Source organism: Equus asinus, chromosome 18 (genome assembly GCF_041296235.1).
Source record: "Equus asinus isolate D_3611 breed Donkey chromosome 18, EquAss-T2T_v2, whole genome shotgun sequence".
Classification (NCBI taxonomy): Eukaryota; Metazoa; Chordata; class Mammalia; order Perissodactyla; family Equidae; genus Equus; species Equus asinus.
The window spans coordinates 24,235,708-24,812,423 of NC_091807.1; the positions used below are offsets into that span (position 1 = coordinate 24,235,708).

General features: G+C 38.2%; 2 protein-coding genes and 2 long non-coding RNA genes across 5 annotated transcripts; 2 read left to right on the plus strand and 2 right to left on the minus strand.

Annotated features, from left to right (window-relative positions):
• The first annotated feature begins 21,460 nt into the window (after positions 1 to 21,460).
• On the plus strand, positions 21,461 to 221,068 carry LOC106842473 (uncharacterized). Its single transcript, XR_011495365.1, has 5 exons — positions 21,461 to 21,584; positions 58,844 to 58,950; positions 186,721 to 186,885; positions 219,056 to 219,120; positions 220,019 to 221,068. It is a non-coding gene; the product is annotated as an uncharacterized lncRNA (long non-coding RNA).
• Positions 221,069 to 224,421: 3,353 nt separating this feature from the next.
• On the minus strand, positions 224,422 to 328,169 carry CYYR1 (cysteine and tyrosine rich 1). 2 transcript variants are annotated; one of them, XM_070488734.1, is made up of 4 exons: positions 327,890 to 328,169; positions 322,274 to 322,376; positions 239,080 to 239,237; positions 224,422 to 227,109 (listed from the first exon to the last, which is right to left on the minus strand). In XM_070488734.1, exons 1-4 carry the CDS (start codon positions 328,056 to 328,058, stop codon positions 226,976 to 226,978), a joined length of 564 nt encoding a protein of 187 aa, XP_070344835.1. In that variant the 5' UTR covers positions 328,059 to 328,169; the 3' UTR covers positions 224,422 to 226,975. The 2 variants fall into 2 exon arrangements, with proteins under 2 accessions (XP_070344835.1, XP_044606827.1); XM_044750892.2 differs by having other exon boundaries at positions 327,637 to 328,020.
• On the plus strand, positions 265,745 to 292,751 carry LOC139040975 (uncharacterized). The gene is made up of 3 exons (XR_011495366.1): positions 265,745 to 265,868; positions 273,444 to 273,550; positions 292,636 to 292,751. It is a non-coding gene; the product is annotated as an uncharacterized lncRNA (long non-coding RNA).
• A 211,196-nt stretch (positions 328,170 to 539,365) lies between the features above and the next one.
• ADAMTS1 (ADAM metallopeptidase with thrombospondin type 1 motif 1) lies at positions 539,366 to 548,185 on the minus strand. The gene is made up of 9 exons (XM_014866261.3): positions 547,010 to 548,185; positions 545,071 to 545,417; positions 544,568 to 544,700; positions 544,017 to 544,184; positions 543,299 to 543,585; positions 542,882 to 543,068; positions 542,616 to 542,791; positions 541,515 to 541,690; positions 539,366 to 541,354 (listed from the first exon to the last, which is right to left on the minus strand). Exons 1-9 carry the CDS (start codon positions 547,683 to 547,685, stop codon positions 540,655 to 540,657), a joined length of 2,850 nt encoding a protein of 949 aa, XP_014721747.1. The 5' UTR covers positions 547,686 to 548,185; the 3' UTR covers positions 539,366 to 540,654.
• Between the last annotated feature and the right edge of the window lie 28,531 nt (positions 548,186 to 576,716).

Consider the following 576,716-nt stretch of genomic DNA (forward strand, 5'->3'; position numbering starts at 1 on the left):
GAAATACAGTTACATCCCTTGTTAGAATCCTGCAACGCTGGGGAACGGACCAACCACCCACCGGCTGGAATTTCCGGGCATTCCCAGCCTTGGCTTAAATACCTCAGCTTGTGAGATGTTCACTAGACCTTAAACCGTGCATTCCGTCTTTGAGCTGTTCTGGTTACCAGAAAGTTCCTAGCCCATTTAAACCCACATCACTTTCCTTTAACCTCCTACTCATGTGTCCTTGTTGTACCCCTATGACCACGCAGATCAGGTCTTTTCCACACCACACATCTTCATGTATTTGTCAGCACTTTTCATGCTGCTTTTCTGCCTCCAGCCCTTGCTTCTCAAGGAAACAGCACTTCCTTCAACAGTTGTGCAAATGGCACGGTTTCTGGTTCCTTCCACACCCTGGCCATTCTCCTCCAAACGTGTTCTAGTTTGTCTGTATCTGTTTACAGTATCCTAAGAGTGCTCTGACCACTGCAGTGTGGAGTAATCTATTGCCCACCTCAAATGCCTAACGTTGCATTTGACCTTGTGGACTCAGATTGGTGACACTCGCTACCAGTTCTCCCAAATCTATTTTATGCCTAGCGCTGTGAGCCACATCTCTGTTATCTTGGGTTTAGGTGTTATCGGTGCCTGGCAAATGTCACCAAAAGTAGTGTTAATCTCAGCCACGAGCTGGGCCCTGTATGAGTCTGCTAGGGCTGCCATGACAAAGTATCACAGACTGAGTGGCTTAAATGACAGAAATTTATTTTCTCCCAATTCTAGAAGCTAGACATCCAAGATCAAGGCATCAGCAGGGTTGATTTCTTCTGAGGCTTCTCCCCTTTCCTTGCAGATGGCTGTCTTCTCCTTGTGTCTTCACATGGTCATTGTCCTTCAGTGTGTGTCTGTGTCCTAACCTCCTTTTATAAGGACACCAGTCATATTGGATTAGGGTCCACCCTAATGACTTCATTTTAACTTACTACCTCTTTAGAGACCCTGTCTCCAAATATAGTTATAGTCTGAGGTCTCAAACATTAGGATTTCACTGTGAATTTCAACATATGGATCTGGGAGAGGAACCCAGTTCAGCCCATAACAGGGCCTCATTTGGAGCAGCTCGGACTTATTCTCTGCTAATCTCTGACCTTTATGACCAATGGACCAATGGTTCTTCTGCCCTTCTCAGTCTGACGATCATTCAGCTCAACAGAAAAAAATAGAAATGGAAGAGTTCTTTCTCTCTGTCATGCATCACCACTGCATGACACTCCCCAACAGCTAGCTTATCCCTCTCAAGATCATCCAGCACTGAAAATAAATAACATGGCCCGTTACATTTTTCCTTAGAAAATTTTATCAAAACTTGAACTTGTGTTGACATTTAAAATCTGAGTTAGTTTGCTAGAGCTGCCATAAGAAAATATCACAGACTGGGTGGCTTCAACAACACAAATTTATTTTCTCACAGTTCCAGAAAGTAGAAGTCTAAGATCAAGGTGCTGGCAAGGTTGGTTCCTCTGAGGCCTCTCTCCTTGGCTTGCAGATGGCAGCCCTCCTACTGTGTCCTCACTTGGTCTTTCCTTGCGAGCCTGCAGCCTTGGCGTCTCTTTCTTTATCCTAATCTCCTGTTCTTATAAGGACACTGGTGAGATTGGATTAGGGTCCACCCTGGTGACTTCATTTTAACTTAATTGCCTCTGTGAAAGTCCTATCCCCAAATACAGCCACGTTCTGAGGTACTGGGAGTGAGGCTTCAACAGAAGAATTTTGGAGGAACACTGTTCAGTCCGATACAGAACCCCTAAAATTATTTTTACATTTTAAGCTTCCCTCATATCCATCCTTCAGAGTGGATTCTCTCCACCTTTTATTCATATCCTTTTGAAACCAGAATACCTCTAGGTACCCAGAGTGGTTTCTTTAGCTGCCTCCTGGTTGGATATTTGCATTACTTGGTGACTCCACACTTCCAATAGTGTTGAGAATTATGGTACCTTCTATAGAGGTGCTACCTTGCTGAGTATTAGCTGTAATGGCAGACACAGCACCATATTGGAGAGTTTCACCTGTTTCTTAACTTGTCCTTCCTTCGAGAACATCATGCCGATTCCTCGTTTTAGACCAGAAGTAGATCCTGAGTTGCATTCTCTTTCTTCTCATTCTACCTTCTCTAAGACAGAAGGGAATTATTATTTTCTTTATCTCATCTGCAGCTTTCAATAGATATAAAAGTCTAAACTGTAAATAGCATTCAGGCTTTTTATAATAAAATCCTTTCTCCAATGACGGGCACAGTTTTTCACATAAGACTTTTGTTCTTTCTTTGTAATGAATAGACACAAAGAAACATTGAAATTAATAATTAGCACTTAACATACCTACATTTAACCACACGTATCTAATAGACCTGCATGTAGACAGAAGACGTGACATTTTACTTGTCTGTTTTCTTAAGTTACTGCTTCATGCATGGGTCTTTATTCCAGTAGTGCATCTACGAAGTGTTAATTTATTTTCAAACAATACATACTTTAAAAATTAGTCCTTCTCTGCAGTCATTACACATAACTACTTCAAAGACAGCCTTCAGATTCAAGTAAATAATAGTTTTACAAATGGGCTAAATGTATTTCAGTAGCAACTTTATGGGACAGCAAAATTAAATGTTTAACCAGGGAGCACTGTTGGCAGCTGGCTTACATAACTTGTTTGAAGAATGATGGCAATTCCAAGGTTGCCGCAAGGACTAATTTAAAAGAATATTTCTACATTTTATGGGATAAAAAGGAAGAACAAGAAAGGAGAAAGAAATAGGCCATACATGCCAACCTCAGAGTTAGGAAGTGTGAAAATCAATCCAGCAGCAGGAAGATTTAATGGAGGCATATGGGCATTTTACAGGTTTGCTTCTTTAGAAAAGTTTAGTAATAAGGCAGCAGTATGCAATGGTAGAAAAGAACTCAGGCTTTGAGAAAGCTTCACTACTACGTATCAGTGTGGAAATAGTTATGGAACCTACCAGAGCCTTGATACCAAACCTCTTAATATCAAATTTGTGTGCCCATGCACAATAAACTCAATAAGCCAATCACTGAGACATTGGTGCTTGGAGATGGAGAAAGATTTATTCAAATTGGCCAAAACAAGAAGGGGGAGGATAGGTTCTCTCAAATCTGCCTTAACAAAAGAAGAAAGCAAGGGGTTTCATAGAGCTAAGGGTCTTGGCAGGGGGAGTTTTGGAGAAACAGAGGGGAAATCTGTGTTTCTTTCCCTCCACATAAGCCCTTCGGCAATCAGAGTTGTGGACATCAAGAACAGCGGGTGGCTGGTTATCTGGGGATGGTATCTTCCTTAAAGGCATTCTTTTTCTTCTGCAAAGCAAGCTCATAAATCCTTGAGTCACCTCTCAGGTTAAACAAGGAAAGAGTAAATTAACAAGATTAACTTCTTTTCTTCTGTGACTGTGTTGGGAACAAGGTCAAAGGGTAATCATGTTCTCACTGAATATTTATAGTAGTCCTCAGATACCCAGCTTCAGCCTCCATTTCTGAAAATGCTCCCGTCATCAGATCGTTTGGTGACAAACTGAGAAGGTACCTAGCACAGTGCCTAATTTACAGTAGAAGTCAATTCTCTTTTCTTGAGAGAACAGGAACCCACAATAGCTGTCACTCAAGTGAGCAGTAGAGTCCTGACTTTGACCTTGCCAGGGACTGCCACTTAGCATGTTGGCTGTCAAACCAGTGTTACTTAGGTGGATCCTTAAGTAATATGCTTCCAATAAAAGTTCCAAATTTGTGAATGATTTACTTTTTTTTAAACATAAATGAGAGCAAACTGAAGATTATCCTTATATCAGACTATTCATTTGTATGGCAATATGCTGTCTTGAGTGAGAGAGAAAGGGATGGAGCTGTAGAATTAGGCAAAATCCTGACCACTCCTGGGGGTGTGTGCCAGGTATATGAAAGATATGCTTCCTGTTTGCAGGTAGCACAGTCCTTGGAAAGGCTGCTTGCCAGAGATGCTTAGAAGATTACATGGGGCTGGCCACTTCCTGCAGAATGGAGGACCACATCACGTGGTCAAGAAGAGTCACTCCCTAGAACAGCTGCAGGAAGCCACGGCTCTCACCAGGAGATGCTGTGCCCTGGGGCCACTGCCAGCACTCAACACTGTTGACAAATATTGAGGCTGAAGGATGTCATGCTCCAAGGTAACTAGACCTCTTTGTCTCCACACATCCCATACTTAGGGATTGTCCTTTACATTCTCTTTAAGAAGAGAGAAATTCTAGAGTGTTTGATGAGTAACTCAACCTTCAAAATCCGAGTGAAGGCTATAGGCAGAGAAGTGTCACCTAAAACCTAAAATTAATGCGAAGATTCCAAGCGGATAAGCCTTGAGCATTCATAAACATATTTTACAAATAAATATCCTAAATGACACAACAAACACACAAACCAACGAACAAATAAATAAAAGCTTCATAGTCATTCAGTATACAACTTTTGTCCCTAAGCAAACACCCAACTTTGCCATGTCCCTCAATTAACATTTTTTGTCCTATGTGTAATTTATTGCAGTTAAAGTATGAATTTTAGGAATGGAAGTGTTTAGTATTGATGGATCAATCAAAATTTTTACACTTCACTGCCGGCAGGGTAAAAAACTAATACATTCACTCCTGTTAAAAAAGCTTATGTTTATGTGAGAAAAAATATCTGGGAAAAAAAGACAGTGAAAAAGCATCTATCAGTGAGTACAATTTGGTCTAAAGTATTGTGTGTTTATTTGTAAATTCATCAGAAGAAAATTAGAGTTACACCTGTAGCACTGGGATGAATAAATTAGGGATGTCAGGAAGAGGGTTTTTGCAGGGGATTTTTTAGCAACCTTAAAGAGAAAAGAAAAGAGGGTGAGAAGGAGGATGTTCTAGGGAAGGACCAGGTAAATACATCAAGAATGTTCGTGGTGGTGCTGGTATATGGGAGTTAGCTGTGGGGGACGTGTTAATGTTTAAGAAGCTGAGGAATTCAGGTCAGATGGAATGGGCAGCAGTGGGCTACCACTCACTGCAGGTTTCCTAATCACACTGACATGGTCTAACTTTCCTAGAGAAAGGTCTCACCGTGGGGAAGGTGTAGGGAAACTTGGAGGATGAAAAAGTTGGGATCAGGAAGAAGCGGGAGAAGGGTATGCCAGAGGCTCCAGGGATGACCATAGATGGGATGAGTAAAAAGTTTGTGACAAAATCATGGTAGGACACTTTCTTACTAATAAGACCCAAGGATTGCTGTGTGCCAAGCTAAGGACTTTTACACAGGATCTCACTGAATATTTGTGAGTCATGTTAGGTTAACCCTCCATGTCACAAATGAGATGAGAGACAGTAACTCAGCCAGGAAAGGGTGGAGCAGGGAGCACTTGTGCCCGGTTCTGTCTCCACTGGGCACCATTAATTGTGATTTTTTAAATGAGAGAAATAATAAGCTTGACTTTTAGTTTGTATTTAGGGATGAGAAGTACATACAATAGGAAGCAACTTGATTATGGTGAGTGAAGACTGAATGGAAGGCGAATGAGGGATGAATGTTAGAGATGTGGCTGCAGTGGTTTTCTGTGATAATCGATGATGTATCCCCAACAGATGAGCAGAAAACTATTCAAAGGAAGTTAACATGATGTTACGAAAAGGCAGATATGTTTTGTGTTTACTTATAAGAACCAAATAGTCACTTGGAGATTTAGTATTTGTGAGATGAACTCTAAACACCCCTGTAAATACAATGAGTAAGAAGTGAGTTATATTTATATTTCAAGGTTATTTTACAGTACTTGTGTGCATGAGAATGATAATTTTTGAAAAATGAAGAATAACGTCTTCTAGTACAATTTCCAAACTGCCTACTGTGGAACCCTAATTCAACAGTATGTTATTAAGTATTACATAGTTACGTGAAAAGAGTTGTGTAATCAAATAAGTTTGAGAAGTAAACAGTTAAAATGCCTACAACCCTTTAAAATACTGACATGCATTTTGAATTTTAAAGATGGTGGCTCTTTATGTAGCATCCCTCTCTCTCTCCTGTTATTGTTTTTGTTTTTGTTTACTGCATCAAATCCTGGGACCGGCGTTTCACAAAGCAAGGTTTAGGGAACTCTGTTTTGAAGGTATCCATTCCAATGGACTCTTGGATTTCTTTTTTCAAACCCTGGTAGAAATGAAGGTTTATAGTGTATATTTTTGTCAAAGCAGATGGGTTCTTTCCACTGAAAGGTGTTTCCATGCATGACCTTGAAGACAAATTAGTAAAAGAAGAAAGTAGAAATATTAGGCTGACAGACATTTTAAAGTAGGGCATAACAGATGCCATAAAAAGCATTCTGAAAGTTTAAAATAGGAGTTAAAATGTGTGTTATATGGAAGATACTGGATTAGAGTCTTTGAATATTTATCATACAAATGTGCAAGTATATGACCAGCTTCTTCCCAGTTTGGGGGAGAAATGGGACAGATTCTAACTCACATTTGAGACTGCTTCTCTTTAAATTTTCCTGTGTAAAAACGAAGAAGTGTTGCTAAGTTTACAAAGATAAACCTCCGCATAAGACTTGAGTTCACTGCACTGCCTTTAATCTTCCGGGACACGGGCCCTCAAGAAGTAGCCTGGACCTCCACTGAGATGAGGGAGGAGTTCCGGGAAGGAGAATTGAAGGAGACAGTTATTGGATTCGTTTGAAGAAGCCTTTGCTGAAATTTCTCATAAAGTGTGCGTGGAAGGCAGGGGTGAGGGATATAGAACTGTCTGTGTCAAAAAAATAAATCTGTATTTCCATAGTTTTTCTCTGTTAGTCTTCATTGAAAAATTCATTTACTGCTAATGGCATCAAGCTGCCCTGTCAGCCCCCATTATTGTACCACAAAGAAAACTAAGGCAAACGTTTAGGGAGCCTAGTCTGGAAAGGAATGTTGTCGTTTCTGTGTTCCAACTATCAGTGAAACAGATTCTGTTATCCAAACTCACAGGGCCAAGGGTCCAAATAACCACCTTGTTCTGGTGAGTTTGTGAGGCCTGATAAGAGAAACTGACTAAATAAAAATAGGAACCAGGCAGGTCCATTTCCTTTTGCAGAGGAAGGGTAAAATGAGATGGAAATAAACTGGAAAAATGGTGAACACACAAGTCTTGGTTTTCAGATAATTCTAGAGCTCTAGCGTCAACGTTGGCTTAAATCTTGGAAAATATCAAATTCAGTACTAATTTTTGGCCTATGTAAGAAAACAGGTCATAGATTTGGTTAAACTCAGTTGTACCATTTCAGCCTCCACTACTTGGGAGCTACTGGGAAATTTTTTTTGATCAGGCTCTATCAACATTGTTTGGCGTTTTTCCACCAAAATCTCTAAACAACGCCAAAGGCCATGTGTAGATTGTGTCTAGAAGAAGGTAGACCAAGAGATTAGAAATAGCTAGAATAACTCAAGTCTTTAATGCTATCTGATTTGTCTCTATAATTGAATGCCTAGATAACATCCACAAGAGACATTTTTCAACCAAGATGAAGAAGTTTAGGCAAGCACAGTGATGTGCATCCATGCACAGGCTTACTGCTTTTTGGAATTAGTCTTCAGTGGTAATCATTCAGTATAACATTTAGTCTCCATGAACCAAACACAACCTAGAGCTTTATTAGTCCCTTGGTAGTAAGAAGCAGCTCTCTGTATAAGTAGCAGTTTCATCCTGATTTTTCAAGCTTAGAGTTCTCTCACCTTTCACACACTTGAAGAGAAGATGTTGGATGGCTGGCCCAGAGGAACTTCTTTCATTTCTGAACTCCTCTGGTAAGGAAGAATTCGATTTAACATGGTTTCCTTTGCTCTAAACATGCCAGGTGCCTCCTCCTCCACCCCACAATACCCTGTGATTGCCTGAACTCTTTCATCTCCAGCTCTCTCCCAGTTCCTGTCAATTGAAAAAGAACCTAGAATTACAATGTTTAGAACTGAAGTGGATGTAGAGCTCATTGAGACCAAGCCTTTCATTGAAGAAGGACTCATTGGTGACCCAGAGAATTAGTGTTACTTGCACATGGTCATATGACTATTTGATTAGCAAAGCTTGGTGCTGACTCCCCGTTCTCATTTCATCTTCTGATACTTCCCAGATCTGGCAATCTCAGCAGACCTGACTCATGAAAACAGTGGGCATGGAGATCAGCCATTCTTTATGAAGTGGTGTTATTTTTCGTCATCTAAAGTTGGTTTATCTTTCTAGAAAGTTGGACTTGGAACCCAACTTGGAAATCACCTGCTTGATCTCCCATGAATGTGAGTGTCTTACCTGCAATATTCTCAAGACAATAATGTGGCTTCTGTTTCCTTATTTTCTATTATTGGGAGCCATCTTTAGGAAACATAAACATTTCACTTGAATGTTTTTGTTGTTATAGTGAGCTAAAATTTACCTTCTCTTCACTTCTATCCTTTAGTCCCAATTCTGCCATGTGGCGTAAGGTTAAATGCAAAGAGTGACTTTGTTTTCATCCACAGGACACTCCTTCAGAAGTTTTAAAACATTTATCCAGTGTTCCCTTAGGCCTCTCTTCCCTTCTCAAAGCTAAACATCTTGTTATCTAAACTGTGGCTTATAGGATATAGTTGCCAGATCCCTCATGATGTAGAACTTTGGGTGTGTTCCTTTCTTCAAATGAATATATTCTATTTGTCCACTCATTCAACAAATATTCAATGAGCATCTACTACGTTGAGGGACATTTAAAAAAAACAGAAAAGCAAGTAAATGAGAAAAAATATAGTGTGGTACATAATGATATAGGCTATGGAGCAAAATTAAGCAGGATAAGGAGAGATGAGATTATGTGTATGGTCAGGGGGTCTGAGGCTTGCTATTATACTTAGAATGATCAGAAATAGACTCACTGATAAGGCGACATTCGAGTAAATATATAAAGGAAACGAGGGGAGGGTTGCAACTGTTTGGGGTAAGCAGATGCAGACATAGAGGCCAGAATAAGCCTGATGTTTGAAGAAGAGCCACATGGCCCTAGAGGCTCCAGTGGAAGGAATGAGGTGAATAGTGAGGTCAGGGATGTTGTTATGGGCTGAATTGTGTCTCCACTCCCCAAAAATTAATATGTTGAACTACTAACCTTCAGTACCTCAGAATGTGAATATGTTTGGAGACAGAGTCTTTAAAGAGGTAATTAAGTTAAGATGAGGTCTTTAGGGTGGGCCCTAATCCAATATGACCAGTATCCTTATAAGAAGAGGAGATTAGGACACAGACACTCACAGAGGGAAGACCATATGCGGACACAATAAGGCAGCCATTACAGGCCGAGGAGAGAGGCCTCAGAAGAAACCAACCCTGCTGACACTTTGATCTTGGACTTCTAGCCTCCAGAGTTGTGAGGAAATAAATATCCATTGTTTAAGCCACCCAATCTGGAGTACTTTGTTATGACAGCCCTAGCAAACTAATACAGAGGTGAAAAAAGCCACATAATGTAGGACCTTGAAAATCATTTTAAGTACTTTTAGTGCAATAGGAACCAATGTGGGGTTTGAGCAGAGTAAGAGCATGATTTGGCTTATGTTTCAAAAGAGTCACTCTAGCTTCTGTATTGAAAGTAGTCCATAAGGAGGCAATCCCAGAAGGAAAGCCAGTTAGGAGGCTATTGCAGAAATTTATATGAGAATGGAGGTGGTGAGAAGAGAGAAGTTTTGGAATATATTTTGAAGTTCAAGCCAAAAGATTTTCTGATGAATTGGATTTGGGATGGGAGAGAGAAAGGAGTCTAAGGTGAATGACCCAAGGCTATTGGCCATAGCAACTGGAAGAATGGAGTTAATATGCACGGAGATGGGAAAGACTGTAGGAGTAGCAAGTTTCAGTGGGGAGGCCAGGTTTTAATGGGGAGGACCAGAAGTTCAATTTTGGACACATTAATTTTAAGATGCCTACTCATCTTGGAGTTTGAAATACTGACTAGGCTGTTGGATATATGAATTGAGAATTCAGAGGAATGGTTATGGTAAAGATATAGATGGTACTAATGAGATCAGTTAGGGTGTAATGAGGGCAAAAAGAGAGCATTTGGTATTAAGCCCTAGTGTACTCGGAAATTCCAAGGTTGGTAAGATGAGCAGGAACCAGGAAAGTAAGCAAAGAAAAAAGAGCAAGTGAAGTAGGGGGAGAATGGGAGAGTGCTTTTCAAGAACCCAAGTCAAGAAAGTGTTTCATGAGGAGACAATGATTACTGGGATAAATGCTGCAGATACATCAAGTAAGACAAGGACCCTATTGGATTTAGTGATTGTTGGAGGAGGTCATCAAGAGGACATGACTACCAGTTGACCTGCGAGCTGGTCTTGGGTAATCAGAGTCTCTTCACCCCCTCCCTTGTCCTCGGAATGTACTTTCTGCCCACCGTTCCCATAGCTGGAGCTGCTTAAAGGATGTAGCCTAGAGAGAGTAAGGTACTATTGAGACCATCTCAACTGAATACGTGACTGAACCCTGTTAAGCTCTCGCTATAAACTTTTGAGATTGTGGTGAGCGGGTGCAGAGATCTACTCATCTCGCAACTACCCAAGACAGGCCTTGTATGTAAGTTCCCTTGCTTATCAAACCTTCCGCCTACCAATCTAGAGTGAGCTGCCTCTTTCTTCAGCCTCTCCTTGCTCTTCGTGTATGGGGGCCAGTTTCAGATTTAAGCCGGGGAGCTCCTGAGGTTAGGAACCAACGGTGATGGAGAGGTCACTGGTGACATTGCCAAGAACTGATTTAGGAAGTGATGGAGACAGAAGTATGGTTGGCGTGGGCTCAAGAGAGAGTCAGGAAGAGGACTTTGAGTCAGCAATTACACAAATATTTTTTTGAGAACTTTTGCCGTAAGAGGGACAAAGAAATTGTGTGGTAGTAAAGGGGAATACCAAAAGAGGGATTTTTTTTTTAGTAGAAGATATTACAATATATTATACTGAGGGGAATGATCCAGGAACAAGGGAAAATTGATGATGCAGCAGAAAAGGGGTAATTGCTGAAACAATGTCCTAGAGTAAATAAGAGGGACCAGCATACAGAATACAAGTGACAGAGTTACTATATAGCTACTCGCTCTACAGTAGCCACTAGCTACATGTGGCTATACATTTAAATTCAAAATTAAATAAAATTTAAAATTGACTTCCTTAGTTTGTGCTAGGCTTATAGCCACGTGTGACTAGTGACTACAGTACTGGACAGCACCAACATAGAACATTTCAATCATCACAGAAAGTTCTATTGGACAAGCTGAGCTATCATACAGTCATGTGTCACTTAATGACGGAGATACAGTCTGAGAAAGGCATGGTTAGGTGATTTTGTCATTGTGTGAACATCATAGAGTGTACTTACACAAACCTAGATAGTATAGCTTACCACACACCTAGCTGTGTGGTGCTAATCTTGTGGGACCACCGTCATGTAGGCAGTCCATCAGTGGTGGAAATGTAGTTACGCGGCACGTGACTGTGATGGGGGAAGGCAGATATATGCATGGACACATCATCAGACAGGTGGGTGGATATGGTGAAGGGAGCTTGTGGAAGATCTTTACTAATTTATTCTATTTTCTCACTTAAATAGGAAGCAAGGTCATTGGCTGAGAGTAAGGATGGAGGAGAACGATGTTTCTCTAGGAGATAAAGATAGTGAATGGACAAGGAAAAGATGGACAGCTTTAAAGATCCACTTTAGATTAGTGGTCTTTAATTTAAGGAGACTGTGTATTGTTCTCCAGCCGTGTTCACTAGCACAGATGCAGCGTTGGAGGAGGTAGAAAGTGGAAGCTGGTTTAATGAGTGGTTCTCAGTCCCAGCGGCACATTATAGTCATCCAGGTGAGCTGTTAAAAAATTCAGGAGCCTTATCTCCATAGCAGAGGCTCTGATTAAACATTTTGAAAATGGGACTTGGGCATTGATCTATTTAAGGCTCCCAAAATGATTCTAATGCCTAGATGTGTTTGGGAACCACTGAGTTAGAACATGAAGATAAAGGAAATGTGCAGAGAAGACATGGGGAATAGGGGAAATTGGCTAATGGTGGACCATGGCTTCCACAAGGTGCAATGAAAGGGATTCAGGATTCGTGGAGGATGGGAGATGGGATCAGATTTGTGGGTGTTCAAGGGTGTTGGATGACGAGGGATGAGCTGGGAATCCAGGATTTATTGGGTGACTAATACAAACAAGGTCAAGAGCACAGTGAGATTTGCCAGTGCTGGTGTAAATCAGGGCAGTCAACAGGAATATAACGTAAACCACACAGGCAATTTTAAGTTTTTTTGTAGCCATGTTAAAAAAAAGGAAAAAGAAACAAGTGAATTTAATTTTAATAATATATTTTCTGTTACTTAATATATATAAAATATTATTTCAGCATATAATCAGTATAAAAGTTATTAATGAGATATTTGACATCCTTTTTTTTTATACTTTGTCTTCAAAGTTTGGTTTATATTTTACTCTTAAAGTGCATGTCAATTCAGAGTGGACACATTTCAAGTGCTCAATAGCCACATGTAGCTGGTGGCTACCATAGTGGACAGTGTGGGTCTGGATGGTAATGATGAGGATGTAAATGTTGCGTGATTTCTATGGGACATTCTTTTCAGAACACAGACATACCGTAATCTATTCGATCTTAAATATATATATTTATAACCCTTCGTTCACTTGACATATAAAATATAACCAATTTTAAAATTATTTTGCTAATAACATTGTTATTATCCATTCTACTAAGATGCTTTGAAAATCTTACTTCATGTACAGTATTCTTTGCAGTCGTCCCCAAATTTGATATGCTTACCTTGGACATCTTTTTGTAAGTTTGTGAAGGCAGGACTAATGAGTATCCATCCAATTATAATGTTTTTAAGATGATTGTCCAGCCAGGTATGATTGTATCTATGTTCTTATCTAACCCAACATAGCCTATCCATAAAAGGATCATGAGACTCTTAGTCATATGCTCTGTTAAAGTCCAAAAATTCATTGCCAGCCACACTTATCTAATAGCTGTTGGTCTGGCATGCATTTCCTGGTGAATCAGTGCCAGCTTCAGCTTCCAGAGATCCCTGCTTCTTTTTCCGTGTGTCCTTATGCCAATCTTTTAGTACCCTAGTCTACATGCTTACCCTCATTTGTGTGGAGGTAGTCTTTTCTTATTCTCTGAGAGTTGAAGTTACTGATTTTGGAGGAGAAAGGAAGATGAGAAGGTGAGCAACCACTTGCCATATAGGTGGTAGCAAAGCTGGATTTGATTTATTGGGCCCGAACTTAGTATTCTAGAATACTACAATCAAGAAGGAGTTTGCATTTCATGGAGGATCAAATGACAAGAAAATTGGCCAGTCTACTTTCAAAATTGCCAACAGGGAGTGGGTGGAAGATAACATTTAGATAATAGTGCACCAAGGAGGATGACAAAGGGGTGTGACAGAGAGAGAGAAGCAGCAGGAAAAAGGTGTCCTCAGACATCCTCACATAAAAATCACAGGATGTAGATTCAGGAATAAAACTGGAGCGATGTCTCTGATGTCTGTGTACCAACGCTCATGGTGTATGACATATGCAATCTGATATTTGAACAGAGGGAAGTAAATATGGCTTTAGGGATGGCACCAAGTGTTGGGAGAATAGGACTGCCAACTAGAATTAGGAACAAAATCATGGGTCTTTTTCAAAAGAAACTGACCTGGGAGTCTGCTATTGCTTACTCAGCTAGAACACGATTTAAAAGCTCCCTCTTCATGCAGACAGCTCAAGAAGTCCTGGACCCAGGAGAACTCTTTGTCACTGCCCCCAGGCCATTAGGGCAGGATTTTAAAACAGGATTCTCACATCACTGTTCCACACTGGAACGCCGAATCGGGTTATTTATTTTTATCAGACATTCCATACTTTCCTTCTCCCTGTTTTGTACTGCTTTTATGCATTCCTGTCCACCATGCTAGACTTTGAGGGCACAAGTGAATACAGCACAGATATTGTGAATCACACACATACCTGGGTTTTTTTTTTTTTCTTTTTTTCAGGAAGATTAGCCCTGAGCTAACTACTGCCAGTCCTCCTCTTTTTTGCTGAGGAAGCCTGGCCCTGAGCTAACATCCATGCCCATCTTCCTCTACTTTATAAGTGGGATGCCTACCACAGCATGGCGTGCCAAGCGGTGCCATGTCCGCACCCGGGATCCGAACGACGAACCCCAGGTCGCCGAGATGCGGAATGTGCGAACTTAACCGCTGTGCCACCGGGCCTGCTGCCTAACCTGGGTTTATCAGTTCCCACTGACATCATGGCAATTAACTAAGCTCGGCTCATCATATCTTTCTTTATAAAATGAAATAAAACAGCCTACTCCCTGAGATGATTACGTGGCTTAGAGATGATATATGCTAAGTGCTTGGCACATAATGGGCATTCAGTAAATGTCAGTTTGGTATTGAAACTATGGATGTGGCTTGGAGAAGGACTTTTTATTTGGTTCAGCTGGTTGTTATACACAACAACAAAAAAGGAGAGTTCGCAATGCGATAGTCAGCTAAAACAGGCTAAGTATTAGTGAGCTCTGGTCGGGGCCTCAGAAATCCACAGGGCAGGAATGAGGGCCCATCCTGGGACATCTTCAGCAAAAGCCGGAAACGAAGCTTGTTAACATACTGAGGATTCTGATGGACAGCTTTTAGTCTGAGATGTTTTCAACCTTCTCTCTCTCTCTCTCTCTCTCACTTTTAAACAACTTTATTGAGGTATAACTCACATACTATATAATTTACCCATTTAAAACCTACAATCAGCGGTTATTAGTATATTCACAGATATGTGCAACCATCACCATTGTCAATTTTAGAACATTTTCATCACCTCTAAAAGAAATGCCGTATCCTTTAGCTATCACTCCTGTCTCTCCCTCCCTCCAGCCCTAAGCAGCTGCTAATCTACTTTCTATCTTTATGGATTTGCCTGTTCTGGACAGTTCATACGAATGGAATTATACAATATGTGGTCTTCTGTAATAGGCTTCTTTCACTTAGCATCATATTTTCAAGATTCGTTCATGTGGTAGCATGTGTCAGTACTCCATTCCTTTTTATGGCCAAATATTCCATTATGTAGATATACTGCACTTTGTTTATCCGTGTGTCAGTGGTGGACATTTGAGTTGTCTCTTCCCTCTTGTCCATTATGAGTAATGCTGCTATGAACATTAGTGTCCAGTTTTTTGTGTGGACATCGGTTTTTATTTCTCTTGGGTATATACTTAGGAGTGGAATTTCTGGATGCCTGCCTCTCTAGATGCTCTTATCATGGTAAAGATCAAGAGTTACTGATTTTCCCCTCACCTCTCTAAAACACTTTCCTGGGATAATCCTGCATTTTCTGGATTTTATTCACTTAGTAAATAATCACTGAGCAATTACTGCAAATTGGGTAATGTTCTAAGCCCTGGGCAACTTCGGTGGGCATTTTGGGTTCTAGTCTCTTCACGATCTAGATGGAACCTGACAGTAGCGTAACTGCTTTTATCTGCAGCAGACATAATTATAGTCTACCTTTTGCAGGAAAACAAAAATAGCACTTAACCTGCATCTTTCTTGGTTATCTAAATAAACTATCATCATTTATTAGCTTCTCTTATAAACACTGTCCATAATCTCTCATAGAAGCTTCTTGTTCACACTGCTTATTTATGCATTTGTATTTATATTCATTAATCTGCTCATCCATTCATTCTATACAAATTTATTAAGCACCTACACTCTGTCTATCACTGTACTAGACTTGGTGGATATAAAGATATATAGGACATGCACTTCTTGTTGGAGAGAAATATACATAAATAGGTTGTTATAATACGATATGGTATTGATGAGATGTTCCTAACCCATCTTAGGGTCACTGGAGAAGGCTTCCTGAAAGGTAGAAACGTAGAGTGTGAGTATAGAGACAGACTGGTGTGGGGGTGGAGAACTTTCCAGAAAGAGGGAACAGTGTAAACAGACATAAAAGAAGGCAATATCATAGTACAAGCAGTTTAGTATTTCTGTGTCATAAAGTGCTTCTGGGATAAAGAATCTTCAAAGGGGAAATATAATTGCTTAATATGTAGCCTGCCTGTGGGGATTAATGATTAAGAGAAGAAAGATTATGCAATGCAATGATTTACAACTGCCTACTAAATAGTTTTGTGACATCAGATAAGCCATTAACCTCTCTGTGCCTCATTTGTCATCAAATGTTGAGTGGGAAATAGACTTCATGAGTATCTGCTTTCTAAAGTAACACACAAATTGCTAAAAAATAAAATTAAATTAAAGCCATAAAAAACTTTCTAATGTTGTCTCAAATATAGCCAAGGCTTGGACAGATAAAACTATATAAGATGAAGGAGACATGTCATAGATTAAATTCCAGATTAAACAGATTGAAGTGAAGAACTCTGAAAAAAAAAGAAGCAGATGAATTTCGAACCTGGTTTGGTGGCCCAGTGATGCTGATTGCATAGAATAGAAAATTCCCAAACCCCAAGTTCAAGTCTGCACTCATCCTTCCCCAACTCCACCTTCCGTGATTCATGAAAAGAACACACCTTGGATCTGACTTCAAATCCTCTCCTAATAGTTGTTTTGGAACATTGAATGTGTCTCTACAGATTCTGGGTTGTTTATAATGTTCTAAGCCTATGTAGATATCCCATTGTACTCATTTCTTCATAGAGAAAGTGTTTGCTATGTTCTCCTGTCAAACGTGGATATTTCCTAGTCTTTCATGTCATACAGGAGGCTCTGCAGGAACTGCATCACATTTTATTCTTAGATGTTTACTAGCAGTGGTCACTGGTTTCCCTCTTCCTTTTTGGAAGCTGTACATCTCATCCTTGATCTTCATTTACTGCCTCTAGCTCAAGGCAGCCATACACAAGCAAATAGAATGGAAAGAGCCTGTTAGTTCTAGCACCACAGCAACCTTTGAGGTTGGGCATGTGCCAGCCTCCAGAGCCTTTGCTTTCCTTCATTACTTCATATGGATAAATCAACAAGGAAGACCAGGGAGTAGCCTTGAGGCCCACCCATTACCATCCCCAAGTGATGGGCTCAGTCATCCATAGAGCCAAGCACAAGAGGGAAAGAGGCAGGGCTGTTTCTGATTCTTCTTCCCACTTGATCCACCTGGGAGGTTGTCTTGCTTCTTTTGTAGTCATCCTTGTGAAACAATAACAAGCCATCGATAGCATGGGAAATGAAGAGAGAAGGAGGCATGATGGAACCTGCAAGATGCTAAATGTAAGGGGCTGGGAAAGAAAAAAATGGAGGCACGCTACGATATCAGAGAACAGGATTAAATTAAGTAACTAAAGCCTATATTCTCAAGTTGCTCTAGGACCATATAGAAATGCATTCTCCATTATGGTGCTCCTTCAGAAGGGCCATTGCTCAAGTGGGCCACTGTCGTTAATGAAGGGAGACCTTACCCTTGTGAAAGTAAAACTTCCACCAATACTGGTAAAGCTGCTGCTGACTTATTTGGTACAGAAATTTCCTAACTTAACACCAAGTGTGACATCACAATTTGAAAGTTTCATAATGTACTGGAATTGGCACCATGACTATTGTTCATGGACTGCAATTTCCAAAAATCAATTCCTAGGATAAGGCCATGGTTGAAATTTAAGATGTTACTATTACAAGCACCACTGAAGCATTCTGTTTTCATCTGCTTCCTAATTCTTTAGTTGTTCAGTGATGGGTTACCAAATCACTGCAGTTTTATTGTCTTAAGTAAAATGTTTACCTGTTGAATACATGATTCATGCATCTATTACTAAGACAATAAAGCTAAACCATCAATCCATAGAAAGTTCTATTTTTCTATTGTAAAATTATATATCAGTAAAGAAACCCTCTGGAAGGCCTGTGTGCCCGCCCCGGAGACACTGTGAGTGTTAGCTGCTAAAGGCCATGGCTGCCCCATTTGCTGGAGAACTGACCTCAACAGATGGGGAAACCCCTCCGGAAGTTGCTTGGCAGATATACCCCACCCCCAACAAGGGGCAGCACACCCGCAATTGATTCCTTTACCTCAAGGTAGGACCATTTTTGTGGTGTCAGTCTTGTTCCCACACTTCCCATGGGACCTGGTTGAGATTAGACTTCAGCCGAAAGCACATCTTTGCTTCGCTTCGTCCCTGCCCTATCCTGCTTCCTTCAAGTCCTTGCAAGTTTCTTCTGAAACACTCCCTTAATAAATCACTTGCGAAAGAATACCTATCTTGGGCTCAGCTTCTAGGAAACCCCAACTAAGCCTGTGTGAAAATGCTTGTTAGTCCCAAACGAGGATAAATATTGAAAAATGTTAAAGTGATGTAAACCATTTTCAGAAAACGGACATTGACAAAGTAATAAAGGATATTCATTTAAATATATAAAAATATGCATAGATGTTTGGAAATTTTGACATATGATGACAGAGTAATGTGCAAATTGTATATAATTATTGACATTCAAGTAATAGAGGCATTGAAAGTCAAAGGTCAGCCATAGATGACTCCTGACAAAAACAAATGTGTACGTCCATGAACTTATATTTAATGGTCATGACCTTGTCAGCTACGTCCTGTTTGACATTTTCAGAAAGATGTGTGATAATGGGATTGATGAATTCATTAGCATTATGAATCATGTAAAAACAATCTTTAACACATTTTATTAAGTGTTGACTAAAAACTGTTGGTTTGGAGAGGACAAAGATTACAAATGTTTTAAATAGGGTTCCCAAAGGGCAACAAAATCAGAACAATCATATTTTACCATAAATGATCAGGGGATAGAATGTACATCTCTCCGTCATATTCTACTTACGTGACTGGTATGGCCAGGGGAATTTATGTAAGTCTAGAAAAACACAAAACTCAGAAATGAGCAGAAACAGAAATGCCAAATGCTGAGTCAGACACTGGACAAGAAGTTCTGTTCTGATTTTTCAAAAGAAAAAGACTACAGATTTGAGATCAGATTTGAGATTGAGGCTCATTCGTTTATTGATTCAGCCAATATTTAGAGAGCACCGCTTCTGCGCTGAGTTCCTGTGCTCGTTGCTGTGGTTACAGACATGAAAAGGCAGAAATGACCTCCTAAGCCAAGTCTGCTGTGTTGGAATCATTCCTGGTCTGACTATACTTTTGCAAATGACTTCTGGAGTTTATAGGCTCTGTCTACATTTGTGTGGTTTCCTAGGGATTTCAGATATTTAACAATGTCTAAGCTTTGCCCAATTGCCTTAAACTCTTCAATTAATTACTATTCCAGAATTGTCACAGAGAAAAATGGAGCTCCTCCCGTCCACCCCCAACAATCCTAGAGTGATAATTTTATCAGTAAATATTCTTCATTAAACATTCTATATCTTAATTATTTTTCCCTGAAAAAATGAAAATGCTACTTATATCTCTGGGAACCTTATGCTGAGTGTTAGCATCCAAGTTGTAAAATTTTTTAAGACTTTTGGACCCAGGAAGTGCCACATCTGAGAGATGAGTACATCTTGCATCATGCGTTAGAGTTTAGTGTCTTGACTTATTTATTCTGTTCAGTCCCCAACCCGTGTGTATTTCGGTCATCCTAGAGACTAGTTTTTGTGAATATCTTTTCTTTTCTTTTTTTTCTTTTTGAGGAAGATTAGCCCTGAGCTAACTACTGCCAGTCCTCCACTTTTTTGCTGAGGAAGACTGGCCCTGAGCTAAGATCGTGCCCATCGTCCTCTGTTTTATACGTGGGATGCCTACCACAGCACGGCGTGCCAAGTGGTTCCATGTCCACACCCGGGATCCGAACCAGCGAACCCCAAGCCGCTGAGAAGCGGAACGTATGAATTTAACCGCTGCGCCACTGGGCCAGCCCCCAATGAATATCTTTTCATTACATCTGATTTGTCACAACTTTGAAGATTTTATTTTAGTAAATGAAATATATTAACTGTGTGTAGTTTTGCTGAGTACAGCAGTTAGGATTCTGACTAAGTAGCTGGAATGTAACCTCCTAGAGAACAGGAGTTTATTTATTGTGCTAATGTAGACTTGTTACATTTTTTGATGAGTGTTTTTACTAAATTCTGAGATCAATTGATAGGAATAAATTTCCCAGGTACTTTAAAGAAAATTATTTATGATGGTTCTTTCATCTGTTAATGGAAGAGTGTTATTTTTCTCTTAATGATTGTAAGGATTTTGTATCTTAATTTTTAAGTAGAAATATGTAAATGAAATTTGGACTTTGAAAACCAAGTACTTTGAATTTCCACAAGTGTCTTCCTTTTTGTCAAACCACACTGAGAAGAACTTCTGCACTATTGTGCCTTAATTTAGTGTATAAACAAATTCTTTATACTAATTATCTTCATCACTGGAATCTTACCAGTGCATTTGTGCCTTGTTAACTTAATGCTCATAGAGCCTCTTGGACTTTATGTGTTGTTGAATTTTAAAAAATCCATTTGGATCAAGTAGATTCTCTATAGAAGAGTAGATACGTAATTAAAAAGAAAAGCAGTATTTTCTCTGATGTTACAAAGAGTTCTTCATTTCAACATTCAATCTCTGAGAAAGTTAATTTATGAGGAGGAATAAATTATATTACTTAGCAATCCTCTATTCATTTCACCACATTGTTAAAAGCTTATATTCTGCAAACACTTCACATAATGAAACAATGGGTGTAAATTATATACGTTAAGAAACATTAAGGCCGGCCCGGTGGCGCAGTGGTTGAATGTGCGTGTTCTGTTTCCGCAGCCCAGGCTTCGCTGGGTCAGATCCCGGGTGCGGACATGGCACTGCTTGGCAAGCCATGCTGTGGCAGGCATCCCACATACAAAGTAGAGGAAGATGGGCATGGATGTTAGCTCAGGGCCAGTCTTCCTCAGCAAAAAGAGGAGGATTGGCAGCAGTTAGCTCAGGGCTAAACTTCCTCAAAAAAAAAAAGAAAGAAACATTAAAAATTCAAAGTTAAAGCCCAGTTCATAGCTCATTTGTTCTAAATCAATACTTAAGTTGTTAATTTCTAAGAGAAGTGTTTTTTTTCTGAGAAAAGCCTTAATAAGCAAAGTAATTTAGGAGTATATTGAAGTAGTAAAGGTATGTTTTATAGAAACTCTCCATTTTATAGATTCCATTCATGACTTCTACACTACATCCATTTCTACTGTGTTTACTGATTCATTGGTATCCTATAAATAGCTTGGATTTTTTTTTTTTTTTGAGGAAGATTAACCCTGAGCTAACATCTGCTGCCAATCCTCCTCTTTTTGCTGAGGAAGACTGGCCCTGAGCTAAGATCCGTGCCCATCTTCCACTACTTTATACGTGGGACGCCTACCACACCATGGCTTGCCAAGCAGTGCATATGTCTGCACCCAGGATCTGAACCAGTGAACCCCGGGCCACGGAAGTGGAACATTCGAACTTAACTGCTCCGCCACCAGGCTTGAATTTTTAACAGGATTCATATTATTGCGCTGGTCCTCAGGTATGCATATCAGAAGACAAACACAGAGATGGTTGAAATTTAGCAGGCTTTTCTCACTCCCAATAAAAGATACATTTTCTTAGCAGGTGCAAAATTGGAGCCGTTAAATTGAAACAACACTGAAATCACATGTTTGCTGACAGTGGATAATTGCTCCACTTTTCTGTAAAAAGTTTCTACAAATTTAAGACAAGATACTGAAAGTTTGTTGACACGTATGCGGCCCTGTGATAAGCAAAAAACAAAACAAAAATCAAAAACCAAGCAAAAAACTACACTAAGCATGGTGAAAAAATGAAAAAGAAATTAGAGTTGGTCATTTGCAATTTAATTAAGATAATATCTTGAATGCAAATGAAGAAAACATAAGACAAGTCCAAATTGTCTTATTTGGTACTCTAATTTTGTGGGAATGGAAACAGACATATTGAGGTTAAGTGATTTATCTAAAGTCCTGGTTAGACTCTGCAGAGCTGACTCCTGACGGTTGTACAGTCTTCTTTTCATTGCACGACACTGCCTTCTATGACAGATGGACCTATGCCACTTAATTATATGGATTAAGAAAAAACAATTGAAAAAATCGTGAACCGTAATCACATACGGGCTGAAATAACATTAGTATATTCAAGACTCTTTGGGAGAGGAAACACCATTCTGGAACATCCATCTCAGACTTGGCAAGCTGGAATGACAATCTGCAACTTTATTTTTACTGGTTATCAGTCACTGGTATAATGAGGCAAATGCTACCAGTGAAATTTAATTATTGAATCAAATTTTTGAAAATTATACACGTTTAAATCTTATACAAGGGAAAGGGGTTGTATTTTCTTCAGCCATAAAATTCTCTCCTTCATCCTTTTGATATGATGTGAGACTAGCTTGTTTCATTCTCAAATTTGTGTATAAGTAACCCAGAGAGGTCAAAACAAGGAATTTAATGGATCTTACTTTGCAAAGCTTTGAAGCTACATAGAACTGTATTTATTTGATTGAATGATATCCTCAACTTCTTCGGTGAGTGTGGGTTGAAGGATAGATAATAGCTGAGTCAAATTTAATTTGTTTAATTCCTCCCCATTCTCTTTATTATTTATATTTATAATAAATTAATCCATTTTCTATTTGTTTTAATCTAAACTCAGGATAGGGTTTAGAATGAGAACATTGTTTAAGGTGTGGGGTCTCTTGCAGGTATTACATATTTATTTTATGAAAATTAAAGTTCATGTATTTTGTATTCTCATTAATATATATCAAATATTTACAACAACTCCTTAGGCTTAAAAATTTTTTTGAAATTACAGGAAGATGGAAGAATAGTATGAAGCAGTTTTGACCACCCAAATCCATTTGCAAGCAAGTTGCTGACATGATGTGCTGTGATCCCAGAATAATTCAATAGACTACAAACCAAGACACTCTACCACAGAGCCGTAATATAGCCATCAAAATCAGGAAATCAGCATGAATATAGTACTATCATCTAATCCTCAATCCCATTCAAGTTTCGCCAGTTGTCCCAATTAAGTCCTTTAGAACAGAAAGATCCAGTTGAGAATAATGACTGCATTTAGTTGCCATATCTCTTTCACTTCTGTAGGTTTAGGAAAGTCCTCAGTCTTTCCTTGAATTTCATAAATTTGCCTTTCGAAGCTTATGGGCCAGTTATTTTATGGAATGTCTTTCGATTTGGATTTTTCAGATTTTACCTCATGATTAAATTCATGCATCTTTGGCAGGAATATTGCAAAAGTGATCCTGCTTTCTTCTTCTGAATCCTGTCTGTGGCACAGTATTGCGACTTGTCCAGTTATTGATGATGTTCATTTTGATACATAGGTTAAGGTATCTAAATAACCTAGACGTCTGCCAGGTTTCTTCACAGTAAAGTTACTTTTTCTTCCTTTGTAAATAATAAGTATTTCATAATGAGGTACTTTAAAAAAAACAAACATCTCATTCTTCTTCAAAGTTTCAAATTATTCATTTATTTGTTAATGTCTTTATAGACTTTAGTCTACTATTTTATTTAATGGACTAAAATCCACTGCTATCATTATTTATTCTCATGCTAAAATTATTGTAGGTGGCACTTTGATTGTTTCTATGTTCTTTTTTTTTTCTATGTTTCTTTGTTCTATTATTCTTTGAGCATTGCTTTACTTTCTGGCACAACAAAACACTGTAGGCTCATCTTATACTTTTCCTGTCATCCTAGAGTTGGTGATTTTTCTAAGGAGTCCTGTTTCCTTTTAGTGAGAATAGTATTTAGAAGCCAAGATTTGGGTGCTTGACGTGCTCATTGCTATTTGAGGATGACTGCTCCCAGATTGTCTTAGAGGGAAAAACTAAGGAATATCTGATAATATGTACACATACACACATTATGTACATGTACATACATGTATTTATTTATTACTTTATGTATCTATCTATTTAGATATATTTCTATATCTAGATAGAATATATATTGAAATCCCTGAGTTCATACCAATATGTTCAATTTCAATCCAATACCATTGAATTCTTTCCATTTTTTTTCCATTTCAATATTTGTATCTTCCTTCTCTGACAGTGTTGGCTCCAATTGTACTGATCGTATGTACTTATTTGATACCCCCTGTATGTAGCCAGGCTTCCATTGCCCCTCCTACTCCCTGCTCTACATGGATGCTCTCCTCACTCTGCCGGTGCAGACCACTCTCCCATGAGGATGACTTCTCACTCTTCTAGGCTTTGACACCCAACTCTGGGTGGCCTTCCTACACAGATGTCCTTCTCACTCCCCTCAGTTTCTGGTATCCTGAGCTGGGCCATACAGCTCCCCATACCCCAAGCCCTGCTGGTCTCTTTGCCTACTTTATTGGATTTATGATTAAATTGTTCAGGAAGAAAAGGAAGGGAAAGGGGACAACAGCTCATTAGGCTTTAAAATTAAATTCCAAACTTCTAAAATATTTAAGCAACTCAGTATATTATTAAAGGAGAAGGGGGCCAGCCTGATGGCATAGTGGTTAAGTTCACATGCTCTGCTTTGGCAGACCGGGGTTTGCAGGTTTGGATCCTGGCTGCAGACCTATACACCTATACACCGCTCATGAAACCATGCTGTGGCAGAGTCCCACATACAAAATAGAGGAAGACTGGCACAGATGTTGGCTCAGGGACAATCTTTCTCAAGCAAAAAAGGAAGATTGGCAACAGGTGTTAGCTCAGGGTCAATCTTCCTCACCAAGAAAAAAAAAGGAGAAGGGTAGAGTGGATTTCTGGAATTTTTTTTTTTTTCCTTTCAGTTTATAAAAAAAGGGCTGGATGAAGAATAAGCTTTGCTCACAAAGTTAATTGCAGCACTGTGGAAGAGAAAGCCTTGATTAGTGGCTTAAAGGTAGTGGAGATGAGTGACCAAATATAATTTCTACCAAAGACGAAGCTTTAGGACCCATTTCCCTTCCTTCAGTCAAGATTCATTTAATCACACTTTTTCGTATTTCTTTGCTACTGAGAAATGGTCCTGGGTTTTGTAATTGCGAGGGATTTATCTTTCTATACCATCAACGTTAGCACTCTTAAATAATATTTTCTTGGAGGTGTTAAGTCATTTGTTACTTTACGAGGTCACAGAGTACCTAACGCATTTTATATGAGGGATGGGAATCCACTTCCTCAAAATATAACCGCTAGAGAGTAAGACAGGAGCATAGCAAAGTTGACATCATCACACAGAAGCAGGTCATGGGGTATCCAGCTAAAACCACAGGGGGCTTTTGTCTAGGGCTCCAGCATTAACAGCCTACCACATCATGTCATTCATCAGCGGCTGCATCTTTCCTGAGCATCAACATGTCTCTAAGATTTGCTCTAGTCTATCAGGCAAATGCAGAATGCCAGTAATGTGATCAACCCTAACAGTTCCCACAGGGATGTTACAGTGTATTATGTCGAGTTTGACTTCAGAGAGACTTTTGAATTTGTGGATCATTGATTTGATAAATCAAAATGGATCCTTTAAAGTTCTCATGTTTTATTAGGCTGCTGGTTTTATCAGGGTTGCACGCTCGGTGAAACTGTCTTTCCTAGAATCCAGATAGCTCGGAAGTGACCAGTGTGTCTTATTGATGAACTGGTGTAGCTACTTGTTTCTGTTGTTCATTCTATTCCCTTCTGTTGTTCATTTCCATTCTTCCAATGGAAAGACCTCACTTTTTGACTTTTTTTCAAATACCATGCAGGGAAGTGTGCTTCTATTTCACACTAAGAAATGCTTGAAGTGATTTTTAAGTCATTCTTCATGGAAATGTTAATACTCATGAGACAAATAGCTAGTTATTGAACTTGGAGTCCTAGATGTGAATGCTGACACTGCTACTTTTCAGCAACATGGCCTCAGTTTCCTTATTTGTAAAACTGGGTGTTAACATTATCTCACAGAGTTTTTTCTGAGCCTTAGTTAAAAAAAATTCAAGTTAAAGTCATTCCAATGCTTGAAAGCACCATGCATATATAGGGCACTATTAGTGTTTTGTAAAAAGCCACTTCTTTAAAGGTAAAGCAATTCATCAAGAAAAAATCCAAATGAAAGCAAAGTAATAAATAAAATTATCTTAAGAACTGTTGAGAGGATTTTGGTTTTGCAAGTGTAAATTTGTTTTTGAATTTAATAAATGCGAATAGATTTACTCTTTTAATGTTTAAGTAGTTATCATATGTTCCAGAAAGTTTTTAAAATGTTAATTCCAAAAAGTCTTTGTCTTGTTTTCAAAGTAAGTTTAATTTCAAGGACAATATAGCTATTCATTCCCCAAACCATTTCTAAGCAATAAATCTTAAGAGTCTATTAATATAAGGGGAGGTGTTAAGTCTTATTCAAAATGAATTGAACAGCTGATTCCAAGTCAGCCAGCATCTATTCTTAGACAATGAAAATAAGGAACAGTGATTTAGAGACCCCAGAAGACACAATCAGATATTACCATAAAAAGGGCCAAATTGCAACTCTTTCAGTCAGTGCTAACTTAAGAATGTGTTAAAATTCTCCATCTTAGGAAAACAGTGCTGGCCCCAGCAGACTGGAAGACATTTATCTCCCACAAACAAACATGGTATTTAAGACAAAGGGAAAAAGTATTTTGATTGCCATCATGCTAAATAATCAAAACAATTAAAAAAATTAAATATTTTTTAAATGATGATTTTTTAAATTAAAATAGAACCATTTTTTATTAATTGGTTGCAATTTAAAGTTCAAGATTAAAAATATATATATTTGTTGTGTGGGGGATAAGAATTTGCCACTACAAAATGTGTCTCTCTGGCTTGAATATTTTTAAGAACAAAAGATCCAGAAAGAAACTTTGACTTCTCCCCTAACTGCCTAAAAGAATTTAAGATAGAAGGCCTGTCCCAAGAAGGATCTATCACCATAGATAACTCTAGGTGTAATAGACTGGGAGGATCTTTGGTAGGTCCATTTTATCAAAGTTCTCTCTGAGGTCACGTTGCCTATAGATGGTCCAGCAAACATTTGTTTATGAAACACTTGCTTTTCCATCTCCATGTAAATTGTCTTCCTCCCCTTTGACATCCCATACCACCACCCCCAACATCCTCCTTTGTCTTTAGCTGAAGATGGTATTTAAGGTAGTGGCTTTGACCATTTTGGTGAGTTACTTGGTTCTCTTGGGTTTCTCCCATGTATACATGTTATTAAAGTTTGTTTGGGGGCCAGCTCTGTGGCAGGTGGTTAAGTTTGCGTGCTCCACTTTGGCAGTCTGGGGTTTGCCAGCTGGGATCCTGGACGCAGACCTAGTACTGCTCATCAAGCCATGCTGTGGCAGCATCTCACATAGACGACCTATAATGACTTACAACTAGAATATACAACTATGTACTGGAGCTTTGGGGAGGAAAAAAAAAAAAGAGAAATATTGGCAACAGACATTAGCTCAGGGCCAATCTTCCTCACCAAACAAACAAATAAACAAAACGTTGTTTGATTTCCTCCTATTGTTCTGTGTCATGTCAATTTAATTCTTAGACTAGCCAGAAGGACCTGGAGGGTAGAATAGTTCTTCCTCCCCTACAGTTGTAAAAATTTCACTATCTTCTATATTATCTCTTTTTAATTTTCCTTGAAACAATTGCCCATTATATTTAAATGCTTATGTCTTACAATTGGAAATTAATACTGATTTTTCTATTTAAAAAAATCCTGTTGAAACAGTTCGAAGTCCTAGCAAAGTCTTTTTAATTCCCCTGTTAAATATCATTATAGTCTCTATGAAAAAAAGTTGTATTGAATCTTGGCATTCACTTTGAAAATCTAGCAGCAGACCTCTCCTTAGGTACATGGGAATATAGCCCTATATTCTAGTTTTGGCTTTTAGCAATTTAACAACTGACCATTTTGTTGAAATCATACAGTCATATTAGGTAGTCAGATAATGAGATGCTGTTGAAAAGGTCATGAAATACTTGGAATTGCATAGGGGGTATAGGAGAGGAAAAATAATTTTTCCTCTTACCCTTCTAAATTCTTAGCTGACTCCCATAATAAGAGACATAAGAGAAAAATAGAAGTTAATATTAACATGTATACCTTATGTATGCATGGGAGATATCCAGGGAAAATGAGTAACTTTCTAAAACCCAAGCCACCACCTTAAATACCATCTTCAGCTAAGGGCAAAAGCAAGATGTTGAGGGAGTAGGCCAGTTATGGGAGGGTACCAGGAAAAGCATGGTAACTAAGAGTAAGGTTTGTTATACAGAGTTAAATCGTTGCCTTCTCCATTGATGAGAGTTTCTGGAGATTTATAGCCATTCTTCTCTTCCTGTTACAGAGAGGAAGACATCTTTACGAATGGACATTTCCTTTATAAATGTAAATGTCTCTTACAAAAGGGTAACTTCTCTGTTTTCAGAGCTTCTCCTATGTCTGCTGTTCCTCAAATTACCAGCTCAAAGTAACCCTTATGCCAAAGAGGCATATTTTGGCATACCTTTCAGGGGGATGCATGTACCACACAGGAGGCAATTCCAAAGTTGGGGGAAAGGTTCATAAAATGTTTCCCTTAAGGCTCCATGCCCTTGGGGTCTTGCTCTTGAGAGGCAAGTGTCTTCCAGTTGTCATCAAGATTAACTTAGCTTGATTCTCCCTGGAAGCAGGCCTGAGACAAAGATGTGGGCTCACGTAGTTTACTTGAGAGTTAATCCCAGGGAACAGAAGTAAGCTAGACAGGAAGTGAGACATGAAGTGGGGGAAATGGCATGTGGTTGAGCTGGGTACCTCTTTGGATAATTGGTGATCAGTTCTGTTGGAGCCCTTTTAAGGAACTTTGTAGAATTCACCTCAGAGATGTTCCAGTAAAGGAGAGGGAGGCTGGTACACCCATCCACTGATTCCTGTCTCCTCTTGGTTGACGGTTGCCCTTAGAGGCACTTTTCTACCATGCACCTCCAAGCTGTGTCTGTGTGAGAGTGTTGTGGGCTGAGCTGCCTTCAGTGACTTCAAAGAAAGTCCTAAATCTGAGGGGCCCTACAGCATGGCTTGAGGTGGAATGCTGGTCACTTGCACAGAATTGTCCTTCACAGCTGTAATGAAATCCGTAGGGTCAAGGGATGTGGCCGAGGCACTACAAGTTTCTTCTACAAAGAAGAAAAAGAAAATAGTATAGAGAAGCCATTATCTAATTATTTATAATAGAAGTGAGGTAATGTCGTAGTTGCACGGTCACAGGCTATATGGAGTGGAAAATGAGTGTTAAAGGCATTTCTCTAGTATTCATCGGAAGAGAGAATTCTGTGATTCTCATGATTAATGCAGAGTATCTAAACTGATATATTTCTATAATGCCTAAAGTCTAACAAACTATTTTCGTTTGAAGGAAGCAGGTTTTCAGAAACACAATGTCGTATGTTCTCCTCCTAAATTCATTAAGCCACATCTGATCTGTAATTTGGTGTTCCAGATGGACCTACCCTCAGGAAGGGAGTGTCCTGTGCAAATGGCCATTTTTCAGATAAAGCTCCCAATGCGTAGAACAGCATATTGGAGTTCTGGTTTGAGGCAGTCTCCCGGGGGCTGATTAGCATGTTTCAAATTCTTATCATCTCTGAGAAAAACCACATAGTTGTAAATTGTAGGGTTATTAGGGAAATAAGCATTTCATTGAATTGGAGATTTTTGAATGACCATCAACCCCCATCTAATCTGCGTTGCTTACTTTCCAGAGGCTCATAGGAATTTAATAATTTACCTGACATCAAATTGTTTTTGAGTGCACAGGCTGGGACTAGAACCTACCCCTCCTAGAATTCAGTTCAATATTCTACAATGGCACCATGGATAATATCCACTTGTCAATTTGCATAATCAATATTTCACTTTTGTACCTCGCGGGGTCATTGTTTCAGTGCGAGTGATATACTTCCTGACCTTTAGAATTTTAAATCACTGGGCTTAGTGGTATTCCCCAGACACCTTTAAAAACTTGTGGGAAGGCATATGAATGCAGGCATTTGGAATGTTTTGAATACCAAAAGCCAAAACTGCAAAAGTAAATGACAAGAGTTTAAAAAGAATACTTTAACAGCTGGCTGAATAAATCAACCAAAGTTGAAAGGTTCACTTGATTTGTCTGTGGAATTTTTCTTCTTCAAAGTGAGGGAGAACTTGGAAAAGAGAGGGTAACAGGAAAGCACAGTCATCTCTTGTCACCGCTGGAAACAGAATGTGGTGCATATTTATTCATACATGACACAAAACTCAACTTTATCATCCAAAGTGGTCCAGGGTGTGGGGTCTAGACTACTGTGGTCATCCCATGTCCGTGAAGGCCTAGAGCATGACTTTCAAAGACATTTCTGCAACAAAATAATTTCAACCTTTGTAACTGGATTTCACAAAGATGCTTCATGACTTTGGCTTTTCCTTCTGTTGATGGGGAAATGGAATTTCCACTGTTTCCTCCTGTTTGGCACCAGCCCCAGGCTAATGTCTCCCTGTGGCTAGCCAAGGGCTTTTCCTGCACTGTTTGGGAAGGAGATAGAACCTCATTTTCCTTTATTCATCTCGTATGAATCACTCAGAGTCCTTGGAATCATCCTTCCTGGGTACTGCAAGAGAAAAACCAATCCAAAGTCGGGGGGGGGGGTGGGGGGGATGATACAGACTCCCTTTAGATGCTCTGGATCACCTAGGTCCGTTGATGGGTGTCTGTGGCAGTAGGTGATGCCCAGGCATGAAGGAGACCTGCGACTGAATTCAGAGGAGCAGTAAGCAGCCCTGAGAGTTCATTCTGGCCTCCTCTTGAGGGGAAAATATCAGGTAACATCACCCCTTGGACTCATTCCTTTTGCCAGGAGTGCCCTTTTCTGGTCACAGGCACTTATGGGAAATGGATCATGGGAGGCCCAGGACAGAGGGACCACGAAAACAATGAAACTGATGTGGACTGTTTCCTGGAAAGATTAACAGAAACTGTAGGGCATGATTTATTAAAACAATCTGAATGAAAATGCTTGTACATGGTACTCTCTGTTTTAATTTCAATTATTATTTTTATAATTAATGTTCCTATCTATTTTTATTGAGTGAAACAATGCACAAAGTTGATAAGTGCCAGAACTAATGCTTGATGATAAACTTAAAAGAAAAAAAAATTTTTGCATTACCTCAATAAAAAAGAAAAAAACCCTTTCATAATGGAAAATTTCAAATGTATTCAAAGAGAGAGACCAGTGTAATGAACCCCATGTACCCATCACTGCTCCAGCAATTATACAATTATCAGTTCACAGCCAATTTTGTTTGACCTGTACCCACTCTTCATCCATCCTCAAATTATTTTGAAGCAAATCCCAGACATAATACTTTATCTCTATTAGATTTATCTTTAATGGTTTAAATAGCTTTTTAAAGAAAATCTAATTTAATACAATTATTGCACCTAAAACTTCACAATTCCTTAGCATCAGCTAATGTCTAATCTGTTTTCGGATTTTACTAATTTCTCCATAGTCGGTTTGTTTGAATAAAGATCCATATGAGACTTACACATTGTATCAGGCTGATGTGGCCCTTAAGTCTTTTTTAATCCGTGATGGTTCCCAGTCTTTCTTTTTCTTTTTTTCCTGGCCTTTTTGTTATTGTTCTTATTAAACAATAGGTTTTAAGCAAAACACTGTCATTTAAGTTTATACATCATTGTTATCGTGATTGGTGAAGACAATTTAGATGCTATACACAAACTTTACTTAACACTTCCTGAAGCGGACAGTCTCCTTTTGGAGAACTGCAAAATGGGGTAGAAGGCAGGAAGCTTCTACAGGATAAAGAATAAAGAACAAGGAAGAGACAAATAGAAAATACCTGATTGGCTGTGGTCACAAGGTCAACCTTGTTTGTGAGAAGGAACAAGAAAATAAGTATGGAGCCCAGAGTTGGCTTGGCGTTTGGGGATTGGTGGACAAGAGATACTTTGTTTCTGGTCAAGTGGAACATTTACGAGGACACAAACGTTTTCTAAGTTTCCATTTGCCTATGTGCAGGCTGAGCAAGAGTGGCTCCACCGTGGGCCTAGGAAGTTATCTCAACATTTGAAATGTGATTTTGTGCTGATGCCATTATGCTATTGCTCACCACACCTGCTTTTCCACCATCCCATGCTCCTGGAGGGCCGTGTGTGTTTTTCTGTGTGTGTGTCCCTGGCTTATCAGTGGGCATTGCTTGATTGTTGAGAATCTTTTCATCTGACTCTGTGTTATAATATTCCAAGTAGCCATTTTGGCTTAGAGTTATTGATTCAGCTTCATAGTAACCCACTTGTTTTCTGCATGGGCAAAAGCAAGGACAAGTCAGTAAATTGAAGAAGGTTCCCACAGTGGGTTAAAGTGTGGGCTTTGGGGCAGCCTGGACCTGAGTTTGAAAGCTGGTGACATTCACTGGCTGTGTCCCCTTGGGCAAGGACTTAACTGACTTCCTCTCAGTTCCCTCAACCCTCAAGTGCATGTGATGATATTGATATTAGCTACCTTAGAGCAGTGGTGTTGTGGTTAAATGAGGCCATTTTCAGAAAATTTTTAGCTTGGTGCTCCTCACACAATGATCACCCAGTAAATATGAATTCAATGATTCCTATTGTGATCCGTTCCCACAATCATTTTTTGTATGTTTTGATTTTTTATGCTAAAAAAATATAGTTTTAGATTTACGGAGTAATCGAACAGATAGTACTTAGCACTCCACAGACCCACCCACTCCCACCCTCCCATTTCCCCCATTATTTCCCCTATTCTTAATATCTTGCATTAGTGTGGTTCCTTTATTACAATTAATGAGCCAGTATTTATACGTTATTATTAATTGTAGCCCATAGTTTACATTAGGGTTCACTCTTTGTGTTGTATAGTTTCATGGGTTTTGGCAAATGCACGATGTCATGTATCCATCATTACAGTTTCAAACAGAACAATTTCACCCTCCTAAAAATCCCCTTTGCTCCTCCTATTCATCACTCTGTCCCTCCCCGAAAGGCCCTGGCAGCCACAGGTCATTTCATTGTCTCTATAGTTTTGCCTTTTCCAAAATGTCATATAGTTGGAATTATATAATATGTAGCTTTTCAGACTGGTTTCTTTCCCTTAGCAATATACTTTGAAGTTGCACTTTTTAAAATGCATGTGACTTATAGTTAATGGAAAGGGTTACACAGTGCATGTTCCATGTGAGAACATGCTGCTTTTGATATTTCTTGGCTTCCTTGACACAACATGGGGCAGATTGGAGGGCTTTCCCTTCCAGCACTGAGCAGAAGGTAGGAAATGAAAATACCAGGATTCTGAATCCTCCATTTGTGAGCACACTGTTTGGGGTTATAGCTGATGCGTGTGTGGGTGTAGTGCAGTAGTTCCTACAGCTGGTCCATGAACTGGCTGCATCCACAGAAAACACAGATTCTTTTGACCCAGGGAGTTTCTGATTCTACAGGGTTGGAGCGAGGCCTGGGAATCTGTGTTTTACTGGACTCCCCAGGTAATACTTAGATAGAGCCATTTCTTTGGTAGTAAATGAACCCTGGCTTTGGTGTCACAGGATCTGGCTTCAAGTCTTCACTCTCCATTAAAGCACCAAATATTTCTGTAACTCCTGCCATGTCCCGGACCCTGCACAAGGCTCTGGGCTGATAGAATAGTGAGTTCAACAGTCATACTTTCTACCCTAATGAGCTTATACTTGCAAAGAGGCAGACATTAATCAAAGAATCACATAAATCAGCGTTATTCACGAACCATGCCAAGTGCTAAGAAGGAAAACACTGAATGTGGGAGGGTGTAACAGAAGGGTCTGACTTAGATTGGAATAGAGTCAATGGTTCACTTTTCCCTGAGAAAATGACCTTGAACTGAGATATTACCTAAGTGACGTGAGGGCATATTTGCCACCAGGGCACACAGGGTCAATATGGCTGGGAACACCAGGAGACAGGGACGACACTGCGGAATTAACCACTTCATATCAGTTCTTCAGCAGAGGAAGAGCCAGGGATGTTGGCTCTTCAGCCATTCTCCAACTCGATTGCACCAAAATTTCTCACAAGTCTCTAAAACACATTTGATAATTCTGCCAATTGTATTTGCCAGAAGCTCTTCTAAAGAGTGTTAGACAAAGCGATCTTTTGTATATGATCCTTATTACTGATTTTGATTCTATTTTGTTTTATAAATTATTCTGAATTTCCCTGTATAAAAAATTAAAACATATTTAGAGTCCAGGTTTTGTCATGCTGAATTCCAAACCCTAGAGCCAGTGTTAGAATTCTAGTTGTTTGTTCCTCTTAAGGCTTCTCTGTATTTGGGTAGGGTCATTACTCACTTATGGAAAGATATGCATAGAAGAGGGAAGCTGCTGAATTTGTATCACAATTGTTTATGAATTGCACAGTGCTTGAGTGTTTGTCAAGCGGTTTTACTTGCAGTCTCATTTCATCTCACTGTATCTTTGTAGATCTGTATGATTTTCATATCCATTGTCTGGAGGTGGAAGCAAAGGCTGAGAGAAACACAGAGTTACACTGCATTGACGCAGTGACGAATTGAGTGCAGAGCTTGGCTGTAAGTCAAGGGCAGCAAGGACCATTTATTACTATCATTGTGTCAGTTTTGAGCCCCAGATATGTGCTCATGTATAGAAGATATACAATCCAGACATACCAACTTCCCAGGACCTCACTTAATCCAGGAAGTGAGGTTATGTGGAGGGCTCTCTGTGTTTCTTCTGCTCTCCAAAGCCAACCAAGATCTCATCAGAGATCTGCAGCTCAGTCCAAAGGAGAGATTTCCAAGGCAAAGCAAAATGAATTGCCCTAAAGGTATTGATGATGTTAAGAATTCTGCTCATTTGAGGTAGATTTACGCTTTATCTCCTGATGGATCTCTTTTTCAATATGAATCATATTTCTACTCTCCACCATAGAGATTGGTGCTGAAATTGGACGATGTAGTAAGCCCTGTAATAAAGCAAGAGTTTTCTTGTATACATTGGGGATAATAGGTAACAATGTGGAATTATTTATTTTAGAGGTTACATGACCACTTACTTCCCTCCCTGATATCTTTCCTCCTATATTATTACAGTGCCTGCAGTTTCTCCTCGTGGAGTCATTCCTTGGAATTGTAAGGACTTGTGTGTAAAAAGCCCATATTAAAATAACATGCTACCTAAAAAAGTAACCTATTAGCATCCATTAAGGCTTAGTGTTAATTATAATCTTGAAGTTTAAAAGTTATGGCTAACTGACTTATTACTAAGAAGCCAAAGGCTTCTAGGTATGTCTGAATCTGAGGACAGAGCCAAAGTTCAAATGATTCTAGTGATGCAAAAATATCAATAAATTATGGGATCTTCCCTTCTTCTCCTTTATCTTATCCTAGACGGCTACCATTTCATGATATATTTAAGTGTGAATCATGCCAGATACTCTGAGGTCATCAAAGATGGTTTAAAATAGAGTAAGACTTTGATTCTTTTCAGAGCTTTATAGGAGAATTGATCTTCGTCTCTGCTTTCCCCTGAGACTTTTGCTCAGCTGTTGTGTCTGTCCTAATGCTACAGTAGTCGGTGTCAGGTTGGAACTGTGATTTTGCACACTGCCATGGAAACTGATGTGTAACTAAGTGATTTTTGGTATATGATCCTTATCATTGATTTTGATTATATTTTGTATTCTAATAAATTATATTGAATTTCCCTGTGTGAAAAATTAAAACTTATTTAGAGTTCAGGTTTTGTCATGTTGAATTTCAAGTCCTATTAATTGGCTAAGTCTTTCTGTGATCTTGTTGAATTGTCAAAAGGAGTAGCAGATTACTGATAAGTTAAGTATGTTTTTATTCTAACAGAAAAGTGGACGAAGGAATGTCTTTGCATTTCCATATCACCTGACACCACCCTTCTGACTTTATTCATTAACTATATTTTGCAATGTGTGAGACCCAAGATAAAATTTGCCTCTCTTAGTTCTAGTTGGCTCTCAAATAAAGAATTAATCCGTTAGATGATTTTAGTGTTTCGTGTTAAAGACTTGTCACTGTGCTGATGCTAGAATCCTGGCCCGATAGGAAATGGATGGAGTATATTTTGATGGAGGAAATAGAAATCCAGAGCATGGGAAGGAGGGCCAGGCTGCTTTGGTTAGATGCCCCAGTTGATGACCTTGAGTAGCAAGAAGCTGTACTTTCCTACATCTGGTTTGGATATTGAAGCTAGAAGTGACAAAGGCACAGGAAGTAGGATACAAAGGCCAAATTCTTCTTGTTCATAGCTTTGTTTTGCGAACAGCCCAGAGCAGATAAAAGGAAGTAAATTCTTATCTGAACAGAACTTAAACAATCTTGCTTGTAAAGGCCAGTCTCATGCAGGTATGTCCTTGAGATTTGTCATACGTAGACTCCATTTAGTTGAGGGGTACTGTAGGAGTTTGGGAATCTGAGAAAACCTCGAACACCTTGGATATAGCTGGAAAAACCTTATGACAGCCTTACTGTGAGTACAAACATGAACCTGAGGGACTCATTCCAGACTGGCGTGAAGGATCCTCATGTCCAGTGATTCTCAATCAATAGGCATTAGATCATCTGTGTCAGAAATTGACGTATGTTAAAATGCACATTCCTGGGCCCGATGTCAGGCTGACAGGAGCAAAAGTTTTATGAGGTGAGATCTAAGAATCTACATGTTCACAAACATACTAGAAAGTTCTTATTCACACTGAGGGCAGACACTTATCCCTGGGGGTATATGAAACCCGCCACTTGGGAATGAAGGTAGAACTTTGAGCCCACAGCTCAAATGGGATGGGGTATTTTTTGTAGAGCTTCCTATTATAAATAAAACAATAGTCACATCAGTAGCAAAGGGCTTCCTAAAATATTCCAGCCTCCATGAGTGGCATAATTTCCTGTTGTTCTCAAATTCTGACACATTCTAGAAAAATTTCACTTTTTCTTCAAGTTCTCTCAGATAAATAAATGTGCTGAGGCGCTTGTGTACTTGTAGTTCTTGCATTGAAATGTAATCTAATACAATAAAACTTCATTGAGCTGTTTGGATAACATAGTAGGACAAGTGGATTTCTGTCCATGTACTTATATACTAAGTTTTCCAGGTTCAAGTTTTGCATATTATTTCGATGTCATATTATTTAACAAACATGGGCTAGACACTGTCTTAGTGCTTTAAATATAATGTAATGTAACATTAATTCACACTATTGTTGTTATTATTATTTTGTTTTTGTGAGGAAGATTGGCCCTGAGCTAACATCTGTGCCAGTCTTCCTCTATTTTGTATGTGGGATGCTGCCGCAGCATGGCTTGATGAGCAGTGTGCAAGTCTGCGCACGGAATCCAAACCCACAAACCCCAGGCCACCAAAGCAGAGCGTACAAACTTAACCACTATGCCACCAGGCCAGCCCCATGCTATTATTGAATTTTGACAGAAGAGTAGAATTGAAGTAGCAATGGTGTTTCTAGTGGTCTGATATCAAAGACGTTTTACCCATCTGCTTTCGGGTGGCAACTGGTACATAGAGGAGGTGCTTTGGATTCAGACAGAAATTGGTCCCCGCTTTTCCACTTGCAGGTCATTTGACCTTGGACATATTATTTAACTTCTCTGAGTCTCTGCTTTCTCAACTGTAAGAAGAGTACAATAGTATATTACTTCTATAATAAAGAAAATGACCTTACTACAGTGTCTGGAACATACCAGATGCTTAAGAAATACAGTGCCCTTCATTGCACTCTGGGAAGGAGTTAGGTGACATTTTGTAGCTTCTTTATGCTCAGCTATGCTCTGTTATTGAGCTGGGAATATTTCCTATTTCGTCTTTTCTTTCTTATCCTTATAATTTTTCTTTATTCATAATGCAGCCACTCCCTTCGACGGGAACAAAGAAACACAGTACCAATGATGCTATGTTATCAATTTTTGCACAGAGCCTGCTGATAGTGACCTCTCCAGCAGTAACAATCACTCCTTTGCCTTAAAAAATTTCCCACAAAGGTTCTCCACTAGGCATGAGCATTATTCTTAGTCCTCCCACTGTGGCACAGTCATCAGTAATATGTACATTTGCAGTTTGGCTCAGGTCTATTTCTCTGCTTTGCTCAAAAGGTACCACTGACCTTTTTAATTAGCTGGGTTGCAGATGACTGAGCTTGCATATATGAGGGCCAGTCAGAAAATAAATCTTCCCTGTTTCTGTCTAGCCAATCACTAAGACTCAGGAAAAATTCCACTGAAGGTCCATAAATCTTCCATTTTCCTTCCTAAACAGATGTAAGAGAATAGCTCTCCTGTTTTGACAAGTGCCAGCATTCCTGAATGCGTGGCGAGGGCTTTTGATGTCAAATTTGTGTGCCAAGATCATGGGTGGCAAGAGTTAGCAGTTAGGAGTGAAATTAGAGATTGGGAGTGGTAAAGGCCAGCAGTGATCTGTCTGGTGTATGTAAATAACCTAAACGCTGCAAATAAGCTGTGGATAGCTTGGATTTCTCAGACTGAAAACTCACAACGAGCAGTAGGATCAAAGTGGGCCCTGGAGAAGGCTCTAGAATGTGTCTAAGGCATAAAGGGAGAGGAAGGAATTAATATCATGGAGTCTTATTCCACATAAAATGGGCATTTCAGTGTGTCCAAAAGCATAGGGAAGAAGTTGAGCTTCTCCAAGCAGTGAAAGCAACCGTTAACAGAGAAAGCGCATATTTTAGGAAGCTGCACTAGCCAGGAGGAGAGGACACAGCTGAGGGCCCCAGGACCACAGAGATCTCTAAATGAGTGAAAGAGAGGTAGACAAAGATTGGGAAAGGCTTTCTCATCGGAAGTTCAGTGGTTCAGGACTCCTCAGAGGGCTAGAGCAGCTGCGCAGCTGAAATGCGGCAACCAAGAGCAAAGGAGTGGCTCTCTCAGGGCCACGGCGGGTGAGAAGACTGAAAACTCAGATCCTAAAATTCTGCCAGACCTTTCAAACCAGCAGGCCAAAGGGAATTGGCTGCCGATTTCACTGGCAAGCTGAGGACTTTGGCCTGTGAATTGCTTCTTAGGTCCTAGGCAAGTAATTGAGAGTAAACATTGCGAAAACATGATAGTAATTTAGCATTGCTATGACATCTATGTGTGGAATCAGTGGGCTTATATTGTATATGTCTTGGAGTTTTTAGATTTTATTTTTATTTTATTTTATTTTTAAATACAAATCGGAGGAAAGCTTGGCCCTTCATCACAGATTGTTTTCACTCATGTTTTCTTTTCCCCATGCCCTCCCACCACGCTTATGTTCATCCTCCACTGCCCACATTCCCATACAGAAAAGCTCACAACTTTTAGGTCTCAGATTCTTCTTCCCTTGGGGCACATCTCTGATTCCGCATCTGATTTCAAGGTGTATGTGTGTGCAAGTCTCTGAAACCAGCTGAGTATCGTACAATTCAACTCAATCCTCACGCTATCTACCCAGAGGGAGTGAAGATTCCACAGGTTAAGGGCTCAGTCCTACAAGACTGACCCCCCACCCCCCCCCCCACTTCAGATGCCAATTGCAAGTCCAGTTTATGACTTGTGCTTCTGACTGATCAGCTATAGATAGGAGGTTCTAATGATCCCCTCCTTGGGTTCACTTAATTTGCTAGGGCAGCTCACAGAACGCAGAGAAACATTTTACTTACTGAATTACTGATTTCCAGCCAGATGGAAGAGAATAAGGCAAGGCATGGGGAAGGAGCAAGAAGCTTCCATGCTCTCTACCAGTGTGATACCCTCCCCAAATCTCCACATGTTCACCAACCTGGAAGCTCTCCGAACCCTGTTCTTTTGTGTTTTTATGGAGGCTTCCTTACGTAGGCATGATTGATTAAATCACTGATTGGCCATTGGCGACTGAACTCAATCTCTTGCCCTTCTTCCCTCCCTGGACATGGGGGAGATGAGACTGGGAATTCCAGCCCTCTGTCACCTGGTTGGTTCCCCTGGCAACCACCCCCCATCCTCAAGTGCTTTTGGAAAGTCACCTCATTGACATAACAAAAGATACCTTTAGAAAATTCCCAGAGTTTTAGCAGCTGTGTACCAGAAATGGGGAGGAAAACCAAATATGTATTTCTTATTATAAATCAGGATATCACAACATCACTTACACGAATGCTGAGTGCTGGCTTGACAGCAATAATGTTTCTTTTGGAATTTTCAAGAATATGACCCTTAATGAAGCAACAACTAGAAAAATAAAAAAAAATTCACTCAACTGTCAGAGAAAATGTGGCAGAAGTAGTAGCAGTCCTGGCTGAAAAATCCAGGGAGGAACTGGGTTGAGGAGATGACTTTTGATGGTAAAAATGATTTTCAAACTGTTCTTTGATTACTATTTAGTAGTTCAAGTGGCTCTATTGAGTTACTTTAACATCTGTGAGGTAGATGTAGGCAATAAATTCAATAGCTTATCGTTGTAACCTGTACAGTTTAAAAAATATTGGACTAATTTTTTTCAAAGGGAAGTGCAATTGATGTGTAATGTCTTAGACACTTTCTGGAAAATGATCCAAATGTACATTTTTCAATCGGAATTGTAAGCTGTGGTTGATGTGGCAGCCCAATGGCTGAAGTGGACTGTTTTCTGTACAATTTTCTAATTTTCTTGTGTCATTTCACCCGGCCAGCCTTGGGTTAGACAGCCCTCATGGACCAAATTTCCACCCTTAGCTTGGGTCATTTAATGACCCAGGAAGTGGTGTTGAGAGGAATGAGGAGTTTGACTCACCTGGAGCTGAGTTGCCATGTTTACTAAGCTAACAGTGAATTGACACATCAAAGGAAACTTTCCTCCCTACAGAAACGATTTCCCATCGCATCTTAAACTTTTCACCATTCTACAAGTGAAGATGAACGCTACCCTCCTAGGAGGTTGTGGAGGACAGTCATGTCGTTGCCATAGACAGCTTTTCTCACTCTTGCCATCCCCGAGAGAATATAAAACTAATTGGTGTGTGACACGAGAGGATGAAATTTGGCAGAATTGGCAGGTGTGAGCATTCTTTCTTCACGTCGGGCAGAGTCATGTAGGGGAAAATGACGGAGATGTCCTGATATGAGCTGTTTCCCCTCGCTCTGTGCTGGGCACTGCGTGACACTAGACCAACAGAGAAGATGTGCACTACTGTGAAAAGGACTGACAGATATGATTGGTTCTGGGAACTGAGCCTCATGATACCGTGCTGGAAATGAACTCATTAGCTGTGATCTTGTAAAAATTCTGGCATCCTGAGATAAAGTGTTTTGATCACCAGTATTTCACATAAGGAGGCTTTGGAGTAGCTTTAAAAGGCACTGTAGACCCATATGAAAATGAAATGTTTCAGTCTAATGAAAAAATTCCACTTGAAGGAGAATATATTCAAGCATTTAAAGTATGTGTGTGTGCATGCATGGGGTATAGAGAAAGAGAAAATCCACTTAGGAGAACTTGTATAGAACCTACTAAAAATTGTTTAGCCAAGGCATTTTCCTTAATTTTGTAACTACTGGACATAAAAAAATCAAAGGAGGTGAGCATCAGTGTGAGTGAAAAATGAGAGCCAGAAAATATCAATATGAGTTATGACATCAATAGACCAAATATTGCCAATGACTCAGAGGCACTTTACGAGCCTTGGCAGGCAATTAGGTAAGAGTAGTTTCTCCTGGCATAGCAATTTGAAGTGGTTATTAACCACGTATACTGAAATTTGATGGGCTAAAAACACAGTTTCTGAAAAATAACTTTCACATTGAATTGTTCCCTCTACTATGCTTTTAAAAAAAACCCCAAAACTCACGATGAGGTTAAGTAAGAGATTTTTATATCAAACAAAGATGACTAAACTGGAAGCATGAAATTTTCTATTTTTAGTAGATCCTGACATTCTTTACTGCTTGCATTCCCAGTTTCCAGATTATATGTTCTCCAGTGGACTGGTTTTTGTGCTGTAAATCGTATTTCACTATGTCAGCAAACAAGAGCATGAACTTAAAGAGTAAAGCAAAATCAACTTGGTAAAAACTACCATAAAAACACTGAAGTCTGGAAGTAGTCAAATCCCTTAGGAAATGAGGGACAATAAAAGAAGAGTTAAAATAACAAGACACTAGTACAGGTTGTTTCTTGGCTCTATAAGTACCTATCCTTGTTTGTACGGATATATACATGCTATGAAAATAAGTGACCAATTGGTTAATTGGATGGAAAAAAGGAAGGTGTCAGCTTTTTGTTTGATGTATATATACATTTTCTATTGATATGTATTTGTATATATAATATATATTTAATTCACTATATATATACACAGAATTATATTTTGAACTTTCCAATTGATTCCAATTGCATTGCATTCTCAAATATTTATTTAATATATTAAATATATATATTATTTAATATTATATAAATGTTAGAGATTCATATATATTAAATATTTGTACTTAAGTCTGACCATTACGTCCATTAACTATTTAATATATTAAATATATATATTATTTAATATTATATAAATGTTAGAGATTCATATATATTAAATATTTGTACTTAAGTCTGACCATTACGTCCATTAACTAAAGAGTGAAGCAGAATTCTATATTGCTGTGTAAGTGTGCCACAGACATCGACATCTTAAGTACTTTCCTTATATTTTAAGTGTGCTTATCTTGAATTGCCTTCTACTGTGGCACAGGGTTGGCTGATACCAAAATATATGGGAAATATTGTTTAAAAAGTTAAATGAACACTTTCTGTCTTTTAGAGCAACCCATTCTACTGTCCTAGATTATATAAAGAGGTTAAAAAGCAGATTTAGTTATTGAATTAGGCTTTGTAACGTCTACTTGAAAAACTAATTCACATAAATTTTCTGAGCATACCCATTTATAGAAGTATTTTTAAAAATTAACTTATACTAAAACAATTACTTTCCAAGTGAAGGAAAACATAGGTAAAATGGAAGATGACAAAAAACAAGTGTTTCCTGAGTTCCATTTGTGGTTCTTTTTACTCTTCCTTGCTGAATGACACTTATGATACAATTACATTTACAATAAATTTAAAAATGAAATTCAATGTCTAATTTTGGAATATTAGTAAGCGAAGGCCAAAGGGCAGCACTCTTATCTCAATCAATAGGAAAATAGAATCTTCATCAATGCACTGTGGAAATATATCTCATCATCAGTGATTTCTCCCTATCAGCATAAGATTTTGCCAGTGGATAGAAGTCTGCTTCCTTGAGTTTGGTGTCAATCAAAAATAGCATCCTGGCATTTTATTTCATGTTTCACGGACTAGAAATTTTTAGCAACCTGAGGACACATGACTTGAAAACATGAGCAGTGTTGAGAATTATATTTTCTTCCAGTCTTCGTAGCTAGGGGAGTTTGAGTTGAACAATTCCCAGTGCAGCACAGAGAGCTAGAAAATATTAAATTCACAGGCTAAGGTTTTGTCACTGAAAACTGACTTTGGAGGTTTTTCAGAGCGAGGAGGAAGAGCAAGAAATCTAGAGTTTAGAGTCAGCAGAAATCATGCTGTTTTCCCCTACTGACATTTTTCTAAGTAAAATAGTTAATTAAAATCTCAGAATCTCAGTTTCTGTATCAGTAAAGTAACAGGTTTGAATAGATAAAATCTAAGATCTCATTCAAATAAAAAATATATAATCCTCGTTTGACACTATCCAAAATTACGCAGATGTGTAATCTAATTCTATGGAATCTACAAATTAATTTCCCAAGTATGATGTTCATTAACTATTTTGATGGCTGTTTGTTTGTTGTGTGCCTTTGACATTTCCTGGTCTGTGTGACATGTGACATGTGACCTATTACTACTGCATCCTGAGTCAGGGCTTTGGCTGAGCAGAGATGTCCAAGTGCAATCCTTATGACCCAGGGAGGCTCATAATTTCTCCCAGGGACATTCAAGGGATCTCAAAGAATTTATATTTGTGTTGGTAAATTTCTCTGCATGGCCTCCTGGGGAGCAATGAAGGAAATGTATATTCTGACAGCTCCAACTTCATAATGCCAGTGGCTGCTCAGCATTATCCTAGTCATAGGGGTCTGGAACTCATACAGGAACAAGGGCATCATCATAGCTCCTCCTGGTCATGCATATGTGATCAATACTCTTCAGAGGGCACTTAAGATGGACTAGCACTTTAGAGGTGGAGAGAACTAGGGTCAAATTCCAGTTGCAACAGCTGCCTGTGTAACTGTGAGGAACTTGACCTCTCTCCTTTACAAATGGGTGTGATGGATTACAGGAGATCGTATTTGTAAAGCGCCTAGTATGGTGCTGAAAACTCAAGGAGTATTCTCTTTGCACTGCCTTACTATGCTGTGTTTACTCTGTGACAAATAAAATTAATTCAACCTGTTAGAGTGTCAGCATCTTCAGAACTGACCTTCTCTTTTGGCTCGAGTCATGCCACCTGCAGTATTTGCATCAACTTCAAGAACATAATGTACTTATAAAATACTTGTCAATGTAGACTCTGAATGGATCTTTGCATTATTAAAAACAAAACCAGCAAGACAACCAGAGCAAAGAACATGAACAAACCATTTATAACACAATAAACACAAATGGTCAATAAATATGGAAAAATGGTCCAACTCGTCCATCAGAAAAATATACAATTAAAAAATCCCAGCTTTCTTGAGATTTAATTCACATAACAGGTAATTCACCCATGTAAAGTGTATGTTTCAACGGTTTTTAGTATATTCACAAAGTTGTACAACCATCGCCACAATTAATTTTAGAACATATTAATCCACACCATAAAAACCCCACACCCTTTAGTAGCCACTCGTCTTTTCAGCCCACCTTACCCCTGGCCTCCTGCCCTAGGCAACCACTAATTTACTTCCTGTCTCTATAGATTTGTCAGTTCTGGACCTTTCATATAGATTGGAATCATACAATGTGTTGTCTTTTGTGACTGGCTTATTTCACTTAGCAAAATATTTTCGAGGTTTATCCATATTGCAGCCCGTGTCAGTACTGCATTCCTTTATTTTTTTTTAACTTTAGAACTTATTATGTTTTCTTGTGATAAAATACATATAACATGAAATTTGCCATTTTAACCATTTTTAAACGTACAATTTAGTGGCACCAATTACACCCACAATGTCCTGCAGTAATCACCATTAACTATTTCCAAAACTTTTCATCACCTCAAACAGAAACTGTGACCATTATGAAATAACTCTCTATCCCCCCTCTGGGATAACCTCTAATCTCCTTTCTGTCTCTGTGAATTTGCCTATTCTAGATATTTAAAATGAGTGGACTCATACAATATTTGTCTGTCTGTGTCTGATTCATTGTGCCCAGCATAATGTTTTCAAGGTTCATGTTGCAGCATGCATCAGAACTTCATTCTTTTTTATGGATGAGTAATATTCCATTGTATGAATATACCACATTTTGTTTATCCATTTATCTGTTGATGGACAGTTGGGTTGTTTCTACTTTTTAGCTATTGTGAATAATGCTGCAGTGAACATTGACATACAAGTATCTGTGTGAGTCCCTGATTTCGGTTCTTTTGGGTGTATACCTAGGAGTGGAATTTTGGGGTCATATGATAACTCTGAAGAACTGCCAGACTGTTTTCCAAAGTGGCTGCACCAGTTTGCCTTCCCACTCATACTGGAAGAGGGTTCCAATTTCTTCATAGCCTCAGCAATACTTGCTACTGTCTATCCTTTTGACTATAGTCGTGCTAGTGAGTGGGAAGTGATATCACATTGTGGTTTTGATTTGCTTTTCCCTGATGGCTAATGATGCCTAAAACATTTTCATGTGCTTCTTGGTCATTTGAATATTCTTAAACTGTTAGTGGAAGTGTAAGTGGATTAAAAATAACCAACTCTGGAGGACAGCTTGGCAATTTGTTGTTTTTGAGCCAAGAAACCCACTTATAGGAATTTCCCTTAGGAGATAATTACAGAAGTATGAAATAATGTGTGCTCAAGTTATTGCAGATTTTTTTTACAATAAAGAAAAATTGGAAATACAATTAGCATAGAAGTTTTTAAAAGAAGTATTAGTATACCAAACATGGTCTAATATGTCGCTATTAAAAATGATGATGTAGAAATAAATATTTTGACATACAAAGTACTCATGATATATAGTTGAATGAACAAAGTGGATCTCAGAGTAACGTGCCATTTTACCATTTGTGTGAAAATGTTTACCTTCTTCTCTGTGTATTTATGTACATAGGGAGATATCCAGCAGGATGATGTAAAAGTGAACAGTGCTTACTTCTAAGTCGTGGGATTTGAGATTACTTTTTTGTTTCTCCTTTGAGATTGTCTTTACTATTAAAACTTCCAAAAAAATCAGCATGTATCACAAGAACAGCAATAAAGCTGCTTTCAAAGGAGAATTAATTCTTCTCTGACCTGTGCCAGTTTCTCTCTCCCCTTAATATTGAAGAGCATACCACTTTGACCCTGAATTCCTGCCTTCACGGCGTAAGAGAATCCCATTAAACTCTAGCAATACAGAGAGTTGGTGTACCAGAAATGCCTGAGCCTGTTTTCATTGAATTTCCTTGCAATAATTACACAAGTTTAATTACAGCAAATAAATTAAAATCAATGCGCTGGAATCAATATGCACAAAACAAAATGTGCTTGTTTTACAGGTCGTAAAAGGATCTCAAATAGAAACCATTTACTAGCATATGTTTCTAGCACATCGGTCTTTGAATGGAAATTTGTGGGGAATGATGAGAGAGGAATCTAGAACATTTTCCCATTCTGACAGTGATCATCAGCTAAGAGGGTTCAGTTCCTCCAGGCTTGTTCAGAATTGTTTGTGTTCTGTCATGCCTTTGTGCATGTTGCTCTGTAATTGGCCAGAAGGCCTCTCTCTACCTGGAATTCCTAGAAAAGTCCCACTGTTCTGTCAAGACTGGCTTTCATTCACATCTATGTCTCCCAAGACTGTGTGGCTGCCTGGAGGTCAGTTTCTTGCTTCTACGTCTTCGTAGTTCCAGAGCACTGTGCTTTTGTTTTTGCAGCAAGATTGTCATAAATGATTAACACTTGCCAGTAATTGCTTTGTCTGGAAAGTTGCTTTAACTGTACCCATCACTAATTCTTTCATGTGCTTTTCCCAAGAAGTAGAAATGTCGTCTCAATCCATTAAAACACATCAGGTAATCTCTGTATTCCATTCTTTTCCTTGAAGATATCCTCGGATCACTCTGTTTTTTAGCTCCCGTGTGGACTGGTGATTGTCTCGACTTGCTGCACAGCTGTTGTCCTGCAGTCTCCCTTCACCATAATCCCAGGAATTCCCTCTTTCCTCTCTTGGATTGGACCCAGGGCTGTTTTCATGGAGTCTGTGTCCTGTGCAGTTCTACTTAGCAGGGCTCTGAATTTGGTTTATTGCTCTACTGTCACCATCTTGAAATTCTTGATAGATTTTGAACAAGGGGCCTTGAGTTCTCATTTTGTACTGGGCCCCACAAATTATGTGCCTGGTCCTGAATGAACCCCTTGGTTTCCATTTTTTGCTTTCTTGGTAAGCCCTCACATTTCATGGGAGGGAGAATAAGCTACCTTATTCTTCTGGTAGCTTCCTGAGTAACGCTGTGAAGGAGGTAAAATATTTTGAAATTTCGAATGTCTGGAAAAATCTTTATCCTACCCTCATATTCTAATGAGAGTGTGACAGCTCAATATAGAATTCCCAGCTGGAAGTCACTTTCCCTCAGGAATTTGAAGACGTTGCCTTATTGTCTTCTGGCATCCAGGGCTTCTGCTAAGAAGGCAGATGCCCCTCCGATTCCTGACCTGTGGATATGACCTATTTTTTCTCTTTAAGTTACAGCTTTGCCATCTACCTTCTGGCATCCAGGCTTAATTACTATTTTCTCCTCTCCTCATCTCCTTGTTTTCGCAGGTGAATTTTTTTTTTTTAAATCATCATTTTAGCAGTGTTTTAAGAGAGAACAGAGACATAAACACATGTTTTCCTTCTGAACCACTTTTAAAGGACAGTGTCACTTTTCAAGTCTGCCCTTTCTCTTAGTATGCAGATTTAGGTGGTAGTGGTGGGGGATAATTTGCATAAGAAGCGCCAGTGCCTTCTGGAAGAGACACTAATCTTTTATTTCAAAATTCAGTGTTAAGGAAACTTTGCAATGATCAAGGGCTGCAAATGAGAAAGAACATCAAGAACTCCAGAGAGTTCACCTTGAGAAGATACTGTACCAGTGACCCAGTGTTGTACCTGTGCTGCTGGATTAAGGGTTGGCTACATGAGGTTGAAGAAAAGAACTATGTCCTTGGAGATGTCCAAGGAGATGTACAAAACCAATTCTGTATTGTTGAACATTAATGCGTGTGGTTTTAGCCATTATGAATGATGCCATTAATATCCTTGTACATGCATTTTTGCACATTAGTCATCTTTTTTTCCATGCACATTTTAAATGTTGCGTTGTGCCAGAGTATCTCCAGAAAAGTTGTTGCTTCCTTGGACTTAGCATGATCTTGTTTGAAGAAAAGGATTTCCCTATAAAGACTTAACAAATTCTTTCTTGCTGATTTCATAAATGGATGGAATATTAAGATCACTTGAACCTGTTTTTATTTGAGTATGAATATTATTAAGGTTCAGTTTCCATCTTTGATAGAATTGGAGGGTGTTTACAATATGGTTGTAATATCTAATTATTAATATCCCAGAAAGAAGGATGTATTTTTGATGACCTGGGATTTCACCTTACCCAGGTCTATACCCATTTATAAGTATATATTTTACAAGTATTTCTGTAGGAATTTCGACCATGTGGAAGTAGTCTGCCGACAAAATTAAAGAAGGCTTCATTTGCACTTTGTGCTTTTAAAGTTAATGGAAATTTGAAGTACAAATGGGCAGCTTTTGCTTCGAGCCCTCGGGAGCTTCCTGGCTGAAACTGGTTCCCATACACAAGGTGCAAGGAGAGACTGAAGAGAGAGGCAGACCACTCCAGATTGGCAGGTGGCAGTTTTAATAAGCAAGGGAGTCTACATAGGAGGCTGGTCTTGGGCGGCTGCAAGACGAGTAGATCTCCACACCCACCTGCCAGAATCTTAAAAGTTTATATAGAGACCTGAACAGGGCTTAGTCATGTATTCAGTCCAGATGGTCTCAACAGCACAGTGCTTTCTCAAGGCTATGTCCTTGAAATGGTTCCAGCTATGGGAATGGTCGGCAGAATGTACATTCTAAGGATGGGGGAGGGATAAGGAGACTCCTATTGCTCAGGGCCAGCTCTTGGGTCACATGTCCTCTTAATGACCTCCTCCAATAGCAGCAGAGCCCTGGAGAGAAAGTAACAATAAAACCAGGTGGAGTTTTTTTCCAATTTTAGTGACATATAACATTGTATAAGTTTAAGGTATATGACATAATGATTTGATATATGTATATTGTGAAATGAATACCATAATAAGTTTAGTTAACATTCATCAAATCACGTAGTTACTATTTTTTCCCTTGTGATAAGAACTTTCACGACCTACTCTCTTAGCAACCTTCAAATATACAATATAGTGTTAACGATAGTCATCATATGGTACAATTCATCCCCAGACCTTGCTTATCTCATAAGTGGAAATTTGTACCTTTTGACCACTTTTACCCAGTTCCTCCAGCCCCCTGCCCCCTCTGTTACCCACAAATCTGGTCTCTGTCTCTATGAGTTTGGTTATTTTAGATTCCACTTATAAGTGAGATCATATGGTATTTGTCTTTCTCTGTCTGGCTTATTTCAATTAGCATAATAACACCAGGCTTACTGCCATTCAGAGGAATGTTAGAATGTGGCATGCTCTCATCCACATTCCAGTGTAGTTAGACTGAGGGATAATTTCAGTGTCCACATTGTCAAAAGATATTGACTTCAATGTTCGTGTAAAGATTGGCCTCCAAAGGCGAGTGATCTTCTGTGCTCTCCTACATGGCTTTGCGTGGCTATCAGTCCTCCGCAAGAGGCCCTGGAACTTGCATCCATACGCAATAGCGGGAGGAAGCACCTGAGAAGGATCCATGTGATCAGGTTGCACAGTGTGCTGCGCAAGCCCTCTTGAAGGTGACTACTGATTGCACGCCAAGTGCAAGGGCAGGACGCTTAATAAATAGCAGTGTTTTTGCCAAATGATCTTTAATTAAAAATATATCACAAGTAGCACCACATAGTTTACAAATTTTTTTTAAGGAACTTATTGTTTTTTAATAGCCTGGATGCTGTCTTCAGCTTCACTCATTCCCTTCCTCTCCTCAGTGTCCACTTGGTCACCTCACTTAGCAATTCAACTTCCAAAAATATCTTGCAAGTCATTTATCTCCTTTCCACCTTGAGCGACCATTGCCTTGCCTTAATTCACGTTCTAGCATGAATTCAAGATCCCAGCAGCTTTCGAATCACTACCCCTGCTTCCAGGGTCTTTCTTACTTAATAACTCCCTACTCTAAACTCATTCTCCTGCTTAAAAATGTTAACGTAGAAATTATTTACCAAGGGTTAAGATAATACAAAGATGGTGAAGCTTCCTGGGGCTGAAGAAGGATGGCAGCCTACCACCCCAGGCCTGAGGAAGCAAGTAAGGGAACAGTGACCCAGAGTGACTTGTGACTTTAGGACAAGAGTACTGGCCTTTGATAGAGGAATACAGCCACTGCCAGACTGTAACTAGGCAGGGAGAGATCTGGGAAAATGGACACCCAACCTGTCTGTGCATGTCCTCTGATCTCTTGCTAGAATCGTCCATTGACAAAGTGCACCAAAAGCTAGAGGGCAAGCAAGGGAGCATGGCGATGCTGTTCACAATGGTTAGCTTCCTGGAGTACAGAGCAGGTGGAGAGAAGATATGGGGAGGAGGTGGGACAAATGAAGACAATCCAGCACAGCAGCCTTTTCTGATTCTCCCAAGCAGAACTCATTTCTCCCGCATTGATATTCCAAGAACATTTTATTCATGCTCCACTAAGGCACCTGTGATATTATATTTATAAATTACTGCCATGTTTAGACCATAAACTCCTTCATTTAAGGACTATCTTAATTATCTTCAGATCCTTAGTACTTAGCATTGTCTCACATACAGTGATGCCCAATGAATGTTTGCTCCCTACTGAGTTCCATATATGGTGTCTTTTGGCGATTTCAAGTCTGCTTGCATCCGGGATTGGAGAAATGCCGAATGTAGAGATGTTGTTTGCTTGGTTAGAGGGGATGATGAATGTAAAATCATTTTGTGAGATATGATGTTTTTCAAATATTACTAGTATCATTTCCATTGCTATGGAGTAAAAATAAAGAGGAACAAAAGAGGACCAACAAATAGCAGTCAATAGGGAGAAGATTAAATCCTTTGCGAGTCACTATCACATGGAGAAAGTTAAAACAGACAAACAAAGGTGCTTCTTCAGCTAGGACCGATGACCAGATTGGGGCCATTGAGGACTGTTTTCTGTTCTAATCGTGACACATTTTGTAATATTTGGTAAATCACTTAACCTTTCTGCCGTGCAATTTTTCCAATCCATTAAGTGACTGTTACAGTACATTCTCCCTGCTGATGTGCAAGGATGTTTGGGTGATTCATTTGATAATTGCTATAAAGCACTTGGGGTTCCTTAGAGAAAGCCAGGAACAAAAGATTTAACTGGGATTATTAGAAAGCCTTTTTTTCATTGGTTGAGTCTCCAGTTCCTATTTGTAATTCATCTGCTTTCCTGCGGCTTTTGCAATTTCAGCCTAGTTCTCTTTACACAATTGCAAGGGTGCAATGATATTCTATCATGTATCCCAAAAGATGGTGCGTTGATCAAATTAACCTGTTGGGTAGATGTAAACAGTTAGAAGAGTTAGAGGATTGTGAGTCTGTTTTAGGTGACTAAGGAAAACAGGTGGTTTGAGTGGAGAAAGATTATTAGTGAATGACCGAAACAATCAGTTACATACCCAAAATGTTGTGTCCATTGGCACGTGGCATATGACGTATAGCACATGATGTTTTTGTCATGCCAAAGAAAAAGGACAGCTGGTTCCAGCATGTAAAGAAATTTCTGCAGGACCGGCCTCATGGCCAAGTGGTTAATTTCGCGCGCACCACTTAAGCTGCCCAGGGTTTTGGCCAGTTCAGATCCTGGGCGCAGACATGGCACCACTCATCAAGCCATGCTGAGGCAGTGTCCCACATAGCACAACCAGAGGCACTCACAACTAGAATACACGACTATGTACTGGGGCTGCTTTGGGGAGAAGAAGAAGGGAAGGAAAAGAAAAAGAAAAAGAAATTTCTTAGCTCATATTGTTTGTTACATACAATTTAGGGTGTCTTTTGATGTCAGTGATCCATTTTTACAGAATTTTCCACCAAAAGATACAACCTTTACAGACAATATCAGCGCTTCTTTATGACAGAGTGCATCTGGGCCTCCTCCATATGCTTTTGGGAGAATCAGAAAATGCGTGAGTCTTTGGAATTCCAAGTCTTATTTTATTCTTTCAGGTTGAGGAATAATGTGAGATACTGCTCCATTATGGCTTTTTGAATTTTTTTATTTTACAAATCCAGAGCATATAAATATTTATCTCAAGGCTTAAGCTTTCATGACTCTAAAGAGAAGTTTAAGATTGGATTGTACCTCTCGCCCTGCTCTCTCTCCCCTGAGAGCTGGCCTTATGCCTTAGAGCAGTAGGTTTGCATATTGAAATGCCAGCTTGACCTAGCTGCCTCAAAGGCCTGAATGTCAGGCCCACAACAGAATTCGTTAATTTCTCTTTAGAAGTTGCTGATTTCCTGTTCTTCTCCTAAGGAACAGTAATTTCAGGTACTCTTTTGCCAGGAGGATACTCCAGGTCCCCAGTATTTTTAGCATATCCTAGTGTATATATTGTCATCATATACTGGCGTCATATGCTGTCACTACTGTTGCTTTTCCAGAACTCATGGAAATGGCAACCACATAAAGTAGGCAGGAGTCATACCAACTCAATTCATGGTTATTGAAGCAACTATTGAGTCAACAGAGAAATTGCAGATGCTTAAGATAAACATTTACATTTTCAATTATGTAATGATGCTAAATTTTCTTCAAGACTTTGGAGAGAGAGAATTAAAACGGGAACAAAGGACAGGGCATGGCAGAAGTGTAGCCCTGCTGGGTCCCTCTCTGTTTGTAGTGTGTCTTATTTATTTCCTATCTTATTTTTATCTTCTTCATGTGGCTTTGTTTTATTAATTTCAGTTCTACACAGTGATTAAAAATGAGGCAAAAAAAAAAGTTTCCCAATTAGAGGCCCTGGCAAATCATCTATAATCAATAGATAAACATTGTTTAACACTGAGGCATCAGAGGTGTAAAGTTATTGCTCTTGCTTTGACTTTTATTTGTTTGTTTTTTTGGTGAGGAAGATTGACCCTGAGTCAATATCTGTTGCCAAACTTCTTCCTTATTTTTTTGTATGTGGGACACCACCACAGCATGGCTTGATGAGTAGTGTTTAGGTCTGTGCTCAGGATCCAAACCCGTGAACCCTGGGCTGCTGAAACAGAGCATGTAGAGTTAACCACTACGCCACCAGGCCGGCCCCTCTTGCTTTGACTTTTAAAAAATAGTTTTAAAAATAAATTAAACAAGGTGTATGTGCTTGTTGTAAAATAATTGAAACAGGAAAATTTTAAATTAAATGTCTTTCAGTGTTATCCCTGCTCTCCCCCTAGCTATGCAGTGTCACTTCCTTTGAGGGTCCAGCTCACTGTCCCTAGGCTAGGTCTGTAAGGAGCTTTTCAGAAACCTTTGCATGTTCACACGTGTGCATATGCTCACATGTATACATACACTGTGCATAGGTACCAATCATATCTTCATATATATCACATTATACATATATATGTCATATCATATATAAGATGTATCTTTTAAATTTTGACAAAAATGGATCACATTCTATGTACTATTCTGCAACTTATCTTTTGCACTTAATTATACATTGTGGGCACATTTCCATTTCACTATGATAAATCTACCACATTCATCCTGATGGCTGCAAAGGATTCCCTTGAGATGTACCCTAATTGATTTAAACAATTCCTGATTGACTGACATTTAAGTTGTTTCCAATTTTAAGCTATTATCAATATTCTACAATAAACATCTTTGTACATATAATCTTTTTGCATTTTGGGTGGAGCATACATACGGGATAAATACCTAGAAGTGAAATTTCTGGGCCAAGGATATATGCATATGAATTTTCAATAACATTGCCAAATTGAAAAGGGCTGCATATGTTTATTCTCTCACTAGCGCTGTGGGAAAGTATTTTATTATTCATGTCTTTACCCATTGGTAAGCTAAGCCAAGCCACAGAGGGCAGGTCTGGCTTTGAAGATCGCATGGAAGAATGGGATTCTGATCAATGTTGCTTTTACTTCAGTTTACCACTGAAACAGCAAGCAGGGCAATGGGTATTCACTAGAGCAGACATTCTCAAGTGTGGTCCGTGGTTCAGGAGCATCAGCGCCACCTAGGAGCTTGTTACAAATGCAAGTTCTCAGGTTCCACCCTAGACCTCTGAATCATAAATTCTCATGGTAGGGCCCAGCAATCTGTGTTTTAACAAGCCTTCCAGGTGATTCTGATGCTCACCAAAGTTTGAGAGCCATGCAATAAGCCTTGATACAAGTGAAAACTCAGGGCTGGCCCAGTGGCGCAGTGGTTAAATGTACACCTTCCACTCTGGTGGCCCGGGGTTGGTGGGTTTGGATCCCGGGTGTGGACATGGCGCCTCTTGGCAAGCCATGCTGTGGTAGGTGTCCCATATATAAAGTAGAGGAAGATGGACGTGGATGTGAGCTCAGGGCCAGTCTTCCTCAGCAAAAAGAGGGGGATTGGCAGCAGATGTTAGCTCAGGGCTAATCTTCCTCAAAAAAAAAAAAAAAAGTGGGAATGCAGTTTCCCAATGCCTTCTTTATGCCTCTTGGAGGTGAACCTGGAATTCTCTGGTTCAGGCTGAAGGTGCCCAGGGCTGCAACTCTCTGCATCTCATACCATTTGGATGGGGCAGGGGCCACACTGGCACTCAGTGGAGTAATTACTCCCATAAAAGGTGACTCCTGTTGCCCCATAGTTATTAAGCTCTGTGTCCTATTTGCTATTGCATAAAGAGGCATACAGTGGACATTGCCAAATAGTAACAAAATTTTGGCTTCCTGTCTATCTGAAAAATGGCACCTCATTACTATTTAATATTCATTTTTCAATTTTAAGTGAAGTTGAGCATGTTTTTCATTTTGTAGACCATTTGCACTTTTTCTCCTTTACTTACTACTTCTTTATGATCTTTGCCATATTTTGTATTGGTTGGTTGTCTCCTTTATTAACTTGTAAGAGCAATTTTAATTTTAAAGAAATTAGCCCTTTGTCATTTGGTTGCCAATTTGTTTTTACCCAGTTTGTCATTGATCATCTGAATTTAGTTACAGTAAATTTTGGCATCACAGTTAAAATTTTTATGCAGTTAAATTTATTAGTTTTTATCTTTCTGAATTTTGTATTTTATGTAAGCTTAGATAGACCTTCTCAACCCTAGGGTAATAAAAAAAATACTCATATTTCCTCCTGAACTTTATAGTTTTATTCTTAGCATATAAATATCTGATGTAAACAGAATTTATTGTTCCTTAAGGAGTGAAGTATGCATGTAAATGTATATTTTCCAAAAGCTTAAAATTATCCCAATTTCATTTATTAAATAATCTGTCTTTTCTCTAATCATTTTAAGTAACTCATTAATCCTATTCAAAATTAGAATGTATATTTGGGATTATTTCTAGACTCTATTCCATTGATTAAGATTGAAATTAATTTATAGCTTAACTGGGGAGAAAAAGACTTTCAATATAAAGTTTTTCTAACCAAGAACAGAGAACATCTTTATGATTAGTCAGTTTTTCTTTCTCCCTCAGGAGTTATTTAAAACTTTCTTCAGATGGGTGTTGCATATGTGTTTTATATATTTATGAACTTTTAAATGGGACGTTTCTCCCGTTACAGCTTTTTACTGCCAATTATTTGCTTATAGGAAAGTTCAAAATCTCTGTGTATTAATTTCATAGCTAATCATCTTCCTGAATCTCATATTATTTCTGTTAATTTTTGGAGGATTCTTCTGGGTTTTTCAAGTTTATGATAATTATTACCAATGATATAAAGCATCCTATGAAATTAGACTTTAATTATGGAATATATTTTATTGCAGAATATCACTTTCTTTCTAATTTCCTGCTTTTAAAAATAGCACCTTTAATGAAGTAAATACACATACATCAAAATTTACTAATTTTAAGTTTGCAATTCTGAGTTTTGACAATTTATACAGTTGTATTTTGTGCTACAAACTGTATTTGTAATTACAGAAAAATACGGTTTATATTACAGTTGTGTAATTACCACCACAATGATAATATAGAACATGTCCCTCATTCCAGAAAGTTCCCTCCTGCTCCTTTCCGGTCAATTGCTCTCCCTATGCCTGGCCCCTGGCAACCACGAAATGGCTTTTTGTCATCGTAATTTTGCCCTTTCTAGAATTTTGTGTAAATGGAGTCATATAATATGCAGTTTTTTGTGTCTGGATTTTTTCACTTAGTATTTCATTATATGGATATACAACAATTTGTTTATATTCATTAGTTGATGGACATTTGGGCTGTTTGCAAATGTTCAGTTATTAACGAAAAAAGTTAACATTCAAATACATGCCTTATTTTGGCATATGCTATCATTTCTCTGGGGTAAATATTTGGAGTGAGATGAGTTGTATGGTAAGAGTATAAGAAACTGAGAAACTTTTTTGCGTGTGGCTATACTATTTTGCATTTCCACCAGCAACATATGAATGATCCGGTTGCTCCACGTTCTCACCCACGTTTGGTATTGTAAGTTAGTTTCTTTTTTTTTTTAAATTCTAGCAAGTGTTTTGTGGTGTGTCAGTGTGATTTTAATTTGCATTTCCCTGATGAGTAATAATGTTGAGCATCTTTGTATATGCTCACTTACCATTTATCGTTCTTACTTGTTGAAGTGTCTTTTCAAAATTTTTTCCCAATTTTTTTATTGGATTGTTCGTCTTATCGAGTTGTAAGATTTCTTTATACATTCTTGAAGCAAATCCTTTACTAGCTGTTTTGCAAATGTTTTATCCCAGTCTATGACTTGCCTTTTCTTTTCTTAACAGTAGCTTTTGAAGAGCAAACTTTTTAATTTTTGAAGTCCAATTTGCTCATTTTTTCTCTTGTGGTTTATGCTTTTAGAGAGATCTAGTGTACCTAAAGGTAACAAAATATTTCTTCTATATTTTTCTCTGGGTGTTTTCAAGTTTTCCATTTAGGTCTATGATCCCTTTTGAGTTAAATTGTGGATATGATGTGAAGATGAGAGTTGAGGTTCCCTGTATTGCTGTTTGCATGTTAATGTCTAGTTTTCTAGCACCATTTCTTGGAAAGAATATCCTTTCCACACTGAAATACATTGACACCTTTGTTGGTAATTAATGAACTACGTATGTGTGTAGGTCACTATTCTGTTCCATTGATTGATATGTCAATACCAGACTAACTTGATTACTGTAGCTTTATTCCAAGTCTAAGCTTTATACTAAGCAAGAGTTTAAGACTTCCAACTTTGTTTTTCTTCTTCAAAAGTCTGCCAACTTTTCCTTTTCTTTCATTTTGGCTATTTTAGATGTTTTGCATTTCCATATGCATTTTAGAATCTACCTGTAATTTCCACAAAAAAAAACACTGTTGGAATTGTGTCAACTCTGCAGATCAATTTGAGGAGACCTGATATCTTATTTTAACAATTTTACAGTTTTTGATTCATGAACACAGTCTATCTCTCCAGTTACCTAGTCTTCTTTAATTCCTCTCAGTAATATTCAGTAGTTCTCTTTACTGGATGGAAGAGGTTCTGTTTTATTCCTAGCTTGCTGCAAGTGTTTCTATCACAAACGGGTGGTGAAGTTTGTAAAATACTCTTTCCTGCATCTATTGAGAGGATCATATGGTTGTTCATTTTTGGTCTATGAATATGTGATGACTCATTTTTTTCCTAATATTAAGCCAACTTTACATTACTGCTGAAGAATTGCTTAAGGAACTTTTTCAGACAGAAGGGAAATATCAGAAGGAAATTTGGAACATCAGGAATAAATAATATCTTTTAACTCCTGACATGAAAGATTTGGAAATTAGCATATTTCTACTTTTTCTCTGATCCTCTTTTTCTGCCATTGCCCACTTTTTCTTAGCTATACTCTTACATATACATTTCTATGTTTATAAATTTGCATAATTTTTCAGCCTTACTTCTTTGTTCTAATCAATTCAGTGCAAATCACAATACTTTTATGTCATTCATTCTTCCTTTCTCAGCGCTTTTCACCACAGCACTTGTTTGCTGAGGATTTATCAAGTAGTTTTTTATTCCCCAAGAACGGCTGTCTATAAACTTCTTGCTCACAATTTTTTTTGGTACTAACTGTTGCTGTGAAGAAATCTGATTTTCCTCCTTGGTAGGTAAATTGTTTTTTCTCACTGAATGCTCATGTAATTCTGTTTTTTATTCTTTTTTTTTTTTTTTGAGGAAGACTGGCCCTGAGCTAACATCTACTTCATACGTGGGACGCCTACCACAGCAGAATGTGCACACTTAACCGCAGCGCCACCGGCCGGCCCCTGTTTTTTGTTCTTAAAGGTAAGCAGTCTCACCAGAATATATCATTGATTACTGGAACGAATCACTTTTCCCCAGAACGTGGTATGGAACCCAATATCCTAAGATTCAGGTCTCCCTTTATTTCAGAAATGTGTTCTATTTAACATTTGAGTATTACTTTTGGATCCATTTGTTTGACTTTCATCATTGGTCAAGCTTATATTGGCCCTGTTTGGTCTCTCTTTCATATCTATCTTCCTACTTATCTTTGTTTTTTTTGTCCTTTCCTATTTATGTTTTTTGACTTTTATAATCCATTTTTCTATGTTTCCCTTTCTTTTCAAACATAGTATTTATCATGTTGTTTTTATGTTTCTGTATCATTTTTATCTCTATGGTGTTTGCGTTGTTAATTTTGGTATCTTTCCTGAGCTCACAGTGGCTCCTGTTCACCACTTTTATTATTTCCTCTTGAATTTCATATCCCTCCTCACAAAGCTCTCCTTTTCAAAGAGTTCTTTTCCTTGTTTATTTTCTTTGAAAATACAGAGAATTATTTGTCTAAGTTTTTTTTTTTCCTGTTTCCTGTGGTGATTCTTCTGATGTATATTCTATTGAAGCATTTTTCCCTTTTGTTCAAGAGTTATACAAGTGGTAAATTATATATGCTTTGGTATACCATGACCAGGTCTGCTGCTTGGAAAGTCTTTGTGCAACCTTGACAGCAATCCCTAGATGGGAGAGCTAGCAATCTGCCATCAATAATAGGAAGAATGGATCTAGATGGCGGGAGAGACAAGGGCATGCCCCATTGTGTAAGGCAGGGATTGGTGCTAGGATGTGACTTCCTGGACTGGTAGGAAAAAGACTGAGTGTGAAAAAAGCTAACAGGGCTGGTCTAAGTGGTAAGATCCCTCCCCACCTGCCTGAATAAGCTCAGCCACACAAAGAATGCTCACTCTACCATCAAGTGTACATTTACTTTCAACGACCAATTTATTTATTTACTTTGGTTAGTACTTACAGCTTTTCTGAGTGTAAAAGCTCTAAAAAGTCTGTTCCAGTTTACTGTTTCACTAATGAGGGTCTGTTTCCTTACACACACCCTTGTCAAAATAGAATATTATTCTGCTTTTTTGTTTTTGCCCATTAAATAAGTTAAAGATTTTAACTTATTTTAAAAATTTGCATATTCCAAATGACGGTGAAATTTCAGCATATTTTAAAAATATTCATAAGACACATTTCTTCTGTGAATTTCTTTGCTTTTAGTAGGTTTTTTTCAGTTTTTATTTACTTCTAGGGGTTCTTTATGTTAGTTATTAATACTTATTTAAGATGTTTGAAATATTTTCTCCCAGTCAGTATATTATCTTTGAATTTTATTTATAATCTTTACATTATTTAAAATATTTGAATTTTTATATAACGAAATCTTCTAATTTTATGACTTTTGTGTCTTTGCTTGTGAGATTATTCTCCACTTTAAAATTAAGACATGAAGTTCTTCTATATTTTTACTAATACTTACATCATTTTTAACACTTTTAATGCTTTTTTTGAGCTTAGTTTTTAATCTGTCTGTAAATAGGTAGCCTGTTATTCCGATATCATTTTTTGGATTGTTAGTCTTTTCTCTCCTGATTTGAAATATCACATGCTTTATCTTTTCATATTGATCTATTTGTGTGTTCTTGGAACAATGCCACACTGTTCTTCAGATTCAGAATGGCCCTCCATATTATTCTTTTGAGAATTGCACTGGCTATTTCATTTCATAAGACATCCTTTGAGAATTTTGATTGGGAATTTATTCACATCTATATATAAATTTGGAGAGATTTGGTATGTTTTAATGTTGAGTCTTCCCATCCAGAAACAGTTTGTCCTTCTATCAATTTAGAGCTTCTTTTACTTTCTTCAGTAAAATTTTACAGCATTCTTCATAAATGTACATCTCATTGGATTTAATTATGAATATGTTGTCATCTTTGATGCTATGACGGGATCGTTAAACACATTCTAATTGGTTATTTCAGCATAAAAAAGCTACTATTAATTCTTATATGTTGATCTTGTATCCACCTAACAAAATCCTCAATTCTAAAATTTTATTAGTTGAATCTCTTGGGTGCTCTGGATGGACACTCACATTGTTTGATTATAGTAATAGTTTTGTCTTTTCCTTCCCAATGTTTATGCCTATTTTTTCTCCTAATATTTTAACTTTTTTTCAATAAAATACGTTTTTCCTGTAATAAGTATTTATTGAGTTTAGATGTCTCTTTTGTGGTGTTAAATTCCTTAAACACTTAGTGTTTCTTGTTTGCTCTTATTTGTGGTTGAGGTTCTAGACTGGGCAGTTCATTGTTTTTCGAACGTATTTTCTCAGCCTAAGGAGGATCCCTGTTTGTCTGGCAGTTGATGAAACTCTAGTCACCTCTGTGAGTCTGTGGGAGAAGAGGACCAAGCGCATCTAGGAAGGTGTCAAGGAGGCTTGACTTCCAGGAACGAGTCGCCTGGTATCTCCTGGCAGACGGCAACTCTCCCTTTCTTTTGCTCAACAGCCACCCTAGTAGTCCCACATGTCAGAGTTCTCAGGAGAGGGGACTCATAACTCTGACCTGGGGACAAATACACTAGGTGAGGGAATGGGGGGCTGCTGTCTTATCTGTGCCACTCTTCAGTTATTTACCTAAAACTTCTCTTTCCTGCCTCAACTGCCTCTGACTGTGGCGTCATTCTGGAGTTCTGCTGGGAAAGAGCATTGTTTGGGGGTGTTTCAATTATCCACTGAGAGGGTTTCCTCAGTTCTTTTGGGATATATTGCTAGTCTATTCGTGATTGCTCTATCACTTCGAGAAACCCCTCATTGTTCTGGCCTGCTGGTACCTTGTTCCCAATGTTGTTATAAATTTGCTAACTTCTTTCCTTTTTGGAGGGGTGTTGGATTGTATTTATGTACAGACTTCTTATGAGATTTTTTTGTGTGTGGGAGGGGGGAAGATTGGCCCTGAGCTGCTAACATCTGTTGCCAATCTTCCTCTTTCTGCTTGAGGAAGATTGTGGCTGAGCTGACATCTGTGCCAGTCTTCCTCTATTTTATGTGGGGTGCCGCCACAGTGTGGTTTGATGAGTGGTGCTAGGTCTGCACCCCGAATCTGAACCTGTGAACCCCAGGCTGCCTATTGGAGCACACGAACTTAACCACCAAGCTGCCACTGGGCCCGCCTGTGTGAGATCCTTTTTGATTAATTCTTATCCTTCTTTAGGGATGGTGCCATCCAAGTCTGCTGATTTGCTCAAGAATTGAGTGGAGAGGGGACAGGGAGTGATCGGGAGCAGCACCTTATTCACTATTTAAAATGATGTTTTTTCTTATTATAAGTTTCTTTACATAACATGCAGAAAATACAGAAAAATAAAAAGAAGAAAGGAATCATTCATAATCCTATTATGATGATTACCATTAGTATTTAGATGTATTTTCTTTCAGCCTTCTCCTTATGCATATTTTAACATTCTTGTGATTGTGTTCTTTATAGCATTTTGTATTTATTTTTCAATTTACATCTTAACACATTTCCTATGTTGTTAGAAACACTCATGATTAAATCCTTACCTTAATAATATCATAAGATATAATCCAATAGATTGTCCATGGGTAATATTTCCCTGTGATGGGTCATTTGGGTTAATTTGGTATTTGGCTCTTTTATTTTTAAGAAGGAAATTTTATTTATATGTATTTACTATTTAATTTTTTGAGGTAAAATTTATAGTGAAATCTACAGATCGTAGATAATTTTATGAGTTTTGATAAATGTTTACATTCAAGTAACCACGGCCCCGACCAGATATAGAATATTTACTTGACTATTTTTAATAATGTGGTGATGAATATCTATAAGAAGCTCTCCTGTATTTGGATTATTGGCTTAGGTGATGCTCCTGGAAGTGAAAAATTGTGGCCTCATTTTATGAAATTTTTAACGGATATTGTACCAAAATGCTTTCCAAAGGTGGATCAATATGCATTCCCACCAGGTAGTAGAGCGTGTTAACGTTGTTCAGTCCGTTCTCTGTGATCCCCTTGACACATTTTGACTGGTCCCCAGCAGGAAAGCTCCACCGTTTCTTCTTGAAAGCAAACTGTGACCGTCATGTGAATACCTACCTCCACCTGACCATGGCTCCTTGTGTATACGTGTACATATTTATGTGTAAAGAATTGCTATTTCTGCTTTCAGTGGCCTTATAACACTCTCCCCACAGGCAGCCATCAGTGAAGCCTGGCAGTGGTTATCACTGACGTCACTTATTCGTGCCAGTGTCTTCCAGATGGAATCATGTCTCAGTATCTCTTCTCTGTCTTCTTTCAAAGATGCTGTGGTGTTTCTAATCACATGGGCTCTAAAACTCATGAGCCTTGTTAATTTCTCTCTCCCTCCAGTTGATGCCAACTCCTGTCCATTCTGCTTTCTTAGATCGCACTTCTCTTCCCCTCTGTCCATTCCCATTCTCGTTGCCTTACTTTGGCTCTTTATGACTGCTTACTTAAACAATTTCAATTGGTTCCTTTCTCCCTACACCAATCTGTCTGACTCATGGCTGCCGCATCAATCATTCCAGAGCATTTGATGACGCCACACTGTTGCTCAAAGTACCTTACAGAGTCTTCACTCAAAATCCTTATCCTGGCATTTAGGGCCTTCCGCAGTCTTCCAACTTTACTTCTCTCTGTCTCTTCCTGAAATCTATATTCCAGCCAGACTGAACTACTTGTTATCCTCATATTTAACACAGTTCTCTACTGTTCTCTACCTTACGCAAGCTTTTGCCTTTCTTCAATTGCTTTTCCAGATTTAAATGTCCAACTTTTATCTTTCTTCAAAATCCAGTTTAAATGTCATTTCTTTCACAAAATTCTTCCTGTTAACTCCAGCAAAATAGTCTTTCTTCTCTCTGATGATTATAGTACTTTATTATTACATTTTTGCTTTGTGTATTATTTTCAATCTGGAATTATAACAATTCATTGACTGTCTTAACTTTTTTAATAAATAGAAATTTCCTTAAGGACAAGTTCTGGGTTTTTAAATTTTCACGTAGCTTTTCAATGTCTTGCACATAGCAGAAGCTCAGTAAATAAGTGGGGTTTTTTTCAGCTTTATTGAGGTATAATAGACAAATAAAATTGCAATATACTTAAAGTGTACAACGTGATGATTTGATATACATATATATTGTGAAAAGATTCCCACTATTGAGTTAATTAACACATCCATCACCTCACATTTTTACCTTTCTTTTTTTTTTTTGGCGAGAATACTTGTGATCTACTCTCTTAACAAATTTCAATGATACCATACAGTATTATCAACTATAGTCACCATGTTATATATTAGATACTCAGATTTTATCATATAAGTGAATGTTTGCACCCTGTTACCATCCTCTCCCTATTTCCCCCACCCCCCAGCAACCACCATTCTACTCTCTGTTTCTATGAGTCTGATTTTGATTTTTAGAATGCAAATGTATGTGATACCATGTAGTATTTGTCTTTCTCTGTCTGGATTATTTCATTTAGCATAATGCCCTCCAGTTTCATCCATGTTGTCACAAACATCAGGATTTCCTTCTTTTTAAAGGCTGAATAATATTCCACTATATATGTGTATATCTATCTATCTATCTATGTTTCACACTTTCTTTATCCATTCATCCATCAAGGACATTTACGTTGTTGCCATACCTTGGCTATTGTGAATAATGCTGCAGTGAATATGGGAATGCAGATATCTCTGAGATGGTGATTTTGTTTCCTTTGGATATAGCCCCAGGAGTGGGATAGCTGGATCACAAGGTAGTTCTATTTTTAATTTCTTGAGGAACTTCCATGCCATTTTCCATGGTGCTGTATCTATTTACATTCCCACCAACAGTGTAAAAGCATTCCTTTTTCTCCATATCCTCCCCAACCCTTATTAGCCCTTGTCTTTTTGATAATAGAAATCCCAACAGGTGCGAGGTGATATCTTATGGTGGTTTTGATTTGCATTTCCTTGATGATGCAGGCTGAGTAGAAGCTGGACCCTTGGGCAGTAGCCAGGAAAGGATGTAGTCTGTCTCTTTCCAGGGAGAAACTGAGAGGTGGGCACTTTTGCTTGCTCTCTCTGTGCCGAGCCAGGGGTATAGCCACTGGGGTATGTGTGTGCTCCTGCACCTGTTTAAAAGCTGCTTCTTTGCTATAGTCCTGTGGGACTTGTGAATGCATGCCCTGTTGGCTATCAGAGCTGGGTCATTTTGAGACCAGTCCCTCAGGGGGCTTCTGTACAAGTTGGAGCACTGGATATATGGACAAGCTCCTTCCAGGGAGATACTGGGGACTTAGTTTTATTGTTGGAGTGAGCCAGAGGGAGAAGGATGGGGAAGCGCTCACCAGCTCGTTCCGGCTCTGGGGAGGATTGTGGTCATCACCTAGGTGCGTGCTAATTAGCAGGCAGACTCTCAGGCAGCAGCTTGTAAAGTATGCCGTCAAACCGATTTCGGGGAAGGACTGGGAGATGGACGTTTTTGCCTGCTTCCTCTGCACTGGGCCCTGAGGCTGTGAGAGCTGCCGTGAGTTCCCACTCCCTTCTGCCAATAGCCGCTTCTTGGTTTGCTATAGTCCTGTGGGACTGATGAATGAAAGCCGCACTGGCTGTGAGAGCTTGGTGACTTGGAGACTCGTCCATCTAGTGAGAATCTTAAAAGTTGGGGAGGTAGATGTGGGGTCCAAACCCCTTTCTCCGCGAGGAGAAGTTGGGAGTTTGGAGACCCTGCCTGACTGTTTGTTGCTGTGCTGGGCTGGGGTTTATGGAGAGGAGGGATCCCAGCCCATCCTACCTGTTTCCCTGTGGGTATTTTCTCAGTCACCCCAAGTGTAAGAGTCACTCAGCTAGTTTCAGAATTTCTCTCAGGGTGAATTGCTCTGTGAGGAGCTGTACCTTTGGTGCATCCGAGGGAGGAGGGAAATTCAGGAGCCTCCTATGTCACCATCTTGGTCTGGAATAGTAAATAAATGTTTCTGGACTAAGTGAGCCATCCTGGGGAGAGGAATTGGGATTTGGAGCAAAAGATGTAACTTACTTGAATTTATCGGGTAAACACATCAATCTAGCATTTGTCCTTTTAAGAAAAGAGTTATCGTTTGAGACAGATAGCAAGCTAGTTTAAGAGGTTCAAGGCCTGATACAGTTCTGTGGAATATTCTGGTTCAACTTCCCAAATCACCTCTGGGTCAAGACAATGGAGATAGTTTAGAGCTGAAAATAGAAACACATAGGTCAGTGGAGAGGTATATCTTCTATTATTGGGGCAAATGTCCAGGAAAATGGAATTCGCACCTGCCTGTAGTATTTCAGCCATGCCCAAAGGCAAACTTCCTGTTGCTTTCACTCTTTTGACCTCAGATAGCCACATTAAGTCAACATCTCTTTTCTGCTAAAATACTAGGTTTTAAGGATAGAGTCCCTTCTCTGTGGTGTTCTACTATTTGCTAAACTTAGTTGTATGTGCGCGCGTGTGTGTGCGCGTGCACTTCACATCTTGTACAGTCATCTCGGCCACGCTTGTAATATAGTTTCTGTTTACTTATTTTGAACCTTCCTCTTTATTCCCTCCCACTAGCACAATTTGAGTATACAAAACCCTCACTGTGCGAGACACTGCCATTGTGTCGCTAGCTGTTCTGTGATGTTTATAAAATATGTCCACACCCTATGGTGACTTGGCATTGTTTTGCTCTCATACGTACTATCAAAGAAATAAAACAAATGCCCCCAAACAAATAATCTAACTTGTTACCCCTCAATCGCATTTCAGAGATGGAAAATTGATAAATTATGAGAGCCGAGCAAGGGGAAGATGTGCTGTCTTACCCCAAAGCCTAGGACTCATCCTGGGGGACAGTAGAGTCGTGCAGTGGCTCCCGTCTTCTGCCCACCCCCTCACCCTCCACCTGCGCCATTCATCTGAATAAATTAGCCTCACGGAGAGGGAGATGACAGCAAAGTGTGCACCTGCAGTGTAGCGTGACTGCCACAGCTTAGTAAGGGGTTGCCAGGGAAGCAGTTTTTAAAAAACAGGGGTGGGGAATTGTCAAGTTTTGGCTCCTTGTGAAATTCGCCTGTCAGAACAGATGATGCATTTGGGTATAACATGCTCCTAGTTTCTTCTTATGGCAGTTTTCTCCCTCATTTTCAAGGCTTTTAGAATTTTGCTGCGACTTATCCTTTTAAGGGGCTTTTCCTCTCACATATTTCTCCATTGAACATTAGTCGTGAGAGGGGAGAGATTATGTTTAAAATGTCCTCTCAGGACTGACTTTCTTGGAATCAGGACAGTCAAGACGGCAAAGGCCTCTAGCATCTTCCTTCACTCCTCTGTCTCCTTTTGAGGGCAACAGCCCACCTGTCCTTCAGTTTGTCTGAAATTGGCAGACGATTTGACATTAGTCAACAAGCTTAGGTCAGACCAGCTCAGAAGCCTGTTGTTTTTTTCTGGGAATGGCCCGTGGAATGATGTGAATTTTGAAGGTGCAGAGAAGGCAGGAAAATATGATATGTAAGTGATCGTGCTGCACTGTCCGTGGAAACACCTGGTCTCCTAGAATCTTGGGCACTTTTCTGTTTTGAATAGCGGGTGACCATTTAACCTCGCAAATGGAATACTCATCCAGAGACGTTCGTTTGCAGATGCCATCACACCGACTGACATAGTATAGTGCTTCTGCCCTTTAATCCTTAACTTTTTCTTGAGGAAGTAAATATTATTATCCTTATTTTATAGATGATGCAACTAAACCTCAGAGAAGTTGCACATGTGATAAGTGATGGCATCTGAATGAAATCTGGAGCTCTCAGTCTGGTCTATAGATTTTTCTAGTATCTAATTTCCCTAGCAGAAAAAACCCCATCTCTAAAGTACATGGCCTTGCTTTCTCTGAAATAGTGGATAGTAAGGAGGCAGGGTGGGGACTGAGCAGCCATCTTTATATATACAGACGAAGAGAACGCCTCTTTAGATTTGAAGTCTCTGGTATAAATAGAGCTGCTTCTTTGATTTTATTTCATAGCTAAATGATACTAGCAAGTGGAATAAGGCTCTATCCAAGATCTCATCTGCAATTCCCTGCTGTAAGTTCTGAAACAAAGAGAACTTATCATTTGCTTTAATAGACTGTACTGTGTATGTACCCAGAGACGGCAAAATTCCAATTAAAAGAGTATTGATTGCTCATATATTAATGCCGTCCCTTCAAAATCAATGGTCACTGAACTTCTTGCAATGATTTTTATTGTGAACGCTCTTGGCTCTTGAACTTTGCTTATTAAATGTTCTACTGTAATTGTATGCCCAGTTAACATGGACGATTCTTTTGCTATTAATATACAGTTTTCGATTTTAGTCTAGTTAGCACTAATAGTCATGGCAAAAATTCAGTAGAATCTTACAAACTTGAATGCCTTCCCTTACTTGCTCCCAGAGATAATTTATATGCCCTCATTCCTCTGAGCCCAAAGCAGGTAAACACCTTCAGTTAAGCTGAACAGAAAAATAGAAATTCTCTGAAATAGCACACACATACACATGCACAAAAATCAAAATCAGGAAAGTAAAGCAGAGAACATGAAGTATGTCATGGAGAAGTTATGATTGGATCAACGGGGGATATAATTTCACTCCCTGTGAGGCAAAATCGTGATCAAATGTGCTCAGGGACATGGTCTACTGAACCTCTGTGACGGGCTCCCCTAGAGCATCGTGCTAATTAAATCTGAAAGGGAGACATGTTGGGAAGCTACCAGACGTCAGGCTGGGGTCTGGCAGTAGAGGAAGAGGAGTTGGGTAAGCTCAAGGAACACACATTTCAGAAGACAGATGTGATCACTGTGTGAGGCTCGGATGAAATTGATCTTCCAGTTCAATGGCTGGCCCGGGACTGTCAAATAACCTGTGGCCAATCAAGATGTTTTTGTGACTCATGCTAATCCTTCAGACTCCAGGGATTTCATCCCACTTCTTCCCATTGGTGTCACAGCTAAAGTCCATTAAGGGTAAGCAATCGAGCAGATTCTGCCTACTTTGGCACTTCTATTCTGAAGGGAATTGTTCATTTATTTAACTAATGTCTGCTTTCTGCATTAGGGGCTCCTTGATGGCCCGGTGGGGGTGGGGTAGAGGGCAGACTTCTAGGAGAGAAGTGTGTCAAGTGGAAACACTCCTTAGGGACCAGGAAACGGGTTCTAATCCCAGCTGTGTCACAGGTTGTTTAATTTCTCTCTTTTGTTTGCTTCTCTATAAAGAAAGTTGTACCAAATAACCAGATCCCTTCCAGATCTAAAATTTGTTCTACTACAGGATCGAGAATAGTATCCTCCAACTGTTTTGCTCATGTACTCCCTAAAAGAATTTTAAACAAGCACATACCCCACCTTTTTAAAGTCCATATGTCATAAGTTTAGTTTCAAAGGGTGTAGTTTCAAAGGGTGTAGTTTCCAGCATATTGTCTATCAGATGAGGGATTTTAATACATTTTTATCAAAACTGTGGAGCTGTGGATTTCAGTTTATTCAGTTTATGGTACATGTCACCGCATCATTTGATTAACAAAGCCAGTTCTCATTGTTAAGTCAGTCAGTCAAATCAGACATTTTTCAGCAGAAAAGTTTGACTTTATTTTTTTATTTAAATAAATTTGTTAACATGAAACCTGTTGACAACTATTTCATTTTGGAGTACTAATGCTAAGGTGATTAGTTAATCACCCTACTGATTAGTTAGCTAACGGTGATTGGCTAACAGAAAACTATTTAGCTAGCTAACTAAAGCAGGGAGCTTGCCTGTACTTATTAATTTGTTCTTAAAAGATTGGCCCTCAAGAGCGATGTGTTCTCCAATTGTTCTTTGGTTTGGTGCCAGGGAGGCTAGTAGACTATTGGGCAAGGGACCATGGTGGGTCTCAGGCTGAGTGAGAGGGATGCCTTTCTTTTATAAAGTGGAAGAACAATGATTATGAGATGAGAAGTGGTAGAGGAGAACTAGCAGCCTGCAGGCACGTTATTGGGCAAACTTATTGCAGAAAGCGTGCATGTGGAAGTGGAGGATCTGGAAATGGATTCACTTAAAACCACCATGATGCGTATTTGTTGGGAAGTCTTCACGTGTCTGCCAAGGAGTATACAATCCAGATGCAGAGGACAGGCAGGAAGTATGATACACTCCATTGCCATTTCATGCCAAGCTTATCAAGAAGGCCAGTACGGCAAGGACTGTCCTTTGTAAGGGTCAGCAACCCCAGACATAGTGCATACTCTCCTTTGAAATGAGTTGGCCATTACCTGACTTTCTATGATCAAATTCCCAGGTATGTCATTAGGATGTTGTCATCTTATCAGTTAACATTTACTGAGACTCTAATTTGTAGATGCTTGTGGGAATATAAAATGTAATTTATGCAAACTATGCAGATTCAAGTTTTCCAGAAATCCATGACTTTGGAATCATTTGCCCTTGGTTTGAATACTGTCTCTGCAATTTTATTTGTGTGATCAGAGGTAGCCTCAGTTTTCTCATCTGTTAAAATGGGGAAAAGGATACCTCTCTCCAAGTGTTTATTCTGTTTTCTCCATTTGCCCTCTTTCCCCCAATCCCATATCCATTGCTTCATCTGCTCTCCTCTGATCAATTCTCTGGGAGGCAGATTCCTGCAGGCCACATCACCAGGGTTTCTTTACCAGTTAGTTGGCTTCTGGTTGTTGCCAAAGCGAGACACCACTGGAGATCAGAGGGTAAAGGAAGAGAGAGGTGGGGTGTCTCTTCCAGGCCCTCTTCCTGCTGTGGGCCATATTTTATGCAATGTCTGGGTCCCTCAACTCCAGCTTCTGTTCATGGTCCTGGCTTCATATTTCTTTTTTTTTAAGATTGGCACCTGGGCTAACAACTGTTGCCAATCTTTTTTTTTTTTTTTGCTTTATCTCCCCAAACCCCCCTGTACACAGTTGTATATCTTAGTTGCACGCCCCTCTAGTTGTGCGATGTGGGACACTGCCTCAACGTGGCCTGACAAGCGGTGCCATGTCTGCCCCCAGGATCCGAACCCTGGGCTGCCGCAGTGGAGCACGCAAACTTAACCACTCAGCCACTGAGCCGGCCCCTGTATTTCTAAATCTAACTCTTAATGCCATCCCCACCTCTCATGCTTTTAGGCCTAGGGGTGATAAAGGCTTCTCACTATTTCTGGTCTCTGACAAATTTTTAGCCATTTGAATTGGATTCTGATTCCTGGCAGGACCCTGGATGATAAAAGGTGGTTGTTCTTTTATTCTTCAATAAATATTTGTTGAATCTACTATAACTTAATAAATTCTGTTGTGTTTACTGGTGTATCCCTAGTACACAGCACAGGACCTGGCATATATGTATTTTGAGATTAATAAATATTTGTTGAAAGAATATCTACCATATTGACACTGTACTGGGCCCTGATAATTAAATGGTGAACAAGACAAACAAATTTTCTGACCTCATGAAGCTTTCAATCAATCTAGCCATGAGGATTGAGTGAGATCATATGGAACAACATAGAGCCAACATAAAAGTCAACCTACTGAGTTGGTTTGTCCAAGAAACAGGCTTGGCCATTTTCCTCCCTTATCATCTGGTCATAATGGACCTCTCCATGTGGCTAAAGGTGTTAGCTGAAGGAGAGGTGATGGAGTAGTAATTGTGGATTATGTAGGAGTCTAGGTCACCTGATTCGGCAGCTTACTTGTGTTTGCTGCCCTAGCTTGCGTCCAATCCAGGATTTACCATTTCCGTTTTACAATGGACTCCTGCTGGACCTGCCTAACCTTTTAAATTAGTGGATGTGATAGAACTCGGTTTTTGATGGTCCAGCTACACAATCACTTGAGGTCCCATGGTCGACAGTACGAGGGCCCAATAGCATGCTAGAAGCTGCTTTTTGAATAGTGTATAGTTCTTTACCTCAGACTGCATGGCCTTGCTTTAGAACTCCATGGGCTGACACTGTGATTCTCCTATTCAGAACTGCCATAAACTCTACATGTTTTCTTTTCCCACCAGACATACCTCTAGGACCATAGGGTCTGCCAAGTTGTGTGACCTAAGAGACAGGACTATATGAACCACAGACTGGACTTGCTCTTGGCTTCTCTAAAAAATACCAGCCTTCCATGTCATCTGCCAAATAGGTCAAAATAGTATTCCCAAATAGGGAAATGTTCTGCCTCTAGAACCTGAAAAGGCTTATAAGGCAACATGCTTCTGTCTTAGGAGATTCAACAATTGTAATAATTTGCTCTTAACTTCAGAGAAGATGTCCTGGCAAACCCTAGACTCCTGGACTCCTGGAAACATCACTGATATGGTGGCCTCATGAGACTTCATAGTATTTATGTCCCATTTTTTGGTACACACATGCCTTACCAAGGCCTCTAAAGTATGTGCCATTTCTTGTTCATCTGGTTTGATAATATAAAGCCATTAATATAGTGGACCAATGTGATGTTCTGCAAAAAGACAGTCCAGGTCCCTTCAGACCATATTATGACAAGAGTGAGAGAGTTAATATAGCTCTGGGGCAAATCATAGACGTACATTCATGTACCACGTACATGACGGTGGTCCCACGAGGTTAGTACCATATAGCCTAGGTGTGTAGTAGGCTATAGCATCTAGGTTTGTGTAAGTACTATGGGAGAGAAGACATTTTCCTCTACCCTTCTAGGTTCTTCTGGCTAGTCTAAGAATTAAATTGACACAAGACAGATTAACAGGAGAAAAACAATCAAAAGTTTAACAACATATATACATGGGAGAAACCTGGGGAAACTGTGTAACTCACCAAAATGGCAGGAGGCTTCACCTTAAATACCATCCTAAGCTAAAGACAAAAGGAGGTGTTGTGTGTAGGGAGTGTCAGAGACTTCAAAGGGAAGAGAGGCAATTCACAGGTAGGTGAAAAGGAGCAAATGTTTGGAGAACAAGTGTTTGCTTGGCCACATAGAAACAGAAGAACACAGAGGGGAGCCCAACAAACAGGCTTTTCTAGGTTCCTCCCTGTCTATCATGTGGTTCTATGCTAATGTAATAGCTTGCTTCCTGAGACAAGTTTTTAAATCCGAATTCTTTTAGACAGTTAAGGAGGAAGTAACAAGATAAACCTTCTGAATCTTTTGTTTCTTAAAAACATCAGCCGAAAATAATCCTCATGTTAAAGAGACATGTTTGAGGGTGACAAACTTTGTTCCCCTTCAGTATACTCTATGATGTTTTCAGAACGATGAAATCACCTAACGATGCATTTCTTAGAACACATCCATTCCAGAGCAATGCATTTCTCAGAACTGAGATTAAAAACGCTTAATCTCAGAACGTTAAGTGACACATGACTGTATACTGTTTTCTGTTCTATGTGAATGCAAAATACTTCTGATCCTCTTTATGATAGGGAGAGAAAAGAATGCAAAATTGCCAGAGTAATGGTAGACTGCCCTGTGCTGGAAGCTGTGTTAACTTGTTATAGCAAAGTCACCCTATCTAGCACAGCAGCTGCAGTTGGGCTAATACTTGGTTAATTTGGAGGCAGTTCCATATCCTCTACCACAGTCCATTTGGTGTTGGAGGAAACTGACTGGTAATTAAGTTGGGAAATCAGAGAGACCACCATCCCTGCTTTTTTTAAGTTTGTGAAGGTGGCACTGCCACCCCACCCCTGTGTGCTTTTGGTTTGTTTTACTATCTTGGTCAAGGTTGAGCCGTTTCAGAGCTTTCACTTGTCTGACTTTACTATGACAACTCTTACACCACGTATTAAGGAAGCAGTGTGAGGATTTTGTCCGCTAGCAAGTATCATCTTATTTCCAATGATGTATTTGGAGTCTGATAGAAATGACCACTGGGTGGGTTCATGGACCTAGTGAATGAACTGTGAGACAAAGCTAGGCTAGGACTCGATTTGTTACTGGTCTTTATGTGCCCCAACATAGGCGACCATGGTGATGCTTTGAGTTCCTGGGTATTAGGGCCAATTTAGATTCTTTCAGTTCTTGAAAGGTCTGAGCATTCCCTTGTCCTCAACAGATGGTTACTTAAGTTACTTCAGGGCATTAGGCCCCTTTGAAGAAGGACTCGGGAACTAACTACTGACTATATTAACTTTGGTGTTTCAGAATCTTTCTTCAAAGGAAACTGGTCTCTCCTTTAATCAATGGGTTTGGACCTGAGAACAGGGTCATGTCTTGAAATTGGGCAAGGGATACCCTGTTTTTATTGAGGTGGCTGCTCTCAGCTTCCTGATCATCTTGTTATTTAAGTCAAGAACTACTCTCGTTTGCTGCCTGTCTATCCTGCCTCTAGGAACACTGTCTTCCGTTGACCATCTTCATCGTTCTGTGAGAGTCAGGCTTCCTGGCTGCTATTCCAGCCTTGCTTCTTATGGTGATAATTGTGCTCACTTGCTTCTGAGGGTTAAGTGCTGCCATGTAGTCTCATTATTTCAGGATTCTGTCATCCCCATTGTCATGAGGGAGCCCAGTTCTGCAACAACAAGTTTTACCGTTAACCCTACTCATGACTGGCTTCAGGGACATGTGTCCTGTGCTGTCACACAGAGCTGTACACTTGGAAGGGCCCTGAACTTTGTTTAATGCTCTGCTGTTGCAGTTTTGAAATTCTTTTTTAAGTAAGGAACTCCACATTTTCATTTTGCACTGCCCCTGCAAATTATGTTGCTGATCCTGGCCCTGCTCTTCAGAGGACGGCCACTACCGAGCTTCTCTGTGGTGCTGGTGTCCTTCTCACCTGTGCATTCTTATTGCATCAGCAAAGGGAGTGTTGTGTGTGCCTCCTTGGAGAAAATAGTAGGCTTTACATGGTAGTCTATCCACTTTACCATGCCTACCTTTCTGAGTCTTTTGTTTCCTTATCCTACCCACTATTATATTGGTTCTGGCATTTATACTTTACTTGGTGTGGCCTATTGGTCTGTCTAAGCTTCCAAGAGCCATCCTAACAGTGTATAGGCATCATTTCCCAGGGTCCTTGCCAGAGTGTTAAATTTGCATTCTGAGACAATGTTCCCATATTAGTAAACTGTCCCTAATCCAACTTCAAATCCAGGCTTGGTAGTCCAGTGGTTAAGATTTGGTGCTTTCACGGACACTGCCTAGTTTTGTTCCCTCTCAGGGAACCATACCACCTATCTGTTGGTTGTCTTATTGTGGTGACTGTGTGTTGCTGTGATGCTGAAAGCTATGCCACCAAGATTTCCAATACCAGCAGGGTCATCCATGGTGGACAAGCTTCAGCAGAGCTTCTAAACTAAGACAGACTAAGACAGACTAGGAAGAAGGACCTGACCACCCACTTCCAAAAAAATTGGCCGTGAAAACCCTATGAATGGCAGCAGAGCATTGTCTGATACAGCACTGGAAGGTGAGAGGATGGCACAAAAAGACCCAGCAGGGTTCCACTAGGAGTCAGAATCCACTCCATGGCACTAACAACAACCAATCCAACTTCACATTCCTCTGCTTTCCCCCTTGATCCAAGATTCTCTTAGAATCCATATTCACAGGCATACTTTCCAAGTTCCTGGTAGTATATGTTAGCCAGATTCTGCACACTGTACGTGCTTTTACTATTGCCTTGAATTGGTGCTTAGTCACCCTTAGTCAGTCAATACTTCTTTTTATGAATCATTGGCACTCAACAGCCTCCCAACTCCACCCTTATAATTTCCTTTTCCCTCGTATCTCTCAAACATCAGATACATTGCATTAGCTAGTGCTTCCCCTTCCACCGGTCTCACATCCATTGCAAAGTTTTAACAATTGCACTGCTATAGCATGCCAGATACTATTTATAATCCACCTTCCCCTAGTGGTGGGATCCTCATTGCCAGCCAGCTGGCAAGTGGTTCAATTCCAAAATCCTAATTTAAGGTCTTCTTCCTGGAACAATTCCTGGCATCAATTCACTTAGATTAGGTTCCTTGGAAAGAGATTCTGAGATAAGGAGTTTCAGGCAGAAGTAGAGGGTTTGTTGGGGAGCATTCTTGGGAAATCCACTGGTAAGGAAGTCAGAGGGGTAGAATTGAGAAGACCAAGAAGCCGCCCTCCAATACAGTTGCAAATGAGACTTCAGCTGATCCCAAGGGGAGTTCTAGATCTGGGATGGTCCTTTAAGTTCTCCCAAATTAAGACAAGGGGGCTTGGCCTTTATATCTCCAAGGCAGCGAGTCATTAGCTGTGGGACCACCCTTCCCAGGTGGTGTGACCTTGGGCAAGGCAGTTCTCAGTGGCAGGGGCAATTCCCAGTGTGGGGTACAGCTGTGAGCCCTCAGCAACTGGGAGTTGCGTTCACCACCTTCAAAAGAGGCTCTGGACAGAGCACCACAGCACTATAGCCAAAATGCTGTCTTGAGATTAATGTCCTACTGAGAATGCATAAGATGAGCTAGAAGGGACACATCTGAACAATAGAATTTGAACATTTTCTTCTCTTGCATGTCAATTTTCACTTCACAGACTAGATATTTCCAAGTAGCAACAGAGATATCCCAACACTGGTCACAGCAATGGTAAAATGGGACCTTAAAATAAATATTGAAAGTTCTAACAGTTTTAACCACATTTAGTTTAACCTTTTGTTTATGCTTATTATTTGGCATGGCTCCTGTTGTCCTGAGAGTATTTCGGAATATGCTTATTTAATTTCCTTTCTCTGCCATTTTTACTTCATTTGTTCCACCACATTTACCTTTTCTGCAGTTAGCTGACAATATAAATAGAAGCAGAAGAGCTCCAAAATCTACCCCAAATGCTTCCCCAAGCATGGGTTAGTGATTTCAAATACCATGACTTCTGCATTGCATTTTCTCTCCCTTATCTTCCTAATGAGGCTTACCTGCTTTGGTTCTCAGGACAGAGTCTAGGTGAAAAATGTCAGCAATTCTTGCCCTAGAGAGTCTTGAAACAAAAACTAACATCCGCTGTCAAGTACACAGAAAGTCTAATGGATAAGACAGAGAAGCTGTTAAGTTTCACCCCAAATGAAAGCTCTAGCTGAGCTGGCTTAGAATCTGCTCTGCCGATTGATTATGCAGTTTTGATGATATTTTATTATATCATATACAATACATATGCTTTATAAAAAATACTTATATAAAATATAAAATATATTATATATTTTATTATATTTGATGATATTTTCTTCCGTTCAAAATTATGCTAAGGTCATGGTCTGTCATGATCTTTTATTTTTAATGTGCCATTTCTTTTCTTTTGATAAATCAAAGAACACTATTGACTGAAATAGTTTTCCCATTGGATTGGGATTTTAATTGGTTGACAGAAATAATTGCTTAAAATGAAAGCTGATGAGCCTGACGCTGTTTATGATACAGGCACTTCTTAAAGACTGTTGGCCAGTGACCTGTGACTCCCCATTCAGTTGTCCCCTTTGGGAAGGCACAGAGTGCTCTTCCTGCTTGGGGCTTTGCTCTGCTCAGCTGCATCACCCTCTGTAGCACGTGCTCTGCATCCCAAATGCTTCACTGACAGGTTCCCTCTTATGCAGTCCAGGTAGGTCAGAGTCATTGGCATCTTTGTGAATGATGAGTTCTGTTTCACCGTAAAAAACCTGAATATTCATGTCCTAGACTACTTGAGATTCTAGAACCTTCCTATTCACGGATTCAATAAGAACAACACATACACCTATTTTCTGTAGTGGAAAATAGCCTCAAATTTCACTTTCAATTTCTAGCTGCCAAAAAAATGATTTCCAACGTTGTGTTACTCCATTGAAGGTAAAGAGTTTTCTGAACTTCTAAACCACGTTAAATAATTTTCAAACATTCCACATAGAAACTGAAGCAAGAGGTAGTGATCCAATCAGTCTTGAAAGCCATCTTTAAATTCATCTTCAGGGCACTGGGCGATATTGAGAAGGAAGATGAATTCTCCTCATTCTAACTTTTCAATCTTAGGTGAGAATATTTGTAGTCATAAGCTTTAAAGTCATAAATGGTGGCCTCCACATGTTTCCTGGGAGTGTCCATATTCTGCAGAGGGATCCCTGTTTTTTGTTTATTTTTATTGTGTTGAGGTCATAACAGTTTATAACATTGTCAAATTTCAACTGTACATTATTATTTGTCAGTCACCATATAAATGTGCTGTTTTACCCTTTGTGCCCACCCCCCTCTGGTAACCACTAATCTATTCTCTTTGTCCATGTGTTTATTTATCTTTCACATATGAATGACATCATATGGTGTCTGTCTTTCTCTGTCTGGCTTATTTCACTTAACATAATACCCTCAAGGTCCACCCATGTTGTTGTGAATGGGACGATTTTGTCTTTTTTACGGCTGAGTAGTATTCCCTTGTGTGTATATATATATATATATATATATATACCTCATCTTCTTTATTCAATCACCAGTCCATAGGCACTTGGGTTGCTTCCACATCTTGGTTATTGTGAATAATGCTGCAGTGAACATAGGGGTGCATAAGTCTCTTTGAATTGTTGATTTCAAGTTCTTTGGATAAATACCCAGTAGTGGGATAGCTGGGTCATCTGGTAGTTCTATTTTTAATACTTTGACAAATCTCCATACTGTTTTCCATAGTGGCTGCACCAGTTTGCATTTCTACCAGCAGTGTATGAAGGTAGGGCCCTCTCTGCTTTTTAAAAAGAGCTATGTGGGGCTGGGCCACAGTTGCATCACACCCATTAAACTAGAACTCTCAGCCAGAGAATATAGACAGCCCTGAAACACAAGAGGGAGTGAGCACAAGCAATATTTCTGTGGCTGTTCTCAAAACATGTCATTATCTGATTTTCTGTTTCCACCATTTGTAAGAAGGCTGTCTCCTCTATAAAGAGACCAGTAGGAAAGCAGAAAGCCATATGAGTTATTGCATCTCCATTGCCTGGGACTTGGGAAACAATGTCAATTTTAATGCATTGAAATGTGGAACTGTCTTTGAGAGAATCTCATTTGGCATAAGACCTTTGGAAAAGCTTGGGCTACTTTGAGGAATGTGGAGGGATACTCATTTCATGACACTCACCTGCCTGGTATCCCCATGAGTGAACATCATTTTTATAAAGCAAATGTTAGTGAATGGTTTTTAGCTATTTTTTTCCAACAAGATTTGGGATTAGAAATGTGAACAGAAACTCAGCATATTTATTTATTCCTCCATCCTGTATGAGCATTACTTATTTCATACATGATTATGGTAAAGGCACCAGGCTGAGTCTAAGCCATGCTCATCTTTAGATTTTTATATGTTAGGGTGTGAACAGAGTCCTGAAGGAGCCCTTTGAGAAGGTAAGGTGATCCTGGGTATAGCCTGTGTCTATCACTTGTAGTCTGGATGGGCCATTTAGCTTTATCTCAGACCCTGTGAAGAGGGATTATGATAGAAGATAGAATACATATATGGGAGTTGTTTGTCTAAAACCTCTGGAAGGTATTTAATGCACAATAGCGTTCCTCTGAGGCTTATGTTGCAGAGTATAGCCTTAGAGGATGGTGAAGAATACTTGCCTATTGAGGATCAGTAGGCACACGAGCCCTATATAGTACAAAATGAGACGAGATAGCATTAGGCTATGATGGGAAGCTGGAAAGGCCATCAGCCACACTGTGTGGGCACTGACACCCTTGATGTCAACACGAATGGCACTGTTCTTAGTCAGAGCCTTGATGGCTGCCTGGCAGCTTTTCTGTGTTTTCTCTGTGACTCGTGATTCTCAACTAGAGGTATTTTTTCCTGCCAGGGGACATCTGGCAATGTCCAGAGATATTTTTAGTTATTACAACTCGGGGGGGTGAGGTGGAGGGTGTGGAGGTGTTGCTACTGCCGTCTGGTGGGTGGAGCCAGGGATGTTACTATGTATCCCACAATACTCAGGACAGTCCCCTCCTCCCCCACAAAACAAAGAATTATCTGGTCCAAAATGTCAATAGTGCCAAGATCTATGACTAACTCGCATCTATGACTATATCATTACAGTGGTTTCCGACAAGATGTGAGAAAAATGGAGATAATCTGTTCCACAGGCACATGTGCAACATCCTGATGGGGACTCCAGAGTTTTGAGAGAAAGCTTCAGAGGGAAGGTATTCCCACCAAGAAAGAGAGGTGTGGAGCCAGATAATTGTGGTCTGGGAAAACATGGGGTAGCATGTAAGCGTCTCCTGAATATCCAGCTTTGTTCAGATTTAAGCTTTATCAGCATGTAACTTTTAGTTAATAGTCATGGTCCCTTTGTAGGCTTTCAAATCCTCTGTAAGAGTTGTACCTCATCCTTAAGGTCAAATACCTGATGTAAGGTATTGCCAATTGCGTGACAGTTTTATTCCTTCTTTATTTCAGTTGGCATTTTTGACTGTCCATTATATGGCAGGCATTCTAGACATAAGGGAGACAAGAATAAGATACAGTTGATGTCCTCCTGGAATTAAATTCTAGTGGGAGAAGATGTCTGTAAATGAATGAATATTCAAGTAATTAATTAATTACTATTGTTTTAATGAATTTGTAAGAAAAATACACAGTATTATGAAAGTGTATAAGGGAGAGCCTAACCCAATTTTGGCCTTCAAAGAGAGTTTTTCCTATCAAGGGATGCCTTTGCTCAGGTTGCTTGGGCTTCCTTACAGCATGGCAATTGGGTTTCAAGAGCCAAATCCCAAGAGACTAAGGCCAAAGTGCATGACATTTTATGATCCAGCCTTGAAAATCACATTGCCTCACTTCTGCCATACTTTTAAATAAGGCAGTCACAAGTCACAAGTAATAAGTTTCAAAGAAAGGATGACATAGGCACTACAACTTCAGGGAAGGGTGTCAAGATCACAATGAACAAAAAATAAGTAGGATGGGAGCTATTGTTGCAGGCATATTTGGAAAACATGGTCGGCTATAAGTAAAACAAGAGTAAATCAATACAAATTTGGGGTTAAATCATTTCTCTCTTTTGGACCAGAGACAAAACTCTAAATAAATATAGCATTCATGTAAAAAATCTCTAAATATAGAGATAATGTTAAGTTAATAAAAAATAATCAGTGGGTGAAAAGTTACAGAGTCTGGGAAACTTGGCCGGTAAATACAATAATAATATATTAATCTTAGTCTTAGATTCAGATTTTAGATTCTTTGGAAAATTGTTTCACGGAGGTCCCAAATGTATAGGTTGATTTAAGATTTTATAGTTGCCAGTAGGGTGCCCTAAACCCAGAGTAGTTTTGTAAAAACAAAAGGCTTTGTTGTTAGTGAGGTGCTAATTCCTTTTTTCCTGTTTTTAAGCTGTAGTCCAACAGAAAGGTTTTTCTCCCTCTGTTTATGAAATCTATCTGATGAGAAAAAAACTAGACAAGATCATAGTATGTAAAGAAGACACTTTGGTATTTGTTGGTAATTGGAAAAAGCTCCCTGCTTTGGAGCACACCTTGCTTTGATATGATCTCTCTCCATTTGTTACAGTGAAAACTTCTCAATCTTGAGCAAACAACATGGGGAACTCTGAAGAGATGCATGTATACTCCTAAAAAATTGGGGGAAAGTAGCATTTTCCAAAAGAATATTCTCTCTTTCTTTTTTAAGATTGGCGCTTGAGCTAACATCTGCTGCCAATCTTCCGTTTTTCTTCTTCTTCTTCTCCCCAAAGTCCCCCAGTACATAGTTGTATATTCTATCTGTAGGTCCTTCTAGTTGTGCTGTGTAAGACACCACCTCAGCATGGCTTGATAAGCGGTGCCATGTCTGCGCCCAGGCTCTGAACCAGGGAAACCCTGGGCCACTGAAGTGGAGTGTGCAAACTTAACCCCTCAGCCACGGGCCCAACCCTGAATATTCTCCCTATTTATTCTAATATTCTCCTGCGGTGAGTGGTTTATGAAATTTTATGATCATTGAAATCATAATTTTCACCTGGACTGTTGGCCATTGTTAAGAGATTTGAATTTCACAGTTTGAGTCAGCGGTCCAGTAAAGTTATTACTGCCAATTTTGCAAACTGTGCTGTTTCAACATTAAATTTTAAGGAATTCTCAGATGGTGCTATGGGATTAACTTGTGCGTTGAATTTACAATAAAGTCCTTCCATGAAAGCCCTTGACTGAAGTAAGTTTCATAATTATATTGACCTGAGAAAATGTCCTTGCTGGAAACACTGTGCCGGTATATCACAGAATACAAATATTATTCATCATATGAAGGCAGAGAAGGAGGCCAGTGTGGTCTGCAGAAGGCAGGAAATATTTGCCCCAGAAAATATATAGACTTCTTTTGTTGAACAATTCTTGCAGGACAGCTTCCTAAGAAAGAGACTCTGAAACAGGTTTGTGGCAGGAGCTTTAAGTGGGGAGTGTTCTTGGGGTCAATAGCTTTGGGAGAATGAAGGAAGTAGGATTGGGCAGAGTGAAGTTGGACTTTGATGCAGTTCCAACAAAAGCCTCAGCCGACCCATGCGGTGTGGTGGAGCTGGGATGCCCTAGAGTATATCAAACAGATGCAAAGGGGCAAGGGCCTTATATCCCAATGTTAGCCATCAGTGGATATGGGCTGACCCAGAGGAGGGGGCAGAACTTTGGGTGAAGTGACTCTCCTTAGACACAAACAGTTCCTGGAGAGAGTCTCGGCAATTGATGTTTGCAGCAGCTAGGGGAATAAGTGTCTCAGTTCTGAAGGTGGTGCACCACGGCATCCACAACAAAAAAGTTTTTGAGTTGCTGAGGGACACACCATGATCACCACAGAACCTAGGTTATCAAATATAGATGATGAAGGAAGCTTTATTTTGAGGGAATAAATTGCCATTCAAAACCCATCATAATTAAGCCCAAGATCCATCAGACTAGTTTTCATCACCAGGTGATATTAATTAGTTACTTGGCAGTAACATGTTAGATTTGTAGTGTTTCCAGAAGTTTCTGTGAAAAATGCTTCAAGTTTCTGCAGATTTGCAACAGTTCTCATGCTAAATGGTGAGTGCAAGAGGAAAATGAAGGCATTCTGGATGATTTTGTTAATAACCATAAAGATAGTTTAAATCATCAAAGATGTTTATTTTCAAGGCCCTTTGTCCTGTGGCTCAAGGCCCAATTGTGAGGGCCTAGAGCTAAACAGCTGTGTTGTAAATGTACTGTTTTATGTACTTTGAATAGAAAATTTGCAGCTTGCCATCTCAAGAAGGGCATCACAGATGTCTCCTAGGAAAGAGCTGGTTTACATCCTGTAGGAAACAAGTGCTAGGCATTAATGACATCAGAATGGCCCAATCACAGAATCTCATCCATGGGGAGGCAGTAGGTAGTAGGTAAAAGCTTAGATGCTGCTTGGTTCAGAGCACAGCTCTACCATTCTTTTGCTTGGTGCCCCTGGTACAATTAAGTTCTCTATTACTCAATTTTCTCATCTCTAAAATAAGTATAATGATAATAATTGTGTGAGGGTTTTAAAGATTAAATGACTAATATGTGAACATGGCAGAGAGGAAGTGCCTTATAGATGATAGCTATTACAATGTTCAGTTGTGTGTTTTTGAAGAAAAATATAAGTAGGAACTAGCTTTCTCTGTATTGAACTATTATTAAATTATTGCATGTCACTGCAGTGCTGGGTCAGAGGTGGCGTGGATTGGTGGCGCCCTGCAGTGCAATTGAAGTTGGACGAGGTGTGGGCAGAATACTGATAGCCGGAGTCTTTTCCTCACTGTGACCAGCTGCAAAGATGTTTCTCCTGGGGTCAGTTCACGACAGCAGAACCATTCGCTTTGCCTTCTCTGGGACCATTTATCTTTGGGTTAGTTAGTTAGTTATTTCAGTAGAACAAAAAGTATGAAAATTTCTCAGGTCACTAATTACTAAATTGTTGGTGTATGTCTCCCCAAGAATATAAGGCAAAGCTATCCTTGTATCCTTGCAAAACAGCATTTTTCTCTTCTTTTTTGCTGGTTAAGATTAAGTTATATAAGTAAGAAAAGGTGTTCATGTTTGCCAGAGGCCACAGGGAATCAATATATTTTTGTTTCAAGACATCTTGTTTTGTAGTTCTCTCATGGATATTTGGAGAAAGAAGAAGAAATAGCCAAAGGAAATAGCTTTGGTGGTGAAAATCGTCTTCTTGAAGACCTGCTTCTAATCTTTTCTGCTGCAGAATGTTATGTTGATTTAGGAAATTAGCTTGCATTTTTTAAAACTATAATATGGAATAAAACTACATTCAGATCAGAGTGAAAAAGATAAATATGGGTTTTGAAATTTCTAAAATCTTACATTTGGTCAGTTCTTCTTACAGTTCCTCAGTTAACAGACTTTTTTCTTCTATAAAGTGGCTTTGGATCTTTTTTCTCTTCCAGGAAGTCTCAAAGTTATCCCTGAGGACTAAATCTTGAGAGAAACAGAAGAGCAAAATTTCTTTTTGGGAATTTATGAAGAAGAGCATTCGAGTATTTAAAAATGCATTGATCTAGAAATCATGGAAGAAATAATGTTTATATTGTGTTTTAAAAATAAAAGGGGGGCCGGCTCTGTGGCCGAGTGGTTAAGTTCACGCGCTCCGCTGTGGCGGCCTAGGGTTCGGATCCTGGGTGCAGACATGGCACCGCTCGTGAGGCCACGTTGAGGCAGCGTCCCACATCCCACAACTAGAAGGACCTGCAACTAAGATATACAACTGTATACAGGGGGGCTTTGAGGAGATAAAGCAGAAAAAAAAAAAAAGATTGGCAACAGTTGTTAGCCTAGGTGCCAATCTTAAAAAATAAATAAATAAAAATAAATAAGTAAATAAAAGAGACTCAGTGGATATGCCTGGTCCTTTGTACTTAGTAGGATAAAGAGAATCAGTAGAGGATGACACAGTATAATTAAAATAAAAGAGAGGGATGACCATGGATCAGTCACGATAAGAAGATCAAACAAAAGAATGGAAATATATTTTTTTAGGTATAAAACCATTTTTTTTAAAAAAAGGACTATGTGGTTAGACAAGAATAAGAGTGAAATATTGAGTGAGAATATGAGAAAAAGAACAATTCCAGAAGATCAAAAATAGTATATATACGCAATAGTTGTCAGAGCTTTACCTAGTAGATATGCTAATATTAGTCCTCTCTACCTGTTCCTTTGAATACAAGATTAATGAAAAATACTAAAAATAGAAATTTAAACTCTTACAAGCCAGGAAAAATGTGAAACAATTTTTCCTCTAAGTTATGTAGTACTATGACCAGATAATTAAAGAAAACCAATTTTAAGAGTTAATTTTCAAATTTTAGAGCAAACTGCTGTTGGTTTTCGATTTGGGGATCTCATAGTGCCCATTTCCATTTGAAAAATGCTTCCATAATATTGTAGTAAATTTACTGGGCAAACAACTTGGATATATATTGTGGCTTTGTGGTGCCAAAACAACTAGTTGATCTGATAAAATTACAAGTATATTTGGGTGTGGAGGAGAAAGGAGTAATAAGTTATATGTCAACTTGCAGAGGAAAGAAAATACTTACTTACTCCCCAGATCTCCTCAACTTTTCAACTGGTTGAATTTATATTGTGCAGAAAAAATGTGATTGTGTTAGTACTTGGTTATTGATTAATCCTCTTAAAAAGAGTAAGTTACTTGGTTGCTTTAATTAATCGATTTTTTAAATTGGCAGTAAAATCCTTGAAAGCACTAGACCTATGTAAACACAGTCTGAATACACACTCATATAAGTTTAACCAATACTTGGATACCCACTCTATCAAGGCATCATCTTAAAGTAGTGAAATAATGATCCAATTCTCTAATAATTTTTTTAAAAAGACTGACTGACCAATTAAGCAAAAAATATCTTTCACCCTGCATCCGGGATTAAATGAATCTGTTATTTGAAAGAAGGAACAGAGCTTTCTTATTGATACTGTTCAAATGGTTGTTAGTCAGGCACTGTTATTTAAGTGTGAGTTTGTCTGCAGTGGACATTATTGTTGCTTCTCCAGCATCAATTCCATCCCTCCCTTATTAAAGAGTAGCCACTGATCTGGATAACCGACATGGGCTCCAGCTTCAGAAGTAGACTCTGCTTGGCTTGGCCCATAGTACAATCCCATCTCCCTGGTCACAGTGATTGGTTCAGCAGTGTCACATGATGTGGGTTGTTCCAATCAGAGTGAAGCCCATGGCATTTATTCAAAGCTTGGGAGAAAAGAAGTTCTCTCTCCCTCTGGATGATGTGGCATGTTAATGTGAGGCCTGGAACTACTACAGATACTTTGTTACCATGAGGCAGACCAATCTCAGGATAAAGCTGAAGTACCAGGGTGGACAGAGTTCAGTGAATTACAGAGAAACGGACTGGAGTCCTTATCCAACCATCCCAGAAGCCTGAATGTCCTCTGGACTGCATGTGCCAGCGCATTCTAGTTAAAGCCAGTTTGTATTGAGTCCTCTATTGCTTGCAAATAGAATCATCCTAAGAGCTCCAACAACTCAACAGCACCAAGGCCAAGGACTCTTACTGGTCTTTGGTCTACTCTTTCTCACACACAAACACCCATATGAGACTTCTTTTCTTTTCCAAAGCTGTTTCTAAGTTGTGATTTGGGATATAGGGAAGATTAAGGGTGAAGGAAATTCTCCCTACTTCATATCTTAGCTTTGTAAAACGTTCAATATTTGGATGCAGCAAAGTTTATTTATTTTAACTTCTTATTTTGAAATGATTATAGACTTATAAGAAATTATAAAAGTAGTACAGAATCCTTAGAGCCCTTCCCCCAGCTTCCCATGGTGAGTGATATCTTATATAACTGTAGTATAATATCAAAACAAAAAATTGACATAATTTAATATGATACTGAGCTGTGTTTATTTATTTATTTTTACCTTGAGAGAGGCTTTGAAGTAAACGTTTTGCTTTGCCTCAGAGAATTTTACTGGAAAACTCAATAAAATAAGTTGTGGCTTGAAATTTTATTGTATAATTTTGTTGAAATGATCCATCCAAATCATCATAAAAAAGTTCCTACAAGTTTAAAGGAGAGCTAAATTATTGGTAATTAAATGGCTTGTTAATTGCTATTATAGCTGGCATATTCATTTTAATAGGTTAAATGCATGATGCAATATGGTTATGTTTTTTTTTTTTTTTTTGGTGAGGAAGATTCACTTTGAGCTAACATCTGTTGCCAATTTTCCTCTTGTCTTTTTTTTGGCCTCAAGGAAGATTAGCTATGAACTAACGTCTGTGCCAATCTTCCTCTATTTTGTATGTGGGTCACCACAACAGCATGGCTGATGAATGGTGTAGGTCTGTGCCTGGGATCCAAACCTGTGAATCCAGGCTGCCAAAACGAAGTGCACTGGACTTAACCACTACACCACAGGGCTGGCCCCCACAATATAATTGTGTTTTATTTGGGTTCTACATGCTTATCATAGAACTTTCTAGCTGTGTGGGACCTTGGCCAAGACAATTAGCTTCTCTTGGCCCTTGGATTTTATCATCTGTAAGGTGGTAACATAGTAATATGTTCCTTTCAAGATGAAACAGGAAAATGATTATGAAGCAATTAGCTCAATGCATAGTACATAGCATGTACTTAATACCTGGAATCTATTGTTCTTGTCAACAACAGAACCAGCTCTTAGTTTTGTTGATCTTGTCTATTATTTTTCTGGTCTTTATTTGATGTATTTCTGCTCTGGTCTTTATCATCTCCTTCCTTCTGCTAACTTTGGGCTCAGTTTGCTCTTCTTCTTCTAGTTACTTGTGGTATAAAGTTAGGCTGTTTATTTGAGATCTTTCTATTTTCTTAATGTATACATTTATTTCTATAAACTCTCTCAGAACTGCTTTTTGCAGCATCCCATAGGTTTTGGTGTGTTGTGTTTCTGTTTTCGTTTGTTTTGAGATATTTTTTGATTTCCTTTTTGATTTCTTCCTTGACCGATTTTCTGTTCAGAAGTGTGTTGTTTGGTTTCCACGTGCTTGTAAATTTTCCAGCTTTCCTCCTATTGTTGATTTATAGTGTCAATCATACTTCTTTATATAGTTTATTTAGTGGACGCTCTAAGGATTACAATATACATATTTAACTTTTCACAGTCTACTTAGAACCAATATTTTCTACTTCAAGTGGAATTTAGACAACTTATTACTATATAGATCCTAAAATGATTGATTAAAGAAAACCTGAATTGTTGACTAACAATGTAATGCAGACATCCTTAAAATTTTTTTATGTTTTAGAAAGATATTACTCAACATATGAATAACTGGTAAGTTATGAAGGAAAGATAGCATATTTTATTCTAAAGTTTAATTACAATGTAGCTATTTTAGAAATGATGTTATGTTTTAAAATTGATGTGTATGGAGTTGAGATTTATTAATATTGAGCATATTTGTGAAGATAAAATTAAATTAAAATTTTATTTGTAGAGATTTTTTCCTCTCCAAATAAGTTAATAAATGAATAAATTAGCAAGCATTGAACATATAAAATAAGTGACAGACCAAACTTGTTTACAGAAAACATCACTTCTAATACAACTTATCAACTTAGTTTCTGGAAAAAGAAAATAACCCAGCTGTGCTTTTTTACATAATTAATGAAAATTTTTTCTACCATTTAATTTCTAACAACATTTTAGAATTAAAGGGGAAAAGAAAAATTATCTTGAGACAAATAAAAAAGAAAATACAACATACCAAAACTTTTGGGATATAGCAAAAGCAATTCCAAGAGGAAAGTTCATGGCAATAAATGCCTACATTAAGATACAAGAAAGATCTCAATAAATAACCCAACTCCATGCCTCAAGGAATAAGAAAAATAAGATCAAACTAAGCCCAAAGTTAGCAGAAGGAAGGAAATCATAAAAATTAAAGCAGAAATAAATGAAATGGAGAATGGGAAAACAACAGAAAAGATTAACAAAACTAAGAATTGTTTCTTGGAAAAGATAAACTTGACAAATCTGTAGCTAGACTAACCAAGGAAAAAAGAGAGGACACAAATCAACAAAATTATAAATTAAAAAGGAGACATTACAACTGATACCCCAGAAATACAATAGATCATAAGAGGCTACTATGATAGCTATACACCAACAAACTGGACAACCTGGAAGAAATGGAATATTTCTTAGGAATATACAACCTACTACAACTGAATCAGGAAGAAATAGAAAATCTGAACAGACCACTTATGAGTAAGGAGATTACAGTAATCAAAAATCTCCCAGCAAGGAAAATCTCAGGACCAGGTGGCTTCACTAGTTTTACCAAATACTTAAAGAAATAATGCCAATCCTTTTCAAACTCTCCCAAAAAACTGAAGAAGAGGAAGCACTCTCAAACTTTTTATGAGGCCAATATTACCCTGATCTCAAAGCCAGAAAAGGACACTATGAGAAAAGAAAACACAAACCAATATCCCTGATGAATATAGATGCAAAAGTTTCAATAAAATACTAGCAAACTGATTCCAGCAGCACATGAAAAGCATCATTCACCATGATCAAGTGGGATTTATCCCTAGGATGCTAGGATGGATTAACATATTCAAATAAATAAATGTGATATATCACATTAACAGAATGAAAGAAAAAAATCATTTGATCATCTCAATAGATGCAGATAAAGCATTTGACAAAATTCAACATCTGTTCATGATAAAAGCTCTTAAAAAATTAGGTATAAAAAGGAAGTACCTCAACATAATAAAGACCATATATAACAAGCCCACAGCTAACTTCATAGTCAATGGTGAAAGGCTGAAAATGTTTCCTCTGAGATCAGGAACAAGACAAAAGTGTCCACTCTCATTACTCCTGTTCAACATAGTACTGGAAGTACTAGCCAGAGCAATCAGACAAGAAAAAAAAATAAAAGGCATTGAAATTGGAAAAGAAGAAGTAAAATTGTCTGTATTTGCAGATGACATTATTTTATATACAGAAATCCTAAAGACTCCACCAAAAAATTGTTAGATCTAATCGACAATTCAGTAAAGTTGCAGGATACAAAATAAACATACAAAAAGCAGTAATGTTTCTATACACTAGCAATGAATTGTCTGAAAATATAAAGAAAATTATCCCATTTGTAATGGCATTAAAAACAATAAAATACTTAGGAATAAATTAAACCAAGGAGGTGAAAGGTATCTAGACTGAAAATTACAAGCAATTGGTGAACGAAATTGAAGATACAAATAAATGGAAAGGTATCCCATGTTCATGCATTAGAAGAACTAATATTGTTAAAATGTCCATACTACACAAAGCCATCTATATATTTAATGTAATCCCTATAGAGATTTCAATGGCGTTTTTCACAGAAATAGAACAAATAATCCTAGAATTTATATAGAACAATAAAAGACCACAAATAGCCAAAGCAATCTTGAGAAAGAAAAGCAAAGAAGGAGGCATCAAACTTTCTGATTTCAAGCTATATTATAAAGCTATTAGACATCAAAACAGTATTGTACTGGCATAAAAACAGACACATAAACCAATGGACCAGAAACGAGAGCCCAGAAATAAGCTTGTACCTATATGATCAATTAATATTTGACAAGGGAGCCAAGATACTCAATGGAGAAAAGACAGTCTTTTCAATAAATGGTGCTGGGAAAATTGGATATTCACATGCAAAAGAATGAAACTAGACCCCTATTTTTTACCATTCACAAAAATTAACTTGAAATTGATTAAAAAATTAAAAATAGAACTATCATTTGATCCAGCAATCCCACTTCTGGGAATATCTGAAGGAAATGAAAATACTATGTTGAAGAGATATATCTGTACCCCTATGTTCATAGCAGCATTATTTACAATAACCTAGACATGGAAGCAACCTAAAATTAAAGGACACAGAATTTGTGGTATATATGTACAACAGAATATTATTCAGCCATTAAAAAGAAGGAAATTCTGCCACTTACAACAACATAGATGGACCTTGAGGGCATTACGCTAAGTGAAATAAGGTAGAAAGAGAAAGACAAATACTGTACGTTCTCATTTATATGTGGAATCTAAAAAAAAAACCAAACCAACCAAACAGAAAAAGAGATAAGATTTGTGGTTATCAGAGGCTGGGGTTGGAGGAAGCGGGATTGGATGAAAGTGGTCAAAAGGTTCAAACTTCCACTTATGAGATAAATAAGTACTAGAGATATAATGTACAGCATGATGACTCTCGTTAGCACTGCTGTATGGTATGCTTGAAAGTTAAGAGAGTAAATCCTGAGTTCTCATCACAAGGGAAAAAATATTGTTTTTCTTTTTCTTTTTGTATTTGTATGAGATGTTGGATGGTAACTAAACTTATTGTGGTGATCATTTCACAATATTTGTAAGTCAAGTCATTTTTTTAAATCTTAGACTTACGTAATACTATATGAAAATTGTATCTCAAGAAAACTGGAAGAACAATATTTTAGAGCAGAACTAAAGGTGTTACTTTAATTAAAATACTAATATTTGTGTGCTGAGTTTTTCATATTTCATGTGCTACTTCTCAACAGTTATATGAAGTAGATGTTATCCTCATTTTACATGTGAGAAAACTGAGAAATTGAGAAGTTAGATGTTTCCCAAGTTCATACACCTTTAATGGAAGAGGCAGGATCTAAACCTGAGTTGGCACCTGAGTTAACACCTGTTGCCAATCTTCCTTTTTTTCCTCGTCTTCTTTTTCTTCTTCTCCTTCTTCTCCCCAAAGCCCCACAATACATAGTCGTATATTCTAGTTGTAGGTCCTTCTGGCTGTGCTATGTGGGATGCAGCCTCAGCATGGCCTGATGAGTAGTGCTACGTCCGTGTCCAGGATCTGAACCAGCAAAAGCCTGGGCTGCCAAAGTGAAATGCGTGAACTTAACCACTTGGCCATGGGGCCTGCCCCTATAATTTTAAACTATTTTTTAAAAGAAGGGCATTATGTTATACGTGTATGTGTGTGTGTGTGCACACATACGTGTCAGTGTATTTGTATGCACATATCTGTATAATTTTTGCTGAAAGGAACTCCCTAATTTGTTGGTTCCATAATGGGAAAAAGATCCTGTCAGGCATTAGTGTGATCTAACTCTTCACTGTTTTCTTTAAGACTTCTCTTTGATTAAAGCCAAGTTTTAAAGATTGGGTTTAATTTAAGGATGCACACATAGTAGGAGAGTTTTCAGAGTTTGGTGGAGTCATGCAACTTATTCTTTCAACAGACGTTTAGCAAAAGGAATCTTGGTACACATTCACATGTGTAGAGAATAAGAGTTCTAATATTTTGTGTGTTCAGTAAATATGACAATGCTGGAAAACACATAGTAATGGTAGTCTCAGAGTGACCTTCCGTTATAATTACACTGGCTGTAAAGACAATCTCTTCACATGGCCTCAAAGAACCTCACTTTCCACACCACTGCCAAACCCTCAGCCTTAGTGTTTTCACCAGTGTCACTATAATCCAATGAAGTCAAAGATGAAGGTATGGTCATAAAAAACAATCACTTCTATATATATTAATATATCTGACTACAGCAAAAAGAGCTGGATTGTATGCAATTCTCCATTTGCATCAGAAAAGCAAAAATTTTATTTTCAACAAAGATGGAAAGGTAATTTATGTTGGGAGATTGGCAGAGACAGCTAATATGATTGGTGATTTTGTTTTGATATAAAATAGATTGCTAATAATAGGCACATCATTTCTTGGTGTAGATTTATCCTTTTTCTAACGTTTTCATCAGGGCTTTCAGCAAATATGCTCTTCTTCATTTGCTATCCCAGTATACTTGTGGTTCTGTGACTTAATCACATAATGTGAATTATTTAAATTAGTAAGAATTATTAAAGAGTAAGTAATCTTGACATTTCCCCCTAGTTCTCAGAATAATGCACACAATTTCCCCTCTGTTTTAAAGAGAAGATGGAAGATGTGGATATTCAATGGAACAGCTCACTCAGATAATATTATATAAGAGTCTGCCAATAGGATTTTATTTTAAATATGTAGCACTATAAATTCTACCATTTTCTTTGACCATTATTTAAATCACCAAAAATTAACTCACAATATTTTTATTAACTGTAACTTTTTTTGGTAATAGTTGGAAAAATCAGACTTAAGCAGAAATATATACACACAGATTTAAATAATTAACAAAGTTGAGACAATCTTTGAGTGTTTATATAGGCCAGAGTATGCTAGCATGATGCTCTGTACTAGGAATACAAAAATGAATAAGAAATTATTTCTGTTTTGAAGGAGTTGGGGAGGTGGGAAGATGGGGAGACAGATGTCTGAACAATTAACTTAATAACTATAGATATATCAAGTTGTATGGGAACACAGAGGAATTAACTATTTCTCCAGCCTGGATGGTTGGGAAGGATAAAGAGGAAACATCGTGTAGAAAAGCACAGAAGTCTGAATGTTCATGCCAATGGTCTGAGGATAGGGAATAACCTAGTATGCCGGGAAATTAAGGTGTGGGAAAGAGGTGTGAGAGGACCCAGGCACTGGAGTGTAAAGACGTTGGATGCCAGGCTGAGGGGTCCTTACTTTATGGGAAAGGATGAGAATGAGATGTAGAAAGGAGAGTGGTTGAGAGACTTTATCATGAATGGTTTCTCTCTCATTGGTGAGTAGAATTGTGAATTGGTTTTGATACAAGTACTGAACTTGATTAACAAAAATATATCAGTCAAAAATATCTACTTGATGTGGAATGTTTACTGACAGAAGGTTATGTAGTGGTTACATTCGTGAGCTCCACTTCAGCAGCCCAGGGGTCATGGGTTTGGATCCTGGGAGTGGACCTACACATTGCTCATCAAACCGTGTTGTGGTGGTGTCCCATATACAAAATAGAGGAAGATTGGTACAGACGTTAGCTCAGCCACACTCTTCCTCAAGAAAAAAGAGGGGGATTGGCAACAGATGTTAGCTCAGGGCCGATCCTCACCAAAAAAAATGTTTACTTTAAATTTTATTTTATATTAGATGACATAGCTTTTCATCTCCCCCCAGCCCTGTAATTTGCTTTTTACTTCCAAGAAGATAATGGTTTATTTTAAAAATACTCACAAATTTACTTCTCCTGACTGGCCAATTTCGTGACATTTGCACACAATGAGTAAAATAAAATGAAATAAAATAAAATTTTATTTTTATTTTTTATTAAATGTTTTTATTAAATAAAAATAATTAAAACAAAATATTTTTCCCACATTAGCTTTTTTTTTTTTTTAAAGATTTTATTTTTTCCTGTTTCTCCCCAAAGCCCCCCGGTACATAGTTTTGTATTCTCCGTTGTGGGTTCTTCTAGTTGTGGCATGTGGGACGCTGCCTCAGCGTGGTCTGATGAGCAGTGCCATGTCTGCGCCCAGGATTCGAACCAACGAAACACTGGGCCGCCTGCAGCGGAGCGCACGAACTTAACCTCTTGGCCACGGGGCCAGCCCCCCACATTAGCTTTTGACAGAAAATTGTCACGGATTATTCAAATACTTTATACATAGTTGAAGCAGCAGGATATTTTCATGGAAAAAAAATAAGGGAAATGAACATATATTTCAAAACCATAATTCTGTCCTAAAGAGAATTTGAAGCATGCCAGTTTTTCCATGATCACATTATCTGGAATTTTAATTACATCATAAAAGATTTGCCATGTTTAGGAAAAATCAAAGCATGTAGAATGAGATAAATTGAATTTTCTAAAAAGGAAAAAGGAATGTGCTTCTCTAGCTATTCGAAGGCTCTTATGTGTACATGAAGAGCTTTAGAGGCAAATTTATTCAAATATGTACAGTGGGAAGTAATTGTCACATGTGAATATAAGTTTCATTCCCAAGAAATCACTGTTTTTGTGAAAGTATGGAACAAGATTAAATTAATTTTAATTTAAGACTTAGAAATATTTTTGATTGAATAACCAAATCCTCCTGCCCCCCTAGAAAAAATGGGTAAAAGCTTGGATATGTCAGAACAAAGGAAAGCCAAAGACCACAAAAGATTTATATGTGTGTAAGAGAAAAATCTTCTGCATTCTTTTGCAGCGTTGTAGCACTTGGCTGGTAAAGAGCTCTAACATGAATTTGGACTTCTGCCAATGGCTTGCCATTGGCAACGGTGCTCTGTGTATAGACATCTGCATGAATAAGCGGGTAAGATTCATACTGTTGTATCCAGTGTCACACCTCACAGGCCTCACAAGTAAGTGCAAATCTAGCACATAAGTGAAAACATTCACACTCAGAAACTACTGCCAGGGTATCTGGTATTTCTTAGTTTGTGTCCTGGGCCGAAAGCTCCAATACAAAACTCTGTTGTCAACCCAAACCTCATAATCATCCTTCAACAGCAATTTGATGCCTTCTATGTTCTAGGTGTTAAGGAGAAAGCTGTAAATAGCACACACAAACCTCCTTCTCTCAGATAACTTATAAGACAGATATTAATGAAAAAGCACAGACAGAAATAAGAATTACAAACTGTGACCGTTGCTATGAAGGAAATCAGCAAGGTGATGCCTAAGAGAGTAACCAGGACAGAAGCCTGATTTACAGAAAGTAATGAGTCAATAAGAAGTTATAGTTGAGTCAAAGAACTAAGCCTAAGACTGTGCTAGATATCCAAAAAGCCATGAGAGATGAATTCCTGGGGAAGAGCAAAACCCCTGAAGGGGGAAGGAACCTTTCATTTATTTGCCAGGTATTACTGGGCATTTCCTACACGCCAAGCTTAGTGTCAAATGTACAAGTCATGTCCTTGATCTAACAAGGCATTTTGGAGAAGTAGGAGAGACGCATATATAAACTCTATTACTTATGTTGCAAGTGAATCATTCGTGAGTTGAGGGGGTGACATTTGGATTGAGAGATTCAGGAAAATGATAACTTTTATTTGGATTGAGGGGAGAGGGAAGAGAGAGGAAAGGCAGCTGACTGGGGAAGAGTTAAAGAAATTAGTGTGCTACCAGCTGATGCTGTCTGTTTGAACCAACCAACAAGTGGCAAGTTGAGTGATTGTTTTCTCTAGCTTCATTATGAACATGAAGCAGCAGCATAATGATCAGTTGCACAAATTATCTCAAGTAATTAGGCAACAGGTACTAACGAGCTTGCCCTGGGTTCACCATTTCTAGGAGACTTTTGCTCAGACACATCTTGGTAGAACTTCTAGTCCAGGAAAACCTAAGTGAAATTACAGAGAACAAAGAAACTCAGGACTTCTTAGCTTTCGTTCAGTAACTTTCATAGGCAATACATGGTCCAGTATCTTGGCCATGTTCTTAGACTATGCGGTGACACTGGTGTCACATGTTTCAACTTAGCTTCTGTAACTCAGATGTCATTTGAGACTTTTGAGAATCAGATGAAATTGGCTAGAGCCCCTTGCAATGGTGGTGGAAGACCGGGAGACTGAGCAGCATACAGGAATCCCAGGGAGAAGCTGGCTCATGTTTTTCTTAATCTTTTTTGTCTCAGAGACTCTGAATTTGCTGAAGAAATTCAGGAAACGGCTCATCTAGTCCTTTTGAGAATTGTGATCCCTTTCCTCATCTAGTTGCCTCCACTGAGGACCAGTCAGCACACAGGCATTTGTGTGAGTTGCTGACTTTACTGAAGACATGGGTAATAGAAAGGGAGGTTACATCTCAGCTTTACAGCAGATGACCTATGCGTTGAATATTCATCTTTCTGTTTCCACGGAGCCCCTTGGGCACTTCCGTCAGCTCTTATTTTAGACTTCTGCCCCATTTCTCCTCTTTCTTTTTTCTTCCCTTTTTACTGCTCCCACTCACTCCAAAAAAATGCTGCTTAACTAATTTTGTAGTTGTCAGCATTTACTCCACTGATCAGGGCTTGGCACTACCAGTCAGAATGGGTGGCTGTTGGTATGGTGTGACTCAGAAGGCTAGTCTGTCCCAGACTATTTCTACCCCTGGTCAGACAGCAGTGTCTGCAGTCCTCACTATTGCAGCCATTCTTCTGTCTTATTCATGACCTCTGTATGGGTCTTGTTCATCTGAGTCTGCTGCCCAAAAGAAGGAAAGCCCATAACTAATTTTCGTGTCCCATCAGCTATTAAAATTTTTTTAAAGGGCAAGGTAGTTCTCCAGATGGATTGGAGATTGGGAACAGACAAAGGAAGGAGTGGGAAAAGTCACGTAGCTTGAACTACTACTAGGAAGTCAATTGTGATGGATCAACTCTGATAGCTGGGGAGAGAGTGAGCGTGTGTTCAGATACAGGACAGGGGGACTTTGCAGGCATAGAGTGGAAGGAGGAACTCCAAAGAAGGATAGGTTTGCCCACATGTGTGTGACACACAGTACAGAAGACAAAATTTGTTGGTTTCCTAATTTTGCTTAAGGCTAACTCTTATTCTATAACCCAGATAGATTAAATGACTGCTCCCGACCTTAGAGGAATTCTGCAGACAGACTCCCCCGTGATCTTGCTGAAGTGAAGTAGCTTGGATAACTCTATATTAGAGCTAGATGCAAGAATCTGTACTAATATAAAGTTGGCTGCCTTGCCTTTCATTTGCCCTTAAGAATTTTCACAATCAATATAACCTATAGTTCTTTTCCCCAAAAGGACTCAGTAGAACACTTGGCCTCCTTAACATTTATTTATTTAAAATTCTAGTTTTAGCAGAGAGAAGTTAGTCCTTAGTCTTTTCAAATACAGCAAGAACAGTCAATTAAAAATGCAAGGGGTCCAAATTAAAGGAATACAGATTATTTGGTATCTTATTTATCTACAGAAACTTAGCATCCTCTTTCTTTAAACAAAGAACCCATGAATCGTTTACATTAAGGTGTAATAATTTATGTATAAATTTCTGACAGCACTTTTAGGATTTTTAAAGATATGGTAATTCTATCTTGATTTTTCCCTTAGGTTATACATTTTGGGAAAGCTGGTACCGATTCTCTTATATATTTAAGGAAAAACAACCATTTCTGAATTTTATGCCTAAAAATTTAGAACACATTGAACAGTATAAAAACAAAATAAAAAGTGCCTTGATGTATCTACTACTACTCATATAACTGCTCTGATAACTATTCAAATTATCCACTATTAGTATATTGCTCTCCTTCCTTCTAGTGTTTTTTCTATTCAGATAAATTAGTGCATATATGAATATAAATATGCGCTAATATATGTATATATAAGTATACATGCATATGTTTATATCTAAACCAAATTTGTAGTATGCTGGATAAGTAGTTTTAAGTGATGTTTTGTCACCTAAAAATTTGTCATTGAGCGTTCCTCAAAAACATGAATTTTCAAGCATCTGGAGTATCAGAGCATGTGGATGCGCCATATTTTATTTTACCATCCAATGATGTTGGGCATTTCAGATATTTCCAATTGTTTGTTATTAAATAATAAGATTAGAAACAATATTTTTGTGTATAAGTTTTCTACTCACCTTTGAGGGAATTACTGGGCCAAAGGTCATGAATGACTACTTTTAAATGATGTTTGGTGCATACTTTCAAATTTTCCTCTGAAGAGATGTATCAGTTTCTCCCTTCATCATGTACAAGCGTGCTATTTCATTGTATTCTCATTGATGCTTGGGAATATAATGCCAAAAACAACTTTGCCAAGTTGCTGAGCAAGATTGTCTCTGATTGTTTTAATCATTTTTATCTCTAATTGCCATATTGGTAGCTCCATAAGAAATATTCTTTTTCTTTTCCCTCTTTTAGCCTTGAAAAATAATGATAATACGTGCCCCATGGGGAAATTGAGAAACACAAATATATATGAAAGAGCTATGTAAATATTAGGAATTATTGTTTTTAAGCCATTAAGGCAAGAATGAAAAATCTTCATTAAGTGATAATCAATTGCAAATAATGTGCCCCATGCTTTGTTGTCCTCATCTGAAACAGAGGCCCTTAGTGCCCACATTGCAGTTGTTTAGCTCTCTTCTGATTTCAGCTACAGCTGTGGTGGACAGACCATGAGAGCTCAGACTCTTCTCCCCCTGCCAGGATCTTGCTGCAAGCACTTGCATCTGTCTCTGCAGTTTTCCTCAGAGCCTTCTCCAACGTATCAGTCTCCCAGCAGGCGCACATTGGACAGCCCAACGGTGCAGGGATGGAGGAGGGATTCATGTCCAGGGGGAGCCCTCAACCAAAGGGAGATGGGAGTCAGTGGAAAAATGTTCCAGTCTCTCATCTTTCAGGTGATCAATATGGGAAGCATACTATGTATGCTTCTCAGGTTCTGGCAGAATCCCGCTCCTGATGACTATAGCAGAGACCTCAGTACAGCACCATACAATGGCTTTCCTCCTTCTTTGGCTCTCTTTCCTCCCTCACTCCTGCTTCCTAGGATCAGCTTCCAAATAAACTAACTGTAACAATGTCCTTATTCTTGGCCTTCCTCTTAAAGGAACCATAGCTGAGACATCACCCTTCTTCCTTCTTCCCCAGTAATGCTGAGCTCTTCCCCTTCCCCTGTAGAACACTCAGTTAACTAACTCAGCCATCATGTATTGAGTGCTGACATGTACCAGGCAGTACTGTTGCAAGGGATGGGGATACAGACTCAGATTCTGGCCATGAGGGAACTACATTCTAGTGAGGCAGGCAGAAAATGAACACAATAAATGAGATAATAGACTTCATAAGTACCAAGGAGAAAAAAAATAAAGGAGATAGGAAATGTCTGGGGGAAGGGGTAGGTTGTAATTTGAGATAGTATGGCCTTATTGAGAAGGTCTTATCTGAATAAAAATCTGAAAAAGGTGAGGGAGTGAGTCATGCCAATATCTGTAGGAAAAATTACTCCATCTGAAGAAATAGCAAGTACATGGGTCCTAAGGTGGTAGCATGCCTGGAACATGTAGGAGTATTGGGGAGGGCAGAGTGGCTAAAGCAGGGTGATGGAGGAGAGGTGGTGGACCATTGTCAGAGAGGCAACAGGATGCTAGATAACATAGGAACTTGAAGGTCTTTGGTGTTTGTCTTGAGTTTGATGGGAAATTACTGGAGAGTTTTGAGCATAAAAATCTCATGGTCTAACGAATTGTTCTGGCTGCTGTACTGAGAATAATCTTTAGGAGGACAAGGGTGGAAAGAGAGACCAAACAGGAGATTATTGAGATAATCTAGAAGAAAGATGATTGTGGCTTGGAGCTGAGTCTTAGCGGTGGAGGTGGTGAGAAATGTTTAATTCTGGGTATATTCTGAAGCTGGACTTGACAGAATTTGCTGCTTGATGGTTGGGATGTGAGGTGTGAGAGAGATGAAGAGTCATGGATAGTCACAATATGTTTGAGCTGAAAAACTTTAAGAATTGAGTTTGCCATTTACTGAGTTGGAGAAGTGAATGAGAAGGGAAGGTTTGAAGGGCTCTATTAGGAGCTCAATTTTTCACATATTAAGTATGAGATGCCCCCATGGGGAATGTCAAGGAAAATAGGTGGCTGCATATATGAGTCTGGATTTAAGAAACAAGGTCAGAATTGCAGATATAAATTAGGGAATCACTGGTACATATATGATCACTTGAACCCTTTTGAATGAGATTTCCAAGGGAGTATGTATAGATAGAAAAGAGATCCAAGGATGGTATGTTAGTCTGCTAGGGCTGCCAAAAGAAAATACAACAGTCTGGCTGGCTTTAACAACAAAAATTTATTTTCTCACAGTTTTGGAGTCTGGAAGTGCAAGGTCAAAATGTTCACAGAGTTGGTTTCTCCTGAGGCCTCTTTCTTTGACTTGCAGATGGCCGCCTTCTCTCTGTGTCCTCACATGGCCTCTTCTCTGTGTGTGTGCATCCCTGGCGTCTCTTCCTCTTCTTATAAGGACATCACTCATATTGGATTATGGCTCCACACTTACAACCTCTTTTAACCTTAATTACCTCTTTAAAGGCCCTATGTCCAAATACAGTCACATTCTAAGACACTAGGAGGTAGGCCTTCAACATACAAATTTTGGGGGGGATACAATTCAGCCCATAACAGGTGGGTATCTGGGACATTCTGAAGTTAGGATGGTGGGGAGATGAGAACCAATGGGTAAACAAGACTAGATGGAAAGGATAGAGAAAAAATAGAAGATATCATATGAAGTAAAGAAAGTTGGAGGACATAGAAAGAGGAGAAAGTGATCAATTATGGCAAAGACTGTTGATAGGTTAAGTAAGATGAAGACTGAGGATGAATATAGAATATAGAAATGTGGAGATCATTGGTTGGTTACTTTAAGAGATGAGGATGAGAACTTGATGGGAGTGGGTTCAAGATTAAATAAAGGAAGGAAAGAGAAATCAGAGGGAGGAAATAAAGGCAACTTACAAAGATTTTTTTAAAAAGTTGTTTAGGGACATCATGCTGTAGCTTTGACCTCAAGCCTTATGAATGGAGATGGGCATGTTGGTGAATTCACTGAAGTGTTGGAACATGGAGCAAAACTCACAAAATTAATTAAAATTTACACTTCCCACTCTAAGATGGTGTGGTAGGCAGAGTAATGTCCTCCCCCAATGTCTGTGTCCTAATACCCCAAAACTGTGACTATGTCACGTTACATGACAAAAGGGACTTCGCAGATGTGATTAAATTAAGGGTCTTGAAATGGGGAGATTATCCTGGATTGTTTGGGTGGCCCTAATCACAAATCTCTTTATAAGAGAGAGGCAGGAATGTCAAAGTCAAAGAGAGATTTGAAGATCCTGCACTGCTGGTTTTGAAGTTGGAGGAAAGGACCATGAATCAAGGAAGGTGACATCTCTAGAAGTTGGAATATGCAAGGAAATGATTCTCTTCTAGAGCTTCCAGAAGGATTGCAGCCATGCTGATACCTTGATTTTAGTTCTATAAAACCCAATTTTGGGCTTCTGACCTCCAGAACTATGTTCTTTTGAACCATTAGATTTGTGACCATTTGATACAGCTAATATGATGACATAAGGGGAAAACCATAGAGGACGTTAAAAAGCAGTAGAGCTGGGAGCTGGCCTCATGGTGTAGTAGTTGGGTTCATGCAGCCTGCTTCAGTGGCCCAGGGTTTGCAGGTTTGGATCCCAAGTATGGACCTAGCACCACTCATCAAGCCAAGCTGCAGTGTCATCTCACATAAAATAGGGGAAGATTGGCACAGATGTTAGCTCAGGGCTAGTCTTCCTCATCAAAAAAAAAAAAAAAATAGAGCTGATTAGTGTGCACTTGGATCCAATCAAGAGGACCCCTAATCTAGACCCCACTCTTTAGAGGGCCCTACCCTGGAGGACCTCTCACCATAGGATGAAGGTCTTTGGGTGGAAGGGATATGCCCATCTGAGCCTATTCCATGACTTTTTGGATCACAGCATCCTGAAATTCCTGCTCATATAGCACTGACCCTGCTTCCAATATTTCTGTGGATGCTCAGGTTGGATTCCCCGGGAAGCAGACTCTGAGAAGTTTAGCATGTAGCATCTTTAGAAAGGAATGACCTTGAGATGGACACCTGGGAAGCTCAGGGAAGGAAGCAGGATTGAGCAGAGGTGAAGTTGAGCTATGATGCAGGTCCAGCGAATGTCTTGCTGACTGAAAGTCTTGCTCACTGCCTGGGAGCTCTGGAACTAGAATGACATTTTTGAGTTGTCCCAGATTGGGCCAAGGTGGGCAGGGCTTTACAGTCTCACATCAATTGGTCACTGAATGTGTTTTGCCCCTGGAATGAGCCTGACCTTGGGTGAGGCAGCTTTCTGCAGCTGAAGCCGTCTTAAAGGGGCTAATGACTAAAAACTATCTATCAGCAAACAGTGCTCCCATAAGATAGGCAAGAAGCCTTTCGTTGAGGGGGATCTTGGTGTCACATCACAGGGCTCACTTCAACAGATGCCTTCCTGGGGTCTGTCATCATAAAAGGAGACAACTTCTCTGGTACACGTACCCTTGCTCACAAGTGTGGCTAAGGGGAGGCTGATTGTGGGATGTGGGACATTGAGGATGAGCTTCAATTCATGAGCTGGAATTTCCATATATGTGTTCATGTTGGCCTTTGAGGTGCAGGCTGGAGCTGGGGTAGGAAGAAAAGTGGAGCAGGCCTCAGGCCAGAGGCTGCAGGTGGGCTCTCCCTGCATTCTGTGTTCTGGCACGGAACCCCAAAGGTCCAGAGAATGCTAAATTTGAACCTGGCCTCCCAGGTTGTTATGTACGGATATTTCCCAGGGCAGAAGAGCAGAATCTATTTCATTTAACAGTTTATGAGCTTGCTTTTAATCTTTTTAACTCTTCAGACAGGTGGAATATGGGCCTCTGTTTGTACTCTTGCCCTGAGCCCCGCAAATGTGGCAGGCGGCTGGGGCTGGTCACCTATCCCTGTTGGATCATTTCTAGATAAATTCTGCAGTAAATTTTGCACTGCACAAGGGTCACTTTGGCACACCTTGTAAAGTAAAATTTTTCCCAACTGAAGTTTTGAAATTCAATTTTTTTCATGTTATACTTAAGTTTACTTAGTCTAGAGAAAAATAATGGGGCGTACAGAATTTCTTCTTAAGAATTATGGTCATATTCATTTCTACCCACTCGAGTCAGTTGAAGCAGCCCTTCTTTGGATGGAGAGACCTTCCTGGAGAGATCTGTCTTTTAATGCAAATGGACCATTTCCCTTCCCGGCTGGAGGCCAATCTAAAGTAGGTAGATGATTCCCTTTTATTGTCTCACATAAACTGGAACATTTGTTCACTTGCTCTTCTTGTTTCTAGTAGAAGTTTATTGGTTTTGCCTGTCTTGAAACACTTCCTCCTGCTTTATGGATATTTCTCCTACTCACTCCACGGATCTGGGGTAGCTGTCAATCACAGAGCCCCGCCCTCCTCCCTCAGCTCACTAAGCCGGGGAGAGGGCGTGTGTGACCCTCGCCCATTTGGATAATCTTTGCTAGGTCTTTGACTCTGAGCAGAGTAACAATTTAGGCTAAAGGTGATTAAAACTGACTTGTTCTAGAGGAAGCATCCAAAACAGACACGCCACTGCTACTGAGTTCTCTAGAGGTACACTTTTCCCATCCTTACTTAAGCTTGCTAGGTTGGCTTTCTTTTTGATTCTGTGAGCTACCCAGAATCTTTCTGATAAGTAATTTGTTTACCTAAATGGGCCAGAGTTGCCTGCAAGGAAAGAGCCCTAAGTGTCACACTGTTCTTTCCGTTTGGAATGCCTCCCTCCAACCCAACCCTACTTCTAGCTTTATTTCCCTCACGTACTCTATTTTACTTTCCTGAGTTGGGTGGGATAGTGTCCTTTTCTCCCCCCTATAATTTTTTCTTGCTGGTAGCCTGGTTGGCAAATCAGAAATTGCTCTGATTACTACAGTGAACTTTCACTATCAGAACTTCAGCTGGATTTTTTTTCTCCTAGTCTCTCTTCTAGCTCCACGTGATGATTAAATCCAGGAAACTAGAACCCAAACATCCTGCTCTATGTTGATGTAGAGAGCTATCTTTAACCTTTAAAAAGTCCATAAATTAGACAAAATGTGAAAGTAAAATTAGAGCAACATCTAATTTCAAGGTTGTGTGTGTATCAGAAATTGATTGTCACAATAATTCTCCCTAATAAACAATCACAATCTCAACAGGATACAACAATAGTGTTTATTTAACTTCCAAGTCCGCAGGGTTCAGCCAGTTGGGGCTGGATTTGGCTCATCCCACGTCTTTGTTGTCAGCTGCAGGTTGGTAGGTGGCTCTGCTGATTTGGGCTAGGCTCTCTTACGAGTCTGGGTGGCTTCTAGATGACCTTGGCTGGGATGACTGGGACAAGTCAGCTCTGGTCCTTGTGTCTCTCATTCTCCTCCTGGCACAGGAGGACCAGCCTGGGTATGCCCTTTTCATGGCAGTGGCAGAGAGTAGGAGCAAGTAAGCTCAATCTTGCCCATGCCTTTTGTGCCTCTGCTTGTGTCACACCGCTCAGAATCTCAATGGCCTACAGCAAGTCAAATAGCTGAGCACAGGGTGGGAGAGCACTGTAGAGTTACAGACAAAGGTTATAGAGATAAGGAGGAGTGACAGACTGGGGCCATTATTACTTCTGATCTACCACAGGGGTAATTTTTCTTATTTCTTCATTTTCTACCATTCTGCATTTTAAGATCTTTCTACAATAAACATTTACAGCTTGTTTAATAAGAACATTTCAAAATTAGAGCAGATTGAAATCATTGAAAACTTGGCTATCCCATTGGCTAACATACTTAGTAATTTATTAAAACTTACTAAAGCAGCTAACATGCTTGAGTATGCAAGTTACTCTTACATTGGGTAAATACATCTTTCTCTTTTTCTATTTACTGTGACTAAGCTGATAATTGAATGCTGAGATATATTTCTCTTGTAGACTTGAATGTACAAGAGTGCTCTGGTTGGGATTAAGTGCTGTGTGCTAAATCTTGTCAGGGACTGAACTCAATGAACTTCCTATTTCTGTAAGCTGTTTACAGTGAGTTTGGAATCCCATAAAACTAGAAGACAATGCACCAGAGTCTGCTCAAGTATCTTTTTCTTTTTGGCATGACATTTTTAGTGTCCAAGGGATCTTAATGCTTTTAAAGGGACAGGAGACATGTAACTTTGGTTTGGTCGAAGAGGTTTGTGATTTTTGCACTGTCCTTAAGGCTAAAGTGTTCAGATTCTGATCACGGAACAGAATTTACCATGGTTATGGCCCAAGTGTCAAGAGTGAAAGAAATGCCACGTCAGCAGAGAGGTCTGCCCAGACCATCCTTTAATATAGCTACTCTCCCCTATCATTCTCCAGCTCAGTCTCTTGTTAGTTTCTTTCACGCAGCTACCACTATTCATAGTTATTTAATTATTTGACACTTTGCTTGTTTATTTGTTTATTTTCCTGTCTACTTTACCTGAATGTAAACTCCTTAACAGCAAGGACCACATCAGTCCTGTTCATAGTGGTACTCATGATGCCCAGCACAGTTCCTATAATGGCATGTGTGTTGTATGAAGGAAGAACCACCATAATTTAAACACTTTCATTTAAGAATCATGTGTCTTAATTACCCAACTCATCTTTTTTTAATCTTATGGTTGTAAAAGAAAAGAAATAAGCAATATTGTTTTTTCATTCTGGCTAAAAATAGACAGTTGCATGTCTGCTTGAGGCCCCACCCAAAAGTACCTTGAAAACACACCTAGTTAATTAGAAGTAACATTAACTTTTTGGTAGTGATGGGGGTTAGAGGATCAGAATCAGAAGTTCAGATGGCTCTAAAACATTCATGCCTGGGAAACAAATGCCTGGGACTCATGGTCATTGATGTATGGTCACAGCAAACTTTCCTGATTCTGAGGAAACTCTGTAACTCAGAATCTACTCAATAAAATACTGCTCCATCATATGGGCTAACTCGTGAGGATGTGTTTGTGTGGTTGTGTTTGCATCATCAAGATTGTGTGAAGACAGGTGAAAAGGCTGCAATAAGAAAACATTAGGGAGCCAGCTCTGATGGCCTAGTGGTTACGGTTCAGTGCTCTCACTGTTTTGGCGGCCCGGGTTTGTTTCCTTGTCATGGAAGCACACCACCCATCTATCAGTTGCCATGCTCTGGCAGCAGTTCATGTAAAAGAGCTAGAATGACCTAAAACTATGATATACAACCATGCATTGGGGCTTTGGGGAGAAAAAAAAAAAAAGAGGAAGATTGGCATCCGATGTTAGCTCCCCAGTAAAAAAAAAAAAAAAAAGAAAACATTAGAAAAACCCAGTCATCCTTTTTTCTCAAGAAAAAAGAAAATCACATCAAAAATACCTCGCAATTTTTTAAAGCCAATCATTTTAGGTCCAGTGTCCTCTTTATGAATGCAGATAAGTGTCAAGAAGCAACTTAGGTGATATTTTTTCTTAGTCTTAATTTTGTCTTAACTTTGATCTGAGATTGCTGACATTATCTGGTCAATAGTGCCCAAATAATACCAGATGCTGGGTGGTGGCTCAAGGACGCCTCACAGGAGGGCTGGGAACAAACGTCCCCAGCAGCCTTGGCAACCTGAGACCATAGTTTCGCTTTACATTTCTTCCTGGAATTTCCCCTTTTAAGAGGTCATTTGTTTCTTTTGATCCCTAAGTTTTATTTCTGTCAAGAACTCATGACCAGAAGTCACTGTCTTCCAACTAGAAACACTTCCATTTTCCCTGCCTGTCAGTACCTCTTGAGCCCATGACAGCCTGTGTATTTGTTTGTGAGGGCTGCCAAGACAAAGTACCACAAGCTGAGTAACTTAAACATAGAAACTATTTTTTCACAGTTCTGGAGGCTAGAAGTTTGATAAGTGGTCTGCAGGTTTGGTTTCTTCTTATGGGCCATGAAGGAAGAATCTGCTCCAGGCCTCTCTCCTTTGACTTGTTGATGGCTGTCTTTTCTCTGTGTCTTCACACCATCTTCCCTCTGTATGTGACTGTGGTCACATACTTATAAGGCTGTACTTAGAGGATTGTTTCCTTTTTTCATAAGGACACCAGTCATATTGGATTAGAGTCTTCCCAAATGGCCCCATTTTGATTTTATTACCTCTTTAAAGACCCTATCTCCAAATATGGTCACATTCTGAGGTACTAGAGGTTAAGACTTCAACATATGAATTTGGTAGGGGACACAATTTGGCCTATACCAACCAGTCTCCAGCAAAGTCTGTCCCCTTGATTTCGTGGAACCAATTCTAAACAAGCCTTGAGATAGAATAAGGGCCATAGCCCCATCAGCATGAGAGGTTTACCTAAGCAAGTGTATCTGGGCTGAGACTCTAAGACTCACATGTGTAGCTGCCCCTGACACAGGAAGGGTTAGTAATCACTGGAAAAGGCTTGCCAACAAACTGTGACCCAGAGGTGAGAAGGCCAGTTAGCCAATGATGGGTAAGATCTCCAGGGGGAGGCAACCTAAGCCTGGCACGGTCACCTGGGGGCACAGATAGAGACACGATATCAGGAGCAGGAGCGTCCGTTGCCTAGGAGGCCTTGCATGCTCCGAGATAAAAATATATGAGCATAGCAATAACATGATAATATCAAAACAGAGGCCAAGGGAGGGTTCCTCAAGAAATCACTAAGAATTCTTGGCATTCGCTAATTACATTGTCCAGAACACCTGTGTATGTTTAACAGATGTAAGCTATGTATATATTGAAATGCTGGTTATAATAAACTCAGAGTGGCCATCAGCCCTCTCCGCATCTATCCTGATGTGTGCATTAGATTGCAACACCGACAACATGTCCACAGAGGCGGGATCTTCTCAAATTTACACTGAATTCCCCAAATCTGCATGTCTAGTTCTTTCCATTGGTTTCTCAGTGAGTATTCTAATTGCCCTGTACCTTAATCTGCATGGGTGGTGACTGGATATTCTGCTTAGCTCTTGATAGTCTTCTTTCCTTTGGGTGGAGGCTCTTCTGGGATTGAGCATCAGAATCCCTATTGATTGGGCTGGTCCGGTGGCACAGCAGTTAAGTTCACACATTCTGCTTCTCGGCGGTCTGGGGTTCTCCGGTTTGGATCCTGGGTGCAGACCTGGCACCGCTTGGCAAGCCATGCTGTGGTAGGCGTCCCACATATAAAGTAGAGGAAGATGGGCACGGATGTTAGCTCAGGGCCAGGCTTCCTCAGCAAAAAGAGGAGGACTGGCAGTAGTTAGCTCAGGGCTAATCTTCCTCAAAAAAAAAAAAAATCCCTATTGAGCTGCTTCAGAAAAGAAGGAATAGAAAAGATGTACTTTTATTGAAACAGACAAACGAAAAACACTACAGATGAGATTCTGATACATATCTTTCATGAAATACCAATATTTCCCCTACTGCTAAGTGTTATCTGAGGTCTCATACCAAAAAGGGTGACCAGCTTTACCACTGATGTGGTAACAAGCAACACCATCTTCCCGAAACTGCTGTTTGTGCAACAAAATCACTGCTCAGATGCTAATCAAATTCTAACAACTAAAATTGAGTCTTACTTCAGTGGGGTCATGACGTCAACATATGAATTTTTGGAGTGACATAATTTAGTTCATAACAACCTGTCTGCAGCAGAGTCTGTCCCTCTTGATATTGTGGGACAAATTCTATGCAGCCCTCCCTATGCAATAAAAAATAATAGTGATAATGGTAAGAAAGATAATACCATTTATTGACTATTCACTAAGTGCCAATCATAACTCTCCAAGGTAGATACTACTTCTATCCCTATTTTTTCAGATAAGAAAACTGAGTCTTAGGATGTTAGAGTAGATTAGGGACTAGTCACACAACTATTAAATGGCTGACATAGAACTTGAATTTGGGTATGCCTGAAACTTAAGCACACCTTAGCCATTAGGCTATACTGTTAGCTCTTCTCCCCTAGCTTGTATCTGTAACCAAGTCGTCCTTCATAACCCAGGTAGGAGTTTCCGGCATCCTTCCAGATCTTGCCAGACCATTTGGAATCCCAGCATTTCTCGTGGAAAATGCCTCCATGATAGGACACAACCACTGGCTCCTGTAAAAGGTCTATACCTCAGCTTCTGCTCTTCTCCTTTATTCTTGTATCTGGCTTGCTACGTTTTGTCCTGCTGCCTATTTTTCTATTTTAAAGGCTATCTTCTAAAATACCTGAAAAATTGTCAGAGGGACTAAAATTTTCATTTGCAAAATAATCAACAAGCATTTTCTGCTATAATCTAAAATGCTTCCAATAATCAACTCTTAGGAAAATCTGGCTCTTAATGCAGACATGGTATATGCAGCAGACATCTGCCCAATTGCAATATTGGTAATAGGAAAATGCTTTTAAGTCCACACCTCATAATATGCTATTGCAGAGAAATGCTTCTTAGCAGTTTTCATAGAATCTTGTTTTTTGTACAATAATAAAAGGCAATTCTCCATTTCCTCGGAGCTATTTAGCAAATTGAAATTCCCTTTTTAAGTTTCAGAGAACAAAAGAGTAGTTAAGGATATTTGATTTGAGATAATCATTTACACTGTTGGTGAAAGCGAAGGTTGTCTTTTATTATGCAATAACCACTGCATTTTAAATAAGTAACACAGATGAGTCTCATTCTATGCATAGATAAATAGTTGTATGAAAGTCAGATTTTTGTAAGTAGAATTACATTTTAAATATACAATACCCGTACATTACTTATAGGACAATTTTCTGTTAGTAAAACGTTTGTTTTAGATAAATAATTGCTCAATATTCACTGATATGAATCCAGTGACTTAATTACAGTAGCGAATTTGTTTAAAAAAGGAACATACATAGTACATATGTAAGTATACATAGTTATAACAATTTTGAGAAGAAAAGAAATCTTGCATGTTTGTAAAAGACAGTGATGTGTCTAGAATTGTAAATATAATGTTTTGTATTTAAAAAATAAATGTATTGAATTACAGGAAATAATGTGTCATTATGACTTAAGGTGGCAAAAGGTAGTAAACATAGAAGAAGAAAACAGAGCTTCTTAGCTTTAGTTAAAGATCCGCTTTATATTTTTAGTAAAACATTTCTATGTAGTGTTCAACTTGTGTCTTAGGAAGTTGTACATGAAGAATTTTGTCATCTATGACACGCCGTCACATTCCATAAGGTGTTATTGTTGAAGTAATTTTGAACCCTTTCCTTAGTTGGTGAGTTAGAACTTAAATGTCATACTCCCCTTCTTTAAAATTAACTCAAACCAATTCTTTCCTATAAATTAAAGCTAAAACTTTCAACACCATACCCCTCTAGTAGGGTTCCCATTGGTTAAATAAATGACGAGATGATGAGTGAATATATCCTGGTTACCACAGCAAATCTTTTTTTTATTATATGGAGTCTGATTATGAAAGTCACCAGGAATGTTCATCTCTTGTGCACTCCACTGAAAGGAGAACTCTAAGACCTATACCTACCTCTGCTACCAAGATGTAAAATCTTTAGTTAATAGTTTTTTATTGAGGTATAGCACACACCCTGTAAAGTACACAAATCTCAAGTGATGATTTTTGCATGTATGTTTATGTATGAATGTGTTTTGAATTTCTACACACACTCACACACACACACACTCGTGCGCATGCACACTATCAAAACCAATCTATCCACAATCGCCTCCCTTTTGGGAGGGAATACAGGTTGTACTCCTTTCTGTTGTTTTGCTCAGGATTATGTTTATAAAAATCATTTATGTTAATTGAGTTAAGCAATAGTTCTTTTTATTTTTAACTGCTAGGTAGGTGAATATTACATAGAATATTTATTTATTCATTCTACTGTTAATAGACATTTGGGTTGTTAGTTTTTGGTGTTATGAAGAAAGTTTTTAAGTATTCTTGTCTTGTTTTTTAGTGGACATATGCATTCACATCTCTTGGGTTAGTGCAATTATTTGGTCACAGTAGGCACATATTTAGTTTTAATGGGTACTATCAAATAGTATTCCAAAGTTATTTTATCAATTCACACTCTCACCAACAATGTATGAGAGTCCCACTTGATCCATGTCCTTGTCAACACTTGGAATTGTTAGCATTTTTAGTTTTAGCCATTCAAGCAGATGTTTAGTGCTGTTTTATTATGGGTTTTAATTTTTACTTCCCTATTGAGTAATGGTGTTGAGCATCTTTTCATATGCTTATTGGCTATTTGGATAGTCTCTTCCATAAAATGCCCGTTCAAGTCTTTTGCCCTTTAAAATTTTTTTTTCCTTTTTTCATCAAAAATTCCCTTCTATTTTTACTTAGGTAAATGAGGGCAGAAATAGTCAGTCACTCCTTCATAGGCAAAATTTAATTTTTCTGTGCATTGATATATTTCCAAAGAGCTTTCAACTTTGCTGCATTTTGTGTTCACCTTTGTATCCACTGTGGATTTTTATTCTGCTTCTTCAGTTTTCCTATCTAAATTTTAGCCCCCAAAATGCTTTTTGAATGCAAAGCTATTGATATTGTCTGCTATGAAAAGGCACAATCTTCTGGATGGGTATACAAATTACATATTCCTACAGATTTATTATTAATTAAATATTAGTTTATGCTAATGTAATTACTATATTGTTCTATTAAGAATATTATCTATCAAGAATATTAATAATAATATGAATTAATGAGAGAATAATTGATTTATATCAAGTTGGACACCCAAAATTGGTAAAAGAGCCCCCAACTACTCAGATTTCCATTTTTTATTCAGCTATATTTTGTGACATCTATAGAGACTGTACCATATTTTTCTACTTTTAAATTGTTCTTGATTTATTTTCTTAACACATCATAAATGTTACTAGATAATAAAACCGTTGTAAGCATAAACTGTTTCTTGTTGTTAGAACATCATGGGGTACATTTATGCCCCAGAGTCAAGAGACTCATCCACTATTTAAAATAATGTTTTTAGAACATTTAGTATTACACATTATAGAAAAATAAATCCCTGAAGAATAAATAATTTGCTTTTAATATTAAAATGCTTTATCTTCCTAATTAAAAAAAGTCGATACTAAAAAGTTAAAGCTAAGATTTGCTTAGCTTCTGGAATTTTTTGTGTTGTTTTCTTATTTTAATGGGGAGAAAAAGAAAAATTACCTAATGTTGTTTTAAGCACATGGCCTTACCTTGGGAGCCGTCACTACAGAACATTAAAAACAGGATTTTAGGTGCTACTTTCTTGGGCTTGGTTAGAGGACAGAACAATTACACAGTGGTTTTATGGGCACTCCTGATGCGTAATATTTATTTTTATTTGCTCTTCATTTATATTTAGTGCATGTTGTAAAACTGCATAAGGCTATCAGGTAACTTTAGAAGTTAAAATGGGAAACAGCTCTTAATGAAGATTTTTTTTAAAAGATTCACTTTAAATTGTATTAAAGACGTAGTCAGCTGAGTAAGGCAGCCTCTATGCATCAAAAATTTAATTCATACATGTAATAAAACCTTTCTACATATATGCTTGCCAAAATAAAACAAAGATCAATAATCCTGAAGGAGCTAGAGGAATGAAAATATATGATAGATGAGGCTTGTTTTGGACAAGACAAGAGAAGGAATATTTAAAGCTTAGTGACAAATTAACATGGTCTGCTTTACATTGTGCCTGCTATGTTGCCAGAGAGTTGCATCTATTTCCAGAATTTTAATCAAAGCCACTGAAGTAGAAAAGTAGGCATTCAGAAAAATGAACCTAGTGGATGACTAAGGACCTTCAGCAAAATAATATATCCTCAATGGCCCGTTATCTTTCTTTATTTTATGAGGACCTCATCTTTTGAGTTTTATTGGGCAATTACATACCTATCCTGTGAAGTTGTGATAAATAATGATAACATCATGATACCAAGAAAACTTCTTTAAGTTTTGCCTTTAAAAAAGGTTGGAATACAAAACAATAGAATAACTGGTTCTTGATACATTTGACATTTTATAAATACATAGCTGGTGGAAATCACTCTTGCTAGGCATTTAAAAGTAGGATATTGACTTCGTGTATATTTGCACATGGAGCATGATCTTAAGTGTAATAGTTGTTCCCATTGATAGTGTGGGTTGAGACAGTTGGTCTGGCTGCTATGTGAGTGTTCTCTGCCTTCATCATAGCTCCAAGTGTCCTTTCCAAAGCTTTGCAAGAGATAAGAGAGATATCAGGAGCTATGAGAGGACACTTGCAAGATAAAGCAGGATCTTTCTTTGGTCAAGGCTGAACAACAGGGGCAAACTCAAATGCCCAAGGAACTGGACAGGCTGAATTTAAAAACTCAAATTGAGTGACAAGTAGCAAATAACACAGATCTTAGAGTCAAAAATAGCTGTGACTATGAGAAACCAGAGAGCTCATGCTTGGTTAAAGGGGGAGCTATTACCCAACTCCAATCAATTGCATGGAGGTCTGTTGCTGCAATTTGTTAATTGTACTTTAGAGCTATAATCACCATGACTTTTCCTACTGACAAAATTAGAACTGAATGCATGAAACCTCAAGGGGTTTTGTACTTGTTTAAAATGTTATTGCTTTATTGATCAACAATGTGGGTAGAATAGCCATAGTTTCAGTGCAGTAAACCTATGGTCAAAATCGACATCATAAAACTCACGTCTTTCATCAGTGTCACAGCCTTGCTTTGAACCTATTCCTTTGGAGAATATTAATCAAAGGGGTACCTACTATGAGTCACGTAACTGGAAGAGTTATAAAGATGAACAATATGCATTATCCATCTTCACAGTCTAGTGAAGGCCCTGGTGGATGCAATTTAAATACAGGCAGAAAATAAAGGTCATGTAATATAACATGTTTCATACAAAGATAAATTATTCTATACTTTGAACAAACTGATTTCAGTATTTATTTTGATTTCTAATTACGTAACAATTCTAAACAACTGAGTGTTTTCTTTTAATATTAATCCTTGAGTTTCTAATTTCTTATGTACTGTCAATGAGAAATTATAACACTGGCTCCATTTATGCCCGGTTTGAGTGTTTATATATTGAATAGCATTTGAATCAAAAGGAGATTACCTTAGTACTTCCAAGGAAAGTGCAGAAGCATTTTTTAAATGTAAGATAAACAAAAACATTTCAGGAGCTAAATTTAGTCATTCTTTATGTTTTTTTTCAGTCATTGCCTTTCCCTGACTCTGAAGTGAGCAGCAATAAACAACCTTTACTTCTGGTATTGACACTAGTTCTGACTAAGGTGAGGAATAAATTGAGAGTTTTAGTTCCACCAGGAGAAAGAATGTGATATAATTATTATAGACATTGTCCTGGTAAGCTTTGTGCTTGGGCAACTTGTGCATCCCACAGTTGAGGTAGCCCTGGTTGTGGGTTTGGGTTTGCGTATGTGTCTTTAGCACTCCAGTTTCCAGTAGCACTTGGAACCCAGCCCTGAATTCCAGTCTATGAGGCCAAGGACCTTATGTTTCCCCTGTGATTCTATGTCATTCTTCCTGTACTACCAGCTACTTGATTGTCATGCCTCTCTGAGTATCATTGGGAGCCAGTCTTGTCACATGCGCTCCTATTGGTCCATCCTATCCTTTGAATTGGACCTTCTTGAGTAGTCATACCTGTGTGAACCAGGCTGACTTCCCTACATGACACTGAGCAAAATATATTAATTTCCTGGCTACTCCTACAACAGAGTTGAGTATCCAGTGATCTCAAATGTGGACTTTTCGTCTTACCCTCTCTAGGTGATAGTGAGGTCCTTGTGTTTTGTGGTGGAGCTTGTCTGAGATTCAGCAATATTTGCATGATAGTCTGAAGTTTTAAAAGTTCTTTACTATCAGAATTTGAATCCCAGAACTACCAGTCAAGTGCACCTCCCCAAATATACAACGTTACTTCCACAGGACTGTATTAAAGAAGTGAGCAATGTCACAAGGTCAAAATTATTGGACAAGGAATTTTTTTCCTTTGCTTATTGGTTAACCAAAAGGTCTCAAGCCATGAGACATGCTCATATAGAATTAATTTCAGATTTAAAAAATAGTATAGATAAGTTCTAGTTTTAGTTGCCTCCTTGTCAATAAAATGCTCCCACTGGGAAAATCTGAAGTTAAATACACAGTTGCTGCAGGTAGTGCCATTTTGGACCTCGTCAATATTTTGCACACTGAGTCCTTACAGTAGAACTCACATTTCTTATTTCCTTTCTGTTTCTTTTCAAATAACTTTACATCTCATAATAAGATGGTCATTAAAGATTGAGGCATGAATTGAAGGCTTTACAAATTATTATTATGCTCTTAACTGAGAAGGGAAAAAGGGAAAGCATAAAAAAAAATAGATAACTCTTGCCTTTAACTTAAAATTTGGGGGCACCTTAGCCTTATAGTGCTGCTTATAGCTAATTTAAACAATCTATAGTAAGACTGAGTTCAAAGTGAGCCCTTCTCTGGCACACAGGAGGAGTGATTAGGTTGATTAACTAAAGGCATTTTCCTCAGATTTTATTGTTGGCTCCAGCATAGATTTTTGCCACCATCCACTGTGTTATGAACATACATCACTCACTGCAGCTAGGCAGCTGTGAAATGCAGCATCATATCTACTCTGCTGAAGAAAAAAATAGTTTTCAAACTTCTTACTTTATATTCTTATGACTTTTGGACAAAAACATTCTACACTGCCTGGAAGTTATAGTTTCTTAGTTTCATTTTCAGACCTGGGTGATCTCATCTTCTCATGCAAATACAATTATGTTCTACATTCTGAAGATTATTGAGTGTATTGCCAACTGCTCTTTAAAATACATTCTTAAATCCTGTTCTTGCTTGAATAATGTCATCCCTATCTTCAGCATATATTAATGACTGGAATAATAAAAGATAGTTGTCTGAAAAATAAGTTATATTTCAAAGCTACTTAATGCTGCATTTGATATGAGCTGGCATTGTAAAAATGTAGTATATTTACATGACAAAAATGAAAATTTGTAAAACTAGCTGTATTAGTAAGGATAGGATGGATTATGCTGCAGTAACACATTAGCCTTGAAATCTGGTTTAAGACATACAACAAAGGTTAAAGATAAAAAGAGATTTATGTAATGATTATGTAAAGACTGTTAAGGCTCAGGCAAGTCTCCAGGGTAGCTCCTTTCTATGTGATGACTCAGGAACCCAGGCCATTCGCTTCTTGTGGTTACCTCCATTTCAACACACGGCTTCCACAGTTGCTTCCTAAAGAGAACATAGGCTCTTGAAGGCCACAGTTTGGAAGTGACCTGCATTACTTCCACTTAAATCTTATTGCTTAGAACAGGGTTTCTCAATGTTTGCACTATTGGCATTTTGGGCTGAATAATCCTTTGTTGTTGGCAGGCTGTCCTGTGCTTGGTAGGATGTGTAGCAGCATCCCTGGCCTCTTCACACCAGATGCCAGAAGCACCGCCTACAGCTGTGATAACCAAAAATGTCTCCAGACACTAATAAACGTCCCTTGGTGGTGGGGGAGAGGAGAAATTTCTCTTGGTTGAAAATCACTAAACTAGAACTAGTCATTTAGCTCTAACTGCAAGACTGTTGGGGAAAAATGGTCTTCTTGTGTTTATACGAAGGAGAGGAGAACCAGCTATAGATATGCACTAGTAGTCTGTAATGTGTTAGAAATTTCATCATTTTACTGCTTGTATATCAAAACATATATGAAAATGTTAATATTCTTCAACTTTAACATAAAACAAATAATATTGCATGTTCAAAGTAAATTTAACAATTCTTAAGAGCTAATTAAATTTTATCAAGTTATAAAAAGAAACATATATAGTAAAATACATTGAAAATTATTAAAGGAAGTTGAAATTATAATTATTGCATTTGATAATAAGAGGCTTAAAACAAACATTAGCTTTAATGTAATATGAATGTTAGAACAAATTAGGGTTAGTGTGAAACCTTGTTTAGCATCTCTGAGCATATGTTTAATGCTGAAGATAATTTCTTATTAGACATTAAAATAACCATTTCTGGGATACGCTAGTTCAATGTATTCTTGTTCATACGTGTTGACCTTGGTAATTTACTTTGTAAATGTGTTACTGAATTGTATGTATTAGTAATGGAATAAAGAATATATTAATCATAAGATAATTAGTCAGAGTGCTTCCAGTTACAGGGATAGAAACCTATGTGAAACCATCTTCTGGGAGAGATTGAGAGAGAGAGAGAGAGAGAGAGAGAGAAATTGGTTTATTAGAAGGAGATTTTGTTGTACAATAACAAAATAACAAAAGCTTTGTTCTTGTTCATGTTACATTCTGGTTGTGGCTCTGCACCACATACTTCCTCATCCTGCGACCTGGGCTGAAGGAGCAGCCCCTATCTCAGTCTTTAGGAAGAAGAAGAAAAAAAATAATCATATAGCCAGGAGGTGACTTTTAAAGTTTCTGCTCGGGTGTATGAAAAATTACTTCTGCTCATGTTATATCAGTTAAAGCAAGCCATATGGCCAAGCCTGATGTCAATGGGTGAGGAAACTATCACCTCCCACAGGGAGGTACTGCAAGTGACAAGACCATAGGAGGGACGTAGAGTCCTCTTACAGAGAGGACAACAGATCAGTGTGAATAATAATAGAATCTACCACGGATGTTAAGAAAGATCAATGAAGATGGGGAGATGCCTAGAAATGGGGGCACAATTGTAACCATCTCTGCTTCTCTCTGTTTTAGCTGTATTCTTTCCAAATGTGGAACGTAGGAGGAAGTCAACAGCAATCTTAGGTTTACACTCCCCTAATTAGCAACAAAAAGCAGGAGGACTTCTCTCCAGGGATTAGTTTTGAACATCCCTGACAGACTGATTTGTTAGAAGGAGTTTTTGCTTTACAGTAATGTGGCTGACTGGTCATACCCATATGTCCGTTTTACATGGTTAAAAGAAGAACACTGAGATTTCAGCTCATCCATAATCATGTCTTCAGTAGGGGAGGAGTATTTCCCTAAAGGAGGGCAGAGGATGCTGTTGCTAGAATTTTGTACAGGTCCTGGGAAGACCAGAAAAGATGCCCACTGTGTATAGAGATGTTGTCACTGAAATGTCATAGCCAAGAGTATAAAGAGACAATATAAAAAGTTGAATTTTTGGGGCCAGCCCTGTGGCTAAGTGGTTAAGTTCACATGCTCCACTTCAGCGGCCCAGGGTTTCACTGGTTTGGATCCTCAGCGCGGATATGGCACCACTTGTCAGGCCATGCTGAGGTGGCATCCTGCATGCCACAATGGAAGGACCCACAACTAAAATACCCAACTATGTACTGGGGGGATTTTGGGAGAAAAAGCAGAAAAAAAAGAGAAGATTGGCAACAGTTGTGGGCTCAGGTGCCAATCTTTAAAAAAAAAAAGGATGAATTTTTCTCTCTTTATTTAAGATTTTGCTCCTCTAGTCCCACAGTTACACAAAAAATCTTTGTCACAATCAAGGAACAAAGGTTTCAGAGGAGTTCAAAAATCAATTTAGGGGAAAAGCAATTCCCCAAATGCCCAATATAAACCTTTGCATAAGGATCTAGAACAATAAAAGCTTATTACTCCATTAAAGTAATATTGTTAACTTGGCAAAGAAGATAACTTAAACTTGCTTTACTCTTGTTCCCAATTATTATTGATTTTTTTCAAAAACACTTTTGATGTACTGAGCTTTCTTAGTGTAGAGAGTTGAAAAAGGATCAGTGGAGAAGATGGTGTCAAGATGGTGGTGTAGGTGGACTCTGAACTCACCTCCTCCCACAGACTCAACAAAATTACAACTACTCTACAATTACCCCTGAGAGAGAACTGAAAACTGCATAAAAAGTACTTCCGTAACAAGGGACAGTGCTGACTGAGGTGGAAGAGGCAGAAATTACTTTCTGGAGAGGAAAAAGCCATCTTCTAGCACAGCGCTTCATGGCCAGCTGGGAGCAATCTCAAGATAGGAAGACTTCTCTGGAGGTGTGGGGATCTGAGCAGGGGAGCATTACTACAATAAGCAGCTTTTGGACTCAGCACAACTGAGACAAGTGTCTTAATATCTGACTTTCCTGGATATTAACTACAGTGAGGAACACCCACAGAAAAGCTGTCAGACATAAGGGGAAAAAACCCCTGCTCATAAAAGGCCCATGCACAAATTCACCCACTTCAGAAAGCAACCTAAAATCACCAGAAAGAGAGGTGCACAGTCGTTTGGTGAAAAGAGACTTATTTGATAGGCTGTGGACACATCTCGGTGAAAAGTGAGACCTCCCCAGGCCAGGACCACCTACCCAGGGACGGAGACATTGGCAGCAGCCATTATTGTGACCTAGTATAGAGTTGCTGACCAGATGCTGGAAGATGCCAGTGGAGTTCTTCCCCTGCCCTGTTAGCACAGGGATCTGCCCCACCAACTACAGCAGTGATGTAATCCATCTCAGCCAGGGCAGGCAGCCCACCTTATGGACTGGCCCAACCCAGCAGCAAACCCGCAGGCAACTTGTGGGCCCACATAAATGGGATGCCTGGAACCTCTGAAGCCAGGCAATGAGCTTGCCTCTGTGGGGCAGGGCCTGTGCAGGGGTAAGTCTTTATTGGTGGAGTATCTGGGGCTTCTGCAGCAGGGCAGCCGGGTCAGCTTAAAAGTGTAAGAGTGTGTGCATGGGGCAGGACTGTATTGACAGGGTATGTGGCCCTGTGGGCTATGGGGCTTGTCAACTGCAGAAGACTTGTACTTCTCAAACAGCCACATAGGGGATCAGAACCACCTTCCAAAGCCTGAAACAACTGGGTGCTCCCATACTTGGGTCCAGTCCCTCTCAGCTGCAATCCTGAGAGAGCTGACAACTGCCTTGCAGGCTAGAGGCCTACAGCACTTGTAAGCCCCTGAGCCTAGCAACTAGACATTCTGGGGGCCTACTCACTTAACAGAAAAACTGTAACAGTTATGTGCTATTAGACCTTGCAGCCAACTGTGCTGAGGGTCCCCATGCCCAATAAAGTGACTAAAGAGACCAAAGCAGTCACACCCAGGTGAACATTACAACCAGCCATCCAAGGGGACAGCCTAGCCTCTCCAGGCACCTACAGCAACAGCAACCCTGCCATAATAGAAGGACAGATGTAGCCCACCCAGAAAACACTCCTGGAACATTTGGAACTGGTGGCGAGAAGGAAGCACACTGCTGGGCCTTATAAGGCATCTCTTACATAAGGCCACCTCTCCAAGATTGGAAGACATACCTGACCTACCTAATACATATATATATATAAGCACAGAGAAAGAGGCAAAATGAGGAGACAAAGGAATACATTCTCAATAAGAGAACATGACAGAATCCCATAAAAAGACCTAAATGAAACATAGGTAAAGAATTTACCTGACAAAGTGTACAAATTAATAGTCACAAGGATGCTCACTGAACTTGAGAGAAGAATGGATGAACTCAGTGAGAACTTTAACAAAAAACTGGAAAATATAATGAAGGACCAATCAGAAATGAGAATACAATACTGGAAATGAAAAATTCACTAGATGGACTCAACAGCAGAGTAGATGATATAGAAGAACAGATCAGTGAGGTGGATGAAAGACTAGAGGAAATCACCCAAGCTGAACAGATAAAAGAAAAAAGAATAACAAAGAATGAGGACAGTCTAAGGAAACTCTGGGACAACATAAAGTGCACTAACATCCATATTATAGATATCTCAGTGAGAAGAGAGAGACAAAGTGGCAGAGAATCTATTGAAAGAACTAATAGCTGAAAACTTCCCTAACCTAAGGGAGGAAACAGACATCTGGGTACAGGAAGCACAGAGAGCAGCAAACAAGATAAACACAAAGAGGCCCACACCAAGCCTTATTATAATTAAAATGTCAAGAAGTAAAGATAAAGAGAGAATCCTAAAAGCTCCAAGAGAAAGGCAACAAGTTACATACAAAGGAAACCCCATAAAGCTATCAGGTGACTTCTTAGCAGAAACCTTACAGGCTAGATGGGTGTGGCATGATATATTTAAAGTGAAAGGAAAAAACCTAAAGCCAGGAATACTCGACCTGGCAAGGTTATTATCAGAATGGAAGGAAAGATAAAGAGTTTCCCAGACAAGCAAAAAGTAAAGGAGTTTATCACCAAGAAACCAGCCTTACAAGGAATGTTAAAGAAACTTAAGTGGAAAAGAGAAGATCACAAATAGGAATAAGAAAATTATCAAAAAAAAAAAAAAACACCCAAACAAACAATAAAATCACTGGTAAAGGCAAGAATACAGTAAAAGTACCAGATTAACTACCTATGAAGATAATATGAAGGACAAAAGACAAAAATACTAAAATTACCTATTTCTATGATAAGTGGGTAATGGATACACATACACAAAAAGAGGTTAGATAAGGTATAAAAAACATAAAATATGGGAGGAGCAGAGTAAAAGAGTAGAGTTTTTAGCAAGAGGTCAAAATAAAGAGACCATCAGCTTAATATAGATTGCTATATATGTAGGTTATTATATATGAACCTCACGGCGATCACAAACCAGAAACCTATGGTAAATATACAAAAAATTAAGAGACAGGAACCCAGGCATAATACTATAGAAAGCCATCAAATCACAGGGGAAGACATCAAGAGAAGAACTACTAAAACACCCAGAATAAAGCAACAAAATGGCAATAAGTGCATATTTATCAATGGCTACTTTAAGTGTCAATGTACTAAATGCTCCAATCAAAAGGCATAGGGTGGCCGATTGGATAAAAAAACAAGACCCATGTATATGCTGCATACAAGAGACACCCTTCAAACCTAAAGACACTCACAACTTAAAGTGAAGGGATGGAGAAAGATACTCCATGCAAATAGCAATGAAAAGAAAGCTGGGGTAGCAATACTTTTATCAGGCAAAATAGACTTTCAAAGAAAAACTGGAACAAGAGACAAAGAAAGACACTACATAATAATAAAGGGAGCAATCCAACAAGAGGATATAATACTTGTAAACATCTATGTACCCAACATAGCAGCATCTAAATACGTGAAGCAATTATTAACAGACATAAGAGGGGAAACAGACAGCAACACAACAATAGTAGGGGACTTTAACACTCCACTTACACCAGTGGATAGATCATCCAAACAGAAGTTAGATAAGAAACATTGGCCTTAAATTACACATGAGAGTAGATGGATTTAGTAGATATACACAGAACATTCCATCCCCAAACCACAGAATACACATTCTTTTCAAATGCACGTGGAACATTCTCCAGGATAGATCACATATTAGGACACAAAACAAGTTTCAATAAATTTAAGAAAACTGAAATAATACCAAGCATCTTTTCTGACCACAATGGTATGAAACTAACAATCAACTATAGGAAGAAAATCAGAAAAGCCATAAATATATGGAGATTAGTCAAAATGCTACTGAGCAATGATTAGGGCAAAAGAGAAATCAAAGGAGACATCAAAGAATACCTGGAGACAAATGAAAATGAAAATGCGACATGCCAAAATTTGTGGGATACAGCAAAAGTGATTCTAAGAGGGAAATTTATAGCAATACAGGCCTACCGCAACAAAGAAGAAAAATCCCAAATAAACAATCTAACAGTGCATCTAAAGGAACTTCAAGAAGAAGAACAAAGAAAGCCCCAAATCAGGAGAAGGCAGGAAATAATAAAAATCAAAGCAGAAATAAATGAAATACACTGAAAAACAATAGGAAAAATCAAGGAAACTAAGAGCTAGTTCTTTGAAAGGATAAACCAAACTGACAAACCTTTAGCTAGACTCATCGAGAAAAAAAGAGAGGAGCCTCAAATAAATAAGATCTGAAATGAAGGAGGAGAAATTACAGTGGACACCTCAGAAATACAGAATATTATACGATAATACTACAAAAAACTATATGCCAACACAGTGGAGAATCAGGAAGAAATGGATAAGTTTTTAGCATCATGCAACCTTCCAACACTGAATCAAGATGAAGTAGAGAATTTGAATAGGCCAGTCACCAGTAAGGAGATTGAAACAGTAATAAAAAACCTCTTAAAAAATAAAAGTTCAGGACCAGATGGCTTTCCTGATGAATTCTACCAAATATTCAAAGAAGACTTAATACCTATCTTTCTCAAACTCTTCCAAAAAATTGAAGAGGAGGGGAAGCTTCTTAACTCATTCTACAAAGCCAACATTACCCTGATACCAAAACAAGACAAGGACAGCATGCTCACAGAAATTTATAGGCCAATATCACTGATGAACATCGATGCAAAAATGCTCAAGAAAATACTAGCAAATAGAATACAAGTATATGTTAAAAAGATCATACACCATGATCAAGTGGGATTTATCCTAGTGATGCAGAGATGGTTCAACATCCACAAATCAATAAACATGATACACCATGTTAACAAAATGGAGAATAAAAATCACATGATCATCTCAATAGATGCAGAGACAAGCTACAGCATCCATTTCCGATAAAAACTCTGCATAAAATGTATATAGAAGGAAAGTACCTCAACATAATAAAGGCCATGTATGACAGACAAACCCACAGCTAATATCATTCTCAATGGAGAAAAACTGAAAGCTATCCCTCTAAGAACAGGAACCAGACAAGGATGCCCACTTTCACTACTCTTACTTAACATAGCATTGGAAGTCCTAGCCAGAGCAATTGGTCATGAAAAAGAAGTAAAACGCATCCAAATTGGAAAGGAAGAAGTGAAACTGTCAGTATTTGTAGATGACATGATTTTATATATAGAAAACCCTAAATAATCCACCCACCCAAAAACTTTTAGAAATAATAAATGAATACGGTATAGTTGCAGGATACAAAATCAGCATACAAAAATCAGTTGCGTTTCTATACACCAATAAGAAAACAGCGAAAAGAGAAATTAAGAATACAATCCCGTTTGCAACTGCAAGAAAAGGAATAAAATACATAGGAATAAACTTAAACAAAGTGGTGAAAGACCTGTACAATGAAAACTATAAAACATTGTTCATTGAAATTGAAGGAGACACAAAGAAATGGAAAGATATTCTGTGCTCTTGGATTGGAAGAATTAACACAGTTAAAATGTCCATACTTCCTAAAGCAATCTACAGATTCAATGCAATCCCTATTAAAGTTCCAACAACATTTTTCACAGAAATAGAACAAAGAATCCTGAAATTTATATGGAACAATAAAAGACCCCAAATAGCCGAAGGATCCCTGAGAAAAAAGAACAAAGGTGGAGGTATCACACTCCCTGATTTCAAAATATACCACAAAGATATAGTAACCAAAATAGCATGGTACTGGCACAAAAACAGACACACAGATCAATGCAACAGAATGGAGAGCCCAAAAATAAACCCACACATGTATGGGCAGCTGATTTTTGACAAGAGAGCCAAGAATATACAATGGAGAAAGGAAAGTCTCTTCAATAAATGACATTGGGAAAGCTGGAAAGCCACATGCAAAAGAATGAAAGTAGATCATTATCTTATACCATAGGCAAAAATTAACTCCAAATGGATTAAAGACTTGAATGTAAGACCTCAACCTGTGAAACTTCTAGAAGAAAACAGGCAGTACCCTCTTCGACATCGGTCTTAGCAGTATATTTTCAAGTACCATGTCTGAATGGGCAAGGGAAACAATAGAAAAAATAAGCAAATGTCACCACATCAAACTAAAAAGCTTCTACACAGCAAAGGAAACCATCTACAAATCGAAAAGACAACCTAGCAACTAGGAGAAGATATTTGGAAACCATATATCAGAGAAGGGGTTAATATCCAAAATATATAAAAAACACATACATCTCAACAACAAAAAAACTAACAATCCAATTAAAAAATGGGCAAAAGATCTAAACAGACATTTCTCTAAAGAAGATATACAGATGGCCAACAGATTCATGAAAAGGTGTTCAACATCATTAACTATCAGGGAAATGCAAATCAAAACTACAATGAGATATCACCTTCTATTAGAATGACTATAATTAACAAAGAGGAAACAATGCGTGTTGGAGAGGATGTGGAGAGAAGGGAACTCTCATACACTGATGGTGGGAGTGCAAACTGGTGCAGCCACTATGGAAAGCAGTATGGAGATTCCTCAAAAAATTAAGAATAGAACTACCATACAATCCAGCTATTCCATTGCTGGTATTCATCCAAAGAACATGAAAATATGAATGTGTAAAGATACATGCACCACTATGTTCATTGCATCTTTATTCACAATAGTAAAGACTTGGAGGCAACCTAGGTGCCCATCAAGGTACAAATGGATAAAGAAGATATGGCATATATACACAATGGAATATTACTCACCCATAAAAATAATGAAATCTGGCCATTTGTGACAACATGGATGGACTTTGTGGCATTATGCTAAGTGAAGTAAGTCAGAGGGACAAAGTAAAATACTGTATGATCTCACTCATAAGTAGAAGATACAAACAAACACATAGAGACAGAGATTGGATTGGTGGTGCTAGAGGGGGAGTAGGGAGGGAGGAGGGCAAAATGGGTGCTCTGGCACATGTGTGTGGTGATGGATTATTAGTCCTTGGGTGGTGAACATGATGTAATCTATACAGAAATTAAAATATAATGATGTACACATGAAATTTATATAATCTTATAAACCAATGTTACCAGGCTAAAATAATAATAATAAAGAGAAAGTTTCAGTAGACCAATAATTATATATTGTAGCCATTTCTAGACATGTAGGAGATAAAGAGAAGCTCAAATTACAGTCATTGACTTTGAAGTGTTTACTGTTTAGATGTAGAGATAGAAGCATTCATGTCCAGACATAATAGAATAAGGTTCTATGGTTACAAACACTAAGAGGATAAAGGCAATGAGCTGTTCACAGCCAGAGCTCCTTCAGTCATTGGCCAACATAGCATATGAAAACCAGAACCCTGTGATCACAGGACAAGGCAGGCGGTTGGAGCTAGTTTAGTATAGTACTGATTGTGGTACTATCTCCAGTCTCAGGGAACATGTCTGTCCAGGTAGGCAGGTGGACTGTGGTGTCAGAAGGTTTTGGCAGCAGGTGTTGAAAATTTAACTTTCAACATTATGGCAGTGGTTCTCAACCTAGGCTGATTTGGCCCTGTAGAGAACATTTGACAATGTTGAGATTGTCAGTGGAGATAATTTTGGTTGTCACACCAAAATGGATGGTGTTTCTACTGGTATCTAGTGGGTAGACCCTGTGAATGCACATCGTACATTGCACAGGACAGCCCCTCACAACAAAGAACGATCCAGCCCCAAATGTCAATAGTGCTCACATTAAGAAATCCTCCATTAGGAAGTTGTGTGGAGAGGAGGTAGACCTGGACTAGGGTGAAATGTAAATAAAAGAAGGAACACATATCAGAGTCACTGAAAAGAATGAGCCCTTGGGATTATGTGCCTGATTGGGTAGAGCCCATAAAAAGCTTGTCCTGAAATTTCCCCATCTTCATTTCTTGCATTTCAATTTGGGCTCATAATTGGCCATCCTTTCTTTGCATGATCACATCCTAATAAGGATATCAGAGTTGGAAGGAACCTTAAAGGTAAACTAGATCCTGGGTCAGGAAAACTCAAATATCTTTGATGGTCAGACTAGTAACTAAATATGTGACTTTGATCAGGTGTAAAATTAAAGGGAGGACATCTGAGTCGACCTAAAAGAAACAACACACCCGTAGCAATGAGCATGCCTACCACCTATATCTTGGTTTCTAATACCATTATCCAGTAAAAGGAATAAGGGCTCTTGGAGAAACGGATGATTATAGGACTGGGGCAGGAAATATAAAATATGAATCCAGAGCATCATATAGTGCCAGAAAGTATAAAGGAGCTAACTGCCCCTCCCCCAAACTCCACATCGAAGGGAGTACGTCAAAGGAGAATAGGAGCCAACTGCAAAAGCTTCAAATAGCAAACACTAGAACAATTGAGCAATAAAATAGTGTTGGATTAGCACCCAAAGTATAAAATAACCATGAGTCCATACTGGTACAATTGATGGAATAGCTAAATAAAGGGGGAGAAGAGACAAATCTCCCACAGAGAAGAATTCCAAATAATTTATATAGATACTCTGCCTTGAGGAACAGGAGCATGATGACCCACTCCTTTAGTGTGGGCTGCACATACTTGCTTCCTTCTAAAGTATACAGTGTGAAGAGGGGAAAAAGAGTAACTTTACAGTGAAAAAGCCTGACAAACGCTACTTCAGCCAGGTGATCGGGTCAACATCAATAGTCATAAATGATGTTGATAGTGTGTACCCTTGATGAGATGTGATGAGAAGGCAATTTACGCCTGTGGTCTTCCTCCCTCAAACCCACAACCCCAGTCTACTTATGACAAAAATATCATACAGATTCCAGCAGATGAGCAGCCTACAAAATACCTGACCAGTACTCCTCAAAACTGTCAAGGTCATCAAAAACAAAGAAAATATGAGAAACTGTCACAGCCCAAAGGAGCCTAAGGTGACTTGATGACTAAATGTGATGTGGTATCAAGGTTGGGGACCTGGAGCAGAAAAAGGACATTAGGCAACAAGTAAGGAAATTCGAGTAAACTATGGACTTCAGTTAGTAATCATGTATCAATACTGGTTCATTACTTGTAACAAATGTATCCCACTAATATAAGAGGATAATAACAGGGAAAACTATGTGCAGGGGATATATGAGAACTCTGTACTGTCTGGTCCATTTCTCTGTAAACTGAAATAGCTCAAAAAATGAAGTCTCTTAATTTAAAAAAGATTAAAGGAAAGGAGTAGGCTATGGTGTACTAGAAAGTAAATATCCCGCCTGTATAGCATTCTACAGGCTGAAAAAAAAAACAGATTTGGCTTCAGTGAAATCTGGTCTGTAGACACCCAATTTGTAATCACCAATGTAGTCAATTGCCTTTATTTTCCGGATAGGACCAGAGTCCCATCATCAGTGAAAAGTTTGCCAAAACTGCACAGCTAACAATTTCAAAGTCAGGCCCCTGGAAGCCATCTGCCTTCACTTTCTGCACAGTTCTCTTTTCGAAGTAGCCTCTGCTATGGGAATGATCCTGATGTGTAGTGTAGTGAAAGTGGCAGACAGTAGGGACTGGAATGGTTCCTCTTTCCCTTCATATTTAGATACATATGTGACTAGACAAGCACTGAAACTTATTACACAAGAAAAACAAAAATAGAGAAACAGAATTCTAAACATAGCTGTTATTAGAAGAGCAATTTTAACTTTTGTCTTTTTTTTTTTGGTAAGGAATATTGGTCCTGAGCTAATGTCTGTTGCCAACTTCCTTTTTGCCTGAAGAAGGTTGTCGTTGAACAAAGAACAGTAGGCGCGCGCGCGCGTGTGTGTGTGTGTGTTTACAGTGGTAGTGATGATAGAATATGTGAAAAATCTGGGGATTTATAACAATATGAAATTGTTTGAATGATTTAAGATGAGATATTTAAGTAGGAGTTATAAAATGCAAGCTAATTCCTAGCTTAGCCAAGCAGTAATTTTCATGGCTGTGGACATGACACAGCCTGATGATGAAGTTAGGAAAATGTTGCTGTGGTTGAATACTTTGGTGTTATTAACGCACTTTAGAAGAATTGATTTTCTTGTAAATGAGCAATGAGCATAGGATATGAACATAACATAGATTCTTTAGAAGTGTTATTAATCTTTTAACATGGGAATATTCTCCATTAATCGCCAGTTTGAAAATTGACTATTTTTATTTTGAAAAATTGGTTACAATTTTACAGACTTTCAAAAGGCAATTATTGATTTTAAAAAAGGCATACTTAATGGCAAGGAAATGTGGTTTTTCTTTCATCATCAAATCCAACCCTTGGAATTTCCCAGACTGATCCAAGTTCCTTCTTCTTTCTCTTCTGTTAAAAATTGGTAATACTTTTGAGTGCTTGCTATGGATTGTCTCTTTTAATCCTTGACACAATCCTCAGAGGAGGGATGATTCTTTTACTCTTTAAAGATTTGGACACTGAAGGTGACATAGCTAGTAAGTGCAAAACCGGGGCTTGTCATGTACTTACTGTCTATCCTCTACTGGCATACTGTAGTTGTTTATAAACTTGAAAAACCAGTCATGTCGTATTGGCTTAAAACCTTGCAATTGCTTCCTATTCCTGTTAGGAGCAAGACTCAAGGAATTTTCCTCTATGAACCCCTTGCCACTCATCACCACCCCCTAAGGGCTCCTAAAGGCCTTGTTATATGTTCCTATTTTACCCTGTGATTACTACTTTATAGCACTTATCACAAATCCAATGATATATATTTGTTTGATTATCTGTTCAATAGATTTTATACAATAGTCTGTAAGCTCCCACAGGACAGAGACCATATAATTCATTGTTGCCTCCTTGGCGCCTAGAACAATCTCTGGGACATAGCAGACCATGAAGACATTCACTGAAGGGATGAATGATAAAGGGAAATTTATTTAAATAGGACAGCATAACATTTAAACAAAGTACCTTAGAGCCTCACTCTCTAGTCTATGTGAGGGGCTAGCTTACATAAGAAGACTCCGTTACTTTCAGAATTAAATGTCCTTGGATAGAGTTCTAGATAGAATTGTTCTGGACTGATGTCTAGTCTTCATTCAATGATAGGAAAGTGGGGTGTAAGTATATAAAAGTTTATTATATACATTTCTGTATTTACTATTTTCTTTTGGCATTGTCAGACCAAGAAGTATCTAATTGTTGTAATCATTGGCCTTACTATTATCTGGAGTTTTTGTTGTTGTTATTTACACTTTTATTATGGGAATTTTCAAATATATATATCCAGTACATAAATTTTCAAATATGTGTATACTCAATTCCAATAATAAAAAAGTATAGATACATATATATATCTACATATATATATATACACATATATACATATAAATATACAGAGAGAGAGGAGTAAAATAAACCCTACATACTAATTATCTAGCTTCAGCACTTATTAATAGATGGCCATTTTTGTTTCATCAATACTCCCACCTATTCCTACTTTTAGATTATTTAGAAGCAACTCCCAGACATATCATCTCATTGTTAATATTTCAGTATGTATATCTAAAACAAAAGAACTCTTAAAATGTGCCACACCATAATACCATTATCGCAAAAGTTGTTGATATTTGCTTAGTATCATCAAATATATTGTCAGTGTTCACATTTCCCCAATTGTCCTTTAGAACTTTATAATTATTTTTTAGTTAATTTGGATTGGGTTCTAACTAAGATCCATATGTTGCAATTTGTTGGTATCTCTTTTAAACTATAGGATTCCTTTCTATCTCTTTTATTTTCTTGAGTGTTACCTAGAGTCAGGTAAATCATTCTCACTTTAGAAAGAAATAGTTTAGTCAATAATATTTAACCCAAAGTTAATTCCATGTTTGTATCCACCCTGATGAATTATTGGTTCTATTAAATAACTACCATTCCTAGTGGTTACTTGTAGAACCTTAACAATTTGGAAATCAGATAAAATGATCCTTGCCAAAATCCATATGGCTTGGCACCACGTCCTTGAAGAATAGAGTTTTGTAAAGAAAAGAAAAGGTTCCCCTCCAGTAAGTTGGTTAAATCTTTTCAAACAGCTTATTGCTTGGCTATTCCATGGCTGATGGGAAGGACTAAGGAAAAAGGTGGATTGCCCAAAGAGAGAATCATGACTGTCTTTTAGGGGTCAGGAGTGATAGGATTTATAATGTTTTCTTTTCTACTGGCTGAGGCGAGTGTTACTGGTGATTGAATAACTTACACGATGCAGGAATAAACCCACATAGTCCAAGAAGCTCACCGAAGGCCAAGATATAATTGTGAATATCTCCTCCTCTGAGAACTGCATGAGGAGTTTATTGATTGAGAGAAGGCAGAGTAAAATAAATATTTTCCAAGAATATTTTCAAAAGATTTCACAGTATAGTACTTTTGTATATTGTATATATATTTTGTCTGGAAAGCTGACATCTCCCAGTTTTCAAAATCTGTGTATGGCTTGGTTTGTGCTAATCAATTCCCTTATCACATCTATCCATTTGTCATGTACAGGATTGCTTATCTTCAGATTTTTCCAGGAGTCCCTTTACTCGTTCTGGTTCCATAATGCATTGCCCTCAATAAACAGAGAATTTGCTACTGACCCACTACTAATAGCGTTTCCAGTAGCAGTAAAAGGAAGATGCTCAAGTCAAAAGCCATCATTTCCAAGCCAGCTATTTAGGTTTACAGCTGTGACTTTGAAACAAAGCAAAGGGACATTTCCTATATAAAAATCAGATACCAAGTGGGGCTGGCCTGGTGGCACAGCAGTTAAGCTTGCTTGTTCTGCTTCTTGGTGGCTGGGGTTCACAGGTTTGGATCCCGGGTGGGGACATGGCACAACTTGGCAAAAAGCCATGCTGTGGTAGGCATCCCATGTATAAAATAGAGGAAGATGGGCATGGATGTTAGCTCAGGGCCAGTCTTCCTCAGCAAGAAGTGGAAGATTGGCAGTAGTTAGCTCAGGGCTAATCTTCCTCAAAAAGAAAAAAAAAGAAAAAATCAGATACCAAGCAATGAGCACTGAGTGGTAGTCAATTGTTCTTTCATTTATTCACTCACTCATTTAACTTATTAATCATCTAATATGTTCTAGGTCTCAAACTTGGCTGTAAATTACAATTACTCGCTAGTCTTAAAACAAGATGAAACAGTGATGCTTGAGTCTCTTGCCTCAGAGAGTCTAATTGTTCTGGATTGGGCCTGGGCGTGTATGTTTAAAAGCTCCTCTGTGTTTCCAGTATAGAGCAGATTTGAGCATAGTTGTTCTAGATGCTGGATACAGTGGCAAACTATACTGATGATGGCCTTGCTCTCAGGAAACTTACCTTTTGGGGTGAAAAAGGAGGACCATAAACAGCTGGATAGGATGAAGTCACATAGCGCTAAGTTCACCAGAAAGGACAGAAATTGTGGGAAAAGATAGGGAGGTACCAAGGGGAACTACTTTAGAAAAAGTAGTCAGGGATGCCCTCTTGGAGCAGGTGAGAATTCAACAGAAACTTGAATGAGTTTATTAAACTCAAGAGGAGAGAGTCAGAGAAGGAAAGTTATTTCTTTAAAGATGGATCAAAATATGTAAATCTCATCTATTTTAGTGTTCAGAGCTTTATTTTTCTCAGACAGTTAAGTCTCAGGGCTTGAAATTTTAATAGTTTAATTTTATTGGACACATTTCGAGCACTCTGCTAGGCACTTGGGGTACAAAGATGAATAAGGCACAGGAAACATTTTTTTTTTTTTGATGAGGAAGATTGGTCTTGAGCTAACATCTGTGCCAATCTTCCTCTATTTTGTATGTGGGATGCCCTTGCAGCATGGCTTGATGAGCAGTAGGTCCACACTTGGAATCAGAACCTGTGAACCCTGGCCACTGAAATGGAGTGCACAAACTCAACCACTACGCCACCGGGCTGGCCTCAAGAAACTTTTAATCTAGTGCAGCACAAATTAGCATATCCAATATAATATGGAACATGCTAACATAGAGGAAATGAGGCGAAGGAGTCTTGACCCATCAGTGGGTTTCAGGCTCCCGTTAGCATATTCCAGGCTCTGCTCGCTCAGACTCTTTTCTATTTAACACTTCTTTTCACCTTAATTTTGACTTTGGCCTTTCATGTTTTAGAAAGACAGTTTTCAATAAAAGATAGAGCTGACATATGGTAGGCAATCATACTGATCTTTGAGTAGAATTGATCAATTGAGTAATTTAGTTTAACAATTACTTCTCTTTTATTGTAAACTCTGCTATGTACTTTAGTGATTCAAAATGAATCAGAGTTAGTTAGATTCTTATGAATTTAAGGAGAAGTATGTAGAACAGACAAAAACAGAATCAATCACAATGCAAAATTATAAGTGCTGTAATAAGGTATGTAAACAGTGTGTGGGCAAGTGGAGGAGGGAGTGAAGAACTTAAACTGATAATAAACCTCGTTGTTGAGACCCGAGCTACCTCAGACGGCTAGTGCTGGCTCTATTCATATTCTTTTCTATAAGATGGTGCAACTAAGATGGAGTGGTTTTTGATGGAACCTCACTGTCAATATGATAAAGTAAGTCTTTAGTTGATTATTTAAAAACATCTTGGGAGAAAGTTAAAAGGATGCTTATCTTTAAATGATGAGTGTATTCAATCTGATTTTCTTTCTAGGTGGTCTTTTTGCTGTGCTTGACTTTCACTTCAGAAGCAATTCTGGCTGATTTTTAATGGTTCGTTAACACCCCAAAGTAACATTCTGTGTTTGGCTCTTACAGAAAGCACGAATAGGACTTAGCAGAGAAGTAAGTACAGAGGGAAACAGGAGTTGGCTAATAATAGTAACATCACAACACCTTTTCCCCCTGGGAGTTTAAAGCATCTTGTGAAATAAAAACAAAGATACTGAGAATTCCCAGTGGGAAGGTGACAAAAATCACAGCCTCCATTTAGAGAGGGAGTTTTCCCTGAGAATCTCTGCAGAAAAGAAAAGTGAGGTCATGTGATCATTTTATAGCCACCCTAAAAATATCATTGAGAGAAGTCTTCTTGTGATAAACCAGATTTTCTCTATGTGACTGTTGGTTATGGTTACATCCATTAATCATTATAACAATAGCAAACGTTCAATAAATATTTGCCATTATCAGTATGATTCAGTGTTTGGTTAAGTGATAAACCTCCAGATTGGCTGTTAACTGTACATACCAAAATGGTTACCCATCTTATATAGAGTTATTCTGTATGCAATATTTGATTCTACTCTTCTATCAGTTCATTTTACCCTACCAAACTGACTAAGATTGATATGGGCAGGGACTTCTAGGCTCATACACGGCATGGTCTTTTTTTCACCTTTATTGGAGTATAATTAACACACAGGAATTCTAGATGTACAACTACATATTTCGATATATGTACACACTGTGAAATGATGACCACGATCAAGCTAATTAACATATCCATCACCTCACACAGTTACCATTTTCTTTCCTCTTTTTTTTTTTTGTGCTGAGAACAATCAAGATTTACCCACTTAGCAAATTTCAAGTGTACAATAGTATTGTTAACTGTAGGCACCATGCTGTAGGATAGACCTCCGGAACTCACTCATCTTGTGTAACTGAAATTTTGTACCCTTTGATCAACATCTCTTCATTTCCCCCTCCACGCCCTGCCCCTGGCAACCACGGTTCTACTCTCTGCTTTTAAGAGTATGACTATTTTAGATTCCACACATAAAAGAGATTGTGGAGTTTTGGTCTTTCTGTATCTAGCTTATTTCAGTTGACATAATGTTCTTCAGGTTCATCCTTGTTGTCACAAATGGCAGGATTTCCTTCTTTTTTCATGGCTGAATAATATTGATATATATACATATATATACACTTATACCACATTTTCTTTATCCCTATATCTGTCCACAGATGTTTAAGTTGTTTCCATATCTTGGCTATGGTGAATAATGCCACAATAAACATGGGAGTGAAGATATCTCTTCAAGATTCTGCAAGATTCTCTTCCAGGTATATATTCCCTTAGATATATACCCAGAAGTGAAATTTCTGGATCATATAGTAGTTCTGTTTTCCATAATGGCTGTACCAATTTACATTCCCACCAACAGTGCACAAGGGTTCTCTTTTCTCTACATCCTCACCAACACTTATAGTTTGTCTTTTTGACAATAGCCATTCTAAGAGGAGTGAGGTGATATCTCCTTGTGGTTTTGATTTGCTTTTTCCTGGTGATTAGTGTGGTGTTGAGCACCTTTTCATGTACTTTTGGCCATTTGTGTGTCTTCTTTTGAGAAATGTCCATTCAGGTTATTTGCCCATTTTTAAATTGGTTTATTTGTGTGTTTTTTGGTGTTGAGTTCTATAAATTACATATTTTTTGTATTAACCCTTTTTCAGATATATAGTTGCAAATATTTTCTCTAATTCTGTAGCTTGCCTTTTCATTTTGTTGATTGTTTCCTTTGCCATGCAGAAGCTTTTTAGTTTAATGTAATCCCCTTGTCTATTTTTGCTTTTGTTGCCTGTGCATTTGGTTTCATAACTAGAAAATCATTGCCAAGACCACTGTCAAGAAGATTTTCCCCTATGTTTTCTTCTAGCAGTTTTACAGTTTCAGGTTCTACCTTTAAGTGTTTAATCAATTTTGAGTTAATTTTTGCATAGGATATGCAGTAAAACTCTATTTACTCTATTTGCATTCTTCTGCATGTGGATATCCAGTTTTCCAAACACCGTTTATTAAAGAGACTATCCTTTCCCCATTGTGCGTTCTTAACTCCATTGTTGAAGATCAGTTGATCATAAACATGTAGATTTATTTCTGGGCTCTCTGTTATGTTCCCATTATTCTATATATTTGTTTTCATGCCAGTACTATACTGTTTTGATTCCTGTAGTTTATAATATATTTTGACATCAGGGATTGTGGTCCTTCCAGTTTCGTTCTTCTTGCTTACATCGCTTTGGCTATTTGTCCTGCAAAGAGTGCCTTTGGGATTTTGATAGAGATTGCATTGAATCTGTAGATCACTTTGTGTAGAATAGACCTTCTAACAATATTAATTCTTCCAATCCATGAGCACAGGATGTCTTTCCGTGTATTCATGTCTTCTTTAATTTCCTTCATCATTATTTTATAGTTTTAAGCATACAAGTCTTTCACCTCTTTGGTTAAGTTTATTCCTAAATATTTTATTGTTTTTGTTGCTATCATAAATGAAATTGTTTTCTTAATTTCCTTTTAGGATAGTTTGCTGTTAGTGTATAGAAATGTCACTGATATTTGTAAGTTGATTTTGTATTCTCCAAGTTTGCTGAATTCGTTTATTAGTTCTAACATTTTGTTGTTTTTGTTGAATCTTTAGGATTTTCTATATATAAGATTATGTCATCTTCAAACAGAGATAATTTTACTTCTTTCTTCCTGATTTGGGTGCCTTTTATTCCTCTTTCTTGTCTAATTTCTCTGGTTAGGACTTCCAGAACTACATTAAATAGAAGTGATGAGAATGGGCATCCTTGTCTTGTACAGATGTTAGAGAAAAAGCTTTCAGTTTTTCCCCATTGACTATATTAGCTGAGGGCTTTTCATACATGGCTTTTATTGTGTCAAGTAAAGTTCTAGCTATACCTATTTTGTTGAGAGATTTTATCATGAATGGGTGTTAAATTTTTTCCAATGATTTTTCTGCATCTATTGAGATATCATACAGTTTTATCTTTGTGCCTTTGCATATTCTGTTTCTTATTCTTAGAATGAATTTTACCACTCCTCTATCTAGCTCATTCCAGGTGATTCGCTAAGACCTGTATTAGTTATCTATTGTTGCACAGCAAATTAACCCCCAAATTAGTGACATAAAACAATAATAAACATTTATCTCACAGACAGTTCAGGAATTTGGGATTGGCTTAGCTGGGTGGTTCTGGTTGGGGGTCTCTGACGCAACTGTTTCAAGATGTAGTCAATTTGAAGGCTTAGAGCTGGCGGTTCTGCTTCCAGGATTGCTCACTCACATGACTAGCAAGTTGGTGTTGATTGTTGACAGGAGGTCAGTTCCTTGGCTTGTAGACTACTTCTTAGGGTTGTTTGAGTATTCTTACAACACAGAGGTTGGCTTCCTCCAGAGTAGGTGATTCAAGAGAGAGAAAGGCAGAAGTGGAAATACCTTTTATGACCTAATATTGGACCCTACACATCGTCACTTCCTCAGTAGTCTATTGGTCACCAAGTTCAGCCATGAATCAGTGTGGAAGGAAACTATACAAAAACTTGAATGCCAGGAGTCCAGATTGTGCCAAGGGCCATTGACTTTTCTGTGATCTTCTCCTGTCTCCCCAGGCAGATTTGTTTATATTTATCTTTCTGATGCCTCCGTGAAAGCCCTTATAACATTCTGCATTTTGTTTGTGTGTTTGTTGTATATATCTGACTTCTTCACAAGATTATATATAAGGTAGAGGCAGAGGTCAAACAATTTCATGTCTGCTCCCCTGGGCCTATGAAAATTTGTAGCCACAAAGTGGGGACCCAATAGATGCAGATTACATGGCATTACATCATTGCATATTCCTGGTCAGCACTCAGAATCCATCTTCTAGGACGATAGTTTCCTGAAATGAAGAATGTTATGTAGTTGGTGCTGTTTTCTTCATCTTGAGAAATAAATAGTATTGTGTACTCACAACTTCTCTTTCTTATTTTATTTTATTTTATTTTTCTTCCCCCAAACCCTAGTACATAGTTGTATATTCTAGTTGTAAGTCCTTCTAGTTCTTCTAGGTGAGCTGTCACCCACAGCATGGCTACTGACAGACAAGTGGTGTGGTTCCACACCTGGGAAACTAACCTGGGCCGTTGAAGTGGAGTGTGCTGAACTTTAACCACTAGGCCATAAGGGCTGGCCCTCTTTCATATTTTTTAGCAAGAAAATTTTCCATCTTGTTCAGATTGTTGCTTGAACCCAAACCTATGATTTTTTTCCTGTGAAAAAGTGTGAGTCTCTGTCTTGTGCTTTATATTGTCTATCTTTATTTTCTACAGCTCAAGTGAGATCGTTTGGATGAAGTCCCTCCCCAAAAACCACTGGTTTGTCCAGTTCATTGCAAAAGCTCAAGTTTACTTTTTTACTTGATATATTATGAAGTTACTTTAAAGAAGATTAAAAAATAAAGCGAAGATTGATGCAAGTAATGATGATTTTGTGACCAAGTATTTTCTACAAATGTTTCATCAAGGAGTAAAACAAGCAAACAATATATTTCTCTCTAGACTTCAAATGCTAAAACTAATGGCTTTTGTAAGAATATATTTCAGATTTAATTCTAGTGATCATATCAAAAGCATGCTATCAAGCTTTTACCTTTACCAGAGAGGGCTGAACTCAAAGGATTCACTTCCAAACGTGAACAAAATAACAAAAGCCTTAAACAAGCATTTGACATTTGTAAAAGAAGAAGCAAGACTACAATTCATCTATTCAATTGCTCAATAAGCATTTATCAAGGACGTAATATGCACTTGGATGGGTTTGTTAGAGAGTTCCTGACTTTGAATGTTACCTGGGTCCGTTTTAACTTGTAACATTTTACAATGGCAAAGAGAAAAACAACTCTCACCCTGTAGAATTTTCATTGTGTGCTTCTTTCTTTCTTGATTTCCCTGCTTTCACTAAATTCTAGACATTTTTCAGGATGCGTTTCTGAGTGCTCCTCTTCTGGAAGGACTATGTAGTCTAACATTCTGTGGCAGATGCTGTGGGTTGACTCATCCAACAGCACCCTCCTCATTGCCTTTCTATTCTATAGAGGCCTCAAAGAGGAATACTGGAATAGTCAGTTTCCCTTACAGCTAGAAGTGGTGATGTGGCAAAGTGAGGACTAATGAGATATAGAGGAAAGTCACTCTAAGAGAAGCTGTTTGCCTTCTTTTCCCACTCCTTCTTTCTCCTTGGAATGTACAAATGATACTAGTAGGTTGAGAAGCCACTTTGTGACCCTGAAGATAACAGTCACACACTAAAGATGGCAGAGCTGGCATTTAGGAGGAGTCTAGTTCCTTGATGACATTATTGAACAAATACACTAGCTCTGGAGCATCCTCTTCTGTGGGATAAAAGTAAATTATTTAAACAACCACATATTGGGTTTTCTGCTATTCACAGTCTAATATATTTCACTGATATATTCTTCACTCCATCTATTCCAGACTGAGTTCAATTCAGAGTTCCACTTTCTCTAACTCTAGGATGTTGGAAAAAGTCCAATGGATTAGATATCCTCCCTCCCTCCTCTTCCTTACTTCCTTCCAGGTCAAATTCTACTATTAGTACTACCATTAGAACTTAACACATTTCTCTGAATTTCTTCTCTTGAATATGTGTTTTGTATTTTTAAAGATGTCTATAATTACGATAATATTTTCATAAAGCCTTATGCAATGCTCAAAAAAGTATGCTTGCCATCTGTATGGCTTGATGGTTGATTTTATGTCATATGGAAAAGATGAATCTCTTAGACTTTAAAGGTCTCAGAAGAAATATGAATAAATATATGAACATGTATATTTTCAAAATACTGTGTGTTTGCACTTACTGCATTGCCTATTGTTTTCTCTGGAGATGATAAGTTAATATTAGTTAAATATTTGTCCCAATAACAATGAACCTTGGTGGTGTAGAATAAATATTTTAAGGACCATGGCTCCGGGTTCTGGTTTTACTCTAGTAAGAACTGTGAACTTGAGAGATTGTTTAAACTTCTAATTTATGAATATAAATAGAAATATTTGACTTAGTCTTTTCAGTAGTTTGTTGTGAGAATCAATCGAGATAATAGATTGGAATAATACAGTGTACTACAAAAATGCAAAATATAATACTTTTAATTATTAATGAAAATTCCGGAGTATAAGTGGCAGCATTTTTTTAAAAATTAGGGGTATTTGCTAAGTATAAAGATGGAATTTAATGTTTCTCCTACACCTTCCTTTTGGAATGTGGGGGGATCATATCAATGAAGACATTAAAGAGTGAAGAAAAAACCCACTTGTTTTCCTAACTCCATTTCCAACTCCATTTTTGGGGTGATTTTCCTACTAAAATCAATCTGTGTAATGTTGTGTGAGGTAGATAAAGCATGTGAAAACATTAGCATATTTCTTTCCAGGCTGTGATTAGGCTACTGAGAAAACCTACTTCTTGTGAATTCTCCAGCTTCCAGGAAAGTTGCCAGAACTGAAAAATGTTCTGGGGGAGGGAAAGTCTCTCACAAAATGAATGCATTGAACATAGCCACCTCTTAGGAAACAGAGACGCAAGACTATCAGTTCAAAAGCAGTGGAATCAGTCATAATCATTTGAAGGAGCCAAAACACCAAAAGAAAAACTTTCTTGCTAACATTCTACTGCCTCAATGATTCATTCTAGCAAGAAATGTCGGGGAGAAAAACAAGTCTTGAGGTGGCACTTCCCCCAACTCAGGTTTCACTAGGCAGACTATAAAAGAGAAGTATATTCAAGATGGAAGTCTTACAGGTTGACCCAAATTGCACATAGATACCAGTGCTTCTTTGGGCATAGGGAAAGCCAGTGTGTGACTTGACTCACAACCCACTTAAGTCTGGAGAAAAATATTATTTTTCTCTTTAGAATGTGTGTTCCAAAGTCTCAAGTTTTGTGCCCGAAAAATCTGCTTTTGTTTAATGTCTGTCTGGCCTGAAGTAACCCTTTCCTAAGATATGAATAGTTTTTACTGGGTTACTTCTGGATAAAGTAAATTTTTTTTGGCACTGGTCATGCTTATTTTTGTGTTAAATATGTATGGACTTCTTAGACTATGTCATACTAGTATATCTAGCTGGTCTTTACAGGAGAATATATTTAACTGGGTCATCTCCACAGATATCTCCCATAAACTGTCTGTCCCATTTAATAATAAAATGTCCAATTATATCTTATTCTTAGGTTATACTTTTAAAACATATCTTGTCTCTTAAAGCAGTAATATTTGTAAATATTTCTGTACTCTAAATCGCTATATGTAAATTGAATAAGTTATGTCATTTTTAACTAAATTAAGCTCCATCTATTTCAAACTCTAATATGTTTAAATTTAAATCGCATTTTGGAAACAATGAAAAGGACTATCTGAACAATGCATTATAAAAAAGATTATTTTAAAATATCAAAATGTTTTACTTAATTTCTTCTCCAAAATTCCATTCATTACAGCTGATCTCTTCACTGGTTTTGGACACTTTATATATTTGCGTTTCCATGTAGACCTCATGTGCGTGTTCTTGCTCAAAACAAGCAATCTAAATATTCTTTACCCTAAGATGACATGTGGGGCAGCTTCATAGTAGACTTTTGGATTTCTCATCAAGATGTCTTAGTATCTGACAATTGCTAATAAATGCTCCATGTGGGTTTATGTGCATGCCTTCACCATCAAAATTGAAGAGAACCAATCTCATTTTATTAATGTTTTTTTCCTGTAGGAGACTGTGTTTTTGTTTAGCAAATCTCTTTTCTGTATAGTCACTGTAAGGGTTGAATTTGTTGTCAGTCCTCAATTCTCTCAGATGGTGGCTGGCAAATGACAAATAATCCATAAGACAGGATCACTTATGATTGGGGGGAGAAGCAATAAAACTCTTCCCAGATAAACTCCATAAAAATAAAATCAAAATTGCTGAATTTGTCTAAACAGTTCATTACAATAGATAAGTGGTTATTCATAAATTGATTAGAATCAGTTGGCTATTAAAATAGTCAGTTGTTTGACTAATGTAACCAATTATTTTTCTTCCCAAAGGGACTTGGGATAGTTGGGCATAATTTTTGTGACTGACATGAAGGCTGGACTTGGAATTAGGAGAGCATATGTGTGTGTGTGTGTGTGAAGCATGTATATAGCACACAAACACATATATATGTATAGTAAACTAGAAAAGAAATGTTTTGACTTCAAGAATAGTGATTCAAACATAAATTGGACATTATGCTCTTCTGGCAACTTCAGATCTCTTGTTCTATTCTTGGTGGTAATGCAGTTTTGTCAATGATATCAAAGCTCAGGATCCAAAGCAGCTTTAAGAATGACTGATAGGGCCAGCCCCAGTGATTAGTTTCAGTGTGTTCCACTTTGGCGGCCTGGATTTGGTTCCTGGGTGCAGACTTACACCACTCATCTATCAGTGGCCGTGCTGTGGCAGTGGCTCACCTGCAAAAAGAGGAAGATTGGCAACACATGTTAGCTCAGGGCAAATTTTCCTTAGCAAAAAGCAAAGAAAAAAAAAGAGTGACTGATACATACATACATGATAGCTTCTCTGTTTTTCAATGAAATATGTTTAGTTGTAGGTCTCTTTCAAAAATTCCTAAAAGAAAATTTTATCCTATTTATTTATTTGTGTTCTTGTAGGTAGAACTCAACAGCCAGCTTTTTGTTTTCCCCATAAACATGCACACAAAATTAAATAAATTCATTTCATCTTTTTCCACTTGAAAGTTATTCAACTTATTTTAAGTGGCTGATCCTTGGCAAGATTCTGGGGATATAAATATAAATGAGATCTGCTACTTGCTCTTGAAGAACTAATTGTTTAGTTGGGGAAACATACCTAAATGGTTACCCATAATATACAATAATAAGTGTTGTAAAGTAAGAACAAAGTGCTAGTAACAGCCGTAAAACCATATGTAGTTTTAGCTATATATAGACATAGCTCTGAGACATGACTACACATTAAATTTCTTTTTTAAAAAACCCCAGTAGGTTAAAAAATAATATACAATAAAGCTTTTTAGTATTTTTGGAACATATCCTCTCTACAAGGCATATATTGTCTAGACTCGAGAATTAAAAGTAAAATAGTTATGAGAATAGAGCAATGAGAAAAAGAAGAATAGAGACGTCTCTGTAACCTGGAAGAGGTGGAGATAAGATGAAGGTAATTAAAGATAAAATTTTATGTGGCCATGTGGGTGAAAAGCTTCTAGTCAATGGCAACCGGAAGACAGAGAGCATTGATCTTGGAAGGGAAGCTGCAGGCATTGTGAAGTCTCATGGTCTTTCCGACAGTTATAATTTCATGGCTCAGTGGAATCAGTTGAGCAGGAGAGTGTGAAGATACAAATAGAAACCTTTACAAGAGAGAAGTTATACATTTTTGAGGATAATAGATAAGTAATAATAGGACTTCTGAGCAGATTGTGACATTTTCTGTAGACTATTGAATGTTTCCCTATCCACATTGAGTGGATTTTTTTTCAAAATAGACTGTCACATCTAATCCTTAAATAAAACATAGACAACCCTCTGCAGAATATCAGCAGTTGCTTCACACTGTCCTTGAAGACAAGTGCATAAATACTTGCTTTGGTTGACAGCTGTGATGAACAACATCTAAAAAAAATTCAGAACCTTAAAAACAAACTCCCATGCCTTCTTGATGAGGAGTGTGATATGAGGTGGTGTGGGGGCTACTAGCTCTCAGACTGGGTCAGACTGTGATTTTAATTGGAAAATAATTTCTTTGTCCTTTGTATATCAGGAAAGTCACATTTTCCTCAGTGAAATACGAATAGCCCTGCCCTAATCTTGTGAATTTTTGGGAAAAGAAAGGTTAAAGGGGGGGGTGGCAAGGTGCTAAAGAAAATTCATGTATTGATTCATTTAGTCAACAAATACTTACTTTGGAAGGCTCAATGGTGTGTAGGTCTTAATGGGGTCAAAAATCTCTGGATTCAGACAACTAGAGAAGGGAGGCTGGAATAATGGGAGACAGTGATTGGGAAAAGTGTCATTGTTGAAGTGAAGTTGTAAATGGGGTGCTGTTGTTGGAAATTATAATATCTAGGGCAGTGCCTTCAATGTTTTTTCTGCTGTGGTACACATAGAAAATGATAACAGTTTAGAGCATATGTGTATAGTAATTGTAGGAGAGTGCCAGAGGCCAGTAGTGATTGGCTGGGAGCTTTGAAAGCTTGCACCCTTCTCAACCTCTGTGACAGCTGAGTAGCTCACTACTTGGGAGTTTTGATCTATGATATGACCGTCGGAATGAGTGGCTGGGGGGCAGAGTGAGGAACAAGGACCTGAGAGGCCAAGGTGTTGGAAGGATTGTGTACATAGTCACAGAAATCATCAAGGATTATGACAGAGGTTATATAGGAGAGAGGAACAAGACTAAACCCAGAGTGAAAATCTTCAAAGAGGGCTGCAGATAATAGCAGCAAGAAAGATGGGTATCTGATTGTATTCGTTGGCTGGGGTTGCCATAGCAAATACCACAGGCTGGCTGGCTTAAACAACAGACATTTATTGTCTCACGGTTCTGGAGGCTAGATGTCTGAGATCAAGGTGTTGTGATAGTTGGTTTCTTCTGAAGCCTCTCTCCTCGACTTGTAGTTGCCTGTCTTTTCCCTTTTGTCTTTGCATGGTCTTACTCTGTGTGTGTGTGTGTCCAAATTTCCCCTTCTTATAATGACACCAGTCATGCTGAATTAGGACTCATCCCAAAGACATCATTTAACCTTAATTACCTCCTTAAAGAGGCTGTCTCCAAATACAGTCACAATCTGAGGTACTGGGGGTATGGATTTCAACATATGAATTTAGGGGACAGAATTCAGCACATAGCACTGACAAAGTGAGCTTTGAAGCTAGAGAGGGAGTTTAAGGAAAATGATGTGAAAATTGCCTGAAAGGGGCATCAAAAAACAATGAGAACACCTACCCTACCTCTAGACCCAATATTATCAAGGCCACCCCTAGAGAGGGCAGCAGGGAAAACTGTATCCTCAGGGGTACAAAAAGAAGTGAAAGGAGATTCGGAGAAGAGGGTGAAGTTCTAGGGGATATGGTAACATACCTCATGCTTTACTAACTTAGAGCCCTGCTTCTCTTCTAGACCCTGCATACTTCTAGGAATCAGGATATCATATATGTGTTTGTGAGCAGTCCTTTCATGCTCTTCTACCCTAGCTCATTCTAGGAGTCTCCTCTTTCCCAGGGTTCCTTGAATGTTGCACTTGCCACCATCTCAATGGTGGTACCCTCTATGAGTATGCTGATATCTGCACTTTCTGCAACCCTCAAGGTATCAACATGATGTTGTTCTTCCATTTGTCCACCACGAGCCTGAATCATACTAAGCTTCCCAAAGAAATGCCCCTCCTCTACTCTGGACCCTTGTACCTTTGTCCCCTGGACCCTTGTACCTTTGTGTCTCATGAGCCTTTTAGGAAACAACACCTTCTTCCATCTTTTGCCTGGAACAGCTCTTTTCATTCATCTCAGGTGTGGTCTTTGGATCCAGCCTGGATAACAACACTGTTTTGTCTCTTTTAGACAAACAGAAAGGCCCGTGGGCAAATTAAATCATAGAAACTTAGATCTCTTGGTCCTGGAAACCAGTTCATCTCACATGCCCAGACGTGCTTGATCCCTAGCAGCAGATGCCACTTAACTCTCTGCTTGAAACTCTGTTCCTCTGCTAGTCTCTTTCCACCATCAGGTCTCTGTTAAAAACTGCCCCTTATAGGAAAGGCCTTCTCTGACCACTCTGTTTAAAGAAGTCCCCTCATTCCCCCTCCAGAGGCAATCTCTATCTTATGGACCTGCTTTATTCCCATCCTGTGACAATCAGTATCTGGGATTATTTTGTATTTTCCTTGTTAATGTTCTATGGCCCCCATCCAATTAGAACAGCTCTGTGTGTCTTATCCACCAGTGCTTAGAACAATGCTAGTCACATGTTATTTGCTCACAAATGTTTGCTCAATGAATAAATTAATGAGTTAATGCATCTGAGAGCAGTGAGCTGGAATGGCATTGCATCTAGTTGTATCATTCAATTTTTTTAATTAAAAAATTTTGTCATCTTAAGTCTGATTTATTTTGAGTATGGCTTAATTTTATTGAAAGCTAATTTCTACTTGAAAACTTGGCCTTGATGGAGTGCAAATATGCTCTAGAACTGATCTGACTTACTAATAGTAGACAAAAAACAGTAAGTCCTGGGACCTTGCATTATTCCTGTTGCCACCCTTTCCATTCCCCTTTCATAACTTATTTCTTATACGTATCTTTTGGCTTTTCCCTCAATCATTAGCCAAAGGAGTCTGGAAATATTCATTGTGCTGCCATTCCTGATGTTTCAGTGTTCTGGAGGTAAATGGAACCTTATAGGCTAGACAAGAGCATCTCGTTCCAACTCCATCAGTGACTGCCCTTTCTGTGTGACCCATCTGGGGTTTGGGTGGGATGTGGGCTGCAGTGCTAACTCTGATGTCTCAGCTGGTGGGCTGGGGAGACTACTATTGTTGTTTCATCCTAATCCATACCTCAGGTTTCTGGGTATTTGCTTTTGGCCTGCTGTGCCTTGCCTCCAATTGCAAATCCCCTGGTCTCACTTGACTGGTTGACAGCTAGCATTGCAGACAACTCTCAGTGCCTCATTCCATCTTGATTCCTCTATTCAGACCCCTTCAATAATGGGGTTGGCTGGGCCTGTGCTTGAATTTACTCCCTGTCCTTTTTACTTAAATGTTGTTTTCCTTCTGCATGGAGCCAGTTCTCCTTCTGTGAGTTAGCATTTCTCAAATTCACCTACTTCAGTACTAGCTAGGGCTTTCATTCAAAGCTTCACCTCTTCATCTCTTTATCTTCATCTCTTCCAAGTATAGTTTCCTGCTTGTGCATTATTCCAACTGCAAATTCATCCAACCATCTCCTATGGAAACAGGTGTTCGTAAAAATCAAATGCAGAGAGATACCAAAGATAGAATACATTAAAAGAATTTAAAACACAGCTTATTTTGAGAAGGTTGACTCTATTGGGTATTCAAATAACTGAAGTAAAAACCTAATATTATGCAGACATTTATCATAAAGAATACTAACTGTCAAATTAAGTCCCTGAATGATAAGAGCTGCCTACTATAATACTCTGTAGGGACATGATTAAATTATGGTCCTTCATTCTGTACCCGAGATGAAATGGGCTTTTCCTGTGGAGTTGAAAACTGAATAATTTATTTTGGTCACTGATAGGATAGGCCAGTATTTATCTTCATAGATCTATATTAATTATTAACTAATTGTGAAAATTATTAATGGCATTGTAGCAACAAAGCACCCTAAGATAAAGAGAGGAGAAAACCCATAGCCAGATTGGAGTTAAAGTAGCAGGACACAGATGGTGCATTGTACCAAAAGTCAAGATAGTCATTCTATCTATAGAAGCACCATTTGGAGAAAGACCAGGAAAGTAGTTTTTAAAGTTACAGTCCTAGCCAAGAGGCACACTTGTTTCTGACACTGTATGCCCACAAGAGCACCTTTGGGTGGATATTTTATGATAACGAGTATAATCATTATTAATTCTCAAGACTGATGAAAATGCATGCATCCTGTTGAATCATTGTGAGGATATCAAATATTTAAACCAAGTGAAATATTAAGCTATAGACTTAAAAATATAAAGAAAGTTTATATGCCTAGATTCTTTTAAATTAGGACATTTTTGGAATCAATAAACCACATTAAGACTTCTAAAATGCTAAAATGTGTGCTCATTGTCCACTATGGGCTCTGTCTATGGCATAAAATTCACTTCTTTCTGCTCCATTACCTGCTGGTGGTTAGTGGTTTAATTTTCTTCAAGAGGGAGACATGAGAAAGAATGTGAAGCAGTGATATACTAGAGTTAGGAGAATTGAATATTTTAACTTTGGCTCCCACTGTAGTTTTAAGTATTTAGACCAAGAGGTATCTCTTACAATAATATACATCAAGCAACATATAGCTTGATATGGATCAGAAAATTTGATCTCTTATGCCTATGAGTAGGAAGCTATTTGTAAGGAATAGGGTAAAACCCTTCATGCCCTCAAATGTCCTTCTCCAGTAACCAGACTTGTACCTGAGATGCTGTCATTGTAGATACTTCCTCTGGGTGCTGATTCCATAGGGCCTGGTAGGACCATGAGATGAAATGGCACCAGGGTCTAACCTGGAGGCACAGGTGTCCATAAGCACCTGGAACTCATAAATCTCATCTCATACTTTCTGCTATTCCTTATAATACCTAACATTATGGTAAGTGCACAGTATGCTCAATACTGGAAAAAATGCAGTTATGAAACTCTTCACAGTCTTTGCAATTATAAAGACACTAAGATGGTGGCTATGGTCTGGAAGAGAAGATATTTTTACAGGTTGTGAGAAAGACTAAATGGGTTCTCTGCATTAGACATAATTCATCCATTCATATATCAGGCATTTCTTGAGCACATGATATGTGTTCTCGAATAGCGAATATGCAAATATATAGTCTCAATACAAGATGATAGGTGCTACCCTAGCTGCAGGCTCATGGAGAGCTGATATTCTGGTGGGCCTCTCAGGAAAGCCTGCACCAGATGTTAAAACATTAAAACACTTCTTTACTGGTCGACGGTCATTGTTGCAGCTCCCTTGAATGACTCTTCACTGCCCTGGCTTCCCAGATCCCTTCTTAGGATCCCCTGTGTCTCACCTTCATTCAGCAATTAAGATTTGACATTTGGCGCAGTTGGAGGTCTCTCTGACCCTCCACCCCCTAACTCGGCACAACTACCATCACCATCGCCCATTCTGATTGGTTCGTGCCAACCTCTTCTTATTTTAAATATTATTCCTGTGCACCTGCTGGAAGAGCAGTGGTTCTCAAACTTCTGTTATTCTTTAGAATCATTACAGGTGACTGAGCCTACCCCAGAACTCTCAAATTAAGACCCCTCCAGTGGGATCTGTAGGCAGGTTAAGAACTATTGTGCTAGAGGGACATAGCAGAAGGGTATGGCCTGTTCTTTGGAAAGAAATTCACCAGTTAAATAACAAGACTCTTGTCAAAGCTAAGGAAGAAACCCTAAGCCAGTGGATTTCAGTCTTGGCTGCGCATTGGAGTCATCTGAACATAAGGAAAAAGACAAAAAATGAGCCAACCAACCAAACAAACAAAAATGATATCAGAGTCTTACTCCAGAGATTCTAATTGAATTGGTCTGGGGTATATCCTGGACACTGAATTTTTCTTTGTTTAGTGCTCCCCAGGAGATTTTAATGTGCAGCCAAAGTTGAGAACCACTGCTTTAAGCAGAGAATAAAACAAGTTAGAACATCTAGCCTTGGGAATAAGTATAAAAGGCTTGGAAATAGAAAAAAATAAAGATATATTGATAACAAGATGTGTGCATGTGTGTGTATGTGAGAGAGAGAGGCAGCATGAACTAAATAAAAAGGAGATGGTATAAACGGCCTCATAGCTAGACTTCTTTAAGGTTTTCCTGGATTCTAGTAACTTCGGTTTTCTTTACTGTGTCTCTGGATGATTGACAGATTTGACAGTTCCGATCACAAAGGTCTTGGTGTATAATGTTGCAGAGCTTTTAGAGCTTTATAAAAATGGCTCAGCTCCCTAATTGCTGCTGCCTTCCCTCTTTGCTTCTTTCCCTACCTCCCTACTGTAGGCCCAAGTGTTTCCTATTGCCCTAAAGATCCCACTTTCAGCCAGAACTGTGACATCAGCTCTACTTTATGGAGTGGTTTGGAATTACCTTGTGGTGAGAACTGGTTGCAAGATCCAGGGCCCTGAGACAAGTCTCAGCTGCCTGTGTAACTCCTAACTTGTTGCAGCTTTAATAAGTGCTCATCCCCTAAATGCTGGCCCATTCCTTAGAACTGGGCTTCTTTCTTGAATCCAACTTTGCAGTGGCAATACCCTCCAGCCAAGGATCACCAGGAACACATGAATAATTGAACATGCTGGGTTTATTACTTGTTCCAGCAAGGGGGAACACACAGCATAGGAGACCATGAGGTGTTTCAGAAAGAGGGTATCAGAAAGACCTTCTTATGATATTTGGGGTTTAGTTGAATGACATGGGGGAGGATCTAAGAAAGCAGGAGTTTACTCTAGATTGGATGCTGTTAGAAAGCAGAGGCAATTCTGTGATTGGGTGTCAATAAATCGTATCTATAGAGAGGGCACCCTAGTAAAGAAGTAGTACTCACTCATTTTGGCTAAGAGAGGGGGTTTTGGATATTTTATGGTGGCACAGTGACCTTGGTTTTATCTGTGCTTAGAGAAAATGATGAAGTAGACTTGTTTTGTCTCACTTTATCCTAGTCACACAATAACCTTGTTTTCTGTGAGATGGTTTATGTCCAACAGGAGAGTAACATGGCCTTGCTGTGCATGTGAGGTCAGCTTCTGGATGTCAGGGGCTATTTTTTTCTCTTTCCTTTCATGGTAGTCTGCATGGTTATACTGCCTAGAATCTCAGTTTCCTTCTAAAACTAGGGCACTGTCAGACCCAGGTATGTAGGGGTGAATACTATGTCTATTTCTAGGCAGTTCCTTTTACTGAGAGTGAGCGTGGTAGTGGTGGTGGTGGTGGTGGTTCTCTACCACTGGTTGTGGTGCTGCTGAGGATGGGGTAATGTTCTGAAATCTTGAAATCTTTCACAGCATAGCCTGACACCTTGGCTCCTCCTTGTCAAGCTTCCATCCTAATAACTGAACTGGGTCCACTGGTATTACCTCTTGCTTCTGTAGGGGAGGAAGACAAATCGTCTACCCACTCTGGGTCCTTCTGGCTGGGCTATGAATTAAATTGACATGAGACAGAATAACAGGAGAAAATCAAACAAAGCTTTATAATGTGTATACATGGGAGACACTCAGGAAAAACTAGCAACTTTCCAAAAAGGCGGAGGCTGTTCCCTTAAATACTATCTTCAGCTAAAGACAGAGGAGGGTGTTGGGTATAGTGGGTTGGGGCTTCAAAGGGGAGGAAGGCAATTCACATGGAGATGGAAAAGCAAATGTTTGGTAGACAGAACTTTGATAAGGATGGGGTTAGCAAGGACCCTCACAGGCTACTGATACCCGGAGTTAGCCTGTCCTGGGGACTTTTATCTAAGTACTTTTAGGCATTTAGAGGGAAGGTCAAATTTTCTTTCAGAGTCTTTTGTTCTTAAAAATATTCAAGCCAAAGAGACACATTTTGAGATGGCCAGTTCTGATCCCCCACACTTCCATCAAGCCTGTTCCAACAATCCCATTGGATAAGCCAGTGATTCTGCTGGCCCAGCCGTGCAACTGGGGTAGTTGAAAGCAGCTCGTTGTGGTGACCAGAATTCCTTTCCTTTTCAGCACATGTCATTCTTCTAGTAATGCAATTCTCTACATCCTACGTGTCTCACATTTAAGAAAGTCTACATGGGAAGAAAAACATTTATGTTGAGTCAAAATTTATTTCTTTGAAACTCTCCTAAGTTTGTTCTGTTTTTGTCTGGCAGTCCTTCAACTTTATTATTGATGATGTGCTTGCAGAATGAATAAATCATCTCCCATACACTAGAACTCGGTAATATATAGCCCTTTCCTTTGTTTAGGAAATTTTGAATGTTAAAAACAAATGTGGAATATATAAAAGAGGATTGAGGAAGGGGCATGAAGCAGATATTAAAAAAAAAGACAATGAAGAAAATATAGCTCATAGTACATAAGATTTCAGTAAAGAATGAGAAATGAAGGAAAATCATAAGCCTTAACAGTTACCTAATCATTCTAACTCAACTTTCTGCCCAAAGCAAAAATTTCCTCTGACTCTGGCATAGTCACATAGCTACCCACAAATGTCAGATGGTCATACCATAAGAGATATTAAATAGAAAAACAATGTTAAAAAGCATGTATAAAGTAGGAAGAAATTAAGAGAGATATTACAATGATCCCTGAAAAGAGAAATGACACAAGGATTTTTCCATTGTTGTAGAAAGAAAGTCTGAAGTGCAAAGAAAAGGCCAAATGACTTGCTCAAGGTCACCTGGGACCTCAGGGCCAAATGGAGGAGTGGATTATTTTCACACTTCATCTAGCAGACCATGATGTCTCAGTAGCAATCTGCCTGCAAGCTAAACATCATCCTATTGTAGAGTTAGCACCATACTTACCTCAGAGACCTGGAGAGAGCAGAATCACCATTTTAGGAGAGAGATTTCTAGCTGTCTTAATGAACCTGAGTAGTTGTTTTTGTAAGTACATAAATATTTTTGGTATGGAGAAACAGAACGAAGTCTTGATAGCCACCTTGCAAATGCTGACTGTAAATGCTTTGTTAGTGACAAGTTTAGCTTAAAAGGAAATAGAATATTTATGAACTGCCATGAAAAAAGTCTCAGCAAGATTCACATTTGGACTACAGTGCAATCAAGGTGGTTTATGGATTATTCAAAGGAACTGTCTTGGGAACTGGCTACTGTGGTGACTCTGAGAATTACCTATGTAAATAATGTCAGATGGGGAGGGGAGACCATTCTCTTTTTACATAGGAAAAGTCAATTTAGTTTTTAGGAGGTTATTCAAGATATACTAAAATGGAGATTATTGCTTATTTTCTTTTTCATTTATTTTTTTTATTGAAGTAACATTGGTTTATAAAGTTATATAAATTTCAGGTGTACATCATTATATTTCGATTCGTGTAAATTATGTCATGTTTACCATCCAAAGACTACAATCCATCACCACGTATGTGCCTGATCACCCCCTTCATCCTCCTCCCTGCTCCCTTCCCCTCTGGTAACCAACAATCTAATCTCTGTCTCTATGTGATTGTTTATTGTTGTTTTTATCTTCTTCTTATGAGCGAGATCATACAGTATTTTACTTTCTTCCTCTGATTTGTTTCACTTAGTGTAATGCCTCAAGGTCTGTTCATGTTGTCACAAATGGCTGGATTTCATTGTATTTTTATGGCTGAGTAGTATTCCATTGTGTATATATACCACATCTTCTTTATCCATTTGTCCCTTGATGGGCACCTAGGTTGCTTCCAAGCTATTGTGAATAAGGCTGCAATGAACATAGCGGTGCATATATCTTTACACATTCATTTTTATTTTATTTTATTTTTTCATGTTGTTTGGATGAATACTCAGCAGTAAAATAGCTGGATCATATGGTAGTTCTAGTCTTAATTTTTTGAGGAATCTCCATACTGCTTTCCATAGTGGCTGCACCAGTTTGCACTCCTACCAGCAGTTTATGAGAATTCCCTTCTCTCCACATCCTCTCCAACATTTGTGTTTCCTGTCTTCTTAACTATAGCCATTCTGACAGGAGAAGTTGATATCTTATCATAGTTTTGATTTGCATTTCCCTGATAGTTAATGATGTTGAACATCTTTTTATGAGTCTGTTAGCCATCTGTATATCTTCTCTGGAGAAACGTCTGCTCAGATCTTTCACCCATTTTTTAACTGTTAGCTTTTTTGTTGTTCTTTATATATTTTGGATATTAACTCCTTATCCAATATATGGTTTCCAAAGAACTTCTCCCAATCGTTGGATTGTCTTTTCTATTTGTGGATGGTTTTCTTTGCTGTGAAGAAGCTTTTTAGTTTGATGTGGTCCCATTTTTAAATTTTTTCTATAGTTTCTCTTGTCTGGTCAGACATGGTACTTGAAAATATGCTACCAAGGCCAATGTTGAAGATCAAGCCTATGTTTCCTTCTAGAACTTTCATGGTTTCAGGTCTTACATTCAAGCCTTTAATCCATTTTGAGTTATGAGATAATGGTCTACTTTCTTTCTTTTGCATGTGGCTGTCCAGCTTTCCCAACACTATTTATTGAAGAGACATTCCTTTTCCCATTATATGTTCTTGGCTCTCTCGTTGAACATTAGCTGTCCATAGATGTCTGGGTTTATTTCTGGGCTCTTGATTCTGTTCTGTTGATCTGTGTGTCTGTTTTTGTGTCAGTACCATGCTATTTTTGTTACTATACCTTTGTAGTATATTCTGAAATCAGGGAGTGTGATACCTGCAGCTTTGTTCTTTTTTCTCAGGATTCCTTTGGCTATTTGGGGTCTTTTGTTGTATTTCTATGAAAAATGTTGTGGAACTTTGATGGGGATTGTGTTGAATCTATAGATTGCTTTAGGAAGTATGGACGTTTTAACTATGTTAATTCTATCAATCCAAGATCATGGAATATCTTTCCATTTCTTTGTGTCTTCTTCTATTTCTTTCAACAATGATTTATAGTTTTCAGTGCACAGATCTTTCACCTCTTTGGGTAAGTTTCCTCATAGGAATTTTATTCTTTTTTTTGTCTGTGTATGAGGAAGCTTCGCCCTGAGCTCACATCTGTTGCCAATCTTCCTCATTTTGCTTGATCATGGTGTATGATCTTTTTAATGTATTGTTGTATTTGATTTGCTAGTATTTTGTTGAAGATTTTTGCATCAGTGTTCATCAGTGATATTGGCCTGTAATTTCCTTTTTTGTGTGTTATCCTTCTCTGGTTTTGGTACCAAGGTAATGTTGGCTTCATAGCATGAGGAAGCTTCCTTTCCTCTTCAATTTTTTGGAAGAGTTTGAGAAGGATAGGTATTAAGTCTTCTTTGAATGTTTGGTAGAATTCACCAGGGAAGCTGTCCAGTCCTGGACTTTTATTTTATGGGAGATTTTTGATTACTGTTTTGATTTCCTTACTGGTGATTGGTCAATTCAAATTGTCTATTTCTTTTTGATTCAGTTTTGGAAGGTTGTCTGCTTCTATGAATTTTATCCATTTCCTCTAGATTTTCCAGTTTGTTGGTATATGGCTTTTCATAGTAATCTCTTATAATCTTTTGTATTTCTGAGGTGTCCATTGTAATTTCTCCTCTTTCATTTCTGATTTTATTTATTTGAGTTTTCTCTCTTTTCTTTAATGAGTCTAGCTAAGGTTTTATCAATTTTTTTTATCTTTTCAAAGAACCAGGTCTTAATTTCATTGACTTTTTCTGTTGTTTTTTAGTCTCTATTTGATTTCTTCTGCTGTGATTTTTATTATTTCTTTCCTTCTACTGGTTTTGGGCTTTGTTCTTCTTTTTCTAGTTCCTTTACATGCACTGTTAGATTGTTTATTTGAGATTTTTCTTGTTAGTTGAGGTAGGCCTGTATTGCTGTAAACTTCCATCTTAGAATTGCTTTTGCTGTATCCCATAGATTTTGGCATGTTGTATTTTCGTTTTCATTTGTCTCCAGGAATTTTTTGATTTCTCCTTTGATTTCTTCATTGACCTAGTCATTGTTCAGTAGCATTTTGTTTAATCTCCACATATTTATGGCTTTTCTGATTTTCTTTGTGTAGTTGATTTCTAGTTTTATACTTTTGTGTTCAGAAAAGATGCTTGGCATTATTTCAATCTTCTTGAATTTATTGAGATTTGTTTTGTGGCCTAATATGTGCTCTATCTTGGGGACTGTTCCACGTGCATTTGAAAAGAATGTGTATTCTGTGGTTTTTGGTTGGAATATTCTGCATGTATCTACTAGGTCCATCTGGTCTAATGTGTCATTTAAGGCCAGTGTTCCCTTAGCCATCTTCTGTTCGGATGATCTATCCATTGGTGTAAGTGGAATGTTAAGGTCCCCTACTAGTATTGTGTTGCTGTCTGTTTCTCCTTTTATGTTTGTGAATAATTGTTTTATATATTTAAGTGCTCCTATGTTAGGCGTATAGATATTTACAAGTGTTATATCCTCTTGTTGGATTGTTCCCTTTGTCATTATGTAGTGCCCTTCTTTGTCTCTTGCTACAGTTTTTGTTGGAAAGTCTGTTTTGTCTGATATAAGCATTGCTACCCCAGCTTTCTTTTCATTGCCACTTGCATGGAATATCTTTTTCCATCCCTTCACTTTCAGTTTGTGAGTGTCTTTAGGTCTGAAGGGTGTCTCTTGTATGCAGCATATATATAGGTCTTGTTTTTTTATCCAATTGGCCACCCTGTGCCTTTTGATTGGAGCATTTAGTCCATTGACATTTAAAGTAGCTATTGATAAGTAAGTACTTATTGCCATTTTGTTACTTTTTTTCTGGGTTTTTTAGTAGTTCTTCTCCATTCCTTTCTTCTCCCCTTACTCTCTTCCCTTGTGGTTTGATGACTTTCTTTGATATTATGTTTGGGTTCCTTTCTCTTAATTTTTTGTGCATTTATTGTTAGGTTTCTGGTTTGTGATTACCATGAGGTTCATATATAATAACCATGTATATAGCAATCTATATTAAGTTGATGGTCTCTTTAGTTAGACTTCTTGCTAAAAGCTCTACTCTTTTACTCCTCTCGTCCCACATTGTATGTTGTTGATATCACATCTACCCTCTTTTTTGTGTGTTTGTGTATCTGTTTCCCCCTTATCATGGAAGTAGGTAATTTTAGTACTTTTGTCTTTTGACCTTCGTAGGTAGTTGATCTGATACCTTTACTGTATTTTTGTGTTCACCAATAATTTTATTGCTTTTTTTTAAATAATTTTCTTATTCCTATTTGTGGTCTTCTCTTTCCCACTTAAATAAGTCCCTTGAGCATTTCTTGTAAGGCTGGTTTCTTGGTGATAAACTCCTTTAGTTTTTATTCTGGGAGACTCTTTATCTCTCCTTCCATTCTGAATGATATCCTTGCTGGGTAGAGTATTCTTGGCTGTAGGTTTATCCTTTCACTTGAAGTATATCATGCCACTCCCTTCTAGCCCATAAGGTTTCTGCTGAGAAGTCACCTGATAGCTTTATGGGGTTTCCTTTGCATGTAACTTGTTGCCTTTCTCTTGGAGCTTTTAGGATTCTCTCTTTATCTTTACTTCTTGACATTTTAATTATAATAAGGCTTGGTGTGGGCCTCTTTGTGTTTATCTTTTTTGGTGCTCTCTTTGCTTCCTGTATCCAGATGTCTGTTTCCTTCCTTAGGTTAGGAAAGTTTTCAGCTATTATTTCTTCAAATAGATTCTCTGCCCCTTTGTCTCTGTCTTCTTCCTGAGACACCTATAATATGAATGTTAGTGTGCTTGATATTGTCCCAGAGGTCACTTAGACTGTTCTTCTTCTTTTTAAACCTTTTTTCTTTTATCTGTTCAGCTTGGGTGATTTCCTCTAGTTTTTGTCCAGATGGCTGATCCATTCTTCTCTATCATCTACTCTGCTATTGACTCCCTTGAGTGAATTTTCCATTTCTGGTATTGTATTCTCATGTCTGATTGTTTTTTTTTTATGTATATTTTCTTTTGTTTGAACTCTCTGTCAGGTAGATTGTTTATTTTTGTTTCATTTAGTTCTTTTTCAGGGGTTTTGTTCTCTTCCCTTACTTGAAACTTATTCCTTTCCCTCCTCATTTTGCCTCTTTCTCTGAGCTTATAAATATGTATTAGGTAGTTCAGCTATGTCTTCTGATCTTGGAGAGGTGGCCTTATGTAAGAGATACCTTATAAGGCCCAGCAGTGTGTTTCCGTCTTGCCACCAGTTCCAAATGTTCCAGGAGTGTTTTCTGGGTGGGCTACATGTGTCCTTCTGTTGTGACAATGTTTCTCTTGCTGCAGGTGCCTGTGGAGGCTAGACGACCCCCCTGGCAGGCTGGTTGTAATGAACAGCTGTGTGTGGCTGCTAAGGACACTTCTGTCACGTTTTTTGGGTGTGGGGAGCCCCAGCCAGTTGGATGAAAGGTCTAATAGCACATTCCTATTGCATTTTTTTTGTTAAGTGAGTAGGTCTCTAGTGTGGCTGGTTTCTAGGCTCAGGGCCTTACAATTGCTGTTGGCCTCTAGCCTGCAAGGCAGTTGTCAGCTCTCTCAGGATTGCAGCTGAGTGGGGCTGGCCCATGCACAGGAGTACCCAATTGTTTCAGGCTTTGGAAGGTGGGGCTGATCCCTTCTCTGGCTGTTTGAGAAGCAGAAGTCTGCTGCACTTGACAAGCCCCACTGCTCACAAGTCCACACCCACTGTCAACACACTCCTGCCCCATGTGCATGCCCTGACCCCTTGAAATGGGCCCCACAGCCTCCACCAATGCCCCACACACTCCACCTGCTCCTTGTGCACAGCCTGTCCTGCAGATGTGGACCCACTAGCCAAGCTGCAGAGGATCCAGGCACCTTACCTATGTAGGCCCATAAGTTCCCTCAGGGCTTGCTCTTGGGTGGGGCCCATCCCTAGGGCAGGCTGCCTGCCCTGGGGTGAGCTGGATTAAATCAATGGTCTGGTAGGTGGGGCAGACCCTGGGCTAACAGATCAGCAGAAGAACTCCAATGGCTTCCACCAGTGTCTGTGTCAGCACACTGATAGTGGTCACAATAATGGCTGCTGCCAATGTCTCAGTACCTGGAGAGGTCTCACCTCTCACTGAGATGCACCCAGAGCCTATTAGGTGAGTCTCTTCACCAAAGGACTGTGCATCTTTCTTTCTGGTGATTTTAGGTTGCTTTCTGAAATGAGTGATTTTGTGCATGGGCCTTTAAGAGCAGGCCTCTTTTTTCTTATGTCCAATAGCTTTTCTGGAGTTATTCCCTGTTGTTGTTAGTAACTGGGAAAGCCAGATATTCTGACATTCGCCTTGGTTGTTCTGAGTCCAACAGCTGCTTATTGTGGTAATGCTGTTCCACTCAGATCCCCCACTCCTCCAGGGAAGGCCGCATACCTTAGGATTACTCCCCACCAACCATGAAGTGCCATGGCTTGGGAAGGTGGCATTGTTTTCTCTCCAGAAAGGAATTTCTGCCTCTTCCACCTCAGTCAGGACGGTCCCTTGTTGCAGGGGTTGTTTTTATTCAGTTATCAGTTCTCTCTCAGGGGTGATTGTTCCAAAAGTAGTTGCAAATTTGTTGAGTCCATGGGAGGAAGTGAGTTCAGAGTCTGCCTACACTGACGTCTTGACACCAACCACTTATTTTCTTGAAAAATCATTGCCATAGTACAGTACAACAAAACAGTACCAGGCAATAGTTGGATTCAAAACCTGAGGAACATTTACACACACACACACACACACAAACTCACACATACACACACACACGTAAAGCCTCCACAACATATTCCTAATTATTATATTTATAGATGTTTGAAAGAGGCTACAGGTAACTACTATTATGATGTAAAAGATTAGACCTATAAATGATGAGATCACACCAACACCAGCTTTCTACGCTATTTCACATCTTTTCCATTTTATTTATCAGACGTTAATGATACACCTACCTGATCTAATGCAGGTCTTTATTATACTTTTTATCAAATTACATTGAGTGTGTCTGAAATGATGGTGGTATTCTTTATTAAGCCATTAGATTAACCCAAATCATGACCTTTGGTGATAAGTAGATGGATATTTGGGGCCAGAAGGGAATAACAGGTGGCAAGAATGACTTGTTTTCTGCATAAACATAGCTTAGAGGAGTGTTCTCTTGGGAAAGTGCTCTTCCTTTCTCCTAGTCAGTCATCTGACCCACTACTTCTTTATGTATGCTAATGCACCACTGCTTGGAATATTCTTAAGACAGTCTCCTACTCTATCGTGCCTGGCCTCCTTTTGCTCCTTTCTCATGCTCTCTTAGGACAACTACAAGAAGAGTAGAGAATCAAATTTATTGATGCCCCATAAGGTCTCCAGTCAAGGTGTGGACATGGAGTTCCAGTGAGTAATTTAGTGCCTCACTTCTATAAATGCCAAATGGGTAACTAATGTGTTCTTGAGATGCGCCCAGGACAAAGTAGCCCTCATCAGTAGTGTGATCTAGGCTTTGTTTGCAAACACAGACCTTGTTGTGGCCTGCAGCTCCCCACTGACTGTCTCCCTTAACTAACTGTCAAACTCCTTCCAAAGCAAGCTCTCCTCTGTCAGGAGGGCCATCCTCTCTCATCTCAGGGGCTGCCATCCTGCTGAGACTGTATTCTTACCAGCTGGTTTTGACTGTGGCATAAATGTTGTTGACATAGCAGATGGTCTTGATATTTCTGAAAACTAGCAACATCTTTGCCATTTCCACCCCCACGCTCTTGGCTACTGTTTCTCCTTCAAGTGGTTTGGGTCATTTTTAGCAAACCTGTATATTCTGATGATTTTTCTTAAATATCAGAACAGGAGCAGTGTACTTCATGAATACCCTTGTAGAATATAGACAGAGGCAGAATATTAGGACTCTAGCACAGAAAACCCATAAGATGAGCTAAATTTTGTTTGGCATGATGGATTCTTAGATGAATTAGAATGAGCAAATAGAGAATAGATTTTAAACATTTGAGATATGAAGTATCAAGCAGTGAGAGATGGCTAATGGATTTTGCTAGAGGAAATAGTTTCATATTCATGGTGTTTGAAACATTTTTTTAAAGTAATATACCATTGAGTAATGTTTATCCTTAGTGAACTCAAGAGGACTTGACAGAAGAATGAGTGAAACTGGGATAGAGAGTATTCCCCAGCAGTGACTCCAGAGCTGAAACAAGACGAAGGTGCCATAACAACTTGATTATCTGGGATCCAATCCAGCCATTCTGAAAAATTAAAGCAGACAGATTTATTCTTCCTTGTTTGACCCAAGCAGGCAGGCAGTGTGAACAGTCTCTTAAACTCACTAAATAATGGTGTAAAAAACTCTGCTTCATTTTGGCTGTATAAGTACAATTTTGGAAAACACTCATTCTCCTAGAAAGGTTTGCACAGATGGGAAGGAGACATGAGTAATGGTGACCCCACACGGTTCAGCTAGCTTCTTATGAGTCAGCATCCCTCTCCAGGGGTAGGACTCACTGATTGAGAGTGTCCTTTGGGTTAGCTAACAAAGGACAAATGAGGACCCTGCCTTCAGAATGTCACAATTAGAACACAGTTTATTAGGTACAAGTCCTTCCTTCTCATGGTAATAGTAATGATCACAACGGCAGTGAAGTATTTAGCTAACTGACTGCTTTGAATGCCAAAAGCAGAGTCCTAAGGATGAGAACATAGAGCCATATGGATGGAGGGAGTATGTAAGAAAGATGGGAGGAATTTGTGAAGGTGAACATGGGATGTCCCGGGTAGGGCAAGTTAAACAAGGAAAACTAATTTGAGTATGAGGCATATGGGGGGTGGAATGGGCAGAAGACACACACACTGAACAAGAGAGGTGAGAGTGCCAGCTCCACGGGTCATCATGAGAACCTAGAGGTGGAGGAGCACTGGGTAAATGATCTAATTTCCAACTCTTGCCTGCTCTACTGATAATGCTAGTAGGGTTTCCAAAGTAACACACTGCTTGAATTAAAAGGGTCACTTCACAATGGAAAATGGCTCACTCAACAAAGAATATTCTGGTAACCTTACCATCAATCTGACTTACTATCTCCAAGCACAGAAGAGCAAGTATAATGAAGAGAAACTAGATAATGTGAAAAATATTTAACAGCTAGATGGAATGGCCACCAAGCAATCAGAACAGACAGTCATAGAGCTAGAGTATTTGCCAGATTATGGGGAGGTCAGAAGGACCTACTGGTGATGGAAGGAGTGATGGGCAAGTGAGTTTTGGATTAATTCTAAGTATACACAAGGACTTCAGTATTTTAATAACCAGCGATACCAGCCAAATAAAAGCCCTGAAGACAACCAACACTCCTCATTATGTCATGTAGTAACATATATTTGCCTATAACAGGTTGAGAGTCCATTTTAGAAGCAGTGATAAAGTTTGTAGAGCCAAGGAAAGAGCCCACATCTGAGACTGTTTTCACCTATGAAGTTTCCTTACTCTTTGTGAAACTAGATCTGTTAAGCAAATAAAACAAATAATAAAAAAAAGGATCCTCCCATACCTTTTCTCTTCAATAGCAGACAGAAACTTCAAGGAAAAAGTGTCAAGATACAACAAAAAGAGTTTAAACACATTTCACATTAAACATAGGAATGTTAAAACACAGGTCAAGTTGATCTGGTCCTTCCAGATTAGTCTCTCTATTCTTAACGTGTTCACCAGTAAATACATACTCAGAACAGATGTTGAGCCAAGCTGGGGATGCAGGAATGGCCTGTGATTCAGATTATTACTGGGAACTGTAGAGCCCTTGACATTTTTGAGAGTCATACTCTGGTATTCCTAGAGTGTGTTTGGTTCCAAAGCATTTTGGAAAAATTTGACAAACATGTGCAACATACCATATGTGTAATTATCCATGAAAACAGATATCTAATTGTCTGTTTAGTGACCTCATTACCTGGACCTTTTTCTCAAAAAATGGTGGGTGATGAAAATTTTAGGAAAATACTCCACACAAACTCACGTAGCATAGCTTAGTGATATGCCTGTGGGTCTTGAATATTTATTACTCTTTCCTAATGCAAAATGCATCTATCCATCCACTTTCTTACTACCTCCTACAAACATTCCTTTTTTCTTTCTTAAGAAAAGATTAATCTTAGTGATTTTGTAAAAAGAATAAGGAATTCTATATTCGTTTTAAAAATTGCTTTAAAGCAAAATCTCAGCTAGAAAAAAGATTTCATATATTTTTTCACAAAGAAATTTTCTTTTTATTTAGAATAAAATGTCTGACAAAATATGCCACATATGCAAAATATGTATGGAGAGGTTGAGTCAAAGTCAAAATAACGTTCTGGTTAATCGTGCCAATTGGCGATCGATTCCAATATTAGAAAAAAATATTTCCCAGGCCTTCTGTACTTTTATTTAAAAGACATCCCACCTGAGTTCTAAATTTATTTCTCAAAGCAGCTAAGCTCCTGGGAGAGAAATTATACTACAAGGTAAGTGTTTATAAGGAAACACACAGATTCTCCCTCACAGATCACACTGAGGGTAATCCCACAACTCGATAGTCTACTAGAATTTCAAGTGAAATGAGTAAAAATGTAGCATGAAAGTGATTCTTTCAAAATCATAATGATTAATTAATAAACAATTCCTAAAATAGGGTTTTTAAATTCATCTTTCATGAGCCTGTATTTTCAGCCAACTTTGGTATGACAGATATCCGTTTACTCCCCCCTGAAATTTCACCCAAACACTGATTTGTGTTGCAGCAGACAGTTTAAGGCATTAAGTTGTATTTGTTCTACCTCTGCTTTTTCCTTGCTCTATTTCAAGGCAGAATCCAGGCTTTGAAATTCCTTGCTGCATGGATGATATTAGCCAGGCAGAAAACATAAGCAATCCCAAATCCAAAGCTTCTTTTTTGTTTTATTTGAAAATCTCAGCTATGTAGAAGAGATGGAGTCTCACAGTTGGCAAGGAAGCGGGAAGAGGATTTGAAAGCAACGAAAGAACTAAGTCAGAATGGGAAGAGGAGAAAGGACTCGAGCTGCTTATTGTGTTGTGGACTCAAGCCCTGTAGTCTGGCAGCACCAGAGAGAATGAGGAATCTTCAAAAGGAGTGGTTCTGTTTTGCAAGACTCACACAAACCCCTATGCCCTAAGTGTGACCAGGGGCTGGGTTACAAGACAAAAAGATCCCATGATACGCATACTTAGAAGTAGAGTGAGAATCACAGGATCTTAGAAGGACCTTTCTAAAGACTAGAACTTCATTTTATTCCTATCTTTGCTCATCAAACACTTGTCCATGATTCTGTGTGTGTGTGTGTGGGTGGGTGTGAGTGTGTGTGTGCGTGTGGGTGTGGGTTGGAGGATGTGGCCAAGCATGAGTGGGAATTCCAATGGGGTGGGTCACAGTTGAATTAAGTTGATTTAAGGAAATAAAGATGTAGTATTTCTTCCAGTTAGTGTAGATTAAATTCATCTCTACCACAGAGGACCATTGAGGATTATACATAAAGAACCAAACCATTCTGTTTGAATCTGAATGGAAGCCATTGGTTTCCCAGGAAGATAAATACATCACACTTATTGTGTTTATCTCCTACAAAGTTACTTTATGTCAAATTGTCCACATAATCTATCTGTTTCCTACCCTGCTAAATGAGGTCATTCATTATCTTGACACCTTCATCCCTTAGAGAGCTGCAGTGAACATTACCCTTTGCTAAAACTCAAAATGCACTGATTCACTCCACAAATGTTTACAACCAATGTTTAAATACACATGTCTAGTATACACCAAGCACTGACCTAGGTTTTGGGATATCAAGATAAATGGCTTATTGTCTGGCTCCCAAGGTACTCATAAGCCCTGTGCTGACAATCTACTTCATTCCCAAACTTCTTACCCTTTGAGGGAACCCTTGAATTTAACAGCGATTGGCTAACCAACAGTGTTCTATGTTTGAATATTTAGCCAAGGCCATGTTCATCAGTCTCGTTTCTCTTGAAGATAAATTTGCACCTGGAACAGTAAATACTTTCAATTTCCCATCAATGTCTTCAGAATGCATATAGCAGGTGTGATGAGTATCAGCATATGCTACAAATAAGACTGTATTTCACAAAAATATCAGCAAATCTTTGTATTTCAATACGGGCTTACAGACGTCCACATAATATGATTTCAAGCAAATTTATAGAAGGTGGATCCTAAATATTTGTTATACTGGTCAATATCTTTGTCAAAGTTCTCTTCATCTTCTAAGACAGATGGGAGTACTCCCATCTACAAGTAACTTTTGCTCTTGTTTAGTCATCCAACAGTCTGCATAGCACAATCCGAACTGCCAGGAACTGGACCAGGTGATGGGGGTTAAGGATGAAGGCCAATCTTCATTGTTTTGTTAAGCTCAATACTTTTTCATGATTATATCAGCATTTTCTCAGCTCCTTTCACTTAAAGAAAAACATTTAGAATAAATATTTAGTTATGATTCAGTAATATAGCAACATGAGCTAAAGTTTAGAGATATTTTGTAAGTGGTGCCTTAAACTGGGTTTTTGCCCTGAGGACCTTTTTTTATTCTGCAGCATTTATTTCCTCTGTTTCAAGATGTCTGTAGCAGAAAGAATGACTCGGAGATTAAACATCAGTGTTGTTCCAAAAGCAATCATCTGCAAAATTTAGATTCTCTCTACAATGACTGCCTTGAAAAATGAAAAATTCAGTCACACAATTGGTTTTGTAGTCTTGGGAATATCAAGCAGTTTATTTGACTGCTTTTCACTAAATTGACTGTTTAGTCACCGTTGAATGATGTACCCCTTAGGTAGGACAGTCTGGGAAATTGTTTCTGAAGCATTTGGGACTCATGGCTTTTTTCACCCCAGTTTTCAGCACAGCTTCAAGACCCATCCACTAAGCTCCCAGGCATCTTTTAGGGCACAGACTTTTCCAAAGAGCTGGTCACCTTCTTTATCCATTGAGTCCTCTTCAGAGTGGTACTTCAGTTGGTTATTGTAAGAGAAATGGTCTTACAAGTCACTTTTATTCCTTTAATCCATGGGTTTTCTCATTTCCATCCCAATCAGAGGTCAGAAAGTTTTCCTTCCATTCTTTAGCATTTTTATTTGCCTACAGTCACTGTTCAAAGGTAACCTGGAAATTGTTCACAGGAAGAAACTTACAATGTAGTGCACAACACTCTAATCCTGTGCCCTGCATGGTTACCAGAGCTCACAGAGCATCAGTCCTAGTTGGTGATCAAAAACTGGCTGGGTAATAATTGAATGGAGGGATGAGTGAATGACTATAACTCAAAAATCAATGGGCAATAATGAGTATAGAAATTGCAGATAATCAGATACCGTAGGAATAACTTAAATATTCTTTACCAGATTGCATATGTTTTCCAAGTAAGAAATATTTTCAGTTCCAGTATTAGCCAGTTTAGGATATCCTATTGTTTGGCCCAGTGTCCAGGCAGGAAACAACATACTCAAAGAGGACATTGAAGAGAGTTTAATGAAAGGTGTGCTTACAATGATGGGGCATGAGTAAGTGTATTGTCACAACAAAGGATAGTGCAGTACCCTAGAGCCAGCAAAAGCTGGCATTCTGAGGGGGCTGCTGTGGAAAGCCCAGAGAAGTTAGTTACTGGAATATAGAGAGAGTAGCTGTTTGGAGAGGGCTGCCCAAATAGGAATTGTGGCTTTGGGCAGAGAGTCAAAACTGACTTGTGATGATCTGGCAGACAGGTTGCTGTTGGAATAAAAATGCTTGTCTCATTCTCCACTAATCTTTCAATTTCTTGGCAAATGTCTTCCACTGGCTCAAGTGGAAGGTAGAGGGCAAGGAAGCCTGTTGGTACAGTCCCTAGAGGTTAAAGTCTCGGGGCTCAGAGCAGGGTGGAGAAGGATGGAGGGTGGGTTGGGAGGGGCAAACCAAAAATACCCAGATGCCTTCTCTATTAGCTTAGGTGGCTAATTGTGGTCTACAAAGTGTCGACACTTTCCTTCATATCTCTATATATACAGAATAATCAGAAATATAATCAGAAGTCCAACAGAAAGAAAAAAAGTATTGCAACAGAAAAGAAAAACAGTACAATCTATTTTAGATTCCTAATGGTATAATTTGTAGAAAATCAAAGTTAAACAGTATTAATGGCCCTCAAATTCATTTGATAAAAGGTCTAAAAATTGTTCATGTGATTTTTTGCCATTTATATTTAGAGAGAGAAAGTCTTCAAAAAAATGCATCGGATTCTCTAAAACTGGAATCTGATCCAGGGATTCTTTTAGGAAGTGCTTTCAGGACAAATCTTCAAGGACATGAATAAAGCAGGATAGTGCAGGGGAAGAAGCTAAACAAAGATATGGTTAAAGCTACGAGGCCTCAGTATGATTCCATGGGAGCCAAAGAGTATGAGGGATCACAAAACTCTCCTACAAGGCTAGGCATAGATTTAGTCTTTAGGAGCAGCTTATTCTGGTGATGGCGGAAGCTTTTTTTTAGTCATTCAACAATATGCATAGCACAGTCAGAACTGCCGGGAACTGGATCAGGTGGTGGGGGTTAAGGATGAAGGCCATCCTTCGTCTCCCAGGTATCCCCAGGCAAGGGGGCTCTTCTTGGCTAATGGAAGTTATTCAGAAGAGGGTGCATCTGTGATCCACTAGAAACCAACACCAGCAGCTGGGGGATGGGTGCACTGGCCCAGTAATGGAGATCTGGGTGGAGCACAACATCTACTAGGTAGATGTGAGCTTGTAGCGGAATCCTTCCCACCTATGAATATTCCCAAGTTCTAACTTCAGGGGTTGAATATGTGTCTTATCACATTGCACGACACAGTAAATCATCTTGTTGCTGAGAAAATCCTATAGAGCAATTAAATAAATAGCATAGATAAAGTTGACTTGAAAGAAAATTGTGAACTAGAGGTTTGCCTGCAAGGAGAACAGACTTTGGAAGCTTCCCGTCAGAAGTCCTCTACCTATCTATCCTCTCTTTTGCCGCTTCAGGACTTCCTCTACCTCCTTCTTTTTCACTCCACACATCCAGGAGTTGTTCTAAGACCCATTCCTATCTGGCTTTACTGGATGCTGAGATAGCTAAAATGGTAATGGAAAAGATTTAATCAAGAATGACATCAAAAATATTTGTGGCATATATGCTTATCAATCAATAGTAGCCAATTGGCACATACCATGGATGGAGCTTCTGTACTGGGCCAGGTGTTAACTTTTAGTTGTTGAGTCATTAAGAGATGGAGTTGCTGGAGGAGGGGCTGAGGCAGCAGAGGTGGAGTGGTGGGACACTGGGTTGAGGGATGCTCAGGGCATAAGCTGATTTTCAACCTGCTGGGAAGTATTTCATATGGCTATACTACTTCCTGCTGACCATATTTCAGCTGAGGAGAGTTGTTTCTGATATTATTTGTTGTTGTTGTAATTGTTGTGTTGCTTTAAGGAAAACCTTCATTACTGTGGCTTTGAACCTTATGGTAGACCCTCAAATCCCAGAAACTCCTAAGACCAGTCTCCAATACAATTATAATGATAGCTGTAACTTAGCCCCAAATCAAGATTCCCATGAAACTTTTGCATCTAGTATAAAACAAAATATTAAATAGGAACATGGAAACCTACCTTTTGCTGTAGATCATTATTTATTATACATTTTGACAGCACGGTGGATAAGAACTTTCTAATCGCAAGCTATAACCTTGAGGAAAATGAATAGATAACATGCAAGTAGTCAATGATTTTTCTATTCAGAACTTTTTAAGCCATGGCACTTTAATGCACAGCACTGCTAGTTTATTATTTTTTTTGGCATCATTTGTATGAAGTCTCCTAAAATCCATCACAGTTGAGAACAGAGTCTAGACAGTTATTATGATACAATCAAAAGGAAAGCTGGTAAGTAAAAAAAAGGAAAATGAATAGAAGTGTTGATTAAAATAACAGTACATCTTATATGAGACTTCTTTTAAGTTTGTATTTTCCAAATTTCATCTTTTGGAAGACTGCAATCACACTAAAATATTATAGTACTGGAAGTCAGCTTTATTTTATAGGTCTAAAGAGAAAAGAGTAAAGAATTGCATTTATTTCTCCACTGGAAGATTTCAGCAGCCTAACTAAATAAATGTTATGACAGTTCATTTGAATACTTTTCTTATCAGTGAGGAAGGAAAATGCTGTATTTCTCTGAAGCCAGCCATTTTATGTCACTGTTGAAGAAGGGCGAGTCAACCATTGCTGAAGAAATGGTTTTGTCAAATCTATATCTGATTTGAGGAAGTCAGTTTTTTATGGAAACATGAAATGCACATAATTCAGTCTCTGAACACAGTCTTTCCCTTTAAGTTTCCAGAAGAACTCCTATTTCAGTTCTAGAGCCATCTGCTATTGTCTTTTGCCACTGAGTATGTAGATAGATAATTTCTCAGGGTGCAGTTAAATGCACATGAAGAAACTGGTTCATGCTATAAAGGGATATGAAAAAGCTAAAGCATAAATGATAACATCTGTGTGAGGTATGGAGAAAGGGAGGAGATAGAAGCATGCAAATTAGTCACACACTGTCAATGCAGAAGTCTAAGTTCCAAGCAAATAAGCTGACGAAGGTGGTAATTTACAGAACACAAACTTATCCCTGTCAAAGGGGTAGAAAGGCTAAATAATCGGTCAGGTGCATTCATGTGGTGTAGAAAGGCAAAAGCAACTTGAGCAATTCTGTAAAAATGGAAAATGAAACCAACCCAGCATGAATGAAAGACTAGTTAAACCTTTCCAGTCTTAGATTTGAATGACTCAATTTGCTAACAGAATTTCATTCAGTAGAAAGTATCATGATGGAGATTGTCTTTTCTTCTCAGGGATCATGGTCTTTGGTCTTTTTCAGCTTCTGCATCACATCCCCCTCTGGTTAGGCGTTGGCAGGTGAGCGTTCTGGCGATCCTTTTCCGGGAGGTGGGCTCCAGTCCCTCATCCGGGAAAGTCACAAGTTGGGCGAGGTGTGAAGAGATTTAATTTCACTAAAAGCCTATGGCTGAGATTGCGCTCTCATATTCAACACAGAGGATGTCTTCTGGACGATTAATGTAACTTTTATATCCTCTTCAATTTGGCTCTAAAATATCTCTTTCAATGACCATAATTCTCTGATAACTTTTAACTTTTCCGGATGAGCTATTTTAAGTGTTTTTCAATGCTTCAGATTAATGTTGAGAAAGCACTTCATCAAGACTTTCTTCTGGTAGAAAATCCAGAATAATGTGCCATTAGTCTTAAGCATTTTATTTTTTAGGTTGTTTTGACCTTAGTGCACTGCGATGTTTGGACCTCAAGTCCCAAGCTAAGGATTAGGCCAGGGACGGGAGCCTCCACTCTTGTTTCCCTATCTCCAACTGCCTCTCTTCCTCACACCCATTCACTTTTCCACCTCTTTCAAGGCCCAACTCAACTCCCACTTCCCCCTGTAAACCTTCCCTTGTTCGTATTTATTAGCCACACTGAGCTACTCATGAGGACACTTGTATGCCTTCTTGTCTATTGTAGGGCTGTGCTTCTCACACTCTAGTTGCATCAGCATCCCCTGGAGGAGGGCTTGTTAAACACAGATGTCTGGGCCCTACTCCAGAGTTTTCTCATTCAGTAGATGTGAGAAGGGGCCCGAGAATTTGCATTTCTAATAAGTTCCCATGTGAGGCTGATGCTACTGGTCCAGAGACCACACTTCCAGAATCTCTACTGTAGAGAATGCCCTTTCCTCCTTTTCTACTTTGCCACATTCTAACACATCCTTCAAGACTCCTCTCCATGTCACCTTTTCCATGGAAGCTTCCCTCTGCCAGAGTTAGGCTTCTCTCAGCCTGTACTCTCACTCACGAGATGCCCTACCTCAGATAAGGCAGGGGAGCTGTATTAGTTTTCTTGGGCTGCCATAACAAAGTACCACAGACAGGGAGGCTTAAACACCAGATGTTTATTTTCTCCCAGTTCTGGAGGCTGGAAGCCCACCATCAAAGTTCAGCAGGTTTGGTTTCTCCTGAGGCCCCCCTGCTTGGCTTGCTGATGGCCGCCTTCTTGCTGCGTCCTCACACGGTCTTCACTCTGTGCACATGCATCTGTGATGTCTGTCTGTATGTCTTCATCTTCTCTTCTTATAAGGACACAGTCAGATTGGATTAGGGCCCACCCTAATGGCCTCATTTTAACTCAATCACCTCTCTAAAGGCCCTATCTCCAAATAGTCACATCCTGAGGTACTAGGTTAGGGTTTCAACATATGAATTTTAGGGGGGCACAGTTCAGCCCATAAGAGCAGCAAACTCAGATATCTAAAGGGGCCTGGAGAGTTATACAAATGTATGCATTTGGTAACGTGTACGGCATGAAAAATCAAAAATGTCCATGCTGGCAGCTAGGTCACGACCTTCCCAATGGGTCACAATCATGTTCACAGAATATGCACATTGTTCAGACAGGGCTACACCACGACTGTGTTTGGGACAAGACAGAGACAAGGCCATGCTGCAAACAGAATAATGACTAAAGATCCCCCCTCTTCTGTCTGCTACTCTACACATAACTCCAAACCTTGATTTATCCCTCCTGCCTCCCAGATAAAAATTAACAAGCTCACCAGTCATGAAAAGCCCCACTTCCTGACAGTCTCCAATCCACATCTGGTCTGGCTTCCTTAAATCCTCTTTGGAATTCTCCACACAGCTCCACATCCTGTAAGAAGCTCCTCCTAACTCCTCTGACTGCCCTGAGATGCCGAGGTTTCTCGGGCATGTGGTCTCCTGTGATGCAGCAGCAGGTTCAATAAGGGGGACTCTTTGACCCAGCTCTGTACCCAACGCTCTTTCATCAGTGGGCTCTACAGACAGTAGGAATGGCGTGCCTGGTTCTAACACTAGAATATGTTCAAAAAGATGCCCTCCTTCGAAAGGTATTCAAAATAACACAAATATTATTCAAATAATGCAATAATATTCCATATACAATAATAATACAAGAAATCTTCAAAGTGTAACATTGTGCAGGACACTTCGCAGAGGCTAAGAGCATGCTGGGCCAGTAGAGCATCGCCAGCTCGCAGCCCTTGCGCAAAACTTCAAGACCCCTCCCCTGAAATCTCTGACTTCTCCAACTCTCATCAGTTTGTCTCTGCCTTCTCTGACACACTAAGAGTCAGGTACAAAAACAGCAGCAAACATTTGCATTGTTCCTTGTAATTTACTAAGCGTGTTTACAACACTTGCCTTGTTTAATTTTCACAACACACCTGTAAGTTAGGTATGGCAGATCCACTTTAAAAAGGAGAAAATGAATCCTCAGAGATATAGGTATCTTGACCAGCCTCATGTCGATAAGGTGACCAACCGTGTCCAGTAAATAAGTAAAAATTTGCTATACTATGCTACCTTGACCGCCCAGGAGCATGCAGTTAAGCAAAAATATTCTTTCCTTTGCTCTTGTGTGTTTATTTTCCTTCCCATCTAGACCATAACGTCCTCAAAGTTAGAGACCATATTATGTATTTCTCTGGCATCTCCCTCAGCTAGAGCTAGTGTAATGCTGAGCACATAGCAGACCCTCAGTAAGAAGTCACCGAGTGAATGAAACTCATAAACATTTCTTAGAAAGAGACAAAGAGAGGGCATTGTTTTAAAGCAGAGCAACTTTTCTATCTTTGTCTCACAATTGCAATACCGGAGGCTGTTGTTCCTTTAATTCTTCAGGGTGCTTGGCATCAAAGCATTTTTCACGCTTAGCAATTTTTCTTTCCCTTCTACAGTTTCTGTGTTGAAAAAGGTTAGGAGGTTCAAATCTCAATTTCATGTTCACTTCCTGGAGTTTTGTGCATATTTAGAAAATACGTGGAGAGCATGTGGTAGACACTGTGATGTGCAGTCCAGATCCTCTTTTAAGGAAGGATTTGTTGCTCCAGCTGTTGGGATGCTGTTGGGATGCCCTCAGCTCTCAGCGCTTCCAGGGACTGCCTGAGCTACAGTGAGCTGCCTTGTTCAAGGGTTACACCCTTTCCCGCAGTGGCCCACATCCAGTGACTGATCAGCGAGTGTTGAAAGTCCCAGCCATCATGGCTCAATTCAGGACAACTTTGAAGAGGTGTCTTCCATCAGAGCTGCCCATGAAGATGATTGAGGCTGTCATGAGACTGCCTCATGAATCGACTTCTGCTTTATTTTCCTTCCTTAGGTGTTGGGGGACGCAGGGCTCTCCTATGTAAACATCTTGTACATTACACTCTGTTTAATGAATCTGCTTCCTGCAGTACCCAACCTGAGACAGAGGAGGTTGGTGGGGGGTGGCAGGGAGGGAGGGCTTATTCGTCTTTGCAAAGAAGACAAACGCTCTATGAACCCTCAAGAACAGAAATAAGTAGAATGTGTTTGGCTGTGACCTGTTCAAGGTGACTGCACTACACAGAGAATGTTTGGATGTGTCTTGTGGCTTTGCTGAGCACCATTTATGGCTCCTATGCCCTTCGGATGATAAAAGGGAAGCTGCACAGGCTGGAGGGGGCTGCTCAGGACCTCTTGGGGCCTCTTAGGGTTCACTCACCTGCTGAATATCTTTCCACATCCTCTTCCTCTAAAGCTAAGTAGACACTTTGCTGGCTTTTGTAATATTTGTGTGATCTTGATCATTCTTAATCCAACAAATGGAACAGGTGTGCATCATCATAGCTTTCATGTATTCTCCTAACATGGCTGGAAATCTCTGAACTTCTGATTATGCTCATGACATTTTCTTTCATTTTTTCCCAAGTTCAAGCCTGGTAATAAAGACTTTAGGTGGTCATTAGTTTACTCTTCAAATCTTCCTTTCTTCCCTGGAACTGAAGGCGAAGGCCTTCCTCTAATTAGCATCATTTTGGCTGTGGTGTCCACAGTGGCAAGCTGGGGGCTCCCTTTGCTCCTGCAAGTGTCCTGTCACTTAGATACATTTTAGGGCACTCCTTGGTTCCAGGCCTCCCTCTGGAGTTTCCTTAGCAGGACTAATTTGATATATTGCCTCAAAAAATCCCATTAGCCCTGCCCGATTTAGAACTGAGGGTGAAGATAGTTTATAGGGGCAATAACAACAGAAACGTCCTCTCTGAGACAGGCAAATAATTTCCTCTCTGCTCCAGTCCAATACTGTTTCCCTTAATCTTCTTAATGCCGGAGAAGAGGCTGCTTCCTCTGTCCTGAAAGCTGTTTTCTTCCCTGAAGGTTAATACACCAAAGGGAAAGCAGGTCCATCATTTCTGCTTCTTTGGGCAGGCATCCTGTTTTCTTTAGTTTCATTTAGCATTATATTAAAATGGCCTAATGTTAGAACACATGATTCATAGTCTCTGGTGGTCTGGGTTAAGTTAAGGCCCCAGGTTGCCTCATCAAAGGGTCCTTTAAGACAACCCAGATGGCTGCCTGAACCTCGCTGGGTCTCTTGCCCACTGGGAAGAGCTGTTGATGACCCATTAGCCCACTCATCCAACTGTGTCCTTGATCAGCTTCTAGACACCAGTCCCTGTTGGTGCCTGATTCAACTTTATTCCCATTTCCCCCGTATTCCCACAGGGTTCATCTTATACCTTTTTTCCTACACTGAGCTTCCTATCTCTCCACCCCTCCTTAACTGCCCTGGAAAAGACCTCCCCTAAGTTTCTGGACCTCACTCCAGTCAAGTGACATCTTCCATCTCTGACTGTCTCGGGAGAGGAGGGGCTGGAGCTGGACTGGACTGACTGCCACCCCTGAATCTTTAGTAGCTTCAGTGAAACCTCCTTCACTTGTCTGTTTAGTCAATGCCTCCATTCTCATGTTTAACAAACCTTCTTTTCTCTTTAGAATAGTTTCTGAATTTAATAGAGCAAGTTCACAGTTCTGCCATACCTGTCCCGCTAGCCTAGTATTTTCTCAGCTCTCTTCTTGGATGAAGACATGTTGTGCTCCGCTGCCAACACTTTTGATGGAAAAGGACCAGGACGCCCTCAGTTGGATACCCTCTGCCTGTAACCACTCCTTCCAGGAGTATAGCGTCTTTTTTTCCAGAGTTATTTTTGGTGAACTTATAGTGAATATGATTTGGGGTAACTTTATGGTAATCATCTATATGGTACATGGGTAACTTTCTAGAGCATTATTTTTACTATTTGCAATTTTCCCTCCCCTTCCAATTTTTGCTGAATTGCTTAGTTTCATTCACAAACAGGGTATGTGCTGTTGAGATTCTAGAAGTAGTTAATTGTCTTTTTAGTGATCTCCTTTATATTAGCTATTAATGTCTGGATTCAGATGCTGTCAGGAATTTACGCAAGTTCTTAAAAAGCCCCAGAAGGTATATTTCAAAAGAAGCTAGGGCTGGGAGTGGAACGCCTCTGATCTCCTTCCAGCTGTGTGATCTGATCAGTGTGGCCTTGATCCCATCTCTTTAGCTATCTGGGCCTTGGCTTATTTATGAACAAAATGAGCATTTTATACCAAATGACCTCTAAATTCCTTTCCAGATCTAGCATTCTATGTGTCTGTGATGATGGTCAACATTTTGAAGTTTTGTGTTATTCATTTCAAATCACGTGTGAATATGCTATTTTGAAAAGAATTACAATTTTTGTAATAGATTTTCTATTTTTTTAAAGTATCCGTTCTTTTTCTTTTGGTGAGAAAGATTGGCCTTGGGCTAACATCTGTTGCCAATCTCCCTCTTTTTTCCCCAAAGCTGCAGTATGTAGTTGTATATCCTAGTTATATGTCCTTCTGGCTCTGCTACATGGGATGCTGCCACAGCATGGCTTGGTGAGTGTCGTATATGTCCACACCCAGGATTTGAACCGGTGAACCCCAGGCCACTGAAGCAAAGTGCATGAACTTAACCACTCAGCCACAGGGGCTGGCCCCAGTGTTACAATTCTTTTTGCTCAGAAATGTTTTTTACCCCAATTCCCTGATTAGAGAATTGCTCAAGGGAAGATCTCTCAAATAAGACTCAGATAGGGAAAGAAAAGGGGGAAGGGAGAGTTGGATTTCAGATAATTGGATGAACGCTTCACAGATTGTAAGCAGCTATCCTGCAGCAGGCCCTGAATGCTGGAAAAGAAAAATTGTAGAGCAGAGAATTTAGCTAAGTGTTGGGTAGAGTTCTTGGTTCCAAAAGTAGAGTGAGTGTGAGTCAGGAGTCTATGATTGACCCTTACAACTGCACTGAAGTCACGGCTAAGGATTTCTCCACCCCAAAGGACAACCTTGTCACCCTGACCTTGAACCCTCCCCATAATCTTTCCTTAATAATATGTTTGGTAGAACATTTTATGTATATATTTGTATTTGTATTTATATTTATATATTTGTAACTTAGCTTCCAAATCAGAAAGCTATCCAATATATATTATATATATTATATAAACATATATGTGTTAGAGATCTCTCTGTTTTGGTAGCTAAATTACAGTAAGTACAACATCCTTTTATTTATTCTAACTGGAAATAAAAAGCTTTCCAAAGAATAGAGAGATGGCTTTTATAGACATTTAGTATTTTCTGGATCACATTCTTCTTCTCCACTGACTTCTGGTCTGAATCTCTGCAGATCTTTCTTTTTTGAACTTCTGATAACTAAGGATGTTTTTTCCTTTCTGTGTAATCTCTTCAAACCTTATAATCCAGTTGAGAATGCCCATATGACAGATTGAGCAATAACTGATTCCCTTAATAGGTATTTTCATGAACCCATCTCTCTTTCCCAGACATTTTTTATCTGTCTGGACATGTTTCTTTCAACAGCTGCCTACAGCTTTTCTTTTTATCCTGATTTACTCCTGTCTGCTATTGTACTGTTTGTGACTTCCACTTCACTCCCTGCCCTCTGTCCTCTGTCCCCAGTCTTATTTCCTGTATCTTGGTCCCGAATTCAAGTATTCACATTTTCTTGCAGCATTTATTTCTTATTCAATCATGATTTTAATATTTCTAAATATCATATTTATAATTAATGTTACTTCCACCTAACACTGGAGCAAAGGTATATACAATAATATTTTGGACATATATGTATGTATTTTGGGGAAGAGACACTTCTTCCATGGGTTCTGGAAGAATAAGCTTCTCTCCAGTGTCAAAGTTCTGACTATCTAATTGAGATAATATTTTTACATACTATAGACACCTAGGAGTGACTTTGTAAATGGTGATTCCCTTCCACCCTCATTGTGGAATTTTATAAACCACAGCTGGTGAATCAAGGAAGATGCATTGCTCAAGAAGGTTCGCTTTCCTGAATCCCTCACTTCATATTTGTTGGTGTCTGTTCACAAAGCCAGCCATGGTGGGGGGTGGATTATTTTGGAATCTTACAGCTGCATGTGATAGAAAATGAAGGAATGCTTTGTTGAACAAAAAGGGGCACAGGAATAGTATTAAGGATACATGGAAGGAATCAGTATTCACCCATCTTGTGTGAGGTCCTTTCTCCTAGACTTATCCAGAAGGTTGAGGTTTTAGAGAAGACAGGATTAACCAAATTTATAACAAGATCTCACTGTTCCCATCATGACCTGTAGCCATAACAAAGGGTCATATGGTTTTGATAGGCGGTTTCTGCAGTAAACCTTCCACAGAGGGCATAGATAATTAAAAACTTTCCCAGGCAACTCGTTCACACTTCTGCTCTCTTCTAAAGCCTCCAACATAACCTCTCCATGTCTCAGTCTCAACTTTGCTTTTTATTTCACTGAAAAGTAAAAGCAATCAAAAGAGAACTTGACGTGTTCCATTAGTAAATCCAATACTTACACCTTTTCTTTGCCTTAAGCTCCATTAACCACGGTTGATCTGCCCTCCATCATTCTCTCCAAAGCCACTTCCTCTACTTCATCATCAGTTCCCATTTTTCTCTCTACTACTCCAGGACTTCTCTTCTCCTGCATCATCAGTTTGCCCTCTAACTGTGTCATTTCCGTCAGCATACAAGTGAACCATAAAATCTTCCATTTTAAAAATCCTCCTTTGACTCACATGTTCCTCCAGCTATGACTCCGTCTCTCTGCCCTTCTTGGAAAAACCCCTTAGAAGAGTTACCTATATTCAATGTTTCTGGTTACTCTCCTTTCATTCTTCTTACACGTCCTCCTGTCAGGCTTTCTTCCTCACTATTTCTCAAAAACTACTCTCATCATGGTCACCAGTGACTTAAAGTTGTCAAATTCAAAGGTAAATTTTAGTCTTTATTTTACTTTAACCTTCAGCAGCATTTGTCACAATTGATCATTTTTTCCTCCTTAAGATGCTTTTTTTTAAACTGTCTAAACAGGGAATATATTTTGTCAGTTAAAATGTAAGAACTAGGGCTGGCCTGGTGGTGTAGTGGTTAAGTTTTTGTGCTCCCAGAACTTTGGCAGCCCAGGGTTCACGGGTTTGGATCCCAGCATCAAGCCATGCTGTGGTGGCATCCCACAAACAAAAAATAGAGGAAGATTGGCACAGATGTTACCTCAGGGCCAATCTTCCTCACCAAAAAAAAAAAAAAGAAAGAAAAGAAAAGAAAAAAGAACTCAACACATATTCTACATAAAGCACTACTAAAATCCACTAAATGCTCCTTGGTCAAAATACAGATGATAAACATTTGAGATGTATTCTGTTTCTTCTGATATATGAACTGAGAGTTGTACTTTCCACAGTTTTTATAACTGAGGCTAAATACTTCCTGAAGCTGGATGTACAAGAGGCCAATGTCCCTTCAGAGAGGAGTTAACTTTTCTTTGTCATCTGTGAATATTCATTTATTTCTACCACATAAACCATTACTCATGATCGGTAACTCCTGTTGCCATGAAGAAGCATCATACTCGTAAAGGATTGGTGGTCCTTTATCCTAGTCCACAAAGAATAAAGCAATTATTTTCTAAAATACAGAATGTTCCCCTGTCTTAACTCTAATGAAGGAGAATGATGTCCTGAACATCTACTTTATGATGTTATATTGCTGTTACTGGTCCACCAACACAACACATCCTAATTTAAGTTCACACCAGAGGTCAGCCCTGTGGCAGAGCGGTTAAGTTCGCACATTCTGCTTCCAGTCTGGGGTTCATGGGTTGGGATCCCAGGTGTGGACATGGCACCACTTGTCAAGCCATGCTGTGGCAGGCTCCCATATATAAAGTAGAGGAAGATGGGCATGGATGTTAGCTCAGGGCTAATCTTCCTCAAAAAACAAAAAATTCACACCATACAGTTTTTAGTGATTACATCTTATAGTGATTACAATATAAATGTTTGCTGTCATTATTTCTAGGCATCTCAGACATACCACATCTAAAATTAAACATTTTATCTTTCATCTTCCTCTCACCTTCAAACCACAGAGTATAGACAATTAAATACTTTCTTAGGCATTTAATTCTCCTCTCTTCTCAACCTCCAACATCTCCTCTCCATTCTTTACTCTCAGATCTTGATCTTGCTTCTTATTTCACTGAGAAAAACCTACTCTTCTTGTTGACTTTTCCAACTCATGCAAAGGCAACTCTTTCCTCCCAGGTATATAGACCAAAATACTTGTCATCAGGATTGACTCATTCTTCTTTTTATTTATTTATTTATTTTTTTTCCTTTTTCTCCCCAAAGCCCCCCAGTACGTAGTTGTACGTTCTTCGTTGTGGGTCCGTCCAGTTGTGGCATGTAGGACGCTGCCTCAGCATGGTTTGATGAGCAGTGCCATGTCTGCGCCCAGGATTCGAACTAACGAAACACTGGGCCGCCTGCAGCAGAGCGCACGAACTTAACCACTCAGCCACGGGGCCAGCCCCTCATTCTTCTTTTTAATAGCTCACATCATATGTCAGCAGATCCAATTGGCTCTACAGAATTCAATAATTTTTACCACTCTTACCACCCTATTCCAGGAAATGTCCAGTCACCTCTTGACTGGACAACTTCAAGTGGATAACTGATCTCCCAGTGTTCACCTTTGCTCCTCTTCATTCTTTTATCCTTAAAGCAGCCCAAGTGTTTATGGTCTGCTTTCCTTACTGGAGTATCACCGCCATGAAAGCAGGAACTTTTTCTGTTTTGTTTACTGTTATTTTCCCAGCACCTAGTGTAGTGCCTGGCACACAGGACACAGGCAAAACAATTTAGTTGAAAGAGTTTACTAATCTATGAGCTCATTGCCAATCCAGGACCTTGGGTTATCAACTTTTATATTTCCTGTGCATAATGCACTGTCAGGCAAAGAGTGGGTGCTCAATATATATTTGTTCAATGAATCCCTGAGTTACCAGGGAGTAATACAAGGAAAGCACAAATTCCTCTCGCTAGCTTCTTTCACAGGTTGTCTTTTTATTTGCTTTCATTGTAAGGAAGCTATAAAAAGTCAAAGGGATAAATCTCTCCAGAATTAATAAAGGATCATTTGTTAGGATGAGGATCTGCAGATCACAGTGGATAAAAAGGGGCTGGAGGCGGGGATTCAGCTGAATAGAAAGCACAGAAGCAGAGCTGCCTGGGAGATGGTTTGCAGGGAGAGGAAGGCCAGACTCTCTACATGGGAGATTATAACGCCTCTTGCTGCATTTCTGGGCATTTCTGAGCTTTCAGAAGCTGAAGAAATAATACCCCAGGACTTCAGCATAGTAAGAAGTAGCTTTGTTTTTCCTTCTTTCATCTATTCATTCTTACCTTCCTGTTTGCTCCATTCTTTCATTCATCTACTTGTGTTGAACACTCACTATGTACCAGGCAAATGAGGAGGTGAAGATGCAGACAAGATCCTTGTACCTGTGGAGTTCATGGTACTGGATAGGGGGGTTGGAGAGGACAGTCGAGTTAGGAAGCACGAACAGAACAAGGTGATACAAGCTTTGATGTAGTTACATCAAGATGTAGGTACCCAAGTTGTTATTCCTGTTTACATGGAAGAGCCTCTAAATGAAACTGTGGAGAAAGAGGACATTTCCCAGGAGATTTTGAGATTTGCTCTGAGTTTTAAAGAATGAATAGGAATCTTCTAGCTGATAAAAAGGAGAAAGACATTTTACATAGAAGTGATAGCAATGTGGATCTGCTGAGGGTACAACAGGGTATGTTTTGGAAACTACGATTGTCCCATGTGTCTAGGGAAGAGATGGCATATGAGGGTGATTGAGGAGGTGGAGCTAAAGATAGGCAGAAGCCAAATGATGAGGTTCATAGAGACTAAAATGAGGGGTCTGAACTTATTCTCGATGCTCTGGAAAGTAATTTTAGGATTATAAACAGGAAAGTAAAATAACTAATCAGATTTTTGTTGTGGTAAGGTAACATTAAAAGGTAAACCTTTGTAGGTTTTCTTTATTGACTGAGGATTTTTTTATGTGCCAGGCAATGCTTAAGAGCTACTTATATAGTATCTCATTAATTCTTCTAACAAATCTCTGAAAAAAGTATTTTTAGACTTCTAGAGTGAAGAAAATAGAAGTTTAGAGAACTTTGCCCTAGGGTTATGGCTAGTATGTGATCAGAAGTCTCAGCTCTCTAACTCGAAATCCTGAAATTCTTTTTTTGTTTTTAAATTGAGGTAACATTGGTTTATAACATTATATAAATTTCAGGTGTACATCATTATATTTCGATTTCTGTGTAGACTACATCATGTTCACACCCAAAGACTGATTACCATCCATCACCATACACTTGTGCCCTATTACCCCTTTTGCGATCCTTCCTCTCTGTTTTCCCTCTGGTAACCATCAATCTAATCTCTATACCTATGTATTTGTTTGTTGTTGTTGTTGTTTTTATCTTCTACTTATGAGTGAAATCATACAGTATTTGACTTTGTCTGATTTATTTCTCTTGGCATAATACCCTCAAGGTCCATCCATGTTGTCACAAATGGCAAGATTTCATCTTTTTTATGGCCGAATAGTATTCCATTGTGTATATATACCACATCTTCTTTATCCATTCATCCATCAAGGGCACTTAAGCTGTTTTCAAGCTTTGGCTATTGTGAATAATGCTGCAATGAACAATGGGGGTGTGAATATCTTTTTGACTTAGTGTTTTCATGTTCTTTGGATAAATACCCAGAAGTGGAATAGCTGGATCATATGGTATTTCTATTCTTAATTTTTTGAGGAATCTCCAAACTGTTATTCACAGTGGCTGCACCAGTTTACGTTACCACCAGCAGTGTATAAGAGTTCCCTATTCTCCACATCCTCTCCAAAATCTTGAAATTCTTAATCACTATTATAATAGATGTTGGCTAGAATAGAGGTTGAAGGTGGAGAGTGGCATTGCTGACACAGGAAGACATCATTATTTATCTCTTTCTATTAGTTAGTTTGCTATTTCATTAAACCTGGAGTGAAGTGAGAGTGTGAACTAAAACAATGGCAGTGGAGATCCAGGGAAAAGATGATTTTGAGACAACTGAAGCAGATAGAATTTGTAGGATGGTGACTAACTGGACACGGAATAGCAAGTAAAAAAAAAAAGAGTGTTTGGAATGTCTGGGAGGTTTATGGCCATGGTAACTGAGGGGAAAGGGGAGCCATTCACAGAAATATAGGAAGATGAGGCTTGGAAGGGTTCAGATGTGTTGACTTTGAGGGCACTGTGGGACATGGGCAGTTGGATACACAGGATTGAAGCCCAGTAGAGGACAACCATGAGCACATAAACATGGATTAGCTGGCCAAGGGATGGTTGGTAGACTGATTAGAGCAGAGGGCTTAGGATAGAGCTGTGGAAACCTAAACATTTAGTAGATTACCAAGGGAAGGAAATCTGCAAAAGGAGTGTGAAAGGGAACAGAAGGAGAAATAGGAGTAAAGCCAGGAGAGAGATATCTCAGACGCTGAGGGGAGGGCACTCCAGAGCGAGGTGATGGTCAAATGAAAAATATCACAATATTGACAAGTAAGGTAGGAACAGAACTATGTCTATTTTATTTGACAATATCAGGGTCATTGTTCAACCTATGAAAAGAAATCTACTCAGTGTTAAGGAAGGTGGACCCACGTGGTGGATGGAGGATTAGATGGAAAGCAAGGGATTGGAGCAGCCAAAGTGAAGCCTAAGGGAGGTGTGGGACGGTGGCTGGAACAGCATGGGAGTCTGGGAAAGGATTTTGTGGAGGGGCTGCATAAGTGATCTGGGAGGGGATAGAATCCAAGGAAATGTTGGAAAGAGTTTTTTTAATAACAATTATGTTGAGAGACCTCAGAAATAGATTTTTGACTTGTTTCAAATGTGCGTGTGAGGTAGAGGAGGAGAGATACTATTTTTACATGTCCTTTTAGCTTTATCCAGGCTTGCAACCTGCATAAATACTGTTGCCTCTTTATGTATAAACTAGTTTCTTTCCTTTCTTTCCTCCATCTTTACCTCTCTTTCTACCTATTGAAGCGCAGGTGCTTGGAGAAGAGAAGTTCTGATTTTAATTCACCGCCAGTAGTTTTTTTCTTTCGGTAAGTTAATATAAACAGTCCCTACTATACTGCTGCCAGGGGAAGATTTTGAGCTGGGTTAGGCTGCCTGTTGGACACAGTGCTGTATCCAGAGTTATCAACAATGTCAAACCGACTTTCTATTTCCTTACGTCTTGATCTTTCGCTTAGAAGCAGGCTGGATCCCCCATTTCAGCTTTAGATTCCTTTGACTGAAAGACTAAACAGTGTAATGTTTCAGGTGTTTTGATAAAAGAATCAGAAAACAACGTCTCAGTTTCTTAACTAGAGCAGAGGCACAGGTGTTTATAATCATATAGAGGGACCATGATGAACATTCTCTTCATATTTATGTTCCAAAGTAAAGACTTTAAATAAAGTTCAGTTCATTGATTTCAGAAGGATTTGACAGCGGTGGGGGTGGATGGAGGAGGGCGCGGATATAGTGGGGGTAAGACGGGTGGGGAAACTTCCTCAGATGGAGTTGTTTTTTATACCTCAGAGACTGAGGATGCTGGAGGATGGAATTCCCGGTTGGCTCTGCTCTTTGGTACTTGTACGTAGACTTTAAATTTTCCCAGGGATAGGTGAGGCAATCTGTACTTTCTTCACATCCAAGTGCCAGTGACTTCACTCTTGGGCAATATCAAATGGCCCGGAACCAAAAGCATTTGCTTATTCTGCCAGCGGATCATGCCAACTCTACCTGGAATCTATGGTTGTTCTGATAAAGAGGACTTAGACCAGCTGGGCACCATTGAATGTCTAAGGACTCAACAAAATCTCCAACACTGGCTGCTGTGGCTACTCAGCAGAAGTTGAAAAGCTGCTGCTGACTAGGCTGAAAGCTTCAGGTCAGTCAATGAGCAGTGTTTGGGAGCCTTAGCACAACTTGGCAAAAGTGTGACCAGCTGCGGTGAGTTAAATTGTTACATGTGAGAATTGATGTTTGACTACCCTCCTGCTTTCCCAAGAAGCCTAGGGCACTGAAGTCACTGGTTACTTGCATACTTGCAGCACACTCACTAATTATTAAGAATAACAACTGAAATGTTTATTATGCCTTCTATTTATAAATTGCTTTCCCACATGTTACCTGATTTGAAGTTCATAACAACGTTGAGCAGAAGGCAATTACTATTGCTAATTTAGAGATGAGGAAAGCAAGGCTCTGAATTCATAAGTGCTGTAACTAAAGTCACAGAGGCAGTAGGAGGCCAGGGGGTACTTGATGTCCTGTCTTCCATGGCTTTGCTCTGCCTGTAGTTGCTTCTGCCCTGGTGTCAGGAATCTTTTAGAGTCTTAGCAGTCTTTGAAGTCAGTAGGTTTCCAGGGTTAGAAGTTCTAGGGCCAAAAGAGCTTGGAGGCTGCTGGAGAATGGGTTTCTGGGCATTGGTCAGCCTTGAGGTCAAATGCAATAAGAGTAACATTAAGTATCTTTGCCATCCCAGGGCATCTTGTGCCTGTAGGAATTAAAACCCCATCAGCTCCAGCTAGACTTGGATAAAGTGCATTTTTAGGTCTCATGGAGCATCATATGAAGGTCTGGAAAATTGTATTTTTATATAAGGCATAGAAGCCTAAATATTTCTTTTTGCATATTTTATACAAAAGCGTGTAAAGGAAGAATAAAAATAACAATAATTGGAACAATAACCAATATGTTACCAATAAAGCTTTTTCTATAATTCAAGCATAGAATTTTTTGTAGGTCAATCTTCTAAAGGAAACAGGATTTTTCAAAAATGAAGTAATATTTTAATATATGGTCATTAAAAATAATGTATTTGTTAAGTAAATAATGGTATTTACACACAATGGGTTACCACAGAGATAGCCCATTTTTAAACTTGATGGTGCTGAAAATATCTAATGAAAAAAAACACATACACAATATATTGTTATGTTAAAAAAGCAATAGATACAGCAGTGTGCGTGTGTGTGTGTGTTTACGAAAGGAGAGAGGGAGAGAGATAGGCACAGTACTGGGACGATAGATACAGAATCTTAGCGGTTGCCACCTCTGGTTCAGGGATGTGCTGGGAAGCAGACACTGTGACAGAGTTGTGTAAAAGGATTATTGGAGATTCAACAAATGGTGTTGGGAAAACTGGATATTCACATGCAAAAGAATGAAGTTGGACTCTTACTTAATACCATATACAAAAATTAACTCAAAATGATCAAAAACTTAAGTATAAGACTTAAAACCCTAAAACTCTTAGAAGAAAACAGGAGAAAAGTGTGTGGTAACATTGGATTTGACAATGATTTCTTGGATGTGACACCAAAAGCACAGGCAACAAAAGTAAAAATAGGTAAATTGAACTATATCAAAATTAAAAACTTCTGTGCATCAAAAGACACAGTCAACAGAGCAAAAAGGCAATCTATAGAATGGGAGAAAGTATTTGCAAATAATATATTTGATGAGGTTAATATCTAAAATATATAAACAATTCAACTACAATAGAAAAAAAATAATCTAATTAAAAAATGGGCAAACGGGGCCGGCCCAGTTTCATAGTGCTTAAGTTCGTGCATTCTGCCTGGGATTCGCAGGTTCAGATCTTGGGCGCAGACCTACACCACTCATCAAGCCATGCTGTGGAGGCGACCCATGTACAAAATAGAGGAAGTTAGTTTAGGGACAATCTTCCTCACCAAAAATAAATAAATAAATAATAAAAAATGGGCAAAGGACTTGAATAGACGTTTCTGGAAGAAGATATACAAATGGCCAAGAAGCATATGAAAAGATGCTCAGCATCACTAATCACTAGGAAATGCAAATCAAGACCACAATGAGATACTACCTCACACCCATTAGGATGGCTGCTATGGAAAAAAACAAAAAATAAGTATTGCTGAGGATGTGGAGAAAATAAAATACTTGCACACCATCGGTTGGAATGCAAAATGGTGCAGTCATTATGGAAAACAATATGGCTGTTCTTCAAAAATTAAAAATATTTTTGCCATATGATGTAGGAATTCCATTTCTGAATATATATCCCAAAGTATTGAAAGCAGCATTTCAAAGAGTTATTTGCATTTATGTTCAGAGCAGCATTATTCACGATAGCCATAAAGTAGAAGTAACCCAGGTGTCTATGGACAGATGAATGTATAATCAAAATGTGGTGTATACATACAATGGAAAATTATTCAGCCTTAAAAAGAAAAACTTCTGACACATACTACAACATGCATGAACCTTGAGGACATTATACTAAGTGAAATAAGCTAGTCACAAAAAGATAAATACTGTATGATTCCACTTACATGAGCTATCTAGATAGTCAAATTCTTAGGCACAGAAAGTAGAATGGATGTGGCCAGGGGCTGGGGAAGAGGAGGATGGGGAATTGTTGTTTAATGGGTACAGAGTTTCAATTTTGCAAAATGAAAAAGTTCTGGAGATTGGTTGCTCAACAATGTGAATGTACTTAACACTACTGAATTATGTACTTAAACATGATTAATAAGGTAAATTTTATGTTATATTTATTTTACCACAATAAAACACAAAAGGAGGGGCCAGCCTGGTGACATAGTGGTTAAGTTCATAGGCTCTGCTTTGGCAGCCTGGGGTTGTGGATTTGGATCCCAGGTGTAGATTTAGACGCTGCTCATCAAGCCATGCTGTGGCGGCATCCCACATACAAAATAGAAGAAGACTGGCACAGATGTTAGCTCAGGGACAATCTTCCTCAAGCAAAAAGAGGAAGACTGGTAACAGATGTTAGCTCAGGGCAAATCTTCCTCACCAAAACCCCCCAAAAAAACTAAGAAAACCAAAAAGGATTACTGGAGAGTAACACCCATGAAAGAAAAGGGGAGGAAGGAGGATTAGGCAGGGCAACTATCAGATTTCGATGTAGACCTGACAGTCTCAACTAGGCCCATAGGCGCTCAGGAGCAAAGGTTGCCCATTAAAAGGGGCCACAGTGTGTGGAGATAGCTAGGTCTTCGCATCACTTTCTTGATTTTGGTTACCATGACTTTGACGAACATGGCCTCACTGTCATTGTTTGCAGGCTGCCCTGAGATGAGCCGGACCTCAGCTTGAGAGCTGAAGCAGTTGCTGAAGGAGTTAACAGTTGGAGGCTGTCAGCCAGGCACACTCCTCGAAGCTGGCCAGTGATTCCTTCTTTGAACAAGAATGAGTGATGCATCTCCATTTCTGCCTCACGGGAATAAGGGTAAGTTTTATTTTCCTTTAGTTTGCATTTCTGTGTATTCCACATTTCTAACAATGAATAAAAGTGAGTTTCTAATAGAAAAGAATGTTATTATAATACATGGAAACCAATAATCATAACTGTTGAGCAATTACTTACTTATGAAATATCCATTGCAGATTATTACATGCAGAATCCTACCAAGTAAACACATTTCATCATCATAAATCAAGGGGTTACGAATCCTCCTGTGAAGCTGAAAGAAAATGATTGTTCTGCCTTATTAGTTGATGTTTGTCGCTTTGATATTGGCATATGAAAGGGCCATCACCTTTAGATATTGCCTACTTTAGTTTTGTCCTATGTCTCTAACAGAGTGTAAAAGGCAGTCGGATGGATCATTGCAAAGATGTTTTAACCACAATACACAAACCTTGGAAAGCATCATCTTAATTCGGTTGAAACAATAGAGTTCTTATAGCAGGCTTAAGGCAGTGGTGGAGACTTCCAGAGCAGGCAAAGATGGAAGCAGGAAGACAGCTATCATTATCCAATAATGCTGTTAAAAGTTGTCAGATCCTCACATGAAAGGAAGCTTCTAAGAACAAGATGCAAGTGAAATCATCAGAGTGACGGCTCTTTTAACTTTAAATTATTTATGGATTACGCACCCGCATCCCGGGTAGGTTGGTGTCAAGAGGGCTTCATTCACAAAAGAACAAAAATTTCCTAATTTCAATGAGTGGAAGATGAACTGAGGGAGCAAGAGAATTAGAGACCCAAAGGCTGAGAGAAATGCGGGGCTGTTGGCTTTTGTACATCTCTCAGGAACAAGTACGTTGGGTGTTGGGAATTCATCCATAGAAAATTATTTGAGTAAAAAGTTACTTTCTCCTGTGAACTCACAAAATAGGGATCAATAAACTGCCAGGAGATAGATAACACTGAATAATAACACACATCAAAATAAAGCTGTTCCTGTAGTACACTTATGAGACCCAGCTTTATGTTTAATTAAGCAACTGAAATGATTTATGGACTTTAACATTTACTTTAAAAGTGGAATTTTGAAGGGCAAATCTGTCTTCCTAGACTTTACCTGTTCAAATAGGAATCTTCAGTCACCAGTGGTGAGACTCAATAAAATCTCTAGTTAACAATTTGCCTGGGTTTGGATAAGGCTAAACTGATCACAGAGTAATTCACTAAAACTTGGCAAGATTGTCAAGCTCTCTTAACCTTCGAGGGGTTTAGGAGGGCTTTAAAACAAATTATTTATTTAAAAAATTATTTTATTGAGGTCACATTGGTTTATAACATTGTGTAAATTTCAGGTGTACATTGTTACCTTTCAGCTTTGGTATAGACTGCATTGTGCTCACCAATGATGAACAATATCTAGTTTGTCACCATACATATGTGCCCCTTTACCCCATTTGCCACCCCTTCTCCCTCTGGTAACTACCAATCTGTTCTCCTTACCTATGTGTTTGTTTGTTTCTTTATCTTCCACATATGAGTGAAATCATAAGGTATTTGTCTTTCTCTCTCTGGCTTATTTTGCTTAGCATAATACCCTCAAGGTCCATCCATACTGTGGCAAATGGCATGATTTTGTCTTTTTTTGTGCCTGAGTAGTACTCCATTGTATATATATATCCCTTAATCCCTTGATGGACACTTGGGTTGCTTCCAAGTCTTGGCTATTGTGAATAATGCTGCATAGAACATAGGGGTGCATTCATCTCTTTGTATTTTTTATTTCATGTTCTTTGGATAAATACCCAGAAATAGAATCGCTGGATTATATGATATTTGTGTTTTTAATTTTTTGAGAAAGTCTAGGAGGGTTTTTTCATTTGTTCTATTTTTGTTTTTGTTTTGCGTGCATTCCAGAAACATTTATTACATGCTGGCCACATGCAGCTAAGCACTGTTCTAAGTACTCATGATATGGCAGTGAATAAAACCAAATAAAAATTCCTGTCCTCCAGGCATTTAGCTTCTAGTTGGGGGAGGGGGAGATAAGCAATAAACAAAACAAGTAAGTGAATAAGTTGTATATTAAAGGATGAGAAATGCCATGGAAAATAAAGAAGTAGGAAAGATGTACAGGAAAAGAGAACAAGGAGAAGTGCAATTTTATTTTTCATTTTTTTTATTGAGACATCATTGAGGTGCAATTTTGAATGTGTAGAACAGGGAAGGCCTTGCTGAGAAGGTGACATTTGAGCAGAGACTTGAAAGAAGCTTGGGAGTGAGTGATGGGCATCACATCCTGGGAAAGGGTGCTACAGGTAGAGGCAAGAACAAGTGCAAAGGACCTGCATCAGTCAGAGCAGAAGACCGATGACACCATCAGACTGGATATTCTGAGGAGAGTTGAAAAAAGTGATCATTTACAAAGATGCTGGCAGGTGGTGGGGAAATGACAAGGGACAGTATAGTGTTCCAAAGCTAGAGACAGTGGGGCACTATAATCATCACTAGGCTTGAGTGGGTGACTGGTAAGTGGTTAATGGGACTTGGAGTCAGAGACAGCTGTGTTGAGAGTCTGCCTGACAGGGGCTGTGACCTTAGGTTGAGAGATGCAGCACCTGCACCAACACTACAGGAAGGAAGCACTGGAAAGAAGAGGAAAGGAAAGACTCTAACCTCACTCCCATCCTTCCTTCAGTTCTTCTGCTGGGCTCTCCATTGGCCAAATCCACCTGGAAGCAGGGAGACCATTGTGGTCCATCATAGAGTTCATCCTTCCAGGGAACATAGCAGGATTGAGAAGAGTGGAGAGTAGGTCTGGAGGGGCAGACTGAAGACATGGCACAAGCTCTGAAGTGAAATCATGGCTGCCATGAAGAGAAATAGCAAGGATATCGCTGTGATTGTAGAGGAGCTATTGAGTGGAAGAGAACTAGGAAATGTGATCAGAGAAATGGCTAACTAGAATTTGCTGGGCATTGTCAGGGACTGTGAAGTCTTTAGCTCTTACTATGAGTGAAACAGTGAGCTACTGGAGAGTTCTGTGTGAAAAGATGACATTAGCTGACATATCTGGCTGCTGAGTTAAAAATCTGTCTGCTGTGGTAAGACAAGGGTGGAATTGCGAGATCAGTGAGGATGCTGTTTGCCTATTTCAGGCAATAGAGGTGGTTGTTTAAAGATAGATGCAGAGGAGGCTGTTAGAAATGGTGGGTTTCTGAATAAATTTTAAATGTAGAGCCAACAGGATTTGCTGGCAGACTGATTGGAGTGTGTGTTTGAGAGAGAAAGAGAAGAGTCAAGGAATCGAGGATGACTGCAGGTTGGAAGGATAGATTGCCATTGATTGATTTTGGGAAGACTGGAAGGAGCACTGCTTTTGAGGAAAGCTCAGCAATTAGTTTTGGACACGTTGAGTTTGAGTGTCTGTTGGGACATGGTGAATACGCAGTTGGCTTTATGAGTCTTGAGTTTAAGAGGAAAGTCTTACTGAGAGATAGAAATTTTGCAGATGTTCATGTCATATGGTATTTAAAGTCATCAAATGTGATAAAATCACCAAGGGACCTAGTGTGGAGAGAAATGAGAGGGGGACCAAGGACTGGGGCATGGAGCATTCCAATACGAAGGAGAAATTAACAAAGGAGTCAGAGATGTTGCTGCCAGTGGGAGAAAGAATTAAAAAGAAGACAAGGTGGTTTCCTGAAAACAAAGTGAAGAAAGTGTTTCCAGGAGAAGTGAGTGATCAACAGTGTCAACTATTGCTGATAAATCAAGTATAATGAGGACTGAGACTTAACCATTGGATTTAGTAGCATGGAGTCATTAGTGTCCTTGACAAGTCCAGATTTCATAGACTAGTTGGGGGAAAGTTGATTACAGTGGGTTTAATGAGAATGGGGATGGAAAGATATGCATTGGAAATGAGCAATAGAGATTTCTCTTAAGTGTTTTGTATCAAAAAAGATAATACTCAAAAAAAGAGAGTGTTTTTGCTGGAAAGGTGAGTAGAAAAATAGGGCTGTAACTGGAGAGAGGTGCAGTCAAGAGGGATTTTTTTTAACAAGAACTAGAGCAGTGGGTTTTAAAAAATGGGAATGATGTAGTGAAGAAGAAAAATTGAAGATGCAAGAGAGAGAGACAGAGGAGAGAAGAGAATTGCGGGAGCAATCGCTTTGAGTTAGCAAGAGGGGATGAAAGTTAATAATCAGATTGAGAAGTTGTCCTTAGATATGAACATGGACAGTTCACTCATAGCAGTGGATTTCAAACTTGCCTATTAGAATCACCTGGGGAGCTCTTAAAACTCTTGATATCCCCTAAAAATTAAGACACTGTGTCTGGGAGAGGACCCAACACAGTTTTGAAAAATGTTTCCCTGATGGCTTTCAAGTTTTGGCATGTACCAAAATCACTTAGAGCACTTGGTAAAATGCAGATTGCTGGACCTCACCCCAGAGTTTCTGATTCAGTAGGTCTGAGTCTATCTGAGAATTTGCATTTCTAATATCCCAAGTGATACTGATACTGCTGGGCTAGGGACAACTCATTAAGGATCACTGATGTTTAGTAATAGGAGCAAAGTTATAGTGTATGGGGGCCAATGCTTGTACATAGGTCAATGTAGTGGTGGCCAGAACTTGAGGAAGTTCTCTTCTGATTATTTAATTATTCTCAGTGAAGTGGAAAGCAAGATCATAATTTGAGAGTATGAAAGAGAGGGAAGGTGTTGGGGGTTAAAGGAGAGAAGAGAAGTATCTTATAATCATTTAATAAATGGGAGTGTGAGTGGTCTAAGGAAATGTAGCACAATTTCCAGGCAGCAATAGAGTCCACTTGAAGTTGGAAGTCAGTAATTTAAAATAAGACCAACCAGCATGTCTATTCATTTGATTCTAGCCACTCTTAGTTGCATAGATGAAGGGTAGAGAAAGTAGGGAGATGAATTTGACCAGTGTTCAAGTTTTGCTAAAAGTATATTACAAAGTGAGAGAGGACCAAGGGGTTGAGTGTGCTCACATGGGAGGATTTATAATGATTGAAATGGAATTTAAGTTTGGGTAAGGAAGAAAAGAAAGACATTAGGAGAATGAATGGAAAGGGTGGAAGATCACAGGAATGAAGATTTTATTGGACCAGGATTGTTGTATGTTAGAGAATAGAATTTTTGAATTTGAGGTTAAGGAGGAGTTGAATTTATTTACTATGACAAGGCCTGGGTTAAGACCATGGGAGTTTGTGGTTGAGGAATTGTTCAGATCAAGATTATGGAGGAGAGGTGTTTAATGATCCAAGAGTCTGGGATGTTGGGAAAATCATTTATAGGAATATTGAAATCACTAGGATTGAAGACAGAAGTAGTTTTGGAAACAGAGTAACACTAAACTGGATGCTAAGGTTTTTGAGAAACAAGAGGGATTCAAAGTTGTTTTTTTAAGAAGGATAGAATGATGTGGAAGTGGCAATGAGAGGCAAGGAGGACATTTCCCAAGCTCCCCGTTCAGGATATGGGGTTGTGGGAGCAAACAACAACCTCTTGAGAGGGTTTGAGGTGCAGCATACCCTCAGGGAGATCCAGATATCTGTTAGATTAAGAACAGTAAAGCCCAAGAGGAGAGGTTGAGGTAGTTGGATGTTTTGGGGATGTCTAACCTGAGGTCCAGAGGGCACAGTGGAAGAGTTTCAGTGGGGCGATATCAGGGATTGAGACAGACTCAGGGATGCGGGGAGAGGTGGGAGATTAGAGAAGATGAAGTGTCACCTGAGAGTTGGAGTTTCTTGGGATGACTCATATAAATAGTGGAAAGGGCCATAATTTGGTGAATCCTGGTGGCCTCAAAGCAGAGAGTGTTGTTGAGTCTTTGACTATTGAGAGGTAGTGAGGACACCCCCTTCACGGCTTCTGAGTGATGTGTGGAGGCCAGGGAGGGGTGGTCTTTCTCTGAGGACATGAGGCTCTCTCCTGTCTCCTGGAAATGGAGTCTTGAGTGTATGGAGAGAGGATGTTTAACTCAGAGTGCACAGCCAAAATTGTTTTCATTAAAGGAAAAGATCTTGTAAATGTTGCAGGCTCAGAGGAAAAGAAACTCAAATGATTAAATGGAGAATTGATGGAACATTTTGGAGAAGACTCACTTCTTATTTCTGGTATATAAAACATAAACAATGAAATAAAGTTGTAGCAGAATTCCCACTATCTATCTCTTAGTTGGTTAATTTGGTTTCATTTTTCTAGCTTTTCCAAAATTAAAAAAAAATATTTCTCATCTAAATTGCCCATGTAGTTGCTTTGTACTACACTTTGTGAACACGGCCATTAAGATTTCTTGGCAGAACCCTGATCTGTAGGCAACCTCAAATATTTTGTTTTGATATTTCTTTAAACTATAATTTCTCTGGATTTGGGGGCATAAAACTCAATCCAACTTGTATTTATCAAATGTTTTTGTGTGCACAGTAGTTTTTGTCCTCTGGGAGAGGTGGAAGAGCTCTAAGATGCTTGCTAGCTTAAATGAAACTATCACTTTGCATTTCTCAGCATTTTTTTCTGCTGAATATTTCCAGATAATATCAAAAGTGCATCCTGAGCTTAAATTTGTTTTATTATGGCTATTATTGACATTAAAATTTACAATTTAAGAAAGGGCTTGTGCATTTAGAAACCCCCACCTATGAATATTCAATTGATTATAGGGCAGAAACTAATCTATAGTTGCAACCAGAAAATCTAGGATATATAACCAGGCTTCTTCCCCAGCTACTGCCAATATCTCTGTTCTTTATAGCCAAATTCCTGGAAAATGTTTTTATACCTGTTAGCTGCATTACCGTTACCTTCTATGCTCTCTCACACCCACTCTGTTAAGATGTTCTCCTTATGCTGTTCATGGAGATCACTAACAGTCTCTGGGTTGTCAATTTTAAGCCTCCATCTTGATCTCCATGTGGTCAATGGTTAGCCCTCATCTCCTTCTCTAGCCACATTTGACTCGGTTGATAACTTTTTCCATCTTGAAATATTTTCTTCTACTGCCTTCCTGGATCCCACATTCTCTAGGATTTTCTGCTTTTCACCTGGCCATTCCTCATCAGACTCCTTTGCTGGCTCCTTCTTCTCTTTCAGATCCGTAAGATGTCGAGGATTCAGTCTTTGACCCTCCTCTTTCTTAATTGACACTCATTTCTCAGGTGCTCTCATCCAGTCCTCTGGTTTTAAAAATTATCAATAGGATGGTGTTTTCTGAATCTTTCTTTCTAGCCATGAGCTCTTGCTGAACTCCAGACTCAAGTATTCAATTATTTGACATCTCTGTAGATGACTAGTGGGCATCTCAAACTTCCCAGGCCACCAAAATGAACACTGATATCTTCCTCTCTCCAGCCTTCCCCATTTCAGTGAAAGGTACTGCCACTTACCTGGTCGGTCAGGCCCAACCACTGTGGTTCTATTCCTTGTAGCCAAAATACATTTATAAGTCCTTTGGCTGCATCTCTGAAATATGTCTAAAATCCAACTACTTCTAAGCTCTTCATCATTATTGCCCTTGACAAAACCTTTACCTGGACTGCCACCCAAAGCCTTATAACTTGCCTTCTACTCTTGTTCTCCTAGAGTCTAATTTGCATACAGAAAACAAAGTGACCTTTTCAGAAATGCCAATCAGATTACATCCTTTCCTATCTCAGAACCCTCCAAAGGACTTTGCATCACATTGACTATAAAAGATGAGGACAAGGTTCTACATTTCTATCATGCTCCGCCTTTCCCATGTACCCTCCCACACTGGTCTCCTTGCTGTTCCTTGAACGTGCTAAATATTTCCACCTAAATATTTTCTATTTCCTTTGGCTACAATGCTTTCCCCCAATATATACACAGGCTTGCTTTATTATTTTTTTCCTGTCTCTGTGCATGTGTCATCCTCTCAGAGACGACTTTCTGGACCATCTTATTTGAATAGTTAACTCCTCACTCATATTACTTGCTATCTTTATCATTCTTCTTTGAATTCTGTACTGCCTGATATTATATTATCCATTATATTATATGTTTATTTTTGTTTCTTCCAATGGAATATAAGCTTCCTGGGTTCAAGGACTTTATTTTATTCCTCTGTTGTGTCTGGGGCAACTAGAACCCTTAGAACCCAGGAAAAATTAAATTGCTGCTGGTGAGGTGAGCCACAGTTACAGCTTCCTCCAGGGAGAGTTTTGATAATAAACATTTGACCAATGGTCTGGAGTTATCTTGTTCTAACAGGTATTATGGTCTAAGTGGATATTTCTGATAAGGAAACAGAAAGAACATTTTAAATAATTTATATTTTTATGTTGTAAACCTTATGGTGGTGAGCCAGGCCTGTAATAAGTGCTCAACAAATTTTTGCTTGCTAAATGAATTAAAGGAGGGGATGAATATAAGTATATGTATGTGAGATACACAGAGATCATGTTACAAATTACTAGATCTTCAGATAATTTCTTATTTTGCAACAACTGTGCCTCTATTGTTAAGAATATAACTTAATGAGGTAAATAAAATACATTTCACTTTGCTTTATGTGAGTATTAGAATAATTGTGACATTCTCTATGGTTTAGCTGGGTTTAAAGGCAAAGAACTTTCTATAATTGAAAGAAAAATATGAGTGTATTTTAATTAACCAAAGATATGAACTTTTAAAAGTATACTTAAATTGTAGTCTGAGAACCATTCAAGACAAAAATTATCTGTGTTTTTCAAGCTTTCACACATCAATTCAACACGACAGAAATTTCTTGAAAAACCACATATCCACAATAAAGATGTATCGAAATATAAGTAATACAATTCATTCAATTTTGGATGGGTGTAGTCTTCCATTCTTACATTTTTGTCATACAAAGACATTAAAGTTTGACATTCTTGGACATGAACTTCTGTCCTTCCCTTTCTGTGGTGATTGTGTTCATCTCTTCTTTCTCTCCTTCGCATTTTATGCAGAGTGTAGCAACAACTGAGTGTGGATTTTGAAAGAGTATGGGTTAAGTTGTCAGGAAACATGATTTTCAGTCCCTGTTTTACCTTCTCCTTAGCCACGTGACCTTGGGCAAAGCGCTTAACCTCTCTATGTCTCTAAAAAGAGGGTATTCTTGGCCTCTAAAATGGGTTTTTGCTCTAAAAGTCTCTGGATTTATGGTGTTCCCAACAATTCATTCCAGGGTGAGATTTTTTTTCCCACTGAAAGTCACTCCTCTTCAACGTTGGCACTCCACTGATGAGACTAAAGTAAAGAGGTTTAAAATCATTTGGAATCCTAAATTTTAACTATTTTTTTCATTACCTTCACATTAACTGTATTCATATCCTTGTATTACAAAAAAAAAGTCAGTTCTTATCAGGAAATCACTTGGCTTATATAAGATATAAGCAACATTCGACAAGAGTTAGTTAATTTTATGCATGAGGATGAATTGGACAAGTGGTGTCTTTTTGCTGAATTTAATATGCTGGATTTAATATAGTTGGGAAGAATATAGGACAAAATCAGGGTTTCTCCTTATAGCACAGTCTTGTACCCAGAGAAGGGCATGAGTTTTATTTTATAATATGTTTTATGTGTCAAAATTTCCATAGATGTCCAACTTTTCTAAAATCGTCTTTATTGAAGTACAATGATATATAATATAATGCACATACTTTAAGTGTACAATTCTATGAGTTGTGATAAATGTATGAGCCATGTGTCGTGAGTTGAATTGTGTCCCCTCCGAAAAAAGATACGTTGGAGTCCTAACCCCTAGAATCTCAGAAGGTGACCTTATTTGGAGAAAAGCTCTTTACAGAGGTAACCAAATTAAATTGAGGTCACTAGGGCAGGCTCTAATCCAGTATGATTGGCTTCCTTCTAAAAAGAGGAAATTTGGACACAGAGACATGCACACAGGGAGATTGCCATATGAACACTGGAGTTATGCTTCCACAAGCCAAGCAACTATCAGAAGCTGGGAGATAGGCCTGATCAGATTCTTCTCTAGTGTCTTCAGTGGCAGCAAAGCCCTGCTGACACCTTGATCCCATATTATGGCCTCCAGAATTGTGAGACAATAAATTTCTATTGTTTAAGCCACTTGGTTTGTGATACTTTGTTATGGCGGCCCTAGGAAACTAATATCTCATGTAACCATCACTCCAAATAAGATGGAGAATTTCCCATCACTCCAGAAGGTTCTCTGGTGTCTCTTGTAGTCAGTCTCCACCCCCTACTCCAGGCAAAACACTGAACTGACTTCTATCACTATAGGTTAATTTGACTGTTCTCAAACTTCATATAAATGGGATTATATAGTATGTTCTCTTTTGTGTCTGGTTTCTTTTACTCATCATACTATTTTTCAGATTTATTCATGTTTTTGAGTGTGTCAGTAGTTCATTCCTTTTTATTAAGTAGTATTCTACTCTTCTTTCCCCAAGTGGCTGCAACTCAACTGATTATAGATGTATGAGTCTATTTCTGGACTCTCTATTCTGTTTCTCAACTATTTGAGACACTATATGTTCTGCTTCTGAAAGAGTAACGTGAGAATAAATAATTAGGATGTTATCCAAATAAATTATTATTGAGACTGAACTCCAATCCTAAAAGAAGTGATATGGTTTGACCCAGTAAGTCAGCCAATCACAAAAAATTCATATTATAAACACACCTCATTGCAGAGATAACAAATGATCCCATCAAAGGGGCCATTCAATGGAGCCATTTTGCCTACTGTAAGAGATCCAAATACTTGAAAATATTGACATATACCCCATTTCTGGGAAACTCCTTCCTTTTGCTTCATCTTTCTCCATTCTTGTGCTTTACCAAAAATCCTCTGTACAACACCTGTCATGTCTAGGTGCTGAAAGTGATCCATTAAATATTTATGATATACCATGAAACTTATCCTTAACTTTGGTCAACTTCCATTTAGGTAATAATGACTCTTATCTCCAGAAGTTTCTATAACAATTCCTAAACATTGAGGTGCCACAAGATCTTAGCGTTGTATATTGATTTTATGTTCTCCAATACACTATGCTCATTAAAATCATGTCATTTTTCAACCCATCCACTATACTGGTATGCACTTGGGACTTTTTCATTTGGAATGTCCTTGTCCCTGATATCTACAGGGCCTTAAATGGTTTTCTATTTCTCCTACAAAACATTCCTTAATAATCCCAGATGACAGTGATCATTCACTTGGTCTACTGCACCAAGCAATACGGAGAACACATGATGGATACTCTATAAACATTTGTTGAAAGAATAAAAGAAAACAGCAACCACATCAGTACATTAGAACTTAGATTTGGTAAAGTTTTTCTCTCCAACTCTAAGTGTTATGAGGGCAATGGTAATTTCCTGAGCAGAAGGATCTTTTAAAGGAAAGGCTTATCCTCGGAGCTCAAACTATATAATCATTCAAAAATGATTTTTTATGAGCTCTCATTTAAAAAAAACCCCACATCCTGCTGATAATTTACAAATAGTTCACTCTGATTGAAGAGAAGGATGCATGGTGAAAACAGGTTAAGATGTGGTCTACTGGATGTGTGATCTGGGATGGGGCTCTGGAGATTTGATGTCCATGTATCGGGGAACCATCAGAGGCTTTTAAAGAGAGAAGCCTGAGGACAGATGGAAGCTGGACTGGAGGAGTGAAGGACTGAAAGAAGGAATCAGTTAAAGAGGTATTGTAAGATTTCAAATTATGAGGATTTGGAATAGGGATATGACAGTGACAGAGGGAGGAGCCAGAATGGAAATATATTTAAAAGATAGGCTTACTGATCAATTGGATATAGGGGCTGGAGAGGAGGAGGGATTCCAGAATGTTTGTTTGGGCTGAAACAACAAAATATCACAGACTGGGTGGCTTATAAACAGCAGGAATTTATTATTCACAGCTCTGGAGGCTGACAAGTCCAAGATGAAAGTGCTAGCATATTCAGTGACTGGTGAGTGCCTGGTTCCCAGGTCATGGACAGCACTTTCTTGCTGTGTCCCCACATGGTGAAAAGGCAAGAGCTCTCTCTGTGGCCTCTTTTATAAGGGCACTAATCCTATTCATGAGGGCTCCACCCTCATGACCTAATCACCTCCTAAGGGCCCCACCTCCAAATACCATCATATTTGGAATTAGATTTGAACATAAGAATTTTGGGGGTAAACAAATATTTGATGCATAGCACAGGACAACTTAGAATTTTAAATTAAAATATTGCCAATATTCCCAACCTTGCAATTTCTCTCGAATTCCCTTTCCGCATTCCCTTTCCTTTTCTTATAATGTAAAGAAAGCCATAAGGCCAGAACAGTGGCTTCAGAATTTGTCTCCATTAGCTAGAGACTTTGACAAATAATAGATATTGTCACTGTATTATGTAGATATTTTAAAATAAGGTTTATTTTAATAGTGTTTCAATGTATAATCAAGTGCCTTTAAATTCTGTACACAAGGACAAGAAGACTTACTTGGCTGAAAATCAGGAAAATGACACCAATTTGGAGGGAGAACAAAGTAAAAGGTACAATGTGAGAAGGAAAATAGAGAGGAAGGGCTGTTGGTAACGTCTTAGTGCTATTGAGTGGATGCTAATCTCCTGTGAATGATCAGTATGCAGACATTATCTAACAACTGCTCTTAATAAATAACATTTCTGATGAGCCTGATGTTCCAAATCCCTTTGGCTTCTCTGTACTTCACCATATTTTACCATGATTGGAAAGCTGTTCAATCTGAAAGTAGCATATTCCCTGGATGTTTAGATAGACAAATTAAAAGAGAAACGAAGAAATGAAATTAAATGGAAATAAAATAGAAATGAAAAGTGTCTCATCTTATCCTTATATAGTAATAATTGTAATGTACATTTGTAACACCTTACCATCTTCACTTTCTTAATATATATTTATGATACGACTGAGAAGGCAAGGTCATCCTCCTTACTTTACAGATAAAGGAAGTGAGTCCCTGAACATCTAGGTAACGTCTAAGATTTTACAATTTATGAGTGGCGTGTCCTTATCTTGACCTTTGGTTTCTTAACTCTTATTCAGGGTTTCTTATTTCAGTGTGGTTTTTTTATTGGGGGGGGGGTGCGTGGCAAAAAGAAGGATTAGTAGAGAAAGACGCTGTCCTTTTCTAAGCTGGTTGCTTCTCCTATACTCCATCTCACACACCTGAAACTCAATGGCAGCGGTGAGAACTATGGTACATAGTGAGTTTGACCAAATTCCAACACCATCAGACTCTGCATACATTTTCAGCAGGTGCAGGTTGCTGTCACCACTTCTCTCCTCCATTGTCCCTGACTGTCCAAGTCTTGGATATACATTAGTTTACTATTTAAATATTTAGTTGGTCACTGGGGTGGTTTCACATACCTGATTCTTCTGGCACTTGGAAAGTGATGATGACAGTGAAGAAAAGCTGGAACAAGAACTTAACAATGTGTGCCTTTTGTCAAGAGTTGTAAGCATGAAGTCATAACGGAAAAGCAGACCCACTCATTCCCCATCTCCATCATTTCTCACCTGTCGCATTAGTGAGTCACCTCTATGGCACTTCTTTGAGTCCCAGTCTGGCTTTGGCTTGTCCAGACGGAGCTCAGCTTCTCCCTGACTCAGCTGGCTGCTGCTCTGGCTTGATTGGTTCTCTTTGTCTCTCGCTTCTGCTCTGCTGCCCTTTTCCAGAGCTGCTGCCAACCCTGCCTCTTCAGCAGTTTCTAGCTCCAGCAGCTCTTGGCTTCTTGCCCCATGACCACTCATCTCTCTTCTGCTACTTAATTTGCCTCTGTTTCTGTCTCTGTTCCACCCCAGATTTCCCAGTCCATATGGCATTTCCTATCTAGCAAGTAACAAGTACAGGTATTTTTGCTCTATTTAACTCAGATTTGCCCCTTTTTTGAGGCAGTTGAATCCTATTGTCTGAAACTGCTCATGATGAAAGGGCCAGTGGACAGTACTTAATTATTGTGCTTTTCCTCTCCTCCCCACATATAACTGTGCCTTTTGTGAGGTCCATGTCTTAGTTTAGAGTGAGGATCTTAACTTTTCTCAAGGTTGCAGCATGGCCACCATCTTAACCTTCTGAATGGGGAAGGTCTTAGCTCTTCACAGGGCTTCTGCTGATTATTTCTGGGGCTTGCTATTAAGGATCCAAGAGCTCCACCAGGAAGCGTGCATTAGATTCACAGAAAACTGGTTGGACTGTTGACTGACAACTGACAGCAGATCTGATTCCTAACCAATATGCTCTGAAGACATCATTTGAAGGTGAGGATCCTGACTCCTCACCAGAACACTTTTTCCATGTTAAAATAATATAATCCAGGGACATTAAAAAAATTGCATGAAATTCTGGTTCCCCCTCAAGTATTTGAAGAGAATTAGATGGGTTAGCAATCCTTTCTGTAGCCGTGCTCCAGCAATGTTGAGACAGCTGGTACCAGTGTGGGAGAGAAGCAGAGCCTCAAGCATTAGCACCACCTGTTCCACAACAGGTTTCAGCAGTAAATTAAAGCTGAAGGAGTTGAATATGAGAAATGCCATGTTTAGGAAGATGGGGCCATACCCCAATGTGAGTGAGCTTGACCATAAGTTGTGCTGGAACCCCGTACCTCATACTAGAATCTCCAACAACGTAAGCTAGTGGGAGAATGGGGAAGCCAGGATTAAAAGGAACCAGGGATGGTTGCCAAGGCAGATGTTGGCACAAATTATGGTGCTCAAAGGGATATGGCCATCTCAGAGTGATCTGGGCTGGCCTAGATTCTCTTTCAGGAGTGGACGGGGGTTGGAACAAGGGGAGGACAGTCCAGTCTGGGAGTTTTTGCACAGAAATGAAAGGAGTAGTGGCACTCACTATCAGGTGGAGAGCTGAGTTGGTTCAAAAGAGGACTCTGGCCTTCATCAAAGAATACGAATGGCAGGCACAGCTCCAGCTCCCACGCGAGAATAGGGGAAGGGCATGGCAAGGTGTCAAGGCCATAGACAAGAGATAAGGGTGTTATAGCAAGATTTCAGAAGAGTACAGAAATAAATTCTCAGTGGGCAAACAGCTGGTCCATGAGATAGCAGCTGAGAAGTGGAATCAAGACAATTCTCGATTATAGTTCCTTATATAAGGTCTTTCTTGATTGAGATTGAATCAGTAAGTGGGTGGAACTGAATCTTCTGGTTGAAGGAACTAATTCCTGCAGGAGAAGGGAGCTGTGGGAGCTGTGGAAGCGGGGACTGGTGTAGTGCTGTGGTGAGACAGGGTGACCAGCCTCCCTGGTTCACCTGGGACTAAGGGGATTCCCGGGACACAGGCCTCTGAGTTGTAAGACTGAGACAGTCCTGTTTTAACTGCTGGTCACTCCATGATGAAATGTATTTGACAGTCTTGGTCAAATGCTTCCTCAAGTGTTGCTCAGGGCTAAATATGAAAAAACCCACCTCTTTATGTTTATACAAAATGTGGGTTTGGTAGTGATTTTGGTGAGAAACTAATAGTCCCTTACTTTTTACTGACATATTTCATCATAGACTCTTAGAACTTCAGAATTGAGATGGAAATTAGATATCATTTCATCTTTCACTGTATGAATGATATAACTGAGAGCCAGGGAGATTAGACAAACAATTCAAGTTTGGGTAGCTACTTAAGGGCATAATTTCTTGAGTCCAAATTCTTTGCTTGGCCACATCAATTTTTTCTGCATCACCTAAAGTTTCTTCTTTTTCCTTCTTGGTGAGAGCTTTTAAGAGAGTAGATCCTAATAGTTCTCATTACAAGGAAAAACCCATTATTTTCTTTTTTGTATCTGTATGAGATGATGGATGTTAACTAAACTTATTGTGGTAATTATTTCACAATATATGAAAGTTAAGCCACTATGCTGTACACCTTAAAATTACACAGTGCTGTGTGTCAATCATATCTCAATAATTGGATTGGTGGCGACCACAGGGGAAGGGGAGAGGGCTGAGAGTGTAAGCGGTAATTAGGCACATTGTGTGGTGATGGATGGTAATTAGTCTTTGGGTGGTGAAGATGATGTAACCCACACAGGAATCAAAATATAATGATGTATACCTGAAATTTATATAATGTTATAAACCAATGTTACCGCAATAAAAAAAATTCTGAAAAAAATTATATCTCAATAAAACTTGAGAAAAGAAAGAAAAGAGCCTTTGCCACATAAAGGCTCGTTGTTCTTTTTTTCAGTTAGATTCAGTCAGCCTCCTTCAGAATGTTATACTAAAATCTACCATAGAACTCTACAGATATCAGTTTGTAATGTTTCTCTGACAATCATTACTGTTACTACTAATAGCATGCCTTCCGTTGCCACCATTACTGTAGTATGAAGGGAACAGGAGACAATGTTTGTTTCAACCCCAATTTCTTAGGTGGGTTGAAATGAAGAACACTGTGAATTCAAGGAGCCTAACAATAGTTTTTAGCTGCTAGATATCTCTTCATGGGCTCTACTGTAAATCTCTGAGATGGATACTTAGCTCTGGGGTCAGTCAATTTACTCTTTCCTACATGTTGTCGTTTTGGTTACTGCCTGAGCTGTAAGTCATATTCAGGCCTTGCATCCCTGCAGTAGGAAAAGAAATAGAGTACTGCCCAGTGACCATAGATTTGACCCTGTAAACTGTTACAAGAGAATTCCATACCTGCAGACTGAGTGAAAATGACAAATAACTCTTTAAGCCTCAAAGTTTAAAGGAAAAGATCGATTTCAACTGGAGGGTCAGCCTGTCATTTTTCATTCCGTATATTGTCAGATCCATCATGTCTAACATACCCAGAGAAGCTCCTAGGGGGATGGTCTGCTACTGAGAGTCACAAATAGAAGAACGTTTTGAAGAGGTCCAGGGATAAGATACATTCATGCTTTAAACGTGCTTCAGGTGAGTTCTGGAGAAAAAAACAGTCCAGATTCTTCACTCCTTGAAATTTACTCTAGAAGACTATCTTTGAAATAGTTTCTTGGTATTTCATCTGGCCCTCATCAAGGCTGGATTAAGAATAAATTTGATCTGAGTTAAAATTTGAAAATATAAATTCATATTTTGACCTATAACATTACCAAATGACAGCTTAAATAATTAAATATCAGGGGGCCCCTGTAGCATAGTCATTAAGTTTGCCATGTTCTGCTTTGGTGGCCTGGGTTTGCAGGTTCAGATCCTGGACATGGACCTACATCACTCATGAGCCATACTGTGGCAACAACTCACATATAAAATGGAGGAAGTTGACACAGATGTTAGCTCAGGGCTAACCTTCTCAGAAAAAGAAAAAAAAATTAAATATCAGGTTAAATAATTACATATCATCATCAATGATTTTGTTTTTGTTTATACGACATCACAGATTTAATTTGGTTGAACTGGCTGACTTATTTGCTTAAACAATGCCCTGACTATTTTGGAATTGAGTAGATACTATTTTTGTGAAAAAAACTTCTCATTGGTCTCAGGAAAAATATGCATTTTTGGAATATTGAAGGAAGAAAATGGTTGTTGCCAGAGGTCCAGAAACAACATATCTGGGACTAAAAATGTATTCCTCCATCATAGCATTGAGTCATAGAAAGGGAAATTGATGTTTCAAAATTGAATGGTTCATTCCTAGAATTCTGGGGGATATTTTTCTAAACCAACCTGGAAGTTTACCTTAGTATTGTAAATCTCCAGGTAGTTCTAAAATGTCCCATGAGGACCAGTAGATAATCTCTCATAGGAGTTTTCTTCCTTTTAATTTGGTTGGTGTCACCACTGTCATGCTTTTACATAAGCACCAAGTTCAATGTTATATAATTGGTAATTGCCAAGATCTTCAGGCTTCAGTAAATATAAAGCCTATTAAATACAAATGAAGTGAGGTTTGTTGCATTTGCTACTTAATAAGTGTTTAGCTTAAAATAGTCACCTTTGTTTTCTGGTGTAAAAGATTTTGCACGTACTCGTCGAAGACAGTTAAAAATTAGCTTCACGAGAAGATCAAATTTAGATGGTAAATAAACCCACGTTGGAACTAGGAGATTGCTTACTCAGAGTAAGAGTTTTTCTCTATAATATATTGTTTTCAATAAATAATCAGTCCCTACATTAACTATTCCAATATTCATTCTGGAAGAAAACATAATAAAACATATCTTGTCAGGTTAAGAAGCTCCTGAATCAACCTTTGGAAGACGAAGTGGAGCTTCTGAACAAACAGGTTATATTATGTAGGGCAATGCCAGCAGGGAATCCTAATTATGCTTTCTTCCAGCATGTGATAATATTTGCCATGAATTATTGTGGGCAAATACTTGGGACATCAATCAATAGTGTAATTTTTAGTATAGTCTCATTGTGTGATGGTTCTTTTGCTTTTCTTTTGTGCTCAAGAATGCCTACTGTTGGGGCCAGCCTGGTGACAGGGTGGTTAAGTTCACACGTTCTGCTTTGGAGGCTTGGGGTTTGCTGGATCCCGGGTGCGGACCTACACACCACTTATCAAGCCATGCTGTGGCAGGCGTCTCACATATAAAGATAGAGGAAGATGGGCATGAATGTCAGCTCAGGGGCAATCTTCCTCAGCAAAAAGAGGAGGATTGGTGGCAAATGTTAGCTTACGGCTAATCTTCCTCAAAAAAAAAAAAAAAAGAATGCCTATTGTTATCATTTTCCTTAATTTGATTCAACTCAAATTTGATTCTGTAATTTTATCAAGAATAAATTCCTATCTAATCAGTAAAACACAGAAAGTAGGGAGAACACATCCCATGGTTTGGCCATGTGCAAATGGGCAGCACCTTCTTTTGTGGACACAATGAAGCTTGGAAACCTTTACATATGTTCTTGTACTGTCACACTGTGTGGGACAGGTAAGCCACACCCATCCTTTAGCCTCAGTTTTCCCATGTATAATAGTGGAAAAACTGTAGTTAATGCTACTTTTAGAAGAATGCTCAAAAAAAAAAACAAGAAAATTGCCTAAAGTAATGTAAAATATTATGGCCAGGTTTTATGCACAAAAAGATTCCCAAAAGTTTTCATTTAAATCTACATTATGCGAATAGAAAATTTAATTCACTAGGTGAACTGATTATTTGAAACTTCATTGATTAATCTTCCTATAGAACAGATTTTCATATCTCATGCTTGCTTCGGGCATAGCAGAGACCATCAATAAAGCAGTAGACTTAATGAGGGTATATAGAGTCTCTATATTTTGTGATATGAAAATCTGTTTTATAGCCAAAGTTTAGCCATAATTACTTGGGGCCATTTTGAGAAGAAGTTGACCAAAATAAAGGAATTCTTCCTCTGAAATGATTTCACAAAATTTGTCAGATTCACTTGAATGTGCTTCTAGACCAAGGCTTCTGCATAAAATTTAACAGAGAAGTAAAATGCCTTTGTCAGTTAGTTTAGTAGTCTGATATACGGTGCACACCTTTCCACTACTTTTGATATATAATCAATTTAAGGTCACCAGAAATAGCTTCTAACCAACAGTTTCATTCCAACATTTCTGACATGTACAGTCTAAAATGAGACTGAGATAGTATGATGATCACTTTCTGATCTACTGATGCTATTTCCTCTATAAAAAGCATCCTTTATGGGCAGATAATCTGTGACAAGCTTGACTTTTTAAGGTAATTTCTCAAAGCGACAACTCTGTCATACCTAATTTATTATTTTTTCTCCCCAATTTGTATGACTGGAATCAGCTTGAATATTTAGGTCTTCTTGCATCAAACAAGATGTTCTAACATTAATGAAGGATAATTTTATTTATTTCAATTTTAATTTTATTTAATTTTTAAATAGGCAATATATTCACAAGGTTCAAAATTCAAAAGGCATAAAAGAACATTCACTGAAAATCCTTGCTTCATCCATGCCTTTCAGCCACCCAGTTTCACTTCCTGGAGACAACAACGTCACTAATTCCCTGGGGATCCTTCCAGAGATTCTACGCTGCATATACAAAACTACACATCTATAGATATAGACATACTGTATGCTGGGGATCCTCTAATGAGCCATGTAGAATGTGCCTGACAGTTGCCTGGTTTCCCATAGGGTGCTAACTCCCTTGTACTTCCAGACTGTGCATACATCAGAATGGCTCCGTGGTCCACAGGTGTCCCAGGCAGTAGCAACAGGGAAGCCCTGGGGCAGAAAGTGGTAGGTGGGTGGTACAGCCGAGGAGAGGGGCCACAAAGCTACACTTGTGCTGATGTGGCTCTTGAGTGACAGCTTAGTAAACAAGTTGAGCCTAGAGGACGTGAGAAAATGTACAAGAGATGTCCAACACATAGACCTTTTGGTATGAGTATGCCCAGACCATAGAAATTAAAGAGAGGGCAGAAACAATGGTTGGTACTCAGATTCTAGCACGAACTCAGATTTTAATAAATTCCTATAATTCTAGAAAGAGACTCATCTTGAGAATTTTCACTCCATGGATTGGATTTTCATGCTAGGCTTTCCTAGTAGGCTTTTCTTTTGGTAAAATATACGTAATATAAAATTTATCATTTTAGAGGCTGGCCCCATGGCAGAGTGGTTAAGTTCGCATGCCCCGCTGCAGGTGGCCCAGTGTTTCATTGGTTCGAATCCTGGGCGCAGACATGGCACTGCTCATCAAACCACGCTGAGGCAGCCTCCCACATGCCACAACTAGAAGGACCCACAACGAAGAATATACAACTATGTACTGGGGGGCTTTGGGGAGAAAAAGGAAAAAAATAAAATCTTTAAAAAAAATTTATCTTTTTAGCTATTTTTAAGTGTACAGTTCAGCAGCATTAAGTATATTCACAGTGTTGTGCAACCTGCTAGGCTTTTGTAGAAGAAGTGCATGGTAGAAATTTTCAAATTTTTACTCATATTGAAAGTTGCTGTTTTATGCCTTATTTTTTTACTTAGAGCCCCAATATAAGAGAAAAACATATGACTTTGAAGCCTTTCTGTGAATTTGCCTTCTGCAGATCCAATGCCATGAAAAATCACTGTGTTGTGTCTGGAATTCTGAAACTCCAGAAGTGGCTGAAAAATTCCAGGAGCAAAAATGGCTTAAAATGACCATTATTTTACTCATTGTTTTGAGAAGACCAGTTTTTGAAGTGTCTGGACACTCATTATTGGTAGTTGGTAGGCCTTGGCAACACCAGACTGTGCGAAGATCTTTCTCTTAAGCAAAAAGAGTGGTTGGTTGATTCATGACAGGAGTTGGCCTTGGATAAACTCTTTATGAACTACTACACCAACTTTGGATTGTGTTGATGACAACTGGTAGAGATAAGGTGTGTCTTTTGATTATATAAATCTTAGAAAAGATGTATCTTTCTACCTTTGAGTTTGGGCACTGTTTTTCTCCTTTAAAGTTACAACATGCCTTGGGAAAATATCTAGATGGTTTCCAATAATCGGCTATGTCGAGTGCCGTGAATACTTTCTCGAATAAATTCCAAGAATGTGAAGCATTTTCCTTTCAAGACGCATCTGAGCCTTCCTTGCACCAGGATAGATGAAGCTTGTTTCTAATGGTGACACACTACACATTTGTAAACTCTTATTTCAGTAGTCGAGTCTGTGATTGTTGGTAGACGTACGCACACAAGCGTGCGTACAAGCACACATTCACACATACAAACCACTGGTCAAGGGTCTTGACAGAAAATATTTGTCAAATATCTTTTCTCATTATAAATAAGACATTTATCCATTTTGCATGCACAATTTATGAGAATTGGGGTAAAATTGAAGGTTCCTATCTTAGTTCGTTTAGGCTGCTATAGCAGAATACCATAGACTGAGTGGCTTACAAACAATAGAAACTTATTTCTCACAGTCCTGGAGGCTGGGAAGTCCAAGATCAAGGCACCAACAGATTCGATGTCTGGTGAGAGCTTGCTTCCTGGTTCATAGACGGCTGCCTTTTCACTGTGTCCTCACACAGTGGAAGAGGCGAGGTTGCTCTCTGGCATCCCTTTTATAAGGGCATTAATCTTTTTTATGAGAGCTCCATGCTCATGACTTAATCACCTCCCAAAGACCCCACAGCTAGATACCGTCACACTGGGATTTACATTTCAACATCTGAATTTTGGGGGAACACAAACATTCAGTCTATAGCAGTTCTTAAAGCATTTTGTCTTGGGAATTTTGCTTATGACAAAATTTTACTCGTCTCACGTGCTTATGTTAATAGTCGAATCTTCTGAGTTCTTTGGGGAAATAACTTGCTACCATGTTTTCTGAACATGTGGCCTTTCTTGAAGAACCTGTGCTTGGTAGTTTTGACTATGCAAATAGAACATAAATATAATTATTCAGTGCCTTTGTCATGTCTGAACTAATCTGAGGACGTTACTGTGTCTGAGATTTGCTATGTTTTTACAAAAGAGCTAGGGAAATAATAGGCTTCATGTTACGAGGAGCACAGACATTAGCAGCTCCCAAGTTATTTCGGTATTATGTCTTGTTGGATTAGAGTCTTTATTTTGGCCGTTGAAGTATCAATGAATTCTGTCAAGGCATATTATTAGAAGACCTTAATATAACTTTTATAAACAGTGCTTAAGGCAGTGTTTCTCAACTTTGGCACTATCGACATTTTATGCCAGATAATTCTTTATTGTGGGAGCTGTAGGATGTTTAGCATCCTGGCCTCTACCCTCTGGATGCCAGTAGCTCCTCCCCAAGTTGTCACAACCAAAAATGTCTCCAGATCTTGCCAAATGTCCTTTGGGAGGCAAAAATGCCCACATTTTTTAGAAGCGCAGGCTTAAGGGAAACCCTATTTAGGGCATGGTTTCTGGAGCTGGTCTCGATGCCAGTTGCGTAAATCAGAGAAACTTACGGCTGTAGCATTGTTAAAATATGGACATAATTTATACCAGTTGCTACATAGATGCTGTTCTGAGTCCTCCGAATTCTTTTCCCACTCTCTGTCTCCTCTGCATGACCCATTTCCCACTTCTCCATTATGTAGAAGCTCAAGGATTAAAACTCGTGTAGCGAGGGGACTCCATGATCTGCCTTATCTATTGTTAAATTTTATGATCTATTATTATTTATATTTCTTTTGTTGTCACCCCTTCATACAACTTAGAAGCAACTAGGCCCATCACACCTCGCAATTCACCGTTGAGTCCTAGACTAGAAAGTTGGGTTACTTTCTTTAGTTTGTTGTCTTGATAGACAAACACAATATATTTCTCTGTTCTACACATCATCCCTCTTCAAAAATGGCTGAGCTCTTCTTACCACCAATCACATGTTAAACCATATTTTGGCTGGAGTTTAGTTTTAAGATGGGCTTGTTTTGAGTATCAATGGAAAAATACTCAGGAATTGCTATGCAAACTTACAATGTAAAAATAACTCCAGCTGAGACAACAACTTGCACATAATAGAGTCAATGATAGATGGTCCTTGGAATCCATTCGCAGGATACTTGTCATTCATTGACAAACTGCGCGTGCTTCTCCACAGATTTACAGACACTGACAAACGTATTTATTCAGTAGTTACCACAGATCTCAGCCTACATTCTTATTTGCAGGATTATTGAGCATTATTTAATATTTTCTTGTGGGTTCCATGAATTTCAGAGAATTCTGTTTTGTTTGAATCTGAAAAACAACCCCTTCTGCTTATGCCTTACATTAAGAATTATTGAGCAATTTTCTGAAGCTCTGAACATCAAAAAATTTCCTTAAAATGTGTGAAAACAAATATTTTATTAATTTAACAAATTTATTTATTAAATTGTTATTTAATAAACAAGTGAATTAGTTAACAAATTCTTATTTAATTTATTAAAGTATTTATTAGTTTACAAGTGAATTAGTTAACAAATTCTTATTTAATTTATTAATTAAAGTATTTATTAGTTTATCTATAGCTAAAAATTTAAATTGCCAGTTTCCTGATTATAAAAATCAATGGACTATTTATCCTGAAAGTAATAAAAGAAAAAGAAATAATAATACTCTTTCATCTAACAACTCAGAGATAACAATTTTTAATCTTTTGTATATATTCTTCTGGATTTTATATATAGGTAATATTTTTGTTAAAAGCAAAATGGAAACACACTCTAAATCTTCCTTTTTCTGCTTAACATACCATGAATGTGAAATAGTTTTGCGTGATTCACTTGTGGCTGCAGAGTATTTCATTGTGTGGATGATCCTTATGCATTTAGCTTTATTGATGTATAATTATAGTCATGTTATTATATGTTATATTCATCGCTGCAGTTATGATTCTCATGCATGCATCTTTGTACATTTGTCCTATTATATCTTTTAGATCATTTCCTCAGAGTGAAAACATGGAGTCAAAAGACATACATATTTTGCATTTTGGCATATGTTGCCAAACTGCTCTCTAGGAAGATCTGCCCAATTTACATCCTAATAAGGCACGAATGCAAATATACCCTACATCTTTACTACAATCATATCTTTGGAAATAGATTTGCAACACATTAAGAAAGCCACCACAATTCTGAAATCTTGAATTGGTTTAATTTGACTGTAGAAGTTTGTGATTGTGTTTTATTAAGCAGTGATCATAAAATTCAGCATCTTCCCAGGTGAAATCAGTTTAGCCCATAATAGAAGGTTGTCGGGGGTTCCAGAGAGAGATGAGAGAGTGAAATGTGTGTTGGTCATTGAGAAATAAGACTCTATCAATTTACCTTATGAGAATAGGTCAACTCTGTCACTGACTGATTTTGGTTTAAGCTTCTCCCTTAGAAATTCTGATAAAAAGCGGTGATGGTATTAAGGTATTGCATTATTTTTATCACATTCAGTGACAAAGAAAAACCTTAGCCTCACTTTATAGTGCTTCTTCTGATGGAGTTATTTTTGAATCCTTTTTCTCCACTTGCTTTTTAGAGGCCAGAGCCCAAGCGAAACACAGTTTGATTCCGGGTTTGATGTGAGATGGTTTCTAGAAACCAGGCCCACAGCTCTCATTTAAAAGATAATGACTTTAGCTGGGCATAGGGCCCTCTCCTCTGGTGGAGTGAGACCCAGACTTGGATTGGATCCGGGCCGAATGACAGCTAATGATACACCAGACTTTAATTTTTTTGTCCCAGGCAGCTCCTGTAGGAATGTCCATCCCTTGTGACTTTCTCTCCTTCTACCCACTTCCCTGATTCACCTACAAAGCCCAAGGGACAAAGCCAATTTGCTTTTAGAACTGCCCCTATGAGTGGACTCCCTGTAACTTTTTTGAGGTAGAGGTAATGGAGTAAGAACCCAAAATTTGTTGAACACTTACAATATTCTAGCAGTGTATGGAACTTCTCCTTTCATCCTCTTAACAACAACATGAAATAATATATTGGTGAGGGTTTTCCAGAAAACAGAACCATAGGATGTGTGTGTGTATATAAATATACATATCTATATAGAGAGAGATGTGTGTGTAATTTGTTATAGACGTTAGAGCTTTATATATATATATATATATATGGCATTTCAGAGCTTTTCAGACGCCTTTCTTACCCTCTTCCCTCTTTTCAGGAAAATTACAATATTCTATTTTTCATCAGCTACATCTTAGGAAATTGGGTGATTTGGTAATTTCAATATTGAGTTCAACTAATTTTCATTCTCTATATATTGAAGAGCTTGTGTATTCCATCATGCCACTCAGAAATATAAAATGGGAAATTTAAAAAGTCAGAAATCAAATGGCATTACTTCATTAGAATATAATCATTCAACCCCTAAATTATCATGTTTTGGCTCTGAGTTACGAGACCGCATTGTTATTTCAGAAAAAGAGGTTTGATTACACAGATAGCAGTTTTCTTTAAAATGTCCACATTTATCTCCTTTCCTTTGACTCATCTTATACGGATAGCTTTGAGAGAAAGCTGGAAAATGCCATGAATTATTCAGTCAGGGAAAATGCTAATCTTATAACGAGAAACACTGTGTCTATTTTCAAATTTGAGGTCTTCCTTTGAATGTTTTATGTAGATATGGTATTCAAATCTGGTAATTGACATGAGACATTTGATTGGTTTGTAAATTTTATTTTGTAATTGACTAATTTGGGGATGAACAATGATTTATATTCATAAATATATGATGGGTTCTCTAGATTTTGACAGCACCTCCACATCCATCTGCTATTGTGAATGCTTAAATGAACATCAGACACACACACCAAGCTGCTCATCATTGGAAATGTAGAGACTATTGGAAATTCATAGCAAGACACTAAAAATTTCTACTTTTGGAAGTGTACACCCTCCTTAAATTCATTTTAAAGGGAAAGAATAGTAAAATAATATTTCCCATTTTTACTTTATATCTGCCCAAAGGCAGGCACAAAGGATATTAAATATACCCCACAAATTGCATTACCTTTAGGAAGCAAAAGGCCCCATGTTACATGTCAGTTCTGGCAGAAAAGTGGTAAAACATTCCATAAGAACATTCCTAAGAACCAAGGACTTAGCAGTCCTCATACACTTTTAGTTATCTGACACAACCATTCTTGTCTCTATCCACTGGCCATAAAATGAATAAAATTGACTGTGTATTTTTGTGTAGTATTATAGGCATAAACATTCAGAAGCACAGACAGAACCACACAAAGAACCTAATTCTCCAGTCCAGGAAACAACAAATAGGGTAGCAGAATATTTCAGAGGGAAGACTGAAGGGCTTTTTAAAATGAGAGTGAGTTTTTGAGACCCAATCTTGAGATGGGAAGTTTTATTTCTGAGTGTGCCTCTGCTGGGCAGGCTAGAAGAGCTGGATAGGTCTTGACCAGTGTTCTCCAGGCATTAGGGGACATTTTGAAGTACAAAAAAGCTTCAGGGAACCATAACTCCCCACTTTGAAGTACTCCTAATTTTATTCCAGTACCACCTCTCTACAAGCCACTCACAATTGCTACCCAACAACCCAACTTTGCTCCAGCTTCCTCGAGATCCATGGCAGTGACCCAATTTCCAAAATTTTCCATTTCTTCTACAGGCTTTGAATATTCATTAGAGATGTGCTAGATGAAGCCCTGTGCTGATAAACTAATGCTTCTATGAAGGGTCAGATAACTGTGGCTTAATCTGAAATGGTCTCAGGCTGTATATTTGCATGTTTGCCTTAACCCATATGTCTCTGTTTCACAGCTCTCCGTCACACTGCACCACTAAGTAACCCTGTGAGGATAAAAATGCCATTATATGGATGAAAGCACTTTGAAATCCAAAGAGTAATATGCAAGTGTTAAATACTACAGTGAACGGATATGTATTACACAATTTTGCCATTTGAGTTAAACGTTTACATTATAGTGCCACTACATATATGTCTGCCTCACAGTCTTCCAGTGACTCCCCATTTCTCTCAGAATGAGACCCAAAATCCTTACCATGGCTTACAAGACTTTACCCTATCTATTCTGATACTCACGTGACCTAATCTTCCGTTCGCTCCCTCTGCTTCAGCTACAATAGCCTCCTAGCTCTTCCTCAAATAGATTGAGTGTTCTCCCATCTCATGCTTTTAACTTTCTCTGTTCCCTCTTCCTGGTACACTCTTGCCCTAGATATTTGCAAGCCTCACCCCTCTATGCTTTAAGTTTTCTTCCCAAATGGCACTGAATCAAGATACCCCTCATCTTCCTATCAAACACAAAGCCCTTCATTCTCCAAATCTGTCATCCTCTCTCTTTTTACCTTCCTTATTTTTTTCAGAGCTTTCCTACAGTTGATACACTATGGATTTGTTTTTATTTTCTGTCTTTCTCCCACATTAGAATGAAGCTCCAGGGAGTTTTTGTCCCTGGTAAATTCTAACACCTAGAATCATGACTGACGCGTAGTGGCTACACAGTCAATATCTATTGGACGAATGAAGGAATATTAGCAGAGGCAGGATGAGGGGGCACTACTCGTCTCCTGCTTGTTTACTAAACTGATGTTTATGTCTTTACAAAGGCTTTTTAAAAAACAGACTTTATTTTTCAGAGCAGTTTTAGGTTCACAGAAAAATTGAGCTGAAGGTACAGAGATTTCCCATTTGCCGCCTACCCCCACACATGCATAACCTCTCCCGCTGTCAAAATCCTGCACCAGAGTGGTACATCTGTTGCAATTGATGAACCTACATTGACACATCATTATCACCCAGTTCATTATCACCCATAGTTCACATTAGGGTTCACTTTTCGTGCTGTACATTCTGTGGGTTTGGACAGATGTATAATGCCTTCAATCCACCATTATACTGCCATACAGGGTAGTCTCACTGCCCTAAAAATCCTGGGCTCAGCCTATTCATCTCTCCCTCCCTCCTGACCTCTGGCAACCACTGATTCTTTCAGTATCTCCATAGTTTTGCCGTTTCCATAATGTCATATAGTTGGATACATAGAGAGTGCAGCCTTTTCAGATTGGCTTCTCTAAAGGGCTTTTTACAACTGTAAAGTAGTTGAGCCTTGCTGAAACCAACCACCCAAACAAACCATAGATACATGAGCAATAAGCTTAATAAATAAAACCGAATGAAAACAGTCAATGTTGGTCACATTAAAACAACGAAAAAGGAGAACTCTCAGGTTTAGAAGACAATTGTTCTTAAGGAAGAATCTTTAGATGACATGAGCTATGAGTCTGATTTTCGCTAAAGCACATACACAGCTGTATTTTGCCTTTTTGTAGTCCTGTCAACCTTATGTGTGTAGATGAAGATCCCATTTATTTCATCTATGTTAACTGGTCTGAGTCCCAGGCCTGCTGCTTCCTCTGTCTATGTTCTGCTCAGTCCCTTCACTTCTCACCATTCAGCATTCCCACTGTTGAGGTAAGAAAATCAAGCTTAATGACCTCTAAGGTTGCATTTTGAAGTGACATGTCTTTGTAGCTCTTCCTACAACTGAATTCTATCAATTAATTTTGTAGTGAGTTTTTTTTTTCATGTATCCTATATAGAGATTACTGTAGTCTCTGAGTCAAGGGAGCATGTCCATTTTGTTCATTGCTATCAAACCAGCATTTAGTGCCTGACTACAAAATAGGTCCTCAATAAAAATCTGTTTATTGAATAAAAGCCATAATGCACAAATGAATAAGTGAATGAAAATGATTCTAAAGACTGTGTCTCCAAATGTATCAGGCCTAATTTCTGGTAACTTCCAGGAAGAGGTTATCATCTCCTTTCTACCAAACTTATTTTATTTTTTAAACTTAAGCCCGGAGATGTCATTATATCAATTGACCCATTTTAGTAATTTTCTGTTTTATTTTCCTTAATATAAGTAGAAATGTTGCCTCTAATATTTTAATTTTAGTGTTATCTCCCAGTTACAGGGCCTGACTTACTTAAATCCATGCTCAGGACATGTAAAAAGCCAATGTTTTTATTTCCAAAGACATACTTCAAGCCTGGTGACATGAAAACAGTGCTGCCTGATTGGATTTTCTCCTACAGAATGGAGACCATAAAAAGGACTTATGTTCAATATCAATTATTCATACACCAACAACTTGTGTGTCCACAAGTTACCACTTGCCTCTTCACCAACAATAAAATGCAGCTTCGCTCTGAATATAATGCAGGTTGCTGTCAGGTAAAAATATATCCTGATTTGAACAATGGATATTTGCATCCATCCCGGGGAGGCAGTGACACGTGGCCATTATTTGGGTAAAACATAGCTGTCGAAGCAAAACCGCAGCGAGAGAGGCCAAAACACTCCTTGAGATATTATTGCTATTTAAGCACTGGCCTCTGATGTTCAAAGAAGAGAATGGAGGTGGAACATTTATGAATACTCCCTTGTTCCTCCGACCAGTGCAATTGGCTGAGCCATTCATGGCTAATGGCATGTGTTAGGGTCATTAAATATTGGAAGCATTTCAAAATTAATGCCTTCCTTTAATTATGGATTTTTATCTTTTGGATTGACTCTGAGGTACTTAAAGGAGCAAAATCTTGGGGAAAATGTTGGCCCATGTGGCAATTTGGGCAGGAAAATTCTGTACTTTACATGATTGTCTTTTGTGGTGCACTAAATGCTAGTAGCATCTTCTTAGGCATTGTGTCAACCAAAATGCTACCACACTGTTCCAAAGACCCCCCTGGCCTGGGTGGTGGTGGGGGTACCACTTCTCATTGTGAATCATGCCTGTTAGTGAAGGCAGTATAGGAAAGCAGTAGAGGGTGAGGGAGATAGTTTCTTGAGATGATCATGTCGAATTTAAGAACTTTGGGCTTAAATCTAACTTTACTCTTCTCTTATTAGAGAATTCGAATGACTACATCTTATGCCCTAGTTTGTAGTTCTGTAAAACACATTCAACAACAAATTCAATATTTACTTTCACTGAGCGCCTGCAGTGCCCAGGCATCATCCAACACTTTTAGGTATCCTATGTCATGCCATATATTTACTCAAAAATCATTTGAGACAATCAGCCTTTATTTTGACTTCTACTGACATATCTTTAAGAATTTGTCTACAGATGGACAAAATGACAGTCAATTCACGTAAAAATTCAAATAAATAATGAATTTATCTAAAGAGTTTGATAAAGTTATTCTCTTAATTCATTTGAATTTGGCTAACAATAGTTTCAGCTAAGTACTACCTTACAGCTGCTTATTCTTTACTGGGAGAAATGGGTTAGTCATTGAAATCATTGTATTTTGTATGTAGTGCAGAAAGCAGTGCCCATGTTGAGCTTAAAATATTCACTCCTGGCATTTCCAAAAGACTGAGTGATGGAGCAGGTCCACCAAGATTTTATTTGCATGAGGGACTATGAAGTCTCCTGAGCAAGGTTCATCCTAAGGGAGGAAACAGCCAGAATTATGTTCCCATAAAAATATCCCAGTCTTCAGAGGAGAGTAATATATATATTTAATAATAAAAGCACAATGTCTATCACTAGAATTTGGCTAATGTGCTTTCCTTATAGATCCATGTCTAAGTTTGAGGGAGAGGAGAGGCTATTAGGTCAAAGTTGGAAGAACTGTTTTTACAAAATAGCCCCTGAGATTTTGGGAGCATAAAGTATTGCTGCTTTAAGCCTAATGCCTTCAGTAAAAGAAAAAGAGGGATTTTTTCCATTTAGCTCAGAATGCAACATTTTCTCAGTTGGTTGAGGGATGGAGAGACTATGGGAAGCTCCAGTATATTGGAGACTCTACCCTTTCAGTGGCTCAGGCCTCAGGGTGTGTGTGTCCTAACTCTGATGGCATCTGGGGCCAACAGCTTCCAACAACAGCCAGAGGCAGACACAGCACCATGATCATTCTCCGTGATACTATTGCTGCCACTGCAATAGTAGGCAGTGATGCTGCAACCTACAACCCCCTGCAATAACAGCAATATTGGTGGCTGGGCACAGCAAGCCAATTTAGAGATCTTCAAGTGGACCTCAGCAGCATGGCCATGCCAAATGATGCTCATGCAATCTAGTGGTTGACAAATGTCCAACCAATAACATCACTAAAGAGGAGCTGGAGAGAAAGAAACTAGAAGATGCAACCTGCTAACTGAGAGGCCATAAAAATACCCTCTGATGGGGCCAGCCCGGTGACATAAGGGTTAAGTTTGCCTGCTCTGTTTTGGCAGCTTGGGGTTTGCAGGTTCAGATCCTGGGCGTGGACCTACATATCACTCATCAACCCATGCTGTGGCGGCATCCCACATCAAAATAGAGCAAGATTGGCATGGATGTTAACTCAGTGACACTCTTCCGCAAGCAAAAAGAGGAAGACTGGCAACAGATGTTAGCTCCAGGCCAATCTTCTTCACCAAAAAAAAAAAAAAAAAAAACCTCTGAGGACACCCAAATGTAATAGATTTTACTTTGCAGAAGTCTAGAAATCCTACAGTAGCAAATGAGCCCCAAGATGGAGAAATATCATTTATTAGATTGTTGTGACCTGCAGAAACACAGACTTCATAAATATTTTAATTTTGACATTCATGCATATATAACTTTGTGCTGGGCAAAAACTATTTTATTCCTTGATTACTATAGAACTCTGCTATTTATGCAGAATCATCAGGAAGACTATTATTGCCTTTTTCTCATGTTAAAATTCTTCCCTAACTATTCTAACATATGATTATCGTCTAGTTTAATATTTTATTGCTTATACGTATTTTTATTTTAAAATTCTGCAGAGATCTTGAGCTTCTACAAAAACGTGTAACAGAAAACCAACAACCAATTCCACAGGGATATTGAGGTATGTACAAAGTAGACACTAATTTTTACAGTTCTCATTCAGACTTACCAACATTCATGACTGTCCCTTCAAAATTAGTTAAAAGTTCACAACAGTTAGCATATGTCTCCTTCCTCATCCCTGTTCCATAAATATTGACTCATTCTTTTGTCCTGATCAAAAGGACATAGAGGGCATCCGTGGAAAATTCAATGTGGTTTCTGTATAGGTGAAGTCATGACCTGGGAGACAATCAGGTGAACGTGTCTGCAGAGCCCAGGTGCTGGATCAGAGATAAAAGGGTCCTTTCACTCTCTGTCATCCACGGTGTACATAAAAACTGGAACTGGTGGAGGCTGGATGACGAATTGCAGCAAAAGGACAAAATGAAGGATATGAGTCATTAAGATTGTTCAAACACGTATAATCATCCACTTGGAACTCAAGCCATGGAAAGGCAGCTTCTAGAATCAGTCCCAAGATCACCATAGGTAGCTCTTACAAGTAAAGAGTAAATATGGGTATATTTCTTTGCAGCATGAGCAGTTTATTCTCACTGAAAGATATTTTTCTAGGACTACGAAGTGATACATTTACAATTTCTAAACCTTCAAAATGGTGATAATAATAATACCTACACCATGGAATGGGTAAATGTACTTAAATGTAAAGTTCTTAGACTAGTGCCTGGCACCAACAAACGCCCCAAACTATTGTTGTTATTATTATGATGTAAAGTAACATATTTCTAGGGATAGTTCATTGAGAATCAATTTTTTTTACAATGGTATTACTGCTTTTCAGAACTTGGATAAATGCACTATTGCTCTCTGTACATATTAAATAATAATAGCACAAAAGCTGGTAGCCATTTTGTTATCCATTTCCAGCAGTTTTAGTCTTTTCTGTTTCATTTCAGGATATGCAGTGGTTTTTCAACACACCCTGAAGAAATGATAACGTGCAAAGTGCGGCATCTTATTTCAGTCAAACTGTCTTTAGTGAATCCTTTGGACACAGCTTTTGAAGTCTAAATTACATTAGAATTCATTCTATGGAAATGTGATTTATGAGGCAATTCTTTTCTGATATTTGCTTGGTATTCTTTTTATGTAAAAAACGAGAAGCTCAATTTTAATCTGAAGAATTATAAAAGTGCCTCTCCCGAACCGGCATCTTGTCTCATTCCCACTGAGTCAGTCAAGATGAGCAGGCTCGTTTTCTTGAATGGACGTGTGTTAATCCTGTGCTTAATGACACGATCCAACTGTATCTGGATTGAATATATCATCAGTTAAAAACTATGAAACGATAGCCTTTTTTCCAGTTCTCTGACCCATATCTTGGATTATGGACTCCACTAAGAATATGCTCCTCATCATAAACTCCCTTCCTCTAATTGTTAAAGTTATTTTAACATTCTTTAATGTCAAATATGATTTGCTGACTTAATATATTCAATCATTTGTTTCATGTGCCCAATATCATATAGATACCTCCTGGGGACTACAAATGTCCCAGAGGCTGTCCTTGCTCTCAAAGAGCTTACACAGTCTTCTGGGGTTGACAGGCATTTAACAAATCTGTGACAAGGGATATGATAGGAGTACAAAATAGATACCAAAAATGACAGAGGTGGGAAGAAATTAATTCTGGCTCGAGAAATTATCAGACCCCTCCTCAGAGTGCATGCCCTTTAGCTACATCTGGAAAGATGAGCAGAAGATTCATAGAAGCAAGAGACCCATCCCCGGGCAAGGAGATGAGGGAGTTTGTGTTGTGTGTTCAGGTGGTGGTGACAGACCCAGGTTGTGGGTCTCCAAAGGCATTTTCACAGGCAAAACAGAAAGAATGGAGCACCGACTCCTTAATCTTCAACTGCTTTTAAGTTGTTCTGAGTCAACAGAGAAGTTAATGCACAAGATGTGTGATAATGGAGACATTTACTTATAATAAAATACAAAAGTGGGAAAATCAGATCACTTGGTTCTTTTTGGATGGTAGTCAGAAAAAAATTAAATTATCCATCTTTTAGGCCATGGAATCAATATGAGATGTCTTAATCACTTGTCGCCCACGACCAAATGGGATTCAGAAAATGATTCCCATGTCTTCTCCTCACACTAAGAAATGGCAGGTGGCACACACTTAGAAACTGCTCCTGACTGGGCTAGAAGATGGGAAGCAGAGCAGAAATAGGCATCAAAGAGTCTAACTGTAAACAACTTTTTTAAACCAATTATCCCCTAAAGTCTCTAGAGCAGGCAAACATTCCAGTACATGTTTCTGCAGTTACCAACATTTCGTTGGATTTGTTTTCCATTTTTAGTGAAGGTATTCGGGATTAGGTGAGGTAGCAACTTGATCCACTGAACACTCACCTGGAAACTTGTCTTGGAATTCTTTTCTGATGAAGATTAAATTTCTTGGCTGAAGTTGAAACAAAGGGTAGAACTGGGGCCACGTTAAGACTTGTCTATAAGGTATGTGGCATGTGCTATACTTCATTTCCTGCCCAAATGAGATGTGCTTTAGTGAAGCTCATAAATGAAGTTCATGAGAAACACAAACATTGTATGTCTCACTACCATATTCCTTAGGAATGCAGCTCTTACGCCATTAGCACGGCCCTCGGAAAGTTGCTGGCTCCATTCTACTCCTGTCTGTTCGCTAAAAGCGATTTGATCATAGCCAAGCACGGCCCTGGGATCTTTCAGCTATTGAACTGGTACATTCCTGTTAGAGGGAAAATTGCCTAAACTCCAAATAATGAACTTAAGGAGGATGAGATGAAATATCCCTGCTATGATAGGCTGATTACTAAGATAGCTCCTAATGCTCTTTGCCTCCTGGTATTTGTGCCCTCCTGTAATCCCTTCCTCTTTTGTGCAGCTGGACCTAGTAATCTGATTCTAAGGAATGGGATATGGCAAAAGTGAGGAGATGTCACTTCCAAGACTAGGTTTTAAAAGTCTGTGACTCCCCTCTTGCCAGCACTATCTTTTGCTAACCTGCTCTCTCACTCTATGGCTCTCCTTGCTCTGGGGAAGGAAGATGACATATTTCAAGTTGCCCTATGGGGAGGCCCATATGGTAAGGAATTGGCCGACAGCCAGTGAGTAAATGAGGCCCTCAGTCCAAATGCCTGCAAGGAATGGAATCCCGTCAACAACCATGCACGCCAGTGAGCTTGAAGGCAAATTTTTCTTCAGTTGCTCACTGAGATGACTACAGCCTGTGAAAGTTGCTGAGCTGGAGGACCCAGCTAAGCCATGCTCAGATTCCAGACCTATAGAAATCAAGATAATAAATGTTTCAAGCCACTAAGTTTTCAGGTATTTGTTACACAGCAATGGATAACTAATACACCTACTTATAGAAGTGGTAAGGCTTGCTAGTGGGAGCACAAAGGTTGGAGAGAGAATGGGTATATTCATTTGTGTCTGTCTGAGTCACCAACCCACATAGGATCTTTGTGACAGATGGTCTCCATACACTGTTTATAATCACTGCAACAACCTGGGAAAGGTAGTGCTATTCATATATTTTGGCCAAAACTGAGGTTATGGGAGCTTAGTTACTTGGCTCAGAACACATAGCTAGAAGATGACAGAAATGAGAGAGAAACCAAAGGAACTCTTCCTCTGAAGCCTTGGTTCCTTCCTCTGCATTAATGGGTCAGAAGAGGCAAGCATGAGGTTGGGGTGGGGGCTGGGGGGGAAATCAGAATCACCTGGAGATCTTTTTAAAGCTAGTTATGTCACTTTCCTTTCTGGAGGTCCTGACAGTTTGGACTGAACCACAGCACACAGTGGAGTTTCACCAAAACAGCACTGAACTTAACACAAGTTCAGCCATATCCCTTGTAGTTTGGGCCTGTAATCAGAAAATAAAAATTGCACATGTCAAGCAGGTTCTGGTTGAGAATCGGGTAGTCCTTAGAAGCCTCCATGGGTATTGAGGAAGGTGATCATGTGACTTTGGCATTCTGGTGTTGGGTTGTTTTAGCTAAGTTAAAAATAAAATAGCACCCAGAGCTCCACTCTTTGATGGGCTCAATATACAGTCTGATGTGTGCTGCACCCTACCACATCTATAGCCATAAGCTGGTAAAATAGGTTTAGCTAAAAAAGGACAGGTTGGGAGTAGAGTGGATGAGTGGCGGGTGTGAATGGGTGGTGAGTGCTGCTTTCATTTGACGGTGGGAAGAAGATTGTGAAATAATGGAAGAGTACACTTCAATGTTGCATCTTAAAAAGGCATGGGTGGCCCTGGATGCTCCTGTAATGGCTTCTAGAGCTGAGCAGAGCACCTGCAGAGTTGCTTAGACTCTGAGAACAGGCTGTGGCCCTGTTTCACCAGCTCCTGGGCCAGGTCCTGGGTCTCTCTTCCACCATCAGTCCTTCAGCTCTGGCTATAGCTTCTCCACTCCTGGCCAGGAAAGCCTGGGTGGGTCTCCCATGGCTCATGGGTTCTCATGCCGGTCCCAGCCTTCCTTCCATATGACCTCTTTACGTATTTGTGAGGGACATCACAATTAACTGACAAAGCTTGGTTTCTCCTGGACAGGATGACTGTAGTGGCTTCTTCTTCATCTCCTTCTTGCTACCTCATTGCATTTTGCATAGAGGATTTTTCTAGAGCAGCACTGCCCAATGATGTAGCCACTAGCCACATGAGGCTATGCAGCATGTAAAATGTGGCTAGGGACTAGGGAATATAGTCAGTAATATTGCAATAACTTTGTATCATGACAGATTATTAGACTTATTGTGGGGATCATTTTGTGCCAAATCACTATGACGTGCACCTGAAACTAATAGGATGTTGTATGTCAATCATACTTCAATAAAAAAAGGAAAAATTGAAAAGAAAAATGTGGCTAATGAGACCAAAGAACTGAATTTTTCATTTGGTTTAATTTTAATTCATTTAAATTTAAGAAACCATATGTGGCTGGTAGCTAATGTGTTGGATTGCGCCATTCTAGAGGCTGTCATCCTTATGTTATTCTTTTGTTAATTTATTTTTCTTAATATTTATAGAACATTTCCTATGTGCCAGGCACTATAGTTAGAATTTTTGCATGTATTCATCCAATTTTCACAAAATCTGATGAAGCTGATTATATTATTTACATTTTCCAGAGCAGAAAGTTGAATTTTAGAGGGATGAAGTGTCGTGCCTCAAATCACACAGGCAAGAGACAGGATTCAAAATAAAGTCTATCTGGCTCCAGTCCTGTGTTTCCCATACAGAAGAATGAGGCTAAATCGGTAGGAATGGAGAGTAAAACAAAATGGACGGAAGACAACATATAACCATTGTTATGAGTTATTTCATTTTATTGCATATTATAAACACTTTGGCCACAGGAAATACGTTAGTTTTTAAATAACCATAATTCAAAGCTTTCACATCATATACTATCTTCCTCCAAAATGTATCATCTACAAAAATAGTGAACTCCAAAAGTCTATACTGATAATATGCACATTTATGCTATTGTGACCCTAAATACAAAAGTAAAAATACTCATCTATTGTCGGCCTGTGGGTTTGTGATATGCCTCAAAGGCAGCCATAAAATGACTCAAAGAAGAGAGATGGTGTGGACTGAAATGGCTCCTATGTGGGTAATTTTTACGGGACGTAAGAGGTGCACAATAAATGTTCATTGACGGCGAAGATGATGAGAACTCAATTTCTGCTGGTCTTTCCCTCTCCATTTTTCTTAGAGAATATGTGGTACATTTGCAAACAACATTCTGGAAGTCACAGAGACCCTGGCTGCAGTGTAACTGGGTCTGATCACACTTGCAGAAGAGAGATAAATTAAAGCGTATGTACTGTTAAAATTTTGCTAAAATCTCAGTTACTAGAATAGACTGGAACTCTTGAATGCTTTGTGTCTGTAAGTAAGAAAATCATCAGTGCTCAAAAATCAAGCAAGTCATTCAAAACAAATCTAGCTTTTAGACCTCACTGGCAGTTAGACCATATTTCCATCAGATCAATGTATTTGAAAATGAGATATGCTACTTATATTAACTACTAAGCTCCCAAGTACAAATATGGCAACTATAATTTATACCTTAACACATTACTTTTGATTGTTTTAGTCAGCAAAATTCCTGGCATCGTTTTGGGATTTCACTGAATTATGATGATGATGTTGGATTAAACACTTTAGGTTTAATTGCAAAGTGACACAAAAATTTGATCATCTATTCCCAATATTTGACAACATACAATTTTGAATACATGAAATTACCCACATAAAAATATAAATGCTAAAGTTATTTGTGGCAAAATACGGCATATTAGAATTATTATTATTATTATTTTTTTTTGGTGAGGAAGATTGGCCCTGAGCTAACATTCATGACCAATCCTCCTCTTTTTTGCTGAGGAAGATTCATCCCAAGCTAACATCTGTTGCAAATCTTCCTCTATTTTGTATGTGGGCCACCACCACAGTGTGGCCACTGACCATTGGTGTAGGTCCATGCCTGGGATCCGAACCTGGGCTGCTGAAGTGGAGCATGCCCAACCAACCACTGAACCACTGGGGCTGGCCTGCACATTAGAATTATTTGTTAAAAGATTTTACACCTAAAGGTAGGCACTTCATAAAATTTCAATTTTGGCAAAAGGCAATGGTTTGATGTCAATATCTTAACCTTTCCATTAACTGTATAACTTTTTCAAGGGAAGAGATTGTCAAAATGTTACAAAAGAGAAACATAAATTTGTCTAAGCTACACGTGAGTGGGATTCCACAGAAGGGAATCCACACTTCATTTTTCCCCTCTCCTTTTTGTGAGTTGCTGTATATCTTCATGGTCAAGTTCTGAGATTTTACTCCCTGATATAAAGCCTGGTTGGAATATTTGGCTTCTCATCTTTTAATCAGAAGCGAAGTATTTGTTGCTTGTGGAACTTGATACAATTTTTTTCAGTTGGAATGAGCTTTGTCATAATACACTAAATCAGGTGATTTTTAGGTGGCAGCAGCTGGCATTGAAGAGTTCTTGGCTTCAAGCATCTATCGAGTCCCTTTGATCCTGTTTTAACTCTCAAATTAAATAGATAAGATTCAACTATTCCTGTTGTTTCCATTCTGGGAGGCATAGAAATTCACCTCACGTCTACCTAAGACATGAGCAGAACTTTTGGGGCCCAATGGACCCATCTACCATTTGATTTAGCCATCCCTTCTAGAGCATGTCTCTCTACCAGATAGTCAGCCAGGTTCACTGTGAAGTCTTGGTAACGAGAACTTCACAAAGCAATCTAGTCAATAAGAAAGCTCCAATGGCTCTTTCTTATACTAAAACCAAAGTTCCCATTTTGTAGTTTCCATCCAGTGCTTCACACAGCGGAAGGCACAGAGTAGGCCCTCAGGCACTCAATCTGCCTTTATTGTTGAACCAAAGAATGGGAATTCTAGTTTTGACTTTTAAAGAACACAGAATATAGCTGTTTCTTATGTAGTCCAAGCTATTCTCCTGTCTTATATAAATCTTCTCTCTTCCAGGATCAATATTGCAACTTCCTTCATCTGTTCCTTAAGCAACATGATTTTCAGATGTTTTGTTTATCTCATTACTCTTCTCTGAATGTGCTTCCGTTGATCAGTAGAGCTCTTCAAATGTGGTTCCACTGAACCAACAAAATACTCCAGATGGGGTCAGCTCTGTAGGGGAGAAGCCCTGTATCTCTTAGCCTGGACATTCCACCTGACATAGTATTTGACCCCAAAGAGTATTCCTTAGAGCAATCTTTTCCTGTTTCTGAGATGTTCTGTTTCTGAGTAGAGGCATTTATTCTGGGCAAGATCTCTAACTGGCACATATTCTGTTCTGGGAGAAGGATTATTTCCTTGAATTTCCAGGATAAGGAGGGGGTGGAGAGCGCTGTGCTGAAGCCTGAGGGGTCGGGGAGTACGGAGGAGGCAAGTCTGCACAGTATTCCAGCTCGTGGTCGTAACTATAGGGGGGTGGTGCCACTGGAAAAGAAAAGGAAAAAGACATAAGGCATTTAGCAAATATTTGAGTGTCTACTATGTTGAAGTCACGGGGCTAGGTGCTTAGGGAGGGGACATAATTTTTACCTGCAAAAATCTTAGTTTTATCAGGTCAAGCACAAATATGTACGAAAGGGTGAGTGCTCTATAATATGGTGCCTCTGGCCAAAGTATTTAGAATTGGCAGCTTAGGGAAAGTTTCTTGGAAATATGATGCTGAAGGGGCAGAGAGAGAAGGGGCTAAGGGATAATTCAAGTTTGAGCAAAAGCACAGAAGCAGGAGGACACTTTTGTTCAAACAAAAAGTATATGGAGGAAGAAATGGCAAAAGATGTTGAGGAATCTGGTTGTATCATCTTCATGATGGGCTTTGAATATCACATAAGGAGTGTGTGATGTCCAGTTATTGGAGATTTTTTGAATATGCTAGTGAATATGCTTTGGGAAGATGATTCTCTCAGTGGTATGGATTGAGGCGGACTGAAGACAAGCTGAGATGACGTAATAGCACATGTGAGGGATTAGAAGGGACTCATGGCAGCGCGGGGAAAGATCCTAAGAGCCCTTGAGCAGCTGAGTGCTTAGGTCATGACTGAGTAGGTGGAGAAAGGGGTAGAGAGTAAAAGAAGGTGTCAAGGTATTGGGTCCCCAGTCCCGGGCTCCCAAAACTCAGAGGGTCATAGAGCCATTACAGGAATAAGAAAAAAATGGAAGACCAGCAGGTTTGGGAATGAGGATAAAGAATTTAGTTGTCTAAATTTTATTTGAAAATTTTTCTTAAATTAATTTTTTTACTGTAATATACCTCAGTGTGTTTTTAAATCACATTTAATACACTTTATCATGACTATGTATGGATGTCTATTTTGTAGCGATCTCAAGTCGATCTCCAGGTTGGAAGAGAGGGACCCAAGGAGTTATCCATGTCTTCAAGAACCAAATCATTCTGCAACATGTGAGCAACCTCTCTGAAGATTTGCCAGTAGTTGAATCATCATCAAGATCATGATTCTAATTGGAAATTGACATGCCTTAACTGCTTACTGTGAATGTAGCCTAACTACAAGACTAGTGTCATAATAATGAAATAAATCGCCAAGCTTTTAACATTAGAATGGCAGAGAAGAACGAGGAACATTTCAACAAATTTATTTCTAAAATGTCTTTTCAACTGTGCTTTTACCAATAGGATTATGCTAGTCTTCTGATCAACATGCATGTACAAACATAGGACTTCCTCCTACATGCAAACATAAACTATTTTTCCTTCTGGATCCTTTTACCTTGCTTCTCTTTACCAGGAGCTCGATGATGGGAACGATTTACTGATCTGCCTATACTCAGGGATGTGAGGAAGCAGGACTGAGTCACCCGGGAAAAGAGGAAGATGGAGACACAGAACTGGGTGGGAGGTCCCCCAAGAACTACTCTGCTGAGCAAAGGCCTTACAAGTCTCTAGTGGGCTGAGCAGCCTGTGGGCTAATGGCAGAGGACACAGCTCTGTAGAGAAAGCAGCATGAGCTCCTCTAAGCTTTGTTTCCTACAACAAAATGGAATAACTCCTGTGGAGTCTAAGCATACATTCCCTCTGCACTGCACCCACGCCTTTGGTTCATTACATCGAGGAAAACTGAGACAAAGAGATTTATAATAAACTTCATCCAAGCCAAGAAATGAAACACTGCAGCTTCCACGTACAATAGGTTACAGCTGGATACCCATGGAAGTGTTTCTTATAAGCATGTGGTTCTACAATGCTTTTATGTTGAAGCTTTTCCCTGCCTCCCACTTGAGGAGCACACTGGCTGCTTCTACAGATTGACTCTGCGTCATTCCCTGTCATGAAGCCATGGTGTGTGTTTATGCTTCAGTAACAAAGCGTTTATAGTCTCCCATCTGCATAAAAACTGCTGGAGGACATTACAGTGAGAATTCGCATGGTTTATACAGCTGCATGTTGAACGCGAAAATCTAAGATGTGAAACAGTATTCTTTCATTCTACAGCCTTTGAATTTTGATAAAATGATAATATAATGCTGAAGAGCGATATTTTGAGGACTATCCATCATGAAATAAACACAGCACATCTTTTATAGTACTAGCTGCTGGAAGACATTTTAAAATAAAACTTGTATAACTGTGAATTGTGCTATCTTTCTTTCCTGCAGATAATAAGGTTTCACTAGGAAGTAAACTTTTCAAGGTATCAATTTTAGAATTCTTAATTAACCCTAAGAGACTTCGTTCTTTCTGAAGGTCAACTCATCTTGAAAACATGTATGATGCAGCAGGAGATATAGTGCCTTTGAAATTCTTTCACAATCACTATTCCAATTCTGATTTAAGAGGGGCAGATATGCCATTTATCCCTAATGTCATTATAGTTGTCCACAATATTATAAAATTTAGGGATGCTCTGAAATTCATAGAAGATATTTAATGTTCTTCATCCACTCAGGCCAACATTTCTAAAGCAAATGTACAGGGAAGATGCATGGGGTTCTCAAAACTATACAACATTATTTTAGAAAATTTGGAAACAAGGGAAAATCATCCATAATTTTGTCATCACAATTTAACAAATAATATCTTTATATACTAGCTTCTAGTCATTTGTGGTTTTTTATGTCCTTGTGGTCATACAAAATTGTATACACTTTTTCACTTTATATTATAGCATACTCTTTTTCATTCTGTTTCTTTTTCCAATATAAATTTCCCACCATCTTACTCTCTGGATGTACTACTTTAAACATTTATATTGATTGTTTCCTCTGCTCAGAATGCCTTTGATTGAGGGTACCTTATAGCTTACACCGCAGTAACAAACAGCTCCAAACTAAGTGACATAACCCCACAAAAGTTTATTTCCTGATAAGTCTTTATGAAAATATTTGTGTGGGCATGAGGGGCAGGAGGCAGGCAGAGGGAGTACTTTACCCCAGGAAGTCTCTCGAGACACAGATTGATGCAGACTTGGCAGGTGATTTCATCTCTTTGCATTTTCTCATTAATAAAAAGTGAATAAGGATGTCTACCTTTGCACGTCTGTCAGGAGGATGAAATACGTAAAGCACTTTTCTGATGTCCCAAAGAGAACATCCATTCTCTCTCCCTCTCCCTTTCTCCCTATTACTCTCTCTCTTCAACACCTGTAAGAAACATATTCCATCACTCATTTTGCCTTGTATGATAATTATTTTTTTGCCTGCTAGATTTTAAAGGTTGGAGGCCACAGTATGTGTCTTTTCCATTCTTCTGTCTTGTAAGCATCTAGCAGAGTTTCCGGTAGACATTTAAAAATACTTGTTGAATGGAGAGAACTCATGATTCTCGAACAGAATAATGGCTTTTTTTTGGTGCCATGAAAACAGAGGTGTTTGATAAACATATATTAAATGGGTGAGTGAATGAATGAATGAATGATGTTGCTCTGCATCTCAGACAAAGATGTAGGCATTGAGTGTTCCATGTCAGTAAAATTTTTTTTAATATTTTTATTTTTAAAAACTTTAAATAAATTTATACCCTTCATCCATTTCTCCCACCTCCCCACCTCTGACATATTCTTAATAATATTTATACCTGTTTCATCTTTTTCTCCCACCCCCTATCCACCTCTCCAATTCTGTTACATATTCTTAACAAAGTTTTTTGTTAATGGCTGCATATCATTCCACTGACATTCACTTATTTTGAGATTAACATTTTTTGGGGAGGGCCATGGGGAGATTGGCCCTGAACTAACATCCGTGCCCATTTTCCTGTACATTATATGTGGAACACCTGCCACAGCATGGCTTGACAAGCGGTGTGTAGGTCTGAGCCTGGGATCCGAACTGGCAAACCCTGGGCCGCTGAAGCGGAACGTGCGAACTTAACCACTATTCCAACAGCTGGCCCCAAGAGATTAACAATTTTTTATTCCTATAAATAATGGAGTGATTAATATCTTCCTACACATAGATTTTTTATTATCTTGAAATAATTCTTTAGAATAAAAATCCAGGAATTGACTAACTGGCTCAAATAACATGTTCATTTTGGTGCTGAGAGCACATTTTCAAAAAGGACTCTTTAATTCTGTAATGGTACCAGCAAGGCATATAGGTACGCTATCATTTAATATTTTGGTCATTTAATAGTGAAAAAATATAGCTCTTTATTTACCTTTCTTTGATAGTAGCTAGGTTTGACATTGTTTTATATCTTGCTGCCTATTTATAATTCATATGGGGTGATGTTTTTGTTTTGGACTGATACTTTATAAACTGGGATCTTAATAAGAAATAATTAAAATAAGAATTAAGACATAAACAAGTGTACAAAATTATATATCTTTTCTATATATCTTTCTAAGAATAACTCTTTGTCAAAATGGTTTATTTTAGGGGCCCATGGCCAAGTGGTTAAGTTCACACGCTCCGCTTTGGCGGCTCAGGGTTTCCCTGGTTCGGATCCTGGGCACGGACATGGCACCTCTCATCAGGCCATGTTGAGGCAGCATCCCACACACCACAACTAGAAGGATCCACAACTAATAACATACAACTATGTACTGGGAGGATTTGCCAATCTTAAAAAAAAATGGTTTATTTTATTATTTTTACCTTGTTGACATACTCAAGTTTAAAACTCATATATAACAAAATACATGTGTTCTTCATCTTTTTTATCCCTTCAGTGTTGCTTCCAAACTTAAAAATTTGTCTTCTTTTTCAGATATCTGACTCATAACCAACCTATTTCTGAGTTTTTCCGTTTAAATTTTTATATTTAGTACTTCCTTATATCTGTTATTTTATCTGGCGCATTTTTGTGTCAAAGTTTATCTTTTCTAAGTTTTTAATTTTGGTTAAGCCAAATTATCTAAACATAGCCTCTTAATCCTCACTTCTCACATGGTTTTGTTATCCCTCCTTTAGAATTTGTAACATTTTAATCTACTTGTTTCATTCTAATGACTAAAGTATATCTTTTTGTACCAGAAACACCTCATTTTAATTATTATTGATTTTAAATGGTTTTAAACGGTAGGACAGGTGGATCTCATGACACTACTTTTTACAATTTTTTTTAATTGAAATATAATTGACATATAACATTGTGTAAGTTTAAGGTGTACAGCTTGTTGATTTGATACATTTATATATTGTAATATGATTACCACCTGTTAAATTAATTAAACAAGGAGGCCATAGACTGAAGTGACTCTAATGCTTGGTACCTATGAGAGCAAACCAAAATCTAAGCCTGTAAATGCCTCAAAGTTACAAAGTCAAAACACTAATGACAACCAATCACAAGTAGCCAACTAGGTTTTAAGCTAGAGCCGATCAAATAATTTCTTTTCTTTGCTTCCACATTTTCTTGATATAGAAGGGGAGCTCCTAACCACTTCTGGTTTTTGCTCAAATAAACTGTTAAAATTTTAATATGCCTCGGTTTATCTTTCAACACACCTTAGCATTAGCTAACACCCCTGTCACTCATGACTTATTTTTGAAGACAACTTCTAAGTTGTCTAACATTATCGCTAGGAGCAAACTTCTGCTCTACCCTTTTGCAAACCCCACTACTCACAGTTTACTTAAACCCCCACTCAGAGCAAAGGCCTATAGAGCTTCTGGCAAGGCCTCCAATTCCTCACCCTCACACCATACAAATACATTCCTACCCATTTCTCTTCTACAACGGCCTAAATTGCCACCCCTGAAAGGATGCTATCATTGGAACCTATCATTCTCCTTCCCCTCAGATAACATCAAGACAAGTCTAGTCATGTTTTACATCCCTCTGTTGCCATGAGAAGGACAAGCTCCCAGAGCGTCCTTCATTGTAGACCTTTAGCTCTGCAAGGCTTTGTGCATAATGCTATCAATTTTCCAAGCTTTCCCTACCCGCATTCACTGTGCTCAGTAGAACACAAAGTCTGTCATCAGAAAAGGTGCTCTTTGTATCCTCACCCTCTTTTTATCCTTTTACATGTTACTCTAGCTCAGATTATGAGGAAATTCTCTACTGATTGTGTCTGTTTTCTCAGAGAACTAAGATCTGCTGAGAAATCATCTGCTGAGGGTGAGAAAGGCTGATGGTTTTTGTTGAGTTTTGAGAAGACAGAAGAATGCATGAGATAGTTATCTCAGGTAGCGGAAGTGAACATTCACGTCACCTTCCTATTTTAATTAAAATCTGATTTTCCATGAGAGGACAGCTTCCTCTGCAGCACTATAAATCAGAGCTGTTCTTTTTCTCCCACATCCTACAAACTACAGGGCCAGAAGGTACCCTGGGTGTTCTCTGTGATTCTCATAGCCATTTTTCACACTGTTGGGCATTCTCCCTCTTTAAAAACCCGCGCTCTTCTGTAGCACATGCCATGAGATTATACTACTTTCTATTGCTGCTTGTTCTCAATATTTGTGGTCCTCTCTGCCCCAAACTCTCATTCAGCAAAGATTTAGCATCAGGTCCACTGTCTTTCTCTCCACCACGACTTCTATTATCATTCTTAGTGATTTCAACATCCACGTAACCCTGCCTCCCAGTCCCTTGGACTTTTTTGCTTTCAAAAATTTTTTCTCACCTTCTTATAACCAATTAACAGTACCAATTTGTAAATCTGACCACTACTCTTTATCTTTCTGAAATACCCATTCCAACACATCTTGGATCTCACCTCAATTTTTAATTTAGTGACGGCATTTTAAAAAAATTAATTTAAACTGATGTCACCTCTTTCCTGTCTGCATGTCTTTCTTTATTCAGCTTAGATTTATGGTCAATCAGTAAAATTACTTCTGTGCATCTACTGTCAACTTTCTTATCTCTTTCTTTACTCATTGCCTGACAAAACCCCAATCCCAATTAAACACAATACTTTGGTTAGCGCAGATCTGTATCTAGCAGCTTAATGTGGCTAGAGAAATATGCACAATCGTGCTAACTGATTTCACTTTAAATGAATGACCATTTTCTTAAATGTGGAGGCTCTTGGCATTGCTTGGAAATTATACATTTCTTTATGCATTTCACTACCCCTCCATTCTCTGAGATCATTGTTTCACTCTTTTTGCATTCTCCTTAACTACAAATACATCCTCAACCCACTTTCAGCATAAGACTTGCTTCTTATTTCACTAAGAAAATAGGCACAATCAGAAAAGACCATCCTCATATCACAAAATCCTCTGATGAGGACATGAAAATCTTCCTCTGTTCAGTCTATGTACTAATAAGGTTACCCTCATTTGTGAATTCAATGATGCAAATAGAGTTTTGAGTTCTTCAGGAAATATTTCCAAGAGATTCTAAAGACTATAAGACAATTATTTTATACAATGTCCCTCAACTTGGGTTTGTCAAATATTTTTTCATGCTAAGTTTTAGCCTGTGAACTTCCAGCCAGAACACTACACACTACACAACACGAAGTTGTGTCATCCTGAGTAATACACAAAGGTGCAAGACATCCATGTGCCCCTCTTTGGTGATTTTAGTTTTTACACCTGATCAAGATGTCGTCTGGTTTCTCCACTGTGTAGTTACTACTTTTTCCCTTATAACTAACAAGAAGTCTGGGGATAGACACTTTAAGAGCATGCAAATATCCTGCTCCTCAGCAACCCTTCCTCCCAGATTTAGCATCGATTGATGATTCTTATCCCAAACTTTTCTTACAATGGTTTTCAAATGATGGTTTTTGCAATTCCACAACTCCTGTCTACATGTATCCTTTGGCATTTTTCTGTTAGCAACAGCTTCCCCTCCTTCTCCATTGTTTATCTATAACATCTGTCTACGTATCTATGTATCAATCTATCTATGTTTCTATCTATCATCGGGGGACTCAATAGTGTACTTCAAATCTCAATTTTCTTGACAGCATTGAAACTCCTTGTTTTCCTTTTGCTGGCATTTGATTTTTATATCTTTGCCAAGTCTTTTGTTATCGTCTTTCTGTATTTTCTTTCAGGTGTGTATCATCCAAACTTATTTTTTTTAGAAGAGGTTAACAGATCACATTCCTTTGTTTAGACGGAAGTTCTGGAAAGTATGGAAATGTAAGACTTGACAAATAAGTCTTATTTTCATACTGATGGCTTTAGAAATAATTTTAGTTAAACAAGAGACTGTTAATTTTACCCAAGATGACAGTAGTAAAAAACTACTTTGGACTGTCACTGTCCAACAAAGGGTCAGGTGTGGCAGATAACGTTTTCTTGGTAATCTCCCCACAGTGCACAGTAATACTCTTCGCTGTAGGATTACCTCCTGGGCATTTTCACCAAGGAATCATATAACCTTGGCTAAATTATTTTCTCCTCATTTATGTGGCCTCCAGGATTTGGACAATACAATAATTTGGGTTGTTATCTCAATTATCACAGTGTTAATCAATTAATGTGGATAAAAACATTTTATATTTCCACAGACGAAAGATTTTGAAAAGTATTCAATACTACTCTGTGTTGTTTCCTGATCCTTTAAGTAAAAGCTTAATTAGTGACTTTGAGAAGGAAATGGGAAGTAATCAAGCACATTATGTTTTCAAAGACCTAGCCTTTTTGTGGTAAAAATACTTCCACCAAGGTTCATTATGTTTTTTGCATTATTCAGTTCCAAGAACAATGCACTTACTGAAAATGCAACATGCCCCTGTGATCTGCCCGTATAAATGGTGCCACTATAAAGTTTTAAAAGCATGTTTCCATGCATGAAATAGAAACCTCAAACCTAAGAAAGCACAAGACTACACATTGAAATATTTTGTATATTCTATTCTAATTTTATAAAAAACATTTTTAAATGTTTGAAAAATTAATTTTAGGGGCTGGTCCAGTGGAGCAGTGGTTAAGTTTGAGCACTCTGCTTTGGCAGCCCGGGGTTCATGGGTTTGGATCCTGGGTGCACCTACACTCTACTCATCAAGCCACACTGTGGTGGCACCCCACATATAAAATAGAGGAAGACTGGCACAGACAGCTCAGCAACATCTTCCTCAAGCAAAAAGAAGATTGGCAATGGGTGTTAGCCCAGGGCCAATCTTCCTCACTAAAAAAAATAAATAAATAAAATTAGTTTTGACTAAAGTTTTTTTGATCAAGCAAAAATGTATCTGGAATGTTATCAACAGAGTGTTTCTCCTTGCCGTCTCCCTAATTAATGTCTCTGCCTAACTCTCCTTTGTTCTTCTCCGGCTATGGGTTAACCAGGTAAAACTGGGGAGATGTGAAAAATAAAAAATAATTCCCCCTATTTTTCCCTTATACCCTAGTCCTAGCATCTTACACTAACCCCAACAATATTCTTAGTAAGCTGGGAAGATTCAAAATTGTAAATTGCTTTTGTCGTGAGTAAAAGCTGCATAGCCAACCCTGATGGTCTAGATTCAGCACTATTACCACCAGGCCCAGATTCATTTCTTAGCCTGTCTGTCAGTTATCACGCTGTGGTGGCTGCATGTTGCTGTGATGCTGAAAGCGATGCCACCAGGATTTCTAATACCAGTAGGGTCATCCACAGTGGACAGATTTCAGCAGAGCTTCCAGACTAAGACAAACGAGGAAGAAGGAAGTGGCCACCCACTTCTGAAAAAATTGGCCATGAAAACCCTATGAACAGCAGTGGAGCATTGTCTGATACAGCACCAGAAGGTGAGAGGATGGCACAAATAGACAGGGCAGCATTCTGTTCTAGTGGACACAGGGTTGCTAGAAGTTGGAATCAGCTTCATGGCACTAACAGCAAAAGCTACATATTCCAGGGTGAAATTTAAGGTTAATTCCATAGCTATCGCTATATAGCTAAATCAGATCTTGTCATGAGTTGTGTTCTTCATTTGTTCACATTTGTTCAGCCATGTCCACTGAGTGCCCATTAAGTGCTAGTCTTGATCTTATAGGCATGGGATTGAGTAGTGAACAAAATAGACAAAGATCCCTGCCTCCTGGAGCTAATATTCTAGAAGAAGAGGATGGACAACAAACAATAAACTTAATGATTAGGTAAAGTACATGGTATTCTTAGAAGATTAAAACATTCTGGAAAAGAAGTAGAGTAGAGTAAGGAAGATGGGATGCTGTGAGGAGGGACATGTTACAATCTTAAACAGGATGATCAGAGTAGCCCTCATTCAGAGGTGGCCTTTGATCAAAGACTTGAATTAAGTGAGGGGGTCAGTGTTCTAGGCAAAGCCCTAAGATGGAAGTGTGCCCTGTTTGTTCATGGAACAGCAAAGGAAAAAGTGTGACTGGAGCCAGAATGGCAAGAAGGAGAATAGAAGGCAGCGAGGTCAGAAAAATAAAAGCAAAAGCCAGATCACACATTGTCCTGCAGGGTCTGGTAAAGAATCTACCTTTTACTTTGGATAAATGAGGAACCACTGGCTTTGACTCTTCCTCTTGGGGAAACGGGGAGCCACTGGAGATTTTGAGCAGAGGAGTGGTATGATTTGACCTCTACTTTAAAAGGTCCATTCTGCCTACTGTGCTGAGAATAGACCCCAGGGGGCCAAGAGTGGATGCTGGGAAACCGGTTAGGTTGTTACCCCATAAATAGAGGGAGGGCTGATGGTGGCTCCCACCAGGAAGTAACAGTGGGCACTGTGAGAAGTAGTCAGATACTGAATACATTTTGATGATGCAGCTGAGAAGATTTCCTGGCAAACTGCATGTAGGTTTGAGGGAAAGACAAGAGTCAAGGATGACTCTAAGGCATTTGGCTCGAGCCACTAGAAGGCTAGAGATACCATCAACTGAGATGGTAAAGGCTGTGAGTGAGAGAGGATTTGAGGGGTTAACCAGAATCATAGCTTTAGACATGTTAAATCTGAGGTATCTATTAGACATCCAAGTGGAGATGTCCAATAGGCAGTGGGATCAAATGAATCTGAAACTCAGGAAAGAGATTTGGAGCAGAGATATATAACTTTGGGAGGCATTAGCATATAATGGCACTTAGTACCACAAGGCCAAATGGTATAACCAAAGAAGTGAGTGTAGATAAAGGATGAAAAAAAGACATAAGACTGAGCCCCGAGGCACTCCAACATGAAGATATTGGAGAAGAGGAGGAACAGACAGAAGAGGAACAGGAGAAATGGTCACTCTCTCATTCATCTGAAATTTGCTCCCTCAAATTGAAGATGATAGGGAAAAGGTAAAGAGAGGAAGGAAGGATCAGGGAATTGATATACAAGGCAGATTGCACGTAGAAGGGATCATTTTCCTTTCCTATAGGGATGGAGAGAGAGGACACGAGTGTGGTTAGGAAATCATCTTCCCAAGGACGTGTTAAATTTAGAATTTGACTCCTTTTTGTATGTCAAGTTGTACATAAACAGATTGACTTAGAAAGCACTATTGAAATCATCTAATGCAAAATGCAATATTTTGTTTACAGAGTCCTATGTGTTCAATATATTTATATGTGAAACTTCTAGCAGATTCTCAACAAATACTTGTCAAATTATTAATTTATTACTTTTGCTCTTTGTTGAGAATTTTAATATTAAATTAAAACTGTTTTCTTTGCATAAAGAGGACACATAAGAACTTTCTTCAATACTTTTTCTCAAGATCTATCAAATTACATGCCAGCTTATTCAGATATGTGACTTACACTTTTTATAACTATTTGTCAGAAGTCACCAGATAATAGTCGCTGTTGGTGTGAATTGTCTATTTCTCTTAACCCTGGCTGATTGGCAACTGTGGTCAATGAGACAACCATTGAAAATATGACTATCTTCAAATATGAGATGGATTTTATTATTTGGATCTAAGTAATCTCCATTCGAAGTTAGAGCTCCAATCTACATTTACTTAGAATTACCCTATACACTTGGAGATTCTTCCGGTGAAAGTCTTTAATGTTTCCTCTCTCGAAGGAGTAGAGCATAACTAACAAATACGACTCTTCCTTCAGAAGGAGTAAGCAATTTTGCTTACCAGGATAGGAGGAGATGGCATTGATGTGGGTGGTCCTGATGACGCCCACCCGGGTCCCACGGTTGTTTTTCATGCACATGCAGATACATATGGCAATTCCAGCAATGACCCCCATGATGAATACAATTCCAAACACTATGCCAGCAATTGCTGTGCCCCTAAAATGAGAAAACAAAAGTACATTTATAGTAAAGGCTCTTAAATATTCTTCAGCCTTTCAAATACAGCTCTGTAACTATATGACAAGTGCTTCTTTACAAATGTCCTTAAGGATAATGTTAAAAAAGGATAATTCTCTGAATTGGTCAAGGAAATAGTCTTGTGTATTGCTATGGATAGGAAAAAGGTATCAACCTTCAGGGAATCGTCTTCCAGCACAATTTACCCATCGTTCAGATTCTGGTTTTAAAAATTCATGTATTTATACAAAGCACAATTCTCCAGATATGCTCTCTAAAACAATAATTAAAAAACCATTCTGCTGTGTACTTATACAGCAAAGAACTTATCTATTGTTTGTCAAGTACGTGTGTTTAATGAAAACAACTTGATAAGTGCCAAAATATTAACAAAATTTAACATTTATTCCTGATTAAAACTCTTCATAAAGTAGAACCAGAATATTTTCTTTCCTAACACAACAAAGAAAACCAAACCAAACATCATTTTTTTTATTATTCATAGAATGGTTATGACAAACAAGTATTCATTCCCATTAAATTCAAGAACAATATAAGCAAAACCTTTACTTCTATTAATGTTCATGTTTTTCTCCAGAAAGTTTTATCTCATGCAACAAGATCATAGGAAGAAAAAAACACTGCAAGAAAGAATCAACAATATCATTATGTGTAGATACTATGATTTGTAGGAGTCTACATTTGTCCACCATTTTGGAAAGTAATATGGAAATCTTTACCAAAATGTAAAATTTCACCATTCAGTATCATTTCTATTAATGCTTCCTAAGGTAATACAGCACATGTGTGCACAAATAATGTAACAAGAATGTTCATCAAAGTCTTGTTGCTAATAGCAAAATATCAGAAGCACCCTAATGTCCATAAAAAAGGAATTGACAAAAAAGGAAAAAAATACGATACATCAGAGAATGGATCCTCGACCACGATAGAAAGGGTGAAGAGGTCCACATGGATTGAGGTGAAATGTTCATGACACATGGTTAACGTAACACTATGAACAAAAAAAGCAAGTATTAACAGAATAATACCAGTATTATCAGAAGAATTGCAACGGGGTAAACTATATTGTTATATATAAAATTTTTCAATGTATATTCAATGTGTATATACAAGTGATTATCTTGTAGATATGGAAAAGTAAAGAAAATTTCCATTTTCTAATTTGCGTACTCCCCAGAGGCAACCATTTTCAACTCTCTCAGCAATTTTTTTCGAGCATTTTTCTTCCTATTTCTCAATATTATTACATTCTTTTAATTTTTAATTTTTATTTTTACATATTATCTATTGCCTCCTCTTATAGTATTTGGGAATGTGATCCCTTAGACAAACTTAATCCTTGGTTACATTAGTCATCAGTGGTATTTATTTATATTACCATGACATTGCTTACTGCTGAGCCAAGCGATGTACTCTGCTTACCTTTCATTTCTCTTATATATATATTTTTTTTACGGGATTTCCATGAGTTCTCATTTTTTTTTTCCTCTACCTATTGCTGTTCCCCTTCCCCTGAAAAATTCTTAGAAATCTTCCAAACAATTATCAGCAACTTTTTCAAACACTCAAACACAGTAACAATCACTTTATCAGTTCTGTTTTATCTCCATGGAGACTTCTGTCTTACTCCAGTGGTTCCTCTGGAGTTTGGAACTGTTTCTAGATCTGTGTGGTGGTCCTCAGGTTTCTAGTTTCTGGACCCCATTCCTGCATTTTCATGGTGAACTTCCCTGTTTGCCAAAGCACATTCCTGAGTGGCTTCTTACAGAAAGGTTCAGGGGAGATAAATGTTTTGAGTCCTTGTATGCTTGAAACTGAATTAATGCTACATACATGATTGATAGTTTGGCTGTGTATGGAATTCTAAGCTGAAAGACATTATTTCTCAGGAATATGAAGGCATTGTTCATTGTCTTCTAGATTTTGGTATTGCTGTAGAGAAATCCTATGGCATTCTAATTATTTTCCTTTGTGTGATAGTGTTTTTTTCTCTTCTTTTTTGCTGGAAGTTCTTAGCATCTTCTTTTTACTCCTTGTATCCTGGAACTTCGCAATATGTTTGGATTTTTTAAAAAAATTATTTTGCCAGGCCCTCAGGATTTTTCATGCTAGAGACTTATGTTCTTCAGGTCTTGTAACTGTCCATAAATGGATAATTTCCTCTCCATCACTTTCTCTGTTTCTCTTTCTGGAAGCCTATTCTGAAATAAGTCTCTGAATCTCCCAGATGGCTTTTCTAATTTTTCTTAACTCTGTTTTCTTGAATTACTTTCTGGGGAATTTCATTGACTTTATCTTCCAAAGTTTTACTGAACTTTTAAATTTCAGCTACCATATTGTTAATTTCCAGGTGCTCTATCTTATCCTCTATCACATCCCTCCCTTTTTTTCATAGTGTCCTGTTTTGCTTTCGTGGATGCAATTTCTTCTCTTAATCTCCAAAGATACTAATGATATACTTTTAGAAACTTTCCCTACTCTTCATATTTCCCCTGTGGCATCTAGGTTCCCTTTTATTGATTGTTTATTTTGACCTATGTCATGTTTGACATTTTCCTTAAATGTCTGGTGATCCTTGAATCTCCTCCTATTTAAAACAGAGGTACTAAATAGTTGCTTGGAAATCCACTGTGCAAGGCCAGCATTGGACAGGTGAGCCCCACAGAAGAGGATCACCTGAGATCAGTCCTCATAGTCTTTTTTATTTGGGGCTGTTCATTTTTCTCCATAAAAGGAACCTCCAATTTCATACTTGGGAAGCATAAGCTGGGCTGCCAGCATCCCAGAGCCTGGGGATTTACACACAAGGGTACGAACTTTCACAAAATCCTCCTGCTTTCAGCTCAGAGACTCAGTCTCTCTGCTATGACTGTGGAGGCTTTCAGGATAAGTCTTCAAAAACAAAATCTTCGTGGCTTAAAAGCATGACTTCTGAAGCGAGACTGCCCGGATTCCAGGTAGCTGGGTAACCTTGGGCAAGTCGCTCAACCCTTCGGTTTCTTTACTGATGAAATGAAGGACAGCTTGGTGCTGCTTTCATTCTCCTAAATTCCATGTCATGAAATATCTGTGCTCATGGCTCTCTTGCCAGACAAATAAGTTCTTACTCTCAGACCTATCTGAATATCTATCTTATACTTTTTCTAGGACAGGTCCATATTCTCTCATCCCAAGCCCTTGGGGCCACACACATCTTGTAAATCAGGAATTTTCAGATTTTGGACAGGGGTTACAGTATATACACTGTATATTGTATGATACTCCCAGGGCTAGCATCCTGAGCACAATGAATTTACATGTCTGCAGCAAAGGTGGGAATACTAACCCTCATGGATTACATAGAGACTAGAAGAATGCCCCAGGTTCATTCAGGTCCCATCTTGCCATCAATCGACTTATATCAAACCTTTCATTTTCCAGAGTTTTTTGAGGATTTCAGAATTGCAGATAAGGCATTTTGAACCTGTATTCATTCTTTTCAGAAGAGAATTTTTCTCTCTAAGGCTTTTACACATTCACTTAGAAAACCAGAATACCGTTAAGAATTCCAATAGGCTCCCTTGAAATATTCCTACATGCATTTGTACGTTGTTAGCAAATTATGAAAGCAGAATGAGAGGCATATTAGGATTGCACTGCTATTACTAATTAAAAATGGCAGAGTCTAGCAGTTTAACAAATAGGGCTTTTCAAGAAAAAAGATTTATCAAAGGAGATAATATGAAATAAGAAAACTAAAAGTAATCTGGAAACTTCCTTTTTATTGTAATTTTCAGGTCTAAATAAGAATAAATTGGAGGGCTTAATTGATGTTCCAGAAATAATCAATAGCTCAATTATGCAGGCATAGAGTTGCCAAAGTATGTATTATGGAAGCTGTTAAGATATCAAATTGGGACATATTTATATTCATTAATACCCTTTTTAAATAGAGGAAAGTAGAAAATTAGTCACATTTTGTTTGCTTGTTGGCAGCTCCAGCAAACATCCCTGCTCTTGAGGTCAATAATGAGGTTGCAACTAATGTGTTAAATGAAGTTTTTTGATGAAATCATGATTTCGATGTCCTTGATCCTTTGATACCCACCAGCAATTGTAAATTAGTTATTTGAGACATGGCAAGTATAAAATTTATAGTATTATCTACTCTGTTATTAATTAAAAGAAACAATAAATAAAGCTTTCAGCATATAAATAATTTGGTTTAGTCAACTGTTGGAAAGAGAGAAGCTATTAATTTGAGAAATGCGGCATCATAAAAACTTTGAAAAAATTGCAGGGATTGTACTTTTTTTGAAAGAACACATTGCAGGGTTTGCATATTTTTCTTTTTTAAAAACTTTTATTTTGAAATAATTATACATTCATAAGAAGTTGAAAAAACAGTACAGAACGGTCGTGTGTACCCTTCACCCAGTTTCCCCCAATGGTTACATCTTAGGTAACTACAGGACAACATCGAAACCAGGAAACTGACACTGGTATAAAGTGTGTGTATAGTTCTATGTCATTTGAACACATGCAGAGATTCATGTAACCACTATGTGAGCAAGATACAAAACTGACCCATCACCATAAAATATTTCTTCTGTGCTACTCTTTTAGAGTCAAACTAACCCCCGCTCCCCACCATCAATATCTCCTCTAACTACTAATTTCTTCTCCATTTCTGCAGTTTTACCGTTTCAAGAATGGTATACAAATGGAATCACATATGTGACCTTTTGAGATGGCTTTTTTCATTCAGCATAACGCCCTTGGAATCCATCGTAGCTTTTGTGTGTATGAAAACATTCCTTTTTATTACTGAGTAGTATTCCATGGTATGGATATAACATAGTTTGTTTAACCATTACCTATTGTAGAACATTTTGGTTATTTCCAGTCTTGGCTTTTACAAATAAAACTGCTAAGAACAATCATGTACAGGTTTTCGTGTGGACATACGTATTCATTTCTTTGGGATAAATGCCCAAGAACGTGGTTGTTGAGATATATATGTTTGATTTTTAAAGAATGTACTACACTATTTTTAGAGTGGCTGTACCACGTTACATTCTCATCAGTAACGTATGAGAGATCCAGTTTCTCTGCATCCTTGCTAGCATTTGGTATTTTCATTATTTTTAATTTTAGCTTTTGTAATGAATGTATAGTGATATCTCATCGTGATTCTAATTTACATTTCCCTAAAGACTAGTTAGGTTGAACATATTTTCATGAACTTATTTACCATTTATATAACTTCTTCAGTGAAGTGTCTCTTCGTGTCTTTTACTCAGGTTCTAATTGGATTGTTTTTTTGCTGTTGAATTTTTGAGAGTTCTTTATACATTGTAGATATGAATCCTTTATCAGATATATAGTTTACAAATATTTTCTCCCAGGCATGGTTTGTCTTTTCATCTTCTTCACAGAGTCTTTTGCAGAGCAAAAGGCGTTCATTTTAATAAAGCCCAGTTTATCAATTGTTTTCCTTTATGGATCGCACTTTTGGTGTCATGTCCAAGAACTCTTTACCAAGCCTTAGGTTCTGAAGATTTTCTCCTGTTTCCTTCTAAAAGATTTATAGTTTCATGTTTGATATTTAAACCTATAATCCATTTTGGTTCCATTTTTGTATAAAGTGTCAGATGTAGGTTGAGGCTGATTTTTTTGCTCGTGGATATCCATCCAACTGCTACAGTACCATTTATTGAAAACTGTCCTTCTTCCATTGCATTGCTTTCACAACTTTGTCAAAAATCAGTTGGCCATGCTTGTTTGGGATTATTTCTCAGGTCTGTACATTTTCCTGTTGTTGGATAGGGTGTTTTATAAATGTTGATTAGATTCCGTTGGTTGATGACATTCGGTTCTTCTAGGTCCTTGTTGATTTTCTGTCTAGTTGTTCTAATTGTCCAGAGAAGGATGTTGACGCCTCCAATTATAACTGTGGATTTGTGTATTTCTCCTTTCAGGTCTATCAGTTTTGCTCCACATATTTTGCAGCTCTTCTGTCCTGTCTAGGCTCCACTTGACATTCACTGGTAGGCGTTGGGGTGAGCTGTATTTTTTTCCCATAGTGTTTGGCTGTAGTCAAATTGTTATCATCTAGAAGTTTTCTGTCTTGCTAAGCAGCCTCTTTCTGGGTCCTTTGGCTGAAAGATCAGACTTTTGTTGGGGCTTAATTGTCTGCGAGCATTGGTGTTTCCAGATTGCCAGCTTCTTTACCTCCAACTTCGGGAGAAAGGAGGCAAAAAGAAAACCCAGGGAGCTCACTCTTGTGTTGTTCTTAACCCCACAAGGTTCCTAGCTGTTCTGTTCACCTTTCAGAGTTTTCTTCTTTGTTTTAGATACAATGTCTAGGGCTTTTAAGTTGTACTTAAAGGGAGGAATAGGAAAAGGTATGTCTACTCTGGCAATGTATTTTTGAAAAACAAAATACTGTAATAAAAGGTATTCTTTAAAAGTCATTGTAAATTGATTTTTTAAAGCACAATATGTAAACACCTTTATAGAAGACATGAAAACTGTGATGAATATCTTTAAAGACACAACTTTTAATATTACTTAGGTTTTTAGGGCAAAAACAATAAGTCATTGACATACATATATATATATATATATATCTCCTATGATTCCAAATCTTTTCCTATGCATGTTGAAGATGCTTAAAAAAATCTGTAATAAATGCATGAATTAAACTACTTCACCCACATTCATTAAACTATTATGGAACTATTATCCACAAAATTCTTTCTTTGTAATGAAAATATTTCTTAACAGCACCTCTTAACTCTTAAATCAAACCTGAAAGGGTGTTTTTCTCTGGAGAAGAAAGAAATACAACTTTTTTTGATGCTGTAAACTTTTTAAGTTTTAACCGCTGATTTTCTGGATTATAAGGCATAATTTGGATAAATATGTATGCAAAGAGAAGTTTCTGTTCAGGAGGCTACTCCGAAACCTTTCATGAATTCTATAAAATTTCAGAAATAATTATCTTCTCCTGGTATCTAATAATTTTGTGGAGCTACGTACTAAACAAAAACATTCAGTTTTCTCAGTTACACACAATAATCAACAGGCAAAAAAATCCAAGCTTGTTTAAGCAAATTATTTTTTAAATTATTCATTATACTGAAGGCTTTTTTAGTCAGTTTAGTCCAGGATTAGGCAAACTAAGGCCATAGGTCAAGTTGTTTTAATAAATAAAGTCTTATTGGAACAAAGCCAACCAATTTGTTTGCATGTTGTCTGACTGCTTCGGTGAGATAATGTCAAAGTTGAGTAGTTGTGACAGAGACCACATAGCCTACAAAGGCTAAAATATTTACTATCTAGCCCTGTATAAAAAAGTGTACTGATCTCTGATTTAACTCACTTGTGAATAAATTAGTGTTGCCTTTCCTTGGGTAACTTCTTCTAAAAAGTTATGCCATTAATGATATTGTAACAAAGCAAGTAGTAGCATAGGTGGGGCAATTTGCACTAAAAATCTAACGTTCTATTATATTTGGAAGCTTTTTTAAGTCCATTAATTGGAAACTCACAAGAGTTGCAAAGTTTGAATGTTCTTTTGGATTATCCCTAGTAATATTATTTACTATAGTACATTTCTGATGCTACTTCAATACAAAAACTACTCATACTTTGTGGTGTAATAAAAAAATAAGTATTTGGTCTTTGTCCCAGGTTCTTGGCACACAGCTCTTAAAACCCTTAGAATCTCTTGAGTGATAAAAGTGTCTTTTGGATGCTGATAAGAGGACTGTGGCTGGATGCCCCTAGATAGCTTTAAGATGGAGACTACTCACCAGAAAGACCAAAGCTTGATTAGAGGGTTGGAACTTTCAGCCCCACTTCTGACCTCTGGGAGATGGGGCGGGAACTGGAGATTGAGTTAATCACCAATGGCCAATGATTTGATCAACCATGCCTACAGAAGGAAACCTCCATAGAAATCCCTCCATGATGGGGTTCAGAGGACTTCTGGGTTGGTGAACACACTGTGCTGCTGGGAGGGTGCAGCTCCTGGAGAGGATATGGAAGCTCTGGAAGCTCCATACCCCTTCCCCTATACCTTGCCCTACGCATCTCTTCCATTTAGCTATTCCTGAGCTGTATCTTTTGTAATAAATTGGTAATAGTAAGTAAAGTGTTTTCCTGAGTCTTGTGAGTTGTTCTAGCAATTAATCAAACCTGAAGGAGGAGGTTGTGGGAATCCCTGACTTTGTAGCCAAGTTGGACAGACGTGTGGGTAACCCAGGGACTCTATACTTGTGACTGGCATTTCAAGGGAGGGCAGTGTTGTGGGACTAAGCCCTAAGTCTGTGGAGTCTGACATTAACTCTGGGTAGTTAGTGTCAGAATTGAGTTGAATTGTAGGACACCCAGTAGATATGAGAACTGGTTGATGTCAGGAGGAAAAACGCTCCCCATGCTTCCTTCTCTGTTCTTCAAAAATCTTTGTAGATGTATGTAAGTATCAGTGTGTATTGTTTAGCTCCATGGGTAGATATTGACCACTTGCTGACAACAAGAAAATTTTGAACAAAATTGTGGATTGAAAATTTATACCAAAATGAGACTTTATAATCAAGATACTAAATGTATTTGTAGTGGCTCTGATACTATGAAATGACAGTTTATAACAAGGCTCCGAGAAAATATATTTCATTTCATAAATGGCTTTTCATAAGTAAAAAAGATTCTGATAATGTTGCAACTGTTACCATAATATTTACAGCACACTTTTAGGCTCAGCTCTGCTATATAATAACTTAACACAGATATCTTGACATGGTTTTACTATCACATAATGTTTAAGGTAAATAGTAGATATGACAAGAATATCATTATAATATTTCCCTTCTTCTCTGACATGACCAATTTACAAATGCATTTTATGAAACAGCATAATACACAGGACTTATGAATATTTTATGCAATAATTTAGTAACATCAGTTCCAATAAAATAGGAAAATAAAATCAGGTCACAGAGATATTTGATGTTCAAATAAGATGCAGGCAGAATTATAGAATATTTCCATTAGGAGAAACTTTTCATAGAGACATAAGAGTTTTTAGGAAGTGCATAAGTGAGAGGTAAAAATTTTAGAGGAGAGTTTCCTAGGAAAAAAGGCCACAATTTCAAAAGAATAAACTTAAAATGAGTTCATTTCCTATTTAATGAAAAATAAATTATAAGTATAGCAAAGGCATTTTTATCTTTCTATTAAAGAAGGGACTACTAAATAATCTTTTATTTATAATAATCCATACATGATGAATTAAAGCAATAAAAAATATTATTCCAACTGTAGGGATAAAAGTAAAATGCACACATGAGAAAAATAAAATGTGGCAAAATTCTTCTTCAGACTATTCCGTTTGCTCAATAATCCCTCCTTTTGGCCAATGCGTTAAAATATTGTAATACAATATTTTCATATTCATAAGTCTTCAAAACCAATATTTTATTCTAAACTTATTGGGAATTTATAAGGTACATAATTTAGTAATTATGCGTATAATTTAAAAATGCTGCGTTTTCCTCTCTATTGCTTTAACAAATTATTACAGAATGGTAAGAATAGAAACACAAACTCAATGGATTATAGTTTTCAATATTAAGAGAATATAGTTCTGGGACCAGCCCTGTGACCTAATGGTTAAGTTTGGTGTGCTCCGCTTTGGTGGCCCTGGTTCAGTTCCTGGGTGTGGACATACACCACTTGCCAGCGGCCATCCTGTGGTGCTGTGGCATTGTATGTGGCGACCCACATACAAAATAGAGGAAGATTGCTATGGATGTCAACTCATGGCCAATCTTCCTCAGCAAAAACCTCCCCACAAAAACCGAATACATAGTTCTGTAACTTCCACTAATAACAATAGGACTCTAGAAATCCGTCAATATTTATATCTATATCTAAATCTGTATCCGTGTTTGTGTCTGTCTGTACCTATATCTAGCTACATGTATATCTATCTATATATTTATCCAATAAGAAGATTGCAATTTCAAGTGGTTAAATTATTACTAATTGTCATCAAAATTCCATGTGTCAAATGTTTACAGAGGGTAGAAACACCGATCCATATGATTTTCTCAATACGTCTACATAACTTGCAAAAAAATTCTGTAAAATTCAGATATGCCAAAGATGTTTATTTTGCCTTTTTTCATGCTAGTCCTTCTCTCTAATAACTTGACTCATCATATTCTCTTTCTTTGGGGCTTTATGGATAACTTCTCTGCTATTCTCAGAATAACAACATTAAAAACTATATCTGATTTACTGACTCTATTCCTGTGGTAGAGACATTTTCTACTTCAATATCTATCCTCTACATTGTCCTTGATAAAAGAACTCTTGATGGTTAACTGGGTACACAGCTACCTGAAATAAATACCATATTTTCTAGATACCTTGAAAGCTAGAGTTTTTCATGTGGTAAAGTTCTGGAAAATAAATTGTAAGTAAAATATTTTGTGACATCTTTCAAGAAACTACCTTAAAAGATGGATGGAATGGGCTTTTGGCCCCTTCTTTCTCATCTTACTTTCCATCTTGCTTTCTGAAATATGGGTGTAATTGTTGAGCTCTAGTCTCCAGTTGGACCATGAGGACAATCTGCCTAGGGATGGAGGAGGTATGAATTTGAGGGAGTGTGTATCCCTAATAGCTACATGGAGATGCTATATCAGCCTCGAGTTGCCTATCTTTGGATTTCCTTTTCATGAGAGAGAAACAAACTATTTTTTTAAACATTTGATTAAAACTTCTGTGATTTTAGTTTGAGTGTGTGTATGTGTGTGATATGCGCTTGACCTAATCTTACCTAGCACAACTCCTTTGCCAAAATTAGCACACAGTGCAAACAGAAAGAAATATTTAATGTGGAAACAGCAGTTTTTTTTTTTTTAAAGATTTTTTTTTATTATTATTTCCTTTTTCTCCCCAAAGCCCCCCCGGTACATAGTTGTGTATTCTTCGTTGTGGGTTCTTCTAGTTGTGGCATGTGGGATGCTGCCTCAGCGTGGTCTGATGAGCAGTGCCATGTCCACGCCCAGGATTCGAACCAATGAAACACTGGGATGCCTGCAGCGGAGCGCGCGAACTTAACCACTCGGCCACGGGGCCAGCCCCTGGAAACAGCAGTTTTAAGGAGCATACAGGTACTCTGAGATTCCCGTGAAAAGGTTCCCAAAAAAAGCATAGCAGAACCAAGAAAATATGAGACTGCATACAACTTCTATGAAATTGGGACCATTTATCTTCCATCCTATGTAGAGTTAAATTTTTATGATTCACTCAGGGACCTTCAAGAAATCTCTACATTGCCCAGACGTCAGAGAGGTATACAAAATGAGAATAAAAAATTGTCTTGCATGTGTTGTGAATGGTAGGGTGACCTACACAATAACACTTCATCACTGGAGTTCAATGGCAAATGATTTGATTGATGAAGGAAGCAAGAATAATTCAAGCCAAAAAGTACCCTTTGAGAATTGGTTGGTTTGCACTTATATCCACTGATCAAATTTTCTGAACAAGTGCCCAATTCCTATATTAGATTCGTAAAGCAAGTTCAGTGAAGAGCAAATGCCTATAATAAAACAATAATAATATTAAGAACAGCAATTAAATGTTGTTTCCAGATACATATGTGCATGTGTATATACATATATATATATGAATATATTTGATTTGTATTTAGGAAAACAGGAAACTGAGTGAAGATTCTCTGAACTATATTACTTGATACGTTCTGTATGCTCTGTGGATTCCAAAATGTTATTATCTGATCAACTGTCAGTATAGCCTTGAGATAGCACAACACACCATCCTGCAAGTCAAAATCTAAATGCAGTCATTCATAGTTACAGACATTTCCAGAACCTTTTGATCAATATACATGAATGTGATTCATTTCCTTGTTTACTTAACAGCAACATTTGGAAAAGTAGTACTGACCCACATTTAAGTTGGTTTAATTTTCCAGTGATGCCCTCAAGGCATTTGATTCATTCGTCATTATGCCTGCAATTCCAAATGGCTACCACCAGGTGGCAACATTCATTAATTCATTCATGAAATCTATACTGCACACATATCATGTGCTAGGCACTATTCTGGGTGCTGGGATAGAATGTTGAATGATACACGGTACCTGCCTTCAAGGATTCTAGACCCATGTATGGGATAGTAAGCCAAGAGAGAGATTGAAAGTCAACTATCTCCAGGCATGGAAGACGAAGACAAGAAAACAAAGAATTTGATCATACTCAGCAAAAGAGAATTGTTTTTTAAAGAAACAATGGGACTGTAATAAATTAAAGAGAGTAATGATTTCTTAATACTTCTTAGTTACATATAACAGTTTTTTGACCCAGAGGATGCTTTTGTGAAATCGAATCCAATACCCTTGTTTTGCAGGTGAGAAAAACAAATCTGTGAGAGGCTAAAATAAAGATCTTCTAGTGAGTTTCACGGTAAAGAACAGAGCTCAGCAGTCCTAATTTCCACCACAGGGCTGTTTATACTGCAGTGGACTGCCTTGTTCTCATTCCCTCATCCTCTGGGCAAATGTTTATAGAGTCTCTTCACTGTGCCAGATGCTCTATGAAGCACTAGGTATATAAAGATGAGCAAAGTCTTGTTGGGAAGCAGAAGGGGCGAGAGAAAGGATTCCTACAATATCTGGGAAATTGAAGCTCTGAGACTTGATGACTGACTGAATTGGGGAATGAGAGGCAAGAGCGTGGAACGCCTTCCATGCAGGTGACTGCCCCTTGCTGCATAATATACAGTTCATAAAAACCTGGTGAAATCAAGAATATATGAGACATGCAATCATAAGTTGGATTTAAATAGGTACAGCCACTGCACACAGGTTTCCCTACCTTTTGCCTTCCAAACCTAAAAACTTCCCAATTATTTCTAGATAAAATACTCCCATTTATAATGCTTTGGCACAGTATACCCTTTTGAAGTAATCTTTGCTGAAACTTCACACTGAGCTAATTACCTTAACTTGCTTATGAGGATTACTTTAGACAAGACTGTCTTTTTTTTTTTCATTCTGTACCTTTTTATCATCTTTTGAGTGGGAAAAAAAATCACAAACCAGATTTTTAACAGTGACTATAAGGATTTCTATTGAAAGTCTATTTGTTGAGATTTAAGTCCTGAGAGCATGTAAGACTTAAGAGATTGAATCTGATTACGAAAATTCAGAGCCCTTAGAATAATCTGCTTACTCGAAGGAAATTCCCATCGACTCCAGCATGGAGAACTTCAAATAAATATGGAGGCTCACACAGTTATTGAGCTGGCGGAATAGCTGCTACCCTTAATGCCTAGACATTTAAAAATTTAACAAAGTTCCCATAGGACTGGGGTGGATGTTGGAGGTTGTAAACTTTTCCAAATTAACTGCTGAAGCAGGTAACAGACCTTGATGGCGTAATGGACTGCTGGCAGTGAGCCGACATCCCTCCGAACTTGCCAGTGTTTTCTCAAGTGGCTCTGCCACCTACTAGACCATACACTACAAGCTGGCCTGCTCACCTAAACAATTGCTATCCTCTTCCTGGACCTAGCAAATCCCCATCCTTTGCCAAGACAAGTCTGCAATAGATCGCTGACTGCTGGGGAGGTCTCTGTTTTAGGCCTGCCACTGATTTGCTCAATTCTAACATTTATTATTTACACACAACTCTCATGAGTGTGGGGCTGCCCAGGCTCAAGAGCTGCTGACTGATCACACCTCTTGGAATGCCTTGCTCCCAGCCTCACCTGTGCAGGCCTCTGTGGGTGATCAGAACTGTCACAATTTGGCTTCCAGATAGGATCTAGCTTCATGCCCATTTTAAGGATTCTTGAAGTTATTCACAGGCGGTACATCCTCATCATAGCATCAATATCATTCTCTCACTGTAAGTGGCTGCCTCTACATAGCTTCAAACAGTTTCCGAGTTTTATGCCTTACAATTATGAGAGAAAAACTGATTCCAGCCGTCTCTCATTCCAGTAGATACAATCCCAGAGAAGGAATGTTGATTGGTCCAACTGGAGTTGGGGACCCACCTCTGGATCAATGCACTTGGCCAAGGCCAGGAATACCATGATTGGCCCAGCTTGGGTCATATGTTTGCCCCCAGACCTGCTATATGTAACCAATGGGGAAACTCACGGTGTAGATATAGGTCAGTTCAGGAGTAGAGCCAAAGGGTTTGGCAAACAATGACCCACACATTCACACACGCTATAATAGTTGACGCTATTAGGAGTCCAGGTCCAAGTGTGAGTTTATGGATATAACCTAGAACTATAAAGAATGAAGACAGAGACAAATGCCCCCGAATTTCAATTCTGTTCATCCTTCACCTACATATATAAGTGGTACCACAAAGTCAGAAAGGTGACTTTAGGCAAGTATGCAGGTGTGGGACTATGAGGATTTCTAGAGACCATCTGTTCTGAAAGACCTATTTAAAAAAAAATCATTTAATCTCAAGATTGAAGAAAATCATATATCATGCAACACAAAACATTTTTGAGTATCTCCTCTGGCCTAGATATGGTGTCAGAGATTCAAAGAAGACAGAGACTGAGGAGGACACACACACACGCATATAACTATAATGCACAGTATTAAGTGCTAATGGGGGAAGCATGGACTAGGTTCCATGAAAGGAGAGGAGAGCAACTAATTCAAATGCATTAGTGTGTGTGCAGGCATGTGTGAGTGTGTGTATGTGAGAGGAGATTGAGTGTGTGTGAGTAGAGAGACTGTATATGTGGAAGTGTATGTGAGGGAAAGAGGTTGTGGGTATAGACGTATGTTCGGCGGGTGCTTAAGCATAGATTCCTGAAGGAGGTAACCCCTCCTGAATCTTAAAGCAAGATTAGGAATTAATCAAAGGGAATTGAGGGGATTCCAGCAGAAGCACATTTCAGATTAAAAAATAACACAAGCGCCATAGGGATGTAACATATTGTGATGTGTTTAAGGGTCCATGAAAAGCTGGGAGCTGCTAGAATAGAGAAGAGAGAGGTGAGGATGCAGCATAAGCATAGACTTGGGTGGCAGATTAGGAGGGACTTCAATGACGCTGTAAAGAACTTGGACTTTTTACTGGAGTTTATGGAAAACAAGTAAAAAGCTGTAAGCATGGATCAGTCTAAGAGTAATATGGAGAGTGGATTTGATGGGTACCAGGCTGTACCCAGGTGCTTGTATTAAAAGACCATTGTAATTATCTGGACAAAACATGGTGAAAGACTGAACTTGATGATGGCAGTGGGGCAGGGAAGAAGGTGGGGAAGAGAAAGTTCAAGAACAGCATACAAGGTAAAGTCGGCCGTGCCTTAAGTCATCAAGTTCAAATTCCTAAACTATTATTATAACTCTGTGCTATCCCCAGTCACTCAAAGCTTTTGCACACTCCCAGTACTTAAAAGTCATGATGTCTATAGACAGTTTATTCCCTTATGGAACACTACCCTGTAAGTGTGTGACACTTCAGTATGATTTAGTTCACCAGATCTCTTCTCTCTCACAAAGAAGGGACCTCTGCAGAATGAAAGCTCTGATCTTTCATAGGAAAGAAGGGTCAGGTCCAGATGTTGTCACGGAGAGGATGGAGAGGGCAGGAGATAAACTTTGCTTATCCTTGTTGCCTACTGGTCCAACTTTAACCAAGTGTGTTTTCCAAGATGAATATGTTTAAAAAAGGTATATATGCTTTTTAATATTGTGTTACATAAACTTTCAGCACAATGAGCATGCATAGCTAAGAGGTTCAGTTTATTTGTATAGTCAATGAACTCTTAGTTGTTCTCTGAAACTAATGTCCTTAAACCTCTGTAAAACATAAATTAAAAATAATAGTCCTTGAGTTATTCTTATATTGCTTAATGCAGTCTGATCTTCCTAGCCAGGTCTTTGTATAGTTAGAACCTAATTGGATCAGATGATGCCTGAGGTCCCCTCCAGCTCCCTAGTACCACAGCTAATTAGTAAAAATTCTACTTTAATAATACAGCTGCTGCAGGTCAAGAAAAGAAAGTAAAGCAGAGGTGGAAATCTCAGCCTAATGAACACTGAAAAAAAGATTAGAAGAGAGATTTCAGTGTGATAATTAATTACAGTCCAACAAGAACAAAATTCTATGAATATTGGTTAATTGTAATTTGAGTTATATTTATTTACACAAATTTCTCCCCAATATCACCTCCAATCCTGAGGTAGAAAGAGAATATCTCTTTTCAACAATTCTTGTCTCATTTATTGTCAATATAAGCAACAATCTCAAGTGTTTGGACATGTAATAAAAATCAAGGTAGTATTAAATATTTTACATAAGTAATTATAACTGAATGTACTCATTCATATTATCAAGCCAGCTCTTTATTAATTATTGTTACTTTGGAAAGACATAGTTTTGTCTCAAAGATCTTGGCAAAAATGGCTATACCATGACACAATAGTTGGTATGGAAGAGAGATGATGTTTTTTTAGAAAAAGAATAAAAGATTAAAAAATCAAGTGGATTTTCAGGGCTGGCCCAGTGGTGTAGTAATAAGTTTGGCTTGCTTTGGTGGCCCCGGTTTGAGGTTTGGATCCTGGGTGCGGACTTACACCACTCATCAAGCCATGCTGTGGTGGTGACATACAAAACAGAGGAAGATTGGCACAGATGTTAGCTCAGGGCCAATCCAAGCAGCTAATATAATGTGCTTGAATGTTTCGCTGTATTCTTTGAAATTCCAGCAGGCCAGGGGGCTACTCACTCTTACAGCCATGCAACTTACAAGGAGGGAACTATGCCTGTGTAGAAAGGCATCACAGTTTGTCTCTTTCGTATGTCTCAGAAGTCAGTCCGACTTCATCTTGTTCTGTCTATTAGGACAGGCAAAAGGGAGGAGGAGTGCCCTGAGAAATGACAGTTCTCCTACAGGGAAGAAGAAAATTAGCAAATATAAACTGTGTAGCCTCCTGAAGTAAGGCAAAATACAGTTATTCAAGTAAATTTTATTGACTGTGTAGACAGGCAGAATAGCAAATTACAGTGTGGGTCATCACTATAGATCACTAGCTGATCAAAAATGCAAGTTGGGCAGAGAGAGAGACAGATCCAATAGGGGGAAACACAGCAACAGGGAATTAAGAGAGTAACCATTTTTAGTTCTATAGATCCATCTAAGGTAGGAAAGTGCTGGCAGCAGGCTGGGTAGGAGAGTGCTGGCAGCAGGGTAAGGTAGGAGAGTGCTGGCAGCAGGGTAAGGTAGGAGAGTGCTGGCAGCAGGCTGGGTAGGAGAGTGCTGGCAGCAGGGTAAGGTAGGAGAGTGCTGACAGCTGGCTGCAGAGACAGTAACAGTCAAGTGGTCTTCTACATTTCCCAACTTCCTCTGCATCTTGGAAGGTAAGGGCTGTGTGACTAATTCTCCCCAACAGAATATTAGAGGAAGTGATGCATCACTTCCTGTCAAGGTCAGTTAAGACTTAGTGTTTCTTCCTCACCTTTTACTACCTAACCTTGTCTGTGTGACTAGAATCAAAGGATTCTGGGATGGCAAGCCTACAATATGGAAGGAGACTGAGTCAAAGCATGAGAGAGTCACACAGGTGAGCTGCTGATATGATCAAGAAATAAAATGGTGTTGGGCTAAGTCACTGAGATTTCAGGGTTTACCTGTTTCTGTAGCATAGCCTAACCATCTGGACTAATGCATTGGTGTGATTCAGAGCACAGGATGTGGATTCAGCAAACCAACGTTTAAATCCAGTGTCCACCGCTAATAAGCTCTGTGACTCGACCTCTCTGAGCTTCAGTTTTAGGTGCAAGAATCTTGTTATCAGATGAGACGGAAGCAGTTTCAACTCAAGAAACAAAATGGAAGTCCAGTGGTGGGCCCTGGAAATACTACATTCCAAGACAGATGAAACTTCTAAGGACGTAGGTGTGACTATCGGGCTCCTTGAGTTATAGAGCTGAATGGGCCCCTTAGGCAATTGATTTGGTAAAGAATATGAGACCCAATCCCTTTTTGCTTCATAGTGAAGGCTGTGTCCTCAACTCTGGCTTCACATTAGATTAAAATTAAATCACCAAAAAAATCCTGACACCTGGGCCTTAACTCAAATCAATTAAATAAGAATCTTTGGGGATGAGAGTCAGATATTGTTATATTTTCAAAGTTATCCTGGTGGTGCTAATATAGAACCAGAATTGGGAATCACTGAGTCGGAGTAACAAAAAGGTCTAAAGCTGCTTAAGAGCTTGCTGTCTCAGCTCAAAGTGGTTCAGGAGGTGAAGGACGGAGCCCAGGTAAAAGAAGCATCAGGTGGACTCAGATATGTGGAACTGGAAAAGGAGGTGATTTTAGCAGCAGGTCCAATAAGATCCAAAAAAAGAGACAATAATTTAAGTCAAAACATTTCCCTTTACAGAGATTATATGGAAGAAATATCAATATGAACATTACTATTATTTTCTTTCCAGTCTTCATTCTATTTCATATTCTGAGACTACGAAATGCACTTGACATATGGGAAGAAATCATGGGTGTACAAAATAAATATTCAACATAAAAAAGTATTTCTGATTGGTAATATACAAAAGCAGTAAAACATTAATAAGACATTACAGAAATATAGATACTGAACGATTGCTTGCAATCTTTTCTGTTCATATATAGCCACTGTGAGATATGTTAGACTCTATGAATATAGGCAGAGTAGTGCTTCCCAAATGGGAAAAAATTTAGTCTAGCAACCTAGAAATTGCCAGATTGATTCAGACCCATTTTTTATTCTATGCTCTGTTCTACTGCTGACATAACCCACATTCAGCAAGGAAGATCAATTTCCTACCAGCTGTGAGTGAATCTTAATGGCAAGGTGGACCTTAATTTCCTTTAGTCATTTTTAACTGTTACTCAAATTTCTCCTAACCGTTTTTGGACCACTAAGGTCCAGCGGGATGACAAACTTGAAAATATCTGCTGGTAATGAAAGGTGTTAATTGGACAGTAACATACTAAATTACTTGGTTTTGATGATGTAGAAGATTACTAAGGAGCCCTCAACTTAGTTACACGAAGCTTTTTTCTTCTTTACTTGAAATAAATGTCCACAGTCTTCCTAATTTTGGCTGGTCCTTGAAATATTCTTACATTTGTTCAGATTTAATTTGCAAATGAGCCCTTCCCTACCAATCATCCGGTACTCTCATCAGGAAATCGAAATCATAAAAATTCCAGGGAACACCACCCATAACTTATTTTACGTAAACAGCTTTGGATTATGCCAATCAATTCACCAGTTCATGATTTCAAAGATTGTTTCATCAATCTTGTATCACTCAAGTCACAGAACATAAAATAAGCCCTTTAACGAGAATTTGGATTTGATTCTCTAAGAAAGACAAGGTTATTTTTTAAAAAGCAAGTGAGCTAACAGGAGCAGTATGAGAAACATGCCTACAAAGAAAAATGGTCACAGAGCCTTTTGGTTCTATGCCATAGATCTTAACCTTTACTTTTTCCTTCTGCTGCTGGTGGATAGTTTGCTTCTTATATTATTCCCTAAGGGAAGCTGTAACACCACATGGGGTGAAGAAATATAATTTGGTCTTTTACTATTTTAAGTTCAAGTTATTAAAATGCCATGGACTCAGTGAAGTGTGGCTCACGTCCATACGACCAACCTGAGAAAGAGTCATACACACTGCCTCCAACAATGATATTGTAATAATGTGAAACTCATTGCTTTTTGGGGGATCAATCAATTTAAGATCAAGCCCCCTAAATGCTATGTTTCAAAATGCCTAAGAAACACACATTCTTTTCTACATTGAAAGACAAGCAAAACATGGGTTTTTCAGGAGACCCATTTGTAAATATTGATTTTATGCCCTCCACTGAATTAAAGTCTGAATTGAATCTCAAATTGAGTTCCCATATTTCATTTGTGTCATATATTTTCATTTGGTTTGAAATCTCAAGTAGCTAAATTTGACATCAGCTTTACAAGATTTCCATCTCTTACGTTTGATAAGTTCTCAAACAGGAGTGAGGAACATCTCTCTTAATATATTAATTAACTAAGGATGAAGTACTTAGTCACGTATTTGTCTCAGAGTTATGGATACAACAGTGATCCAGAAGGCTTCTGCTTTGACCTCTACTGGGGAAGAAAGACAGTTAGACAGCAAGATATTAAGGAATATTAAGGAAGCAGTAATCAAAATGAGATTTGAAAGGTGAGTTAGTCAAGGAAGAAAAGAACGAGTATTCAAGAAGAGGAAGCAACCTGTGGGAAAATGAGGGAGAGTAGGGCATATAATAAGAGAGAAAAGTTCAGTACAGCAAGTACTGTACACAGTTTCGATGGTAGGAAGGTGTTTGAATAATGGTGGTGGCCAGGTTTGGGCAGTGAGACTAGGATGAGCTTGTGAAGGACCTTGAAAGCCATGATAACGGGGAGACTGTAAAGCAGGGGGAGGTGGTGGCAGCAATAGAGTTTCAGGAGGATGTCAGTTGAATGACAAACAGATTGTCAGAGGCCAGAATGAAGAGAGGGACTCCAACTGGGAAGTTGCAAAAGAGGTGAGGAAAGGCACTGGCAAATATAGTGGGTTGAATGACCGCCTCTCCAAAGGTATGTCCATATCACAATTCCAAGAAACTTTTAATGTTACCTTACTTGGAAAGTGTCTTTGCAAATGTAATTAAATGAAAGACCTCGAGATCATCCTGGATTATGTGGGTGGACTCTAAATCCAATGGCAGGTGTCCTTATGAGAGATGCACTGGGGAGATTTGACAGACAGAAGAGAAGGCAATGTGACCACAGAGGGAGAACTTTGAGCATGAATTAAGGAATGTCAACAGCCACCAGGAACTGGAAGAGGCAAGAAGGATTCTCGCCTCGAGCCTCCAGAGGGAGCATGTCCCCACTGGGACCTTGATTTTGGATTTTTGGCCCCCAGAACCATGAGAACAAATTTCTCTTGTTTTAAGCTTCAGTCTTTGGTAATTTGTTATGGCAGCCACAGGAAACTAACACAGCAAGGCAAGAGAAAGATACCGGGGGAGGGAGAGGACATAGCACACCGCACATCTGGGATGCTGCAAGAGTTCAGTAGAGCAGGATCTAAGGGCATTCATGGGTGAGGCTGGAAATGAGGCTGGACAGACAAGCTGGAAGTTATATTAGTGAAAAGCTGCTGGGTCTGAATGCACATGGAATGCCAAAATATCAGTGAGTGGATCAGACTGGTTGAAGGAGAAGAATTATGGTCTTGAGCATTGAGAAGGAAAATTGGAAAAGGAGGAAAAATGAACAGAATGTGATATTTTCTGGCCAGAGGAGGGGTCTCTAGTGGTGCAAGGAGGGAGGGGAGAGGGCTGGTCTGGAGAATTTAAACTCCAGCTACAGATAGAGCAGTGTCTTATTCAGCTTGGGCTGCTATACAAATACCATAGGCTGGGTGACTTAAACAACAGACATTTATTTCCTCAGTTTTGGAGGCTTGAAAGTTGAAAATCAAGGTCCCAGCAAATTGGTGAGTGCCTTCTTCCTGTCTTGCAGATGACTGCCTTCTCACTGTATCCTCACATGGCAGAAAGAGAAAGCTCTAGTGTCTCCTTCTCTTCTTAGAAGGGCACTAATCCTATCATGGGGGTTCCACCCTCATGACCTCATCTAACATTATCACCCCAAAGGCCCCCACCTCCTAATACCATTACCTTGGAGGTTAGGGCTTCGGCATGATTTTTTGTGGGGACACGAATATTCAGTCCATAATAACATGACTTAAGATGATTTAAGGACCAAAAGAGAGCAAAAAAGTCATACATCTGCCAAATTTTCAGCCTTCAGAGGGGAAAAGCTTCCTCTAAAAAGGTAGTGGGATAGAGTTGTCTTTTGCTTATCTATTCTGTGAACATAGCATCATGCTTGTTCAACACTCTGTTTAGACATTCAAAGAAAAGGACCAACATCTCCCCCAAGAAATACTAGTAATCAACATACTTCCTTACAACACAGTCAACAAGATGGCAAAGGACCCTTCTGAATAGAAGCTTCCCCAATTCTTTAGTGCTAAATTTAGGATCTGCAAATCATGACACGAGTATTAAATAATGTTTTTCTCTAATTTTATCCTTTCTTAGAAGTTTTCTACAGACCTTTCTAAAACATCACACACAGGTTCCATTTGTTTTCCCTAGCCAAGAGAGAGGTCTGTAACAAGGTGAATACAAAAGACTCTGGATCAAGCGCTGGAATTGAAAAACCATTTCTACTTTGTTCACACAGACTCTCTCTTTCCCCTTGGTTTCCCGGTTAATCTTTTGGTCTCATTTTCTTCATCTGTACAGAGGAGATAATGGGTCCCAGTTTCATTCTGTTATCCCGATGGAAGGATTCCCACAGTTAGACCGAACGAAAATCTGACCAGTAATGCCCACTTATCTACCTCTCTGAAATGCCGTAAGAATTAATGATGGCCTGCAAAATGTCCTGAAGATGAAGAGCACACCGTGAGAGAGAACTGATGAATATTATTAAAAGTGTCAATGGATAAGTATATTTTAATGATTGTAGAAAGAAACATACAGCAAAGGATCTTGGCTTCCTTGCCCTAGAACCTCAATGCCTTAGGGTAGAAAGGAATATGCATAATGTCTCAGTAGAAAAATAAAAACAAAACTAAACCTGACAATCCAAGACCGTAAACACATTAATAGTGAAATATTCTTTCCATCCTAAAAAATCCAGCTAAATTTTTAAAATAAAGCGCTGATTTATGCTCTAAGGATGTAATGAATTAAACAAGGTACTTTGGAAATTTAGAATAGTCTATAAAGGAAGGCAAAGGACTAAAAATAGAGATGTTAAGAAATAAAACCAAAACAGAGACATCACGGATACCTTCCTCCCCAATTCAAAACGCAGCAGGGGCATAATTCATTCACCACATATGAATTGGATAACTACTTTTTTTGGGGGGGGGCCCCAAAAAAGAGATGAAATGGAAATATGAATGTTGCTTGCTTTGGAGGATAGTTGGAGCTGGTGAAAATGCATAGTAAATTTGACAGAAACAGTAAGCTACATTTATAGAGCAATAAGAGAAGGATAAGTTATTTATGAATTTCAACATTTTTAAAGAAAGTAAAGTCGCTGCTGCCTTCCTGTACACTAACTATTTCAGTCTGTAAACCCTCCAGCAAATAGAGAATGGTTAGATTATTTTTTCCCCTTACAATTTCTCTTGGTCTTTGCACCTACAGGGATGAAATTTTACAACGGCTGTCTTTTCTTTTGGATGGCTATGGTTCCCTTGTATACATAAAACAGGTGTCATAAGTCTATTTATAACATATTTAACTCCAAATACATTTTCTATTTCATATTGTTTGTCTCCATGTTGTAATACACCAGTAAGCTGTCACGAATGTTAAAGCAAAGATAAGGCATTTTACCTTCTCTTATCTCTAACACCATATGTGGAGCAGGCGGTGCTCTGGTCCTGTAGATGAGTATTGTTGATGATGAATTTTTTTCTTTTTCTTCCTTAGTCACATGTGCTAGTTTATTTTTGCCTAAATGTTTCTATTCTGCCCTGTCGATATGATCTGAGCTTATTTGCTGCCGTCAAAGGTGTCTGTTTTATAGTTGATTCTGGAGGGAGGTGGGACAAGGAAAATAAAAGTGGATGGACTTCACTTAAAATTCTTTTTTCTTTTTTTCACAAGGTTCAATCTTAGACCTGCACTGGAGTCTGTGAAAAATCAATCTCTATGACATTAATTCTAATTTCAGTAGGGTAATTTTATCACCATTAAAAACACTTGGAGATACTGTCATAATGGAGAGAATATTCGGAGGCCTCATTTATTTAGGATATTAGTGAGATAATCTCGAATGAATCTGTTCTTAAGCGGTGGGGCATATTTTCAAATGTTTAAGTTATGACTTCCCTAACCGTTTATGTCATTCTTTAAAAAAGAAAATAGTTTAGGTATATGATCAAAATGGAATCAAAATTATGTATTAAGAGTATGTTATTGAACATTACATTTTATTGGTAAAAATTCAAACGTTACTAAATAAGTCCTGAATAAAAAACTAAAAATCCCATATCCAATTTAAGAAATTAATGGCAGATGGAAAATTTTCCTTTTTAACTCCTCTCTCCGAGACACTAGAACGTTCCGATCTCAAATGCGCATACATTTCTTCTGAATTCTTCGTTTTTCCAATTCACCGTCTCATCTTATTTTCTGTTCACTTTTATGTCCTCCGCAGTATCTACCTGGAATCCCATTGCCTGGAGACCACTTTGAAGGACATCTACTGCCATGGCCTCTTGGAGATTTAAGACATCTAATGAGGAGCTGACAGAAAGCATCAGCTTGCTCCCAGCAAGTAACACTTTCTAAAGTCACAATAAAACACCTGTCTGGACATTACCTATTCAGGTAATCATAACAACTAAAGTATAGGAAACAACGGAGAAAAAAAATACCTTTTGAAAAATTTAAATTTTGCAAATCTGTGCAAAAGGGAGGTGGGACAAAAAAAATAAAATCTGCCCTTTTTTTAAAAAAAATAGGACATTTCAGGTGTTCCCACGTTGCTTATTTATTCTAATTTTAAAAACTATTCTGAAAGACTCTATTATCTGTGTTTACGGTTCTATTATTTGTCTATTAACATTTTCTTTAGCCCAAAGGAGCTTTGAAGCAGCAAATTCAATAAAATGGCATAAGAACAACTGTGAAAAAAGTCAATGATAAACAAGATAAATGCAGCTATAAGAACTCCTTATGTAAAAAGAAACAATCAACAAAATGAAAAGGCAGCCTACAGAATGGGAGACAATATTTGCAAACCACATATCTGAGAAGGGGTTAATATCCAAAGTATATAAAGACCTCATACAACTCAATAGCAAAACCAAAAACAAAAAACTCCCAAATAATCCAATTAAAAAATAGGCAAAGCACCTGTATGGATATTTTTCTACAGAAGATATTCAAATGGCCAACAGGTACATGAAAAAATGCTCAACATCACTAATCATTAGGGAAATGGAAATAAAAACCACAAAGAGATATCACCTATGCCTGTTAGAATATTAGCATCAACAAGACAAAAGATAAGTGCTGGTGAGGATGTGGAAAAATGGAACCCTTGTGCATTGTTGGTGGGAATGTAAATTGGTGCAGCCATTACGGAAAACAGTATGGAGGTTACTCAAAAAATTTAAAATGGAACTACTGTATGATACAGCAATCCCACTTCTGGGTTTATATCCAAAGGAAATGAAATCATTACGTTGAAGAGATATCTGCACTCCTGTGTTCAGTGCAGCATTATTCACAATAGCTAAGACATGGAAAGAAGTAAGTGTCCATCAACAGATGAACAGATATATACATACAGTGAAATACTATTCAGCCGTAAAAAAAGAAGGAAACTCTGCCATTTGCATCAACATGGATGGACCTTGAGGGCATTATACTAAGAAATAAGTCAGACAGAGAAAGACAAATACTGTAAGATCTCACTTATATGTGGAATCTAAAAACCAAACTCTAGAAGAAGAGATCAGATTTGCCAGTCAGGAGGTGGGTGGAGGAATTGGGTGAAAGTGGTCAGAATGTACAAACATCCAGTTATAAGATAAATATATACTGAAGATTTAACATACAACGTGATGACTCTAGTTAACAATACTGTATGGTATATTTGAAAGTTGCTGAGAGAGTAGATCCTAAAAGTTCTCATCACGATTTCTTTCTGGTAACTATATGAAGTGACAGATGTTAACCAAAGAGATTGTGGTAATAATTTTGCAATATTACGTATGTCAAGTCACTATGCCATACATCTTAACTTAAAAAAAAAATCAGATTGCCTTCTAAAGAATATAAAGAATATAATAATAATTTTGGAATATAACAAAATAGTACAGAAAAACAGTAGAAAAAATAAAAAGAACTTTATATCAACTTGGGACATTCTGAATAGAGTCTAAGAATTCGAACAGTGTCCAAGGATCAAGAATAGATTAATATATGGTGGAAGATGTGCTCTGGTTAAGAAGTAAGGATTGTATTCATGCTATATTTTGCATTTTTGAAAGATAGTTAAAATATTTTTTAAACGTTTGTGCTCAAAGGAAGAAAACTATGTAAACTGGAAATTTTATGTGAATTAAAACACAGCTTAGAAATAAAATTAGAAAAAATGCCCCCTTTTTGCTAAACTTTTATGGTTTTGGTGCTATTAATTACACTTTGTTTTACATATGATGCCTCATGGTCACCACAGTACAGTAAATTATTTAGAATTAATATTTCTTCCCCCAATTTTTATCCCCAAGCATGTAAAAAGTAATAAAATCTTGAGTTGCAAATAAAGATGTACTTCTCCAGGAGAAATTGGAGGCTGCTGGGAGGTCGAACATTCCAGAGAGCTTAAGATTGTGCTGTGATAACAGACAGACCTAAATTTCTGCCACGTTTCACAATGCGACCACACATTGGCGGCTCAACTTCAATTTTCTGGTAGGAAAAATATTTATCGTACTTAGCTCATGAGGTTGTGAGGAAATGAAATGAGTATGTATGTAACCAGAGTGTCTGGAACATTACAAGTGCTTAATAAATATGAGCTATCATCATTATCATCCTTATTAGGTTAAATTAAACCAATATAATCATAAAGTTCTGAGACTGAGTTTGAGGGCAGTTCCAGAGCCACATCACTAATCATGAACTGCTGTTTAAGAAAATGAGAGGAAGTTATTGTCTACATAACACTACACAAAAAGCGCATTCTGAAGAAACTAGGTTAATGTGAAAAAAACAAACAAAAAAAGTTATTAATGTTTTCAGAGCCAGCTCTGGTGGTCTAGTGGTTAAGATTCACCGCTCTAATTGCCATGACCCAAGTTCGTTTCCCAGTCAGGGAACCACACCACTAACTAAAAAGTTAACTAACTTTTAACTAATGAAAAAGTTGCTCACTTTTAGAATAGGAATTCCCTATTCTCTAAAGCAAACAGTAAAACCTTAGGAAATATATTCATCTATACAGCCACAAGGTTGTCCTTCTGCAGCAGCTGTGTGTTGCTGTGATGCTGAAAGCTATGCCACCAGGATTTCAAACACCAGCAGGGTCACCCATGGTGGAGAGGTTTCAGCAGAGCTTCCAGAGTAAGACAGACTAGGAAGAAGGACCTGGCCACCCACTCTGAAAAAATTGGCCGTGAAAACCCTGTGAATAACAGCGGAGCATTTTCTGATATATTATCTGAAGGTGAGAAGATGGAGCAAAAAAGACCAGGCATTGTTCTCCTCTGCTGTACACAGGGTTGCTAATTATTCTTGAGAGAAGTACAAAAGTCAAGGTCTTGCCCAGTTCAACCCCATCTCTGCTTTGTTTATTCTTTACTGAGGTATAATTTACATAACTAAAGTATATAAATATTAAATGTGCTGCTTGATGAATTTTATGATTTTATGCACATGCCATGTAACCACCATCCCACCAACATGTAGAACTGATCCATCATCTCGATAAGCCCCCTTGCGCCCATTCACACTCAATACATCCTCCAATCCCCAAAGGCAATCACTCTTCTCTTGATGATATGAGGCTTCAGATGCCCTTCCCAATCTAGCAAAAGGACCCTTGAGAAATTTGAAGCCCTGATTCTCTTCCTTCACTAGACTTGACTCCTAAACCATTGCTGTTACTTTACTCACATTCTGTGGTCACCTTGCCTCTAACGTATGTCAATCCTGCCATTAACATGACCCTGATCTAATTAATTGGCACTATGTTGAGTATTCTCCAGACATGAATGGCTTATGAACTATGACATCCTTCTGACATTTAGGGGGCTTTCCCCCTATTTATGTTAATGATATTTCACTGTGTTTTTTGATTCACAAACTCTATAAATGTTATTTTCTCAACCATCATTGTATTGTGTTTTCCAAGGCATCCTGGGCCAAGGCTAAGTAAGGAGACAAAGAAAATGAATTTTAAGACCTGAGGGTGAACTGTAGGGGCAACTATACTCTCAAACTCAACTTTCCCAAAGAAGATTTTCTGATTCCAGTTTTAGAATTAAATCACGATGCTACAGAAGAATGAGCTTGGCGTTCTTGGTCTGAAGCAGCTCTCCATGTGTGTCTGTCATTGGTGTCTCCTGTGCCCTGAATCTTACCTTGGATACCTTACCTGGGTGCCCATGTTGTGAATCTTCCATTCTAGGGAACAGAAACAGACTCAACAAGTGCATGGAGCTCTGTAGGCCCGCGATACAGTGTAGGTGGATGCCCACTTGCTAAAATGACCCTGGCCCCTCATTTGAGCACTTGACTACTGGTGATTCTAGGAGAAAATGAAGCCAATAATGAACAGAGGATCAAGGTTTATACCTGATCACAGAGAAACTAGACTCATTTCTGACATCATCCTTTTCATAACAGTGCTAGTGAGCTCTGAGCTTGCATTTTTCCACATGCTGCATGAAAATATGAAGATTATAATAACACAACTTGGAAAAAAAGTCAAATAGTACCTATGAAAACCCTCAGCCCACAGGTTGCTGTGATTTTCACTTGAGTATGCTCAAGAATTCATTTTATTTTCGACTTTAAAATTCACATTCAATTTTGACACGAGACATATGACTCAGTTCTTTAGAGTACCAATCCTGTAAAAACCAGTGACTCAGGCACCAGTTATAACAGCATATTATTGCAGTATCCAACCAAACATGCCTTATGCTGTCTAGAGAGTTTTCAAGTTGATGAGGCAAAAACAGCAATGTCCTAACTCAGAACATATGCTGTCCTCTAATAAGAAAAAAGCCAAATATAAATACTAAATAACACTGCATCCCTGAAATGTAATCCCTTGAGAAAATCAGGCATCTTTACTTTTCCCATTATTTGATTATTAATTTTAGAATAGCTGTGCTCTTTAATGAAATCTATTTTTACAGAAATTTCAGAATTCAGATGCCCATATGAATCAAGACACCAGAAGCTGATTTTTCTCAGCAGGTTTCCCTTTCATAGCCAGAGCATTTGGTGCACAAGAAAATGAGGTCAGCCCTAAGAAGTATGGTAATCATTTAATAACAACAGCTGCAAGCCAAAGAAGAATTACAAAGATAAATCAATCTGGAACAATAAAATGCCAAAAAAAAACCCAACCCTGAGTAAGAGCAAGTTTGATATTAAAGTACTGTTTATTTTCAACTTACCCAACAAACTGCTGAAAGAAATTACTACATTTTTCCCTCACAAAGGATATGACAGCACAGCAGCACTTTCTACCCACCGAGCGTCACAGGATGGGTATCGAGATACAGACGTGACATCCTCTTAATTATGTTAACACCAGGAAACAGAGCCAGATGGTATTAAGAATATTAATTCATTTGACATAGACTGAGTACCTACTATGTATCTACTATGCCTCTGTCTTAAGGGGCTTGGCATACAAAGAGTTGTCTTGTGGGGGGTGACAGATGTAAGCTCAAAGTCACCATGGAAATAAAGTTACCTGAAGGGGAGATCAGAGAAGACTTCACAAATGGCATGACATATGCAGAGGCTGAAATCAGTAGGAATTTGCCAGTTAGACAAGGTGAAAAAATATTCCAGCAGAGGGCATATGCAAAGTCACAGATGTGTGAAATAGCTTATGATGTTTAGAAAACAACAATGAGCTTTGTGTGGCTGCAGCAAAGGTTGCCATCTAGACATGGCAAAGGATGTCGCTAAATATGCAGGCAGGAATCTGATGATGAGGGATCTTTAAACCCAAAGAGTGTCCTTGCATAGAGGGGAGTGACACAACCAGATCTGTGTTTTAGAAAGATGCTTCCTGCAGCAGTGTGCAATGAGAGAACGGGGCCTGAGATACCGTTAGGGGCTGTGCCAGCAACCACATGAGAGAGAGTGAAGGCTAGATTTGAAGTTGTGTTGGAGGAAGAGAGACGAAAGGGCAGATCTGAGAGGTGTGTGGGGGAAAGAACTTTTAGAAATGGTTACCACTCTCTGGGGTTTCTAACTTGCTTGAGCTACTGAGGAAATGGGGTTTTCTGAACTGAGAAAAGAAATACAGTCAGCCTGATTTCTGAAGTAGGTAGGTGGTGGTGGGAATGGTTTTATTTTTGGAGACACTGTGCCAAAATGTCTTTTGGGTATCGAGGTGGAAATGACAGAGTAAACAGTTTGTGAGATCAATGCATTCCCTCTGTCATTATCTAGGACACTCCAAGTACTGGTTTCATAAAACTATGAAATTACATCCAACTATTTTTTGAAGATTTACAATGGAGGTTCAGGAAAATAAAGACTCTTGCAAGGATTTCTTTGATAGCTTTATGGCAAGTGTTTCAAATCATGGCACTGTGGCCTAGGATATCATTGGGAATGTTAGATAGAAGTTTGATTGTCATCAATATAATTTGCACACCAGCATTGGTTTGGTGAGAACTACTCATGGATCACAACGACAAATGAACAAAGCTGGAATTATATTGCAATGACATCATCCATTGCATGTAATTGTTTAGTATCATAAATATGTTTTTAGAAGACAATCTTTTAAAAATGTAAATCGAACCATGCACTGCATCACACTTCTCAATGGTTTCTTTTGTGCGTGTGTGTGTGTGTGTGTGTGAGCAAGATTGGCTCTGAGCTAACATCTGTTGCTAATCTTCCTCTTTTGCTTGAGGAAGATTGTCACTGAGATAACATCTGTGCCAATCTTACTCTATTTTATGTGTGTTGCCACCACAGCATGGCTAGACGAGACATGCTAGGTCTGTGCTCAGGATCTGAACCTGCAAACCCTGGGCTGCCAAAGTGAGTACATGAACTTCACCACCATGCCACTGGGCTGGCCCCTTCCCACTGGTTTCTGATTTTACTCAGAGTAACAGCCAAAGTCCTTACAATAGCCCACAAGACCCTCCATGACATGGCTCTTCCTTCTTATCTCTCTGACTCCATTTCTCATTATTCTCCCTCTCCCCCAGTCACTGCATTCCAGCTACACTGGCCTCTTTGCTGCTCCTCAAACATCAGATGCCTGACAACTCCTTTTGTCTAGAATGCATTTCTTGCAGATGTCTATATAGTTTTGAGTTGTTGGTCATGTGTTATCTTTTAAGTGATTACTTCCTTGACCACTTGATGTAAAATTGTGGCACCTAGACCTAACCAATCCTTATCACCTTCTCCTGCTTTATTTTTTCCATAGCACCAGAGAGCAGTTTTTGTACTTCCTTTAAACAACTTAATGAGAGATAATGGTGAACTGCTAATAGCAGCTGTAGAAAGGATCTAGATGAGTTGTATTAGGATAGGCTGAGCTTATGCTGCCGTGACAAACAAGCCCCAAATCTTAGTGGCTTAACTGAGACATTTTGTTTCCTTCTCAAAGTCTGCTTAAGTCGTTTGACTCACTGGGAAACCTCTCCTCCATGCAGTGACTCAGTGATCCAGGCTCTTTGCATCTGTAGCCCCACTATCTCCACACAGGGTCTCCATGCTTCCCTCCAAAAAGGAAGAGAGAGTGTTGAAAGTCCCACAGAAGCTTTTACCTAACCCAGGCCAGACATGACACACATAATTTCTGCTCATGGTCCAATGGTCAGAGCTAGTGTACAGTCCCACTTAAATACAAGAGTGCTGGCTGGGAAGTGTAGTCTTCCAAGTGCCCTACAAGGAGAGGAGGCCTGGATATTGGTGAGCAATTCTCAGATCTACCACAGCAGCCAACTTTGGAATGATATTCTATTTGTCAGTTTTCTATATTCATTTAAAATTCATAGATTGACAGTCTAAAATACCAGACACCAGAAACCAGTCAGTACTAGGGTAACTAATACACAAAAATCCATATGAGAATCTTCTAATTGAACCTTGTCATGGAATTCTCCTGCCGAGTCACTGGCCCACATAACTTTACTGGGATGAACAAAAGAAGATGGATTCAATAAGCCCAGCCACAAATAGATACCCACAGCCACACGCTGGAACGCAGACAGCATACCAACAATCAGATGAAGCCTTCTGAAGCAGAAGGTCACTGAACCAAGATTTCTGACACATACCCAAGCGCTGGCTTTTAAAATGGAGACTAACAGAAAGCACAGTGAATTTTATAAGATATTTTATGTGATGTTCTGATAAAATAGAACCAGGTTATAGAAAAGGGAATGATCCTTTATTTCCTTTTGTTGACAAGTTATACTACAGCTTTGACTCAAGGGTTTGGGTTACTTCCCTGTCCCACAGAGATTACAACCTTGAGGGTAATTGCTTTTCTCCTTGTATTCTCTGTAGATACTCCTTCCATCCTCTTTTATAAAAGACATTCAGAGGGCTGGTCACAGTACCAAGCTGATGGTCATAAATTGTGTAGCTCTTTTGGAATGGAGAGCATAGAAAAACAGAAAGTCAATGTCAAATGTCCCTCTCTACGTGGCAGTTCAAAAATGGGTCAAAAACAGTGCGTGCGTGCACATACACACAAACACGCACAGCTTCAACTATGGCAGCAGTCTCAGAACTGGCCTCGTATTTCACATCTCTCTTCCCACTAATCTATTTCTTACACAGATTTGACTGTATCGTGACTGTCTTTAACAAACACCATCAATGGCTTTCCACCAGGCCCCTGTGGCCTACAGCTCTGGGAGTATCATTCACATTGAGTCTGTATCAGGGTTGGCGAACTATAACCTGAGGGCCAAATCTGGCCTGCTGCCCATTTTTGTATGGCTTATGCACTAAGAACATTTTTTTTTACCTTTTTAAATGGTTGAAAAAAATCAAAAGAATGATATTTTGTGAATTCAAATTTCAGTGTCCATAAATAAAGTTTTATAGGGATACATCCATGCTCCATTGCTTACATATTGTCTGTACCTTCTTTTGGGCTACAAAGACAGAGGTACGTGCAACACAGACCACATGGTCTGCAAGGCTTAAAATATTTACTATCTGAAAATAAAAACAGAAAAAGTTTGCCAACCTCCAGTGTATAAGAATAGGACTCCTTGGAGTGGAGCAGTGTATAGCCTGTGTAGCTGTATACTACAGCTCTCATCTCTAATACTCATCATATTAAGGACTTTTTCCCTAGCTGGGCATTTAAGATTTTCCATAACGTAGATCCAGACCAGATTCTCTCTAGCCTTCCCACCTACTATGTACTCTTTTCTCAGCACCCTGTGTCTGCTCATGTTGCTTCTCTGTTCTAGCTGTGTATTCTTTATCTGTTTGTTGATATCTCATCTAATGCTGAAAGCTAAGCTCAAATGTCACTTTCAACATGGCAGCTCAGACATGTGTCAACCTAATGTGATTTCTTGCTTCTGTGAATCCACACAGTATTTTGACCTTCTCTCACACACTTACCATCTCCTGACTTGCACTGTACTTAGTCATGCATTAGTCTCATGTCCTCTACTCTGTTACACAGTCCTTAAGTATAAGGACTTGTCTTAGTCATTTCTGTACATTTAAGAGTGGTGTGGACGTGGAAAGGGCTGGTACAGATCCCTGTAGACTGAGGGACTAGTGCCAGGAGTCACTCCAGGCCTCAGAACACACGTAATCACATACTTCCTTAGTTGCGGGGTCCAGAGGAAATTCCAGTGGCATGGCAAAAGACCCAAGTGAGTGCTCTAATAAAGCTGCTGTGGGGAGGGGTGGCTCAGTTCCATAAAAAACAAACAAAAGCTTTGATGGGCACAAGCCCAGGATCCAATCCAGAAGTAGGAGGTATGCCGAAGACCAGTCAGGCCCTAAACATCATGACTGTCATTGTGAATAGCAAAATTCCATTAATCAGACCAAATTTCAGGACAACAGAGCCAACAGAAAAGGAGGTGAAGTAGGGGCTGTGTCATTTGGCAAGAAGATAGAGGCTCCTTAGAAAGACTGTAGTGCTAAGAAGGTGACTGGACAGAAGTCCAAAGATAGAACCAACACAAGATTAGAGCTTAACTATTACCAAGTGGGTGACCTGAGCTGTGTCCCAAATGTTGAGTAGCGGATCCTTAAATTACTCTTGCTTAGGTTTAAATTTAATTCCAGGATCTACAGAGCAGAGAAGCCTGTAAAGAAAGACGAAGTGGCCCCAGCTGTCAAGGAAGACAAGAAACTCAGAGGAAGGGACAGAACAGAGCCTGGAAAGGGCCTGGGTAAGACGGAACTAACTTTTCTTGAGCACTAACCACCCGTCAGGCTCTGTGATAAGGTTTTTACTTATAATGTCTCATTTAAAAAGCACAGGAGCTCTGCATGGAACAGCATTATTCCCATTTTACAGATGAGGAAATTTGGCTTAGAGACATTATCAGTAATTAGTGGAGCCGAGATTTGAAGGCAGGCCTAAGTGAACCCAGACTAGATTCCCCTGCTCCCCATCACTACTTCATACTTCAATAAATATTTATTAAATGAATAATTAAGATAGAAATATTATAAGTGGATAATCTTTTTACAATTCAACATGGTAAGTGTGACAGTACTTATCTTTCGTTTCAAGTTTTTTCTAGTTTTTTCCTTGTGAGTTAGATAGCTTTTGTCTCTTCTATGGCTGGCCCATTGAAAATACAACTCATGGATACTGTGTCCCACATGCCAACAGACACATGAAGTAATCTAAGAACATACTGGTTGCTCTAGGCAGTTGCTTTAGATTTCTGGGCTGCCAAACCTTTCACAAGCTAGTCCAAATTTCCTTTCTAGGCTCTCTCTATTTTGTTCAAACCTCTTCGGCTACTTACTATCTTCCACTGAACACTTATACAGCTTGTCCCTTCTAGTTAAATGTTACATCCTCAATAAAACCCACTCTGATCTCTTTAGTCAGAAATGATGTCTCTTTCTTTCGTCCACTCTTACACCATTTCTTTCTATACATTTCTATGGTTCTATACTTGATCTGAAAAAATACTTGTGTATGTAATATAGACTTCCAAGAACTTTAGAGTTTGTACACATCTTTTTACCCTCCACAGTGTCTACAGTCTCATTCATACAGAAGAGTTGTTTAAAAAGATATAAGTGCTAAACAATAATGTATTAATGAAATTTCACTTTCTTAGACTCCTCTATGCAGGCAAATTTTCCCTCAGAAGTTTGTTCCCACATTCACCCCCCTATTTTTGACTTGGTTCCTTCTAGCTAATACAATTCTTTCAGGTCCACTGGAATTCTTTAGAAAGAAGCAGTTCTATGAAATGGAAGAAGTTGGCATACTGAAGGAGGACTATGGCTCTTTGATACCACTTGCAAAGCCAATATGAGGATTTACAACGTGCAAAAATACTCTCCACTTATTGGCATGCAATCTGTTTTCTAAAGTCCTAATGAAATATACTGATTTGCATCCTACGATCATGTATACTTCCAAGAAGTTCCATTTAAATAACTGCATAATTTCTATTACGACATAACTGACATCAATGTGACGGTCTGATAGTTCACAGAGGCCCTTTGAAAGCCAACTTGGATTAGAGGGCAAAATTTATATTTAGGATATTTAGAAAACATATTATAAAGTGACTTTTCCTTTCATTTGATAAATATTAATGCATTTATTAATGGATGATCAAAGGATACTAATTTATGAAAAAATAATCTTGAGTTTGCAGTGATTACAAGAAAATTCACCACTATTAAAGCTAAAAAATGAAATGCATTCTTTTGAAAATTGCACCTTAAAAATATTGATGGCAGAATATCAAACTGATGGGTTCTGCTGGATGATAAATTCCCTAGTTTTCATAGGTTTACAGAGGCTTCTCAAAATGTAATCAATTTTTCATTACCTGGGCAAATAGACAATGGTAGCCATGTATATTATGGATGATAATGGTCAAACTTAAAGCCACTTATATTGGCTTCTAGAATGTGTTATATATTTTAAGGCATATTTGCTTCTAAATTCTTTGCTTAACTTAATTTTAAAATTATTCTGCAAGCTAGTAAGTAAGGAAGAGATTCTAGAAAATAATAAAAGGAATATTTAGCCAGGATTTAAGAATTCTCTAGGATAGTCTACCCAATTATAATTTTGACTATGATCAAGGCTAAAAATAATGTAGCTATCAATAAAGTGAATTATGAAGAAGAAACAGAACACCATATACTAGGATTATCTGAGCCTATTCCTTCTAGAATTCATTTTTTATGTTATTACATGCAATTTTAATATGGTATTGCTTCTAATCTTTCAAGTACTGCTGTCAGATAGACCTAATTATTTCCCAGAAGTGGCTTGCAACTGAAAGAAAAATGCAGCAGAAAACTTATCCATCCATTTATATATATTTAGTCTATATAAAAATATTTTCCTTTTTATTCTTTTGTCTAAAAAGAGAAGATTGAGACAGATGAGGAATCAGGCATATTGGTAGAGGTGAGAGCAGGGGTGGGGTAGGGGAGGAGGAGCCCAGACCATTCTTCATTAAACCTCTAAGAGACTCCAGAAGATTTCTCCACAGGCACATACAAGTATTTCTTGGGGACTGCTATGGACTAATATTTGTGTCCCTTCAAGATTCACATGTCGTAGCCCTAACTCCAATGCAATAATATTTGGAGGTGGGGCCTTTGGGAGGTAATTAGGTTTAGATGAGGAGGGAGACCCCATGATGGGATTAGTGCCCATATAAAAAGAGACCAGAGAGCTTGCTCTCCCTCTCTCTCCTCTTCCCCCACCCCCGTCTCGCTAGCAACAAGGCAGTTGCCTATAAACCAGCAAGAGGGCCTTGACCAAGAACCCAACCAAGCTGACTGATCTTTGATTCCCCTGTCTCCAGAACTTTGAGAAATAAATGTTGGTTGTTTAAGCCACCCGGTCAACGGTATTCTACTCTAGCAGTCTGAATGGACTGTGACATGAGGGTATATCAGTGTTCTTCTCACACGGCCCCCAGACCTTGGCACACAACATCAGTGAGTCTTTGTGTCTCACACCTATGCTGCCTGCACGCAGCCATGATGAAGACATTGGATCTTTAACAAGGAAGGGTTGATTTCAGATGTGGGTGAGGCACTCCTTGAGCATTTGGGAGGGCAGTGCTGAGACAGCTGTCTGGGTTACGAAAGCAGAAATCAGCCCTGATGCATCTGCAACCATCTGAGACCCAAACTTAGACCCCTGATATCATTGTCCAGGACACTAACTTCTTGAACCTATTGCTTTAATCTCCTTATTTGTGAAAAGCTACTTTATGCTACTTTATTCCTTGTAGCTCCATACTTTATGATGCTCCCAGACTGCTACTTCCTAAAGCTCACCCTTCCGACACACCAACCAAAGGTTCAGTTTAGTTCCTTGCCAACTGACTAGCTAAGACAGGGAAAGGGTCCGGGATCAGGGTGTCACTCTGAGTTTGAAAATTAGGCAGCAATTTACATTTTTTGAGCATCACCGAAGTCCTTGCAACAGATGTCTTTTCCCCTGAAGTTGAGTAGATTTGGAAGAACCATCCCTGCTCCATCACTCAGGCCTGTCTGTGAGCAGTGGCAAGCATTCTAGTGTAGTTCCTAAAATTAGAGGCAAATTCAGTTTTGGACAGGATCATGTCTTCTTATTCATTTTTGTATCCTCAGAATGAGTTAATACATCAATCTTAGGCTGCACAACCAATCCATCCATTCATTTGATTCAACAAATATATTAAGAGCCTACTATGTGGCAAGTACTATTTTAGATGTTTGGAATATATTATTAAGAAAGATACCTATCCTTGAAGATATTATATTCTGGAAGGAATGGGGAAACAGGTAATACAAATAACAAATAAATAAATAAAATATTGCCCAAAGTTATTAAATTCTACAAGGAATAAAAGAAGCAGTTAGCAGGATAAGGAGGATCAAGGGAAGTGATGTGGGTGAGTTGAGAAATAAAGACTTGAAGGTGATGAAGGAGTTGGCCAAGCAGACACCTGGGCAAGGACATTCCAGGCAGATGGCACAGCTAGAGCAGGAGCATATGGCGTGTTTCATATATTCAAGCAAGGACGTCAATATGACTGAAGTGGAGTGCCTAAGAGAAAGAATAGTAGGAGATCATATCAGAGGTTAAGAGGCCTCAGGGACTTATAGGCCATTTAAGAATTTTGGCTCTTACTCTGCATGAAAATGGGGAGGTGCTAAAGGATTTTGAGCAGCAGAGTGACATAATCCAGCCTCGGACTCTTTTGAAAGGAATCAGTCTGGTTGCTGGACTGGGAAAAGACTGAAGGAGTGAGAATAAAGTAGGGAGATGAGGTAGGAGGCAAATGTGGTAATCCAGGAGAGATATTTTTAAGAGATTAAATCAGCAACTATGGTACCCCCATTAATTTACCTATCATGCTCTCTAGCCCAGACTGAAATTGCTTTATATGTATACTAAAGAAATCTTGTTAAACAGAAGTAGCACTGGCAATAAGTCTTCGCCTGAAGATATGCTCAGGTATTGTCTTAATTCTTGAGTTTTGTAAACAAGTGGTACACAGAATAAGCACTGAATTCAATAACACATTCCAATAAAAACCATCAGGACTAAGTTATCTGAAAGGAGCATTCAAATTCACATCAATTGATAATAGCAAATAATGGCCTCCTTTAATTTATTCTAAATTTTGACAAGTAATGGTATTTCCACGCTCTTTTTTTGTTTTTTGTTTTTTTTTTGCAGGGAAAGATTTGCCCTGAGCTAACATCCATTGCCAATGTTCCTCTTTTTTCCTCCGCAAAGCCCTAGAGGATGGTTGTATATCATAGTTGTAAGTCCTTCTAGTTCTTCTAGGTCAGCTGCCACCACAAAATGGCAACCGACGGATGGGTGGTGTGGTTCCATGACTGGGAAATGAACCTGGACCAGGAAAGCAGTGAGAGCACTGAACTTTAACTGCTAGGCCATCAGGGCTGGCTCTCCCTCTATTTTTTTAAAAGACTCCCTGATGGACTGCTACCTCTATTGAACTCTTGAATGTATCTTATTCCAAAGAGAATGATCAACAAAGTGTTGTTTCATTGGGTCCTGGATATATGCTATACATTCCAATATACCTACCCTTAGCTTATCTATGACATAGCCTCTGAGTCAAAGACAGGACCACTATATTTCAAAGAAGAAAACATTAAGAGACCAAATAAAACGTTTGCTCATATTCAGGAAAAAATTCAATCCACTTCTTTAATAGGCTAAGGTGGCATTTATCATGTTTTCTCTTTTTTGGAGCACCTTGTTAGCTGTTTTGTCTTTTAGGAAGGGATCTGTGGTGGGACGGATTGAAAAGGTTACACTGTCATCATTGTACAAATGAATTCCCTCTGGAGTGAAAATTCACCTACAGTTTTACATTGACGTTGTATCTTTCTATGTGTTATTTTGGCAACGCTATATGCCATCTCAAACAAAGATTTCACCTTTATTTATTAGTACATTTAAACCAACCACAGTATTGGACGCCTACAGTATGAGAATAGTAACAATTGACAGAGTGGGTAATATTCCAATAGAGAAGATTTATTGCATATTATTTTTATAAAGCTTACAGAAGATACTTTAACTAATCTTGATCTATTCCGTGAGCAGGATTTAGTGGGCCTGGAAGCCTCTAAAATTATTTGCAAAGTTGTGTATTGATATGAATCTGTTAAATGATCCAACAGTTTCTATCACAATTTTAAAGGCATTTGTGATGGCACTCCCTTAGATTAAAAAGAAATGAACATAAAAAAAAACACTGACTTAGAAAAATGCACAAATAGCATTTTTAAGGGTTATTTATATATCAAGAGAATACTCAATTTATGAATGGTTTGATTGCTCACAAAATTTAGTTCTGTTTTGATCAAAGTGAACTTTTGGCTTTCATATCTTGATTTTCTAGAGAAAATATTCTAAGGTACCCATCATAATTTTTCATAGTGGCACAGCCCTTTATTTCAACCAATATTTATGTCACCCACTATACATTGGGGGATACAATGATGAAAAAAGATAAAAAGACCAGGTTCCTGCCCTTGAGAATCTCATAGTCTATTAGGAGAGAGGGAGGCACAGCTATTGATCATATACCGTGAAAAACATTATTAGGGAAATGAATTCACGGGCAGTTTTATCCCCAGGACAACTGAATTCTGCCAAGGGTTATTGGGACTGGAAAGATGAATAAGTTTTTCCAGGCACAGGAAGAAAGCTAGAGTGCTCAGGGCACAAAAAGAACAATAGGCATGAAAATGTGGTCGTTCAGCTAGGCAGGAACACAGGCTTTAGGGGGCGCTTGGCTGAAGGGAAGTCTGGAAGCTGAGGGAAGACTGCAAAGAACCTTGGGACCATCCTAAGTGTCTGGACTTGTGTGTGTAAGGTGATAAGGAAGCCCTGGAAGGGTTAAGATAAAGGAGAAACAGAATCTGGATTATTTTACAAGTCTAACTGGTGAGTGATGAGGACAGATTGAAAATAGTTAGGAAGATGCTGAAAAAAGATAATATGTTGAATTAGTGAAAGAATATAGTTATTCTCGCCTCTTTGTTTGTTTCTTTGTTTATATACAAGTTTCTTCTTCATTATAGCCTATATATAGATCACAAGCTCCTTTCAAAACAATTTCATGGTCCAGAGAGAGCCCACTAGTAGCAGAATAGGCCAGATTAGCTTCACTGCAGTCATTCAAATTGTTATTTTAGATTGAGAACTCTTCCTTTTCATTTCAGAAGTCTAGAACATCTCTAGTCTAGAAGTTTCCTTTTTCTAACTTTTTCCATCCAATCTATCAGCAATTATTATCAATTACTATTGATTCTACCTCTAAAACATATTCGAAACCCGTCCACTTCTTTTATTCCCATGCCATTACCTGAGGAAAAGCCCCCCTCTTCTCTCCCCTTCTCCTCTGAGTTAGCTCCTAAGTAGTGTCTCTGCTTTCTCTCTGCCCCTCACAATCTGTTCTCCACATGGCAGGGAGCGAGCTTTTAAAACAAAATACAAATCAAACCATTCCATTCCCTTATTTAAAACTTTCATGGATTCCCACTGCACTTAGGAGTCACATCAAAACTTCTTCTTGTGGTCTGCCAGGCCCTCTGTGATTTGACCCCCTTTGATGTGTCCTGTACCTTCTTCTTCATTCCCTACCCTTCCCGCACTCGATGATGATGCTCCAGCCACACCAGTATTCTTCCCATTCCTGGACCGCTCCAAATTCCTTTCTGCCTTGAATCTTCTGTACGAAATGCTCTTCTCCTTCACCTTTGCATGGCTGACTTTTTAGGTTCCAGATGAAGTGCCACCTTGTCAGGGATGCCTTCCTGACCACTCAACCTAACGTAGCTGCCCAATCTCATCACACCATCTTCTCTTTAGTAATTTTCTTATGTATTTATTTGCTTATACGTTTAATATTTATCCCCTTCTCTCTCTGTTGCCCCCCTAATCATGCATGCTCCATAACAAGCAGGGAATCTTGACTGTATTGCTCCCTGCTCTATTTTTGGCAGAATGTCTAGCACTGTGCTTCCAATACAGCCGCCACCAGCTAGATGTAGCTATTTAGATTTTAGTTAAAATTAAATTTAAAAATTCAGTCCCTCAGTTGCACTAGCAACACTTCAAGTGCTCAAAAGCCACATATGGTTACTATATTGGACAGAACAGATACAGAACATTTCCATCATTGCAGAAAGGGTTAGCCTATAGTCAATGATCCAGAAATATTTGTGGAATGAACAAATTGTTGAATGAGAAATGCAAAGTACTACTACCTACCTCAACTTGACCTCATGGTAAGTGGCTACTCATTTCACAAAAACTAATCAAAACTCTGTATCTTACTCAAATGAGAAAAAAAAGGAAAGAGAAACTCTGTAAGATTCTAGTATTGTTAACTTTAAGATACGAATATCCAGTTGTTAGGGACTGAATGCTGTGTTCCCCTGAAATTCCTATGTTGAAGCCCTAGTCCAACGTGATGGTACTTGGAGGTAGGGTCTTTGGGAAGTAACTGGGTTTAGATGAGGTCATGAGGGTGGGGTCTCCATGAGGGGATTAGTTTCCTCATAAGAAGAGGAAGAGGCACCAGAGTTCCCTCTCTCTGCCGCATGAGGATACAGCAGGAATGGTCACCTGCAGGAGAGGAAGAGGGTCCTCACCAAGAACTGAATCTGTCAACACCCTGATATTGGACTTCCCAGTCTTTAGAACTGTGAGAAATAAATGTCTGTTGTTTAAGTCAAGCAGGCTATAGTGTTTCGCTATCCAGCCCAAGCTGACTAAGACACCAACACATAGTTTTGGCCAACATTCATTGTTTTGGCAAGCAGGCACTCCCAAAGCAATGAATATTGGCAAAAACTTTGTGAGTTGGTGTCTTAGTTCTAAGGTCCAGATTTGACAATAAGACAAACATATGCATATGTGTGTGCATTCCATGTGCAGGTTGTCTATACTTGTTCTGTTTAAACATTTTGTATACTGAGGGTTGTTTTGTGTTTTTGGTATTCTAAGAGCTCGAACAATGTATGTATATATGTATATAGTCTGTTTGCAATTCTTAATCTTTAACCATTTTATTTCTCAAAATGTATGTTTGTACTGACATTAAATTCAATTCAGTATCATTAAAAAGTTCTTACTCTCAACGTGAATCCACTAGGATATCCAAATTTGCTAGTCTTGAATTTAACTCAACAATATCAAAGAGCTTTCATTCAACGTTTTGGCCCCACCAACCAAAGCTGATGTAGAAAGCAGGAATAAAGATATTTGGCTTGCATATATAAAATCCTGATCCCCTTTCCTCAGCAGCTAACTCCAGAAGACATTCAAAGCACTGTGTGGTGGAGAAATAAAGGCTTAACTGAGGTTTAGGCAGTTCTGTTGGATTCAGAAGCCTGGAAACTGAGTGTGCCTGGTCACCAACCTGGAAGTCAGCCGCCCAGTCTCGCCCTGCTCTTCTCTCTCCTTTCATCCCTCCAGCCTCCCAGGATCTCTCTCCCTCCTTCTCTCCCAGCCCTTTTCTTTCTTTCTGTCAGCCCTGGTGCTCTAGTGGTTAAGATTTGGTGGTCTCATCGCTGTGGACCAGGTCTGTTTCCCGGTCAGGGAACCACAACACCCATCTGTTTGTATGTCTGTCAGTTGTCATACTGTGGCAGCTGCGTGTTGCTGTGATGTTGAAAGCTATGCTTCCAGGATTTCAAACACCAGCAGGGTCACCCATGGCGGACAGGTTTCAGCGGAGCTTCCAGACTAAGACAGACTAGGAAGAAGTATCTGGCCACACACTTTCAAAAAATTGGCCATGAAAACCCTATGAATAGCAGTGGAGCATTGTCTGATTCAGTGCCAGAAAGTGAGAGGATGGTGCAAAAAGACCAGGCAGGGTTCTGCTCTACTGGACACACAGCCACTAGACGTTGAAATCAACTCCACGGCACCAACAACAAAACATTTTACTTAAACATACCAAGGATCGTGTAACAAACAGCCATGTACCCACCACCCAGAATACCTTGCTCGGAACATTTTGTCACTTGTCTCAGATATTTTTTGGGGAGAGTGAGGAAGATTGGCCCTGAGCTAACATCTGTGCCAGTCTTCCTCTATTTTATGTGGGATGCTGTCACAGCATGGCTTGACAAGCAGTGTGTAGGTCCACATCCGGGATCCAAACCTGCAAACCTTGGGTTGCCGAAGCAGAGCATGCAAACGTAAGCACTATGCCTCTGGGCCGACCCCTCAGATAATTTTTTTTAAGAAAATAAATGTTTACAGATAAAGATAATGTTGCTGATATATTCTTCCACAGTCCATTTCCTTCTATTTTTCCCCAAAGACAATCCCTGTATGAAGTTGGGCTCTAGCTGGACCATATTTTATACCTTTCTAAAAATATGCATCCATAACTAATGGAGCATTTTGTTAGTGAAATTTTATGTATGTATATTGTTCTACAGCTTCTTATTTTCTTTCACTTAATATTCTTTCTTCTTAACCATTGTATTGTATTCCATTGCCTGAATAGCCCGTAATTTATTTATTTTTTCCATCTTTAATGAATATTTTGAGGGTTTTTTTTTCTCTGTCATGACTAATAACACTCCAGTGAATATCTTTGAATATGCTCCTTTCCCTGTGTGTCAAAGGTTCTACTGATCTACATTCCAATTAGTGGTGCAAAAAAGATGTTTTTATTATTTCCTTCCTTTTACTTTCTTTGACACTACAGCTATTTTCAGACATCCTGAGCTGAATGCTTAACTCTAGTATTTTCAATCCTTTTAAGATTATATACTTTCCTCTAAGTAATTTACTTTGCATTTCAGAAAACTTTGTATAGTGCTTTTGATGCTATTGAGTTCAAATCATTTTGTAATTTCCATTAAGGTTTCTCTTTAATCCACAATTTATTTAGGAGTGATTTTTTTTTTCAGTTTCTGAACTTAGGTTGTCATATTTTAACCATCTTTATATACTTGAAATTTAAGTTTAATTGTATCTTGGGTGGTCTGTATGACATTGCTTCTTGATATCTGTTTATTTCTTTGTAGTAATACTTTGTAAATGTCACATATATTCTCCAAAGGAAAGTGAATTCTCTGTTTTTTTGGTGCAGGAGTTTTGACTGACATATTTACCTGTGTTCTCATCTGCTAGATCCTTACAAATTATATGTGTGAAAGGTCTATTTGTTTCTGAGAATTGTGTTAAAATCTCCCATTGTCATTATAGGGCATTATCAATTTCTCTTTGTAGTTCTGTCAGTTTTCGTTTTATAGAATTTAAGGCTATGCTGAAAGATGCATAGGATTAGAATTGTGTATCTTCCTCATGATAAGTGAACTGGAGGACTGTTCCTTTTATCCATAAGTAATAGTCATATTTATAAAATAGTGCCTTTTGCTTTCAAGGTTGCTTAATAGTGCTTGATGATTTAAAGTTTTTTTTGTCTGATTAAATATACAATGCCAAGCTTTCTTTTGATTAATGTTTGCATGGTGTTGCTTTTTTCTTCCTTTATTTTCAAATTTTTTCTATGTCATTTTGTCTCTTGTAAATATCCAATAGTTGAATTAAAAGAAAAAAGTCCAATCTGAACATCTCTGTCCTTTAATATGTGAATTAGGTGGTTTACCTTTATTGTCATTATGATAATTTTGGAACTTCCCAAAGGTCCACATGCATTATTGTGTGTGTGTGTGTGTGTGTTTTAAATCATGGATTCTTTTTGCTTTTTTTCCCTCCTTTTCATCTTCTACTAGGTTGGTTAAAATGATTCAATTTATTTTCTTTTTCTTGGTGTTAGTTCAGGAATAATACATTCTATTTTTATTCTTTGAGTGTGTTTAACATGTAGAGTTGGCATAAGTAAGTCTAAAGTTAATTCATATTGTATCTCCATCCACTTTCCAAACAATGCACAGATTGTATCAGAAGATAGAAGCGACACAGTGGTTTCAACAGGGCAAGATTATATATAAAGAAGGATTAAATCTGATGAAATAATAGCTATAAGATATATGGAAACTATATGGCATGCTAAGGCTGAGGAAGAGAACCCAAGGAAGGTCAGACTGGGAAGGTTTCACTTGCTGGAGGTTTAGTTTAGCCACTGGATAGCAGAGAAGTTTGCAGTTTGGCCAGAGGTGGTCTGCAGTCACTGGGACAGCAGGACACCATCCTCCAAAGGGCAGGCTGAGAGCAGGTGATCAGAAACCAGCAGCTTGAGACTGTAGAGTGAGAGGCAGCTCAGTGAGAATTCAATGGGGTGCTGGTGGGCTGCATGGGCATCAGCAGAGCAAGAGGAGTTTTGGTGAGAGTGCTCTACCAAGTATGGGGTCTGCAGAGGAAATCCAGGTGCCTGTGTGGGCAGGAGGAATTTGGTGCAGGCAGGAAGCCTTCAGAGCTCTTGTTTTCATTGTTACTAGGCCTGGGAAAGGTTACTGTCAGGCCAAAGCTGCAAGGTTTTTGAGAGATCTTGCATTCTGGGTGAGTGGGTGGAGTGGAGTTTCACCTGATGTCCTCACAGCCACACTGCTGACCATCTGCAACTCTCATATACCTCCAGTGCTCTCTACCAAGAAGGCATAACATCCTGCTCACTCTGTAAGAGCATTGCTTAAAGAAATCCTGCCTATTCTTACAGACAATTATTGAAGGATGAATTTGGAACTAAGAGGAAATAAATTGATAATGGCATGGAGATTTGAGAACATTCCCTCTGTCATCCCCTTTCTGATGCCCCTTATGAATTCCTCAGTACTATGTTTCAATTTATTAAATGTCTCTTCAACCATACATAGATTTCATTCTTTTTATCACAATATCACATAATGTCACATTTTTTTTCACTTTTAGGGTTTCTAATTCTCTCCCTTCTCTTTTTCCTTCTCCCTCTCCTCTTCATCCTTCTTCTTCTTCGTCTCCTCCTCTTTTCTTTTTCATTTCTGCCTGTTTTTCTTTGTTGCTTTTTCAATTTTTTTAATGGAGTTATTTCTTTATGCTTTTGAGAATCTTTAAAATATTTATTTGGAACTAATTTTCAATGGCTCTATCACATTATTTCATTGCAGTTATTTCAGCCTCTCTGATAGGTAGGTGAGCTGACCTCAGCAGCATAATAGCCTGCAGGTTCAAGCAGTGAGTCTTGTTCCAGTCTCCAGCCCTGTGGACCCCTTCCAATGTAGATCCCCTTCCAATGTGGATCCCCTACAATGTAGATCCCCTTCCAATGTGGATCCCCTACAATGTAGATCCCCTTCCAATGTGGATCCCCTACGATGTGGATCCCCTTCCAATGTGGATCCCCTTCCAATGTGGATCCCCTTCCAATGTGGATCCCCTACAATGTAGATCCCCTTACAATGTGCATCCCCTTCCAATGTGGATCCCCTTCCAATGTGGATCCCCTACAATGTAGATCCCCTTCCAATGTGGATCCCCTACGATGTGGGTCCCCTTCCAATGTGGATCCCCTTCCAATGTAGATCCCCTACAATGTAGATCCCCTTCCAATGTGGATCCTCTACAATCTGGATCCCCTTCCAATGTGGATCCCCTACAATACGGATCCCCTTACAATGTGGATCCCCTACTATGTGGATCCCCTTACAATATGGATCCCCTTACGATGTGGATCCCCTACAATGAGTACAGGACTTTGGAATCTACTCTCAGGGGCCTGCTTCCCTCCCCAGAGGCTTTCATGGAGATATTTATCTTATTTTTAAGCCCTGCTTCAACTTTTTAATTAAAAAATTGATATTCTTATGTGTATATGAGATATTTAATGAGTGAATTTATAGTGCTAAGTTACATGGAAGCTCACTTTTTTTCTGAAGGGATCCACTTATTAGTTAAAGCTGTGTTAGGCTGTCTGACTCCCACGAGCCTCTGTAATCATTACCTACATCTAAAACAATTTTACTCTGCTAACAATGTGGGTACTTCCCACCGGTTGAAGAGTTTTTCTTTAACTTGTTTAAAGTTAACTATAGGCAGTCCTCATTTACTAATAAACTGTTTTCCATAAGTTATACTTTAAATCTCTTACTGTAATGTAGAAGCTACTTCCATGTTAAGATCATTACAGCCAATTTAAATTATATTTATTTGATGAGTATGATAATTTCAGCTGTACTTAAAATAATTTATAAGTGTTTCAAATGAAAAAATGAATTCCAGTTGCAACTACAAGATTCCAGGAACGCATATTCCACCTTGATATTCTAGTGTAAGTTTCAGAAAACCAAGTTGCAATCTCAGTTCAACAATCTACCCATCTCTGCCAGCTGTCTCCATAGACTTCAGCCTTGAGTGACACCTGTGTATTTCTATCCCTTTTTTTTGTCCATGGAGATACTTATCTTATTTTTGAGTCTTAATACACCCTCTTGACTCTTGAGCTTTTTGGTTGGTTTGTTTGTTTTCATTTTTAAAGTGGCATTAATAATGCTTGTCCTTACTTCAACGTTCTAGATATCAAAAGAAATAAGGAAAGTGAAAGCATTTGAAAATTCAAGAACTCCATTTAGGCACACATCACATGTCCTCCAAACACTGTGGTCCTGTTAATTCTCACTATCTGCCTGAGAGAAGGCATTCCTCTCCCTGCATAAAAGAAGCCAAGAGTTCAAGTCAGTCACTCATAATGGATTAGACAATAAAGCAAGTTGACCCCAACGGGGAAGAGGATTTGGCTCTTGTATATTTTTCTTGCAAACATACTAGTGTGTTCATTAACATGAATGATCAGAAGTCAGGAATGGCTGCCCTCATGTAACTCTGTTCTGCCCGAGAAACACGTAAAAGGGGATTCGGACATTTGGAGCAAATCAGAACCAGAGCAAAGGCCAGAAGCACTGCCATTTTCCCTCTTTTTCTTCCTCCCCAGGTCAAAATATTACCAAAATAAGTAGTCAATAAACTGGGGCTTGGAATTTGGAATTAACCAAGTGTAATTTCTAAAACATTATGGCATTTTATTTTTGTTTCATTTTTGCAGGCATGAAGTGGTGTAAGCTCAATATTTTAATGATGTAAAATAATCCAAATTACATAACCAAATAAAGTCAAATCACTTTTTTTTCTCAATGAATGTTGGATAAACCTCAAAGGTTAGAAAGTCCACCAAAAAAGGATATCCAATAGGGAGCTTTTCATATTCTTCCTGAATTTAGGAATCTTTCATTTGATGGACAATTACTGATTGTTGAAAAGTTCTGTTTTCATCATCAAGTAAAAATGGCCTTTTTTGAGATGAATACACTCCATTTCATGCTGCTTCTGTACCTTTCTTTTATTTTGCATGAATATGGCCAGATGAAGCATATATAAAGAAAGCTCAGCTCCTCCAGAACACTGCAATTTTACAAAGAGTTCTGCTGCCCAATTCAAAGCTAAATTCAGTTTTGAGGGATCAGAATCTTTTATGGGTCCCAGGAGAATATTTTGTTCAAATAACATAACAGCTCAGTGATCACAGGTTCTGTTCACCTGTTAGGCCTCTAGAAATACGATATTCTACAAAGTCAGAGGTAATGAAAGTTAAGGCATTATTATTACCTTTTTTAAAATAGCTCAGACAAAAGAGTGAACTGTGTCATAAAAACATCATATAGAAATTTCAAGAAATAAGCTTCTGCAATTCTGTAAAGAAAGGGTAAAGGAAAAAAATTCAGCAACACTTAAAATGAGTAAAAATGCAGAATTATTCTGGTAGAAATCTGGCCAACTGTCAATCAAAGAGAAGCAAACCACTACAGAAGAACTATTTTGACAGAATAGAAATAGAAATATTTATTTTATGCCAAAATATTATCATTTCGGTTAATAACCACATTTCTGCTTTTAGCTCAAAAGGTTTGCATTTGAAAGCCTTTAGTTTATTGTTAGAAATTCCTGTTAAATAATATTTTCCGGAAACTTGTTGATGCAACTTTGGAAAGACCTTAATATGAGGAAATAGGTGAAAGTAGAATCTGAGATTCAGTTCAGTCTGTTGGGATGGTACCATTATTTATACACTCAGAGAGGAGTAATTTCCCGATCGGAAATCAATTTGACCTACTGTTATTGAGGAGCTTGGTTACTGATGGTATGTGGCCATCACAGGAGGAAATGTGCAAGAGAAAAGAGAACATTCAAATAAATCTTTTATGAGCCTTTTCAACAAGGGTTTTTCTGGGGCAGGCAGGCTAACACTATAAAGTTTTGTTCATTTAGTATATATTTCACACACACCTAGTCCATTATTAACAGTAAATAAAGGGGCATAGGTGAAATTAAAATAATTATTGCACCCTTCCTCTCTACACTTTACAAAGATTCTTCACATATATTACTTATTTCTCACAACGACCCAACAGATGTGTATTGTCATTGCTACTTAACATATAAAGAAAGGCTGAGAAGGGTTTAGTAACTGGCCTAAAGTCACCTAGCTAGTGAGTGGCAGAGGTAGCAATCTAAATAGAAGCTATGTTTAGTTCAAAGCCCATTCTGTGTCTATCACATCAGATTTTCTTACGTATGTTCCTTTTGCATATTTTAAGAAAGGTATAGAGAATTTTATAAAATAATTGAGTCTCTGATAAGCTGGATATTAATTACCTCTTATAGACTGAGTCACATATTAACATATATAAGAGGCACTCACTAATTCAACAAGTGCCATGCATTATATTTTTTTTGGTGAGGAAGATTTGCCCTGAGCTAACATCTGTGCCAATCTTCCTCTACTGTGTATGTGGGATGCTTCCACGGCATGGCTGATGAGTGGTGTAGGTCCATGTCCAGGATCCGAACCCACAAACTCAGACCACTGAAGTGGAGCATGTGGGACTTTAAACACTCAGTCGTGGGGCCGGCCCCAGTCATGCATTACATTTCATAAAGTATACAATCCATGAAGAAAACAGGTAACCACAATTTTAAGTTAAATTTTAACAACAAATGATCACTCTTGGCTTGGCCTAAAATGAATTAAATCTATACAAAAAATGGTTTTGTGGAGCCAGCAGCAGCTGTTTGTGTGGTTTGGGAATAAGGGCCCACTATTGCAGATGCGGAGGCTGTCTGGACCAATCGCATGGCATGTAAAAACAGATCCTGAAGGCACCGGGGAACAAGGTTTGCAGCAGTCGGGGGCAATATCATCAGTCTCTATTTCACTGAATTCAAAATTATCAGCTGCAGCTAGTGTTGTTTTTGACAGAGGTCACTGTGGTTCAATGCTATTGGATTTTATCTTATTAAGCACTTAAGTTGTTTTCTAGAATGACTGAGGGGCAGAGGTGTGTTTGGAGAGGTTAAGGAGTTAGCCCTTAGACTTTGGTAACAATGAGTCTTCAAAATGAAGGAAACAAAGGATCTTGGAGAGCTTCTTTGTTGACAGTTTTATGTCATTGCTCCTCAACCCATCTTCTCTAGTGACAATGATGAACTGAGTAGCAACACTAAAATAATATCAACAGGAATATTGACATGTAAGTATTGGTAAGCAACTCTACAACCATGGTAAATAAATGAACAGTTCTGCCACTGGAGACTAGAGCGAACCCAAGCCATATCATTTGAGGTACGCTGTAAAGCTTAGATTTGTCAGCTATTTGCTTGTATTTGTGTGTTATGAATATCATCAAAATTGAGACACTGCTTATTAAAGTCAAGGTGTTCACAAGCAGCCTACATGATTGTTTTTGCCATAATAAAATTATATTGTTTTAATGGAGAAATTTTACTGGGATCTAGAAGTTGAATATCCTGTGATTTTAGCCACACTAAAGGGGCATGTTCATTACAAACACTGACTAGGCTGATGCCATTGCTGTTGGTTGTGTTGGTGGTATTAGTGGTGCTGTGTGTGTGTGTGTGTGTGCATGCTTTGTGCTCAATGCTTGGTATTGCTTCTGAGAGTGAAAAGACTGTAAAAGTGAATGTTAGCAAACACTAGTTTACATAACACAGCCAGTCAGAGCCACTTATTTTTCCGTGCCAAAAGGCCTAGAAGCTTTTGTTAAGAATTCAGGAATATTGATTCAAATGATATAAAATTCAGTAGCAAATTCTAATTGCACTGCAGACATGGAGTTCCAAGCACACATGGGATGTCATTCACCAGTATTTCTGGCACTATATTGGCATTTATTTCAAATCAGTTTAAGCAATTTGTCAACCAGAATCTCAAAACAATGGTCTTGTAAAAATACTTTGTCAATATTTCACTAATATCACTATGGTGTACAGTCATTTCCTGTTTACCTGTCTGATTTTTCCATTACAGCTCTTTCAAGGCAGAGGTGAGGTCTTATTTCTTTGTATCCTCAGGAACTGGCAGAGTTCCTTTACATAATAAGGGCTTAATAAATTGTTAACGTTAAATGAGCCAATCAATGAATAAAAGTTGCTCCTTTCTCACTTCATCACACTCAGATTCAGAGTCCGTGGCCACAGACTGCATCTCTACTATGTGTTAATGTGCTAGATACTATTTTCTTGCCCCTCCTGCCCCACCCTCCACCCTTTTCCATCTAGCTCAGTAATCAGGAAGCTGACCCATGTTGACTGTATCCATAGACCAATTTGCCTTCTGACTTCTATTTGAGTTTGGCCAAGGGAAGCCAGGGATTGTAGGTTGAGAGGAAAGTGAGAAAGACCTATGCTGTGCTGGCTCCCCACCCAGTCAGTCGCCACCTGTTGGCCGCCTTCCACAGACAGCCAGTGCTTGGTGGGAGGCCCACTTCTTACAGCTACTCTCTCTGGATTTTGGTAAGTGCTCCCTCTCCTTGTTCCTTTCAGACTTAAGGATGGTAAAGGCTCTCTGCTGTTGATAGCCCAGAATACTGCAACATCTTCTGTTGGCTTCTCCAGTCCCCATCTGCACCTTTTATATAAGAGCTTCTTTCATTAAACTCTCTTCAATTTCCAGTTTGCGAGTGCTGTTTCCTGCTGGGACCCTGCCAGGTATCATAATAGCTGCTTGCATAGATCTCATGTAGTTAATTTTACTCCTCGCACTTGCAAGGAAAATTAGCCTATTCTTACTTTACAGAATAGCTGTGATAGAAATATATCCTACCAGGAACTTTATTATTATTCATTCATTCATTTGTTCATTTAGTTTCCCATGTCATTAGAAATATGTCCATTGGCATCGCAATTGCTAGGTGTAATTCCTGCTAGAGCAGAATGGCACAGAGATGCCTGGCCCAAAGGGAGCGTCTCTGTTGGATAAAAGAACAAACAAATCTAAGAGGGCTTTTTGCTGAGTGGAGGCAAAAAGGGGGAGGTGGAAATTATAAGAGGAGGCTCAGCTCATAATACTTTTGCTATTATAAAGAACTGTACTATTGAGGGCGGCCCAGTGGCGTAGTGGTTAAGTTCATGTGTTCTACTTCGGCTGCCTGGGGTTTATAGGTTCGGATCCTGGGCACAGATGTAGCACAGCTTGTCAAGCCATGCTATGGTAGCATCTGACATAAAATAGAGGAAGATTGGCACAGATGTTAGCTCAGCGACAATCTTCCTCAAGCAAAAAAAGGAAGGCTGGCAACAGATGTTAGCTCAGGGCCAATATTCCTCACAAAACAAAAACAAACAAACAAAAAAACTGTACTATTGAAGTTTCTCTCATTCTGCTCATTAGGGTGGAGCGAGACAGGGATGCGAGACTTTTCCTAGTACGCAGCCCAATGGCTACGGAGTGAAGTCAACAAGTTCTCAACTACAGCACCCTCTAAAATCTAGAGGACTCTCTAATTTCATTTGTTTTATACACAGTGTCTGCATTCTGAAGTTATCCTCCTTGCACGTGCTGCCACAGTGAGTGAGTGGCCATTCTCAGATCCCACTCGCCAAGGGCTGCCTCAGTTTCTCCATCAGGCTCAAGAGTCAAGGGAACTCTGAGGCACCACCACCAGAGGATATTTCTGACTTGCCTTTCCAATGGATCGCTGGTAAGTTTGTATGTCTCTTTTGCCACTTCAGCCTTAAGCTTCCAGAGAACATGAAAAAGAAGGCAGATGCAACATATTGTTGAAACCCACACAGATGTTAAGCTCTGCTTTTCTAGGAGATGCTTTATGATGCTTTTAACAAATGGGTATACGTATAGTCTATGTGAATTAAGAAATAGTGTACAATATCAAAGGAAAGCAACGTCAAATTATAACATTTCAAAATCAGGTATGGCAGAAACTTAAGACTTTTCTCGGAAGCTGTAAGTCGCCCTAGTACATTTTAAACACCATTTCCTCCATACTTCAGAGGTTTTCGTTTTAGAACAGCATGGCAGGAGCCACTCTAATGTGATTATAAAAGGCCTGAAGCTTTGCTTTTAAAATTCAATACTTAGGTAGAAAGAAAATGATAACTTTCTGCCTTTGATTTTTAGTCACTATTTTTATAATGCTAGCAGCTCTGAGACACCAGACTGGAAATGTACCTTCTTCTTGATGTTACCTGGACACCACTAAGCTGCAGTCCTTTAACTGGCTCTGTTTTCATCCATGGCTTGATCTTTCTTCCTGCATTCCCCCAATATCACAGCATTTCTGTATTCTCCAGACTTATTCTCAGCTTTCTTGGTGCTACATTCGCTTGTTCCTTCATTCAATAAATATTTATTGAGCACCTACTATGTGCCAGCCTCAGGCAAAGATGCTGCACTCATGGAGTCAAGCAAAAGAGCCAAGAATTTGTTATTGGAAACACTGATACAGTAATCCTCCCTTATCCATGGTTTTGCTTTCTGAGGTTTCAGTTACTCTCGGTCAACCACGGTCCAAAAATATTAAATAGAAAATTCCAGAAATAAATAAACAATTCATTAGTTTTAAATTGTGTTCTTTTCTGAGTAGCATGATGAAATCTCTCGCCATCCCGTTCCCTTCCACCTGGGACCTCAATCATGCCTTCGTCCAGCAGGTGTCCACACTCTACACACCACCCGACCATTAGTCACTTAGTAGCCACCTTGGTTATCAGATCTACTGTCCTAGTATCACAGTGCTTGTGTTTGCTTATGTTCGCATCACCCTTATTTTACTTACTACTGGCCCCAAAGCACAAGAGTAGTGATGCTGGAAATTGGGATATGTCAAAGAGAAGCCATAAAGTGCTTCCTTTAAGTGAAAAAATGAAAGTTCTCGACTTAAGGAAAGAAAAAAAAATCATATGCTGAGGTTGTTAAGATCTATGGTAAGAATGAATTTTGAAGAAGGAGAAAGAAATTTGTATTACTTTTGCTGTTTTGCACCTCAAATATGTATTTTTAGGAAAAAACAGTATACACAGGGTTCACCACTATCTGAGGCTTCAGGAATCCACTGGGGGTCTTGGAGCGTATCCCTGTGGATAAGGGGGGGCTACTGTAACTGTAAACCCTGTGAAGGAAGAGTACAAGTGTAGGAGCAAAAAGCCAGGGAACCTCACCTGGCACCTGGGTTAGGAGAAGCTTTCCTAGGAAATGATGCTGGGGGAGATTGTGATAGACGAGCCTAAGTTAAGTAATTAACGGAAGAGTACAGGAGAAAGTCTTGGAAGAGTTTATCAGGTAGAAAGAACAGCATATGCATGGACTCAGAGACTGTACGGTGCTAAAATCAGGTACGGATATATGCGATGTTTGACTTTAAACCACTGGACTCCAGGTAACCCATGCATAGGATCAAGGCTCAGATATTAAAGTGTCCAAGTCAGCTTCCTCTGTGCCATTCTTCTGTGTGACATCCTCCTTCGCTCATAACTCAGAACACATAAAGAGCAGGTGCAGGGAGGTAGACGGTAGAGATCCTAGTTTATATTGCAATACGAACAATCTCAAGCTCTCCGTGCTTGGTCCCAGCAAGGTTTCTCTAGTGCTGAGGCTTCAGGTCTAACTTGGGTTGCAGGAAGGAGCTGTCCTGTATCAGCACTCAGCGACCCAGGCTGGCAGAGGCTTTACTGAGACAGAGAGAAGAGCACGTGCCAAATAGTGAACCAGCTCTGAAGCTTCTCTCCAGAAGTGCTGCACATTTCACCGGCCAAAGCAAGTCATAGAGCAATGCTGAACCTGTGACTTAGTGGGGTAAGTCACTATCACAGGAAGAGAGCAGCCTACTACCATGAGGCTGGAAAGTAGAAAGCTAGAAATATTTGATGAGCAACAGTAATGATCACCACAGAGATGAACCTTCATTTATCAGATATTGCAGTCTACAGAAAGACCAAATTACTGCCCTTCCTGCAATCCACCTGTTTTCTAACCTTCTCTCTTTTCCAACCACCTGTCACTGGACAGGGGAATGGGTGTGGGTGGGGGCACTGTAGTTGAGTGCACAGAAGTGGAAGCCAGAGGGTGTTTACTAAGCAGTGCGATGTTTTGTAAATGGAACACAGGTGGAGCAAGTAAAACACCATTTCCATCTCTTTGACTTCTTTCTCTACTTCCTGGAAGAAGGAAAAGAATAATGTCCTTAATGTTAGTTTCCACATGCCTGTTGACTTTCCCTTTTTAAGGAAGATTGGCCCTGAGCTAACATCTGTGCCAATCTTCTTCTGTTTTATGTGGGATGCTACCACAGTGTGGCTTGATGAGTGGTGCTAGGTCCACGCCCAGGATCCAAACCCATGAACCCTGCACTGCCAAAGTGGAGCACGTGAACTCAACCACTACGCCACTGAGCCAGGCCCGCCTGTTGAACTTTTTATTGAAGCTACTTTGATTGAACCTCCCAGAGCTCCTTTGTTCTTTCTTCCTTTGTATGAATTGTCCTGGTCTTGTTTCATGGATGCAATATAGCCTCTAATTTCTCTTTGGGTAGTAAGTATGATGTTTCTTTCACATGTTTGTTTTCTCACTGCTTTGTTTCTCTCCTCTCTTTGCTCCTTATTTGATTCTATTTTGTTTTTTTCTGTCTCTACCTTTCACAGTGGAGGCTGTCCTCAAATGTCTGGTCTTTCTTAGCAGTCAAATCAAATTTAAAAGCGAGGCCACAAAGACCCTGATTTGGAGCATGAGTGTGGCCTGTCAGTTTGTGAGTCTCACTGTAGGGTCGCTACTATAGGATCATTGGTTTGGTTGGGAGAATCTCCAAATGCCTGTATCCATAGTTTAGAGTTTCTTAACATTTTTTGTGTCATGGCAGTCTGGTGAAGCCTGTGGACTCTATTTCAGAATAATGTTTTTAAATGCATGAAACCAATTGTGTCAAGATATTAAAAATTTGGTGATACAATAATATGTGCTTCTTTATTAATGCACCACGTAATAAGCTTTAGAGTTGCGTCTAATAACTGTTGAAATAATGAGTGTAAATACTATTTCAAGATATATGCAATGAGTAATGTGATAAGAAAATAACTGTGACTCCTATTGGTGACAAAGTTGCAGGTGCTGCTTACACTATGATGGTTTGCTGCCGACATTCAGAAATGACAGACATGCTAACTTTCAGAGGTCAGTGAAAATGAAAAGGAATTTTGTTCTCATGCAAGTTCATAGACTCTCTGGTTAAAAATCTCTACTGTAGGTCTACACTTTTTGGGTGGATTGACTTTTTCCAGAAGGCAGTTCACCAATCTCTAATCTCAAGTCTGTATGTCTGGCCGCAGGCCTTTTCAGAGCCATGTGGGGAACAAATCACTCTTCAGGGGGAAGATTTTCCCATAATTCCTGTGAGTTCAGCACAGTAACTCATCCTCTGACCTCAGCTATACTTGCTGTCTCCAAACGCAGAGCCTATCAGATAAAACCTCTCCAAAAATAGACTCGAAGTTTTCTCTGATGGAGCAGGGCTGGGGAGGGAATGGAGGAAGTCTAACTTCTGTTTTAAAGAAGTTCAGTTCACACTCCAGTTTTTGGCCCCATTTTTTGCGCACCTGCTTTTCGAGCAGCAGTTGTCTCCAATCCCAGAGGATTTCAGTAGTTTTGTGTGGAAGTGATTGGCTTTTTGGCTTTCTGTGTCAACAGACTCTGATCACTGCATTCTCTAGTCTAAGGCAGTTACTAGCGGTTAAACTATTTTTTCCCAGATTTCAAAATGTTGCTTTTCTTGTCCGCTGTCTTCTTTTTGCCCTTGTGAGGTTTTTTTCCTTAATTCGTTTACTGTCACTGCTTTGTGAGGCTTCAGGAGGAAGTACAGATAGATATTCGCATTCAATATATGCTGTTTAACCAGAAGCTTTGATGCACTCACAAATTCATGAGTAGCATTTTATTATGTCTGGAATTCACATCTTTTCCCCCCTCATAATAGCATATCTCCTTCTCTCTGATTTGATATAAAGTAAGTGAGAAAACAAAGTTGATATGAAACGCATTTTAAGGAAGACATCTATTTTGTGTTTTAGGGAAAGTATTTCCTTCTTTCTTTCCTTCTTCTTCTTTTTTTTTTTTTTTGGCTGAGGAAGACTGGCCCTGAGCCAACATTCCTGACCATCTTCCTCCATTTTATATGTGGGACACTTGCCACAGTGTGGCTTGATAAGTGGTGCAAAGGTCTCTGCGCAGGATCCAAACCAGCAAACCCCGGGCCGCCAAAGTGGAGTGTGAGAACTTGATTACTATGCCACTGGGCAAGCCCAGGAAATTATTTCCTAAAAAAACTTTTCTTAGACTCTCCCTAGATGCTTTCAGTGCCTCTGCTTAGGACCCTAGACTACGAGTTTCTCAAGGGAAATGACCAGGGATGTGGGCAGTTTTTTCTTCCGGTAAAATGGTAAAAATGGACTAGCTCCTATGGGTACAAACTTATCACAGACAACAGCAATGAATTCTCAACAAAATATAAATAACAACTCCTTGAAGTCACTGGAGAGACACCAAGGCAGGCACAACTGGAGGAGAGTCAAAACTCGGAAGAAGGAAATAGGATTGAGTGAGTTTCCTGTTGATAAGACTTTTTGCTCAAGGGCATGCCCCAGTCAGATTAAGCAAGTTAGCTAAATCTTGGCTAAAACTCCGTGCAGTGTACTGGTTTTAAGAACTAGAGGACAGAGTTTGGGACAATGAAGTAGATGGAAAGTGAGGAGGGAAATCAGGGAAAGGAGAAACTTTGGAGGGAAGGGGACATTAAAGTTTGTGAGTAAATTCTGTGAAAATCTCAGGATGACCTCTGAATCATGCGTGTATGAAGCAACCTGCCGTTAGCCCAGCTACGGCTGAAAAAACAGAACAGAGATTTTAGCTGCTGCCCACTGCAGGAGTGACAATTACTGGGACTTAAGTCCTGCCACATCAACTACCTGATAAAATAAACAAAAAAAATCAATACTTGGGGAAATAACAGAATCCAGTCTGTTGTATTTTTCACTATGTCCAGGATACACGTCAAATTACAGTCATGTGTCACTTAATGATGGAGATACTCTGTAAGAAATATGTTGTTAGGCGATTTTGTCATTGTGTAAAAATCATACAGTGTACTTACACAAACCTAGATGGAACAGCTTAATACACACCTAGTCGATATGGTACTAATCTTATGGGAGCACCATCATACATGTGTCTTCATTGACTGGAATGTTATTATGTGGCACATAATGGTACCACATACATAGTTAAGAGGAGAGGCAATTAAAGAAACTGATCCTGTGATGACTCAGATGCTAGAATTAGCAAAAAGGAATTTTAACGTAGCTATTATAACTACGCTCAAGGTTACAAAGGAAAATATGTTTGTGATAAATGGATAAATAGTAAATCTCAGCAGAGAGATAGTAGCTATAAAAAAGAACCAAGTGGAAATTCTAGAAATAAAAAATACCCTATCTGAAACAAAAAAATAACTGGATGGGCTTAACGGCACATTGAAAGTGAAAGAAGAGTCAGTGACTTCAAGAAAGCTGAATTGAAATTATACAACGTGGAGAATAGAGAGAAAAAAAGATAGAAGAAATAACAGAGTCTCAGTAATTTATGGGACTATATCAAAAAGTCAAATACATATGGAGTTTTAGAAGGAGATGAGAGACAGAAGTGGGTAAACCCCAACATGTGAATGAATGAAAATTTCTGAAATTTTACAGATTTAAAAAACTCAGAGAGTGCTATGTAGTATAAACATAAAAAAAAAGCAAACAAACAAAAACCATAGGAAATGTGATAGTTAAACTGATGAAAACAAAAGATAAAGAGAAAAGAAGCTTCATTACATATACAGGAACAAAAATACAAGTTACCAATGACTTCTTCACAGAAACATTGCAGGCCAGGATACACAGGAAAGACATCTTTAAAGTGTCAAAGGAAAACAATAAACTGTCAACTCAGAATTCTCTATGGAGCAAAAATAACTTGTAGGAATAAAGGTGAAATAAAAGCACTTTCAGATGAACAAAATTAAATCTAATTCTCCAGCAGACTTTCCCTACAAGAAAAGCTAAAGGAAGTTCTTCAAGCCAAAATAAAAAGATGCCAGATAAAAATTTAGATCTTAATTCCTTAAAATATTTATGACTGTTTAAAGTAAAAATGATAACATGAATAGCATATTATGTAATAAACATGAAAACCAGATCATAAATTACAGGGAGTAAAAGAACTATAAGATTACACTAAAAATAAAAGGGTTGAAAAGTTACTGCATTTTACGACATTAACTTTCAACAGACTGAAAAATTAAGGATGTAAATTGTAATCTGTGGAACAGCACTAAATAATACAAAGAGATAAGAGAAAAAACTAATAGGTAAATTATAATGGAATTCTAAATTCAATTTCAATGAACTCAAAGTGATAGGAGAGGAGAACAGAGGAACAAAACAAAGGAGACAAAAATAGAAAACAAATAGTAAGCTGACCGACTGAAATCCAACCACATCAATAATTATATTAGTTGGGAATTAAGTATTCCAATTAAAACGTACGAACTATATGCTGTCTACATGAGAGGTACTTTGAATACAAAAATTCAGTTAGATGCGCTCCAAATTCAAAGACTTACTTATTAAAGACTGGAAAGAAAATCTACAAATATTTTCATACTGCTAAAAGTTCAATTCATCAGGAAGATAACATTCATAAATGTATTTGCACCTGGGAACAAAAATAGTTTCAAAATCCATGAAGCAAAAATTGATAGAATTAAAGGGAGGAATAGACAAATTCACAATTACAGTTGGAATTTTAACACCTCTCAGCAATTAATAGAACTACATAAAAAGTCAGTATGGATACGGACTGTCTGACCAGCACTATCTACGACCTTGAGTAATTGACATTTACAGAACACTACACCTGACATATGCAGAATGCACATTCTTTTCAAGTGCACATGGTTATTAACCAAGACAGGCCATATACTGGGCCAAACATAAATCTCAATAAAGTTTAAAATTCCAAATATTCCCGAGTATGTTGTCTAAGTGCAACAGAACTAAATTAAAAATCAATAATAATAAGATATTGAGGAAAAACCCCAAGTACCTGGAATTTAAGAAACATGCTTCTACATAACTGATGGGTCCAAAAAGCAATCATAAAAGAAATTAGTATAGATTTTCAAGTCAATGATTATGAAAGTGCATCATAGCAACATTTGTGGGCTGTCAATATACAATGCTTAGGAGAAAATCTATATCTTTAAATGATTATGTTAGAAAAGAAGTAAGGTTAACATCAATGATCTAAGCTTCCAAATTAAGATGCTAGAAAAAAAGATCAGTGCAAACATAGAATAAATAGGAGGATATAATAAAGAGCAGAAATCAGTGTGTTAGAAAACAAACAACAGAGGATGCCAACAAAGCCCAAAGTTGCTTCTTTTAAAATATCAATAAAATTAAGAAACCACCAGATAAACAAATAAAGATAGACTGATAAACAAATAAAGAACAAGAATACAAATTGGCAGTACTCGGAATAAAAGAGGTTTATCACTACAGATCCTACAGATATTGAAAGACAATAAGGGAATATTACAAACAATTTAATAAAATTAAATTTGAGGACTAGGTGAAATGAAACAACTTTATGAAATATACACAAGTGGAAATAGAAAATCTAAATAGTCCCATTTTTTAAAAATTAAAGTCATTATTAAAAATATTCCCCAAAATAGAACTTCAGAGCCAGATGGCTTCACTGATGACTTCCACCACCCTTTAAAGAAGAAATAAATCAGGGGCTAGTATAACCCTGAGAGCAAGACCAAAGACATTTACAAGGAGATAAAATTACAGACCACTATCCCTCATGAACATAGATCCAAAAATCCACAATAAAATCTTACCAAATTAACTTCAGAAATACATTGCAAAGGTTAGAAAAATCTTTGCTAAGTGGGGATTCTCCCAGGAATGCAAGGGTGGTTTAAAATTTGAAAATCAATCAATAGAATTCACATTACAAGAGAACTAAACATAACAATCATTTCAATAGATGCAAAAAAGTATTTGATGAAATTCAACCCCAAGCATTAGGAAAAGAAAGGAATTTCCTCAAACTGACAAAGAGGATCAATGAAAAAACTTACAGTTGTCACATTTAATGGAACGTTTCTCCCTAAGTTCCAGAACAAGCCAAAGATGTCTATTCTAACAACTTTTATTCAATATTTCCAGGGGAATAAGGTAAATAAAAGAAAAAAAGGGCATACGTATCAGGAAGGAAGAGGAATAACTCTATTTGCAGATGACAAGTTTTTACATAGACGATCCTAACTAAAGTACAAAGTAATTACTAGAAGTACTAGGAATCTAACAAGGTTGTATACAGGATTTATATACAAACACTAATTACATTTTTATATTCTGGCAGCAAACGGAAACAAAATTAAAAACACATCTATGTATTCAAGCATTCAGAAACAAATTACTACTTAGAAATAAATTTAACAAAGGCGAGGACTGAATCACATTTACCATTTCCACAATGATTAACAGAGTTTCTGACAAATAACATACTTAATAAAATTTGTTAAAGAACAAAAGAATGTTTGTCTGCTACAACAGAGATTTAAATTAATGGTTAAACCATTATAAGTTGTTTGTCCTTCATCTATGTCACAGCATAAGTGCACCACGGCTTGAAGGATGGCGCCTTCAGGTCAGGGGCGTACACTGCTTCCCTTCCCACTTGGATCTGAGCAGTATTTGCATTCCAGCCAGAGTAGAGGTACTGTAAGTCGAGCTGAATTTTGTCCTTTCTAGCTGAAGACTGTAATTCTGTTTCCACTTTTTTGACTCCCTTTGCCAAGGAAAAGTCATGTTTGAACCAGCACAACTTCCCCGTTGTACTAAATACCATCCCCTGACTTGCCCATCATGATGCCATGATTGATACAATGGAAACATACATTAGAGAAGAAGAGATGGTAGCTGATAATTACCAAGGACCAGCTGCTGTTCTAAGCGGTTCATAGGTATTAACTGATTTATTCTCTGTAGCCACCTATGGGACAGGTTCTAATGTTATCACCATTTCACAGCCCTACTTTGGGTAGAGGTAAAAGCTTTGTAAATTTCACTGTTCGTGGGCTTCCTGAGAACTCACTGGTCTCCCCTCGCTATTCAAGTACTTTGCTCAAACGTAAATAAATCTTTATAGCATCTTATTTTTCACTGCTGACAATGTACTGAAGTTGTGATTAGCACCTCTGCTCATACACCCCTGGCTGTAAATTAGTCACATGGTCACAGAAGGATACTGCAAGGAAGGGTAGGAAATTTAGTGTTTATCCTAGGCAGATATTGTGCTCTATGATAATTATATTACGGTAGCAAAAGAGAGATTGGATATCAGAAGAAAACAAGTGGGGCCGGCCTGGTGGCAGAGTGGTTAAGTGCATGTTCCACTTCAGCGGCCTGGGGTTCGCTGGTTTGGATCCTGGGTGCAGAAATGGCACCGCTTGGAAAGCCATGCTGAGGTAGGCGTCCCACATATAAAGTAGAGGAAGATGGGCACGGATGTTAGCTCAGGGCCAGTCTTCCTCAGCGAAAAGAGGAGGATTGGCAGCAGATGTTAGCTCAGGGCTAATCTTCCTCAAAAAAAAAAGAAGAAGACAAGTAGTTTCTAGCACATCAGTCTTAACCTGGCAGATACTGTCAATAATAATTTTAATTACAATACTTTACTGTTCTTAAAGGTAAAATACTTTGAAATCATTAATGAATTTAGAGCTTGCTTCTACCAACCCACCTACTAGAATAGAGAAAGTTCTATTCAGCTGCTGCTTTTATTTAAATGAATTATATGTAAATTATCACTATTAATCATCAACATCCTAAAATATGTGCTTATGAGACCCACTGCTAAATACAGAGCACTTAGAAAACTAAAAACCTACACCAACCAGGATTTATGAATCACATGTTAAAACAGAAATCACAGAGTAAGATTTATACCTGATTAAATTATAGATTTTAGCATACTGACTTATAAATCACTCACTTGAATCCCAAAGGCAATAAAAGGATTTATAAATCAAAACTGATTTAGGATTTATTAGCCGAATGTCTATCTTAAGAATGCAATGTTTATAAATCTCTTTTCTGACTTACAAAGCTAAATTTTATAAACTTCTTTTAGTTAGGGTCCATGTCTAATGACATTTTCAACCAGTCTCCATTGTGATGTGCCCTGATTGATACTTATGTTATGCTGATTAATGATAATGTCAGAAGGAAAGATAATTTTATTAAAATCCCTTAACATTATTTAAACAAACTTTAAAGGAAAACTTTATAATTAAAACACAATATCTATCTATATATCATTTTTTTCTTTTTGCTGAGGAAGATTTGCCCTGAGCTAACAGACACTGCTCATCTTCCTCTTTTTGTATGTGAGCTGCCACCAGAGCATGGCCACTGATGACGAGCAGGGTGGGTCTACAGCAGGGAACTGAACCTGGGTCGCCAAAGTAGAATGTGTCAAACTTAACCGCTAGGCCACTGGGGCTGGCCCTACATACCTTTTTATATTTTGGAGATATAGGTTTAAATATTTAGAGAATAAGATAAATTATAATTTGAGTATAAAATTCCATGAAAAGAATAACTTTCTTTTAAAGATTGGCACCTAAGCTGACATCTGTTGCCAATCTTTTTTTTCCCTTCTCCTCCTCAAAGCCCTCTCAGTACATAGTTGTATATTCTAGTTGTAAGTCTTTCTAGTTCTGCTAAAGGAATAATTTAACTAAATAACAAAACCATTTCAGCACAGGCTAAATGTTTCAGAACGCATTAATAACAAAATTCCCCTACTGTAAATCCTAGTCTGTGTTTAATTCGTAATTTGGCAAATTATTTTATGTTAAAATTAAATATTTTATTAAAAACATAAGATATTTGTGCTGTTTTGAAATATCTTATTTTTAAGGTTCAATTTTCTCATTTATTGCATCCTGTTTAGAGTCTCTGGATTGGCCTCCCACCTGGTAGAATGGTAGTCTTCAAAATATTCATAAGTGGGGCCGGCCCGGTGTTGTAGTGGTTAAGTTCGTATGCTCGCTTTGGCGACCCGGGGTTCACAGCTGTGGATCCCGGGAGCCGACTCACACACTGCTCATCAAGCCATGGTGTGGTGGCATCCCACATACAAAATCGAGGAAGACTGCCACAGATGTTAGCTCAGCAACAATCTTCCTCAAGCAAAAAGAGGAAGATTGGCAACAGATGTTAGCTCATGGCTAGTCTTCCTCACCAAAAAAATATACATATATTCTTATGGCTGACTTCTTTATTTGGTTCAGTTCTCTGTTCAAATGTCATCTTCTCAGGGCCCCTTACTGCTCATCCTGGACCACCCAGTTTAAAATAGCAATCCCATCACTCTCTGTTCTTTAGGCTGCTTCATCTATCTCTTTTTGTAGGAAGATGCTAATAAACAACTTGGAAGTTTAATTCCAAGATGGCAGAGTTAATGAGTGACAGCACAGGCAAACAGTGACACTGTGAAGTTCCTACTTTCTGGTTAATATGATACTCCTAGGAAAATTAAAGATGGTGAACCTTATTCACTTCTCAATAATGAAAGACCAAACAGATAGCTTAAACTCATTTAAATAAGCATATAAATTAGATGTTTTCTTAGGTGGGACATGGACCTTGCTATCCAGGCCAGACATCGGGGATTTCCCAAATCAAGTAAAGCAGGAAGAAATGGTTTGTAACTTTTAAGACAAAATCCAAGTTCAGTAAATATATCAAGAAAACTATGATCAACTTATTTTTTAATTTTCAGGAAAAGTTAGGATAATTTTTCTGTGGGCTTTAATTCTCTTGATAATTTCTTAAAATGCAGTTTTGAAAATACAAAATGGAAAGTTTTTAAACATAAAATAAAATATAAAATACAAATCATACTTAAAAAAAATCTTTCTCTTGTTGAATAGGTTTGGTTAAATGTATCCCTCCGTCCTCATCCCAAGTTCCAATAATGGTGGTGATGTTAATAATGATAACAAAGCACATGTTTCTGCTCTAATGCGATGTATGCATGCCTGAAAAAAAAAGTTCTACAATATCACAAATTAAACATAATAGGACTTATGGGAATAACAGGTTAGAGACGGACCAGTTAAGAACTATGCAACCTGCTCCTCAAAGCCAGTGGTGGATCTGTGTTTCCTGGAGTGTGAAGCTTGTAAAATTTTGAGAACCCTCTTTAAAGAAAATTATACATTAGATTAACCGCCTGGCACAATTCAGCAGGCTAATTCCTACATCCTTTACTACATTGTGGGGCTGCAAATTCTTTGAGCTCCTTTTCACATGACAATAACTTTCCAATATCTTTTTCCAAGCAAAGAGGAGAAATCATGCAGTCCTTCCTCTAAGCATGATGGATTGAAATTTGCTTTAGGTTATCCTCGGCATCAAAAATTACTTTTGGTCTCAGAAGCTGTTAGTGGTAATGTTATGTGATTATTTAGGACTGTTATCCAATTTGAGAAAACTTCTATTAGGTTTCCTTCATATACAAGTCGTAATACTGTATCTGGAAGGATTTTCCACAGACAATCTTCTGGCTTCTATATTACAAATGTTGCTTCTCCTTCACTACTCATAAACTTCCATTCTGCATCGTTGTAAGACACACTTCAATCACACATTCACGTTGCCATCTGACTCCTGCCTTGCCTCTCCTTATAAGAACACGGAGTGAGTTGGTGCAATGGGTTATGTGATCACTTTGGGGAGCCGTTCCTACATGGGAATGACTAGCAATAACTTAACTGTGCATGGAAGTGTGACTATGAACCTCACACATATATATATATATATACACTAAACTTAGACTAAATGTATCCACAATCCCACTTCCCCAGGTGGATCCCCCAAATGGTGCAGCTATTCCAAAGCCTCTGAGGGAGAAGAAATTGAAGTGGAAAGAGACTGTGGTCTTAAAAGAGACAGTTAAAATATCCTACTTCTGCAAACGTTACATAAATGCGTGAACATGTGAACACACCCACCCTGTTCAATGCAATGAAGGAGCCCATGCAAGACAGGAGCTCTGAAGAGAAAGCTTCATTAATAGCACAGTGGATTCTACTCAGCTTAGAGCACTCGAGCAACGGTAATGGATACTCAGGAACTAACTTGCCCAGCTCCAGGAGGAAGCTCGTTGTGGCCGCAGGCTGCCTCTGAGGATATTAAAAAGGAAAAAACAAATCCAATCTAGTGGAAATGCCAGCTTCCCAGCACTGAGATAGTGCAGATGGAAGTGCAATCTGCCAGAAGTCAAGAGCTGAGCAAGGCTGAGGGTACATTTTTCTGGTTAGGGAGCCCCAAGTGCGAGCGCTCTTTTTTATTTTTCTCAAAATAGAACAAAAAGGGGCCAGCCTGTGCAGCATTTAAGTTAAGGGTTTTGTCCTTTCTGGCCGAAGACTGTAATTCTGTTTCCACTTTTTTGACTCCCTTTGCCAAGGAAAAATCATGTTTGAACCAACACAACTTCCCTGTTACACTAAATAGCATTCCCTGATTTACCCATCATCATGCCGTAATTGATGTAATGGAAGCATACATTAGAGAAGAAAGATGGTAGCTAATAATTACCGAGCACCATCTGCTGTTCTAAGCGGTTCATAAGTATTAACTAATTTATTCCTTGTAGCCACTTATGGGACAGATTCTAATGTTATCTCCATTTTACAACACTATTTTTGGTAGAGGCAAAAGTTTTGTACATTTCCCTGTTCATGGGCTTCCTGAGAACTCATTGGTCTCCCCTCTCCATTCAATTACTTGGATTGGATGTGAATAAATCTTCACAGCATTTTGTTTTCAATACTTCTGAATATATCCACCAAAGTAATTTGAAATAAGCCTTTATGTAAGTCTATGTAAGTCTAAAGAAGTTATAGTTCATGAAATGACAGTTTGATTATATTTCTTAATATGTTAACAGAAAAACAGGAGTCCAAAATGAAATGGTTTTTGGTACAGTTTATACAGACCAGTGTGGTCCAAGGGCCATTTGTTCCAGAATTGCCTAGTGGGAGGAGGTTACTAAAAATATTGGCTTCTTGCCCCCGTTTTGGACCTACTGAACCTGAATTTCTAGATTAGGTGTTGGGAAAATGTATATTTAGCAAGCACTCCCAGGCGACACTCATGCATACTAAAGTTTGGCAACCTCTAATTTAAACTCATTTAAATGCTGTGAAATCTCTACTTTCTGCGGAACAGACATAATTAATGTCTGGTGTTTACAATCACAAGACATTTAAAAGCTTGACTGTGATTTAAGAAATGAATAAATATGGTTTTGTTTCTTGTATGCTAATATAAGCTTAAAAGTGTTATTTGAAACAAATGATGCAGTACAGGAGGAAAAAAAAACCCTACAAGGTTTTGCAGATCTTTAAATCAGACCATTGATTAATTGAAACACTTGGGGGTTAGTTTTCCTAATAGCGTAATCTGAAAAGTAGAACAGATTTAACTGGCTTTGGAGACATCATTTCAGGATAAGCTCTTTTCCCTTATGAACTACTTTCTTCTTGCACCCGGAAAGGAATGAGCTTTTGGGTCTTGTAGCTCTGTGCGAACTCTCCCTTCTCATAAATATTTAGATTAGGGAAAAAAAGCCAAGATCATTCTTTTAAAAAGTTTAATGAATTTTTAAAAATGTATGAAGATAGTTGGAAAAGCCTGCCAGTGATTAAAGAGTCTTGGTTTTATTATTATATTCTTTTCCCTTCCAAAATTCCCTTCCATATTTCATGAAACAATATATTTCCCTTAATAAGTTTACGTTGAAATTAATTATTTTAGTCATTTTTATCACAAAATTTAATTATCGATACTCAATTTTCTGTTTCTCATATCTTTGTCCTTATGCCATGTTACCTACAGGGCACACTCTCCATCCGGTATGTTAAATTAATATTTCTACCATCACTGCAATGAGGTTTTGGTGCACTACAAAAAAACACATGTGTAGGCTATCTCCTTAAAAATCTCATTTCCTGGTTGAGGTGTTTACACATAAAATATGCCAGGGATTGTCAAGTTTTAGCTTGGTTTAGAATTAGAATAGAGTAAGCTTCCTTGGTATTATTTGCAGTTCACTGACAAGACTCATAATTAAAACTAAATAAGAAAAAGAAAAGGAAAATGCAATTTCATCTAATTCTGTATATAAGTCAACATACATATATTGTTTTTTTCCCTAGTAAGGTTTCAACAAACCAAACCTTTGTTTGCAGTTTATAAAAATCAAACATCAAAATTTTGAATACCTCCTTTTGATTGTTATGTCTTCTTGGTTGATTGACCCTTTTCTCATTATGCAATATCACTCTTTATCTCTGGTAATGTTCTCCACTCTGGACTTTGCTTCGTCTTATGTTAATAGAGCTACTCCAGCTTTCGTTTGGTTAACATTTGCATGGTATATCTTTTTCTATCTTTTACTTTTTTTCCTTTTCATGGTTTGCTAGCTCATTTCTATTTTTCTCCTCATTTTATTGAGGTACAATTAACAATTAAAAATTGTATATATTTAAGGTACACTGCTTGGTGATTTTATACATGTATACGTTGTGAAATAATCACCACAATCAAAGTAAGTAGCATATCCATCGCCTCACATAGTTACCTTTTTCTTATGGATGTGTGTGTCCGGAGAAGACTTAAGATCTACCCTCCTAGCAAATTTCAGTTACAGTCATGTGCTGCATAATGGCGTTTCGGTCAACGATGAACAGCATATACAATGGTGGTCCCATAAGAGTAATACCATACAGCCTAGATGTGTAGTAGGCTATACCACCTAGGGTTGCGTAAGCACACTTTATGATGTTCACACAACAACGAAATCAAAATCACCTAACAACACATTTCTCAGAGCATATCCCCATCTTTAAGTGACCCACAGCTGTACACAATAGAGTATTGTTGACTATAGTCACATTGTTATATACTAGATTTCCAGAACTTATTCATCTTCCATAACTGAAATGCTGTACCCCTTGACCAACATCTCCCTGCCTCCTCCCATGCTGTAACCTACCTACATCATCGTAGTTGAAGCGAGTTACATTCACATAGGATAAATTTCTGTCAGTTAAAAAAAATCCATTCTCCGTCCTTCATTTAGTGTGTTTTGAGTATTAATGTGATTATTGATATGTTTGATTTAGGTCTATCATTTTATTATTTTCTTTCTACTTTTTTTGTTTGTTTTTCATTCCTTTGATGACTACATATATTGTGCTGTAGGGTTTTTTCGTTTACTTTTGTTTTTCTTTATAATGGATGCTCTAAGGATTTCAGAATACGTACTTAACTTTTCATCATCACTTAGAGTCACTTTTATACTACTTTAGTTAGAATATCGAACCTCTCCATTTTATGGATCCCTTTACCCTCCCTCTTTATGGTATAGTTGGCTTATATATGACATCTACATTCATTGAAAACATTAACATACAATATTATATGGTTTTAATTCAACAGTCTAACATATTTTAAAGAACTCAAAAGGGGGAAAAGTAGGCTATTATATTTACCCACATATATGCCAATTTTGATACTCTTCCTTCCTTTCTGATATTCCAAGTTTCTCGCTGGTATCATTTGCCTTCTTTCTGAAGAGCTTCCTTTAGCAATCCTTATAGATCAATTCTGCTCACTAAATATTTTTTTATTTTTTCTTAATCTGAGAAGGTCTTCATTTCACCTTTATTCCTGAAAGATATTTTTGCTGGTTGTAGAAATCTGAACTGACAATTCTCTTTTTTCAGCTCTGAAACAACAAGTCACTTCTCTGGCCTCCATGATTGCTGATAAGAAATATGGAGTCATTCAAATTATAGCTCCCCAATAGGTAATCTGTTGATTTTTTTTTGGCTGCTTTCAAGATTGTTTTTCTTTAGTTTTCAGTAGTTTGATCACGATGTGTCTGGGTGTGGTTTTCTTTAAGTTTATCCTTTTTAGAGTTGACTGAACTTCTTGAATCTGTAGCTTCTCTCTTTCACCAAACTTGGAAAGGTTTTAGCACCACACTCTTTCTTCTCTCTTCTGGGATTCTGATGACATGAATGCTAGACCTTTTGTTATTGTCCCACAGATCCCTGAGACTCTGTTTGCTTTATTTTTTTCCAATATTTTTTCTCTCTGTTGTTCAGACTGGATAATTCCTATTGATTTGTCTCCAAATTCACTTATTCTTTACTCTGATGTCTCTATTCTTCTATTGAGCCTATCCAGTATTTTTTTTTAATCTTGGCTACTGTATTTTTTGTTCTGAAATTTCTATTTCGTTCTTTATTTTTTCTCTATTTTTCTATTTCAGTCTTTTCACTAATTCAAATAGCATTTGCCCCTAATTCTTGGATCATTTTTTGTAATAGCTACTTTAGAGTCTCTGTCAGATAAATTCCAACATCTCTGTTGCTTGATGATTGTCTTTCTCTCACAAGTTGTGATTTCCTTGGTTCTTTGTATGCTAGGTAATTATAGACTATATCAGGGACTTTTTGAATATTATGTTATAAGACTTTGGGTTTTGTTTAAATCTATGTAGAATTTTGATATTTTTATTTTAGCAGGCAATCAACCAGGTTCAATTTAGACAAGTTCCAATCAGACTCTGTTGGTTATTCTTTCAATATAAGTTCCAATTTCAAAGCTTTGTAGGCATGTTTGGATCTGTCCCATGTGTACACCACCCAATTGCTAATCTGGGATCTGGGTGGTTGTTTATCATGTATTCAGTCCTCAAGGTCAAGGTATCCTATTTAGGGTTAGATCCATGCAGGTGCAACTTGAGACGATCCCAAGAGTTCACAAGCAACTTTAGGGGTCACTTTCTTGATTTTCTCCATCTTGATGATTTCCCTAGTACTTTCTGGTTCCCTGGGGCAACTCTTTGTGGTTTTCTGGTCAGAAAGATGGGCTTTATTTACCCTGCTCTTTGCATACTTCCACAAATGGGCTCATATCCAAGGGTAGACAGTGGGAAGACAGAGACAGTAAAAAAGCAATGGGGATTCACCCCATCCTCCTGGTATTACATCAATTTGATCAGAAAGAGTTTTAGGCTCCTGTTGGGTCCTGTTACTGCCATTGTCACTCCCACTGGCACTGCTGCCTCTGCTACCAAAAGACCACTTGGGAGCTGCACAAGAAAACAGAGAAAAGAAAAAATATAGAGGTACTTCCCCCACTGTCTTTGAGCATGAAGATACCTTGCTTATTTACCTAGAACTAGAGAGCTTCTCCCGTAGCTCTGTCTGTTCACGTCCTGGAGGCTACTAACGTGTTTTGGGCTATGTTTAGTCCAGTGTGGGGCAGACAGAGGGAAAAAAACTGATAAACTCAAGGCTAGATAGGCAGTACTTCAAATTTTGGTCTTGTACCCCAATCTGCTTCTCCTATTTGCTTTCCACACACACCTGAAATAGCTGCTCCATGCATTCCACCCAAATTCTATAGCTGCATTCAGTGGGAGGCAGAAAGTGGAGTGTGCTTTTCTGTCTTACCCAGAGCTGGAAGCAACCCTTCCAACTAACGATAATGAGACAAAACTGTTTTACCGTAACCACTAAGCGAAATATATAGTATGTACAGTAAACTGACTGTTTAAAGCCAACAAGCTGAATAAAAATAAACTCATTTTAGAATTGATAGACCTCAGCTGATCCTTGCTATGATCAATGACTTTTTATTCACATGCCATCTGGCATTTATTCACTACCACTGAAAATACTTTGAATCTGGCGAATGTTGCAAATGTAGGTTATGTACAGTATCATCAGAGGCAAGATATTACCCTTTTTATTCTTGTAAGTCTTAAAAGCACTGACATATGGAGAGAACTGCTGATGAACACATTTTTCTTAAAGTCTAATCAGGGCAATTCTAAACTTTTACATGCAAAGGCACGCTCAAATCTGTAGAGTACTGTGATCACTCTGATGAAATGGCTAGAGGTGACAAGACTGTTTTGTGAATTAATTACTGACATGTCATCAATAGAGATGAACCAGTTGTATGCACAATACATATTTCTGAAAAGTGGTGAATAAAATAAATTTTGAAAGAAGAATTAATTGGAACTCCATCATGAATCCTTTTGTAAAGCAAATCATTGCCCCCCGATTTTTGGTATTGCAAGTGTGATTTTTTAATAAATCAGGTTTCTCTAGTTTTATTTAGTTGTGTTTACCCCTTTTTGAGATGATTTCTGTAATGCACAGGTCAGCCTAGGGCAACATGGCAGGTTTGTGTATTTAATGCACGACTCTTTGGTCTGTATTATGCTTTTAGCAACTGCTGGGCAGCAGGACACAGAACTTAATTAGCTGCCTTTGGAGTTATCAGACTGCAATCACATTTGATTAAGAAGGCCATTTATTTCAGTCAAGGCTGAGTGTGCTCTAGGGAGGAGAGATGCCCACGTTTTGGCCCAGAGGACCAGGGAGAGAACCTCACACTCAAAGTGGTGCTCGGTTGCTTAGTCACGGGCTCTCCAAATGACCTTGAGAAGCCAGTTTGCTCCCCATCTGCTTCCTCTTTGCCCAAAGTCCAGATGTTTTCAGAGCCCAATGTTTTCATTAATGACAAGAAAAATTTGCAAAACCCTTCGAAGTACTTTTAGGTACAAATATATCCTTCAGCCTAATGCTGAGAGAGAGGCAAGTTGTTACTACTTGTCCCTCTTTACAAATTAATAAATGGAGGCTCAGTGATATTAGGAGAATCAAGTTCACACAGCATAAAAGAAGAGGAACTCAAACCCCATTTTTGTGAATCCAAATATTCTTGGTCTTTTTTCTAGAACTCCCATCACTAAAACTACTGTTAATTAAGAACAGAATCACAAGAGTTGTTTCCTGTTTCATTCCACCCAGCAAATGGCAAGAAGGTCTATTTGCTTAATGTAAGGATGGGTATTACTCGAGATTGCAACCACAAAGTAGAGTTTTCACCATTTATTTGATAAATTTAGATTCAAAGATTTCCCTTTGTGTAATACTTTGGAGGCTGATTTTGTATTATTCCTGGTATTTGCAGAAGAAACATGTATCAACATCGTACAGCTGTTATTTGCAACTTATTTTCTGCAAAATGCAGCATGGGGAGATCCAGTTCGGCTCACCTTTTTGACAGTGTGTAGTCATACAGAGTATGTTTGAAGTAATTTGTCATGTTTTTTCTCTATTTTTGTCAGGTTTGTGCAAAGGCATACAAAAAGCATTGTTCTTGCTACCTGTAAATCTTCTTTCTTCTTCCCCTTGCCTTAAGAATGAATATTGAAACAAATTCTATTTGTCTCTGAGTTACCATGGGTTAAACAGCCAAAGCTTTCACCCGTGGCACTTTCAGATGGAATCCTATTACACTTTATGAGCTTACCATTGCCCTCTGAAATTTTCATTAGTTGTGGGTGTGTTCATCCTAATATTTCGCAGTTGGGAGACAGCTGGAAGACAGTGTGTTCTGGCCTGCAGCTGTCCACCAGAATTTTTCTAACATAACGGAGTAAAAATCATTGTGTGTGCATAATTGTTTCCTCCTCAATTTTATCAATAAAACATTTTATCTCCAAAAATTATGCAAGTGAATAGTGTTGCACAGGTGCCTGTTGCCTTAATAGTCATAGGCTGGCAGATCATATTGCTTTATTGAGAGAGCACATTCTCTCCAGAAATATGACAAGAGGTTAAATCATTATAATCAAAATGGTGTTTGAATTTTAATCCCTATCATCTGATGATAATTTATCATAAACAGCAGTGATCAGAAAGTGAGGACTGACTACAGAGAAATCACTCCTTTTGGTATGTAGTGATATCTGATTTGTTCTCCATGAGAAGAAATTCTCTGAAATCAGTAACATATTTCAATTACAATATGATTTTTCTAAGCAAATACTTATCCAGATGATACATATTTATTAGGACTCAAAAAGTGTCACGTTTTTCATGTTTAACTGGAGGCTTGACCTCCATTTAAACAATTCATTGTGGATCATTGAGTTGGTTAGGCCTTGTGCCTTCAATGGTAAGCTGTTAGATTGGCTTCTTGTCTTCTCAGGTTCCAGAGTGTGGAAGGGCAGAGATAGTTCAGGAGCTTGAATAACGTGATAATAACAGAGTAGAGAAAGGATAATTTTATGGCAGTTTAAAGCAGGGAATTTAATCCAGATACTGAGAGTAAGCAAACCTCAACATATGGTGTTTAGGTTTCATAAGGTCTTATAGCAATGAATAGTTTCCACTCATCCATCTTGAAATCTTCTTCAGATCTTAGGGAGCTGGTGGGGAGTAGCAGAAAGAGGTCAAACACGTGTAGTTTTAAACACCAGCTCATTACACGGTAGCTGTGTGACATTAGACAGATTATTTCACTCTGGGTCTCAACTTCCTCTTCTGTGCAGACAGGAATAATAACACCCAGCTCATGAGGGCTATTCTGAAAATTAACAAACTAATGTGTTTTAAGCACCTGGGACAGAGAATGCATTAAATAAATGGTAGCTACCTTCACTCTAAGAGTCCCTGCTACCACCAAACACACTTTGTCTTATAATTCCTGACTCTGATTTCTATTTAATTAAGGGAGCTCCTAAAACCTGGAATATATGCCCAGATGTGAGTTGATACGGTTTGGGCACAATCCCAGTAAATAAGGATGGATGGATACTCACATAAACTGCTTTGTTATGAGAACATATTCAATTTAGAATGAACTGAAATACCATGAGTCCTATCTCTCATATAACATAAAACACAAAAAGCACATAGAAGAAAATAAAGACATCACTGTCCCCGCCACCACGAGATGTGTATTCAGGCTGATTAGCAAAGGACATCAATTTTCATAGACATGAAGGAATTTTGAAGGGATGGAGAACACCTTAAAGGAGGCTGAAACGGAGAACACTGTTCAGGATTCTGATCAAATGTAGAAAGGCGAGAAATCACAGAGTACTCTTGAATTTCCCTGAGGTTCCATCATTGTTTGCTCTTCTCTTTCTTACACCTCTCTTCAGAACATCTCATTCACTCTCACACACCCTCACACCAGCACCTCTAGGCTTTTTACTCCCAAACCTAGAAGTGATGATCCAGGCTCTCTACAGAGTTCAGATTGGTACATTCCACAAATTAAAGGCCCACTGAATCAGGCCTATAGGCTATAGAGCCTATAGCCCCCTCACCCCCCAGGCACTCAACATATTAAAAACGGAATTCATTCCCCTCTTTGAATCTTCTTGAATATTCCCCATTAGTTCCCAGAACACCATCCACCCAATCATCCAAAGTAGAAGCTTAAGAATTAGTTTAGGCTTGTTCCTTTCCTTTAGCCTCAATCCCTAGCCCCACATCCCATCAGTCCTCAGGTCCTAATCTCTTCTATCATTTCAACCTGTAGTACAGGACATTGTCAGATAGCACCAGCCCTCTCTACCCAAGTGTGCCTGGAGGATGGGCAGCATCAGCATCCCCTGAGAGTTTGTTAAAAATGCAGAATTTCAGATCCCACTCCAGACCTGCCAAATCACAATCTGCATGTTAACAAGGTGTTGTGATATTTATAGGAAGAAATATACATTTGGTCTTAGTTCCCGTTTCTGGTACAGAGCCCCTAAACCCCTCTGAATTTCCTAAGTGATATCAGTGAAAAAGGTGTCTTGATATCATAACAAACCCCTTTCAACCACACCCAAGTTTATGTTATTGAGGTGACTTTTGGAAAGCACCTAAGGATGGGTTTATCTCTGCTCTCTATCAAGCTCCCATATGTCAGTTTATAAGCTCTATATTCTATCAGTTTGTCTGTAAACCAATATCATACGATTTATTTTCTGTAACTGTATAATAAATCTTGATATCGTAAGGCATGTCTTCTCATTTTGTTCTTTTTCATAACTGCTTCTCTTTTCTATGCCCTTTACTGTCCCACATAAATTTTAGGCTCAGTCTGTCAAACTCAACAAAAAATGGTCCTGTGGGTTTTGATTGGAATTGCGTTGAACTTACATACAGTTCAGGAAGAATTGATATATCCCACGTATTGACATCCTTACAGTATTCCATCCACAATTTGGTATATCTCAATTTCTTTTGGTCTCTCATCTCTTGAAATTTTTATGTATTTATATGACTCCATAAATGCCAAGCATATATTATTATTGGATTTCATACTAAGTATCTTATAGATTTTGACATTGTAAGTAAGATTTGTGTACACACAAACATACTACATTTTCTAATTGCGTGTTGCTGATATATAGGAATGCACTAATTTTTGTACACTGACCTTATATCCTGCAGTTTTGGTGAATACTCTTATTCATTTTTATAGGCTGAGTAGTATAGGAAATCATATTTTATGTAAATAAAAAAATTTATTTTCTTCCTTTCCAGTTATTACTACCTCGTTTTAATTTGCCTTGTTGATTACAGTGACCAGGACAGTATGATGCTGAACAGCAGTGGTTCTAGATGCTAGCTTGTTTTATAGTTGCCTTGAAGGAGAAAGGTTATAACAGCATATCATTGAGTGGGGCTGTTTGTTTGTTCTTTTGATATTTATTAGACTAAGAAATTTTCTTCCATATTGCTAGTTTGCTAGTGTTTTCTTTTAATTCTAAGTGAGTGATGAATTTTATCAATTGCTTTTCAAGACTGATCTTAGAATGACTCTCCTTCAGGAAGTCTTCCTATCACCCTAAAGTTGGACTAAAAGTCCTCCTTTCTGATTCCACTGCATTGTGTGCTTTCCACAGCCTGTTAAACTATCTGTTCATAGGTCTATGTTCTCCAGTAGCCTATAAGCAATGCAAGAGCAGGAGCCATGTTTGATCCATGGCTATATCCTCCAGCACCTGGTGTAGAACATAGAATATCTCCCTACGTATTTATAGAAATAAATTGCTAGGAACATGTTCTAGAAACTTCGTCTATTCCTTCCTGAAAACAAGTTATGTTTCTGACAACTAGCTTAATTTACAAAGGGAATTATGAGAGAATAGAATACAATTGACTGAAAAGAGCTTTAGATATCTACACATTTATATTTGCTCTTAATAAAACAACACATAAAGTGAAAATATATGTCTTCCGAGAAACAATGACTTTCTTCTTATATCAAACATAATTTGTTACTACATTTTAAATCAAGTTCATACTTATTGTAATGTTATACTAGTTTTTTATCTTTGCATTATTATTAAAACAAAAATAAGACTCCCACAAACTTTGATTTGCTCAGTATGTACCTTACAGAGGTGTTTTTTTAAATATCTAGGTACTAAGAATATTTATATTTAGTTAATTTTAATGATGTTTTTTACCAATGCCAAAGGCCTTTCAAAATGCATTATGTTTCTGTCGCTGTTTGAATAGCTTCACGTGTTTTATTCAGAATGCTCAGCTACTTAATGAGCATAGGACCTCAAATGCCATTTGGAAATATGAAACCTTTATCTTATAACTCAATTTTGCTTTCATGCATAACATAACTCTAACATCACAGTTGTGATATTTATTAGCTGTCTTTGCAAAACCGCGGGCAATACATCTTTCACATTTCATTGAGAAGAAAAGAAACCTAATCCCATCAGGATCTCCATTATTAGTTCTTCCTCTTGATTTTTCCCTGTGGGGATTTTGTGTTGGCCAGATGGTACTCTGAAGAAGCCCTAGGCAGATCTGCATTTTACAAAGGCAAACTAGAATAGCAAAAATCTGCTTTTGAGTAAGGGGATTAAATTTTACATTTTGTCATCTGGCCCACTATGTCCAACCTAGCCATTATGTGGTTCATATTCAATATTGTACAGTTATTCTCTTACTGACACAGCAGTTTACCTTCCTTTTCAGTAAAGTCCTACTTTTAGTTTGTTCCATTAGTAACAGTAATTAGCCAATCAATTGCACCCTCTATTCCCTTGAATTCTACAATTCTAAAGAGTACTCTGCAAACCACATCTTTATGCTGGATCCTCTCTTCTGAGGGAATGTCAATCACATTTCATCAGAAGCAAGAATTGAAATGCTCCTTTCCATATTCATCACAGGATGTTGAGCTTTCATGGGGAGGAGTGGCTGAATGAAATGTTTGAGAATCAGTTTGATGAGAAATTGTTTATTTCTTGAATTGGCCCAACTCTCATTTTCAAACAGTGAGGTTTCTAATCTTCAGGTAGTTGTCCTCACGATCAAAAATGTCAAAAACGGAGAAATAATTCCAAGGTCACATATTCTATGGTAAATGATACTAAATAGCGCAACATCTCCAAGTGTTCGTTCCAAATCTTTTTTACATGAAATAAATAAAAATAATCTCCTTTGACACCTTCTCATTTTTGTCCCTTGTCTTTGTGGTGTCTCGGAATGTGTCCTGTCTATATAAAACCAGCTATCTTATTTCTAGAAAAGTATTGAATTATTTTGTTTTAGTTTTGTTAGGCACATCCAATACAAGTATGTAGTCCACCAATAAAAGTAGATAAAAGTAACTGTCTAGCTTTTGTCTTACCTACTTATTCATGCTATATTCAAAGTTTAACATTTCTTCTCTAGCAACACTGAACAACAGGGGCTTTCCCAAACTAAGCATTTCCTTTCTTCTATCTTTGCCTTTGTAAGAGAGTCTCTCTGTCTGGAATGTTCTTCCGTTTCATCACTGTCCATTGATGTAAATGTCTATTCTTCCTTCAAAATTACGTTCAAATTTCGTGTTTATGAGGCTTTTTCTAGACATCCCTTTCTAAACACACCCACACACTCACAGACTAGCTGTTTTCTCTCTTCCCAGCCCTTTAATAATGCTTCATAGATTAGTTCATTGAATTAGAATTATTTGTCTATACTCTCCTCTCTTATTAGATTGCGAGATGCCTCAGGCCAGGGTTACATCATTTATTCATCTTTGGATTCCAGGAACTGGCTCAGTACTGCCATGGTAACAGGCGTTCAATATGTATCTGTAAATAACTGACTGCACAGAATATGCTGACTTTTGTAAAAATTATTCTTAAATGCTGGAAAATAATACTATTATTTTTCTGTATTGAAGTCAACATCATCTGTGACCATAGTGATCAAATGTAGGTATGTTATTTCAAATAGACTTATGTCAAATACACTTAGTGTGGTGATCATTTTGCAATATACACAAATATCGAATCATTATGTTGTATACCTGAAACTAACATAATGTTATATGTTGATTATATCCCAATTTTTAAAAAGTAGATATGCGATTTTAAAAGTTTAATTTTGAAAGTTTTTCATGAGATGCAAGTAAATTTTAAAATTCTTAACTGAGAAAAGAAAAAAAGGGAGGGGTAGAATCTGAATTTATTTGTCAAAAATAACTCATATTTGGAATATAAAATGGAGGGACTTGAGTAAAATAAGACTTTTCAACTAAAAGGCAAATTGAAAGAGTGATCTCTTTATAAATGTCTTTATGATTAATTCGCGAAAGAAAAAGGAGAGTTGAAGTAAAAGAGAATTAAGGGCTTAATATCACCACTGATTATTTTAGAAGGTGACTAAGGAGAGGCCTCAGCAATTTACCAACAGTCTAGAATGACCCAAATTGTATTTTATACTCTTTTTAGCTCATTTTAAACTGAGCCAAGACATTTTCTATTTTGAAAACAAAAATAGAAACTAACTTAGAACAAATTTATAAAATTATTCATTTAGGATACATAACATTTTTTCCTTATTATTTCTCTGATAACCACAAAGATTTAATTTTCTGTTAAGATGATTAAAATGATTTTACTAAGAATGTGTCTGGATGCTTGGAAGAGAGGAAGCCAGTTTATGAGTTCCAAAATAGCAATATTTGAAAACACGAGCATGAAAGAACTTTTGTAAGCATTCTTGGAATGACTTTTTTCTCTCCGCACCCCCCACCCCAACTTAAAAAAAAAGCTTTGGGTGGAGTTGAGCATGCTTTTCAAATCTTAAACAATAACTGGAAATCCTGAAAATGTATTCTCCTTTATCCACTGGGGAAAACACTTTAAAGCCCTTTTTACCCCTAAGAATTGTTTAGCTAGAGATTTACTTAGTGGTTTCTATTTTGAACCAAAAATTCAGTTTTAACTGCCTGAAATAATCTGTGTTTATTTCCACCCCCCAGAAAACAAAATTCTTTTTTTCAAACATAACAAATACATAGCCCTAATAACCCAGATAAATGTATCAACTCAACTAATTCTTTAACCAAGTGGCGAAATTAGTTAAAAGACTTAGAATATGTACCACAAAAATGTGAATCTGATTGCAGATATAAAACATATTAAGCATATCTGTAAATTTAAAATTTTTAAGTATTTTGATTAATAAGTAATTATGTCCTTTATATATATATTTACCAGGGTGGAGGTAGCTATGAGGTGAGAAATAGGGGCACAACACACGCCATGATGTGGGCAGAGAAATGAGCCAGGAGCCAGAGGATGAAACACTCACAGCATCACGCTAACCGCAAGTTCCACAAACCTATACCACCTGTGGGCCCACTCACACATCTATCTGGAACAGCAGCATCTGGCACGTGGAGACCACTCAAAAATAATATTTTAACTTAGTAATAATGTATTTTAAATGACTTTAAAAGTGCGAAGTGATATACAAACGTGAAACATCATTATGTATTTATATTTAAGGTATTCTCCACTGATTAATTTCTGTATGTATCATTCTGGCGGTTCTCTAATGTAAGAAGGGGACTTAATCTCTTTTCCACCAAGTCTTCCATGAGAAAAAAAAATCCACACATCTTACATAGAGTTTATTTGCATTTCAAAGAATGCTTAAGTTCTGTTCATCAATCTTTACTACAGCCTGACAATTCTTACATAGCGATGTTAGCCTTCAAGAGTATCCTGAAGCATGATTCTTTTTGGCCTTATTCAGAGAAATATGATCTCTAATATCAGCCCCAACTTTGATTCCAGAAAGTTTATGTAGTGCCGTGTTTTCTATTCTCAGGAAATAGAGGATGAGTTATAAGCCATCTCAATGGACACATCGCTAAACAGCCAGGCACACCCTTAGTGCCTGATCTTCCCTGGGTCTACTTAAGCCTTCACAGGGCATGAGTCTTCAGAGGGCACGGGAGCAGAACAGCTCCCAAGTCATCCTGATATTCACTTGAAAAATAAAAACTAAGGAGGACAGTGGCTAGACTCCTGCTGCCATCTGAAAATCATGGGTGATTTTCACGCAGGAAAGTCTAATGTTCCTAATTCTCTACCTTCTATTTCTCAACTTGATGGTCTGTATAGAGGAACTGAGAATTGTACACTTTTCAGACATACAACCCTGAAAGCAGTTCCTGCTTCTCCCTTGCCCTTTGCCCAGAAGCATCTCTAAAATAAATTCTTAATTTGTTATGGAGAAATGCTTAACACATTCTATGTTTCACTGATGTTTGCAGTTGGTTATCACTTTACATCATTGGTGTCTAGCCTTCCTTGGGCTCTAAACCTGTTTCCTAAAGTTGCTTAATATGCATTATGTAGAATATTGACATTCCATATCTCAACTTTTTTTATTCATAATATCTCTTTCCCCTGATATCTACCTGAGGAGTTAGACAAATACTTGTATGGCAAAATAAACCAGCCATAATTAAATGACAAATTCTAACTTACAAATTCTTCAACAAAGCAGACAAAAACATAACTTACAACGTTAAAAAAAAGATCAATAATAAGAATATTGTCTAGTTAAAACAGTATAGTACATAAAATTAAACAATAAAGGAATACTTCTTTCAATTTCCTTATAATAAAAGCAATTTATTTTGTATATTAATTTATACATTTTGTCAAACAACATAACACACGAGGTAGTGATGAGTGTTTAGTATCCCCAGTAAAGATTTTATGTCAACAACCAATCTTACCATTTCTTGCCCATGCCTACAACTTAGTACTTTTTGAAAACATAACTGAAGAAGGGAAAGAGTATCAATAATGCCAAATTTGACCCATACTCACGAGAGGATATTCCCAATATAGGCATAGTAGGAGCAGCAGTAGGGCGTGGTTCCATCACAGCAATAAGATCTGCAGTCTTTGCCACACTGAGCAAGGCAGTTGTCTACAAAATAAAAGCAGGTGCAGTTATAGTTCTGAAATCACAGCTTCAGGAGAAATCATTCTATTTCATATCTTAATTGGTCAATGATCTCTCTTCAGTGCATTTCTATCTTCATTTTACCTACTCAGAATTCTAAAACATTTGTAATCATCTAAACTAATCCTCCTTCCCTCTTAGTCATAAATCTAGAAAAGGCAAAGACCATTCTACTTTGAATCTCCTGTGTCAAGTACCATAATTGGGAGTCAGAGTGGGTTGAATGAGATAATGAAGGGGGGAATGAATGATCCAACTAGTCAGTCATTCAATTTGTCAATAGAGTTCTTATAGTAATTCTTAAATGACAAAGTCTTTTGACTTTACGGTATTACTACCAATTAACTTCATTTAATGGAAAGTGTTATTGACATGGATAATGTCAAATGGAAATAATTTTTAAATAATGTATATTTTTCATGACCATGCATTTTGTGCTCTTCTTTCTCTACCATTTTTTACCTTCAAAATTACAGTTTGCACACATATGATAAGACAAATGTCTGCATATCCTGTCAATCTATTTAGATTGGAGGATAATGAGTTAGTTATAGGAAGAAGTTCCCATGGATAATTAACTTGTGAATAATTAAGAGTTTAATGTCATATTTGAGAATTATTAAGCTATGAAATAGCACTGTTCACATAGTGAATAGCACTTCACTATGTGAAGGGGGAAAGATTATTTTCTGACTAAAATAAACATGTTGGGGCTGAAAACCAAATTACTGTCTTTTTTCTAAGTGTTTTGGCAAGGAAAATTATACCAAAGACGGTGAATAAAAATTACTCTAGCTTTTAAAAATTCTTTACCTCATCAAAATGATTTAGGTTTAATAAGTTAAGGTTATCATTTAGTTATAATCAGTGGTATAAATTATAATGGGTATGTGAGTTTCAGGTACATGGTTAGGAAAACATTAAGTATAATATGAAAATGTAAGTTACATGTTCAAGAATCACAAAATAAGTCACTTCCAACTCAATCTGTGAAGGTAATAACTACTATCTAAATTATATAAGACTTTTGTTTTCCTGTCAAAGTCATAACATAAAAGTGCAAGACGTTGTATTTATGTCTACATGTCCCTGTAATTGATTTATCTAGAAAGGAAAATTCAGATTTTGCTTTGAAATCACCTCACTACCAAGATGATTGTTTACAAATGGATGTGATCAAAAAGTAACAAAGTTCATTCACCTTTATCAATAATGCATGGCCTTTGTGTAACAAGTAAAAAAATTCATATTTTCCTCCCCTCAATTTTACTTCCACCTCAGAAATGAGCAAACCTTGATGTTTTCCTCTGGGATATGGTAAGAAGAAATGAGAGGAAAAGATAATTACCTTTGTAAGATTCAGTAACTGCTTAAATCCACTTTAAAATTTTTATGCCAGAAACACAATTTAATGATTTACTGATAGTGTATGCTTTTTGCAGAGTGCATCACCCTTTTTAAGGCTATTTATTTTTTTGTTTTCTCGGTGAATTTCTATAGCTCTCATTTTTAGTGACGTTTAATTAATTCAAATATTTAGACTGGTCAGTTATCTCAAGGGCTTAGCAGGGACATTTTGCTTCATGTTCTTCAAAGCCATTCAGATAGCAAGAGAAGGACACTTCTGTGGGGGAAGGACAACCAATGTGTAAGTAGCTTCATGGGCTGTCTTTTTTTTTTTTTTTTTTTTTTTGCTGAGGAAGATTTACCCTGAGCTAACATATGTGCTAATCCTCCTCTATTTTCTATATAGGTCATTGCCACAGCATGGCTGCCAATGAGTGGTGTAGGTCTGAGCCTGGGAACCGAACCCAGGCTGCCAAAGTGGAGCACGCCGTACTTAACCACTAAGCCACAGCTCCGGCCCACAGGGTGCCTTTTGAAGGATGCCCAGGACAGAGACATCTTATTAAGCTCTCATGAATACCAAAGACTCGATTACTACTTGGACTCCAATTACTACTATTATAAGGACACGGTGTTATCAAAATATTTTGAACCAATGTTACAGGAAACCAAGCCCAAAATCTTGTAGCCAAGAAGCTGGATTATACCTGAGACAAACATCTAGATCATGTCACACATTGTTCATTATTTTTATGGCATTTTCCAGCACTCATGTCTACTTCCCAGAATTAAACAACTGAAAAAGACATTTAATCGTGTTGCAAATACATTCACAATCTCACCATTTCCAGAGGTTTCAACCACACCTCAAAACCTATTATGATACGTTACTTGCTTTCACAAGTTTGAGAATAATTCTATGAAGATTAGAGTTTGGATGATACAAGAGCATTTTCTCACTTGTAAAAGAAAGGAACGTTCCAATTGTCCTCAGAAGGTGAATAATATTACTTCTCATACTCAAGTTAATATCCTTGAACATCAGCCACTTCAAAGTTTCTTCAGTGACTTTAATTCAAGGCACGGTGTGGAAGAAGTCCCCGTTCCCTCCCTTTCCCCTTGCCCCTTAAGGAATGTGTAGCGCAAGAAAAGCAACATCTGGCTCCAAGCACTTGCTCAGAAATGGTTCTTCAAGCTATAGCTAAGGATAAGAAAGGAAGGAAAGGGCGGGGACAGAAGTCACTGGCTGAGGCCGGGAAGGTGAAACCTTGGCCAGATCCTGTCTTTGTAGCCAGCAGTGGGAGTTGCATAATAATATAAACACTTCACTGGGTCTCTTTCCACAAGCGATTCCGTAGTAAAACATGATGCTTCAGGTATAGAAACCTTGCTGTGAGAGCCTTAACAAATAGAACGTGTATTTAATGCATTTGCTTTGGGGGAAATAATTCAGGTTATGGACAGTTCATCTGCTTAGGTTTTTGTCCCATTAAAATTGGCAATTCATTTACCAGGGTGCCTGAACTGTTTTTATTTCTGCAGTGTTCCCCCATCTCACCCCAATCCTCACTTCCAGCTGGATCCCACAGTTCTAACCAAACTGAATTACCTACTTTTGCATATACACATCTCACGACTTTTGCCTTTGCTCACAGTATATCCTACTCCACCTCCTATGTCCGAGGCTTCTCTATCCATCAAAGGTCTCGCTCCTGAAAGTCCTCTTCAGTTCAATTTCTCTGAGCAAATATTTACTGAGCTTCTCTTACGGGTCAGGCGTTTTGCTGTCTCTGAGAATATTATGCTGAATGAAACAGACATCATCTTCGTGGACCTTACACTACTAAGCCAGCAATAAGGTCCCCTCCTTTGAACACCTATAGCACGTGCTTGCAGCACTCCTATGACACAGCCTTTTATACATTAAAGTAACAGGCACACTTTGTCTCCCCGCAAGACTTAGAGCACGGCCTCTGTCCAACACATCACTCAACATATTTCACTCAGTAAATATTAGTTGAATCAATATGGCAGGCGTAAAAAGGCCTTTGAAATAAAGAGTTCAGGAATTAACACCAAACACACTAGCTCAACATTTCTTATCCAAGACAATAAGTCATTATTGGCTTGTGATACTTTGTAGCTTGTTAGGGAGGGTGGGTAAGGAGGCGAGAAATGGAGAAAGCTTTCTAAACTAACCAACCCTGCTGCTGGGCAGCTTTGTGAGTTTCCTGAACCTGGGGTGGGGGTTGGGGGGTTGAGGGGGGTATTTTGTACCCAGCCCTGGGGGAACAGGAGGAAAGGAAGCTAGAAGCTTTTGGCTTTACCATGGGGAATAAAACAGACAAAAGAATAAGAAAAGTTGTTGTTTAATGGTGTGGTTGATTAAGGCAAACGAGGGTATTAAAGTTTTATTTGCTGTGTTCTATTTTCTTGTTTTTGTTTTCTTTTGATAAGCAGAAGAGGTGGAAATATTATCATTACTTCAAGTGAATAAAGATATTTTAATATAAAATTAGTATTAATGCAATTGATTCTGTTAGTCTCTCAAATTCTGAAAGCCTTATACGATTTAAGTAAAAGAAATACGTGTTGTAAACAGATTACAGTGTGGATTCTCGTTACATAGGAGGTATTTTTCCTACTTTTATGAATTTCTGTGTTTGAAAGTCAGCTTTTTCCCTACAATAAAATATCTTTAAAATAACTTATAGATAGCCACTAATTTGGATTTTAATAAAGAGTTAGAAAATTACTCCAGAAGTTGTGGCTCATTTCTGGCAAGGTTGAATGAGCAATTCAACTCTTTTGATGTTCAGGTAACAACGTTGCAGAACATCTTAATTCCACTTGCAGTATCTTTTTAAGTACCAAAGAGTAAATCATAGCGCTAAACATAAATTTAATATTGCAAGGTCATGCGTAAGCTGTGGATTTTCTCATAGGGAATTAAAGATATGAAAACGTTTCATAAAGAAATTTGCTGTTAGTTTGTTTTGTGAACAGGAAGCAGATGCCAAACCACATGTGTAATTAACTTTATACACGAATAACCAATGAAAGGCCATTTTGGACTCCATATCAACTACAATAAAATCAACTACTAAAATAAGAAAACAGCTTTGCTTCATCAACTTTTCCCAATTCTCACTAAGAATAATTAGGAGGAGGGAAATGAGATGCCCTTCACCTGTAAACAAGTTCTTAAAGAAATCAACGAAAGCAGATTAGATTCTGGGTGAATTTATGCCTCTCAAAAACCTTATATTTGAACTCAAAGCATCCAGTTGCCCAGTCTACTATGCTTGAGAATCATCTTCTAAAGAATAAAAACAAAAGTGTAAGGCTTTTGATTTCTGAAAGGGAAAACCCAGAATATTCAGAATGTGGAGATGGACGGGCAGTGGGTTGTCTATACTGAAATGGAAAAGTCACCAGATTAGTTTATTTTAAAACTTAAGCAATACCTCTAAACTTCAGGTGCCTTTTAAAAATGCTTTCCTCCCACCGCTCAGCCTCCGCCCTCGCCCCCAGATTCCTCCTGAGTCGTGGTTACAATTGGATACCTTTACGCTCCCCACAGAGTAAAATTCCCTAAACCGGGATTGGGGTTTCCACGTTGCTTTGCAGAGAGAGAGAAAGAAAAAGGAAAGAAAAGAAAAAACGAAAAGGAAAGGAACAGAATAAAACAAAACAACACTGCTTGGAGATGAGCCGGGGTTCCAGCGCGCGGGCTCTGCTCGCGCCCCAGCCGGACCGCATAGTCTCCCCTCCCACCAAGGTCCCGGTGCGTCCCGCCCAACCCGCGTGGCCCGGTGTGCGACCCAAGCGCAGCCCCCAGTCCCCTTCCCCTCTCCCGCCGCCCTGTGTCACTGACCTGCGTAGACAAAGAGCAAGACCAACTTCGGAAGCAAAACCACTGGGCACCCGGGCAGCCTGTGCGCGTCCATCCAAGCCGGTGGCCGGAGGTTGCGCGCCAGGACAGACGGACAGACAGAGTGGAGAGAGGACTGGGAGTGCAGGGAGAACCCGGAACGGGGAGGGGATGGAGGGGTGGAGGGGCTGGAGGGAGGTCAGAGGAACAGGGACGCGCTCCCGAGAAGGGGGGCGCGCGGAGACCTGGCCATTACCCTGGGAGCCTTCGAGGGGAGCCCAGGCTGGCCGAGGTCTCTTTGTCTCTCCTAGTCGCGCTCGGGCAGCAGGCGGGCGGCCGTTCGGCGTCCTCGGCCACCCCGACTCACATTTCATCTCCGCGGGTGGCACCAACTCAGGGGCGGGAGTGGCCCGACTCCTCCCCATATTCCTGTTCTTCCATCTATAGAGTGACTCCGGGAGCAGAGCCCTCTCCTAAAGGAACTTTTCCTAACCCTTTGCTTTGGCCATTGCTATGGAGTTTAGCAAGCTCCTTTTTCGCCCTGCCCTCCTGTCCAATTTTTCCATTTCAAACAATGGGTGAAGAAGAACTTTGTTTTTTATCTTTAAACAAATGGAAGAAATTTTAAAAGTTGAAGGTATTGGACCAAGAAAGGCAGTGAAGAAAAGCCAGGAGAACTGGAAAGTTCAGAAACCGTGTATAGTATCTCTGCTGAAAGCTGATACAATGTTTATTTATTAAATACCTAAAGCATTTCCAGTGAAGTCAGGGAAAAACACAACAGGGATGCACACTGTCATCACTCCTATTTGACACTATCCTTGGAGTCACTGGCCTATGCAATTAGACAAGAGAAAGAAAAAAGAATTATAAAAATTGGAATACAGGGGGCCGTGGGGTGGTGCAGTGGTGCATGTTTTGCTTCAGTGGCCTGGTGTTCTCTGGTCTGGATCCAGGTGTGGACATGGCACTGCTTGTCAAGCCATGCTGTGGTAGGCGTCCCACATATAAAGTAGAGGAAGATGGGCACGGATGTTAGCTCAGGGCCAGTCTTCCTCAGCGAAAAGAGGAGGATTGGCGGCAGATGTTATCTCAGGGCTAATCTTCCTAAAAAAGAAAAATTGGAATACAAATTATCATTTGCACACAGTATGCTTGTATACTTGGGAAACAAAGAGAATCAACTATAAAGCTCTTAACTAAAGTTGAGTAACTAAAAAGTCAATAGTTTTCTTTCATGCAAATAAAAATCCGAAAGTTCTTAGTTTTATGCATGAAGAAAAAAGGACATGAATAAGTGAATAAAGATATCTCTCTTGACTAAGAAAATTCAATATCATAAAGATAACATTTTCCCAAATTAATCTATAAATCTTGGAATTAAAATGAATTCAATGAAAATACCAACATGAATTGTTTTCAAACCCATCTGGTTCTAAAGTTTACGTAGAAAATAAACATGTAAGAAGAACTATAAAAAAATGAGAGTGATGAATGCAATAAACCACAACAGATAATAAATATAGCATCACAATATTTGAAACAGTTTTGATTAATACTAGAATAGATAGGCTCAATGGAACAGAATAGAGAATCCAAAAATAGAGATATATGTACAGAAATTTAATTTATGGTTTAAAAAGCATCATTTTAAAGCAAAGGGGAAATTATGAGATATTCCATGAATTATGTTGGGGCCATAAGTAGTCATCTGTGAAGTCTTTACCTACTTTCATCAAAATCAATTCCATATGAATTAAATATGCAAACAATTGTTGCACACAGCTCTGGGAGAGGCTGGCTGCTGCCATTGATGCCAGCAGGAAGTTGCCGTATTGGTCGGAGCAGCCTCTCTCAGCTTACTTTTGATGACAGAGAGGCTTCTCCTCACAGGGTTCAACAGATTGACCAAGCAAGCCTGCTGCTTCACCATTGCAAAAAGAAATTCCATCTTAACATACTCAGGTACTTAGGAAACCCACCTCTATTGACATCCAAAGGCAAAGAACGATATCAAGTCATTTAAGGAAATGTGGCAGTGTGAAGAAAGAATTTGAAGGAGAAATACAAGAAAAAACGTATATAGGTGTATGTATATACATGTATACACAAAAATATATGAAATGAGAAACCTTCAGAGCACAACATTAGAAGGCATAAAAGAATTTCTGGGAATTAACATAAAACTTGATTTGAGATTTTAAAAGATCACAGAAAAAATTTATAAAATGGTCACATTAAAAAAAACTTAGACTGTTAAATCAAATAGCATATTTCATAACAGAGAAAAAAATACAAAGACATAGAAACCATGAATAAAAATATAAAAAACTGTCACATAGAGGAGACCTAATATGATAATAATATGCAGGCTGCAGCAGTTTTAGAAGAAACAAAAAGTGACGAAACAAACACCAAAATGATTATTTATTAAAATTCTAAACTATAGTAAAATTTTAATTTTCAGATTTGAAATGGTTAGTTCCAAGACTAATGTTTTTAAAGAGGCATGCATGTATCCTACAGACGGATTCAAAGTATAATTTGAAAATCATAGAAATTTTCATATGTTATAAAAAATTTACTTAAAAAAGAAAATGAATCAGATAGGCATCTGATTTCTCATTTGCAACCTTGGAATTTAAAAGAGAGTGAAAATATTTCTCAACTGTTGAAAGATAAAGACTGTCTAAGAATACTATTCCTAAATCAGATTCTATTGATATTTGAGTCCATGAAGATATTTATAACAGTATTTATTATCATTTTAAAATGTGATAAAGAACTTACATGTCCAACCGAAGTAGAACAGTTTAGTAAATGAGGATCCACACATATTATGGATTAATATCCAATACTTTAAAATGCTGGGGAAAATCCTTAACATAAACAGTTGAAGGGAAAAATGGGAAAGGAAAACTGGAAATAATCCATGGATAAACAAATTGTGCTATATCCGTACAATGAAACACAACTCAGCAATAAAAAATGTTTGAAGTATGTGCAACAACATGGATAAATCTCTGTAGCAATATGCTGAGCAAAGAAGCCAGACACAAACAAATGACTGTGCAATTTTGTTTATAAAATTCTAGAAGGACACGATTAATCCATAGTGACAGAAAGCAGATTAATGGTTGCCTGTGGGAGGGGGTAGGAATAGGAGGTTGATTGCAGAGGATCATGAGGGAACTTTTTGGGGGTGATGGAAATATTCCATATCTTGATAATGGCAGCTGTTACATAGGTGTATACATGTGCCAAAGTCACGGAACTAAACACTTAACAGTACACTTAAAATGTGTATGTTTTAGTGTATATAAATTATACCTCAAGGATATTGATTTTGTGTGTGTATGTGAGGAAGATTGTCAGTGAGCTAACATCTGTTGCCAGTCTTCCTCTATTTTGTGGGTGGGACACCCCCAGAGCGTGACTTGATGAGTGGTGTGTAGGTCCATGCCCGGGGATCTAGACCTGTGGACCCCGGGCTGCCGAAGTGGAGCACACGAACTTAACCACTATGCCACTGGGCCAGTCCCAGAAGTTGATTTTTTTTTTTTTTTTAAAGATTTTATTTTTCCTTTTTCTCCCCAAAGCCCCCCAGTACATAGTTGTATATTCTTCGTTGTGGGTCCTTCTAGTTGTGGCATGTGGGACGCTGCCTCAGCGTGGTTTGATGAGCAGTGCCATGTCCGCGCCCAGGATTCGAACCAACGAAACACTGGGCCGCCTGCAGCGGAGCGCATGAACTTAACCACTCGGCCACCGGGCCAGCCCCAGAGAAGTTGATTTTTTTAAAGCTGTAATTAATACATATATGGTGTCCATTGCTGAAATTCTAATTAATGGTTATTACATAATTTTCTCAAAATTTTACTTAAGGTTCTACATAGCTCTTAGACTATAGTAAATGCTAGTTTTAAAAAAGATGGCAAGTTCATTTTGCAATATTATTTCATCATTAAACTCAGAATACTTAAAAGTATAGAAAAATGCTCATGGTCTCTCTAAGGAGGAAGCCAAGCTGTATTTACTTTAAGATCCTAATTTAGTATATGCATAGACATGTATCTTTATTCTTGTTTTTAATATTTTATTTAAAAAGTACTGTTTTGTAATGAGAAAAATGAGTTTTTAAGTAAAATCTTTTAGTCTGATCATGCCAATTAGAGTGAATATTTCCTAACAACTAATACGAAAGCTTTTAAATACCACTGCATTTTGAAAATTGAATGATTTCACCTCTGGAGATATTTTAATTTCAGCTATGGTTCTGAAGTTTTAAGGTACATGTTTGTTAATGGTCATTTATTAGTATAGCAGGAGTAATTTGGTGTGGCATTTGTATTACAGTTCTGCTTTTGAATGATGTATATATCTACATTTTAAATGCCTGGAGATGACTAAAAAGCTATACATGATATACAACAGCTGAGGAATTTTAACCTATAGGTATAACTCTTATTTGGAACTGAAGAGTTAAAATATGATAGGACTTCAGAGACTGCCTAGGTCAGTTTCCCTGTTTCATAGAGGAGAAAACTAAAACCAAATTACCAAGTCAGTTTGAGGTAGGGCAGAGTCCCATGCTGAGAGGTCACAGATCAGATATTGCTCTGATATGATGAAGTTTGCCTATTATGTGATTTCCTTTGAGTTCTCCTGACCCACAATTTCTTTCTTCAAATAATTTATTTCACCATAAAGTCAGACTGATCAGTATAACTTCCTGTAATTAGTTACTCATTAATAAATAAGACAAAAATATTTTATGTCCATTTATGGCTTCTGGTCTTCATTTTCATTAGAAAATGTGTGGATGCCAAGAAAAAAAGTGTCCGTACAGACATAGGCAAAAAACCCAGAAGAAAGCAAGGAGAAAAAAATGAAGAAGGAAAAGGCAGATGACCTAAATGTGGCTTTCAAAGCATAGAAAGATTATTGAATGCTTATTAGGTGCCAGGACCATTTCTAAGTTCTTCAAAATTTTGATTAATACTCTCAACATCCTGAGGAGATGGATACTAATATTATTAACACCCTTGTTATATGAGCAAAGTCATTGAGGCCCAGCGTGCATAAATAACTTTGCCCAAGGTCACACAGCAATGAGTGGTACCCTGATAGTGTCACTCTGATGCGGGGTCGGTGGGCCGAGGAGTCGAAAGAAAGATTTCTTAGACTCTTAAGATCTGGCAGTAGTGCTCTTTTATTTAGAGAATAGTATAGAATAGCATGGGGACAGGACCCATGGGCAGTCAGAGCTTCTGCTGCCCCAAGTTGAGGGTTAGAGCTAAATTTAAGGCATAGGTATGTGAGTCATCTCTTTACGAGACAAAGAAAAAAAAGTTAAAATGGTACCAGTGCTGGTAGGGTCCGGCCATTGGGCGGTCCCACAACTTTTAGATAAGAATCAAACCGGATTGAGTAAATGGCAGAAGTCACCGCTCAAATATTATCTTCAGCTAAAGACAAAGGAGGATTTTGGGGTGGGGGGTCAGTTACATGAGGTTGCCAGATGGTAAACAACTTAAGTTCTTGCCTTCCCCATTAAGAGTTTCCAGAGATAAGGCCATCCCCTCTTCCTCCTGGCGCAGAGAGGGAGGCATGGAGATTTCCTTCACAAATGCAACTGTCTCTGATCAAAGGGCAAGCAAATTCCACTCCTCAGAGCCTGCTTCTTATCTTTAGTTTTAAAAGTAACCAGCCTAAAAATCCTCGTCATAAACTGTTTTAAAATTAAGCAGCCTAAAAATCCTTATCAACTCCAGGGCAGTGTAACTCCCTTAATCATAGCCACTAAACTTCTCTCAAAACTAATAGCTTGTTTGGTTTTGGTGGAGTTTAAGCCTCCCAGTTGGGCCATATCAAAAACAAGAGATAAAATGCTTGCTGATGACCTTTCTCAACAGAAATTATTTCAGTTAGCATCCATAAAGCTTAATGACTATCTCCTGTGTGCAAGACCTAGTACCAAGTGTGGGAAAGTTTAAGGAAATAACCTTCTTTAAAGCTTTTTGGAAGAGCAGTTTGATAAGAGCACAAAGTACTACTGGTTTTAGGATTTCCTCTTGCACAATTCTATGTCACACAATAATAATCTACCATTGAAGATGAATGTCTTTATTACAGATTAGAAAGTCATCCCTACATGTGTAATATTTAATCCTAAAACAGATTGTCTTACTATTATTATTTTTTATTATTATTGTTACATTATAGTTTAGAAGTATAGTTCCAAAAGTTTAGTGTACATCTGAATCACCTGCAGGACCTGTTAAAAACAGAGAGCCCCGTACTTATCCCCAATTTAGTAGGTTGGGGGTGGCTTCCGAGAATTTACATTTCTGGAAAGTTCTTAGTAGATGATGCTGCTGCTGCTCAGGTACCACAATGAAAACACTGGTTTAGAAAATTCTGACTTAGGGAATCTTGCTCCTTGCCTGGAGCTACTTCTAAGATGAAGAAGCAGGTTTTGAACCTGGGTTTCTATTTCCAGATCTCATGCCCATTTGAGAACACCACTGTTTCTCATCCTCGCCTTTCACCATGGTGACTGTTAACAATCTTCCAAATCGTCCTCTAAAAGTCCTCATCTTTATGTCTCACAAGGATTTCTGGTGAGCCTCTCATAATTAAAAGTGGGATTTGAGTTTGTGGAGATGTTTTCCCACTCAATATGGCTGTGTTAACTTTTCAAAGGAAATTTGGGAGAGATTCACGTAATAAGCGTATGCTTTGAAATATTAATTTAGTTTAGAAAATCTATCTACAGGGAAGTAATTTTGTTTTTGTATTCCATCTTATGTGGCATTAAATGTTTGGCTCTTAAAAGAGGGCAGTGTAAGAACTTCACATTTTGGGGGAAATATACTAGGATTACTAAGCACGTGATGCCGCCTATTTTAACTATTTTAATCAGATTCTTCATCCTCTCTTTAAGTTTGTGGAAAAAGCCCTAATCAGTCCCTAATTCAAAGAAAGACAAACGACAAGGTGGGAACTTATTGTTCACTTGTTTTCTTGTTCTTCCTCTCATTTGTGGCACTTGAATTTACTCAGAGGACGATGAAACAATGGCATTTGGGTACACTTATTTTTTGTTTTGTTTTTTCCTTTTTATTTGGAAATAATGTCAAACAGAAAATTTGCAAGAGTAGTACAAAGACAACCATATCCCCTTACCCAGATTCATGTATTCTTGACATTTTGCTCCATTTGTTTAATCATTTGCTCTTTCTCTATATAGGTGTGCACATTATTGCTTTTTCAAACCATTCAAGAGTGAGTTGCTTACATGATAGTTCTTTCCCCTAAATACTTCAGTGTGCATGTTAATTTGTTGGAAGTTTCTACTAAATAGTTTCTGCTTTTTCTTTTCCTGATAATGTGCAGTCTGTGGGGATATATTAATTCATGCAAATATCCTGCTCTTCAATAAATGCCTCCTCCCTCTTTAGATTTAGTATTAATGATTTTTGCTTGAAGCAGTCTTTACTCTGAGGGTTGCAAAATGATGATTTTTAAAACTTCCACTCTGCCCTCTGTGTTTGCCAATTGGCACTGGGCATTCGACACAAGAATGTCTTCTCTTATTGATTGATTGATTGGTTATCAGTAAAGACTCATGAATTCCTATTTTTTAAAGGGTTTATAATTCATTAATCTCAAAATCTCCCATATTTGGCCAGTGAAGTCCCTTCAAGCTGGCTCTTGTGTCCTTGGGACATATCCCCACAATTGTTTTGGTCATGTTTTAGCTTTCTGACATAAAAGATGTTCCAGATGTATTGAATCTTTCATGCCCCAGCTCTGGAATCAGTCGTTCCTCTGAGGAGTCTGGTTCCTTTTAATGGCTCAGAAGTCAAGATCTCATCACTAGATGCGTTTATTGCTACTGGAGTGCCTCTGCTTCTTGGCCTTTCCAGTGGACAGAGATAGAAAATGTATGCATGTTTGTACGCACACACACGTGTCCACATATCCATGCACACACGTGTGCACATAGGTATGAATACATGTACACATACAGATATCTATCCTAGAAATCATTAATCTACACTAATACCTCCATTTCCAATCCATCACCACAGGCTTCTTCCTTAATTTGCCCTATTCCATAGCTGTAACTCTCTTTTTATGTTAACTTATTTGTTGGCTTATTCCTATAATACATCTAAAAGTGCTTCAGAATTACTTTGTCTATATCACTACCAAAAATAATAACAAGGCAAAAAATACTAAAAAGAGCTTAGGATTTGTTTTCATTGTATCCTCCACCCTACTTGACCCAAGACTAAGTATATATAGTTGCTTACTGTGTTCATCCTTTACTTGTATAAGTCGACCCCCCAACCCATGCCCCAACTTTATTTAATTGAAGTGCAGTTGGGTTCATTTATTTCCATTTGCTCTCAGTTTTCAGTTTTGTGATTGTTGCTGTTGTTGTTGTTTGTTTTGTTTTCTTCCATCCTTGCTGATTTAACTACGTTTTTTGAATATGTAGATCTTCTAAACGTCAAAAGCATATGGAAGGATATATTCAGAGAAGTGTCAATCCTTCATATATGCCTTCAATCCCATTCTCCCTACTTCTAGAATGTAACTAGCTTCATTGTTTTCTAGTTTATGTCTCATGTGTTTCTCTTTTTTGGTAAAGATGAGCAGATTTTTAATTGTTTCTTTTTTTTGTAGTGATATGGGCAGAGCAATTCTGAAACTATTTTAGTTGTATTATAGGATTATGGAAGTGGGAACAGAAAAAAAGAACCTGTAGTGATGGATTAAAATTGGAGTTAATGGTATACATGGCATTATTTCTCTTTTTCAAAAAAATTAGTTTTATTGAGATATAATTAACATGTTATATTAATTTCAGGTATACGACATAATGGTTCAACATTTGTATAAATTATGAAATGGTCACCACAATGTCTGGTTAACACCTGTGACCATGCATAGCTACAAAGTTCTTTTCTTATGATGAGAACTTTTAAGATCTACTCTCTCAGCAACTTGCAAATATGCAATACAGTATGATTAACTATAGTCATTGTGCTGTACATTACATCCCCAAGACTTATTTATTTTATAACCGGAAGCTTGTTTTCTTTCTTTCTTACACAAAAAGTAGCATACTATGTGTGCTTTTTTGCACTTTGTCTTTTTTCACTAAATAACACATCTTGAAAATTACTCCAAATCAGTTCATACAGGTATCTTCATTCATTTTTTATTGCTCTATAGTATTCCAACGTATACATGTACTATAGTTTTCTCATATGTCTGTAAGACAGTTTCCAATATTTTGCAATTACAAATAATGCTGCAATGAATAAATTTGAGAATATGTATTCTATTATTGTTGAAGCTGTATCTTCAGCACAAATTCACAGAATGGGAATTTCTGGTTGAAAGATAAGTGGATATGTAGTTTCATTAAATCTTGCCAAATTCTCCTCTAGAGGGACTGTACAATTTTGCATTCCTACCAGAAGTGCATGTGAGTGCCTGTTTCCCCACAGAGTTGCCAACATAATATCTCATTAAGCTTTTGATTTTTTTTGTTTTGCCACTTTGATGGGATAAGTTGTATCTCTTGCATTTCTCTTATTATGAGTGAAATTGAACATCTTCTCATAGGCTGTTATTTTGAATCTTTTTGTGAATAATATATTGAAATCTTGCCCATTTTTGGTAGGATTTTGGTGTTTTTTTCCTCAATTAAAAAATTATTTGTAGGGGCTGGCCCTGTGGCCGAGTGGTTAAGTTCACATGCTCTGCTGCAGGTGACCCAGGGTTTCAGCGGTTTGGATCCTGGGCTCGGACATGGCACTGCTCGTTAGGCCATGCTGAGGCGGCGTCCCATATGACACAACTAGAAGGACCCACAACTAAGAATATACAACTATGTACCGGGGGGCTTTGGGGAGAAAAAGGAAAAAAATAAAAAAATCTAAAAAAAAAAATTATTTGTATATTAGGGATGTTAGATCTTTTAAAGTGATACATGTTACAATTATTTTCTCTCAGTTTTTCTTTTGTATTTTATCTTTGCTTTTGCTATTTATGCTATGCAGATTATTTTAATTTTTAAGAGGTAAAAATTTTCTATTTTTGGCATCTGGATTTTTGAAGTCACGGGTAGAAAGCCTTTTCTATTCCCAGGTTATAGACGAATTCACGTTCAATAATAATAAGTGTATAGTTTCATTTTAGATATTTAGATACCTTTGTTGTTAGATGCACAATTCAGAGTAGCAGGCTATAAAATTAGCATGTAGCAGTAATTAAGCGTTTAAGTATACAAATCATAACTAGCTAGAAGATAATATATTTGTTTTGTTGTTGAGAGGTTATATGGAGAGATTTGAAATCATATGGCCAACGTTGTTTTCCAGTTGTAGATCTGATGCACTTATTTGTAACAGAATGAGGAATTCTTCGAATGGTAATATCTTGTTTCTGGTGGTAATGCAGAGAGTGATATAGAAAAACAAACGGAATGCCTTTTTGTATTAAAAAGGTAAACTGAAACTCACTCTGCAGTGATCCAGACAAATGCAAACGTGGCTCATACTATCAACATTTTGTCTTCTGGGCTGATAAGAATCCTTTGTTCTTCTAAGAGGATAGGCAAGAGAAATCTGTCAATTAACTAAAGAAAGTTTCCCAATTTATGTTGTTCTAAAGTAATATTATATGAATTTAAATCTTGAAAATGGAAAAGGAACATACATATTCCCTTTTTTGTTGCTGTTTTTTGAGGTGGGTGGGGAGTATTCTCATTTAGTCTTTGTATGCATGCATAACTTCACAGAGTTGAAGCATTATGTCTGTTCGATTTTACATTCTGCTTTTTTTTTCAGTTAACATTCTATCCTTAAAATTTTCAGTATTTGTACAGTCTTCATAATCATTATTGTCAGTAGCTGCTTAGAGTTCCACTAGATTGTTTTAGCATATTTTCCTTAGCCCTCCCTTTATTGTTCTGCCCATTTCCATTTTGATCGTATTCAATCAGCTTTCCAGGCATTAGCCTGAGTAACAATTTAGAAATTATATTAGTTCCCCATATTCCACTCACTGAAATTCTTTCATGTATTTCCTTTGCAGTTTGAATAAAATTCAACCTCCTTACCAAGACATACGGAACCATGCACAAATTGGTCCCCATCTGCCTTTCTGACTTCTCACCGCATTTTCATCCTTCCTCACTATGATCTGGCCACAAGAGCTTCTTGGAGTTCCTCAGAAGTTCTAATCATTTTCTTGCCTCTAGCTCATACTATTGCATCTCTCTGCAGCAGTCTTCTCTCCAAATCTTCACTTTCAGACCTCACCTGAAAGGTCGCTTCTTCAGATTCCTTTCTTGATCACTCTCTGTTATTCACAATTGAAACACTGTATTAGTTTAACATGCCTTCCAGGTAATTCTGAAGCATATTAAAATTTGAGAACCACTGGTCTAGAAAATTGCCACCCCCCAAAAAAATATAACATGAGCCACATACGTAATTTAAAGTTTTCCATAGCCATGTTAAAAAAGTAAAATGGAAGAGGTGAAATTAATTTAAAGATATATTTTACTTATCTTGATCAGTCCAAAATATTGTTAAAACATGTAATCAATATAAACAATTATTGAAGTATTTCACATTATTTTTTATATTGTCTCCAAAATCTTCTGTGTATTTTACACTTAACAGTCCATCTTGATGTGGATACAAAATTTCCATCAGAAAACTTGATCTGAATTTTGCCTTCATAAAATTTACAGTTGAAAGAGTAGATATACATACCAAAGTTGTTCCAAATATAATTAAAAGGTTTCCAATAACTAAATGAAGCAGCTGTTCTAAATTTTAATTTAAATTAATTTAAAACTTTAGTTCATCAGTTGCATTATCCACATTCCAAGGGCCTGATAGATGCATATGGCTATCAGCTACCATATTGGATGGTACGAATCTAAAAAATATCCACATTACACCATGAGGCTGCATAACTGAGGACTCCGTATCTTGGGCACCAAATACTATTACGAGAATCCCTATTACTGGTTCCTCTCTGGCCTGGGTGACTTTGCAATGCCATGCCACCCTCACAAAAAGTGGATTCTCTGTGTGCCTTCATCTTCATGGAGCTTTCTTCTCTATTTAATCTCTTAACAGTTCACATGATTAGAAGGGTCATAGCCATATGCCTATCCTCTGGTTGCAAGACAGGCTGAGGCATTCAGTTTCTGGAATCTTCCTTGGAGAAGCAGACCTCCTGAGGTGGAAAATTTGCAAAACACCAGAAGGGTACTCAAAGTAAGCTCCCAAAGGGACTGTGTCTATTCTGTTCATGGGTATTTTATCCAGAGCTTTCAACATGGTTTGGCTCCAAGGGCTGTGCAATAATTTTTGTTTAATGCATGAGTTTATGATTCACACCAGAGAGTGTGAACTATGACATATAAAACATATGTTTGTTTCAGTGTCTGGGGAAAATCACTTTCAATCTTACACTGTTGTGAGGGAGACATCTAGCTATCTATTTGCTTCTAACCTCTGCTACTGCAGCGATGATTTTTCTGATATCTTTCAGTGATTTCTCTGGATGATGAATTAAAACTGGAACATGAATGATAGCAGAGCTGAAGGGTAGAACGACCTTGAGGGCACAGCAAAGGGGGATTCAGCTGGTGATTTCAGGAGATATGTCAGTCTGGAAGCTTGCTTACCCACAGACTCTTTAAAGAGACAGCCACTTGACAGCAGTCTCACTCAAGGGAAACTGGCATTCAGTTTTGGCATGAATTTTGGCATTCGGTGACCTTTTTCCATCACAGACTTGTTGATTAATTAGGAAAGAGCACCTGATGCAAGAGTAGTCAATCCTTAGACAGGCATTCCCTGGAACAAAAAGAGAAGTTCTGCCCATCGGATGGATTCAGTTGAGAAAATACAAAATAAGAAGAATCGGAGCTGAAAATGGAGGAGGGTGGGATTAGGAAAGAGCAGGCAACTTTAATGGGCCATTTGCTGGCCTGACTTAATGAGGGAGGAGCAACTCTGAATAAACAGAAGCAAGGAAGCAGAGAAGAACTGTTTAAATGTATGTATGTACACATGCTATCTCAGTTTGTTCAGGCTGCTGTAACAAAAATTCCATAGACTGGGTGGCTTATAAACAACAGGAATTTATTTCTCACAGTTCTGAAGGCTGAAGTCCAAGATCACGGAGCTGGCAGATTCCATGTCTGATGAGGACCTGCTGCCTAGTTGGCTGTCTTCGGTGTGTCTTCACATGGTAGAAGCGGCTAGGGAGCTCTGTGGGGTCCCTTTTACAAGAGCACTAATCCCATTCATGAAAGCTCCATCCTCATGACCTAATCATCCCCCCAAAGGCCCCATCTCCTAATACCATCAACTTTGGGGGTTAGGATTTCAACACATGAATACTGGGGGGACACACACATTCATACCACAGTACACAGATACAAACATACACATACATATGTACACATAAGGCCCTGGCTCTTTCCTTCTCCTGGAGCCCTCTTTCTAGGTCTTCGTATGGGACATCTCATCTCACTATCTCCTCTAATTATCTTTTGGGCTTTGAGTCAGATGTCACATCTTTGCTGGGTCTTCCCTGACTTCTCAGTTTAATATTACCTTCTCTGCTTCTCCTCCTTGCTCCACCCCACTCATCTCTAACACATTGTACTTTTTATTTTCTATATAGCATTTATCACCACCTGAGCTAAGTTATTTATTGATCAGTTTGCTATTTACTATCGATTGCCCCACATAAATATAAACACCATGAAGGTAGAGGCCCTAAATATCACATACTCCGCTGTATATGCAGTGCCTCCAATGGTCCCTGACATATGGTGGGTGGGAAATAAATACTTGTTAAAAGATTATGTGATAAATATAAATTTATATGTGACATGTATAATGGAAGATTGGTACACAGAAATGAAATACGGAAAACTGCAGGGACACTGAATGCTGTAAATAGTGAAATACTTAGGTGAAGATCAAAGGATCCTACTGCTGAGGTCTGAGCAACCTTGGCTCCTTCCATTTCTCACTTGTCCTGGGGTCTGATTTCTTTTCCTTAAGATCAGAGGAACAAGAATTAGAAAATCTTGCCGCAAGGTTTTTCAAGTCACATTTTTGTTGACTAAATTAAGGAGTAGAGGAATTTTCTTCTGTTTGTCACTCTCTCTTCTTTACTTTGGTGACAGTACTCCAATTTCTCTCTGTATCAGTGGTTGTCAACCTGGGAAAATTTCTCCCCCAGGAGACATCACCAGATAATATCTGGAGATATTTTTTATTTGTCACAACTAGGAGGATGGGCGGTGACCAAGGATACTGCTAAAGATCCTACAATGCACAGGACAGCTCCCCACAACAAAGAGTTATCCAGTCCCAAATGTCAGTAGTGCTGAGGTTCAGAAATGCTGCTCTAACCTATCACCCCATTCATTGTTCTTATACAGATGATTTAGTGTTTTTGCCTCCAATCCAAGGGTTTTCTGCCACTTAGAGAAATCAAGTTAATGCTAGGCATGCTTCTCATTAACCAGGCATATCGATTACATGCATGTATCTACTCTCCCTCCCAAACTTCACTAAAGAAGAATTAAGAATTAAAAGTGTATCAATTCGAGAAGTCAAAGAGAATAAGAGAGAAGGTATCTGTGGACGAGAGATTGCTACGAATTTTGGAAGCCAGAAATCAGTTGAGAAGAACTACCTGACCTAGCAGAGGCAAGAGACACTTCAAATTAAGTATCTGCAAAAGGTAATCCAATTGCAATGCTCAGAACTTGGAGGTATCAGGTAAAAACGAGAGGTAGTGGTAGAAAGCAGGAGTGAAGTGAGGATTGGTTTAAAGGGGATACGTAATTATAGATGGACTCTAGATCTCCTCAGCAACCATGAAATCTCAGTTGCTATGCTTCCCTTCTCCTTTCCCTCCTCCTCCACTCTTTCTTCCCTCCTACTCTCATGAGCACCTCATATTTGGACTCTAGAAAATGTGAAGGAGAGAATTTCTGGAATCAGTGACCCCAAGCATGACTGGGCTAATATAAGCAAGAGGGTAGTGGTATGAGATGGTGGTGTTAGACTCAATTGGAATCATACATAGGTATGACTGACTAAATCATTGGCCATTGGTGATTGATTCACCCTCTAGCCTACTCCTTGCCCTGGAGATTGAGGGGGTGGGATTATTAGTCCTGGTAGACCATAGCAAGAAGTTCAAAATTCATTCTAAATATGGCAGGAAGACTTTGAGAGTTTCAAGAAGAGAAAAGTCATGATTTGATTTGTCTTTTAAAAAATTTACTCTAGTTGTTGTATGGAAAATTGATTAAAGAGAAATGACGATATAAACAAGGAGATAATTTTTGAGGCTACTTTTGTATTTCATGGTGATTTGGACCTGCATGGTGGCAGACTAGATGAGAGAAATGGATGATTCAGTTCTCATTATGGAAGTCAAAGAACGAGAACAAAATTTTGATGGAAATATGTAGGAGATGAAGGTAAGGGGTTTTTTTGGTGTTCTGAGACTCAATTTCCAATCTGGGGGGAGGCTCCCCCATACCAACAAGCAATTCTCTGGACACCAGCAGGATGTCCTAAAATTCAATTCAATCCTGACACTAGGTACCTGGAGATAGCATCAGACTCCACAGGTTAAGGGTTCAGTCCTATGGGACTGCCCCTCCACTTCCCCTTCAGACCCCAGTATCAAGCCCAGGTTATCAGCTGTGCTTCTGACCAACTGGCTATAGACTTGGGGTTCCAACAACCTCCTCCTTGGACTTCAGAAGCCAGTTTCAAGTCCAGGTTGTTACCTGTACTTCTGACCCACTGGCTATAAATTAGAAGATCCCAGCACCCACTACTTGGGTCCAATTAATTTGTTAGAGCGGCTCACAGAACTCCAGAGAAACATGTTACTCACTAGATCCCTGGTTTATTGTAAAAGGGTATAACTCAGGAACAGCCAGATGGAAGAGTATGTATATGTTTTCTATTATCTCACAGGGAGGAACAATAGATGACTTTTAGATTTTTAAACTGGATCATGAGGTATATGTTAGCCCCATTCACTGAGATGAAGAAGGCTGAGAAACGAAAGGTTTGGAGGTAGGGATTGGAAAAGTTGATAAGTTTTGCACATGTTGAGATGCCTATTTAGGTATCCAAGTGGAGATGCCAGGGTGAGCAATTGGGAAATTGCTCAGGATCAATACTAAAGATATAAATTTGGGAATCATCAGTATACTGACGGTATTATGGGTTAAATTGTGCCCCTCCCCAAAGATATATTGAAGTCCTAACCCCCTGTACCTTAGAATGTAAACTGTTCTAGAACTATGGTCATTGCAGATGTAATTAGTCAAGTTAAGATGAGGTCATACTGGAGTAGGGTGGGCACTAAATCTAATATGATTGGTGTCCTTATAAGAATAAAAGAGTCAGAGTTACAGAAACACAAGGAGAGAATCCCATATAATGACAGAGGCAGAAATTGGAGGGATACTGAGGGAGAAATTGGAGTGACGCAGCTGCAAACCAAGGAAATTCAAGGATTGCCAGCAAATCACCAGGAGCTAGGAAGAAGCAAGGAAGAATTCTCTTCCACAGGTTTCAGATGGAACATGGCCCTAACAATGCCTTGGTTTGGGACTTCTAGCCTCCAGAACTGTCAGACGATAAATTTCTGTTGTTTCAAGCCACCCAGTTTGTAGTAATAGGCTATGGCAGCCCCAGGAAATTGTGATGCTATTTAAGGGCAAGAACCTGGATGAAAACATTCAAGGAGAGAATATATACAAAGAAGAGGGCCAAGAACTGAGCCATGGCGCCCTCCAACTGGGAGGTTCTGTGTCATTACCCCAGTTTCTGACCCCAGCAGTAACTCAGTGCTTCCTCCTACATAGACAAGGTTATGATAAACTACCTAAATTCTCCAGATATCTTGGTTGTAGCCTCCCCTGGTGTTGTCCTTGCGCTTCTGTCTTTTACAGTGACTCATCCCAGTGCTGCCTTATGAAGACAAGAGAGGAAGGTTGGCAACCCTGTGAGGTACCGCTTTTATTACCATCTGTTAAAGGAGTTTACAGATGTGCCTAATTCACAGCTAATGAGCAACAGGAGCCAGAATATTACGATCAGAGGATTTCAAAACTCATTTTCTTTCTACTAGACCCTATTATGACAATTCTGAGATGAGGCGGTCTTTATAACGTTATGAACATTGTGATATTCTTTCTGCTTTGGTGGACTCAGGGACTTTCCTTCATAACATCTGATGCAATCCATGTTCCATACCATAGACCTAATGATTATCTACCTTCAAGGGAATGTTTAAGCTGAGAAGGAGGAAATCTCACCTTCCGTCCACTGGAATTAAAGCCTCTGCTCTGCAGTTATCCAGCAAGCATACAAGGCTTCTCTTAGATATTCCCTCTTGATTATGAACAAAATATGATATACTTTAATGCAAGTTTGCCATCTCCCATTTCTCTATGACCACACACTTTCTCTTTCTATTTCCTAACATGCAAAGCAAGCAGGAGTGCAAGAGTGCTTCTCTTTTATAAAGTTAATTCAACCTTAGGAGGGTGAAAAGGAGTTAATTGTGGAACTGACATAAATCTATTTTATCCCATCTATTCCCTAGATCATATTAGAGGTTTCAGTTTTCGTTTAGAATCTCTTCCAGAGCTTCACCCATCTTTTCCTTCTATCCATGTTCTGACTTCTGTCACCCATCTCCTAATTACAGCTCTCCTAAGAGAATTTTTTTTCTGCGTGTATCTCTCATTCTGCATTTTGGGTCTCTTTCTCCTCCGGCTCTTTTCCTCAGTTTGTAAACATGACTGCAGATGTTATAAACTGAGAAACTATGTAGTCTCTTTGGTAATTTTAACTGTTGTGCATAAGTTTTTGGCAAAGCTATGTCTCTACAGATTTTGTTGCTTCTTTGAGAGATGCATTTTGGCTTTATGAATATATTTATAATGTAGCCTGCTTGTATACTGTAATTTATTCTTTGAGATTGCCTGTCTTCTTGCTTGAGGAGCTGTTTTTTGAAATGAGGATCTCAGATGAAGAGGGCTTCAGGAAAGAGACACAGAAATAATTTTAAACTTACGCTGGAAAGAATCCAGAAAAGGAAGGACATTTGTTTTTGAGTGTGAGCATTTTTATGGACCTTTGATTTCTTAGCAATGGTGTTGTCTAAGACGGAATGACTCGGATGCTGAGAAATGACTTCTTGTAGGGCTCCTGAGTTCAGATATGATTGTCCTGTTGGCCAGAGGAAAAGGCTACATCTCTGCTAGGGTGGGAGGTCTCTCCTTATGGGAGAAGATAGTCCCTCAGTTAATCAACTAGGAAAAATGGAGATCCTGTGACAGGAAGGCAAAGCTCATGGTAGGGAGAAAGGGAGAATTTTCTTTCAGTTGGCGTCTTAGGGCAAGACAAGCTATAGTCAGAGGTGTGATGGTAGTCAGGACGTGTGTAGAGGTGTGAGTTGGCACTGCCATGTTGAATGTGGCCAGCAGGAGGAAAAATGCATGACTCTTAGAATGGCCTTGAACCTGGAGGCTCTGAGACCAGCAGAGGTTGATAGTTACTCCCTGTGTTGTAATTTCCCCCATTATCACTGAATCTTCAGTAAGGCATTAAAAGATCCAGCCTTGTCTTGGCTCTATGACTTAGGACGTGGTCAGACGTACTTAGCATGTTGACAGCAGCAGTGGGCACCAGTCCAGGATGGCTGAACCTGGCAGAGTGGCAACCTTTTGCCAAAGCAGCAGTTGCCAGCTCCATGAGAAGGCCATAGGAAACTCACAGATACAACTAGAATATTATTAAGTTTCTAGGAGGGTAGATACGAGCTCAGAGTCATGGCCCTTTGGGGGCATCCATAGACATGTGTCTTTCAAGCCTAGTGAATACAACGTTATCTTCAATAGTCCTTCATTTCCCCTCCTGTTCCACAAGAAAAAATATCTCTTTCCTCTAACCCTGAGAATATGAAATGAAAAAGTAATGATTATACTCTAAATCATTGACATGGTGAACATTAAAATGATGTCAAGAAAAGTATATTAACTTTATTTTATTTGAAAAATTTCACAACATCTTTCTTCATAAAATATTTCTCTTTTAACTATATATAACTTAATTGCTTCTCAGCCTTCTGGCTGAGATCAAGTGTATATATAACTGAAAGAATTAAGTTGAAAAGAAGCCGCATGAGAGAAAGATAAATAGTACAACCCTGTGTTATGGAAAGCTTAATCTATTTCCATGGTAGTTATATTTATTTCCATCAGAGTATGAACATCTTCTGACCAAAAAAAAAAAAGTGTCTCGGGCCAGAAGCTCTTTGGGGATAAAAAATATTTTGTGATATTGCACATTTTAGAAATCTTTGTGAGAATGTAGCTTATGGAAACACGCAGATGCCCAGCCATATTAAGCCGTTCACAATAACTGATGAAAATCCACTTGGGACAAATAACCATTATTGCTAATTTGGTAAAATTTTGTGGTCTGCTTTTTTGTTTTGTTTTGTTTTCAATAAGGAAAATTCACATCAAACCTATAGTGCAATAGTAATGTGTGGGGCTGTGCAGCTTTAATCTGTCAAGTAACAAGACTGGGGGTAAAGCATTTCATATACATTACTGACTACACACCTGAGTTTTGCCACAATTTTAGGAGATGAAGCTGGTTTAGACTACATTGTTCCTTGCGGTTAAGTTTTTCTGTGACTGTTTTACTGTGGATTCAAGTCATACAACTTTTATTCACTTGGAATAAATACACCCTGAGGGATCATCTTGATTCCTAGAACCATTGCTGATTGTTAGTGACTCTTAAGATGGCTGGAATTTTCTCAGCTAGTTGTAGAGATCCAGTATAAATATAACTTAACTGACGTTTTATTCAGGAATGTGTTTAGCAGGTGTCCATCTTTGTGCTTACTACACTTTTAACCACCCACTCCGCTTCCAGACTGTATTTCCCCACTCTGTCAGCATCGAATAGGGAATTAAAACTAACTTTAATATTATATGAAGCAAAACATAATTAAGAAAATGTGTAAGAAATCAAAAAGCCGCAATCCTCATAATGCAGTTCAAAGCTAAATAGAAATTATTTTTTAATTATATGCTCATTTGAATTATGTGCCACAGATTCCCAAGAGAGATGTCTGTTTAGACGCAAGTACTGACCTCGGTACTTCCCTAAGACACCAGGGGGTAGTGTAAAAGGCAGCAAAATGACCCTTCTCTGTCCCCTCCCTCCTTCCTTCTTGTCCAAGTCTCGGGATGGAGTAAGGTAGGAATATGGCCCCCACCTTTCTCAAGCCAGCATTCTTTCCTCTTCTCAAGAGTGTGTCCAGGGGCCTGCCTGGTGGCGCAGTGGTTAAGTTCGCAGGTTCCGCTTTGGCGGCCTGCCGTTGGCCAGTTTGGATGCCGGGTGCGGACATGGTACCGCTTGGCACACCATGCTGTGGTAGGCGTCCCACATATAAAGTAGAGGAAGACGGGCACGGATGTTAGCTCAGGGCCAGTCTTTCTCAGCAAAAAGAGGAGGATTGGCAGCAGTTAGCTCAGGGCTAATCTTTCTCAAAAAAAATAAATAAATAAATAAAAACAAAGTTGAAAAAACAAGAGTGTGTTCAATTCTGGGGCATTGAGTGGGGAAGGACCTCTTACTGACCTGTTTAATTTGGGAATCTCAATCATCCCTCCTGTTTTGAGCCCCGTTTGCCCTCCCCGTTCAGCTCTTCGGCCTTTTTGTAGTTCTTAGGGCCAGTGGATTGCTTTGGTGGAAGGCAGGCAGTGCTGAGCTTTGTCCAGCCAGCTAAGTCCTTTATCGCTCACTTGTCTCTTCTCCAATTTCTAACATTTTGTTGACCTTTCTGCTCTTGTCTCTTCTACTACTCTCTTTATCCTTGTGGGATTATGACTTTTACCTTTTTTGTCTCTTTATTGTCATTTTGGTGAGATCCCTGAAGGCAGCTTGGGAAAATCTGTCTATGCAAACTGCCACTCTGAAACAGATGTCCCTGAGACAGTATTTTGAATGAGGGGGAAATAAGTCTTTGCTCTTCATCTCTCTCTCTCTGCAATCTTTGTCCTTTATTTCTGTCTCACTTAGGCCTTGGAAGGTACCTATAAAATTCTCAGCCAGCTGTCAGTTCATCTCCACCAAGGCATTACTTGATATCAGTTTAAAGAATTAGCCTGTGTAGGAACATTGCATATATTTTTTCCATTCTCCAGAAGGAACACATTCTCTTTGCAGCAAGAAAAATGATACAGAAGGATACAAAGGAATAGCAGAATTTCTTTTAAATGAGAGTCTAAAAGACCAAAAAGACTTCCAGACTACCAAAAAATAAGTAGCTCTTAACAGAAATTTCAGGCTGAGCCAATTGCTTAGGGACAGAAGGTTATCTCTAATGGAATCTGGTTTACCTGGGTCAATTCAGACAACCTACTCCTCTCTGAGATTCAAACAGTTGGTATGATATTAACCAAAAGTTTCCCACTGTAGATCAATAACTGAGTGAATCAACAAAAGCAGCACATCTTTCTTCCATAAAGCCAGCATTTTTCACACTGGGGACCCTTTTTAATTGATTAGCTTGGGTGACATTTATTTATTTATTTATTTATTTATTGTTTGCTGAGGAAGATTAGCCCCGAGCTAACATCTGTTGCCAGTTTTCCCCTATTTTGTATGTAGGTTGTGGCCACAGCATGGCTGCTGATGAGTGGTGTAGGTCTGTGCCCAGGAACCAAACCCAGACTGCCAAAGCAGAGCGACCTGAACTTCACCACTAGGCCACTGGAGCTGGCCTTGGGTGACACTTCTAAGTAGTGTTTATACTCCAAAAGATTAGAGAAAAAACTCTTTTCAAAATTTCAAAATTTGTAAGTATTAGTTCAAGTTTACAAAAAAAATACATTCTTAAGAGCATTCACATTGAGGGCATAAACACAGATTAAGAAAATAACTTGATAGTCAATTGTGTGGGATCTCAGAGAAAATTACTAAAACAGCTTTCTCTTGAATTACTACTTGTGTTTTATATGTCTTAAAGCCTTGATAGCTGGAGAGATGCTGAAATCAATCCAAGAAAACATTCTTGAATGTGTTCACAAATGCTCAAAAAAATAAATTCTTGAGTATATTATTTCTTCATAGAGCAGACAGAAAATGAAACAAATCTCCCAAATCCCAAGGAAAAAATAAGCAGTAATTAAAAATCTATTATTAAACAGTGAGGAAAGCAAAATTCATTTTTATAGCTCTCTGGTAATAATGGAAGTAATTTTTTTAAGCTCTATATGTAGCAGTATTTACCATAAGCCAGCTCCGTGTACAGAACATTCCCAAATGAAAATTTTAGAAATTTTATCTGATGTTAAATCTTTAAGAAAGAAGCTGACCTGGTAATATTCTTAAGTCCTCCTAGGAAAGTCACATTGTTCGGGCTTTCATCCTGTTTTACCTTAAAAAAGAAACTTCTTAGGTTAGATCATCTTTCTGGTTTTAATCGAGAGTTAAAGAAAAAATTTGCCCACTGAATGCTATCATTTAATTACTGTGCCTGAAGTGCTGAGCTGAAGACAAGGAGACACAAAACCAATTCTGATTTAATTGCAGAATTTCCCATGTTATTTGAGATTTTCATCTTATCACAAAGTATTTCTTAATCCGCCTTCAAGAGTAAACCTCCAGCAGGCCTGAAGCCTGGAAAATTTACTCCTGCCTCTCAAAAGTTTAGAAACGTGGTGGGAATTGCTTTACGTTGGATTCTTGCACCTGTTCAGCAGGCAGAGCCATCGCCTGAGTCTTTCCAACAATTCAGTGGTGAGAAGGAGGGACAAGGAGGCCTAAAACCTCTAAAGGAATGCACGAGAAACTTTTCCAACCTGGTTGTATTCCTTCTCCTGACAGATGAGATCACGCACAGCTGTGCATCCCTAACTCTTTCCACGATAGTTCTGGGAATTGAGAAACCGTACCTCCTAGTAATCTTCTCTAGATGTAACCAGGCCCAGGCATTTCCATAGCTTTTGCTATGAGCTTAGCTCTTTTAACTGTATTTGTTGACTTCTTTCTATCAAGGACATCACTATTTCATGTGATAACAATGCATTACCACTGACTTAGAGCATTCAAGACATTGGAGTGTTTTATTGGAAACAGATCTGGTTTCCAGAAGGATAAGACTTAGCCTCTGAAATGTAGGAAAGGTTGCAAACTTGTACTTCTAGGTCAACATGGGAAATACTGTTCACTTTTTCTATTAAGGTCCTGCTCTTCTACCCTTTCTTCGGTGTGTTTATTGAATCACTCTGAATTAGTTTGATCATTGGGAAAATCCCAGCGTCATCTTGGGCAGTGGGTGACATCCACTGTGGCAGACCAGTCCATTTTCTGGGGGAGCTCTCCTGTGACACCTCTCTCCCGTGGTGAAGGGTCAGAGCTGGCTTGTACCAGCCGATTGTGCGCGTCTCTTCCCAATTTTGCATTCATCAAAGGTAAGTTGGTAGCATAAATCAACCACGATGGGAGTGTTTATGCCATTGGAATTGACCATCATTACAAATCAGGCTTTTAGTGCCGTCCTCTTCCTAAACAGGTTATTAAACATTTACCGGGATGCTACTGTCCCTGAATTATCTATAAGTTCATGTACCTTCTGATCTATTTAAATGTTATGTTTTAGCATAGATAGTAAAAAGGATCGAACTGAAAATATTTTTCCAAAGCAACTTCTCTAGTCCCGAGAAAAGATCAGATACATATACTCTCCAATGGTTACCTGATCCTTCTCTCATCCTGCTTAACAATTTGAGATGTTGATTCACAAAATTAAGAATCTGGAATTTCAGCGGCTTCAGTGTCTCCCAAACATTCTGACTTATACTCTTTTTACCCTAATATACTTTCTGAAAGATCCTCTTAGGAACTTGCTAGATCATGTTTACTTTTGGGTGGCTTAGTACCAGGAAAGGAAATTTGTTATTACAGTAGTCTCCCCTTATTCATTGTCTCACTTTCCGCAGTTTCAGGTAACTGCAGTCAACTGTGGTCCAAAAATATTAAATGGAAAATTCCAGAAATAAACAATTCGTGTTTTAAATAGCATTCTGTTCTAAGCAGGGTGATGAAATCTTGTGCCATCCTGCTCATCCTGCCAGGGACATGAATCAGCTCCTTGTCCAGGTTATCCGCTACCCTCCCATTAGTCACTTAGTAGCCATCTTGGTTAGCAGATGACTGTCTCAGTATCACAGTGCTTGCATTCACGTGACCCTTATTTTACTTAGTAACGGGTCCAAAGCACAAGAGTAGTGATGCTGGCAATTTGGGTATGCCAAAGAGAAGTTATTGTTGTTAGTCTCTTACTTTGCCTAATTTATAAATTAAACTTTATTGTAGGTATGAACATATATGAAAAATAGGTATATATAGGGTTCCATGCTATCTGTGATTTCAAGCATCCACGGGGGGTCTTGGAATGTATCCCCTGCAGGTAAGGGGGAGGGGCTACTGTATTATTAAATATTTCAGAAATAATACAAGACACAGAGACGTTATAATGACAGCTCACATATCCACAACCGCGCCCCCAAAAAATTAGTTGAAGCTTCCTGTCTCACGCTCCTTTCATTTCTGTGGAGGTAACTATTATCCTCCAAATGATGTTTATCATTTCTATGTATTTCTTTGTCTGTTTTCTACATAATATGTGCTCTTCTTTTATTGCTGTAAATATTTAAACAAAAAGTATCATAACAGTCTTTTAAATTTGCTTTTTTTGTTCAATCAATTACATTTGTGAGAATTATCCAAGTAGATACAGCAGCTCATATTTAGTTATTTTCCTTGTTATATAATATTCAATTTAAGAATGTATATCACAATGTATCCATTTGTCTATGGACAACACATTTATGCTGTTTTGACTTTTTTGTTTTTATTAAAAATGCTGCTATGAACATTTTTCTAGATGTCTGCTTATGCACATATCTGAGAGTTTCTTTAAAATATATTACTAGAGGTGGAATTACTGGATAGTGGAGAATGCACCTCCACAATTTTCTTAAATATTGCCAAATTGCTTTCCAAAGTGATCATAATAATTTGCATTCCATCCAGCAGAGTATGAGTTCTGGTTGTTATATAATATTCCCAAATGTGTTGCTGTTAGGCTGATATGATGGATATAAAATTAACAAAGTGATTTTAAGTAAAACATAGTAGATTGATACATTGTTAAACACACATTTCCCAAACTGGAGAAACCCAAAGGTACTTCAACAAGGGAACGGATAAACAAACAATCATGTACTTATACAACATTATACCACTTAGCAATAGTAAATAGATACCACTTAGCAATAAAAAGACATGAAGGAGTGTTACATAAAATATATGGATAAACCACAAAATGGTGATAGAAATAATCACACTGGTAGGCTCTATTAATTGTAGGGAACTGCTTGACAAGGGTGCAAAGGAGCTTTCTGGGCTCAGGGAAATATTCTTTATAGTTTGAACATTGGGAGTTGGTTACACAGATGTATATATTTGTCAAAACTCATTAAACTGTCCATTTAAGATCTGTACATTTTATAGACTATAAATTATACATCTGTTTTTTAAGAAGAGTATTGGAAGAAAATAATAGCGTAGATGTCAAAGGAAAAATATTGAGTATGAATATGTACAGTCTTTCCCCCACCTCCACATTAGGACAAAGAGTCCTTTATTGCTTGAGCAACTCCCAGAGTTGCATTTTTATTTCATTATTCTTATTAAAATATATGTTGATCAGAACAATGGAAGCAATTGCAAAGATTTAGGAAGAAAAACTGTGGGGAAGCGGGGTGGAGAGAGAGATCCACATTGTGTAAGATATTGAAAGACAGTCACAGATAAAGAGATTTTAACACATTTTGCTCAGAGTTAAAAATATAGTGCCTCTTTAATGCTTTCCAAAAGCAGCAGTAAAAATGTAAATTACCTTCCAATCTCTCTTGGATGTCACACTGGTGCTTCATCTAAATGTATTCTCTCTGCTGAGATAGACCAGAAAACAGTTTCTCCTGAGACACACTAGTGTAATATGTTACATTTCAGTACATTTCTATACTATTCTTAAGACACATAACACGTTTTAGCTTTTTTTCAAATGATAAGTGACAACCACTGGTTAATTTATTTGAAATTAATTATACAGAAAAAGTGCGATTTGCAACTAAATAATAAAGAATGAACATATTTTATTTTGGAACTCAAATGTGTGTGGAATATTAAGTACTGTGGTATTGAAAATATACAAAAGCAACTTTCATTATCTGCTTTTGGGAAATCTTGCAATTTGTAAATTTTTTCATAATTTTCTGTTTTGTTTTTAGGTGGACACATAGGAGAGGTTATTTAAGTTTATTTCCAGGGGTCTGGCCCCATGGCTGAGTGATTAAATTCATGTACTCTGCTTCAGAGGCTGGGGGTTCAGGGTTCGCTGGTTCAGATCCTGGGTGCAGACCTACAAACTGCACATCAAGCCATGCTGTGGTGGCATCCCACATAGAAGAACTAGAAGGACTTACAACTAGGAAATATAACTGTGTACTGGGGGCTTTGGGAGTGAAAAAGAAAAGGAAGATTGGCAACAGATGTTAGCTCAGGGCCAATCTTCCTCACCAAAAAAGCATACCTTAAAAAAAAAAGAAAGAAAACATGGAGCTAAGTCAGTCTCCATTTAAAAAAAAAAAAGAAAAAGATTATTTCCATCATGCTTTGTAAATATGCTTTGCGAACCTAGGAAATCCTTATTTCCAAGAAGGTAAAAGTCAGATTAGAGGTATTCCATTCCTGTGTTGTCTGTTTAATGTTGATTTTAAACTTGAAGAATTATCTTAAAATGCTGGGTAGGAATTTTGATCAGCAGATCTAGTACGGATTACCCTGAAATAAAATTTTAGATGTTTGTCCTTTGTATGGCTTTCCTTATCTTTAATTCAAAATCATGATTCCTTACACTTATTGCTTTTAATGAATGCTTTAATATGAGTATACCTTATACAAGATGCGACCAAAATTAAAAGGAGTAAAAAAAAGATCAAACCATCACACCCCTCAAAACCACCAGGATAACCAGTCAGGCACAGTTGAGTCATAAATCCATGAGTGATGCTCAGGGGCATAACAGATCACTCACCTGCTTGCTCCATGTTCCACTGTAAAGAGAAACTATTTAAATTTTGTTTTATGAATTGATTAACGATGCAGAAATGGAAGCAGTCATGAACTTTCTGGAATGCTTTGACACACTGCTGGTCATTCACAAGTCATGAGTAATAAAAAGTTATCTAGTTCGTGCTCTTAATCTTGGGCAAGATAAAACCAGCCCTGTAAATAACATATCCCATACCCAAATTTCCTAAGATATATAAGCATAATGTGCAAAAATCACAACCTGGTAGACATAATCCAAATGAGTATATTTATATATTTTCTAATTGATCAATAAGGATATTAAGGCACATATATGAAGCTAATCAGTGAACAAGACAATTCATAATAAAATGCACTTCTGGGTATTTATCCAAAGGAATTGAAAACAGGATCTCAAAGAGATATTTGCACTTCCATGTTCATTGCAATGTTATTCACAATGACCAAGAGGTGAAAACAACCTAAATGTCCATCGATGGATGAATGGATAAAGACAATGTGGTATGTACATACCATGGAATATTATTCAGCCTGAAAAAAAGGAATTTCTGTCGTATGTGACAACATGATTGACTTTAAAGGACCTTACACTAGCGGAAGAAGCTAATCACAGAAAGACAAATCTACTTATAGGAGATTCTACTTATAGGAGAAATCTAAAGTAGTTAAACTCATAGAAGCAGAAACAGAATGGTGCTTACCAGGGGCTGTGGGAGGGACAAGTGAGGACTTGCTGTGCATTGAGTCGTGCAAGGTGAAAAAGTTCTAGAGATCTGCTATTCAACAATGCTCATATAGTCAGCAATACTGTGCTTTTCACTTAAAACTTTATTTATATGGTATATCTCATGTTGTGTGTTTTTTATGACAATGAAAAATGCTAAATATATGTAATAAATATGATTTTCTGTTCATTATTTGTAGGTGGTTGTTTATATGAGTTTTAATAGCTGTGAGGGAGCAAATCCCTTAGTAGCTACCTTACTAGTACCTTAGTAAGGGTAGCTTCAGCAGAGTTTGGGATTTCACGGCAAGAAGGGTGAATTATAATGTTGCATATCTACTTACAGCCAATTTTAGAATTTTGGGAGCAACCATCTGTAAACTAGGGTTTATTCTCTCTTTTTTTCTCAGTCAACAGATCAAATGGAACTCCCCATGAGATTCCAGCAGTGGGTAGTGTGACAGGTGGCAGTTGAGTTCAGGGCAAGGACAGGTTCCCCAGGCAGGCAGACTGACTTCAGAGTTCAGGAAGCTGCTGTGAGGAGTGTTCTTGGAACCAACACTACGGGAGTGAAGGGAGTAGAATTGGACAGAGAGAGAAGCCAAGTTCTGCAACCACAACCAAGCCTCTGCCAACTTGGCAGGTAGCTGGAGCTGGATGGCCCTTCAGAGTTAACTCAGATAGGGCCAAGGGATTGGGCCCCCATTACCGTACATCCACCAGTCATTGGATGCTGGCAGCCTTCAGGACGTCACCTTGATCTCTTCTGTGGAGGGTAACCACATGGAGATGGGTGAGATGGAGGATCTTGGAGGTGGAGAGGGGAAGCTCAGTAATGGGGAAGGCACACATCAGTCTAGAAGGGCGATCCATGAACCAAATCAGAGTGTTCACTAGTGGGGGTTGAGAGAAATGAAGACAGTCTATTCAGAGGTTAAAGGGATGCAGAAAGTGAGGCAGGAAAGAGGGAAATGGATGAACTGGAGATAGGCAGTAATGGTGCCATTTTGAAGAACAAAAGATATGGCTTGGAATGTAGGACTATATTTCTGAGTCTGAAAACAAGTGTGCCCAAATAAGAGTTTATACGCATGTCTCTATTTAAAGTTGTAGTATTAGTCTAGGAACTCTCGTTTACCTGAATATGGTTAAGTATATGTTACAAACACAATTTATTATTATTTTTGAAATAAATGCCATTTTATATAAAATCTAGTGCAACTTTCTGTCTTTAGACGTGTGGCTAAATATTTACTCTTGTTATGATAATTATCTATCTCCCTGATGCAAGTTTTACTTGTGTATCACAAGTTATTAATGAAAAAGTTTCTTTACCCTCTAATCTCCTCTTGGAGGTTATAATAGCAATTATATATCCTTCTTGCTCATACATAATACATGAATATTGCAGAAGTAGGTTATTGAAGTATTTCACTTATCTCTGGCATCACCTTTTCAGCTGATGTGTAGTAAGTAGAATTTTAATATACAGATGTTTTCTTCTATGTTTATGTCCCAGTTGGAAATCTAGGTTGCATGTATATAAAAAAGAGTTTAAAGGGGCCAGCCTGGTGACGTAGTGGTTAAGTTCACACACTCTGCTTTGGTGCCCCAGGGTTCTCAGATTCAGATCCCGGGCGCGGACCTAGCACTGCTCTTCAAGCCATGCTGTGGTGGCGTCCCACAAAAAATAGAAGAAGATTGGCACAGATGTTATCTCAGAGACAATCTTCCTTAAGCAAAAAGAGGAAGATTGGCAATGGATGTCAGCTCACGGCCACTCTTCCTCACAAAAAAAGAGTTGCAGTTAGTTATATTTTGGAATAAACAGTGTACTAGACTGGGTTTCATTCCTTGCTTTGCTATTAACTTTGTGTAGGATGTTGATCATGCAGTTTCATCTCTCTTGGTCTCATTGATTATCTGCAAATTGTAGCTTTGGATTGCATGATTTATAATGACCCTGCTGAGCCCCCATTTCATTGTCCATTGAGTGAATAGATAGAAGTTTTCAAAGAAAATTTTTTTTCAAAGAAAATGAATATTTTCTTATTCACTGTATCTCAGCATACACAGATTATTTTGGTGTACAACTAAGGTTCAAACATTACACTTTCACTTGGTTTAGATCCAGCTCAAAGCTGTGGCAGGGTCAATTATGTACACCTATTCTGTCATATGTTATAAAATTTAATAGTTTCATTATTTTCCAAAATTGATCAAGAATTCCTAGCAACCTTCCAATGCCATTGAGGGCAAGAAAATTCCAACTCCCTTTCAAGCCTGTTTCTCTGTCCCCATCCTGTGTCCCAAGTGAGAAGACGGTTTGCATGTCCCCATGGGGACAAAGGGAGGGGCTCAGGTCTATGTGTGAATTCTTGTGTGTCCTCAGCACTCTCATGGGTCTATCATCTAACTGGCCACCCACTTTGGTGTCTCCTGTGGTACAGTTGGCTTCTCTGGTTATGCTGTGGTCTGTGTCCTATCAGCCGCTGAAGTCTGGGGATTGAGAAGCTTCTCTGTAGGTACCACTGTTCTGGTTTCTAGAACTATGACTTCTGGCTGCTGGTTCCTTGTGATGCATATTGATGGTCTTCAGGCACTAGCTGGATATCACTTCCACAGCTTCCTGAAGTTGGGGATCCAATGGAGTCTTGATTGCTACGTCTACCTCCCAATCATTTGCAAGTGATCCAAACACTGCCTCTTTGTGGGATTCTTTTACCTTTCTGGGTGGTTTTTCTTTAGAGTCTGGAGAGTTGGCTCATGTTGTGAGCAATCACCTCTGTCCCTTTCTAGGCACCTGCATAACTAGGAATTTCCACTACACTCATCTCAAATCTAAGAGCTTTGGGGTTCTCAATTTGTCTGATTGTTTTTAGCAGATTCACCTATTCCATAGCCTGAGCATGGATGTTTGACCTTCTGTACTTTCTTTCCCCTCCTCTTACCTCAGGCTCCACCTGGGACCAATAAAGTCTCTCCCACATCCCTTTCGGTCTGGCAGGGACTTCTTTGTTTGTGCTGTCCTCCAACTTTCCAAAATGAGATTTATCCTCCACCTTACCTGGAATTGTGATGGTTATTAATAAGAAAGATACTATGGGTAGTGTTTGAAACATATTCTCAGTACTACAGCATGTAGTTAAATCCCCTCAAAACTAAAAAATAAGTTACTGGATCTTGTATTAAGGAGAAGGAGAAATGCTTCATGGGCCCCTTTAATTTTGATGGCAATGTATATCACATTGGAGACGCTGCTCTGACCACTTCCTGGGTGATCCTGTAAACTGCTGAGCTTAAGTGTGGCCCAGAGAAATTTCTTTAGCAGGTCCTGCAAGGCGAGCAACTTTGCCATTTGGACATTTTGAAACAGCAGAATCAATTTTGCTTGAGCTTTCTGCAGCTGATTGGATTGTTCTGTGGTTCCTTTGGCAAATCCCAGTGGAAGAATTACCAGGAGGCCTCTAGGGCAGCATGTTTCAAAGTGTGCATTGTGACCCATTCGTGAGTTGTGAAATTCATTTAACAGGTCTTGAGCAGCATTTTAAAAAACATGAAAGAGGATAGAATGGAAAGAAAAATATCAGAGTACATTACCTTTAGTAAGGGCAACATTTATTGAAACTTGTTTATTGTACTCAAGATCTTCTGAGTGCATTGTACTGGATTACAAATTAAAACGCATTTCTTACTGTTCTGTGGTTGTCAGTCAGCCTCCTTCTCCAGCAACCCCAACACTCGCTCAATGGTGTTAAAGTGGCCAAGGCAGCAGAAACGTGTGAGTTTAAAAACTTGGACTTCCCCTTCCCAGGGCTTATCTCACCATTGGAGGCTCAATTTGCCATTAGCAGAAATAAAACCTGAGTCCATGTGGCTGATATTACTGATTGCCTACTGGATAGTTATACCCTGAGAGAAGAGAGGTATACATGAGAAATAAATATCTGCTCCTTCTTTCAGCCTTTGGATATTGTCACAGCATCGCATGAAGCTCAGAACTGTGGCAGCCGTTTTACCACCTGGAGAGGAGAGCCAAGAGAGTCAAAGAAACATTTGACCCAGAGATCTGGCCATCTTTGAATGGCTGAATTAGTCAACCCTGGATTGCTGTGACATAAGAGGATAAATCTTTATTGTTTAAGCCACTTTTTATTGAGTATATTTGTTTTATGTGACTGCTGTAACAAATGACCACAAACTTGGTGGTTTGAAAAAACAAACATTTTTCTATTACACTTCTGGAAGTCAGAATTCCAAAATCAGTTTTACTGGACTGAAATCAAGGTATTGACGCGGTCACGTTTTCTCCAGCTGCTCTAGGGAGAATCAGTTTCCTTTTCTTTTCCAGCTTCTAGAGCTACCTTCCTTGCATTCCTTGGCTTGTGGCCCCTTCCTCCATCTTCAAATGAAAAACTCATTTCGTAGTAAAAAAAAAAAAAAGAGAATAAGAAGGAGAAGAAGAAGGTGGGGCTGAGCCTGAAGGAATTCACTAGTCTTATCACGTCCCCCGTAAATTAGAAGCTTTCAGTCTTCCAGAATAAAGAAAAGGATTATTGTGACCTAGTTATAGCCCAGCTGGGAGACTACTTTTTGCAACATACGGTATGAACCAGAAGCCAATATGTATTGCTGATTCTCTCATTGCCAGAATATATAGATTCTGAGAGCAGGGCATAGAAGTGAAGGTGGCAATTCTCATATTTACACATGTATGCAAATTGTTGCTCCTATCCCCTGATTCTGGGATATATTGGTTTGGAGATTTTAGAGATCAAGAAATAAATGCCCTCATCATGGGACACAATAGTTTCTTCAAATTGAGACTGGCTGTTTCAGGCTTTTCAGTTAAACGATGAACATCCAAAAAAAAAAGAAGAAGAAAATAAAATAAATCGTAGCATTATTGGGGGTGATTTATCCTATCCAAAGGAAATAGAATTGTAATGTGCATCCGTATTTCTTTACTTGCTGTGTAATACGTATTTACATATTATTTTATGTACAACCTCCCCTCCCACCTTTGTGGTTAAAATGTAACTTAGGTTATGCATCAAGGAATCCCAAAAGAAAATGTAACTGAACTGGAGAAAGATTGCAACATCCCAGAGACGCTTCAGATGATTAGGTTTGGTGAAAATGGTAACTCTGACACACAGATTTTATAGAAATTACAGTTTTAGTTGATAAGTACAAAGAAGAAATTTGCAGCAAACCATAAGACTGCCTATTAGGCTGCAGGATGCTCAGTGATCATGATCCCTTCAGTTTACCCAAGTCTTCATTGGTGAAGGAAGATGTGCCAGTTAAAGAGAAAAGTGAGCTTTTACTAATGGTAATTTTGGCATAATCATGTTGTTCATTGGATATAACTTCAAGGCAAAATTCACTTATAAAATTACATGGTATATAAATCAGTGGTAAGTCATTTGAGGGAAATTTAAAAATGCTTTGTAAATTAGAAGTTCCACAGTGACTCAAATACATTAAATTTGTCAGAAGTCATATCCTGTCCAAGATATATTTACTCTCTCTGTCCTCTAGAATTAACAATATGAAGGGAAAAAGGAAGAGTGCGTGAAGGCTAAAGAAATATAGAAGTACAACAATTACAGAGGTTCCCTAGATGGATGCTCTGCTGTTAGGTTTAAGAAACAGTGAGGTTGCTTGGGAAAAGTTTTTCAGAAGACATAGAATTTGTACTGCTGTTTAAAGGATGAGAGGAGGGCAAAATGACATGCAAGGTGAAAAAAGCTGATTAAGTAATATGGGGTTCAGAGGGAGACTAAAATGGATAAGTGAAAAATGTGTGCAGGGGATCCATAACAAGTTAGACTAGTACTGAGGATGTTTAGGGGTTAGAAAAAGGATAGATATTGGAACAGATAGATAAGGTGAGAAATAGCAGAGATAAGCAAATGCAATAATGTTTCTGTTTGATACAAAAGAAGTTTCTATTTGATTCAATGATATGAAAGATAAAAAAGTGCTTAGAGAGTTTTAAATAGAAAACATATTAAAGAAAAATTAGAATTATTAAGCTAACAGAATATTCTAGAACCACAAGTTGGTAAAATTATGCTGCAATTATGTAAGCAATAGCTAGACTATATTCATTCAATGTATATATTAAGATAAATAATATTTGATTTCTTTTGATCCTTTAATATAATAGGAAGTGTTGCCATATGTAAATATTCACATTCAAATGAGGATAACATCAAAATTAGATGTTGATGTTTGTTTAAAATATTTTTATAATCTTTAAAACTACTTTGCCTTTAGGAACTCAATTTACTCTAATGGCTTTATATTTGTTTAGAATTTTTAGTAATTTGTTCATTTTGCTCTATTGTGTTAGAGTTGGCTATTTCTTAACCTTAAGCTTTTTCCATCAACCAGACGTTCTTTGTGGACAAGTAAATTTGACTTTTCTCAGAAAATGTAAACCTTAACCTAAAAAGCTATATTTTATGTCTAGAAGATATAACTGATATGGTACATTTTAATAAAATGCATACATCAATTTCTACAGTTATTGCATAATTTCCTTCTGACAGAATTAGTTCCATTATTTTCAAGCAAATAAAAAGAAAAATATATTGTATTAGAATGTCTGTTAAGGTCTATACTATCTATCATACTTTCTTCCACATTTTTGTAATTGATACAAATTAATTTTAGACATCCTTTTATATACAAAAGAATTACTTGTTTAACTGATAGCATAAAATATTTTCATTAGCATCACTCTGGTTTGCCTCATGCAAAGAATGATTGGTTTAAAAACAACAGCAGAAAACCTCTCACCTAATTACATACTTCGTCGATGGACCATGAAAGCTCCAAAGAGACTCATTCGGGTTTATTGAGTAAATAGGTATTTACTCATGATAGAGTTATTCCAGTCTCAGGTAAAAGCTTATTTTAGAACTTCTCCAAAAAGATTTTTTTAATTCATTTACATAACTGTAGTACAATTATAATCTGAGAAAGGAGGTTGGCACTAAAATCAAAGAGATGCTAGATGTTCCTTGTTTGAATACAGAGAAGAAATAATTTAAAATTAATAAGGACTTGCACTTTTTCTAGGGATAATTCCTTAAATAATCTAGTAAGTAAAGAACTGTTTCTAATTGTTCCCTCCATTTTTCCACCATTATCTTTTATGAAGGAAAAAAATACACATTTTAAAAGCAACAATACATGAAGGGATAATACAAATGCATTTTATTAATGAAAAATTATTAAAACTATAACCGTTCTGTTTCTAAACTTAATCCTCAAAGCAAGTGGAAAAACAGAAAGAGGCCAAATGTTTCCCTAAGCTGTTTGGTCATACAAATTGGATTTTATTTGACTCTTAAAGGAGTACCTCTTAGATTTACACAGCCATGTTTAAATAACCAGCTCCAAAGGTCTCAAAGTGAGGGTCAAGTAATATGTTTCTAATTTCAAGAGTACTTCTCAGATTTATCCCAAATCCTCTAACACTGTATTTCTATAAGAAACTCAGTTAAGGGTATTATTCCACTTAAATATGGAGCCATCCTTTAAGTCCATAAAGCTCCTTTTGAATGCAGTCAGACATGTGTGAGGGTAGAGGATAAATGGGTTATGGGGAAAAAATGATAATCTGACCCTCAGCTTTTCCATTAAAAAATAAAATAAAATGTAGCATTTCTGTGCCTTGTGAAAATAATGTTGCTATGGGGACAGCCTTTATGAATCCCAATGAAATTGATGTTAGTAACATTCTTCCGATTTTGACTGCCCGAGAGTTAAGGCTGCTTCTCATTCTCTAAATCTTTTTATTCTCTGTTGAATATGCATCTCTGGGGCAGAAGAGCAAGGCATGTAAATCTATAGGACAGTCACCTTTTTCCATAACAACATAGAAAATATGGAGCTAAGATATTGGCATTTTCAAGGAAAGGGATGCACTTGCACATTGTATGGAGAATATTCATAAAACTAGCACGTAGAGTAAAAGGACGACAAGCATAAGAAGTTTGAAGATTACTTTTCTGTGTTTTTTTACAGCTTTTTATGTGGAAACACTGCATAAGTAATATGTAAACATGTTAATTTGATCTATTGATGGACAAGAAATATAGCATACACTGAATTAAATTTTCTCAATAACATTTTTTTTTTTTAAATTTGGCAATAATAACAGATGTCCTATTTTTGCTTCCATAAGCAGTCACCAACTTCTCTTTCTAGAAGTTACTGTAATCCAGGTTGTAGAATTTAGGGAGATGAGAGCGAAACCCAAAACCACACCTACCCAAACCAAACCATAATGAAAACCTGTTTCCTCAGTGTAAAGACACTAACGACCAAGCTGAGAAAGAGCAAAAGATCTTTCCTTGATTTGGAATTTAACGGGTCCAACTTTAATTTATGAAGCACTCATTTTTTAACACATTGTCCCTTTTAAAGCTGGTGATTTGATTAATATAATAATACCACTTTGAGCATTTTCTCCTCTGAGTTCTCACAGCATCTTGTGTACTTCTTAGAATGCTGGTCCATTATGGTAATAATTTGCTTCCTTATCTGTGTCTTCTAGAGACCCTGAGATGTTGGATGCTGGACCTGTGTTCACTGTTCACAGGATGCTGGACCTGTGTTCTCATTGTCCTTCTGTCCCCAGCACACTGCTTAGTGCCTGGAAAATGTGAGGCGCTTGGTCTTTCTTGAAGAAACACGAATCAAGTCCTTGCTAAATACTCGATGAATTCTTCCCGTCTCTTTTTGAAAGTTCTCTTTAAAATGCTTATTTATGGTGCTCAGTTGAATGTATACCTTAAACTTTCAGGTTCTCTCCTTATTCATAGAATGAATTTACATTCCAATGAAACCACGTGTTTTTTCCTACAAGATTTCAGGAATTGGAGAGATATTAAGGAGAATGTCTCACAAGTTTTACTTCAATAAGAAATTTAAAAGTAGTAAAAAAAATGTCAAAATAAATAAGCAAAAAATTATGTTGGGAGTACAGAAAATTTCTTTTCTAGTTTTAATGTGGCATCATACATGTTCTGGAAGATACGCATTAAAGGACAGTTAAGTACTGTTTATCTTCTAATAAATTAAAATGACCTTAGAAAAACTTTATGAAAATTCGGGAAGAATGTGAATTGTCTTCAAGTGGAGCTTCATTAAATATGTGGCTGTTGATTTCTTAAAATTCCTCTTCCTCAGGCTTTATAAGAGGACTTGTTTTTTCTTCATCCATTTTCATGTTATATTTCTTCTCAGTGCAGAATTTCCCCAGAGTTCCCTTCTAACTCTGAATTCTCTTTGTAAGTACTACATCCATTTTTCTGTTTTGTTTTGTTTTACTGCACATATGCTGATATCTTCCTAATCCGTCACCCTGATTCTCCCAAGACTACTGTGGGGACCTGGAATTGGCCACCCCAAGATATGTCTCTTTGGCATCAGGATTATTTGAGGCTGATTGCTTTTGATAAACTGGGTCAGGGAAGGAGGAATAGAACTTGCCCTTCCTTAGGACACATTTACGTTTGTAAGGTAAATCTCTATCTGTAAAAGGTGCCTCCCCCTCTGTACCAGAAGAAGAAAGGTGATGACCTTCTCTCTAAAAACTCTTATCAATACCAAAGGCGAGGACTTAAATCTGCATTTTATTGTGCTAGTCTGGTAACCTCCTGTAACTGACTTCCCTCCCCCTCCCAACTTTGGCATTTCTTAAGGATTAAGCATCTTTCCTTAGGCTAGGAACTGATTGCTGCGCTCACCTGTGACCGCCCAGCTCCAGACAATCCACTTGCCTCCGGCTACGCCCTCTGAGACAGCAGACCACTACCAGCTGTGTCCATCAAGCACTGCGCCGACAGGGCAATCTTGTGACTATTGTGGGAGGGACATTTCAATCACATGTGAAACACCCCGTTTGGGGGTATATAACCACTATGTGCACCCCACTTCTTCGGTGCCCTTTCTTCCTTCGGAAAGAAAGGCCCCGGGCCATGGTTCCTCATAAAAGCTTTGTTTAATTTTCTCTTGCTATTCTGTCTCATGTGAATTTAATTCGTTCTCCGGCCAGATGAACCCCCATTTGGGAAGAGGAAATGTCCTCCTCCCCTACACTACCAAAACTTAACTCATCAATTTCTCTGCCCAAATCTTTCTCTGTAGCCACACTCCACATCTGTGTTTTGGACCGTCATCCACCCAGCCACCCAGCAAGTGGGAAATCCAAGAGTCATCTTAGCCTGAGCCTCCTCCCTTCACCCACTCCTCTAAGTCCTCCCCATTTTACTTCCTAAATATTTCTGGAAATTTGCCCTTACTCATCATCTCTTTGAGACTCTCATTGTCTCTCTCATGTGAACTTTTATAATAACTCCTTAATTTGTCTCCCTGTTACCAGGCTTGACCTTTTTGAAACCCATCCGCCAACCAGAAAAAAGTGATCCAAAATATAGCTGACCTTTAAAAAGATCCATCTGAGGCTGCTCATTCTCTGCCCTATCATGTAAGGGCTCTGTGATCTGGCCCTTGCCCATCTCAAGAGCTTCATTTCCCTAATTTGTGCCTGACATTCTACTCCTTGCCTTTGTTATCCAACTAAAGAGTTTATATTTCTCAAAAACATATATGCTCAACCTGTTCTCACCACCTGGAGCGTTTTTCTTAGTTAAAAAAAAATCTGGCTTATTCTTATTCATCCTTCAATACTCAAATAAGATATTACTTTCTTTCTGAAATCTTCCACTCATCACTTCATTGGATTAAGTTTCGCCACTCTTGGGAATTTCTATATCTTATCATTTATTGTATTATATTGCAATTATATTTACTTGTATCTTCCTTATCAGACACTGAATTTCTTGAGGGCCAAAACTGTTTCTTATTTACTTATCACACTGCCTAATACATAGTAAGAGTTAAATTTTTTTTTTTTTTTAAATTGGCTCTGAGCTAACATCTGTTGCCAATTTTATTTTTCTTCTCCCCGAAGCCCCTTAGTACATAGTTGTATATTCTAATTGTAGGTCCTCTGCTTGTGCTATGTGGGACACCGCCTCAGCGTGGCCTGATGAGCGGTGCTAGGTCCACACCCAGGATTTGAACCGACCAAACCCTGGGCTGCCGAAGTGGAGCATTTGAACTTAACCACTCGGCCAGAGGGCTGACCCCTAAATAAATATTTTTAAGCCGAACTGAATTTAAAGAAGAAAAAAATGTTTGGTTAATGTTTTTCATTGTACGTTGGTATTTTGTGCAATCCCTAACAAAAAAAACTACTGTTTTGGGGGTACGTAATACTGCTTGCCACTCTACAAGTTGCTATACGTAAAACACTACACAGGTTTTTATCCCCATCACGAACTTCAGAGAGGTTGTCACCCTTACTACCATTTTAGAACTGAGGGTGAAAAGAAGTGCAATATCATGCGCTTAATAATGATGTGACTTGGAAGTTTATACAGAGATAAATTTTTGCCTATATGACCTTAAATGAAGCAAGAGAATCTTGTGCTCAAGCTTTAAACTAATGTAGGCACACATCTTCTGGGAGTTGTGTGAGTGTGTGTGTGTGTGTGTGTGTGTGTGTGTGCGTGGTTTGTGCTAATGGTGATAGGTCCTTCTTTATTTCTTTACCTAGCAGAGTTTGAAAATTAAAATGTATCACTCTTCTCCAAAGGTGAGCTTTCTGAAGTATTGCTATAATGTGTAGAAGAGTGATCAACATGGATCATGGAAAACATCAAGCTAAATTGGCATGTATTTCTGTAGTCACTCAAATAATTTCTGCAGGACTGATTATTCTCCCATGGAAGTTTGCTATAACCACCAGGGATAAATGATCTTTCATGGTTGTTAAAGGCCCAGGCTAAAAATGTCTCTGGCAATTTAGGAACCTGGAAAATTCTAGAAAGAAGAAGACACTATTCCAATTATCCTGCTTTTTCCATTTTAAATACATATTTTAACTTTTCATTATCTCTCTATAGGATAATGTATAATAGAACAGAATAATCATTATTTTATATGCTATACTTTTAAAAAATGTATTTTCATTTTGAAAAATAATCATAGTCTTGTCTATTGGAAATAGGCTTTTTCTATAGTATATTTTTCTCATCAATTTTGTATTTATATTCTATGCAATTGCACTACTGCATAGAAAATGATGCAGAAATCACAACAGAAGCAAATGGAATGCTAACGACATTGGAAGTAATTCAAATCATCTCCTGTTAAAATTTTATCAGTAAGCATTCAATTGAATGCCAAATTTTGGTAATGCTCTGTGTTTGGAGACTTTGATTTTTAAGACTTCAAAATAAAATTGAAAAGTAAAATGTACGCATGTGAAAATTTCCTTTCTGCCTCAATCTTAGAGATAAGGCGCCAGTCCGATAAATTGGGTGACTGGCTGCCCATGAGGTCATGCTGTTCTGAAGTGGTAGGATAAAATCAAAATGCTTTATCTCACAAAATACTGCCCTTGAAATGATGATTATTAACTTTAAGCGAGTGTGATTGCATTTTGACTATTATTCATGTTGATATATATAGCTCTAGTTCATGTGTTTGTAACTGCTGTTTTACATTATTTCAGTGTGTGAACATATCATAACATCTGCTGGTGAAATATTGTTTCATTGTTTGTGTTTGCTTTTGCCTGCTGGAAACCATGGTGCAATGAACAACTCATAATCTGGTGTGTCTTTCCTTATGCATAGTATCACAGTTCCTCTAGGTCAAATACTTTAAGTAGAGTTGCTAGATCAGAAGGCAGGGTCTGTGCATGTTCAGTGTTAGAAGATATTGGCAAATTGCTTTCCAAGTTGACCGCGATTATTTGTAGTCCCATCAACAGCATATGCGGGTTTCAGTTGCTCCACAGTCTTGCCCACCTGTGAAGGTAAGATTTTTTTCTTTTTAAATTTGCTTATCTGACCGGATTAAATCTTATCTCAATGTTGCTCAAATTTGCATTTCTCAATTTTATAAAATTGAGCACATTTTCACACACATACTTTGGAATTTTCTTTTCATATCTACTAGCTATTTTTCTGTTGGGTTGTTTGTACTTTTCTTATCGATTTATCCAATTTTTTGACACTTTCTGTGTTCAAATATTTTTGCCAATTATGTGCACTGCAAATATCATCTTTATGCCTGGGGCTTGCAGTTTTGCTTTCTAAATGGTATTTTTTGCTATATAGAAACTTTTAATTTTAATGTAGTCTAATTTATCCCTTTATGGTTCACAATTTGTTTTTTCTATTTATTTTCTTAAATAAAAAAAAAAATGCACCCATAGCTTGGTTTCAAATATGTATGTTCTTAAAAAATTTTTCATCTTTTGCTTTTTTACTTTAAGCCTTAATCTATCTGGAAGTGTGTGTGTGTGCGTGTATGTTTATGCATGCATTTGTGTGAAGTGTTGCGGGGATTTCTTTTGTTCCATTTGAATGCTCAACTGTCCTAGCACCATTTATTGTATCGTCCCGTTATTTCCTTCTCATTTGTAATTTTAATGCCATCTCTGGCTTACATCAAGTTGTAATATTCATGTGAATCTCCCTTTTTGATTTTCTATTTTGTGTAGTGACTATACTGTCTTAATTACTATAGTTTCAACATCAGTCTTGATATTCAGTAGGGGCACCTCTTATCCATCAGTCAAAATTAGTATTTCTTAAAAATTGTCTTGGATATAATTGACCTTTTGCTCTTCTACATACATTTTTAAATGTTTGTTAAATTCATCTAAAATCCTCTTAGAATTTTTATTGTAACTATATTCAGTTTATCCATAATTTATTGGCTAGGCAATCTTTATGATATTGCACCTTTTTATCCATGACTATATATTTCCATTTAATGTACAAGGTTTTAAAAATGTTTTTAATAGAATTTTATAGTAATTTCTATATAATTCTACTACAGATTTTGGTACACTTATTTATAGAAAACATTGTTTGTTGCAATTATAAAAGGTATCTTTAAATTTTTTAATTGATTATTAACTAGTGGAGAGAGTAGTCATTTTTATGTTAGATTCTTATTTTCAGCAAACTCACTATTCTTATTACTTCTAAGAATGTTGCTGTTTTGTCTTAGATTTTCTTTGTACCTAATCATATTATTTGTGAGATTGATTTCTTCTTGCCTAATCCCTATTTCTTCACCTTGTCTTATGACTCAAGTTGACATTGATAAAATAGAATTTACAACCAGTAGAATATTAAATTTTCAGTCAGATTTCACACGTTTTATTTTTCTAAGAAATCTTGCAATTCATTTAAGCATTAAAATTTATTGATATAAAATAGCTCTATGTATTATTTTGTCAGAGTGTATTTCCACTCCTATATTGTTTATTTGTGACTTTGCTTTTGTTTTCATAGAAAGTTTTGTTAGAAGTTTAGCTCCTTAAGTAGGCTTTCAAACAAATAACTTTTGGATATGTCTATTGAGTTCGTTTTATTTTTTCCTCTGCATTTATTTAAATTTACGCTCTTATTCTATTTAGGATTTCCATGTTGTTCTTTTTCTAACCTCTTCAGTTATATGTTTTACTGATAGTTTTCCATGTTTCTATAAGAATTTATTTCTATAAATTTCTAAGAACTGAGTTACCTAAATTCCACTAATTTTGATGTATTTTTATTATTTTTTTTAGTGTGAAGTATTTTATAATTGCCAGTATAATTCTTCTTCAACTCAAAGGTCATGCATGTACGTTTTATACTTTCAAAATGTTTGCATTTTTTCACATTATCTTTTTTTGTTATTGATTCTTAATTTAATTTCATGTTCTAAGTGATGGCATTGTTTTTCCTTTGTTTAAATAAGTTTTGAATTCTGAAATGTGGTCAGTTTTTAAATTTCACGTATATTCTGTAATTACAAGATGAACCCGTGTATATACGACAGATAGATAATGTTTGTTAATCAAACTGTTCAAATCTTCCCTATCTTTAAGAGTACTTATTCTGCCTGATTTATTAATTGCTAGGAGACTTGTGTAAAACTCCCATTATGTAGATTGTCATTATATTCTTGCTAATTCTGTAAAAATTTGGTACATTTTAAGGGCTACTTTAGTATGTGTACATAAGTTTATAGCTGCTATTTGTTCTTGGATATATTATCTTTATTGTTGTGAAGTAAATTGTTACTCTATTGATTTATTTTTGTCATATATTCGAGCTTGCCTGATATTAAAGGTGAATCATGATTCAAGGTTAAACTTTCTGTGTCATTAAATTTTAGATGTGAACTTCATAAATAGTATATAGCTGGGTTTTAAAATTATATTTAAGTATCTGTCTTTTAAAAGCCATTTAGCCCATTTATAAATCATAATTATTTATATATTTTAACTTATATCTACTGTCTTACTTTGCTCTTTCTATTTATCTAGATTTTCCATGTTTTTGTAATTCTTTTTCTAGCTTTCCATTGTATTAGAGAAATTTCTTTATCTCTTTCTTTTCCAATTTCTATGGTGTGAAACTTACATGCGTTTTTAAATCTTAGGAGTGAGTCTTGAAATTTTAACTTGTATATTTGGCTTAAAAATTATAAAATGTATTACAACCTGTACCTTTTTTTCTGAACACTGCAACTACCTTAAAATGCTTTAACTCTGAAAAACTCTCTCTACTTTTGTGGGGCCATTTTCATGTCCATATTATGTAGGCCCACTTTCATCTCTAACTTTTGGAACTTTCCTCTCTTCAGTGTGGGAATATGAAATGGTGGTATTATATTCCAGTTATATTCAGAACAGAAATGAGAACAAGGAAAATAAACACACATACACACATATAAAGATAAAAAACAAAATAATTTACACAAAGCTTTAAAAGTAAATTTAAAACTCATACTAATTGTATACTTTTTAAGAAAAATTTTAATTATCAATATTGAGATAAGAAGTGAGAAAAAAATAAAGAGAAGAAATAAAAGAAAATGACATACTTGTTAAAGAAGTAATTTACACAATGAGAAAATAACAAAACCAGATAGTTTTACAAGACAATTCTTTCTTAGTATTAGAGAAAGATTCTTCTAAATCTATTTAACCTGTTTCAGAGCATAGAGAAAGAAGAAAAGCTTTCCAATTCTTTCATGTAATCAGCACAACCTTGATTTCCTCTTTTCCTGGAATCTATATGTATTACAGACATTCTATCTGCTTCTTTTGCACACTAATTTGAGAAACACTTCCATAAACTATAGATTGATATATTTGATGACAAAAAGTCATTTTTTATGGCAAATACAGGAAAAAAATTGAGTATAAATGCAGACAACAAAATTGGGAAATTATTTGTATCTGACATGACAGAGAAGTGGTGAAATTGATTAATACTCAAGGAACTCAAAAATCAATATGAAAAAAACCAACAATTCCATAAATTCTGGCAGAGTATAAATAAAAAATTCAAAAAGAGACATACAGTGACTTATTGATATTACAGAGGTGTTCAAACTCATTCATGATTTTTAAAATGGAAATTTAAAAGGACTTATTCCATTCTTCACCTGTTTAAGCAGAGAGTTTAAAGTAATTTATATTACTTACTGTTGTCAAGGAGGCAGGTGGGAAATGGGCACCAATACAGGCTTCTTAAGGGACAATTGGGTGATGTTTTGCAAAATAAATATTAGAATGGCATTTGATTCAATAATTTCACTTTGAGAAAATTGCTCTACAGCTCTTTTTGCACAGGTTCATCTAAGATATAGATACAAAGATATTCAATCAAATATTGTATGTAATTGTTAAAAATGGAAGTAGTCTAAATGACCACTAATATGGAACAATTAAATAAATTAGGCTACAGCCTATTAATAAAATAAAGATACCATAAGATGAGTGTTATAAATGACAGAAAAAATATTTGTATAAAAAATTACATGGGAAAAAGGAAAGTTCCCAAAGATGAATGTACTTTCATATTTCTATCGCTATACAGTAAGCAGGTGGATTTTGTTTATGGGAGGACGAATACACAGCAAAATGTTAACAGCATTTACTACTTAGAAGTGGGGTGAGGGACTTGGGAAAACAGTCACTTTATCATCTTTTTTTTTTCATACAGCTCTACAGTGTGATTTTTTATGGCCAGAATAAATTCCTTTTCTAATTACAAGTTTTAAAAATATGGATGTATCGAAGACTAAGGCAAAGCAAAGGTGGTTTGGTAAATTTGGACAAGTGGTGCATCTGTATTAGACTAGAGGAGTTTGTTGGGCAATAGGTGAACATCTGAAGGCTTTTGAGCAGGAAAGTAGTGTACTCAACATTGTTGTGTTGGTGTGCTCTAGATTGAATGTTTGTGTCCCTCCAAAATTCATATATTGAAACCAAATCCTCAATGTGATGATATTTGGAGATGGGGTCTTTGAGAGGTGATTAGAACATGAAAGCTGAGTTCTCATTAATGGATCAGATCCAAATAATTATATATTTATCCTTATAAAAGAGATCCCAGAGAGCTCCCTCACCCTTTTTGCTATGAGAGATTACAGTGAAAAGACTGCTGTCTATGAACTAGGATCGGGCTCTCATCAGACAATGAGTCTGCCTGACCTTGGTCTTCAACTTCCCAGCCTCCAGAGCTGTGAAAAATACATTTCTGTTGTTTATAGGCCACCTAGTTTATTATTTTGTTATCTCAGTGCAAATGGACTAAGACATAGTGTTTAGCAAGATTAATGCTGCAGTCCTAGGAGATTTAGAGTTGTGGAGATGAGCTAAAAGGTTTTTAAATAATCCAAGGGAGGTGAAAAATGTACCTGAACTAGGTGACAACTTTGGGAATGGACAAAAGGAAATAAATTCTGGAAGGTGTTGAAAGTATGATTATAGGAAATAACCAATTGAATGTTGGCAGTGACAGAGGGGGATAAGTCAACGGTGACTGCACGTTACATCTTATAGAGACTTCATAAATGGACTTAGCAAGGATAAATGAAGGTCAGAATAAAGTTCATGGAATTTATTTTAGTCTTATGATACTAGGTCTTTTAAGCAGTTTTTATTGACATTTTTCTTTAAACGTAAAAACTCAATAAGTATGACTCATATTTCTCTTTTCATAAATTTTTTTCTTTTGATATCTACTTTCAAAGATGTGTATCTTGCAAGACTTGTTACCAGAGTAATGGCAGAATAGTTAATGCTTTTAATATCATAAAATGAGAGCAAGGAATAAGAAATTTTTTCATTTATCCTGAGGTTGATAGGTTGAAATGATTACCTTGCTCTTTTTTTTTTCACATAAGTGGATCTCTTAGAATATCAAGAATAAGATAATAAGATAAACAGAAGTTCTTCTTCCTTCTAAGTTTATTAAGCATTCAGCTCATAGAAAGCCACTGGAGCAGTTAAATTAACAATTCTTATCTTGCGATTTTAGTCTAGCCCAAAGGAAGCAGCTTTATTTTGGATGGATGCAGCCAACAGAAAAGCTAGTTTTGTTCATATGTGGTAATTTCCCTGTAGTGTGTTTTAGCTGAGATTGAGGGGTAAAAGAGTTGCTTTTGGGAAAACAAAAGGGAAAAGAAAGTCTCTCATCATACAATGGATCCAGAATCGTCCCTTTAGTTCTACATACACACACTCAAAACACAACACACAAAATGAAAGGATAGATGAAATTAGTTCAATAAAAGATAAGGGTATGGAAATAATTACGCCAAAGTAAGGACACAGGAAAATGCATACCGTACATCACTTGACCATATTAGAAGGGTCCCATGGATTTGTAAAGCAATAAAGAGCGTATAATTGAGTCATGGTGTTCAGATAATTTCTTTCTTTTAAATTGACGTAAAATTTACATATCATGAAATGCACAGATATTAGGGATTAAATCAATGAGTTTTGACAAATAGACATACCCATGTAAACAACATGCCATAAAACATTACCATCATCCATAAAATTGTCTCGTATCCCCATTCAGGCAATTCCCCAGAGACAATCGTTGTTCTGATTTCCATCACCATAAGTTAGTTTTGCCCGCTCTTGAACCTCATAAATATAGATAACCTCATAAAAGTGCATTCTTTGGTGTGTACCTTTTTGCAAGATGAAGTTTTTACATTAATTTATGTTGCTGCATGTGTCAGTATTGATGCTTTTTGTATTGATGAGCATCATTTTATTGAATGAGTATAACACTGTTTGTTTAGCCATTCTCTTTTGATGGACATTTTACGTTGTTCCTTGTCTGAGACTGTTATAAATAACACTGCTATATTCTGGTGTAAGTCTTGTTGTGGACATTTGTTCATACAAGTTTATATGACCAGTTCTGTGAATCTATAACCTGAAGGAAGCAGAGAGGAAGCTGGAAGTGTGGGCAATTTGGGTATCTGGCACTACTCCAGGAAACATTATTATGTTCCACTCAACCTCTGTCTTCTCCCTTCCTGGGGCAATCAGAGGTGACCCTTGCTCTGTCAGATGAGGCCCTGCTGCATCAAGAGGCAGCCCTGCTGCCAGTGACTCTCACGGCCATGGCCACACTGGCCCTCCTACAGCATCCCTTTTCGATTGCTTTGGTCCACGATGTGGAGGAGATCCTGGAGGCATTCTCTTCCACTAAACCATCAGCCTTCCTCATCTCCAGCCCTTTCTCTACCACGTTTTAGGAAGTTGCCGCAGTTCTGCCAGGATTTCCTCTAGGCATCTTCTCACTCTCTTGCTTTCTTAGGAAAGGGCTTTATAAATTGACTCAGGAAAATCTTTTATTCCAGCCCCAATAGGACTTTTTCCATTAGAAATAACACTAATTTAACAACATGTCATTGGTACACTTCTGCCATCTCTGATGCTGAGGTAGATTTTTCCCCTTATTTTTACATTCTTTTAGCCCTTTCATTTAATTTCTGGGAGGAAAGAGTTGAATGTCAATATTCTAGTCACGGTCTTACCCAGATGGACTCCTAATTCAGTTTTTTTTCTTTAATATTTCTTTGGAAGTTTAGAATTTTGGCATTCATATTTCCAAGGTAACAAAGAATGAAGGCAAAAAAGCCAAGATATTAATTAGATGTTGTGTGTTTTCAAATTCTGGAGTAATAGCCTTGTTCCAAAATGCCACTATGTTACAGATTTCTGGTTGAATCTGAGCAATACATTTAAGAAGGCATTACACAATCCCTTCCTTTGCTATGTCATATTTTGCATGTGGCGCTTGATGTTGTTTTGTGTCATTGGCTTTAAAGAGTTAAGAATTTCAAAGAGGAAAGATCTAAAAAGCTTCAGCCTAAGAATTCTACTTTATTAGATATAACATGTAAGAGAATGGTGAGTATAACTTTTCTTTAGGTAATTAGAATATTGGCAAAGTTTAGAAACTGGGGAAAAAATCTGTAAAATCAAGTTGTTAATTTTCATTAGTTATGTAATCTGTGTTTTTTAACATCGACTTTAGGATTCAATAAGGTTACATTAATGTAATAATCTTGACTTCTTCCAACTCTCCACAATTAAGGAATCCCTAAAGCCCTGTCTTTCCCTCCAGCCTCCCCCACCTACTTCTGGGGGACTCTAGAGTTAACTTCATAAGAGACTGTCAAAAATTTTTCTTTTTCAAATTGACCCATGTGGGTTTCGGATAGTCAATTTCTCTCAGCCTCTAAAAGAATTGTATGTGTTTCCTAAAATCTGTTAAAATGTACAAGGGTCTTCACCCTCACCCAAGGGCCCATTGTTGAGTCACCTCCAGTAGCTGCAATTGTCTCTGCTGGTGGCTGAGGGTGGGGCCACCATCCAAGGTCAAGAGAGATGTCCGACTACAGCGGTGTCCAGCATTGGCTGGTGCTATCACCTTTGGTCACTAGTGCCAACAATGGGGGGTGAATCACGCTTGTCATGGTGCTGTTTCCTTCTGTCTTCATGTGACAATGTTGCAGTGTACCAGTGCCTCTATTCCAAAGCAGGAGAAATTTTTTCCGCTAACATCATAGAGTCATGCTGCTCCAGAAAGAGGGCAACTTTGTGCCTCTGTTATACCTTGTGTTTGATTTTGAGTGTTTATTTAGTTTCTGCTTCTATCCCATCTCTCTCAGGGCTCAGCTAGTTATCTGAGGGGTGAAGGGCACTGGGTCAAAAGAAAGTGTGAGTCTGAATTATCTGTAATATTTATGTTAACAGTCTCCTTAGTTAGATTGTTGTATCCAGGGAAACTCCTCTGGCCTCTAATGGCCTCACTCACCAGTATTCCAGGCAGACCCAGAGAGATTTAAATTCCCAGAGTAACCACGAGTTAGACTCAAGCTGTTAATTATCCCTATCCTGTTATATACATATTGTTTTTAAAAATTAAGATTCTGTTCCTTCTTCCAGCTTTGCAGAGTGCAAAACTTATTTTCAAGCCATTGAAATTTAAATAGCTCATTTTCTTGGACTCAAATTTCCTCTCTTATTTCAGATGCCAGAGATTGCTAGATCAGATCACACCCTGCAATATTGTTTGCATAAAGACACCTATACTTTATGATAGAGAATCTCATTCTATTGCAATACGTATTAAGAACTAGCCTAGTGGAAATAATTTTTAGTATTGATTATACAGTTGACATGTCCTTGCCAATCAGTGCAAAAGATTGGACGAAGGTGATATTGTTTTTAAACACTTCTAAAACGTGAAATATAACACATACACAAAGAAAAATTCCAAAAATCCATATATATCTTAAACAACTATTAACAAATATTTTTATTGAAATAAAGAAAAATTTCACAAATCATAGTGAAGACACTAATGTTTTCTTTTTTTTTTTTTTTTTAAAGATTGGCACCTGGGCTAACAACTGTTGCCAATCTTTTTTTTTTTTTTTTTCTGCTTTACTTCCCAAACTCCCCTGGTACATAGTTGTATATCTTAGTTGCAGGTCCTTCTAGGTGTGGGATGTGGGACACCGCCTCAACGTGGCCTGACGAGCGGTGCCATGTCCATGCCCAGGATCCGAACCCTGGGCCACCACAGCGTAGCATGCGAACTTAACCACTCGGCCACGGAGCCGGCCCCACTAATGTTTTCTAATGTTAAACATGATTCAGGTCCTAAAACAGAACATTACCAGCATCCTAGATGCCCCTTTCAGACTTGCTCCTGAGTACTGCCTAGACCCCTCCCCAAAGGTGAATACCATTCTGATTTTTAATACCATAGAATAATTTTGCATGTTTAAAAATGTTTTAAATAAACTTTTACTAACTTAAGACATATGTTCAGAAAAGTATACAAATCAAAAACTTTCATAAAGTGGCCAAATCTGTGGAAAAATCATCCCAGATGCCCAGTCTTGCCTCCAGAAACTCTTCCCCCAACCACAGGATGCCTGCTACCCTTGCTTCTCACACTGTCATTGAATGTTGCTTGCTTTTGAGTTGTATATGAATGGAATTATACTGTATGTAATATTTTGTGTTTGGCTTCTTTTACTCAACATTGTGAGATTCATCCTTGTTGATGAATGTCACATCATTCACTTCTCTCTCATTGCTGAAGGTATTCCATTCTATGAACATACGGAAACACATAGACATTTAGTTTGGGCTATTGTAAATAGTGCTGCAATGAGTATTTAAGAATGAGAATAGGAGCTTCAGCAATGGTGTGATGAACATTCCTGCACAGGTCTTTGGGTGTGCCTAAGTACAGAATTCTGTTGTTTATATACTGAGTTGGGTAATTGCTGGGTCATAAGACATGTATTTGTTGAGCTTGAGTAACTACTACCAGTTTTCCAAAGTGGTTATATCAATTTTCATTTTCATCAGTAGGGTATCAGTAGGGTATTGCTATGGCTCCCCATCCTAGCCAACTCTTGGAGTTGCTAGTCTTTATAATTTCCTTGTTATTTGTGAAGCCAGGAAACTTTATGTCGTTATTGACCATTTGAGAAGTCTCTTCTTGAGTCTTTTGTTCACTTATCTTTGATTGTGTTCTCAATCTTTCTTATTGATTTTTAAAATTAAAAAAAAATGTACTCAAGATACAAATCCTTTGTTGGTTGTAGATATTAGAAATATCTTTTTGCCATTCTGCAACTGTATTTTCACTTTATTTATGATGTCTTTTGGTTAACATGTGTTCTTCGTTTTACCTTAGTCCATTTTTATTAAACTTTAATGGCGAGTGCTAACTTGATAAGAAATCTTTGAGAGCCAGAAGCTTTACTATTTTACCTTTTATAGTTAGATCTATAATCCTTAGATTGGTATTGGTAGGGGGCAAGGATTATGTCTTTCCGTGTAGATATCCCATTGATTGAACACAATTTACTGAAAAGACAGTATTTTCTCCAGTGCTCTTTAATGTTTCTTTGTCACATCGAAGTGTGCATATAAGTGTGGGTCTGTTTCTAGAGCTCCTACTGTGTTTCATTTGTTTATTTGCTTCTCATTGAGCCATTATCTCATGCCTTGACTACTACACGTTTAAAAATCTGATAACTGACAGTATGAATCCCCCATCTTTTTTCTTTTTGTTTCTTCAAGATTTTTCTTGTCTATTTTTAGTTGTTTTCAATTCCATATAAATATTAAAATCAGCTTGTTATTTCCCAAAAATTATCTGCTGGGATTTTGATGGCAACTGTACTTATAAATCATTTGTGATAATGTCATTTTTAAATATTTAGTCTTTCATTCCATGAGCACAGTATATTTCTCTATTTGTTTAGGTCACCTTTAATTTTGTTAGCGATGTTTCATCATTTTTTGTACAAAGTTTTTACACATTTTAAAAGGCTTTTTTCCTAGCTATTTGTGATTTTGATGCTATCATTAATAGTATATTTTGAGTTTCTTTATCTAATTGTTGCTGATACAAAAACGTAAATTCTTTTTGTATGTTGACCTTCTATACAGAGATCTTAATAAATTTCCTTATTAATTCTAATGGTTTATCTGTAGATTATATTGGATTTTCTATATATGCAATACTTACTGAGTTGTGACCAGCAGTGAAAGTCCCTTGCCTTCATTTTTGAAGAATATTTTGTTCGCTATAGAATTTTGGTTTGGAACTATTTTTGCTCAATTTGAAGATGTCATTCATTTGCTTTCCTGCTTCTATTGCTAATTTTAAGAAGTCAGCTCTCTGTCTTGTTTTGCTCTTTTGATGTTAAGATTCAAATGCCTTTTTTCTCTGGCTCCTTTTAATATTTATTGTTTCCTTTCCTTTTCTGCACTTTCACTATGATGTGTGTAGGTGCTGTTTTCTCTATATGGATTGGCTTTGGGGGTTCATAGAACTACTTGAATCTGTGACTTCACATATTTTGTGAGTTTTGGTATATCGTTGGTTATTAGCTTTGCTCCACTTCCCCTTTCCTCTTTTTCTGATACCCTAACCTCCATTTATAAGTGAACTTTTCTTTGGGCTCCATTTTTCTTCTGTGCTCTTTTGGTATGTTTTCCATCACTTTTCTCTCTGTGTTTCAGTACAGACATTTCTCTCCCTCAACTGTCCAGTTAACTTCATATTTCAGCAATGTCTAATCTACTGTTAAATTTTTGCATTGAACTTCTAAATTTAGACTGTATTTTTTATTTTGATTCCCTTTTTTAAAGTAGTTTACAGTTTTATGAAATTCAACATTATGTCTTTTAATTTCGTGATAATTTTGTTAGATGTAGAAATTTTGGTTTGATGTAAGTTATTTTAAATAATAAGTTATATATAATAAAATGATCACAGTTATTTAAAAATCCATACCTGAAAATTACAATACCTGCATCTCTTCTGGTTCTGATTTTACTTTTACTTGGTTTTCTGAAATGTTTCATCTCTTTGTTTTCCTAGTTATTTTTGATTGATGCCAGATATAGTGCATAAAAATATAAACATAATTTGAGTCTCTGAATTATTATTTTCCTCTAGAGAGAATTTAATTTTTGTACTGGCAAGCTGTTTGGCTATTGGTTGGTTACTATAATCTAATCAATCTAATTAGAGGTTGAACAGGTTAGAATCTGGGCTTAAGTCCTTATAAGGGCTGATCTATTTCTGGTATACATACTCCTAGGCTGTGGTCCTTTGTTGTTCTAGCTGAAAGCCTTGGGTGTTTACCAGGGTCTCTTTCCCTTGACAAGTCTAGGATTCTAATTTTAGTACACCTATATCTACAAAACTGCAAACATCTCGGCTCAGCTTCTAACTCCCTCAACTACTATTTTCCAAAAGGTAAATGCTCAAGGGACAAAGAAGCGCTAACTATTAGGCTCACTCCTCTGGACATTCTCTCAGTCCTATAATAATTGGCTGGCTTGGTATCCCTCTAATGTCTTCAAGTATATATATTTCTATCAAAATGTTCAATTTCTCTGGTTGTTCTCAGTGGAAATATTGACCAGAAACAAGCTAGTCTTCTATTGCTTAAAGAGAATGTGAAGTTTTCATCTTGTTGTTACATTCAAGGTCCTTGCTACCACCTAGAAGCCTGTTAAAAGTTGAATATAAAAGAAATTGGATTTGAAAAAAATGTGTGGCAATATGCTATGTTTTGGATAAGAAAATTATAAGCCATCCACTAAATAACAATTCAGAAATGCTAATAATTAAGTGTCCGTTATACACCCTATGCACAAATGAGGCACAAGGAGAAAGAAGATGAGATAAACTAATACGGAAGAGGCTACAGTACATTGTTTTGATGGTAAATATATTGTACAATATTATGAAGACTATAATACTACAAAGATTATTAAAGGCAACAGTCAAGAAAATAATTTTTAAAATTTGTGTGTGTGTATATCTGTGCTATGGAGATGATTCAGATCTAGTTCCACACTTTTAAAAGAAAGGTACAAATAATAAATAAGAATGATAAAATCATAACTTTCTTTCCCCCAAGAAAGCAGGTGTCTAGGGTCAATATGTTTTCTATCCAATGGTCTGGATTTCTACATCTATAGAACATCATAACAGTTGGGGCTATTTTATCAACAATGCTTACATTCTATTTCATACAATTGCTTAAAGAGTTGGAGAAATACACAATCACTTTTAAAAGCTATCAAAAAATTAAGTACAAAATGGGTGATATCCCAATCATTTGTATAATTAACTTATCTAGAACAATGCATTCCCTTAGAGAACTGGACATTTGGGGTTTTATTTGCATTCAATAATTATTTTGTCATTTGGAGACAAGTATTTGTATATGGAGTTGAGGTATTATGGAATATCTAGAAATAAAATTTTATGTTAATTAATTTTGTCGCAAATAATAATAGTGTCTAAAAATAGTCAGGAGATGCATTGCCATCGAATTTAATATATCATTTGCTAACAAAAGCTATATACAGACAATTGGAAACTGATTTCCACTTTTCATATGGAAAAAATCTACTCTTTTTCTCAGTGGTCTGTTATCTCTGAGACATTACATACAGCGATAAGAACCAATACACTCATGCTGAGCTTGGAATGCTTCAGCAATAATTTTTCCAATCAGAGTCCTGCAAGAAGGAAAGAAACTGATGACAACCCGCACCCTGTACTCATGCCTGGCTTCTCTAGAAGCTCTGACTTGTAGATGGGCAGCTGACTACTGTGTTTTGGCACCACATTCTTCAAAGGTATAGTGGGATCTGTTGACTCATTCAAGCATTTGCCTCCTCATTATTATTCTGCTTTCAAGACTGTTGTCATCATTGACTGGATGACACTTAGGCTCACTGCATTCTTATGCCTGTCCCTTTTGTACTGGCAAATTCTCATGCATGATGAAGTAACAAAGTGTTGCTGTGGAGAAAATAGCCAATAACTTTATAATTCCAGAACCTCCAGCAACTGTAAGGAGGATTGGATAAATTGCATTTGGTGGGTTACTTGACAGCCAATTTGCACAAAAGATGCTGTGGGCTATAGTGAAATAATGTGTTCTCCTTGTGGCAGGCATGCTTGGAATAAAAACATACTTAGCTGTATTCTCAATAAGGCAGTGTGGGAAATAAGATGGAAGTAAAATGGAATATTTCTTTTGGGCTTTTAATATACATTCGGTAATGTATGTTAAAGAATTGCTTCACGTGGAGGGAAGCTTCTTATTAAAATGGTTTTAGAGGCTTTTATACAATAATATGGAAAAGTTGTACTTGTGTCTAACTACAAAAAAATACGCTATTACAAGATTTATTTTTCTTATTATAAAAGCAAAACGCATTTAATAAAGTTATAAAAAATCAAAAAGAATAAAATAAAAATGACCTATTATCCCAGAAATAATTTAACATAGCTTTTCCACATTATTATGTACATGATTTTTATATACATTATTTGTATATACATAATTTTTTATGAGAATATACCCCATTGGAATCTGCCTTTTTTTTGTTCATTTAACAATGTATAATTAATGTTAATGTTACTGAAAGCATTCTATAATAGTCATTTGAACGGTTGCTGAGAATTATTTAGCTTTACCGATGGATCCTAATTATATAATCATTCCTTTGCTAATAAATATTGAAAAAGTTTCTTTTTTTCTCTCTCCTACCTTTTCTTGTTTTGTTACTTATTTTTAGTATAAGCCATGTTACAATGAAAATCTTAATAGCTGTATATATAATCCATACATGATTATCTTCTTAAGTCAAATAACTAGAAATGTAAGTGATGGATCAAAGATACATGGTGTAAAGATCAACTGGACTCAATAGAGCACCAAGCAAACAACGTCTTTATTTTTTCCACCACGTCTTTAAACTTCCATTGTGAACTATTAGTTTATTTATTTTAAATTTTATTGAGGTCAAAATAGTTTGTAACATTGTGAAATTTCAGTTGTACATTATTATTTGCCAGTCACCATATAAATGTGCCCCTCTACCCCTTATGCCCACTCCCCAACTTTCTTCCCCTCTCGTAACCACTAATCTGTTCTCTTTGTCCATATGTTTGTTTATCTTCCACATACGAGTGAAATCATATGATGTTTGTCTTTCTCTGTCTGACTTATTTCGATTAACATAATACCCTCAAGGTCCATGTATGTTGTTACAAATGGGACGATTTTGTCTTTTTTATGGCTGAGTAGTATTCCATCATATATGTTATATATATATATATGTTATATATATATATATATACCACATGTTCTTTTTCTGTTCATCAGTCCATGGGAACTTGTGTTGCTTCCACATCTTGGCTATTGTGAATAATGCTGCAATCAACACAGGGGTGCATAAGTCTCATCTGATTGTTGATTTCAAGTTCTTTGGATAAATACCCAGTAATGGGTTAGCTGGGTCTAATAGTATTTCTATTTTTAATTTTTTGAGTAATCTCCGTACTGTTTCCCATAGTGGCTGCACCAGTTTGCATTCCCACCAGCAGTGTATGAGGGTTCCCTTTTCTCCACATCCTCTCCAACATTTATTATTGATTATTTTTATTATTATTTTATATTATTTTCATTATATATTATTATTATTTATTATTTATTATTTATTATCTTGCTGATAATAGCCATTTTAATGAGTGTAAGGTGATATCTTAGTGTAACTTTGATTTGCATTTCCCTGATGATTAGTCATGTTGAACATCTTTTCATGTGCCTATTGGCCATGTGTATATCTTCTTTGGAAAAATGTCTGTTCATTTCCTCTGCCCATTTTTTGATTGGGTTGTTCGTTATTTTGTTGTTGAGTTGTGTGAGTTCTTTGTATATTTTGGAGATTAACCCATTGTCAGATATATGATTTGCAAATATTTTCTCCCAGTTGGTGAGTTGTCTTTTAATTTTGTTCCTGGTTTCTCTTTAGTCTGACAGTGTCCCACTTTTTTATTTTTTCTTTTGTTTCCCTTGCTCCAGTAGACATGGTATTTGAAAATATCCCTCAAAGACCGATGTCAAAGAGTGTACTGCCTATATTTTCTTCTAGGAGTTTTATGGTTTCAGGTCTTACCTTCAAGTCTTTGATCCATTTTGAGTTAACTTTTGTGTTTGGTGAAAGATAATGGTCTACTTTCATTCTTTGCCTGTGGCTATCCAGTTTTCCCAACACCATTCAATGAAGAGAGTTTCCTTTCTCCATTGTATGTTCTTAGCTCCTTTGTCAAAGATTAGCTGTCTGTAGATGCATGGTTTTATTTCTGGGCTTTCAATTCTGTTTCATTGATCTGTGCATCTGGTTCTGTGCCAGTACCATGCTGTTTTGATTACTATAGCTTTGTAGTATATTTTTAAGTCAGGGATTGTGATGCCTCCAGCTTTGTTCTTTTTTCTCAGTATTGTTTTAGCTATTTGGGGTCTTTTGTTGCCCCATATGACTTTTATGAGTCTTTGTTCTATGTCTGTGAAGAACATCTCTGTGATACTGATTGGGATTGCACTGAAGCTGTAAGATTGCTTTACGTATTATGGACATTTTGACTATATTTATTCTTCCAATCCATGTGCATGGAATATCTTTCCATTTCTTTATGTTATCATTGATTTCTTTTAATAATGTCTTATAGTTTTCAGTGTATAGCTCTTTCACCTCCTTGGTTAAATTTATTCCTAGATATTTCATTCTTTTTGTTGCGATTGTAATTGGGATTGTATTCTTGAGTTCTCTTACTGTTAATTCATTACTAGAGGATAGAAATGCAATTGATTTTTGTAAGTTGATTTTGCAGCCTGCAATTTTGCTGTAATTGTTGATTACTTCTAGTAGCTTTCCAATGGATTTTTTTTAGGGTTTTCTATATATAAAATTGTGTCGTCTGCAAACAGTGAGAGTTTCACTTCTTTGTTGACTATTTGGATTCTTTTTATTTCTTTTTCTTGCCTAATTGCTCTGGCCAAAACCTCTAATACTATGTTGAATAAGAGTGGCAGGAGTGGACACCCTTGTCTTGTTCCTGTTCTCACAGGGATGGCTTTCAGTTTTTCCCTGTTGAGTATGATGTTGGCCATGCGATTATCACATATGGCCTACATTATGTTGAAACACTTTCTTTGTATACCCATCTTATTGAGAGTTTTTATCATAAATGTGTGTTGGGTCTTATCAAATGCTTTCCCTGTGTCTATTGAGATGATCATGTGATTCTTCTTCCTCATTTTGTTATTGGGGTGTATCACATTGATTGATTTGCTGCTGTTGAACCATCCCTGTGTCTCTGGTATAAATCCCACTTGATCATGGTGTATGATCTTTTTAATGTACTGCTGTTTTTGGTCTGCCTATATTTTGTTGAAGATTTTTGCATCTATGTTCATCAGTGATATTGGCCTGTAATTTTCCTTCTTTGTGTTGTCCTTGTCTGACTTTGAGATCAGAGCAATGTTGGCCTAGTAGAATATGTTAGGAAGTGTTCCATCTTCTTCAAATTTTTGGAATAGTTCGAGAAGGATGGGTATTAAATCTTCTTTGAATGTTTGGTAGAATTCTCTAGAGAAGCCATATGGTCCTGGACTTTTAGCTTTTGGGAGGTTTTTGATTCCTGTTTCAATCTTTTTACTTGTGATTGGTCTATTCAGTTTTATATTTCTTATTGATTCAGTTTTGGGAGTTTGTATGAATCTAAGAATTTATACATTTGTTATAGATTGTCCAATTTGTTGGCATATAGTTTTTCAGAGTATTGTCTTATAATCCTTTGTAGTTGTGTGATATCCATTGTAATTTCTCCTCTTTCACTTCTAATTTTATTTGTTTGAGACTTCTCTCTTTTTTTCTTAGTAAGTCTGGCTAAAAACTTGTCAATTTTGTTTATCTTCTCAAAGAAACAACTGTTAGTTTCATTGATCCTTTCCACTGTTTTTTTGGTGTAAATTCACTTATTTCTGCTCTGATTTTTATTACTTCCCCCTTTTGCTGACTTTGGGCTTTGTTTGCCCTTCTTTTTCTAATTCTGTTAGGTGTAGGTTAAGGTTGCTTATTTGAGATTTTTCTTGTTTGTTAAGGGGGGCCTGTATTGCTATGATTTTCCCTCTTAGGATCACTTTTGCTGCATCCCATATGCGTTGATATGGTGTACTTTCATTTTCATTTGTCTCCTGATATCTTTTTATTTCTCCTTTAATTTCTTCAATGATCCACTCTTCAGTAGCATGTTGTTTAGTCTCCACGTATTTGTTACTTGTAGTTGGTTTCTAGTTTCATAGCATTATGGTTGGAAAAGATGCTTGATATGATTTCAATCTTCTTAAACTTATTGAAGCTTGCCTTGTTTCCCAACATATAGTCTATCCTTGAGAATGTGCCATGTGCACTTGAGAATAATGTGTATTTTGCTCTTTTTGGATGGAGTGTTCTCTATATATCTATTAAGTTCATCTGGTCTAGTTTTTCATTTAATTCCACTATTTCCTTGTTGACTTTCTGTCTGGATGATCTATCCATGGATGTAAGTGGGGCATTAAGGTCCCCTACTATTATTGTCATGTTGTTAATATGTCTTTTTAGGTTTGTTAATAGTTACTTTATGTGCTTTGGTTCTCCTGTGTTGGGTGCATATATATTATGTCTTCTTGATAGAGTGTCCCTTTGATCATTATATACTGCCCCTATTTGTCTCTCATTGCCTGTTTTATCTTGAAATCTACTTTGTCTGATATAAGTATGGCAACACCTGCTTTCTTTTATTTGCTATTGGCTTAGAGTATTGTCTTTCATCCCTTCACCCAGCTGAGCCTGTGTTTGTCTTTAGAGCTGAGATGTGTTTCCTGAAGGCAGAACATTGTTGGGTCTTTTTTTTTTTAAATTCATCTTGCCACTCTGTATCTTTTGATTGCAGTATTCAGTCCATTTCCGTTTAGGGTGATTATTGATATATAAGGGCTTAATGCTGCCATTTTATCACTCATTTTATGGTGGTTCTGTATTTCTCTTATTTCTCATCCCATGTATTTTGGGCTACCAATTCAGCTTGGTAGTTCTCTATGAAGCTTAACTCAGTTTTGCCTTTGTTTATCATTTGTGTCTCTGTTCTGATTATTTGCTTAGTGGTTACCATGAGGGTTGTATAAAAAGTCTCATATGTGAGATAGTCCATTTTCGGATGATAGCCTCTTATTTCCTTAGTCTAAGTTGATTTTATCCCTATCCTCTTCCTCCTCTAAGCTATTGTTTTCACAACTTATTCCATCTTGTGTTGTGAGTTTGTGGATAAAATGATAAGATTATAGCTATCTTTGACATTTTCCTTCCCTTTATCTTTAATGTTATAATTAATGTAGAATTAAGTGTTTGTTCTGATGAGAGCTGTAATTTTCTGATTTTGTTTGCCTCTTTATCTCTTTGCTCAAGGTTTTGTAAATCCTTTCTTTTTTTTTTTTCAGGTATGAGGGACTTCTTGATCATTTCTTGTAAGGAGGGTCTTGTGGTGATGAATTACCTTAGCTTTTGTTTATTTGGGAAAGTTATTATCTCTCCATCATATCTGAAAGATATTTTCACTGGATAGAGTGTTCTTGGCTGAAAGTTTTTGGCTTTCAGAATTTTGAATATATCATTCCACTCTCTCCTAGCCTGTAAGGTTTCTGCTGAGAAATCTGCTGAAAGCCTGGTAGAGGTTCTTTGTAAGTTATTTTCTTCTGCCTTGCTGCCCTTAATACTTTTTCTTTGTCATTGACTTTTGTCAGTTTTACTTCTATATGCCTCAGAGAAGCCCTTTTTACTTTGATGTAATTATGAGTTCTATTAGCTTCTTTTACTTATATTTCCAGCTACTTCCACAGGTTTTGGAAATTCTCAGCTATTATTTCTTTGAACAAGCTGTCCAATCTATTTTCCCTGTCTTTTCCCTCTGGAATATCTATAATCCTTATGTTGCATTTCCTAATTGAGTTGGATATTTCTCAGAGAATTTCTTCATTTATTTTTAGTCTTAGTTCTGTCTCCTCCTCCATCTGAAGCATTTCTATACTTCTGTCCTCCAGATTGCTAATTCTGTCCTCCATAAGATCAGCCTTTTATTCAAGGGTCCAGATTTTTCTTTATCTCACCTATTGTGGTTTTCATCTCCAACATTCCTGATTGGTTTTTCTTTATAGTTTCAATCTCTTTTGTGAAGAATTCCCTGTGTTCATTAATTTTAGTCCTGATTTCATTGAACTGTCTATCTGAATTTTCCTGTAATTTGTTGAGTTTTTATCATAGCTATTTTGAATTCTCTGTCATTTAGACTGCAAGTTTCTGTGCATTCAGGATTTATTTCTGGATGCTTGTCATTTTCCTTCTGGTCTGGAACATTAATATATTTCTTGATACTGATTGATGGCATGGATTTGTGACTTTGCATAGTGATAGTATCTGGTCACAAATTCCACTTGCTGCCACTGGGGGGTGGTGGTGATGGTCAGGAGCTGCATATTCTGAGCCTGCCACAATTCCTGGTGTCTGTGCCTGTCCTTTGGAATCTGTGATTGCTGACTCATTTACTCACAGCTACTGCTTTTCTAACATATGTGTGGGTGCTCTGGCTGACTGGCTGAGCTGGAGCACTTGGCAGGGGGCAGGGCACTTTCTTTTGCATGCCCAATCTTGGGGGCATTCTCACTATGCTCTTGCTATCTGCTCTCCTGCAGTGTTGGCTTGATGAAGACACTCCCACAATAGCTTGGCCTCCCCTATGTGGAGCTTTCTCATAGGCTGTGAGGGAATGTGGAAAGTGAAGGTATTCCCAAGAGAGCCACACCTACTGCCAGTTTTCTCAGAGCTGTGCCTGTGCCCTGGGTCACTGCCAGGGAAGGAGAGACGATCCCCTTACCTCCTTCCACTTCCTCCTTGGGCATCCAGCACCTCCACCTTCAGACGTATGGCTGTGTTGGTCTCTCAGACATGTTCTGTGTTGTGTGAATGTCCTCTGTTAGTTTATGAATGTCCTTTTCATTGTATCTTAGGGAAGAGAGTCTAAGGGAACAGCTCACTCCGTCATGATGCTGACATCACAGCATTATGAACTATTTCTTTTGTTCTACAACTGGATGAAATCTTAGGCAGGTTTCACAGCTTTTCCTGACCCTCTTACTTAATAAACAGACCATTTGTTTGTTATTAAGAAGTATTGTCCAAAATCTGGAAGAATTTTGTGGTCTAATGTGATTAGGCATTCCTTCTGCAAAAGATTACCATTTCTGGTAAAATTTTCCAACAATTTTCTGGTAGACATTTATAAACTTAAGAGCCCATCCTAAAATCCTAGTAGTGTTTAACCTTAGGAAGAACCTAATGTCATCTACCCAATCTCCCAAAGAGTCTATAATGTTTAACCAGCCATTGCATTATATTTTATCCAATCTATTGACTATTATACAGTCATTATATACAGACAATTATATACAGACATTATATACAATAATACAGACTATTATACAGTGACATAAAATGTCACTCTCAGAGGAATTATCTGAATTGTCATATTTACAAGCTCCTTCTTTTGTGACAAATTTTAAGAAAAACTCCTACATGTGTTCACAATCAATTTGTCTGAGAAGGTGCTTTTACAGACATTAGAAAGTTTGATCTACAAGATTGAGTGGGATTTAGTCCATGTAGATAAATAGAGATAAAAAAATTGATCAACATAACTTGCTACATTATTGAATAAAAAATAAAGGTCATATGATTATATTGCTAGAAAAAGCATTTGGCTAATTTCAACACTCATTTATGATTAAAACAAATAGGCAAAACCCTTACAAATCATAAATAGAGAGGAATTTTCTTATTCTGACAGAGAGTATCAATAAATAACCTATAGAAAAAGTTCTACACTGTGGTGAAATATTGAAAATATCCCCTCAGGATTAAGAACAAGATGATGACACTTCTTTTACTCAATATTTTATTTCAATCCCTAGGCAATATAATAAAACAAGGGGGAAAAAAGAAAAGTGTAAAAATAGTTAAGAGGGAAATAAATATGTCATTATTTGTAGATCAAGGTGATTTTCTACATAGAAATTCCAAAATAATTTAAAAACGGTTAAATTAATAGTGAATTGAGCAGTGTCACTATATTAATGATTATAAACAAAAACCAATTGTACATTTATGTACCAGCAACAAAAGAATAGAAAAAAGGTTGTATGAAAGATATTACTTATGGTAACATCAAAAACATCAGACACATGGGAGTAAACCTAAATAATGATGTGTAAAATGTCTTTACTAAAATTCAAGGGCCAATTGACAGAAATTAAATGAGGCCTATATAAATGGAAAGATATTTCATGAGGTTTTAGAAGGCTCATTAGGTAAAGATTTAAATTATTGTTACAATAATCTTAGCTCCAATAAGATCACAATAAAAAATAGCATCAGGGTTTCTTTGTTTTTTGTTTGTTTAAGAAATCATCAAGCTGAATTTAAAATGCACTAGGAGATGCAAAAGCCCTAGGATGGCCAATGTAACCTTGTAAAAAACAAAGCTGAAAGACTTAAACTATCTATCTAGATCATTCTAGGGCTATAGTAATTAAGACTACGGTGGTGGTGCAAAAATAGATCAATGGAAAAGAATAGAAAGTCCACAAATAAACTGACATATACAGTCACATTATTTGTGAAAGCATATGTAGCAGTTCATTAACAAAAGGCAAGTGTTTTTAATAAATAGTTCTGAGCTATTTGGATATTCACATGGAAAAAAATGATCTTGACCCTAACTCACCACACAAAAAAAATATTTTTCAGATGAATTGCAGATCTAATTGCTAAAAGCAAAACAAACAAAGTAACAGAGGAAACCTAAGTGATTATCTTCATGATTTTGATTAAACAGGACAAAAAAAGCACTAACCATTAAAGAAAAAAATTCTATTAAAAACTGTTTATTGATTGCGTATTGTCTCCTGCCATGGTTATGGGTGAGTAACTGGATCCAGGTTTTTTCTCCTGCCATAAACAACTACAATATCAGACAAAAATTGAAATGGTTTTCCGATATTAGAAAACAGAACACTCAGAACTGTGATCCATGAGACAAGGAAAACAGAAAAGGGGAGTTGGAGGAACATCCTGGCTGTCTGTATGGAAGCATTTTCTGGATCATGGTGCAGGGAGGAGAATCACAAGGAGAGCGTGGTTGTCCCCGGGATTTGAGGAGACGGAGCCCAGTTTTGGAAGATTTTGGCAGCTGCAGTTTGCAAGAGTACCAGGTCAGAGAATTGTGTGGAGAAAGAGCTCTAGAAATACACATAGGGATTCCCTTGATTATGTTGATGAACACCAAGCCTCATATGTGTAGGGTCAAATGTCACAAGACTAGGAAAAGAACAGCCAGTAAGATAATCTGAACAGTTCTCAGACCTGACAAAGGGGTGGAAGACATTTTCTGTTTCAATCAGAGAGAGCAAGTGTCATCACTGAACACCTGGGGCATCAAACGAGGATGATAGACAGGCCATGACTGGGTAATGTGGCTAAGCCTTAGAAAATAGGCTATTCCAGACCCACCTTAACAAAGCTGAAAAACAAGCTATGAAAAGATCGAGTTGCTTTGCAATTAATTTACATACATTACAGAACAAACTTTAACACTCTTGAAAGGAAGGCTACAAAATCTAGTCCTTATCAACATAATTCTCCATATCCAAAATTACTGGATATGCAAAGAAGAAAAATGCTATCCATTAAGAGGAGAAAAAATAGGCAAAGAAAAAGACATATAAATGGCAAAAAATGATGGAACTAGCAGACAAGGACTTTAAAAGCACTTACATAAATATAGTCAATACGTTCAAGTATTTAAAACAAAGAACATATAAAGCAAAAAGATAAAAACAAAGAATAAGAAACAACTCACTGAATGGGCTTAAAACCAGAATTGATATTATAGAAGTTCATTAATAGGCTTGAAAGTAAAGTAATTGAAACTATAGAAGCTTAAGCATAAAAAGAAAAAAAGACTGAAATTAATGACCAGAGCCTCAGTGACCTGTAGGACAGTATCATAAATAAAACTTATGCTGATTGAAGGAATAATGTTGTCTTGGTTTAATTTGCATTTCTCCAGTTACTTGGTTTACCATTTCTTTCACATCGTTTTTGTTTGTTTATATTTTTTTGTTGTGAATTTCCTAGTGAAACATATTTATGTTATCTTAGCTTATCTAGATTCAGGGTGGTTAAATTAGAACACTTCACGGTGAACAGCTGTTTCAGTAAGCATGCTATAAGCCATTGGTTAGATGAGAGTAGCAATGGACCCACTGCTTTTACATACCTACTGGAATGACTTCCGTTATCACTTGAATCTCTGATGGAAAGCTGAGATTACAGTCAAGTCATCACTTTACTATTTTTAAAAGACTGTCCTGATCAAGAAGGCTACCACAAAAGGTGACAGCCTGCAATGAGAAAGGTTGCTTTGTCTACCTGTTTTGGAGCCTTCACTTTAGTATCATTCTGCTTTTTTGATAACGTGTTAGAACTACACATTGTTTCACAAGCACAATTAGTAAGAAAGGTCATAACTCCATTGGACATAATGGCAAGCAGAACATCAAGAAGGCTGAGTAAAAGATCCCAAAACCTAACCAGTAGACATGATCTCTCTCTCAAGATGGAGGAAAGCACCCAAACACAGCATTGGAAAGTTACGCCTTCCTTTTGTGATGTCACATGTTGTCATAGGATGAATTGTGTCCTGCACACCCACCCCAAATTCACATGTTGAACTACTAACCTCCAGTATCTCAGAATGTGACCTTATTTGTAACTAGGGTCCTTGCAGGTGTAAGTGTTTAAGTTGAGATGAGGTCATCCTGGAGTTAGAGAGGGCCTCCAATCCAATATGACTGATATCCTTATCCAAAGGGGAAATTTGGACACAGGCATACAGGGAGAATGCCACGTGAAAATGAAGGCAGAGATTGAGGTGAGGCATCTACAAGCCGAGGAATGCCAGATTGTCAGCAGACCACCAGAAGCCCTGAGAGAGGAATGGAGCAGATTCTTCCTCACAGCCTCAGAAGGAACCGGCTGCAGACACCGTGATCTTCCAGCCTCCAGGATCTATTGTGAGACAAAAAATTTCCATTGGTTAGGCCACCCAGTTTGTGGTGCTCTTTTATGGCAGCCTCAAGAAATTAATACACATGTGAAAAGATTTTTTAAAAAGCTATAATTTGAAAAAGTCTTCAGAAACAGATTCATTCACAGAGCATACTGCTAGCATTATGCATATAGCACAGTTGGAACAAAAATGTATGCTACAGGAGATATTGGCAAAGAGGCTGAAGTTGACACAAAGAAAAAAACCCTGATTTAAAAAAATAGATGTCATAATTATATCATAAAACCAGTTTAAATTACCTCTGCTTGGTATATTTCTTTAAATGAAGAGAGCTTTTAAACTATAGTGTTGAGACATAAATGGCACTTACAAGGAGCAAAGTGTGAAGTACAGAAATATCATTTATCATTAATTGAGTTTTCCTATTAGTATCTTGCATTTTGCTGGCTCAAAAACAGCAAGATGCCGAGTCCAAAAGGTTTAAATTTAGCTTGAAATATCTTTAAATTATCGCAAGAGGAGCCGTGTAATTCAAACGCTCTCTTTGTGCTTCTCTGGTCTTTAAGGCTAATGGAATTGGCTGGTGAATTATTATTAAAACGTCTTTCAAGTTTGAGGCATTTCCCAGCAAGTTATCCAGAATGCATGTTGTTACTCTTTTATTAGCTTTCATCTGTATTTTATGGGTCAGTGACTAAAATGTAGCATGCTCTGTAAGTCAGAGTGACTTCAATATGAAAGATGTTAAGGAAGCAAGATTGCATGCCAAGCAAATCTTTATCTTAATTAGCTCCTAGAACATAAAGACTTTGCTTCTGTGCCTAAAAAGCAATATAGCTGCATACTTATGTGTAGCCTTGATTGCACTACCCAATACAGATTTTTCTCCATAGGTTTCCCCGGATACTGAAATTTTAGAGGAGAAAAATGAACCCTTTTCTTGGATGGAATATATTCTCCAGAAGAGTGAAGCATGTGCATTTCCATCAGATTATTCTGCTTACCTGCTTTAAAAAATACCAGATAGATGCTTAAAATTTGGGAAAACTTAAGACCATAATTTTCAAATGGCAATCATTACAGGCAATTCATCTTTGTGGGGCAGAAAAAGATGTTCTTGCGTTTATTTGTGCCTGAAACTTGCTAGACTCCTGCTTTATTGTCACAGTGAAATTGAGAAGAGGAGTTTCTGAATTTCTACTGAACATCTCTGTCCACGTCATTTTACCTCTGTGAGGCAGTGCCACAGTAAGACTACTAACTATTCTATGAGGCTTTTCTAAATGAATTCATTTGACAGAGGGGATTTGCTGCTGACCCCACTTCTCTTGGATATAGCAGCAACTGCACTGCCTTGATCCCAACTGTTAAAATACAGCATTTTGTGTTATCGGTTCAAATCTGGCATACCATTGCATGTGGATTCTTGGAACTTTATGGAAACTCATGCAAGATAAAAGGCTAACAGCAGTGGTAGGGAATGTAAGAGGAAAGTTGTTCAGTGACTCTACATGAGTTTACCAAGAATTTCCTATGCATGCAACCGTATAAGGCCATATGGAAGATATAAAGACAAATTATTTCAGAAACTGATGTAAATGTTTGGTGGTTGTGCAAGCTGAATCCTAATGAGACTACTTGTAGCATCCCACTTCTAGAAGGCCATTCTGGAGCTCAGATTTTCTGCTTTTGACTGAAAGATGTCTTCTTGTGCCTGTCATGTTGCTTCACGTGGTCTCCATTTTCAAGTGTAGTGATTCTGCTGAATATTTTCCGTTTACTCTCTCCAGTTACACTTTCTACTCTGTGCCCCAGGATGCTGATCTAGTCCATAGCTTTTCTTTTCTCTGGATTCAGGTTGGCTTCAGCCAATGGGAAGCACAGATAGGAGAGTGAGGTTTGGGTCCATATTCCCTAGAGTCCCTCCCTGTTGGCTGCCTCCCTCTACTGGAGGCCAAAATTTCTCTCAGGAAACCCTCTCTATACCAATGCCCTTTTCAAGTTCAAGTCACTGCTTCCCACTCTTCTCCTTCTGACCCAGGGATAGCAGTTCTCTCAGTTGCTAGCCTCAGATTCAACATTATCCCTGTTAAGTTTCCCTAAAACTTGTTCATACCTTTGTAAATCACTCCTTTATTAAACTCTGTTTAAATTACTCAGATTCAGTGTGGCATCTTTTCTTACCAGGACGCTAGCTGATATAGCAACTAAACCTATGGTTTGGCTATGTGTCTATAAAGTCCATACTTTCAAGTTAGTAGACCTGTGTTGTATTATTATAAGCCCAAGGATTCCATGATAAAGAAGATGCAGAAATGTGACTATGTGATTTGAGATACTTAGTTCTTGGATCTTTTTTTTTTTTTTTTGGTGGGGAAGATTGCCTCTGAGCTAACATCCCTTGCCAATCTTCCTCTCTTTGCTTAAGGAAGATTGTCTCTGAGCTAACATCTGTGGCAATCTTCCTCTGTTTTGTGTGTGGGATACCACCACAGCATGGCTTGATGTGCCTGGGATTGAAACCTGTGAACCCTTGGCCGCCGATCTTAACCACTATGCCAGTGGGCCAGCCCCCAGTTTATGGACCTTTGAGTACCCAATGATTGCAGAAAGAGCTAGGTTGACATTGTTCACATTTTTACTAGTTAGCAGAGATTCATCGGAAAGACATTGGGATTATGGGTTAACTTCATAGTTCCATTTCTGGGAATGCTTCCTGGTTTATGCAACCACAGTAGAATAAGTGTTAAAAATAGATAGTTTGCCACCTAAATTTGTACTGACTTTTGGTTTTAAAGATAGGACATGAGAAGTGTGTGTGTGTGTGTGTGTATGTGTCTGTACACAGGTAGGCAAAGCAGATTATAGTCTATCTAAGTCCCAGCTGTTGGTATGGAAACATAAAGAATTATTCTAGTAACATGCAGATAGATGCTGTGTTGTTTGACATCTTGACTAAAATATCTTCCAATTACTGGTGCTGTGGAAACAGATTGGACCATCTGTTTGAGCGCAAGGTGAAAGGGTTTAAGGATTGCCTCTCTTCTTTCTAACTCATTAGTAAAAATAAGTTGCCAGATAAAAAGAAAAAAATAATCCAAGAAAGATATCCAAGAGAGGCAATGTTTGAAAGAGTAAAGCAATATCAAGAGCATCATCAAGAAGCAAATGAGTCAAAAATATGATGCTTAAAAGAAGAATTATTATCAGTTCTATACCACTCCTAGGTAAGGCAATAAGTAGAACTTTTTTTCGTTTCCAGAGCTGCTTAAGCAGTAGTCCCCAATGCCATATGGAGCAAAATGGGCAATTTGATAGGTAGAGGAAGAATGATTCTGGTCTCTCAAGAAAGAGAAGATTATGGGAAGTGATGATTTTCTGGGGAACGGTGGAGAAGTGGCAAAGCATTAACAGATCACCCATCTCCTCACTATAAATATCTGATATGCAGCAAAGAAACTTCTGAGAACTGACAAACTCCCTGAGACTCCCATGCCTACTGGTTTATGTAGAAACAAGTTTTATTATCAGAAAGAACTGGAAATATTAAGAAAATTGAAATCTTGGGAAGACAATTGACGATTGAGGTCATAAGGAAATATTTTACCTGTTCTTTTTCTCTCCTGAAAAATGGAAAATTTTTCACAAAGCTGTAAAAGTGGAATTTGATTTTCTGGTCTATGATTTATGATTCCAACATGAGTGTCTTTTAAATGGGGTAGCCCAGTTCATAAGTTCTGGGAAGAATGCGTTTGACAGGAAATTTGCTTACCTGACCAAAAAGACTGATGAACTGACATTTGAGACAAAATAAACATCATTAAAAAAGCCCAAATATGAATCTGGATCCTATGGAAAGCCACAGCTAATACATGAAAAAGTAACAATATGGCTGATTTGAATCAATCTCTCGGTGGAATGATAATGTTGACTCTGAGGGATCAAAGTTACAGGCTTTTTGCTTTCATCAACCAGGGATGTTTTCACAACAAATAACTAGGCAAACTTCTCTCCAGCTATATAACATTAGTGAACTTGTAAGGCTCTAATTGGAGCTGCATCTTTTTTTTATAAATTTCTAATTCATTTTTGGAGACATAGTAAGCTATATTCAAAGAATGGCTAAAGAAACTAGGTAGGGTTTAAATGAATAAATTGGGCTTATTTCTAAAGTGTATAACCTTTAGACGACTGTTATCTGTGACCACGGACTTAATCACTAATCTTTGAGAATTTGGATGCCTTTTACACCTTCAGAACATCAGATTTCTCACCTTAAAATGGTAGAGTTTCAAGCTTCAGTGGGAAAATGACATTGTGGGGCAGCAATTTTACTACTTACTGCGACCATGTAAACCAATCCTTAAATATACTGGTATAATTATAGTTAGGCAAGAATTTAATTATATTTGTATTTTAGGTTATAATATTACAAAAGATCTATTTATACTTTTGCAAAACTATAATAAAAAAATGTTCAACTTCATTTCTTTTTAGGTTCTGACAGGACATATGTTCAGAAAATAGCAATGGCAGCAAGCTGATGTTATCTGCAATTTATTTCTTTGGAGAGGCACCATGGTATTTTCTTCAAGAAAACAGTTTATCAATTCTATCAGAAAGTATTGATGGTTCTCTTGAGCAACTGGCTTATTCTTATTTTGTGTTTACTGTGATCTGTGTAACCGATGATCCAGTTACCTGGTCCACATTGATGTGATCCATGTTTCTTCCTTTGTCGAGCAGAAATCTCAGGTCCTAATTAACGTCTCATCTTTAGCCAGTGGAAAAGTCCCACAACATGCATTTATGGCCATGATCCTCAATCCTGGCTTCAGCTTATTTTCCCCAAATTCATGTTCCTTTCAGTTCACATATTAAATGCATAAAATCTCATTGTGTTGTCCATTTTTGTAAGCCGACAAATCCTTTCTGAAGCAGGCTGGGGTGTAAATAAATTAGACAGATGACAGATTGATGAATCGATAGATAAAAGATCATCTAGAATTTAGTGTGTATTAAACAGCACACCTGCAAAGAAATGTGGTGCAGTGGAAAGACTACCAAACTACTTCACAGGAGAAATAATGTTTGGTTCCCATTCCACCATTAATTAGCCTTGATAATTTGGAAAAGTCATTACATTTCTATAAGCCTCAATGTTCTTATTTATCACTAGGGAGAGTGATTGGATGATATGTAAAATCCATTCCACCTTTCATACTATATGGGACTGAAAAATACCACCAGCAAAAACTTGTAGAAAGTTCTCATGCAGAAGCCATTGATAATCACTACCGTGTAAAAATGATTGCTATTTTCTTACTGCAGTGAAGAAATCTTCTTAGGTGGAGGCTAGAGTTATCAGACAAGCAACAGGAGTCCCTCATCATAGAACTCCAGAACATTAGTCTGAACAGTCTTATCAGAGTCTTGGGATTAAGGGTGGAGTTGAGTCTTCAGTCCAATTTTAAGCTACTCCAGGTATGAAGAGGTTGGTGACAGATCAATGACAATATACAACAGAAATGATAGAAAAAATTTTAGAAGCCGCTAATTATCTCTAAAGACTATTTTTAATGAAAGTTTTGGTTGGTTTTCTACAATATAAGCAATCCATCTTTAATAGGTGAGTGTTTAATGTATATTTCCATATTTAAAGTTTTCTTAAAGTTTTCTTAAAGTTTGGTGGATTTTTACCCCATTTTTATAGAATTTGAAACTTCAAGACTAAGGAATTCACAGAAGCCCACAGGTGCCCTTACCTAACATACACTCTCCTCTGTAAATTCTTAGGCCAAAGCTTCCAAGGCCACTTTAGGATAGGAAGGTAATGGACAGGTTTTATTTTAAGGACCAGTACACCCATAACCCATTTGTGAGTGCTGGCTCCTAACAGCTCTGCTGCACCCTTCTGAGAATTGCCCTAGGTTGATAGGAGCCACCTCATCTATGTGGGAAATATCTGAGAGGTTAGGCCATCACCCAGGGGGAGCAGCCAGCAAAGGTGGAAAGATACTAGGGACAAAAAGGCCAGCCTCTTTGCCTCCCAAAGGGATAAATCTGTGGTGCCATTCACGCCGCTGAGCCCCTCACAGGGTCAGGCTCAGGCTGGACTTCAGTTGAATCATCTTCTAGACTTCTGGGCCTGGGTGCCTACCAGGTACATTTCCCAGACTACCTTGCCAGCTGTGTTTCTGTCATGTTCAGCCAGCGGGAGGCTCTGGTGGCAGGTTACAAGGAAAGTAGAAAGAAGAAACATTTTGCTGCTGGCTCCAACAGCTGCCACACTTGCTGACATTTGCTGTAGTGGCAGCAGGTCCAGGACAAATAAAGATGCCAGCAGCCCCAGCGGTGGGAGAGCCTCTAGCAGCTTGAGCAATCTGGCAAATGGGCTTGAGCAATTTCCTTATTTCAGGCTCTCTTTTATTCCTTCTTTTGCTCTTCTACCACCTCCCACTCTTTCTGGCCCTTTCAACACCTTTGGGAACAATGTCTTATATTAAATCCCCACTGTTTTAAATACCTAGAGTAGTTTTCTGTTTTCCCAACTGGGCCCTGACTAAGACAGTATATGTATATACTACTTACTATAAACCAGGAATTTACAAAAGTTAACTCATTTAATCTTTAAAAACAATGTGTGAGGCACTCATTTTATAGATGAGAAAACAGAGGCACAAAGAAGTTAAGTAATATGCCTAAGGTCACAGGGGTAGTAAGTGACAGAGCTGGACTTTGAACCTAGGCAATTGGATATCAGAATGCATACTCTATTCTCCTAATAGGGCATATAACATTCTCCTTGAGTGTCATTTTTCTGATATTTATCTGTTTTTGACTGAATGTTTGTGTCCCCCCAAAATTCATATGTTGAGATCCTAACCTCCATTGTGGTGGTATTAGGAAGTGGGGCCTTGGGGAGGAGCCCTCATGAACAGGACGAGTGCCCTTATAAAAGTGACCCCAGAGAGCTCCCTTGCCCCTTCTGTCATGTGAGGACACAGAGAGAAGATGGCAGTCTGCAATCTAGACGAGGACTCTCACCAGAACCCAATCATGCTGGCACCCTGATCTTTGACTCCCAGTGTCCAGAATGGTAAGAAATAAATTTCTGTTGTTTATAAGCCCCTCAATCTATGATACTTTTTAACAGCAGCCCAAAGGGGCTAAGACAACTTCTAACAGTCCTTCAACAAGTATGTGCAAATCATAGGATATTTAAATGTTTGGTGTAGATTTACTGTACTTGCTTTCCTGCATTCAGCTCTATTTGAAATCCCAAAGAGCATGATGCTAGCTTAACAATGAAAGAGTTCTTCAATCTCAGGATTTTGTTGCCTGAAATAAGTCTACTTCTTCAATGCAACAAAGTGAAATAATATTGAAAATATTCAGGAAATATGTGTAAAATTATTTCTCCTGTTGCCAATTTTTTGAGACTCACGTTCTGAACAAATGAAGGAACAAATATGAAACTCCAGCAGTATTGATAGTTTTTGTGATCAATTTGTTTGTCAATTTTATCAGTCAATATTTTGATCCATTTCTCCTCAATCACATTTTTCTTCTTGAAATGCAATAAATTTTAGGTCACCAAGGACTTTATTCTCTTGTAAACAATAACTAGGAGAGAAGTGGTGACGTTTATCAAGCTGGAATTCTAATACCCCATTTAGTAAATATTAATCCATATTTACCTATGTATGTCAGCATTGAACAAAATTAGCATTGCATATTCTTTAACCAAGTAAAAGGTCCCATTACTAGCTCCTCTTACTGGCTAGAAAAGTCATTTAAACTGTCTGTTCCTCAGTTTTTCCACCTGAAAAATTAAAAAGATAGTAGGTCCATCTTATAGGGTTGTTACAATGATGAATTAAGGTAAAATATATAAAACACTTGGCTGGCAGAAGAAAGAAATACACATGTTAGCTATGATGTCCCTCCCATTTCTCCCCCTCCTTCCCTCCCTTCTTCTCTCCCTCCCTCTTCCTTTCCTTCTTTCCTTCTTTCTTTCTTTCTGCCTTTCTTCATTTCTTCCTTTCTTCCTTTATTTCTTAACTTCGTTCCTTCCTCCCTCCCTCCTTTCTTCTCTCCCTTCTTCTTTGGCTATGGGGATGAGGAGTCTCCCTGTACAATTATACAATTAGCTGCTCTAGTAAGTGAGAATTTATTTAAAATAAGTTAGCTCAATGACAATATTCAAATTTTAATTTCCTTGAGTAAATACTACAGCTAATAAAAACCATAAACATTTTTCCCAATTAACATGAAAACATACCTAGTACCTATGCTGTTTTATATAGGATTCTAGCATTACACAGAATTGAACAAGTCAGTCTAAACTATAATAAATGGTTGGCATTCTAAGTATCAATAGAGGTGATACCCAGGAAGATTCTACTGCTTCTTCCATCAAAGAAGTGAAATTTTGCCCTTCCTCCCTACCAGCTAGCCTTACTTAAGATTCCTATCAAAGTAAATATTAGATTTTATTTAAGTAGTACACTTATAAATGAAGTGGAAAAAAGAGAATTGGAGTAACTCTGCAAAAAAATTAATATCCTTAGGCATTTCCCATTAAGGTATAGAGCTTCCGAGGGCTAAGAACTCTAGGAAGTTAACAAAGAATATTGTAAAACTGTTACCTATTAAAATCCATTAAAATGTGTTAGTGTTTGCATCATTGACAGAGAAAACAGCGTTTGAAAATCCCTTTACATATCAAGATTTGCTCCTTTGTTTTGTACTCCCTTTCCATTCACTGCCATGCCATGTTCTCCTCTTTTTGCTAGGTTTTAAAATATGTGAAAATTTAGATATTGCTAAAGTTGAATAGTATTTATATGCTCACCAGTGATAAACCAAGATTAAAAACATCATAAAACCAATTTCAAGACTTTCTTTATTCTTTGCTTCTCTTTTGAAATAACATTACCAATTCTATAAAAATTGTGGTAATTAACCATATTTTTGGGGTTTCAGTAGATATCTCACAACAGTTCCTAGCAGGCCCACTACCTTTGGATGACCTCATTCCCAACATGAAATATCAAGAAAAGAATTTTCAGTTCCCTCCAGGTTGTGTGGAAAACCACTCAAAGAAGCCAGGTAAATAGGAACCTCACCTATGCAGACGGATACCACTTTAGAATCTCATGCGGGTTTTCCAATTTAGCAGGTTGGAAAACTGCCCCAAAAATGAGCTGTAGGCATTGTGAAACCATCATTGGCTTTTTAAGTAAAGACTGTTGGCTCCGTTCTGGTTGTGAGACTCAAAAAATACATGTGTTTTCGTGAAGCACATTCAGAAACTAGACCAGCAAGGTCTACACGTCCTGTGGTAGCTCTTAAGATCCCTCATCATCCTCACTAGTCCCACAAGCCTCCATTTTGCCCCTTTCTTCAACCTAATGTTCTCAAAGTAGGGGCACTTAAGCCTCGGCAGTCTTTATCTAAGAACACCCTCCGTAATTACTGACCTCACAACGACAGCACACCTGTTCTGGACTTCAATTTGTAAGACCCAAATGCCCAGGAAGCTTGGCTATTACACACTATTGTTGATTGCATTGTTTTGGTGTTGCAATGCTCCTGTTTGCCAGCAAATGTCATGAGAACCTTCACACTGTCACAGTTGGGCAGTCAGAGGATGATGGAATATTATTCCCCTAATTCACAGGTGGCTAAGGTAAGAACCATTCCAAGCATAAAAGCACTGAACAGCATTTCTTTGGAGGATTACCTGGGTGAGTGTACAGCTATTCAGATCTTTAAGCCTATTTTTGCTAAATTTTTAAGCAATATAGTTCTCTTTATCCCTTAGCTTAAAAGAGGGCACTAACAACTCTATTGTTTCTATGTATTAAAAGTGGCATAAATGAAAGTAGGTTCAAGCAGTTTAAAAACCACCACAATGAGAGCATGAAAGTGTAGAGGAATCATTCAATCCTAAGCTGCAAGACCTTCACATTTTAAAACATTGGTGATAAAGCTTGGCATATCCTCCCTTAGGGAGAAAACTCCAGTGAAGCCAATGTCAGATGAAAATTCTATTTCTTGACTTAGTTGTCATAAGCATATTTGACTGATAATTTAAATTAATAAGGCAAGGGGAAAACTTCACTTTGCATTGTAAATGGAGCAAAGAAACACAGATCCAGTAGGAAAACAGATTTAATAGCTGTGAACATAAACCATATCACTGTAAAGGTCAGAATAGTGTTTTCTCTTCCCATCACAGGTAGAATCGAAATATCAGTAATGGCAGCCTTCTAATCTTCCTAGATCACGCAATAAATAGAAAGAAATCTTGACAATAAATATCATTTTTTAAAAAGTCATCCTCTTTCCTGAGCTTAGAACTCAAAAAGGATTAATATTACTTATATAGATATCTAGTTTACATACAAGGAGAACTTTAGGCCTGGGAAAATTTTCCTTTGAAATTGTCAGCATCTATTCTATTAAAATAATATGAAACAAAAAGAAAATATTAAAATTTGTTCTGGTTCATTTGTATTAACCATTTTATTAAGTATTTCTAAACTGTCTCTGTTAAACAGGCTAAAGAGAAGTCTTCAGAACCTAGAAGGTTGGGCTGACACAGCATAAAACGACAGCGTGTGTAACTCCAATAATTAGCTTATTTTGTGATTAGAAAGAATCTGAAATAATTAGAAACATCATTGAAAAATTGTCTTAATAACCCAAAATGCAAAACAGAAAGGTTTTTCCCAAAAAATAAGCTGTTTCAAAACTCTGTTCCTTGCATAATATAAAATTACACATCCAATTAAGTTAAATACAAAGAAATAAAAATGAGTTAAGGTTCTGCTTCACTAATCTTAAAAGTCAGCCACTTGAGCATAACCAGGCCTAGAAGTTCAATGAGCACATGTGCTTGATTGGTTTCTCCTGACCTGAAGACCAACATAATTAAGAGAACATGAAACTCTTCTCAGTATTTCTTCCTCGATATTATACACTTGAATGAAGGAGCAAAACCTAAGGAAAAGTGAGACAAGCATCCTGTCCTGTTTGAAAACTGAGCTATTATCCCCATCAGAGCTTAGACATTGTTTCCATTTGATGCACCTGAAGATGTTTCAGTAAATCATTATCCTAACATCAGCTAAATGGAATGCATTCATTAACACAAGGCAGCTTATAGTGTTCCGGTTGATATTGACTAAAAAATGGCCGAAGTTCATCAACATATGAGCCAGAACGTATTATCCTTGACCATGCTTTCCTTTAATTAATGTGAATCAACTACCTTCTGTGTTTTTATCATCAGTTGATTTCAAATCCTAATTTCAGAGCCGCAGGACTTTAGGAAACGCTAAATTTCTTGCTTTATCTCCACAATGTCCCAAATCGTAGTGTTGATCCTCATGCCCAGACTTTAAAAGGTAAGATCTTTGATTATTGATTCACTTCCTTGCTCTCTAGCTTGTCTCTCTCTTCTTTCACTTTACATCTAGTATTCACCATTCTTTCTTCTCAATAGCCAAGTTGTATTTCTCAATTTCTACCTTAAATCCTTTTGGATTCAGTTCAGATCTAAAGAGAATTTGGTAAAATTTTACTTTGAGCCATGGTTTTTCCTTTTCACTTCCTAGCCACACCTCCAAAGAGAACTCCAACATGCCCTGCCTTGGAGTTCAGAAATGGCAAACATCGTCCTCTCTAAACCATTTCTTGTGACTTTGTTTCATCCAGAATCCCCTCCGGATTTTTGTCCTCTCTACAGTTTTTCAAGTCTCTTCAAGGGATCCTAGTCTTTGCTTTGTTCTGCCTTTCCCATTCCCACTCCACTTCCACTTTCTCTTAGGTCAGTCCACAATAGGTTTTTCTCTGTCCTTTTCCCCATATAAGGCTCAACTCAACTCCATCAACTGTCAGAAAACTATGCAAATAGTACAAGAAAGGCTTTTATTGTTTCTCCCAAAGGGACAGCAATGCAATCTTCCCACCTACAGGGCAATGTTCAAGCAACTATTAAGAGTCACATTAACTCGTCGTATGGAAAGAGCATTGGTGTAGGAGACACCAAACACCAACATAGCCCAGCTGTTACTTCCCTGACTCTGTGACCCTGAGTAACTTAAAAACTACTACAAATTTCAGCTAGTCCATATATAACATTGGATAATAATGTCATATTGCTCATCTTTTAAGGTAGTTTTGAGGACTGACTGAAAGAAGGCATGGGAAAGCAATTTGTTAATCGTAAGTTATTATGCTGATTTTATCATTTGTTTTGTTTCTTTAAATTGTAAGCACATACACAGCAGTGACCTTTCTCTGTTAGCTCTTTAATAGCCCCTAGCAAATTCATGGGCAGAACTCAATAAATTTCCAGTCGTGGAAGTTAGCAGATGTTAAAATAAATCATTTAAATCCTTCTTCTCGTTACAAAAATACACATTCCAGTATGTTTATCTTTCTGTAAAGTTACAGTAGCAATGGTTATGAAATAACAAAGAACGACTTTATCTATTTGTGTTTAGAAAATAAGGCTGAGGAAGCATATCTAGGGGTAGCAGAGTGGTGTCGAGTCTAAGTACAAAGCAAGAGGGAGAAGCGATGATGTTGTCATACGCTTCTGGGCTCATTACTCCGGAGGAACTTTCTCTTCCTTAATGCATGTGTGCAACTAACTCCCTGAATGTTAATGAAGGTGGTGTGTACCCAGTGAAGGGAGAAGAGAGCTAAGATTAAAAACCAACACCAATGATGCCCATTTAATGAACTGGTCTTACAGTTTTATGCACTACTTCTTTAAGAGTCTGATTTTCTTTTTAAAGGTACAATAGCAGTGTCTATTTGGGGCCCGGAAGAAGTTCAAAAGGAAGAAAACACTTATTTGAAAATTAAAGATTGAATAATTTCCACTGCAAACAAAAGCTTCTGGTCTTGGAGCCATTTTTGAAAATTCACAATTTTGAGGATTGTTCTGACAACGTGGGAGTGTGACCAACAATGGTTCTTCTGAGGCATTGTTGTGTGCACCAAGCATTTTGATCATCTGTGTCTAATCTATATTTTTGTGTGTTTTTTGCATTCTTGTGTTTGGAGAGTGGATCAAGTATCACAGCTGGCTGAGGTTTTAGTCAATTATGAGATCATTTGTTTTTCCCTCCACTGTCATTTTGAATCTCTCTACTGTTTGGAAAATTCCACTCTATATGGCATCATCCAACATTGGCATAATGATGCCAAGATCCCGTATTTTACAATATTACAGTGATCTACACATTTCAAAAGCTTCTAATGGGGAACCATCATTTGATCTCTTCTCCAGGATTCAGCATATCATTGGGGCGTCTTTTCTCATAACCTACTGAGAACGTAGTCAGGAACATCACTTCACATCAAAATTACATTTGGCAAAATTAAGAAATTGAATAATATATTGGAGAGTCAATTATCAATACTATGTTATCTACTCTTCTAGATAAACTACGTCATAGCCCTTCCTTCAATTACCATGGATACTTAAGAGATGAATGTCATCATACTTATACAAAAAATAATTTAAAAAAAGATTAATACCAGCTTTCATGAAGTGATGATTCCGTAAAGCACTTTTTCCCAAAGTATGATCTTGGACCACCTTCATAGGAATTATCTGGGTATGTTTAAGTAGACATCATTTCCTGGTCACCAATTCTGGAATTCTATTAAGTAGACAAGAGGAGTGTTTAAATAATTCAAATTACTTTTGGTCAAGCATGTAACTGGTAAGTAGCCATATAAAGAAATAAACATTCATGAAACACGTGAACATCAGTGGGCACCAAAGCTTGCTAATTTTTGTATTTTATGTGTGTGTTGGAAAGGACACTGACTGTGATAGAATATAGACGCTTACTTTTGCCTTATAGGTTGCAACACATATAATGAATATTAAATTTTTGTAGTTATATAAGCAATTTTTCCCATTGAAATGGTGCCAGAAAGAAATTGGTTTAATATCAAATTCAAAACGTTTACTCCTCCGTGTGGAGTAAGTTCCATAAAAATAACTTACTATTGGCTTCTGAATACACTTTGTACATTAATTCTGTTAAAATTGTGCTAGTTATTTTTCTAGCATGACATGTCCTTCCAATCCTCTGTTATTTTTTCCGTCCAGATTCTTGCTGTTGCACTCTTACAGAAAATGCGTAGCCTTTTAGTGTTGCTTCTTGGTGTTAAATCTTCTAATTCTTTGGTCACCTGTGTCGGTCAGTCATAAATTCTTTGGTGTCAGGAATTGTTTTTAGCAGCTATAATTTTATTTTTCTTTCAGAAACTTACTCCAAAGTATCGGTCTTTTATTTTCATAAGACGCATTAAAGTGCTATTAGAGTGAATTCTGTAATTTCACAGTAAATAGCAGAAAATGAAATAATTTTACTTTTCATTACTTCAAATTGTATTGTTTGTCTTTGCCTGAGTTTATTTTCAATTCTAACAGTAAGGACAAGGAGAGGGAGGAAGAGAGCTCCGGAAGAGAGCAAGATAATTTTTTAAAGATTCATTTTGAGTATATGTTCTATTTTGCCTGAAAGCCTTTGTGACTCAGCGTTTATGGTGTTTAGTCAACTTGATTAGCCAACTAAGAACAGATGGAAATGAAGCTCTTCCCTACTCTAATGCAGTCATTAGATGATTATCTAGTCCATTCAGTCACAAGTGCAAATTCATCGTCATTTTATTTCTGATCATCTACCTTTAACTGAAAAAGTGCTTCTACTGGAAAGTAATGGGATGCACATGCCTTCTATGAAACTTTTACAGCAGAGAAAGAGATTTTTATTTAAAAAGTAGCTTCCTTACCAGAGCTTGCACCATGTTCATTTTCAAGAGTTATTAAGAACACAAGGCAAGTATCAATATCAAATTGTTATGGTAGATGGTCATTTGATTTTGCATTCAAATCATATCTTCTATTTCTATTTGAAAATATTTGAACCATTCAGGATCTGGTTTATGAGGCACTTTTCTGTGACTATTACCAGTGGAGACCCATAATAATAAAACCAAGGACTTGAAATTGCTTTATGCTAATATTTTAACCTTGTGGAACTATACCTTTTCTTATTCTGGTTTTGAAATGTACAGCCTCATAGAGATGCATAACTTTTACCTACTCATTCTTAGCAAAAGAGAGGAGATTGCCACTAGAGTGGGAAACTTTGAATAAATTAAGGAATTAAAGAGATAGTAGTCTTTTTATCAAACACTAGGATTGTAACCATTCCTCCTTCCTGTTCCAGAAATTTTTCTCCGTTGATGTTTTATAAGTGGTTTGCTTCACAGTACAGATGTTTTTACAGATCAGCACCTGCATATTTATGCTCATTTTAATCTATATTTACATGACAGCTATCACTCTGAAATCAGTCTTTTGAATCATAAATTGGGATAAACTCAATTAGCTACATTGAGAAAGTTTGACAGCAAGAATGCTCAGAAACTTTTAGATATGGAGACTGGAGAAGTCGTTGAGTCCTTATACACAATCCCTACATCTTAAGAAACAGTTATCAGTTTTAACCCAAAAGGTAGTAGATGTCATAGAAGTTATGAAAAATAACAGGCTCAAGCAGAATCCCTGTCCTAAATGATCCTGTAAGCCAATCAGGAACTCAAAGTGCACACAACACATTCCAGCTGTGGCACAGTTATCTAAAAGGGCTTAGTGTTGGCTGATGCAGCTGGAGAAGGCTTCTTGCAGGAGTAGAGAGAATTTTATGAATATCAAAAGATAAAGAATAGTTAAGTTCGTATAGAAAAAGAGAAAGGTTATTTTAAACTGTAAATTCTGTGATGGTAGAAAATATATCCATTCACTACTACGTGCCAAGCACCTTCCACACAGGTTGGCTGAATTATTGGGAAGGAAGTTTGGCTAAGGCAGGAAGAAAGTTATGGAGTGTGCAGGAAATGGCAAAAGCCGACCTATATTGAGTGGAGAGTGTATTCTGGAACGATTAATTTGGATACGGGGAGGGGCCTGATATAGACCATATTATAAACGCTGGAACAGCAATAGAGAGTAATTATAAGTGAGTCGATGTGGGAGTGATTACTGGATGTTTTTTCAGTGAAATGTGGGTTTATCTGGTTGTACAGCAATGTGTACTTTTGATTGTTTTTCTATTGACTAATGTGTATTGTAATTTAATCTATACAGTAAGTTATTAAATTGCAGATAAAATTTGACCTCAATTAAGTAAAACAGTAAAACAAAAATATGGATCTACTGGTTGACGGTCTCCTGTGTCTGGCCCAGGAATCTGAATTTATAAATTTTCTTCAGATAATTCTGTTCAGCAGCCAAGTTTTGGAACCATTAGTCAAACTCAATAGTTTCTGACTTACAATAATTTATTTAGGAATCCGCTGTCTTCTTGCCTACTGGTATATTTGTTATTCCAGAGCCAGAGAGCAACTTACATGCTTTTAATAGGAAAACTTTTTTGGAAAATTTTGATTTCTTAGACATTTATTCAGTAAATATTGTTGCCCACCGACTATGTGTTAGACATGGTCACAGGCCCCGGGGATGCATCAACAAACTAGATACACATAAGTGACACTGATCCTTTATTTAAGCTGAGTCAGTGAAATGTAAATTACTATAATGTAAGCACATTCTAGCAACTTAAATCCTAATGGCTCAGTGTAAATAAATAAAGGGATAACTTTACATTTTAGTGGCCCTCATCTAAAGGAATAGCTTGTATGAATGGTGGAGTAGCTTTTCTACGACCTTACCCAAGTGTAACAGTTTTAGCAAACACTTAAATAATGCTGACTGTGTGCTCAGCACTATTCTAAGCATTTTCTATGTATCAAGGTACTTAATGACATCATTTATAGCAGATAGAAAGACCACAGAAAAGTATAATCTGTCTTCCCTAGCCCCCTCATGCTCAACTCAGCCTCTTACTCCCACACAGGAATGCCGCCCACAGACCTGGTTATTTGACCCAATATTCCCTCTGTTTTACCTGTGCTGGAAGGACTTGACCTCTGTTCCACTATCTGTACTCCTCCTTTTTTCCTTCTGGTTCTCTTCTTCTCCAATCCACAGCCTGTTCATGTGGCTCTAAGAAGTGACCTTTCACCTTCATTATCTCTTATAAACTTTGCCGCAGATCTGTGAGTGAGAAATTAATATGATGTCTTACAGAGCAAAGCTTAGAATCTTTAAAGGTTCAGAAGTAACCCCAAAGTCTATATCATAGTCGATTTCTCTGTGTGATTTACAAGTGGTACTAACATGCTTTTGATTCATTTTCTTAAAAATGTAGAATCCTGAGCACCTCTGGGCTGATGAGAGAGATGTTGGATGATCAGGACCACTCTAGAAAGTTCAAGTTATTAGTAAAGTTCTAGTTATTATCTTGGATGAAATGCTTATGAGTGTTCATTATCTTATTATTCTTTACAAACAACATATATTACTTATAATATTATATATATCAATTAAATTAAATAGATTAAAAAAATAACAAAATAGCACAAAATGCCTGTTTAAAAATCTGGATAGAATAAACAACAAAGTTGGATGATAACTGTAGTAAATATTTGAAAATACACAAATTCTAAGATACAGTTTAATTAGCTTTCTCTTATTCCTTAAATCATAGTGTCATCGGAAAACTAGTTTTTCACTAGAACTTCTAGTTCTATCACCAGAAATTTTGGTTGCACAAGGTTATTTATAGTTAAATAGGTTTCTTTTCAACTTTATATATTATTTAAGGTCCAGGCTAACCTGCAAAACTACAATGGCTTAAACAAAATATGAGTTATTTCTCACTCACGTCTGGTTCAGAGCTGGGCAGAAGATCCAGGGAAGGTAGGAAGATCTGGATTTCATCTCTGAGTCTAGATTAGCTGCTTAATTGTTACCTCCTCCCTGAGTTAAGAAAAGGGGAAAGCGAAGTGAGGGGAAGCAGCTTTCTTCCTAAAGAAGTGATCTAGAAGGTGCACACATCTCTTCCCTTCACATTCCATTAGTCACATGACCACAACCAGCTGCAAGGGAGGCTGGGAATTGTAGTTTCTGGATGGGGCAATGAGGGTGAGGGGCGCTCACAAAGGCTCAGTGGTGACAGGAGATTCTATAACTATGATGAGGAAGGGGAAAATGGATATTGGAAGGCATTTGGCAATCTTTGCCCAAATGTCTAAAAGCCCTAATACACTATTGTGTATGGTGAATATCTTGGCATGATGGCTGGGAGTGAATTGGCTATGGAGCGGATTTGGTATGCAGAATTTCTTAAACTGATTTAAATTCCTTCTTTGCAATAGTTAGGTTTGGGGAACCAATGAAGTAGCCTGGGGCACCGATCACACCTTAGAAGTGATTTTGTCATGACTGGGATGTCGAGTCTTCCACCTGAGAGTACCCACACAGAGAGAACGACTTCCTAAGAGTGTAAAATGACAAAAATCATTACCTTAGTGACAAGCAATTATGTGGCCCTCAGTCTTCTAGGCCAGATCTGGACCTGCTGTGAGATGGCTTGTATATTTGTGAAGTAATAAGGACAAGGGAGGAAGGGTTTATTCCAGTCCTTTCAAACCCATTCACGTGGACAGATAAAATTGAATCCTCAAAAGCAAACTCTTACAAATGGAAAAAGCGCTGGTTTACCAAGAACCAATGGTGCCAAATACACATTCTCCCCAGACTCGAATCACCCAATCTTGGTTCCAGGACATTCTCATGGTTTGTAGAGTCTCCATCAAAGAGAACATGACTGGTGAAAAATGACAATAATACCTCATTTAAGACTGTGGCAAGGTTGGACTGGGTTTCTGACAAATACCCCACCCCGAAGAATAGAATTAGATCTCAGGGTGTCATTTGGACAGAACAAGGCGGTTTGCATACTGGAGAAGCCTCATGCTGTGGCTATGTCTCAGTGTCTGTTTGATGCAAACTTCACATTCTTTAAGGAGACGTAGGATGTGCCCTTCACTAGTCTTAATAAAGCAAAGGTTTGTTCCTCATTATCCTTTTTATTCATAACAGAAACTCGTGTGTGTGTGTGTGTGTGTTCTCAATGTCTTTATCTTCCTTGAATATAAAAGTAAAATACCACCAGGAACTGAAATACTTTTGAGATAAACTATGACCATATGAACATATCACTTTGGCTGTCTTACAGATTCACAGAGTACACAGTCAATGCAATGCTTGCTTCCCCTCCACTCTGATCAAGGCAAGATAATTGCAAATGTACCTTAAAGAAATGCCTTTATACTGAGCTCCGGAAAACATTGGGGGGTTGGGTTATGAGCAATGCTACATAGACAAGGCAAGTGGGCTCATCCAGTGTCCTCCTGAGGGATGCTTTTGGAAGTAGGTTGTTGTAACTAATGACCGAGCAGTTCAAGGGTGAAAAAAAGAAAAAAGCTTAATTAGGAGTAAATGGTGAAGTCCATTAAGCATTGGAAGGATAATAACATCACAGGAAGTAGATTAAATTATGTTCAAGATCTAAAAATATTTGAAGATGTAATTCTGTTTCCTTCTCTGTGTCACGCCTAGACAAGAATCTACATGAAAATGCTTTTACATAATAGCTTGTTTATTCCTTTACTTCCTGTGAATTGCTTTAGACTACCATATCAGCAATTTTCTTATCTGTGTTATTTCATTGTTCTATGATAGAAATCTAATTTTCCTAGTTTATGAATAAAATTTAGCTAACATAAAATCTTTGAAGCATTATTTGGCTTTAAAATTACAGCAGGGAAGGTCTGCATCCAAAATTAATTAATAAAGAGTGTTCCATAGCATGGAATATCAGAAAAACATATTTTTCTAGTTTATGATAGCATATGAGTTGTTTTGCTAATGGATGGGGGAGGATGTGGAAAAAGATTTGTGAAGAGAATGGAGAACTTTTGAGCAGGACTCATGTGTAAAATGGTCACAATTTTTTGTTTGCTTGCTTGTTTGTTTGTTCAAAGTCAGGCTTGAACAGAGTAAATTATGCAAGGATCCCCTGGACATCCTGAATTCAAGAATAGCTGCTAAGATCCTCAATCATATTAAATTTTCTCTCCTCCGTATAAGCTCTGATAATCACAGGAGGGAGAACTGCGAGGAAGTTAGAGTCCTGGCCAGGAACACTGAGAGCTTCTCAAAAATCCTGGGTGATTCTAGGATAGCTCTAGGATGTAGCGGCTTTTGTTTAGGGTTTTGTGTGTGTGTGTGTGTGTGTGTGTGTGTGTGTTTTAAAGATTGGCACCTGAGCTAACAACTGTTGCCAATCTTCGTTTTTTTTCTGCTTTTTCTCCCCAAATCCCCCCAGTACATAGTTGATAGCTGTATATTTTGGTTGTGGGTCCTTCTAGTTGTAGCACGTGGGACGCTGCTTCAATGTTGCCTGACGAACGGTGCCATGTCTGCGCCCAAGATCCGAACCAGTGAAACCCTGGGCCACCAAACCTGAGCGCGCAAACTTAACCACTCGGCCACGGGGCCAGCCCCTGTTTAGTTTTTTTAATTTGTCCAAGGCTGAAGATACTTATGCAGATTTCAGTATCTTCAAGACCCAATATCATCTATTCTAAAAGAAACCAATAAAAAACAGATAAGATATAGCTGCTTAGGACATCTTCGTCCCAGCATAATTCTGTTTGTAAAAATTCACCCCAACCTCAAAAGATTTCTCTCAACCACATTATCTTTTACTATTTTTTTCTTTTAGAAAGAACCAATTCTCTGCTTATTTGTTCTCAAATCAATACTGTATTAAATAAAAACTACTTTCTTGTTACCTTTTTAATAATGAGCCACTTTTGTAAACTGCAGTTGACATAAACAACTTTATGAACCAGTTGCATATTTTACCAACAAAAATTTCATTGTTAATATTAAAAAACCTTGAAGTTTTTAGAGAGATTTAAGATAGTAGTATAACTGTTTATATTACATCTTCTCAATAGTGTAATCTTTTTCTTGAGAAGAATTAATAGTCTATTTCTCAATAGTGACACTGTCAGAGTAGAATAATTTTGTGATAATGCATGGTGGAATAGCTTTCGGATTCAGAGCCTTTTGCTATACTGTTAGGATTAATAATCTCATTTATTCAAGAGCACCATGACTAGTTCCATTACACAGTTAGGACAATTTGTAAAAGAAACTATAAAATCCCACTTGGTAGAGTGTTACACTCTTTAGCACGCTTTGCTAAAACGCTTTTCCTAATAAGTTAACTTTTTGACACTGCATGAATTTGTGGTTATAAAAATGAGAAAGCTTACAGACGACACTCTATATTTGTGGTATACTTAATATTATAATATTTCTTCTTAAGTATGATAAGCTACCATAGCATACAAATTAATATGTTTGGGTGAAAATCAACTTTTAAAGTTAAAGTTAGTTACATTTCTATGCAAACTAATCTTCCTTTCCTCAAAGCTAATTAGTGATTTAAAAATGCTATAAAACACCATCTTATCTTGTATAAGATATCCAAATTTAGAAGGCCAGCTCAAAGTCAATTTGGGCTGATTCAAATTATATTTTAGAAATTAGAGAGCTAAAATAATTTTTATAAAAACGGACTTTATAGAACCTTAACATGTTGTGATTAAAATTTCTTTATGTTTTTCTCCCTTTTATTTATGATCCTTGGAAGTCACTTGAGTTCTTGCTAAAAGCTTTCCTTTGCATTTTATTGCTTAATCACTCACAGTTTAATGATTCATAATATTTCAGAATATTCACTTAAGTAGTTTGGCCTACATTCCTATTGTAATCATGCTTATGGAATTAAGGGCATATTGAAAGCCTTGTAAAATCTGATATAGGCAAGTTTCTTCTTCCTCCTGCAACAACTGCCTATGATATTTAGAGTTATATCAGATCAACTCTAAACAGCCATTCCAAGCAGAAATTGCATATATTTTTCTCATTATCTCATGCTCCTAACCTGTGAAGTAGAAACTTATAAATTATTCTGTTTAAGGCAACCATGTTAATTTGGAATCTTTTCCTTTGCTGAGCAGATCAGAAGTGAACACTCCTTGAAAACACAGTTGCATAGAAGTGCACCATCTTATTGTTTATTGCAGTTTTCGTCATGTCTGCTTGTGTATATTCTCGGGACAGTCACTGACTGGCATCACTCAGTGGTTGTCCAGGGCATCTCACCGCCTTTTAGATCACGCTCATGGAGAACACTTCAGGGAAGGGTCTCAGAGCCTTCTCAAGGGTTTTGCTGAGCCAGGAGAGCAGTTGAATTATAGATTAAAAGAACTAACACGTTTCAGTTGGCCAAAGGCTGTCTTAGTGTTCACGAGCTTGCCAAGCTCTCCTTCTTCCAATGAGCCATTTCCCTCAGATGGCTGTGATAAAGCATTCATTTGTTGTCATGAACAAATTACTTTAAAATGAGCTCCTGGCATTGCTGTAGAAAATAAGTTTTTTCTTCACACACACTCAGAAAGTAAGCTATGTCCCAATTTATTTGCTCAGTAGAGAAAAGAAATATTTCTCTTTGTCATGTAATTCAGTTCCTTTTTAGAACTGGGGCTGGGAGAATAAAAGCAACAGAAACTGGGGGAAAAAATAAAAAGAGAAACAATGTAAAGGATCTGATGTAGGAATCACTAAGCTTGGCTAATGGACTGTGCGATAGAAATTTGCCAATGAGATTTTAGTCATAGAAGACTATATGGTGCATACGCTTTACAGTTGACGTGTGCCACCAGAAACCACAGGAATTTACAGAGGCAAATTCTGCAACTAGGAAATGGGAACTGAAATGTTTACATTCATTGCGTTCCTCCTCAAAGAACAAGGTAGTGCCATAGTTAGGAATTGGGCATTTGGCATGACACTGCCTTTGTTTAGTTCCTGGATTTGTTATTTCTCTGTTTCATTTTTTTTTTCACCTGTAAAATGGGAATAAGACTAGTAGCTAGCATGAAATACTGTTATGAGATTTAAATGAGATAAATCCATCTAAAATGTCTAGCAGTGCCAGGCACACAGTAAAGTTTTGGTAAATATTAACTCTGTCCATCCTTGTAAGCACTTCACCTTCAACTCTGGAATTTCTGAATTATAAAATGGGAAGGTATTCAATAAATATATATGTTGTGCCTTGAAAAATAAGACCATAAAAAATTAAATACAGGGGCCAGGCCAGGTGACGTAGCGGTTAAGTTTGCATGTTCCGCTTCAGCAGCCCAGGGTTTGTGAGTAACAGATGTTAGCTCAGAGCCAATCTTCCTCAACAAAAAAAAAAGAAAGAAAAAGAAGAAGAAGAAAGAAAGAAAAGAAAAGAAATATAGAAAAGGAATGCTTTTTTTCCTAATATGTTCTGGATTGCACTGTAACAAAAAATTGACTCAACCTGTCTAAATCAGTTGGCTGCTTTGTAGGATATGTCATGTTTCACAAGGGAGCCTGGATTAATACCAATTCATCACCTCCATTCATTCATTAATCCACTAAACAGTCCTTTATTTCATACCTACCACATCTCAGACCAGTGCTAAGAGCTGAGAACACGAGGACTAAATCACGCACAATCTTTGACTTCAAGAAACTAGAGATCTCATGTGAGAGATAAATTACAATTAACTGATGCAACATGTGCTACACTGGAGGAGTAAACCAAATGCTGGATTTTAATTCAATAATTGGATTGGGTAGGCAGACAAACAAAGAAAGGCATCCTTGAAGTGTGAACTCATAACCCAAGGAAGGAAGCGTGCAAGGAGATGCCAAGCTTGGAAATGGAGAGAAGCTTAGTGCAGCCAAACTAGGACCGTATCGGGAAGGGGCTTCACCTAAGAAATCTGGATTTCTGATAATTGTTAGTAACCAATGGGAGATTTTGAGCAGGGAGTGACTTTGTAGCAGCAAGGAAATTGAACTAGAGTAGGAAGGAAGCTGGAGATACCTATGATATGCCTCTGATAAAGAGACTATGCTGAAGGCGGTTGCGGTATTCCAGATGAGAGATAACTGGCCTGGAAATGCTGAAGGAAGATAAGACTACAAAAAAAATTTTTGAAAGTGAGTCAGTAGTAGAATCTTTAGGAGCAGAGGCCACCATATATTTCATTGGAAGAGCTGGTACCCTGTGATTTAGTGATGCTGTTCTCCAAAATTAAATTTACTTTACTCTGATATAAAACCTTAAGTGCAAAAGTTTGATACAGATATTTAGAATTTGATTTATTTTTAAACTAGCCTATAACTTAATGGATTTATTTAACAAAAATGGCTTTTTCCTTTTAGTCAGGGTTTTTTGAACCCATATGTGAAAGATGCCTTGATATAAAATCTGCACTTTTCCATTTTATGCTCAGTTTCTCAGGAATGTATCTAAGATGGGAAACCAGGTGGTCATATTGCAATGTGTTTCCTTCTAAATATTTTACAGAAAATGATCCATGATCTATTATATGGGCTTATATGATCTTTACTCATAAATATACATGAAGATAAGGCCTTCAAGCTCCTATTTAATGCATTTGTGAAAACTGTGCACTTTCTGGGAAGCCTTTCATTCAGGGCAGCTGCCTGGAAACACTTGTGATCCCTGAAGAGAAGCCTGGGACACACATGGGCGTTTTGTGAACTGGGCACTGCCAACGTTAAGCACCCAATATCTTTGGAGATCGCTACCCAGATACTCTGAGCTTGAGGTGTCAAAGCATCGTCACATTTTCTGTAATTCTAAGTGATTAGATGTCATCCTGTTCTCTGCAGAGACTGTCTGCCTCCAAGTCCTGTGGGCATCTTATCAAATTTGGCCTCATCAAGATTCAGCCTCAAGTTTCTCCTCTTCCATGGGGCCTTTTCAGAACATTCCTGCCTTCAGAAAGCTACCTATTCTCTGAAGTCCTGTTATATGCTGATGTGTGCCATTAGTGAACTATCTTGTATTGTTCTTTGATTTTTCTTAAGTGTTGGGCTTGTCTCCCTAAGCAGATTGTAAGTGCCCTGGAGGCAGCACCATGTTTTATATTTTCGGAGCTTCACACCATTCAAACACATAATGAGGAAAGTACTAAAAAGATACTTAGTGATTCATTTATTGAACTTGAAATCTGAAACTGCTTATTCCAGAATTGTAGCAATGAATTTGTCTATTCTCAGGGTTTTTGAATGAAAATACCTTAGGTAGTATTCTTTTCTATTCTTTTCATTTTCTTCCATGAACTAGCAGAGTTTTTGTCTCAAATATTTAGTTCTGTCTGATATTGAATTCACTACTTATTTTAAGAAAAAGATTTTGGAGAGAAAGTTGGCTTCTTTATCCCATTTTCCTATTTTATATCTTGGGATTTGTCCATGAGTTGTTGCTAAAGCAGGTAGAAAGAGGAGGAAGGACCTAACATTTGTATCATTCCCTGGAGCCCAGAAGATTTGGGGTTTGATTAGCCCATTAGATAGGGGTAGTTCTGCATGACAAATTAGAACTAATATCAGGGGTTACAGCTGTGACCATTGTTTCATTAGGCCAATATTTAACCAGGATTAAGTAGAAGATCTCCCAACAGGTAGAGAGGCACTATTCAAAAGTCTACATAGACTGTTATATCCGGAAAATCTCTTTGAGGGTAGAAGGACCTTATTTTGCTGGGAGCAGGGGCAGCAGATTTAGGAGAACTCCGGAAAGACAAACGATGGGTTCCAGGCTTCTCGAGGAAACGTTGCGACTAAATATCATTGGAAAAGGGATTTGGAATGAAGAGTAAGCCAGAAGCTTAGGACTCTACAGTGGAGCAGATAAGGGTCCCAGTGGGACCAAGTGTGTGCATCCTGCGGTTGGAGGAGATAGTGCATTTCTACAGTGCCTTGTCACCAGAATGACATTGGGAAGGGAGCTGAAACTCAGGGTACAATTCTAGGGGCACAGCATTCAGAGCAGGGCAGCCTACCAAGGAAAGTGACACCTGCTGCTCAGTGTTAAGATGAGAGCATTGTGACTTAAAATATTTCAAATATTCTGTTTTGATTTATAAGAGTGTTGGGAGCAGTAGCTCTGAGACTGAAGACAGGATTTTCAGACAAACGTTTTGGAAAATATGGCAGGCTGGTGCATGGAGATAAGATCCCTGTCCTCTATTCAACCTAAAATGAAAAACAACCCTATCCCTGGTGGTTTTGTGGTACCATCAGATGAAATGCATGAGTGTTGATGGCCAGAACCATGAACAACAGCACTAGGATACAGGCTGTGTTAGTTGGGGTCTCCCAAGAAGCAGACACCAAGAAGGGAATAGAGGTGCAACAAATATATTAGAGGAAATACCTGTGGCAGAAGATGGGGAGGCAACAGGGAGAGGATGGGAGAGCTGTCAGATCATGACGCAAGTCTGACCCCCAGCAAAGGAGAGAGGGAAGGGAGAAAGGAAGGAAAGTTGGGTGGAGGCATCCTAGACTGCAGCACAGTTCTACGGATTCCTTGAGCCAAACTCACCATCAGAAGTCTCCTGTCTACTGGGAATGGGCCTGCCTTAGCAAAGCTATTGTGCTCAGTCATTGGCTTGGAGCAGCTAGTGGGAAGTATAAGATTCAGAACATAATAGCTAGGGACCTTGGTCAATTAGACCTCATGTAGTGTATAGGTGGGAGGTCCAATCTAAGGACAGCCACACAGGTGATACAATACATTGTTATAAAAAAACGTGCTGTGTGGACACCAAAACACAACTTCAAGAAATGTCATGGGTGTTGATTCCTGTGTGTGAAGGGCAGCACCAGGGCTGCCACACCTTAGCTGATATGGGGGGATGGTTGATTTCAGTAAAAATAATAGGCTTAGGAGAAGGTGTTAAAGTCAAAAGCAGATCCTGGGAATTGCTGTTTGGTTCTTCATCAGGGAACAACCTGAAGATTCCATGATGGAGAAAGGGTCTGCAATGAATTAGACAATTTGATGAAGACATGCCATGCTCACCGTTTAAGACTAAAACATATATAAATGTAATATTGCTACAAATGAGAAGATGGCTGTCTACAAGCCAGGAAGCGAGCCCTCACCCAGAACCCAATCTGCCAGCCCCTTGATCTTGGACTTCTCAGCCTCCAGAACTGTGAGAAATAAATGTCTATTGTTTAAGCTGCCCCATCTATGGAATTTTGTTATAGCAGCCTAATCAGACTAATACAAATATTTAATAGAGAAAGCCCTAGCAAAAATGAATGCACTTCTTTAGTTTTAGAAGGAAAATACTTCTTAAAAATCAAACTGCTAAAGACTGATGACTCCCTTAGGTGTTGATACGCTCTTCATCTCAATTGTTGCTTCTGATGGCCGACTGGCTCTGAAGTTGATCTGTCAATCATGTTTTTTTGCTGCAAGCAACAGAAGTCTACAGGGTCAGAATAAGCAAAAAACATGTTTATTAAGATTTGGGGTAGCTCACTGAGTCATTGAATAAATTAGAAAGTTAGACTTAAGGCTCTGGAACACTCTCTTAACCTCTGCTGCTTTGCTGAGAAACGCTCCAGCTGCAACTAGGCTTTAGATGCTATTGTTAGCACTGCAGCCAACTGAGCAGCCTTTACTTCTCCATGGAGCCCAGCCCTACAGCCATTGCTACCACCATTACTGCCAGAGACAAAAGACGACCTCCCTCTCCTTCCTTTTTATGTTACTAGCTTCAGTTGGCAGAGCCTAACTTACATGCCTGTGGCTAGCTGCAAGGGAGGCTGAGAAAATACTGAACATTCCCAGCACTTCTAGGGGGAGAAAGTCTGTGCCCTACCAAGACTCAAAAGCTAGAGAATTCTTCAAAGAAAGAAAGATATTCAGTTGTTGAGTAGTCAAAATTCATGACAAATGTCCACTAAATTTGGATGTCATCTCTATCCTCATCAGCATTGCATCTTCAGTGACTAAAGGTGTGGCCTCTATAAATATTTCTTGAACAAATTAATATTTATAGAGAAAGGATGTCAATTACAAACAATCTCAAATCATAATTCAAAGAATAGAATGTTTTATAAATACAGCAGACAGATTGGTGGTTGTCAGAGGTGGAGGGCAGGAGGTAGGCAAAACGGGTGAATATGTCAAAAGGAACAAACTTCCAGTTATAAAATAAATAAACCCTGGCAATATAATGTACAGCATGGTGACTATAGTTAATAATACTGCATTGTATATTTGAAAGTTGCTAAGAGAGTAGATCTTAAAAGTTCTCATCACTATTGTGGTGATCATTTTGCAATATATACACATATTGAATCATTATGCTGTACACCTGAAACCAATATAATCACATATGTCAAGTACGTCTCAATAAAAAAAATGAAGGGAAGGTCTTACACAAACTCAGGTGTTCTATTCTTTTATGATATGAGATTTATGGGTAGAAATTAAAATTGATAATATTATGGGACCAGTATTAGCCATTGGGGAGAAGCATTCTTTTTACCTCCTGTTCTCAAAGACATTTGAATTTTCCAAAGTCTTTGTCACTAGTTGCAGTTGACCTGCTTAGCTAATTCCTGTTCATCCTTTAAGCCTCTGGTTCACTTGCTTTCTTCCAGTGAGGCTCCATGGATGGTTGGTATCCTGCCCTTGGCTGTGCTTATGTCCCAGTAGACTGTCATTCCTTTGAGGTCCGGAATTGTGTGTCTGGCGTGCTGTATATGGTGTCCAGCACAAATTCTGTTGCCTATTATGTATTCGGTGCATATTTGTTGGACAAATGTATAAAATCATTTTCTATAGGCACTACCTACTTATAACAAATTGAAGAAATGATGAAATATGTAGTTATTACAGACACTCCTGTGGTATAGAGCAGATCTAATTTTCCATTAGGTGGTTTGGTTTCTGAAAATTTATTTATTCAATTCCCTTCTGGAGTGAGATTCACATGCAAAGTATTAGATGAATATATTCATACCATCTCAGAGAGCCATAGGATGACAAATAATATATAATGGTTGCCAATTTTCCTTTAAAAACAGCAATTTAAGCAACTGTTTTTCACGTTGTCCATTGTATAAGCAATGTAGGAACTCTGGCTTTAAATAGAAAAATTGAATGAATTCTTAAATCAGAACCTAACATATTTTGGGTCATTATAATTCACTCAAAAAGAGTAAATGACACTTCTCTGTTCCTCTATGTTCTTTGGAGCCTCCAGAGCAAGGATGCCAGGACATTAGTGGTGGGCACTATAAACCTGGCTTGGATTTGTTTAGATGATGTAAAGGGAGTGGGTAGAGAGGGTGGAACAAGAGGGATTCAAATTAACCATATCATTAATTATTGCTCTATATCTGTGACATCATGACTTTTTCCTCTCCTCATTTCTTATCCTATGGCTCTAAGCTCCCCTGTTATGACATGAGCTCTGGCATTAAATTTCGAGTCTATGATATCTGCTGAGGGGGTGCGTTCACGCTAACCTCTGCCCCCTACGCTCTTTGTGATCTTCCTCATCTTTCTCTTACTATCCCAAAGACTTATTCACATGCCCTGGCTTGTGGATATGGTTAGCCATATCTGCTGGCTATGCAGAACCCTCCTGTTGGCATTCCTGTAAGGTCTGGCATCCATGGAGAGAGCTCTTGTGTTGAATGCTTCTCGCTGCCTTCCAGAGGCCCTATTCTACAGGAAGCTGCTCTCAGCAAGCTGTCCAGTTGGAAAGGAAATAATGAATCATTAGCTGAAAAATAAATAACTGATAAGGCTTCAGTGCCAGCCTTGACAATAGTGCTTGTATTTTCTGTTCAGAATGATTATTTGAAAAATAGAAAATAAAAGAAATGAATGATAGTATTTAAGTTCTAATGTGCAGGATAGTAAAGATTTGAGGAACAAATGGAGCTTCCTGATGTCAAGAAGGCCACATCTAAACTGCTTTACAGTTTAAGACCATCCATGAATTTTTATGACAATATGGTCAAAAAGAAGAAAGAAAATAAAAATGAGTGAACATTTCAAAAAAGTTATTTGACCCCATTTTTTTTTTTGAGTGAATGGGAACCATAGTCACATTAGTGGTGTGTGTGGATACAGCTTTAGTTGTTTCTTGGGAATTTTAAATTTAATTAAACATGAATACAGTAAGCCTAAAAGACCTTTATTTCATAACGGCCTTTCCCCCTCTTCTGTAATCATAATAAAGAAATAATCTTCTAGCAAAAAAAGACTAAAAAACTTATAATTAAAGGGCACAAGTCCAATTTCCAAACTTCTAAATTAGCAGTAAAATATTTCCTCTTCTTTTCTCCTTCATTCCTGCTGCAGAGAGTTATTTAAAACTAAACACAAAATATCCACCCCCACAGCTCACATAACCTGCATAAAAATAGAGAATATATGTCAACTTTTGACTTACCGATTCACCAAGTAAATGATAAATTTTTAATGATTTCAACACTGAGGAAGAACAGTCTTAACCACCATAAAGTTGGTGTCATTGGAAAAATAGTCTATTTTACGTCTCAATACTAGTAGGATTATCTGCACTATTGTTATACGTTTTCATAAACCGAAGAAAGTGGCTTACTTAAGTTTATTATTGGATGCAAATAAATGTTTTTTCTTAACACAGAAGAGAGGTTACTGGGTAACAAGCATCCAAGATGAAGCCAGAAAAGAAAATCACTCATTAAAAGTGTCACTTGTTACTGCAGCAATAATCAATAGAGCATTAAACGTCACATTTTATTGCAATGGATGGGGAATAAACATGAAGACCACAGTGCACTCTTGTAAATGGTATGACTTGTAAATGTCAGCAAGGACTTATTTAACACTAAAAGTCTATAAGAATTTGCAAAGGGAGTTTTAAAATTCATCCAAGGCAGCTGAAGGTTACATGAGGAAAGGGCAGCTATATATAGCATGCACGCACACAGGTAATGTAAAATATGAATGGATAAAAAAGACCCAAATTCAGTTCTAATTAGAGTGTTCATTATATCTGGTATTCTGGAAAGTGCATGCATTGAAGCCTGCAAGTTTGGCATTATGAATATTTTATTGTGTACCTTGTTTCATATTCACAGAAAGCAGACTTTCTTTTCTCAACATAAGCAATATATATATATATATACCTATATATATATATATATATATATATATATATATATATAGGTAGACAGCAAAGACCAGCCTGATAGATACACGCATCTGAGAACACGTCTTTCAGACGGATGGCAATCTCTTCCTAGGAAATTGTCTAAAAGTATATAATATGCAGCATTTAGCTGCACAAAGTTTTCATCTCTCCACCCAGCCAAGTTAAATTTGGCTTGATTGTTCTGAGTGTTGCTCTGCAAACTTGAGAATCAACAGGGAGGGTTCTTAGGAATTTTCCAAGCCCCACATTTTTATATTTGCGGATTTTCATGTAGGACAGTCAGGACATCCTGACATGGGAGGAGAATCAACATTATCTGATCACAGGAGCTCCCGTGGCTTAAATCCACAGGGAAATGGATAGTGTGGGTTTCAAAAACCACATCTGAGAGATGGCCTGGCCATTTTCAAAGCAAAACTCTTTGAAGGGACTAGTTTCAGTTTCTCTCCCTGGATTTACTTCAAATTGAAGACACTAGAGAAATCCCATGGAAAAGTAGGTATTGTATTCTGAATAGGTTGGAGCAGTTAAAAGTGCAATATTACAATTTTAATAATACAAGTTTCAGTTAACATTCTTCAGAAGAAAAATAGTGAAATAAAGGCTGGGATAGTTTCTACTTCAATCAGAAAAATTCATTATATTATCCAGGACTTTTCAGGGGTCAAAAGGAAAGGGAGGACTAATTGACGTGTGTGTCATCAGCTTAGCCCCTGAGAAGAACAATACTTCATTAGCTTCCAAATACATCACAAAATTAGCAGTCCCACTTTCTATATGAACGAATATAATGATTTAGAGTTTTATTTTAGTTGATCAGTGAAAACTGTAGCTTCCGACACAAGGGTGAGCGTCAAAGCAGTGCAGTTTCATTCTGTTTCTAGTAATTTCCAAAACAGGGGAGAATTTTCTGGGTTTTTTCAGATTCCATAGCCAAAAATGACACCAATAGGAACAGAAAGTTCATTTTCACATGGTACCTGAAATTAAATGACGGCAAGCTGACAAAATATATAAAGCAAAGCCAAGGTAGAATAAGAAAAATATTAGATGATAGTAATAATGAAAATGATGCTATGTGGCAGGCATTGTGTTAAGTTCTTCCTACATGTTCAGTTAGTTTCCTTTTGCTGCTGTAACAAATTACACAAATTTGTGGCTTAAACAGCACAAATTTATTATCTCACAGTTCTGGAGGTCCCAAGTCTGAAATGGGTCATAGAGATGTGTCCCTTCCTGAGGTTCTAGCAAGGATTCTGTTTCCTGCCCTTTCCAGTTCCTAGAAGCTGCTCGCATTCCTTGGCTCATGGTCTGGCGTATCGTTCCAACCTCTGCTTTCGTCACTACATCTCCTTCTCTGAATTTGACCCTCTTGCCTCACTCCTATATGAAAGGACCCTTGTGATTACATTGGGTTCACCCAGATAATCCAGGATGCTCTCCCCATCTCAACATCCTTAACTTAATCACATCTGGAAAGTCCCTTTTTCTATATGAGGTAACATATTCACAAGTCCAGGTGTTATGATGTGGGCGTCTTCGGAGACCGTTATTTTGCCTACCACACATGGATATTACAGAAATGTTGCATCATTTCTGGCCCTACCATACATCTACTAGTTGATCTTTATCATCTATTGCTTTGAAACTCCGTTTTCCTTACTGGGGGAGAAGGAAGTAGGCCAACTCAATTTCTGGTTATACAGGAACAGGAATGACATCATTTTACTAAGATCTTCAAACTCCATCCACACAAATCTTTCCTCAACCTGTCTAACACATAGCAAAACTGGTTCCAATATAAAAGGATCTGACTGTAATTTTCTTTTCTGCTCAACTCTGACGTGGTCATTTCTTACAAAGGGGCAAATGAGCTGTGAAATGGTGGGATTGTTAGGCAACATTTCTGAGAGAAAAGGAAGTTGGAAAATTGATTCTCATGCAAGATAATAAAACTATGATTCCTTTGAAAGACTATACTCCTACTTAACGAACAATGAGGTTGTAATTATTGAATTATCTCTGAGAAGAAAGAACATCTAGTGCAATTACAGGGGAATCATGCAGGACGGTGTCTTTTGCCATCCTGCCGACCATCTTACATTGGTGGTGGGACTATGCTTTAACTTTGACAGAGACATGGTGTTTATTTCATTTTTGGGGGGAAAGAAACTAAGTGGAAAATTACTTAGGATCTTTTTTTTGGTCTCCTTTTCTATTATCTTGTGTACACTGACTTTTCACAGAAATGAAATTCTAAGTACTCATGTCCATGCCTTTAGGGTAGCTTAACCAGTGATATAATGAAGCTTACCTACTTAAGGCTGGTTTTGTGAAAGAAAGAAATCAGTACATAAACCTGTACTCCCAAAATTTCATGTCCTAGGGAAAATCATTTTAAATAAGGTCTAGTTTTAGAATCTGAAAGCAGTTCTCATGTTTCCACTTTGCATTAAAATAAATTTTGAATCTTATATTTCTGACCTGAGTCACAAAGATTTCTTTCTGTGTTTAAATAATTACTACTGTGGCCTCATCCAGGTTAATTAACATAGTTTCTTTCCTTCTATAAAGGCCACTCACTCCTTCACGTGTGCTCCGGGTCCTACCTCCTCTTACATCCTCAAGGACATCACTCTTTGCGTTATCTTGTCTTGATCATACATCCTCAAATTTTCCCTCTCTGCAAAGTGATTTTCTTCAACAGAGAAATACCCTGTGGTATAATTGATTTTAAAAAAACAAAACTAAATGAAAACAAACAAACATTCCCTTGATGCCTATCTTCCTGATGCAAATTCTCTCCACTCCTTTATAGTCCAACACCATCCAGTGGTTGGCTGCACCCGTTGTCTCTGCTCCTTTGTTCTACTCAGTCTTCCTCTGCTGCTGGAAGTACATCCTTTAGGCAATAAGAAAAATATAGAGAACAATATAATGAGCACTCATGTGCTTCCCACTTAGTTTTGTCAGATCTTAACATTTAGAAAAATTTGTTCCGTATCTTTGTTTTTTTATGTGAGCCACTGCCACAGCACAGCCACTGACAGAGAAATGGTGTAAGTCCACACCCGGGAACCAAACTTGGGCCACCAAAGCAGAGCGCACCAAACTTAACCATGAGGCTACTGGGGCTGGCCTGCTCTGTAACTTTTTAAGGTAAAATAATTCAATAAAGATAAACCCTTCTTATACCTCCCAAATCCCATTTCTCTCCTCCCTTCCAAAGGTATCCATGCTGTTCTGAATCACTTACTATCTTCTCTCCAGGTAGCTTTCTCTTTTCAATCTTATCTGACTTCTCCACTTAGATGTCCCACAGGCATGTCAAGTTTAGCATATCAAAAATTAGACTCTTAGCCCTTGTAGCTTGCTTCTCTTTCTCTCTGTTGTTCTAAGTTAATGTTATTGGGATCTACCTACTTGTTTAAGCCAGAAACTGGAGTGTCTTCCTTGACTCTACACTTCCACTTCTCTCTGCGCTTGATCTATTATTATACATATTCTATCTTCAGAGCATACACATAGGTTCCTGGTCTGTCTGTCCTTCCATTTCTCTACTCTCCATTGAAGGTGGCTGATTCCTGCATTCTGAATTTTCCGGGCTCAGGTGTAAGGTGGCTTCCAGCTGGACTCTGTCAATGGGAAGCCCTGTGGGCTGGGTGACAGTGGGAGAGAGCTACAAGCCTCTTGCCTTGGGCAGCATCCCCTGCAATAGTTTCATCTCCTCCTTGGCTTCAGCTCCTTCTGAACTGGCCCATTGTGGTTCCCACTTCCACCAGATGACACAGCCTTCAATTCTGCTAATATCACCTCCACCCTCTGACCCTCCAGCCTTGGGGTGGTGGTGGCTCCTTGACTTTGTTAACCTATGGGATGACTTACCATCAACTCCTGTTTAGCATCTCATCAATTCCATTATAGGAACAAGCAATTCTTTTCCTTAAATTCTGTCATTTGAATATATTTTGAGTGGATTTTTCCTCTTGTTTATTGCCATGGAACCTTTCAATTTGTCTCTCTGCCTTTATTTGTAACTCCCCAATTCATTCTTTTTATGGTAAGGTAGATCATGTCATTGACTTGTGTAAACCCTATACTGGCTTTTTATTGCACTTGGAATGAAATATGAACTGCTTAACAAGAGTTGCAGGCCTGGCCTACAACTTTTCAATCTCAGCCTGTACCGCAAACCACTTTCCTCCACTCTCACTCAATACTCCATAGCTCTGCTGGTCCTTTTTCTTCTATTGGAAATGACAAAGTCCTTTTTACTTCCGAGCCTTGGTACATGCTGTTCCCTCTACTTGAAATGATGTTCCCCTCCCTGACTCCTGGCAGAGGGTGTTTCATCCTTCAGGCTTCAGTTTAAATCACCTCCTCACAGATCTTCTCTGATCACACAAACCAAAGCATATCCTCTTGTTACAGGCTTTTAGAGAAACCGTATTTTTTTCCTTCCTTGGATGTTATCACAATTTGTCTTTATGTAGTCACTTACGCTTGGTTGGTTCAGTGTCTTTCTCCACTTTCTTTCACAGGTTGGAAGCTCCATGAACCTGGACTCATGATGGGTCTGTCCATCACCATGTCCTCAGTGCGTCAAATAGTATCTGACACAGACAAGACTCTCCATAAGTATTTGTTATTATGTGTTAAATGCATAAATGGAGGGATTCTTAAAGTTTATTTGTGAACTAAATTGATAAATCGTTGGTTTGGATTCTTAAAGCTTATTTGTGAACTAAATTGATAAGTAATTAGTTTGGATTTGGAATTGAACACGCTCAAGAACAGCTCACGATTTGGCCCATACTGGTTGGCATTTTTCTCACAGACCTGAGACAGCGTCGATGTGTCTTCGCGTTGCCTAAGCTGTGTGCTCTGCCTTTGCCTGGGGTGCTTCTCCTGAACTGTTGTAGTTGATACCTACAAAGAGCAAAACGAAACCAGACAAAATCTGGAGCTGACTCTCTTTGAATGTAAAGGGACTTTCTGGATTGAAAAAAAGGCTCTTTTCAATAATCGCCAGGAAAGTGTATTTTTCTTACCCATTTCCACGATTATTCTTCTTCTCAGCAGTCTCTCCTCAAAAGAGTTACCACTGCAGGTGAAAGTGAACACTGCAGACCAGATGCCACTGATGCAGAGTAAGGGAGATGCTCAAGGGAGGGGCGGGTGCCAGGTATGGCTGGGATGAAGGAACCATCAGCAGACCGTCTGTGAAATGAAAGGAACTGTGATTCAGTCAAGAAATTCCATTTAAAATTAGACACACGAAACGACACCTTACAATTTATGTATCACTTTATTTCCTGCAGAAATCCTTCCTTAAGCACAGAAGACCAATATACTGTGCTTTCTAATTCTCTACCTTTCTTTCTGTTTGAACAATGCCTTGTTGCCTAGGAACTGGGGTGATAGGTATGCCATAAATACATCTTCAAATCATCTTTTCTTTTTTTTTTGCTGGATCAATTTTTTTTTCACACTGCTTCTATTGTTATGAAGGCTCATTAGAATATCGCCCTATTCTCCATTTGTTTGTTTGGAATATGTACAGACTGTAAAAGCCCAATTAAGTAGGAATAAAATATTCTAGTTTCCATTTGTCTTTCAATTTATTATCTGACATAACTTGGCATCTGTGGAAAGCAACTATTTATATATCAAGAAAAAATACATAGTTAAAAGGTGAATTATCTAGCATTCTATCAGCCGGAGCTCTTCTAACTGGTAATTTCTCCCACACAGAGTGCAATGAAAACTAATGTTTATAATGATGATATTGAACAAATAATGACCCTGAACCATCGCGAAATTAGCCAATTAATCCCATCCCATAAATTTATGCACCAGAGCGTGGGAGAGATTATCTTCCCCAAAACTCGTGGTTAGTGATAAACCAGGGACTAGAATTTGAGTTCCGATACCCACGGCAAGGTATTCACTATCCTCTTCCTTGCCTGAAATTTTCTTCCCTCCACAAATGTTGTTTATTTGAAATCTACCAATCCCTCCATCAGAGCCAGAAGTATCTCCATGGTGTTTGAATGTCAAAAGCATTTTCAGAACTAGGTCCTTTATCTTGACATCGAGTCATAGTGATTGCTTATTTAATAAACTCTGATGAAAAGTCTCTTTCTAACCTTCTGTGTAATCAGAATCCTCTATATTGAATATTGTTTTCCTCTTCTTAAACTTTTTATTAGGTTGCAGTTGCCCGCAAATAAAATATATGGAAGCAAGTGTAAGTTAGTTAGATAATAATCACACAGACACTCATGCATTCACGATATAACGTAAGAACTATCACATAACCCATTTAGTTGCAGCTATTTATCTAGCTCAAGATATTTTCAGTATTGTCAAAGGATATGATGTCCAACAGGGCCTTGTTTCTTGGTCTTTAAATAGCAATAATATCCATCAAATTGAACGTTTACTGGATGTTAGGCACTCTATGATCACCATCTCTTTTAATCCTTATGACAACCTTACGAGGTGGTGTTCTATTTAGGGGATGTGAATTGCTGTACCAAGCACCCCCAAATCTCAGTGACTTAACAGAGAGAGGCTTATGACTTGTTCATTTCACACTCCCTTTTCTTCAGGCAGTGATTCTGGAATCTAGTGATTCAGGACTTCTTCAAGTTTGTATCTCTAGCATCCTACCTGAGCCGTCACATTCTCCATGAGATCGCTGCATGCAGTTGGACAGTCAATGATGAAAACATGTAGGAGGGGTCCTGGGACATTTCAGGGGCCAGGCCTGGAAATGGCATACACTGTTCTGCTCGCATACCATTGGACGGAGTAACAGCATCAATCTGATCCAAAGGGAGCTGGGAAGTAGAGTCTACTTGTGTGCCCACAGAAAATGAAATTGTTCGGAAAACCCATAGTATTCTCTCTGCCACACTTAGATGCTATTATTATTATTATCCCCAGTGTATAGTTGAGAAAGGCAAGGATTAGAAAGATAAAATGACTTGCTCCTGGTAGTAAATTACTGGGCTGAGAGTCTAACTCAGACACCATGCCCTTACTCACTGCACAATACTACTTGCTAGCTAGAACTTGGACAAGTCAAAGTTAACTGTGGACCGTACTGTAACACAGTCCAACCAATAGGGAAGACATGAATGGATTTCTTTTAGAAATTGAATGATTGCTAGTGTATTTTTCTAAAAACAAAGCAGCACAACGACCTCTTGCCTTTTTTATTTTCTGAGCCATTGACTTCCAACCAAAAGATTTTGACTGCTCATAAATCAGATGGAAACTAATGACTTGTTTTAACTATATCAGTTATAATTAATTATTGGGCAATTTGAGCTTTTCCTGATTTTGTTTTGTGGGATTTAGAGTCACGGGTAAATATAACCTCCCTTAGTGATGACTAAATTAAAAGAAATTACGGCTGTCTTGTCTCCATGGATAATTGGGCCATCCACATGAGGTGCTTCCAATTTTGAATTAATTAATTTCATGCTTTCTTCATAAACTATGTTGATGCTTTGCACAAACTTAAGTCTAACTAAAATAGTAGATCAAAAAATCTGTTTTGTCATTTTGATGATAACGCCATACCCTTCATTTCAATTTTGATGCAAATCTTGATTTCTCACACTTAGTTGAATATATTGCAAAAATAATCCCTTATCTATAAATGTTATATGCGACAATCTTTCTTTGCCTATGAACTAATAATGTTTCCTAATTTCTCAATTGTCCCTGGATTTTAGCATCAAGAAATTATAGTCTGAAACTGAAGTCAAATATTAAGGTAGAATTCAAGTGAGAGCTACATATCTGTTCCCCCTTTTAGCAAAATTGTTTGAAGTGTCACTTTGATAAGCCCAAATTCATGATGCGATTTTTGAAACAAGTGTCTGGCAATGTTTTTCACAGTTATTTGATTCATAGAGCTATTCTGAAGTTTTCTGTTTGTTGCTTTTTTGGAGAGGAGCGTGGTAACGAGAGCAAATTTGTTCCTAACTTGACATAGAGTCTTTGAAAAATTGCTAAACATCTTACAGGCTCCTTGGTTGGCAAGTGTGTGATAACTATATTGACTTATGTGTCCCAGAGAACTCTAGAGAAAACAAAATGAGTTAACAGGAGTGAAAATGCTTTGAAAAACAATATAAATGCTACAAGGCACTGTTGAAAACACATATCTGAGTTTGCACTGGACATCTCTCAGCCAAAATGCTAGGATGGCTTTATGGGTTGAATTGTGCTTCCCTAAAAAGATATGTCGAAGTCCTAATCCTGTACCTGTGAATGTGACCTTATTTGGAAACAGGGTCTTTGCAGATGTAAACAAATTAACATAGGATGGGTCTAACTCAATATGAATGATGTCTTCTAAGAAGAGGGAAGATTGCTGCAAAGGCAGACACACAGAGAGAGGATGCCCTGTGATCACAGAGCCAGAGATCGGAGTGATGTAGCTACAAGCCAAGATGACTCCCACCAGAAGTTAGGAAGAGGCAAGGAAGGATTCTACCCAGAATCTCAGAGTGAACAAGGCATTACTGACACCTCAATTTGGGACTTATCGCCTCCAGAACTGTGAAAGAATAAATTTCTGTTGTTTTAATCCATCCATGTTGTGGTATTTTGTTACAACAGCCCTGGGAAATTAATATGGACAGCGCAAGTCAAATAAGGAAAAGGGGAAAAACTCCTCACGTATTTGCTTCTTGCTTATTTCTCTTAGGGTTAGGAGGAGGCTCCCTCCCATGGAGCCAGTGACTGTAGCTGTCAGCATAACCTGGGGTCTGGCCACACTGTGGGTCTAGGTTCTTGGAATGGTTCATCAGGTAACCTCGAGGAAGTGGTGCAATCAACATCTGATTAAAACGCCACAAAAACACAGTAGATTAAACACCTAAATGTCCCACTCCCCATGCTATTATGACACTGGGGGATGGAATTGGTAATAAAGTTGGCTTTTTTACAAAGCCTTTGTGAAGAATTAAAAGTTTGAAAAACTAACCAATGCATCTGCTCCCTTCCCCCACAAACCCTGTCTTATTTTCCTTCTAACGTCCTGTCCAGGCAGCTGGGTCATTCTCCCGTCTCAGACCTCAGGTTTAGGGAAGATGAGAGAGGTTGGAAGGCCTGGGACGAGCACCCATGTAGTCAGCATCAGAACCAGCACCATCAAGAAACTGTAATAACACTCGCCATCACTAGATGGCGCCGTGGCAGAGACTGCAACTCCCCAGTCTCCGTTCAAGTGAGCGCCCCCGCATGCCTGTGTGGAGGAGTTAAATGAATTCTCCTTCATCTGTGTGCACCTCTGTTGTTAGTAGCCTGTGCTTTTCCTATCAAGCAGAAGTAATGCCATTTGTGGTCTGAAGCAGTTTTCGGCCCTAGACAGGGCTCATAGTTCCGAGAGAATTCATAATCCAGCAGAAGCAGAAGGTGTAGGCAACACCCCCTGGATGAGACGTTGATGCAGTAGAAAAGAAAGCCCCAGCACTTGTGCTTTGAGTCACTTCATGATGTCTCAACCCCCCTTCCCAGCTAAGACAGTGATGTTACTCCCTCTGCCTTCTCCCCTGCCCCATACATCCAATAGAACCCTTCCCCCAAAGTCCCTTTAGGATGCCTGTTGTCCTTCTGAGGATGCTTTTGATACTCAGTTTGGGTAGATTTCATCCAGAAGGCACCCAGGGTGATTTGGTCACAAAATATGGCTTCTGTAACCCCCCTCCTGCCCTGAGTTACTGAAAACATGCGGACTGTACGTCGCGATTGACACGACCCTTCTTATGACTTAGTTCTGGCCCACATTGTCAAAGTGCTAGGTTTCATGGAAGAAGCCAACATCTTTTACTCCAGTTGATCATTTCCCTTAATAGGCCGGAGACTAAGTCGGCTACTCCCTGAGCTTTAAGCACGTTCAAGATACATCATCGTTTGTTTTCACATAATCAGTATCAACTCAGTTGAAATTAGTCCTTTTTAAGGACCTTTGGTTTAGAAGGAGTTTTCTCATTTGTGTTAAATGTAACACCTTGCCTTTAAAAGTCAGTCTTCAGACAAATTGAATAAGGAAAATTGGTTTGGATTAATATAATTGTGAAAAGTTAGGTATAGGCAATGTGAATTAGGTTCTTATGAATCATTTGAATACAACAGAAAACCCAGGTTTGTTATTTCATTTACAAACTGCTTCATTTTAAAAGTCTATCCATTTCAAAATGTAGGCTTAAGAAGTCTATCATATGGTATTAACTAGTCTAAGAATTGCTTACGGTTCAGCCATTGACTTTTTTTTTAACGCAGCTCGTGTTTTAGGAAATTTCACTCCAGTCTAGCTTATGGAATTTTACTCAAAATTAAGATTTTTTTAAAATATGATATTCTCTTTTATTTCAGTTTTAGATTCCTTCCCAAAACAGTAAAAATGCCTGCATAAAAGTAAAATATTACTGATTTAGTAGCACTGATTCTGGGGTAAATGTGCCACCTTGTGGTTACATGAGGAAGTTCACTTTTCAACTTGTAATTTAATGATAATGTGAAATCTGCCTTCTTTTGTCCAAAAAAGAGCTCCTGGAACATTCACTAAGAGAGACCATATCCTACATGATAAAGTTAAGTCTCAATGAAACCACTCAGTTTGTTTTCTATCCACAATTAAATTGAATTAGGAATTTATAATAATAAATTGTTTAGAAATCCCCCCCTCCAAAAAAAAGAAGAGAGGGCTACAGGTGGTGAAATTATCTACAATGTGTATATAGATACACAAAGATGGAGATATCCACTACGACATGGTGGTTGCAGGAACCATATTTTGGGATATGTGGGATCCTCAGCAAATGACACTGGGTAAATTATCACCAAAATGAATACCCGGTTTGTCGCTTGAAGACTTTACCTCTTTTCAGAAAGTCATTCTACATAGTAAATTCTACATGGTTATTCCACATACTAGACAACTAATAGCTGTGCATACTGTCCGGAAGTAAGTAAAATAGAGAGATGTTTGTGTGTGTACTTGTGTGTATTGGTGGGGTGGGGTGGGAGGACAAGAAATTAGAGCCCTGAGGGAAAAACTAAGTTAGTTAAAAAGTAGTAAGTAGTCCACAGCCTCTACTCCCAGAAGCCCCCATCCCCCACCTATGAGCCCCCCTTCTCTTGGAGAGCGCAGGAAGAGAATGGGTCCCATCAATATGTCATGAAAGTTCGCTCATACTTGCTATGGGGGGTTCCAGCCTCATCACTTCCTCCAGAACCTGCAGCCATCTCAGCCTGCCAGAGCCCTTTCAACAAGGTCCTTCCTACAGATGCTTTCTTCTTTCTCCCTTTTTTGCAGAAAGGCCAACCCTCATGCGTCGTCCAGCTTCCAGGAGCTTATTTCCCCTTTTGCCACAAAAATTTCAGAGGTACATTTTTGGGGGCACATTAAATTTTGACTAATATCTATTGCCTTCAGAATGATCTGTTTCTGCTGTCTACTTTATTTTTTTTTTACTTTTAGTAAAATAGCATCTGACAACAAAGTGAGTCACAATTGGATCCCTTAATTTAGGAGGGGGCAGTCCGGTTTGTTCATATTTGTGTATCTTGTTGTCTTTTCCTTTATAACGTAAGACTTTGAAGGAAGACCCAGGCCTCCGAGCCCCTCCCCACTGTCTTTGTAAGGATGATTGGGGACTGCTGATGTCCAATGCCCTGTATGAGGAGACACATTGCTACAGCCCAGTTTAACTTCTCCAGGGCAGGAAGAGAGGGAAATATTTTTGCTAAATGCCCTCACCTGCAATATTTTATTTTATCTTTTTAAAGATTGGCATGTGGGCTAACAACTCTTGCCAATCTTCCTTTTTTTTTTTTTAAGGATTGGCACCTGAGCTAACAACTGTTGCCGATCTTTTTTTTTTTTTTTTCTGCTTTATCTCCCCAAACCCCGCCTGTACACAGTTGTATATCTTAGTTGCAGGTCCTTCTAGTTGTGGGTTGTTGTGGGACGCTGCCTCAACGTGGCCTGACGAGCAGTGCCATGTCCGCACCCAGGATCCGAACCATGGGCCGCCGCAGCGGAGCGCTCGAACTTAACCACTCAACCATGCAGACAGCCCCATCCTGCAATATTTTAAAAGTGGCATTTAACATAATGTCACTGATATAGAACATTAGATGGAGACAGTTGGCTGTCTGATTAGGGGATTGCAGATGAAATGTAATGATGAAAAAAAGTAGCATTTTTGAAGCCTTAACCATGTGCCCAGTGTTTAAGAGCTTTTCAAGTAGGAACTCTTCTAGTTATTACAACCCTATAAGGTGAGACTACTATTGTCCCCATTTATCAGATAAGGAAACTGACGCACAGAGTCCTTGTAAAACTTGCCTAATGTCATACAGTTAGAAAGTGGTGGAGTCAGGATTTGAACCCAGTGACTCTCTGCCCTTAGCATCCTTGCTCTTCATCTCAACGCTATCCTAGATTTTGTGGTGACAGCAGAAAATCAATCTCTCTCTCAGCTGCTATTAATTCAACAAACATTCGCGAATGCTGACTAAGTGTCTGGCCCCGTGATGAGCTCTGAGGGTACAGAGATGGATGACCAGTCCAGCTGTCAAGCCTCTACTGAGTCTTTTTCAACCTTTGAACACAGCTGTGAGAAACTTCCAGCACCACAGCTTTCACCCACTGAGCACTTCCAACAAATGGTGTCTAGACACCACATACCATAGAGTTGCTGCCTTGCCAGCAATGAGGTCACACAACGCAGCCAGTCACCAGCACAGAGGCTGTGTTGGCGGTGTCTCAGCCCTGCTAATTGGGACAGGTGCAGAGGGTGATGACAGCAGGCCACCCACAGAGCTCTGGCAAAGGCATGAGGAGCAGGAGGAAGAAATAAGAGGAAGGCTGAACTGCAGCCCAGGCAATGACGGCTGGCAAACAAAAAGATGTCGGTGAAGGACCATCCTGGGATGTATCAAGAAGAAAAAAAATGGTCATTTTTAGAAGGGGAATTCCCTAATCTCTAAAGCAAACAGTAGAGCCTCGGGAAATATATGCATCTATACAGCCACAAGGTTGTCATAGTGTGGCGGCTGGGTGTCGCTGTGATGCTGAAAGCTATGCCACGAGGATTTCAAGTACCAGCAGGGTCACCCGTGGTTGACAGATTTCAGTGGAGCTTTCAGATTAAGGCAGACTCGGGAGAAGGACCTAGCTACCCACTTCCAAAAAAACCGGCTGTGAAAACCCTATGGATAGCAGTGGAGCACCGTCTGACACAGCCCCAGAAGGTGAGAGGATGGCACAAAAAGACCGGGCAGGGTTCTGTACTGTGCTGTTCACAGGGTCGCTAGGAGTCAGAATCTACTCAAATGGCAATAACAACAAGTACAACCACAAACTTGCCAAAACAAAAAGATAATTCACACACACACACACTCACTCAATAATCACAGTACAAGCTGTGGCTCTTTCTAGGGAGTAGAGGGAGATGACGTTTTGGAGAAGACTCTTGATAATGGCACTTCAAATGGCTAGACAAGAATTAGAGATAAAAATATAAGAAACACCATCTCAATTACCACTTAAAAGTTGGTTAGAAGAGATCGTGAACGTGTTAAAGGGAAAGTAGCAGATTCGGGCTGCTCACTAAGAGAAGCAAGTAAAGAAATAAGTTTGACCTTCCTGGATTCCGAAGGTTTAAACTTCAGTAGAGTTTATCTAACATTGTAAGCATTGGTTGGAATGTTCTAGAACACCGAGAAGAATGAGAGGAAGTCGTTTGATTCCAGGAATTTACAGCATATTGGGACATGGCAAATAATTAGAAAGTTCAGAAATATACAAAGTTTTAGTGGAGAGATGTCCTTTTCTATGTGAACTAGTGGATATTAATTTGCTTTGAAATGTATAATAGCCGATATTGAATTTAAATCCTATAATTGCATGTAACATGCACTTCTGGTATGATCTGTTAAGACTTTAAAAAATAATAGACATAAAATCATGAGTCTTAATGAGATGCTAATTATGAAAATAATGTGCATATTTTGTTATGCAACTTTATTTTTAGTTAGGAGCCAAAAACAATTGCTTTCTTAATCTGTGTATTTATAATTAAACCATGAGTTGACCATCAGATACCTATTCATTTTCTCCCTCATCAAAAGTTATCAGTAAATCACAGATACTTAGAACATTTTAATAACTCACCTTACTTTATTTCAAAAGCTTGGACTTTACAATGTATTTGTTATCACAAAATACCTGACAGCTACTCTCTCTCATTTGGATGTTGCAAGAATAGAATTAAGATAATATTCATGAAGTCTTTCGAGACTCTTGTTACAGAGATTTTAGATAAGTGTTTCGTTGTAATTAGAAGAAGCTAAAGTAATCTACTAAAACTACACAAAATTTATTTTTTAATTGTGGGAACTTGAAAGCTATTTGGTTTCTCTTATAACTGAAATTTAAACACACAAAAATCAGAGACAAACTAAAGTAAACTTATTTGCTAATGTTTGCATTCATACGTGTGTATGTGTTAGGATGAATAATGGCCCACAAAGATATCCAGGTCCTAATCTCTGGGAATGTTACCTTATATGGCAAAAGAGATTTTGCAGATGTGATTAAATTGGAGATTTTGAGATTAGGAAATTAGGCTTGATTATCTGGGTAGACCTAATGTAATCACGAGAGTCCTTGTAGTAGTCAGGATATATACATATGAAATAAGGAATTGGCTCATGCGATTATGGAGGCTGAGAAGTGTAGACCCAAGAGAGCTGATGGTGTAAGTTCCAGTTCAAGTCTAAGTCTGAAGTCAGGAGGAGACTGATGTCCCAGCTGGAAGAGAGGCAGAGGGAGAGAGTTCTTTCTAACTCAGCCTTTCATGCTACTCAGGCCTTCAATGGATTGGATGAGGCCCACCCACAATGGGGAGGGAATCTGCTTTACTGGTCTACCATTCAAATGTTAACCTCATCCGGAAACACCCTCCCAGACACACCCGGAAATCAAGTTTAACCAAATATCTGGGCTCCCTGTGGCTCAGTCTAGGTGATAGATAAAATTAACCATCCCAGTCCTTATAACAGAGAGGCAGGAGGATGAGAGTCAGCAGTAGATGTGAGATGGAAGCAAGAGACTGAGCAATGTGAGGAAAGACACATGAGCCAAGGAATGCCCGCCATCACTAGACACTGAAAGGGACAGGGAAACGGGTTTTCCCCTAGAAACTGCAGGAGGAACCAGCCCTGCCAGCTCTTGTGAGACTGATTTCGGACTTCCGACCTCTGGAAGTGTAAGATACTAAATTTGTGTTGTCTTAAGCCAGTAAATACAGGCAATTTGTTACAGCAGCCACAAGAATCTAATGTTTTATATATATTATAAAATTTTTATTTTATTATTTTATTTATATTAAATTCTATTAAAAATTTATATATGTATAAGTTTTATATATATATATACATATATATATATATAATTCTTGTTTTAAGACAATTTTACCTACCATGGTATGGTTTCTATAAAAAAACAAAACAAGGATCAGCTCTCTTCCTCAAGAGTGTTATTATTTGTCAAAACTTCCATCATTAATATTCTTTAGAGACCATCCAGAAATGCTCTTCATTGAGAGAAGGGAGCCTTATTTATTTAGGGTAAGGTATTGATGTGAAAGAACCCAGACACAAAGAGTTCCTCAGTCCACGCTACTCTTCAACATAAAGTGACTTGGCCCTGGGTTCTCTTGGTCAGCACAGAAAACAAGGACATACAACTTTCAAGGCAAATTGCAGGTTGAGAAAGTTTGACATTAGCACTTTTCCAGACACTTTTCCTCTGTAAGCTTTCAGAGAACAAGGCAAGGGTATTTCTGGGTTTTGATATTCAACTCCCATTAAAATGAAAAAATATGTTAGAGTTACTTTTTTTTTTTTTTTTTGGAGAGGAAGATTGTTGCTGAGCCAATGCCTGTGCCAATCTTCCTCCATTTTGTATGTGGGACACCACCACAGCATGGCCCAACAAGCAGTGTGCAGGTCCACGTTTGGGATCCAAACTCGTCAACCCTGGCTCCCCGAAATGGAGTGCAAGAACTTAACCACTATGCCACTGGAATGGCCCTAGAGTTACTTTTTGGCAGGAACTAACTGATAATAATGAGAGAACAGGTTAGGTTTTAATTTGCATTTTTAGGTCTCCTTAATTTGTTAGCTATGATTAGCCATAGGTAGAAGAAAGCTGGAACCTTTCACGTGATCAAGCCGTGCATAACATCAGTCCTGAGGTCTGCTGCCTTGTTTAGGGTGCCTTGGTAAGCTCACTCAGAAAGGTACAATATTCTAAAGACTGATCCATAGCACTTCTTTGCTATGTGTGCTCACACAGGTGGCAAGAAAGATTGATAAATATCCAAGAATTCTTAAAACTGGTGGTTAAACCATTGTTAGCTTAAAATTGGCCATAGGAAAGTATTTACACCACAGAAATTGGCAAAAGCTACAAATCAGGGATTTTTTTGTCCTCTTCCCCTAGGGAGCTGTTTTACCTGCTCATCACTGTTTATTTCCCTCTTTTCTGAAGAAGAATCTTTCTTCTGTTGTCTCCAAGTGGTAAGACATTTCAGTCTGGGACTTTGGGTCCACTCTGTCTGTAGTTTCTTCTTTGACCACTGCTATTTCCTGTGGTCAGGGCCAACTTATCGAATAGGCAGAATAGACACAGTGCCTGGAGCCTATGACACTTTCAGGGGTCCATGAAATGCTTAATTTCTTTTAAATCAGATGAAAAATATGAATCTAAAAATAATAATGCATAATAATGAATTCAGCCTGGGTTATAGTCATCTACATAACAAGATAGTCCTAAAACATAATTTTTGATTTTTTTTAATTGGAGAAAGGGGACCATGAAGGCAAAAGTTTTCAGGGCTCACAAAGTCATAACACAGTCCTGCTTCCAGGTCCTCATGGCCCAGAACTGATATGGAATCAACCTGTTCTTCCAGCCATCCTCTCTTGTAAATGCTTGCCAATAGGGTATAATGCATATTGACAGAAACACTTCAGATGTCTTTGAGATGGGCACTGCATTACCCCTAGGAGCCTGAGTTAACCCCACGTTTGCACGTGTCTCTCTCTGAGTCTGTCTGTTTTTTTGACTAACACAGTCTCACCATCTTGAATTGTGATTCTTTCAAAAAGATGGTAAAGACCAACAAAACCAATCTCCGGATCCCAGTGAATAGGACATCTGCTGCCTTTGTCTTATAGTTTGTGTTCACACTCTATTTTTTTGTTAAGCTGGCAATCATTCAAGCCAATAGTACGAATTTCAATGGCATCTCCTGTTCCCTTTGATGTTTTCTGGTTTATTCATACATAAGTTCCCAGAGGATTTATTTATTTATTTTTTCTTTTGTAAAGTAGAATCCTATCTCTACTAAAGTCTTGACAGGTGGACTTCTTTTAGGGGTGCCAACTAGAACTGGTAACTCTGTGGCGGGCTTTGAGGAATGTTGTGGGCTCCCTCTTTCTCAACAATATCTTGCTCACAGGCCTAATAAAGCACTTGAAACAGCCCCATCAGAATCAGTCTTTCTGGTCACAGTCTCATCTTTATTCAAATCCTTCTTTCTTCTCTCTCCTGACCTGCTACCCCTTCATTCCCTCATTCCTTTATCCCGTACAGAGATTACATCTCAAATTTTAATGTGCAAAGAACCACCAGAGGAGCTTATTAAAATGCAGCTATCTGGGCCCCACTTCTAAGGATTCCAGTTCAGTAGGCTTAGGCTGGGCACTTGAGATCATTTTTATTAGGTCCTACATGATGCTGAGGAAGGCAGGGAGAAGATGCCTTAAGTTCTTACTGGCTTACACAAAAATGAGACTTTATTTTTCAAGTACTTTACAAATTGTGACAAGTCCAGAACCAAGTATTGAAAATGATTAAGGAGGGACGACCCGGTGGCTCAGCGGTTAAGTGCACACGTTCCACTTCGGCAGCCTGGGGTTTGCCAGTTCTGATCCCGGATGTGGATATGGCACCACTTGGCAAGGCCTGCTGTGGTAGCCGTCTTACATATAAAGTAGAGAAAGATAGGCATGGATGTTAGCTCAGGGCTAATCTTCCTCAAAAAAGCAAAGATTAAGGAAGACGATTGATGATACCAACCGACTGTATTTAACATTTCATGAAGCAAGCAGTCTGGGTTCTCAAGCGTCCAGAGGACTGCAAAATGGAGCAGAAGGCAAGAAGCTTTTATAGGATAAAGAATAAAGAACAAGGGAGAGAAAAATAGAAAATGAATAAGGAACAAGGAGATAAGTATAGAGCTCAGACTTGGCTTGGCGCTTGGGGATTGGCTGATGATAGACTGTATTTCTGGTCAAGAGGTGCATGAACAGGAACATGAAAGTTAACTGAGTTTCAGTGTGCTGCCATGACTGCCAGGGCAACAGTATCTCCATCTTGGACCTAGAAATCTAGTTCAAAACGAGCTCTAAGAAATTTACAAGACTATGGAAAGTGACAATGAAATAAAATATTAATAGTTGCCATTAATTGATAGCAGACAATATCTTCAGCATTTAAGACCTGTTAATTTTATCATCATAACAATCCTAGGGGATAAGTGCTATTATTGCCATCTTACAATTAGGAAAGTGAGACTGAGAAGGATGGGTAAATTGCCCATCTTTTCATACAGTAAGTGGTCGGAGGACTTCCCATGTCAGTTCCACAGCAGGGCTTTTGTATTTGCTTTGCCCTAAGCCTGGGGTGTGTTTCTCTCTCCTCATGGCTTAGTTACTCCCACTTCCTCCTACAGATCCCAACCCATGCATCAGTTCCCTGATTTTGTTCACTCAGTGAAGTGCCTAGTCATGAGGCACCCACAGACCCTCATTCCTCTCCTTTGCAGCTCTTGTTGCTGAAGCATGTTTGCATTTGCTGGGGTGATGATTTGACTATACCTGCCTCCTGTACTGGACTGTAAGCTTCTTGGGCAGACATGGCATGTTTGTTTTTGGTTTCGATTTTTTTAAATGTGTATAGCAGCTTTATTCTTTTTTCAAAAATATTATTTTATTGAGGTCATATTGGCTTATAACATTGTGTAAATTTCAGGTATTCATTATTATATTTCAGTTTATGTATAGACTGTATCGTGTTCACCACCAAGAGTCTAGTTTTTATCTGTCACCATACATATGTGCTTCTTTACCCCTTTCACCCTCCCCCAACTCCTTTCCTCTCTGCTGACCACCAAGTGTTCCCCTTGTCTATGTGTTTGTTTGTTTATCTTCCATGTATGAGTGAAGTCATACAGTATTTGTCTTTCTCTGTCTGACTTATTTGGCTTAGCTTAATACCCTCAAGTTCCATCCATGTTATCACAAATGGCACAAGTTTGTCTTTTTTTATGGCTGAGTCATATTCCACTGTATATATTGTATATATAGAGAGAGGGATATACCATATCTTCTTTATCCATTCATCCATTGATGGGCACTTGGGTTGCTTCCATGTCTTGGCTATTGTGAACAATGCTGCAATGAACATAAGGATGCATAGATCTTTCTGAACATTGATTTCATGTTCTTTTGATAAATACCTGCTAGTGGAATAGCTGGATCACATGGTATTTCTATTTCTAATTTTTTTGAGAAATCGCCATACTGTTTTCCATAGTGACTGCATGAGTTTGCATCCCCACCATCAGTGTGTGAGGGTTCCCTTTACTCCACATCCTCTTCAACACCTGCTATTTCTTATCCTGTTAACTATAGCTATTCTGACAGGTGTGAGGTGATATCTCATTGTAGTTTTGATTTGCATTTCTCTAATAATTAGATGCTGCGTGTTTTCAATCACCATTCTATCCTGAGCATTTAGAATACTGCCTGGCATATATTAAGTGCTTAATAAATATTTGTTGACTATGTGAGCAAATGAAGGAATGAATGTAAACTATGGATAATAATGGTTAATAATTATATAAATGCATGCACGTGCAAAATATTACATTTTGGCATATTTTAAGGAGTCATCAGCATATAGTTTTTCATATAAATAAAATGTCATTTCAATATTCTGATTTGCACAAGAGTAGCATGAAATTTCTTATGATTTAAATTTCTTATATTGGGTTTTTGAATTACATGTTATCATGGATTTCATAGCTTGCTTAAAATTTTTTAAATGTATGAAATTGTATTCAACTAAATGGAATGATGATAATGGATATCCTTTTAAAAGTCTTAATTTTATGAAATTCTTAAAATGCTCCAAATCATTAGGACTTCATATGTTAGCTAAAGCTGTAACTTATAAATCCTTAACTAATTTTCAGCCTTGCTGTGCAATATGGTAGCATAGCTGCTTCACTGAACACTTGAATTGTGTCTGGATCATACAGATGTGCTGTAAGTGTAAAACACACACCAGACTTGGAAGACTTAGCGCGGGACAAATTAAAAGAATGTAGCTCGCCTCATTAATAATGTTTGTATTGATTACATGTTCAAATGACAATATTTTGGGTCTATTGGGTTAAAATATATTTCTATTGGATGGAGCTGTCTTAGACAAATGCTAAAGTTAATTTATAAATAAGCTTTGGATGACTGGAGACTTTCTAAGTAAAAAATAGATACCAAACACTGTTCACTAAACAGAATCATAATTTGCCCTAATGTTTTGGAAGATCTATAGATTAAAAGAATTTGAAAATTCCTTTGGAATATATTTTATACATGTATATACGTGTATACGTAGTACGAATTGTTAAAATGACATAGGACGCCTTCTCATGGAGAAAAAAGACAAAATAGTTCTTGCTCTTTTTTTCTGTCAGTAGTATAATCAACAATATAAATGGCTTTTAGAGAAATATAAATATGCATTCGTGATAATGGTTATGATTTTCTTTTTTCATTAAGAAAGTTATTACTCTTTATCAAGATGGTCGATTGAGTATAAACAAAACTTTGTTTTGTTTAACATACTGATAGATTAATTACATTTTAAAGGTATCATTAAATGCTTTAAATTTATCACATATTTGTATTTTATATACATATATATGCCTAATACATACAAAAGTATATAAACAAATCTTTTACCACAAATTAAGTGACTAACGTATAAAAGGAGTCAAATTAAAATTTTGACCTTTTTCTGTAAAATGACTAATTTACGCCCAGATTAGCAGAGGTTTTTCATGGCCCTTAAATATTCTGTTAACACTCAAGTTTAAGTGCAAGAGTGGTACAATAAATGACTATGAAAATGCTTTGCTTTTTAGAATTCTTGATTTATAAATCCCTCTCATTTTTACTCATGAAAAATTGTTATTGGCGTACTGTCTTAGTCAGCTTGGGCCGCCATAACAAAATACCACAGACTGGGGGGCTTAAACAACAGACGTTTATGTCTCACAGTTCTGAAGGTTAGAAGGTGTGGTTGAGTTCTGGTAAGAGCTCTCTTCCTGGTTTGCAGATGGCCACCTTGTCACTCTATCCTCACATGGCCTTTTCCTGGTGCGCATGCGTGGGAAGGAAGAGAGCGGTCAAACTGTCTTGTGTCTCTTTTTATAAGGACACTAGTCCTATTGGATCAGGGACCCATTTGTGGGACCATTATGACCTCGTTTAATTGTAAGTACTTCCGTACTCGAAATACAGCCAAACTGGGAGGGGTAGAACTTCAAAATATGAATTTTGGCGGAGGAACTCAAACATTCAGTCCATAACAGGGTGCTGAGTCGATACATAGAAATCACTGAAAGCTCGCTGCCCATTCCGGTCATTCAACAGATGCAATAGCCAAAGTATATTCACTTCATCCAAGAGCTGTAGAAGCAGAGATAAATCTCGTGAAAGCTTCAACTGATTTAGTTCTAAGGTCTCAGTTAAAATGAATGATTTCCCATACAGACTCTTACTGACAGAACACATTCAGGATTTCTCAGCTAGTCACCTTCTTTCCCCTTCATGCATCGCTACCCATTGCTGCAATGCTCTAAACTCAACCCACTCCCGTTCTTGTACCAGAAGGATAATGTCATGATTGCTCGCCTCTGTTAGGAAACTCTCCAAGCCCTGCAAAGACCCACTGGAGACTTCCTTCAATATCCCTAATTTAATTTTGTTTGTTGATGGTTTAACTTCAAAAGAAAAAGTGAAAATTGCCAGGCAGGTTATGTTGTAACAGATCTGAATTTACTCTTGAAATGTAAGCCATTCCAAGAAATTAAATCAGTTCAAATGGTGCAATTAATTGTCATTGCCCAGATCTGCCAGCTAATAAAAGATAAAAGAGCAAATATTTACACTAAAAGTAAGTATGATTTGGGGTTAGTCCATGACTTTAAATACTATATTGTTTCCTAACTTCTACAGAAAGTCTTATGAAAACAAATTAAAGATTTTTTATATGCTTTTCTATTACCTAAGGAATTAGACACAGTAACAGTGGAGTTTAGCAAAAATGCTTCAGGACGTTTTCCACAGTAGTAGAGATAAATTGATAGTGATATTGACTCAACATCGGGGAGATAGTTTTAAGAGTATTTCAAAGGATGTTTGCAACTACTAACACCATAATTCTGATAACATTGTAAAAATAAGAAATGGATAGAAGTTACATGAGCTATGAGTACATTCTGTTAATTGTTTATTCTCAGAATAGATTGAGACTTTTCCTGGAGACCCTGATATAATACATACGCTCCATCCTAAAGGATGACACCCCGTTATTCAGAGTGGTTTCTCAGAACTGGAGCTTCAGTTGCACATTCAGAAGCTATTCCAGCATCCTATGAGGCCAGCTGCCTCTAGATGGCACAGGGGGTTGTTATGGGCCACTCCTGTACTTTGGTTGGTGGCTATGCTGTGTAGGATTCTATGGCTGTGAATTAGGCCTCCTATGAACCCCTAAATAGGAATGCCAGCTGAGGTTTTTCCCAGGAAAGGCAAACCCATCTCTGAATAAGTGTTTGTCCTGGTGAGGTCAAACCACTGGCCTCCGTGACAGAAACGGTCCAATGTAACTAACTTGCCATTAAGAGTTTGAGGAATTGTGCTGTATCAGGGTGTTATGGGTGAATTGTGTCCTCCAAAATTCCATGTGTTGAAGTCACCAGTACCTCAGAATGTGATCTTTGGAAATAGGGTCATTGTAGATATAATTAGTCAAATAAGGTCATCCTCGAATAGGGTGGGCTTTTAATCCAATATGACTGGTGTCTTTATAAAAAGGAGAGATTTGGACACAGGGACACAAAATAGGGAGAACATTATGTGAAGATGAAAGCAGAGATCAGCAAATGCTTCTAGAAGCTAAGAAACACCAAAGATCGCTAGCAAAACCATCAGAAGCTAAGAGAGAGGCTTGGACCAGATTCTTCATCACAGCCCTCGGAAGGAACCAACCCTACTGCCATCTTGAGCTCAGGCTTCTAGTCTCCAGAGCCATGAGACAATACATTTCTGTTGGTTAAGCCACTCAGTCTGTGGTCCTTTGTCATAGTAGCTCTAGCAAGCTAGTATGTCAGGGTCTTAGTGTTGGTTTCCTTTGATGACCAGTTAGACATTCATAGGCAGCAGTAGCTAGACCTACTTTGGTAAGTGAGAGTCCATGCTGTTGGGCTCCATCTCGGCCACCGTGACCACCCTTCCCATCCTGCTGTACTGGGGTGGTCAATGACAAAGACTGGCTGACATCACCCAGCCAAGTCACTTGGTCTACACGGTTGTTCAGTGCCTTTCCCATGGTGGATGTTTTGGCAGGCACTAACGTTTAATTCACATTTAGTACCCTCTCTTATATGTCATCCATGGGCCCCTACCCTAGACTTTCTTGACTCTGCTCTTCCTATCCTTTCCCTTCTAGGTCCTTGACCATTGTCCAGTGTACAGAAATCTGCACATACTCTCACTTTGGGTCACTTTTCCTTCCACACAATGTAAATGGCTAAGTACACTTCTCACAGCTCTGTCTATTAGGAAGAATTTCCCTATCTACTATTTTTCAAGGCTACTTGTTATGTATCTATAATGCAACCACTGTCCATTTTGGGCTTGCACCCATGTACCAAACCAACCCATCTATAAATCAAGCTTGGAACTTTTTCTCATCTTTCAGCTGGTTGTATGGCTCCCTTCATATAGCCATGAGTGCAAGTCAGGAAAGGGACACTGGTGCAACTATGGGTAACATGGGAGTCTGAGCTACCTGCAGCCTATGCTGTCCTCTAGTCCTCCTCGGACTCATTCCAGGAGTACCATTTCCATCTTATGATAGATTGCTACTGGGCTCACTTGAATTTATGAATTGGTAGGTCTGACAGAATCCAGCTCATAAGGTGCATTTCTGGGTACAAATTCACTTGGTATCCCATGGTTGAGCATTCTGTCTCTACTAGGGCTCAGTAATATGTCAAAAGTTGTTTCTCAAAGACTAAAATTCTCTGCTGAGATGGCATGGTCTAATATCAGAATCCTAGGACCCTGTGTTGTGATTCTCCCACTGGAGCTTGTCATAAGCTCCGTATTGCATCTTCTCTTACCAGTGACACCTTGAACATCACAGCATTGCAACAGTGCTCTTTCCTGCTCTCAGCTCAACTCAAAGCTGCTGGCAACCTTCTTTGTTACCCAGGGGGAATGCTTTGCTTACAGAACCCAAAGAGAACTGCCAGGCTTTATGCTTTCTTCTTTGTGATAAGGGATTCAATAGGTAGCAATTGTCTTCTACGTTTAGTCCAACATACCCCTGACTGCTGCAGGAGATCATAGAAGCATTCTTGCTAGGCTTTAAGCCTAAGGAAAAATAAATTCCAAATGGGTGACTGGGCGGATATGTGACCTGCTGATTCGCATAATCATTATATCAGATTGTTTGTGCTTTGGACTCTCAGGCTGGAGGGGAATATGTTATCGGGCATGAAGGCAAGGGGCTTAGGAACATCGGGCCCTTGCAGGAACAGAATGCTGCCTGCATACCTTGCTGATTGTCCTTAAGATGCTCCCCAAGGGAATGACCTGGGATGGGCTGGTGTGCTTGGGGGATGAAGAATAGAACCTTTGGACTCTGGCCTTCGTGTCCCTTCAGGCGTGAGTTTCTGCTATTGTAATTGCTTGTGATTCTTTATCCGCAAATAAATATGTGGCTATCCAAGGGACCTCACCTCAGTCCTTGAGGCTGATGGTCCCCTGTCCCATTGAATGTTATAGATTGTGTTCTGTCTATTGATTCCGTCCACTCCTTTGGCTGGCTGCCTAGCTGGTCTCGGCAGCACCTGACCACTGAACCTCCTAACAATTTCACTGAAGTGACTGGCCCCTGAATCTTAATAGGGGTTATCTCCCATCCTCTGGAGAGCATGCGTCCTACCAAGACCTCCAGCATCCCAGCCACTTCTTGCCTTTCTTTCTAATCAGCATGATGCCATGAATGTAATGGATGTGTAGTGTTCAGAAGGATGTCCGGATAGTCCAGATCTTTTTGTACCATATTATGACAGAGGATGGGAGAGTTAACATAGCCTTGTGGGAAAACTGTAAATAAATAGTTTAATCTGTCCCCAAATATTTCTGACCCTTTATTAAAATTGGAAAGGAAAAGAATGTATTTGCCAAATCAATGGCTGTGTACTATGTTCCCCAGGTCTTATTAATCTGCTCTAGCAATTTAACCATGTCTAGCACAGCAACTGGATCACTGCTACTACTCGGTTAAGTCTATGCTAGTCTACAGTCATTCTCCAGGATCTATCCATTTTTTGTAGGGTCTGGCCTGGAGACTTAAATGGATCTATTATAGGGGCAACCAACCATGTACCCTTTAGGTCTTTATTGGTATCAGTAATCTTTACCATTTCTTTGGCGGTTGGGTACTGTTTTTGATTTTCTATCTTGGCTGGTGTTGGGGGGAGGGCAGTTTCAAGTTTATATTTGGCTTTCCCCAAGTGGTAGCTTTTACTTCAGATAAGAGACCTAATGTAGGGGTTACTTCAATTGTCATATATATCAATTCCAATTATGCACAGGGAAAATGACTACTTAGTGGTCTGTGGATGCAGTGGGCAGGCTATGAGGCAGGACTCCATATTACATGCACCCACAGACCCCCCACTCTAACAGGGAGGCCATGACAATGCTTTGGATCTCTGATTATCAATGTCAACTCAGGACCTGTGTCCAATAATACTCTAAATGTCTTGATATTTACCTTTCCCCAGCATACTATCACCTGAGTAATGGCCATAGATACCTTTAGGCAAAGACTTATGGGAATAGTTATGGTATATACTTGCAAGTCTTACAAGGTGTTTCCTCTTAGGAACTCAACCACCTCTCAGTCAATGAATTGTGGGAACATAGCAAGAGGTTGTTTATTTAGTCTTTTAAGAAACTACCTCTAGCCTCCTTTTCTTCAGTTCTTGTTCCTTTGGTTACAGATGATAAGCAACATCTTGTTGGCTGCCAGTCTACTTTGCCCCTAGGAACACCATCTTCAGTTAAACAGCTCCACAACTTTCAGTGGATCATGAACCTTCGTCTGTCCCTTCCACTCTGCTGCTCATTGTGGTTATTGTGGCCTCCTGGTTTGCAGCCATCAAGTGTTGCCATGTGGTCTCTTTTTCTCCAGTGCCCCATCATCCCCATGGATCTTAATGATCCTAGCTCTGTGACTGTGTCTCCTACCATCATCCCTGGGCTACAGAGGAGCCACAATTAAATTCTTAGTGATGCTTGTGCCCCTTTCACCAGCACATTCCTGATGACCTTGGTGAATGGTGTATCCTCTAGGTCCTCTTCTGGAACAAATCCTTTTGTGAGTCTCCGGCATTGTATAAGATAGCCATTCTAGCATACTCTTCTCAGCCTTTTTATTCCCTCCTCTAAGAGGTGCCAGGGCAAATCAGGCACTTTCACTTCATTGAGATTTGGCTGTCATTTTATTCCAGGCTTCTACAAGTAACCCTAGCAACAAGTTTGCCCTACCTCTGAAGTAGTTGAAGTAGTCTAAATCCTGAGTCCTGCGAGCAAGGACTCCCAGGTCAAGGAGCTATTGCTTATCTTAGTGTTAAATTCTTGTCCCCTCTATCAAGTGCCCTCGAAATCCAACCCCAGGCTATTCCCCTATCTCTGATGAGTACATGCCAGCTAATTCTAGCAATTCTTTCATCATATACTCTCTTTCTTCCTTTCTCAGGATCATCATATCCCCAGGTCTTTTAGGCTGGGATTTGACAGTAGTTATTCATCTGGTGGCCAGGAGAGAAGATAGGGGCATCTCCTGACAGGAAATCTGTTGTGTCGGAGTGGAGAGGCTTCTACATCATCTTCTATCACAGTGGAAGTGCTAGCTCTTACCAAGGAAGGACGAGCCACCTCTGTAAGCACAGAGGGCCCAAGGGAGGATGCTTGGAAAACATCATAAGAGGCATCCATCCAGATGTCTCCATCTCATGTTTCAAGACCCCAGAATTTTCTCACCAGGGCCTCAACCTTCATATAATAACCTGTCTTGGCTGAGTGTTCTGATATTCCTGGAGCTCAGAGACTAGCATCATTTGGACTTCCTCCCTCCACTCTGTTGTCTATACTTCCACTGAATGAGATAATGGCCTTTTTGTGAGCTTCCATCTAGACTCTGTCTCTCACACTTAGCCATTGACTGCCTGTTAGAAGCTCTCATTGTCTAATTTTCCTTCTGCAGGGCATCAATACATATTTGCAGTAGCCAGCTGACCCCAACTTTGCTGTCTTGCTGTCTTTGCAGGCATTGCTTCCCCTATATTTTTCAAATGACTCCATCATCACACTTACCATATCATTTTGCTCCACCAGGACATTGTCCCAGGTCACTGTCAGTGCACTCTTTAGCAACTGACAGCATCATGTGTCAGGGACTATCTATGCCCTAATTACCAACCAGGATCCGTGCTCTCATCCACTGAGAAATGGGTGAGCCATTCCCAAGTCCTGTTCTTATCAATTTTCTCAGATCACATCTGGTACCATTTGTGTTAGTCCAGGTCCTCCAAGAAGCAGATGCAATGAATTTTGCTAGGAGAAATGCCAGTGATAAAAAATTGGAAAGAAGCAAATCGAGGCTAGGAGAGCCATCAGACACCATGTAAAAGTCTCACCCTGAGTGAAGGAGAGGAGAATATTGGGTGAAAGCATCTTAGACCAGTGTGCAATCTAAGGGAAGTTCAGCAAGGCCATTGGGGAATCCACAAGACTAAAAGTACCCATTAGAGGGGTTCCTTGCCTCCCAGGATTGGTACTGCCTTAGTGTCACTGAGATACTTACTCACTGGCTGGCAACAACCTATGGGAAGCATGATGTTCACTCAAACATGGCGATGGATTTCAGAGAGCAGCAGCTAAGGCTCTAGGCCAATTACACTCCCTCTAGTTGTAGTTCTGCAAAGTGTATTCTCATGGCCACTAAAATATCCTTCTACAGCTTCCTCCTGGCGAATACCTTATGTAATTAATCCAAATTTCAATCTTGTAAAAATTGGACCTTGCCCTAACATCAACAAAACATTTCTACTAAGGTTTCTACAACCATTCATCGGCATGCGACTTGTGCAGTTTCACATAGCCCTGTCCTTAGAATTTCAGGTTTAATGCTTATCTGTTGCCATTTTGAAATTCTTAATAATATTTGAACAAACAGGCAGCTATTTCATTTTGCATGGGGGCTTACAAATTATGTAGCCAGCTCTGTCAACCTTACCAGCAAAGTTTAGTCCATCAAGAATGAGAATAAATATTGGGGATACCGTAGCTAAAATATTTTGTTTGTTGTCTTTAGAGACACTCCAGCCAGCTTTTCAATAGCTGTTTAACTGCACTCCGAAAAGTTTCCCATTTTTAAGAGATGAAGCACTAGCTCACGTCTGCTGAGATATTCAATACTTATCTTTCTGCTGGATTCTATGCCCTTTTACATTGCTGCTGTTTATGAGAACACAACTTCTGTCTGGAAGTCCAACAAAACAGTTCGAATTCATTAGCCAGAGTTGTCATGGTCAACTTCTGAGTATTTGATGTCCTTTTAGCTAGCCAAAGGGCAGTTTGTGCTTATAATAAATACATCTGGCTATAACTACATAAATATTATAGATCGAGTGAAAAAATACATGACCGGGGGGAAAACCCAGTCAGATCTATAGTAAAAAAGACCACTGTCAGGGCTGGCCCTGTGGCTGAGTGGTTAAGTTCGTGCGCTCTGCTGCAGGCGGCCCAGTGTTTCGTTGGTTCAAATCCTGGGTGCAGACATGGCACTGCTCATCAAACCACGCTGAAGCAGCGTCCCACATGCCACAACTAGAAGGACCCACAACGAAGAATATACAACTATGTACTGGGGGGCTTTGGGGAGAAAAAGGAAAAAATAAAATCTTTAAAAAAAAAAAAAAAAGACCACGATCAGTGTTGGGACATATTTTCATTGACAGGGTTTGGTAATTCAGGCTCTTGTTTCAGGTTCTTTTACTAGGACTAATCAGCACTTTTTCTCCTTGCCAGTTGCCTGTTACAGTTGGCCAGTGGATTTTCTCCAGAGTCTTAAATATTACTGCACAGCTATTGTCACATCAGATGGTTCACCAATTCCTCCTCTAACAAAAGGAGCAAGAAGGACTACCCCAAGTCCAACTATAGCCATGTGCTGCATAATGACATTTTGGCCAATGACAGACCACATATATGATGATGTCCCGTAGGATTAGTGTCATACAGCCTAGGTATGTGGTGGGCTATTCCATCGAACTTTGTGTAAGTACATTCTATGATGTTTGCACAACAATGAAATCACCCAATGATGCATTTCTCAAAATGTGTCCCTGTCATTAATTGACGAATGGCTGTATAGACAATCTTCTCTAGACAAACAATTGAGAGGCAAAACATGGCTCTGATAATGACCTTGATATTCTACATTCAGGTCCTACAGGTCCACTTGTCCACTCTGAGACAAAAGCGGGTACTGAGAAAGACAAAAGTATCCCTGGTGTCTGTCAGCTGAGCTGGCCTGGTTCTAACAACTAGGCCATGCTGTTCTGCTGGACACAAAGAATGTCACAGAACACATGAGATAAGGCCACTCTGTGACCACAATGGAGCAAAACCAAAACAAGACGAGTCTATAATCGTGTCTTAATGAGCATAGCCAAAATCAAGAACACAGTCCAAACCACAAAATTATCAGATGTCCCCCTCCCTTAGCTTCATGAGCGACAGGTGCTTCTTTACCAATGCTAGATTTACCCTCACTCCTCCTGCCTTTAGATTAAAATTATTGAGCTACCCCGATCATGGAATGGCGTTACTTCCTGATAGCACTTAATTCAAAGCAAAACTATTCTTCCTTGAACTTTCTCCAAAATCATATACAAGCCCCAATTCTACAACACTCTCTCCACTCAAAACCCCTTCAGTGAGATGCTCGATGGCTCAACGTGGTGTGTGTTCTCCCTCACAGCAACAAGACACTAAACTCAGCTTTGTTTGACTACAGGTGTGTTTCTGGTGGACTATGGCTAGAGGGCGCTGAGAGTTCTTATCTCAGTCTTTAATTTTGATTGTATCTTTATCAGTATGGCTATTTTTTAAAGTTGGGCTCCTCACAGAATTGTAAAGGCAGGAATTGTGTTGACTTTGTTCACGTTGTATTCACAAAGCCTGATATTTTGTGCTCTGTAAATAAATACCTGTTGAATGAATGAAGAACAAAAGAAATCTGAGAATGGAAAAAATCAATATATTTGACTTGAAAAAAAGTTTTCAAAAACAATCCTCTTTACTGTATAAAACTCCATAAACAAATTGCAGTAAGTGCAACAAGCCTAAAATCAGTACCTTGCTTTATAGAGACTTACCTCAAAAACATAGGCACCACAATGGATGTTATTTGGCCATAAGAAGGAATGCAGTACTGATACGTGTTACAACATGGATGAGCCTTGAAAATATTATGCTAAGTGAAGGAAGCCAGTCACAACAAATCGAATCATATATGATTCTATTTACATGAAATGTCCAATAGGCTAATCTATACAGAAAGTAGATTAGTGGTTGCCTAGGGCTGGAGGGCTCCGTGGTTTGGGGGTGATAGCTAAAAGGCATGGGTTTTTTGTGTGTGGGGAATAATTAAAATATTCTAGAATTGATTGTGATGAGGGTTGCACAACTCTGTAAATGCTCTAAAAAACATTGAATTGTATAGTTTAAATGGATGAATTATAGGAGCATAAGTATGTAAATTATATCTCAATAAGACTGTTACCAAAAAGAATGACCATCAATACAGCATTTTACATCCACTAGGGTGTATATTCTTGATGTTTTTAATGATATGGAAACACATTACTAATATAATGCTATGCAAAATGGCAAGACACAGAAATGAACACACAATGTGATGTGAAGTATATTTATACACACACACAGAGACTAAAAAAGTACCCTAAAATATTAATGCTATTTATATCTCCTCTTCAAGTGATTTTTATTTTCCATTGCATAGTTTTCATATTTTCCAAATATTCCATAATGAGATGATGTTACTTATAATCATAAAAATAGTACAAAAATATTTGGCTAAAATACTACGGTTTTGTCTTGACACAGCTATAATGTAAAATAGAAAAAAGCTTTGGTTTCAAGGTAGTCACGCATCACAGAGGACACAGGAAATACATATATATGAAAAGGGTACTTTTTTTTTGACACATAATGATCACTTTCTCAAGAGACTAGCCTTCCAGGAATTAACACTTTCTGACGGTATTTAGTGATGGCATTTGAGTCAAAATTACCCACAGAGTCAAAGGCAAAATCTTAATTTTTCGTAACTCATATTAAGAATAATATGTCCTTGAAGAAGACAGCATAAAATACTTACCATTCCATCTACGACTTCCCAGAAAGAAAAAAAAAAAACCTGATCTTAAAAACTCCAAGATCTTCTTTAAAATGTAGTTTAAGAAAATCTTAAGTGGTGTATAAAAACTCTAAATACATATAACTTTTGCAGGGAAAACTTTGAAAGCTACAATGATGTGTATAGAAGAAAGAGAAGATTAATTTATAGAGGAAGAAGCTGGAGAAAACGTGAAGTCTAGTATGAGGAAGGATGTGAGAGAAGACCAAGAATTTTGGTAAATAATTGAAACACTAACATTATACATATTACAGGATGCAATTGGCTGCTAATATAGCCATTTAGATATGTACATAAGAAATGAGCAAAAGAAACCATGAACAAAATGGAAAGACAACCCACCAACTGGGAGAAAATATTTTCACATCATTTATCAGATAAGAGGTTGATTTCCAAAATATATAAAGAACTCATACAACTCAACAACAAAAAAAGAAACAACTGGATCAAAAAATGGGCAGAGGAAATGAACAGACATTCTTCCAAGGAAGATATACAGATGGCCAACAGGCACATGAAAAGATGCTCAACATCACTAATTATTAGGGAAATGCAAATCAAGACTACAATATGTCACCTTACATGGGTCAGAGTGGCTATAATTACCAAGACAACAAACAGCAACTGTTAGATAGGATGTGGAGAAAAGGGAATGCTCATACACTGCTGACGGGAATGTAAACTGGTACAGCCACTGTGGAGAACAGTATGGAGATTTCCCAAAAAATTAAAAATAGAAATACCATATGATCCAGCTATCCCACTACTGGGTATTTACCCAAAGAACTTGAAGTCAATGATCCAAAGAGATTTATGCACCCCTATGTTCATTGCAGCTTTATTCACAATAGCTAGGATGTGGAAACAACACAAGTGCCCTTCAGAGGATGAATGGATAAAGAAGGTGTTGTATATATATATAATGGAATACTACCAAGCCATAAAAAATACAAAGTGATCCCATTTGCAACAACATGGATGGACCTGGAGGGTGTGACGTTAAGCAAAATAAACCAGACAGAGAAAGACAAACACTGCATGATTTTACTCATATGTGAAAGATAACAAATACATAGATAAAGAGAACAGATTAGTGGTTACCAGAGGGGAATGGGATTGAGGGGTGGGCAAAAGGGACAAAGGGGCACATATGTATGGTGATGGATAAAAATTAGACCACTGGCGGTGAGCACGATGGTGTGTATTCAGGAATTGATAAAAAATAATGTATACCCGAAATTACACAATGTTATAAACCATTATAATCCCAATAAAATTACTTAAAAAATAAAGTAAAATAATGAGCACACTGAGAAAAAAAAAAGAAAAGAAATAAACAGCACAGTCTCTGATCTCAAGAAGCTTCATGCTAATTGGGGACACTAAACAAAGACAGGTTCAAAAGTACGTCAGGATGCTTCTGGAGGGATATGTGGTCAATAGCAAATTCACATTATGAATATAATTGAACATCAAGCATATGCAGCAAAAGAGAGGGAAGTAGCCCTGTGGTTCATCTCTTGCAAATCAAGTAGTCAGATTAGCAGCACATCCTGGAGCAAGACGTGACGGGTCTTCAGGACCCAGAAATAGATTTCATTCTCCTCTGAAAATGGTCTTAGCTGACCCAACTACCTTTATTCATTAGTTCTCTTGTCAGAGCATTCTTAAATAAATACTCCCTATCTATGCACCTCTGCTTCCATTTCCCTCCTGGTATACTCAATTTTGACCCTGATTTTACTTCTGCCTAGAATCTCAGTCTGGTGCATGTTATGGACTAATTTCATACGGTCAAGCCCTAACCCCCGATGTAGTGGTGTTTGAACATAGGGACTTTGGGAGGTAATTAGGGTTAGAATAGGTCATGAGGAGGGAATTCTCATGATAGGATTAGTGCCCTTATAAGAAGAGCCTTCGGAGAGCTTGCTTGCTCTCTCTCTGAGATGTAAGTACACAGCCAGAAGGTGGCAGTCTGCAAGACAGCACGAGAGCCCTCACCAGATCCTGACCATGCTGGCACCCTCATCTCAGACTTTCAGCTTCCAGAACTGTGAGAAATAAATTTCTGTTGTTTAAGCCCCCAGCATATGGTATTTCGCTAGGCAACCCAAACTGACTAATACAGTAGGTTTTCCCCATTGCCCCATAAAGAACTTTCTTTTTAAGACATTTTAAGTATTGGAGCTTTGGTAGAAAATTATTGAGAAAATCAAGTGGTTAAAAGTGTCTGGAATAGTGTAATTAGTGTGTTTGTAAATTTTGTAACATTCCCCAACCAAAAGCAAGGATGTGCCTTGATCTCTCATTTGTAATTTATATCTCATATACATTTTTTTTTAACTTTTATTGAGTTAATGATAAGTTAAAATCTTGTGAAATTTCAGTTGTACATTACTGTTTGTCAGTCATGTTGTAGGTGCACCCCTTCACCCTTTGTGCCCACCCCCCACCCCACATTTCACTTGGTAGCCACTAATCTGTTCTCTTTGTCTACATTTTTTAATTCCTCATATGAGTGGAGTCATACAGAGATTGTCCTTCTCTATCTGGCTTATTTCACTTAACATAATTCCCTCAAGGTCCATCCACGTTGTTGCAAATGGGACAATTTTGTTCTTTTTTTATGGCTGAGTAGTATTCCATTGTATATATGTACCACATCTTCTTTATCCAATCATCTGTTGATGGGCACTTAGGTTGCTTCCATGTCTTGGCTATTGTAAATAATGCTGCAATGAACATTGGGGTGCATAAGATTTTTGAAATTGCTGACTTCAAGTTCTTTGGATAGATACCCAGTAGTGGGATAGCTGGGTCATATGGTAGTTCTATTTTTAATTTTTTGAGGAAACTTCATACTGTTTTCCATAGTGGCTGCACCAGTTTGCCTTCCCACCAGCAGTGTATGAGGGTTCCTTTTTCTCCACAACCTCTCCAACATTTGTTACTATTAGTTTTCGATATTTTTGTCATTCTAATGGGTGTAAAGTGATATCTTAGTGTAATTTTGATTTGCATTTCCCTGATGATCAGCGATGATGAACATCTTTTCATGTGCCTATTGCCCATCCATATATCTTCTTTGGAGAAATGTCTGTTCATGTCTCCTGCCCATTTTTTGATCGGGTTGTTTGATTTTTTGTTGTTGAGTTATGTGAGTTCTTTATATATTATGGATATTAAACTTTTGTCAGATGTATGACTTGAAAATATTTTTTCCCAGTTAGTGGGTTGTTTTTTTGTTTCAATCCTGTTTTCATTTGCCTTGAAGAAGCTCTTTAGTCTGATGAAGTCCCATTTGTTCATTCTTTCTATTGTTTTCCTTCTCTGGGAAGACATGGTGTCTGAAAATATCCTTTTAATACTGATGTCAAAGAGTGTACTGCCTACATTTTCTTCTAGAAGTCTTATGGTTTCAGGTCTCACCTTTAGGTCTTTGATCCATTTTGAGTTTATTTTGGTGAATGGTGAGAAATAGTGGTCAATTTTCATTCTTTTACATGTGGCTTTCCAGTTTTCCCAGCACTATTTGTTGAAAAGACTTTCTTTTCTCCATTGTAGGCCCTCAGCTCCTTTGTCGAAGATTAGCTGTCCACAGATGTGTGGTTTTTAAATACTGTTCCATTGATCTGTGCACCTGTTTTTGTGCCAGTACCATGCTGTTTTGATTACTGTAGCTTTGTATAGTATGTTTCAAAGTCAGGGATTGTGATGCCTCCAGTTTTGTTCTTTTTCTCAGGATTGCTTTAGCAATTCGGGATCTTTTGTTGCCCCATATGAATTTTAGGATTCTTTGTTCTATTTCTGTAAAGAATGTCATTGGGATTCTGATTGGGATTGCATTGAATCTGTAGATTGCTTTAGGTAGAATGGACATCTTAACCACGTTTATTCTTCCAATCCATGTACATGGGATGTCTTTCCATCTCTTTATGTCTTCATCCATTTCTTTCAGAAAAGCGTTGTAATTTTCATTGTATAGGTCTTTCACTTCCTTAGTTAAATTCACCCCGAGGTATTTTATTCTTTTTGTAGCGATTGTGAATGGTATTGTGTTCTTGAGTTCTTTTTCTGTTAGTTCGTTAATAAGTATAGAAATGCTACTGATTTATGCAAATTGATTTTATACCCTGCAACTTTGCTGTAGTTGTTGATTACTTCTAAAAGTTTTCCAATGGATTCTTTAGGGTTTTCTATATATAAGATCATGTCATCTGCAAACAGCAAGAGTTTCACTTCTTCTCTCCCTGTTTGGATTCCTTTTATTCCTTTTTCTTGGCTAATTGCTCTGGCCAGGACCTCCAATATTACATTAAATAAGAATGGTGATAGAGGGCATCCTTGTCTCATTCCTGTTTTCAGGGGGACGGTACTCAGTTTTTGCCCATTGAGTATGATGTTGCCTGTGGGTTTGTCATATATGGCCTTTATTATGTTGAGGTAGTTCCCTTCTATGCCCATTTTGTTCAGAGTTTTTATCATAAATGGCTGTTGGATCTTGTCAAAAGCTTTCTCTGCATCTATTGAGATGATCATGTGGTTTTTATTCCTCAGTTTGTTGATGTGGTAGATCACGTTGATTGATTTGCAGATGTTGAACCATCCCTGTGTCCCTGGTATGAATCCCACTTGATCATGATGTATGATCCTTTTGATGAATTGCTGAATTCGGGGTTGCCAAAATTTTGTTGAGAATTTTTGCATCTGTGTTCATCAGCGATATTGGCCTGTAGTTTTCTTCTTTTATGGTGTCCTTGTCAGGCTTTGGTATCAGCGTGATGTTGGCCTTGTAGAATGTGTTAGGAAGTGTTCCATCTTCCCTAAATTTTTGGAATAGCTTGAAAAGGATAGGTATTAAATCCTCTCTGAAAGTTTGGTAGAATTCCCCAGGAAAGCCATCTGGTCCTGGGGTTTTGTTCTTTGCGATGCTTTTGATTGCTGTTTCGATCTCTTTCCTTGTGATTGGTCTGTTCAAATAGTTTGCTTCTTCTTCAGTGAGTTTTGGGAGATTTTAGGAGTCCAAGAATTTATCCATTTCCTCTAGGTTATCCATTTTTTTTGCATAGAGTTTTTCAGTGTTCTCTTATAATCCATTGTATTTCTGTGGAGTCTGTTGTTAATTCTCCTCTTTCATTTCAGATTTTGTTTATTTGAGCTTTCTCCCTTTTTTTCTTTGTAAGTCTGGCTATGGGTTTGTCAATTTTATTTATCTTCTCAAAGAACCAGCTCTTTGTTTCATTGATCCTTTCTACTGCCTTTTTCATTTCAATAGCATTTATTTCTTCTCTGATTTTTATTATTTCTCTCCTTCTGCTGACTTTGAGCTTTATTTGTTTTTCTTTCTCTAATTCAGTTAGGTGTAGTTTAAGATTGCTTATTTGGGATTTTTCTTCTTTGTTAAGATGTGTCTGTATTGCGATGAATTTACCTCTTAATACAGCTTTTGCTGTATCCCACATGATATGGGATGTTATCATTTTCATTTGTCTCCAGGTATTTTTTGATTTCTTCTTTAATTTCTTCAATGATCCATTGCTTGTTCAATAGCATATTGTTTAGTTTCCACATCCTTGTGCCTTTCTCAGCTTTTTTCTTGTAATTAATTTCTAGCTCTATAGCATTATGATTGGAGAAGATTCTTGTTATTATTTCAATTTTTTTTTAATTTGTAGAGGCTTACCTTGTTTCTCAACATACGATCGATCTTTGAAAATGTTCCACGCACACTTGAGAAGAATGTGTATTCTGCTGTTTTTGGCTGAAGTGTTCTATATACGTCTATTAAGTCCAGTTGTTTTAGCTTTTTGTTTAGCTCCACTGTTTCCTTGCTGATTTTCTGTCTGGATGATCTGTCCATTGATGTGAGTGGGGTGTTGAGGTCCCCTACTATTATTGTGTTATTTTTAATATCTTCTTTTAGGTTTGTTAATAGTTGCTTTATGAACTTTGCTACTCCTGTGTTGGGTGCATAGATATTTATAAGCATTATTTCTTCTTGATGAAGTGTCCCTTTGATCATTATATGATGTTCCTCTGTGTCTCTCTTTACCTGCCTTATTTTGAATTCTGTTTTGTCTGATATAGGTATTGTGACACCTGCTTTCTTTTGTTTGCTATTAACTTGGAGTATTGTCTTCCACTCCTTCACTCTGAGCCTGTGTTTGTCCTTGGGGCTGAGGTGTGTTTCTTGGAGGCAACAAATTATTGGATCTTGTTCTTTAATCCATTTTGCCACTCTGTGTCTTTTTATTGGAGAGTTCAATCCATTTACATTGAGGGTGATTATTGATGCATGAGGGCTTAATGCTGTCATTCTGTCACTCGTTATCCAGCTTTCCTGCATTACCTTTGTTTCTCATCCTGTGTGTTTTAGCCTACCCATTGACTTCTGCAATTTCTTATGCTGGGTTTCTTAGATTTTTCCTTATTTATGTTTTGTATCTCTGTTCTGTTTTTAGTTTACTGCCCTCCTGAAGTTTGTATTCAGAATCTCGTATATAAAATAGTTCATTTTCTGGTGGTCTCTTACTTTCTTGGCCTAGACTGATTTAGTCCTTTTCCTCTTCCCCTCCTAGATTATTATTTTCATCTCTTATTCCAACTTGTGTTGTGAGTTTGTGGTTAGAGTGATAAGGTCGTCTTTGCGTTGGTGGTGTCCTTCCCTTTATCCTAATGCTATAGTTGAATATTTGCTATCCTATTCTGATTCTATCTATCTGTCTCCCTCCTCTGTGATTTGTGACCCTTTCTCCCTTTTTTCCTTTTTCTGGTATGAGAGCCTTCTTGAGGATTTCTTGTAGTGGAGGACTTTTGGTTACAAAGTCCCTTAGCTTTTGTTTGTCTGGAAAAGATTTAATTTCTCCCTCATATCCCAAGGGTATTTTTGCTGGATAGAGTATTCTTGGCTGAAGATTTTTATCCTTTAAAGTTTTGAATATGTCATTCCATTCTCTCTTAGATTGTAAGGTTTCTGTGGAGAAATCCACTGAAAGTCTGATAGGAGTTCCTTTGTAGGTTATTTTCTTCTACCTTACTGCCCTGAGTATTCTTTCTTTGTCATTCATTTTTTCCATTTTTACTACTATATGCCTTGCAGTAGGTCTTTTTACATTGACAAATCTAGGAGATCTGAAAGCTTCCTCCACACACATTTCTTCCTCAATCCCTAGATTTAGGAAATTTTCTTCAATTATTTCTTTGAGCACTCCTTCTGTTCCATTTTCCTTTTCCACGCCCTCAGGGATTCCGATAATTCTTAGATGGGATTTCCTCATTGAATGTGCTATTTCTCTGAGATTTTCCTCATTCTTTTTAATTCTTAGTTCTCTTTCTTCCTCTGTCTGGAGCCATTCAGCCTGTCTATCTTCGATTATGCTAATTTGTCCCTCTATGGTATCTACACGTGCATTCAGGGAATCCATATTCTGTTTTATCTGATCCATTGCATTTGTCATGTCTAGTATTTCTGACTGATTCTCCTTTATAGTTTCAATCTCTTTTGTGAAGTAACTCCAGAAGTAGTTGAGTTGTTTCTCTATATTTCCCTTTACCTAATTGAGTTTTTTGATGATAGCTACTCTGAACTCATTTTCACTTAGTTTACCTATTTCCAAGTCCTCAGGACTTAATTCTGTGCTTTTACTATTTTCCTTCTGGCCTGGAGCTTTTATAAATTGCTGGATGTTAGAGGAGTGGTTTTTGCGCATGATGCTATTATTCCCTTGCAGTTACAGCCTGTCACCACTAGATGGGGATCGAGAGCCAGGCATTCTGAGCCCTCCGCCTTCAGCTGCGATGGTGGCACGCAGCATGGGTTGGGGGAGGAGAGGCACTTTCTCTCCCTCACAGACCTGGATTCTGATCAGCTCTCACTCTTTGGTTTCCCGGAGCCCTGGATTGATGGGGTCACTGCACGTGAAAGTTTTCCCCCATTAGTGGGTTTCTGCTGCATGGGCGGTGGGAGTCCTGGACAATCCCATGGACACACGGCCAATCCCCTGCTGTTTCCCTCACCCGCAGCAGTGATCCCAGTCTCTAGGGGAGGGAGTGAAGTTCTCTCTTACCCTGTTCCAGCTCCTCCGAGTGTGGCTCCAGCCTCTCCACCCTCCATGTTTGGCTGCTGTGGGTCTCTGATGATCCCTGTTTTATTAGAACTATTGGTTGAAATTCGGTTGTGCGTTTTTTGGCTGTAGTTTGGTGGGGAGAGAGTCCTGGGTGAGCTCACTCCACCATGTCACTGACATATCTCATATAAATTTTGTATCTTAATTGCTTGACACCAGTTTTAGATTGTTTGATTCTGTTAAAATAGAGATGAGAAAAAGTATTTTCCTGTATACTGTCTGCTCCTTTTCATTATGATAAACAAGAATGACCTGAAGAAACAATGGCTTTGCTATTTTTTGTTTCCAAAACATTAATGAACAGTAGTTTTGAAAATTTGTCTTGGAAAGACATTTTCTATGGATATTGAACTGCACTCATTTAGGTAGTCAGCACAAATCAGTCTTTCTAGATGATTTATTTGATCAACTTCATAAACCTGCCTTTTGTAGTAAATCAGTTTGGCAGGCACATGGGGAGATCATGTTCTTAGAGGTTGGTTCTTGTTCTGTTGTATTACTGAGGTTTTTCAACTGTCCTCATGTGCATCTGGGAACAGAAGCTATGAACCTTCCTCAGAGTAAAACCATGTTTTTCATGCTTCGTGGTGAGGAACTTTGAGTCCTCATTCAAGCATGAGTGCAGGACATGAAGGAGAGAGAATCTGCATCTTAAGAGCCTGGTTGTGCCTATGAGCATGCTGGCAGTTCACCTGCCCTGGCATTTCACACAGTGCTTGGTTTCCAAAGCTAAGGAACTTCAATTGCTGTGTCTAATTAACAATAAAGCATGCCCATTATCTCAGTCCTAGGTAAAATTACCCTGCTACTCAGTCTGGCATAAAACTTCTGTCAAAGTCCTGGTAGAAAGAAAAGACATTTCCAGAAGATAATCTAGGAGACAAGCTACATGACCACTTGTCTAAGTAATGTAAGTGCAACCTTTAGATCAACGTATCATATGATGGCTGCGTATTTCAGTTACAGAGCCTGAGAGTGTAATAGATTCCCCTCACTGGACTGCATTCTAATGTGCAGCTTTGGACTTCCTATCAAAGCCACTCAAACTGGGGAATGGAATTTGTTGTAACACCACTTATGTGAACATTGCGCATTGTGTCACCCTATAGCTCCAACCTCATGTTCCGGAAGAAAATGTACATAAGCATTTGGGATACCTGAAGCCTGTGTATGGATTGAGGAACTTATATATTTCTCTGTCTCAAGTAAAGAGAGCTATGGTATTTCATATTTTCCATTCCCTTTGGGTTCTAAGAGGCATAGTTAGGACTTGTATTGCTGCTAAGTTAAGGCATAGGGTATTTGCTTATCTCCTTTTAGTTCTATTTTCTTCCTTTTCTATCTTATTAGTTTTTATTGTGTGGCTGTTTGCCAATAACTCTCTCCAAATACTTTTTCTTTAATAATAGGAAAGTAGAAATATATGATAAATAATTTGATTTTTAAGATTAACATTAAAAATGAGTATTGTATAAAGTTACATTGATTTGTTGTCTCCTAAAGGTTCGACTCCAGAGACTCCCTTTAGGAAAGAGAAATCAGCAACCATCTAACCTGACAGTACAAGGCAGGCCACCCCAATACTCCTCACAGAGATGGTAGAACAGGTATTACCAAATGCTGAAAAATCTTGCTTGTAGGAGACAGACAAATGATTATGGCCTCCTTCCTCTCAATACTATGTGACATTTCATGAAATCTAAAGGCAGTTATAGTTGTCAAATAATTGCAAACACAAGAGCTTATGAAGTTGTACTCAAGTCTCCACAAATCTTTAACATTCATCCTGATACTATTTATGTGGACTTATGAATAAAGCGTGGAAAATTCTGGTTTGTTACTTTATCTAAACTTTACATACTAAGATTAAAAATTGCTAGGTTCATATACTCCTTTCAATATTGTTAAATTTCAATATATTTTATATCTTAATTTCTGATTAAAAAAGGAAAACTTCGGCTTCACGCAAAAAAGGGAATAGGGCTATGATTAATTTGTAAATATAGACTTTTTCCTTTTTCTTTTAACCAGTTCACAATGATTTGCCTCATTCAGTAGAGTTTGTCTAATAAAGACAAATTTTTACAACTTGTCATCTTTACCTACTCATTTGACATTTTCCTGAAATGTCCAAAATGTTGAAGGAAAGAGCACATGAACAATTGCTCAGAATTCTCTTTTTAGAATTCAGGGCATTTCAATGTGGGGCTTCCCCATATTGATGTTTTCATGAGGATTGAAATTTACAGAATAGCAAACATAAAGCCAAAGACCTGAGATTATCTGTCAGATCACAGGCTGATGTAACCAAGAGCTAAGTCCTGCACTTCCATCTTCATCTCTTGGCTTGACATCTTTGTTCTGCCTTTTTTCTATGTTGTCCCTGAACACTTCTTCTCTGTGATGAACCCTGTACTCACAGATGAGTGTTGAGCCCTGTTTAAGAGAGGCGCTAGCTGCCAGGTGTTGAGCTTTTTTAAATAGAAAGCCAGACATCAGAGAGTTTATTTTCAGAACCCATCAACCACGCCCTAATATACATGACAATAAAATAGGCCTAAGACAAAATTTTCTTTATAATCATCACAGGACTTGACACTAGCTCTTTGGATTTCTTATAAACTGTCGTCAATAGGGCTTAAGGCCATATTTCATTTTAGTTAGAAAAGATAATATGCCATTTTTAACTCCCCATTGTCATGTGTTAAATTGAGATATGTGGCATTAAATTTTGAGCCACATCTGAATATAGTTCATTTAACTTTTTTGTGTGTGTGATAATGTGGGCACATTCCCAATAATACCATAAACATATGAAAAGAGCAAGAGGACTGAAATAAGGTGTGGGAACTGTGGGTTCCCTTCGCTCTTGAGCTTGTTATCATTGAACAAGCATGAAGAGCTTGCCGAAAGATTCTTGCTTAGAAGTATAGCTCCCTTGTTCTCCCTGACTTAATTATACCACTTTATCCAGAAGTTTATCTTCCTCCACTGAGCAGTCAATTTCCGGAGCCTGTAGAATGTTACAAGATGAAGTGGACTACCGCCGTCATTCCTACTCAGAAGTCGGAAACTATGTCTAATGTGAAGACATTAAGCAATTATGCAATACGTAGCAGGAGATTTTACGCAGAATGATTCTGTTCCCAGGAATTTATATAAAAACTATATACAAAAGATAGCTTTGTAGAATTCTTAATATTTGAGAAAAATTATGAACAACGTCAATATGTGATGACATGGAATATGTACATGCAACGTCTGGGGAACCCTCTTCCCCACTTTTCTACATAAGATTATCTGTTTCCTGGATCCCATGTTGTTCTCTTTCTTGGCCTTACTTTTGTTTTGCTAGATCGTATCTTCCAATAGTTTCTTGAGAAAGAATGAGGAGAAAGGATAAAAGTAAGGTGATTTAAAAAAATATTTTGTGGGTCTGAAAAGGGCTTTAAATTGCACTTATACTTGTTTGGATGCTGAATTTAGTTTGAACAACATTTTCTGTTAGAGTTTTGAAGATGTCATGCTTTTGACTTCCAGCTCCTGATGTTGCTATAGGGAAGTCCCATGTCATTATGGTTTCTTGTCCTTTGCGTGTAACATTTGTCTCCAGTGTTCTGAAATTTTACAGTCACATGACTTGGTGAGATTACACTTTCATTATTGTACTTGACTCTTCGATGGGCCTTTTAAATCTAGAGTTCCATATCCTTTAGTTCTGAAGAGTTTTCTCATATTGTTTTCTAATATGTTTTTTCTCCTCTTCTCTCTGTCTAAAACTCAACATTTGACTTATTGGATTGATCACCTAGCTTTCCTATTTTTTCTTTATAATTTTGCATCTATTTCTATTTATGTTTTACATTATGGGAAATTTCCTAAATTTTATTGTACAATTATTTTATTAATTTTTTTATTCTTATGACCATATTTTTTGAATTTCCAGGAGCTCTTTCTTTCGGTAAATTTGCTTTTTACCATTTTGTTCATTCATTATTATAGTATGGTATGGGGCTTTTCTCCTTATCTCTAAATTTCTTTTCATATTTTCATTTGTCTTTTAGAGTTGCATTTTGTACAAATTTCTTAGTATATATGGGATAATAAAAAAGAACAAACTTTTGTCATTGCTGATCTTTGCTATTGTATATTTGGGGACTATTAATTTCTGCTCTCTTTCTTTTAGTTTGTTTTTCTGTTCTTTTTCTAACATTTAACAGAGATGTTTAGTTCATTAATTTTCAACCATTCAATTAAAAGATATGCTCCTGAAGAAGTACAAATAATAACGAACCACAAATTGACTTAAAACATATATGATTACTTTACTAGATGCAGAGGAAGTGTTTGACAAAATTCAACATCAATTCATGACTTAAAAGAAAACAAAACAAAATTAGAAATAGAAGATTACATCCTTAACCTTAAAAATCGTATCTCTAACACATTATTTGGCAAACATCATAGTTAAGAGCAATATGTTGAAAGTATTTCCTTAAAATCAACAACAAAATGAGAGTAACAACTAGCAGTACTTCTGTTCAATGTTGTTCTTCACAAGCCAGTGCAACAAAATTGTAAAAAAAAAATACCAACTCTAACAGGATAAAAATATAAAGTTATTCAGAGATGGCACAAAAAATTAACCATCATGGCTTTTTCATATATATGCTATTTTTTTCACAATTCTTTATGAATTATACAAATTAGAATGGAGGAGGGAAGATTTCTCACAAACGCTCTAGGCAACCAAAGAATTCTTTATCTATTAGCGCTGTTTGCATATCATATTGTCATGTTTCGTTATTTGATACAGAAAAGATTTTTCACTGTGATGTTTTCATTACAGATATGACCTTTAACAATATGAAATTATTTACTTTATTTCCTTTAATGATTTTAAACTTAAAGCATTTGTGTTTTCTTTTGTTAGTGTTTCCCCGATAGAGATTTTTGCTTTTTATTTTATTTCTAAATTATGTGTGTAATTTTTAATGAATATTACTTTTAAAAGCATTTAATTTAATTCTCAGATTTTACTCCTTTTAATGGGCAATATATTTCACAATCCAAATTTATTATCAAAATAGTGTTGTTGATTTTGCTTCTACCACTTTGTTTTAGACTTCATTTAGTTTTATTTTTTCTTGTTTGTGTTTCTTTTTGCTTTTTTCATGTAAACTCTCTTGATTATTGTTATTGTATTTAGCAATTTAGAAGATAGAGATCCTGTCTTGAATTCTACATGTTGTCCATTATAGTTTTTCAAAGCTGGTGCTGGTGGTGATGGTGGTGATGGTGGTGGTGGTGGTGGTGGTGGTGGTGGTGGTGGTGGTGGTGGTGATGGTGGTGGTGGTGGTGGTGGTGGTGGTGATGGTGGTGGTGGTGGTGGTGGTGATGGTGGTGGTGGTGGTGCTGGTGGTGGTGGTGGTGGTGGTGCTGGTGGTGGTGGTGGTGGTGATGGTGGTGATGGTGGTGGTGATGGTGGTGGTGGTGGTGGTGGTGGTGATGGTGGTGGTGGTGGTGGTGGTGGTGGTGGTGGTGGTGCTGGTGGTGGTGGTGCTGGTGGTGGTGGTGGTGGTGGTGGTGGTGGTGGTGTAAAGAAAAGTGTCTGTTTTTACTGAAGCTGGGACTTATGCAAAGTTTAGGACTCAGCAAAGAAGCAAATGATCTGGCAAGCAAACATGAGCCTGTGATAGGCTTCCATGGACTCTACCCCTCAGGATCTGGAAAAAAATAGTGTAAGCCTTTTGAAGGTATGATTTACTCCAAAATGCAGCTGCTGGTTGTCTAACTCATTCAGCTGGCACAGCTGCAGCATGAATTTAATTGCAGGTAAAAAAGACTCTACAAACTTTTTAGACATTATTAGAGTAATATTTGGACCTTTAAATTGCAAGGCACCTGCTTTCAATATGCTACAGCTTTCTGACAATTTGCTAGCTTTATATTGTTAGGCTAGTCCTGGGTAGGCAGTAGTAAGTTCGCTGCCTCAGATTCTGGATTTGTGTTAATAACCAAGGAAGAAACAACTGTGGAGAGGCTAGCCTTGGATTTATGTGGCTTGTCCACAAGCTGTAGTCACTCACTACATGGTCTAGAGAGGACTTGAGATTGACCGATCCGCATCAGGAAGTTCCATAGGAGTCAGGTTTCTCAGACCTAAGCAGTTTCTTGTAAAGAGGTAGTGGAAAGAGACACAGGCCCAGGACTGAATATGAATACTCAAGAGAAAGTTTGGAACTACTGATGACCACAGTAAATTTTTATTCTTGGCTGAAAGGCAGCAATGGATCAAATGTGACTCTGAAAGAGGTGTAATATGCACAAGATCTCCCCCAACGTGGCAAATGTACACAAAATTACACAAAATTGGTAAATATTCCATGAATTAACCTCAAACTGGGAGGAGTTTTTCCTCTTGAATGTAAACTCTCAGGTTCTGTGTTCTTGACGACTAGCGTTGGCCCACTGGCATCCCATTGTGGCTGAAGTCAATGTGGTTTTCTCTTTCCCTCTGACATTTAGTGTGCCTGCTATGGCTCTTGACAACACTAAGTGCTGGATCCTAGGAAGATAGTTTTGGCTAGGATGATAGCAGTGGGGCTAGAGATGACTTGTTTTCTAAACATGGTTGGTGTGGGGCTAGTGCTGAGATAATCTTGTGTCTCTTGTAAGATCTTTGAATGTTTTATAAACAAGGATCATGGGGTAGGTGGTGTTAAATTACTCCAAGCTGTGAGGGTCTGGAAAAGATTGCACACATTCCAGTGATAAAGAGCCCAGGCTTCTGAAGGGGTAGTTCACCACCACTCAGGCTAAAAGAACTACTTTCCTGGAAACAGGAAAATAAGAAATTTGAGAGGATAATTGTTAGTCATTAGATTAAAATTTTTGAACTCTGAAACTTGTGAGACTAAGAATATTTGATTTTAGATTTTAACTGTCTTGGACTTTACCTTCTTTGTGCTTTAATTTGGAAGAGTAAGATTTAAATTTTTAAATGTTTTGGAGCCTGATAGTGGAGGAGATTTTCTTGACATCTCTATTGGGCTAGAATTTTTATTTTTAGATTGACTTTGTATGCATTTTAAAATTGAGTATTGCAATGTCATTTAATCTTATTCCAGACAGTTGCTTCTGGGTGATGGTGTATAAATCCCACAAGCGTAAGTTCATTGCCTTGGTCCTTTTTCTGTAAAAAGAATGGTGATCAGGAACATTGTTAGGTGTGCTGAGGTAATATGATGAGGGATGAGGAATTGATTAAGTAAACAGATGGTGGCGATGAAAGATGCATAGTGAGTGGGGAAGGCAAATCTACATCCAGAATTAGTCTCTGTTAATGTGAGAACAAACTGAACCCCTCCCATGATGGAAGAGATCCAGTATCATCAAGCTTCCATCAATTAACTGGTGGCTCTCATTTCGTTATGCTGCCAATTTTAAAAATCATCATTGTTCTCTACTATTGGCCATTTGGGCAATCAAAACTGGTGGTAGTTAGATCTACTTTTTAAAAAAATTTATTTTTTATTGAGGTAACATTGGTTTATAATGTATAAATTTCAGGTGTACATCATTATGTTTCAATTTCTGTGTAGGGGAAAGGGGGAGGGAGGAGGGCGAAAGGGGTGATTAGGCTCACGTGTGTGGTGACGGATGGTAATTAGTCTTCGGGTGGTGGACATGATGTAATCTACACAGATCCACTTTTTGCAGGGGACAATTCACATTGTTGTGCCCTGGCATAACCCCTGGCTCTGGCATCACTGCCAGTTTATTTATAAGCCCATTAGACAGGCGCTGGCTGTCTTGGGGAAGGCACAATTGTACATTCACAGAACAGATCATCTTGTGCAACACTTCACTGAGAAGATCCTATGCAGTCGGTGCCCTGTGGGGAGTGTTTACATGAGACACAATTATTCTCCCTTGGGCATATTGTTAAAAGTCCACATCCACTTATGTCTCAGATGTCTTTGTAACAAATATAATCATTCTTTCCTTCCAAATCTTTAAACATCCAGTCAAAACATTAGTTACTGCCCATGAATCAGTATGGACACAGTTCTGACCATCTTTCCTTTTGTGGAAAGTATACAGCCAGATGAAAGTTTTGTTCTGCTCACTCTCCCTGTTCAAGGATGTCTATAATCCTACAGCACTCCATGTCTTCTTTAGTTTTGAACTAATTATAAGCCAGATTCTTTTTTTTATTTTTTAAAGATTGGCACTTGAGCTCACAACTGTTGCCATTTTTTTTTTTTGCTTTTTTCCCCAAATCCCCATAGTACATAGTTATATATTTTAGTTGTGGGTTCTTCTAGTTGTGGTATGTGGGACACCACCTCAGCATGGCCTGATGAGCGGTGCCATGTCCGTGCCCAGAATCCGAATTGGAGAATCTCTGGGCCACCGATGCAGACCACGCAAACTTAATCATTTGGCCATGGGGCTGGCCCAAGATTCATTTTATTTTTCCTCTATCAATTGGTCATGGAGAACTCACCATTAAGCTGTAAATGTGGCCTAAGGGAGACATGATATAGCAGTAGAAGTAGGACTCCTGGAAGTCTGACCAGCTGGTCATAAAAATTACTTGTGTCGTCAGAACTGGCTTTGTCCTGATCTTGTTTATAACTGTTCTCCTTACTGATAGAGTACTGCTATATTCACACTCAACTTTATGACTTGGAGGATCAGATAAGAGCCAGCCATGCTGGGCAGCACAGGTCATATGGTCATGTAACACTTCATGGTCGGGAATTCAGTCTTTTCAGGGACTCAGTAGCAAGCCAGGAGCTATTTCAGAGAGAGAGAGAGAATGGGAGTGAGAAAGAATATTCGTTTGTAGAACAGAGTATGGATTCCCGCAAATCTCTACGGTTCTGCATTGTGATTCTCCTCTCCGGGCTTGCCACAGCCTCCATGCAGAATCCTAAACTGCCACAGATACGTTGGACACTATTTTATCTGCTAGGTAATGAAGCCCCAATGGCAAAGCAACTTGTCCTGTAGCCGGGACCAGCTGGAGAGTCTTTTCTTGATCTGACCCCCGTTCAAAGGTGGTATCTTCACAGGATCCTTGGTAAATGGATCAAAAGAGCTCACCCAAAATTATTCACCTCCGGAATCTAAAGAGTAAAAAGTATATGCCTCTTTCTTACAGGAATGTGGTACAGGATAGAATAAATTCTATTTCACATTGTATTGGGATCTCTTTATCTTCCCCAGCTCCCTGGACCTTCTAAAATTTTCCTGAAGTGGCAGACTTCTGATATTTTTGTGAAATTCTATGCTGCCTAGTATCTGTCTTACCAAGGAAACAAGGGTGCCTGCTACTTCTTGCTTACCAGGTACTATTGGCCCATTTCATCAATAGAGTGAACCAGCCTATATCTTGTGGGATGATGAGGCAATCAAAGTCCTTGAGAATTAAATAATAACAGAGAATCAGAGAATTGCTATAGTCCTAATCAGAGTAGAGGACATGCATCGCTGTCACTGACAAATGAAAAGAAACTGCTCTGGTGGTCTTTACTGATAGATGTAGAGAAACAATAATTGCATAGCAGGAATTTGTAGCTTTTTTGATTTACTACAGTAAAAGCACAAAATCTGGTCTCCTATTGCAGTTTAAGTCACCACCTAGTTTCATTTAAGGTAAATCTACTTTCATTCCCAGAGCCTCATGTGCCAGCTGTACATGACATCCAGGCAAGTCAAATGAAGATGTATAGGAATTGTCACAGCTTCAACTCCTAAACCTTTGAAGAATGTAATATTACTTTGGTTTATTCATCTTGTAGGGGGGAAGAGAATTCTCTGAACTCTCCTGCCATTTTGGCTCTTGCTCCATGTTTCAGGGAGCCAGCAGAGTCTATTTTATTTTCAACTATGTGTTTGGGATCTGGGTTCTTCGTCCTGTGGGATGCAATGAACAAATTAATGGAATTCCTGGCCCCACTGTAAAATGGACTTGGGTCATAATACCCATAAAGTCCAACTGTAATTGATGGACATTGGTGATGTCTGGGTCTATAGAGATTGGCATTAGCTCAGGTCTAACAATCACCAAAAGGTATGGGTATTTCCATTCACCACTGTATGTTCACCTGAATACATAGCTACGGATCTCTTTGGGAAGGGCTGGAAGGGAGATCAATAGTACATGCTATGGCAGTGTCGCAGGATCCTTGAAGGTATCCAGATTTCTCTTTATTCAAGGGTCTTTAGGTTTGTTATACAGTGTAAATCTGGAAATTGGGTAATGGATGAGGCCTCTTTATTATTACAATTCAAATGTGATCTCCATTCAGTGAATCTAGAGGTTTTATATTTTCAGTTACTTGGGTAAAGTGGGACTTTAGAATACTTCTCATCTAATTCAATTTTAAGAATCCGTAATTAATTTAACCACTGCCATAAATCCCTGAGGGTAAAAGATTGTGGTTACTACTATAGTCTTGCTGCTAACCACAGTAACTACAGCCACTTTATCTCTAATAGTTGCATATTGTCATGTAGCCTCTCTCACTCCTATTCCCATTTCCCCTGGAAACATGGAGCCCAATTCAATGATGACATTCCCCACTGAGGCAGATGTTGCCAGTGCTCCAGCCATATCCTTGCTGACCTCTGATCTTGTAGGACAAAAGTGTACATGGTTAAGATAGGGTGACCAAGTCCCTCACTGATGGCTTTGAATGTGTTGGAGTTCCCAAAGCCCATTTTTATTTGCTTCATGGTATGTGAATGAGTCAGCACAGTCAAAGGCACAGACTGGAGGAGATCAGCCTACTCTTATCATCTGAATTTTGGCAAAACTTAAGGAAGAAATACAGACTCTCAGGCAACTTCTGTTTCAAAAGCAGCAGAACCAACCCATAGGTTGAATGAATAAACAAGCTCCTAGATTGGCCTTATCTAAGATTATGAAAGTCAGCGACTTAATTGTGCAGATATGTGCCCAGAGGTTTAGAATCATAGCAACTAAAGAAGATCCACATCTCTTATCAGTAGGGTAATGTGATGTTATCAGTTTGCAGGCTTGGCATAGAGTGCAATGACATAAGGCTTCAAGATAGCTCAAGAAACTCTGGTGAGCCATGGCTCATAGAACAGTATTTCCCAAGGGTGGTGGTGTACTTCTGCACAATAGTGTCACAAGTTTCCACAGCACCACTTGCTTTAACCCCACCCTTTTGACACAGAGAGAAGATACGGTATTGTATATTGTATCTGCCTAGGATTAACCTTCAGAATTAATTTACTTTCTTAGGTGTAGGATTATGTGTAAGTCAAATGTTTGTTCAAGGAGTCATAGAATTCCAGAGAGTAGACATACAGAGTTCATCTGGCTCAGCCCTCAGATTACAGGAACACAAATGAGACAGTATTTCTCAATCATTATGTTGAATTCTGTACCACTTTGTGTGTATTTTCCTCATTTTTTGCTCCATGTTGTAGTTGAGAAAGGTAGGAAATACACAATCAAGCACTGGTGTATGGGTTTTATTAATGTTACATTGGGAATTATAACATTATGTTTATATTTTAGGATCAGCAAAACTGACTAACGAAAAGCACTGGTTGTACTAATGGTAATGATATGCTATAGGTCTTATGAGACCAATAAATATAGGATTTTAATAAACAGAAGATTAAGATCATTTCTGGAATGGAGATGGGGGATTCTTTAAAGACAGTTACTTTCTAATAAATTATATTGTATATTATTTTATGTGCTGTGTTATAATTTACCACAAATTTAGTTGCTTAAAATGACACACATCTATTGTCTCACATTTTCTGTGGGCCAGGAGAGCAGGCACGTCTTAGCCAGGTCCTCTGTAAGACTGCAGTCAAGGTTTTGGTCAGGACTGTGTTCTCATCTAGAGACTCAACAAGGGAAGGACCCACGTGAAGCTCACTCAAGCTGTTGGCAGAACTAATTGCTTTACGGCTGTAGGACTCATAGAAGCTTGCTTCTTCAATGTGAGCATAGAAGAGTGTGATGGTTAATTTCATGTGTCAACTTGAAGGGTGTTTTTGGATGAGATTGACATTTAAATTGGTAAACTTTGGGTAAAGCAGATGGCTTTCCATAATTTGAGCGGTCTTTGTCCAATCAGATGAAGATCTGAATAGAACCAAAAGACTGAAATCCTTAAGCAAGAAGGAATTATCCAGAAGACTGCCTTCCAACTTCCTCTGCACCATAGGCTCTCCTGGGTCTTCAGCCTGCTGGACCACATGGCAGATCTGGAATTGCCAGCCTCCATAATTGCACGAGCCCATTCCTTATAATAGATCTCTCTCTCTCTCTCTCTCCATATACAAATATATATATATATATATATATATATATATGTGTGTGTGTGTGTGTATAGTAGTCCCCCCTTATCCATGTTTCCCTTTCTGAGGTGTCAGTTACCCATAGTCAACAGTGAGGTGAAAATATTAAATGGAAAATTCCAGAAATAAACAATTCATAAGTTTTAAATTGCATACAGTTCTGAGTAGCATGATGAAACCTTGTGCTGTCTAGCTCCATCCTGCCTGGGACATAAATCATCCCTTCGTCCAGGGTATCCATGCTGTGTCTGCCACCCACCCGTCAGTCACTTAGTAGTTGTCTTGGTTATCAGATGGACTGTTGCGATATCAAAGTGCTTGTGATCAAGTAATCATTATTTTACTTAGTAATAGCCCCAAAATGCGAGAGTAGTGATGTTAGCAATTTGCATATGCCAAAGAGAAGCAGTAAAGTGTTTTCTTTAGGTCAAAAGTTGAAACTTAATAATGAAAGAAAAAAAATTGTATGCTGAGGTTGCTAAGGTCTGTGGTAACTTTTATTACAGTATATTGTTATAACTGTTCGATTTTATTCTTAGTTATTGTTGTTAATCTCTTATTATGCCTAATGTCTAAATTTTATCCTAGGTAGTTATGTATAGGAAAAAACATAGTATATACGGGATTCAGTACTATCTGCAGTTTCAGGCATCCACTGGAGGTCTTGAAACGTATTTTCCATAAATAAGGGGGACTACTATATATATGTATGAATCTATCTTATTCATTCTTTTTCTCTGGAAAACCCCGACTAATAGAGATTCTAGAGCCAGTTAGCTATCAAGATGGAGTGTTATATAACATACGGTAATCAAGAGAGTGAAATCCTATCACGTTTGTCATAAAACATAACCTAATCAAGAGAGTGACTTTCCATCAGCTTTGCCATATTCCATTGACTAGAAGCAAGTCCCAGGCCCCATCTACACTCTGGAGGAGGGGATTATACAAGGGTGTAAACACCAGACCTTGGGGATCTCTGGGGCCACCTTAAGGTCTGTTCGGCACATCCTCTATACGCATAAGCGAAAAGCAGTGTGGAGTAGTTGAAAAAGCCTGGACTTTGGAGAAAGCCTGGACTTTGGACACAGCCACGAGCTTATATTCTGGGCCCTCAGCTTAATACCTACATTGCCTTGAGTATTTGTCAGCATGGCAACTGGCTCTCCAAAAGAGAAGGACCAAATCTGCAGCCCCAGTGGGGGTGGTCTGGTGATTTTCTATGGGAATGCAGGAATTTACAGTTGAAGATGAGGGCAACACAGTGGAATGAGGAAGTGAATCTCCCTCCAGGAAAGGCGAGGAGAGACAAGGCAGGAAGAGGGACTTATCTTTTCTTCCGGAAAGGAAAGTGCCATCAACACCCTCAGGCCTCAGAGTACAGAGTTTCTAAGAGGCTGGAGGAGTTTGAGTTGCAGAAAAGCGAGGAGAGTGAATCCTGCCAAATGTTCCCAGCCTTTCGGGATCATGGAATTTGCTTCCAACACAGCCCTGGGAGTAAAAGGTGTTGACAATGACATGAGAAGCACTCAACCTGGTGGCACTGAGAGTGGTGGCCAAATTCCCAACACCCAAAACAGAGGAGGATTAGAAGGAGATTCTAGTCATTCATCCAACACTTTCCCAGAGGGGCTTTCCCCAAAATTTGATTTTGTTGCCAATAGCGGAATTATCTGTAAGCTCTGCATTATACTTCTCCAGGCTGATGGAAACTATGAAAACTTACCTCACAGGATTGTTATGAGGATACAAGAAGACAGAGTGTGAAAGTTTTCAGCATGTATTCAGCACTGGGGAAAAAACATTTTCATTTTTAATTAGTGAAAAGAAACATCCAAACTTGATAACCCTAAGCTATTTTTGAAGTTGACATGATTGAATTGACTAAAACTTTTTCATTTAACATAGGACTGGGGCAAATTCAGACAGCCAAAACAATCTGCACAGTTTTTTTTTTTGTTTTTTTTTTGACTCAAATCTAAGCTCTTCTACTTCCTTCATGATTGCACGTAGCTGGAAATTGATTGACAGATGTGACAAAACATATGTAAACAAAGGCATATTTTTTTGTCTTGTTCCTATTGGAGTGGGTTGGGGGAGAGAGTGCTGGTGGGCTAGCCCACGGGAACCTGAACTAGGATAGGATCCTGGGAAGCCCAACAGACTTGCTGTGGACACGACCTAGAGCTTCCCATGAGCGAATGTAATTCAGAGACTGAATTGCGTCTTATTAGAAGAGCTGAAGCAGAGCAGTATTGAAAGGATACTAGCAAGTATGAGGTACAGGCTGTAACCAATGACCAAGAAAGGAGTGGCAAACTGACTAGAATAAAATCCAATGGAAAAACAGTAAAACCATCCAGGAGAGGCCAGCTTTCGGGCGTGTGACCCACACGGTCACACTAAGGTCCCATGCTTAGTTTATGTTTTGCCATCGTCATCTTGAACTTCTTAATAATTTTTCAATAAGGGACCTCTCATTTTCATTTTGCCCTGGACCCCATAAATTGTGTAGTCAATCCTGCATCCAGGGCCCAGGCCTTTGATAAAGATGAGGGATAAGGGATGACGTCTTCTAGCAGGATGGCCTCAGGGGCAGCTGGAATAAAGGACAGAGCCAAGTGGGCATTAGCAAAAGGGAAATATGACAGTTCACCTTGAATGACCTGTTATTCAGTCTTCAGGGTCCAGAGTTTACCAATCAGAAAGTTTTCAGAGTCAAAGAATTATACCTGTACTTTTTGGATTTTTATTGTTGCTATTGTTAAGTTGGATAGTTCTTTAAAAAGATTTTTAATGTGCCCCCTTCTCTGACCTCCCAGACATCGTTTGTGACTGTTTATTAGTCTCCTTATCAGGCTGCAAACTGCTTATGTTAAAGGAAAGAGCTGTGAACATTTTAAAGGGGAAATCAGTTTTAAAAACGCACACACACACACACACACCCCTGTGTTAATACCCAAGAAACAGAATTCTGTTACTTTCAATGTAATATACAAATGAAGGCTTGTTAATATGCAACACATCACTCTGTGATTTGTCCGTTTTGTGAAACCAAAACTTACTTTTTAAGTGTATTTATAGATGTAGTTTCCAAAGGCATTGACATTTTCCATAAAGGAGAGTGAAAAACAATACCCAGGCAGCAAAAATAAAAACAAAAGAAATAAACAGGCTTATTTGTTTCTTCATTTACTATACATACAGTTTCAGATAGCAATTCACAGTTATATACAATTTATTATGGAAACTGTAAATAATGTTAACATTACTCTTCCGACAAGAGTCTTTTTCTAGGCTTTCTCTCTCTTTCTCTCTTTCACACCCACACTCATACACACCCACCCTCATAGCCACACGTACATACATTTATAGTTCATCTCTCTTCTGCCATCATCCCTATTTACTAGCCTGAGCCAGCAGTAGAATAATAATAGGAAAAAGTGGCCCTCTGTAAGAACCTATACAGGCGAGTTTACATTTCCATTTGGAGCCAGGAATTAGCATGAAACTAACATGCTGTGTTGACAATGGCAAATCCCTTAGATGATGCTCTCTCACCATTCCTGCTCAGTGGAGGTGGGCTGTTTGGAATGTAGCATGTTACTATGCATACCTTCTACCTCTAATGATCCCTTCCAGTGAGGTGACCTAAGTTAGACTCCTGGGTCAGAGCAAGAATGGATTATCCATGTGGTCATATTTCATGCCTAGATAAGTACAAACTTAATGAGTCTCATTATCTTCTCTAATTATTTTTTTTAAAAAATCAACAAATAAATATTTTACCTATTACACTGTCTAGCAGAAAGAGACAAAGGGTTCATTCAGACTAGATTAAAAAAAAAAGTCTATCACAACCACCAACACAAAACAAAAGCAACATGCCCCAACCAGATAGACAGCAAAACACACAGCAGTTATTTCAGCCAGAAAGATACAAATGTAGTTGCCTGAACCCTCTAGAGAATGTATGGATGCTCTCCATGCTTCCCCACCCTTCGAGGGAATGAGCTTTCTGTAGCTAGTAAGGAGCAGCAACCCTCACAGTGCAGGTGTTTCTGAGTCATCGTAGCAGCAGACAGCCCACAAAGCTATAATTGATTAAGATTTTTAATCCATTTCTTGCCCTAAAGAATCTGTTAAGAATATTTCCTATGAGGTGGAATCTATGCTTAGTCATCAACTCAAAGAATAGGGATACATCCCTCCAAATGGCCGTGAAGTAGCTTTTCGGGAGGTAGCAAATGTCAGCTCACCATGGCCAGCAACACCTTCCTTCTCTGTTTGTGTGTTCCTTCACGTGTTCTCCTCTTATCTCTAACCAGTTTGGTCTTAAACTCAGAGTCTGGGTGATCAGTTGAAGACTCATTATTCCAGAATCACAAAAAGCATCACGTTAATAAAATGGAAAGAGCATCCATTTCATAGGATAGAAAAGGCCATTTCAGAAAATGAAAAGGGCATTCATTCCATTTCAGCACTTAGCATAATGTTGGAAACATTCTGGTGAATTACAAACTTTCTTTGATTTCTAGGACCAAGTCAGATTGAAGATTTTAGTCATGTAGCCATGAGCAGTATGTCTTCATGGTGATCCCCCTCTTCTGTAAATTTGCCTGTTATTTTGTCTCAAAATGAGTTTCCTTGGGAATAGCCAAAAGAATTGCAATTCAGGATGTGCATGCTATGGCAAGCCATAGACAAATCCAGAAAAGAAAAGAGGGAAGCTGCTTTTGTAGAGAAAAAGGGGGAGTAGGGAAGGGCTGTTCTAAATGAAAATCCTTTGGGGGAAAGTAGCAGTTTAAGGTGGCAACAGCTTCTCATTGGCTGGGCTACAGCATTTCTTATTGCCTGGGCTGTTGCTGGTTGGGGAGAGAAGTCTTCCTTCAGTAGCAAAGTAGTTTTACTTCCACTGGAAAATGCAAGCGTTTGTCTCTTCCTTTTGGTGTAATTGATGGTGTGTAATAAGACACCAGAGCTTCCTCTACAGGCTTTCCCAATTCTAATCTGGTTAAGTTTCTTTTATTAATTTCCACAGGTTCCTAGTAGTGGCTGAAGTTCAAGGCTTCAGTTTTCACATCTCAAAGGGAGGGATGTACAGTTCACTTACACACTTCACAAGATTACTTCGAGAAACAAGAGCAACGTTTTATGTGAAAGCACTTTCAGATCCATATTTTACAATCACAGGTTTCTTTGTCCACAGCCATATCTATTATATTGAGAAAAAGAAAAGTGGTTGAATTCAAACATAAATTGTTCAGTGGAAATTTGTTTTTCACAATGTTAATGTGAATTCAAAGCAGAGAGAAAAAAGTTGGGTCATTCTAATCATAGGGAAATGATTTCCTAGCAGACAGAAATTGTGTTTTAAACACACAATAATATCTTTTAGACATCTAATAAATGCTAAGCAATTTTTCAATTTTCCTAGAATACTGGCATATCTAAAAATTAGGTTAAGAAGTGAAGACAGTTTTCTTAAATGTATTTTACCATGGAAAATCAAACACAAGAGAACATCCACATTTATTTTAAAAAATTGCCCAAAGGACTTCATAAACAAAGTATGTGTTTTTCATTTGTTCTAATAGCTCAATTATGTGAGTTATTATGTGCATGTCACAGAACACATCTCCTAAAATTTATTAGTCCCAAATATCACAGTCTTTTCACGTTATGATCTTCAGATTTTATCCATAAAATACTCTCCCTAGTGAGTGTATAACTCTTTTTTTGGCTTAAAAATAGTTTCATCATACATAGTGACTTAAAGTTAGAAAAATCTAACAAAAAAGACTAATCTGTACGGAACAGTATGCAAATACTCTGAATTTTAAAGCTTTAAATGATAAACCTACCAAAAGCTATTGTTATTGCCCTTTAGGGAAGAACAATTCTTTGTTAAGCAGGAATGTGCCAAGCATTGCAGGATGACTATCAACCTGGCCTTCATGCACTAAATGCCAACAGCACTCTAGAGTTATTGTGAAAACAGGAAATGCCTCCACACGTTTCCGCATATCTCTAGGTGGGTGATACCACCTCCAGTTGAGAACCATTGAGTTAGACAAGGAACGAAAGGTTAAACCCAAAGAGAGTAGAAATACGAGATAAGAGCAAAAGTAGGAACATGATAAGAGTAAAGCAATGCACGAGAATGATAAAATACAGAGGATAAAAAAAGTTGTTTTTATTGAAAACACTAGTAGAATTAGTATGGTAAGTTTGGTCAAGAATACAATAGAGAACATGCAAAATAAAACAATATAAGAAATCAAAGTAGTAGCGTACATAACTATAGACTCTGGAGACTAAAAGAATAATAAAACACTATCTTGAGTAACTTTATGCCAATACACTTGAAAAGGTAAATAAAATGTACAGTTATATGTGAGTATATGTACTTATATACGTATGTCTTAAATATGTGTATTGTGTGTGTGTGTGTAATCTTAAAAAAACTCAGGAAGGAGTAGAAGACTTAAGTTCCTAAAATCAATTTAGAAAACTGAATTTATATTTGCAATCTTTTCCACAAATAAAATAACTATCCTGGACTGTTTCTAGGCTAATTCTACAAAACATTTAAGGAACAATTACACTCACACAAAATCTCGAAGAGGACAGAACCAAAGTAAATCTCAACTTTATGGAGCCGGCATAACCTCAGTAGCAAAACCAGGAAAGGGTAGTGTGAGAAAATTAAATTGTAGGACAAGTCATCCGTGACGATCAAGGCAGAAATTCTAAATAGAATATTGGTAAACCAGGGGGGCCCTGTGGCTGAGTGGTTAAATTTGTATGCTCCGCTTTGGTGGCCCAGAGTTTCACCAGTTCAGATCCTGGGCATGGACCTAGTGCCACTCATCAAGCCATGCTGAGGAGGTGTCCCACATAGCCCAACTAGAAGGACCTACAACTACAATATATAACTATGTACTGGGGGGGATTTGGGGAGAAAGAAAAAAAAACAAGATTGGGAACAGATGTTAGTTCAGGTGCCAATCATTTAAACAAAGATAATATTGGTAAACCAAGCTGGCAAAGTGAACAAGAAAATACACGACAATGTTGGGTTTAACCTAGCAATGCAAGATTGGTTTACCACTAGAAAATCAAATCATGCATGAACCATATTAACAGATTAAAAAGGGAAAGGTATGTGATGATCTCCATAGATACAGAAAAAGTATTTAATAAATTTAACATTTATGGGGGCCAGCCCAGTGGCGCAGTGGTTAAGTTCCCACGTTCCACTTCTCGGCAGCCCGGTGTTGGCCAGTTTGGATCTCGGTGCAGACACGGCACTGCTCGGCACAAGATGCTGTGATAGGCATCCCACGTATAAAGTAGAGGAAGATGGGCACGGATGTTAGCTCAGGGCCAGGCTTGTCAGCAAAAAGAGGAGGACTGGCAGTAGTTAGCTCAGGGCTAATCTTCCTCAAGAAAAAAAAAAAATAGCATTTATGTATGATAAAAGCACATAATAAACTTGGGGTAGAAGGGAATTTCTCTACATTTTTAAAGAGAATCGAAAAATATTGCAAAGATTAATTATGAAACATTAAGTGTTCTCTTTAAATTTGGAACAAAACAAGGAAATCCAGTATAGTCTCATGTATTTAAAACTATAATAAAGCCAGTGAATACATCTGGACAAATGTATAAATGTAAAAACATATAATAAAGTTATAAAACATGTAAAATGAGATCTGGAGGGTACTTAACATATAATAACGCTTGTCAACTTAAAAAGCAAATTCACCAGGTTTTTTACCTTCAAAGCAAGTTTATCTGGAAATAGCCAAAAGAACTGCAATTCAGAATGTGGACGTTATGGCGAATTGAGAGAACATAGAAGGGAAGTTTGCTTTTATAGGGAAAAAGGGGGTGGGGGGTTGGGAGGATAGAGAGGGGTTGTTCTAACTGAAAGTCCATTGGGGGAAAGTAACAGTTCAGGGCAGCAACAGCTTCTCATTGGCTGAGCTGTGGTGGTCCTCATTGGCCGGCTTTAGCTGATTGGAGAGAGAAATCTTCTTTCAGGAGTAAAGTAGTTGTACTTCCTGTGGGAGGAGCAAGCATCTGTCTCTTCCTGCTTGGAGTAGTTGATGATGCATGCTGGGGTGTGAGAGCTTCCCCTACAGGCCTTCCCGACTCTTATTTAGTTAAAGTTTCTTATATTAATTTCCTCACACTATTGCATATTAACTTGAGTTTATTCTCCAGGAAAAAAAAAATCTATAATTACTATTATATGAACCTGTAACCTCAAAATGTTGTATCACAAAGTTTTTGTGCCTTAGCCCAGGGTAAATACGGAATTATAATGGATTAAAGAGGAATTACAGAGAGGGTGGCAGTTTGAGAACCACTCTTGGCTCCCGGTCTCCTGATTCTTTATGGAGGTAATGGTAAACGAAGACGAATCACTCTTTAACTGAGAGTCATGAAGTTTTTTTTTTTTTTTCGCCTTGTTTTGTTTTATTTCATTAATTCCTTGTTTGGTACTGAAGAGGATACACAGTCTAAAGGTTTAATCTACACCAAATTAAATGTGATGGTTAATTTCATGTGTCAACTTGGAGGGCACTTTTGGATGAGATTAACATTTAAACTTGTGAACTCTGACTAAGAAGATTGCCCTCCATAACGTGGGTGGGCCTCATTCAGTTAATTGAAGGCCTGCAGAGAGCAAAAAGACCGACCTCCTTGAGCAAGAGGGAAATTCTCCAGCAGACTGCGTTTATACTTCAGCTGCACCATTGGCCTTCCTGGGTTACAACCTGCTAGCCCAAACTGCAGATTCCGATTTACCAGCCTCCGTAATCACATAAACCAATTTCTTGTAGTAAATCTCCTTCTAAATATATATACATCCTATTAGCTAATAGACCCCAAATAGCCAAAGCAAACTTGAGAAAGAAGAACAAGCCTGGAACTATCACGCTCTCTGATTTCAAACTATACCACCAAGCTATTGTAAAGAAAACTGTATGATACTGGCACGACAATAGACACATAGATCAATGGAACAGCATAGAGAGCTCAGAAATAAACCTATGTCTGTATGGTCAATTAATCTATGACAAAGGAGGCAAGAATATACAATGGGGAAAAGACAGTCTCTTCAATGAATAGTGCTGGGGAAACTGGAGCTCCATATACAAGAGAATGAAATTGTGCCACTTTCTTAGAGCATATACAAAAATAAACTCAAAATAGGTCAAAGATTTAAATGTAAGACCTGAAACCATAAAAATCCTAGAAGGAAACATAGGCAGTAAGCTCTTTGACACCAGTCTTAGCAGTATTTTTGTAGATCTATCTCCTCAGGAAAAGGCAACAAAAGCAAAAATAAACAAATGAGACTATATCAAACTCAAATGTTTTGAATAGTGAAGGAAATCATCAACAAAACAAAAAGGCAACCTACTGAATGGGAGAAGATATTTGCAAATCATATATCTGCTAAGGAGTTGAAATCCAAAATATATAAAGAACTCATACAACTCAATATAAAGAAAAAAAACAATCTGATTGAAAAATGGGCAGAGGACCTGAATAGACATTTTTCCAAAGAAGACGTACATGAAATGGCCAACTCACACATGAAAAGATGCTCGACATCGCTAATCATCAGGGAAATGCAAATCCAAACCAAAATGACACATCACCTCATTTCTGTCAGAATGGGTATTATCAAAAAGTCAACAAATAACATGTCTTGCAAGAACTTGGAGAAAAGGGAACCCTCATATACTGCTGATGGGAATATAAATTGGTGCAGACACTATGGAAAACAGTATGGAGTTTCCTTAAAAAAATAAAAAGTAGAACTACCATACAATTCAACAGTTCCACTTCTGGGTATTTATCCAAAGAAAATGAAAACACTAATTTGAAAGATACATGCCCCTCTATGTTCACTGCAGCATTATTTACATAGCCGAGATATACAAGCAACCTAAGTGTCCCTCGATAGATGAATGGGTAAAGAAGATGTGGTATGTATACACAATGGGGTATTACTCAGCAATAAAAAAGAATGAAATCTTGCCATTTGAGACAACATGGATGGACCTAGAGGATATTATGCTAAAGTGAAATAAGTCAGACAGAGAAAGACAAATGCTGTATGATTTCACTTGTATGTGAAATCTAAAAGACAAAACAAACAAACAAAACAAAACAAAACAAAACAAACCTCATAGATACAAAGAACAAACTGGTGGTCACGAGAGGGGAGGGTGAAATATATGAAGGAGATTAAGAGGTACAAACTTCCAGTTATAAAATAAATAAGTCATGCGGATGTAATGTACAGCATAAGGAACATAGTCAATAATATTATAATAACTTGTGTGGTGACAGATGGTTACTAGACTTATGGTAATTATTTTGTAATGTATGTAACTGTAAAATCTCTATGTGGTAATCTAATAATATAACACAATAACGTACATCGACTATAGTTCAATGAAAAATAAAAGCATTAAGGATGGGAAAAAAGGGTATACAGTCATGTACTTCTTTCCCTAAACTTGCATAATTTTCTTCTTTTGTATATGGGCATTGATTTCTGTGAAAAATTTAGATCTCTTCTTCTTAAGATTCTCCAAAATTACATAAAATTATGTTTTCTTCCTTATCCTTATATGTTGTTGCCCTATAATGAGGAAGAGTAACGCTCTGTGATCAAGAAGAAACATTGGTTCAAGTGACAAGCAACACTGTGTACCAATTTAAACAGGAACTTCTAAGCATCCTTATCCGGAACATTTCCAGTCATTTCCTGCATGAATCTTTGCCTAAACTGCATGAGTTGATGGACCAGAGGACTTGGGGTAACAGGAACTGGAGGTTCATTTTGAAGTTGTCTTAATGGAGTGCTACCTGTCCATCTAATGCTGCCTGTTCTCATCATTATGGTGGCACCTGACTAATTCTGCCTTGACAAAAAAGACAGACTAGATACATATCTATAACTTTGCTATGGTGCTTCCTCAGCTGCCTCTGTGAAACGATTCCTTCTGGTTACTTGATTTTGAAGGAAGAAATTCTAGTCATTGGCACTCATATTAGCACATGTTACTAACTAGCCTAGCTACTGAGCTACACATTTGATGCCAAACTAAGCAACCGATTTGATTGCCAGTGGAAGGGGTATCTAATAAATTAGATTATTAGGAAACCAGTAAGTAGAATAAACAACAACAAAAAACCCCTTGTTTGAATTTTCTCCAGTTCATGTGATATAAACCCAGGAAAAAATCATCTCCTAAGTATAGAAAATTGTGTATATTTGGAGGCTATCATAATTTATTTCTGCTCCATTAATTTGAAATATGCTCCCTGACTGTGTTTTTCAGTGCTTGCTGATTCATCTCTTATATATATTTTGGGGGGAAAATATGTTAATGTGCTGGGTCAAAATGAACTGTTGAGATTAATGAAGTTAAGTATAATTTATCTACATGAAATGATTCAGTTACGAGAATGTACACTGGGTGAATCCAGGAAGTTTACTATTTATTTTTCTTAATTAATTTAGTGTCAAGAGTGTTTATAAAATTTGTGAGACAGTGAAAACTTCATGTCTCTTTCCAGATTTCAAACATATACAGCAAATGTATCTGTCATGAAAAATTAAAATTGTTTCCCCATTTTGATTTGCAGCAGTGACATTTATCAGACTCCATTTTGCAATTCTATAGTATATTTTGCTTCATGAATGAGCTTTACTGATAGTGATTAGACACTTTCTTCCCGTTTTAAAGAATTTAAAAATGATGTCTTTGTGTATTACGCATTTTTGGTCTACTTCCAAATAATGACTGAAAAAATGTTGTTATTTTTTTATTTAGCCCAATTTTGGCAGAATAGTTTCATAAGAAAGAAAACATTTCATCTTTGAAGTAATATTAGAAATTACTGGAGGGTCAGCATCAGTTGACTCCCACTATACATATTCATTTGTACAAAACAAAGGAATCATAGTTTGGATTTGTTTTAATCTGATAATGCCTCAACAAAACAGAGCCAAAGATAATTTTTATATATTAGTGCCTATTAAAGTCACCCAGGAAACACTGCCCAGCCTTTAGGGATGACTATCTTTAAAGCCAGATTTCATTGTTTCAAAGCTGAAGGCAATTTAAAATTTAACAGTCAATCAAAGGAAGGTCTTATTTACAAGTATGCCCTGATTGAAAGTGAATTCACGTATACTATGCCAAGTTATGGAGCACATTTTTGTGATATTGAAAAACAATTCTATTTCTTTGGCTTTAAATGTCTCATTCAGTTAATCTACTGACTAATGTGCAAAGGATTTGGATTTTGCTTAAATTGAGAACTCTTTAACTGTTTCCCTTGCCAATCAAATTTTAATCTCTGTTCTGAAGACTTTCAGTTATCTTTTACCTAATTCAGAGGCTTCTTGTATTAGTTAGTTGTTGCTGAGTAACAAATTACTGTGAAACTTAGGATCTTACAACAACAATAATTTATTACTTCTCATAAATTTACAGAATGTTTGGTGAGGTCTATTGATCTTAGCTGGCTTGGCTGGCCAGCACTAGCCTCTTACCTTAAATAGTAAACAAATCCAAAATTGCTCCTATCTCTGGGCATTCATCTGGGACTCACTTACGTATCTGGTGGTTAGCTGACTGTTAGGTAATTTAAGATGGCCTCAAGGGGGAAAATTTTCGCTGCTTCATGTTGGCCTTTCATTCCTCAGTAGGCTATCTGCGTCAGGGTCATCAAGACCACTCCCCAGATGTAATGATGCACTAGGAGTTGTCATAGGACTCAGCATATAGTCCTACTCATGGCTATGTTTATTGCAGCAAAAGGATACGAAGCAAAACAAGCAAAAGTAAAGGCATGTGGGACAAAGTCCTTAGGAAACCAGGTGCAAGCTTCCAAGAGTCCTCTCTTAGTAGAGTCACACAGGCTGTGTTTAGTTCCTCCAGCAATGAGTTGTGACAATACATCGGAAATGTTATCTATCAGGGAATTTCATTAGAAACTCAATGCCCAGGGTTTGTGTTAGGGGCTGCTCAAGTCAGCACCCTCTACCTGGCATGTACCAACCAAAAGTCCAGACTTTCAGAACAACAGCAGATGTTCTGCTTAAACCATATTGTTTGCACAAACATTTTAGGCACAGTGAGCCACTCTTATCAGTTGGGGTGGTTAGAACAATCTCAAATTCCAGGTTTGTAGGTGCCAGCTCAGGGCCCATCTTACAAAGAGGTCTTTCCAAGGATAGCAGTCTCAGGCCTGCTATGTTAACATTTTTCTGGATACTGTCCCAGGCTCATTCTCTGTCTATGGCCAAAGTTCCAAGAAGGCAAATGGAACTTAAAAGGCCTCTTGAGGACTAGGCTAGGAATTGGCACACACTCACTTCTGACATGGCGTATGGCATACTGACCAAAACTAGTCCCAAGATTCAAGAAGAGAGAATATAGGTTCCATCTCTTTATGGAGTGGCTGCAAGGTTTCATTGCAAATGGCATAGATAGCCATTAGTTAGGACCATGAAAGAGATCAATTTACCACACTTCCCAAACATCTGTCTTTTGTCTTAGAAAGTTGAGAGAAGCTTTATGACTTGCCTTGTCCCACTCATATGGTCCCATTCCATAATGAGCTTCTATCACAATTCTTTTCCAGTCATCCATGGATAAGATTCTTGGCATTTTCCAAAAGCTAATTCTCAGCCTCAGTTCACCATGGTGTCTCTCACAAAGTTGGGTGCACTGGACCAACCATTTGAGTTCTTTGATTTCTTTCTTCATCCTTAATGTGTGGATTTGCAATAAGACAGCTGCTACTTCTCAGGGATTTGGGAGATTACTCCTCAGGCAATCCAGAATGGATCTCCATCAATTCCAGTTACAGAGACTCAGTGTCTATATCCCAGTGATGAACTGCAGTCACTGTCACACCCAAGAGGTTTGAAACTCAACTGGACTCAATCCACTACAGACGAGCCAAATCCAGGACCGATCCCATCTCTGGGAGTCCAATTCCCTAACTTTCCAAGAGCTCATCCAGAGCGTCTTGGGCAGCTGGTGGAGAACATTTCAGGGCAAATTTCGGGACAGTCCATTATAGATCCCCAATTCTGCATTTGGAGGAAACTGATTACATGGAAATTAGAAATAATTGATGCCTAACACCCATTCCTCTTGACATTTTCAGGCTAGCTATGATCAAACGAGAGCATGTCACTAGTGGGAGAACTTTATGGCTTCTATTGGTAAAATGTCACAGCTGTAATAGTTTCTTTTTAGTGGAGTACAGTTCTAATACCCAAAATAGCAGATTTTAGCATGGACTTTAAAGGAACATTCCTCTTAGGACTCTTTCCCGGACAATATAATTCCTCCCCACGACATTTCCTTGGCAGGACAATCTGACCAACTATGTCTCAGCCCAGACATGACAACACTAACTGCTCTTTCTCATGAGCTAAGGAACTCCTCTCTCTGATTACCTTCTTCCTGCATTCATTTGGCCTGACTTTTAAAGTTAATTCAACAATTTCATGCCTGATAGAATGATTTTCAATAGAAAATCATTTCTTTAAATGAAAAAGTGCTTATGATATTTTTAAGGGTTGAAATTTTGGAGTGAATTTTTGATAGAAGGCTTTCATGCTGTACACAAATATCATAAATGTGTAATTTAATATCCAAAGTAAAGACACACAACTGAAAAGATATTTATACTTAGTCAAAATTGCTCTAGTCTCAGTTAGGATCTCAATAAGTTTAAAGGGTGAAATAAAATCTTTTCTCATCTCAATGACATTTTTTTATGCAATATTCTTTGTTAAAACTGCCTGAAAGATGGTATTTTTCTGATTCTGTTTTAAGTAAATTATTTAAAAATAAATAGCTAGCTTACATTTGAGTACTTCTTAGAGGAAAGGCATTACATAGAAGACTTTATCTATTTTATCATATATATATATATCAACCATAAATCAAACCACCTTGCTTAGGGGTACCATTTTGCCATTGAAAAGGCTAAGACTTACAGAGGTTTAGTGACTTAATCGAGAACATAGTGACAATGAATAGCAGGCTCAACGTTGGAATTCAGTTCTGTCTCACTCAAGAGACCAAACCTGATTTAAAATAGTCAGTAAAATTAGACGTGTACTAAATACCAACACATGGGCATGAACAGACACACATATTTAAATTGTATCTGAACACTTTTCAACTTAAAAACATATAATTACCCCAACAATGATTTTATTATCTTCAAAATATTAGTATTTAATACTTTAATCCTGTGCCATATCAGGAATGAAGCCACTTAAATATGTTATACTGACTATATTCTGGAATGTTCCCTTAGATTCTAAGACACAGAAGATTGTTGCTAAGATTTTATTTTTTTTCCCAAAATGATGATTCTTGGCAGGCAGAGTATGATTTTATTCACAGGAACATTGTCTTAGGGAATTTTCTTAGTAGGAAAATTTTGAAGAGAATTTATAGAAAACACTGCTCAGAAAACTTCCTTTTCAAGGCAGTCTGTAAGAAGATTGGCCCTGTCAGAAAAAAACACCTAAGAAAAGATTCCAAAATGAATCATGGAGACTTTCTCTAAAATATTCTAATAAATATTAAGAACATACACCCTTACTTGGAGATGAATTTAACTTTACTCAATGGAATTTTATCTAAAGCATTATAGAGATAGGCTATTATTGTTTTTTCCTTTGTTTCTTAGCTTTATCTGTCATGTCTCATCTTAGGAATTTGGTCGTGGGAGGTCTGAGCAGGGGGAAATACATTTTGATTTATCCCGAATGATTATAGGCAGGTTGACCATAATCTGTACCCCTACCCATCATGCACTGGTCTTATAAAGACATTTTGGAAAGTAAAAATGTCCCTTTGGAGATGAGAACAAAGTAAAGAGCACCTGGAAATTGTTGTTTGTTTTGTTGGTTTATTTGTTTGTTGTTTGGCAAATCTTCCTCCTAGTTCAGATCCCCAGAAGAAACAGTATAGTAACCCACAAGACGGCACTTTGATGTTGGAGTCCATCAATTTCTTACCCTATAGAACATCCAAGACTCAGAGCCTTTGTTAAAGGAAGACCCTCTGGTGTGCAGGGCACATGGTGGAACATTGGCAGGGCTCGTGGAAGCAGGAGTGTGCAGTAGTTCCACAGAGAGAAAGTAACCTTCGTTCCATCCTGAGATAATAGGATAATTAACTAGCACTCATTTGAAGCATGTTATAATCTAAGCACTGTAGTAATCAAATTGCATGTATTAATTTAACAAATCCTTGGGGTACTTTTATTCTTTCCCTTTTACAGATTAGGAAACTGAGAATAGAGGTTGAGGAACCTGTCCACATTAACACAGAGTCAATGTAATGCAGCCACTTGAACAAGTGGCATCATTTCTCCAAATCTTTTCCTCCCATTCACTGCACTATCCTGCCTCCCAAATAAAACCAGAACTGATGAGATTGAGCATACAGCCTTGGAATCATCTTTCACTAGTAGAGGCCCAAGGGACTCTGGATCCCACTCAGAGCCGCTTATGATTCTAGACAGATCCTACAGCTAACAAGAGAGGAAGAAACTAGGAGAACTGGACATTCTCACCAAACCAAATCAGTGTCACTGCAGTGACAGTCCATCTAGTATAATCTGAATTAGTGCAGAATGATTAGCTCCTTGAGAAATGACCTACTGCACGCAAAATCTTTTCTGAATCTTGCCCAGACTTCTCTACATTGCCAAGAAGACAGCAAGAAGACAAAGATTAAGGTGAAGGCCCACCACACTACATCCACCTTCTTACTACGCTTTTATCATTCTCTTCTATTCTTCTCCTTTCTCCCTTCCTCGGGATGGTTTGTGTCCTGCCAATCTATCACTTTCCAAAGTCCTTCTCTCCTTTGACCTATTGCCAAAAACTATTACTAAAAGTGATTTTCCACACTGGAACTGTGAGCGATACAAATCAGAAGAAAGTGTCCTTAGCTTGTCTCTCTTCCTTCTGGTATTTTCCTTTGCATTTATGACAACTATTTTCAATCCTATGCTTTCCATGATTGTCTCCTGTGCCAATGCCTCATTTCTGCTCATGTCCCATCTCCGGAATTTAAAATTTGGAATTTTTGCATGAAAAAAAGATTCTGAAAAACAGTTTATCTGCCAACATTCAGGTAGCAAATTCAATAACCAGAAAGCAAACATAAATAAACTCAACCTTCTAGACATAACCTTATATTAGGAAAGTCCAATGCAGAGCACAGACATCTCAGCTATGTGACATGCTTGGTTCCCCTCATCAATCATAACTATTTGGAGACACATTTAGGGTGTACTTTCAAAGAATAATTCTGTCGGACAACAAATGCTGGTAAGAGGAGTTTGGAAAGCCCCCTTGGAGAACTATGGGTTGTCTTCCTTTGTAGCATGCTGCTCTAAGCCTCAGTGTATCCATTCAGATTTCATTTATAGGAATTTTGTCCTTGTTGACAGAGAGATATTTTTTCTCCAGTTTCTAGAATATTTGATTTGTAATCCTAAAGGACCACATGTTTTAAAACTGTGTTTGGAAAATTTTCACAGCCTTTGAGATTTCCACTCCCTAATTTTCAAAATGAGCAGTTTAAATTATACTATTCTAGTTTACCAGCTAAATCCATATCCAGAGCTTATTAGATGTTAAAGCCATCACGTTGAACATATATTTGAAGAAAATATGTACATGAAAAGAGAGAAATTTATCTATTTAGATGATTCATGTGTGCAATTACAGCCACTCAGGCAGCTCAGACACCTGAGTAACCGTCCATTTTATGACTCTATAAAATATTTCCTTAGGAAAATATAGCTATGGTATTCTATTTTTACACAAAAACAATAAATACTTACATTTAGAATGTATTAGTATGTAGGAAGCTTAAAAGTGGATGGAGTTCAATTCCTCTAAGTTCCTTTTAGAGGAACATAAAATTAAACTTCTGAAGAAGTTAGAGTCAACCCATTTCACAGAATGTCAGTTTCTTTTATTTGCCTATGCATTATGTGACCTTGATGTAAAATCTGAAAATGTTTCCATCAATATTTTTATCTGAAATTGCTGCAGAGTTTTATATATTTTCAAATATAATTTCACTCTTATAAGTATAATTCATTTTATCCTTATTTTATAGATGTCAGATTCAGACCAAATAATTATAATCAAGGTTTAGGCAGTAATTTACCTCTCTAAACACATTAGGACTAGTCGATTGCTAAAATGCACATCAATATTAGAAATATAATGGAATATTTTAATGTAATGAATGCAGAGGTTATAAAATCTAAGAATCCTAGTGTTCAAAGGATCACTAGAAAGTTAAATTATTATAAAAATTGCCTCTTCAACGTTTTGAACAATGACCACATGGCCTTTTCTGGAACATTTATAGAAACTCACTAGTTCATGAAACAATTTTGGTTGGTAAGGCTTTTCATTGCGCTGAGCACTAAATGTCTCTTTTTGGTCCAAATTTTGCCATCTGGGCCAACCCAGAACAATTCTAGTAATTTTTATCCAAGATAATTCCTCATATATATAATAATAGCTATTCTATTCTATAAACCTCTTTAAAATTCTCCTTTACAGAAAGTTTGTAGAAGTCTTAATAAGAAAAATAAAGACTTATGATTTCTTTAGATACATCGTGTCTAATTTATATTTCATATATTAAGAAGAAAAATTAAAATAAAGGTCAGGACAAGGAAAACATTAGTAGAAAACAAAATGCGTATTCGTTTTTAAGGACAGATTTTTCCAATTAAATATTATAAGTACTGTATATCACATATTTAAGTCCAGTATTTTATAATTTAAAAGCTTGAACTATGATATTAATATAATCTAAATGGTTTTTATTTATTTATTTTTTCAAAGATTGGCACCTGAGCTAACAACTGTTGCCAATCTTCTTTTTTTTTCTGCTTTTTCTCCCCAAATCCCCCCAGTACATAGTTGTATACCCCAGCTCTGGGTCCCTCTAGTTGTGGTATGTGGGATGATGCCTCAGCATGGCCTGATGCCATTTCCGCGCCCGGGATCCAAACCAACGAAACCCTGGGCCACCAAAGTGAACCCAACCTCTCAGCCACGAGGCTGACCCCTACATGGTTCTTAGTATTTCCTATTTTAAAAACATCCAGTAATAGACTTTATTCAATATAAAACATCCACCATATTATTTTTATCTTTATTGAGTTAAGATGAGACACAGACAGCTGAACCATTGTTTCGCGAAAATGATTTCTTTTTGAGATGTGAGTGATTGTTTAGTTTAAAAATAACAGAGCTAATCTTAAAGAATATAATAGACAATTCTATTGGCTTTGCTACAACAAATGGAACAATAAATTACTTAGGATGTACTTGTTATTACTGAACAAACATAAAGTTAATGAGATGGTGTCTTAAGAGATAAGCAGGGTTCTCATGATGTTAATGAATTTAGATTTTAGTCTCTCTATGTAGAAGACTCCAATATCTTAGTTTGTTTTGATTTTGTCACTATTCCTTATGAATTATTCCTTTTGACAGGTAATTTTACCTAACAGTATCCCTTGACAGGCAATATTCTAGAAATGTAATTTTTGTACCTTTTATTTTTAAAGGGTTGGCCTCTTAGATCATTTCCCTAGGATGAAGTAATATCATGAGAAAAATAAATGTTCTTTCCTGGCCTTCAAAGTGACTGATTTCCTATTAGTGCTAATTTAAGTTACTAATGTATTAGTTACATTGTTAGCAAACTTGATCATATATAGACTGAATTTATCCGCAGTTTTGAATAATCATCCCCAAAGCCTCTACTGTGCTTTATATTATCCTTGAAAATCCTTTTCTATCCTACACATACTCAGTTTTGTATCTCCTTCACTGTTTTTCACGTGTCCCGTAACATCAACTGCTAACATTCACGGTCCAAACAGTTAACGTTTGTTTATATTTGGTTTCACATTTGTATTTGGTCCATGATTTACATAATTGACCCTAACTTGAGTTGCCTTGGCGTTAGCAGTCAAGTTGGCGAAGGATACTATCAACAAACTACTCTGCTAAAAGTAGATGTACTCAGTCTGGGCCAAATTTTGGCCGTCAGTTGCTGCTACACACAACTTCGGGGTCAGTTCCTGCCCTTGTATTCTTACGCACAATTGCTGTGGAAATCAGATTGATGCAACTGGAACTGAGCATGAGTGTCTCAGAGAGGGTTTGGCGTGGAAATCACTGACAACAGAACTTGGCTCCGAATTTGTTTAAATGGAGTACCTCATGTTGAACTACAGGAAAGGAGGGAAAAAGAAAATAAAGAAAGGAAACGTCTGCCTGTTTGGGGATTGTCTGGCAGGACAAAAAGCTTGAAGTCTCACTTACAAAACAAATGAATGTATTAAAGGAGATGTTGTTATATGATATTAAAATACAGAAAGTCTACATGACAAATTTAATTTCTTACAATGAAAAATCCCCAACATGAAATACATAGAGCAGTAAATGGATAATTTTATTCATTTTTACATATTTTCAGCATATTCTTAGATCTGTCCATAGTCCCCTAGTTTCTCTTCCCAACCCTAGGGTCAGCAAATAACTCTGATTTCATCCAACATAAATTCTCTCAAACCCTTCTCTCTTGCTCTCAAACTGTCCTTGGCTTTGTACTTGCTTTATTTTCCTCTCTGTTGTAGATATGAAGGTATCTTTCTTCTTAAACAGGATTCACCACTCACTGGCTTTCTTGGTCGTGTTCTCACCCAAATCCTCTGGGCTATAGCTCTCTCCATCATTGTCCCTTTCTTTCGTCTTCTCTCTTGCCTTTGGAGTTTTAATTAGGATTTTGAGGGCTAGAAACAGAGATTCACAAAGGATAGTTCAAAAACAGGTAAGGCAGCCCATAATAATATGAATGTAGAGAAAGTGGATGGAGTTATGAGGCCACATCAATGACTTCAGAGGAGGAGGTTGTGGGTCTTCACTTTGGCGTTCTACCATCAGCTTGACTGGCCCACTCTATCTGTGTTTCTCTTTCGTCTTCAGTTTTTTCTACCAACTGGCTCTTTCACTGTTTACTGTGAGCATGTTTCCTTCCCAAAGCTTCTACTTACTTGTACTTATGTCTCACTCACAGTGTCTCCTTTACAACAATGACTCATCTTTATGGATTTGCTCATCTTCTAATCCCACTGTTAACTACGTGATTCTCTGTGCATTCTTGATTCAGATATTTGAGAGCTAAAATCTCTGATGTAGTTCATACCTAATTGGACAGAGGATTTTGTCATTGATTACCTCATAGGCTATAGTTAAATGGTTAAATGTTTGTCTCTGATGCCCAATTTGATTTCAATCACTTATGGGCTGAGTGAATAGGATTATATAATAATAAATATTGATACCTAAAGCCATGAAAAGGATTGAATAGCTTCATTTATTCTGGTCTGTGAGTATTTCCAGGCTGGATGTTGAGTGTATGTTTATTGTTTTCTCCTCTGCCATCAAATTTCCATATTCACAACCAGTGTCTCATTTACCTTGAGATCAAAATTTAAGGAGACATCAAAATACTCAGTAATCAAGATAAATAATATTTCACTGCAATATTTTTAAAAATCAAAATTAATGCAAAAATCCATGGTGAAAAAAATATCAAAATATTTAACTGGTTTTTCCTTTTGTCTCGGGCTTCAATACGGCTTGGATGACACTGATTGCAATGACTCCAATGAAAAGAAAATAAAATTTGACCCTTTTTAGTTACAGTTTTATTTTTCTGCTCTTTTTTTGCAAGCCAAGTCTATTTCCTTGAAGCCTATTTCTCTTTAATCTGTTTTGGAATAGCAATATTTGGAAATTTAATTCTATATGGTTACCAGTGATTTCCTAATTTAAAACAGAGCTGGTGATTGCATATAGTTAAGAAAGTTCTTACTAGAGAGACTCACAGTTCTTGCCAAAATTGGGAGGACAAATAAAAGGGAAATGATTCAGACGATAAGAAAGCATAAAAATTTGGGGACAATCATATAAAAAAGATGTTAGCGCATCAGAATAGCATTTAGGGCTGCTAAGAAAACACAATTGTTCTTCTATTCTTATCTCTTCCCTCGAAGGTCTGGATCACCCTTGACCTGACTGTAGCACTCAGTGATATACACTGGACTCTTCCAGTTGAAATCTCTTCTAGGATGCCAAGCTCTCAAGATTCCCTCCTACTTATCGGCCACTGCCCTTTATCTCTTTTATTGTCACTGCTTCTTTCTCCCACTTCCTTCAGGAAAGTGTAATGCAAGGCTCAGTCCTCAGAATTCTTGGTTGTCTTTTTCATCATCATGACAACTCTTCAACCCTCACAGTTAAATTTTCGTCTCTCCAGAGACCCCTCTAGAAAGGAGGATCCCTCCAGAAAATACATCTCCAATCCTGGACTTCTCTAACAGCTCTTAATTTGTCCCTTTGTTGCTGTTCCACTACCGCACCCTCATACACATCCATATCACTGCACACCTAGGCTTTGTATTTAGGATATAAAGGATGTTTATGTAGTTAGCTCCAAAAATACTCTTTTTTTGTTATTTCATTGAAAGATATCAATGTTTTATTTGCTTGAGAAAAGTTAGTTATTATAAAATTTCATTTGGATATTTCTTTCTTTCTTTTTTTTTTTTTGAGGAAGATTAGCCCTGAGCTAACATCTGCCAATCCTCCTCTTTTTTCTGAGGAAGACTGGCCCTGAGCCAACAGCCGTGCCCATCTTCCTCTACTTTATATGTGGGATGCTAACCACAGTGTGGTTTGCCATGCAGTGCCATGTCCACACCCCGGATCCGAACTGGCGAACCCCAGGCCACCGAAGCAGAACGTGCGCACTTAACCACTGCGCCACTGGGCTGGCCCCTGGATATTTCTTATAGGGAAATAGTATGTTAAATGGATTGTTTACTAAGTGTCCTGAAATATTATGAGCAAAAAGACTGTAATAGAAACCTCCACCTTCTAACAGGCTCCACTAGCTGGTGAAGGAATGCAAATTACAGGTGTAGTAACTTGAAGAAACTAATAGTCAGTTGGGAAGATTTGCTTAGCAAAACTCACTCTTTTGCTTTCTTTTTAACTGTTGATTTTAGAGAATTTCAAGCCATGCAATATATAAAAAAATAATTTAATGAATTCAATTTACCTATTACTCAGCTTTGTCAATTATGGACTCATGGACAATCTTGTTTCATTTCTACTCCTTCCTCTTCCCTTCCACCCCAAATGAGTCTCATGATCTGTTCGTACCTCTCTCTTTTTTTTTGGGTCCACTATGCCCTGGCCCCCAAATGTGGTGCATTTACATCTCACTTCTTTAGTTCCTTGGCTTCAAACCCCTGATTTTACTCACTATTTCTTCCATCTGTCCTGGTGTCACATGATCAGCAATCTAATAACAGACTCCCTTTGGGGCACAATCCTTGTATCAGTTAGCTTTTCTTCATAACAAACCATCCCAGAACTTAGTAGACTTCAACCACAGCTGTTTTATTTAGCTCTTGATCTTGTTCTGTCTCGAATCTTCTAGGATATGTCTCTCTCAGTCGTTGTCCCATTCATCACATAAAATCGAAATGTAATTTTACTTTCCAGACATGGGCTGGTGAGATCAAGGACGTCAGAGTTACATTCCTTTCTGTTAAAAATTTTGTCTGAAAGTAAAAAGAATTACTTGGTCATCAGGGGTGGTTTTGTGCAATATTAATTTTTAAGACTGCAGAGAAATGAAAGCAACACAAACTCTCAAATTATCTCTTAACTTTGAAATTAATTCCTTGAATTACAAAGCAGTGTAATTTTAACCATCAGATTTCCAAGCCATTTCCAGTGACATGCTTAGTTTCTTTTCATCTCTTCTCTGCCAGTTTCCCTTGCTCCACCAAAGAACTCTGGTTCTTGGTTGAGTATCCTGTTGACATAAGCTTACATGTGTTCCAATGTATAATGAGGAAGATGATTTCTTACATGAATCAAAGATTAAATGGATACATAAAGGAGATGATGTGCACAGGTGAGTGACAATGCAAGGCTTAGAGTGTTATGGTAAAAGGGCAGGCAAGATAAAGACGTCTTCCTCTTCAGCTCTGTTCTGTTGTTGGTGTGGCAAGGTGGAGCTGTCTTTGCCTTGGGGTACAAGAAGACTCTTGTCTTAAGAGAATTCTTTAGGGCATAGTGGGATCTGGGGTAGAAGGCACAAGAACTGGTTATCCATGTCTGGATACCATCTGGGCTTTAAACAGGGAAATCATTACAGTTAAACACTGTCCTCGCTAGCCTGTTCACCAGGTCAAGAAGCAAAATTGTGAGGGGGTGAATCATACATTCTAGCCAGAAAGAGTACATATGTGCTAATCTCGTTTCCTGATTAGTTTATTTTTTTCAACATTCAATAAATATTTCTGAGTTCCTACCATGAACCAGGCAATGGGGCTAGGGCGAGATTTAGAGTACGGCAGTGAATAAAAGAGTGAAAAATGTGTTCCTTAAGGGAGCTCACACTTTAAGATAGCTCAGCCATATAACATATTAATGGCAAGGATTGCTAAAGAAAGAATTAAAGCAAGAGGGTGTATGTGGAGGAAGGGGTTGGTCATATTAGTTAAGATGGCTGAGAAGATAACAAATGAGCAAATAACAAAAGAAAGTGAAGGGGTTAGTCACACAGAGATCTGGAGGAGACAGAGGGAAAAACAGGGGCAAAAGACCTGAGGAGGGAGCATGTTTAAGGAACAGCAACTACCGCCATAGCTGAGTGAATAAGGAGAAAAATATAGGAGGTGAAATAGGAGGAGAAATGGTGGGGGGTAGTCAGATCAGGGACAGCTTTGTTAGACATTGTAAGAACATTGGCTTTTACTCTGAATGAATTGGAAAGGAAGATTTTGAGCTAAGAATTGACAAGGGTCTATTTATATTTCAACAGGTTCATTCTGATTTCAAATCTGAGAATAGATTGGGGTGGGGAGGACAGAAGTGGAGGGTGGGTGACCCATTAGAAGGCTATCACAATAGTCCAGGTGAGAAATGACAGTGGCTTGGACCAGAATGGTGTCAGTAGAAATTGTAACAGCAGCTGGGACCGGAAACTCTTTGAAGGCAGAGACCATAGGATTTGCTGATGATCAGAGGTGAGTGTGAGAAAGAGGAGAAGTGAGAAAACTCCATGGATTTTGGACTGAGGACTTGGAAAATGGAATTGCCATTTCCTGAGATATGGAAGACTGCAGAGGAGGCGGCCTTTTTATTTACTTATTTTTAAGTAAGAGTAGTGGTGATAAAAGGAAAGAGATAAGGAGCTCAGTTTTGGATGTACTGATTTTGAAATGATTGTAGACATTCAAGTGGAGGTATCTAATTGGTAACAGGATATAGGAGTCTGCAGTTCAAAGGAGATCTATAAGCTGGAGATATAAATTTGAGAGTCCTCAACATAATAATGGTACTTAAAGCTGGGAGATGGAATGAAATCATGAAGAGAGTTAGCTAAGATACAAAAGAGGAAAGACAGCTTTTAGAGATTAGGGGAAAGAGACTGAGAAAGAGCAGCCATTAGGTAGGAGAAACATCAGGAGAGTGGTTTCCTGGAAGCCAAGTGAAGACATACTTTCAAGGTGGGAGGAGTGATCAAATGTGTCCAGTGCTGCTGATGGCAACTACACAAGGACTATGAAGTGACCATTGGCTTGACTCTTGGGTCTCATCTCTAGGATTGCTTACATAGACTCAGGAAGAGGAATTGGGATTCAAAAGATGAGCATAATTCGGCCGTGCGTCTATCTGCTGTTCTCTGGTGTAGATTCACCTCCTAAGACTGTGCTAAGCTTCATGGAGATCTCCCTTCTCCCACACAATTCCATGAAGGAACTTTCCAAAGTTTAGATCAGGAGGATGGCTTTCTCCCTTTGCTTGACCTGTCCTTTGCTTGGAGATCTGTTTCTCCGTTAGTACCTAGTGAACGGGAGGGGCAAGATGTCTTCCAAGACTTCCATCCAATTTCTCAACGCACCACAGGGCACAGCAGGACTGTGGGAGATGAAACACTTCTCATTAGAAAAACAGTTATTTTTAGAGCTGTCATTAAAATTTTTTGAGCACTTAAAAAGCGGCTAGAAAGCAATTACAGATTGAAAGCCATCTCTTTATGAAGGAATAGCCATAGAGACAATGGAGAATGTGTACCGACCAAGCAGCTGCCACAGTGTTCAAAGGGAACAAGGCTGGTCACAGATAGAAGGAAACAGCTGAAGTTTTCTTTTCTTTTTTTGAAATTTACTTAACGTATAACACTGTGTGAGTTCAAAGTGTACAACATGTTGATATGATACCTTTATATGTTACAATATGATTATCATTGCAACCTTGGCTAACACCTCTGTCATGTCACATAATTATCATTTCTTTTTTGTGGTGGGAATAATCAAGATCTTGTCTCTTAGCACATCTGATGTTTATAATACAGTACTGTTGTCTCTAATCACTATACTAGGTATTAGATCTTCAGAACTTATTTATCTACAAGTTGCAAGTTTACGCCCTTAAACAACATCTCCACAATTCCCCCGCCCCCCAGGCTCTGATCACCACTATTCCACTCTCCACTTTTACAAGTTTGGCTTTTTTAGATTCCACATGCAAGTGATCTCATCCAGTATTTGTCTTGTCTGTCTTATCTCACTTAGCAGAATGTCCTTGTGTGCGTGCTAATGTGCATGGTTGGAGCAGGGGGGCGGAGAGGGGTTGTGAAGAAGTAGTGGGAAGGCTGCCAAAAGGATTCTTTCTCTAGAGATAGCTAGAAAGAGAACATAAATAAATAAAACAGTGATTCATTCTTGTGATGCTATAAACCTTGTCCAGCAGTCCTTATTTACGTAGGAGAGAGGCCTGTGATGATTCCAGTTGTTTTTGAGAGGGTAGAAAAACTATTGGATTGAGCCGTAATTTGACTCAGATTACCCAGTCCCTCAATCTCTCAAGGTTTTTTCCTTTGGGAAACAAAAAAAGAAAACAACATATTCTTAGGACAAACAGAAACTCATGTAAGATGATGGGCAATGTCCAGAAATTGGTATTTAGCTTTTCAAGGAACTGCTTATCGAACGAATGTCCAAGTCTTTGAAACATGTGGTGTTTCTAATTGAAGATTTCTGAACAAAGGCATATGTCTCTTATTCACTCAAATAAATCATGTGAAACTATATCCTAAAGGACATTGTGTTTTTAATAAAATCCGCTACAACATCTTCCATCCATCTCTCTCCCTCCCTCTCTCTAGCAAGAACATATGTCAATGATTACAATATTTTGACATTTTCCTATATAAATAAATACAGCATATATTTCATTTGTTTCACATCCATGAAACCATAGCAGAAATAGATTTTGGAGTTTGCACAAATAAAAAATCAAATCACAATTGCAAATACTTTCCTCTATTGACAATTATTCAATGTTTTCATGTGATAACACATGAAAATCAGTTTTCTTTCTCCCAAGTTATTCAAAAGATGTCCTTTCTTTGACCTAAATCCTTCCTTATAATTGATCCAGATTTTAAGAAAAAAAGTCACAAATGTGCCCTGATAGATGCTCATCGATTTACTGATTTGGGGCTATCAGTGGCAGTACTTTCCTTCCTTTTGCCAGGACTGGAAAGCTGAAATTACACAGCAGGTCAAGAAGACTCCAGTGGCTGGAGGCAAAGGTCCTTTTCCGGGAAAGAAGCCCACCAAACACTGGTGATGCATGCCATTCTGCCTTTGCCCAGCGTTGGAATATGAGTCTACATACATAGTATGACTTCTATAGCCTCTACCTATCCCAACTATAAACTGATGTTTGAAATGCCACCTTACGGAGTCTGTTACAAATTCAAAGAGCAGGGGTCGGGGGTAGTAGCCTGAGGACTTTCTTTTTTCTTGATTATTGTTTTATTCTTGTAAGCCAGTTGCTATCAAGATGTGCAATCTCCACGGCCTGAAAGAGGTGGTCGTAAGGATATCCTCTTCTATTTTTAAGAATGGTCCTTAAGCCATTCTCTTAAACTTTATAAATAGTCATTTTTCCTTCTTTTTTTTTTTTTAGGAAAATTAGCCCTGAGCTAACATTTGCCACCTATCCTCCTCTTTTTGCTGAGTAAGAGTGGCCCTGAGCTAACATCTGTGCCCATTTTCCTCTAACTTTATATGTGGGACACCTGCCACAGCATGGCTTGTTCAGAAGTGTGTAGCTCCGCACCTGGGATCCAAACTAGCAAACCCCAGGCCGCCGAAGCGGAGTGCATGAACTTAACTGCTGCACCAATGAGCCAGCCCCTAAATTGTCACTTTTTGTTTGCTTAGCACCAATCCTAAGCTGACACAGGCACACCAACAGATACCTAGACAGCTACAAAGGTAAACATACAGCTCACACAAACACAGACACACAAACTTGCTCACACATGCTCATACACACACCCTCCAGAAGAAAGTTTCAAAAACTCCAATTGATCCACTTTTCCCGTGTCTGATGGCTCTCCAGCCTGAGCCGCCATCATCGGTCCTGCAATATTCCCCGATTAAGTGCACGATTCCCAGAGTTGGACTGGCTGTCTTTGAATGACCGAGGGCAAGTCACTTCCATTTGCTCTTCTGCTAAGTGTTGTTTATGTTAGTACTTACCTGAAAGGATTTGAAAGAATTGACTCAATTCACGCCAAGCATTTAGAACAGTACCAGCACCCAACAAATATCACCCACCTTTACAGAAGAGTGTATTGGTTTCCTATTGCTGCTGTAACAAATGACTACAAACTTAGTTACTTAAAACAACACAGATTTGTTATCTCACATTTTCGTAGGTCAGAAGTCTGACATGGATCTCCCTGGGCTAAATCAAGGTGTTAGTAGGGCTGCATTCCCTTCTGGAAGCTCCAGGGAAAAATCCATTTCCTTGTTCCTTTCAGCTGTAGCAACTACCCACATTCCTTGGCTCATGGCTCCTTTCATCCATCTCCAAAGCCAGCGATATTGCATCTCTCTGACATTTCTTCCATTGTCACGTTTTCATCTGACCACAGCTAGTAGAAGTTCTCTACTTTTTAAGGACTCATGTGATTCCACTGGGCCCACTTAGATAATCCAGAATCATCTCAAGGTCCAAAAGCCTAATCACATCTGTAAAGTCCCTTTTTATTTGTAGAGGAACATATTCACAGCTTCTAGGTTAGAACATGGGCACTTTTGGGAGGGAGGGTATTGTTCTGCCTACCACATTGGGAGATCTTACCAATTATAAATCTGAATGGAAAATGTGAATGTATTCTTATCACATTGACTGCCCTCTGTGTTTCTATCCATTCATTCCTCCCTTTAACACTATACTATAAAAGGCCCTTGGTGAGCAAGTCTGTGCCCCCATAGAGCTGGCAGTGTTATGGAGCGGTGCCACCATCACAGTCCAAAAGGTAGAGCAAATTATTTTAAACCAGCCTTCGATAGAGAATAGATACATGCAATTATAAGATCTGCATATTGCACATTCACTTATTTGTTTTTTCAATCACTCAATAAATATTTATCAAGTGCTTACCATGAAAAAGCCACTCCACAAAAGGAAATCTTGATTTCTGACAAGCTTTCAAAGCCACAAGCTATGACATAATCCTCTCTCGAACAAATCAACCATTATAAACATCCCGGAGAGACTTATGAAGGCTTCTCGACAGAAGGATACTTAACCAAGGGCATGTGCAGTGGCTCCAGGAGTCTGGGACTTCCTGGCAAGTGCATGCAAAGTTGTGCATGTCTGTGTGTCTGTGTTTGGGGGAGAAGGGGGGCGGGTTCATTGTTTTTTTCCAGTTCAAAACGAGTCAGTGATCCACCAGAGGTTAAGCAGAACAGCTCCAGGGTATTGCATCTGGGATGCCAAAGATCTTCCTGCTTGCTTCTACATTTGGCACAAGAAGCTTTTTTGTGGGACTGAGTGAATGATGCTGTCAATTACTTGGGTTCACCTCTTGAGTTACTTCGCAGCATCAATCTCCCTCGCTCTCGTGATGAATTCCTCCCATTCACTCAGTTCTTAGGCTGTGAACAAACACAGCTACCTCTGCTTAACCATGTACCATGTGACCAAGGAAGATTCAGAGACAGACAACGCAGAACTCGAGGATGAGCTCTGGCTTCTCTGACCCTAGAAAATTGCCCTTCTTATAGTCTTACTCCATCAGTTATCTACATCCAGTTTTATATTATAAATCATGTGTGACAAGAAGCTATCAGAAAAGGGATGGGATGAGTACTGTATTTAAAGCAAGGACGTATGCTGCCCACATCAAAAAAAAAAAAATCAAGTGAAGAGAGAAGTAAATGAAATTATATCCTTTTACATAGATTAAATAAAGAACCACTCCTTTCTACTGCTCCCTTTTCAAAGCTGAAGATTAAAAACAAGCATACTCTTTTCAGAAAATACACTTGATTCCTGTAGGTCAAGGCAGCTGTGGGTGGTTTGTTCTGTGCTCACATTTAGGAATGCCTCTGATCCAGACTCTCCAGACCCATTGCCTTCGCTGTTTACTCCTCGCTCATTCCCTCTGTTTCTGAGAAAAGCACGAGGATAAAACATACAGTCCCCTTTCTGGGTATTTCAGTTGTCTTGTATAGAAGGTGCCTCCCCTTGTGTGGAAGGCAGCCCTCCCCCCACCAGACCTCAGAGCAGAAGAGGCCTGACTGCTCTGTAAAAGCCTTTTGTGGGCTCTCAGATAGCTCAGCCTGTGGAAGTCCAAAAGCGGGTGGCAGGTGGATGATGTGCTGTATGGAGATATGTAGGTGCATGCGCTTATATGCATTGTACACAGGATGTGAGCTGAGCCAATGTATGGTTTTGTTGTGTATTTTTTGTTGTTTCACTTTTGTCTCTACTCCTCATCTCAAGCTCTACTCCATTGCATATCATATTCCTCTTCTTAGACTCAACCCCATCTACTTGCATTTCCTGAACATGACATGAGCACAAGCTATGTTTTTGTCTATTTATTTTATGACTTAAAACCCATGTTATTTCACTGGGCTGGTAGTATCAAAAACAGATAGAAGGAGGAAGACAAGGAAAGAGACGAAAATTAATTGTCACTCTAGAGCTTGGTTTCTAAGTGACCTAATTGAAGAGGATGAACACAATTGATTTGTGGAATAGCCACGATTTTACAGTATTTGGAGATTATGAACATAAAAGGGTGGGTTATATCTCGTATTTGTTTTATTAGTAATTGAGTATCCATATTGAATGAATTTATTTTTATAAAGGACTCTGGATCCGCTATATAACCTCTCCTTACTCTCTTCCTCTGTCTCCAAGATCACATGATCATGCACAATGTTTCTTTCACTTTATTCAATCTGGAAAGTTTCCAGAAGACTGAGAAAGAAAATACTAATTTGGGAGTTTACTCAACATCATATCATTTTGTAATCCATAGAAAATGGATCTGTGTAAATGGCCAGATAAGTATACAACGAGGTCAGGGTCCCACGCTCTGGTCAAATTCTGTTTTCTCATGAGTGACCTTCTCATGACTGAGCCCTGGACTGCATTTGGGCAAGATTCAAACATCACAACATCTGCTAAGAGCCAGAGAGAGACTTCAGGAGAAAACTACTGTGAAACAAGTACACAATTAGCACAAATTAAAAGCAGCTACATGATTAACTTGGTGTCCTGGTCACTACAGCCTCAGGACATATTGGAAAGCGCCAGTGATTTGTTACCATTCACATGTTCCGTACAAGTGACAAAGTTAAAAAGAAAATTATGGCTCCAAATTTTGAAATGTTTTTTTCCTACATGTTCAATTCCTGATTTGAAACAGTAAAAGAAAAAACTCAATTGAAACTGAATGCATTGGCAAACTAGAGATGATCAAAAGAGAGAGCAAACGATGAGAGATTTTTTCAGACGCCGATAGGGAGAATTATGCAACTTCCTACTCTGCGAACTTTTGTAATTGTAACTTCTGATACCTTTTAAGGAGAAAATACCATCAGCCTGCAACTTGAGAGCTTTTTTGAGAACCATGAAAGGGCTTTTCCTTCCCTCACATCTGTCTTCATTTGCTGGGTGTATGCTGCAGATTTCATGCTGTTTAGCTAAATCTCAGAAGTTAAAGTTTGCTTAAATCAAGCAAATGAATGTATCCTTAGGCCATAAATGTTTTAAAAAGTTACTTGAGAAGAGACTTACACTGAACTATATGGTCTTTATTATTTGTGACCATTGTTCCCAATAGTATATGAGTAGAAATATCAATATATGAAAATTCATATATTTTAAGCAGGGCTCAGGCTTATTTAAGTGGGTGAGAAAAAGGATATTTCAAGTGACATTTTTAGACATCTCCAGCACATTTATGTTTCTAAGTAGCTGAATGAATACCTTAAAGAGTGTGCATTTTTGTTTTTGTTTTGTTTTTTGGCTCCTTTCCTGAGACCCAGGCAGTTAGTATCGTGGAACCATAGAAACTCGTTTTATGACGATTTCACCAGGATCTCCGACATCTTTTTGATAATTACTTTTTCAGGTAATCCACATCAGAAGCTTTGCTATTTCGTTTTATTTGCTCATCAATATTTGCTTTTCAGTCTAAAACACCTGCATTTCCAATAGGAATTCATCTGTTAGCTGGTTACACGACAGATTGAGAGTCAGAACCGTGTGATGGATGACATATTGATTTATCTTTGATGAATATTCCATAGATGTTAATCTCTCAGGTGCATGTGTGTTTTCAAATTACAACATACTTAACATGCTAACCATTATATGAAAACTGAAAAATTGAATCAATTACCGATCAGCCAGGTCTTGGTACCAGGAAAACCCAATCACAGATCCCTATGGACTGAGGACATGTTTTTGTGAGAAACTAAGCTACAGGTTGTGGGTATACAGCCATGAAGCAGGAAGACTCTTCTTAAGGGGATGTCATTTCTTTGTAGAAATGAAATATCACGTAATATATAATTGACAGTGTAATTTGAGTTTTGATATTATGATTTTGATTTTTATATTTAGTATTATTAACATTGTTATTTGTGTTTGAATCCAACAAATATGCCCAAATGAAGAATAACTTATAGAGTTCTCTATTTAGAATAGCACCACTTTACTTCTGGAATTCAAGAAATGTCTCAGAATATTTGTAAAACTCAACAATTACGTTAACAATAACACAATTAATAAACCTGTCTCTGAGCTCTGCCTCACCTTCCCTACTGCTGATATATTTATTCTTGTCTACTTGTCCCTCTCTTGTTCCTTCTCCTTTCAGATTTGGCATAACCCACTGCCTAGTTGCTTTATGAATTGGGGGAAACCTTTTGTTTTCTTCTAAAGCTAATTAACCTTTCTGAATTTGACAAGGTGCCATCGGGCTTTGCAGCAGCAGAAAGTATGGTGTACCTGCCTTTAGGCATCTGTGAAAGTGTTCTAGAAGTTGCTTTTGTAATATTCTGTGGCTTCCTTTTCATTTCTTTCCCTGCCTTGCCTTACCTCACTGTTTCACACTTTCCCAAAAATATCTTCCCTGAACTTAACAAAGAATATCTTGTAAGGAAAAAACATAAATGCAAAGGAGGATAATGACTTTTGGAGGGGTATATTCTAGCCAAATATTTTTTTCATCTGTAAATATAATTTCTGAGACTTTTTTCTCCCAATGTTTAGAACCCATTCTTCTCTTTTATATCACATATGGTATCTATTGTACTTTTTCTCCAAAATGACCAAATCAAGAATAGCCCTGTGGACTTTTGATGCTACCCAAAAGTCTCTTCACAGACCTTCAGGTGGGAAATTGTGCCTATAACTTCTTGGCTTCCTTCCTTATGGTGGGAAGCTAAACTCCTGGGATGCACACTTAAGATATCTATTTAGTTAAGCAAATTACCACTAAGCATTCTAAAATGCAATGTGTTTAAACGAATTAATGTACCCAGTCATGGCCAACCTAATTCAGTCAACTCTAGTTCCTGGGTGGGGACAAGTAGGAAGGGCTCAATACATAAATACCGAATGAATGAACTGATTCAGATTCACTCAGGGAAACAATTTTGGTGTGCATCTGAGTGGTTCTGGCACTAGAGAGCCTAGGCTCCCGGGTGAAACAAAATGAAGTGTTACTGACCAAATATGTGGTACCTATTATAGAGCTGTGTGCACAACCAGTGTTCCATGAATGTTTGATGGATGAAGCTCATTTCCATTCCCACTCCATCTTAGATATCTCTGGTCTATTGACTCGACCCACCTTTGCTTTGCCAAGGGAATCTGATCAATTCCAAAGGCTCCTGCCAAAAGAGCAGAGGTGATATTCAAAATACTTATCAATTGGGACAGGATGTACCTCAACCAGTCAGGATCAGTGCTGGCTGTAAACAACCTGCTCCAGCTGTATTGGGGCTTCCCTACTGAAACTAAGCATGGCCCTCAAACCCTGTGATCTCAAATCCTCCTGGAGGTCCATCGGTCTCTTAGAGGCTGCTTTTCCTTGCTATGAGAAGATCTAGCCCCTAAATACATTTATTTTTTACCAACCATCTTAGAAAAATTCCTGGGAAATTTGTCAGAATCTATGTAATCATCATTAATTTAGCAATTCTCAAAGGTAACCCAGAGTTCATCCAGCTGCAGTTTATTCCATTGATCACAATAATCTACCCCACCCAGAACTTTCCTCATGAAAGGAATCTTCTTGGAGCGGCCATCTGGATCCTATTATCTTAATCAGAGTGTGTACAGCATACAAGGTGCAGACACTCTTTCCACTAAAGAGTCGGGCTCACTGATTCTTGGATGTGCTCTCCCCTTTCCTTTCACCTCTCTCTTTCTTTTATCTCCACTGAATGGGTATTTGACGGTTTTACTGAAATTAAAAATAAAACCGCAATAAATTTTACTGTCTCTGCATAATGCACATGACTGAAACTTCTGCCCCCATTTATACACATTAGGCCTGAGGAGGGAGTGGGGCTAAAGCTAAAAGCAAAGCCCTTCCTATTGGAGATAATTATATAATCAGCAAAAGCTTCAGTTCAAGCTTGGATGGGGCCTTTTTGCCAAATTGCAGACCTCTGGCCCCAAATGTAGCTTACAACCTTTCTCTATGATTGATTTCCAAGAATGTTTACACAGATATCTGCATATTTTCAAGTGTACATATGAATAAACAACTTTATCAATATAGTGCAGTGAATGTGAAAGTACAAAGGTACTGGCAAATGTGAACTGACAACTGGAGTATTAAAATATTTCATTTTTTGGTGTTTCTAATTTAATATCACTAAAGTCATGCAAGTTTGATTCTCTTCTTCTTGTTCGTAACTTAGATAAGGGATGAAACTTAACATGTGTCAAGGCCAACCAATTAATATGTTCGGATATTTTTATCCCCATTTCTATTGCCCTGCAATGAAAAGAAATAAAAGGCAATAGATATAAATATGGTATTCTGTCTTTCAAATAAACATTTTCCTTTCAAGGGATCCCAAGTAATTAATGAGTATTTGATCTTTGTTCTGTACCACCAGGATGATCGAACAAATGTTGGGGGCTCATTTTTACGTCGTTCTGTAACTCATTGAAAAACAGTAAATTTAATTTGTATCAGTCAAGGAACAGGGGGGCAGCTTATTTAGAATAGTAGAATATGTTCCACGCATATCAATTTAGAAGCCAATAGGCTTCATATGAACAGAAAACCAAACAAATAGTGGCTTAAGTAACTAAATGACATTTTCATATGACAAAAAGTCCAGAAACTGACAGCCCAGTGCTTTTGCAGATGTCAGCAAAGCCATCAAGGAACCAGGCTCCTTCAGTTGTCTCGTACTACATTTGACCTCATGGTCAAAAAATGACTTTCACAACCCCAGCCATCATATCCTCATTCCAGACAGAAAGAAGAGGGCAAGTGTAAAGGGCCAAAGCTTTCGTCTCACAAGGTTTTGCCCTCTTGTTAGAGAAGAATTCTCTGAGTCTCATTGGCCAAAACCATCTTACACCATCACCCTAGCAGCAAGCAGGACTGAGAATTTTATCTTAAATTACGGTAAGCAAGAATGAAGGGGTTTGGAAGAGGAGTCGAATGAGCCAGCTCAGAATAATTTGCTACATATGCTTCTGACCAACAATAGGCAGCTCTTTATGAATATAACATGTTTTCCCTCAGACCACACAAGTTTTAGGGCAAAAATATGAGTCACAATAAGTTTCCTTGAGAGTTTCTCTGACTTCTCCCCCACTTGCTATTATAGACCTACAGGAACCTTCATCATCCCTCCTGAATATTTCTGGAAGTCTCCAGAGGATGTCTTGTGAGTACGCACAAACTCAGCTCTGAAATATACCATCCATGTCCATTTTTCTCTTTTCCTGCCCTGGCTTCACATAGTAATCAAGATTGAGGTGCCTGATGTTTCTAAAAGTGCCATAAGCCAGTGTCAACACCACTGCATCTTCTTGTTTCTTATCACTGCTCTCATTGGCAAACGTGTCCTGTGTAGCTTCCTTGCAGAAGATGTCCCACAGCATCCAAACCCATAATCCAGCTAACGGTGACTGTCTTCCTCTAGACTCCATGTGGTGAAGATATATCTCAGAAGTTATGACTATCCCTCTCCTCACCTTTGAGTTTCCTGGGTCATGTCATCCTCCTCTGTGTTCTCAGTTCCTTGCAGAGTTTTGGTTGGAAAAGTTCTTTCTGTTTCTAGTTTAGTCCACTGCGTAGAGCTCAAGTAAAATTGCATAAGTCTTGGCCATGGGAGCAGACAAGTGGCAGAGAGCCTGCCATACTCAAATTGACCCTCCCTTTAATTCTTGGGACAATGTTCTTGGACTAACTTCATATGCCTTAACTTTTCTCTGTGGGTGATTTTTCATCTAAGAGAGCTCTCATAAGCTTCGTGCAAACTACCCACAGATACCGGGCACCCTCTGATTTATTTGAATCAAGGGGTAAATTTGGTTTGGCTGCCAAGCTGGGATTGCTAGCATTTATCACAAAGATAATAAATGCTAAGTGTAGTATATCTTTCTTCATCTTAACTCCGTTGTCCGCAGCCATCCACATCTAACCATATTTCAGGTTGTCAGAAGAACTTTTCTATTCAAACTCCAGGTTCCACACACATTTGTGTTTAAGCTCTCTACCTCTTATGTCAAATCAATATACTTATACTCTTGAAATTATGAACCCAACAGGTCACTAAATGTTCACATACATAGAAAATCACAGTTTACTGTTTCAGATCTCTTTATGTCTCTCTGCATTGAGAAGAAATTTGATGACCACCTTCATTTTTGAAAACCTCCTTCAAGCAAGTCCCAGGAGCTCTCACTGGGGGATATTTGTAATAAAGGGAAACTATGTCCTTATTTCTCCTCCGATCCCCGAATCTGGATTTGAAGTCTCTGACAAAGTCTACTTGGGGTCGGGAAATATCCAGTAGTGTTGTAGAACCAAAGCTTGGAGTTTAGAGATGAGAAAAAAAGGGAAGTAGAAGCCAGAGCACCACAGACCTAATGCCACCAATAACACAACCACAATACAGCTCGTGAAGATCAATGCTGACAACGAATGCCTTCGAGCTCATTAAATCCAGATTATGAGAATCTAAACTGAAGTTAAAAATACACATAGGGAGCAAACTGAATACAAAAGTGTAATACAGTTATTAACACAATATTTGGAAAGCACCCATCTCCACACATAAATTGGATTTTCAGCTTTCCTAGCACAAAGGAAGCTACTTGGGAAGAATGTATGTCTAGAATGAGAACAAATGAGATAACATTTTTTAACTTACCGTAACAATAAACACTCCTGAACAAGCTGAGTATCTTGTCTTTGTTTGCGATTACCTCCAGAAAGATCTGAAAATGTATGTGAACTGGGAAAATGTGCCAATGTTGAGTTTTTATGACGGCCTGGGTTTTGTGGTAACACCTTTTAAAATCAGAAGAGCCTTGACATAGAAACAATACAAGACATGGCTCCAGACCTTACCAGTTGACTTCAGTGTTGGACTTTTGGGATCCATTCAATAACCAGGTTCCCAAGTCTTGTTTAGAGACCTTGCTAGGTCGAGAACCACACCTTTACTTCTTTTCCACCTGAGATAAATTATTTCTTCCAAGAAATGACTTTTATTTTTTGGCAAGTAACCTCCTGAGATGCTAAAAGGAACTGGAACTTTGCAATCGATAATTCACCTCAGATGGGCTATGCTATTTATTTCCAGAAGCCAGTTTAAATTTTTATTCTTTACTATAACTATTGGGTCAAATCCTTATTAATAAAATGTGTGCTACTGGAAAGGAAAGACACCTTTGTTACTTAATCCATGTGCAGTCATTTATATTTGGCATGCATAAATGTCATGAAGAACAGGAAAAAATATAATTCATGAACCAAATGCATTTTTATGCTATTGTCTCCTTGCCAAATTAAGTATTATGGTTGGAAATTTAGGGTGGAGGCTCTCTTTGGAAAAAAAAGCAATCAAATTGTCCTAAGAGTTGCTTTCATCATCAAAGGCCTTTTGTGCATTTGGATGGATCATCAATTCCTGATTTGGTAGTAGAGAATATTCTTACTTTGTACAGCTGCAGCAGAATTCTAATACAGCTTGGTTAAAATTCTTTCTTTTGACTAGAAGCTTCTTTCACATTTTTTTAAATATTCAATTTTGAGACAGTCAAAATAGCATGGAAAAATCCATCGTCTACCTCAGAAACAAAGCTTTCTTGAACTTACCTAAATGGTGCTCTCTTGATGGGCTTTTCCTGTCCAAATCTATTTATGAAAGATTCATTAATCTCCAGATTTTAAAACAGAAAGGAAAATTACAATACTTTGTTTCTTTAAGTGAGGAGAAAAAGTGCTTGAAATTTGTCATTAACTTTGTTATAAGGACAATGTTGTTCTAGCCGTAGCCATTTAGGATCTGAGTATAGGCACCCATGGCCCTGTTGGAAAGTCCTCTTAGTTCAATAACCAAACAAACAAAGAAACAAACAAAAACCAACTTCATATTGACATTTTTTTTTTTTTTTTGCTGAATGTATTAGATATTCAATGTGATTTTTTTTAATTTGGGAAAAACTTACTTTTAAACACTTTCATTTCTTAAACTGAAGTCAAAAACAAACATAGAAGTAGTGGCACTTCTTTGACCTGTTCAATCTCCAAGGTCCTGAAAGTCACTTGCTCCCACAATGATGCAGTGGGTGAATAACAAAGACACTTGATTTTTTCTGTGCATGCATCCTTTGGTTACAAAATCCGAGATAGGTCAAAAAGAAATATTTATTAGATTCAGTAGTTGTTCTGATATCTAAGTTGATAGCCTCTGATAATGGTCCTTTGCTTAGAAGGTCATAGATTTTCTATGACAAATATCCAGCATAAAAGTATTTCCTGCACTCTTCACACACATTCTTCAGATATTCACAGATTACCCTTTCATTTATAGGCTCTTTAAAAGGCAAAGTATAGTGGGAAGTCACAAATCCATCATCGTGATTTTATGCTGTAGAAATTACCTTCCATCTCCACTTACCTTTATGACCAAGGTCAAAGCCATTTTCACTGAAACTCCCAAACTCCACATCAAACAGGACAAACCAAACTCAAACCATTGTTAAGAGTTTGAAATTTGCGTTGCAAACATCTGGCAGACACTATCTACTCCCCAGCTGTGATCTAAACTTGTCATTTATTGTTCATATAAATTGTGAGCAAGGTTTGATGTCTGAATGTTTATTTCTAGTCCCTGGGATGTCCGCATATGATTTTTGTGCAAGTATTCATCACCACAATCCTATATGGTAAGAAAAATAAATTTAAAGTTGCTACGATTCCATTTCGTTTTCTATTATATATGATGATAGTACTCACTTTAATTTTCTTAGGGCTTATTAAAAGGATAAAAATTTTTTTTAAAAAAAGAAGCGTGTAAAGAAAAACACCAACACATTAAGCAAATTTTTATGGATGGCATGCAAATTGTATCTGATGAGCTTGGCAACTGAATGTGATCATGTTTTTAGCACCAGAACTCTCATTGTCATGGATAGTGTAATCCAAATATATATTTTAGTTCCCAGTGAAAGAGTCAGGAATAAATACGATAAACACTGCATATTAATTCCAGCCATGGAGTCCGAGCATAACAGAGACTTGAATAAGGAAATCTGGTTTGGTATCAAGCCCAATAAAATGAAGAGATGTTTGTTGATGAGCTGTGTTCCCTGCTGAGAGAGTAGTTTGACTTTGGACAAAATAATATTCAGCTTCAGTTTCTCTTTGGATTCATTATTGCTCCTGGATTCTCTCTAATTTGAACCTCGTAGGGGTCATCTGTGCCTCTGTCATCTCTAATATTCTCCACTTCAATGAATCATACTTCACACTGCCAGGATGACCACCCAGAAGTCCTGTTTACATGGGACTTGGTTTCTGCAGAGGAGTTCATCTCAAGTCCTGAACAGCTGAACTGGGAATTCCACAAGGGTTTCCTGTTTGTTTCTGGGCATGGACAGAAATACGGTCATCTATAAGGCCTAAAAATCATCTGGAAGTTCATCTGTTGGAATTCTCTTCTTCTCACTGCGTACATTGGACTGTGCTATAGCGGGCAGGCATTTTTCTAGAGGGCTGTCTTGGTGGAAAAACTGTATGTCCGGCAGGTCAATCTGCATATGAATGAGGAAGTTGAGATGAAAAGCTTCCAGAAATAAACCATCAGCCAATTTACCTCTTCCTTCTATCTGATTTTATAGTTTTACCCTTTTGACTACTAAAATATTGGAAAATGAATGGGCCCTGATTGGTTATGTCAATAATGATGTTACTTTAAGACTTGGGAAAGATTGTGGACGACTGAAATGGGTAGAAAAGATTATTGAATATCCTTTCAAGGAAATGCAAGAGCCTTAGGAGATTTCGTGGTCCTACAGGGGTGTGACTTCATCTTTTATTAGGCTCTTGTACAACTCTATCGAGACAGAAACTAACTTGTAGAAACTGAGAGAAATGGAAATAGTTCTTGTTCACGAAAATGCAAATTGTGGCCCTTAGATTGCAACTGATGATCACCCTATGGGTATTGAACAGTTTTGTTAGTTTTATAGACATTTGCAAATTCAGTTCAGTATTTCTACCATAAATGTGTGGTCCTTTGAGTTCTTTGAATCTGTTATAACATCTCATTGTTTCTCTCATTGATTAACGAGTTAAATAAAATCTTTGGCACATATCTATTTTATATTTGTATGAGAATCACAATTTTATCTTCTTTTAAAATTCATCCTTTAAGAGAGATATATAGTAAGCTCTCCAGTGTTCTAAACAGATGTTAACTTATTATAACAATTATTTGATAGGATCAAGATGAATTTCAGGATAAGTATCAGGGAAATAAAGAGGAGGGAAGAATAATATGACACTATCAGCCATGATTATCAGAAGAGCACTTTCAGGGGCAGAGATGATGAAGTTTCTAGAATTGACATTTAGAAGATTTGAGGTTCCTTAGAGGAGTGGGTGGAGTAAAGGAGAAACTGAAAAATTGATAACGTGCCAAAAGTAAACAATATCATAATATCACTTTTAGCAGACCCCATGTATTTAAGTTTGATATTCATTTTAAATTTAAATAAACTTAACTAAACTTTTTAAACTTGTATTTAGCTGTATTTCTTGCTTGTAATTTCTGGGTTGGTAGATTGAATTTGCCCAAAATGACTGCAAGAATATCTTCTATTTCGCATGCTCTGCTTACAGTGTGATGCTGACAATCGTCCCATTGAGAGGTGGGGTTCTATGTCCCTTCCCCCTCTTTGAATCTGATCTTGGGGAACCCATGACTACAGCAGAAGGGACATAATATGACTTCCAAGGCTACATCATGAAAGGAATTCTCTTGGGACTGTTACTTTTGGAATCCAACTACCACATTGTGAGGAAGCCCAAGCAACTTAGAGAGATGCCCAGCTGGTGAGAGACCCATGAGGAGAGAAATAACCTGCAGCCTCAGATGAGCTCCCAGCTGATAGCCGTCCCGGAAGTAGCTCCTCAGATTGAGTTGAGTTGTTCCAGCTGATGCCCTGGAGCACAGAGATGAGCCTGTTCTCTGCTCAGACTGCAGACTTGTGAGCTAAGCAAATCATTGTTGTTTTAAGTCACTACCTTTTTAGGTGGTTTGTTTATAGCAATAGACAACCAAAATATCTTGCTATATCAGGCATTTCTGAAAATTTGCATTCTGAATATTTCTAATGATTTAAAACTCCTCTAGTAAACAAGTATTGGGAAATGTCTATAATACATTGAATTTATCTATGTGAAATAAGAAATGCTGTCAAATGTTCTTCTGGATTCAGTTGGAGCTCTATGTTTTTTGACTATAATCATATGGACGTTTCAAGAGCAAATTAGGAAAGATTGTTTGCAATCACCACTATTATTCATGAATAAATATTTAGACGGAAAATTCCTGTGTGTGTTTTTGTGTGGGGGTGTATCCTCTGAGGGGCTTATACTACCCACTACAATGTGTACTTTGGCTTGTCCAGTTCTTACTGGCTCAGGATATAGACACTACCATTGTCTTGAGACCCTCAAGTTCACATTCAACAGATTTCTTTATCTCCTTCCAATATTTGTCCTAGTCTAGTTATCTTTCTCCTCCTAAATTCAGGATGTGTTTGCCAAACCCTGATAATTACTCATTTTACTCAGCCCCCTTTGCAGGCTCACTTGCCTGCCCAGAAGCGAGGTAATTTTTTTTTATTGTGGTAAAACATAAAATACAAAATTTACCATTTTAACCACTTTAAGTATATAGCTCAATGGCATTAAATGCGTTCCGGTTGTTGTGCAACCATACATCTCCAGGACTTTTCATCATCTCAGACAGAAACTCTGGTACCCATTAAACAATCCCTCCTCCATCTCTCCTTCCCCGAGACCTTAGTAACCACCATTCTACTTTCTATGTCCATGAATTTGATTATTCTAAGTACCTCATATAAGTGGAATCATACAATATTTGACCTTTTGCATTTGGCTTATTTCACTTGGCATAATGTCTTTAAGGTTCACCCATATTATAGACATATATCAGAATTCATTCCTTTTTGTGGTCAAATAATATTCTATCACGTGCATATACCACATTTTGTTTATTTGTTCATCCATCCATGGACATTTGGATTTTTTCCACTTTTTGGCAATTGTGAACAACGGTGTTATGAATATTGATGTACAAATATCTGTTTGAGTCTCTGCTTTCAATTCCTTTGTGTATATTCTTAGTAGTAGAATTGAAGGATTATAAGGCAATTCTTTGTTTAGTTTTTTGAGGAAATACCATACTGGAAAAGACGTACTTTGAAGGAGGAGCAGCCTTTTGGTAAATATATTATTTAGTGACATAAAAAATAATGTAATTTTGGGGCTGGCCCAGTGGCGCAGCAATTGTTTGCACATTCTGCTTTGGCGGCCCTGAGTTTGCTGGTTCAGATCCCGCATGCAGACCTATGCACCACTTGTCAAGCCATGCTGTGGCAGGTGTCCCACATATAAAGTAGAGGAAGATGGGCACATGGATATTAGGTTAGGGGCAGTCTTTCTCAGCAAAAAGAGAAGGATTCGCAGCAGATGTTACCTCAGGGCTAATGTTCCTCAAAAAACAAAAAATAAAATAATAATAATGCAATTTTTCTTTTTTCCTAATGGTTGCATTTCACCCACGTTAATACTTAACATGAATCCTTGAGTCTAGACCACTCCAATACTGCCTGTATTGGAATTAAAGACCATTTTCTCTTTGATTTCCACCTTTAATTAACTTCATTTCTGATCATGCGTTGAAATAAATTTTCCGTTCCAAACAAAAAAAGGTAAAAGAAAAAACAGCCCAACAAAACACATCTGAACTTTGATGGAGTGCTCCCCATGCAGAACTGCCTTCATGTTTTACAACATTTTGCTGCCTTCATCCTTCACAAAATTCTAACAACCTAGTTCACAGTTGTATCAGTCAGGGTTCTCCAGAGAAACAGAGCCAGTAGGATGCGTGTGTTTGTGTATGTAGGTGTATATAGAGATAAAGAGAGAGAGAGAGAGGGACAGAGACAGAAGTTTATTTTAAAGAATTGGCTCATATGATTGTGGAGGCTGGCGAGTCCAAAATCTGCAGGGTGGAGACTCGGGGAGGAGTTGACGTTGCAATTTGAGTCTGAAGGCAGACTATAGGTAGACTTCCCTCTTCCTTGCAGGAGGTCTGACTTTTCCTTAAGGCCTTCAACTGATTGGATGAGGTCCACTCACATTATGGAGAGTATCTGCTTTACTCAAATTTTACTGATTTAAATATTAATCTCATCTAAAAAATACCTTCGCAGCAACATCTAAGCGTATTTGACCAAATATCTGAGTACTGTGGCCTAGCCAAGTTGACACATAAAATTAACCATAATAATGATGCACTTCTTTGAAAAGAAAGGGATGGTTTTACAGGAAATTTAAATTTTGCAACTTCGTTGGTTTATCATTTCCTAGCTTTTCGTTTATTTTAGCCATTAATCAGGTTTCGTATTACTCATAAGTTATTTGTATTTGTTTCCAAATATTTTTGAGCACAAATTCTATCTTGACAATTGAATTACATTTTTCTTAAAGCTTGGGTCAAGATTTACTTTTTAATATCCTACTGATACCAACTTATAGCATTCATACAAAAGTCAGGGTTCAGCAAACACTGATATGCAGCTTCTGAAGCCTCAAGTTAATGCTGAGCTCCTTCCTGGTGTCACCAGTGTACCACGTACGATATCCATCAGGTTTTCATGGAATCCCCATTACTTACAGTTGTTATCTTCATTCTATCCCAAGTCCAAAATGGTTTAAAGTGCTATTTTTTTTTACCATTTCTCTCCACATTTTCCCTAAAAGAAACTACTGCCCTAAGCTCATTTCTACCTCTAAAATGTTGCTTCGGCTCCTGCCATATCTCTAGGAATTCCATTTGCCTATCCCAATCCCACCCTTTGTTTAGGGCAGAGTTCAAATTCCTTTTCCTCCACAAAGCCTTTCTCAAGCATCCCGGTCTTTAGTTCTCTCTGTTCACGCTATTGCCCATTTCATCTGTAACTCTTACCGTGGGTAGCAAAGCATATACTACATTGCATTGTTGTGCGGTAATTTTCTCTGTAGTTGACTTCCCAAAGGAGAACATAAACATGGAGAAAGTCACTCTTTTATCTGCCTCACCTTTCCCTCAAAAGCAAATCCCAAGTTCTATACAGAGATACAATTAGCAAATATTTTCAAAAGAATGAGTTAAATAAAACGTACTGTGATCACACTCAGTCTAAGATCAATCCTGCACATTTCTGAACTTCACCTTGGGTTTGTCGTAACCACATGTGTGGTAGGTAAGTGTTTTTGAATTTATGTTTATGTATGACTTTGGGAACATCACTTTGTCATTTTGAATTAGTGGCATTTTGATGATCATGTCAAAACCTTATCTTTCGAACATTATTTTCCTATTCGAGTTCAGAACTGTTTCATTTGAACACTGTGCTGATGAAGCTGAATAGTCTCATGTCCTCTTGGACAGTCTCCAACCAGAGTTATCTATAAATGGTAACTCAGGGATCCTCTTTGCACTCAATCTGGTTTTTGTTCTACAATGCAAATAAATAAAGCTATAAATTAAAGTACATGGAAAGCATATGATCTCAAGTATTTCTGTGGCTAACTCACGGACGGCTGTTTAAATCTGTGCTGCCCTCTGGGTTCTGTTCACAGTCCCATTATGAGTAGTTTGTGTGAGCTTCCTTTAGCCATTTCTCCTCTTCAACTTGATCTCATACTTCAGGAGGTACATTGCAGCGTTTATCATTTTGTCTGGGGTTGGGACAGTGACACAGCACTTCAATATTGCTTTCATGTCCTGGGATGTCAAACAATATATAAATGTCAAATAGTTTTGTCTCTGCATCATCATAGCTACAGGATTCTAGGCTCCCAGTGTGAATTTCATCCCCAGGGTACAAAATCATAGTGAGTCATTTCACTCGGGAAGAAAGGAGCTTTCCATCCAAGCGATATTTGAGTTTTCAAACTGTATATTAAATTGCCTAAAGTATTATAGTCATAACAACAGTTTTTTTCAAATTTCATATCTGTTTTCATTGTTAAGTATTTCATCTAAAGATATAGTAAAACGTTACTGACTGTTTAAGAGGTAAATATGCAGGTTTTAAAAGTTACTGAAACCTCGACATCGTCTAGGCGAGAACTTGCTAACTGTGAAGATTAAAACAGGCAGTCAGTAAAACAGTTTCCACTGGGCTCCACTAGAGGTCTCAGTTTGTATGATCTTTTTCAGGGAAAGCTAAGATACTGGTGTGGAGGGCACTCTGATAGCAAAATGTTGCTAAAAAGCACAATCACCATAAGAATAACAGGACTTTTCAGAGTCCATTATAAATGAAAACAAGTTCCAGTACCTGCCTTTTTTCATTGTTTAAACTTTTGCCGTACTTTTCCCCTTACAATAACACGATCATTAAAAAAACCTTTTTAAAAAGTCACAATACTCTGTGTATATGAACAAATAGAGATAACATTGTTTTTCTTTATGTGAAAAAAAATTCACAATAAGCGAGAAATTTATTTTAATAGTGAACTCTTTTTAAAAATAACCTACAGGCTCCCTCTTTCTTATGACTATGATTTGATATTCTAGAAGCTCTGACTTGTCATTAATCTGATTAATCAAAAGCATGCACTATTTATTTTACAATTTGTTATGAAACATGAACCAAGGAAAGCGGGAACGTGGAAATCTTATTTCAAGCCCTTACTCAGTAAGTGTAAGCAGAAGTTCAAGACCCTGGTCAGCTAGGATAGCCATCACCACCATCAAAATTGTCTCAATTATAGTGAAAATAAAATTCCATAAAAAGATGCTTATGAACCTGGCAATTGGCTAAGTTTAACAGTAAAAAAAAATTATTTTTACTCAATTCAATACTTAGAAAAATAGATTTATCCTATATAATGGAATTCACCACTCATTGCTTGCTGCTGTTGGAGCACACTCCGGGGCATGGTTAACTTTAGCTTGTCTATGCTTTTGTTGGAGCTGATAAACTTGTTACCTTCTAGAAGCTTCTGAAGGGCGATTTAACTCAGATCAGATCTTATTACTGAGAAACCTTCTGAAATAACTGAGTTGTTGCGTCCATAAATCAAGATGGGGTTGGGGGCCATGTGCTCCAAATATTAATTTTGATAACAAGTAATATTTTTCTGGTGTGCCAGAAGCTTTACATATAAAATCTCATTTATTTTAGAGCAATCTTTAAGGTAGATCTTCATTTACAAAAGAGGAATCTTAAACTCAAAGAGATTACGTAATTTGCAAGCTTCCAAAGAAATTTAGAACCACAGATATGTTGTGCTTCTACTTCAGTAGCAGCAAGGGGACAGATTGCCCTGCAAAGCTATTTTGGCCAGAGTAACTGGGAAATGTTTGAAGCCATGGTTGTTCTTTGCAGAAAGCCCATGTTTGTCAGTGAGTAAAATTTTATTGAGTTTCTACTATGTGTGGACTACAATTCTAGGAACTCAGCAGGAGGGAGAGCTATGAAAAAAAAAGTGTGGTTTTATTATTAAGAAACATACAGTCCACTTATAGAGAGACAGCAAAAGAGCATAAAATCCAGATGCACACTTACGGAGAATGCGTGCCTGCTGCAGGATCTAGCACATGAAAAAAAAAAAAAAATAGTTGAAAGTGAAAAACTTCAAGTGATTCTTAGCTAAATAAAGGTCATTTAAAACAGGAGCCAGTCTTGTGGCCGAGTGGTTAAGTTCGTGCTCTCTGATTCGGCAGCCCAGGGTTTTGCCGGTTCGGATCCTGGGCGCGGACATGGCACCGCTCATCAGGCCACGCTGAGGCGGCGTCCCACATACCTTAACTGGAAGGACCTACAACTAGAATATACAGCTGTGTACTGGGGGCCTCTGGGGAAGAAGAAGAAGAAGAAAAAAAAGATTGGCAACAGATGTTAGCTCAGGTGTCAAACTTAAAAAAAAAACAAAACAAATCTAATAGTTATTTTTTAGTAAACAATTTAAATAACAATATAATGGGGGGAAATTGAAAAAAAAAAAAAAAACATTTTAAAGGAAATTGCCTGGGCCGTCACAGTGGTATCTGCCTTTGTGTGCATCTTTGTGAGTTCAAGTCCAATATCAGGATATAATTAATTACATGTGACTTTTGGCTTAGACCACAAAGATAAGATAATACAATGCTTGTACCTTGTTGAAGAAATAACTGAAACTTAGAGAAACGAAGTGACTTGCCCAAGGTCACATGTTTAATTAGTAAGAGATCCAAGACTTCAAACCTGTACACTGAAAGCAGAAAGGACTGAAGAAGTGTTTGTTCTTAATGTGCTAAATTATAGCATGAAAACATGGTGAGATCTTCATGCTGGGAAACTGTAATAGCAGACAAAGCAAACTAGTATACACAAGGACTGATTGTTTCTCTGTGAACTAAGATTGTGAGGAAATTGTGGGTTTACCCTGAAGAGCTTTAATGAGCACTGGGTTCTAGCGAGGGAAAAAGATGGTTTTATGCAAAGATGTAAGGGACTCTAGGTTCTTCGTGGCTTCAGTCAGACACATAATAATTATCATAAAGTAGCCCCATCTCCTTCTGGCACAGATACAATGATGTGCATGCATATTACACATTCTCTAAGTATACTCCCTCTGTCCATAGATTTATACACTCATTTGGTGGCACCAAATGTTTTATGACACAGGTTTTGGTGTCAAGTTGAAACACATCAGCCAGCATGGAGAGCATAGTCCAGAAATACAGATGGTTCCTTGAGACAAAGTACACAGTCAATCGTGGCAGAGTTGTACATAACTAATAACAGGGCTGGTTCCAAAGGTCTTTGTCCAGAGAACAGAGGATGTTCATCATTAAGTACTTCACTGCCTCCATGTCAATCTTGGAACTACTTGGAAGACAGTAGTTTCTTGGAACTACTGTCTGACGCTGTAACTGCTACTTTAATATCTACCACCACATAAGGATTAGTAGTATTTACTATGGATTAAACACTTTGCAGGTATTGCAGAATTGAATTCTTATACCAACTGTAAGTTACTGTTATCATTATATAGGTGGAAAATTGAGGTAAGGCAAATTAAGAGGAAGGCAGGTAAAGGGAAGAGCTGGGATTCAAACCCAAGGAGTCTGAGTCCAGATTTTGCATGTTCAGTCATTATGTCACACAGCCTCTCAATACGACTGCATCCTTTTCAGCAGACAAACCAAAACCCACATTTGAAAGCTCTCTGGCCCTTTTAAGGTTGTCATTTGGGAAGTGCATACACCTTTCCTACTAATGCTGCCACGGCTTCAATATTTCGGGAATGGATCCATTGGAATTACCTTTAGAGCCTGCAGCTCATTCTTGGCATATCTCCTGTGGTAGCAAATCTCTCTTTGAAGGAGGATTTTATTTTGGACAAAATCAAAGTCCTTTGCAGCCAAGTACGATGACTAAGGTGGTTCTCTAAGCTGGGTGATGCCATTTTTGGTCAAAAATGAAACATGACTGAGAGGCAGGAAGACAGGTTGCTTCTCTGAATTGGCTCTGAGGACTGTTCCGTGGAGAAGTTCCAGTCGTTGGAGCAATGGCTGCTCTGGGCTCATGACTTACGGTCCAAAGTGATTAGGCTTGGGAAAAGGGGGCTGTCAATTACACATGTGAGTGTTGGCGTATTTATCTTCAAAGGTCACATCACTTGCCTCTGTAAGTTCGATTTATTCTTTAAAAATTTGTAATATCCAAATATTCAATCATTTCTCTAGGTAACTTTTTAGCAAATTAAGTTGACCTATCTAGTTGAATGAATTAGGATGAAGCTAGCAAGGTAGGAAGCATCCTTCGGTGTCTATTACATATACTCTTTATTCTTCGCTCCATCCCAGATGGGTTTCCTGTTCCTCACTCTGCCCAACCCAACTGGTGACGTTATCTATGCATTCCACTTGTCATTACATAGAGCTGAGAAAGAACTAGATCACATAAATCAGTAACTTTGACTACTGTTGTTCTTTCCCCAATATGTATAACACACCTGCAGCAGACTGAAAGTTTGTATTCCCCCAAAATTCATGTATTAAAATCCTAACCCCCAATGTGATGGTATTAGGAGTTGAAGCCTTTGGGAGGTTATTAGGTCCTGAAGATGGAGCCCTCAGGAATGGAATTAGTGCTCGTATAAAAAGAACCCCAGAGAGTGCCCTTGCCCACTTTCCGCCATGTGAGGACATAAGAAGGCGGCGGCCATCTGCAACCCGGAAGAGGGCTCTCACAAGAACCTGACTGTGCTGGCACCCTGATCTCAGATTTCCAGCCTCTAGAACTGTGAGAAATAAACTTCTGTTGTTCATAAGCCACGCAGTTTATGGTATTTTGTTACAGCAGCCTGACCCGACTAAGACAATATCCCCTGTCTATTTCAATTCCATTCAACCTGAAGTGTCATGTTTACTGTTTCCACTCCTTTGAAATCTTCCTTGAGCTACAGTGACCTCTCCTTTCTGTACTTCTGAGCTCACACTGTGCATGCATACAGTTCGGTGGACTCACTTCTTTGTATTGTTAATTAACTTTCCATGAGTAGACATTTTATTTCTCCAGCTATATTGTGAGACTGAAGGCCAGATTGTCTTTCTTTCTCCTTCGCTCTCTCCCTCTCTTCAACCCTTTCATCGTCTCCTTTTCTTTTTTTCCTTTCCCGTGGGCTCCTTCTCATTCCCTAGGACAGGGCTCTGTACAAACTAGGGGCTCAGTGATATTTACTGATTCTTACCCATATTTTTATATCAGTGGAATGATAATCTAATTGCCCACTTTGCAGATTTACCTTGTTTAAAGTAACTTTCTTAAGAAAATAGTAAGTGGGTTTTAAAAATTTTTTTTATTTTACTGAGGTCATGTTGGCTCCCAATATTGCGTAAATTTCAGGGGTACATTATCATATTTCAGTTTCTGTATCGACTGCATCGTGTTCACCATCAGCAGTCTAGTTTATATTTGCTCTTGAGGGGTGGGTAATTATATTTAGGGGAAAGGCAGCCTGAATTAACCATTCTTGTTAATTGTTCAAAGTGATTAAGGGAAAATATATCGCCAAGAATTGATCCTATCTTCTTAACAAGTGATGTTTTTCTTAAATACTTGCTGTTAAAATATAATGGACTCTTCTTGCTGCATAAAACCTTTGGGGTTGACAAATTTGATTCATTAGCAGTCTCTACCAAAATATTACTTACAAGTAAGCATTTACTTTAACTATTAGTTTCCTATCTTCTTTGAGTTTTCAGTATAAATAAATGTAATATCTGGTAATCTGAAGACAAACAACTTTATTATAATTGATGCTCTGTAATTAACAAAACTTCACAGTTTGGACTGTATCTTTTTTGTGGTTATTGATAATTAAAGTCAGATATGTTAGAAAGAATTAATGGTATGGTACTTTTTTCTCCCCTAAGATCCCACAGTCATGGAGGGCAAAATTCATCAGAGAAATAAATGTTCAGTTCTCTAATTCTGAACTGTATAACGCTTTTTTCTTTTGTAAAATTATACCTTTTGACTTCTCCTAGTCCTGCTAAGAACTGAGTATTACTGTGTTTCAACCATGCCTGCAATTTTTAGTGTAGTCCAAAGTGAGGTTTTTAGACGTGTTTACGACTTCATGGGTTCAAAAGCTTTTCCAGGTGTTCAGCTTTGTTTACATTTTAATCTTTTAAATGTTTCACATGCACATGTTTCTCAAAGGAAAACAATGCAATGCTATTATGACTTTTGGTAGAAAAACCAATGGCTTTTGTTTTCAGAAAGCAAAAAGGGAAAGCATAGACCAAAGATAAACAGGATATTCTGTGATTTCTTTAACAATTTTGTATAGTTGTATCTTATATTCAGAGCTCCAAATTAAGGGCATGATGAATGTCCACACAAGAAAATTCTATTATTACTACCTACATATACGATATTAACAATGTAGAGTATTAGAATATCAGTTTTACCGTAAGAGTATTTTAATTAGGAAAACACAGGATTTAGCTAATAAATACTCTACTTCTAAAAGAAATTGTCCTAGTGTTATAGAGAACATTCCAGAATATCTTGTACTTTAACAACTAGATATCATCTTTATGGCTCTTTAAGAGCAAAAGACCCTGCCCATGGACTTGGAGTTCTAGCATTTGAGATTGGATGTCCTTATTGTTTGAGATGAAGGCCTCCAGCCAACTTCCATTTATTCACCTTTTGTTTATCAAGCTGATGAATGATGCATGTCCCTGCTCTTCTTCCCTTTCCCCTCAAGTGTCCCGTGGAATGAGTCTCGTTTTTATCGTTGCCTCTGGCATGCTCTGAGAAGAGAGGAGATGAAAGCCAAGCCTGTTGATTCTCCTCTTGTTAACAAATTTGGTGAAAATTTTGAAGCTGAAAGGTTCTGGAACATTCAGAACTGAGTAGACCAACTTGAAATAAGTGAAAAGCCAGAACATATTATAACGTTCCTTACTGTAGGCAGTTGCTCAGTTCTCGTGTGCTTTATTCGGTGCATTTTTCTGCTTTAATTCAACATGAAGCTGGGACCTGGTAAATTCTTAGCCCACTTTAAAGAAGAAAAATGGAGAAAAATTCTGCACACAACTAATCTACTACATCTGGTGAAGAGTCTCAGATGGCAATCAGAGTTTCCTGATACTTGCCCATTTATTTAATCTTTCAGCTAAATTTCTTCATCAGCAACTTCAAGGTTGCCAAATGTGGCCTCTATCTGGGTCTACTGTTGTGTTCCTGCTTCACCAATGGTCCTGCCTCCCTCACCTGTGGGAACCGAGAATCCCTGAGTGTCTTCATATTAATTCCCTTCTCTTCACTTAGCTTTTCTTTCATATATTTACATATATGTATTTTAAAAATCCCTTGGTGTTTACTTCATCTAGCCATAACAGTTTTTTTTTAATCCTTAAGATTGAATTCTGAATAATGAAAGCAAAAAGTGACTTTCCATTTTCATTCTCTCTACTTAATTTTCTTCCTCGTGGTGTAAAATACAAGTTCTAGGAGGCTATAATATAAAATAGTGAATTTTTTTATGGCCTATGATAATATTTAAATCAGGCTTCTGTAGAAAAAGTGGCAAATTCACAGCCCATTATAACAGAAAACTCATTTAATTGCTCTATAATTTAGTGCTACAAATAAAAAGCGTCGTTCTCACTCCCTCCCTGCGACCGTCCTTTCTTCTTGCTCTCTTTTTTCTTCCTTCCTTCCTTTCTTCCTTCTTTCCTTCCTTTCTTCCTTTTTCTTTCTCTCTTTCTTCTTCCGTCCTTCCTGTCACATGATCTCCTCTTGCACTCTGTACCAAGCTGGTTTAGGGAGTGTTTCTGTCTTTTTTAAAGTATGTATACTTTAAAAAATTTATTCTCCCCCCAAAACAAGCAAAAGAGTAGAAAAGAACACCAATATATGTCATATCTCAAATTATTTAAAATATTGAAATTGATTTGTAAGTTGGACAAAAGAAATAAAACTTCTCTTTACTTTTTTTTTACCTTTTATTATAGAAAAAATTACACGAAAATAGAGAACAAAATATAATGAGTCTCTATCCATCACTCAGCTTTAACCATTACCATCATTTTCTGATCTAGTTTCATCTCTCCCCGCCTTTTCTATTTTTGCTTGAAAATTTTAAAGAAACTCCAGATATATCATTTTCCTTCAGTACCTAGCTTTTGTTTTTGAAACTAGAGGCAATTTAGAATTATCTACCCCGATTTTGAGACGATAGGACTTTTCTGCCGAAGGGCTGTTTAAGGCAATAAACCCAACTGCATTCATAGGCCATTGCTCCATCTTAACATGTTAACTATGTTAGTGTTGACTGGATATTCTTTTATTCTACTGCTAAAAGAACAAATTTCTCTGCCTCTCTGATGGTTTCCATAAAAGAAAATGAGGACAACTGAAAAGGTCAATTTTAGCAATTTTGAAAGTTATTTTCACAAATCTTCTGTAACAAAGAGCAATATCATTGTCACACGTTGGCATTATTCTTTATACATATGTCTACAGGGAAAATTGCAGTTTATTCTTGTGTTCTTAACTTTTGGTGGACCCTTTTGATCCATAGTAATCTTGGATAACTGAGAATGTGGGTGTGCAGCTGGAGCCCAGCCTTTTCCTCAATGCCGACATTTGGCTACTTTTGCACCCTAGACAGCTGTGGAACACCAGGACTCAATAACACAATGAAACTCACACAGGTAGATACACGGTCTATGTGGATTTTACGCTTAATAGGAATCCATGAGTTTGATCATCCTGGATCTCCTGTGGTTGCTAGGTTCACATTTTTTCTTTAAATTAAAGTGTCAGTAATCTAAATTCTTAGGGATTTACTGACGAATAGAGATAGAGAAGTGGAAAAATATAAATTGGTAGAAAACTCAAACATTTGAATTTGAAATGTGATTTTTGTACTTTTAGTAATATATAGTATACGTCTCTTTGGAAAAGAATTTAGATACTGAAGTTACAATATGAAGCCACTTAGTACCAATTTACCTATCTTGACTTCTGCCTCCATGCTTGGACTGGCTATTGTCATCCAAATACCAACAAAACTGACTTTTGTTTGTTAGTTTAATTTTTGTTTTATTGCAGTAACATTGGATTATAACATTATATAACTTTCAGATGTACATCATAGTGTATTTCGAATTCTGTGTAGATTACCTCACTGTCACCACCCAAAGACTAATTATATAATCCATCCCCAATCACCCCTTTCACCCTCCTCCCACCAATCCAATCTCTGTTGCTATGTCGTTATTTTTATATTCTACTTATGAGTGAGATCATACGGTATTTGACTTTCTCCTTCTGACATTTCACTTATCACAATACCCTCCACGTCCATCCATGTTGTCACAAAAGGCCAGATTTCATCATTTCTTATGACTGAGTAGTATTGCATTGTGTATATATACCACACCTGCTTTATCCATTTGTCCTTTGATGGGCACCTAGGCTGCTTCAAAACTGACTTTCTTGTATCATATGGTACTGAGAAAATGCTTCAGCTTTTTAAAGAGTTCTTACTGGGGACAAACTAAACAAAAACAGAAACTGTTTACAATGTCTGTAAATTATTGATTAGAAAGAATTCACACAATGAAAACCACTTTAATTAGAGTTTTCTTACCTTTTAAAAATAACTTTTATTTCTGATTGTAAAAATTATATAGCTGGGTTTTTGGTAGAAAATTTGGAAAATACTTAAAGGTACAAAGAAGAAAATAAAAATAGGTAGTTAGGTTATTTTTGTGTATATGCATTGTTAAGTGTGTGTGTGTGTGTGTGTGTACAACTTGGTAGTATAATGTGGTTTAATGCATAAGAGTAGAGCAGGCACAGGCTCTCAAGGTTGGGTGCCCGAGTTGGAATCCTTGCTCTGCCACTTGCTGACTGTTCCATCTCAAGCAAGCACTTTAACTTCTCTTTGCCTGTTTCCTTATCTTTAAGATAGGAATAATAATAATATTTACATGATAGTTTTTTTTCCAGAGTATTAACTGAGTTAATTTATGTAAAACACATAGTGAACTTCCAGAAATGTTGGCCATCAATATTACTATCTGAGATTCATAAATAATCTTAAATATACTCCTTTGGTGGCTGTATTCAGATTTATGTAACATTCATACATAAATCTTTGTGAACCTGGTTTTTTTTTCTTTTTCTTGAGGAAGCTCTGAGCTAACATCTGCCACCACTCCTCCTCTTTTTGTTGAGGAAGATTGACCCTGAGCTAACATCTGTGCCCATCCTCCTCTACTTTATATGGGACGCCTGCCACAGCATGGCTTGATAAGCAGTGTGTAGGTCTGCACCTGGGATCCGAACTGGCGAACCCTGGGCCACGGAAGTGGAACGTGTGAACTTAATCACTCCACCACTGGGCTGACCCCTTTGTGAACCTTTCTGATTATTTATTTAGCATAGACTCTTAGGTGTAGAAATATCTATATCCAATAGTTTGTTTTTTGAGGGTTATGCATTAAAGAGAAATACTATTGCACAGGCACAGTTTTAGGAACTGGGGAAATAATAGTGAGCTACTTTTCTGTGAAAAGTGGCAAGAATGGAAATTGGAGGGTGCTTTGAGAGCACAATCTAGCCTGAGCATCTTAGGAAGGGTTCCCTGGAAAAGTGACATTTAGTTTGAGATCTAAAGGATGATTAGTGGTTCATTGGGTGACCATTTGGAATCCTGAGGTGAAACCAATTGCCCATTGGAAAGCTCTGAGGTAAGCTTGGTTGTCTTTTGTGTTTCATGAAAATACTGTTTTCATGTTTTTTAAAGGATTCTTCTGAAACACAGAGGTTTAAAGTTTTTAAGCCAATTGAATCAATCCATTTGTGTGTGTTTGTCTTGTCTGTGTAATATCTTTTGTTGATTCTGTATTCAGACATCCTCCTCCAGAGGTCAGATAAATATTTCTCTATATTTGCTAATACTTCTTAAAGATTTCATTTAAATGCTTTAACTTTTTATATATCTGGAATTTAAGTTGATGCATGGTCTGAAAGAAGACTCTAAAAAATTTTTTTTCACAAAGAAATTTCTATTTTTTTATCTAAGGCTACCTTTGGAATGATCCATTTTTGCTCGCAGATCTAGGTTGCTAACTTCATCATATACTAATGTTTTGTGATTATGGTTACTAAGGTTTACTACCAAACCATCTTTCTCACTCATAGATATGCTCATAGTCATAATTCTCATAGTCACTCATCGTCAATAATTCTACATGTACCACTTTTTTTCTAATGTAATTTTTTTTCAGGAAGATTAGCCCTGAGCTAACATCTGTGCCCATTTTCCTCCGTTTTATATGTGGGACGCCTGCCACAGCATGGCTTGGTAAGCAGTGCATAGGTCTGAGCCTGGCGTGTGAACTGGCAAACCCCAGGCTGCAGAAGCAGAGACCTCAAACTTAACCACTACACCACCTGGCCAGCCCCTCTAACTGTAATTTCATGGTGCATGTTCTTATCAGGTTGAACAAGCATCTTATATTACACTTGTGTTTCTCTTTATTCCTCTTCACCAAATTTATTTCTTCAGATGAACTTTAGAATTGTGTTATCAAGTTCCAAAAATTTATGAATGGCTAGTGATTGGAATTTCATTAAATCTACTCATTATTTTAGGACAAAATAAAATATTATGGTTTAGAGTAAAAGAAATTTGTGTGTGTCTTGCTTTATTCAAGTCTTGTTTTATGTCTTTGTAAACTTTTACGGGGTTGTTTTCCTTACAGATTTGTTTGGGCTTTACCTAGAGAGAGGTTTTAAAAAGAAGCAGAATAGTCCTTATCTATTGATTGTCCTTTGTATTTTTAACAATTTTAAATTGGTACAGAGATGTTCTATTATCTGGGACACGTATGTTATTGTAGACTGTACTTTTAATCTACAATATTTTGCTTAGTGCTTTTCTGTCAGATATAATTTTAGCTGATATCATATTCCTTATTTATTTATTTTTTTATTGAGGTCACATTGGTTTATAACATATAAGTTTCAGGTGTACATTATCATACTTTGACTTCTGTATAGACTACGTCATGTTCATCACCAAAAATCTACTCGTCATTCCTCGCCGTACATCTGCCCTGCTTTACTGTCCCTGCCTTCCTTCCCCCTTCCCCTCTGGTGACCACCAATCTGTCCTCTGCATCTATGTGTTTGGTTGTTGTTTGGTTGATATCATATTCTATTTCTACTTTTTTCTTACTGTTTGCCAGATAAATCTTCGGATCTCTTTGAAGAAATATCGTTTTGATTTAAACAGTTTCCCTTTACTTATCACATCACTGGATTTTGTTTTTAAACACATCTTGAAGATATTTGTCTTTTAATAGGAAAGTTGAAACAATGTATTGTCATGATAATATGGTTGGGATTCTCTCACCTTATTTTTTGCTTGTCATTCTTTTATTTATGTGTTATATTTGACATATATCCTCTTTCCATGAAGAGACATTTTTGAGTATTTTCAAGAAATATCATTTATCCATATTTATCTAATTACCAAATTCAAAGCCAAAATTATATCTTTGGATAACTTCCAATATAAGATATTTCTAGTCTTCTGTTATGATTTTGTCAATATGACATATAGTTTTAGACTTGAATTATTATTAAAATATTTTGCATTGTTTATCTTCTCTTTTAACTACTATGTTTATATTTCCAGTTAACTTTGAAACCATGTTTTCAACAATTATTTACATTTAGCGATAAGTTTAACTGGTTACAATACTTACTAAAAATCCTGTATTTTTAATTTCCATTGGTCTTTAAGTAGAAGGTAGAACATGCCTGTGTTGCCCAGAACACCCTTTCCCCCTAAAACACCCAAAAGCCAGACAAACGAAGACACTCTGGGACTCATCCATGATTTTGTTTTTACTTTTTCCTTTCACGTCTATATCCATCTGCAAATTTCAGTCTTGCACTGCAGAATTTGACCTCTTTCTATCACATCCATGGCTATCACCCTAGTTCAGCTCATTGCTGTTGTTTATTGCAATGATTGCAGTAGTTTCCTATCTGGCTCCTCTCTGTCCCCTTCCAGGTTCAAATGTTAAGTCAAACCATGTGTCTCCTCCACTCCACTGGCTCCAAATCTTACTCAGAGCGAAACCCAAACATACTTCCTACTCTTGCTGGACAGGCCCTCTGCCCTGCACTCATCTCCTCTCCTTCCCCTCTCTTCATCACTCTAGCCTCACTGTCCTCTTGCTGTCCCCTCCAAGAAGTCCAGCTCACTCCCACCTGTGGTGGCCACCTTTTTACTGTAATCTCATCCTTCAGAGAGCTGTCTCCCCTCATCCCTCTCGTTTCTTCCCAAATATCTTCTTATTGAAGAAGCCTTCCTGGATTACTCTACATAAAATTATACTCCGCCTCCTTCCCACGCCAGCAAGTAAATGTTTTGTACCCTCTCTTAAGAGCAACGGAACATAACACAATCATAAATGTAAATAAGAAGCAGCTACCAGAGCTAGAAAGAATATGCTAAATTCCAAACAAATAATTGCATTGTAATTGTAGAAACTTACTCTTAAATAAAAGCAATGTGATTAATAGAAGCGTGCTGTGAGGAAAAGTTCAGTCGTCTGAATTACGGACACAAGAGCAGATTGAACAAAGACTATCTTAGGAACTTCCAAGACTGAAACCAAGTGGAGACAAGTGGGGTGACTGGGCATTGTGTATAGTTCTATATTCCTCTGTAAGTTGCTATGTTCATGCTATATTTTATGTTATGCTGCTCTTAAGAGAAGGTACAAAACTTTTATTAGCTGGCAAAACTTGTTGATGAACCAAGCATCTTCTGCGTTTTACTGTTTCCACTTCTGCCAATGTCATATGAGCTCATTCATGTTACAGAAGTATGTGTATGGCAGAACAGACCATCTTTCTATACTGGGGTAGCTTTGGCCAATTTCCTTGAGAGGTCTTGATAGGTCTAGCATCCTTAATCCTTATATTAATACTTTTTTCTCTTTTGGAAAATTAATGAGATTAGCAAATGATGAGTGTTGTGTACTGTTTCTATGTCACACTAAGATCTGCAGTGCCCACTTCTAGAAGATAAACTAAAAAAAGAGCAAAAATTGGAGACAATTTTTGCATAAAAGCTCTGATCCAAAAATTGTGCTTGCGTGGTAGTTATTGAAATGCTGGAGAAAGAAAGTGCCCATTGAGTGTTTGGAAAATTAGGTGTTTGAATTAATACTCAACATCATTCCTCTTCGTCATTTATACCTGCAACATGAGTGAGCACGAAACCTCTCCTGCGTTTAAGTAGGTAGCCAGTCAAGCTCACCGAACTGGATGGGTGTGTTGAATGAAACTTTTTTTGCAGCCAAAATACAGTATTTTAAACTGCTCGGTTTATTGATGAAAGGAAAACCTCACCAGCAAAGGGCAGAAAAACAATGTAGCAACTTAGAAAGTTGTTTGGCATTACCTTGGACCGAGAATAAAGAGGATAGTGAAAATCTTTCGGCTGTTTCTATCTCTTTGTGTCTTGAATTTCAGACTCCTTGCTTACATCAAATCAACACAAGCCTTTTAAAAGAAAAAACTCATTGGTGAATTAGGCAAGATTCAGAAATGACTTCTTTATATTATGAGTTATCATTTTAGATACATTTATCTCATTTTATCAAACGGCTTGTGTACTAATGAGGGTAAAGGCATTTCTTGTGTGTGCGCGCACATCCCCCATGTGACTTACTATGGGGATTTGTAGCATAGTAATGCAGACAAAGAAATAATTGTGATAGAGGTTGTTGGTGCAAAGAACACTTTAGACCACTGAATTGTATGGCCAAATTCTGTGTTTCACTGAGTTCTATGGGACCAGGACTAGTTCCCACAATGTGAGAAGATTTGACATTTACCTTTTGGTCCGGTGGCCCAGTCGGTAGGAAAAAACTTACCCAGAGACTAACATGACTCTCCCCTCCCCTGCCTCACTCTCTGACCCACCCACCTGGCTCCTGAGAAAATTACATTCCATTGCTCAGGGGAAGAACACTTTAAATAAGTCTGAGGGCAAATTAGAAATTATCCTCTGTGGCTGAGTGGTTAAGTTCGCGCGCTCTGCTGCAGACGGTCCAGTGTGTCGTTGGTTCGAATCCTGGGCGCAGACATGGCACTGCTCATTCAAACCACGCGGAGGCAGCGTCCCACATGCCACAACTAGAAGGACCCACAACTAAGAATATACAACTATGTACCGGGGGGCTTTGGGGAGAAAAAGGAAAAAAAATAAGATCTTTTTTTTAAAAAAAAGAAATTATCCTCCTGACCTGAAATTAGCATGTTATATAGAACTACTTGAGAAAACTATTCTAAGGAAGGTGAAAAAAATGGATGAAAATGTAAAGCTGGAAATGTCTGTGGTTAACCAGAGTCTTCTAGTAAATAAGCTATTTCCTGAGAGAAACGTAGTTACTTTGGAAGCAGTCTGAACTTTTAAGGTCATTGAGGTACGCTTTAGTATTTAAAATATTGTGATTTACAAAAAGCTTCCCCGAGTGGCCTGGGTGTTCCCGGGTTTCTCCAAAATACCTCATGTATTCCTGAAGAGCAAGTGGAATATTTGAAGGACATGACTCACCAGGCACGTCTATCCCAAATGTAATTTATGAGGCATCATTTTCCACTCAGTAGCTTAGATACTTTCATGTAATTTTACTTTCATAATATAATAGAGTTAGAGAAACAAATTCAAAATGCATCCAGAACTCCATTTTTATCATTTAACTTATGGTATACATCAAAGGTCAGCAAACCATGGGTACAGAACAAATCTGGCCCACTGTCTGTTTTTGTAAATAGTTCCATCAGGACACCACCAGGTCATTCATTTATTGTCTATGGCTGTTTTCAGGTTACAACAGCACAGTTGAGTAGTTGTGACAGAGATGGTATTTAGCAATAGTAACACTAAAAACACACCCTTAACAAAACTGAAAATCTTTACTATCTGGCTCTTTAGAGAAAGTTTGCCAACCACTGGAGTATACCATTACATTAGTACCAAACCTCTCTAAAATCAAAGATACCATAGATTCCTTTCTTTGTAGCAATCACATACAACAAGGACATAAAATACATTCCATTAGAATGAAATCCTAGTTTCAAAGAATTTAAGAAAATATTCAGTCTTCAAATTCAATATTTGTGTCTCAGATTTCCTTCCCAGGAATTAATTCCCATTCGAAAAAAATAGACACACACATTCAAAAAGTGTCTTTTTATTATTTCTAGTAACATATATTGTATAAATACTCTATTTTTTATATGTCCTTTTACAAAAGCGATATAACTTAAAAGATTTATCATTAGAAAGAAATGTATAAAAATAAATATGTTATTATAGGCATTTATTACAAACTATAGTCCTTCTTAGAAGGAACACACAAACCAATACTTATAAAGTACATAGAATTTATAGTAATATATTTTACTATATACATATGGAAAAAGTCATATTCTCTTTCATAGTTGAAGAGCTGAACAGACATTCACCAGGATATGACTGTTGGACCAGCTGCTGGGGATGGACCCGCTACCCCTCAGTAGCCTCCCCACTGTGAGACAAGTGACTGCAGTGTCCCCAAAAACTGGGGACCCCATTCTATGCACCCCATACTTGTTCTGGCATTACATCCTTTTTGTGTGGTGTTACTGACTTCCTTGAGACACACACTGTTTTTCCACATCCACATTCCTAAAGCAGGCTTACATAAGGAGGAAAGAACGGTAGGAGGTACTGACCTCATCCTGCCTCCTCTAGTTATTTTTCCCAGTATCTGATACATTGCTGCTTTTTTTCCCTCTTGTAGACTCAATGCATTCTTACAAATACACGGAATTGTTTCCGTGTCAAAATGAATTGACAAATAAAGACACAAGAATGGCACAAGAAAGTACAGACGGAGTCATTGGACGTTGTTACACATTTCTCTCATGCTGGTCAATCTTGAATTCTTACTGCTGGGTAGAAAAGACAGCATTCTCTGAAACCATAGCAGCCATGGCAGTGCTGGCCAAAGACCCTATACATACTCCTTTCTCCCTCTATTGTTAGCGAGGTGAAATAAGCCACATCTTAAACTAAAATTCTCATCTTTTTCCTGCTTTTCATTTCCTAATCCCCATGATACAAAGTATTTAATGAGTACCAGGAAACAGGGATTGTAATATTTCTTAAAATTATTTTGACAATTGTTTCTATTTTTTTTTTTAACTTGTCATAGATGTAACAAAAGGGATGATAATAATGCCCTGGGCCTTTATCATGCTATATCATTGCTCAGAGATTAATAATCCTCATTAACTACCCTATCAAGTTTGTAACTGGCAGGATATTCTGACGATCTAACTTCTTTTCTACCTACCTATAGTCTCCTAACTCATAGACACACCTTGTTGATCACCGGCAAGGTACACTGGATTCCTCCAGCCTTCTTGATTTCAGTGCATCAGCCCTTCCACACTTTACTTTTCCCTCAACACTGACATTGCTTAACTGCATTCTGCCATGGTGCAAAAGTCTATGTAATGTTTGGGTTTCTTTAAAGGATCGCAGCTCTCTTGAGACAACACCCCCCCATCGTGGGACAGACACTGCAAGGTTCTCTTTTTGTAACCCTTCCCACAAGTCTTGGAACATGGCGACCAATCCCCCAGCTGCCAGCGGGGACAAGGCAGGTCTGCACAAGGTCTGGTGCTGGCTGGCTTCACTTCCTTCGCACACTCGGAAGCTGGCTGCCCATTGATGTCTCGGCACTCTACCAGTCTTCTCTGCCAACCCTGTCCACATGACTTGGAACATTCGCCCCACTCTTCGATGACCCATTCTGAGAAAGTAGGGATGGCATTGAAAGATTCCTTCTTCTTCTTCACAAAGTATGTGTATTTAATTTTCGGTCGAAGGGCATTGCCCACTGTAAGGACCTGGATGGTTAAGGGCTCTTTGAGAGGACTAAAGCTGCGAATTCTTTCCAACGCTGCAGAAGAGCCACTGTACCTCAAGACACTACCTTTGTACGTAATGTCTTGTTCTAAAGTGGACAAAGTGAAGTCACCATTCAGGATGTATGTGCCATCAGCAGCTTTGATGGCAAGAAAGCTTCCATTATTTCTGGATCCCCTCTGATTCCGTTGTTTCACTTCAATGTTTGTGGCTCCAGTTGGAATTGTGACGATATCATGATATCCAGGTCTGCAGGCAGGAAAAATAGATATAATAATCTCTCCTTCTCTGGCTAAGTATATTACTTAGCCTGAAAACACAGTAAGCTTTTAGAATCTAATTTTTACCAGACCTGTAGAGTTACATCTAAAAAATAAGACCTTTGGGGGTATAGCATTTTCAAACTTACTTTGCACTAGTAACTGATCCGGATATTTTCTTGCATGTAGATCCGTTTCCTCCGCAAATACCGCATTTATCAAACTTCTTTTTGGAGTCTATGATGCGGTCACAGCCAGCTTTTACACACTGCCCTTGCACGCAGACAGAGGTGGAATCGGGGCTACACGGAGTACCATCTACCACCTGAGAAAGAAAAACGTGCATCTGGCGTCACACGCTAACAAGGTAAGGGGATGATGCTATAAGAACTATGGAAGTTTTCCTTACTAACATTCCATCTCTGCTTTTCTGGCCATTGTAAGTAAAAGAGTACTCTATACATGCCCCACACTACCCTTTCTCTTTGGCTTTTTTTCCATCATGAGTATAGACATCTGAAAAAATTATAAATTTATTGGCCTGTCTCACATCTCACTAAGGTCGATGAAAGCAGAGTTTTGTCAACTCTTTCACTGCTGTATGCTCCATGTCTAGAATAATACTTGGCAATAGGAGGTGCTTAATAAATCACTTGTTGAATGTTGAATCAGCAACTGGGGAATATTTTCAAAGCCTACAAGGCTCATAACACATGATAATCTCAGTCAAATTCAATTCCATTTTCTACCTCAGAGTCAGATTTATCCCCTCAGTAAAACAGCAAAAAAAAAAAAAAAAACACACTTCTACTAGTTTAATGTATGTCCTCAAACACAAGAGTGATTGATGCTCAGACATCCATTTTAATAAGACCATTTGCCCATGCTACTGCTAGTCATACAGTAACAAGTACTTTGGACCGTGCCTAAGTGATTTTCCAAAACTATTGGTTGGTTGCCGTGTTAATACATAACATATCTAACCATGAGCCAAGGGCTTTTCTTTGTATATGAGAGTAATAACAAGCAATTGCAAGGATCCTAAGTGCTAGATTCAAGCTTCATTCATAGCTGAAAACAACACCAAACTCAAAGCAGGCAATTACCAACATTATCTAGAAGGAAAGTTCTGGTTTGAAGTTGAACACACTTTAACAAACAGATTAAAGAAGGTACATCACAGACTATACGCAAAGGTAGCAAGTCAACACCTTGGTTCCCAGGCAAAACGTAAGAATAACAGTAACTACCTTGGGCTGCAAAACGAAGAAGTAGCCAATGCCTTTGGCTTGACAGATGAGCTTGCACCTGTCCTTTGGTGAGACTCCAGCATACTTGGGTGTCCACTCCACCGCAGGCCCACTCCCAAAGGAAGCTTTCGAAAACTCATTGTGAGCCTCACATTGTTCCTCTCTAAAGGTTTTTCCTGGAAAAAGAATGATATGATGACATTATCAGTTTCCAACCTTTAACCACCTGTTTATGGGCACATCTTTTTCACCCCATTTCCACTCACCATTATTATCCGGACAGTCCTCGATGTTACACGACCTGTAGCGCACGCGCTTGCCTTCACAGTACTTCCCTCCATTCTTTGGCACTGGGTTGTCACATTCCCTCATTGTATACTGAACTCCTCCACCACATGTTCTCGAACAGTCTCCCCAGGGCCCCCACGGCCCCCAGCTTCCATGAACAGGAGTCTAAATGGGGGACACAAATCATCGGCATTAGGATTCTCTACACAGCCCTTTTTAGGAATAAAAGAGAAAAATCCAGAACAAGGAACTAATGATCAAAATAATCTATCTTGTGTCTCCCGTCAGAGTACACAGATAGAGGTGTTTAACGTGATAGTAAGTTTTAGCATCACTTTGTTCCTTTCAGTTCCGAATTTTAAAGGAGTTGTGTGTGTTTCAGCAGAAAAACTCACATCAAAATGCTTCCTGTCGGTCTTGTTCACACACTTGCCGTTGACACACCATCTCCCTTCTCCACAGCTGGTGCCATCTGCCCAAGGGAAGTGTTTGGTTTGGCACACCAGCAACCCGCCAGAGGTGCCAGTGCACCAGAGGGTCGTGCACGTGCTGGCTGCATCCGGGCAGTGTTTGGACTCCTCCCCAAACGTGAACTGGCATTGCCGGTTGGCATCATACAAGGTCCCGGGGAGATCAGAGGGGAGCTGTATGGGGCTCTGGGGCTTGTCCATCAAACATTCGCCTGCAAAGAAAAATGCCAACCAATATTAATAAATAGGAAATGAAAGCATGCCGGGGGCAGATCAGTTTCAGAAAATATTCATCATAGCAGAGAATATATAGCAAAGCAATTTGAAAACAGTAGAGCTTTGGGGGAAAATACTGGAGAGAGTTAGATTATTAAGATAGCATCCTCAATGGAGTATTTCTGTATTCCCAATGACAGGGAATTATTCTGCTAATAGTTCAAATTAATTACTATGGGAGCTACTTGGCCAGAAACACTATCTTTTACTGGGAATTAAGATATAAAAATGTATGATCTTGACAGTGAGAGTAATTTTGAAGGAGGGCAAATAAAAAGGAGAAAAAAGAAAGAAAGAGGTGGCTTAACAAGAACCATACATGTGGAAGGTTGGATGCCATCTAGAAAGAGTGACTCAAGTGTCTTACCGTGACCATTATCCAGAAATGATGTAATCATGTAGGCGCTGCAGGGAGACCAAGGCTGGCTGCGGTCCAAATTGGAAAGCATTGACGCCATCATGTGGGAATCCCGGTTGACACCATTAATGCTGGCACATTGCTTTGCATCATCATGTGGCATGTTAAACACGTGGCCTAAGAAGCAATCCAAAACCCACATTAAAATATAGGTCACTGGTGGCATTATCTTTCCCAACAGGGATTCCTTTGTCTCAAAGTGGTATTCCTAGAGGAAGAAATGTATTTGGGAGACAATCTATTTTGGAGACAATGTCTACTTTTCACAGGGGGTAAACAAACATGTACATTTCCAAATGACCAGAGCTCCTACTATCTTACTTTGTATTGGAATAAAGATGACCATATTTAGGATAGTGGGAAAATATTTTCTGCAGTTTCAAAGAAGCCCTGGCACTTAAAATAGCAATATAACCTGCAGACTCTCCCCCTTACAGTAACATATTGTTTATCGGTCTGAATTCATGAATTGGGCTTAACTCACTCTGAAACAGACTTACCTAATTCATGGGCTGTGGTGAAGGCAGCTTGTAAACCATCATCTTCTATGACCGAGCAGCTTCTGCTGGGATCACATATAGTTCCAACATCAGCCATCCCAAGAGTATCGCATGTCTGGGCCCCACACAAATCCTACAAGGAGCAAAGATATCTTCCTTAATAGGGACAGATCATGAATGTTAAGATCTAACTTTTTGGCAAGGTGTGTCTTCACATATGCTTTGGAGCATCTACATTCATTATTGTTGAGCTGTCCTTTCAGGAGGACATGCTTCAATCAAGATTTCCTAGGACATTAATCAAGATTTTTCTTAATGCTATTCAAATAGAACTGTGAAACTCAAGACAAGTAAAATTATAGAAGAAATAAGTAAGATTGACCATGCTAGCCAATTAAAATAAAATGTAAGTGCAAGAACATTGGTGAAATGCCAATATACGCATTTGTTACAAAGCTGACTCCCAAGGAGACACTATCATAATGGTACTGTCTTCCTCTCACCTGTCGGGTGAAAAGAATCGCTGTGTCATAGTGCTCCGCATCCCGGTCACTGGGCGGGTTGTGCTGCTTTTGCCAGTTGCAGAAATTCCGCAGAGTGAGAGCAGCATTGGAAGTCACTTCGGGCCCCTTCTGTTCCTCATAGATGACTAGGATCTTCACCACCACCAGGCTAACTGAATTCCGAATGCTGGGGTGTTTGTATAACCGGGCCGCCACCGAGAACAAGGTGAGAAGGTAGTGCTTTAAACCACTGCCGTGGAACTCTGCCATCGACTGGTCAGCCACAAGCATGGTTTCCACATATCGGGGGCTGGACACAAATCGCTTCTTTCTTATGCTTCCAGTTCCTGTAAAGAAACAAGAAAGATAGTTTGCTCAGGGGCAGCCTAGCCAAGAATAGCTACCTTCCCAGAGTATATAAGGAAAGCCTAACAGTCAAAGCAAATAAAACAAAAATATACCCAGAAAAACAATAACAAAAATATTTGCATCACTTTTCACTGAAAATGTTATTTTTAAAGTTTTCTCCTTTACTTTAAGTAAAAAGGCCACGTGCTCCTCTGAAGGGTCAGGCCTTTTTTTGTGTGTGAGCAGGATTTCTTTTGTCCTCTTTGAAATCCTACAATCTGAACAAGGCAGTGTACACATCATCCTATCCAGCTGTAGTAAAAACTTGGAGCAAGGGCAGCAGCAGAGCGCCCTGAGTCACTCTTTCACAGGCCAGGACTCAAATCCTGAATGAGATCATCGGGCTCCACGTGGAAGGCCCAGGGCGGGGCTGGGGCCTCTGCCAAGGGGCCGGGCCTGAAGGAATCTCAGCCTGCACTGCTCTGCTCTCATTCCAGGGGTCCCTAGGGTGTACTGCTGCTGCCAAATCCGGGCACCAGGACCACCCACTCTGCCCAGCAGCCTCTTGCCCCACTCCCACTGCCCCAGGGAAATAAGTTCCTGCCTCGGGCCACGGTTGATTCTTTAGGAAAGAGCCCTCCCACTCCTGCCGGAGACCCAGGCCCCAAAAAGTCCTAAACTGGGCTGTGACCGCAGAACTGCTCAAGGAGTAGACGTACGGGCGAGGAAAAAGAGAATTCTCAAACAAGACACGTGAGCATGTTAACGAAGAAAAAAGGCACCAGAGTAAGAGAATGAAAAGGACTGGACAGTAAGCCCTGCACACAACAGAGTCAGGGGAAGGCGTAGCAAGAAGGATGAGCGGTGACTAACATTCCACAGGGCTGGAGAGCAGAATTATGGCCGCGAGAGGGAGCGCAAACTGGGAGGCCGGGCGGGAGGCGCGGAGAGGCGGGGCAAGCTGGGTAGAGACCTCCCAAGCAGGTTCTGCAGAGGGGCCCCGCCGCCGCCAGTCGATCCGGGTTAGCCTCTTAAAGGTGGAAAGGGACAAGACAGATCGTAGTACAGCTGTGAAGGCTCGCGGGCTCCCCGTTCCGAGGTCACCATCGCTCCTCGGCGCTCCATCTCCGCCCTCCTCCGGGCGCAGGGTGCGCGCACAGGCAGCGGTGACAAAACTAAGCGCAAAGTTGCGATCCGACCAAAGAACCCAAACACAGTCGTTATAAAGAAATTAACAGGATGGAAAGAAGTCGCACACGCTCACACTCGGCTAGGGTGGAAGGAGTTGCAGTACCAACTCTCCCTTCCTGGTCCCAACGCTTCGCCTTAGTCAGCAGAACATGGTTATTTGTCTGTCCTGTAGTGATCACTCATTATTCGGGCAAATGGACTTAAGCGTTGTAGCAGGATTTGATTACTTCGCAAACCCAAACCTCAAGCCACATTCCTCCACACCAGGCCTCCGGTCCTGTCCGCAGACCTATACGCCCCTGTCTGCGAACAGGAGTCTACCCTAAAGTCGCGCACAGAGAAAGCGGGGAGAGACGGATGAATGAAGAGACAAGTGAGAGCAACTCTTCTGGACTGATACCTGTTGGCCGTCCGGCGCGCTGCGGGGCCCTGTCCCGCGGCGCCCACTGCGCCCCGGCGTCCTGGCCGTCCGGCCCCGCGCCCCTCGAGGGCTGGGTCTCGTCATCCATGACCCCGCACTTGGCGCCGCCGCCGCCCCGCCGCCTCCGCCGCAGGAGATGGAACGGGGGCTGAGCCGGCGGCTCCTCCCCGGCGGCGGCGGGGGTGAGGCGCACGGTGGCGGCGGCGGGCGCGGGCTGGATGAAGTATTCCTCGCCCTGCAGGTAGAAGGCGCCGCGCACGCCCTCGCAGAGGCTGAGAGCGGCGGCCGAGCTGGGGTCGCCGTTCACCGTGCCGGAGTAGAAGCAGTGCGCCAGGTCGCCGGCGGGGTCCGGACTCGGCGCATTGGGCCCAGGTCTGCGCCCCACGGTCTGGAGCGTGAAGCCGGGCGCCAGGAAGCCGCGGTCCGGCTGCAGCTCCAGGAGCAGCTCCCGGCCGAAGGCGTCCAGACGGAGGCGCGTGGTCTCGCGTCCCGGGGCGCGCTCCAGGGCTGGCAGCACCAGCTCCTCGTCCTCCTCGGCTGGGCGCCCGCGCACGCCCGGCACGACCAGCAGCGCTGCGGCCGCCGCTAGCAGCAGCCGCAGCGCGGGCGCAGGCTGAGAGCCCCGAAACCGCCGCGCCAGCTCTGCGTTCCCCATGTCGCCGCCTGCCGTGCGCCTTCGGAACTCCGCGGGGACCGCTTGCTGCACCCGAGCCCCGGGAGGCACCGCGCGCCGCAGCCCCCCGAGCGAGGGGGCTATTGTTCGGGTCGGGAGCGCAGAGCCTCGCTGGCCTCGCTCGGGATTTTTACAGTTAACAGTTACTATTATTCTTTGATAGTGCGCGCAGAGTAGGCTCAGACGGGGCGCTTAGGCAGAGGCGCTGCAGGTCTGCCGGCACGCGGGAAGTTTTTCTTCTAGCGCAGAGTTGGAGGCACCGCGCAGCAGGCGCTGGCGAGGTGGCGGCTGCGGGGACGAGAAGCGCCCTGGGACGCCTCCGGGGCAGAGGGCTACGGGCAACGCGAGGATCGGTGCCTGGAGCCCCTCTTCGGCCTCCGCCTTGGCCGCGGTGCTGCTCGTTCTGCGCCGGGCTCTGTTCTCTCGACCCTACTGAGCGCCCTGGCTTTGCAATAGCCCCTGGCTCGGAGCCGCTTTGCAGCGAGTGCAAGAACCGGGCAGCCCGGGCAGTCCTTTTATAGTCTCACTCTGCGTCTCCACTCCCCTCCCCCCTTCCTCCTCCCTCTTGGCCGCCTTTCCATCCAAAAGACACCGCCCCCTAAACTCAGTCGGTGCTAAACCGCGCTCAGCGCCGCGGGCCCGGGCGGGGGAGGGGGCGGCCTCCGCGCTGGCTCCACGCCACGGGCTCGTCAATCTGGGGGCGGAAGACGCAGGAAGGGCGCCGTGACCAGCAGTTTGTACGTCTGCTGCGGGGAGAAGGTGCTCCCTTCCACCGCGCCTTCCCCTTGGTGGCTTCCCGGACCACCTCCCTTCCCGCCGCTCCTCTGGTGCGGGAGCGCTGTTCGCGCGCTTGGCTACAGTTCCCAGAAGGGACAGTGCGGGTGGAGAGCTGGATCGCTTCTCCAAGATTGCCCTGCCCGGGAGCTGTCCCTGCGCTGCCTCCTTCTCTCACTATCCCGCCTCCCCGCCCCCCCCCCCCCGCAGCCCCCTCCTCCTCAATCTGGGAGATGAGCCAGGGCTGCCCTTTCTAGAAAAATACCCCACCCCACCTCTCCATCTCCCTGGCCTTCCATGGGCCCGGTTTGCTGTAGCGTGCTCTCTCTTCGCCCCCACTTTCCTCAGGGAAAGCTTGGTTTTCCTGCGCTTCGCCTAGAAAGCATGCCTGGGTGAGGGGGCCAGGAGACACTTCCCAAGCTCTTGATTTTAGAATGCGTTTGCGCTGAGCTTCACTCCTCCTCCTTCCACCATCATTCCTCCCCGCCCCCGCCTTAGAGGGCTTCTCTGTGGGGACCCGGGTTCACACTTCCGGAATAGGTGATCTGGAACGCTGTTCAACTCCCTAGAGCCTAGGGAGGGAATTGCGCTTTCTCTTCTGCGGTGGAGAAATAATCACCTCCTGCCCAGTGTGCCTTCTTCCACCTAACAGCATCTACAGGACGTAGGCCAGGCTGGCAGAAACGTCAAGGAACCCCACTTTTCCACCCAGGGACCAGCGGGATCGCTGGGGCTAGAAAGTGTGCGGTGGGGAAATTAGGAAGTCTGCTCCCTTCCCGGACCCCTCCTGCGTCTTCCCACCAGGAAGGGAAAAGGCTGCATCCGTGTTATGAAAGCGAGAAAAGCTAAGCCTTTCCACCTCCAGGTCCCTAAGAAAAAGCTGAGCAGCTCTTCCATCGAAAAAGAGGGAGGGGCTCTGTGACACAGAGGAAGGAAATGTTTCATAATGCTTCCACAGGCGGAAAACCAGCGGGACAATGGTGAGAAGGACCGCCCCGATCCAGGGGCAGACCCGTGTCCCTCACACTCGCGCGCTTCCACTTCCCTGCCCTACCCGGTCTCCTGTCTCGCCGCCCCCGCCCCTCAGTTTCCCCCAAGTTTTATCTCGGCCTTTTCCTCACTCCTCCCCAGATCTCAGCTTCACTCAGTCCTGGTCAGAAGCGTCCCCTTCAAGTCCTCCAACACGTCCTTCTTCCAACTTTTGCTTTCAGAATACTTTCCAACTTCCTTTTTTCTCTCAAAGTTCTAGATCGCCTACTTGAAAAACAAAACCAAAAACTTTGCTTTCCACTCTTTAGGAAAGTTCAAATGAGAAAGAATGACACAGAGAAGAAAAAATCGCTTCGCTCTTGAAAGGGCTGAATAACAACCCCCGATCCCCACACGCTTAGGAATGGATGCTTTCTTAAATGTCATTTTCGTTTCCTAAGGTCACTGTCACGGTTAAATGCTGAGTGATTAACCCAGGAATTACATCTATTATTAACGGCAGCTGAAGATATCTCAATTACTAGTTTTTCTCTTTTATTCGATCTTTGATTTCCCACCATCTGACTAACATTTTCACACTGTTTCTGCCCTCTTCCTTTCACACCATCTCTCTTTGGCTGCCCTCTCTCACCCCATTCCATTTCTTCTTCAAATTTTATATTGACGTACATAGTCATGAGTGGCCGCATTCATTTCTACATTGTCTACCCTGTCTGTCCGTCTTTGAACTGAGGTTTACTCCTCTCTGCTTCACAAGTGTCATTTCCCAAACATCGCTACTCTTCAGTTTGGTTTCCAGATTTTTTTTTTACGTTTCCCTCCTCTGTTACTGTAGGTTTTTTCAACGTTCTATTTTTTATGACTTCATTTCATTTGTCCTTTCTCTCTAGCTAGATGAAAAGTTTGATACTTGGGAGGACATTTGAGGAAAAATCATCTTACGAGATATTGACTATGGAATCAGGAAAGCATGATGGCAAAGCCATCAATAAATTTTCAAATCTCTTGCTTAGAAAATGGCTCTGGAAACAATATAGGGTGACCAGCAGCTGTGGCCTCAGACTGACTTTGAGATGGAGATTTCAGATACTTGAGGTGGCCCAGAGGCTGAGAGACCTAACAGATCAGTAAGAGTAACTGTGATTCCCTTGAATTGGGACAGGATGGGAAATTCAGAAGACCAGCAGAAAAATGTGTAATCTTCTAAAAACTCATGTAATGCATTCCAATCTGTCAACTCCCCTACGTAAGCTTTAGATTTTAAAATACATTAATGCAAGGTTGGCCTTTAGTCCATTTCTGCCTCCAGTGTGTTCTTATTGGAAGTTTAATTCAAGATGTGCGTTTCTGATCTTGAATGGCTCACTTCAAATCCATTAAAATTTTTGCATATTTCATGTTGTATATCCAAATGGGGCTGAAAAAACAGAGAGCTAAAGGCAAAAGAAGGGCCAGGAACATGACTTTTTTATTCACTGGGTTTCTCTCCAGATTTCTGTTCTTTTGCATAATGACTCCAATCTGTTGTGCACCTGTAGTTCTGGGAAATGATTCTTTTTTAATCGCTTCAGCAGAGGCATGGACGTAAGAGTTGCCAATTACTAAGCTTGAAAAACTCCATCCACGCTCTAGAGAACATTTAATCTACTTACCTTTTTCTTTTTCAAACCAGCGCTCTTTGAGTGTTTGTGATATTACACATGTGTACATATAACATATATGTATATTTATAAACAAAATTGTGAATTGAAAAAATATGTTGCTGTAGAAATAAGACTAAAGGAGTAAAATGTTTACACGGCACTAGTAAAAGTGGCATGTAATAGCGGGTCTTTGTAAGTTCACACTCCCATCCTTATAAAATATTTGTTTTTTGATTTGAATGTGCATCCAAAAGACCACAGAGTGTCCTAACCCCTACCATATTTCTGATTTTCTTTTTATAGAATTCATAAGTGCTTCTATAAACATAAACCTTGATATATTCTCATTTATAGACCTTAAACAATTTTTATTTGTAGTGATAACCTAACAAGAGTTAAAGTAATTTACCTAAAAATACTCTTACAATTAACAGTTTGACCTTTTAAAAGCATTCTTGTCGTCTATTAATAGAGAAAAGAAAAAGTTTCATGCATTTTAAAGTAAAAGAAATAAGTATTAATTTTTGTTTATGACTTATGTGTTTGTATGTATTTCACTTATTCATATATTACAGACACAATATTCTATTGATAATTCTCAAGAAGTTTCGACCAAATTAAGCATTCAACAAGTAACTGTGAAATGAAGGAATCTGGTAATATACATGAGCTATTAGCATTGTTCTAGTGTAAACATTGTCTACAGAAACGATACATGTACATATTTCATAAACACATAATGTTATTCATATTTTCATACCACAGGATTTTCATACCATAGGATTAGAAATGGGAAAGCTGTTTAACTTTAGCGCTCCTTTGAGAACATATGGTCTAAGATTATATTGGACAAATGGATATTTTATTTTATCATAAATGAGATAATAGTATTTTAAGCAGGTTATACACTCAGAAATATAATAAATATTGAAAACAGTAAAATTACTGTAAATTGATTTGAACTTAAAATTTCTATGACATCTAGTCATGCATTTGGAAGAAATGAGAAAAGTAGTCACTTCAATCCATTCCCCTTGTTTGACAGATGTGGAGTTGGGCCTGAAAGGGATTAAGTGGCTTGCCTAAGATGTTGTAGTCCAAGTAAGGGCTTAGAAGTGACTTTGACTCATGATTTTTAATCAAATGCCTTTTGGCATTTTAACTATCTAATTATTTGGTAGGTAAGTATGTTGTTAGACTTGTTATTGCTGTTGTTTCCAATGATTAAATTTCATTTAAATTCTAAATAGGAATTTTCTGGCAATAAAAAATTTCCACCTTAAAAGTTTTAAAAGGCTTTAGTACTTCTCTTTCAGTCCACGAGGTGGCGATGGCCTCCAACAAATGATGTACAGCTCAAGTCAAATTTGCAAAGGTTTTACACCTTTGCAATCATATTTCATAAATATTAATCAAATTTTCTCATATTTTGGTATCATGGAAAATAGCTCTTAAATATTCTAACTTTAAATGTATTTATATTGTTAAAATAATAATAAAATGCCTTAGCCAACTACTTTTTATCTTGTGGCTCTATTAGCTTAAACCAAAGAGCAGTTAAACTTTAAAAAAAAATCTGCCTCTGAGAAGATAATATTGTGGATCACTTTCATTTGCCACATTTGAGTACTTTATGCAATTCACACGAAAAGGTCATAGACATTGCACTACATGAAATAAAATTAAAACCTCATTCATTCATTAAACAGATATTTATTATCTACAGTATGCTTAGTATATGTTAATGCTTGACTATCAATGCTAAAGTTTAATACTTGACTGTCAATTGTAAAGTTAACTCATTTTCTTAATTCAGAGATTTTTCTTAGCAACAAACAAAAATGAACTTAAAATGCAAAAAAGGAAGGAGTGTGAAAATGTTCTACCACCAGGTGGTGACAAAAGCTAAAATTTAAAATCACTCCTAAAAGCAAATATTCCCTACAAATGTTTGATTACTCCAAATAGAAGTGACTTCCAAATGTCACGTGAATTTAAAATCCTATACTAGGGAAGTTTTATTACTTAAAATGAATCAATATTAGCACTATATATTTATTAGCTTAATAAATACTGGAATTGGAAGTAGACAATTTCAGCCAGCAGGAGGCACATGAGACCAGAGAATAAGAAACTTTAAACCTCATCTTCCCCTCACCCCCTTACAATTTGTTGATTAGCTGGTGGAGACAGCAGCTAGTTTGTTTTTGTTTTTTTGGGTTTCATTTGTTTGTTTGTTTTTTACCCGCAGGACAGCTGTTTGAGCAGAGTCTGGAAGTCAGCTGGCCAGATGTTTCAAAAGTGATTATTGCCAATGACGAGTTCTAGATCATCATGCCAATGATGATTTCTAGACTTCCTTCGCAAGACGGACTTATGACTTTGCAGTGTTCCTTTGTGTCTTATTGATAACCCAGGACAATTATGAAGTTTTGTGGTTCGTTGGCAATCCACTAGAGCAATGAGAATGGGTAGCTCATAACCCCTGACATTCGAGTATCTTCAAAATCCAAGGCTGTGCTTCCACGGCAGCTTAAGGTATCCCAATACCAGTTTTTCTCTTTTCTTTGCTCTTCCACTTTCCCACCATCTAACTAACATTTTGACTTTGTATTTCTGCCCTCTTCCTTTCACCCAGTCTCTCTTTGGCAGCCCTCACTCACCGCATTGCATTTCTCCTGCAAATTTAATGTAGACCTATGCAGTCACGAGTGGCTTCATTCATTTCTACATGTCTAGCCTAACTCCGTCCATCTTTGAAATAAGAGATTTACTCCTCTCTGCTTCACAAGTGTCATTTCCCAAACATCCAAACATCCCTACTCCTCAGTTTGGTTTCCACACATTTTTTCCCTATATTTCCCTCCTCTGTTACATCCATCGAAAATTATACTTGCACAGCCCACTGGGGTCAACGGATAAGGATACTTGCTGCTGGGAACACTGGGCCAGAAAGCTTTCTTGTCCCAGATGGCTCTCAGGGCATCCTGCAAGCTGAGGAGAGAGCTATCCCTACCAGTTTGCTTATCTGTAACCAGTTGATGGTAGGCTAGTTAGTATATTCATGCAATGTCCATTTGGAAGCTGAGACCTAGAAAATCTCCCCTAGGTAATAGGCTGTTGAGAACATTAGAATTGGAAGTTCTAAAGCAGCACCATGTCCAAGAGTGGAAGCCTTCCTACCCTCTGCACTTAATACACTGAGAGCTGGGAGGCAAATCCACGTTGGAATTCTACTTTCTGACTTGGCCACATCCTTACCTGGTGGCTTCAGGGAACTGATTGTCCTTGAGCCTCAGCATCTTCATGTATAAAGAAGAGATAACAACAAAACTTGACTTGAAGCATTGTTTCACGGATTAGAGATATGACTGGCATGGAACTGCCAATGGATAAATGGGACTGACTATTATAGGGGCTTTGGAAATGGTAGGGAAGGAATATCAAACACATCAGTGAGACTGAAGGCACTGAATTCTAAGAGTTTTGTCTTGTTGCCATAGAATTTTGAGACGAGCATGAGACATTTTTTAAATGAATGAAGCAGGTGGTCTTCTCTGTTTAGTAAGATCACCGTAGTTGTTGAGTGGGACACCAAAACAGAGAAAGGAGGTGTGTGCAGTTTGAAGCTGTTTGTGGTAGAATGATGTGGGACAATAAAGGAAAGTCAAAGATTACTGGGGATGTGGGATAAAAAGCAGGATAAGAAGAACTGAGGCAAATAATTCCAAAAGTGCAAAGCAACAGATTGAAAAAGTGTATGCAGAAAGGCTTTCCAAAGTTATCAGTTAATGAGATCTGCTGATGAATTGCCTCCAAGTTAAAGCTTTTGGGTTTTATATAGATTTTGACTTTTTGCTATGTTAATGTATAGTTTTTAGGACATGCTCGGTCTGATGGGTGGACTATTCTGAATACGTGTGTTGGACACCTTGCTGCCCACTTGGAATTCTCTTGGCCCTCATTTGCTCTGGCCAATGCTGCATTAAACACTTTTGGGCAGGTGTAACCTGATGGTCCTTCCCCGCTGCTCCCTATTTCTTAATGCTTTCTCATCTGGGGCTCCGTGAAGCTGCTGAAGGACAATCCTGCAAATGCAACAGGGAAGCTTAGTGGTGTTAATTAACAGCCACATGGCAGCCCTTGACCAGAATAGGAGCCACTGGGAAATAGTTCCCCTTCCGTCCCTTGGGAGACAGTATAGAGGCCCATTATACATGTCTCTTTAGAGGGTCCTGATAGAATCGAGCCCCAGTTGTCCCTAGCAATGACCAGCTTGATAATGCTCCCTTGCATTGGCTTTCCCCTTCTCTGTCGTATTCTTCTTAGCCCCCTCTCCTGTTTCCTAAACTTGCTCACCTGCTCCTTCCCCTCTCTACCCCCTCAAGTCATTTTCTCAGGTTCTGCTTTTGGGCTCAACTGAGTCTAAAACAATGACTATCAGAAGAGCCTTTAGATGGGACTGCTACCTGATCAGACAGTGATGAGAATCCCTTTGCTGTACTAAGTGGGGTGGCTGAGCTGGCGGCAGGCAGTGGCATTACAATTGCGAAGACTCTCACTGTGGGATGAGGTGGCAGCGTGGGATGAGGTGCACGTTGATGCAACAGGAGTGGCACTTAAACAGGATGAAGAAAAGAGCAGTTACAGAGAGTGTGTGGTTGGATGGCTTTTGATAGTTGCTTCAGAGCAGGGGTTGGCAAACTATGGCCTGCGGGCTGACCACCTGTTTTTGTAAATAAAGTTTTATAGGATTGAAACCAGAATCATTTGTTTACATATTGTTTATGACTGCTTTTGCATTATAAGGCAGAATTGAGCAACTGCAAAAGAGATTGCATGACCCGCAAGTCCAAAATATTTATTATCTGGCCCTTTGAGAAGAGGTTTGTTAACCCATGGTTTAGAAACCTTGAAAAAATCTTTTAAAAGAGAGGTTATAATTTTTTCTAGCTTCATTGCAGGGCATGTCATGAAAGTTATTTTTATCTCCTACAGCCAGTTAGCAGACTGTGCTGACAATTTAAAAATGCGTAATCCTACAGTTGCGCTATCCCAAAGTCAAGGTCCTAATAGAAACAGTGAGGGACCATGAGACATGAGATAGAGATGTTTGGGTGGATGAGCGAGAGAATCTTGAACCCCTAGATTCTCTTGGACCCTCCAGAGTGTCAGAGACAACTATCACTTCCTTGTTACAACAGAGCAGCCTCCCTTTGCCTAGAGACTGTACAGTTCTGAGCAGAGGCAAGTGCTTCTTGAAAAGATATTTGCACCCCTACATTCACTGCAGCATTACTCTCAATAGCCAAGGCTTGGAAACAACCTAAGTGCCCATCAATGGATGAATGGATAAAGATGTGGTATATATACACAACAGAATACTACTCAGCCATAAAGAAAAAAGATGAAATTTTGCCACTTTCTGACAACATGGCTAGACCTCGAGGGCTTTATGCTAAGCGAAATAAGTCAGATGGAGAAAGTCAAATACCGTGTGATTTTACTTCTAAGTGGAAGATGAAAACAACAAACACACACATAGATACAGGTATTATATTGGTGGTTACCAGAAGGGAAAGGGGGAGGAGAAGAGCAAAAGGGGTGATGGGACACATGTGTAAGGTGATGGTTGGTAATTAGCCTTTGGGTGATGAACATGATGTAGCTATGCAGAAATCAAAATATGATGATGGACACCTGAAATTTATGTAATGTTATAAACCAATTATATACTGAAATGTTACTTCAATTAAAAAAAAAACAAAAATGATGCTTGCCCTCCTCAACATCTGCTTATCTCCTTCATTCCTAGCCTCTTATGCAAAGTTCAGAACTTTCTGGAAAAGTTTTTTGAAGACACACTGGCCATACAAATTATGGTCCCCAAATATTTTCTATATTTTTAAAATGGAAGAATATTAGTCAAAAGCATTGCATTGATAATACTAATGTTATTAAATTATATGGTTAAGACAGACTTATGACAGTATAAAGCAGTTTATAACACTGTTGTGAAAATTTTGTCATAATACACAGAAACTCCACCGTGAAAATGCAGAATTACATTACTTTAAGGTTAATGATATGACCTGTTGGAGTATGTGCAGCTAGCTAGCAGGAAATTTGGGGTTCTGGAAGTGATAACCAAGACAAAATAATCCCCACTGTCCTGTGAGACTTGGCGGTGGTGGTCCACTCAGGATTAATATCGATGGGGATGATTCTTGTCAGGTGTCTGTCTGAGATTTCCAGGCAAGCAGCAGTGATTCCAGGAAACTTTCTATTTGTCCTCCTGATCTAGGGAGATGGGCGTGGGAAATACTGAGGGCATATGTGTGTGAAGGAGGGTAAGTCATGCTCCACATCCCCAGTTTCCTGTTTTCTGAGCAGTGGCTGCCTGCTGTCCCCTGCCGGGTGGTGCCTTCTTTTTCATGCCACTCTTAAATTAAAAACTCTAGTCCACTCAAGAGAACTAGACAAGAGAAGGGAGCCAATTGTGAATGATGTTATATCTGAATTCATGTTTTTCTAGGGTTTTACTGTGGCAATAATAATGCCTGGTATTTGTCGGGTGCTTACAATATTCCATGCACACTTTGTATACACGAAGCTAATTAATCCCAGATTTATTGTTATTAATATCTCTGTTTCACAGATGAGGTAATTGAGGCACAGAGAAGTTAAGAAATTTGGCCAAGCACATCTAGCTAATAATAGATGGAGCCCAGTAATCTGTTCTTTTAACCTCTAATGCAATCGATGCACAATATGTATACAACAGTTAAAACTCCTTAAAGGCGGAATAGAGAAGAAAGAGGACTGGATTAAGAGTCAGGATAACTAACATTGGAGATGCCACCCTCTGCTCAATGACCTTAATCACAGACTCTCTAGAACTTAGTTTCTAAATCTGTAAAATGAGCAGGTTGGACAGCTCCATTTCAAATATTCTATAACTTTTAAGGTAATTTGAGCACTTTGAGTGACTATAGACGTACAAATTGCTGTATATTTATTTTAATGGTGTATCTCTGCTATATAGGCAATATATTATATGCTGTGTCCTTGGTGAGATAATTATTCCTCAATGAAATCTTGCCTCAATTAGAACATTGTTCGTATCAGAAAATAAGACACACTTTTTTCTGTTTCTATAAAGCCACTGTGGGTAATGGTATTACTGTCACCAGTGCCAGGAGACAATGAATTAAAATGTCACAAAGGGCTATTTTGCTTTACATAATTCAGCCTATAAAAAAACCTAGAGAACATGTTGGTGTAAAGGGATTTGGTTTCCAAAAAGATTCAGTGCCATGTTTTGTAGATTCTATGACTTAAAAAGTTATATATATGTACATGTGTATTACATTATAAATATAAATAAATAAATAAATATATATATATATATATATATATATAGCAGAAAGAAGAAATAGATTCCAAATTTCCATATTGTATCACTGAGGCAGGAAATATAAAATAAAGCCTTCAGTTTTATGACTTTTTAACTCCTATTTAAGTAAATATATTGGACTCTGAGTAGGTAAATAGAATATTTTCTGGAGCTCACCGACATCATCCTCACCATCTCTAACATTTATCAAGCACTTATTATGCACAGACACCGACCCACATATTTCACATATACTACAGCTTTGCCAAAAAGCCATTCCTAAATTTGTAAGAGAAAGTTTCAACTAAGAAAGGATAAATATACGGTAAACTTTTCCTTAGAATAAATAAATTTTCTACCTAGAAGAATGTGACACTTGCTCAAACTTGCTGAGCAGCTGACATTCATCCCTATCAAGGCAACTGGACAAGCTATATATACTTCTCATTAGATATTAGAGATCAAATAAAAGGAAGCAGGTGAAACCAAAAGGAACATTACAAGAGATCTGTAGAAACACACGTGTCAAACACAAGAGCTCTGTGCGCAAAGCCTGTGCAGCAACTGAAGCCGGAGAACACATGTGGCATAAGGATGAGAAATTCTGTAGTGAGAGAGAGGGCTCCCAGAAAGCATTTTTTTCTAGTTTTGCAAAATTAGGACTTAAGACTGAAGGAAATTAGTGACATTACATGGAATAAGCCAAAAGTATAAAGCAAAAACATATAATCTTTTAAGAGAACAGAAAAGAATTTTAATGAATTAGTCTTCTAACCCAGATGTCATTTCTGAGTAGTGGGGTTCTTAGGATATGGCTTCGGACAGAAAATTGAGGCTGTTCACCACCCCTTCCCTGTCTTAAGCCCAGATGCCATGATGAAAAGCAATTCTTACCTGAGGTTTAAGAATAGATTTGATGATTTCAGGGACAATGGAAAACTGATATCATGAGAACTGAAAAGATGGGAAAATTAGGATTTTGCTCATCAGCTCTATGCCCAATCACAGATGTCTCTGTTCACTTAATTTGCACATAGGAAATGAGAAAAACCTCCCTTAGGATGATAATATGACTCTTCAACTCTTTCTTTCTGAAGATTTAGGATTTTGTTATGCTGTTTTTTTCTTTTCCTCTTAACATTTTACATGTGACTCAATTTGTTAAAACAAATACAGCAATCTTGTTATTTTTTAGGAATATTATTCACTGTAGATGTCTGTTGCAAGCTTCAAGTCATTCACTGTAGGCATAAAATCCATGTTTAAAAAGGAGGAAAAGAGCATTGGTTACCAATTGAAATGATTTTTTAACAATGTATCAAGTTTTCCCTCTGGAGCATTGTCAGTCTTGTTTTCCCTCTTATCTCTTTTCCATCATCCCTCTTTCCCTCCCTCCTTTCTGTCGCTCTTTTCTTTGTTCCTTCTTTTTAAATTTTAATATTTTTTAAATTGAAATATATTTAACATTGTGTAAATTTAAGGTGTACATGTTAATTTCATGCATTTATATATTATACTATGATTGCCGTTGTAGTGATAATTAGCACCTCTATAATGTTAATAATTATAATTTCTTTTTAGTGGTTGAATAATCAAGGTCTAGTCTCTTAGCAAGTTTGATGATTAGAATACAATACTGCTGTCTATGTTCACTATACCGTGCATTAGATCTCTAGGATTTATTTATTACTTGTTGCAAGTTGGTACCCTTGAGTGACCTCTGCCCTACTTTGTGCCAGGCACTGTACAGGGCACAAATGATATCTACCCTGCACTCTGAAACTTCACCCTTAAAGGACTAACAAATAATTGCTTTTGAGTATCTTATACACATGTATTTAAACGTTGTTCTTAGGTGTCCTTAAAGCTACGCAAGGCATATGGACAAGGTGGAAGGGATGGGATAAAGATGGAGCCATTAACCTTGTCCAGGGGCATGAGGTAGGGGGCAGCGGTTAAGGTTTCATAAAAGGGGACTTCTTTGATCTGATTTTTTTTCATTATTTAAAACTTCATAGATAGACTTTGTATGTGAATAGTATTGCTGTTTCTGTTCCTTTCCTAAGAAGGTAAGAATACAGGAAAATTCTTTAGTTATGGAAAGGGTTATATGCTCTAGAAAAGACTTTTCAATTTAATTTTTGTCATTTGGCTTAGCACATTTCACTTTGTATGGCTTAGTTTCTCCATTGTACTAAATTATCTTTGTTAATTATTCTGCATAGAAGCAACAGAGAATCTACAGAGTAGTTCATAGATATTCACAGATGAAAGGACTTAGTTACTGAGAAATACAGTTTAGATCCAGTTAGCAGTATCAGAAAATGAGAAAGAAAATTATGCTAAAATCTAATCTTTTTTTGCTGAGGAAGATTTGCCCTGAGCTAACATCTGTTGCCAATCTTCCTCTTTTTGCTTGAGGAAGATTAGCTCTGAGGTAACATCCGTGCCAATCTTCCTCTATTTTGTATGTGGGTCACCACCATAGCTTGGCCACCAATGAGTGGTGTAGGTCCATGCCTGGGAACCGAACTTGGGCCGCTGAAGTGAAGCACGCTGAACTTAACCACTAGGCCATGGGGGTGGTCCACTAAAATCTAATTTTAAAAGTCTAATGAATAGCTTTTACTGTTTAACTCTTTCTTCATTTCTTTAAAGTCTTTCTTTAAAATCATCTAAGAATTTTATCAATGTTTCTTTGGTTTTTGAAAAAAAGAAAAAATATGGACTCCTATAAAGCTAAAGGACTAAAATGTTGTTCATTATTCAGTGTAAAGAATGATTCTGAGGCATTGTAAAAATAAAACTCCAAACCCTAAGCTTGAAGCCTTCAATTCAATGTTAAAATTTTAATGTATTTTAATATTTAATATTTTCTCCTTTATATATGATTTATTTGCTCTTTTTAAAAGAATTGGCTATAAATAATAGGAATAGGTTTTTGGGCTCTTTATATGTTTCTTTAGTTTTCTCAAGATTCCAGTGAATAGTGTACAAAATAGTGAAGCTATGAGAAAATAGATTCCTGAAAAAAATAGATTCCTTTGCATTCTGTTCGCAGATTATAGGAAAATAGCTATATTGAGAAGTAAAAATGGCACGTGAAAAATAATTTAATTTTTGTCTTATAACTGATTTATGGTAGGATATTATGCACACATATATTAGAGAAATCAGTGTAGGCTTTCAATCATACTTTTATAAATTGTGATAGTACTGCAATTTTCAGCATATTGTCTGAATTGGGACTTTGAATAATATACTATATATATTTTTTAAAGATTTTATTTTTTTCCTTTTTCTCCCCAAAGCCCCCCAGTACATAGTTGTATATTCTTTGTTGTGCGTCCTTCTAGTTGTGGCATGTGGGACGCTGCCCCAGCGTGGTTTGATGAGCAGTGCCATATCCGCACCCAGGATTCGAACCAACGAAACACTGGGCCGCCTGCAGCGGAGCGCGCGAACTTAACCACTCGGCCACGGGGCCAGCCCCCAAATATAATATACTATATTTTTAATGTACATCTTCTGAAGAATTGACAAGTGCCATTTAAATGAAACACTTATTCAACATGCCTTTTTCTTCCTTCTTCACTGTCTGGTGGATGCTGAAGTAGACCTACTAAGGGACAGGCCCGAAATGGTCCCCCAGTAATCAAAAAGAATTAAGAAAACAATCATAGTCAAATCTAGATTTTTCTGCTTAATGGAGTCAAAGACATAAATAATTCAAACTATTGGATAATCAAAGACAAATATATATAAAATATTTTGATAGTACTTGAATAAAATTGATTTGGATATAAGTTGTGATGATGACAATGATGGTGGTGGTGACGGTAATGATGATAACTCACACACTGACAGTTTTTTAACCGCCAGGCACTACACTAAAGACTGTGCATGTATTAGCTTATCTATTTCCTCAAAACAGCCCTGTGAGATATATTCTTTTATTATTGGAAGCTTAGAAAGGTTAGTTGACCTGCCCAAGGTACCATAGCTAAAAGGCAGTATGTGTAGTCATTAGTGCTGTCTTCTAAATATTTCTGGTTCAATGTACAAGCACATTTAGTATTGTACTTACTTACATACTCAAAGTTAGGTGTGTCGATGTAATTTGCTTTAATAAATTATGAAAGGAGCGACTTGCTGTGGAGAGTAGAGTATTTGATCACAGGAGACCAAAGCAATACTTCCAGTTGGGAACTCTCAGAGCCACTGACAGGTTTGCCAAGCTCTCTTGCTTTTCCTGTGATGACAATGGTTATGTTGAGTTAACAACAGCCTCAGTCCTGGGAAAGAAATCATGACAATGGGGCAGCCAAGAGGGAAAAGCCTCTTGTTTTCAGCCCCTGAGACTTGGGGTTATGCAGCCATATAACCTAAACCATCTTGACAGATAAAGTAGTAGAACCAAGGTGACCTTGGAATTGGTGATAACAACAGAACGGTAAATTAGTACTCTGAGAAACTCCATGAGAATTATTAACCATCTGCCCCTCATGATCTTTTTTAATACAATATATCATGTCAAGCTGATTCATTAGTTTATATCTTGCCTTAGAAATTGGAAACTACAGCAAAGGAATAAGAACTACCTTTATTCCAAGAATACAAGAGTGGCTTATTATACAGATATCTATTAATATAACTAAATATATCAATAAATTCATAAAATAATCTTTATAGATGCTGAAAGTGAATCTAAAAATAGTTGATCACCCATTCTTGAATTTAAATAAAATGAAATCCTCTTATCCTCTAGAAACAAAATAAAACACTCAATATGATAAGGAATGAATACACAGTATATATCAAATTTATTTGAAAAGCTGCAGAATTAGTCCCATCAAAATAAAGATAAAGATCCTTATTATTAGCATTATTATTTAACATTGTTTTGGGAAGTCTAGCAAATGTCTTAAGAAAAAAATATTGGAAGAATGTGGAAGAGAGTTGGAGAAAATCTATATTTTATTTATATGTTCAGGAAAAGACTTCCTATAAACTTAGTCTGGATTTTCCACTTGTGTGGTATGTCTGGATCATTTTCTCTGGAAAATTAATCTTTAATTTCCCTAGCATCTTGGGAAGAATGTTCTGGAACTTTTAACAGAAGTTTCAGCTGGTAGGCCTGCATAACAGATAGATAGCCAGAGTCTCTAACAGTTGAGAGGAGGCAGGAGGGTACATTGGGCACCATAAGACCCACAGCCTCAGCCGATGAGACTGGCCAAAGAAACTTCTCAGAGGACCTGTCGGGTAATCTTATCAAGTCATGCTGTATCATCAGCTGTGGCCTTGTTATGGAAGCGTAAAGGCCAGTTAATCTTGCCTGTCTGCATGTAGTAAGTCATGACATTTTCTTATGTTATTGTAAATCGTATCCTATGTCAGTAGTGTGCACAATTTTCTGTAAATTCTATCCCTGTTCCACTGTGATGGTCACAATATGCTATGATGGTTTACTAGTTTGAAAACCCAAGAGAACAAAATAAAAAATATTGTGATTATCAAGATAGTTTCATGAAGCTAGGTTTAGGGTAACAAAATGACTACAAAAACATCAAAAATTTTTGTATATCCTTCCCACTGAACCAAAACATAAAATATAATGGAAAAATTTGATTCTCAATAGCGGTAAAAATATAAACAGCTTAAGATGTATAAAGTCTGTGCTGGACTACATAAATAAAACCTGCAAGCCTTTATTCAGGGACATAAAATTTTAATAATAGATTAAAAAGCAGTAGTCTAGGATAGAATACTTCAATATTGTAATCTTAAAAATACTTTCTAAATTAATTTACATATTAGGTGCAATTCCAATAAAATTCCTAAGGTAGCATATAATGTAAATCCTCAAATACTGAAATGAAACAAAGGAAGGGAATTTAAACAACTTTTAGGTCAGAGAGGATATACAAAGTAATTATAGAATATCTGGAAAATGATGATGAAAAGACTATGTAGCAGAACTTATAAGAATGACTGAAATTCTGTGAGTTAGCCTCCATTTGAGAAGTTTTTTTTTTTAAATGAACAAAATAACCAAAAAGACAGCAGAAGGAAGAATGCATTAATAGCAGAGATTAGTGGGGAAAGAAACCACATTGGAACTAATAAATACAAAATCTGGTTCACTGAAAAAAAATAATAAAACAGATATATCATTAACCAACTCAAGGAGAAAGAAGCACACATGAAATAATAAATGATAAGAGTAGGAAGTAACCACAGGTACAGAAATTTAAAAGTAATTAAGTTACGTATTTTCTCCAATTTATGCAAAGATATTTGAAAATCTGAGTGAAAACATGGAAAATATAATTTACCAAAAGTGACCAGAGAGGAAATAGAAAACTCTAACATTGGTTACCACAAAAGAAATGAAAGAATGTGATTAAAGAGGACCACGCCTCCACAGAACATCAAATCCTTAAAAAATAGATAATCTCAATGTTGTTTAAGCTTTTCTAGAGACAGTGAAACAGAAAGAAAGGGAGTAATTTTTTTACAAAAAAACCACACAAAATTAATACCTAAACTTGACAAAGTTTTCAGAAAGAAAAAAAATATTTAGACCAGTTTTACTTAGATTATAAACAAGATGATGAACAAGTATATTTTAATCCAGAAAACCATTATTCATTATTATGAATTATTAACATAGATTATTGTTAATAGATCTAAGAGGAAAAAAAACCCATATGTTCCAAGCTCCCTAGAAGCAGAAGAAAGAATTTGATAAAATATAGTATCTATTAATGATAAAGGCTTTTACTAATATAGATAAGATGAATACTTTAAAAATGTTATGTAGAATTCCTACCCAAACGTTAACATCTTTTTTAAATGAGGAAACAATAAAAGTAACAATCCAAGAAGTCCACTATAACCAGTGTTATTTAACATTTTTCTGGAAGTACTAACCACTGATATTAGGCCTGAGTAATAAATCACAAGAAAAATTGGGAACGTAAAGTAACATTTCACATTCAATAATTTGTTATTTTACTTAAAACTGAGAAAATCAAGTAAAAACAATCAGACCACATAAGACAATTTAGCATCTTCATAATATTCACATATATAAAGAGCAAGTAAAGATAATGTAAGAAAAGACCCCTTTGTAACTATAAAAACTTATTAAAATCCTAGAAAGAAACATGACAAAAAATATTCAAGAGTTTTGTTGAAAATAATAAAGTTAAAACAACTTTTGAGGAATGTAAAATGATTTGATTAAATGATGTCATTTCTTTTCATTTGTCTATGGAAGACTCAGCATCATAAAAATATTCCCATATAACTTATATTTCCCATAACTTGAATATATCATAATAAAAATATTAATAGATTTTTTCAGAGAGAACCTAGAAAAGTGATTTTAAAACTTATATGGAAACAAATAGGCAAAACTAACTCAAAGGAGTGTTTGACTTTCACTTAGGAGTTTGGCTTTTCTTTAGTATGTATAAAGCTGCAAGAGAATGTCACTCTTAGAAAAATCTGGATAACCAACAAACCATAGCTTTTCTTAAACTGTTCAAAGAGCTGTAGTCACAAGGGACTCAGGGTACTGAATTCCAAAGTCTAAGAAGCCTCTCAGAAGAAAGGATACACATTTTTTTCACCATTGGTAGAGCACTGAGAGCAGAGTAAGCTACTGTAAAAGTAAGAAGATAGTTAAAAATTTTATACATTTTTAAAGGACAAGTGTTCACAGCTTGTCAGAGAGCCCAAGTACTAGGGGACTCTGCGCTCACTCACGAGCTGGGAGCCCTCCTCCTTAGTGACTCACGGGTACCAAACACAACACAACTAGCTCTTAGACTCATCTCTCATATGAAGCCAGAGGGAAAGACCAATGTTCTAATTCTGGGGGTGGAATTAAATACAATTTATCTTCATTGAGAAGGGAAGGAAAGAAAACATCCCACCCCTGCTCCCAGGCAAAGGTAGATTACCACAAGAATAGAGTGGAAGGAAAAGCATCCTGTCTGTAGAGAAGGAACAGGAAATGCCTGAGACCTAGGATCCTGCACTTATGCAAAGTAGAAGTCAGTTACTAGTGGAAGAGCAGAAGGAAACTGTGTCCCAGCTGCAGCCCACACAAATACAACTCAGAGTTCTGTTGCCACGGAAGGAGGGACAAGAACCCAAAGAAAGCTCCATCTCCAAGACCCAGGCTAACAGAGATTGCTTAAGACAAAGGCTGAACCTGGACAATAGAAACAGCAAATAGAATGCAAGTGGTAAATAACAATCGACAGCAGAACACTGCTTAAGGAGGAATGAAAGCATGGAGAGAGATGCCCCTTTAAAGTGGAGGCATGTTGAGTCTACTGAAATTCAAAGACACAGCAGGACAAGGTAGCCATCTGTGGTGCGCTGAAGATAACAAAAGCTAACTGAGTTTCACCACCAACTAGCTTGACTCAATCCCCCATATAACAGACTGGACTAGAAAAGAGGTGTCCCCATTTCTGGGAATAAATCCTAGTTACTCCAGTTTCTACCTTTCTACACACCATGGCCATTGGTCAATAAAAAATTAAAATGCACCCCCAAAAAGCAAGGGAAAAATCATCATCAAGAGTTAAAACAGTCAGCAGAACCATACCCAGAAATGAGACAGTTATCTAGGACTTGAAAATAACTGTGAATAAATATGGATAGTGCATGAATATATGGGCAATATTAGAAGAGAGTTGGAAACTTTTAAAAAGAATAAACTGGGGGCTGGCCCGGTGGCATAGTGGTTAAGTTCATGGGCTCTATTTTGGCCGCCTGGGGTTCATGGGTTCAGATCCCAGGCATGGACCTGTCAACAAAAATAATCCATAACCAATCTATAAATGAAAATTTGGGTGAGTTTATTCTGAGCTAAAATCTGAGGACCATGGCCTTGGGCCTTTCTTCCCGAAGGAAGAAAGGGCACTGAAGAAGTGGGGTGCACAAAATGGTTATATACCCCAAACAGGATGTTTCACATATGATTGAAATGTCCCTTTTAACAATAGTCGCAAGACTGCTCTGTCGGCACAGTGATTGATGGACACAGCAGGAAGGTCTGCTGTCTTAGTGAACACAGCAGGGTGGCAGGTCTGTTGTCTTGAGCTGGGTGGTCACAGGTGAGCTGGATGGTCAAAGGTGAGTGAAGCAATCAGTTCCTAGCCTAAGGAAAGATGCTTATCCCTAAGGAAATGCTAATACAGGGGGAAGTTGCACCTTTATCTTAACCATTTGTTCTTGCCATAATAAATGTTTAAAGCAGACATACAATGCATGCTCAACAGCCACGGTCAGGCCCTTTTGGAAAAAACAAAGTCAGGCTGAACTAGATTTATACCAAATGGCTTCCTCATATACTCCAATATATCCTATTGATTGCCATTTCTACTTGTCAGACCTATGCAGCACTTATCAAGTGATGTTGTGGCAGGCATCCCATATATAAAATAGAGGAAGATGGGCACAGATGTTAGCCCAGGGCCAATTTTCCTCAGCAAAATGAGGAGGATTGGCTGTGGATGCTAGCTCAGGGCTAATCTTTAGCAAAAAAAAAAAAAAAAAAAAAAAAAGTATAATGAAAATAAAAACACACTATCAGATGTAAAGAATCCTTTTGATGTACTTACCAGCAGACTGGACATGGCCGAGAAAAGAGTCAATGCATTTGAAGATAGGTCAATAGAAATTATTCAAGCTTAAATATGAAGAAAATATTTAAACATAACAAATAAAAACTCCCAGGACATCCAAGATCTGTGGGGCAATATTCAAATTGTTAACATACATGTAATTGGATTTGCGGTTAGAGAAAAGAGAGAAGCAAGCACAAGATAGATACCAAGAAATAATGGCCAATAATTTCCCCAAATTAATAAAAGATAACAAATCACAGATGTAAGAAAGTTACAAAACCCTGAGTGGTAAATAATAATAAGAAGAATAAGAATAAATGCCTACTCATGACATAGACAAACTGCCAAAAAACAAAGAAAAAGAGAAAATCTTGCAGGCACATAGTGAAAAAGAAACATATAGAGAGGAATGAAGATCAAAATGACAGCAGAATTCTCATCAGCGACTATGCAAGCCAGAAGACAGAGCACCTCTTTACTGCACTGAAAGAGGAAATAAACCTTTCAACCCAGAAATCTATATTTTTATTGAGAAACAAGAAAAAACTAGATGATAGAAAGGTATTTTCACATATATGTGTGAAATATATCATAAAGATACACAGTAATTAAATCATATTGCTTGTTTCTGCAGAGAATTCTGTATTTGGGAGAACGTGCGGGAGACACATTTCCACTCTGCAGCCTTTTGTTCCCCTTTATTTTGTAACTATGTGGATAAAAAAACCCACAAAACTTTGAAACTTGGAAGAAGTTAAATGATGTTCGTTTTGTAATATAACAAAATTCTTTTGAATTTCTTGTATAAGAAGTGGTAGATAAGAATAGGCAAATCATCTTTGACAAAGAACAACGAAGGAGAATGGACAGACATTAAACGTCAGAAAGCTACTATTGTTAAAATAACTAGTTCATGAATAAGTAGACATGCCACAAACAGAAGTCTATGGACAACTTATGATTTGCCAACTCAATCTACGATGAAAGTGGTATTTTGATTCAATGGAGTAAAGATTACTGTTATGTTTCAGCAAATACGCTAAATTCTTAAGAAGTAAGTAGGTTCTCTAGTTCTTAATCCTTACCAAACAAATCCTAATTGAATTTAAACAACCACAGCTAAAAACTGAAATGATAAAAGAACATATGGATGAATATCATCCATCATCATCAATATGAATGAATATTTATCATTGGGAAAGTAAGATCTTTTTAAGCATAAGAGCAAATAATTATTCAAAGGAAACCACTGATAGATTTAACTTTAAAAATTGTCATATGACAAGAAACAAGATAAAAAAAATTAAATTGATCAAAATTGAGACAATAGGTAAAACATGCGACAAAGCTTCTCTCCCTGACTCAGACTCCTCTGCACTGTCTTCTTATTAGCCCCTGACTTTTGGGCTTGTGTGTTCACCTCTACAATGTCCAGTTTTAGCAAGAATCCTGCTAAGTCGGTTTAGCCAGAATGCCTCATGCTCGATATCTGATCACCCTCGACATCTGATGAGTTCATCATCGTCCACCATGCCCCAGGTGATGTCTGATTACCCTGGCCTGTCTTCAAGAAGAATCCTGTTAGGTCAGTTTAGCCAGAATTCCCCCTAACCCTTGATGTTTCCTGTTAGTAGTTTTTCACCCACTGGCCCCCACCCTGCTCCTTGGCTGTGAGTTCCCACTTTTCTCACAACTGTGAGTTGTATTTGGAGTTGAGCCTCATCTCTCTCCCATGCTGCGTGTGCCCCCCACCTATCACTATAGTCCCCCTGAATAAAGTCTGCCTTCTTCCTCTTTACCAGTTGGAATAATATTTTTTCTTTAACACATGTATAACAAAGCATTCATGTTTTTAGAATACAAAGCTCTTTTACAAACAATTATTGAAATTTGGACATTGCAATGGAAAAATTCAAATAATACAAACAGACAGTTCTCCAAAGAAGGGACATAGTTGGCCTCTAAATAAATGTAAAAAAAAAAAAAATCTTCATTAAAAACAAGTAAATTCAAATTACATCTCAAATTACATTCCCACATTGAAGAGAGTGTCAGGAAACTGTCCTCTCTTGCACTCTTTGGATCGGTGAAAATTAGCAGAACATTTTGGAGATCAATTTGGGAATGCGCCAGAGATGTTTTCACGTGTTTCTAACCTTTAACCTGGAAATATTCCATTTTTAGCAATATAATTTAAGGACACACAGGTATGCTTAAGCATTTTATGTATAATGATGTTCCCTGTGTGATTTTTTTTACTAATAGTGAAAAGCCAAAAAAAATTCTAATGTAAGCAATTTTGAATAAATTCAAACAGAGGTATATGATTTAATTCTATGTAGCATAAAAATACTGTGAAAAGAAAACTTACAGGCATGGTAACTTTTTATGATATCTCTTTAAGTTAATAAAAAGATTACAAAACATTGTGTATTGTATGCTTTATAAAACTATGTAAACATGCATAAAAGAAGATATATATATGAATAAAACAAATTAATTTTGTTGGTGATAGAGTGATATGTTTCCATTAAAATGATAAGCAAATGTTATAGAAATACCTTTTAAAATCTCTAGAAAATGCTAGTGAATACAAAAATAAAGAAATCCAATAAAGAATAAAGAAAAAATACATATACATGTTTCATATATTCCATCCTCCACAAGTTTCATAAATGACATATCTGTCGTACCCTTCACTACTTTTGCCCCTTCACTACTTAAAACAATGCTTCCTAGTCATTTAGCAGATAAAATTCACACTCCTTCCCATGGCCCATGACAATGTGCGCTCTCAACTCTTACAGGCCCTTCTTGCCATTTAAATCCTCACAGTACCAAACTATGTGTTGTTTCCTGCACACACAATGCTGCTTTCTATCTCTGTACCTTCACCTATTCTATTTTCCCTTCCTGAATCCCAGAACATCCTTTACTCTCTTGTGTCCCTGAAACACTTTGTTTACTTTCAATACGCTGCTATGACGACTCCATGGTGAAAATATGCCAGATGATGCCAGTTCCTCCCCCACACACAAAGAGACAGGCTGAGGTAGTAGCAACTGTCTTTCTTCTATTTTTGTTTCTGTATCCATAGTTCTTTTTATTCCCTTTTATATCTATCGAGTTGTGGCAATTGCTTGGTTTCTTGTATAGCTTTCCCCCTGGAGGGTGAATTGGGGTTGTCATCTGCATTTGTAACTTTTTAAAAATTCTAGACACTCAAACAACAAAGGTTTATTTCAATTCAATTGAACTAAAAATTATTAAGGCTAATAAGAAAATGATATTTGCCCACGATAGGATTCAAAGGAGAGCATAATTCTTTAAATACATTTTTTTATGATGAAGGCATTATTTGGAAACACATCTTTTAATGTTTTCCTTTATGTTTCATGATTTAAAACAACAATTGTAAAGTTATTTAATTTTCGTAGATGAGAACTCTTTAATATAAGACTGGTAACTGACGGTATTTTAATATATAATTAAATATAATCATAATATAGGTATCATAATATAGGATTTAAAAATGAGTAAGCTTGCAATTCTGTTTCAGGCAGGACTGTGAACCAGATTGCCTTAAGACCCCCTCCTGCTGAAAACAACTAAAAAACCTAGAGGCATTATCAAAAATAAAATCTTTGTGAATAGACAAGAAAGTAAGGAATTATTAGGGGTCAAAGAATCAACAGAAGGAAACAAAACTCAGAAGTCAGTCCCCCTTGAGGGAATTTTCTGGATGGATAAAGTTTGTTTTCAGAGACTGTTTGGAAATGACGAGCACAGATGAACCCCAGGTCTATACAAACGGGTATGTTCCCAGGGAACCATCGCACCACACCCCATACATTCACCTCTCAAGAGAGGACAAGAAAAATAGTCTGTCTCCAGCTTTGATACTGTGTGGAGGGCAATGGAAAACTTTCTTTTAGACTGCGTGACCACAAGCCATCTGATTTCAGTTTTACTGACTGAATTCATACTTCCTGGGTGGTCTCAATACTCAACATACAAGTGTTCAGTGTAAAGTGGTCCCCGGTTAGCAGTGCCCTTGGGACCTGGCAGGACTAGACAAAAGCCCTCTCTCATAGAAATCACCACAGCTCAGGGCTCAGATAATATCTACAGTAATATGAGCTCACAGTAAAAACAAAAACAAAGAAAAACAAAGTGAAGCAAAACAAAGCAAAGTAAGCAACCACGGTGAGCGAGAGCCAGCAGAAAAAATCAAACCCAGAGCCAAACCTGCAAAAGCTTAGATATTGGAATTATCAGACACAAAACATAAAATAATGCTTTGAAAATAAATTTCAAAAGCAGAATCTATAAAAATAACCAAGCCTAAAATCTGAATAAAATGGGTTTGCTAGTAGATTAGACAAAGATGAAGAGCAAATTTGTGAACTGGAGAGAGATCATGGAGAAATTTTCAAGAATGTAAGAGAGTCCATAGGATGGAAAATAGATGAGGCAAGCTAAAAAAGTGGAAGATAGAATAAACTTAAAAATAAGAAATTCATACTTAAACATAACAGTAAAAATTCAGATGGCCAAAGATAAATAGAAGATCTAAAACCCAGCCAGCAGTATAGACAGTTATGTTCAGAGGAATCACAACTATTCTGAGGGACGATTTCTCAACAGTGACAATAAAAGCTTGGAAAAAGTGGAATGATGTATTTAATACACTCAGAGAAAATAACTATCAGTGCAGAATTGTATACTAGAAAAATGACAAGAATGAAAGCAAAATAATGACATTTTAAGAAAAAGAAAATCTGAAAAGGTTTGCCTACCAGAAACTCTCACCAAGGAAAACTTAAAATTTGTATTTCAAGAAGGAACATCATCTTAAACAGAGGTTTTTTAGGGTAACAATCAACAACTTCTATGTTAACATAGATGATTCCAGACTATATAAAAAGAGAGAACATTCAAGCTCATTATGTGAGACCAGCACCAGCTTGATAGCAGAAGACCCCAAAAAGAGTGAATGAGGAAGAAAATTCAGGCCATCTTACTGGTGGCATTAATGCAAAATGTTTAGCCAAACATTAGTGAATGTAACTGAGCAATGTATACAAGTAAGATAAATACCTTTTGGACAGGTGATTTAACTCAGAAATACAACAGAGTTTTAATACAAGAAAACCAATGATGTAATTTACTACATTCACAATCTGAAGGAGAAAATTTGACAAATGTATCAAAAGATATAGAAAGTTAGTAAGTCAAATTTAGCATCCATTCATTGTAAATAAATTCTTAGGAAACCAATGGTAGTAGGAACTTTTGTGACCTGATCAAAGGTTTCTATAAAAATTCTACAGCAAAAATTATACTTAATGGAGAAATGTTGGAAATATTCCATATTTGAACTAATCAAAGGTACCTGCCATCATCATTTTTAATAAACTTTCTTTTTGGAGAGTATGAAAAAATATAATTATGTGCAAATGATATGATTTCCATTATAGAAAACCTAAAATAATTTTTAGATAATTAGGATTCATAAGAAAGTATAACAAGCTTTTTTTGCATAAAATTAATACATAAAACTCATTCATATTTCTATACTCTACTAATAAACATTTAAAAAATGAAATCAAATAAAATATGCCCTTTTTAACTATGTCAGATGTAAAATGTCAGTAGGAATAAATTTCATAAGATATACACAAGTCTTTTATGGATGTGAAACTTTAGTGAAAGACATTAAAGGAGACCTAAATAAATGGAGAGATATAGGATATTCATGGATTGAAAGAAATTTTTAAAGAAAGCAATTAGTATTTGAATTGATCTGTAAATGAAATGCAACTAAGATAAAAACTTCAATAGTTTATTAGTGGAATTGACAAACTGATTCTAAAATTTATATGGAAGAAGAGAGGGGCATATGACATTCTTGTAAAAGGACAGCTTATCTGATAACAAAAATTAATATGGAGAACTTCTGAGAGGATAAAGAAGGTAGAAGCAGACCGTTGCTTCCATCATGCCAACTACGAAAACTGGATAAAAATAAAACTACTGTATTTTTTGAAACACATTAGAAAGCTATGGATGCATAATTCTAAATATAGGAATTGCATTCCAGAGAATGAGAAATAATTTTTAGGTCAGCAGAGATTGGTGGTAATTTTCCTACGTGAGGGATTTGCTGAGACTGGCCATGGGGTAAGGATCAGACTTGCCATAGGCAGAGAGATTCCCTTGGGTGAAAAGTGATACCAGCAGAGCTTCTGATAGCTGCTTGGAATGGAGTAAAGGATTGGAGTCTGGAAGAGTTCTAAGTGTTTCCTTTCCAATTTTCTCTCATAGTACTTATTCCTAAATTCTAGAAGGATGGGATGGAAGTGCTTAGGAGCCAAAAACTTCCTAGAAGGAGAGCTTGCAATAAATACATGACATCTCTTTCCTGAGACATAAGTAAAGCTAGAGGTGAACTGAATATGAATAGAACTGCAATCCTACCCTGACCAAAATTAATTTTTGATTGAAGTAGTCAATCCTTCATCCTACCTACCCTACAGAGGAAGGGAAATGCCCCCACCGAGGGGAAGAACATTGATTTCAATATCCACTTTACTTTAAACATAATGTCTAGCATACACAAATGTATTACACTATGTGTGAAGAAGCAAGAAATCTTTCTTAGTAAAGAGAAAAAAAATAACCAACAGAATTGGACCCACAGATGATCTAGATATTGGGATTGCTAGACAATGATTTCAAAATGATAAAACTGTTTTGTATCACAACTATAATGGTGGATACATGACTCTATGCATTTTTCAAAACCCACAGAACTGTACTCAAAGAATAAGTGGATAATATAAAGCCAAGTACAAAAAGAACATTACACAAATACTGTCCTGTAATTAGTCAGTGTGTTTCTCATAGAGATATGGTTTAGTAATTCTAAAACTACTTTATGTGTATACCATGATTGAAAAAATAAACAAATATATTGTAGAAAGTGAGAGCCAAGTTTCTTTCTCATTGTCTGAGAAAACAGTTGCAAGCAAGTGAATCTTCTATTGAATTGGAATTGGAGATATCTGTATGAACTTGTGATATACATATATATAGCTCTCATTTTGTATGACATATTTACTTATGTTTTCAATACGTATATACACACACAGATAAATGGATACAGAAATTAATATAATGTAATATAATGTGTTTGGGTGCATGGGTTACTATACCTACACATATTTTCGTACTACATATGCTGAGAAGATCTAAAAGCAATGACAACCCAGTAGCAACAAGCACACTTGGAGCCCAGATCTTGATTTCTAGATACCATTCTGCAATAAAAGGAACTAGAGCTCCCTGGTAAAGTGATTGACTGGGCAGAGAAAATATAAGATGTGCTTGGAATATCTTGTGGTACCAGAAAATAAGGTCATTCCCAAAAATCAAAACCAAAAACCTAACATGGGTTAATTATATAAATACAATTTTGAACAAATGAAAGTATATTGCAGAATATATGCAGTATCATTCTATTTACCTGAAGTCTAGAAACATCCAGAAGTGGACATATTGAAGGATGCAAGCATATGGAGTGATAATCTAAAGAAAATCAAGAACATGATAAACTTGCAATACAACATGCTATTTTTCTTATTTGCTTAAAACAAAAACACTGTTGAACTTTCAACAGCTTAATAGCTTCCAAAGTCGGGAAGACTTTTTCTTTCTTGATCTCACATACATCTTTCCATTGTTAGAATTAATTCCATCTGTTTCGGGTTCAGTAGATCTAGGGATTGTATCCTCTGGGTAGTAGCCAAGCTTAAAATTAAAGATTGATTTTAGTTCTCTTTCTCTAGAGTAAATAATTCCATATCTTAAAAATCATATTCTCTAATCATTTAACCATATTTTCATTATTCCCGTGGTCTCCTCTGAGTTTTCCTTATCTTTTGGTTTGAAAACCTTGTTCAGTATAGTGATGTGAAATTGACTACTATTGAACATGGGGAGTTGATGACGGCTTAGCTCCTGCATGCTATACCCTGTACGATATCAGTTAGCAAATCCATATATGTTGGTTTCAAATTCACTTTCCAAAAGATCTTTAGTAAGGTAGTGCTCAATTCCACAATTCCTCAGATATACCCAAATTTTGTATGGTTGAAGTTTCTCTTTCTCTCTCTCTCCATTTTCTCAAGTATTTCAGTGTCATCTCTATCTATGTAGATAGTTCTTTTTTCCTAACCTATATAGTTTGTAGTCATGTCTCTCTGTAAACTATACAAATAATACTATAATAAATATATGGAAATATAAATTCCACTATTTCAGAGCACATATGGACTCATTACTTCAATATTTTCATATAACTTCATGCTTATTCAATACACTAAATGTAAATCAATAAATACTGAGAGCAAAATAAAAATAATTATACCAGAGATACTAAAGTTACTAAAATCAGACATATTTTTAATTTTTCTCTAAGTTTTACAAAACCTCCTGGCAAATAAGTGTATAGCTTTCTACCTATATTATGTATTTTAATAATAATTCAAATAAT

Excerpts from the sequence above, each read along its gene's own strand:
- CYYR1 (XM_070488734.1), bottom strand. The coding sequence starts at position 328,058 with ATGGGGAGGAGTCGGGCCACTCCCGCCCCTGAGTTGGTGCCACCCGCG. Across the intron at positions 322,377-327,889 it reads TCCCCTCGAAGGCTCCCAGG|ACAACTGCCTTGCTCAGTGT; the intron begins GTAATGGCCAGG and ends TTTATTTTGTAG. Across the intron at positions 227,110-239,079 it reads TGCCATCTCCTCCTATCCTG|TGGCACCACCCCCCTATAGT; the intron begins GTAAGCAAAATT and ends TTTCTTTTCCAG.
- ADAMTS1 (XM_014866261.3), bottom strand. The coding sequence starts at position 547,685 with ATGGGGAACGCAGAGCTGGCGCGGCGGTTTCGGGGCTCTCAGCCTGCG. Across the intron at positions 545,418-547,009 it reads GCGCGCCGGACGGCCAACAG|GAACTGGAAGCATAAGAAAG; the intron begins GTATCAGTCCAG and ends GTTTCTTTACAG. Across the intron at positions 544,701-545,070 it reads CGATTCTTTTCACCCGACAG|GATTTGTGTGGGGCCCAGAC; the intron begins GTGAGAGGAAGA and ends TGCTCCTTGTAG.